We start from the raw sequence: 547,395 nt of genomic DNA, 5'->3' as shown, positions 1-547,395 counted from the left end.
GTACACACATGGCTCCTCTCTGTACATCTCGTACACACGCGGCTCAGCTCTGTACACCTCGTACACACGCGGCTCTGCCCCGTACACCTCATACACCCGCGTCTCCACTCCGTACACCTCGTACACCCGCGGCTCTGCTCTGTACACCTCGTACACACATGGCTCCACACACCTCGTACACAGGCGGCTCCGCTCCGTACACCTCATACACACATGGCTCTGCTCCGTACACCTCGTACACACGGCTGCACTCTGTACACCTCGTACACACACGGCTCTGCTCCGTACATCTCGTACACACACGGCTCCACACACCTCGTACACACACGGCTCCACAAACCTTGTACACACGCGGCTCCGCTCCGTACACCTCATACACACACGGCTCTGCTCCGTACACCTCATACACACACAGCTGCACTCCGTACACCTCGTACACACACGGCTCTGCTCCGTACACCTCGTACACACACGGCTCTGCTCCGTACACCTCATACACACACAGCTGCACTCCGTACACCTCGTACACACACGGCTCTTCTCCGTACACCTCATACACACATGGCTCTGCTCCGTACACCTCCTACATACACGGCTCTGCTTCGTACACCCCATACACAGACATCTTCTCTCCGTACACCTCGTACACACAGCCCTGCTACATCCACCCTGTAAACCCCTCCTGACCCCACACAGAAACTTTACCTCATCCAGCATCATGACGGCCAGCACAGCAGAGTCCTGCAGACAGCGAGGCTCCCGATCATGTGACCCCTGACTCCTCCCCTCCTGTGACCTCATCAGAGGTCCTGTGCTCACAGCCACAGAACAGCCCAGCCACATCATTGCAGGCTGTGGGGGGCTGTGGTGGGTTTATCTGGGAGGGTGAGGATGGGGTGCATGAGGGGCCTGGCGGCTCAGTGTGGGACGCGGGGGGGGAATGCTGTAGATAAGCCCCTGATGGCGGTGGCTGCAGCTTATAGGCCGAAAATGGGGTGACAGATTCCCTTTAAATAAGAGAGCATTATACAAGGGACATGTTACGATTAAGACTGATCAAGTCTAAATCCATCAACACCAGAACACTCTACTGTTTGTGACCTGATTTTATGAAAATTTAATAAAGCTGCCAAGATTTTATCGGAGACGCCAGCTTTTTTTGTTTGTTACATTGGACCCCTTTAAGGCCTTTTTTTCACAGTGATCTGTGCCTGACTAATAATGTTCTTTTCAATCCCTGTCTGACTTGGCATGAATTGTTTTTTTGGCTGCTTTTGGTAGGACTCTAAATCCCAGGTTGCTTCTGGGGACAATGTTATCATGAGTATTACGCCACTTTTACAGACTGACAATAAAACATACAAAATGCAGTTAGAATGGATCTGACTGGAAAAAATGTTAAGAAACATTCTTTCCAGGGGACTTGTATATAAAGCAAAATATATAAGGGAAATAAGATGCTCCTCCACGCCATGGGCTATGTTCATACATAGTGTTTTTGCTGCGTTTTTGCACGATTGTATTGCTTTCAATGGTGAAAAAAAACATTCCACAGGAAATGTTATTTCAGCATTTTAATACCTTATCTCTCAATGTGGTGTGTGAGACATGATCAGACACATATTTTAAAATTTTTGAAGGAGGGACTTTGAAAGTCACAAAGTTTCTTTTTCAGGGCCATTAGGCGGCCATCATTATTTGTATAGGGACATCAAGTGGCCCTTAAGGCCCCGTTACACACAACGATATTGTGAATGATATCGTTGCAACGTCACCAGTTTGGTGACGTTGCAGCGATGTCAAAACTACATTGTTGCATTTGACAACGATCAATGATTAGTTGGCTGATCATTAATCGTTGCCTAATGGTCTGGGCCATAAATCTATCGTTGGTCTCCCGCTGGGCAGCACACATCGCTGCGTGTGACAGCGAGAGATCAACGATCAGCGAGCTCCCAGCGCCATACAGCAGAGGCTGGGAGCTGGTATCCAGGGTAAACAGCGGGTAACTAAGAGCCACACGGCTCTTAGATACCCTCTGTTTACCCTAGATACCAGCTCCCCGCGCCATACAGCAGATGCAGTCCGGCTGTGTGGACTTGGTAGCTTGGTGCGTATTGACTCGTCTAGTGGGTATATCAAAGGTAGGGTTTCCTCCAAAATTAGAAGACTGGGATGAAGTGTCCTCATCACTGGAAAAATTAGATTTAGTTGAGGTCGACCTGGATTGGCCCAACGTGAGGCAAAATGGATATTTACCCTGGGGACCCTTTGAATTTTGCCTCCTTTTTGTAAATCTCAATCCTTTGCACCCGTCATGTATATATCCAATTTGAGTATTTTTATTATTTTCTTGTTTTTAATTTATATTTTTTCTAATTAAGTTTTTAATCTTTTATCACCTTGTCTTTATGGTGGGGTTTCTTGGAGCTACTGGGTACCTCTGGCACATGACATCTACGGTGTTACTCTTCATCTTCAGCACCGAAGAAATAAACATTAAGCCCTTCATCAAACCTTATTTATTATATTGTATTTACTTATATACTGTTTATATCTTTCTAATGTAATGGTTTGCTGCATATGTCTGCTAATATGCACTTATGTGATTTTTACTTCTTCACGGCAGTGCGCCTGCACGTTGTCCCCTTGTATCCTTCAGTGGGCCCTGGCGTCTACACGCTTCCGCGCATGCGCAGGAGAGTTCCACTCCTTGCGCCTGCCTGGATGCCTGATGCCTGTGACTCGTGAAGGACCTTGCGGAGACACGGCGTATGCGCCGCTTTATGCCGTACGATTGGTCTAATGATATCACATGACCAGTGTTACCATCTCTACTAAAGGTCCTGGTCTGCCATGTTTACCTCACTGCCCTTGAGAAAGCGACCGGAGTGGACGCGAAACACGCGTCAGGGGCCACGTACTCTCCTTGGGTGTCCGTGTACAAATCCCTTGGTAAGCGCCTTTGTGTGACAGGGCCATTTTCCATACATGGGAGTTATCTTGGTTACCTCCATGTCCAGGCGCACCATTACTTTTCCTCAGCAGGGTTGCCACTACGGTGGCTTACATTGTTGTTAACTCTTTGAGTAATTTGTTTTTATGCATGGTTTTGTTACCCTCATTCTTTGTATGTCCTATTCATGCTTTTTGCTACTTCGTAGCCATGTTTTTTGTACTCTATTTATATTAATTGTGAACTAATAAATGAATGATATGACTTTTACAATATTGTAATCCGTTGCTCTGATTGTTCTCCGTTAAAGAACACAAGAATGAATCTACACAGACACACAATCATTACTTAACTGGACATGCCTATGGGAAAACATTTCTGTGGACCAGGACACTGTATGACAGATTTAAAAGTCTTAGGCTATGTGCCCACGTATGCAGAAAATTTCTGCTTCAAAACCGGACATCTTCCCAGAAAACGCACGTTTTTTGCTTAAAAAAACGTGCGTTTTTGATGCGTTTTTTTCCGCGCGTTTTCTGACTCATAGAAAATAGCAAAAACGCTGACTTTTCCGCAAAATTAATGCTGTGCTTTTTATCGCTAAGTGTTTTTTGTGCGGGAAAAAAACGCATCAATGTGCACAAAAAGTGTGGAATTCATTTAAAATGAATGGGATGCTTCTTTTATGCGTTTTTGAAGTGTTTTGACGAGGACAAATTCTTCAAAAACGCTTAAAACCGCTTACGTGGGCACACAGCCTTATTACTAAAAGGTCACTTTAAGGATAACAGAGAAAGTAAAATTTTAAAATTCAAACTGATAAAGATTTTCGATTCTCTGACATTAGGACTCAATTTAACACCTGGATGTATGACTCACTACATGGATACAATTCACACCTCCACCAGGTTGGACTCCTGATAACTAACAAATACAGCAAAGAAGCCAATCTCTGTCAAAATTGACAAACAAATCTCTTCTCAAAAAATATATTTTTATATATATAGCAATAGGTGGAATTAAAGCATAACTTTTAATATATAAATTAAAAGAACCGGGGCGTGGCATGGCGGACGAGGAGTGAGGACGCAGCCTGGAGAGCTCCCACTCCTATACTGGGAACCAGCCCAACAAGCGACTTACCCCGATGTCCAGAACCCCAATGTCCACAAGGAGAAGCTGAGGGAGTGCGCCTGCAGGCTCCGCGGCATCAGAAAAGGTCCCCCTTACTATTTCCCGCTCCTTCACAGGAGCGGGGAAGAACAAGGCGGCAGGTGCAGGCGCCATGACGGAAGCGGCGCACAGGAGACAATCAACCCCGCCATCGGCGGGAAACAAGGTACCGGAGGTGGGGGAGCGATATGGAGGGAGAGAGGAGGACGGAGAGATCTCCCCAGGATCCAGCGGGGAGAGGGTGGCGGCTGTGGAGGGAACGGAGCGGGCCCCCCATGGAGGCGGAAGCACCGCTAGGCCCCTGGCACCATGCGGCTTACAGGGAGACCCCGCAGCCGGGCAGAAGAAATACAGCAGCGCAACAACCAGCGCGGTCCTGAGAAGTGCCACCCTGAAACACCCAGCGCCACAGCCCCAAAGAAATAGCATTAATCCCCCAGACAGTGACAGTGCCACTATGAGGGACGTTACACCTCAGGGAGAAACAGACCCCAAGATGAGAGGGCAGCTTGACCACCCCATAAGAAGTACCCCTCAGGAAAACCTATTGCATGGCACAACTCCCCCACCTACCACTCAATTAACCACGTCTACAGCATCACAAGGTGGACCTGTGACCCCTACCCCAGTGGGACTATCTGAGGCACACGCAGGAGTTGATGTAGCATTATTATTATTATTATTATTATTATTATTTATTGTTATAGCGCCATTTATTCCATGGCGCTTTACATGTGAGGAGGGGTATACATAAAAACAAGTACAATAATCTTAAACAATACAAGTCATAACTGGTACAGGAGGAGAGAGGACCCTGCCCGCGAGGGCTCACAATCTTCAAGGGATGGGTGATAATACAGTAGGCGAGGGTAGAGCTGGTCGTGCAGCGGTTTGGTCGATCGGTGGTTACTGCAGGTTATAGGCTTGTCGGAAGAGGTGGGTCTTCAGGCTCTTTTTGAAGGTTTCGATGGTAGGTGAGAGTCTGATATGTTGTGGTAGAGAGTTCCAGAGTAGGGGTGATGCGCGAGAGAAATCTTGTATGCGATTGTGGGAAGAGGAGATAAGAGGGGAGTAGAGAAGGAGATCTTGTGAGGATCGGAGGTTGCGTGCAGGAAAGTACCGGGAGACGAGGTCACAGATGTATGGAGGAGACAAGTTGTGGATGGCTTTGTATGTCATGGTTAGGGTTTTGTAATGGAGTCTCTGGGCAATTGGGAGCCAGTGAAGAGATTGACAGAGGGGAGAAGCTGGGGAATAGCGGGGGGACAGGTGGATTAGTCGGGCAGCAGAGTTTAGAATAGATTGGAGGGGTGCGAGAGTGTTTGAGGGGAGGCCGCAGAGCATGAGGTTGCAGTAGTCAAGGCGAGAGATGATGAGGGCATGGACTAGGGTTTTTGCAGATTCTTGGGTGAGGAATGAACGGATGCGTGAAATATTTTTGAGTTGAAGTCGGCAGGAAGTGGAAAGGGTTTGGATATGTGGTTTGAAGGAGAGATCAGCGTCAAGGATTACTCCGAGGCAGCGAGCTTGTGGGACTGGGGAGAGTGGGCAGTCATTTACTGTAATTGATAGGTTCGTAGGGGGGGTCACGTGAGATGGGGGAAAGATGATGAATTCTGTTTTGTCCATGTTGAGTTTCAGATATCTAGTGGAGAAGAAGGATGAAATAGTGGACAGACATTGAGGGATTCTGGTTAGTAGGGAGGTGATATCTGGTCCAGAGATGTAGATCTGTGTGTCATCAGCATAAAGATGATACTGAAAGCCATGAGATTCTATGAGCTGTCCCAGGCCAAAGGTGTAAATAGAGAACAGCAGGGGCCCTAGGACTGAACCTTGTGGGACTCCGACAGATAGGGGGCGAGGTGAGGAGGTGGTGTGTGAGTGGGAGACGCTGAATGTCCGGTCTGTTAGGTATGATGAGATCCAGGAGAGGGCCAAGTCTGTGATGCCGAGGGATGAGAGGGTCTGTAATAATAGGGAATGGTCCACTGTGTCAAAGTCTTATTGTACAATAAGATAAAGGACATCCGGACGAAACAAGATATGGATCAATATATTGCTCGCCTGGAATCTTCTTATAAAGCGGAACTGTCCATACTTAAGGATGACATCCAACAATGTGGAGAGAAAGTTGAATCCCACGACCAGCTTCTGACCTCCCTGAATGCAAGAGTAGAGGCTCAAGAGGCCATCACGGCTACCCAGGCTAGGCAGCTACAGACCCTGGCGGAGATGCTGTATGACTCTGAAAATAGGGGTCGCAGGAATAATATACGAATACGGGGTCTACCCGAATCTATCTTCAACTCGGTCTTGAATAGGCACCAAAATACCCCACTGGAGTTAGATCGCGCTCACAGGGCTCTGGGCCCACGACCTGGCGAACAAGACCCACCGAGAGATGTGATATGCTGGGTCCATAAATACCAACGTAAGGACGCAGTCATGGGAACGGCCAGGAGAGCAGGACCCATCAAACACCTGGATACCCGCATACAGCTCCTACCAGACCTCTCCAGATGGACATTGCAGAGACGTAGGGCCCTTCGCCCTCTTTTAGAGGAGCTGCGGCAACAAGATCTTTCTTATACTTGGGGATTCCCGTTCTGCCTCCGGGTGCAGAGGAGAGGCAGAGTACATCGTCTGAGCCTCCCCAGCGGAATTCCAGCTTTTTCGACCGCCCTGGACCTACATGAGGTGGACATCCATGATTGGCCACCTCTACCATTCTTCTACAGAAGGGATGAGGTTCGAGGGGGGCAATTTCCTCAACGACAGCGCAGACCCGGAAGGCAGCCCCACGGACGTGGACAGATGCATCCGGAGGAGGAAGGAGATAATAACTGACGGCGAAACCTGAAGTCTCGGGGGAGGATCTTTGGAGGGGTGGATGGGAGGTGAAGTTGAGGATTTGACCTCATCGGACACGCCGAGAGGAGTGTTAACTCAGATTACGAGATTGGACGGTGTTTGCTCTTCCAACTTTTCCCTCCTTCTTCCTTCTCCCTCCCACCCCTTGCTCCTCCGATTTACTCTTGGATGGATGTACTTGCATGTTGAGCACTTATTGATATGTGAAGGTCTTGCCGAGCACTGGGCTCTACTCAGTGGGAAAAAGGATTTACAATAGTTTAGGGCTCTCTAAATATGTTGGTTACATGGCCCTTAATGTTGTTGGACCTAAATACGAAACTTGATGTGTCCCAGTTTCAAGGGTTCGTTGACAACGATACCTATAATCTCAAGGGGTTGATATCCTTGTTCAAGGGCCAGAGAATGTTATTTCATTATGGGGTTGGTAACCAGGGGGGACGGATCTCCTTTTCTTTTCCCGCCGTACACTTACCCCCCTCGGAGGCGCTGTTTGCCAGCGAGGCAGACAGTAACTAGTGTACACCTCCAACCGGTTCTACGTTGTTTTGGGTGTGAGGGTATACACACCCGTATTGTTAATTCTATTATTACCTTTGCTCTTCCTAACTTCTGTCTTTGTTACTCTTTGTGTTCACCCTAGCCTTACCCAACCAGCCTCTCCCCCCCCATAGCGGTTGTTGAATCCTGGAGCGGACTCATCCGGTTGGAAGGGGCCTACTATCTCGAACCTAGATTGCAAACGCGATGCCGGGTAAGACTGTCACACAAAAGATTGCATTGGGCTCCTTAAATGTCAGGGGCTTTAATACACCACAGAAGCGGTCAAATATTCTGTATGGTATGCACAAGAAAAAAGTAAATGTATTGATAGTACAAGAGACACACTTTAAGATCGGACATATTCCTAATATACCCAATCGATACTACACGTCTTGGTTCCACAGCGCCAACCCGGACTCACGATCCCGAGGTGTTTCCATTTCACTTCACAAGTCCCTCCAACATACTATACTAGACACACTGATTGACACAGAGGGAAGATATGTGATCTTGAAGATCCAGATTTTCTCAACAACCTACACTATAGCGGGTTGGTACGCTCCCGGCCGGGATCAAATTCGAGCTGTCAGGTCCTTTTTGAAGACTGTGGCTGACTTCGCTGAAGGGGTTGTTATTTTAGGGGGAGATTTTAACCTGACTCTTAACCCGACATTGGACTCAACAGCGGAAAGGTCTTACCTTTCTCTTAGACAAATGGCCTCTCTGAAGAGAGACCTTCATGACCTGCACCTCGCCGATGTCTGGCGGCTTCTTAACCCCAATGTGAAAGATTATACGTTCTTCTCCACGCCACATAACTCGTACAGCAGAATAGACTTTTTTCTTCTTAGCCACTGCGCGTTGGCTTGGAACCCGAAACCGTCTATCGGAGGCTTCTTATGGTCGGATCATGCCCCAGTCTTTCTGGACATTAGCCCCCCTGATTCAGGGAGGCGACAGTGGATGTGGAGACTGAACGATAATCTTCTCAAAGACCCCACCTGTGTGGCTGACGTTAAAACCACCATATCGACATTCATACAAGACCACGCACATGATGACACCGCCATTCCAACCAAATGGGAAACTCTTAAATGTGTCCTTAGAGGGATATTTATTAAGCACGGTTCCCGTCTGAAGCACATAAAAAGTAAGGAAATTAGGGATCTCACCGAAAAAATATTACGTTTGGAAGCGACTCATAAGAATGAATTAAGAGCGGAGACACAGATTGCCCTGATCAAATGTAGAGACGACCTGAAGTCCCTGTTAAACGAAAAGTCCCGTATTTATAGAAACCGGTTTAAAAGCCTTTTATACGGTCAAGCTAATAAATGTGGACGTCTGCTGGCTAGATTTCTACATCCGCGCGGTCAGACTACATACATACCATCTCTTCAGAAGCAACGCGGTCAAGCGACGTCAAACCCAACCGAAATTTTAGACATCATGCGGCGCTATTACCAATCATTATACAATATAAACGAGGGAGACCCCTCTCGATCGCCTGTGGACCCCCAACCACAAATTGAGCCCTATATAAATGAAACCGCCCTCCCGATACTGAATACAGACCTGACAGAACCACTAGAAACTGACTTCACAGCGGAAGAGATTGATGAGGCTATTCGGAATACCCCGGCGGGCAAGAGCCCGGGACCAGACGGTTTCTCCCCTCACTTCTATAAGATATTTCGGGAGCAACCTAGTCCCATTATGACACAAGTTTTTAACTCCATTACAGGTGATGTTTCCTTTGTATCACAATCCTTGGAGGCTTTTATCACAGTGATCCCGAAGCCGGGAAAAGATCCTACGGTAGTGACCAACTACCGTCCGATATCACTCATTAATGTAGATGTAAAACTTTACGCAAAAATCTTGGCGAACCGGTTGGCTCCTCTTCTGCCTTTGGTTGTACACTCGGACCAGGTGGGGTTTGTGCGGGGAAGGGAGGCGAGGGACGGGATAAACAAGACCCTCATTCTGACTGCACATGCAAAATCAGAACATAAACCAGTGGTACTGTTGTCAATTGACGCGGAGAAAGCCTTTGACCGGGTACATTGGGGATTCATGCTTTCGGCCTTACGACAGATGGGCCTGGGGAATCGCTTTATACAAAAGATCGCGGCCCTGTATTCCAGCCCCTCGGCGAGAATTAGGATCAATGGCGCTTTGTCAGACCCTATAGCTATCGGGAACGGTACACGACAGGGGTGCCCTCTCTCGCCCCTTCTATATACAGTGGTTATGGAACACTTAACGATGGCAATTAGGAAGAACCCCAATGTGCACGGCTTATGGGTAGACCGGGTTCATTATACGGTCTCTCTTTATGCAGATGACCTCCTATTATACGTATCTCAGCCGCACATTTCCCTCCCATCGTTGATGGAGGAGTTTAAGAGATACGGTGCAGTCAGTAATTTTAAAATTAATTTTCAGAAAACTGAAGCTCTTAATATATCCTTGGGACAAACAGAACTTATGAGAATAATGGAGAATTTCCCCTTTTGGTGGAAAAACGGAGCTATCCAATATCTGGGCGTACAAATTCCTACCAACATGACCGACCTTTATAAACTTAACTACTTGCCCCTTCTGGACTCGACATTGAAACGATTAAGAGAATATGGAAGAAAGAACATCTCATGGTTTGGTAGGATGAATTCCTTCAAGATGGATGTTCTTCCTAGATTTTTATACTTATTTCAGGCGATCCCGATCATACCGCCAAGGACATTCTTCCAAACCATCAGGTCCGCGCTGATCTGCTTTATTTGGCAGGCGTCTAAGCCTCGTTTAAAATACACCAGCTTGACAAATCCAAAGTCCAGAGGTGGGGCGGGACCAGGGCTGGCTCCAGGTTTTTGAGGGCCCCGGGCGAAAAAGTCTCAGTTGGCCCCCCCTTAACACATACCACGACTCATGCCGTGTGACATCCGTGGTGACGGCCAAAAACGGACTTCTCTCTGTGTGGATCACATGGACACGCATGTGATCCACACGGACACTCGCTCTGAGGCAAAACACGTTCATGTGATGGAGGCTACTGATTAGTAGTGTACGCATGAAAGAAAGAAGAGAGGGGAAATAAAGAACAGAGAAAGAAAGAGAGAATGGAAGGAAGAACAGAGAAAGATACAGAGAGAGAAAGAAAGAACATAGAAAGAACGAACAGAGAAAGAAAGAAAGAAAATAAAGAATAGAGAGAAAGAAAGGAAGAACAGAGAGAGAAAGAAAAGAACAGAGAGAAAGAGAAAGAAAGAGTGTAAAGAAAGAAAGAACAGATAGAGAAAGAACAGGGGGAAAGAAAGAACAGAGAGAAAGAAGAAAGAAAGAAAAAGAACAAAGAGAAAGAAAGAGTGGATAGAAAAAAAGAACAGAGAGAAAGAAAGAAAGAGGGGAATAAAGAACAGAGAGGGAGAGAGAAAAAAAGAGGGGAAAGAAAGAACGGAGAGAGAAAAAGAGTTAACAGAAAAAAAGAACAGGGAGAGAGAGAAAAAGAAGGAGGGGAAAGAAAGAACAGAGAGGTAGAGAGAAAAAGAAAGAGGGGAAAGAACAGAGAGGAAGAGGGGAAAGAAAGAACAGAGAGAGAGAAAGAAAGAGAGGAAAGAGAGAACAGACAGAGAAAGAACAGAGACAGAAAGAAAGAAAGAGAACAGAGAGCGAAAGAACAGAGAGAGAGAGAAACAACAGAGAGAGAAAGAAACAGAGAAAGAAAGATTCTATAAAGATACCATAGCAGCCCAGCTCCCATTGTAGTGCCTACCTGAGCCTCCTGGTGCAGGACATATCATGATCCGCTCACATGGCCGACATCCCCGATTCCAAGGCGATCCCGCTGTCCGCTCTGTCAGAGGAGGACACGGTGATGGACCTGAAGCATTCCCTGAAGTGCCTCCATGGTTCCGTCACAATCTCCTACTGAAATTACCTAATTTCTGGTCAGCTTCCAGCACGTCACTTCAGGTAGAACGTTACGTGCAAGTTTTAAATTGCTCCCTGGGGCTCTGCTGTGTACTCCTGTGTCCCGCAGGGAAAGTAAGCTCCCGGTTGGGGCAGTCTCTCTCTCAAAATCGGGACTGTCTCGCTGGATCCGGGACAGTTGGGACTCGGGAGGTATAAATGCTCCCCACCATACACCTCGTACATGCACGGCTCCGCTTTGTATGCCTCGTACACACACGGCTCCGCTCCGTACACCTTGTACACACGCAGCTTCACTCCGTACACCCCCGGCTCTGCTCCGCTCCATAAACACACGGCTCAGCTCCGTACACACAGCTCCATTCCGTACATCTCGTACACACACGGCTCTGCTCCATACACCTCGTACACACACGGCTTCGCTCCGTACACCTCGTACACACACGGCTCTGCTCCGTACACCTTGTAAACCCCTCCTGACCCCACCCAAGAACACACACGGCTCTGCTACATCCACCTTGTAAAACCCCTCCTGACCCCACACAAGTACACACACGGCTTTGCTACATCCACCTTGTAAAACACCTCCTGACCCCACACAATTACACATATGGCTCTGCTACATCCACCTTGTAAACCCCTCCTAACCCCACACAAAGTACACACGGCTCTGCTACATCCACCTTGTAAACCCCTCCTGACCCCACACAATTACACATATGGCTCTGCTACATCCACCTTGTAAAACACCTCCTGACCCCACACAAGTACACACACGGCTCTGATACATCCACCTTGTAAACCCCTCCTGACCCCACAGAAGTACACACTCGGCTCTGCTACATCCACCTTGTAAAACCCCTCCTGACCCCACACAATTACACACATGGCTCTGCTACATCCACCTTGTAAACCCCTCCTAACCCCACACAAAGTACACATGGCTCTGCTACATCCACCTTGTAAAACCCCTCCTGACCCCACACAAGTACACACACGGCTCTGCTACATCCACCTTGTAAACCCCTCCTGACCCCACAGAAGTACACACACGGCTCTGCTACATCCACCTTGTAAAACCCCTCCTGACCCCACATAAGTACACACACGGCTCTGCTACATCCACCTTGTAAAACCCCTCCTGACCCCACACAAGTACACACACGGCTCTGCTACATCCACCTTGTAAAACCCCTCCTGACCCCACACAATTACACATATGGCTCTGCTACATCCACCTTGTAAACCCCTCCTAACCCCACACAAAGTACACACACGGCTCTGCTACATTCACCTTGTAAACCCCTCCTGACCCCACACAAGTACACACACGGCTCTGCTACATCCACCTTGTAAAACTCCTCCTGACCCCACACAAGTACACACACGGCTCTGCTACATCCACTTTGTAAAACACCTCCTGACCCCACACAAGTACACACAGCTCTGCTACATCCACCTTGTTAAACCCCTCCATGACCCCACTGTCCCACACATAAACGTTACCTCATCCATCCAGACTAGCACCATAATGAAAAGCGACCAGCACAGCAGAGTCCTGCAGCCGCCCTGATCATGTGACCCGACTCCTCCCCTCCTGTGACCTCATCACAGGTCCTGTGCTGGCACCGCACACAAGATTACAGCCGAAGGAAGCGATGATCATTGCTGGCTGTAAGGGGCTGCGTCACTGCGTGGGTCCCTCGCGGAGGGCGCAGGATGGGGTCAGCACATGGGGGGCGTGGTGGCGGCCGGCGGGTATCCCAGACAGAGTGAGTGGGCCCTCCCATCTCGCCAGGGCCCCGGCACTTGCCCGAGTGCGCCGCGTGCTGACGCCGGCCCTGGGCGGGACTCCCTGACTTAGAACTCTACCATAGGGCTTCCATACTGATACGACTGTTTGACTGGCAGTATAGCTATAGCTCTAAACAATGGGTGCAACTGGAACAGACATCCTTTGGTGTTCCCTTGAGACACCTGCCTTGGATTCGATGTTGTGATCCTACTACGGGCAGTTCCGTGGGTTTGACTGGATTTTTGGCACAAGAGACATTACGACTTTGGAATCGTATAAAGATTAATAAAAAATTGATTAGTGCCCTGAATCCGTTGACACCACTCTTCGGTAACCCGGACTTCCCCCCAGGGCGTTACAGAGATCGTTTCCTAGGCTGGCATATTAGCTCAGACTTACGTATGGGACAGATACTGGTGAGAGGAAACATTCCAAGCTTGGGGACTCTCCGTGAACAGTCTCCCAATGAGAAGCTCTCCTGGATGGAATATAATCAGCTGAGGTTGTTTATCCAGAGACATATGGCGAACTGCGATTCCCGCCATCCTATGACGGGATTGGAAAACTTATTGCAGCAACAAGACCCTCCTCACTTGATCTCTCGTTTATATAGGGAGCTCCGAGTTGAGAACTCGGAGGTGACTCCAAGTTATGTCCGGGCATGGGAGGAGGAAATGGGATGTAAATTCTCGGAAGAGGACCTCAGCAAGGCCTACCTATTTACATTTAAAATGTCCCCGGCTGGGAGCGCACAGGAGAAAAATTTTAAGATACTGACCAGATGGTATATGTCCCCCGTTAGATTAAAGTCTATTTTTCCGACAGTGGATGACACCTGTTGGCGATGTGGAACCGAGAGGGGCACACTATACCATATATGGTGGCAGTGCGCTATGATCCAACCCTTCTGGAAGGAAGTGTTCTTGGCTTATCAGAAAATTACTGGAGATGTCGTGCCCCCTTCTCCGCAGGCTGCTATCCTCTCGATCCTTCCAGGTTCCATATCGGCTCAGAAACGGAGCCTTCTAAGGTTTTGTATTACCGCAGCACGCATGGTAATTCCACGCCACTGGAGAGTGGCAACACCGCCAACTATGGTGGAATGGGTGGCGGAATTTGCAGGTATCTTTCGAATGGAGGAGCTGATGGCTGAGTTGGAGGGGGATGGCACCCGCTTGACCCGAGTCTGGCATCCCTGGATCTTGTTTAAAGAAACAGCCGGGTTATCGCAGTTGGTTGAGGTGGCTTCTTAGGATTTGGTTCGGGATTTGGGGACCGCTGACCCCTTGCCTCCCCCCCCTTTCTCTCCCTTCCCCTCCATACTACTCCTAAAAGTTCTATTCTGAAATTTCTTATGTCTTCTTTCTTCTCTCTCTACATTCTCGTTTCCTACATATTACACCCCTACTGAACTATGTAAAACATATTCTGAATAAGTACGAACAACGTTTAATGAACCTACCCACGCGTGATAATAAGAAATAAGGAACAAATATTTGGTATGTCCTATGCAGATGGGTGAACCAATACCTATTGTAGGTCACTCAGACAGAGTGAGTTAGGAACAGGGGTATGCAAACCATTAATACACATTTTACTGAGAAACTACAAGATTTCATCTTGAATAGAAGTGATAGATGTATAAGTAACTGTTTATGCTGTAACGATGTTCAGAAAGGTGTATAACTTGCATATTTTCCTTATTTTGTATGTTTCCTCTGTTTATTTGTTCTTTCAATAAAAATAGATTCAACATAAATTAAAAGAACCAACCAATATGTGTCACCAAAAAGTGGTTAAAAAGGATGCCAATTCAGTGGGTAATCCCTAAGGGAAAAGGAAACCACCTAAATGCATCATACAGGATATAAAATGTTGCTAGTATTCCATATCAGGCAACAATTTATCTAGAGGATACAGCATAAATTAACAATTAGCACACACTCATAGCCAATTGCATATATATTAATAACTAGACCAAACAAGTTTATGGTCACAATAATACCAATAGATGAGATGTAAAAAAGGAACAATCTCACCGGTTTATGCAGACGGCCAGGAGTCTCCAGGGATACTCTGTATACACACAGGAAGATCGCGATGGGGGGACAATACCCTGTCAAATCCCTAAAAAAAACTAGCAATCATCTGATCCCCAAACTCCCGCCCTGACAAGGGCAGTTCACAGCTCACCCTATATTGCACATGCCCTGCACTTTCCCTTAGAGGGGTGTCCCAACTCATTTCATCCAAGTAACTCTTCAGGGGACTAACTTGTTAAAAAGTGCCATAGTGCTAAAGCTCAAGAGATCTTCCTGTGTGTATACAGAGTATCCCTGGAGACTCCTGGCCGTCTGCATAAACTGGTGAGATTGTTCCTTTTTTTACATCTCATCTATTGGTATTATTGTGACCATAAACTTGTCTACTCCTGATAAAAAGAACATTCCCACTGCCTATCCATTTGTAACAAAATGCCTAATTTAATTTCCTTGGCTTTTCTTTAAGAGGCATCACTTCTCCCATCTCATGAAACAAATGTCCTGCTGTAATATCTTTTAAATATTGTGCCTTTGTCGTATTAATTTTTTTGTAAATATGCCTGATGAAGGAGCCTCTGTGTTCTGAAAGCTTGCAAACATATATTTTTTCTAGTTAGCCAATGAAGGTATCACTCCGAGAATACGTTTGTTATTGTTGGGCATAAAAGTATTTACATTGATTTTCCTGGCTAACATGGTACCACAAATTTGTTATTGTACATTGCTAAACCTACTGCAACACCTCACCCTAGATGAAATGCAGATAACAGAGGTATTGTCGTAGAATATAGAAGGGATTTGAGCAGGCCTCAAAAAGATTTTTTATTGTATGTGGCAGCAACAAAGTCTGGGGGAATGCAAGCAACACTGGCAGCTTTAATGAATTTCTGAGTACAGATTACCAACTGTATAAAACAAGAACCTGTCAATGAGTCTACTGAAAAAAACAACAGCAAGGCAATAATCCCTGACTAGATGCCTGCCAAGCACTATACCTACCATGACACCTCACTCTAGACGAATTGCAAATAAGAACTGTATTATTGTAGACTATAGAAAGGATTTGAACCGGCACTGAAATGATTTTTCCTCGTACGTGACAGCAACAAAGTCTGGAGGAACTCAAGTAACACTGGCAACTTTGATGAATTCCTGAGTACAGATTACAGACTCTAAAAAATCATGAATGAGGCAAATATGTACATGGAAAAAAGCAACTTCAAGGCTTAGAATTTGTAAGGCAATAATCCCTGACTAGATGCCTGCCATACGCTATACCTACGCTATACCTACTGCCACAACTCACCCTACACAAATTGCAGATGAGAGGTATTATTGTAGAAGATTGATGGGATTTTAACCGGCCCCAAAAAGATTTTTTTCTTGTACATGGCAGCAACAAAGTATGGAGGAACGCAAGTAACACTGGCAGCTTTATTCAATTTCAGAAAACAGATTACCATAAAAAACATGAATCTGTCAGTGAATCCATGGAAAAAAGGAACAGCAAGGCTTAAGGGGGTTTTACACTAAGCGATATTGCTAGCAATATCGCTAAAACGTCACTGGTTTTGTGACGTTATAGCGATATTGCTAGCGATATCGCTATGTGTGATACTTACCTCCGACCGGCTCCCCCGCTGTCCATCGCTGATCGCGCGAGAATGTCCGGCTCCATTTCTCGTCGTCTGCTTCCTGCTGGGCTTCCTGCTGTGACGTCCAGCGACGCGTGGAGGCGGGCGGGAGGACGCAGGATCGCTGTGTGTGAATGGTAAGTATCGTGCGCTGCGTCGCTGCTGCATCGCTGTGAGATCTTTCTGTATGAAAGCTCACTAGCGATCATTTAGCGATGCACCAGCGATCCTGACCGGGTCGGATCGCTGGTTGGATCGCTGGTGCATCGCTAAATGTAAAAGGGCCTTTAGAATTTCTAAGGTAATAGTTCCTTACTAGATGCCTGTCATACAGTATATCTACTGCACCACCTCACCCTAGATGAATTACAGATAAGAGAGGTAATATTGTAGAATATAGAAAAGATTAGAACCGGCCCTGAAAAGATTGTTGCTTGTACGTGGCAGACAAAGTAACAATGGCAGCTTTGATGAATTTCTGAGTACAGATTACCGTAAAAAAAATAAATCGGTCAATGAATCCATGGATGAAAGCAGTAGCAAGGCTTAGAATTTATAAGGTAATAATCCCTGACTAGGTGCCTGTCATACGCTATAACTCACTGTAGACGAATTGCAGGTAAAAGAGGTATTATTATAACAGAATATAATCTATTTGAATTAGCCCTGAAAACAGAAATTAGTTTAATGTAGCAGCATCAAGGATTGTTATTTTATCAGCCTTGCTGGGGAATATAGTGGAGCGTTTCACATCTTGTCAGCCTGATATGGAGAATACCAGGATCTTCTGCACTTACTATACACACTCTCCTGTTCCGGCTGTGAAATCCTGTATGCAGTATGAGAACTCCTTTTGTCACAACCACCTGAGAGCCCAAAATACTAATTAGTGATGAGCGAACATGCTCGCCACTACTTGTTACTCGCCCGAGTATAGCTATACTTGCGGTACTTGGCAAGCACAGAGCATTTCCAGGATTATTTGGTGGGAGCTCGGGTCTCCGCCCTTTAGAGCACCAATCAACATGCAGGGATTGTCTGCCACGCACTGTAATGCCGCAGCCATCTTTGTTGTGATATTACAGTGACTGGCTGGCCGTACAGCGTCATCAGGTCTATAAGAGACTGGGTACCGCCATGCTCGTCACAGTCACGTCCGGAATCAGATAGGGAGAGATTTGTACTTTTATTAGTGTGGGTATACCATCGTTGAATCCACATATCCAACTAAACCAACAGTCCTATTAAGAAATAATTAAGGGGTATATAGATTGCAGTGCTAGGTAGGCAGGGAGTGTATGTGCGTATATACACATCAGTGCAAGGCATGCAGGCACTGTATGTGGGTATATAGATATCATTGCATACATCAAAAGGGTCCATTCCATTACTGTCTGCTGCTGTTGCCTATTATATACCATATATACCAAGCTCCAGGTATCGGTGGCTAGGAATAATTTTTTTTTTAACCTTAATCCTGATTATTTTATTCCAAAGCAATCCAGAGCCCCTTTTTTTTCTCCGTTTGCTTGTTGACACTGCAGACTACAGCCAGATCATTTTAATACTACAGTGTGAAAATCCAGCAATTTTAACCCCTTACCTACAATGGACGTAATATTCCGTCCATGTGACCCTGGACCTAATTACCATGGACGGAATATTACGTCCCAGCGATCAGCGGCGCCCACGTGGTGAGCGCCGCTGATCGCGGCCGGGTGTCAGCTGATTATCACAGCTGACACCCGGCACAATGTGTCAGGGGCGGTCACGGACCGCCCCCGACACGTTAACCCCTTGTACACCGCGATCGCGGTGTACCGGGGGTTAAAGGGAAGCATCGGCAAGGAGGGGGCTCCCTCCGTGCTTCCCTGAGCCCCCACAGCAGCGCAATGTGCAGCGCTGCTGCGGGGGTCTCTTTCCCTACAGGCCCCCGGATCCAAGATGGCGACGGGGGCCTGTAGGGAGCTGACTTCCTCACTGCCTGCAAAGCGCAGGCATGAGGAAGTCTGCAGAACTGCCTGTGACAGATTGCTGATCTGTCACAGTTATCTGTGATGTGACAGATCAGCGATCTGTCACAGGACAGTGATGTCCCACCTGGGACAAGGTAATAAAGTAAAAAAAAAAAAAAAAAAAAAGTGTTAAAAATAATTTTAAAAAAATCGCTAAATAAATTAGTAAAAAAAAAAAATATTCCCCAATAAATCCATTTTTTCAAAAAAAAAACCAAAAAAACAGTAAAAGTACACATATTTGGTATCGCCGCGTCCGTAGCGACCCACCCTATAAAAATGTCCCATTAGTTAACCCCTTTAGCGAACCCCTTAAAAAATAAAAATAAACGAAGCAAAAAATAATGATTTATTATCATAACATCGAACAAAAAGTGCAATAACGCGCGATCAAAAAGATGCATATAAATATCCATGGTACCGCTGAAAATGTCATCTTGTCCCACAAAAAACGAGCCGCCATACAGCGTCATCCGCAAAAAAATAAAAAAGTTATAGCTCGCAGAATAAAGCGATGCAAAAATAATTATTTTTTATATAAAATTGTTTTCATTGCAAAAAACCGACAAAACATAAAAAAACGACCTAAATGAGGTATCGCTGTAACCGTACTGACCCGAAGAATAAAAATGCTTTATCAATTTTACCGCACGCGGAACGGTGTAAACGCACCCCCCCAAAAGAAATTCATGAAACGCTGGTTTTAGTTCATTCTGCGTCCCAAAAATCGGAATAAAAAGCGATCAAAAAATGTCATGTGCCCGAAAATGGTACCAATAAAAACGTCAACTCGTCCCGCAAAAAATAAGACCTCACATGACTCAGTGGGTCAAAATACGGAAAAATTATAGCTCACAATATGTGGTGATGCAAAAACTATTTTTACAATAAAAAGCGTCTTTTAGCGTGTGACAGCCACCAAACATAAAAACCCGCCATATATAGTAAATCAAACCCCCCGTTATCACCCCCTTAGTTAGGGAAAAATAATAAAACTAAAAGAAAATGCATTTATTTCCATTTTTCCATTAGGGTTAGGGCTAGGGTTAGGGCTAGGGCTAGGGGTGTGTTGGGGTTAGGGTTGGAGTTATAATTGTGGGGTTTCCACTGTTTGGGCACATCAGGTGCTCTCCAAATGCAACATGGCGTCTGATCTCAATTCCGGCCAATTCTGCGTTGAAAAAGTCAAATGGTGGTCCTTCCCTTCCAAGCTCTGCCATGCGCCCAAACAGTGTTTTACCCCCACATATGGGGTATCAGCCTACTCAGGACAAATTACAAAACAACTTTTGGGGTCCAATTTCTCCTGTTACCCTTAGGAAAATAAAAAATTGGGGGCAAAAATATCATTTTTGCGGAAAAAAATGATTTTTTTATTTTCACGCCCAGGCGTTATAAACTTCTGTGAAGCACTTGGGGGTTCAAAGTGCTCACCACACATCTAGATAAGTTCCGTGGGGGGTCTAGTTTCCAAAATGGGGTCACTTGTGGGGAGTTTTAATAGTTTAGGTACATCAGGGGCTCTCCAAACGCACATGACACCCGCAGACCAATCCATCAAAGTCTGCATTCCAAAACGTCACTACTTCCCTTCCGAGCCCTGACGTGTGCCCATACAGTAGTTTTCTCCCACATATGAGGTATCAGCGTACTCATGACAAATTGGACAACAACTTTTGGGGTCCAATTTCTCCTGTTACCCTTGGGAAAATAAAAAAAAATGGGGACTAAAAGATGATGTTTGTTGAAAAAATACGATATTTTTTATTTTCACGCCCGGTCGTTATAAACTTCTGTGAAGCATTGGGGGTTCAAAGTGCTCACCACACATCTAGATAATAAGTTCATTAGGGGGGTCTAGTTTCCAAAATGGGGTTACTTGTGGGGGGTTTCCACTGTTTAGGTACATCAGGGGCTCTCCAAAAGCAACATGACACCCGCAGACCATGCCATCAAAGTCTGCATTCCAAAACGTCACTACTTCCCTTCCGAGCCCTGACATGTGCCCATACAGTAGTTTTCTCCCACATGTGAGATATCAGCATACTCAGGACAAATTGGACAACAACTTTTGGGGTCCAATTTCTCCTGTTACCCTTGGGAAAATAAAAAAATTGGAGACTAATTGATCATGTTTGTGGAAAAAATACGATTTTTTTATTTTCATGCCTGGGCATTATAAACTTCTGTGAAGCCCTTGGGGGTTCAAAGTGCTCACCACACATCTAGATAAGTTCCTCAGGGGGTATAGTTTCCAAAATGGGGTCATTTGTGGGGGGTTTCCACTGTTTAGGTACATTAGGGGCTCTCCAAAGGCAACATGACACCCGCAGACCATTCCATCAAAGTCTGCATTCCAAAGCGTCACTACTTCCCTTCCGAGCCCCAACGTGTCCCCATACAGTAGTTTTCTCCCACATATAGGGTGTCATCGTACTCAGGACAAATTGGACAACAACATTTGGGGTCCAATTTCTCCTGTTACCCTTGGGAAAATAAAAAAAATGGGGACTAAAAGATGATGTTTGTGGAAAAAATACGATTTTTTTATTTTCACGCCCGGGCGTTATAAACTTCTGTGAAGCACTGGGGGGTTCAAAGTGCTCAACACACATCTAGATAAGTTCCTTGGGGGGTCTAGTTTCCAAAATGGTGTCATTTGTAGGGGGTTTCTACTGTTTTGGTACATCAGGGGCTTTCCAAACGCGACATGGTGTCCGATCTCAATTCCAGCCAAAAACGTCAAATGGTGCCGCTTCCCTTCCGAGCTCTGCCATGCGCCCAAATAGTGGTTTACCCCCACATGTGGGGTATCAGCGCACTCAGGATAAATTGCACAATATCTTTTAGGGTCCTGTTACTCTTGGAAAAATAAGAATTGAGGGTGAAAAGATCATTTTTGTGGAAAAAATATGATTTTTTAATTGTATGGCTGTATGTTATAAACTTCTGTGAAGCCCTTGGGGGTTCAAAGTGCTCACCACACATCTAGATAAGTTCCTTGGTGGGTCTAGATTCCAAAATGGTGTCAATTGTGGGGGGTTTCCACTGTTTTGGTACATCAGGGGTTTTCCAATCGCGACATGGTGTCCGATCTCAATTCTAGCCAAAAACGTCAAATGGCGCTGCTTCCCTTCCGAGCTCTGCTATGCGCCCAAATAGTAATTTACTCCCACATATGGGGTATCAGCGTACTCAGGACAAATTGCACAATAACTTTTAGGGTCCTGTTACCCTTGGAAAAATAAAAAATGGGGGTGAAAAGATCATTTTTGTGGAAAAAATATGATTTTTTAACTGTGCCGCTGTACGTTATAAACTTCTGTGAAGCCCTTGTGGGTTCAAAGTTCTCACCACATATCTAGATAAGTTCCTTGGGGGATCTAGTTTCCAAAATGGGGTCACTTGGGGGGGTTTCCACTGTTTAGGTACATCAGGGGCTCTCCAAACGCGACATGGCGTCCGATCTGAATTCCAGCCAATTTTGCATTGAAAAAGTCAAATGGCGCTCCTTCCCTACTGAGGTCTGCCATGCGCCGAAACAGTGGTTCCCCCCCACATATCAGGTATCAGCGTACTCAGGACAAATTGCACATTAACTTTTGCAGTCCAACTTCTCCTGTTACCCTTGGTAAAATAAAGAAAATTGAACCTGAAGTATTTTTTTTGTGAAAAGTTCATTTTTTTTAAATATTCAAAAAATTCCTGTGACGCACCTAAAGGGTTAATAAACTTCTTGAATGTGGTTTTAAGCACCATAAGGGGTGCAGTTTTTAGAATGGTGTCACTTTTGGGTATTTTCTATCATATAGACCCCTTAAAGTGGCTTCAAATGTGATGTGGTCCCTAAAAATAAAATGGTGTTGCAAAAATGAGAAATCGCTGGTCAATTTTTAACCCTTATAACTTCCTAACAAAAAAAATTTTGGTTCCAAAATTGTGCTGATGTAAAGTAAACATGTGGAAAATGTTATTTATTAAGTTTTTTGTGTGCCGTATCGCTGTGATTTAAGGGCATAAAAATTCAAAGTTGGAAAATTGCGAAATTTTCAAAATTTTCGCCAAATTTCTGTTTTTTTCACAAATAAACGCAAGTTATTTGAATGAAATTTTACCACTAACATGAAGTACAATATGTCACGAGAAAACAATGTCAGAATCACCGGGATCCATGGAAGCGTTTCAGAGTTATGACCTAATAAAGGGACAATGGTCAGAATTGTAAAAATTGGCCCGGGAGTTAACGTGCAAACCACCCTTGGTAGTGAAGGGGTTAAATAGGTTTGCCCGTCCCAGGCATCACATCTGAGTGCGCAGAAAATTCTGGCATTTTTTGTGGCGCTGTGTTATTTTTTGGAGTGTCTTATAAAAAAATTTGACACCATTTTACTGACAAAATTTTAGTTGGCAAAAAAATATTTAGCTGGCAAAAAAATATTTATCTGCCCAAAAATTATTTAGCTGCCAAAAAATATTTAGCTACAGTTCATCTATTTAACACTGTGTTTTGTCCGCCACATGCATCGCATAACATTGCGCTAAATATCTTACAATTTCAGTCCTACAAAGAATTTTTTTGTAGTGTTATAACCTAATTATTGACACAATTTTGGTGGCAAAAAAAAAAAATTACAGGCCACATATTTAACAGTGTGCAGACGCCTGATCTATCTCTGGGCTACAAATTTGGGCATTTCAGGCCTGCATTCACCTTTTTTGGCTGTGTCTTACCTTAATTCTATACAGTATTTTTCTGTAAAAAACAAGCATACAGGCCACATATTGAACAGTGTGGTATACAGACGCCTTATCTATCTGTGGGCTACAAATTGTGGCATTTCAGGCCTCCGTTCTACTGTATTTGCTGTCTGTTACCCTAGGTTTATACACTATTTTGGGTTAAAAAATAAATCCAGACCACATATTGAACAGTGTGGTATCTCTGTCAGACGCCTGATCTATCTATGGGCTACAAGTTGTGGCATTTCAGGCGTACATTCTACTGTTTTTGCTGTGTCTTAGGCTAGTTTCAGACTAGCGTTTTTTGCCAGCAGCGCACGCCGCCGCTAAGCCCCGCCCCCTGCCCACCCCATCCGGTCATCGCCTAGTATCGCACACGGTTGCATGCGATCTGCACACCCTATCTTTAGCATAGGGTGCGCTGACCGTGCACTAGTAGAATTTTGCGTGCGCTGCGCCCTTTTGACGGTGCGCGCCGAATGCACCATGTTGCATTTTGGTGCAATCGGAGCACCGTCAAAAGGGCGCAGCGCACGCAAAATTCTACTAGCGCACGGTCTGCGCACCCTATGCTAAAGATAGGGTGTGCAGATCACATACAGCCGTGTGCAATACTAGGCGGAGATGACCGGAGGGGGCGGGGCTTAGCTGCGGCGTGCGCTGCTGGCAAAAAACGCTAGTCTGGAACTAGCCTAACCCTAGTTATTGACACCAGTTTGATAACCAAAAATAAATTTTTACCTACAGTGCAGATATTTTAAAGTGTGGTTTTCCCACACAAGGATCACATACAAGTTCGCTACCAATTCAGCCATTTGTAATGAACGTGGAAAATATTGTAGTCCACTTAAAATGGGCAAGGTGCGTGGCAAGGGAAGGGGAAGTGAATGTGATGGTGCATGGGCAAGCTGAAATTGTGCCACAACAAACACCGACATCTTCAAGCATGACCTTCCTGTCCGAATTCATAAGGGATCGCAGAACTGCACTATTGAAACCAGAGCAGTGTCAAAAGGTTGTTGGTTGGATAGCGGATAATGTTTCCACTCACTTTTCCACCACCACCAGCACCCTGTCTTCCACACAGTCAAGTCCGAGTAGCTGTGAGTCTGGACCGCATATTTCTCACCCTGATCCTCCTTCCTCCCACCATGCCGAGTGCCCGGAGACAACCGATCACACACTTGGGCACTCTGAAGAACTATTCAGTTTTCCATTTATAGATTCGGTCCTCTCGCCCAGTCAACTTGAAGTGGGGCAAGAGGAGATCGCAGGTAGCGATGCCCAAATATCTGAGCAGCCACGGTCACACAAAGGCAATGGTGGGAACCAGTGGCGGATTATAATGAGGTCAATTTGGGCAGTTGCCCCGGGCCCAGTGGGGTTAAGGGGCCCACAGCCCAGGCCAGTAAATTGCCCCATTATAATCCGCCACCGCGCAGGGCCGGATTATAGGCAGGGCAGGCGGGGCTTCAGCCCCGGGGCCCCCACCACAAGAGCTTCTAAGGGGGCCCCCACCACATTCCTGCTGGCTGCTGCAATGGCACTCCATCTTCTCCCCACCTAAAAGTGAGTGACCGTGGGGGCGGCATTATGTGCTCTGCTACCAGCAGCATCTACAAGTAGCGTGAACGCTGATGCTGCTGGTAGCGTGCAAAGGCTTGTGATGAGATCACAGGAGGGAAGGTGTCAGGGCCCCCGATCATGTGACCCCTGTCTCCTCCCCTCCTGTGACCTCATCACAGGTCCTGTGCGCACAGCACAGAGCACTGAGAGCAGCCATGTATGTGGAGTGCGGCTCTGCGGGTGGAGGTCGGTGCTGGAGGCCCCATTATTCTCTATGTGGAGTGCGGCTCTGCGGGTGGAGGTCGGTGCTGGAGGCTCCATTATTCTCTATGTGGAGTGGGGCTCTGCGGGTGGAGGTCGGTGCTGGAGGCTCCATTATTCTCTATGTGGAGTGCGGCTCTGCGGGTGGAGGTCGGTGCTGGAGGCTCCATTATTCTCTATGTGGAGTGGGGCTCTGCGGGTGGAGGTCGGTGCTGGAGGCTCCATTATTCTCTATGTGGAGTGCGGGTGGAGGTCAGTGCTGGAGGCTCCATTATTCTCTATGTGGAGTGCGGCTCTGCGGGTGGAGGTCGGTGCTGGAGGCCCCATTATTCTCTATGTGGAGTGCGGCTCTGCGGGTGGAGGTCGGTGCTGGAGGCTCCATTATTCTCTATGTGGAGTGCGGCTCTGCGGGTGGAGGTCGGTGCTGGAGGCTCCATTATTCTCTATGTGGAGTGCGGCTCTGCGGGTGGAGGTAGGTGCTGGAGGCTCCATTATTCTCTATGTGGAGTGCGGCTCTGCGGGTGGAGGTAGGTGCTGGAGGCCCCATTATTCTCTATGTGGACTGCGGCTCTGCGGGTGGAGGTCGGTGCTGGAGGCTCCATTATTCTCTATGTGGAGTGCGGCTCTGCGGGTGGAGGTCGGTGCTGGAGGCTCCATTATTCTCTATGTGGAGTGCGGCTCTGCGGGTGGAGGTAGGTGCTGGAGGCTCCATTATTCTCTATGTGGAGTGCGGCTCTGCGGGTGGAGGTAGGTGCTGGAGGCCCCATTATTCTCTATGTGGAGTGCGGCTCTGCGGGTGGAGGTCGGTGCTGGAGGCTCCATTATTCTCTATGTGGAGTGAGGCTCTGCGGGTGGAGGTCGGTGCTGGAGGCTCCATTATTCTCTATGTGGAGTGCGGCTCTGCGGGTGGAGGTCGGTGCTGGAGGCTCCATTATTCTCTATGTGGAGTGCGGCTCTGCGGGTGGAGGTCGGTGCTGGAGGCTCCATTATTCTCTATGTGGAGTGCGGCTCTGCGGGTGGAGGTCTGTGCTGGAGGCTCCATTATTCTCTATGTGGAGTGCGGCTCTGCGGGTGGAGGTCGGTGCTGGAGGCTCCATTATTCTCTATGTAGAGTGGGGCTCTGCGGGTTGAGGTCGGTGCTGGAGGCCCCATTATTCTCTATGTAGAGTGTGGCTCTACGATTCGTGACCCTCGTCACGTGACGAGGGGGGCCCACTGAGTCTGAACTGCCCCGGGCCCTGGCTACCCTTAATCCACCCCTGGTGGGAACATGTCACAAGAGGTGGACGATGATGAGACACAACTTCCAGCAAGTCAGGTGGAGAACCAGGGTGTGGAAGTGTAATCCGAGTTGGTGGATGACATAGTAACTGACCCAACCTGGCAGGAGGACATGGAGAGCGAGGACAGCAGCACACGGGGAGGGAGGCGTAGCACCCCAACAGGCAGGAACAAGCAGTGTGTTGCCCAGTAGGAGCAGAGTGTGGGTTTTACCAATCCCAATTTCAGGGTAAGGCCACAAATTTTTTTTTATTTCGGGGACTATTGTGGGGATCCAGGAACAGGAACGAAAGGCAGTGGGTTTTTGGGAGATATATTGTCGGGCATATAAATTAGTATGGTGGGCGATCAATTGTAGGACTTCTGGGCTAACGAAAATTTGGAAAATATCAAAGGGGGTAAAATTGGTGACATTTAACTTTATTGCAGGGGCTGCAGAAAAAGGTGGAATTTGAGGGGAAAATTAACTCTCAAGATACCACAAAGGTGGGGGGACTGCGGCACTTGATCCTGCTTCTGAAGGCATCAGCAGTGACTACCAACTCCGCTACCATCAGGCCGTCGGTGTGAAGAGTCAGCTTTAGCTGAGTCGACTTTTCTTTAGCATGGACCCTCTGGGTCATGGCACCCACCCACCGAGGGCGAGCTGACCTTGTGAGGAACCACCCCCTATACAGGGAGTGTCAGGGGCAAGACCAAAGGGGTGAGCCACCACAACTGCTGGAACCAGACGGCCGGCTCAAGGAAGACACAATGTGAGTGTCTGACGACCAGGGACGGGCAGGAAACAAGACAAGACATAAGTTCAAGGTATCTTCATCAAGGAAAACTTCAGGGTAACATCAGGTACAGGACGTGAAAACACAGGGAAAACACAGCAAGGTGCGTGCAGGAGCCAAGGTCCATGGCATGATACGTGCTAGATGGTATGCCTGGGTACAGGCAAAGGCACGATGACGTCGGACTCCGGACAGCAGGCAACGATCGACAGGATCAGGGCATCAGGATGCGGACATAAGCTCCAGACATCAGGCCGCAGACATCAGGCTTAGGATCTCTAGCAGCGATTGGCAGGTTCCGGGCATCTGGCAGGCAAACCAAGGTTCAGGCAAGGAGACACGACAAGGTTCAAAACATGATGCGTGTTAAGGAACACGCCAGGGTCCAAGGCAAAGTTCAAGGCAGGATGCGTGTGTAGGGGACACACCAGGGTTCAAAGCACAAGACAGGGTGCGTGTGTAGGGCACGCCAGGGTTCAAGGTCCAAGGTCCTCGGCGCGCTAAGGAAGCCACCAGGATTCAAGATTCAAGGTCCTGCGCGTGCTAGGGCATGCCAGGGACATGGTACAAAGAATGGTCCTGGCCGTGCTAGGGGGCACGCCAGGGTACAAGGTTAGCAGCGGGTCCCACACGTGCTAGAGAACACGTTGGGCTTTGAAGGTCAGGACTGGTGTCCTGCGCGTGCAGAGGGCACGCTAGGGTCAGGGTTCAGGACAGAGAGCGGAACTAGCAGCGGAGCGTAGGCCGAAGCCCAGAGCCGGGTCAAGGCAGAGCCTTGAGACTAGTCCGGGACAGAGACATAGAACTAGCAGCGGAGCGTAGGCCGAAGCCCAGAGCCGGGTCAAGGCAGAGCCTTGAGACTAGTCCGGGACAGAGACATAGAACTAGCAGCGGAGCGTAGGCCGAAGCCCAGAGCCGGGTCAAGGCAGAGCCTTGAGACTAGTCAGGGAGTGTGCTAGAGAGCACCATAGGACAGAGTCTAGCAGCGGAGCGTAGGCCGGAGCCCAGAGCCGGGTCAAGACAGAGCCTTGAGACTAAACACGGAATACAGGACGAACAACAAGGCAAGGAAGAGCTTAGGCAAAACATAGCGAAACAGGCAAAGGCAGAGAACAGAGTAAGTACTTAAAGGCAAAGCATAGCAAAAGCAAACACAGCATGAGAGACAACACAAGACATGGCACGAGACAAGAGTCAGAGTATAAGCACAGAGCGTGTGCAGAGACGCACCACAGAGCAGAGTGCAGGGGCACAGAATACAGGGAGCGACCGAGCAGACCAAGCAGCCATGCAGGGAAGCAACACGATACTCAGGCCCCGACCATAGGAAGGGGCGGTCTGATATAGCACCATAGCACCTGGACTTCCGGGTCAGGACCAGGGAAGGACTTCCGGTTCCGATCCTCCAGGGTCATAGAGAGCATTGCTAGATCAGACTGGCTGGACCATAGAGAAGGTCACATGCTCAGGGGTTCCAGGAATACAGCGGATTGCAGAATCCGACAGTGCTGGAACATATTAAAGGTCACATGATCAGGGGTTCCAGGAATACAGGGGATTGCTGAATCAAAGCAGAGACGGATGGTTACCTAGCGATAGTGTGCAGCCATGAGGGAAGGCGTGCGTACACACTGCTCCATGCGTCTTGCGGCATCACAGTCATGAGGTGCGCCTGTACACACTGGCGAGACCCGCAGGGCGCCCTCAGGGACCCGGACCTGGGGACAATGAGGCATGACAGGCATAACAATGGGGATCATGCAGCGCAAGCAGCATGGCCGGCATGATGGGCATGATAGTGGGATCCCGTGGAGGAAGAGTTGTTGTCCCTTACTGAAAATTGCTCTACTTCAGAGGCAGAATTCGTTTAACTGCCGGAGCTGCTGAAGAAAAGCATTCTGTACGCTTGTTCAGCACTAAATGTTCTGCGGACCATTTCTTTATTTGCCTACCTACCAAAAAACAAACGCTAATCTAACACTAGTATTTTTTTTACTGCCTAACCCTAATAAGCCTAACCCTAACAAGCCTAACCCTAAGGCTACTTTCACAGATCAGTTTTTTGCCATCAGGCAGGATCCGGCTATTTTTAGAAAACCAGATCTGGCGAAATCAGGCGGCGGATCAGTTTTTCTCTCATTGAATTGTATTAGCACCGGATCGCGCCGCATGGCCTTCCGTTTCCTCCGTTTTTTGCCGGATCCAGCAAAAATTTTGATTCCGGCATCTGGAATAAACGTCTCTAGTAACGTTTTTTGTCTGCGGCGAAAAACCGGACAGCGCCGGATCCGACGCTTCCGGATTTTTGCCACAATGAAAGACTATGGGCGCCGGAATGCGCCGGATCCATAAAAAGACAGATCCGGCCACCGGATACATTTTTTTAAGTCTGCGCATGCTCAGGTCCAATTGGCCAGGCCCCAGAAAACAGATATAACCTGCTAGACGGATCCGGCAGAAAAACGGATCCGTTTCTTCAGTTCTCCAAAATTTACGCCGGATCCGGTTTTTCTAAAAATAGCCGGATCCTGCCTGACGGCAAAAACCTGATGTGTGAAAGTAGCCTAACCCTAATAAGCGTAACCCTAACTTAAAAAAATTTGAAAAAATAAAAATCATAAAAAAAAATTATATTTTTTCTTATTATCCTCTGACAAAGGGGATGCGGGGATTAGCAGTGCGGGGGTGGGTAATTGGAGGTTTAGGGGTTTGCGGATGTAGAAATGATTTTTTGTTGATTTTTTTTTGTCTCTTCTCTCCCAGAACAATTAGGCTGTGTGCACAAGATGTGGATATCCAGCGGATCCGCAGCGGATTTTACCGCGCAGAAACGTTGCATATCCGCATTGTGATGTACAGTAGCATGTTAGTCAATGAAAAAAAAACGCTGTGCAGACGCTGCGGATTTTTCCGCACGGTTTTCCTACGCTGCAGATTTTTCCACGCGGTTTTCCTGCGGTACAAAATCCGCAGCATGTCACTTCTTTTGTGTGTTTTTTTTTCCACCTCCCCTGTCTCCAAATCCGCAGGGGGAAAACCGCAGTGGAAAACCGCACAAAAACGGCAAGAAAAGCGCATTAAAAATGGAAGAAATCCGCAGGAAAAATGCAGGTCATTTGACCTGCAGATTTCTTCCATTCTGCGCGGAAAAATCCACAGGGCAAAAAAGTACGTCTGCACTCAGCCTTACAAGGAGAGAAGAGAGAGGCACAGCCCAAGTGCTGCCATATTTGCAAATATTGGGGGCTTTTGATCACTGTGATAGGGTCTATCACAGTAATCAAAAGCCAGCAGCTAATGAGAAAATTCTCCTCTGTTGCTGTGTGCAGGGAGATCTTGGTGGGAGCACTGCGCTTGTGTATTTTCTTTCTGCAGAAGCAAGGAGGGGGACCGGGAGATGACTGATCCGGTACCTAAGGTACCGTGGTGGGCTCAGGGGACCCCATTTCTCTCCTCACATATGTCAGATCATATCAGAGGAGAAAGAAGTGGATTATAAATCATACTTTTCTTATTTGATCGCCGTTAGTCGGTGAATAACGGCGATCACATGAATGGGGACGATAAAAACCGACCCGAATCATGTTCTTTGGGGTCTCAGCTACCCCCATAATTCTCAAAGGAGGCAGTCAGAACAATGCTGAAGTTGGTTTCTTATTCGTCCAGTTTCTTATTCAGGGCTAAATTCGGTTTCTTATTCGGCAATTTCTTTTTTTATGTTTTTTACAGGTTTAATGACAAAAATAAAAAATTACAGTAACAAAATACAATGCAGCGAGGTGCACTGATGTGCATGCAATTAAAAAACAGCTACAAAAATGGGCACAGAAGCGTGTTATTGAAAGGGTTAAATGAATTTGGACCACATCTCCCACACTGCAGACACACAGATTGTGCCCCACATCTAATTCAGGTCACTCCAGCCTGGTCCAAATGTGTTCTGAGCATCAGAATGGGCATCAAAGTGGGCAGACAATCAATTTTGATGATTTGAATAAGTAATGTATTTTGCGGTTTATAAGATGCACCAGATTATAAGACGCATCCCAAATTTTGAGGAGAAAAATAGGAAAAAATAACTTTTTTTTTTAACTTTTTAATAAAATGGTGGTGCTTCTTACAATCCATGCATCTTATTGCTTACCGGGGGTGGTGGCTGCGGAGAAGCGGGGTCCGAGGGTTGCTGCTGGCGGAGGCAGGAGTGTGGCGATGCTGTGAACCCCAGACTGGGAGAATGGGGTGTTTGGATATGCAACGCTGCAGGTGTTCGGTGGTGCGGGGGCTCCACTGACATTTTGTGAAAGCCTGGAGCCCCCGTACTTCCATGGTTTACTTTGCTAGGGGGGCGCATATGCAGATGGAGATCGTGACGCTGAGATCTCATCTCCTGAGATCTTGGTGCTGAGATCTCCATCTGTGCATGCATTGCACCCAGCAGCCATTTTTCTGGAGTGCACCGCAATGTAAAACATGGAAGTGCAGGGGCCCCGGGCTATCACAAAATGTTGTCGGAGCCCTCGCACCACCAAACACCCGCAGAGTCGCACCTCCAAACACCCCCTCATCCCAGCCTGTGGCCTGCAGCCTGCAGCAACCTTCCACTTTTGCCTCCTCCAGCAGTAATGCCCGGGACCCTGCCCCACCGCGGCGGGTAAGGTATATTCGAATTATAAGATGCACCCCCATCTTCCCCTCAAATTTGGGGGAAAAAAGTGCATCTTTTAATCTGAAAAATACAGTAACTGGTGTTTTTTCAGGGGTTAAATGACTTTAGGCTACTGATCACACACCAGCGTCACATACATAGTGATGGCCCACATGAAATTCAGGTCACTCCAGCCTCGCCCAAATTTGTTCTGGGCATCAGAACTGGCATCAAAGTAATTTAACCCCTGAAAAACACCAGTCACTTATTCCAATCTGTGAAAATTGGCTGTTTGTCCACTTTGCCAGTTCTGATGCCCAGGACCCATTTGGGCCAGGTTGGAGAGTCCACAGTTAGAAGTGGGACATCACTATCTGTGTGCCTGCAGTGTGAGATCAGTGGCCCAAAGTCATTTAACCCTTTCACCCCTTCAGTGTCCACTTTGATGCCCCATTTTTGTGCCAGTTTTATCATTTGTGTAGGTGTTTTTAAGCATATTCACATCAGGGCACCTCGCGGCATTGTTTGTTATTTCTCTATTTTGTTTATTTTCGTTGTTAAACCTGTAAAAAGCAGAAAATAAGAAACCGACTTCAGCATCGTGCAGTCATGTGGCACTGGAGAAAGTCACAGTTCTCTGGGCCTAGAGGGAGACCTATAACAAGAAATGGTGGCGGACAGCAGTGAGTGAGGGAACCAACCCCAGCCTGCACATGCGCACCCTGAGAGTCTCTAAGCTTTGCTCTCCCCCACTATCGTCACTAGGTGGCGCTGTGTCCGCGCTGCGCGCTCCAGTTTCATCTGTTTGGCAGGAAGCAGGAAATGTCTGCAGCTTCCTCTTGATTATTACCGAGCGCAGGTACGTGCCGCCTGTGGTGATGGCGATGTCCTCCGGTATTCCTGCACCGAGCCGCCGTGTGGTCACCTGTATCATCATGTGGAGAGGGGCAGAGCTCAGGCTGCCGTTGTTTTCCCTGTTATATGAGGGAGTGGGGCAGTGCTGTAGGAAAGTGTGTGGTTGTGCAGGCAGATACTATTTATGTATGTGGGGTCATTAATGCCCTGACGTATGTGTCATAGTGACATCCACAGAGCCCTCATTAATTTGGTATAGCAGTGTCCCTGTAGTGCCTAATTCAGGGCTATGGTAAGTTCCGCTTGGCCCCATATAAGTGATGTCTGCCAGACCCCCATACTGCCTCTTATGCATTATACAAAGTTCACCTTCGCTGGCCCCCACAGGCGAGGTGCCCGCTGGTCCCCCACAGGCGAGGTGCCCGCTGGTCCCCCACAGGCGAGGTGCCCGCTGGTCCCCCACAGGCGAGGTGCCCGCTGATTTCCTCCCCCACACACACACACACACACACACAGGTGTGTTGCCCACTGATCCACCTGCCCCACAGGCGAGGTGCTCGCTGATCCCCCCCCCCCCCCACACACACACACACACACAGGTGTGTTGCCCACTGATCCACCTGCCCCACAGGCGAGGTGCTCGCTGATCCCCCCCCACAGGGGTGGTGCCCGCTAATCCCCACAGGTGTGGTGCCTGCTGATTCCCCCACAGGCACAGTACGGGCTGTGCTCCAGTAGTGCCTCATATAGGTTATGGTAAGTTCTGCCACCGCTGGGCCCCATAGGTGCACTATCCATAGTGACACAGCATCATCCTGCTTTGCCCAAAGCCAGAAGTTACTAGAACCAGCCGCACACAGGTAACGTCCCCATCCTGGGGCAGAGAGGGGAGCAGCCGGCACAGACTGCACTCCAGGACCCTTGGTCACTATCTAGGGCTGCTGGTGAAGATGTTGGACCCTCACTTGATCTCATAGAATCGTAGAGTTGGAAGGGACCTCCTGGGCCATCTGGTCCAACCCCCTGCTCAAAGCAGGATTCGCTAAATCATCCCAGTTAGATGTCTGTCCAGCCTCTGTTTGAAGACTTCCATTGAAGGAGAACTCACCACTTCTCGTGGCAGCCTGTTCCACTCATTGATCACTCTAACTGTCAAAAAGTTTTTTCTAATATCTAATCTGTGTCTCCTCCCATTCAGCTTCATCCCATTGCTTCTAGTCTTTCCTTGTGCAAATGAGAATAAAGTTGATCCTTCTACAATGTGACAGCCCTTTAGATATTTGTAGACAGCTATTAAGTCTCCTCTCAGTCTTCTCTTTTGCAAACTAAACATTCCCAAATCCTGCAACCTTTCCTCATAAGACAGGGTTTGCAGACCGGTCACCATTCTGGTCGCTCTTTTCTGAACTTGCTCCAGTTTGTTGATGTCTTTTTTAAAATGTGGTGCCCAAAATTGGACACAATATTCCAGATGAGGTCTGACCAAAGAGGAGTAGAGGGAAATAATGACTTCACGTGATCTAGACTGTATGCTTCTGTTAATACATCCTAGAATTGCATTTGCCTTTTTTGCTGCTGCATCACACTGTTGACTCATATTCAGTCTGTGATCTATTAGTATACCCAAGTCTTTTTCACATGTGCTGTCACTTAGCCCTATTCCTCCCATTCTATATATACTTTTTTCATTTTTATTGCCCAGATGTAGTACTTTGCATTTCTCCCTGTTAAAAACCATTCTGTTAGTTGCTGCCCACTTCTCCAGTTTATTTAAATCTTTTTGAATCCTCTCTCTCCTCTAGTATTAGCTATCCCTCCTAGCTTTGTGTCATCAGCAAATTTAATCAGTTTACCCTCAATTCCTTCATCTAAATTGTTGATAAAGATGTTGAACAATACAGGGCCCAGGACAGAGCCCTGTGGTACCCCACTTGAGACATTCTTCCAACTGGATGTGCAGCCATTTACGACCACTCTTTGGGTCCAATCACTAAGCCAGTTATGAATCCACCTAACAGTTGCCTTGTCCATTCCATACTTAGTCATTTTTTCATGTGTGATACCGTGGTGTGGCCATGTTACCAATAGCAACCAGTCTAATAACTTGCAAGGAAACCACGCAATCATGATGAACACTCACTTTTTTTGCAAAAGAAATGTGTTATCGTGATTGTTTCCTTGCAAGTTACTGCATTTCGATATTTTAAAGAGTTTGTCAAGTTTCAGGAAATTTTGGGCCTTGGCTGCAGTTTATTATAAAAAAACAAGCCGCACTTTATTCATCCCTGGGTCCACCGCTGAGTCGCCACCAGGGCTGTGGAGTCGGTAAGCCACAGTTGCGACTCCGACTCCTGGATTTTATCAGGCTCCGACTCCGGGCTCCGACTCCTTCATAAATGGCCAATTCATAACAACAAATTTACTGTTGTAAAATATTAAACATCGTGCTTATTCAGTTTCTCACCATCATATAAGTAATCAGACCACTTAGAGCAAAAACTACATTTATTAGAATACAATTAGAATATAGCAAATAACTTTTATAAACTTTTCTAAACTGTAAGTAAATATGCAATAAACACTTTTATGCAGTTAATAAGAAGAAATCTATAAATTTGTCGTCAGAAAAAGTATTGCCTCTGTCAGATCCTCCTTCATGGATGCCCTCAAATCTGATCTAATTATTTTGAGAGCAGAGAACAACCTCTCTACACTAACTTGTGTTGGTGGCAAAGCAGTAACCACTCGGGCAACATCTCTGACAATGTCAGGATACAGAGGAATCGCTTGTTGCACTGTTATTTTTGATGAACGATCAAATTTCTCAATTTCTTTTAGTGCACATGAAAAATTCTGCTGAAATGTACTGGCTGTGTTCCTTGATGGGGATGACTCTTCTATGCGGGAACGCTTTGCACGGTCCTTGTGATCCAAATATTTTTCGAAATTAAATTCTTCATCAGTTGATGATGAGGGTGAAGATGTGGCAGGACGACCAAATTCTTCTTGTTCCTCCTGACTGTTCTGCAACCCTTTCATCCTTACTGCTATTTCAAACAGAGCTTCTTTTCCTTTACTTAGCTGTTGATCATCTAGAAGAATCCGATGCATTGGGTCTACATAAACAGCTGCCAAAAGAATGTTATTTTGTAATAGTAGCTCCTCTCTCCGTTTCATTGATGTAGCAATGCCACTTGCAATTAACCCTCCTCTTTGGGACAGGCGAAACATCAGGTTCTTCCACTCCTTTAAGAAAATACCTGGAGTTAAGTCCTCTGCTTGTAATTTTTTAGTCACTGTAAATGGGTGCTCTAGCAATTTTTCCAGCTCAGTCACCTGATTCCACTGACTTTCATTTAGCGTCAGTTGAGGGTTAGCCATGTCTACAAGAAAGGTTTTCAGTTCAACCAAGCGCTGAATCATTAAGTAAGTACTGCCCCATCGTGTGGCTTGATCAATAATTGCCCCTTTTCCAGCACGTCTCTTCAAAATTGAGTCAACTTTAGGGGTTCTGGCAACAGTAGCCAATTTTCTCACCTTGCCAATCAGTGCAGCAGCATGTCCTTCTTGCAGACTGTCTCTTATAGCCAGCTGTAGCGTATGCACAACACAGCGCATGTGATGAATGAAAGAACATATTGACACAGTTTCAACAAGATCATCTAAACTATCATGTTGCTGTTCATCTGAAGCAACTTCAGTTTGCTCCTCAGTTACAATACTGTGTTCCTCTATTTCAAACATTTCTGTGTCTGTGGACCCAGAATGTTCTTCTAGCTGCTGGTCACCACCATTACTCTCATTCATTAGCTTAATAGTACTTATCATATTTGAAGCATTGTCAGTTACGACAGAACTTGCTCTTTTTTAAATTCATAGTCTTGCAGAACCTTTTCCACCAAGACCTGGAGAAACTCACTGGTGTGATGAGCTTTGGTGTCTTTTACTGCCAATGTCTTGGTAACTATTTCATTTTTGTCACAAACAAATCGGACATTGATGGCAAAATAGTTCACTCTGTGACGTGTGCAGGCATCCATTTTAAGAAACAGAAAGCGTCCCTTGAGAGTTTTTTTAAGTTCTTCCTTTTGTTTAAAAGCGTCTTCGATTACTAATTTTCTAATACTCTCTCTCTCTCCAGAGAAACACCAAGCTTGCGGGCCATTTCCCCATTCAGACACATAAAAGCTGGTCGTGAAAATAATGAAATAGGCACACTATCCTTTGCAACAAGCTCTATGATCTGTTTTTTAAATGTATCTACTGTCATTGTCACAGTAACTTTGTCACTGACAAAATATCTTGCAACTGATGGCTGCAAAGTTCTCTGCTCCTTTGTTTGGCTGGAAGAGCTGGGCACTGGTTCATTGGTTTGGATGCAGTCTTTCTCATCCACTGCTTTCAGTACTTCTGGATGAAAGCACTGTAAATGTCTCTTTAGATTAGAAGCTCTGGTAGGAGCATTTTTATCTTTGCCTGACTATGCACTCATCTTGGCTTCACAGCATTTGTTTTCGTCTGGATCATTTGTCATACACTGACAGACATAATGTTTTCTATCTTGAGTGATGGTGAAATGTTCAAATACAGCTGATTTAATGTGATGCTTCTTTGACATTCTCAGGTTTTTAATTCTGCATTCACAATCCAAATGACAATTGTTTTTCCTAAAAACAATTGTACAAAATTATTGCCAGGTCGTACAACTGATATAGTGGTCAGTAATACTGTTATTATTCCTCATGTACTCACAGTTAACTGATGCAAAGTTTGTTGAAAGGATTATACTTCTTACAGTCTTCCTCTTCTGAGTAGCAGGCAGCTGTGAGATGCTTGGAAGGCGCACACCTAGTATGATCTAGTCTAGAGGAGGAGCTTTACTACTAAGAATTTGCAACACATTTTCACTTTCAGTTTCATACATTGTAAGTAGGGGGGTTGGGGCAGCATGAGGTTAACCAAGTATAAGATTAGATAAGGGCAGTGGAGAACAGTGACACACAAGAAGTAAGAAATGTCTCTATCTCCAGCAGAACAGCTTATCACTGTTGTTCATAGTTTGATAGAACATATATATTTGAGTAACATTTATAAAATTCATATGAAAGTTCAATTATGAAATATTAATACATTTTTTTTAAAGCTGGAGTCGGTACATTTCTACCAACTTCGACTCCAACCAAAACTAACTCCGACTCCACGACTCCGACTCCACAGCCCTGCTTCCAGTAAACCTTTATCTACACCAGTGGTCAATCTGTGTGTCCTATAAAATTCCCTACTTGATGTTCTTCTGCATCTGCCTATTACCCCCCCATACCTCTTCCTGTGTCACTGACTGTGGCTTGGATAGTGCACATGGTCAGTACAGGTCTGTGCTTAATCTGGCTATTTGAAGAAGGCTTATGTTTCTAGTACTGTGCTGTGATCCTTTATGTTTTCTACTTTCTTATTTAGAATAATGGGGAAAAGCTGCAAGGTCGTATTGTGTGGGCAACACTCAGTAGGTAAAACCTCCATCTTGGAGCAGCTGCTCTACGGAAATCATGTGGTTGGTAAGTTCAGTTGGCATAGCTACTTCTGAATGATGAGAAATTGAATTGATGCGGGCATAGTCACGGTTAATAGAGTGGAGCTTCATGCTCTCCTTCTGATACTCTCTGGTACATTCTCTTCCTTCCACCCTTCAATGCTGGTAGACTAGTTGGTGTGAAAAAAACAGAGTATATCTTAATTACCCAGACGACTTTGTTTTTGCCAACCAAGAAGAATTGACTTTTTATCTGTATATTGGATTTGCGTGTTGATTTCTGGTGGGTCAGGAGGACAGACTTGCGGGCTGATGTACCATTTAACATACTGTGTAAGTCTGTAATAGTGACTTGTAAGTTAATATACCATATAACATAGTGTTTGTTTATCTTTGTTTGTTGCGGTGTGCTGATATGCTATTTGTGCATTGTATTCTGGAGCCAGTTTGTTGACTTCGAAAGTAGAGGGAAAGAATGTGAGGGTGTACTGAAGGACACAGGGTAATTCTAAAAATAGCTTTCATGCCTCGGGTTTAAAAAGACTGAGATCTCATCACACGGAGCTACCAATAGGAACATTCTGCAAAACGCTCAATGGACGAGAGACAGGACTGTAGTCAATTCATCATGGCACCATCACAAGAGACATGGATCTATGGTTCCATAGGTAACAACCTTGGGGTTTTTGGCTCCGGTAGGAAGGATACAGATCTTATCCATGGGACTGTTTAGAGAACGGCAGAGTTGGGACTCGCTGGTCGCCTGGTTCCATGAAGATGCTTGGATAAGTCAGGTGGTGACTCTTGTGTCAACTGGCTTTGGACCTTGTACAGACTGTATAGACTGTTCTGGGTTAACTCCCTACGCTTGTCGTTACCTCTTCTCTGTGTGTATCACAGATGGAATAGCGTCCCTGGGACCTCTGACATATCATCTACCATTATCCCGGTGAGTCAGCGGAAGGCTGAGACCATGTAGTTGGCACCATCTTGGGGTAATTGCTGGGATTGTTCTGTTTGCTACTGGGTGTTGTGGTTCAATAAAGTATTGCCACACTGTTTTACCCTAACCCTTTGTTGTCTGTGTAGTGTTCTGCCCACAGGGGAAAAGACAGCAGGCGTTCAGTGGGATGAACACTGGTCCATTCAGTCTTGCTAAAGGCAGCCGGGCCAGCGGACGAGAGTACCCACTGACCCCGTTTCTCCACACTTGGCATTTGTGCAAACCTGGCATTAGATACCTATAGACAGTAAGTTAGCTGCCATACGCAGTGGGATCTACTGGTGGTCCAGTGTCCGTAGTGGAGGATGAACATATATTACAATAAAAAACAAAAGACTGTTTGTGCAGAGATAAAAAACATGGCTGCCTTCTTCCAGATGCCCCTGCTGTCCACAGCGCCCAGGAAGTGTAGTATTTCAGTTCAGCTCTATGGAAGTAAATATGGCTGACATATGGTCTGCTTTCTGGAAGGAAGACATTATTTTCCAGTGTTCTCTTTTACAAATGTTAATGTGCATTATTGTCTTACAGGATCAGACATGATGGAGACGCAGGAGGATATATACATTGGATCCATTGAGACGGACCGGGGCGTGCGGGAGCAGGTTCGCTTCTATGATACACGAGGACTAAGGGAAGGAGCTGAGCTCCCTAAACATTGCTTCTCAGGCACTGATGGATACGTTCTGGTGTACAGTGTGGATAACAAGGACTCCTTCAAACGGGTAGAGGCTCTGAAGAAGGAGATTGATAGATCCAAGGATAAGAAGGAGGTAACGTGATTTCAGTCTGAGAGGATTATTCTTGATGAAGCAGAAATTTGCAATAAAGTTTTTGAATGTTGTTTACTTTTATCAAAGGTGTTACCAACCTTTAGTACTGATCACCAGGGTAGATTTGTGTTTGATTGTTGGGGGTTTAAAGGGGTTTGCCAGGTTTGGGTTGAAAGTCTGAAGTTACTCTATGTGACTGCAGACTAATGACTCCTTAAAGTCCATGCATGTTCTCCTCAACAAGATGGTACTTGATGGAGAGCCTTAAAAATAGTCTGGGAGTCCTTCAGTTAGCGGACTAAAGCGCCCAAGCCAACTGGTGATGGGCATTTGTCGGATGGGAGAGGAGTGAACTAAGCGACTGGTTTGGTTAACAGAGGCAGGATAGGAGATTCTGTTTTCTTTTAAGAATCACTACCAGAATTAATCTGAGTTGCTGCAAGTTCGCATTGTATTCTGCTGCCGTACAGGTAATGTAAATAGCTGGCTGACATGGAAATACCTCTCTGTTTAGCAGCGGTGGCTACAAAAACAGTTTAATACAGCGTCCATGTTGTTTCCATAACTCCCATTCACTTGTATGACAGATGCAGCATTGTATTGTAGACCTGACCACCTCTGGTCGATGAATAAACACAGATTTTCCCGTGCAAATCATAAATGGCTTAGATTACCATTTTAAAGGGCACCTGTCAGCAGAATTGTGCCAGGTCGGCGCCATTATACTAATGAAAATAATACCTTGGTTGATGAAATCCATCTTGTGGCTGTTTCTTAATCTTTATTCTCAGTTTTGTGTTAATGATATGCCCGTGTCCTAAGGCGGGGTTCATGTGTGTGGTGCTCTGATTAGATATTCGGACAGGTCACTGATCCCTCACTGACCTGCCCCCTAGTTTACATAATGAATACCATCACATACTGAATAATAAAAAAAAAAATGCTTGTGCAGGCAGGTTCTGGTCGTTGCACCTGCGCTGCAGCATAATCGCATGGTTAATGTGGACTTAATCCCTTTTGCAGATTTATTTGAGCGAGGGGAAAAAAAGTCATTTTGAAAATGGCGCCCGGGGCGCCTGAGCAGTAGCAGCTATCGGTTTGTATAGAGATCCGATAGCTCGATAGCTGCTGTGGTGCTGGCGGCGCCATCTTGCTGGAGAAGAAAAAATGTCCTCCACCAAGATGGCGCTGTCCTCGCCTGCACAGTAGCAGCTCTCAGAGATTTTTTTTTTTCCTTGCTCAAGTAAATCTGCAAAAGGGATTAAGTGCCCATTAACCATGAATGCAGAAGTGTATTTTTTTTTTATTCAGTATGTGATGGTATTCATTATGTAAACTAGGGGGCAGGTCAGTGAGGGATCAGTGACGTGTCCGCAGTCTGCATTATGAATATCTAATCAGAGCACCAGATACATGAACCCCGCCTTTGGGCACAGGCATATCATTAACATAAAACTGAAAATAAAGATTAAGAAACAGCCACAAGACTGATTTCATCAACCAAGGTTTCATGTTAATCAGTATAATGGCGCCGACCCGACACTGTGTGTAGGTTACTGTGCACAATCCTGCTGACAAGTTCTCTTTAATACAGCAGCCTGCCAATGCCAGCAGACAGTCACATAACCTATTATGAAAAGTCCAACTGAGACTGATCTGTTAGTATTGGATCTTACTTACAGTGCTTCTTGTACACAGTTAGTGTGGTCGCTTTAGTGATCTCTTCGGGAGGATGAACAGCATACTGGATATATAATGTTGTGGTGCCGTTTGCTTTTCCTTACTATATCCCACTCTTAATTTTACAGCGTATTCACTTACTTTCTTTTCACTTATTAGGTCACTATTGTAGTTTTGGGGAACAAATGTGACCTCCAGGAGCAGAGGGGAGTGGAGCATGATGCCGCTCAGCAATGGGCCAAGGGCGAAAAGGTGAAACTGTGGGAAGTGTCAGTGGGTGAGAGGCGTACCCTGATTGAGCCTTTTGTTTTCCTGGCTAGTAAAATGACCCAGCCCCAGAACAAATCAGCCTTCCCGCTAAGCCGAAGGAACAAAGGCAGCGGCTCTTTGGACAACTAGATGTGAATGACCTCTTGGAGAGAGAAGGTTACATTGAAGACCGAGAGCATCACTGCATGCAGCACCCTCACACATTCACCTCCAGACTCTATCAATTGTTGGGTGCAACATTGAGGATTTGCCCCAGATTGTTATCTCATCGGAGCACGGATGGCTCGACTACTGGTAATCGCCTATTAATTTCTGGGAAGAATCCTTAAAGACTTGTGTATTATTTACTGACATGTGCTCTACCTTTGTGAACCTCACTTGTGTCCGTGCTTCGGATTTAGAACAGAGCCAATCATTAATGAATTGTGGCTAAAAGATCGATGTGAATGATCTAGAAAACTTGTGGTTTTAGCTATTCAGTGTAAAATGAGTATAAAGAAGACATGCAGGAGTGGGTAACAGCCATGATGCAATCTTGTTTTTTATTATTCTTACATTCTGTAATGCTTTTCAGTATCTTTTACTTCACCTTTTGCTTATATGGCAAATTCACTTTTATATCTTCATTGCCACTATGATGGATAAGACTTGCATGGGTTCATTAGTCCGTTTAAAGCAAACCTGTTACCAGGTTTGGCCGATGAGAGTTACGGCCGCTGCCTTTCAGGACTTATCTGCAGCATTCTATAATGCTGTAGATAAGCCCCCGGTCCAACCTGAAAGATAAAACTTATTTTTCTTATTACACTGTCCGATGAGTATCGCAGGTCCGGGTCCGGCGCCTCCCATCTTCTTATGATCACCGCCCTCCTGCTTGCTTCATGGGTAACCAGCATCGCACTCCTGCGCAGGTGTACTTATTTCCCCTGTTGAGGGCAGAGCAAAGTCCTGCAGTGCACAGGCGCCGGGAAAGGTCAGAGAGGCCCAGGCGTTACTATGGGGGAATCCTCAGCTACAAAAGGATATAGAGGTTACTGAGACGTCTGTAGTCTTTGTTCATGGACAGACCATAAACCTCAATAGTTTGTGGATGCAGTTTTTTCTGGATATAATGCAATTCCCTAATGTATTTGCTTGTGCACATTGCAGCCCGGAAATACATTTATTACTTGTCCCCATTCCAGTGTATACATTACAGCTATTCCATGTATCTTTTTTTAAAATTCTACAGAAAAGACTAAACAAAGTAGTTTTTAAAAGTATATTATCCAGGTTTTTACAACTGCTGGCCTGTAATTAGATTGTGTGGGTCTGATTCTTGGCATCGCTGCTCATCAGCTATTTAAAGAGGCTTTGTCGCTCTTGCTAGCGCTGTGGACTATTATTGATGACTTATTCTAAGGATTGGTAATACAGTTAAAAAAAAAACCTGGACCCGTGAATCCACATGTCTATGAAAGTATCAAGTATCATTCTCTGCCAACACTCTAAAATATGTATGTAAAGAGACTGTTTAGTTGGCGCTCTATTTCATTTTGTGCCTTACATGTGGTTTATATTATTTTGTGATGTTCATGACTTATGGTCTATACTGCATGACGGATAGTTGCAATAAATACTTACCGATAAAAGGAACATGTCACCACTTTTGACTGATATGAGATCCAGCCATTACTTTTCAGGCCTTATATACAGCATTCTATAATGCTATATATCTGCCCAGAACCCGACCTGTAAGAGAAGAAAAAGAGCTTATTATACTCACCTGCGGGGCGGTCAAGTCTGAGCGGTGTCGCTGGTCTTGGGCCACTGCCTCCCATCTTCATTCAATGCCGTACTCCTTCTTGCTTCATGTGGATGACGCCTCCCAAGTCATCACACAGTGTCCTCCAGCATCACGCTCCTGTGCAGGCATACTTCTCGGCCCTGTTGACCAGCGACACCCCTCGGATGCCCCGCAGGTGAATATAGTAAAAGGTCTTTTTCTTTTCTTTCAGGTCGTGTTTTAGAATGCTGTATATCGGGCCTGAAAGGTGGTGGCCTTGCTTCATATCGGCCAAACCTGGTGACAGGTTCGCTATAAAGAAAATATCAATGCTTCCCTTGGCAGCTGTAGATTTAGATGTTGTTTCTAACCTGCATATTTTAATTATCCTGGTTTTCCGACTGGGCAGGGGCTTCCTCATATGATGTAAGAGCTGTGCTTTGGTCCCTCTTTGCTCCAATATCATACTGTTTAACTGAAACATTGGAGCATATTTATCAAAACTGTCTGATTCTCAGACACACAGCATTTTTCCGTGTTTTATTGTGCGTTTTTGCTGCACCAGCAAAAAGAGTGACATTTGTGAAATCTCTTGCACTCGCTGCTTACATTTTCCTTGCCAATTTGAAGCGGTTTCATATCTGCAGCCTGTCAATTCTTTCAGCAATTTTGCAGTGTTTTTCATTCATTAAAATGAATGGGGGAAAAAACAAGCATTTTATGCAACGTTTCCGTGCTAACATTCCACTTTTCGCAGTAGATTTTTCTGCCGTAAATACTGAACGTGTGCACATACCCTTAGACATTGCAAATTTAGACTTCACAAGTTTAAAATGTGCTGCATTTATCAAAGTGGTTCATGCTTTTTGATAAATCTGTCTACATCACATTATTAGTTCGCTCACTTTGTTCCAAAAATGTATAACGCATTTTGGCTCAATTTTTTGTAACATTGTGTCACACCATAAGCCACATCCCTTTGCTTTGTAAGACAATCTTTTATCAGCAATGCCATGTCTTCTAATCAGACAAGTCATAAGTGTCTAAAGCAGATCAGAGATTTGTTTTACATAGTAACATAGTAAGGCCGAAAAAAGACATTAGTCCATCCAGTTCAGCCTACAAAATTCTGTCAGAATAAGTCCCCAGATCTACGTCCTTCTAAAGAACCTAATCACTGTAAGAAACAATATTGTTACGCTCCAGGAACACATCCAGGCCTCTCTTGAACCCTTCGACTGAGTTCGCCATCAACACCTCCTCAGGCAAGGAATTCCAGATTATCACTGCCCTAACAATAAAGAATCCTCTTCTATGTTGGTGGAAAAACCTTTTCTCCTCCAGACGCAGAGAATGCCCCCTTGTGACCGTCACCTTCATTGGTATAAACAGATCCTCGGAGAGATATTTGTATTGTCCCCTTATATACTTATACATGTTTATTAGATCGCCCCTCAGTCGTCTTTTTTCTAGACTAAATAATCCTAATTTTGCTAATCTCTCTAGGTATTGTAGTTTTCCCATTCCCCTTATTAACTTTGTTACCCTCCTTTGTACCCGCTCTAGTTCCATAATATCCTTCCTGAGCACCGGTGCCCAAATAAAATAAATAATAAAAATGCCCCTTTGTGAGATACTGCAGCTACATCTCCCTCCTCTCTCACCACCTTGTTCTTTATTTACTGTTTTACACTAAATTGATTTTAGGGTCGCTGAGCAGGTTTCTAAATATTACAGGGGGACAAGAGGTTGCTGCAAGGCAAGAAATATATATTTCAAAGCTTGATGTATTCATGTATGCAAAGTACCATTCAACAGCAGGTTCACTTATGAACATCATTTATTTAGCTGATGTAGTCAGTTGTGAGCAGTCGCTACCGATAATCGTTTTGTCTGTGATAATATGGAGAGATACGCAGGACAGAGCTCTGCTGATTTTGTCCATTTTAACTTTTTTTTTTCTGTATACGTTTTACTGATGTTTATTTTGAAACATTTGTTATAGAAGTTATATTGATAAAATCCATTCCACATATTGATTTTATTGTTCTGTTTTATTTTAACCCTACCCTGAACCCTGTCTATGACGTACATATACTGAGGAATTGAGCCACTCCATACTGTGAGAGTGCCAACTGTATTACACACCGGGCATCTGTCTCTCTCTAACAGCAGCGACCGGAGCTAGGTCCAATTGCTTCAGTTTAACCATTTTGATGACACTGATGGCTGAATTTAAATGACTTCTTATTTCCTACCTGCCTGGGGAGATCGATATTTTTGCTATTTGTTACAATATTGAAGTATTGCAATATATAGTACAAGTTCAATTCTCCAAGGAGAACGAAAAGCATAAGTGAAATGTATTTAAAAAGTTTCTAAAAATATTGAATAAGAAAACAAAATAAAACTTACCCCTTTTTTCCAGGACGTCCACCTGACAGCACCACGGAGGATGTCCTCCTCCTCCTCCTTTCAGGGACAGGAAAAGCACATGAGAGGTTAAAAGGTCATGTCCCACCCCCTCTCCCTCAGTGTTTTTCCTGTCCCTGCATGGACGGACACACGAAAGACTGTGCTGAACTTACCGGAGGGGCTCAGGGGATCGTGCGGCCAGTCCAATCCTTCCCCTGTCAAGAGGTCCCGGGGCCGAAACTCTCCGAGGGGGAGTCCCTCTGCTCCAAAGGCCAGGAGCAGGACGATGCTCCTGGAGGGAGCCGTTCCTCCTTATGGGAGGCTCTCGGCTCCAGGATTCACCGCCATAGCAGGCGATGGTCGGCTCCCTGTAGGCGGCTGGCTGAGCGGGCAGCGGCAGGAGGATGGCGCAGTCGGCGCCGGGAGGAAGGAGCGGCGGCTCCAACAGACCGCGGCCCCAGTAGACCGCCATAGCAGGTGGGAGGCGGCTCCCCGCAAGCGGTTGGCTGAGCGGGCACCAGCGGCAGGAGCATAGCGCAGTTGCGCGCAGGCGCAGCCCAGGCAGGAAGTGGAGGAGGCGGCCTATCGCGAGAGTTTGCGCGTCACGTCCGGTGACGTCACACGCCGGCCTTGAATCCCAGCGCACGCTCCTGAGGTCCACATCGCTCTGCAGAATCGCGCAGGATGGAAGGAAACGCTCCAGCAGGTGGAGGGGTAAGTGCGCAGACCACCCTCCCCCACCCATCCCCGCAGCCCAGATCTGAGTAGGTGCCCCATTCTGTATTATTAGGAGAAGGGAACCCTGGCAGAATCCCCCTCTGGGGTGAAGGACCCGGCAAAAGCCACCTCCAAATCGGTCCGATGCCCTGTATGTAGGATAAAGCTGCCAGACACCTATAACAAGACCCTATGCGGACCCTGTACCTCAAGCGTCATAGGCGAGGAACAGCCATCCCTCCTTTCCGAAATGAGTTCGCTGATAAGGGAGGAAGTTCAGGCCTCTACAGCCAGCCTCGCACGGTGTCAGTCCCCCAGCCCTGGGCCGAGTCGCAAGCGTCCAAGGTGGGAAGCAAGCCCTAGTGAGGAGTCCGACTTCCGGGATTCAGATCAGGAGGAAGAAGGTGAGATCCTGGGGGATAGACAGGATCAGAGCAGGAAGTACCTATTCAGACTGGAGGACACGGACGAGTTGGTCCAGGCAGTCAGAAATACTATGCAAATAGAGGAAGTCCCTAAACCACAGTCCAGACAGGACTTAAGGTTTGGAGGACTAGTGGCCCGGAAACAGGTAGTGTTCCCCGTAAGTGAACACATCAAGACAATGGTCCAGGAGGAGTGGAAAGAGGCAGAGCGTCGGTTGATACTCTCCCGAGACTTTAAAAATAGACTGCCTTTTGATCCCGAGGAAACATGGGCATGGGAGGAAGGCCCTAAAATAGACGTTCCAGTCGCCAAGGTTACCAAGATGACGGCCATCCCATTCGAGGACTCATCAGGTCTCCGAGACCCGATGGATTGGAAGGCGGACGTCTTGTTAAAGAGAACATGGGAGTCGTCGGCGGCTCTTATTAGGGCCAACATAGCAGCCACCTCGGTGGCCAGGTCTATGTTTTTGTGGATGGGGCAGTTGGAGGAACACCTAACCAACAAGACCCCTAGATCAGAGATCCTAGCATCACTTCCTCTCATGAAATCTGCCACTGCGTTCCTGTCGGATACGTCGGCTGAGTCAGTGAGGTTTGCAGCCAGAAACAGCTCCCTCTAATGCGGCCCGAAGAGCAGTCTGGCTTAAATCCTGGTCGGGGGATAACGCTTCTAAAACAAAGCTATGTGCCATACCCTTCTCGGGCCTGAGGGTATTTAGTCCAGCCCTAGATAACATTCTAGAGCTAGTGTCCGATAAAAATAAGGGATTCCCAGAGGAAAAACCCAGACGGCCCCAGTCCTTTCGGAGAGGCTCCTTCGCTAGGAGACAGACTGACTTCAGGGGTCAGGTAAGGTCCAATAGAAGCTCCTATACGAGCTCCTTCAGCCAAGGTGGGAGGAACAGGGGTCCCCTCTTCACATCAACATCTAGATCAAGGAGGCAATGATGCCATAGGTATTGGGGGGAGACTTCGCCACTTTGCAGCAAACTGGTCCCGAGTCACCCACAATCAGTGGGTCCTCAGAACCATCGCGGAAGGCTACAGTATAGAGCTTTATTCACCTCCCCCCGACAGATATATTGCCCCCACTGTCGTCCCGGAGGACTCCGCAATGTGGACGGATCTACAGGACATGGTCAACTCAAAAGTTATAGTACCAGTTCCCCCGACGGAAAGAGGAAGAGGGCACTACTCTTCCCTGTTTTCGATCACAAAACCAACCGGCGAGGCCCGCACTATCATAAACCTGAAACCACTGAATGCCTGGGTCAGGTACAAGAGATTCCGGATGGAATCGATCCAATCCGCAATCCTCCTAATAGACAGGGACGCCGTCATGTGCACCCTAGACCTATAAAAGGCATACTACCAGGTCCCTATCCATCCCTCATCCCAGAGGCTACTAAGGTTTGCGGTCAGTTTACCAGCCCGGACCTTCCAGTTCCAGTGTCTTCCATTTGGGTTGGCTTCATGTCACGCGGGGCTTAGGTCAACTAAGGCTGAAATACCCGGGGCCCCTGTGGTGTCCCTTTAACTAGGGGAAACCCTGTCTGACCCTCAACCCAGGGTTTTTGCTGATGGTGCAAATGCCTGAGCCTCCAACCTTTCCTTATCTCCTGCTCAGCCCTAAGCTTAACCCTCCACCCAGTGAGGAGACAAACCACCAAAGCCCCACACAATAATGACAGACAGGGAGAACTTAAACTGCACCGCGCCGCAAATACACCGGACAATACTGTAATGTGAACAGGGCAAAACAAAACACAAATATGGGAAGGTGAAAAGGTAACAACGGGTCATACGCCACCAGATACGAATCTCTCTCTCTCCAACACCTCCACTCCAGACCGGAACCACTTGGTATGAAACACAAACTATAATTAGCGACGCCCATAGGCGAATACGACTATTTAAAGAACGTGGGCGTGACCAAACATCCAACCTGATCACCAGCTAGATTAACCCCCGACAGCCTGAGAAAATCAAGCCGGCGCCACTGAGGCTATAGTGGACTGAGGTGGAACTACCTCTGCCTGCCGGACGCTGTGGTGTGAATAGCGTCCGACATGACAAGTGGACGGAGGTGAAACTACCTCTGCCTGCCGGACGCTGTGGTGTGAATAGCATCCGACATGACACTTCAGCTCCCAGAATCTTTACAAAGCTGGTGGTGGAGGTGGTGGCCTACCTGAGAGATCAAGGTATCGTGATCATTCCATATCTAGACGACTTCCTACTGGTGGCAAGATCCAAAGAAGCGCTCATTCGAGACAGGAACCGAGCAACTACCGTAATGGAGTTCCTTGGCTGGGTGATCAATTGGGAGAAGTCGGACCTCAGGCCAGAGACCAGAAAAGTATTTCTCGGAGTCCTTCTAGACTCAGCCGACAGAATATCCTGGCTACCCGAGCGGAAGCAGAGGACTATTCAGGCCAGAACCAGAGACCTGTTGAAGTGTCAATGCTCCATAAGAGAGGCAATGGAGGTCTTGGGCCTCATGACGGCCTGCATCCCGTTTGTCCGATGGGCCCAATTCCACTCGAGATCATTACAGAGAGAGATCCTCGCAAAGTGGGACAGAAGTCAGGCGTCGCTAGATAAACCCCTAAGGCTGCCAGAACGAGTAAAGGAATCCCTTCGGTGGTGGACACAGTCCAGAAACCTTCAAGTGGGCGTACTATGGACAACCTCTCCATACGTGGTAGTCACCACAGACGCCAGTGCGTGGGGATGGGGAGCCCACATAGAAGGGAAGATCTTCCAAGGAAAATGGCCAGTAGACATCAGGACCAGATCCTCCAATTTCAGAGAGCTCTTCGCGGTCTGGGAAGCGTTGCGGCGAAACCAGTCGGTACTAAAGAATCGTCACGTTCGCATATTATCCGACAATATAACGGCAGTGGCATTCCTGAAGCACCAGGGAGGGCCCTGGTGGGAAAAATATTCGCTTGGGCAGAACGAACAGTCCAATCAGTGACCGCAGTACACTTAGAAGGTTCCCAGAACGAAGTAGCAGACTACTTGAGCAGACAACAGATCCACTCGACAGAGTGGGAACTGAACGTGGAAATCTTCGACCATCTTTGTCAGCGCTGGGGGACCCCCAGTATAGATCTTTTCGCAAGCCAAAAGAACTTGAAGGTCCCCAGATTCTACTCCCTGAATCTGACGGACCACCCGGAAGGCGTAGACGCCCTGAGTCAGACTTGGGGAGAATCCCTCTTATGCGTTCCCACCACTGGCTCTCATACCGGCAGTGCTCAGGAAGATACGCGAGGACCACGCAAGAGTGATGTTGATCGTTCCATACTCTCCGAAGAGAAGCTGGTTTCCCCTTCTAGGAGCCATGGCAGTAGAAAATCCAGTCGAGCTACCCCTGTGGAAGGACATCATCCACCAGGGCCCGATCCACCACCCGAACCCAGCAAGACTCCACCTATCGGCTTGGATCGTGAGAGGGACATCCTGAAGGCAAAGGGGTTGTCGGATCAGGTCATATCCCCCCTACAGGCCAGTAGGAAACCGGTGACATCCGCAATCTATCGAAAGATATGGAAAAGATTCTGTCTGGAGGGTGGCAGGTCCGGTCTCGTGGCAGGCACCCCTGACAGCCCTAGCATACTAAGCTTTTTGCAGGCAGGGTTTAATAAAGGCCTTAAGCCCAGCACTCTAAAAGTCCAGATTTCGGCCTTGAGCGCCTTCTTCGATTTCCAGTTAGCTTAGCACGATTAGGCAGCTCACCCCGCCTTGGTACCTGGGCCTGGTACTCAGGTTTCTCTGTACAGACCCCTACGCTCTCGGAGAGAAAATAACCATCTCTGCTCTCACTCGTAAAACAGCCTTCCTGGTAGCCATTACCACGGCCAAAAGAATAGGGGAGATCCAGGCCCTGTCCACTAAGGACCCATATCTCCAGATAAGAGATGACCGTATAATCTTAAGGTTAGACCCGGCATTTACCCCAAAGGTAGCCTCTTCAAAAAATTTAGACCAAGAGATAGTGTTACCATCTTTCTGTGATAATCCCCGTAATAAAGAGGAACAGCGTCTTCACTCACTGGATGTGAGGCAGGCAGTTCTAGAGGCCACCAATAGCTGGCGCATCGACCCAAGCCTGTTCATCCTTTTTTGGGGGTAAAAATAAGAGGAAAAAGGCCTCTAAGGCGTCCATCGCGCACTGGATTACCTCAGTAATCTCTGACGCCTACCAAGCCGAAGGCGCCAACCCGCCAGATTCCATAAAGGCCCACTCTACAAGGGCGGTATGGGCCGAACGGGCGGGGGCCTCGGTTGATCAAATCTGTAGAGCAGCAACCTGGGCCAATCTTAATACATTCTGCAAGCACTACAAGCTTGATGTGTTAGCTGGTCAACAGACCGCATTTTGGGGAAAAGTTCTCCAGGCGGTAATCCCACCCTGAGGAGGTGCTTTGGTACTCTCCATGGTACTGTCAGGTGGACGTCCTGGAAAATAGGTATTAGACCTACCGGTAATGATGTTTCCAGGAGTCCATCCTGACAGCACGGGTAGTTCCCTCCCTGTTATGTTATACTACGTTGTATTATATTATGTCATATCCTGTAATATGATTGTTTCATTAAACTGTTACTAGCATCATCCGCCTTGTGGTACTTGTTAAATCACTGAGGGAGAGGGGGTGGGACATGACCTTTTAACCTCTCGTGTGCTTTTCCTGTCCCTGTAAGGAGGAGGAGGACGTCCTCCATGGTGCTGTCAGGATGGACTCCTAGAAACATCATTACCGGTAGGTTAATACCTAAAACCTATTTTCCAATCTAAGCATAAAGAAATTATAAAAATAAACATCTAGGATTGTCACACCTGCAAAAGTCTGATCTATGAAAATATAACATTAAACCAAACAGTATAAGGAAAGAAAAGTAAATCAAAATTGCTGTTTTTGCCTGTTTTCATGACGGCATGCCTAAGATTACCTTCCACTGATTGGACAGGAAAAAACAAGAGCTTTAGGGCTATGGGAACACCCGCGGAAGTTACCACGAGAATTGCGGAATTCCATTCCGCAGGAAAATTGCATTTTAAATTCCCGCGATTTTCCCGCGGAAAAACTAGCGTTTTGCAAGTGTAATTAGCTTGCAGAATGCTAGCATTTTCCTAGTGATCTGGAGCATCGCTTGGAGAACTGATTGACAGGTTGGTCACACTCGTCAAACATAGTGTTTGACTAGTGTGACCAACTTTTTACTATTGAGGCTGCCAATGTGGCATCAGTAGTAAAAAGATCTAATGTTTAAAAATAATTTAAAAAAAGAAAAAATCTGGTTATATTCACCTTCCGATGTCCCGCGCAGCCTTCCCGGGCCTCAGCGATGCTCCCGTTCCCAGTAATGCCTTGCGAGACCTTTGATGACGTCGCGGTCTCGCGAGGAGCAGTCTCCTCTCCTCCAGACCGTGGGTACCATCCGCAAATGTTCTGCTTACTTCTCGCATGGTGTGCACAGACACATGCGGAAAGTAAGCAGAACAATGCATTCCTATGTGGGTGGAATCGCCACGATTCTGCAAAATTAATGAGCATGCTGCGTATTTTTCCGCGATGCGATTCCGCCGCAGGAAAATCCGCAGCATTAGCATAGCATTACGGAATCCCATAGGATTGCATGGGATGCTGTTTTTTTGCGTTTTCGCAACAAAAACTCGTTAAAAACCGCTGCGAAAAAACCGCGACGTGTGAGCACAGCCTAAAGCCGCTTCCAGTGCCATCCGCCTTTAGTGTTTTTTTTTTTCTTCCATGCAGTCCATAAACGGGCAACCTCAGAGAGATAATGGGAGATTCCTTTGGGGGTCTCATGGGGAAGACTAATATTTTTTTTTTTTCTTACCTTATTTTACATGAGTGGATGGGTTGGTGTCTGCTTCCTGTCATTAGGCCACCATAGTGGCCCTACATGTGCAGTTTTCCTGAGCAAAGATTCCTCCCAGCGGCAACCTATCTGGGACTAATGAGAAGTGGTAATTCAGCATCTGGATCAGCCTTTTTGATGTTAAACTTCCGGACTGGATATGGACTCCATGGCTGAGATGCATGGTGTTTACTTCCTGTGTCAATATTCCAAGTCTCATGGCATTGGGTCTTTTGTTATCATTACACTAGGTGCGTGTGCATACACTAGGGGAGGAGACACAGATTACATATTGGAAAAAACTTTTTGACAGGGTGATCATTGAGTGGAACAGGCTGCCTCGAGAGTTGGTGAGTTCTCCTTCAATGGAAGTCTTTTCTTTTCAATGTTCTTATGGAATTTTAAAGCATAACCTCAAACATACTAGTACAATGATATACACATGCGTATAAATGCTCTGAAAAGTACAAGAAAGTCCAACTGAGAGCTTTATGATTCAATTAATGATACTTACAACTTGCTTACTGATACCAGAGTAAGAATCATTGACTTGGAGCCTGAAATTTTATAATACCAATCAATTAACAGTCTAGGACTTATGTTTATTTCCAGTAACCATATGTTTTCAATGAAACAGATCAAAAAATAAGAGAAAGAAGTAGATAGTATTAAGAGAAGTATAAAGAAGAGGGGGAGCAGAGTAGGAAAGGAGAGGTAGTTGGGGCGGGGGTATGTGAGGCATCATAAGTCAGCACTTTGTACCATATCTGAAAGATCGCTTGATCTGAAAAGAATCCGTGGTTTCCAGGCTTCTTTGAAGTTTGCTTGCGTGTGGTTTACATGAGCCACCATCTCAGCCGTATAATACAGTTGGTCTATTTTGTGTAGCAATTGTTGGGACGTGGGACTGTCTGTAGTTTTCCAGTATGTGGGAATCAGAAGCTTGGCTGCCACTATTATGTTGTGAGCCAATGTAGAAAACCTCTTATGTCCAGGCCACACTGGAAAGTTCAGCAATGCTGCTTCGGGCGTCAGTTTTGCTTTTTTCACATGTACATCTTCAATAATTTTTTTTCTGTGAGCGCCCAAAAACATTTTATATTTGGGCAGGACCACCATAGGTGGAGATAGCCACCCTCTTCAGTTTCACATCTCCAGCACTTTGTATGTAGGTTCACCCGCCAGGCCTGAAACTGTGTCTGAGAAATATCTAGACACTACTTTATAGGAATTTTCTTGAGTTTTAACGCGTTTTGTCGTGCCATGGGAATGTATATGTGTGTATGTATATATATATATATATATATATATATATATATATATATATATATATATATATATATATAGTGAAGTATTTGTTCTTGTGAGAACGTATAACCTAGATCTTTTTCCCACTTTGCTATAAAGGCTCGCTTAAAGCTTAGGCCTGCTGAAAGAAGTTCTTGGTACATTGTAGATAGTACTTTTAAGGGCTTGTTTGAGTTGGAGCAAAGAATCTCGTAAGGTGTGAGTTTGCGCGAGATATCCGCATAATAGTGTAGTTTTTTCAGGGTCTCTTTTATTGTGGAGTATTGCATAAAATTGATGTTTGCAAGACCAGGGAGTTTACAAGTTTCTGAATGTGGTAGGAGCACTCCATCTATCAATAGCTGGTCTATTGAGATTTTCAGCCCATGTGGTATGTCCTTAGATGACGTTTCTAAGGAGTGAACTAATATGTCCGAGAGTGTTAGTAATGGTGATGAGGGGGGTACTAGGATGCTGTGTTTTCACCCACACCTTTAGTAAGGAGTGTATAAGCAGGTATGGATGAGGGAGGGGGATTCGCGACCAAAAGTAGGTCAATAGATGTGGTCTGATGGGTATAGGCGAAAGCTCTTTCTCTATTTTTATCCACTGCTTATCCTGCAAGCCCCGAATCAGGTTTACGGACCGTGCCAGCACCGCGGCATAATAGTACTTCCTTATAGCAGGAGCGCCCATTCCACCTCTTGCTTTAGGTGAAGTTAGTGTGTGGAAGGCTATACAAGGTTTTGCACTGTTACACATGTTTTTAGAGAAGAGGAAATTTACTTTAGCCAGATAAGAATGCGGGACATGTATGGGCAGCATTTGGAACATGTAGGTAAGTTTTGGTAATATCAGGCTTTTTAAACAATTTTTCCTACCTGTCCAGGATAAGAAAGGGTCCCTCCAGGATCTAATTGTAGTGGCGGCGCGATCTAATAATGGGTAGTAGTTATGTGTAAGCAGTTCTTTCTCAGTCCTACTTATTTTAACTCCCAGGTACGTGATATAGTTCCTGGGCCAGGTGAACGGGTATTGACTCTTCAGTTTCTTAAGAATATGTTGTGGAACATTTAGATCCAATGCCTCAGATTTAGACATATTCACCTTAAAGTTTGAGATAGTACTGTATTCATCTAATATCTTCATAAGGGCTGGAAAGCTTTTGAGTGGTTTTGTCATTGACAAGTAAGTCGTCGGCAAAGGCCGCTGTCTTTATAATGTTGCTTTCCGATTTTTATGCCTTCTAATTCTGCGCATTGTTGTATAGCATTTAAGAGCTGCTCCATTGTCAGCACGAAAAGCAGTGGCGACAGCGGACAGCCTTGGCGTGTACCGTTTTTTATGGTGAACGTGTCTGTAAGAGAGCCATTGATTCCAATTGGGTTTTTGTATAGCTTTATTATGGTTAAGACTATCTGATCCGGGAATCCGAACCCTATTAATGTTTCCTCCAAATAAGTCCAGTCTACTCTGTCAAAGTCCTTTTCTGCATCTGTACTGAGCAAAACCAATGGGCGTTTACCTTTTTTTCGCATATTGCATGAGGTGTAAAATTTTATATGCATTGTCCCCCCCCCCCACAAAGCCCGTTTGGTTTAAGGATATTACCGTCGGCAGGAACTTCGCTATCCTGGTGCCAGCATATTTGCGTATAGCTTCAGATCGACATTGAGTAGCGATATCGGCCTGTAGCTACTGCATTGTTCCTGGTCTTTACCTTCCTTATAAATTAATGAGATTTTTGCTTCCAGAGCCTGGGAGGGAAACTGATCCTTACCCAGTATGGAGTTGCACATGCTCGGCATATGTGAGCTAAGGATTGAGGAGAAGGACTTATACTAAGTTATCGGTAGACTCTCTGGTCCGGGTGCCTTCCCACTTGGGCTCTTTGACAGGGTAATGGAAGTCTTCAAACAAACTGGGATGATTTAGTAATTCCAAAATGTAAAGTGCTGTGGAATAGGTTGGTGCTATAGAAATAATATTATTATTATTATTAATCCTGCTTTGGGCAGGGGGTTGGAGCAGATGACCCAGGAGGTCCCTTCCAACTCTACCATTCTGTGTCATGTCATCGGATGCAGGAGCCGTTGTGTATGCTGTACAAAACTGCCAGCATATTCCAAACATTTATGTAAATCTCACACTCCCTTTCTGGATGATATTAAAGGAGTTGTCCAGTGAAATCAACCTCCTATCTACAGAATAGGCAATAACTTGTTGATCAGTTAGGGTCCGACCACTGGAATCCACACCAATCAGCAGAATGGGGAGCGGCAATGCATATGCTCGACTTGTTGTTCCATTCATTCCCTATAGAGCTGCCAGCAGTACACAGAAAGTGAATGGAGTTAGTTGTCCGACATCCTGCTCTGTTTTAAAAAAAATTCTCCGTTCTGATGATTGGTGCTAGTCCAACACAGGACACCCCTGATCAGCAAGTTTGTTGTGGATAGATGATTACTTGTTTTTACTGGACAACTCCTTTAAGTCTCAGAGTGGAAATCCATCCTGCCTTTTATTTATAACCCTTTGCCTGGTGCTTCTGAAGTTTATTCACAAAAAAAGCCCTACTTATCCTGGTCTCTGAATTTGATTCTAATTCAATTGTTCCTTTTCCCTGATGTTGAGAAAGGGGACATAATAGATGATTCTTCTTCTGATAATGAAACAAAAATGTTCAATTTCACCCAGGTTAAGGCCATCAGAGCAACTCTTAATATGCCTGAACCCCCAAAAACTAACTCTTTTCAGGACCCAATATTTAGTGATCTTGGTGTCGTAGACTTTACTGAACAAAACTCCCAGAGATTATAAAATCTCTCCCTGCGGAGTTTTCATGCAGATGCCACTATCTATATGAATCTATATGGGATTCTGCCCATACCACAGTTTTGTCTAAATAGGGTTTGTTTCCCCAGACTAATCAGCCATTTTTGCATGATATCATGCTCCTGTGGGCGTGATAACATGACTTGCAAGAACCAGGCACATCGCCAGCTCTCGCGCATGCGTGCGGCTCTATTCAGCAGCATCATTTATCCTCTGAAGCTGGGTGTACGGTTTCCATTTTCAGAGGTGCACTGCACATGACCGGAAGTGCAGAAGATGGCTCGTGTACATTTTCTGCACTTACGGTCATGCGCAGTGTGCTTCTGAAGTTGGGAATTGTACAACAAGCTTCAGAGGCTCAATGACACTGCCTAATAGAGCCACACGCATGCGTGAGATTTGCAGACAGCTATCAATGACAAGTCTGGAGAAACGCGACTAATCAAAGGCCTAAGCATTGGGTTATATATCCTTGGATGTAAATAATATGAATATTATACATGGCTGGTTATGCAGGGAATTTAGTGATACATATGTGAATATTGCTCGGTTGGAGGGCATGGGGTACCTGAAAGGTTCCCTTTAAAGTGAATGTGTCATGGAAAACATAGTAACATAGCAAGGCCGAAAAAAGACATTTGTCCATCCAGTTCGGCCTATATTCCATCAGAATAAATCCCCAGGTCTACGTCCTTCTAAAGAACTTAATAACTGTAATAACTGGTGCATCGCTAAATGGTCGCTAGTGAGCTGCCAAACAGGCAGATCTCACCAGCGACGTAGCAGTGGTCGTTACTTACCTGTCAGACGCAGCGATGAAGACGTCCGCCCGCCCACGTCGCTCGTCGGCGCCAGAAGGAAGCCACCGATTAGAAACGGTCCAGGACGTTCTCGCGCGATCAGCGATGGACAGCGGGGGAGCCGGTCGGAGGTAAGTATCACATATAGCGATATTGCTAGCAATATCGCTGCTACGTCACAATCGGTGATGCTTTAGCGATATCGCTATGTGTGAAGCCCCATTAAAGAATCCTCTTCTATGTTGGTGGAAAAACCTTTTCTCCTCCAGACACAGAGAATGCCCCTTTGTGACCTTCACCTTCCTTGGTATAAACAGTTCCTTGGAGAGATATTTGTATTGTCCTCTTATAAACATATACATTTTTCAACAATTCAAAAATGTAAAGCATTAATGTTTTACATTTTTTTTTTTAACTAGTTCTGGATCGGCCATAGTGACGTCATTGTATAGCAGTGCAACTACATGCATTTGTGTAGTTGAGGCAGCAGGTATTCGACTTTAGGGGACAATCCGATCCCCCATAGAGAAGGCAAAGACTGTTTATTACCGTCTATGTTTTGTTCATAGCTGTATACACGGTGCTAAAGAAGCTGATGGCGCTTACTCTTCCATACACAGCGGTCATGTGATCATGAACTGCTGGGACATAGGAGACCCGGACAGCTTTTTTATGCAGCCTGGAGGCTGCATTTCCCTTAATATACCAGCCCCAGTTACAGGTGAAATAAGATGAAAATAAAAAATATTTCAAGACTTAAATTCCCCACAAAGGTGTTTTTTGACCTTATGAGGGCCACAATGTGTAAAATAAATGAAAAATGAAGAAAAAATAACAGGTACAAATTAAATAAGGTAATTAAAAAAAGGTGACACTGTCGATCCAAATCACTGTTACGAGGTCGCCCCTGTAAAAAAAAAAAAAAAAAAAAGTCTAGAATAGGGAAAAGAATTTTAAGTGTATTTTTAGTGTTTCTGTGAGGTCATATAAATAGGAAACGCAGACGCTTCTTTCCCTTTATTAATCCATAGATATCTCTCGTTCTAAGAAAATAGTATATGACCGTGGCATAAAAGTAAGCCCCATGTATAAATAAAATGTAAAAATGATTTGAATATCCAGAAGATACATTTCTTTTTATAGGTATTTAGATTGCATGTACGAGCATACCTGAAACTGTGCCTTGTCATGAATGGGGGTAAATGGTCCGGGCTTGAAGTGTTTAAATATATATACTTTTAATGGTATTAAAAATTATTTAAAAATGTTTGATTTTTTTTGTTTTGTGTTTTTCAACTTTTAACAAATAGGGGGAGAAGCTGCTGAAATTTCTCATGAAGATCAAGTGTAAAGATGGCTATCATTACGACTGCAGTAAATGTGGCCTGAATCTAGGGCGGCACTGCAGCGCTGGGGTCCTGGGATCAAATCCCACCAAGGACAACCCCTTGCAAGGAGTTTGTATGTTCTCCCTGCCTGTGTGGGTTTCCTCCGGGTTCTCCGGTTTCCTCCCACATTCCAAAGACATGCTGATAGGGAATCTAGATTGTGAGCATCAATGGGGGCAGCGGAATTAATGCTGCTATATAAGTGAGTAAAATAAATAAATCTGCACGCATGTGACTGATGTCTCTCCTTAGTCACATGCGGAGGCTGGCAGCACCAATTCTAACTTCTGCTTACTAAAGCAAAAAATGAAATGGCACCTTTTCCCCACAGTGTAATAAATATGCAGTGAATAAGTGCAGTTCCTCCATTTTTATTTTTTTTTGCAGTGGGGGATTTATGTACTTCGATCATAGTCTAATAAAAATGACCTGTTGCCATGATTCTCCAGGTCAGTATGATTACAGCAATACCAAACCTGTTACTTATAATTTTTCTTTTCAATATTAAATAATAAAGTTTTAAAAAATAACGGCACCATTTTCTGACACCCATACGTTTCTTTTTCTGTCATTGGAGATATGTTAAGGCTATTTTTTTCCATTGATGATGTCTTTTAATTGATATGAAATCATATTTATCCTAAAATTGTGTTTGCCTTTTTTCTTTTTAGAGAGGTGGGGGTGACAGAAAATTAATCAAGATTCTACAATATTATTTTTTGATTTATTGCTTTGTTTATGCTGCAATACCAACTGTTTATTTTTTTTTTATTTTAATAGCTTTTTTTTCAATGGGGAATAAGGAAAGCAATTCAGATTTTACTTTTCCTTTTTTCTTTTTTTCTTTGTTTTTACTTCTTACTTTTTCTACTGCAGCCTTTGCCAACCGACTAAGCTTTGCTCAGTCAGTAGAAAGGCGAAGACATAAATGGACCATTAAAGCCCAGTGAAGTCAAAGAGTATAATGAAATACAAATATTCTTTATTAAAGATCAGAAAGGCAAGGTATGCAACAGGGGGTACAAACCCAGAATTATGACTCCCCATCGTTAAGTTGTTTTTATATCTCCATAGTATAGTACAATGCTAATGGGTATAATAAAAAATACATATTGAAAGATGTAAACATGTATATCACAAAATATATAGCTAATAGATTTCAACTAGTGCCGTCAGGAGCTAATCCCTAAGAATATATAATCTAAGCATCATGGAGAGACTCTCTTTAAAACAAAATTTATAGTAAATAGTATAAAATAGGGATTTTCCCAGGATAAGAAACACACACAAAAAAAGTACATACACCACTACTACAGGTGGATAAGGAACCTATATTGTTAACTAACTTGTTACGAAAAAAAATCAGGTCAGTATAAGGTGCCATAGTGCAAAAGAAAATGGTTTAGATCTCACCCATTTCAGAAGTGGTGATGTAGAAGTCCATGGCGTTCCATGGGTAGCAGAGGTTAGGTGTAACACTCGTCTACCCTGTCATGCCCCATGCATTATCTCCCTGACAAGGGCAATACCCTAGTGTAGTACTGATTACAGTAGCCCAAAATAAATCCCTACTGACGCGTTTCTATCTCATTAATGAGGTGACATCAGGGGAGTGGACTTTTGGGAGAAAAAAAAAAATTAAGACGTATCTTGCCAAAGATCTACAAAATAGAGACCTCTCAGTGTGTATAAAAGGTAATACAGGGATGTATCCAAAAGAGGGTATTCTGTAGTGACAGGTACATTCTGTTGGAGGTGCAAAGTGCTGCACCATCTATGTGTAGAATGGGGAGAACCCCAAAGTGTCCTCAAATTTATATAGACATTAAAAACACTGCTCAAAAAAAATAAAGGGAACGCTTAAACAACACAATGTAACTCCAAGTCAATCACACTTCTGTGAAATCAACTTGTCCAGTTATGAAGCAACACTGATTGTGAATCATTTAGCCCTTATAAAAATTAAAAATTTGGGGCTAAAACAGCATTTTAACAATAAAAATGTAATTATTTTTTCTTCCCAGCAAAATGGTATACATTTGTGAGACACATCTGATGTCAACATGCTTACTGCACCCCTAAATGAATTGAGAGGTGTAGTTTGTAAAATGACATCACTTATGTCTGCTGTTCTGACTTCTCAGGGGCTCTGCCAGTGTGACATGGCACCCTCAAACCATTCCAGCAAAAAAATATAAACTCCAATATAGTGCGTCTTCCTTTCTGAGCTTTGCACTGTGCCTCAAAAGTAGCTTTCAACCATGTGGGGTATCGGTGTACTAAGGAGAAATTGCACAACTAATTGTATGGTCCACTTTACTCATGTTACCCTTGTGAAAATGAAAAATGTGGGGCAAAACCAACATTTGTATTTGTGTGGGAAAAATTCATTTTTCCATTTTCTCAGTTCAACGTTATAAACTCCTGTGAGGCACTTGAATATGAACTTCTTGAGGGGTCTAATTTCCAAAATAGCTTCACTTGTGGGGAGTGCCACTGTTTAGGCACACCAGGGGCTCTCCAAACTTGGCATGGCATCTGCCAATGATTTCAGACAAAAGTCAAATGGCGCTCCTTTCTTTTTGTGCCCTGTCGTGCGCCCAAACAGTAGTTTTCCCTCACATATGGAGTATCGGCGTACTCCTAAGAAATTGCACAACAAATTGAATGGTGCGATATCTCCTGTTACCCTTGTGAAAATGACAAATTTAGAGCTAAAAGAACATTTTTTGTGGGAAAAATGTGACTTTATTTTCACACTTCTATGATCTAGACTTCTGTGAGGCACCTTTAGCTTTAAGGTGCTAACCATACACCTAGATAAATTCCTTGAAGAGTCTAGATTGCAAAATGGGGTCATTTGTGGGGCGTCTCCACTGTTTAAGCACATCAGGGGCTCTCCAAAAGTGACATGGTGTCCGAACTCGATTCCAGCCATTTTTGCGCTCAAAAAGTTAAACGGTGCACCTTCCCTTCTGAGTACTGCCATGCATCCAAACAGTACTTTCCTCCCACATATGGGGTATTGGCGAACTCAGGAGAAATTGAACAACAAATTTTGGGGTCACAGAGTCGCGACACATGCAGCTGCGGCGCCGAACAGCTGATTATCAGGAACGCTCCAGGTATCCGGGTACCAGGTATACAGCTTCTTCAGTAAGCATTAATAAGGAGGGAGCTGACAATGTTCACTCATCGCTAATGATTGTTAGTTGCATATAGTAAAAAAAAGTAATGCATAACATAACACAGACTTGTTATATACTTCATTACCATATCAACGTCAATAGGAATATCATCTGTCTAGCATCAAAGTTCTATAGATGACCAAGTGAATTCCCAACTATCACATTTAAACCTCATGTGAAGTTCAGGCGGTCCAGAACTGTAGTGGTCAAAATAAAACTGGGAGGTAAGAGGAAGCCTTGGTGAAGCTGCATCCTGTCTGAAGTATTATATTCTGTATATCAAGCAGTTTGAGTTGCAGATTTGCTGTGCATATAATCTGCATGGAAGCATGGCCATTTCAGCTGCTAAATACAACATCCCTCTGTGACTCCACAGTAAGCCTACACTATAGGGTGACTTGGTGACGTAAACAAAAGTCATCATTATCATTAATTCTGTAATTCCCACTGCAGGCCACAGATGAAAGGGACAGCTGTTACTTGTGGATGCTCATTCTTCCTTAAGGCCAAACTGAGTCATTCCGATAAAGTAGCAATCAAATGTAAGACGCACACTTCCCAATAATGAAAGCTGGCTGATTGACCAGCTGTGTAGGAACATTTTAAGCATCATGTTGACAGATTGTATCTTCTAGGAAATAATACTCTACCACAGATTTCTTATCAAATATTTATTTTATTTATATCTTCACTTGTCTGGGTACATCCAAAAATATTCAATAAACAGTCGCCTTAGTCTGGAAGGAAAATGAGGAAAAATGGGTCACTTATACAGCATTGCTGTAGAATGTAGACAGCAGAGCTAGGTAACCTTTCCATTGTGAACAACTGCTATGGTTAGCCACCTGAAGCAAGACATGATGATATCATGGCCCCCACTGTCCTGGTGCTGAGCAAAACCCAAACCACCAGGAAGCCAATACTGGACTTACTGAAGCTCTGCGTTGTGATAGGCTTGGTGGATGAACATGACATAAACACCTTGGAAGCATTATTTACCCTACTGATAGTAGGTGGTACAGTTCATAGACTCATTGTGCTTATGTAGAACAATCTAGATCACAGACAAAACTACACAAAACCATAAAATGCCCAGCAAGATGTAGGAACGACCACTTGGCTCATGGAAAGGCTCTGAGGTGTGACATAAGCACAAGGGAAGGTCTACTTTCACGTTTTAGTCCACAACTTGACTTTCAAAGTTGATTGCATATACATAAACCCTATTTGGTATCAGTGAACTAGTGATTTCACTGCTGGGCCATTTCAGGCGAAAACTCAACCAGTCAACTACAATATAGAACTTTTCCACATGTCAGAATATGTTTACATATATTCAATCTTTGAGACACCACGCTATGAATAAACAAGACTGGACAATCTCCTGGATGAGGAGGCCATGCTGTAAAGTGCTCCACTTGGACCAATGACTTGCCTTATCCCATTTAGTAATAAAGCTAATAAAATGGCAATCAAATCAGAAATGGATTTTTATATTTTTTTATGGCATGAAACCTATGGTTAAATGGACAACTATTTACCTTGGCCTGAAACAAGTTTTTTGCCAATCTTAGTTTATGTTCACATGGAGTTTTTAAGAGTGAATCCTCTACAAAATCTTCCTCAAAACCTGGTTTAAAAAAGCACTTCATTTCTTTTGGGAAATCCATTTTGCTGTGCATATGAAGATTTTTTTCTAAACTGTTTTTTGAAAAATATGGTGGAAAAAAAAGAAAAGAAAAAGGAAATAGTTGGCACTCGCCATTCCATAAAAGTGTTTTTATTTAATTAACCATAAAAACATGGATTCAGGAGAATGTGAGGAGCGTTCTGGATGATGGCCATTTCGCTTAATACCCCACTTATAGGGGTCGTAGTACTAGGAGTGCCACCTATTTATGTCTTTTCTGATTTTACTAAATTACAGTGGGGCAAAAAAGTATTTAGTCAGTCAGCAATAGTGCAAGTTCCACCACTTAAAAAGATGAGAGGCGTCTGTAATTTACATCATAGGTAGACCTCAACTATGGGAGACAAACTGAGAAAAAAAATCCAGAAAATCACATTGTCTGTTTTTTTTTCATTTTATTTGCATATTATGGTGGAAAATAAGTATTTGGTCAGAAACAAAATTTCATCTCAATAGTTTGTGATATATCCTTTGTTGGCAATGACAGAGGTCAAACGTTTTCTGTAAGTCTTCACAAGGTTGCCACACACTGTTGTTGGTATGTTGGCCCATTCCTCCATGCAGATCTCCTCTAGAGCAGTGATGTTTTTGGCTTTTCGCTTGGCAACACGGACTTTCAACTCCCTCCAAAGGTTTTCTATAGGGTTGAGATCTGGAGACTGGCTAGGCCACTCCAGGACCTTGAAATGCTTCTTACGAAGCCACTCCTTCGTTGCCCTGGCGGTGTGCTTTGGATCATTGTCATGTTGAAAGACCCAGCCACGTTTCATCTTCAATGCCCTTGCTGATGGAAGGAGGTTTGCACTCAAAATCTCACGATACATGGCCCCATTCATTCTTTCATGTACCCGGATCAGTTGTCCTGGCCCCTTTGCAGAGAAACAGCCCCAAAGCATGATGTTTCCACCACCATGCTTTACAGTATGTATGGTGTTTGATGGATGCAACTCAGTATTCTTTTTCCTCCAAACACGACAAGTTGTGTTTCTACCAAACAGTTCCAGTTTGGTTTCATCAGACCATAGGACATTCTCCCAAAACTCCTCTGGATCATCTAAATGCTCTCTAGCAAACTTCAGACGGGCCCGGACATGTACAGGCTTAAGCAGTGGGACACGTCTGGCACTGCAGGATCTGAGTCCATGGTGGCGTAGTGTGTTACTTATGGTAGGCCTTGTTACATTGGTCCCAGCTCTCTGCAGTTCATTCACTAGGTCCCCCCGCGTGGTTCTGGGATTTTTGCTCACCGTTCTTGTGATCATTCTGACCCCACGGGGTGGGATTTTGCGTGGAGCACCAGATCGAGGGAGATTATCAGTGGTCTTGTATGTCTTCCATTTTCTAATTATTGCTCCCACAGTTGATTTCTTCACTCCAAGCTGGTTGGCTATTGCAGATTCAGTCTTCCCAGCCTGGTGCAGGGCTACAATTTTGTTTCTGGGGTCCTTTGACAGCTCTTTGGTCTTCACCATAGTGGAGTTTGGAGTCAGACTGTTTGAGGGTGTGCACAGGTGTCTTTTTATACTGATAACAAGTTTAAACAGGTGCCATTACTACAGGTAATGAGTGGAGGAAAGAGGAGACTCTTAAAGAAGTTACAGGTCTGTGAGAGCCAGAAATCTTGATTGCTTGTTTCTGACCAAATACTTATTTTCCACCATAATATGCAAATAAAATGAAAAAAAAACAGACAAAGTGATTTTCTGGATTTTTTTTCTCAGTTTGTCTCCCATAGTTGAGGTCTACCTATGATGTAAATTACAGACGCCTCTCATCTTTTTAAGTGGTGGAACTTGCACTATTGCTGACTGACTAAATACTTTTTTTCCCCACTGTACCTCTCGGCAAGTTGAGCACCACGATATTCCTGTGACCTTGTGGTGCTTGTGTCTATCTTCAGTGCTTTTTCCCTGGGAAGGTCTTTTGGTGGTTCCTAGTTGATTTTTGCTTTGTGTTTTTATTGGAAAAAAAAGAATGCATGACATTTGTTTGAAATTAATCCTTAATTCTTCATGTAGCAGCCAATTTTAATTTTTTAATTTTTTTCCTGCTCTTGTTCCAAGAGCCATAGCTTATTTTTATTTTTCCGTCCAGATAGCCGTATGAGGACTTGTTTTCCGCTCCATCTGTGGCTGTTAGAGGAACATGATGGCTGATTAAATCAGCCATCATCTGTGCGGACTCAGCTTGCAAGCTCGTATCAAAGGAGGCCGGTTCAGCTAGCGAGCCCACATCAAAGGCAGGGACACAATATATGACGTAACTAAATGTCATATGTTGTGAAGGGTTTAAGGAAACCTCTTCAAACTATGCACTCCCTAATAAAAAGGCTGAAACACTGCTTCACGAAAAGAGACTCTTCCAAAACACTTCAAAACCTTTTCAAAAGCACTTTGGGAAAATAGATACTTTCCAAAAAATGAAGCAGTTTCTCATTGAAAAACTAGAGATGAACACCTCAAAAAACTCAGTGTGAACAAAGCCTAAGTCTCTTGGATTGCTCAAATTTTAATGTGCTATTTATGATATAGTTAAAGAGTAAGCATCATTTTATTTTTTTCCACTCATAAGTCAATAGTACAGGTAAAATAATAAGGTTTGCAATATATCTTATGATAAATATATGCTTATTTCTCTTTCTAGACTGATCTTTCATTCCCAAAATTCTCAGTTCATAGGTAAGATCTATCTTTAGTGAATACAGATTTTCCCATTAATTAGCTGGTAGATGACAGTTGGTATACAAAAAGTTATATGGAAAATTGTAACTTGTTTCATGAGAATTTTCAGCAAACTGACTGTCTGCCTCTAACTCCTCCCTTCATCTCCATAGAACTTTATAAGCACCAACTACCATCTCCTATCTCAGTTATGGTAAAATCTGTCTTCACTAAGTACAGATTTTACCCATGAAAGATCAGTCCAGGGAGGGAAAAAAAGCAGATTTCTCTGATAACATATACTACAAAGTTGGTTACTTTCATGGATACTATTGATTTATAAAATAAAAATATAAATGAAGGTTACTTTTTTTACACCTCTAGTGAAAATACTAAGTTTGTGGATTGAATCAATTGAAAACTAGAGATGAACGAATTTGTTCGGATTCGGTTCCGAATACGATCGGCATCGAATATTGTTTTTTTGCAATATTCGTCGAACACAGCCGCACGTCATTAGAGTCAATGGGAGTAGAAATTACAGAATATGTTGGGAACCAATCATAAGACTGTGGTGTAATGACCACTGTGTCCACTACGGGGCGCTGTGTGGATGTCCAAGGAGAAAGGATGAATGGCAAAAGAATGAAGGACTGTTATGTATCTCAAGGTGGGTGGCCTTGAGATGGAGACTGATGCGTGTATTGACCAGCAGTGATACTGCTGAGGTGTCGTTTCTACGTGTCGGGGAGAAGTCTCCAGGTAACTAGAGAGTTGGGCGGATCTGGTTACCTACAAACCCACCCAAGGGGTGTGTCTGAAAACGCCTGTAGTAAAGACGTGTGAGTGCTTCAAGGACCTGTGATGAGGTCATAGCCATGTGACCCAGTGGGCGTGGCTACGGACCATATAAGGCGGGCAGGGTAGGTCACATGTGGTGAATGCAGGGGCCTAGTTGGTCCTGTGTGAAAGGTCCCGCTGGGAGAAGTATCTCCTGGTTAACAGCCTCTGGAGTGGCTGTGTGTCATGGCTGCCAGCGTCTGAGAGTCCCAGAGGAGAGAGTGGATGTCTGTAGCGTGGAGAAACAGCCATGAGGAAACCCCGATGTGGGTGAGATAATGATGAGGCTGAAGAGTTTGTGTATGCTAACCTGTGTGACCACAGGGAGGACAGAGAGAAGCTCTGTCAAAGGACGCTATGCGGTTGTGAACTGTATATTACTTGCTTTGGTTTATGCTGCACAATAAACCGCATGGACTATACTGGTTTATGGAAAACCCCGTTCCGGACGTGATTTATTCGCTGCCTAGCGAGGATCCCCTACTTAGATGATAGCGCTACCTCACAAGACATACATTCGGCACAAATAGTGTTCGAATATGGCTCGAATTTGTCAAAATCAGGTTCTGGGACAAAATCCAAACAAATTCGCTCATCTCTATTAAAAACTCCCTAACATTTAATGATAACTTACTGTATGTTGTATATAAAGGCCCTAATTGAAGTCAATACATATTAGAATTCTTAGGATGTGTTCTATTGAATACCAGCCTATATCACAAAGTAAATCCCGTATGAATGTGACATTTGTGCATAGCAGTGGACTTTTATTTTGAGGCTTGCCTTATCTTTATCACAACAAAATGCACATAAAAACTGCAAAATATGTCAAAACAAAAAGCAAGTTTTCTGATGTGTATAGGTCTTTGACTCAAGGCCTCTTGTCATAACTGGTCAGCAACTGTACCCAGACTGCATAGTGTCCTCTAAAGCCCCGTCACACACAGCGAGATCGCTGCTGAGTCACAAGTTTTGTGACGCAACAGCGATCTCACCAGCGATATCGCTGTGTGTGACATGTATCAGCGACCGGCCCCCCTGCCGGGTATCGCTGACTGTGCTCGAAAGCCCTGGACATTTTTTTGATCGTTGGTCTCCCGCTGGCCAGCACGCATCTCTGTGTGTGACAGGTGAGAGACCAACGATCAGCGGGCTGGAGCTGATAACCAAGGTAAACCGTGGGTTTATAAGCGCCGCGCGGCACTTAGTTACCCGCTGTGTACCTTAGATACCAGTGTGCTGGCGCTGGGAGCTGGTAGCCAAGGTAAACAGCGGGTTTCTAAGCGCCGCGCGGTACTTAGAAACCTGCTGTTTACCTTGGTTACCAGCTCCCAGCGCCAGCACGCTGGTATCTAAGGTACACAGCGGGTAACTAAGCGACATGCGCGCTTGTTACCTGTGTCGTTGCTGGTCCTGATCACTGGTGAAGCTGCCTGTTTGGCAGCTCACCAGCGATCATGTAGCGACACACCAGCGATCCTGACAAGGTCATATCGTTGTCGGGATCGCTGGTGCGTCGCTGTGTGTGACGGGGCCCTAAGTCAAAATGAGGTCTGGCATCTCTCCTAGCTGCCCTGGTGCCAGCTTAGATAGCTCGAAATAGAGATAGGTTTGTACTGGATAATGAAGCAGCACAATAAAATGACACATAAAATAAAGACAGTGCCATAGTTCGTCTAGCTAGAATTAAAAAAAATAAATGAAATTAAATAAAGCAATTTAGATGAAAAAAAAAGCGCTCAAAAACGAACACTTCAACCTTTATATCATCATTTGCTTCCAGAGCTTAAAGAATCTCTATCACTATGGTGTGGGACAGATGGGTAACATAGCACAATTTTGGATCAACATATTTTGCAGCTTTTGTCAATAAACGTATGGATTTTAAAAGCTCTGAATTCACCAGAACAAGAAAATATATAAATTTAAAGGGGTTTCTTCAAGATCTCAACTCTCACGTATCCACAGTATAGGGGATAAGTATGTGATTGCTGGGGTCTGATTATTGGGACCTCAACCGATCACTAGTAGTGGGTGATGCGGTGGTTGAGCTTTGCGCAATGGCGCTTAATTTATTGTCTTTAAGACTGACTGAGACCTACTAGGGACCCCCTTTCTTGTAGTCAATTTGGCTCCCAACTGTAGGAGCCGCAGTCAGACACTGGTAGCCTATTCAGTGTAGAGGTGATGAGTTGCGATCTTGGTACAATTCCTTTAATTTAAAAAGGGGTTTAATGGTGTGTGATACTACAAGGTTCTCCAAGGAGGTCCCCATACCTACACGTATAATATACTTTATGATTCTTCTTAAATATTTGGAAATCTTCTATTTTCTTACAGCATAAATATAACTCAGAATACTATATTGCACGTGTTTTCTGCTCCGGCCCTGAAACATTTGCAGAATTGTTGGGCCACCTAAAGAGATTATTTTGTCTTCGTTTAGATGTATAATTACTATAATCTGTACAGCAGCAAACCCAACAAAAGCTAAAATGATTGATCCCCGTGGCTTGTGTTATAAAATCTTCACCCCCCCAACCTCTATGCGCGGAGGGAGCCAAATGGCTTTCAGTAAAGCAGCTTATATTGTTCTACACAAAAGCACTTCGGACTTAAAATATGCAAACTTCTAAAGCTAAATGAGATCCCTGTTGGGAATCAATGTGAGGTACACAAGACTAGTTATTTCTCAGAGTTAGAGGGCAGCAGAATCAATGGCACAAAAGAAAAAGAATGAACTTCCCAATTCTGGACTTTTCCCCTATACTGTGTCAGGGGACGGTTTTAGGGATCTACAATCCATTCTGTACTGTTGGTAGATTGTACCTTTTTTTAATATAATTTATGTCAGAATATACTATAATTGTTTGCTTCCTCCAGGCCCTGGCTGGTAATAGTTTTGGTTGGATCTATATTAGTATCTAAGTTCGGTTTAGTAGAAGCAAGGAAGGTTCGGTTGTTGCAGCTGTAATATGAGTTGGCCTTTTAGTTACTTCTATCCTTGTGCTCATGGTAGACATGGAAAGCTTGGATTTTTTTTATTTTACACCCTGTGTTTTACACCAAAGCCTTTATATCATATCTTAGATCATTGCACAAATAAGGAGGAACCATGATGGAACATAGGAAATGAGGAGTAGGTTCTTCTTCCTTCTTAGTTCCATGATTTTGATTGGTATAGAGTTGTTAAATGACTCTATGAGATGAGATTAGTACTATGTTTAATACCATGAGCTCCGTCCTGTAATGACCTACATTCTGATATACCTTTTTTTAATATCACAATATATGATGAATGAGCAAATACTGACATTTATTCAGGGTTTATCCTTACATTGATGACTTAGCTCATTTGGATCACAGTTTGGTATCAATCGAGGGCATAGTAGTTGACTATATATATATAGAACCTTTGAAGGTAGTGCAAAAGTGTTTACTATAAACTAAAATGAAAACCTTTCAGACCATTACTATTGGGCCTTTGTGTTGACATTTTGTACATTTTGTACCTTTGACTTCTCTTAAATATGTAGTATTTAGTACAGAGTTATTTGATTTAACAAACTTATGGATTACTTTGAATGTGAAGGCAGCTCTGTTTATCTGCTTTCTATATCTGGGTGTAAGGATGGTATGAGGCGCCCAACTTGGGAATACATGAAAAAAATCACAGTGTGGGCCATCTGGAACTGTGACATCTTTACCTTGGTTATACTCCTATAAGCTTGTTCTAGGCTTTACTGGCAGATTACATGTTGACATCATTAACCAAACCAATGTTATTGCTATTAGTTCCTCATCTGATCACTCTTCTGACCCACCAGAGAGATTTGGGACGATTTCTACCCAAACAACTGCCTGTTGGCCCCAGTGCAATGGAGGGTAGACCACTTCCTCTGCCACCATCAACAGAAACAGTCTGACATGGGCAACTATGGCTGTCCATCCTAGTCTGTTAGCGGTATGGCTTGGATAGCTAACTCCAATGTCCAAGATGGTGGATGTGCTTTGGATTATGAGCGAAGCAACAATGATATATATTTTGATGGCTCTTGGGAGAGGCCAACTTGCGGTCATTACGGCTTCACCTTTGTAATGTTCTCTTTGTAGTCCTGCAAGTTTATGGCAGGTTAATAAGGAGCAAACATAATAGGTGCTGGAGAAGGCCGCAAAGCAGGTGGGGGGCTTCGGAAAAAAGCTGGTCCCAGAAAGGGGGTTTGGAATAGAGCAGCAGCTGTGGCAGGACGAAGAGTAAGAGGGCTTGGAAGCGTGCAGACAGCTGTCGGTGTAAGGGGGCTTGGAAGAAATCGAGCAGCCAATGTCTTGGTCAACTGTTTATGTAGAGCAAGTCTGGTCTGTAAAAACATAAAACAATATTCTTAAGTGAAGCACAACTACAAGACTAAAGGTTGCTTCTTATTTTACACCATGTGTGTCCTGCCTAGTACTGACATATTTTGATATTTAAATTTGATTGTTGAGGTGAATGCTGCCTCTCAGCTGCCCCAAAGCCAATTTATCAAATGCAAGGGTTCTTCATAGAAATCCTCCTTCTTAGATTTCTAGCAAACCCTTGTATGTGCTAATATCTCTGAAGGGTTGCAGAATACTGGAAGAGCCAATGGAGCCACGAATATCTTTTTCATGTTGTTTGAAAAAAAAGTACGGTATTTAGCATTTTATTTTCTTTCTAAGGTAGTGTTCTGTTCTGTGCAGCCTCATAGGGTGTGTATAGAAAATATTCTCATTATTCTACAGTCTAGATTAACCTTAGCCATACTCACCACCAATGCAGCATTCTTCTGCAACTTGCTAAATGGGCTGTATTTAGGTTTTGGAGGTTTTCCAGCTAGTCTGTCTTTATGTCGTCTGCTGCTCATGTGCTGATAAAACATAAGAAAGGGCTTGTATAAGTCTAACACAAAGTCCAAGAGATTACAACATTTGGCGACTGTCCTTCAGAATCAGAACTGCAATTTAAATGAAAAGGAATTGTCTGGTTTATAAAATCCAATTTCAAATATTTTTAAGGATTTCTATAGTAATCAACAGTTATTAGTGATTCTCCACTAATCAGCTTGTAATCACACAATCAGGTAGAAGATACAAACAAGAAAGTGGAAAGAGCAAAGACAATACAATTGGTCAGTCACCATATCATCTATTGTATGTCCCAATTCTGCATACCCCAAAGCAATAGCTGTAAGGGGGCTTTCACACTGCGTTTTTTCACACATTTGTTGGTTCTTACATCTGAATCTCCCTGCACAATGGGATTCGGGCGTACACGTCAACAGAGCCATAAGCTATAATGGAGCTGACAGACGTATACTCCAGTAGGCATATACGTCTGAAAATTATGCACGTCAAAGAGCGCATTTACTCGGCATGAATCCCGCTTTGCGTTTTTGCAGAGGAGGGTCCGGACAAAAGTCCAGACGGGACCAACAAAGGGTGTGTGACAAAGAGTGCATTCACAGTGGCCAATTATCAAGAATGAGCATATAACGATTTCCTGATAACCGAGACAGCTTAAGAAGACTGACGATGATTCGACAAACTTGCTCATTTGGTGAGTTTGTAGGGGAATGTAGTACAGTATAATATGTATTGTGTGATACGTAATGTTATGTGATGTTAAGTATAATGGCCACAAGATGGCAATAACGTTGTTATAGTCTGCCCAGCACCAGACAGTGAGTAGGGTAAAATAGAGTTAAGTCCAGAAATACACCCAGAGAGGGAGCGGCTATGCAGCAGGATCAAAAATGACTTTCTGGTAGTTATTCAGAAAGAGTCCAGAGTGTGAAGAATAAAGACCTCAGGTCTAGTGTGAGCAATGCTGCATGCAGAGGGTGTCCCTGTGGCAAGAGAGGAACTAACAGAGCAGACAGTGAGAGCCTGTGAGAAGAGATAGCAGAGAAGAGAAGCGCGTAGCAGTCCGGAATCTGAATAGAGAGGGGGTGAGAGACAGAATATTGGGGCCTGGGGCAAGAAGCCAAGGAGGATGGTACGGAGTCTTTGTCAGAGAGGCAACAGAAGGCAAAAGTATAGGGAAGCAAAAGGAAGAGAATAGTACATCATTGTAGCAACTAAGCGTCTACAGCAAAGAAAGTCAAGTGTCGCCATATTGGGACTCATCCTCTTCTATGGAGAAATCACTGGACGCGTTGCTGCAGGATGTCTATGACTCTTGTGTACTGGAAACTGAGAGGAACTGTGAGGGGCCGTAGCATAACACCTCGACCCGTGCAGTCACCACAGAGGAAAAAGAGCCATAGCATTACACCTCGACCCGTGCGGTCCGCACAGGGGAAAACAGAACCTTCCAAGATAGTGTGCTGGGCTGTGCAAAGACCAGAGGAAGTAAGTGAAGAAGACAGACTTTCAGGGAAGGAGATGTGTATGTTCATGTCGCTTGTGGTTAAAGAAACGTCCTTGAAGATAAATGCCTACTAACTGTTGTATATACTGTAGTTCATATCAAGTTATTCTTCAGTAAAAAGAAGTTTAATTTAAAATGGTGGTCTCCTTTACTTAACTGGTCAACATCTGGTCCAGGCAAACTAGTGTCATTGGTTTCATAGAATATGCAGCCTGCACGGCCCCTACGACACAAATCCACACACCCAGCTGGGATCCCTACTTTCTTCAAATGTGCCGGAGCGCAGGAGATGAGTACTTCGCCCATGGCTACCATCCAGCGCCAAATTACTGGTTAAATAACTTTTAAGTTTTCTTAAAAATTGACTTTTTTGGCAGCACATCATCCAGTGTAATTAGGATGTGCAGCGAAGAAGATTAACGGTCTATGTGCACAGAACAATCTATTAACGATCGTTCTGTGCACATCAGAAGTGTGGTCGGCTATTGAATCTACTGAATTAAATCTTGGCTATTTATTGATTTAAAAAATTACATGTATGTGATTTAGTCTCCAGAAGAAATACTGTGGACCTTACCTGTTTGAGCTGAGTTTCGGAATTGACATGGATCTCACACACAGGACAGTGAAATGCTTTATTCTGGATGCCAATGCTGGTCTTGTTGCCAATCCGTTTAGGTTTTCGGGTAGCACGGCTAAGTGCTTTTCCTCTTCCCCTTCTCGGGTGAGTGCTCTGTCCTTCTAGGATGGATTTGTGCTTGGCACCTTCAAAGAGACATGTTATTTTATATGTGTGTGTATACAGTGGGTACAAAAAGTATTCAGACCCCTTTAAATTTTTCACTCTTTGTTTCATTGCAGCCATTTGGTAACTTCAAAAAAGTTCATTTTTTTCTCATTAATGTACACTCTACCCCCCATCTTGACTGAAAAAATCTTGAAATGTAGAAATTTTTGCAAATTTATTAAAAAAGAAAAACTGAAATATCACATGGTCATAAGTATTCAGACCCTTTGCTCAGACACTCATATTTAAGTCACATGCTGTCCATTTCCTTGTGATCCTCCTTGAGATGGTTCTACTCCTTCATTGGAGTCCAGCTGTGTTTAACTAAACTGACAGGACTTGATTTGTAAAGCCACACACCTGTCTATAAAACCTCACAGCTCACAGTGCATGTCAGACCAAATGAGAATCATGAGGTCAAAGGAACTGGCCAAGGAGCTCAGAGACAGAATTGTGACAAGACACAGATCTGATCAAGGTTACAAAAGAATTTCTGCAGTTCTCAAAGTTCCTAAGAGAACAGTGGCCTCCATAATCCTTAAATGGAATTAGTTTGGGACCACCAGAAGTCTTCCTAGACATGGCCCTCTAGCCAAACTGAACAATCGTGGGAGAAGAGCCTTGGTGAGAGATGTAAAGAAGAACCCCAAGATCACTGTGGGATAGGAGAAAGTTTCACAAAAAATGCAGAAATTCTTTTGTAACCTTGGTCAGATCTGCAGACGAAGGACTAAGTTCCAAAATACACGTCACCGCACCTTGAACCAGGGACCACCACTAGATCACCACCAGGTAATACCTATTGATGCTATGTATATTATTCATACCAATATCTTCATCTCTATATAGATTATGCGATAAATAAGTCTCTCCTCATGATTACTTCATTTTATATCCTGGAGATTGACTAATGATATCACATCATGAACTAATCTTTGCATTCTTGTAGACTTTGCTATATATAGGTATATTCTATAGGAATAGTATTACTTGCATTGCTCTGTACCCATGTAGACTGTGCTGGGCATTTTGCCCTATATACCTATAGCAGTACTTTTCACTACTTTTTCTATTTAATGTAGGTGATTGACTTAGTACCATATTATGGGCTAAACCTATGCACTTTTGTGCATTTTGTCATCTATAAGGCTACCCGTCATGGGAACAGTGTTACTTTAAACCTTAATCTATCATGCACTTTAAAATCTGGTTTCCACTATCGTCTCTGTGGTCCCCCATTCCTTTGCATTAATTGTATTTTGTACACAGTTTGTCTTTTTTAATAGTCTTTTTAATCTAATCACTGTAATTGTGCGGGCACTCTTACATTCAGTGCCAACTTTTGCCACCCACTCTTCAATAAAGGTATTTTACTTCATCACCAGTGTCCCATCACCTATTCTTTTTTGATCCATGCCCAGTGGTTTCTTTGGTTTTTTGCTTCTACGCAGGGCAAGACGAAGGGTAGGCAGGTAGGCAACTGCCTAGGGTGCTGCCTCCTGCCTCCCTGAGGGGGGAGCACTTGGGGAAAACAAAGTGTCATGGCTGAATGTCTGTGGTCGACCAGCATCTTCTTCCGATCGCAGACATTCAGCACAGTGACGGCCGTCGCTCCCTCCCTGCACTCAATTGTATTAGCTTCTATCAGACACAAATAGAATTGATGTCAGAGCTGTGCCGCCTGGGACATGAGCAGAGGAGCTGTCATCAGCTCCTTGCCCTTTTGGGAACTCCTGCAATTATGGCCGCGGTGTATAGGGAGCCGTAATTAGGTGAGAAGAAGCCTTTTTTTATATTTTGCCAATGAATGGGGGACATATGAGGGGCTGGCTATGGGCGACATATGAGGGGCTGGTAGTGGGGAACATTAGAGGGGCTGGCTGTGGGGGACATAGGAAGGACTAATTGTGGGGTACATAAGAAGGGCTGGCTGTCGGGGACATGAGAGGATGGCTATGGGGGACATAAGAGGGGCTGGCTGTGGGGAACATAGGAGGTGCTGGATGGAGCAATATATTAGGGCCCATTATACTGTATGGAGCATTATATGAAACCATTATATAATGTACGGAGAAATATATGGGGCCATTATATACTATATGTAGCAATATATGGGGCCATTATATACTGTATGGAGCATTATATTATATATTATATAAAATGTATATTATATATATCTCTTATTTTATATATTATATGTAAATAATAATAATTATATAGGGCCATTATATACTACATGTAACAACATATGAGGCCCATTATACTGTATGAAGTAATATGTGGGGCCATTACACTGTATGTAGCATTATATGGGGCCCATATACTCTATGGAGGATTATATGGGGTCTATTATACTGTATGGAGCATTATATTATAATATACGGTACTTGGTTAATATGTAAACCTTTTTTAATATTAGAGTCAGGACTGTCCCAATTACGGTCACCATTAAGAGGTGGCATGGCTTTTGCATTTTTTTAATCAAAAAACATGTTAACTACAGGTACCGTATAATATTTTCATGCACTATGCTATTTATTTATTTACTGCAGGGTATTTAATGATAATGTTTCAGTTTTTGTTTTTTTCTGTTCAGTGGAAAAGTGTGAACGTGCTCTTACACGCTGAATGCACACCAGTTTATATCCCAGGTCATACCTTTGGGTTTTTTTCTGTCTGTTTGCATCATGTGAATATAAAAGTGTGGCCTGCCTTTTCTTTGAGCTGGGCATTATTGATGTGGTCTTCCTCGGCTGTGTGTCCACTAGGTGGGCCCATTCCATCTCAGCCCTTATCCACATACATGTCACTTGACAAACAGTAAGGTTTTTAATGCTAGAGTTAGGGCTGTCCCAATTACGGTCACCATAAAGAGGGGAGCTGGCTTTCACATTTTTTTTTTTTTTTTATCAAAAAACATGTTAACTAAGTAGTATATATTGTTATCATGCACTATGCTATTTATTTATTTATTTGCTGCAGGGTATTTAATCATTATGTTTCTGTCTTTGTTTTTTTTTTTTCTGTTCAGTGGCCAAGTGTGAATGTGCGCTTACACGCTGCATGCGCATCGGTTTATAACTTTGGGTTTTTGCTATGTGTTAAAGGGGCCCACTGAGGCTCTTTTGCCCAGGGCCCATGAAAACCTGGAGCCGGCCCTGGTCTCGTCACATCATCCATAAACATTAATGACCCAGTGCCATCGGAAGCTATGCATTCCCATGCCATCACACAGCCTCCCGCCCACCTTCTCCAGTAACACTCGCCACCGCTACTTCCATCTGGATTAGGAACAGCAACATTACCAGCACCAGGATTGAGGTGCATATAAGCATCGTGGGAGAAGCAATATCGTCTGTTTAACTTTGGACCAACAATACCGCATATGGTCTGAATGAAGACTCCGCTATATAGAGGTAACTTTGGGTGAACCACTGTGACTCATTTACATTAATGGTCCTGAATGTGCTTAGGAACTTCAGGGTGATTGAATGATTACTCTATCTGACCAGACACACCACTGGTTCCATAGTGAGTGATTTGTTTTACTCTTATTTGCATTATAGGATATTATTAGTGCAAATACACATATACTTTCTATTTTTAAGTCTAAATAATGGTTTGCACCTTGTGGTGAACCCTCTGCATTTGCTCTCATGAAGTTTTCTCTTTAGGGTAGACTAAAAAACTGAAACACCTGCTTCCTGGAGAGTGTTCTTCACTTAGGTGGATGTTGTGAAGGGATTTTTCTTCACCATGGAATGGATTTTGCAATCATCCACCCTATTGTCTTCAAAGGACATCCTGGCCTTTTGAGTTCCCAAGCTCACAAGTGCACTCCTTTTTTTCCAAAATGTACCAAACTGTTGATGTAGCCTCTCCTAACATTTCTGCCATTTCTCTGATTGATTTCTTATTTTTATAACAGCATAATGATGGTCTGTTTCTCTGCCATTACATGTTGTGGGTTCACACCAACAGCTTCCAAATGCAAATGCCACACCTGGGATCAGCTCCAGACCTTTTACCTGCTTAACTGATGATTAATTAGGATTAATTAATGGATTAATGAGGGAAAAGCCAATCCAGTCCATTAAACAGCTTTTGATATAATTGTCCAATTACTTTTGTTATCTTTAAAAAGAGGCAGCTACATATTAAAGATCTGTAATTCCTAAACCTTTACTCCAATTAGCATGTGAATACCCTCAAATTAAATCTGAGCTTCTGCATTTTAAACCTTGTAACTTGAATATGTTTTGATAAACAGCTAAAATGTCAAAACTTGTGTCCCTGTCTAAATATCTCTGGACCGAACTGTCCAGAGATATACTTTTTTTTTTAAGAATAGTCAACTCTATCTTTATTTTGTAGGCTAAAGTTGGGACTAAGGGCTAAGGCTGCTGGAAACGACTTTGACATCAAAATGTTAACACAGTGGCTTAAAGAAATACACAATTTTAGTCATGGACTGTAGGATGAAAGTTATGCTACGAAGGCGGTTCCCATTAATGTGGCATATCTGTAAGCCTCTATAATAGAGCATATCACAATGTTATGAACCCACTCACCAGCATTATGAGCCTCTAGTTGAGATGCTGAGTTCACAGTAACTTTGCATGTGGCGCAATACAAATGTTCCCTAGTCTTACGACCTTTCTCATTGTCTTGTGCCAAAGCACAGCTGTCCTCTGAACCCTTCTCAGAACTGTCTGGCACATCAGGGACCAGGGATCCAGCATCCAATAGTTCAGCAGAGCTGTCCGAATTCTCGGGAGAGTCACATTCCTCCTCATGGTCTGCGCTGGTTGGCTCTGGGGTTGGTGTGCGTGGACTGTCTTCTGCTACAACTTCCCTGAGCCTGCCAATTTCATTCTGTGATTCTAAATCTACAAAAACAAAGCGATAATTATGTGACTAATAATATAATATTATAATATTTAAATCGTATCTAAGATCTGATTGTTACTGTGTCAGACTATCGGTGATTTCAGTTAAGGACTTCTAATGGTAAAAGAACCTCATCTCTCCACCTTAGCGCTTCCTCCTCTGTTCACAGTTTAGCATCATACAAATCCACATTGGCAATTCTTTGAGTACAAGAAGTTGGATGTGGACATTGATTTGGATAGCGTTTTGGATCCATTATGTCTCTGTGAGTTCCAAAACTACAAAAGCCCTTCTACTTTTAACATGTGTTGTGTACCTTAAATCATGCTGAAAAGGAAACTGTCACATGGTGTTGAATCTGAAAGCAGCTTCTTATAGAGCGGGAGAATTGAGCAGATTCGGTTTGTTGAGAAATATTGACTATAACTTGCATTTTATTAATTTAATTCCTACTTTCTCTATGCCAAGGAATCACATGGGCAATCCTTTCCAGTTACTGACATCCTTCCCTGTATGACTGTGAGATGCGGTAGATGTCAATTACTAAGTCTGCCCACTGGACTCTAGAATAGGAAGAGTAGGAATAAAATACTAAAAGTCATACTAAATAATTTTCCCACAAATGTACGCTCCTCAGTGATGAAATTGCAAATTTGAAAAGTCATGGCATTATGGAAATCACAGGATGGACAGACATGTTAATGATATTCAAATGATGAACAGAAAAATTTTCAAAGCATCTCAATTTATTTAGTATCAAGCGTGAGGTCCATGTGCAGAAACACGCACTTACACGCCTTTGCTAATAATGTTGTCTAAGAGGTTAAAGAAGCACTCCTCCTCCCATCAAAGTTTTTATCCTCCTAATATATTGCAATCGTCATATTATATAGCACTGTGTACTTATAATTGCTCATTTTGTACTTCTATCCAGCTAATGCTTCTCTTTTCTCTGCTTTATGTATAAACAGGAAGTCTCTTTTCCCTGCATAAATCATTCCCCTCTTCAACTCCTGTTATCCGAGAACGCTTGTGTCGAAATCAGGTATTTTTAAGTTGAGATACAATGTATAAAGCCCAAGGCTGCACTACTTGCAGATCCTGATGACACAAGATTCCCTTTTGTTAGGTCCACTTTTGCCATGAAGACATTATGTAAATTCAAATCATAGAATTTGTCCATACCATCACATCTATAATAGCTTGCAAAAGTATTCACCCTCTCGAATTTTTCATGTTTTGCTACCTCACTTGGTTTTTTAAGGGTTTACATTAGTTCATGTAAAGAACATGTCTACAATAGTGATGAGTGAGTATACTCGTTGCTCGCGTTTTCCCGAGCATGCTCGGTTGTCCTCCGAGTATTTTGGCGTGCTCGGAGATGTATTTTTCGTAGTCCCATCTGCATGATTTGCGACTTGTAGACAGGCTGAATATATGTTGAATTTTCTAACAAACAGGCATTCCACACATGTATACAAGCTGTCTAGCAGCCGCAAATCATGCACGACAAAAACTAAATCTCCGAGCACGCCAAAATACTCGGAGGACAACCAAGCATGCTCAGAAAAACCTGAGCAACGAGTATACTCGCTCATCACTAGTCTACAACTGTGAAGATTTGTTGTTTTTTTTATTATGAAACAAACAACAAATAGGAGAAATAAGCCGAAAAATTCAATGTGCACAACTATTCACCCCCCTAAAGTCAGTACTTTGTAGAGCCTTCTTTTGCAGCAATTACATATTGTTTGGATAAGTCTCTATGAGCTTTCCACATCTTGCCACTGGTATTTTTGCTCATACCTCAAGGTAAAACTGTTCCAGCTCCTTCAAGTTAGATGGTTTCCTCTGGTGAACAGCAATCTTCAAGTTTGACCACAGAGTCTCAATTGGATTTAGGTCTGGACTTTGAATAGGCCACTTCAAAACATTAACACGTTTCCAGTTAAAGCACTGTTGCTTTAGTTGTATGCTTTGGGTCATTGTCTTGTTGAAAGGTGACTTGTCCCAGTCTCAAATCATTGGCAGACTGAAACAGGTTTTGCTCAATAATATCCCTGTATTTCGCACCATCCATCTTCCCCTCGACTGAGACAATTTTCCCTGTCCCTGCTGCCAAAAAACATCCCCACAACATGATGCTGTCAACACCATGTTTCACTGTGGGGATGGTGTTCTTGGGGTGATGAGCTGTGTTCGTTTGGTGCCAGACATTGCATTTACCTTGGTGGCCAAAAAGTTTAATATTGGTCTCATGGGACTGCAGTACCTTGCTCCTTACATTTGGGGAATCTCCCACGTGTTTTTTGGCAAACTCAAAACGAGCCTTACAATTTTTGTGTGTAAAGTAAAGTTTTTTTCTGCCCACTGTTCAATAAGAGTCACCTCAATGGAGTGTATGGCTTATTGTGGTGGAATAGACAGATACTCCAGTCTCTGCTTGGAAACTCTGCAGCTCCTTCATAGTTACCTTTGATCCTTGTGCTGCCTCTTTGATTAATGCCGACCTTGCCCGAGCTGAGAGTTTTGGTGGGCGGCCCTCTCTTGGCAGGTTTGTTGTGTACCATGCTCTTTCCATTTGATGATAATGGATTTGATGGTGCTCTGGAGATCATCAGCGATTGGGATATTTTTTTATAACCCAACCCTGACTGGTACTTCTCACCAAGATTGTCCCTGATTTGTTTGGCGATCTCCTTGGTCTTCATGGTGTTGTTTGGTTAGTGGTGCCTCTTGCTTAATGGTGTTGCAGCCTCTGTGGCCTTTCAGAAAAGGTGTGTATATACTGACAGACCGTGTGACACCTAGATTGCACGCAGGTGGACTTTCTCTCACTAAGCATGTGACTTATGAAGGTATTTACTTGCACCAGAATTTTTAGGGGCTTCATAGCAAAAGGGGTGAATACATATGCACATGCCAATTTTTTATCCCATAAATATAATTTCTGCCTATATTTTTCTCACTTCACTTCACCAACTTAAGACTATTTAGTGCTGATGCAACACACACAAATCAGATTACAAAAATATTTAAACACAGGTTGTAATGTAACAAAATAGGTAAAAAGCCAAAAGGGTGAATACTTTTGTAGGCCACTGTATATACTAATTATTGTCATATCTGCTGACTCATACCAATATAAGGTCTCCATGTCAACAATGTACCTGACCTGAATAGTATATTGAATTAGAGGTTTTTTTTTTGTAGTGTAAGGCTATGTGCACACGTAGATTTTCGTCCTGTGGATTTTTCCGCTCAGATTTTAAGAAATCCGCAGGTCAAATGACCTGCATTTTTCCTGCGGATTTCTTCCTTTTTTATTGCGGTTTTCCAGCGGTTTTTGTGCGGTTTTCCCCCTGCGGATTTGGAGAATGGAGCAGGTGGAAAACCGCACAAAAGAAGTGACATGCTGTTTTTTTTTTTTTGGACCGCACAAAAACCGCATGGAAAAACCGCAGCGTCTGCACAGCGGTTTGTTTTTTTCATTGATTTACATTGTACTGTAAATCACAGTGCGGATCTGCAGCGTTTCTGCGCGGAAAAATCCGCTGCGGATCCGCAGGAAATCTGCATCGTGTGCACATAGCCTAAGTCCATGTAATTTTATATCTGAGCACATAAGATATTTTTAATTTTCTTCTAGGACTCACTTAAAACAATATTCATTGTACATGTTTTCTGGTCAAGGTTTCTATTATAGTGAACTTGTAGGTGAGAGGGGTCAACATTAAATGATTACTGTACATTTGGTCTCCTTTTACCTTTCCTCTGCAGCAACATTTACCAGTTCCGTTAGTAAAAGCCGAAGCTGGGAAAGAGAATTTGAGACATTTTCTGAAAGCTTCCTTCAAGTACATGGAAACAACTGGGACTGGATCCCTGCTGGGACAATCAAGCAATTATCTCCAGCACCAAGTTCAAAAGCAATTAACAAATACTTCTCTGGGCTTATCTCCATCCTCCGACATGGGATGCGTTAACATCCATGACGGACATCAAAGAGGATTCTCTCCCTTGTATTACCATAAAGCTTGATATTTTTTATATCAGACTGAATGAACAAACGGGAGAATTCAAGTTATGTAAGAAAGATTTGGAGATTGGAATTAACGTAACTGTTAAATATTCAACAATTCTTTATTAAAACCTCGTACGACCAGTTATGGCTGATTCTTCAGTGGTTTCCGCTCTGGAGGCTCTTTTTTGTTTTTTGTGTTTTCCTGACATTTAAGGAACATTTTTAGGAAATCTTGATATAAACTCCTAGCAATGAAGCATATAGAGCTTGTTTGCTTTCAAAAGCCCCATTTCAGATTGCAGATGGCACACAATGGTACCAAAGAAAACTACATCTTGCCTTGAAAAAAGTCACACATGGACACAAAGCTGTTAATAAAAGTATTACTTTCAGAACATGGCGGCAAACAGTGTATTTAATGTAAAAAATTAATGAAACACAAATAAAACAAGACAAATTTGGTATCACCATAACTGTACTTGCCCACAGAATGGAGATAACACGCTATGTGTGCCACAATGTGAACAGTGTCAAATTTAAGCTATAAAAAAAAATGGTGTGGCTGCTTTTTTCTATGCGTACAGAACTATAAAAGGTGGGTAATAAGTTATAAAGTTATATTTACCCCCAAAATAATGTTACTGATAAATTTTTATTATTCATTTTTATAGCGCCATTTATTCCATGGTGCTTTACATGTGAAAATGGGGCATACATAGTACAAGACACACAAGTACAGAAGGAGAGAGGACCCTGCCCGCAAGGGCTCCCAGTCTACACGGGATGGGTGAAGATACACTAGGAGAGGGTAGAGCTGGTCGTGCAGTGCTTCAGTACTCTGAGGATCACTGCAGGTTTTGGGCTTGTCAGAAGCAGTGGGTCTTCAGGTTCCTTTTGAAGGTTTCCATGGTAGGCGAGAGTCTGATGTGTTGGGATAGAGAGTTCCAGGGTATGGGGGAAGCACGGGGAAGTCTTGTATGTGGTTGTGGGAAGAAGAGATAAGAGGGGAGTAGAGAAGGAGATCTTGAGAGGATTGAAGGTTGCGTGTAGGTAAGTACCGGGAGACCATGTCACAGACGTATGGAGGAGACAGGTTGTTGATGGCTTTGTATGTCATGGTTAGGGTTTTGAATTGGAGCCTCTGGACAATAGGAAGGGCTTGGCAGAGAGGAGAGGCTGGGGAATAACGGGGAGATAGGTGGATTAGTTGGGAAGCAGAGTTTAGCATAGATTAGATGGGTGCTAGAGGGGAGGCCAGAGGATGGGAGGTTGCAAAAGTCGAGGCCGGAGATGATGAGGGCGTTCACAAGCGTTTTTGCAGTTTCTTGGTCAAGGAATATACGGATCTGGGAAATATTTTTGAGTTGGAGTCAGCAGGAGGAGGCAAGGGCTTGGATATGTGGCTTGAAAGAGACGGCAGAGTCGTGGATCACCCCGAGGCACCAAACATGCCGGACTGGGGAAAGTGAGCAGAAATTGACATTGATGCATAGGTCTGGTGGAGGGATAGAGTGAGATGGGGAATTCTGTTTAGTCCATGTTCAGTTTTAGAAAGCAAGCAGATAATACAGCTTATTCCACACAAAAAAAATCCTGATATAGTTACATCAAAGAAAAATTAAGTGTATTCTTTGAATATATCACAGCAAAAAAAAAGTTTCATCCTGAAGATCCAGTGATGGTCAGTCCTTAAGGGGTGAATGTGCCTTGTGCTGTATGGTGATTATAGTCCGGCATTGCTCTTTGAAAAAGTCATGCAGGCCGGTCCTCATACCCTTGCTGCTTGTGTGACTTCTTCTCTCCGCATCTAGGTGACAGATACACAGTTGCCTTGTATTCCCTACTCGTTTAGTGCATATTCTGCTCGCCTCCATTGCTGTATCTGTTTACATGTTATTTCTGTATGCTTTTGCTTATATTATTATTTATTTATATAGCACCATTGGTTCCATGGTGTTGTACATGAGAAGGGGTTACATACAAATTACAGATATCCAGGGCCGCTTTTAGACAAAGTGGGGCCCTAGGCAAAAGTTTAAAGTGGGGCCCCAAATGCTAACATTGTAAAATCACACATTTAGGTTACATTACATGAGCAGGATATGGATACAGGTGGCAGAGGGGCCTGTGCTGGCACTGTGGCACCCATATTCAGGGGCCTTATATCAGCCAACGGGTCTGCCACTATTAGCATTATGCAGGAGCGTTGCTAGGGTCAGAAAAGATTGGGGGGCCCAAGACAAAGTTGTCCCCCAAACCCCTCTTAATTTTTTTTTTTTAACACTGCAGATAACACAGCAGGGCCCCCAACTGTCCTGGATTAAGCGGGACAGTCCCAATTTTGACACTCCCACCCGCTATCCCGGCCGGGATTGTAGTTTTCCTGCACTGCGAATCAGCCACCATGCCCACCTGTCATTTCAGAAGGGGCTGTGTACTGATCGCCATACAATTACCTCTATGCACAGCACACTCCAGAACAGAAGCCCTCCCGGCTCACAAAACCAGTCACATGACTGTGACCTTATCCTAAGTAACACCAGAGAGAGCAGTAATAACTCTCAGAGAACAGATAATGTAGTAGATGTCACCTGCAGTCCTATGTAACACCACAGATAGCCATAGCGTTTCTGAGTAAGACTATGTTCACATGCATTTTTTTAGTAGCCAAAACCTGTTCTATTGGCAGTAAAAATGTTGCGTTCAAAACACCTGTTTTTCAGCTTGTTTTCTAGTGTTCTTTACACTTTTTTCAGCTTTTTTTAAAGTGAGGATGTTTGCTTTGTCTACAGTATGTTTAAGGCCACGTTCACACGTTAAGTATTCGGTCAGTATTTCACATCAGTATTTTGTAAGTCAAAACCAGGAGGGTGAGAAATCCAGAAGTGGTGATGTGTTTTTACTATACTTTTCCTCTCATTGTTCCACTGCTGTTTCTGCAATACAAATACTGATGTGAAATACTGACCAAATACTGAACGTGTGAACGACACTTAAGGCCGGGATCACACACAGCGAGTTACGGCCGAGTCTCGCAGGTTAAAACCAAGCTCTGGCGCCGACACTCTGGAGCGGAGCGTGCAGCCGCACAGCAATACATGGAGCTGCACGCTCCGCTCCAGAGTGCCGACGCCAGAGCTTGGTTTTAACCTGCGAGACTCGGCCACATCTCGCTGTGTGTGATCCCGGCCTAATAGTTTAATTCACCAAAATTACTTAAAAAATTGCAGTGAAAAATACCAATGCAATATCTGCAGCTTTCTTTCTTATATTCTTTCATTGCATTCTACAGGTGAAAACACACTGAAAGAAGTGACACGCTGCAGATTTAAAAAGTGCTACAGTTCAGAAATTCAGTCAGAAAAAAAAACAAGCGCATGCAGGAGATTTCGGAAATCTCATATGTTTTGCTGGCACTTTAAAAAGCCGCTCTTGGCCATGTTCATAGGCAGAATTTCTGCAGCTTTTTCTTCAGCAAATAAGAAGTTTTCAGCATTTTACAGCACAAGCAAAAACTGAGATTTTCAGGAATCTCCTGCACACCCTTTTATTTTCTCCTGACTGAATTTCACAACTGCAGCGTTTTTTAAATCCGCAGCGTGTCACTTTTTTCAGCAAATTTTTTCACCCGTAGAAAGCAATGAAAAAGTTTTAGAAAAGCTGCAAATGTCGCAGCGCTGTTTTTCGCTGTGTTTTTGGTGAATAAAACAAACTTTATTAAACATGTACTGTAGACAAAATGAATACTATACAAATAAAAAACAGCAAAAGCTCTAAGGGTATGTGCACACGTAGTTTTTAGTCTCTGCGGATTTTGTAGAGAAAACCGCAGGAAATCCGCAGGACAAAGTGCTGCGGTTTTTCTGCGGTTTATCTGCGGATTATCTGCGTTTTTTCTGCGGTTTTGCCCTGCGGTTTTACACCTCATAATGGATGAGGTGTAAAACCGCAGCGTCTCTGCACCAAACAATTGACATGCTGCGGATTGTAAACCGCAGCAAAACCGCGCGGAAAAAAACGCAGCATGTGCACAGCTTTTTTTTATTTCCATAGGAAATAAAGGTACTGTACAACGCAGCAAAATCTGCTGCGTTTCTGCAGAGCCAAAAACGCTGCGGAAACGCAGCAGAATCCGCAGCGTGTGCACATACCCTTAGGGTCTGTGTCCACAATCAGTAAACTCTGGATGCTGCGTACATCCACAATGTCCAGATGTTACAGCATAGTGGAGGGGATTTCTAGAAAGTCCATGTCCACTATGCGTGCACATACGCCCGCACCTCACCCGCAGAGACAGACATGCAGCACGACTCTCCAGACCACAGCATGTCAATTTATCTTGCATAGATGCGAGTCTCCGCAAGAGAAATCTCACCCCTACAATGTATTGGGTGCGGTGATTCCGCACGGTTCAATGACCACACGCGGAATCACCTGCGTAAGATGGCAGCACTTTAGACGGAGCACTTGTCCGCTGCTTCCAAAGTGCTGCCATTTCCGGATCGTCTGCACATACCCTAAAAATTGGGTGTTTTGAAAGCAGTGTTTTTACTGCCAAGAGAGCAGGCTTTGGCAGCAAAAAAATGCACCAAACATGCTGATTCCTATGCACACCTGTACTGTATATATGTGTATGGTGTACCCTTATTATTTCTCATGGGAATTCATTTATTTCTATGTCATAAATCCCCTGATTCAGCAGCGAATATCCCTGTCTTGTGTCATCCAGACAGTAGTGACAGGAGGTCGCCCTGTCACATTACAAGCAGGGATTAGTGACTGCGGTCAGAGCTGATGCTGATCGCAGCTGTATGTGGCTGTGAATACTGATCCTACAGCAATCAGCACAGAGCTCCGGACCACAGTGAGAAAATCACTGCACTCTAACGTGTTATTGCTGCTCTTACCAGGTTCTGTGGCTTAGGCATATCCATTCTCAGGACAGTGCTAGGAGCAGCCATGATCAGGACTCAGGAGGAGACATACAGAGCTGCAGGCATCTTCCTGCACTGTCACTGTGCTGTAATCGGCCCCTCTCCCTCTCTCTCAACTTTTAACCTGACTGCAGGGAGAAAGAGACAGGGGGGCTCAAGGGGCTTTGCGAGAGACACTCCAAGACTTCAGGGCAGTGCACAGCATTGTTCACTGCTGTACACCCTCTGGGCACTTCATAAATGGACTGCAGAAGCAGGGGCCCCCCTTTGTAGGCGGGGGCCCCAGGCATCTGCCTGGTCCTGCAGATATCACAGTAAGCAAACTAGCAATGACAGACTGGTACAGAGGGGAGAGGACCCTGCCCTTGCGGGCTTGCATTCTACAGGATTGTGGAGAAGCTGTGGCAAAGACCATACTGTTGTATCTTAGTATGGATACATTAATTCCATGTATTACCAGTATTAACGGCCATTTTTTTTTGCTTTTCTTTCATCCTTGTCTTTAGTGAGCCTTTTTTTATTTTTCCATCCCTTGCATACCGGGGGGCTGGACCCTCATCTGACCTTGTTTTCCCTGGGCCCACCGCTGGTGAAGGTTCCGTCTCTGTCTGCTGCACGCGCCGTCTTCCTCTGTGGTGACGTCACCGCTACCCGGTGTTCGGGTGGTGTGGAGATTTCCTTCTGAACAGCATCTGTGTCCTGCTTTAGGCATGCCCCTTGCCCATTGGGGGGTTTTCGCCCTCCTCTGATCAAGTTAAGGCAGGGCACATCGTTGGTGAAGTTCCTATGGAGGATTGCTGCAGGGCGCCATCTTCCTCCACCTTCAGTGACGTCAGTGCTACCAGTGGTATCCGGTTCGGTGCTCAAATTATCTTGGATCTTCCTCTGTCACCTTCCTTGGGGATGCCCCTCATGGCCTGAGAGGTCTGCGATCTATTTTGGACTTTTTTTCACCGGTCACACTGCCCTAGAAGATCTTGCTGCAGACCGCTGTCTCCTCCTCCGGCTGGGCGCGACCAATCAGCGACGCGGGATTTCCGTTACAAACAGACAGAATTAGACGATTATATAGTAGATACCTTCCCACCTCTGGCTCTGTTGGAAAACAAGCAGGTGTGAATGTGCAGTTAAATGACTGGCTGTGCCGTGAAGCACCGAGCAGTGGACCTTAGTTTTGAACAGTTATTCTGTGCTGACAGAGTCCCTTTAATAGCCCGATAAAGCACTCTTAACACATTATAGAGGTAAATCCTGCTGTCAGGGTCCCTTTAATTTTCAATATAATGTACTAAAAATAGATTCTTTACTTGGTGGCATGGTGAAACAAATTACAATTTTGCCGTTGTAGCAAGGGTTTTATTTTTCCAGCTTTCACTGTGCAGTAATAATGACATGGCTATTTTATTGTGCAGGTCAGTAATATTATATAGTGTTCTATCAAATAAAAAAAAAATATAAAACATTAAAAAATGTCAGAATCTAATGTTTATTTTTGTTAGCATTTAGAAAATATATAAATAAAGTGTAAATAGAAGGTGATGATAAATGTTTTTAATCAATTTTTTTTTACATTCGTTGAGTCTACGATCATTTGATTACTGATACAGTATTACGCAATCATCCTTGTATGGAGATAGAGAGGGACTTTCCTCTGAGTGATCACATAGATGCTGCAGTCAATTAATGGGAGTTTCCACTTTCTGCATAATGGATCCCAAACACTTGCAGGCATGTGAAATCACAAGACCACATAGTAGTCACCATCCAGTGCTAAGTGTAGGGAGGTGGCGGTGACCCTCAACTGCCTTCTTCCTCCTATATGTTGGGCACGTGTGTCCCAGCGGCACCCTGATGGTTAACCCCCTGTGTTAATGTATAATGTCATGTATTAATGTTTTACCAATGTAATGTGCTGTGTATGTTTGTATGTATGTTCTTGAATTGTGCAAACTGTACTGAATATGTTACCTGTTGCATATGTTGAGATTAGGGATAGAAGGGATTAAAAAGAGGGACCGGTTCGAGGCTGACTAGACAGGAAGTACCTGCTTCTGGAGCCGAGCCCGGGCAGGCTTGCCAGAGGCAGGACGTGCTTCACTGCCGGGAGCAGAGGACACCCCAGGAGGGGGAATAAAGGACTGCCTAGAACTGATGGGCAGTGTGGAAAGGTACCACGGCTGCATGAGTGACTGCAGTAGGACTGTTGGTTCCCAGAATCCAGATGGGAGCCGTTGATACTGCTTAATTTGTGAAGATGCAGGGAAAGCGCAGGAAGCTTTACTTTATTTTCCTCATGTTACCTCATATTCATTAACTGTTTCTAATATTTGGACAGAATTGTGACCTGTGGTGTATCTGAGGACGTGTTTCCAGTGTGGAGAGCAATCCTGTGATGGATGTAACTGACTGTGCTGCAGGATTTGGACTTTACCTGTCTTTCTATGTGCAAGGGATTGGGGTGCTCACTGGCTGTGACTTAGTGGACTCGCCCACGACTACCACCCCTGCCATCTTGTTACACTAGCTCTTCATCGCTCCTCCCATCTCTACAGAGACTGTAGAGCTGGCACAGAACCTTGAGAAGGTGAGGATCTGCTCTTTTTTATATTTTACAAGTCTAAAATCATTTGAGGACCATTTTTGTTAAATTTTTAGACCCCTTAAAATTGCCATGATCTGAACCAGCACAGAACCTGGCACATACAGGCGGATGTTAGCTCTATAACACAGCTGGCATTCAAACTGAACATGGATTGGTTTTGTTTAGGTGGGTTCTTGGAATTAATTCCATTGATGGGCGTTATATATCTCAGTCCGACACTACGCACACATTATACCCACAAGAGCTTTTATTACATCATATAGCTAATCCATGGTGAGTAATATGAAGTTGATCCCTCTGGAGCTATATCAGCTACCATTCTTCTGGAAAGGCTTTGAAAAAATTTTGAAGTGTGTCTCTACGATTTTTTTGCCCATGCAACTAGAAGATTACAGTTAGGTCGAGAAATAATTGGACAGTGATACAATCTTTGTGATTTGGGCTCTACATGCCACTATTTTGGATTAATAATGAAGTAACCGAGATGCAAATGAAGTGTAGACTTTCAGGTTTAACCCCTTCCTGACATCCAACGTACTATCCCGTCCATGGGACCCGGGCCCCTATGCCCATGGACGTAATAGTACGTCTACCGCGATCAGCGGCGCCCACGTGGTGAGCACCGCTGATCGCGGCCGGGTGTCAGCTGATTATCACAGCTGACACCCGGCACTATGTGTCAGGGGCGGTCACGGACCGCCCCCGACACGTTAACCCCTTGCACACCGCGATCAAACATGATCGCGGTGTACCGGTAGTTAAAGGGAAGCATCGGCAGGGAGGGGGCTCCCTCCGTGCTTCCCTGAGCCCCCCACGGCAGCGCAATGTGCAGCGCTGCTGTGGGGGGCTCCTTTCCTCCAGGCCCCCGAATCCAAGATGGCAACGGGGACCTTCGGGGGCCTGGAGGAAGCTGGCTTCCTCAGTGCCTGCAAAGCGCAGGCAAGAGGAAGTCTTCTTCAATGCCTGTGACAGATTGCTGATCTGTCACAGTGATCTGTGATGTGACAGATCAGCGATCTGTCACAGGACAGTGATGTCCCACCTGGGACTATGTAATAAAGTAAAAAAAAAATAAAAAAAAAGTGTAAAAATAATATTAAAAAAAATCGCCAAATAAATTAGTAAAAAGAATATTCCCCAATAAATTCATTTTTTGAAAATAAAAAAAAAACAAAACAATAAAAGTACACATATTAGGTATCACCGCGTCCGTAACAACCCGCCCTATAAAACTGTCCCATTAGTTAACCCCTTTAGCGAACCCCTTAAAAAATAAAAATAAAAAATGAAGCAAAAAATAGTGATTTATTATCATACCGTCAAACAAAAAGTGTAATAACACGCGATCAAAAAGACGCATATAAATATCCATGGTACCGCTGAAAACGTCATTTTGTCCCGCAAAAAACGAGCCGCAACACAGCATCATCAGCGAAAAAATAAAAAAGTTATAGCTCACAGAATAAAGCGATGCAAAAATAATTATTTTTTATATAAAATAGTTTTCATTGCATAAAACCGACAAAACATAAAAAAACGACCTAAATGAGGTATCGCTGTAACCGTACTGACCCGAAGAATAAAACCGCTTTATCAATTTTACCGCATGCGGAACGGTGTAAATGCACTCCCCCAAAAGAAATTCATGAAACGCTGGTTTTTGTTCATTCTGTGTCCTAAAAATCGGAATAAAAAGCGATCAAAAAATGTCACGTGCCCGAAAATGCTACCAATAAAAACGTCAACTCGTCCCGCAAAAAATAAGACCTCACATGACTCAGTGGGTCAAAATATGGAAAAATTATAGCTCTCAATATGTGGTGATGCAAAAACTATTTTTACAATAAAAAGCGTCTTTTAGCGTGCGACAGCTGCCAAATATAAAAACCGCCATAAATAGTAAATCAAACCCCCCGTTATCACCCCCTTAGTTAGGGAAAAATAATAAAATAAAAAAAATGTATTTATTTCCATTTTTCCGTTAGGGCTAGGGCAAGGGTTAGGGCTAGGGTTAGGGCTTGGGCTAGGGTTAAGGCTGAGATTAGGGTTAGGGGTGTGTTAGGGTTCGGGTTGGAGTTAGAATTGGGGGTTTCCACTGTTTGGGCACATCAGGGGCTCTCCAAATACAACATTGCGTCTGATCTCAATTCCAGCCAATTCTGAGTTGAAAAAGTCATATGGTGCTCCTTCCCTTCCAAGCTCTGCCATGCGCCCAAACAGTGTTTTACCCCTACATGTAGGGTATCAGCCTACTCAGGACAAATTGCAAAACAATTTTTGGGGTCCAATTTCTCCTGTTACCCTTAGGAAAATAAAAAATCGGGGGCAAAAATATCATTTTTGTGGAAAAAAATGATTTTTTTATTTTCACGTCTGAGCATTATAAACTTCTGTGAAGCACTTGGGGGTTCAAAGTGCTCACCACACATCTAGATAAGTTCCGTGGGGGGGTCTAGTGTCCAAAATGGGGTCACTTGTTGGGAATTTCAATAGTTTAGGTACATCAGGGGCTCTCCAAACGCACATGACACCCGCAGACCATTCCATCAAAGTCTGCATTCCAAAATAGCACTGCTTCCCTTCCGAGCCCCGACGTGTGTCCATACAGTAGTTTTCTCCCACATATGGGGTGTCAGCGTACTCATGACAAATTGGAGAACAACTTTTGCGGTCCAATTTCTCCTGTTACCCTTGGGAAAATGAAAAAATTGGGGACTAATTGATCATGTTTGTGGAAAAAATACGATTTTTTTATTTTCATGCCCAGGCATTATAAACTTCTGTGAAGCCCTTGGGGGTTCAAAGTGCTCACCACACATCTAGATAAGTTCCTTAGGGGTTCTCGTTTCCAAAATGGGGTCATTTGTGGTTGTTTCCACTGTTTAGGTACATTAGGGGCTCTCCAAAGGCAACATGACACCCGCAGACCATTCCATCAATGTCTGCATTCCAAAACGTCACTACTTCCCTTCCAATCCCCGACGTGTGTCCATACAGTAGTTGTCTCCCACATATGGGGTATCGGCGTACTCAGGACAAATTGGACAACAACTTTTGGGGTTCAATTTCTCCTGCTACCCTTGGGAAAATAAAAAAATTTGGGACTAATTGATCATGTTTGTGGAAAAAATACGATTTTTTTATTTTCATGCCCTGGCATTATAAACTTCTGTGAAGCCCTTGGGGGTTCAAAGTGCTCACCTCACATCTAGATAAGTTCCTTAGGGGGGTCTAGTTTTCAAAATGGGGTCATTTGTGGGGGGTTTCCACTGTTTAGGTACATCAGGGGTTTTCCAATCGCGACATGGTGTCCGATCTCAATTCCAGCCAAAAACGTCAAATGGCGCTGCTTCCCTTCCGAGCTCTGCCATGCGCCCAAATAGTGGTTTACCCCCACATGTGGGGTATCAGCGTACTCAGGACAAATTGCACAATAACTTTTAGGGTGCTGTTACCCTTGGAAAAATAAGAATTGAGGGTGAAAAGATCATTTTTGTGGAAAAAATATGACTTTTTAATTGTACGGCTTTATGTTATAAACTTCTGTGAAGCCCTTGGGGGTTCAAAGTTCTCACCACACATCTAGAAAAGTTCCTTAGGGGGTCTAGTTTCCAAAATGGTGTCATTTGTGGGGGGTTTCCACTGTTTAGGTACATCAGGGGTTTTCCAATCGCGACATGGTGTCCGATCTCAATTCCAGCCAAAAACGTCAAATGGCGCTGCTTCCCTTCCGAGCTCTGCCATGCGCCCAAATAGTGGTTTACCCCCACATGTGGGGTATCAGCGTACTCAGGACAAATTGCACAATAACTTTTAGGGTCCTGTTACCCTTGGGAAAATAAAAATTGGGGTGAAAAGATCATTTTTGTGGAAAAAATATGATTTTTTAATTGTACCGCTGTACGTTATAAACTTCTGTAAAGCCCTTGTGGGTTCAAAGTTCTCACCACATATCTAGATAAGTTCCTTGGGGGGTCTAATTTCAAAAATGGGGTCACTTGTAGGGGGTTTCCACTGTTTAGGTACATCAGGGACTCTCCAAACGTGACATGGCGTCCGATCTGAATTCCAGCCAATTTTGCATTGAAAAAGTCAAACGGCGCTCCTTCCATTCTGAGCTCTGCCATGCGCCGAAACAGTCGTTCCCCCCCACAAATCAGGTATCAGCGTACTCAGGACAAATTGCACAATAACTTTTGCAGTCCAATTTCTCCTGTTACCCTTGGTAAAATAAAAAAAATTGAACCTGAAGTATTTTTTTTGTGAAAAAAGTTAGATGTTCATTTTTTTTTAAATATTCAAAAAAATTCCTGTGACGCACCTAAAGGGTTAATAAACTTCTTGAATGTGGTTTTGAGCACCTTAAGGGGTGCAGTTTTTAGAATGGTGTCACTTTTGGGTATTTTCTATCATATAGACCCCTCAAAGTGGCTTCAAATGTGATGTGGTCCTAAAAATAAAATGGTGTTGTAAAAATGAGAAATCGCTGGTCAACTTTTAACCCTTATAACTTCCTAACAAAAAAAAATTTTGGTTCCAAAATTGTGCTGATGTAAAGTAAACATGTGGGAAATGTTAGTTATCAAGTTTTTTGTGTGCCGTATCTCTGTGATTTAAGGGCATAAAAATTCAAAGTTGGAAAATTGCGAAATTTTCAAAATTTTTGCCAAATTTCCGTTTTTTTCACAAATAAACGCAAGTTATTTGAATCAAATTTTACCACTAACATGAAGTACAATATGTCATGAGAAAACAATGTCAGAATCACCGGGATCCATGGAAGCGTTCCAGAGTTATGACCTCATAAAGGTACAGTGGTCAGAATTGTAAAAATTGGCCCGGTCATGAACGTGCAAACCACCCTTGGGGGTGAAGGGGTTAATTAAAGGGTTTAAATCAAAATATCATGTGAAACGTTTAGGAATAGCAACCATTTTTCTACAAAGCCTCCTCATTTCAGGGTTTCAAAAGTATTTGGACACATTAACTTTACCATGAATATGTAAAACAGGTAAATAGATGCAGTAATGCAAAGGCGCAGAGCAAGGGTTAACAGGAGTGCGGTTTAATTGACAACAATGAACTCCTCGCAGGGAGATAACAGGAAGGGGGAAAACGGGTTAAACAGTATAAATGTGGTTCAATGCAACAGTCTCTCTATAAACTTTAACTTATCATGACTCCACTTTCTTTTAGTCGCCTGTAGTGCAATAGGTGATGTAATGCCGGTGGGGGCCGAAACTGTGTCTTCAAGCTTTCCTGCCCAACACACGGCCACACTTTTGACGGCAGCGGGTGGTCTCCGGTTTTGCCCACTGAGCCCCTAGTCCATTGAACAGCAGAGCCGAATTGTGAAGCTCCGCACAAGTCTCTCCTCGGTGTGTGCTCCCCTGCACTCCCGCCAACAACTGGATGCACACACCACGATGTATCACTTGGTGCTCGTCCCTCGGTACACCCGCCGGTACCTGAACACCTGCACCGCGCTGCTTTGCCCAGCGCCCATCTCTCTGTGCGCCCAACGGTACCTCACTGTCCCCGTCCTGGGTCTCTGCTCTGCACTTCATCTCGCTCCATAGCGCGCAGCCAATCCCTGCGGGAACTCTCTGCCTTTTCCCGCGCTAAACCCTGCCGTCTCCCCTCGCTTACCATGCCCTCTTCTTTCAGGTCGTAGGTTCTTTTACACTGGGGGTCTGTACCGGCCTGCCGGGGGTCTGTGCCGACTGCACGGGGGTCAGTGCGGACTGCCGGGGGTCTGTACCAGCCTACCGGGGGGCTGTGCCGGCCTGCCGGTGGTCTGTGCAGGCTGCGGGGGTCTGTGCAGGCATCGTCCGATGGGACTACAAGTCCCATCGGGCGATGCCTGCTACCATGACGGTGACTGACACATTAGCCAATGATGGGACAGTATTAGTCCCATCATCCGGCTAATGTGTTGAATGTAAAAAAAAAAAAAAATACATACTACATACATACTACATGCTACATACATGCTACATACATGCTACATACATGCTACATACATGCAACATACATGCTACATACATGCTACATACATGCTACATATATACTACATGCATGCAACATGCATACTACATATATACCACATATATACTACATGCATGCAACATACATACATACAACATATATACTACATGCATGCAACATGCATACTACATATATACCACATATATACTACATGCATGCAACATACATATATACTACACGCAACATGCATACTACATATATACTACATGCATGCACCATACATACATACTACATATATACCACATGCATGCAACATGCATACTACATATATACCACATATATACTACTGCATGCAACATACATATATACTACATGCAACATGCATACTACATACTGTATATACTACATGCATGCAATATATATATATATATATATATATATACTACATATATACTACATGCAACATACATACTACATACGTACTACATGCATGCAACATGCATACTACATATATACTACATGCATGCAACATACATACATACTACATATATACCACATATATACTACATGCATACTACATATATACCACATGCATGCAACATACATATATACAACATACATACTACATGCATGCAACATACATATATACAACATATATACTACATGCATGCAACATGCATACTACATATATACCACATATATACTACATGCATGCAACATACATATATACTACATATATACTACATGCAACATACATACTACATATATACCACATGCATGCAACATGCATACTACATATATACTGCATATATATTACATGCATGCAACATACATACATACTACATATATACCACATGCATGCAACATGCATACTACATATATACTACATACAATACATTCATACAATACATACAGACATACAGTACATATAACATAGATTACATACTCACCATCACTTGTCACTTTGTTCCCCGAAGCCATTGTCATCTGTTGAATAAATATTAAAATAACAAACCACCAATATACTTACCCCTGATCCGCATAAGTCCACGAGTGTCCCACGACGATCTTGCGTGGAGAACAGCAGCATCAGCTGATGCTACCGTTCTCTACGGGTTCCAGGAATCCAATGACGGGAGGTAGGTATCCTTCCGCACTGTATTCCTCCGCCACTGTAAAAAAAAGTCCCTAGTCTCACTTTATGGCATTGCTGAGTGAGAAATGGCTCATTGCATTATGGGAACTTCCGATTCCGATATTGAAAAAATATCGGTACTCGGTATCGGAATTCCGATACAGCGAATATCGGCCGATACCCGATATTTGCAGTATCGGAATGCTCAACACTACTCATGAGACATTCCAAGCCTTCTCCATACTTTCTTCTTCTCGTCATTCTGGTACAGATTGATTTCAGGTTCATCTGTCCAAAGAATGCTTTTACAGAACTGGGATGGCTTCTTTAAAAATATTTTTGGCAAAGTTTAATCTGGTCATTCTACTTTTTAAGGATGATGAATTGTTTGCAACTTGTGGTGGACCCTCTGTAATTGCTGCCAAAGAATCTTCTCTTTATGTTAGATTTAGATATTAAAACACCTACTTCCAGGAGAGAGTTCTTCACTTGGGTAGATGTTGTGAAGCGGTTTTTCTTCACCATGGAAAGGATTTTGCGATCATCCCTGGATGTCCATTCCTTTTTGAGTTCCCAAGCTCATTCCACTGCCCTCGCTTTGTTTTTGCAGAATGGATGGATTACATATTTTTATGAGCCTAATGATGGCCTGTTTATCTTCCATTGAGAGCTTCTTTTACAGCGTGTTATGGGTTCACAGCAACAGCTTCCAAATACAAATGCCACATCTGGAATCATCACATTGTATAGCACATTCAATTTCTAATTTTGTCTTTCTACCCAGCTAAATCTTTTCTTTTTTTTTTTTTAAACCAGCTTTTTTATTGATTTTCTTACATAAAATATACAAACTATAGAATAAAAAGGATAAGTATTAGCATACAAAAATATATCAAACGTCGTAATAGTTATCAAGGAATCTCAATGCATTCACATAATCCTTCCAATTTGCCTTTTTCACTTCCTCCTCCTTATATATTCTTCCTTCCTGTTTTCCTTCTCCCATACTTCAACAGTTTCTTATGTCTTAAATCCAAACTTACTTAACAACCCTATCCCTTCCCCCCTCCCCCCTTCCCTCCTCCCCCCTTCCCTCCCACTCCCCATGCGACTCGGCCTCGGAACCTCTCCCTATAATTTCAGCTTACCTAGTGATCCTAACAGATCTTCCTTCATATACTATTCAGAAGATACAAATGTTAACATTATTTGCCTTATTTCTTCTCCTGAGCATATACCACTTATGACCTTTCTCCATTTACTGAAAAATATTGCTGTCGATCTTTCCTTGCTCCTCTCCACCACCACTTTCTCCAGCATGAGCATTTTTTTCAGCTGACTTATCACCTCTTCTCTTGAGGGAATTTCTCTCACCAACCATTTCTGAAGAATTGCCCTTTTACTTATCATGACTATATCGTGGAAGAGAGATGGTATTGTACCCCCTCCTTTATCCCCTCCCTCCTGATGATGATAATGGAATAGCCAAGCCATTGGTTCCAGCTCCAAGTTTCTATTCCAGATTGTACGAACCAATCCCTGAACATGCTTCCAAAATCCCTCAATTTTTCCGCACTGCTAAATCCCATGGTATAAGTCCGTTCTTTCCGTATCACATTTCGGACATTTCACCAGTTTGTCTTGTTGCCTAATATTCAAAAAATTGAAACCATATATGGCCCTATGTATAAGTCTGTATTGAGTGTCTCTCCAGATTTCGTTTACTATCTTCTTCCTCATCTCCATCCACCCTTTCAAGATTTTTTCTTCCCCTTCTTGGTCTCCCAACTGCTTTGCCGATCCCTCTAAAATTTTCCCTGGTATGGTGGGAACTAATGCTTCTCGCAAGTCCCTATAGAGACCCGAAATGGTAATCTCATGAATTTCCTTAAATAAAATCGTGTCCAAGTGATTTATCTCATATTCATTGTTTACGTTGAGTAATTTCCTCATTATCCCTTGCTTTATCTGTTCATACTGGAGAGTCTGGAATGGGCGCAAGTCATATTTCTCTCTTATTTCCCCACACGTCATCCATCTCCGCTCTGTATCATGCATCAAGTCCCTTAAAGTCCTTATCCCCTTCTCCCTCCACTCTCTAAACAGGTCATTTTCCCTCCCCTGTGGGAAATCTGGGCTTGCCCAGATGTTAATGAATTTTGAAATATTCCATGCTAGCCCAAACTTTTTTCTAACCACCATCCAGGTCATTACTGTGTCCCTACATATCAATGAGTGTTTAATATTGGGTGGTAAATTTGGTATGGATGTATGTAATATTGATCTCAGGTCCTATGGCTTACAGAATTCGGCTTCTAAAGTCCAGGCAGAGTGTCTACTTGTTTGTCTAATCCAGTCAACTGTGTGTCTCAAAATGCAAGCCAGGTTATAGCCTCCAATATTTGGTAGTTTTATCCCCCCCTCTCTGTTGGCAGCATTAACTTATTAGCGCTAATCCTCGGTCTCTTCCCCTTCCACAAAAAGTGAGAGAATGCCTTTGTCAATCTTTTTACATCTGTATGTTGGAGAAGTAATGGGATTGTCTGCATGGGTTAAAGGAGCCTAGAGAAGCTCACCATTTTTATCAGATGATTTCTTCCCAGAAGGGTCAGAGGAAGATTAGCCCATCCCTGCAGTTCTTTCTCTATACATTCGATTAGTGGGGAATAATTTAAGGAATATAAAGCTTTTGGATTTCTCCCCACCAGCACTCCCAAGTACTTAATTGTGTTTCTGGCAATAGGAATGTCACATATTGAGCCTCTCTCTCCACTCTTTTTTCTCCCAAAAAGAGTATTTCACATTTATTTTTGTTAAGTCTGAATCCTGCCAGTTTCCCGAACCCCTCAATTTGTGCTATCACTTCACTCAGTTGTGTTTTGGGCCTACTCATAAACAGGAGAATATCATCAGCAAACAATGCCGAACACAGTGCTCTGCCCCCCACCTTGATCCCTTCAAACCATCGTCCACCATTCAAACGTCTAGCCAATGGTTTGATAGCTAAATTGAATAACAAAGGTGACATCGGGCAACCCTGCCTGGTTCCCTTTAACAAAGGAGACGTTCTTGATAAGAATCCCGGGGTGTTCACCCTAGCTTGAGGATTCGCGTACAGCACCTGCACAAAATTTCTAAAGGCGCCATGCAAACCCAGAAATCTTTTCTTTTCTCTGCTTTGTGTAGAAACAGGAAGTCTCTATTCTCTGCATTCATCATTCCCCTCTTTAACTCCTGACCCAGCTGCTCCTTCCTTCCTCCTGCCAGGGACTTTTGCAGTGACTCATGACTCATACAGGGAAAACTGACTTACCGTTTCTACTTAGAGCTTAGAAGGATTCAGCTAGTCAGTTTTTAATTAACTGATTTGAAAGGCCTTATGGGAAATAGAAAAATTAGCTGGATAGAAGGGAAAAATGAGCAATTGTAAGTACACAGTGCTATATAATATGATGATTGCAATATATTAAGAGGATAAAAATTTTGATGAGAGGAGCACTTCTTTAATAGAGTTCTGACACCGTGCACAGCCCGCACTGAGAGCTCCGATGCTGGTAGGAAATTAACTTTATTCCCCCTGGTAGGTTTGGTGCTTCAGTCATAGGGATAGCTTCCGGTTGTGCGCAATGCGCCTCTCTGATGCCGTGACACGTATACCCGGCCTCAGAGGATCAATACAGTGAGGGAAAGAAGCAACGCGAATGTGCCAGGTATTGTACAGCGCTGTCGATGGCGCTCGTAAGTTATGTTATCATGCCCACAGGGGTGTAATAACATGCTAAGCGGGCCGACTAGTCTGGGGACACTAACGCCCCATTGAATAGTCAAAGGTCTCATTTACATATCATAAACAGACTTTAGAAGTACTTTTTTCTAAAGATCTGTTTAATTATGTAATGTAATACAGGGACTGTTAGGCAGGGTATTTATATATGCAGACACAACTACTGCGACCTGACAGGTTCTCTTTAAGGCTATGTGCCCACGTAGCGCTTAAAACCTGAGACCCGAAACCGGACTCCTTCCCAGAAAACGCACGTTTTTTTCCGCGCAATTTTTTCGTGGTTATTAACGCGTTTTTCCCGTGATTTTTGAGTGCGGAATTCAAGCACTTTCCAAGCGATTTGAAGCATCGCTTGGAATGTGATTGACAGGTTGGTCACACTCGTCAAACATAGTGTTTGACAAGTGTGACCAACTTTTTACTATTGAGGCTGCCTATGTGGCATGTATAGTAAAAGATAGAATGTTAAAAATACTAAAAAAATAAAAAAAATCGTGATATTCTCACCTTCCGATGTCCCGCGCAGCCTTCCCGGGCCTCAGCGATGCTCCCGTTCCCAGTAATGCCTTGCGAGACCAGTGATGCCATGAGGTCTCGCATTACTGTAGCGGTCTCGCGAGGAATAGGGACCGCTACAGTATCGCGGGACCGTGACGTCATCAAAGGACTCGCAAGGCATTACTGGGAATGCGAGCATCGCTGAGGCCCGGCAAGGCTGCGCGGGACGCTGGAAGATGAATATAACCCGATTTTTTATTTTTAACTCTTTTTTTTACAGGGATATGGTACTCAGGGCCAGGAGGACAGTCTCCTCTCCTCCAGACCGTGGGTACCATCCGCACATGAGCCGCTCACTTTGCGCATGGTGGGCATAGCCACATGCGGGAAGTATGCGGATCTCATGCATTCCTATGGGTGTGGAATCGTGGCAATTCTTTGCAGAATCGCGGTGATTCCGCAAAAAGAATGAGCATGCTGCGTTTTTTTCCGCGATGCAATGCCGCCGTGGAAAAAACGCATCATTAGCACAGCATGTACGGAATGCCATAGGAATGCATGGGGTGCGTTCAGTATGAGTTTTTTAAGCATTTTTGTGCCGAAAATCTCAGCAAAAACGCTTAAAAAATGCAACGTGGGCACACAGCCTAAAGCTTTTGCGTGCTCCTTTGTCATTGTTCATGATGCAATGGTATATGGGGAACAAAAATGGGTATTTGTATAAACTGTATAAGTACTATGTTAAAGATGCATTCACAAAACTATAATTTAGTGTATAATCGACCTAGGTCTCTGATCTGTACTATGTAATGCTACATGTAAAATAAAAGACCTCAGATCTCAACTCTACCCTGCCGGAGACAAGTGAGTACCAGACAGCAGAATTGAGGCTGGAGAGCCTGGCACAGAAAAGCCCTGGAGGAGCAGTCCTCTACCACCCACCTGACATTTACCAGTGCCACGGGGTGACTTGTACGTGTCCGTTTCCAAAAAAACCCCAGCTGATGCTATTTATTCGTGATGTTGCTAAACGTCAGAACATTTGAAAACTAGGTTAGCAATGCTCTTGTTTAATTTTAAAGATTTGCTAACAGATGATTTATTTGAATAAAGGATCAGAGTTCAGGGAGTAAGTAATGCGTGCTTGTTTTAAAGGGAATCGATTATGATGAATTTACTACAGAAATTAGTAATATGGCTGTAGAGGTCCCAGTACTACAGTAAAATTGATCCCTTTCTGTGGTAATCTTATATGCCAGTGCTGAGAAATCAAGCCTTGAAGCACAATAGAAATTAGGCTAGAAGTGCACTGGGACATATCCATACGCCTATATACATAAATACGCCCCCAATGCACTTCCAGACTAAAATGCATTTGACTTCAAATCTTGATTTCTCAGTTCTCAGCACATTGGAGAACTACAAAACATGTATTGTTTTTATTGTTGTCTTCGGCCCTATAAAGCCATACAAACTAGTTTCAGTAGTAAAATAATCATGACAGATTCCCAGTAAGGGAAACCAATCAGCACATTTTCTGCCTATAAATCGCCATCATGGGGTTACATCTGACAGCAATAGTCTTCTAAATATGTCCCTTTCTAAACTATTTCGTTTTAGCATAAAGTTCAAAATGATTGTTAGAAATCAAATTTATAAAGCAGTGCGTGTGTATGTTATTGAGTCCGATGGGTGGTTGTAGTCTCATGGGGAGTCATGCATGAATTGTTTGGAAACCCACAGAATGGATGTGTTGTGAATTCCCTTGCTCAGGCTTCTGAGCTGGAGCTCCCTCTGGTGGTTACTGGGAGTAGTGGAGCTGGCCAGTCTGATGGAAGTTTGCCACCTGACGATGATCACTGGGAATCTGGAATTACTGGCTGGGAGCATATAAGCAAGCAGGCTTCCCTTGGTGGTTGCTGGTGATTTCCTCCTTGTGCATTTGGAGCTCTTCAGTCTCCTGCCTGATCTGCATGGTTCAGTTAAGTGATTATTTTGCTAATCCTTTGCATCTAATCTGGTTGTGCCTTTTTTTGCTTTCTGCTTTGTTGCGAGGGTTCAGCATACTCCCTGCTGTGGCAGCACTGGGCCCCGCTCCATATGTTACAGCTTGTGCCAGTTTGTTCAGACCCCTGTTATATTAGTATCTTTTGCTTTGCTTCCAGTTCACACCAGAGTGCTGATCTAGCGGGGGTGAGGTCGTGTAGCCTCAGGTTTTTTGTATTTCAGATGTGTTGGATTTTTTAGGGGTTTTGCGTGATTGCAGACAGTATCTATTCTGTCCTGTCCTATCTAGACAGTTTGGGCCCCATCATTTGCTCAGTCTATTTTCTGCCTATGTTTGTGTCTCATCTTGTCTCACCGACAATATATGTTTGGGGGCTGTCTATTCCTTTGGGGATCTACTCCGGGGCATTTTAGATTTCACCTTTCTGGCTTTAGGCTTAGTTAGTTCTCCGGCTGTGCCAAGGCGACTAGGGCATCGTAGCAACGCTCCACGGCTACTGTCAAAGTCTCCTGACTTTGTATGTGGGATCTACAAGCGGCGTTCTGCTACTAAGTAACATCTGATACGTGCAACTATGTAAGCGATCTATGAGAGCTTCCGGTGTTGAGCGCTTGGATCCCCACGCATGCGCTGTTGTTGATTTTATATTATGAGCTATATAAATGTCCTGTGTGAAATTCTATTGCACATGCGCTAAGACATATACGTCACAAAGTGGGCTGACCATTTTCATTGGTGGCTTGGACTATAAATACTAACACCTAATTGATAGTAAACCACGCCTCCTGAAGAAGCCACGGCGTAACGTGCGTAGGGGCGGTGGACCAGGGCAGCGCTATTACTTGTACTTATGTAAGTTTGCACTACTATGGCACCTTATGTTATGGAGCACTTTATTTTTAATTTTGTTTCTTATGCAGCACTGATAATATATTACTGATGTGGGAGTGCATTAGATATTATATCTAGGGTTAATGGTAATCCCCCTTGTTTAACACCTGAGTATTGGAATACCTTTCCAGCTCTTAAATAGGCATACAGCCTGGTGTCTTCGTTGTAGGGTAGAAATAATTGCACTTTTTATGTATTAACCCTTTAGCAGGTACTTCTGTTATTTAAGTACTTATGCACTTTATATTCTGTATTTTTATACAGATCTATTATGTAAAATGTACAATCCTTGTGCTAATTTGCTCTCTATAAGGTTACACTGATTTTTGCCCTGTGTCCTTGTAGTATTTATGCTCTGATTCATGTTTTAATCATGTTTATTAATAAAAATTGATATTCTTAGCATTAAAAACTCTAAGTTCTCTTTTTCTTAATTGAATGGGAATTTGTTTTGGTGTGATTGTACTCGAGTTGTGCTTTCCGGTTTTAGGGAATTTGTGAACTTAGTTGTGTTGTTGGGATCAGGGGTCTGCAATCCGCTGAGTTACCAACCTCTCTGGTTTCCTGGTGGCTTAGCTTGTTCCTGCCATCCTCCTCGGTGACCCATTCATAACAGATCAGGTCAACAAAGCCAAATCTAACAGTATCTAGCAGATGTAAAGCCAGGTATGCCAGGCTTTGATGATGTGGGAGCTGGCCCGTAATCATGTATCCTGGCTTGTGGAGCATGAAGGATGCTTGACTCTTTACCAGACCGGTTGAAAATTGTTGAAATTGTTTGCTATTGAGCTACAAGTGCAGCCGGTGGGACATTGCAGCTCTCCTGCCTCTCTACCTATTTACCATCCACCAAGTGCCTCCTTCCTCTCACTTACAGGTACGTCATATATTTCAGTGACCTTCTTTCCCTACTAAGATCTCTTGCCGGTTCCCTTGGCGGAGCATGTGCAGTAAGATCCTCATGACATCAAAAAACCTAATGTATCAATCTGCTGCCCCAGGTACTGGCGAAGGTTCTCAGTAAAGAAAGCAGGTCACTGAGAGTACACACGTTTCATGCCACCTTATTCTTTGAATGTAGATTTATGCACAATGCCTTGAAAAAGTATTCATAAATCCATGTAGTTTTCCACATTTTACACCTACAAACTTAAATGTATTTTATCTGATATACCAACACAAGGTAAAATGTATTTCTGAAGTGTAAAGGAAATGATACATGGTTTTCTGAAAATTGTGATTTGCATTTGGTTTCAGCCCTCTGTAGTCCGATACCCCTAAATAAAATCCTGAGTGACCAATTGCCTCCAGAAGTCACATAATTGGTAAATTGAGTCCAACTGTTTGTAATTTATTCTCAGTATGACACAACTGCAAACCTACCAAGACATGGCCATCCAGTTAAATTGACATCCGTAGCAAGGAGAGCACTAATTGGAGAAGCAGTCAAAGTGGCCCATGGTCATTCTGGAGGAGCTGTAGAGATCCACAGCTCTGGTGTGAGAATCTGTCCACAGGACAACTATTAGTCATACACTCCACAAATCTAGCCTTTATGGAAGAGTGGCAAAAAGAAAGCCATTTTTGAAAGCAAGTTGTAAGAAGTCCAGTTTCTAGTTTGCAAAATGCCATGTAGAGATACAGCTAGCATGCATGTAATAAACCACAGACTGCACATGAGTCAACAGTGTGATGCAGCAGTAAAAAAAAGGCAAACACAGTTCTAGGATGTATTAAGAGAAGCATAGAATCTAGATCACGTGAAGTAATTATCCCGCTTTACTCATCCTTGGTCAGGCCTCATCCGGAATACTGTGTCCAGTACTGGGCACCACATTTTAAAAAAAGATATTGAAAACTGGAGCAAGTTCAGAGAAGAGCTACCAGGATGGTGAGCGGACTGTAAAGTATGTCCTACGAGAAATGGTTAAATGATCTGGGAATGTTTAGCTTGCAAAAAAAAAAAAAAGACTGAGAGGAGACTTGATAGCGGTCTACAAATATCTGAAGGGATGTCACAGTGTAGAGGGATCATCCTTATTCTCAATTGCACATGGAAACATGAGAAGTAATGGAATGAAACTGAAAGGGAGAAGACACAGATTAGATATTAGAAAAAACATTTTGACAGGGAGGGTGATCAGTGAGTGGAAAAGGCTGCCACGAGAGGTGGTGAGTTCTCCTTCAATGTAAGTCTTCAGAAGCTGGACAGACATCTGTCTGAAATGGTTTAGTGAATCTTGCATTGAGCAGGGGGCTGGGCACAATGACCTTTGACGTTGTTTCCAACTCTAACATTTTATGATGGTGTTCTGGTCAGATGAGACTAAATGAGAACTTTTTGGGCTGAATGCAAAACACCATGTTTGATGGAAAACTAACACGGCATATCACTCTAGGAACACCAACACCACTGTCAAATATGGTGGTGACAGCATGATGTTGTGGGGAAGCTTTTCTTTAGCAGGGACAGGGAAGCTGGTCAAAATTGATGGGAAAATGATGCAGCAAAATATAGGGAAATCCAGGAGGAAAGCCTGTTATAGGCTGCAAAAACTTAAGCCTGAGACCTAGGTTAATCTTCCAGCAGGAAAACAACCCTAAATTTCCTGTCAGAACTAAAGTTTAGATTAAATCATATTCATGTGTTTGAATGGCCCAGTTAAAGTCCAGACCTAAATCCCATTTAAAACCTGTAGTAACACTAGATTGCTGTTCACAGACGCCTCAGTACAATCTCACTGAGCTAGAGCAAGATTGCAAAGAAGAACGGGCAAAAATGTCAGCCACTAAATGTGCAAAGCTGGTAGATACATACCCCAAAAGACTTGCAGCAGTAATTGCAACGATTGTAGGTGTTCCTACAAAGCATTCATTCAGGGGTGCTGAATACAAATGCATGTCATCATTTTCATATTCCTATTTTTAACCCCTTCCCGACATCTGACGTACTATCCCGTCCATGGGACCCTGGACCCTATGCCCATGGACGGGATAGTACGTCATTGTGATCAGCAGCGTCCCCCGTGGGGAGCGCCGCTGATCGCGGCTGGGTGTCAGCTGATTATCACAGCTGACACCCGGCACTATGTGTCAGGGGCGGTCACGGACCGCCGCCGACACGATAACCCCTGGCACACTGTGATCAAACACGATCACAGTGTACCGGGGGTTTAGGGAAGCATCGGCAGGGAGGGGGCTCCCTCCCTGCTTCCCCAGTCTCTTTCCCTGCAGGTCCCCGGATCCAACATGGTGGCGGGGGCCTGCAGGGAGCCGGTTTCCTCATGCTTGCAAAGCGCCGGCATGAGGAAGCCTCCAGCACTGCCTGTAACAGATCTGTCACAGCGATCTGTGATGTGACAGATCAGCGATCTGTCACATGACAGTTATGTCCCCCCTGGGACACTATAATAAAGTTAAAAAAAAAAAAAGTAAAAATAATTTAGAAAAAAATCGCTAAATAAATTAAAAAAAAATATTCCCTAATAAATTCATTTTTTGGAAATAAAAAAACCCCAAAACAATAAAAGTACACATATTTAGCATAGTCACGTCCGTAACAACCCACCCTATAAAACTGTCCCATTAGTTAACCCCTTTAGCGAACCCCTTAAAAAATAAAAATAAAAAACAAAGCAAAAAATAATGCTTTATTATCATACCGGTGATCAAAAAGTGCAATAACGCGCGATCAAAAATATGGATATAAATAACCATGGTACCGCTGAAAACGTCATCTTGTCACGCAAAAAACGAGCCACCATACAGCATCATCACTGAAAAAATAAAAAAGTTATAGCTTGCAGAATAAAGCGATGCAAAAATAATTATTTTTTATATAACATTGTTTTCATTGCATAAAAGCGCCAAAACATAAAAAAAGACATAAATGAGGTATCGCTGTAATTGTACTGACCCAAAGAATAAAATCGCCTTATCAATTTTACCGCATGCGGAAAGTTGTAAACGCACCCCCCCAAAAGAAATTCTTGAAATGCTGGTTTTTGTTCATTCTACGTCCCAAAAATCGGAATAAAAAGCGATCAAAAATGTCACGTGCCCAAAAATGGTACCAATAAAAACGTCAACTCGTCCCGCAAAAAATAAGACCTCACATGACTCGGTGCATCAAAATATGGAAAAATTATAGCTCTCAAAATGTGGTGATGAAAAAACTATTTTTACAATAAAAAGCGTCTTTTAGCATATGACAGCTGCCAAACATAAAAACCTGCCATAAATAGTAAATCAAACCTCCCTTTACCACCCCCTTAGTTAGGGAAAAATAATAAAATTTAAAAAAAATTTTTATTTCCATTTTCCCATTAGGGCTAGGGCTAGGGTTAGGGGTAGGGCTAGGGTTAGGGTTAGGGCTGAGATTAGGGTTAGGGGTGTGTTGGGGTTAGGGTTGGAGTTATAATTGGGGGGTTTTCACTGTTTGGGCACATCAGGTGCTCTCCAAACACAACATGGCATCTGATCTCAATTCCAGCCAATTTTGCGTTGAAAAAGTCAAACGGTGCTCCTTCCTTTCCAAGCTCTGCCATGCGCCCAAACAGTGTTTTACCCCCACATATGGGGTATCAGCCTACTCAGGACAAATTGCAAAACAACCTTTGGGGTCCAATTTCTCTTGTTACCCTTAGGAAATTAAAAAATTTGGGGCAAAAATATCATTTTTGTGGAAAAAAATATGATTTTTTTATTTTCACGTCCGGGCGTTATAAACTTCTGTGGAGCACTGGGGGGTTCAAAGTGCTCACCACACATCTAGATAAGTTCCTTAGGGGGTCTAGTTTCCAAAATAGGGTCACTTCTAGGGAGTTTCCACTGTTTAGGTACATCACGGGCTCTCCAAAGGCAACATGACACCCGCAGACCATTCCATCAAAGTCTGCATTCCAAAACGTCACTACTTCCCTTCCGAGCCCCGACGTGTGCCCATACGGTAGTTTTCTCCCATATAAGGGGTATCAGCGTACTCAGGACAAATTGGACAACAACTTTTGGGGTCCAATTTCTCCTGGTACCCTTGGGAAAATAAAAAATTGGGGACTAAAGGTCATGTTTGTGGAAAAAATATGATTTTTTTTATTTTCACGCCCGGGCATTATAAACTTCTGTGAAGCACTGGGGGGTTCAAAGTACTTACCACACATCTAGATAGGTTCCTTAGGGGGTCTAGTTTCCAAAATGGGGTCACTTCTGGGGGGTTTCCACTGTTTAGGTACATCAGGGGCTCTCCAAAGGCAACATGACACCCGCAGACCATTCCATCAAAGTCTCTAGTCCAAAACGTCACTACTTCCCTTCTGAGCCCCGACGTGTGCCCATACAGTAGTTTTCTCCCTCATATGGGATATCAGCATACTCAGGACAAATTGGACAACAACTTTTGGGGTCCAATTTCTCCTGTTACCCTTGGGAAAATAAAATTGGGGACTAAAATATCATGTTTGTGGAAAAAATATGATTTTCTTATTTTCATGCCTGGGCGTTATAAACGTCTGTGAAGCCCTTGGGGGTTCAAAGTGCTCACCACATATCTAGATAAGTTCCTTGGGGGGTCTAGTTTCCAAAATGGTGTCATTTGTGGGGGGTTTCCACTGTTTAGGCAGATCAGGGGCTTTCCAAACGCGACATGGCATCCAATCCCAATTCCAGCCAAAAAAGTTAAATGGCGCTGCTTCCCTTCCGAGCTCTGCCATGCGCCCAAATAGTCGTTTACACCCACATATGGGGTATCAGCGTACTCAGGACAAATTGCACAATAACTTTTAGGGTCCTGTTACCCTTGTGAAAATAAAAATTGGGGGTGAAAAGATCTTTTTTGTGGAAAAAATATGATTTTTTAATTGTATGGCTGTAGTTATAAACTTCTGTGAAGCCCTTGTGGGTTCAAAGTTCTCACCACATATCTAGATAAGTTCCTTGGGGGGTCTAGTTTCCAAAATCGGGTTACTTGGCGGGGGGTTTCCACTGTTTAGGCACATCAGGGGGTCTCCAAACATGACATGGCGTCCGATCTGAATTCCAGCCAATTTTGCATTGAAAAAGTCAAACGGCGCTCCTTCCCTTCTGAGTTCTGCCATGCGCCGAAACAGTGGTTTCCCCCCCCCACATATCATGTATCAGCGCACTCAGGAGTAATTGCACAATAACGTTTGCAGTCCAATTTCTCCTGTTACCCTTGGTAAAATAAAAAAAATTGTACCTGAATTAATTTTTTTGTGAAAAAAAGTTAAATGTTCATTTTTTTTTTTTAAACATTCAAAAAATTCCTGTGAAGCACCTGAAGGGTTAATAAACTTCTTGAATGTGGTTTTGAGCACCTTGAGGGGTGCAGTTTTTAGAATGGTGTCACTTTTGGGTATTTTCTATCATATAGACCCCTCAAAGTGGCTTCAAATGTGATGTGGTCCATAAAAATAAAATGGTGTTGTAAAAATGAGAAATCGCTGGTCAACTTTTAACCCTTATAACTTCCTAACAAAAAAAATTTTGGTTCCAAAATTGTGCTGATGTAAAGTAAACATATGTGATATGTTACTTAAAGTTTTTTGTGTGCCATAGCTCTGTGATTTAAGGGCATAAAAATTAAAAGTTGGAAAATTGCAACATTTTTGCCAAATTTCCTTTTTTTTCACAAATAAACGCAAGTTATTTGAATGAAATTTTACACTATCATGAAGTACAATATGTGACGAGAAAACTGTGTCAGAATCCATGGGATCCATGGAAGCGTTTCAGAGTTATGACCTCATAAAGGGACAGTGGTCAGAATTGTAAAAATTGTCCCGGTCATGAACGTGCAAACCACCCTTGGGGTAAAGGGGTTACAATATTTAGAAAACCATGTATCATTTCCTTTAGACTTTACAAATACTTGCTACTTTTATGTTGGTATATCACATAAAATCAAATAAATCACATTTACGTTTGAGGGTGTAAAGTGGAAAAAAAATGTGGAAAGGTTCACAGGGTATGAATACTTTTTCAAAGCACTGTAAATTCCAGCAATAGGAAATCACATTCAAAGTGGGGTAAGGATCATCAGAGGGGGTAACTCATTTATTCATCTACAGTCTGCACTGATAGCAATCATATTTTAGAATTATTCATCATCAAAAAACAAAAATGCAAAAGAATGGATGTGAAGGTGCAAACAATAAAATCTTACTTTCATTGAGATGATCTGTGTTTCTTTTTCTGTCCACTGGAGGCAGTGCCGTCCTTTCTCGGCTACCGTGCTGCTTCTGCTTGTGCCTTGCATTCTCTAAGGCTCTGAGCTTCCTTGCATGTTTGTGACCCTTGTAATGAGCTTCAGCTTGGTTCTGCGAGGCAGAAGATCAGAGAGACATGGTGATTACTGACTGCCGCTTGAATTATCCTCTTCAGAACTTCTGCTTAGTAGGAACATTTCCCAGTGTTCTCTTTGATACAGTATAGTATTTTTTAGAAATAATAAACCTTGCTTCAGAGGAGTCACCATTTCAATATTAGGTAACCAGAGTCTGAAACTCTAATAAATTCATTAAATTATAACATGTGAACAGATCATATTGATAACATCTTCCATTTATAGAAAGAAAGGTCAGAGGAATCCTTTTACCTTTGTTCAAGTTGTTATTTTATGTGTTCATATGATTACATAGATTTATTACTCAGGAGAAAAGGTGGTTTCTCATTATCTTTAGTAGGAAATTCCAGCCTCAGGGATCATCAAAGTCTAAAGGGGGCTTTACACATAGCGATATCTCTAAAGTGTCACTGATTTTGTGACGCAGCAGCGATATTGCTAGCGATATCACTACGTGTGATACTTACCTCCGACCGGCTCCCCCGCTGGTTATCGCTGATCGTGCGAGATAGTCCACGTCCATTTCTTGTCGTCAGCTTCCTGCTGGCGCCGATGAGCGAGCTACGGACGCGGGCGGAAGACGGCGGTCATCGCTTCGTCTGAAAGGTAAGTACGACCGCCGAGCATCGCTACATCGCTGGTGAGATCTGCCTGTGTGGCAGCTCACTAGCGACTACTTAGCGATGCACCAGCGATCTTGACCGGGTCGTATCGTTGTCGGGATCGCTGGTGCATCGCTAAATGTAAAGGGACCGTAACTGGTCTACTTTATAACCAGATAATCCTCTAGTTGGCACACGAGTGAAATAGTAGTAAAGCCCGTTACACGAATTAGATGGTTGTTGGCCAAACAATGGTTTTGCCGATCGTTCAGCCGGCAGCCATCTCAGTCATCTCTCCCATATACAGATGTGCTAGTTTGGCTGAGAGTTCCTGTGCTTATGATGAGAGACCCATCTGCAAACATGTCTGGCAGAAGCTCATCTCCGGAAGACAACAAGATTGGCAGTAAAAAAAAAAATCACATATACCGTATCAATATTTACCCCAACAATCAATTGTCTAGAGTTCTCATACATTAGACTGTTGGCCGAACTTGTCAATATTGTCTGGTTCGGCCGACATAAGTCTAATGTGTGTGTGCGTTAGCTGGTAAGGCGTAAGACTAATGTGTAGCAAAGTGGCCCTCCTTCAAATGTAAAACACAATTTACACTGAAAAATTAGTCGGATCACACTTGATTTCCTAGGAACGCTCATCTCACGATAATCTTCCAGTGTAAACATACTGCCCAATTAAGGATCAAAATACTCATTCATAGGGTAAAGTGATTTTTAAGCTTGCTTAATAATCATCATTCACGGCAGCGCATTGTCCTGTGTAAACAGGGCTTGTGATTTCGCTAAAAATGGCTACCGATGCACTCTGAAAGATCTATTACAGATCGTTCAGTCCACGTTGTTAAGTGTGGCCTGCCTGTGTAAACGGGATATCAAGCAACCGTCAACTGATTCATGTAAACAGAGTCTTACATAGATGTCTCTGTAGTGCGCCCTGCTCATTAAATGGTTAGGCACTTACAGGATCGGTACCTCCAATGGGTGGCACTAGATAGACAACTTTTTTCTGATGAAGAGTTAAATTGCATATGTTTTTGTTCCCAGGCAACATTGCCTAGCCTAAAAGAAGAATACAATTGCTCTTTTTTAGCTAAATTACTAGACAAAGCCCATGGATGGAAATGGTGCTCTCACAAGCCTTTAGTAAGAATGGAGTTGAAGGTCAGGGATTCTATAATCTGATCACTACCTCTAGCAAGAAGCACGATGAAAAGCACAGAAAGGTATGCAAAAAGTCTAGTCATATTGGACGCATTCCCTAAATAGAGAGCACAATAAACAATGACATCTTGAAGAAAGCTTGTGAAGCTTGTAAGGAAGCGAAGAAAAGTCTATGACACAAATGGTTTGGTCAATGCCATCATGGAGTGATATAATACATCCACAGAAAACAATAAACCTACACGTGGTGCTTCTCAGCACAGGCAGCTGGTTCGCGAGGAACCAAAGTCACACTTGTGTCCACAGATCTAACCAAGGAGAGGAGTATGTCATTCTTCTTGGCAATGGCTTTATCGTAGATACTGGTGATGAATATATATTACAATGTGACAGATATTCTTATCTGAACAGTAAGGGTCTGACAGTATTAAACAACCTAAAATACAAGCAGGTGCTTCTACAAAATCCTGTTTCGTAAAACCAAGATAGAGGAACCCAATGAAAATCACACACAGATGCTGTACATGATCTACTACAGCAAGAACTACCTACAGGGCGGTAAGGGAATTACAGAGAGCTGAGCATCAGGAAAATTTGTACATCCAGTCAACTGCATGGGGGCTCCATGCCGGCTGGCCTATTTGCATTCAGAGGACATTATTGTAGGGATAATGAGGTGCATACTGATGGCAAGCCTGCAAGATGCTGATAAGACTCAGCCACAATGAGAGACAGGGAGGGGAAAATTCTCAGCCGAGCAGAGGTTGACAATGCAGTAGAGAAAAGCCAGTCTGGCAGTCCTGGGCGCTGCAGCATGCCTTTTGAAACCCCTGCTTTTAACCCGTGATAGGCAAAAGTAAGTTTGAATTAAAAAATGGAGTGTGACCTTCAAATATGAACAAAGGACAAATATGTTTTACCAAATTACATATTCTACATGATCATAAAAATTGTAAAATACAATACAACTGTCTAGGATGACATTTCTAAAGGTGACATCTGGTCTATCTGACGTTCTTCTATACACAGATCTGAAAATGTAACAAAGTCCCACCATCGAGATGACATTTGTCATCAGCGCCTCTCAGTAGCGCAGCCCCAAGCTCTGGGACTCTAAAGGGGGTTTTACACATAGCGATATCGCTAGCAATATCACTATAACGTCACCGATTTTGTGACGCAGCAGCGATATCGCTATGTGTGATACTTACCTCCGACCGGCTCCTCGCTGTCCATCGCTGATCGCGCGAGATCGGCCGGCACCATTTCTCGTCGTCAGCTTCCTGCTGGGCTTCCTGTGGCGCCGACGTGTGGAGGCGGGCGGGAGGACGTCAGGATCGCCGTGTCTGAAAGGTAAGTATCGTCCGCTGTATTGCTGCTGCATCGCTGTGAGATCTGCCTGTGTGGCAGCTCACTAGCGACCGTTTAGCGATGCACCAGCGATCCTGACCGGGTCGTGTCGTGGTCGGGATCGCTGGTGCATCGTAAATATAAAAGGGCCTTTACTTTAAGCAATTATTTTGAAGAATAAAGAAGAAAATAACGAGGTGCATCGAAGATTATATTTGTGTCCATTTTTTTAATGAAATTTGTGCTATAGTTTGTCCATTTTGTAGCTTAAATGGGCCTGGCTTGAAGTTTGTCACAAAAAAAAACACAAAGAAGGGCAAAATAGTTTTACAGAATAAAATAATTATTGATAAATTTGGGCCACTTTAATGTACAATTTTAATTTTTTTTTATATACAGTTTGCAAGAATGTAAAATTTTCTCCAGTACCTCGTGCACTACTAGCGAGTACATCAATACGGAGTTGTTGATGTGACTCTTGTTCAGATCATAAGGCCGAGGCAATGACTTTTTCAGCCTCGAGGTGTTGCTGAAACTAATGTTTTATCACAATATTTCAGTCATTGCATACATCTTCATAGCTTTGCTGTAGCAAGGGTCAGATAGAACAGCCTAAAAGTAGGGACCACAGAAGTACTGTAAAGAGGAGCAAACAAGCAGTGGAAACACTTGACAATTGGTATGTAAATGTTATTTGTGATACTGACTAATGCTCTTGGTTTTATTTATATTAGGAGCATTAAAGGGGTTGTCCTGGCTTGTGCTGAGTCTGCAGTCATTCTATGTTACTGCAGACTTCTGAATTCTCACAGTGCTCACTGCACGCTGTCAGGATTCTCTTGTGCCAGCAATTTTCATACATGCAGTCTCCTGCCCACTAGACATGCATGGCCTCACTCAATGAAAAGAAATTGAACGAGTCCGGACACTAGTCGGAATGTGGCCAGACGTATGCTGACATGACCGTCCATTCTTGCCACCGGGAGAATCCTAAAAAGGGTGCAGTGCATGCACTGTGAGAATTTAGAAGCCTGCAGTCACACAGAGTGACAGCAGACTTTGATCTCAAACCTGGACCAGCCCTTTAATTGTAAAATGAAGCCCTGTAGCCAATCCTAACAGCGTGTAATATACTCATTGTCAGAATTCAGCTCTGCTTGCAGGTTCCAGGGGAAGAGTCTTGAGGAGATCATTTGCATATTCCCAGTGCCTTCTGGGATAAGTGAAGAGTCTCCGCGAGCTCAACGATCACTGGGTTTTGGCCGTTGCAGCTGAAAAGAGGAAATCGGAAAACCAGGGGAAGAGTCTTGAGGAGATCATTTGCATATTCCCAGTGCCTTCTGGGATAAGTGAAGAGTCTCCGCGAGCTCAACGATCACTGGGTTTTGGCAGTTGCAGCTGAAAAGAGGAAATCGGAAAACCAGGGGAAGAGTCTTGAGGAGATCATTTGCATATTCCCAGTGCCTTCTGGGATAAGTGAAGAGTCTCCGCGAGCTCAACGATCACTGGGTTTTGGCCGTTGCAGCTGAAAAGAGGAAATCGGAAAACCAGGGGAAGAGTCTTGAGGAGATCATTTGCATATTCCCAGTGCCTTCTGGGATAAGTGAAGAGTCTCCGCGAGCTCAACGATCACTGGGTTTTGGCCGTTGCAGCTGAAAAGAGGAAATCGGAAAACCAGGGGAAGAGTCTTGAGGAGATCATTTGCATATTCCCAGTGCCTTCTGGGATAAGTGAAGAGTCTCCGCGAGCTCAACGATAACTGGGTTTTGGCCGTTGCAGCTGAAAAGAGGAAATTGGAAAACCAGGGGAAGAGTCTTGAGGAGATCATTTGCATATTCCCAGTGCCTTCTGGGATAAGTGAAGAGTCTCCGCGAGCTCAACGATCACTGGGTTTTGGCCGTTGCAGCTGAAAAGAGGAAATCGGAAAAACCGCGCGCCGATAGGCGCGCGAAATTTGGCTCATCTTTCATCATTTTTAAGAAATCTCAAGATGGAAGAGGCCAGGAGCCATTTGGTGAGCTGCATTTCTTGCTACATGTTCACAGATTTACCAGTGGAAAAGCCAAACTTCACATGCCACAAATGCAAGCTTGTGTCCCTGTTGGAGGAAAAGTTGCAAAATCTCGAAGAGAGGTTAGCTACGTTGAAGATCATTAAGGAAGGTGAAGAGTTCTTGGACAGAGCAGAATTATCTCTTCATGTTACAGAAAGAGAAGAAATTCGAAGTGCACCTGAAGAAACAGAGGAATGGAGACATGTGACCCAGAGAAGCAGGAGGATCAGGAGGCAGTCAGCACCCATACTGCTCAGGAACCAGTACCAGGCTCTCACGCAGGAAAACGATGAAGAAATACATCAGGATAAGACTTTGCCAACAAACAGCAACCTTGTACGCCCTCAGAGTCCTCCTGGATGGAGAAAGAAAAATGTTGTGAAGAAGAAACGGAGAGTGGTGGTCATGGGGGATTCCCTGTTGAGAGGAACAGAGGCCGCTATCTGCAGACCGGATATAACTTCAAGAGAAATGTGCTGTCTTCCAGGTGCAAAAATTAAAGATGTGTCTGACAGGATATCAGGACTCTTCAGACCTACAGATTCCTGCTACTACATGTGGGGACAAATGACACCGCAAGAAACGACCTGGAAATCATCTGCAGAGACTTTGAAGACTTAGGCAAGAAAGTGAAAGAACTGGGAGCGCAGGTGGTCTTCTCTTCCATCCTCCCAGTGGATGGCCATGGAACAAGGAGGTGGAATAAGATTCTGCAGGTGAACAACTGGCTACGTCGATGGTGCCATCAGCAACGATTTGGATTTCTGGATCACGGAGTGAACTACTTATACGATGGACTACTTGCTAGAGATGGGGTGCACCTTACGAAGACTGGAAAGCATGTATTTGGAAGTCGCCTTGCTACACTTGTAAGGAGAGCTTTAAACTAGAACAACATGGGAAGGGAAGCAAAAGACCAGAAAAAGCCATACACCTGACAAATGCTATTGAGAACTCTGCTATTAGAAGTGGAAAGGAAGAACAAAGACGAAAGAATCTAATTAATAAAAATATTGGAGAAAGAGAAACCAATCACAAACTAAAATGTTTCTATACTAATGCACAAAGCATGGGCAACAAACAAGGAGAATTGGAACTACTAACACAGGAACAGAAATATGATGTAATTGGAATCACTGAAACTTGGTGGGACAATACACATGACTGGAATACAAGACTAGAAGGATACAACTTATTTGCAAGAAACAGACTTGATAAACGAGGAGGGGGTGTCGCATTGTATGTTCGAAACGCGTATATCTGCACAGAGATTGAAGCTTCAGAGACTGGGAGTTCTGTGGAAACTGTTTGGGTAAGAATACAAGGACAGAACAATGGAAAGGACACCATTGTAGGCATTTACTACAGGCCGCCTGTGCAAGCCGAAGATATAGATGAACTCTTTATGCATCAGATGGCCAAGTTCTCCAAAAAATATGACATAGTTGTCATGGGAGATTTCAACTATCCAGACATTTGTTGGGAATCTCTCTCAGGCAAAACTAACAGGTCAAGGAAATTCTTATCCTCTCTTGCTGACAACTTTATCTTCCAAAAGGTAAGGGAGAAAACAAGGGGAACTGCTACCTTGGATCTAATCCTTATAAACAGGGAGGAAATGGTTGAGGAGGTAAAAGTGGCTGGGACCCTAGGAGGTAGCGACCATGCTATTTTAGAATTTTGGATTACTAGAGGTGGAAGACCTGTGAAGACTCAGACGTCAAGGTTAGATTTCAGAAAGGCAGATTTTAAGGGATTCAGAAAGAGAATTGGAGGGATCCAATGGCTGGATATCCTTAAAGACAAAAATGTCCAGGAAGGATGGGAAATCTTGAAAAATGAAATTCTCAAAGCACAGTTGTTAACAATTCCGAAAAGAGGGAAGAATAGGAAGCATTTAAGGAAACCAGGATGGATGAACACAGAACTTAAGCACATGCTAAAAAGGAAGAAAAAAATGTTTATAAAATGGAAAGAGGGAGGCATATCTAAAGAAGAATATAATGCTGTCTGCAGAACCTGCAGGGCACAAATCAGATTAGCTAAAGCTGAAAATGAACTGAGGCTTGCAAGAGATGTCAAAAGCAATAATAAAGGATTTTGGGGATATGTCAAAAGTAAAAGAAAAGTCAAAGATGCTATAGGATTTTTACAGGATGAAAATGATGAAATGGTAAGACAGGATGTTGAGAAGGCTGAACTTTTAAATTCCTATTTTGCATCTGTTTTCTCTCAGAAAGGAAATGCAACATCAACTGTTATTCACTGTCCTATTAAGGGAATAGAAGAATCCAGGATATCTATAAACAGAAAGATAGTGAGGAAACACTTAGCTAACCTAAATGAATTCAAGTCTCCAGGTCCAGATGAATTACACCCCAGAGTACTGAAGGAGATAGCAGAAGAAATTTTTGAACCCCTCTCCATAATCTTTGAAAATTCTTGGAGAACAGGAGAAGTGCCAGAAGACTGGAGAAGAGCAAATGTTGTTCCTATCTTCAAAAAGGGGAAGAAGGTGGACCCAGGCAACTATAGGCCGGTGAGTCTGACTTCTATATCAGGAAAGATCTTTGAACAAATTATTAAACAACATGTATGTCAATACCTGGATAAGAATGAAGTGATTAAACAGAGTCAGCATGGGTTTGTAACTAATAAGTCATGTCAGACTAACTTAATTTCCTTCTATGACGGTATCACTGATTGGGTGGATCAAGGAAATGCTGTAGATATAGTATATCTTGACTTCAGCAAAGCATTTGACAAAGTCTCTCATACAATCCTTATTGAAAAAATGACTAAGTATGGAATGGACAAGGCAACTGTTAGGTGGATTCATAACTGGCTTAGTGATCGGACCCAAAGAGTGGTCGTAAATGGCTGCACATCCAGTTGGAAGAATGTCTCAAGTGGGGTACCACAGGGCTCTGTCCTGGGCCCTGTATTGTTCAACATCTTTATCAATGATTTAGATGAAGGAATTGAGGGTAAACTGATTAAATTTGCTGATGACACAAAGCTAGGAGGGATAGCTAATACTAGAGAAGAGAGAGAGAGGATTCAAAAAGATTTAAATAAACTGGAGAAGTGGGCAGCAACTAACAGAATGGTTTTTAACAGGGAGAAATGCAAAGTACTACATCTGGGCAATAAAAATGAAAAAAGCATATATAGAATGGGAGGAATAGGGCTAAGTGACAGCACATGTGAAAAAGACTTGGGTATACTAATAGATCACAGACTGAATATGAGTCAACAGTGTGATGCAGCAGCAAAAAAGGCAAATGCAATTCTAGGATGTATTAACAGAAGCATACAGTCTAGATCACGTGAAGTCATTATTTCCCTCTACTCCTCTTTGGTCAGACCTCATCTGGAATATTGTGTCCAGTTTTGGGCACCACATTTTAAAAAAGACATCAACAAACTGGAGCAAGTTCAGAAAAGAGCGACCAGAATGGTGACCGGTCTGCAAACCCTGTCTTATGAGGAAAGGTTGCAGGATTTGGGAATGTTTAGTTTGCAAAAGAGAAGACTGAGAGGAGACTTAATAGCTGTCTACAAATATCTAAAGGGCTGTCACATTGTAGAAGGATCAACTTTATTCTCATTTGCACAAGGAAAGACTAGAAGCAATGGGATGAAACTGAATGGGAAGAGACACAGATTAGATATTAGAAAAAACTTTTTGACAGTTAGAGTGATCAATGAGTGGAACAGGCTGCCACGAGAAGTGGTGAGTTCTCCTTCAATGGAAGTCTTCAAACAGAGGCTGGACAGACATCTGACTGGGATGATTTAGCGAATCCTGCTTTGAGCAGGGGGTTGGACCAGATGGCCCAGGAGGTCCCTTCCAACTCTACGATTCTATGATTCTATGATTCTATGATTCCAGCAGTCATCACTTGGCCCCTTCACTCATATGCGGATTTCATACTTATAGTCACGTGACAACAAGCTTCTCTTCCTGCTTCTTTCAACTTTTTACTGAGCATTGAATTAGGGAGAGCAGGTAGTCGGCATGTGACTAAGGCCGGACTCACACTACCGTACAACACGGCAGAGTGCTATGAGATAAAACATCGGACAGCACTCGGCCCAGTGTTATTCTGTGGGGCAGTTCAGATCTGCAATTATTTTCTCATGCCAATTCGGCATGCGAAAACAATCACAGCATGCTGAGATTGGCAGCAAGACTCGGCTCACTCGCACCTATACAAGTCTACGGGTACAAATGAAACATCACACTGCACTCGGACATCACCCGAGTCCGTTGCGATATACGCCAACGCCGGCAGTGAAGGAGATGGAGAAACTACTTTCTCCGTCTCCTCTGCAGCTGTGCTCCAATCCTCTCTGTGCGGGGTAATCGCAGCTCAGTAGCATGACACTCGACTCCCATTTGCAGCAGAGCAGGAGTTGAGGGTCATTAACATATCGCATCCAATGCGATATGAAGCCCCTAAAAATTTCTCGGGCAAGCAATTACCTTCATAAGTCTCATGCTTAGTTAAAAGAAGTCCACCTGTGTGTGATCTAAGTGTCACATGGTCTGTCAGTATATATACACCTTTTCTGAAAGGCCACAAAGGCTGCAACAGCATTAAGCAAAAGGCACCACTAACCAAACAACACCATGAAGACCAAGGAGATCTTCAAACAAGTCAGAGACAAAGATAAAATATACATCTGGTTAATTAAGATACAATGCTGTGTCTCCACACATGGTACCACAAAAAACCTGCTAAGAGAGGGCCGCTCACCAAAACTCCCAGCCAGGGCAAGAGGGCATTAATCATAGAGGCAGCATGGAGACCACAATAAGCCGTACACTCCATAGAGGTGGCCTTTATGGAAGACTGGGCAGAAAAAAAGCCTTTACTTTCACACGAACATTGTAAGGCTTGTTTTGAGTTTGCCAAAAGACATGTGGGAGACCCACCAAATGTATGGAGCAAGGTGCTGTGGTCAGATGAGGCCAAACCAACATAGTTTATCACCCCAAGAACACTATTCCCACAGTGAAACATGGTGGTGGCAGCATCATGCTGTGGGGATGTTTTTTGGCAGGAGGAATAGGGAAAATGGTCGAGGAGAAGATGGATGGTGCGAAATACAGTGATATTCTTGAGCAAAACCTGTTTCAGTCTGTCAGTGATTTGAGACTGGGATGGAGGTTCAGCTTCCAACAAGACAATGACTCAAATCATACTGCTAAAAGCAACATTTGAGTGATTTAAGGGGAAACGTGGAAATGTTTTTGAGTGGCCAAGTGAAAGGCCAGACCTTAATTCAATTGAGAATCTGTGGTCAGACTTGAAGATTACGGTTCACCAGAGGAAACCATCTAGCTTGAATGAGCTGCAGCAGGTTTGCGTGGAGGAATGTGCAAAAATCCCAGTGGAAAGATGTGGAAAGCTCATAGAGACTTATCCAAAGCGAGTTGCAGCTGTAATTGCCACAAAAGCAGGCTCTAAAAAGCACTAACTTTAGGAGGGTGAATACTTATGCACACTGCAGTTTTCAGTTATTTTGTCCAATTTGTTATTTGCGTTACAATAAAAAGAAAACCAAATATCCACAGTTGTAGACATATTCTTTACATGAACATATGAACTGATGCAAACCATAAAAACAATGAATTTCCAGGTTGCGAGGTAGCAAAACACGAAAAAATGCTAAGGGGGTGAATACTCTCGAAAGCCACTCTATATTTGTCCCAATGAGATAAATTACCCAAACCATTCATTTGATTGATTCTTTATGAAAACACATTATTGCTTGACCTCCACTTCCGACATTGAATTAGAACTTGATTACCAGTAATTATTCTTGGACCAGCCCAACACGATTTGCTATGACCATATTCATCATGCGTTGGTGGTATAGTGGTGAGCATAGCTGCTTCCCAAGCAGTTGACCCGGGTTCGATTCCCGGCCAAGGCAACAATTAAGCATATTCATCTAGTGCAGGATGGCAGCAATGTTGTAGTATACTGAACTAAACAAGTTGGCCAACACGCTGACACTTTGTAAATCAGTCCTCTGTTTTTAACCCTTAAAGCAGACCGTATTTCTATAAGTCTAAAGAACCGGAGTAAATGCCGCAGGGAAGAAGAGACACAGCTCCTCTCTGCGGGAGAGGTAGCCTGCGGTTAGACATCAAATCAGCATGTTGATTGGAGACCACGGGGAGTCGGGGTTCATACTGGGACAGAAGGAAAATGCCACCAACCATGGCACTGAACACAGATAATCTGAGGCTGGAGAAGCATCTTCACTGCAGGGAAATCTATGAAGGGATCAGCCTGCAATCAGTATGGGTGACGGGAGAGAAGCAGAAAAGTGATGACATTTTTGTGTGTACTACTCTTCCCATCATCATATTAATAGTATATATTTATGGCATCATCCAAATGTCGTGGGCGGCACGGTGGCTCAGTGGTTAGCTGAATCCCACCAAGGACAACATCTGCAAAGAGTTTGTATGTTCTCCCCGTGTTTGCGTGGGTTTCCTCCGGGCACTCCGGTTTCCTCCCACATTCTAAAGACATACTAATAGGGAATTTAGATTGTGAGCCCCATCGGGGACAGTGATGATGATGTGTGCAAACTGTAAAGCGCTGCGGAATATGTTAGCGCTATATAAAAAAAAAATAAAGATTTAAATGTCGCCTTTAGTGCATAGTTACATGTCTGGTGAAATCAGATATCATGCAGTTGCAGAACTGCTATAACAACTTTATCACTGTGGCGCCATCCTGGAGGTTTGATGGCAATGTCTTTTCTTCACAGACCTATTAGGGCAAACAGAAGAAGGTCAACCAACAATGCCGAGATGGTCAATGTAACAGTCAGCGTCAGCAAGGGCAACAAGGCAGGGAAGGTTCTGCATCTCTTCCTGCAAACCAATGATCTGCCAATATGGGAAAAGGATTGGCAATGAAAAAATGGTTGACCATCCATATACGGTACCTCGTTAGTCCGCTAAAACCTATTAAAAGGTTGGTACTGGCCAGCGTGTCCAGGCTCTTAATATTTCTCATCCTTTTGATAATTTAAAGATCTAATGCTAAATAGACAAATAACAGACCCTGCTTGTATCCAAATGTCTCCACAGGAGTCTAATGACTTCTGCTGCACTGAGAGCTTTTAACTGGCACAGTTAGTAATCTCAGACCAAATAAGAATTAGCCTGGAAAGTAAGGTACCGTTACACTTCGCGATGCACCAGCGATCCCGACAACGATATGGATCGCTGGTGCATCGCTAAGGCCTCTTTCACACATCAGTTTTTTGCCGTCAGGGGTGATCCGGCTTTTTTTTGTAAAACCGGATCCAGCAAAATGCAACGCCGGATCCAGTTTTTCCCCATTGACTTGCATTAGCGCCGGATCGCGCCGGATGGCATTGCGTTTCATCCGTTTTTTGCCGGATCCGGCTACTTGTCTCATTCCGGCGTCTGGAAAAAACGGCTACTGTAACGTTTTTTGTCTCCGGCAAAAAGCCGGAAGCGCCGGATCCGACGCTTCCGGCTTTTTGCCACAATGAAAGTCTATGGGCGCCGGAATGTGCCGGATCCAGAAAAAGACGGATCCAGCCACCGGATCCGTTTTTTTAAGTCTGCGCATGCTCAGATCCAATTGGTCAGCCCCCAGGAAACAGATATAACCTGCTAGACGGATCCAGCAGAAAAACGGATCCGTTTCTACAGTTCTCCAAAATTTATGCCGGATCCGTTTTTTCTAAAAATAGCCGGATCCTGCCTGATGGCAAAAAACTGATGTGTGAAAGTAGCCTAAGTGGTCGCTAGTGAGCTGCCACACAGGCAGATCTCACCAGCGACATCGCAGGGGTCGGGGGTCGCTACTTACCTGTCAGACACGGCGAGCCTGACGTCCTCCCGCCCGCGTCCACGCGTCGCTCGTCGGCGCCACAGGAAGCCCAGCAGGAAGCAGCCGACGAGAAATGGTCCAGGACGTTCTCGCGCGATCAGCGATAGCCAGCGGGGGAGCCGGTCGGAGGTATCACATGTAGCGATATCGCTAGCAATATCGCTGCTGCGTTACAAAATCGGTGACGTTACAGCGATATCGCTATGTGTAACGGGCCCTTAAATGCCTATAGGTTCAGCAGATCTCAGATGTCCACATGATCACTGACCCACTGCCATCACATCGCGATGGTTAACGGCTACGAGAAAATTGCAACCTAACACTATTAGTTTCTTTTCCAGCTTTAGGCTTGATTTGTGCAAATGCAACATAAAGAAAAACTGGAATATAGTGTCTAGATGTGTTTCTTATGGTGTTCTTAAAGTGTACCCGTCATTTCAGGCAAATTTTCAGAATAAGCAGTTGGGTGAAACAACACTATTTGTTGACTATCACATGACATTTATTCTACATTTTTCCAACAGTTTTAACCTCTGCAGGTTCTTTCTTTAATTCTCAGTTCTCTATGAACTAGTGGGTGGAAACAAGCTTTTATAATATGTCCCATACACAATACATAAAGAGAGATGGATTTTTTTCTGTAAAACACCGAAGCAGCGGCAGCATGGAAGACATTATACAGCAGTACTGAGCTGTTTGGCTGTGAATCTAGCTCTGAAGTGAAATACATTTGTGAAAGCTGCGCCATGATCTGTCTGTATACTGTACCTTCCAACTTTGAAAAATAAGAGAGAAACATACTGTAGCATTTATAGTGCAGTGCAGCACTTTTTATTTTACGCTAAACCACTTCCCTAAGCTCACTCAGGTGAAAATGTGTGCACAGAAATAGTATTCCTAGCTAAAGCCCCCACACAGTATGCTGCCCCTACATGATGACACCCCCACAGTAGCATTTTCCTACAGACAGTAAGGTTGCTCCATTTAGCCACCAAAGCAATATGATTTCCTACCCGGCCCCCACACATTCCCCCTACATAGTATAATACCTTCAGTCTTCCCACACATATTGATGCTCCCAATGACTCCCATACATAGTAATGCCCTTGTCCCCACACAAGTCTTTAGTGCCTCTACACACAGTATAATGCCCATAATTCCCCTACAACTTATGATACCCCCCTGTAACTCCCACACACATTATGACACCTGTAGTCCCCCACACACATTACAATGCCCAAAGTGCCCCCCACATGATTCCCACAGTGTACCCTAACACACTATGTTGTCCACAATACCTGAACACACAGTTCCTCTACATACAGTATGATGTCCCCACGTTGCCCTATATATTGCCCCACACACACAATACGATGCCCTCACAATCCAGCTCACACAGCATGATGACACCCGCAGCCTCTTCACACAAAATATATTCCCCACAGTGGCACCTACGCATCCTACTAACCTATGTAACCAGGCATATCCTGCTACTAAGCTGGTCTCTGCTGCCCAGTCACATGACCTGAAAATGTTATGTGACCTGAAGGTCCCACTGAGGACACAGTTACAGCTGGCCATTCCCATGACTTTATGGGTCTGCGGGGCCACTCTCCAGATTTTCGGACCGTCACAGTTGGGAGCTATGCATTGTGTCTGCTTGGTATCTTACTGTGCTGAGATCTCTTAACACATCCTCCCAACTCTCCATAGAGAACAACAGGAGATGTAACCTGATACCTCACTGTAGCGGCAGTTTAATTTCCTTTGGTCAAGACATATCTATGCTGTTTTTCAGGGTGTATTATGAGTTCATGGTGCAGTTAGGAGGGGAAGAAGTAGCTCATAAGCAGATTTCTCTGATAAGATATATTAGGGTACATGCACACGTTGCAGATTTTCCTGCACAGACTCTGCATCTCTTGGCAGAAAACGCAGGTAAAAATCTGCGTGTTTTTTAAGTGTTTTTTATGTGTTTTTGCCGCAGTTTTGATGCATTTTTTTGTGAGGATGTTCATGTGTTTTTTTCCTGCAGATTTGTCTGCGTTTTTGTAAGCTAAATAAAAAAATGTTATTTAACAAAAAAAAAAGTTGTGATATCATTTCTTTGTCCAACCTCTTATTTTGCATACTCCATTACTCACACAGATAGAAAGGTAGATCTATATATGAAAAAACTGGAGGCAGCACTCCTTTTCAAAGAGTAAAAAATGTGGTTTTATTTCAGACCCACATGGTTGGATGGCTTGATAAAGGCTCTGCATGAGCCGAAACGTCGCCAACCATGTGGGTCTGAAATAAAACCACATTTTTTACTCTTTGAAAAGGAGTGCTGCCTTCAGTTTTTTCATATGTGAATTTTGGCTTTTGGGATAATTACTTGGGAGGCCTGTGCACCTGAAGATTTTGGATTGTGCTGTTCCATTTTCTCTTGTTAGATCTATAGATAGATAGATAGATAGATAGATAGATAGATAGATAGATAGATAGATTGATTGATTGATCTATAGACAGAGAGATAGATCTATAGATAGGTAGACAGATCTATATATAGATAGATCTATAGATACATAGATATAGCTATCCATATATCTATCTATATCTATCCATAGATAGATATATGACTGCACAGCAGACACGCACACACAGACACGCACCCACACAGCCCCGTAGACCCACACACAGACACGCAGACCCCCCGCACACAAATACGCAGACCCCGCCCTGCACACAGACACGCACATAGCTCCGCCCACACACTTCCCTCCTCCTGATCTGCAGCGTTTCTCACACCCATATCCGCAGTAAATCTGCAGATCTTTTTTACATCTGCGGTTTTGCCTGACTCAATGCAAGTCAATGGGTGCAGAAACGCTGCAGATCCGCACAAAGAACTGACATGCTGTGGAAAATAAAACGCTGCAAATCCGCGCGCTTTTTTTCCGTAGCATGTGCACAACAAAACTCCATTTCCCATAGATTAACTTTGGCTGTGCACTACACTGCGGATTTGATGCGAATCCGCACGTTCAAAAACACTGCGGATCCGCATCTAAATCCGCAACGTGTGCACACAGCCTTATAAAGTTTCATATATCCACTTGTACTATTGTTTTATGCTAAAACGACACTCTTTTGGCCTCTGTTGGCTGGTGCCCGCCTTTAACAACAACATTTGTAGCTAGGTGTAATTGATGGACCACTTAGATGCCACTGTGAATCTTCAACAGCACCATTTATATGGTCGATCTGGATGTGGGAGTTATTTTATTTTTAAATACACATACACACACACACACACACACACACACACACACACACACACACACACACACTGTGTAAAATGTAAAGAAAACAAGAAATCTCTTATAGCCATATGTTATTCAGTAAAGAGCATAGAACTCGTACCAGAGGGTGAAGGTTAGACATTTTTCCATTTAATTTGAAAAAATCAACTCATTTAGAGATTGATGACGACGCATCTCAAAAAAGTTTGGACAGGGTTAAAAAAAAAAGGCAGAAAACGTAAGAGGTACTAATGAAAAACATAATTGTGTATAAAAAAAAGCAATGTTTAAGGGCGTTTTCTTCAGAGGATCCTTGACCCAATTTTGAATAAGAGGGCTATAAATATAGCCAAAGAACCAAGTATCTCTGATGTTAAATCACATGATATTTTATTGGCTATGTATAGCAAATACAACATTTTATTAAAGACAATAAAAACTTTTGATGCTGAGTTCTTCAACAAAGAGGGACACCTCCTGTTTCGTACCACACCAGATGAGGAGCAGATCATCTATATAACGTCGATAATATTTGATATTATCACTGTATTTTTAGGATCTGATCGTGACAGGGACTCGAACCTCCCCATAAACAAGTTTGCGAAGCTTGGGTCTGCCAGAGTCCCCATTGCGGTCCTGAACTGCTGTAAATACAATGTGATCTGGAACTTAAATAGATTATGTTCCAGAATGAATTTTAATCATTTAATAAAAAGGTCTTTTATTTAAAGGGAATGGAGGAGTCCCTGGAAAAATAAAAATTGTCTGCATCCAGACCCAGATTGTGCTCAATATTAGCGTACAGAGCTGACACAACAAGGGATAAAAAGAGATACTCATTGTTCCATGTAAGATGTCTGGTTTCTAGGATCAATTGTTTTGAATCTCTCAAATATGAAGGTAATGCAATGACATGGCATTGTAAGTACAGTCAGATCTACAAAGTGAGACAATGTACTCATAAGTGACCCTATCCCTGAGATTATAGGACGTCCTAGAGGATTTTTTTGTGTTTTTGTGGATTTTAGGAAGATGATAGAATATGGCTTGATTAGGGCAAGTGTTGGTGAGAAAACGCTTCTCTTTTTTATTTGTTATTTTAGCTCTATATGCTTCATTCATGAGCAAAGAGTACTTTCTTTTCAAATTCTTTTGAGGGATCATTGGAGATCACGTTAGAATATTTGTTATCTGATAGGATATTTTTTGCCTCTTGAATATAATCATCCACATTTTGCAGTACTACTCCCTCTCCTTTATCCCTGTGTCTTATAACAATTTGTTATTAGTTTGTAACTGTTCGAGTGCCTCTCTCTCTTTTCTCATCAAGTTACTAATATTACCACAATTTTTATTGATATCCTCAAACTCTTCTATCACTAAAGAATAAAAGGTTCCAAGATGGTGACCTTTATGATGAAGTGGATAAAACTGTGATGATGGAGTTACATCTTGATGTTTGTATGGGTCACATTCAGCCATTTTAAAATCCTCTTTTTTATTATTTGTTTAGGGTTCTGAATTTGAAAATGTCTGTTTATAGTTACCGTATTTTGCGGATTATAAGACGCACCGGATTATAAGACGCACCCAAAATTTTGAGGAGAAAAATAGGAAAAAAAAACTTACTTTAATAAAATGGTGTTGCTTCTTATAATCCATAAGTCTTATTGCTTACCGGGGGTGGTGGCTGTGGACTCTGGGAAAATGGCTATCGAGGGCGGCACATGCACAGATGGAGATCTCAGGACCAAGATCTCGGGAGATGAGATCTCAGCGCTGAAATGCGGTAATTTGTGAATGAATTTATTAAAGTCCAAGAGGAAATGGAATTTGCTTTTTGGGAAGGACAGAAATTTAACCTTTTACTGAGTAAAGATGTTTCATCTTTGTTGAGGACATGACCAGATAGGATAAGTATTCTTACAATTTTGGCATTTTTTTGGAGGGGCTTATACTGGTTTTGTAGTCAAAAAATTCTTCTCCCTCCTCATGTTGCACTACTCGTTCTTTTCTTTTTAAAGGGACTGTATTTGTTAGAGGATGGAAATAATTTGTTATGGTATTTGACCGAGAGTTGGGAGGGTGAAATATTGTGATTTTTTGATGACTTGGGTGGCAGAGGACGTTTGGGTCCAAGTCCTAAAAAAGAAATGTGAGAAGCCTTGCTGGCAATGGAAAATGGTGAATCAGAGGAGGCAGAGGTGGGGAAAAAAATGGAATTGTTGAAAGGAATGACTGTAGTATGGGACAATTGATATGATTGATCATAGGTGGAAAGCACACTGAGGTTAATGGGAGAGATGCAGTCAAGCATCTGCAGAATCGTAGGTGGTTGTTCAATGTACTGTGAATGATGGAATGTGAGGCAGGGTGGACATAGATTGGGAACTGGGAGTGAGGCGAGGGATGTGTTGATAGGAATGGTTTGTGCTGAGATAAGGGGAGCTGTTGTCTTGAGGCCGTCATCAGGTGGTCTCGATGTGGCCACAGGGTTCGGAGGGAGCAGGGGGTGGGAATTGTGAATGTTGTTGGAAGATGAACCCAGAATATTAATTTTATTGGAGGTCTGCATGTCTTGAGGTAATGACCCATGGAAGATAAGTTAGGGATTGTTAGTCTAGGGATTCCAATTGATTTTTGGCTGGTTCTCATTGCCTTTCTGTGAGATGTATTTAGAAAGTGTTATTTTGTTGATATGAATTTCTGTAATAAAATCTAAATCTGTTCGATGTATGATGAGCTACCAATCTTGATTTATTATATGATGAATCATCTCTGGTATGGATGTTTTTACTTTTATATTTATTTGGATCATTATTTTGATCATGTTTAACCCTTTAACAACGGCAGATGCGCCTTTTAACGTCGGCAGTTAAGGGTGCTTATTCCTCAGCGCTGCTTTTTAACGGCACTGAGAAATAAGGTTATATCGCCCCCAGCATCGGAAATTCTCTGGGTTCTCGAGATCCTGGAGAACATGATTTGGGTTGGTTTTTACCGACCCCAGTATTGCGATCAGCGTTATTCACCGAATAATGGCAACCTAAAAAAAAGTCAGATTTGCCATTTAATTTCTCCCTCCTCTGATATGATCTAGAACATCAGAGTAGAGAGAAATGAGGTCCCCCGAGCCCCCCAATAACTTCTGTGTCCCTGGACCCTCCTGCATCCCCCGGTCCTGTCCCCCGGCAAGAAAATGGTGGGCGCATCCACAATGCGCCCGCTGAGATCTGCAGGCCGGCACCTGGCAACAATAGGAGATTTCTTCTATTAGTTCATTTTGATCACTGTGATAGGCCCTATCAGAGTGATAAAAAAATGTAAAGTAAACCCCCCTTTATCACCCCCTTAGTTAGGTAAAAATAATAAAATATAAAAATGCATTTTTTTCCATTAGGGTTAGAGTTATGGTTGGGGTTATAGCTAGGGTTAGGGTTGGGGCTAGGGTTATGGTTGGGGTTATAGTTGAGCTTATAGCTAGGGTTGGGCTAGGGTTAGGATTATGGTTGGGGTTATAGCTAGGGTTACGGTTGGGGTTATAGTTGGGGTTATAATTAGGGTTGGGCTAGGGTTATGGTTGGGGCTAGGGTTGGGACTAGGGTTAGGGTTGGGGTAAGGGTTGTGTTGGGGTTGTATTGGGGTAAGGGTTGTGTTGGGGTTAGGGTGGTGTTGGGCTTAAGGTGGTGTTTGGGCTAGGGTTGTTTGCGATTAGGGTTAAGGCTGTGTTGGTGTTAGGGTTGGCGTTAGATTTGGGGGGATTTCCACTGTTTAGGTACATCAGGGTCTCTCCAAACGCGACATGACGCTCGCCATTGATTCCAGACAATTTTGCATTCAAAAAGTACAACAGTGCTCCCTTCTGAGCCTTGCCATGCGCACAAACAGTGGCTTTCCTCCACATATGGGGTATCAGTATACTCAGGGGAAATTGCACAACACATTTTGTGGTCCATTTTCTCCTGATACCCTTATGAAAATGAAAAAGTTTGGTTCCAAAGTAAATTTTTTGTGAAAAGTAAAATGATCATTTTTTTCCTTCCAAGTTGCTTTAGTTCTCATGAAGCACCTGAAAGGTTAATAAACTTCTTGAATGTGGTTTTGTGCAACTTAAGGGGTGCAGTTTGTACAATGGTGTCACTTTTGGGTATTTTCTGTCATATTAACCCCCCAAACATACTTCAAATGTGAGTTGGTCCCTAAAAAAATGGTTTTGTAAATTTTGTTGGAAAAATAAGAAATCGCTGATCAACTTTTAACCCTTATAACATCCTAACAAAAAAAATGATGTTTCTAAAATTGTGCTGATGTAAAGTAGACATGTAGGAAATGTTATTTATTAACTATTTCGTGTAACACCACTCTGATTTAAGGGCACAAAATTTAAAAGTTTGAAAATTGCTAAATTTTCAACATTTTTTTCATAAATAAACGCAAGTCATATCGAAGAAATTTTACCACTAACATGAAGAACAATATGTCACGAAAAAAACCTCTAAGACTCAGTGGGATCTGTTGAAGTGTTCCAGAGCTATAACCTCATAAATTGACAGTGGTCAGAATTGTAAAAATTGGCCTGTTCATTAAGTACGAAATTGGCTCTGTCACTAAGGGGTTAAGTTTCTGAGATTTCTTTGCAACTAGGCTTATTTCATATTTCTTCAACCTAGCTGTGACTTCAGCATTCGTCTCTTTGTATAAAGGACAATATATGCAAGGAGTTTGTATGTTTTCCCCGTTTGCGTGAGTTTCCTATGGGGTCTCCTTCAATTTCCTCCAACACTCTAAAGACATACTGATAGAGAGAGAGAGAGAGATGTTTCTGTGCCAGAACGGCTTTTGGGGTTAAATGAAACGAATGGAAATTTTTTCAGGCATGCTCACTTTAAAAAGCGTAATCCGTCACTGGAATCCGTCAGTGATGGATCTGCCGCCCATAGGTGGTCATTATAGGAGACAACGGACGGCGATGGATCCGTCACTATCTGCCTTTTCAACGCAGACAAAAAATGTTACTATGTCCGTTGTATCCAGACGACGGACGCTAAAATTCCGACGGATCCGTCAAATGACGGATGCAACGGACAGACATCCATCGCAATCCGTCACTAATGCAAGTCTATGACAAAAAAACGGATTACGGCAAAAAAAAAAACGGATCCTTTTTTCTAATGACGGGGGATTTCGACTGACGTCAAAAGACTGAAGTGTGAAAGAGGCCTTAGTTACAAATTTAGTGGCAATATTTAAAATTTTCAAAGAGCTTTTTATTTTACAGGGGCCAATTTATTTTTCAAGTGCTTTTGAGGGGCCAATAAATTTCTCATTTTTAGGGTTTGTTTCCTAAGGGAGTAGGTTCACTTGATTGTATATGATTTTTCAATTTCTACATACGGTATGTCTTCACTTTCTAGCTGCTGAAATATCCACTGCTTGGCTTGGTTTATGTTTTATGAGGTCCATACTACAGTATACTATTGTACGCCGGTACTATTTCATTTAAGTATGTTTCCATATGCATATATGTGGTGAGGCAATCTACATAGTCATTAGCATTTATTATTCTACACTATCTCTGCCAAATATGCCTTTGGACTGCTGTTTGTAATGTTTGCTATGACTGCTAGTCAGAGTAATGTTGTCAATATTGTCTTCCTATCTAGGAACAACTGATTTGACCCTTTAGCCAGTTACAACTATTGATGGCAACAATTTTGGAGTATCTTTTGGTCTACTTCACTTTATCAGGCAGGTCCTATTTAAGTGATTTCTTGATGTAATTTTTCTGTTGATGGCATTGTATGAGGGCTTTTTTTGGCAGGACGACTTGTAGTTTTTAACCCCTTCTCGATATTTAACCCCTTCTCGACTTTGTTCCTGTCCCTGTTCAGCCATCATCTACCTCTAAGGCCGGGGTCACACTTGCAAGTGTGATGCGAAAAACTCGCGCGAGTCTCTGGCATCAATACCCGGTATGACGGATCACACAGGGGAAGGAGGTGTTGACTTCGCTCACCTCGGAGTAGGGGAGAGAAGGACCCAGCAGGGATTGGCTCTCTGGCGCCACCAGCTGCCCTAGGTCAGTCAGTCAGTCCCCTAGGTCAGTCAGGGAACTGCCCTGAGGGGAAATAGTCGCCGGAAAGACTTCCCTTATAGGTACGAGTTATTGAGACGCTCCCAGTGAGGGGGGATATATATCACCAGTCCATAGGGATATATATATAAATGCCGCCATTACTGTCAGAGTTCCTCACTAACACAGTACAGTATTCTGCCACCAGTTCCTCGTTCAAAATAAGTCCCGTCCGACAACAGGCTTATATCGGGTCAGAAACCAACCCAATAACCAACGGAGCGTGGATTCGTGTATCAAGATAAAAGAGCAGCCCAAGATTAATTTTATATTTTATTGCCGAAACACGCACTAGAAATATACAGGCATATATTTACAAGAACAATATACAAGTATACAGTCAGGACTGTAGTACAAGGTTAGGGTATAGATAGGTTGCAATTACCGTGTTATGTAGCATGTGACCACAGTGAGGCACTGATGGATCACAGGCCCAAATCTTAGTTATGTGGTTTTCCTGGCTGTGTCAGATACCGGATCCTCCTGCCAGTAGAAAAACTAAGTCCAAAATGAGGGTCTGCCTTATATCTGCTAGGCTGCTCCCTCTCACACTCTGTGCCCACAAGCGTGCAGCCTCTTTCCTCCCATATCTGAGAGTATTGTTTTTCCTGTCCAGAACTGTGGAGGCTCCTATGTTTCTGCCCAAAGCTCTGAATGGACCGGCAGCGGTGCTCTGGAATCTGCTGGATTTTATCTTCGCATAGAGACTAAATATGCCTACCTCATGTAATTCCTGGTAGCTATGCTTTGTAACTCCATAACGCAGAGTGCTACAGCTGGCTGCTGGGCACGGACATGTGGGGGAAGGAATGCCAGTCCCGATTATGTGCTCAGCTAATCTCAGAGATATTGCATTCTGTTATTATAAGTCATTTTCCAGATTCAATACCTCAGAGCCTTGATATGACCTGTAGTGCGTGAGTTAGACAAAAGGAATCTAGTTTGGCTGTAGCTGCACTAGAACTCACACCCTTGTGCTAATTGCTTGTGGCCTGAGCTTCAAAGAGCTTGTTTCTTGAGTTTTAATTAAATAAAAACATTGCATTGCTTTTTATGGCCTTGGGGAATGCATGCCAAGGGAGGGGGGCTGAGTGGTCTGACGCAAGTATTTTTGGGCAAAAATTTATCTTGATGGGGAATTCCATCAGAAATCAAAATGAAACAATTTTCCCATATCTCACACTCGGCACTGCCGCTGGCACTCGGGACCGGAGTGTGCGCTGCATAGAAATACATGCAGCTGCACACTCCGGTCCCGAGTGCCGTTGGCAGTGTCGGGTAATGATGCGAGAGACTCGCGCGAGTTTCTCGCATCACACTCGCAAGTGTGACCCCGGGCTAACAGTCGCGAGTGGAGTGGAGTGGAGCGGAACTCTGTCCATGACTGTTAACATGTTAAATGCCACTGTCAATTTCTGACAGGGGCATTTAACACGCATCGACGGGGGAAGCATAATTCTATGTGCCCATCTGCGCTCCCATGACGTGGTCGTGGGGTGCCGATGGGTTGCCATAACAGCCATGGGTCCAAGGAAGACCACGTGCCTGTCATTAATACCCTCCTGTGAAAGCCAGCCTGTGGCTGTCGTTTATATGAGACCATGATCTTCGCTATACATTGCAGTGCTGGTGCCCTGTTGTGTAAAGAACAAGCGATCCGACAATCGCAGCTTCATGTCCCATAGTAACAAGAGAGAAAATAAATTAATGTTTTTAAAAATAAAATAAATACCAAAGTTCAAATCAGCTCTCTTTTGCCCCATTAAAAGTAAAATAATAAAAAAAAACAAATACATGTTCAGAAAAGTCCAAATATAAAATAAATTAATCTGGTCGGTAAAAGGTGTAATGAGAAAGAGGAGCAAAAGGCCAGAATTGCTTTTTTTGGCCAACACCACATTGCAATTAAATGCAACAAAAGGTGATAAAAACATTGTATCTACCCCACAATGGCATTATTAAAAATGTCCGCTCAAAGCACAAAAAGATAACTCCTCACACAACCCCAGATCCTGAAAAATGAAAACGCTATGGGTTTCTAAATATGGCAACTAAAACAACAATTTTTTTCTTTCTTTTTTTTTTTTTTACTACAAACTTACGACTTTTTTTTTCCACAATTTAAATAAACTATACATATTTGGTATCCACATAATCATAGTAACAAACAGCATGATATTGCAAGGTCAGTTTTACAGTATAGTGAACATGGTAAATAAAAAAAAAACATGAAACAATTGTGGAATAATTATTACAGTTGTACATACAGAAAGTATTATTTTTTTCTGAGCCTTTTTTTCTTTTCAGGTGAGATACAGAAAATCTAGTGTTTCCCAGGAACAGGAGATCATACATCATCTCTCTCATGTCCCTGCAGCCCCCTGTCTGCACGAATTTCCACCCTGCAAGGTCCTGAGACATAAGGGCTGCTCTGGGTCACCAGGAATGTTATTATGAATGCCTTTACTTCATTCAGTAACTGGCTGTATAGTTCAATCTTGTTACTAAAGGGAATCTGTCTGTAATTAACCCTCCTAATCCATCTATATGAGCATGTGGGTCAAAGGAAGCTAAATAAAATGATACCTTAATATTTTTCTGTGCTGTGTTGTGCATATATATGTGATACAACATCTGGAGAATTAGTCAATGCCTGATGAAGAGACCTGAGTAGTCTCGAAAGCTTGCAATGTGTTACCATCTTTTCAGTTAGCCATTAAAAGCTATCAACCACTGAGGACTCTCAATCCTGAATATTTACCTTAATATCTAATATCTTATCTTATTTCATAGTATTCTATGATTTTCTTAATATGTAAAAAAACCTGTTACGATCTATTTGCAGGATATAGATCTTCATTAGAATCTGCCTCCAGAGCTTATTTTAATTGAAAAGGGGCTTTAGTAGTGTGATACATGTGGATCAGGAGAGCAGACTGTCAGTCATTACATATCACTCTGGTAAGGTCCCCTGTAATTTGAAATAAGTTCTGGAGGCAGATTTTCTAGGAGGTCCATGTCCGTCCATAGATTTTAACAGCTTATTTACATATTAAGAAAAAAGTTGATCGCTCTGGAATAAGACATCAGATCGCAGATTTCAAAAGATAATTTTATTGAACGTCATAAGACCTGCATGCCCATATAGATGACTTAGGAGGGTTGATACCACTGACAGAACTATCAATAATTGGACTATGTACTGTACATATGATAAAAAAACCAAACACTTTGCATTGCAGGAAATTGCAGTATGTTCTTACCAGGGAGTTGAACCTGAGATGGCAAATATTGCAGGATATAAAAGGTTTTCTCCTTGGAGGAGAAGGCCCACCAAAGGTATGATTAATGACCGCTTTTTGCACCGGGTCCATCTGATAAGAAAAAAGATTTACATTTAATAATCATTGCTGTAACCCTTTTGTAGAATTCAGAGTACTTACTGATGACACATGTATCTACACTGAACAAAAATATAAACGTTTGTGAAAACGAGAGAGAAGTCAGCGCTGCCTATGGTCAGAACGCAACACATAAAGTGCATATGCACATATTGATTTCTAACTGTATTTCACAATGAGACATTTAGCAAACAATTGATCAATTGTTTGAGCCACTGCGCCATAATGTGCCGTAATGGCACAGCAAATATAAAAAATGTAGAGTAGGACTGCCCCATATGAGATTGCCTTGGCCTGGCGGGGTGGCTCAAAGAATTGATCAATTGTTTGCCAAATGTCTCATTTTGAAATACAGTTAGAAATCAATATGTGCATATGCACTTTATGTATTGCGTTCTGACCACAAGCAGCGCTGGCTTCTTTGTCTTTTTTTTTATATTGGTTGTGGTTGACCACCACTGTTGCTGTGTGCGCTGGGTTATGTTCGCCATTCTTTCTATGTTCATTGTGATTGATTTAGGCTGCTGTACATACATACAGCAGCCCTGCCCTGCCCCAGGCTCTGTGTCACCCTTCATCTGTGGTGCTGGTCAGGCAGTGTGGAGGTTGGACCTGAAATGTCTATGACCTGGTCAACCTTTATCTGCGCTTGTCCTTTCTGGAGCCATGGGAGTGATTCAGATACAGGTACAATTTGCATTTAATGTGGTCTTGCTTTTAATACATTTAGGAGGCCATAATGGCACAGTGAATATAAAAAGCCTAGAGTAGGACTGCCCCATATGAGATTGCCTTGGCCTGGCGGGGTGGCTCAAAGAATTGATCAATTGTTTGCCAAATGTCTCATTTTGAAATACAGTTAGAAATCAATATGTGCATATGCACTTTATGTATTGCGTTCTGACCATAGGCAGCGCGGGCTTCTTTGTCTTTTTTTTATATTGGTTGTGGTTGACCACCACTGTTGCTGTGTGTGCTGGGTTATGTTCGCTGTTGTTTCTATGTTCATTGTGATTGATTTAGGCTGCTGTACACACATACAGCAGCCCTGCCCTGCCCCAGGCTCTGTGTCACCCTTCATCTGTGGTGCTGGTCAGGCAGTGTGGAGGTTGGACCTGAAATGTCTATGACCTGGTCAACCTTTATCTGCGCTTGTCCTTTCTGGAGCCATGGGAGTGATTCAGATACAGGTACAATTTGCATTTAATGTGGTCTTGCTTTTAATACATTTAGGAGGCCATAATGGCACAGTGAATATAAAAAACGTAGAGTAGGACTGCCCCATATGAGATTGCCTTGGCCTGGCGGGGTGGCGCAAAGAATTGATCAATTGTTTGCCAAGTGTCTCATTTTGAAATACAGTTAGAAATCAATATGTGCATATGCACTTTATGTATTGCGTTCTGACCACAAGCAGCGCTGGCTTCTTTCTCTTTTTTATTTCACTTTTGTTTTTGCTCCCATTTTTCATGAGCTGGACTCAAAGATCTAAGACTTTTTCTATGTGCACAAAAGGCCTTTTTCTCTGAACTATTGTTCACAAATTTGTCTAAATCTATGTTAGTGAGTAGTTCTCCTTTTCTGTGATAATCCATCGACCTCACAGGTGCGGCATATCAAGATGCTGATGAGATAGTGTGATTGTTGCCTCTGGCTGCCCATAATAAAAGGCTACTCGAAAATGTGCAGGTTTACAGTATTGGTGGTCCGAGGGTGGGTTCAGAAAACAAAACCAGTCAGCATCTGCGGTGACCACCATTTGCCTTATGCAGTGCAGCACATCTCCTTTATGTAGAGTTGCTCAGGTTGTTTATTGTGGCCCGTCGAATGATGGTCCACTCCTCTTCAATATCTGCGAAGTTGCTGGATATTGGCAGGAACGCCGATCCAAAGCATCCCAAACATGCTAAATGGCTGACATGTCCGGTGAGTATGCTGCCATGCAAGACCTGAGATGTTTGAGCTTCCAGGAATTGCGTACAGATCCTTGTAGCATGGGGCCGTGCATTATCATGCTGCAACGTGAGGCGATGGTCGTTGATGAATGGCATGACACTGGGCCTGACTAATAATTGTGCACACAGTGTCTAGTATACATTTTTTTTTACATATAAATCCATATGCATTGTAAATTAAATAAACCCATATACAGTGGGGCAAAAAAGTATTTAGTCAGTCAGCAATAGTGCAAGTTCCACCACTTAAAAAGATGAGAGGCGTCTGTAGTTTACATCATAGGTAGACCTCAACTATGGGAGACAAACTGAGACAAAAAAATCCAGAAAATCACATTGTCTGTTTTTTTTTCATTTTATTTGCATATTATGGTGGAAAATAAGTATTTGGTCAGAAACAAGCAATCAAGATTTCTGGCTCTCACAGACCTGTAACTTCTTCTTTAAGAGTCTCCTCTTTCCTCCACTCATTACCTGTAGTAATGGCACCTGTTTAAACTTGTTATCAGTATAAAAAGACACCTGTGCACACCCTCAAACAGTCTGACTCCAAACTCCACTATGGTGAAGACCAAAGAGCTGTCAAAGGACACCAGAAACAAAATTGTAGCCCTGCACCAGGCTGGGAAGACTGAATCTGCAATAGCCAACCAGCTTGGAGTGAAGAAATCAACTGTGGGAGCAATAATTAGAAAATGGAAGACATACAAGACCACTGATAATCTCCCTCGATCTGGTGCTCCACGCAAAATCCCACCCCGTGGGGTCAGAATGATCACAAGAACGGTGAGCAAAAATCCCAGAACCACGCGGGGGGACCTAGTGAATGAACTGCAGAGAGCTGGGACCAATGTAACAAGGCCTACCATAAGTAACACACTACGCCACCATGGACTCAGATCCTGCAGTGCCAGACGTGTCCCACTGCTTAAGCCTGTACATGTCCGGGCCCGTCTGAAGTTTGCTAGAGAGCATTTGGATGATCCAGAGGAGTTTTGGGAGAATGTCCTATGGTCTGATGAAACCAAACTGGAACTGTTTGGTAGAAACACAACTTGTCGTGTTTGGAGGAAAAAGAATACTGAGTTGCATCCATCAAACACCATACCTACTGTAAAGCACGGTGGTGGAAACATCATGCTTTGGGGCTGTTTCTCTGCAAAGGGGCCAGGACGACTGATCCGGGTACATGAAAGAATGAATAGGGCCATGTATCGTGAGATTTTGAGTGCAAACCTCCTTCCATCAGCAAGGTCATTGAAGATGAAACGTGGCTGGGTCTTTCAACATGACAATGATCCAAAGCACACCGCCAGGGCAACGAAGGAGTGGCTTCGTAAGAAGCATTTCAAGGTCCTGGAGTGGCCTAGCCAGTCTCCAGATCTCAACCCTATAGAAAACCTTTGGAGGGAGTTGAAAGTCCGTGTTGCCAAGCGAAAAGCCAAAAACATCACTGCTCTAGAGGAGATCTGCATGGAGGAATGGGCCAACATACCAACAACAGTGTGTGGCAACCTTGTGAAGACTTACAGAAAACGTTTGACCTCTGTCATTGCCAACAAAGGATATATCACAAAGTATTGAGATGAAATTTTTTTTCTGACCAAATACTTATTTTCCACCATAATATGCAAATAAAATGAAAAAAAAACAGACAATGTGATTTTCTGGATTTTTTTTTCGCAGTTTGTCTCCCATAGTTGAGGTCTACCTATGATGTCAATTACAGACGCCTCTCATCTTTTTAAGTGGTGGAACTTGCACTATTGCTGACTGACTAAATACTTTTTTGCCCCACTGTATATTGTGCCAGTTGATACTCCCTTCCATTGTGTGCTGATATAAACCGCTATCAAGTGCAGTATTATGTGTTGTATACCTTTTGAGCACAAACATGGAATTGCTCATTTTGTGATACATTGGTTGATGTGATGGTGGAAAAGTTGGAATGGTAGACAGCCCATTAATCATCACATATTGTCATGCGGCTCACTTCTCTGAATGGAATTTGGGGCCCTGATAACACCTCTCATCCTCCCAGCTTTGTGCCTCGAAGACAGATGCACCTGTCTCCTTGGCTAAATAGTTTTGCAAAGAAATACGATCAGCCTTAAAATGCAGCCTCTTTCCTGACAGTCATACTAGAGATAAGATAATCTTGCTAAGCCTCAGGCCAGGAACGAGGACAATGCTGGCATTATAGATTGGGAAAAGTCATCCAACAAAGACTTGATTCTATGTCTATATTTTTTCTTTTAACAGAAAACTCTATCTCCAGAAATGATTTCTGTCCGGGGGGGGGGGGGGGGGGCTTATAGGTGACTCTCAAAAGGTAGATTTACCTTTGCATGCCCCATACTTTACGACTTGCTATCCCAAAATATAAGATTGTCTTTCACCATCAAAAATAGAATCTGGAAACCTACCTCTTCAGAAAAGATGGATAACCTTACTGCCACGACACTACCATGCGAGCTGCTTCTTTCTTCACTACTGCATACATAGTCCTGTCTTTACAGATTGTAGGCCCTCATGGGCAAGGCCATCCCTCGTACTGCAAAGGGGATTCTAAACATAGTGATCCCCTATCCTCAGTGTTAGGGCACCAAGCAAACCCCATTGTGAATGGAACAGAGGATGAGCATGTACACCTCTGCACTATTCATTGCATATGGGACTGCCAGAAAACAGTCGTTGTACTTGACTATCTCCAACAATGAATAGAGCGTAGGCTTGAACCACACTTCATTCAGGTATGACTCTGTATGGCCCTCTTCTTCAGATCACTGGGGTTAGGACATGATTGACTATCTTGTGAATACCCCTTAAAGAGCATGGTTTTTGTACTTGTTTTTATTGTCTCTGGTTACCAACCAAAACCAATTTTCATGTGTACAGCACCCTAGAGTTTATGTCGCATTTACATAAAAAAATTGCTGTCCAATTGGAATGTAACCAGGGTTATAATACCTATCGAGAATTCATGTTATACTAAGAGATCTATAAAATTGGCAAATTAAGAGTCCAAACGTACAAATCTTAGCCATGTTTTATTCTCAGAGGGAAAAACAAATACGGTATCTTCCTACTACATTACTTGTCTTGAACATTGCTTTTTGCTCATTCTCGCGTCCAAATCTACATAAGCAGCATGACCATCATGAGTGCAGATATTCTTCATCTCAAAAACACGGTGTTGGTATATATGTAATGAGGATTTCCAGGGGAAAAAATATTCATAGAATGTGGTTCAAGGAAGAAAAAAAATACTATATTTTTTTATCATTAATGTATTCATGTGTAACATTTCACTGCATCTCATCTTGTATAAACTGTGGCTATGCCGACAATTATATTACGGATTGGTGATTATATGGATATGTAATATGATACTTATCTAATATATAAAGCTGAATGTGTGTGGGTGTGTATGTATGTATGTATGTGTGTATGTCCGGGATTGGCATCTGCACCGTCGCAGCTACAGCCACAAAATTTGGCACAGTCACACGTCTGGACCCCGAGAGTGTCCTAGGCTATGTTGTGAGGCGAAATTTCAACCCCGCGCGTTCCAATTCACCAAACAATTTGGCCTATTATTCTTGTCATTTCTATGGTGTTATCGTCCTTCTGTAAAGTTGGAAATAACACAATTTATTACCGTGCCAACACAGACCACCCTCTGACACAGACTGCAGGGGGAGCCCAGTATCACACAGGATAGGATTAGATACACGGCTCAGCAGTCAGTATCACACAGGATAGGATTAGATACACAGCTCAGCAGTCAGTATCACACAGGAGAGGATTAGACACATGGCTCAGCAGTCAGTATCACACAGGAGAGGATTAGACACATGGCTCAGCAGTCAGTATCACACAGGAGAGGATTACATTCACAGCTCAGCAGTCAGTATCACACAGGATAGGAATAGATACACAGCTCAGCAGTCAGTATCACACAGTATAGAATTAGATACACAGCTTAGCACAAAGTATCACACAGAATAGTATTAGATACACAGCTCAGCAGACAGTATCACACAGAATAGGATTAGATACACGGCTCAGCAGTCAGTATCACACAGGAGAGGATTAGATACACAGCTCAGCAGTCAGTATCACACAGTATAGGATTAGATACACAGCTTAGCAGTCAGTATTACACAGTATAGGATTACATACACAGCTTAGCACACAGTATCACACAGAATAGTATTAGATACACAGCTCAGCAGACAGTATCACACAGGAGAGGATTAGATACACAGCTCAGCAGTCGGTATCACACAGGATAGGATTAGATACACAGCTTAGCAGTCAGTATTACACAGTATAGGATTACATACACAGCTTAGCACACAGTATCACACAGAATAGTATTAGATACACAGCTCAGCAGTCAGTATCACACAGTATAGGATTAGATACACAGCTTAGCACACAGTATCACACAGAATAGTATTAGATACACAGCTCAGCAGACAGTATCACATAGAATAGGATTAGTTACACGGCTCAGCAGTCAGTATCACACAGGATAGGATTAGATACATGGCTGAGCAGTCAGTATCACACATGATAGGATTAGGTACACGGCTCAGCAGTCAGTATCACACAGGATAGGATTAGATACACAGCTCAGCAGTCAGTATCACACAGGACAGGATTACATACACGGCTCAGCAGACAGTATCACACAGGATAGGATTAGATACACAGCTCAGCAGACAGTATCACACAGATTAGTATTAGATACACGGCTCAGCACACAGTATCACACAGATTAGTATTAGATACACGGCTCAGCAGACAGTATCACACAGAATAGGATTAGATACACGGCTCTGCAGTCAGTATCACACAGGATTAGATACATGGCTCAGCAGTCAGTATCACACAGGATAGGATTGGATACATGGCTGAGCAGTAAGTATCACACAGGATAGGATTAGATACACAGCTCAGCAGACAGTATGACACAGATTAGTATTAGATACACAGTATCACACAGATTAGTATTAGATACACGGCTCAGCAGACAGTATCACACAGAATAGGATTGGATACACGGCTCTGCAGTCGGTATCACACAGGATTAGATACACGGCTCAGCAGTCAGTATCACACAGGATAGGATTAGATACATGGCTAAGCAGTCAGTGTCACACAGGATAGGATTAGATACACGGCTGAGCAGTCAGTAACACACAATAGCATTAGATACACTGCTCAGCAGAAAGTATCACACAGGATAGGGTTAGATACACAGCTCAGAAACAAGATGTGCCAAAGGAGAGGACATTTTCATTCCAAGAATTCCACTCATTCCATCTGATTTGTTTTTTGATTTTAAATGTCTCCAGTTTCCAGTTCAACTGCTATTTGCAATGTCCATTAACAATGCTCAGGGACAGTCCTTCAAAGTAGTAGGGATCGATTTGCAATCTCCATGCTTTTCTCATGATCAACTTTACGTGGTCTGTTCAAGAGTTGGAACTGCCAAAAATCTGTTCATCTTTGCACCGAAAGGAAAAAACAAAAATCTTGAATGAGTTGAAAATAAAATACTATCAATACTTGGGTAATTGTTTAGTTAATTTGTGTTTGCAAATCTGTAGTGTTGGATATATGATGTGAAATGTTTTTATGTGCAATATAATCATTATAATTTGTTATAACTAACCACAGTTGGTTACTATGCCCAGGCAACGCTGGACTCTTCAGCTAGTAAACATATATATATAAAGCAATCCTGATCCTCCATATGTCTCCACTTACACAGTATTGCCATACTTCAGATGTACAGCTGCCTTCCCATGTGCACAGACGTCAGGCTGAAGACATTTTATGGAAAAATCATGTATATCTCTGACAATGAGAAGACTAGGTTTTAGGAGAAATACCTGAGAGACTTAAAGGGAATCAGTCAGCAAAAAATGAGCTGTTGTTTTAAATCAGGTGTTTATTTTAACTGTATTTTGTTTTGCAGTTTTTGATCTTTTTTTCATGTTATTATTTGTATAAAAAAAATTCAGAAATATTGAAAATTTCACACAGGCCACAATGCCTCATACTTCCTGTTGTAAACAGATGATGATTTTTCAGCAGTCTCGTTATCATCACAGACAGGATTAGTATGAAAAGTAAGATCACTATATTGATCCACCGTTCACAATAGGTGAAAGCACAGCCACCATCTCCCTCTTCCTTTCACAATGGCCTTTGCCCAGATTAAAGCATGCTTCTTTACAATCATAAAAATACATTTAACATAAAAACGCAATTTAAACGAAAGGTCATTTTCTGATGACACGTTCCCTATAAGAGGAGAAGAGGAACTTTTTGGTGACAGAGACAGTAGCTTAGTGCTTCCTTATATTTCAGAATGGAAAAATAAATGAATAAAGAATATACCTACAGCATTAAAGTTTGGAAAGAGGCTGAGTGGGGAGACACCATTGATTCTGAATGTTAGAAGATGCTTGATGTCCAAATGTGTTTGGATTGGTCGGCTTGGTATCCCGAGAGATGCCAACAATGGACCACCAGGAGTATGGGTACCTAAAAGTATGGGTACAAAAGAAGAAGCTTATCACATATTTGACTACAAAAAAAATCAACTTACAGTCTCATAATGGCTATGATGTTTCTAAAGATGCAAGACATAACCAGGGATTATATGTATATAAACATGTAACAGCTCAAGGACACCTCTTGTGGTTCCTCACAGCAGTAAAATCATGTGAGATGACAGTACTGAATAAGGCTGCTTTGATGGTATAGCAGTACAGAGTGTTTTGACCCTGAACATGTATCTTTGACCTGATGAAGACCCTTGTTTGGGGTTGAAATGTGATATACTGCAATACCAATAAAACATCTTGCAGTGACATCATCTTGGATGGTTTTACTGTTCTCCAAGCACAGACGTTATGACCACAAATACATTTCTGAAACAAACTTCTACAAGACAATTCAGTAAATGTTTGAATGGATGTTGGTAACTGGGAACAAGGCTAGACACTCGAACATCCTCACCTGACTGTAGTAGACAAGTCCTTTCATGGGCATTTGTCATCTGTTTTTTTGTATCTACACTCCCTGACAGAAGTTATCCATGTTATGTAAATAAAAGCTTGACGTTAAATTCATCCATTGGTTGTATAAATTATTCTTTTGAAAACTGAAGCCCTCCGAAATGTGGTTTAGGTTAAGAAAATAAATTGGCATCAATGCAGAAATATTGATCATTTAATGGACACAGAATGGTCAGATTTTGGCAAGACAAAAGTTTTGTCGGCCACAGAAAGTAATGTGATATTCAAACAAATTGTCACCCCCCCCGCCGCTTCTGATGCTTACCAGCGAGACCCCTTGCTCTTCTGCGCGCCTCCCGGCGCGCTTCAGCCCCACGACGTGTCCCCGCTCCTGACATCCGGGGTCCTCGCCGTCGGCCCTACGCGCCTGTGCCGGACACCTTCCCCGGCACTCGGACCTCTGGGAGCTATGACGCGGGTATTTCAGCACGGCATCAAGCCAGGTAAGACGCCTGATTATCTTCTGCGGTGACGTTGTCTCTGCGTTAGCGTTCACCTGGTCCTCAGGCCCCTGTTTCCTCTGTGTCCTCTCTTTGGTCTGTCTGCACTGCCTCTGGTAGCCTCCGTGTTCATGCACCTCCTGCCTTGCTCTGCGTCTCGGTCTTTTCCCTGTTTACCTCTCTTTGGTCTGTCACCCCTGGCTATCTGACTGGCCGCTCCTATGTTTTCATAAACCCCTGTTCGTATTGTGGTTATCTCTCTCTCTCTCCTGCAGCCTCCTGCCTCCGTTTGTCTCCGGTGCTCCCGGTTCCGCTTGCCTCCCTTGCTCCCTGGTCCCTGAAGTCCACTGTGCATCTGCGTTCCATATTGCTCGCCTCTGTCTCCCTGGTACCTAGCCCTGGTCGCCCCTTTGGCTCCAGCTGTTGCGGTTCCATCCCTCATGGGCCTGCCCCTAACACTCCCTGTATAGGGGGTGGTTGCCCCTGGCCCACTTGCGCTTGGGGCTCTGGAGCCATGACCCAGAGGGTTCACTTCCAGGTTTCCATCGTACTCCCACACCGTAACACAAATAATTAACTTAAAATACAAATATATGTTGCATAACATTGGTGAATGAAGTTGTGGTGCTATTAGAGCCATATTTAATATTTTGTGTGACTTCTATGAGCTTGAAGTACTGCATCCATGCTGTTCAACAATAACTCATACAATTTATTAATGAAGTCATCAGGAATAGCAAAGAATGCAGTTTTACATGCCTCCTAGAGTTCATCTAGATTCTTTGGTTTTATCTTCCAAGCTCCCGCTTTCATCCTACACCAAATATGCTCAATGATGTTCATGTCTGGTGACTGGGCTGGCCAGTCCTTGAGCACCTTGATCTTTTTTGCCTGGAGGTACTTTGTTGTAGAGATGGATGGTCAGATTTTTGGAAAGACAAAAGTTTTGTCGCCTGGTCATATAATGCACCCAATCCTAGTTTACATCCTCACCTGTGCTCAGTAAATGATCGGTTAATTAGTGGATGTGTATAAAAAGAAACCCAGCACCCCAGACCTTCACTTGAGCTCTGACAACATGAACTCTGACGATTCTGTGTCCATTAAATGATCAATATTTCTGCATTGATGCCAATTTATTTTCTTAACCTAAACCACATTTCGGAAGGTTTCAGCTTTCAAAATAATTTATACAACCAATGGATGAATTTAACGTCAGGTTATAAGCTTTTATTTACATAACATGGATAAGCGACATAACTTCTGTCAGGGAGTGTAATCTGAGCACAGCATGATGTAGAGGCTGAGAGCCTGATTCCAATGATGTGTCACTTGGCTGTTGCTGTTTCAATGAAATCAGTGTTTTATCAACAGGAGATTAACATTACAGGATTAGTTGTCTTGTTCCTCCTAGTCCTTCGGCTCTGAGTAACTCCACCCCCTCCAGATTAGTACCTTTCTGTCAATGTAAAGTGCACTGAAACACTGAGAGAAGGAAGTGAATGGACCATCATAGAGTATAATCCTTTTAAAAAAAAAATTCCAATTTTATTAGATACATATATCACTAAAAATAGACAATGGAAAATGAAAACTGCTGGACACCAAATATTTTTTAAATGTACAGTGCACACAGAAAGTTGCTAATCAGTGGTGTGGGCGGGGTTATACTGAGCTAAGCATTCAGAGAACTGCTAGACCTGCAGCAGAGAAAACAGGGATTGTGTCTTAATGACAGGATGCAGACCAGCAATAGACACTTTACTGGAGTCAGGGCCTCATCCCCTGCACCTATCTATACCCTGGTTCAAATAATTATTGGGACATCCTAACAGCTTTCAGTGATTTAACATTTATAACCATTGCTCCAGGGTCAGAGACAAAAAACAAATCCTTCAAGTTTAACAATGCCTACACAGCCCATTTCATATAGGAATAACATAATATACTTCATAACACTGCTGATTGGAGAATCTATTCGCAGGACTTGGGTTTTTTGACCAGGTCAGTAATCTGTGACTGAGGAATGGAAGGCCTGCGAATCTCCCAGATTTCACAACTCTTCTTTTGATTAGCCGGGCTGGTGAAACGTTATCATTGCGGCGTGACGTAGACATGATATAGCGCCAGCCCGGTTAATCAACAGAACAGCCAGTAATGCCAGGAGGTAAGGCGATTCACAGGTCTCCCATCCACAAGTCATAGATTCCTGTTTATTCTCCTATCTCTACATAATACTGATTTTTTTAATCAATATTCAGGTTGTCACATAATACTCAATATCAAAGATTTTAGTAGTTTCCAACTCATCCTTGTAAAGTATGTGCCTCTGACACTGACAGAAGACAACCTTTCTATGGGGTATGAGGCCGGTGTGTTTGAAGAAAGGAAAGATCTTAAAAAACAACTTTGTCAGCAGCAGGTCAATCACCCAGATTCAATTCCACTGATGTCCTATCCGTAGGGCAGTTCTGTACTTGGGTTTATACATTTCCATGAAATTTCATCCTCCGGGTATGTAACGGAGGTGGCAGAAGAAAATTTACTATGTTGCCTTTTTATTAGGTAACGCCATAAATGTGCGACTGCCACCCATTATTTCACCCTTTTTGTGGGTGCTGGTAAAATGAATGTGATGTCAGTAGACTCTTCAGTGATCACACAATGAAATATATCACCAAAATCAAATTATAGCGTCTCTCTTATCAATGTCTAACCCATCTCCCAGGTCTTTATGCTTTTCTTTTCTGGATCCTAGCCTTATACACTAGTCAGTGTCATGTCTTCTCCTGATATTCCTCTATTGTCTAAGTGTTCTGGAGAACATAAAATAATGATTCAACATCAAGATGAGGGAAATGGCGTCTTTTCTGTCATAAAAACACACACTGCTGCATCCTGGCAGAGATAAAATGACCTCTTTCTGGGAAAACGGCCCTATTGAAATCCTTATCAGCGTCCCCAAACTGCTTCTAACTACAGGCGGAGAAAATGCAGCAAGCCCTCTCAAGCGTGGCATTGTTCAAATTAATTCACAAATCCCCCCCGAGGGGAAATCTGGGAGTCATTTATAGAAAGACTAAATTAAATCTATATTTATAGAAGAATAAAAAGGAGAAAAAAACAGGGAAGAAAATCAAATGGAGAACAATACAGATCAAGAGTGGTGTATTCCTCGGGGGTATAGAGGTTCAGGGGGCAGAGATGGCCGGCCGGGCACAGCCTGCAGGGTTGTGTTAATAGCTAATTAGGTGACATTCGTCGGTTCCAGCTCCAGATCAACCCTTAAACTTATAGAGAGAAGACGAACAAACGAAGTCTGAATAAAAACTAAAAAAGTGATCATGTAAAGATTAGAAATAAAAACAAATACATGTGACATGTCAATAAGGATGTCATAACACCAAAATAAATGTTCCATTAAAGGCGTAGTCCAGTATCAAATTTAAAGGGGTTTTCTGGCTTTGGGTTTCAAATCATCAAATCATCAGTCAATATGTGACTGCAGACTTGTGAACTTTCACATCGTGTGCACTGTGTGCTCAGAGGATTCTCTACTGTTGGGGGAGATGTGACCACAAGTTTGAGATATGCATACTCACAGCCACATTCCAACTAGATGGGTGCAGTCTTGCTCATTGCAAGTTGCATACCTCCCAACTTTTGAAGAAGGGAAAGAGGGACAAAGGTTGCGGCGCTCCACCGCAAATTTTAGACCATGCCCCGACCACACCCATTTTGTGACTAGTCACACCCATGTCCACGCCCAACCGCACCCATTTAGCACTGCTGATCACACTGACTGGTACTGGGGGCATAGTGGCTGGCATTATGGGCACAGTGGCTGATACTAAGGAAAAGAAAGAAAGAAAACAGAGAGAGAGAAAGAAAGAAAGAAGAGCGAGAGAGAAAGAAAGAACAGAGAGAGAGAAAGAACAGAGAGAAGAAAGAACAGAGAGAAAGAAGAACAGAGAAAGAAAGAGGGGAAAGAAAGGAGAGCGAAAGAAAGAACAGAGAGCAAAAGAAAGAACAGAGAGAGAAAGAAAGGGGAAAGAAAGGACAGAGAAACATAAAGAGGGGAAATAAAGAAAGAACAGAGAAAAACAAAGAAAAAGAAAGAACACAGAGAAAGAGGGAACAGAAAAAAAGAACAGAGAGAGAGAAAGAAAGAGGGGAATGAATGAAAGAGGGGAAAGAAAGAACAGAGAGAGAACAAATAGAAAGAAAGAACAGAGAGAGAAAAAAGGAAAAATAAAGAACAGAGAGAAAGAAAGAGGGGACAGAAAGAACAGAGAGAGAAAGAAGTAAAGAAAGAACAGAGAGAAAGAAAGAAAGAAAGAAAGAAAAGAAAGAAGGGAAAGAAAGAACAGAGAGAGAGAAATAAAAAAGAAAGATTAGAGAGAGAAAGAAAGAACAGAGAGAGAGAGAAAGAAAAAGAGAGGGAAAGACAAAACAGAGAATGAGAAAGAAACAGAGAGAAAGAAATAACAGAGAAAGAAAGGAACAGAGAGAGAGAACGAAAGAAAGATTCTATAAAGATATTATAGCAGCCTGGCTCCCATTGTAATGCCCACCTGAGCCCCCTGGTGCAGGACATATCATGATCCGCTCACATGGCCGGCATCCTTGATTCCAAGGCGATCCTGCTGTCCGCGCTGTCGGAGGAGGACATGGTGATGGATCTGAAGCATTCCTGGTTCCATCACAATCTCCTCATGAAATTACCTAATTTCCGGTCAGCTTCCAGCACATCACTTCTGGTGGAACGTCATGTGCAAGTTTTAAAGTGCTCCTTGGGGCTCCGCCGTGTACCCGTGTCCGTAGGAAAAGCCCACTTTGTATGCCTCGTACACACTTGGCTCCGCTCCGTAAATCCAGTACACATATGGCTCCGCTCACCTCGTACACGTGCGGCTCCGCTTCGTACACGTACGGCTCCGCTCCGTACACCTCGTACACGCGCGGCTCCGCTCCGTACACCTCGTACACGCGCGGCTCCGCTCCGTACACCTCGTACACACAGCTCTGCTCCTTATACCTCGCACACACGCAGCTCTGCTCCTTACACCTCATACACACAGCTCTGCTCCTTACACCTCGTACACACACAGCTCTGCTACATCCACACTGTAAACCCCTCCTGACCCCACACAAAAACTTTACCTCATCCAGCACCATGACAACCAGCACAGCAGAATCCTGCAGAGTGCAGACAGACACGGAGGCCCCTGATCATGTGACCCATGACTCCTCCCCTCTCCAGGTTTTGTGCGCACAGAACACACAGCCCAGCCATATCATTACAGGCTGCGGTGGGTCTATCTGGGACGGCGAGGATGGCATTGGTGGATGGGGAGGCGTGGACGTGGCGACTCAGTGCAATGCGGGAAAAATAACGTCCCGGGCGGGACGCGGGAGGGGGTGTCAAAAACGGACTGTCCAGCGGGAATCGGGACGGTTGGGACCTATGAAGTTGTATTGAGGGAGGTCGGAAACAGTCTAGTCCAGGGTTCCCCAACTCCAGTCCTCAAGGCCCACCAACAGGTCATGTTTTTAGGATTTCCCTTTTATTGTACAGGTGATGCAATTACTTCTGATAGACTGTGAAAGTGGCCAGTAACCTAGGAAACAAGCAGTACACAAAGAAGTTAAAAATCCCTCCGTTCTTAAGAACAGAGAGGTTTTACAATGAGATAAATTGCAAAGTTGCTTATTTACATAGCACTTAAAGCGCAACTGTCATTTCAATTTCATAAATCAATACTGCACATAAAAATAAGCAACTTTGTAATATATCTCATCAGAGAAATCGGCTTCTTTCACTGCCAGAACTGATCCATGATTATCAAAATTCTGAATTCTGATGTAAAATCTGTATTCAGTGAAGATCGTCTGTCCCGTTACTGAGAGAGGAGATGACAGGTGCTGCTGATGAGATTCTATGTAGATGGGAGGAGCCAGAGGCAGAGCTCCTCCCCCCTCCTATGTGCACACACTTATCAGTAGCAGCTGCCATCTCCAATCTCAGTAATGGAACAGACAACCTTCACAGAATACAGATTTGACCTCAGAACTGAGAATTTTCATAATGCTCAATCAATTCTGGCAGAGCTAGAAGCAGATTTCTCTGATAAGATATATTACAAAGTTGCTTTGGCAAAATAAAGTTTGGACAAGTTTTATCCCGCAAGCCGGACTACAAGCTTTCTTCATCACTTATGCATTGTAGGAATTTTTTTTTTCAAACTAAACATTACAATACTCTAAAACAATCATACCAAGGAGACACCTGTCCACAGGCCGCCCAGAAGAGCAAACAGTCCGCCTCTACGGTGAGGAACATGCTTGTACTTCGGGGCGGCCTGTGGGCAGGTCTCTTCTTGGTTTCTCTGTCTTAGAAAAGGAAGATAACACTCTGCTTACAGTCCCGCCCAGGAGGACTGGCATATCATTAACTGAAAACTTCTACCACGGATTATACAACAACCGCAAGATGGATTTCTTCACCCCAGGTATCATTTTAATCAGTTTAACAGCAGCAACATGACAATGTCTGTAGGCTACTTAGCAAAATCCTGCTGACAGGTTTGCTTTACAGATGACACATTTCCTTTGTATTTTAGGTAATAAAATATATATAATGGCCGATGGGCCGATGCAAAAGTTTGGTCTCCCTTGAGATTTGCGTGTTCAGATAACGTTTACCAATTTTTCAGACCTTAATTATCCTGTTTCGGTTATGGCTTGTTCACGGTCATCATGAAAGGCCAGGTGATGCAAGTTTCCCAGCTGCATAAAAAACCTGCCTCCTCTAACCTTGTGCCAAAAAACTGCAGCCATGGGTTGTTTGAAGCAGCTGCTTAGTACTCTGAAAATAAAATGATGCAGGCCCACAAAGCAGGAGAAAGCTTTAAGAAGATAGCAATGTGTTTTCAAGTTGCACTTTCCTCAGTATGAAATTTAAGAAATGGCAGTTACCAGGAACAGTGGAGGTCAAGATAAGGTCTGGAAGAACAAGCAAAATTTCAGTGACAAGCTGCTTGTAGGATTGCTAGAAAGGCACATCAGGTCCCCAGCTTTACTGCAAAAGACATTGAGAAAAGATTTAGCAGACTCTGGAGTTATGGTACATTGCTCTACTATTCAGAGACACCTGCACAAATATTGCCTTTATGGAAGAGTCATCAGAAGAAAAACCTCTTCTGCATCCTGACCAAAAAATTAAGCATCAGAAGAATGCAAAAGAACATCTAAATAAGCCTGATGCATTTTCGAAACAAGTCTTGTGGACCGATGAGGTTAAAATAGAACACTTTAGCAACAATGATCAAAGCATGTGTGGAGAAAAAATGGCATCAACCGTTAAGCATGGGGGTGGATCAATCATACTTTTAGGTTGTGTTGCAGCCAATGGCACAGGGAACATTTCACGGTTAGAGGGAAGAATGGATTCAATGAAATTTCAATAATTTCTTAATGCAAACATAACACTATCTGGAAAAAAGCTGAAGTTAAAAATAGGATGGCTTCTACAAATGGATAATGATCCTAAACACACATCAAAATCCACAACACACTACCTGAAAAGGCGCAAGCTGAAGGTCTTACAATGGCCCTCACAGTCCCCTGATCTGAACATCATTGTAGATCTGTGGCTAGACCTCAGAATAGCAGTGCATGCAAGACGACCCAGGAATCTCACAGATCTGGAAGAATTTTTCAAGGAAGAATGGATGAAAATCCTTCAAACAACAATCGAAAGACTCTTGGCTGACTACAAAAAGCATTTACAAACTGTGATACTTGCAAAATGTGCTACTAGATACTAACCATGCAGGGTGCCCAAACTTTTGCATCAGCCCACTTTCCTTTTTGTAACTTTTAAAATGTAAAAAAATGAAAATATTTTCTTTTGCCTACAATACGAAGTAAATGTGTCATCTTTAACTTTAGGTCCTGTCTTTAACCTATATATTTCATTATAGTGTATGGATCCCTTGGGGGTTTTGTCTGAATCACAACACTCGAAGATTTATATAGAAACCCCAATGTAAGTGCTTAGCATAGAGTGCAGGATAAATGTGATCAAAAATTTAATGTAAAATGTTCAAAATAAAAGCTTTAACTCAATCCACAAAAAAAGCAAGTCCCCACTTAGATCTGTCATCTGTCAACAGAAATATAGGGAGGTTTTCACGTTACAGGTAGCACAAAGGCTCTGGAAAAGTGCTATCGCTCCTTGCCCCCCCAAAAAGAAATCCAGGGAATTCTCTGCTACCAAATTCAAATGCCTCCTGTTATGATTGAGTCACCGTAGGAGGCAAAAATAGAAATGCTAGCTAAGTCCAGAAAACCAGAGAAGTTGGCAGCTATCGGATTGCAGACCCCTGAACCTATCCACACAACTAGCAGTAGCTGTGGGGGGCTCCTACGATGCCCTAGGCCCCTCGATCACAGCCGGAGGACTACATAGCCTAAAGACAGGGAAATCTAAACTGCCCCAGAGCAGACCCCAAAGCAAAAGGCAGCCCCCCACATTTAATGACGGTGAAGCAAGAAGAAAGAACAAAACACAGACAGAAAGATAGACAGAGCAAAGATGGGGCCCAAGCTAGCTTAGATAGGAAAGGACAGGAAGGCTGCTGTCTGCAATCCGTAAAAAACCCTATGAAAATAAGAGCCAACAAACTGACAGTAAAAAAGGCCCTGAAGACGCTAGGCTTCAAAAAGGCTATGTCAGTACTCAGGAATATTCTGAAGACAGAGCAACAGGCAAAAGGAGATTCAGCTCACCCCAGCAGGGAATGGCAGAATCCAGAAAAACAAGGAAAAACAAAACACTAATGCAAAAAGGCAAAGCAGAAATCTTAGCTTTAGATGAGCAGGAATCAGACTGGTTTCCTAGAAGTCCACAGAGAAATCACCCGCAGGCCAGAAGGGCGTCGGCAGCCTTATATCCAGTCATTAACTCCACTCAGCCAGTCATCATCATCAGCCCCAGGTGTTTGACAATCAGGCTCACTACCTTTCTTCACCAGAAGAGGGAGTTCCTCGGGCCTCAGTAGTGAAGGGGAAAATGAACTCACAACAGTAACTCCCCCTTGAGGAGGAGTCACCGAACCCTCAACCACGCCACCAGGGCGATCAGGGTGAGCCCGATGAAAGGCATGCACCAATCTTTTGGCATGAATATCAGAGGCAGAGACCCAGGAATTATCCTCCTGACCATAACCCTTCCACTTAACCAAATACTGGAGTCTCCGTCTAGCCAGACGGGAATCCAGTACTTTCTCTACCTCATATTCCATGTTACCTTCAACCAATACAGGTTCTGGAGGTGCAACCCCCGGAACAACAGGTTCAACAAACCTCTTCAACAAAGATTTATGGAACACATTATGGATTTTAAATGTGACAGGAAGAGCCAAACGAAAAGAGACCAGATTAATAATCTCCAAAATCTTGTAAGGTCCAATAAATCTAGGCTTAAACTTAGGAGAAGCCACCTTCATAGCAATATTTTTTGATGATAACCACACCATATCACCAACCTTAAACTGGGGACCAATGGTCCTATGTCGGTTGGAAAACCGCTGGGCCTTTTCCTGGGAGAGAGATAACTTATCCACCACTTGGTCCCAGATCTGGTGCATTCTCTCCACCACAGTGTCAACACCTGGGCAGGCAGAGGGCTCCACCTGCCCTGAAGAAAATCGAGGATGAAACCCAAAGTTACAAAAAAAAGGTGACATCAAAGTGGCAGAACTAGCTCTATTATTTAAAGCAAATTCGGCCAAGGGCAAAAATAAAACCCAATCATCCTGATCAGCAGAAATAAAACATCTCAAATATGACTCCAAGGTCTGGTTTGTTCTCTCTGTCTGCCCATTGGTCTGAGGGTGAAAAGCAGAGGAGAAGGACAACTGAATTCCCAGCTTGGAACAGAAAGTTCTCCAAAATCTAGACACAAACTGGACTCCTCTGTCAGATACAATGTTCTCAGGAATCCCGTGCAAGCAAACCACCTGTTGTAAAAACAGGGGCACCAATTCAGAGGAAGACGGCAACTTAGGGAGTGGTACAAGATGAACCATCTTAGAGAACCTATCACAAATCACCCAAATAACAGTCATCCTTTGAGAGACAGGCATATCAGAGATGAAATCCATTGAAATATGGGTCCATGGCCTCTTGGGGACAGGCAAAGGCATCAACAACCCACTAGAGCGAGAACACGATTTAGACCGGGAGCACGTCCCACAGGACTGCACAAAATTCCTGACATCACGAGACAAGGAGGGCCACCAAAAAGACTGACTCACCAGATCTCTAGTACCAAAAATACCTGGATGACCAGCCAAAGCAGAGCAATGAACTTCAGACATCACTCTCTTCTTCCACTGGTCAGGAACATACAACTTTCCACTGGGACAACGCTCAGGTTTGTCCTCCTGGAACTCTTCCAGAGCACGTCTCAAATCGGGCGAGATGGCAGAAAGAACTACCCCTTCGCCTAAGATGGTAGCAGGCTTGGTCACCACAGGAGAATCAGCAAAGAAGCTCCTAGAGAGGGCGTCAGCCTTGACATTCTTAGTTCCAGGAAGAAAAGAAACCACAAAATCAAAACGTGTAAAAAACAAGGCCCACCTAGCCTGTCTAGGGTTCAAGCGCTTAGCCGACTCTAGGTAAATCAAATTCTTGTGGTCAGTGAGGACCACGACTTGATGCTTAGCTCCCTCCAACCAATGTCTCCACTCCTCAAATGCCCATTTCATGGCTAACAGTTCCCGATTCCCCACATCATAGTTACGTTCAGATGGGGAGAACTTTCGGGAAAAGAAAGCACAGGGATTCATTTTAGATGTTACAGGATCCTTTTGGGACAAAACAGCTCCTGCACCAATCTCAGAAGCATCCACCTCTACCTGGAACGGAAGTGAGACATCAGGTTGCCGCAAAACCGGGGCGGAGGTGAATCTTCGCTTCAGCTCCTGAAAGGAAGAAACAGCCTCCGGAGACCAATTTAACACATCAGCACCCTTCTTAGTCAAATCAGTCAATGGCTTGGCAATACTAGAAAATGTTGCTATAAATTTCCGATAAAAATTAGCAAAACCCAAAAACTTCTGGAGGGCCTTCAAAGAAGTGGGCTGAACCCAATCGTAAATGGCCTGTACCTTGGCCGGGTCCATTTCAATAGTTGACGGGGACAAAATAAATCCCAAAAAAGAAATCCTCTGTACTCCAAAAAGGCATTTAGATCCTTTGACATACAGGGAATTCTCCCTCAAGATCCGGAACACAGTCCGAATATGTTCCACATGAGAATCCCAATCCTTGGAGAAGATCAAAATATCATCCAGATAGATAATCAAAAATTTATCGACAAAATCTCGGAAAATATCATTCATGAAGCACTGGAAGACAGAAGGGGCATTAGTGAGCCCAAAAGGCATCACCAGGTACTCAAAATGTCCCTCCGGAGTATTAAACGCCGTCTTCCATTCATCCCCATGCTTGATGCGAATAAGATTATACGCCCCCCTGAGGTCAAGCTTGGTAAACCAGCAAGCACCTTTAACTCTGGAGAATAGATCAGAAATCAGGGGTAACGGATACTGATATTTAACAGTAATTTTGTTGAGAGCACGATAATCAATACAAGGTCTTAATGATCCATCCTTTTTGGCTACAAAAAAAAAAAACGGCACCTAAGGGTGACGAGGATGGTCTAATATGACCCTTCTCCAACGCCTCCTTAATATAGGATCGCATAGCCTCGTGCTCGGGTACAGATAAATTGAAGAGCCGACCCTAGGGAAATTTACACCCCGGGCTCAGTTAAATTGCACAGTCATAACTCCTATGAGGAGGCAGAGACGCAGACTCATTCTCACTAAATACATCATAAAAGTCCGCCAAATAATCAGGAACATCATGCGACTGAGGAGAGGTGGAAAACACCGGAGCCTCACTAAAGGCACACCGACAACCCCAACTCACCACAGACACAGATTTCCAATCCAAAACTGGATTATGAATTTGTAACCAGGGAAACCCCAGAACAATAGTATCATGCAGATTATGTAACACCAAAAACCTGCAATTTTCTTGAAGGTCTGGGGCGACCCGCATTACCACCTGGGTCCAAAACTGAGATTTATTTTTAGCCAAAGGAGTAGCATCAATCCCCCTCAAAGGGATAGGCGTCTGCAGAGGTGTCATCGGAAATCCACAACGTTTAGCAAAATCCAAGTCCATTAGGTTTAGAGCTGCTCCCGAATCCACAAAAGCCTTGGCGGAAAATGTGGACAGGGAGCAGATCAGAGTAATAGCCAGAAGAAACTTAGGTTGAACACCACCAACAGAAAACGTGTGTGCAAGGCGTTTCTCGCGTTTAGGACAGACAGAAATAATATGCGAGGCATCTCCACAGAAAAAACACAACTTATTACGCCTTCTGAACTCCTGACGCTGCTCTCTGGAAAAAACTCTATCAAAATGCATAGGTTCAGACATCTGTTCAACAGGTGGCAACACCTCTCGTGCAGCTCTGCGTTCGCGCAAACGCCGATCAACCTGAATGGCTAAAGACATAGAATCGTCAAGACCAGAGGGAACAGGAAATCCCACCATAGTATCTTTTACGGCTTCTGACAACCCCTTCCGAAAGAGAGCAGCCAAGGCATTATCATTCCAGGTAGTAAGTACTGCCCACTTTCGGAATTTTTGACAGTACAATTCTGCAGAATCACGACCCTGGTTCAATGCCAGCAGGGTCTTTTCAGCCTGATCAATGGCATTAGGTTCGACATACAACAACCCCAAGGCCTGAAAAAATGCGTTCACATTAGTCAGAATAGGATCATCTGGTTTCAAAGAAAACGTCCAATCCTGGGGATCGCCACGCAGCAAAGAGATGACAATTTTAACCTGCTGCGCGGAGCTCCCTGACGAGTTAAGCTTCAAGGCAAAAAATAATTTACAATTATTTTTGAAATTCAAAAATTTAGACCGATCCCCAAAAAATACATCAGGTGTAGGAATCTTTGGTTCAGCAGCATGTGAATGAGCAAGGTAGGCGGAAATTCCCCGCACTTCCGCAGCGAGCTTCTCCACACGATCAGACAATTGCTTTATCTCCATTGAGAGAAAAAAAAAATTCCCCCTACGGCCTCAGAGATATAGAGGAAAAAATATACACACCCTTCTTTTTTTTTTTTTTATACAATTCTTTCCTGCAGTTGAGTACCTTAGGATCTGCGGTATGGCGGGTGATTCTGTTATGATTGAGTCACCGTAGGAGGCAAAAATAGAAATGCTAGCTAAGTCCAGAAAACCAGAGAAGTTGGCAGCTATCGGATTGCAGACCCCTGAACCTATCAACACAACTAGCAGTAGCCGTGGGGGGCTCCTACGATGCCCTAGGCCCCTCGATCACAGCCGGAGGACTACATAGCCTAAAGACAGAAAGGGAAATCTAAACTGCCCCAGAGCAGACCCCAAAGCAAAAGGCAGCCCCCCACATATAATGACGGTGAAGCAAGAAGAAAGAACAAAACACAGACAGAAAGATAGACAGAGCAAAGATGGGGCCCAAGCTAGCTTAGATAGGAAAGGACAGGAAGGCTGCTGTCTGCAATCCGTAAAAAACCCTATGAAAATAAGAGCCAACAAACTGACAGTAAAAAAGGCCCTGAAGACGCTAGGCTTCAAAAAGGCTATGTCAGTACTCAGGAATATTCTGAAGACAGAGCAACAGGCAAAAGGAGATTCAGCTCACCCCAGCAGGGAATGGCAGAATCCAGAAAAACAAGGAAAAACAAAACACTAATGCAAAAAGGCAAAGCAGAAATCTTAGCTTTAGATGAGCAGGAATCAGACAGGTTTCCTAGAAGTCCACAGAGAAATCACCCGCAGGCCAGAAGGGCGTCGGCAGCCTTATATCCAGTCATTAACTCCACTCAGCCAGTCATCATCATCAGCCCCAGGTGTTTGACAATCAGGCTCACTACCTTTCTTCACCAGAAGAGGGAGTTCCTCGGGCCTCAGTAGTGAAGGGGAAAATGAACTCACAACAGCCTCCTCCCTTCTGAGCCCCACAGTGTGCTTAAACCACATTTAGCATCCACATGTTTGACATTTCTGTAGCAATGAGAGCCCGCCTAATTTACAGCTGTGTGTCTCCAGACTCATGTGAATAGGTGCATACCAGGAGCAGTACCTCCATATACAATATACAAAAAAGGGCACTCCGCCCTTCACCATGTTGTGATTTTAATTACAGCAGGTCCCTACCGACCCATAAATGCAGGCTTTACTGAGAGAGGTGTCCACATTCACCCAAGAATTCAGACATCAGTCAAAGAGAGGTGTTCACAAAGGTCAGGAACCCATCAGTTTTGAGACCACCTTGACGATGGTTGACTGGCATACATTATTTGGCCAAATTTTGTGCAGAGTCTCATTTATTTTTTCCTAATATTCAAAAGCCATATTGCTATTCATATTTCACATTGACATGCTTTAGCACAATAGAGTGCAACCTTTTTTTGTATATAAAATTCTGTGAAGCACCTGCAGGTTCAATGTTCTCACTACATATCTAGATAAGTTCTTTGAGGAGTGTAATTTCCAAAATGGGGTCAATTGTTTAAGCACATCAGAGTCTCTACAAATGCTATCTATTCTAGACAATTTTATGCTATAAATGTCAAATGGCGCTCCTTCCGGTCTGCAAACCCTGTCTTATGAGGAAAGGTTGCAGGATTTGGGAATGTTTAGTTTGCAAAAGAGAAGACTGAGAGGAGACTTAATAGCTGTCTACAAATATCTAAAGGGCTGTCACATTGTAGAAGGATCAACTTTATTCTCATTTGCACAAGGAAAGACTAGAAGCAATGGGATGAAACTGAATGGGAGGAGACACAGATTAGATATTAGAAAAAACTTTTTGACAGTTAGAGTGATCAATGAGTGGAACAGGCTGCCACGAGAAGTGGTGAGTTCTCCTTCAATGGAAGTCTTCAAACAGAGGCTGGACAGACATCTGACTGGGATGATTTAGCGAATCCTGCTTTGAGCAGGGGGTTGGACCAGATGGCCCAGGAGGTCCCTTCCAACTCTACGATTCTATGATTCTATGATTCCCTTCCGAGCCCTGCCGTGTGCCTAAACAGTAGTTTTCTACAACATATATGATATCGGTGTACTCAAGAGAAATTGTGCAGTGGGTTTTCTCCTGTTATCCTTGTGAAAATGCAAAACTTGGGGTTAAATCAACATTTTTGAGGGAAAAAGTCAAATTTAAATTTTTTCCTTCCACATTGCTTTAATTCCCGTGAAGAACTTGAAGGGTTAATAAACTTCTTGAATGTGGTTTTGAGCACTTATCAGCTCATATCAGAGTTTATTTTCTCAGGCGTATTCAGCGTGTGTGTAAAATTACAGCATGCTGCGATTGTATGCATATATCGTCCGAGAATCGCTAATGCAGGCCTATAGGTGCGAGAAAAATTCGGACACCACATAAACCATTCGTCTAGCTTGTGACAAATACATACACATTTTCCTCATTTCAACCCATTGAGCCATTAAATTTAATGAGGAAAATCAGTGAGAAATGTAAAGCCATACGCATGTGATACGAATGTCATGCGGAGAGATAGGTGCGAGAAAATCACATCATCACATTGCAAATGCATTACACACGGATGACCATATGGAGAACACTTGTGCGACTCTGGGAAGGAAGACACACCGATTTTCCATACATTTAGTGTGACTCCACCCTCAGGCTGTGTGCCCATGTTGCGTTTTTTTAAGCGTTTCCGCAGTGTTTGTGCCGGCTCAGACGCTACAGAAATGTTTAAAAGATGCTTAAAATTAATTTGCATGCGTTTTTGGCTTTTTGTGCCAATGCATGCGTTTTAACCTCTCAGGAATCGCGTATCGGCTAAAAACGCAGCATGCTCATTAATTTCCGCATTGCTGAGCGTTTTTAGCCTTCCCCAATGTTCCCAAAAAACGCGCGTCAAAAAACGCGGAAAAAACGCACGGCTTTTTTGCAAAAAACGCGCAAGAAACGCACTGAAAAAAGACGCGCGGTTTCTGGGAAGCGGATCAGATTCCTGAGCGTTTAAAAATGCTACCATGGGCACATAGCTTAAGGCTACTTTCCCACGATTAGCTTTTAGCGAGTTTTTGATGTTGTAGATTTTCTGCAGCATTTCTGCACCCATTAAGTAAAATAGGTTACTTGCATTTTTTGAAAAATATGCAGCATCAAAAACTCACCAAAAGCTCATTGTGAGACCGTAGCCTAAAGGTCTCAAACCAACCAGAAATTTCATGTTTCAATTAAATCATTCTCAGTGGATTTCTATTCATTTACCTTTTAAAATTACATGTTTTGAGGGTGAATTTCTTTCTAAATTAATTGAACACTTTATTAAAATTGTAGTAAAATTATTCTTATTAAAATAGTTGTCCCAAATTTAATAGCCAACCTAACACTTAGACTCCGATTCATCAAATCAACTACGCCAGAATTCTGGTGTAAAATGATTTTAAAATTTGCGAAATTTTTGCACAACACTGAGTTCCGCAACAACCTTGTGACTTTTAGCGTTTTCCCCAACTCCACCAAAATGAGATGTGGGGTGAGCACTTTGAACCCCCCAGTGCTTCACAGAAGTTTATAATGCCCGGGCGTGAAAATAAAAAATTCGTATTTTTTCCACAAACATGATCTTTTAGTCACCATTTTTTTATTTTCCCAAGGGTACCAGGAGAAATTGGACCCCAAAAGTTGTTGTCCAATTTGTCCTGAGTATGCTGATACCCCATATGTGGGAGAAAACTACTGTATGGGCACACGTCGGGGCTCGGAAGGGAAGTAGTGATGTTTTGGAATGCAGACTTTGATGGAGTGGCCTGCGGGTGTCATGTTGCCTTTGGAGAGCCCCTAATGTACCTAAACAGTGGAAACCCCCCACAAATGACCCCATTTTGGAAACTAGACCCCCTAAGGAACTTATCTAGATGTGTGGTGAGCACTTTGAACCCCCAAGGGCTTCACAGAAGTTTATAATGCCAGGGCATGAAAATAAAAAAATCGTATTTTTTCCACAAACATGATCAATTAGTCCCCAATTTTTTTATTTTCCCAAGGGTAACAGGAGAAATTGAACCCCAAAAGTTGTTGTCCAATTTGTCCTGAGTACGCTGACACCCCATATGTGGGAGAAAACTACTGTATGGACACACGTCAGGGCTCGGAAGGGAAGTAGTGACGTTTTGGAATGCAGACTTTGATGGAATGTTCTGCGGGTGTCATGTTGCCTTTGGAGAGCACCTAATGTACCTAAACAGTGGAAACCCACCACAAATGACTCCATTTTGGAAACGAGACCCCCTAAGGAACTTATCTAGATGTGTGGTGAGCACTTTGAACCCCCAAGGGCTTCACAGAAGTTTATAATGCCCGGGCATGAAAATAAAAAAATCGTATTTTTTCCACAAACATGATAAATTAGTCCCCAATTTTTTCATTCTCCCAAGGGTAACAGGAGAAATTGGACCCCAAAAGTTGTTGTTCAATTTGTCATGAGTACGCTGACACCCCATATGTGGGAGAAAACTACTGTATGGACACACGTCGGGGCTCGGAAGGGAAGCAGTGACGTTTTGGAATGCAGACTTTGATGGAATGGTCTGCGGGTGTCATGTGCGTTTGGAGAGCCCCTGATGTACCTAAACTATTGAAACTCCCCACAAGTGACCCCAATTTGGACACTAGACCCCCCACGGAACTTATCTAGATGTGTGGTGAGCACTTTGAACCCCCAAGTGCTTCACAGAAGTTTATAACGCTCGGACGTGAAAATAAAAAAATCATTTTTTTCCACAAAAATGATATTTTTGCCCCTAATTTTTTATTTTCCTAAGGGTAACAGGAGAAATTGGACCCCAAAAATTGTTTTGCAATTTGTCCTGAGTAGGCTGATACCCTACATGTGGGGGGTAAAACACTGTTTGGGCGCATGGCAGAGCTTGGAAGGGAAGGAGCACCATTTGACTTTTTCAACTCAGAATTGGCTGGAATTGAGATCAGACGCCATGTTGCATTTGGAGAGCCCCTGATGTGCCCAAACAGTGGAAACCCCCAATTCTAACTCCAACCCGAACCCCAACACACCCCTAACCCTAATCTCAGCCCTAACCCTAACCTTAGCCCTAACCCTAGCCCTAACCCTAGCCCTAACCCTAGCCCTAACTCTACCCTAACCCTAATGGAAAAATGGAAATAAATACATTTTTTTTTATTTTATTATTTTTCCCTAACTAAGGGGGTGATAACAGGGGGTTTGATTTACTATTTATGGCGGTTTTTATATTTGGCAGCTGTCGCACGCTAAAAGACGCTTTTTATTGTACAAATAGTTTTTGCATCACCACATATTGAGAGCTATAATTTTTCCGTATTTTGACCCACCGAGTCATGTGAGGTCTTATTTTTTGCGGAACGAGTTGATGTTTTTATTGGTACCATTTTCGGGCACGTGACATTTTTTGATCGCTTTTTATTCCGATTTTTGGGACGCAGAATGAACAAAAACCAGTGTTTCATGAATTTCTTTTGGGGGGGGTGCGTTTACACCGTTCCGCGTGCGGTGAAATTGATAAAGTGGTTTTATTCTTCGGGTCAGTACGGTTACAGCGATACCTCATTTAGGTCTTTTTTTTATGTTTTGTCGGTTTTATGCAATGAAAACTAATTTATATAAAAAATAATTATTTTTGCATTGCTTTATTCTGCAAGCTATAACTTTTATATTTTTTCGCTGATGATGCTGTGTGGTGGCTCGTTTTTTGCGGGACAAGATGACGTTTTCAGCGGTACCATGGATATTTATATGCATCTTTTTGATCGCGCGTTATTGCACTTTTTGTTTGGCGGTATGATAATAAATCATTATTTTTTGCTTCGTTTTTTATTTTTATTTTTTAAGGAGTTCGCTAAAGGGGTTAACTAATGGGACAGTTTTATAGGGCGGGTCGTTACGGACGCGGCGATACCTAATATGTGTACTTTTATTGTGTTTTTTTTTTTATTTCCAAAAAATGGATTTATTTGGTGGAATATATATTTTTTTTTTCTAATTTATTTGGCGATTTTTTAAAAATTATTTTAACACTTTTTTTTAACTTTATTAAATAGTCCCAGGTGGGACATCACTGTCCTGTGACAGATCGCTGATCTGTCACATCACAGATCACTGTGACAGATCAGCGATCTGTCACAGGCAGTGCAGAAGGCTTCCTCATGCCTGCGCTTTGCAGGCACTGAGGAAGCCAGCTTCCTGCAGGCCCCCGAAGGCCCCCGTCACCATCTTGGATTCGGGGGCCTGCAGGAAAGGAGCCCCCGGCAGCAGCGCTGCACATTGCGCTGTCGTGGGGGGCTCAGGGAAGCACGGAGGGAGCCCCCTCCCTGCCGATGCTTCCCTTTAACCCCCGGTACACCGCGATCATGTTTGATCGCGGTGTGCAAGGGGTTAACGTGTCGGGGGCGGTCCGTGACCGCCCCTGACACATTGTGCCGGGTGTCAGATGTGATAATCAGCTGAGACCTGGCCACGATCAGCGGCGCTCACCACGTGGGCGCCACTGATCGCGGTAGACGTACTATCCCGTCCATGGGCATAGGGGCCCGGTTCCCATGGACGGGATAGTACGTCGGATGTCAGGAAGGGGTTAAAGTAGGCCAAATCTGCTGCTACAGATGCTGTAGGTGAGAATCAAGGCTCGGGGATTGTAACAGCTGATCTTCTTGTTCTGACAGAAGAGTGTGACCGCAGGTTTCTCGTAGTAAACATGGGAGTGATCAGCAAAGTTGAGAGTAACTATAGTGGGGAAAATAAGTATTTCATACACTGCAGATATTGCAAGTTTTCCAACCTACAAAGAATGGAGAGGTCTGTAATTTTTATCGTAGGTACACGTCAACTGTGAGAGACAGAATCTAAAAGTAAAGAAAACAGAAAATCACATTGTGTGATTTTTTAATAAGTAAATTGCATGTTATTGCAAGAAATAAGTATTTGATCACCTACCAACCAGCAAGAATTTTGGCTCTCACAGACCTGTTTTCTTTGAGAAGCTCTTCTACTCTGTACTCATTACCTGTATTAATTGCGCCTGTTTGAACTCATTACCTGTATAAAATAAATCTGTCTACCCACTAATCTATCACACTCCAACCTCTCCACCATGGCCAAGACCAAAGAGATGTCTAAAGACCCCAGGGAAATAATTGTAGACTTGCACAAGGCTGAGATGGGCTATAAGACAATAGGCAAGCAGCTTGATGAAATGGCAACAACTGTTGGCACAATTATTAGAAAATGGAAGAAACACAAGATAACTGTCAATCTTCCTCAGTCTGGGGCTCCATGCAAAATCTTGCGTCGTGGGGTAAGAATAATTCTGAGAAAGGTCAAGAAACAGCCCATAACTGCATGGGAGGACCTGGTCAATGACCTGAAAAATGCTGGGACCACAGTCTCAAGCATTAAAATCCTGCAGGACACGCAAGGTCCCCCTACTCATGGAAGCACATGTTCAATCCCATTTGAAGTTCGCCAATGACCATCTGGATGATCCAGAGGAGGCATGGGAGAAGGTCATGTGGTCAGATGAGATCGATATAGATTTTTTTCTGGTATCAACTCCACTCGCCATGTTTGGATGAAGAAGAAGGATGAGTGCAACCCTAAGAACACCAACCCAACCGTGAAGCATGGTGACGGAAACATCATACTTTGGGGGTGCTTTTCTACAAAAGGGACAGGATGACTGCACCATATTGAAGGGAGGATGGCTGGAGTCATGTATAGCGAGATGATACTGGCACTGATGATACTGTTGTGTTTTCTGCTTGATACAGTGGGGCAAAAAAGTATTTAGTCAGTCAGCAATAGTGCAAGTTCCACCACTTAAAAAGATGAGAGGCGTCTGTAATTTACATCATAGGTAGACCTCAACTATGGGAGACAAACTGAGAAAAAAAAATCCAGAAAATCACATTGTCTGTTTTTTTTTCATTTTATTTGCATATTATGGTGGAAAATAAGTATTTGGTCAGAAACAAGCAATCAAGATTTCTGGCTCTCACAGACCTGTAACTTCTTCTTTAAGAGTCTCCTCTTTCCTCCACTCATTACCTGTAGTAATGGCACCTGTTTTAACTTGTTATCAGTATAAAAAGACACCTGTGCACACCCTCAAACAGTCTGACTCCAAACTCCACTATGGTGAAGACCAAAGAGCTGTCAAAGGACACCAGAAACAAAATTGTAGCCCTGCACCAGGCTGGGAAGACTGAATCTGCAATAGCCAACCAGCTTGGAGTGAAGAAATCAACTGTGGGAGCAATAATTAGAAAATGGAAGACATACAAGACCACTGATAATCTCCCTCGATCTGGTGCTCCACGCAAAATCCCACCCCGTGGGGTCAGAATGCTCACAAGAACGGTGAGCAACAATCCCAGAACCACGCGGGGGGACCTAGTGAATGAACTGCAGAGAGCTGGGACCAATGTAACAAGGCCTACCATAAGTAACACACTACGCCACCATGGACTCAGATCCTGCAGTGTCAGACGTGTCCCACTGCTTAAGCCTGTACATGTCCGGGCCCGTCTGAAGTTTGCTAAAGAGCATTTGGATGATCCAGAGGAGTTTTGGGAGAATGTCCTATGGTCTGATGAAACCAAACTGGAACTGTTTGGTAGAAACACAACTTGTCGTGTTTGGAGGAAAAAGAATACTGAGTTGCATCCATCAAACACCATACCTACTGTAAAGCATGGTGGTGGAAACATCATGCTTTGGGGCTGTTTCTCTGCAAAGGGGCCAGGACGACTGATCCGGGTATATGAAAGAATGAATGGGGCCATGTATCGTGAGATTTTGAGTGCAAACCTCCTTCCATCAGCAAGGGCATTGAAGATGAAACGTGGCTGGGTCTTTCAACATGACAATGATCCAAAGCACACCGCCAGGGCAACGAAGGAGTGGCTTCGTAAGAAGCATTTCAAGGTCCTGGAGTGGCCTAGCCAGTCTCCAGATCTCAACCCTATAGAAAACCTTTGGAGGGAGTTGAAAGTCCGTGTTGCCAAGCGAAAAGCCAAAAACATCACTGCTCTAGAGGAGATCTGCATGGAGGAATGGGCCAACATACCAACAACAGTGTGTGGCAACCTTGTGAAGACTTACAGAAAATGTTTGACCTCTGTCATTGCCAACAAAGGATATATCACAAAGTATTGAGATGAAATTTTGTTTCTGACCAAATACTTATTTTCCACCATAATATGCAAATAAAATGAAAAAAAAACAGACAATGTGATTTTCTGGATTTTTTTTTCTCAGTTTGTCTCCCATAGTTGAGGTCTACCTATGATGTAAATTACAGACGCCTCTCATCTTTTTAAGTGGTGGAACTTGCACTATTGCTGACTGACTAAATACTTTTTTGCCCCACTGTATATTCCAGCAGGAAACACAACAGTGTCCTCAGGATCAACAGTGACTGCATTGTGTATTGTACTGGTGTATTGATACTGCTTTGACTCTTGTTCCTGATGATACTGTTGTGTTTCCTGCTAGATATATTCTAGCAGGAAACATAACAGTGTCCTCAGGATCAACAGTGACTGCATTGTGTATTGTATTGCTTTATTGTGCCACATTGACACTTGTTCCTGATGGCACTCTTGTGTTTCCTGCTAGATATATTCTAGCAGGAAACCTAACAATGTCATCAGGATCAACAGTGACTGCATTGTGTATTGTATTGTTTTATTGTGCCACATTGACTCTTGTTCCTGATGGCACTCTTGTGTTTCCTGCTAGATATATTCTAGCAGTAAACATAACAGTGTCATCAGGATCAACAGTGACTGCATTGTGTATTGTACTGCTGTATTGATCCTGCTTTGACTCTTGTTCCTGATGATACTGTTGTGCTTCCTGCTAGATATATTCTAGCAGGAAACACAACAGTGTCCTCAGGATCAACAGTGACTGCATTACGTATTGCACTGCTGTATTGATCCTGCTTTGACTCTTGTTCCTGACGGCACTGTTGTGTTTCTTGCTAGATATATTTCTATCATGAAACACAATTGTATTATCATGGCGAACAATCAGTGCATTGTACATTGAATTGTTTTGTGATGCTGCATTGACTGTTTGCCATGTTCACTCTGGTGTGTGTGATGATACAGATTTTGCCATCAGTGCATTGTATAATGTTTTTTTCTTTCTTTTTACAACAGTGAACAAAGTCCGAACACGTTGGCGCTCGATGAAGGACCGCTTCAACACTGATGTTCATGCTGAGGGACAGGTTCGCAGTGGTTTAGCGGCAAGGACCAGAACCAAATACTGTTACCATCGCGAGTTGGCTTTCCTAAGACCGGTCCTTGCCACCAGAGTGTAAGTATTTACATTTTTTTTTGTTTGTTTTTTAATCTGTGCTTTTCTATTCCACAGCTGATGCTTCTTGTAAATGCATGATAGTAATGTTTTTCTTTTCTTTCCATAGCACCTGGAGCAGCACCCTGCAACCTGTCCCTGGAGCGGTCCTTCATCGGACGACCTCGGACCTGTCCCAGCCATCTGACAGCCAGGAAGCATCTTTCAGGTCAGCAACACGGACAGCTGGTGACCAGGAAGCTGGTCAATCAGGTGTTCCCCTGTCCGAGGTCTCTACCACTGGTTATGCAGGCACTTCCCACCAGCGGCAGAGGGCCTCGGACAGGCCTGTCTTGCCCGAGTTCATGCACTTGAGCGAGGCCTTTCATGCCAGCCTCAAGTCGATGTCAGAGTGGAAAGCGGTTTTTCACTCATGGAACGCGGTTTTACCCACATGGAACACAGCTTCCACTCTGTCGACCAGCGCCTTGACTGGCTGGAGGCCGACCTCAACAGACCAGCGCAGCATTTTTTCAGTAAAATTGAACGGGGCATGGCGGAACACCTTAGTCCTGAGCAACAGCTGAGTGTGTTGCAGGCCTGCAACACTGCTTACTTGCAGGGTATGCAGCAGAATCGGTACATGCAGCAGTCAGTGGTGTCATTTCCAACGGTGCCACCACTGACTCGCTACCAACTTCTGCTGCATACCACTGCATGACTACCTGCAGTCCAAGCCAAGCCAGACACCACTACACCGCCCCGAGTGCTGCTGGACAATCCACCGCCACCACCATGGTAAGTGCTGCTCCTGTCTGGAGCACCACCACCGCCCCACCTGCTCCACCATCTTGGAGAACCGCCACAACACCTGCTTGGAGCATTGACACGGCACCACCTTCTTTGAGCACTGCCGCCTATTCTCCTCCTAGGAGCACCGCCACGACTCCTCCTAGGAGCACCACCACCACTCAACCTGCTTTGAGCACCACCACAGCACCACCTTTGAGCACTGCCACATATTCTCCGTCTAGGAGCACCACCACCACTCCTCATCTTGACTGGAGCACCGCTACCAATTCTCCAACTCTGATCACCGCCACCACTCCTCATACTGCTCGGAGGACCGGTAGCGCTCCTCCTCCTAGGAGAACTGCAACCACTCCGCATCCTGCTTGGAGCACCGCCAGCACTCCTCCTCATAGGAGCACCGCCACCACCACTGCCACCACCGAGCATCATCATCAGAGGGGTGACCCTCATTCCCTCTTTTTTGAGTCAAGGCAAAGGTCCAGCATCTCCAGGCGGTCAAGCACTTTAAGTGTTTCCAGCCAGGAGACTCCAGTGCCAAAGAAAATAAAAATAAAAAAAAGACTTTGTATGTGGCTCCCCCCTCTCCTCCTAATGTGTCTCACCCTGCCTCCAGTTCTATCCCTGAGCTCCCTTCCCCCACTACATTCATCACCCCTTAACCTAGAACCCCTTCCTCGCCTTCCAGATGTTTCTCGTCTCTCCAGACCCCCAAAGTGCACCCATCTTCCCCCAGCCGTCATTCACAATAACCCTTTTTTATTTTTTAAAATAAAAGTTAAATTGTGGTTTACCATAATACTGTTTGGTTACTGAGTCTTTTGCCGCCTACACACATTGCGCCGTACACACACTGCACCGTACACTTTGCGTTTTTGCCACAACATACTGTAACTCCAGGAATGACACGTTTCTTGTGTCATTCCTGGAGTTATGTGTAGACAAATATACAAATATATGACTTGTATTTTCACCACCATTATTGTCTTCAGTCTGCTAATATTGCACAGACTGAATAGAGGGTGGTGTTGATTGCAAGGCATATCTATTAATACCTTACCAGGTATTATAAAAAGTTAATTGAGGATAGTGTGTTTTTACCATCATCAATTGACTTTTTGTGACACAAGGCCAGGGGATTGTAGATATACCTTGTAATTAACCACATCCTCTATTCAGTGTGTGGTGATTGAACTTTGGAGATGGTGGGGAAAATACACGTCATGTCATATCTACAATACCGTGGCCTGGTATCATAACTATCTATCACACCTGGGCAGGTGAATACACATGAGTTTTAACCTGCAGCGTTGCTTCAGTCTGCATATATTTCACGCAGACTGTAGCGATGTTGCAGTTTATCTCATATGTATTCTCCTGCCCATGTGTGATAACTTGCTGAAGTCAGGATGCGTTAGTTTGGGCGTCCTCACTTCAGCATGACACCAAGCCTGGGTATTGTAGAAGTTGTATAACCTTTATAATCTCTACAGTCTGCGTTCAAAGTCAAGCCACAGTAGTGATCCTACAAATATTTATAGTCACGTGGTCAGGTGTTATAAAGAGTGGAGGATGCTAGTGCATCCCCACATCACTATTTGTAACATCAGCCCAGGTGACACAAATATTAGTTGTATTATCTCCACCATCGCTGTAAATTGAACACAAACTGGAGAGATAAAGCTCATACAACTTGTGAGTATGTACAGTCACCTGGTCAGGAGTACTAATAAATTCATGATGCAGAAAACACAGCATCATGATTTCACTGGTACACCTGGGCAGTTGATTATTGTATTGGAGTGTATACAAACAGAGTGCACTCGGTATAGGTATCAAAACAGGATTTTTATTAACAAACACACAAGAAAAAATATTTACAACATTTGATCTTGCCATTCCACCCGTCCTATATCTGAGATAAAGTAGGCCGCAAATTGGTCCCTCATTTGGCCAACTTCAATGGATAATCTGAGAGGGTGCTGATTAAATACAGGCAATGGATTTGGAGCAGGTTCATCTAGTTCAAAGTTAGGGTGCTCTTTAGCCATCACAAAATTATGTAGAACCACACAGGCCTTCAACCACCTCATCCACTGTTTCCAGTTTCAGGTTAATGGCTGTGGCGAGAGTTCGCCATCTGGATACAAGAATACCAAAGGCACACTCTACAGTTCTTCTGGCCCTGGTCAGTCTGTAATTAAAATTTTTTAGGTGTGGTCCAAGTCACGGCTGGAGTAGGGTTTGAGCAGGTTTTGGCACATCTGGAATGCCTCATCCCCAACCATTACAAATGGCTGTGGCGGACCTTCGGTGTTGGGAAGAGGCTGTGGCATGGGGAAATTGAAATGGTTGCCATACAACCTCTGGCCCATGTCCAAGTTCTTAAAAGCCTGGGAGTCATTCCCAAGGCCAAATGCCCCAATGTCCACTGCAACAAAAAAACAGTCGGCATCCGCAATGGCCATGAGTACTGTAGAAAAGGACTTTTTATAGTTATAGTACTCAGAGCTGGTTCTTTTTGGTTTGATAATCCGGATGTGTTTCCCATCAACCGCTCCCAAACAGTTGGGGAAATTGCATACTGTCCAGAATTTGTCAGCTATTTCCATCCACTTTTCTGCGGTGGGCAGGGGCATAAATTCAGGACAGAGAACGTCCCACAAAGCCCGGCAGGTGTCCGCAACAATTCCCGACAAGGTGGATATTCCAATCCGGTACTGGAAGTGGAGTGAAGAGAGGCTCTCTCCAGTAGCCAGGAATCTGTAAAACCGAGAAAGAACATAAATTAATATTTATGTATATGGTTTTTTAAAACACACAAAATAATAAAAAAAAATAAAATACATGGCATAAAAATAATTCTGCAGCCTTTTGTTTACTACATGGCCTAAAAATAATTCTGCAGCATTTTGTTTACTACATTGCAGAACAATAATTCTGCCAGCTTTGGAATAGTACATGTCACAACAAAGAAAATTATGCAGGCATTGGTTTTGCAATATTACGTACCGTAATGTGACCAAGAGCCGTTCCTCAGGAGGAATCGCACGACGGAGCTGTGTGTCCTGTCTCCGGATGGCTTCTTGGACACGAGCAAGCAAATCCTTGAAGCTTTGTTGGGACATCTGGGTATAGTCACTAAATTTCTCCGGGTTTGCCTGGAGCTCGCTGTAGAGGGTGTGGTACGCACCACGGCGCTCTCGGAGATCAATAATCGGGTGTATCCACAAACGCCGCCACTGCCGTCTTCGCTGTCTCTCTCTCTCTCCCTCTGTTGAGGGCAAGCAACTGCATAAGCCTGAGCCATCCTGATGTCCAGATCCAAGTTGAAGTGAAAACTCTTCCAGCGCAGATCCATGTTGACAAGAGAAAATGCAAGCCAATGTGAAGAATTCAGCTGTAAACAGGTTCTATATAAAGAATTCCCATAACACAAGCCCACTGCTGTCCCATTGGTGGAGTCTGTTGCAAGAATTTTTCAAGGATTTTCCTCCTGTGAAATGTGACACCTAGACAACCCATGTGCATAAAAAACGCAAACGCATGGAAAAACGCTTGAAAACGTAAACGCTGTTTTTTGTCGTAATGCGGATGATGATGCAACGAAAAATTGCAGCGTTTATAAGTGTTTTTTGCATGCGTTTCATGTGCGCTCGAAACGCTGCGCAAAACGGCACAAGTGTGAAACTAGCCTCAGACACTCATTTAAGTCACATGCTGTCCATTTCCTTGTGATCCTCCTTGAGATGGTCCTACTCCTTCATTGTAGTCCAGCTGTGTTTAATTCAACTGATAGGCACACACCTGTCTATATATGACCTCACATCTCAGAGTGTATGTCAGACCAAATGCTGGGATACTGTTGTCTGTTACCTATATGGATGCTGCTCAGTTCCCTGCTTCGCTGCGTAGCCGTACATGCGTGTGTGGTTCTGCTGTGCTGCATGACCACCCACTTGTGCGGTCCCTGGCTGCCGCTGTGGAAAGCCATCCGCGGGTTGCAAGGTCCTCTGCACTGTGCGTGACGTACCACGTGTGTTCAGGCTTGCAGCTCTTGCCAGGTGTCCTTTGCAATGATGATTTGTGTCTAGCTGTGCTTAGGGTGCGCCCGGCCACACCTCCCTTGCTTTTATGAGGAATGGGTGTGTGCTAGACTTGCTGCTCCAGCCTATCACTATGAGGCAGCTCCTATACAAAGTTTCCCTGCCCTGTGGGGTGTTGCCAGAGCTTCGCATTGAGTTCCTGGACCTAACCATGTGTGTTTGTGTGTTCAGCTTCTGCTCTGATTGCGGTCAGTTCTGGGAGAGCTGAAGCCCTTTGTCCTGTATTGTTTTTCCGCCTGCTCTGGGGTCAGAATACCCAGATCACCTTTCCTGGAGGCTGCATATCCAGGCCTGTTCCTGTTGTGTCTTGTTTCCCGAATCCTTGATCCGTTCCTGTACCTGACCCTGTCTGAACTGTGTCCTCTGTGATATGTTCCTGAGGTCCTTCTGTGTCTTGAACCCTGTGCCCAGTGACTGTGACTCTTTGCTAACTGACTTTCTGCAATCTAACCTGGGTTCATCTTTGAAGTAGGAGTTTGGTGTGTCCACTGAGTTTTTATTACTCTGTGCTCAGCTTGTTATTTGGTGCAATCCCCGGCCAGTTCCAGTCCAATGCGGCAGGGCTTGCACCAGACTGCTTGGGTTCCTTTTTAGGTCACTGCCGGATGTCCAGAGCCTCATGACAGTGGCCTATCGTCTGGAGCCTGATGACTGCAGCCCGATGTCTGGTGTCTGATGACCACTTCCAGATGTGCTGGCTGTGCCTGATGTCTTCCGCCAGATGTCCGGATCCTATCCTTCCCTGCACGATGCCAGGAGCCTGCCGCTCGCTGCCAGATGTCAGGAGCCTGATGACTACAGCCTCATGTCCGGAGCCTGATGTCCGCAGCCTGATGTCCAGAGTCTGTCAATCGCTGCCAGATGTCTGGAGTCCGATGCCAGTGTTCTGATGTTTTATCCAAGATCCGAGTCCCGATGTCCTGCCTGAGACCTGATGTCCGCCTGGTACCTTGATGTCCTGATGTCTAGATGTCCTTCCTGATGACCTGATGTCCAGTTTGTGCCCTGCTGTCCTGATGTCCAGTCCATGTTCCGATGTCCAGTCCATGTCCTGATGTCTTGCCTGTGCCCTGATGTGTCTCGGTGTCCGGTCGGTGGTCTTGGTTGTCCAGCCCGTGTCCAGATGTCTGGTCCGTGGTCCTGCCTGTGTTCCAGAGTCGGTCCCGCCTGTGTTCCTGGGGAGTCTCCAGCCTTTTTTCCCGGTGACGGCTCTGCCTGAATCTAACCAGCCGATGACCTGTGTTGCCATGCGGTGTTCCTGTCTCTGTGTTGCCGGTGTCCCGATGTCCTGCCTGTGTCCTGATGTCTCCCAATGTCCGGTGTGTGGTCTTGGTCATCCAGTCTGTGTCCAGATGTCTGGTCCATGGTCCTGGTGATCCAGCCTGTGTTCCAGAGTCGGTCCGGCATGTGTTCCTGGGGAGTCTCCAGCCTTGTTTCCTGGTGACGGCTCTGCCTGGATCTAAACAGCCGCTGACCTATGTTGCCATGCCGGTGTTCCTGGTCCTGTCCTGCCTGTATCCCGATGTTCCGCCGGTTCCCTGGGGTCCACCCTGTGATGACGTCTATCCTGGGTCAGTGTCTGATGTTCTCCGGCTGAGCCTGTGCTATGCCTGAGAGGCCATCCTGATATGCCCATGCCAGATGACCCTGGACTGCATCAACCCGTGGTGACCCCTGCCATGGTCTGAAGTCTGTCCGAGGTCGGTGTCTGTTTTCCTCCTGAGCCTGTGCTACGCCTGAGGCCTGAGAAGGGCCATTCTGGTGTGCCCGTGCCAGATGACCCTGGACTGCATCGGCTGGTGGTGTCCTCATGCCTTCGTCTTCTATACTGTGACTTGTACCTTTCTCTCATGTGCGGAATCGGGAGCCTGGCATACTTATGTTTCGTTTATGTACTATGTTTTAGTTTGAGTAAACTTTATGTCTTCATTCCTGAAGTTGTGCGGTGTCATATAGTTCTGCACGTCACCATCTCTTCCACATGCTCAGCTGCCACAGACCCTGCTCGCTACCCTTCCCTAGTCTGGGTAGGTCCAGGATACCCTATGTGGTCCAGTGGATCCACATTCTGTCCCCACCTGGGACGCTCGCCTCACGTCGTCGTGGTCGGGCGACCTGGAGGCATCGGCTAGGGCGAGTCCGTGGTCGCAGCCGTGACAAGTATCACTGTGCTTGATTGGCCAGCAAACTCGTCTGACTTTAACCGCATAAAGAATCTATTGGGTATTGTCAAGAGGAAGATGAGAGACACCAGACTCAACAATGCAGATGAGCTGAAGGCTACTATCAAAGCAACCTGGGCTTCCATAACACCTCAGCAGTGCCACAGACTGATCACCTCTATGTCACGTCACATTGATGCAGTAATTGATGCAAAAGGAGCCCCGACCAAATATTGAGTGCATTTACTGAACACACATTTCAGTAGGCCAACATTTCAGATTTTAAAATCATTTTAAAATCAATTTTTCAAGCTGGTATTATAAAGTATTCTAATTTACTGAGATAATGACTTTTGGGTTTTCATTGACTGTAAGCCATAATCATCAACATTAACAGAAATAAACACTTGAAATAGATCACTCTGTGTGTAATGACTATATAATATGAGTTTCACTTTTTGAATTGAAGAGCTGAAATAAATTAACTTTTTGATGATATTCTAATATTGCGAGAAGCACCTGTATCATACACACTTTTATACTTCACGGTTTTGCATATGTTAGGCCTGTTTCACACTTGCTTTTTTTTGCAGCGCGTTTTTCCCGCAAAAAAACGCATTGAAAAACGCATACAAAAGCATACAACTGCTGCGTTTTTTTCAAGCATTTTTATGAGCATGCATGAAAAAAACGCAGCGTTTTTAAGCGTTTGTATGCGTTTTTAGTGCGTTTTTAGTGCGTTTTTACCGCGTTTGCGTTTTTTTCCAACATTAGGTGGCCACTCACACTAACCCAAACCATGACTTTACTAACCCTAACCCTGACCCTAACCCTTAACCAAACCATACTTAACCCTAACCCTGACCCTAACCCTTAACCAAACCATACTTAACCCTGACCCTGACCCTAACCCTTAACCAAACCATACTTAACCCTAACCCTGACCCTAACCCTTAACCAAACCATACTTAACCTTAACCCTAACCCTGACCCTAACCCTTAACCAAACTATACTTAACCCTAACCCTGACCCTGACCCTAACCCTTAACCAAACCATACTTAACCCTAACCCTGACCCTAACCCTGACCCTAACCCTAAACCCCCTTAACTAACCCTAACTTTACCCAAACCCCTAAATTCCATTGTCTAAACTAATGGTAAAAAAAAAAACGCATGTGCAAAAAAACGCATACATAAGCATGCCAATGCGCACATATGCTCACCATAGACTTATAATGGGTGTCTTGCTGTAAAAAAACGCATTGCGCGCGCATGCGTTTTTTTGAGGCAAATCGGACGCACAAAAAATGCAACAAGTTGCATTTTGTGCGCCCGAGCGCATACCGCAAAAAAACGCATGCGCGGTAAAACGCGTACAAACGCATGTGTATACGCACATAAGCGCATCCCATGCAAAGTATAGGAAAAAAAAACGCATGCGCTATTTAGCGCTAAATTACCGCGAAAAAAAACGCAAATGTGAAACCAGCCTTACTTTTCACATTCCTTTATTTTTTATTTACCGTGCATTATTTTTTCATAGTTTTGGTAATTTACTCTTCACTTATTTAAACATTCACTATACATATGCTGGGGTTATTTATGATTTGGTTGCTTTCACAACTAGTGTTAGTGTTTTATAATAGGAATAATCAATATTATTGTTTTATAGACATAAGTAGTCATACTTACATATCCATATGCTATGCATCATTTAGGATTCATTCTAATAATTCCACAAATTATTTATATGTCTCCCAGTTTGCGGCTATATTTGCATATGTATTATTATTGAAAAAACTTTTCAGCTCCAGCTGCATGTAAAATTAATACTCTTCTTTACTGAAACATATTAAAATGCATTATATCAAATTGCTCTCCACATAATAGCCAAAACCACGGACAGAGGCTACGCGTTTCGACCTGGACGGTCTTTGTCAATGGCTTTGGCAAAGACCGTCCAGGTCGAAATGCGTAGCCTCTGTCCGTGGTTTTGGCTATTATGTGGAGAGCAATTTGACATAACGCATTTTAATATGTTTCAGTAGAGTATTAATTTTACATGCAGCTGGAGCTAAAAAGTTTTTCCATGGTTGTTCCTGACGTCTGTCTGCATGGAGCTCCAAGGTTCTGCATTAGTTACTGGTGAGCTGGCTTACTTTTCTTTTCTTTCAATGATTTTATTATTCCACTGTGAGTTGCCTTGGTAGTACGCATGTGTGTCTCGGACCTGTGATCTCCTCAATGCCTTTGTGTCTTTATATTCTCCAGACGTCGGATCACGTGTTCCCTCACATGATGTTGTTGTCACTGATCACATGACCCAGGTCTTGGTGGACTTTAAGTCTTCACATGCGTCATCACATACGCAGTCACCTCTCATTGCTGATTGTGCTCTTTTTAAACACCTGCCCCCTTGATAATGTTACCTCCTGACGAACGCAATATCAGAAACACTCAATGGGGTGGCCACCACTCTGTTTGGGACCTCCTATACACATGTAGCAGTACTATATTATATCCCTTAGATTACCAGTCAATGCGTTGACTCTGTATAGGAACCACTGTGAATGTCTTATCTAATGATAGTGGCTCATACATAATCCTATTTGCACTTTGACTAGTCCCCATGATTGTTTTATTTTATTTAGTGCAGTTACGCATAATCCCATTTGAAACTTTTAGCAGTCACTGTGAATTATCCATTGAGTGTGGCTTAGGGCCCCATTACATTTAGCGATGCACCAGCGATCCCGACCACAATACGACCTGGTAAGGATCGCTGGTGCATCGCTAAATGGTCGCTAGTGAGCTGCCAAACAGACAGATCTCACCAGCGACATAGCAGCGGTCGTTACTTACCTGTCAGACGCGGCGACGATGACGTCCTCCGCCCGCGTCCACGCGTCGCTCGTCGGCAACAGCAGGAAGCCCAGCAGGAAGCCACCGATGAGAAACGGCCCAGGACGTTCTCGCGCGATCAGCGATAGCCAGCGGGGGAGCCGGTCGGAGGTAAGTATCACATGTAGCGATATCGCTAGCAATATCGCTGCTGCGTCACAAAATCGGTGACGCTTTAGCGATATTGCTAGCGACATCGCTATGTGTAAAGCCCCCTTTAAACATATTTCATTTAGGGCTCTTTCACATACCCATGTCTCATCATTCTCCCCTGCTCTGCTGGCGATCAGCGTGAGCAAGGGAGAATGATGAGTTATATTCAAGTGATAACAATGAGAGCAGGCGGTGGCTGATGGGACTATTACTCCCATCAGCCTACACCTGCTGCCGCTAATAACAGTGACAGCAGGAGCGGCTGATATGAGCATTCATCACCTGCCACCTGCGTTATAAATTTAAAAAAAAGGGCGTGGGCTCCCCTGTGTTTTCTATAACCAGCCAGGCAAACTGACAGCTGGGGGCTGAAACCCTCAGCTGTCAGCTTTAGCAAGGCTTGTTATCAAGAATCCCCATGCAGTTTTTTTTTAAATTATTTAAATAAAAAAAACGGCGTGGGATCTCCCTCATTTTTGACAACCAGCCTTGCTAAAGTTAACAGCTGGAGGCTGGTATTCTCAGTCTTTATTTACCATATAACTATAGAATTAGTAACGGCTAGCTGTCTTAAAGACACCTCTCTATTACTAAGCCGTGGGCTTGATGTCACGAGACAATACAAATGTGACATCAACCTCACAAATAATACCCCTTTTGGGATATTACTGTTGGCGCCATTTTCTGGCTGATATTTTGACATTTTTACATATTTTTTTTGGTACTATTTTTTAATTGTTTTTCAATAAAAAATATTCTTTTAAATATCTTTCTTTGTACTTTTGGTTTGTTCACACCATTTTGGTATATGAATTTTAGTTTGTGGTGTTTAAACCAACCCCTGTCCTACAGTTTCCACTGTGGTGTTTCATTTATATATTTCAAATGATGCTTCATTTTGCTTGTCTGTTATCAGTAGAATGTAACTCTCTGCAGGTGATCGACGTGAGCAGGGGAGAATGATGAGTGCTGTCTACAACACTTGGCGCCAGGGAACAGTGCTAAAGGGGGTTTTACACATAGCGATATCGCTAGCAATATCGCTAAAACGTCACTGATTTTGTGACGCAGCAGCGATATCGCAGTGTGTGATACTTACCTCCGACCGGCTCCCCCGCTGTCCATCGCTGATCGTGCGAGATCGGGCGGCTCCATTTCTCATTGTCTGCTTCCTGCTGTGTGAGACGAGCGATGCTGGACGCGGGCAGAACGTTTGGTCGCTGTGTGTGAAAGGTGAGTATCGTGCGCTGCGTCGCTGCTGCATCGCTGTGAGATCTTTCTGTGTGAAAGCTCACTAGCGATCATTTAGCGATGCACCAGCGATCCTGACCGGGTCGGATCGCTGGTGCATCGCTAAATGTAAAAGGGCCTTTACTGTAATGCTGCTTCTCAGGCGCCGATGCGTGTGGTACTGATACGGCACATGGTTGCCACACTTGTGCCGCAAGTATTACACACACGAATACGGACATCTCTAGTACCGTAAGTATCTATATACAATTTGTGACCAAGTCACTGGCAAGGTGCAGGAGGGGTGATATGTTTCAGTGATATAAAACCCAGAAGTTTTTCCTCCAGTACATTAAGTAGTGTGAGGGGTTAAGTAGCCCTTTTGTGAAGGGATGGGTTTTTGTGGACAACCATAGAGTGGGTGGGAGGTTGTCCACCTTGTCTCCACCCCAGGGTGTGGTCTGGAAATCAAATAGTTGGCCTCCAGAGGCATTCAGTGTTCAGTGTGACTGGAAAGGCTAATTCCAGATAAATGTTTGTGCTGGGACTAACCAGAACTATGTGTGTTTTGCTGTTAGTGGGAGGATCCCTGCTACCACAAGGACTGTGATTTGCGCTAGTTTGTTTTTCTGTTTTGCCCAGAGAGTTACATTTGTTTTTACTTCACCTTGGTTTATTCCACACATAATAAAATCACCTTGGTTTATTCCACACATAATAAATCAAAGGAAGTTCTTAAAGAGACAGTGTTCCTGTGTCTACCTCTGTGTACAGCTGAGTGAGCCGATATACCACAAATTACCGGTATACACAGGCATTTTGATCATTTTAGGATTTTCTTTTTCACTGCAGGTGTCACTCTGGAACTACTATGTCCATATATTTTGTATAAAGTCACAGTATATCCTACATACAGTAAGTGACCAGAATGCATGTTTACGGTTGACCACCATCTCCTACTCTCTAGGCTCCAGTCACTAGGCATTAAGGACACTGCTCTCTCCTGGTTCTCTTCCTATCTTTATGACCGTTCCTTCAGTGTTTTGTTCTCTGGCTCCACGTCATCTCCTCTTCCTCTCGCTGTCGGGGTACCTCAGGGCTCAGTCCTTGGCCTCCTTCTCTTCTCTCTCTACATGGCCCCAATTGGACAGACCATCAGCAGATTTGGCTTTCAGTACCATCGTTATGCTGATGACACACAACTATACACATCATCCCCCGACCTTACCCGCGCTGTACTACAGAGCGCCAGTGACTGTCTGTCCGCAGTCTCCAACATCATGTCCGCTCTCTATCTGAAACTCAACCTCTCCAAAACTGAACTTCTGCTCCCGCCATCTACTAACCTCCCTAAATCTGACATTTCCCTCTCCGTGGGTGGCACTATAACACCCCAGCAGCAGGTGCGCTGTCTGGGTGTTATATTTGACACCAATCTCTCCTTCACATCCCATATACAATCTCTTGCCCGCTCTTGCCTCTTACACCTAAAGAACATTTCTAGAATCTGCCCTTTTCTCACCATGGAAACAACAAAAACCCTCACTGTAGCATTGATCCACACCCGCCTGGATTACTGCAACGCTCTATTAATAGGCCTCCCCATTACTCGACTATCCCCTCTCCAGTCCATACCTAATGCAGCAGCCAGGGTCATCTATCTGGCTAATCGATACTCGGACGCGTCCGCTCTTTGCCAGTCCTTACACTGGCTGCCCATTCATTATATGATCCAATTCAAAGTACTTGTTCTCACCCAAAGTTCTCCACAGTGCAGCACCCCCCTACATCTCCTCCCTCATTTCAATCTATCGGCCTAACTGACTGCTGCACTCTGCAAACGACTTTCGACTAACCTCTGCACTAATCCGTACCTCCCACTCCCGACTCCAAGACTTCTCCCGCGCCGCGCCAATCCTCTGGAATGCTCTACCCCAAGAAATTAGGACTATCCACAATTTGCATAGTTTTAGGCGCTCCCTCAAAACACATTTGTTCAGACCGGCCTATCACTTTCACTAATCAAAATCATTCTATGTGTAAGTGTGCATGAGTAGCCCATTCACTATCTCCATCCATCCCTCACTCCCTCAAGATGGCTGGACCATTATTGTAAATACATCATTGTAAATACACACCTGTACTTTGCATCTCCCCCACCTCATTGTAGATTGTAAGCTCTCACGAGCAGGGTCGTCTTATTTTGCTTTAGTTATTGTATTGTTAAAGTTGTTATTTATGACTTGTGTTTTGAAACTGTTAAACTGTAAAGCATTGCGGATCATGTTGGCGCTATATAAAGATTTTTATTATCATCTGTATACAGTCTTATATGTACCTGCAGGTATCTATTTTTTGTGGTCCCAGTTTCTCAATACAATAATTGTGATTCAAATAATTATATGACTCATCTTGAATGGGCATCCTTTTTCTTTTATATACCCATCACCTATTGCTTGCATGTTCAATTAAGGTTATACCATTTTACTTGAATTATGGGCACTTTGGTTTCTGTTTTTTTCTAATCTCTTCTCTTCTTTTACAACATATAACCACAAATGTTCCTGAAGTAGCAAATCATCAATAATCACTAATTGCAGAAGAGGCAATATTCCTTTTATACGACAAAGTCTGAAGAATAAAGGACAATTCTAGCCACTTAATCTTTATTGTAAAAGACTTTTCACATCAGCAGCATTTTGAGGATATCTGTAAATCCCTTCTCACATATAACAGTCTCCAGGCTCTGTTGCAGCAGAGCTAAATAAGTGCATTATGTTCTGTTAGACCCTAGTACCCTTAAAATTTGATTTAGGATTATACAAGTTGTGTTTTTATTTTTTCTACAATCCATCTTGTTTTGAGCTAATACCTAACAGTTAACCATGTGTGTAAGAAACCTCCTTTCACTGCATATATTCATGACTTACAACATGGCAACTTCCACTCTGGTAAAGTGTTGTGTTGGATTAAAAGCACTGCTTTTTAGGACACAGTGCACCTGATGTACCAGTATGTTTATTGGACAAGTCAATTTCACAAACTGGTGGATTTTAACTTTGACAATGCAGTAAATCAATTTACTGATGTGAATGAGTCATTAAGAAGCTTTCTATCTCGCTGGTTTTCCAAAATTTGATAAACCCAATACTTATGAATATTTATTTCCCAAAGGAATTGTTTGTAGTTTACACAGACAGAAACATGTGTTATGAAAAGGCTTTTATTTTAATGTTTCCACTTTTCTAGTGTATATGGACACATGCTAAGATTGTCAAAGTCGGAATTGCATACTTTGAAATGATATCATGGATTCTATTCTAATCTGTATGGCCATAAAGCTGCTTTAAAAACTGTAATAAAAAGTGGAAAGACGTTTAGTGGAGGAAGAATACTTTGGAGCTTTATGCCCAACCGGGATATGCTTCTGACAATGTTTCAAAAACTAGGAACTACCTGACTTAAGTCCTATACACTTTGGTAAGAACATCAACTTATTAATAAATAATAAGTAAAGAAGAACAAGTCCGTTTGAATATAAAAAATGTTCACGTTATTGAAAATATACAACATACTCAGGTTTTGTTTTCACTTTCTCAGTTTTCTAAAAAATAAAGTTGGTCACATCTCATGCCACAACATAATAACATGGGAAATGGACATTACATTACACATGTTAAAGATAATTTCCATAAAGCAGAACTTTGGAGTACAATGTCAGACACTTAACATCTTCATGGAATATTGACTAAAAATACTGAACGCCAATAGATAATTGTTTCCTATTTTTAAAGGGAACCGGTCAAGAAAATGTTACTAGTCAAACTAGTACATGTGGAACAATAAAGGGGATCCCTGCTTTGTAGTAAGAATGTTCCAGCACTGAGAAACCAAGCTTTGAAACCACATGAAAATTAGCCTGCAATTTGCATGTGGTATAATTATTATTTTACTCATTTACATAGCGCCATTAATTCCACAGCGCTTTATAAACATAATCGGCACTGTCCCCCATGGGGCTCACAATCTAAATTCCCCATCAGTATGTCTTTGGAATGTGGGAGGAAACCCACGCAAACACGGTGAGAATACACAAACTACTTGCAGATGTTGTCCTTGGTGGGATTTGACCCCAGGACTCCAGCTCTGCCAGGATGCAGTGCTAACCACTGAGCCACCATGCCGCCCACTGCCATTCACTGCAGATTTTATCTGCACAAATCGTGTGGATCCCATTATTCCAGATCTGAACACAAAGCTCATTTTTTCAGTGCTGGAACATTGGCTTACTACAAAACAGGTATCGTCTTCGTCTTTTTCCCTGTACTAGGTCATATAGAGCCATCTTGGTACAACCATCCTGTCAAGTTCTATCAATCTCTAGGATAAACATCAAATAAAAGTTATAACCCCGTTTTTTCTAGAAACTTGTGTGATCACATTGTGACTACTACTTCATACTCTTTGGGCTCCCCACCTTCCATTTGAGACAACGGACTCTGACTCCCTTCTGTTTTCAAAGTAATGAATTGCTTTAGAAAAGTCTAGCTCATTAAGTAGTGGTCCATCGATCGCAATTTTAAGAACATCGTTAAGGTTACCGGCCATTATTTCCCAATCACTTCTTGGCTTCTGTAGCTCTTTCACCTTACTTATTTTATCAAAGAGTACAGTCCCAAGAGGCATGACTAGAACAACAGCAGCTAAGACAGTAAAATCAGGAAAAAGTTCATGCATCTCAGAGCTGGAATGGACCAGCTTCACACAAAGATCTCTAAAACTCAAGTGGCTAAGGCTGAACACAATACGCTTGAAGAGAGCAAAGTCATTTGATGCTCTTTCAGGAACCAAAACATGGCAGAAATACTGAAGAAGCAGCCGTAATTCCATTTCACCATAAGAACCAATGTCATCCAGGGAGGATGGGTAACTCTTTGGGTTGAACACAACTGAAAAAGAGCTTATAACCTTCAGTACACTACTAGGAAATCGGTCCTGTAGGTTCTTGCACACATTTTCAAGACAAGATTCTTTTATAAGTTCAAAGTTTTTCAATTGGGCTTTGGAGCAGTCAACCAATTCTACTCCTTTGTAGGAAAACCTGCTCTCACTGTCCTCATCAGGATGCTCATTCAGCTCATTAAGGAACTCTTGAAAGTTCTGTCCATTTGTAGATTTTTGAGCGTGCAGGGTTGCATGTGATGCTGTTACTATTGGATTTATCATGGATATATCAAGTTCCTCAATCTGGAATAACTGGTTCAGTTTTTGGAAGATAGGAAGTATATCAAGTAAAACCTTGGTAAAAGCCACAAACCAGAATTTTCTTAGCTCCAAGCACAGTCCACTGGCTATGGGAGACTTGGCAGATTCACTTTCAAGTAAAAGAACAAGAGTTGGCCAAGAAGAGTCAATGGTTTCGACAGCTGGCAATATGGACATCCATTGAACCATTCTTGCACAATTTAAGTCTATGCCACAGATGTTGAGAATATTATGTAACTCATTAAAGCTTTGATTTTCCCCATTTTTATTTCCATACAGTCTATATACTGCATCTATAACACTTTCATATTTTCTTGCATATTCTACACTGGTAAAACTCTCACTTGGAAGCAAAGATCTTCTGTGTGAAATATTGTGAAACTCTGATACAAGTGGACAAAAAGACTTCAGCCGTTCACCAACACCATTCTGGCTATCTGCCATTAGTGATGTACCATCAGTACTAAACCACGATACTTTCTTAGGTGGGATTTGAAAATCATTCAATATGTCTTTCACTTTGTCTAATATAGAAATGGCATCCCCTGAACACAGCTCAAACTTGCCCAGGAATGAGATATACAGTTGTCCATCACATGGTGAAATGGATGTAGTGAGCACTCTAAGACTTCGATGTTCTGTGATATCCATGGTCTCATCAAACACAAGCCCAATGAATGGAGAGTCTTTCAATCTCTTTCGATCTTCACTGTGCAGAACTTTAACAATGGCTGCCTGAATTGATCAAACACAAGAGTATGTCAATCTTAACCTCTCAAAAATCCACATGATAAAAGTTAGAAACTTCACCAACTACAACACACATCTGTGTAATTACTAAGTTAGGTAGACAACCCTTTCTGTATGGTAGGGCATCAAAAAGGAATATTTACGGTACTTGTTGCGTTCTTTCCGGTTGCACCCAACTCACTAAGTAATATATCTTCCATTTATAGTCTTTATATAACTGATTGTTCGATTTCATTTTAGTAAAGTTTCTTTTCATGAAACTTTAATGGACCAGACCCAACCTGATCATATTTAATACTGTGCAAAAGTTTTAAGCAAGTCTGGAAAAGTGCTGCAATGAAAAAAATGCTTTAAAATAGAATTGTTAATAAATTATTTTCATTAACAAACTGTTAAGTGAATGAAAAAAATAGATATTTCTATCACATAAATGTTTGGCCTAACCATTCTTTGCTTTCAAAACAGCATCAATTCCTCTATGGTCACTTGTACAATATCAGATATTTTGTAGAAATTTACAACAGAATAAATTTGCAGCCAATCAGATGCCTCCATGATGGTATTGCATGAAGGGTAAGTATCTGCCTTTATTTCTCAGCATTGTGAACACCATTAATCCTGAACGAACCCCCAAGTCAATTGACTTAAAAGTATCATCACATGAGCTAGGGCTTTACTGTTGCCTGAAGACACTTATTAATGTAAAACTCTCCAGCCATTCGGTGAACCAACTGCCCTCTGTTATAGCCAAATATTTCGAATTTTAAATCATCAGTCCAGAGCCCCAGCTGCCATGTTTTTGTTCTTCCATGAAGACCATTTCTAGCCAGTTCTAAGGTTTTGGCACTGCTGGACATCTTTAGATTTAAAAGGGAAGCATGTTTCCTTGGCTGAACACTGCATTTACGGTCGTCAACGTTGCCCATTTCTTAGTGCGTTTTCATTTGCAAAAGAGCTTGAACAATGCATTTTGAAGGCCCCAGTTTGCTTTGAAATCTTTGCTTAGGACTTTGATGATGCAGTATAACTACATGCTGTGCTCAGTCTTCATATGGTGTACGATCTTTGACATGAAACGGTCTTCCAAAACCTCCCCTTTATAGCAGAGGCAGTTACTCACCCAGTTTTAAACCTACATAGCGGTTTCTGTTTCAGTTAATGACTGTGACGATCATTATCAACTATTTGGTACTATTAGTTAATTAAACACCTATCTAACATCCTAACAAATCCCTGACTTTGTACAATTGTACCTAGAAGAATTGATGCTGCTATGAAGGGAAAGGGTGATCACAAAAAATATTGATTTATGATTTCTCCTTTGCTCATTCACTTTGCACTTTATTCTATGATAAACATACACTACTAAAACTTCTATTTTTCAAAGCATTCTTACTGTGGATCATTTTTCAACACCTCCCTAAAAGTTTTGCACATTACTGTACATTTCCTATAGAGAAAAACAGCCACACATACTACATTGCAGAATGAATTCTAGCAACCCTGGCTATAATCACTAAGATAAGAGCATTTCACGTTGATTTTTAGTTAAATGAGACTTCAATCCTTTATCTCTGCTCTTGCAAAAAGGTGTTTTTTTTTTTCCTTTTTCACTATTGACAACAAATCAACATTGTACTTGACCTATTTATTTAAATTCGCAGAGAAGTCTCAGATCTTTGCCTTGTTCTCTTTCCAATTACTGGGCATGCAAATCTCTAGCTGACTGCCAGATTTAACTGGGCTCAGACAATGCCTCATGGCATCTGAACAGTTCTATTTCATTTTGGTGCATGCGCTTTTCCTACAGAAAAAAAAAACCCTGTAGGCAATGATGTGTGCTTTGGCTTGAGGTGGCTTAGTGAGCTGGGGACAGTGATTAATTAAAGGCTATGGCCAATCCAAGAGAGTTTTCTTTTATATAAAAGGGCAAACATCCAAACCCAATGACCTTTGAATTTGACCTTCATTTTTATTGCATTACTGTGTCTTTCAGATATGTCCTGCGTAAAATTTATCTGACCAGAGGAGAGCTGGGCTACTGTACAAAATAAAACCTTCCCAATGAATCCAATAATGACTTAGATGACCGGACAAGTAAATCAAAATATCTGAAAATGGAAACCCAAACGGGTTCAGATTGAATATGAACAGCCTAAAACTACCATATAGATATACTCTCAACCCAGTGTTTAATGATTCCCATTCCTGTGGAAGATTTGGAAAAATGACCAGGAAACTACAAAACATCCAAAGTGTTTTTGTATGTTTTCATAAATGTAGGCGATCACCATATTTAAACCAGTTGTCTGGTCTTAAGCTACAAGTCTGTAGCCACTCACTATGCACTGTTAGGATTCTCCAGAGATGGGAGCGGGTGGTAATTTGATTGCAAGTATGTGATATGCGTACTCCTGACCACATTACGACTAGAAATGTTCCTGGATTATATTGTGTTTGATACTGAAAATTTAATAAAAAGAGTCATAAAAAAAAAAGAAATGTTCCTGGACTCATTTAATACACTTGCATTGAGCAGGGCCGAGCCCATCTAGTCGTAATGTGAACAGGAGTACGCTTATCGCGGACTTGCAGTCACACAACAGCGAATCTCCACAGCGCGCAGTATGCACGATGTGAGGATTCACAAGTCTGCAGTCACGTAGAGTGGCTGCAGATTTGTAGTTTAAGAATGGACAGCCCCTTTAAGACTCTCATCAATAAGTCAAAGCAGGGAGGAGTTACAAAAAGCATCTCCCACTCTGGAGGAACTTGAATATCTATCTGCTTTATGGATACAGGCCATTGATTTCAATAGAAAGTCTTCTGCTAAGGTGATGCTTGACAGAAACTGCTTGATTTGTCCACAGATGCTTGATGGGGCTGGGCGTGCTCCCGCAGTGTCCCCACCCCCCACCCCGCCCCCCGTGTTTAATTTATTGCTGGCAGGCCCTTCAAACAAAACAGGATTTTAGCAAGTTGGCAACCCCTTAAATTTGACACTTGGAAAACATGGAGTACTTGTTAACCCCTTCGAAGTTGGGCGTAATAGTACGCCCATGTCGGACGCCCGAGAAAAAAAAGGTGCCATGTTCCAAGACTTGTAGCATCTCCATTTTTCATGATCTGAGGCTGGGTGAGGGCGTATTTTTGGCACGACGAGCTGACGTTTTTATCGATACCACATTGGTGTAGATACGATCTTATGATCGCCCGTTATTGCATTTTATTGCAATGTAGCGGCGACCAAAAAAACATAATTCTGGGTTTTTTAATTTTTTTCTCATTATGTCATTTAGTGATCAGGTTAATTCTTTTTAAATATATTGATAGATCGTGCGATTCTGAATGCAGCGATACCAATTATGTGTATATTTGTATTTTTATTGTTTTATTTTGAATGGAGCTAAAGGGGGTGACTTGAACTTTTATTTATTTTTTAAAAATTTTTTAAAATCATTTTTTTTCTTTTTGCATGCTTCAATTGTCTCCATGGGAGACAAGAAGCTGCAGTACTTTGATCACCTCTGCTACACACAGGCGATGATCAGATCTCCTGTGTGTAGCAGAAATGCTCACTTGCTATGAGCGCCGACCACAGTGAATTTTTATGCTCTTAAATCACAGAGATACGGCACACAAAAAACTTAAGTAACATTTCCCATATGTTTACTTTACATCAGCACAATTTGGGAACCAAAAATTTTTTTTTTGTTAGGAAGTTATATGGTTAAAAGTTGACCAGCGATTTCTCATTTTTACAACACCATTTTATTTTTAGGGACCACATCACAATTGAAGTCACTTTGAGGGGTCTGTATGATAGAACAGGGTTCCCCAACTCCAGTCCTCAAGGCCCACCAACCAGGGCTGTGGAGTCGGAGTCGGAGTTAGTTTTGGTTGGAGTCGGAGTCGGTAGAAATGTACCGACTCCAGCTTTAAAAAAAAAATGTATTAATATTTCATAATTGAACCTTCATATGAATTTTATAAATGTTACTCAAATATATATGTTCTATCAAACTATGAACAACAGTGATAAGCAGTTCTGCTGGAGATAGAGACATTTCTTACTTCTTGTGTGTCACTGTTCTCCACTGCCCTTATCTAATCTTATACTTGGTTAACCTCATGCTGCCCCAACCCCCCTACTTACAATGTATGAAACTGAAAGTGAAAATGTGTTGCAAATTCTTAGTAGTAAAGCTCCTCCTCTAGACTAGATCATACTAGGTGTGCGTCTTCCAAGCATCTCACAGCTGCCTGCTACTCAGAAGAGGAAGACTGTAAGAAGTATAATCCTTTCAACAAACTTTGCATCAGTTAACTGTGAGTACATGAGGAATAATAACAGTATTACTGACCACTATATCAGTTGTACGACCTGGCAATAATTTTGTACAATTGTTTTTAGGAAAAACAATTGTCATTTGGATTGTGAATGCAGAATTAAAAACCTGAGAATGTCAAAGAAGCATCACATTAAATCAGCTGTATTTGAACATTTCACCATCACTCAAGATAGAAAACATTATGTCTGTCAGTGTATGACAAATTATCCAGATGAAAACAAATGCTGTGAAGCCAAGATGAGTGCATATTCAGGCAAAGATAAAAATGCTCCTACCAGAGCTTCTAATCTAAAGAGACATTTACAGCGCTTTCATCCAGAAGTACTGAAAGCAGTGGATGAGAAAGACTGCATCCAAACCAATGAACCAGTGCCCAGCTCTTCCAGCCAAAGAAAGGAGCAGAGAACTTTGCAGCCATCAGTTGCAAGATATTTTGTCAGTGACAAAGTTACTGTGACAATGACAGTAGATACATTTAAAAAACAGATCATAGAGCTTGTTGTAAAGGATAGTGTGCCTATTTCATTATTTTCACGACCAGCTTTTATGTGTCTGAATGGGGAAATGGCCCGCAAGCTTGGTGTTTCTCTGAAGAGAGAGAGTATTAGAAAATTAGTAATCGAAGAAGCTTTTAAACAAAAGGAAGAACTTAAAAAAACTCTCAAGGGACGCTTTCTGTTTCTTAACCCCTTAGCGACAGAGCCAGTTTGCAGCTTAATGACCAGGCCAATTTTTACAATTCTGACCACTGTCCCTTTATGAGGTTATAACTCTGGAACGCTTTAATGGATCCTGCTGATTCTGAGATTGTTTTTTCGTGACATATTGTACTTCATGTTAGTGGTAAAATTTCTTCGATAAGTCTTGTGTTTATTTATGAAAAAAACAGAAATATGGCAAAAAAATTTAAAATTTTGCAATTTTAAAACTTTAAATTTTTATGCCCTTAAATCAGAGAGATGTGTCACATAAATTTCTTAATAAATAACATTTCCCACATGTCTACTTTACATCAGCACAATTTTGGATGCAAAATTTTTTTTTGTTAGGACGTTATAAGGGTTAAAAGTTGACCAGCGATTTCTCATTTTTACAACAAAATTTACAAAGCCATTTTTTTTTAGGGACCACATCATATTTAAAGTCATTTTGAGGGGTGTACATGACAGAAAATACCCAAAAGTGGCACCATTCTAAAAACTAGACCCCTCAAGGTGCTCAAAACCACATTCAAGAAGTTTATTAACCCTTTAAGTGCTTCACAGGAACGAAAGCAATGTGGATGGAAAAAATTAACATTTAACTTTTTTTTGGAAAAAAATTACTTCAGAACCAATTTTTTTTATTTTCACAAGTGTTAAAAGAGAAAATCAACCACAAAACTTGTTGTACAATTTCTCCTGAATACGCCGATACCCCATATGTGGGGGTAAACCCCTTTTTCAGCACACGGCAGAGCTCGCAAGGGATGGAACACCGTTTGACTTTTTCAACGCAGAATTGGCTGGAATTAAGATCGGATGCCATGTTGCGTTCGGAGAGCCCTTAATGTGCCTAAACAGTGGAAAACTCCAACAAGTGACCCCATTTTGGAAACTAGACCCATTAAGGAACTTATCTAGATGTGTGGTGAGCACTTTGAACCTTCAAGTGCTTCACAGAAGTTTATAACGTAGAGCCGTGAAAATAAGAAATCCATTTTTTTTTCCACAAAAATGATCTTTTCACCCCCAAATTTTTATTTTTACAAGGGTAACAGGAGAAATCATACCCCCACAGTTATTATGCGATTTGTCCTGAGTACGCTGATACCCCATATGTGGGGAGGAACCACTGTTTGGGTGCATGGGAGAGCTTGGAAGGGAAGGAGTGCCATTTTGGAATGCAGACTTTGATGGAATGGTCTGCGGGCATCATGTTGCGTTTGCAGAGCCCCTGATGGGCCTAAACAGTGGAAACCCCCAACAAGTGACTCCATTTTGGAAACTAGACCCATGAAGGAACTTATCTAGATGTGTGGTGAGCACTTTGAACCTTCAAGTGCTTCACAGAAGTTTATAACGTAGAGCCGTGAAAATAAGAAATCCATTTTTTTTCCACAAAAATGATCTTTTCGCGCCCAAATTTTTATTTTTACAAGGGTAACAGGAGAAATCATACCCCCACAGTTATTATGCGATTTGTCCTGAGTACACTGATACCCCATATGTGGGGGTGGGACCACTGTTTGGGTGCATGGGAGAGCTCGGAAGGGAAGGAGTGCCATTTTGGAATGCAGACTTTGATGGAATGGTCTGCGGGCATCATGTTGCGTTTGCAGAGCCCCTGATGGGCCTAAACAGTGGAAACCCCCCACAAGTGACCCCATTTTGGAAATTAGACCCCCTAAGGAACTTATCTAGATGTGTGGTGAGCACTTTGAACCCCCAAGCGCGTCACAGAAGTTTATAAACGCAGAGCCGTGAAAATAAAAAGTCTTTTTTATTTCCACAAAAGTGATTTTTTAGACCCCAATTTTTAGACCCCCAAAGTTGGTAAATAGTGGAAACCCCTCAATTCTTGCTCCAACCCTAACCCCAACACACCCCTAACCCTAATCCCAACCCTAATCCCTAATCCTAATCCTAGTTCGCCCTAACCCTAGCCCAACCCTAGCCCAACCCTAACCCTTAACCCTAGCCCAACCCTAACCCTTAACCCTAGCCCAACCCTATCCCTTAACCCTAGCCCAACCCTAACCCTAGCCCAACCCTAACCCTTAACCCAAGCCCAACCCTAACCCTAGCCCTAACCCTAGCCTAACCCTAGCCTAACCCTAACCCTAGCCTAACCCTAACCCTAGCCTAACCCTAACCCTAGCCTAACCCTAACCCTAGCCTAACCCTAGCCTAACCCTAACCCTAGCCTAACCCTAGCCTAACCCTAACCCTAGCCTAACCCTAACCCTTATGGAAAACTGAAAAAAAATATATTTTTTTATTTCATTATGTGTGCCTAAATAAGGGGGTGATAAACGGGGGGGTTATGTACTATTTTTATTATTTTGATCACTATGATCGTTTATCATAGTGATCAAAATAATGAATGGAATCTGCCAGCCAGAGCCAGCAGATTCCCGGCGGGCGCACTGCGCATGCGCCTGCCATTTTCAAGATGGCGGCGCCCATCGGATGACGCCGGCGGGCGCGGGACCACCGGGAGGGGACGGAGGACAAGGGAGAGGTACCGGGAGGGGACCGGGGGGATCGGGGACCCTATTTCTCTATCCTCTGATGTGCGATCACATCAGAGGAAAGAGAAATTAAATGTAAAATCGCGGCTTTTTTTTTTTGCGGTCGCCGTTATAGGGTTAATAACGGCGATCGCAAAAGCGGGGGTCGGTAAAAACCGACCGATTCATGTTCTCTGGGGTCTCGGCTACCCCTGGCAGCCGAGACCCCGGAGAAAATCCGACACTGGGGGGCGCTATTCACTTAAATCACAGCGCCGTGAATTAACGGCGCTGTGGTTTAAGTACCCTTAATTACCGCCGTTAAAAGGCGTATCGGCGGTCGTTAAGGGGTTAAAATGGATGCCTGCACACGTCACAGAGTGAACTATTTTGCCATCAATGTCCGATTTGTTTGTGACAAAAATGAAATAGTTACCAAGACATTGGCAGTAAAAGACACCAAAGCTCATCACACCAGTGAGTTTCTCCAGGTCTTGGTGGAAAAGGTTCTGCAAGACTATGAACTTAAAAAAGAGCAAGTTCTTTCTGTCGTAACTGACAATGCTTCAAATATGATAAGTACTATTAAGCTAATGAATGAGAGTAATGATGGTGACCAGCAGCTAGAAGAACATTCTGGGTCCACAGACACAGAAATGTTTGAAATAGAGGAACACAGTATTGTAACTGAGGAGCAAACTGAAGTTGCTTCAGATGAACAGCAACATGATAGTTTAGATGATCTTGTTGAAACTGTGTCAATATGTTCTTTCATTCATCACATGCGCTGTGTTGTGAATACGCTACAGCTGGCTATAAGAGACAGTCTGCAAGAAGGACATGCTGCTGCACTGATTGGCAAGGTGAGAAAATTGGCTACTGTTGCCAGAACCCCTAAAGTTGACTCAATTTTGAAGAGACGTGCTGGAAAAGGGGCAATTATTGATCAAGCCACACGATGGGGCAGTACTTACTTAATGATTCAGCGCTTGGCTGAACTGAAAACCTTTCTTGTAGACATGGCTAACCCTCAACTGACGCTAAATGAAAGTCAGTGGAATCAGGTGACTGAGCTGGAAAAATTGCTAGAGCACCCATTTACAGTGACTAAAAAATTACAAGCAGAGGACTTAACTCCCGGTATTTTCTTAAAGGAGTGGAAGAACCTGATGTTTCGCCTGTCCCAAAGAGGAGGGTTAATTGCAAGTGGCATTGCTACATCAATGAAACGGAGAGAGGAGCTACTATTACAAAATAACATTCTTTTGGCAGCTGTTTATGTAGACCCAATGCATCGGATTCTTCTAGATGATCAACAGCTAAGTAAAGGAAAAGAAGCTCTGTTTGAAATAGCAGTAAGGATGAAAGGGTTGCAGAACAGTCAGGAGGAACAAGAAGAATTTGGTCGTCCTGCCACATCTTCACCCTCATCATCAACTGATGAATTTAATTTCGAAAAATATTTGGATCACAAGGACCGTGCAAAGCGTTCCCGCATAGAAGAAGAGTCATCCCCATCAAGGAACACAGCCAGTACATTTCAGCAGAATTTTTCATGTGCACTAAAAGAAATTGAGAAATTTGACCGTTCATCAAAAATAACAGTGCAACAAGCGATTCCTCTGTATCCTGACATTGTCAGAGATGTTGCCCGAGTGGTTACTGCTTTGCCACCAACACAAGTTAGTGTAGAGAGGTTGTTCTCTGCTCTCAAAATAATTAGATCAGATTTGAGGGCTTCCATGAAGGAGGATCTGACAGAGGCAATACTTTTTCTGAGGACAAATTTATAATTTAAAAGTGTTTATTGCATATTTACTTACAGTTTAGAAAAGTTTATAAAAGTTATTTGCTATATTCTAATTGTATTCTAATAAATGTAGTTTTTGCTCTAAGTGGTCTGATTACTTATATGATGGTGAGAAACTGAATAAGCACGATGTTTAATATTTTACAACAGTAAATTTGTTGTTATGAATTGGCCATTTATGAAGGAGTCGGAGTCGGAGCCTGATAAAATCCAGGAGTCGGAGTCGCAACTGTGGCTTACCGACTCCACAGCCCTGCCACCAACAGGTCATGTTTTCAGGAGTTCCTTTGTATTGCACAGGTGAAGCAATTATCACCTGAGCAATACTCAGGAAATCCTGAAAACATGATCTGTTGGTGGGCCTTGAGGACTGGAGTTGGGGAACCCTGTGATAGAAAATACCCAAAGTGACACCATTCTAAAAACTGCACCCCTCAAGGTGCTCAAAACTACATTCAAGTTTATTAACCCTTCAGGTGCTTCACAGGAATTTTTTTGATTGTTTAAAAAAATTGAACATTTAACTTTTTTTCACAAAAAAAATAACTTTAGGTTCTTTTTTTTTTATTTTACCAAGGGTAACAGGAGAAATTGGACTGCAAATGTTATTGTGCAATTTGTCCTGAGTACGCTGATACCTGATATGTGGGGGGGGAACCACTCAGCGCATGGCAGAGCTCAGAAGGGAAGGAGCGACATTTAACTTTTTCAATGCAAAATTGGCTGGAATTCAGACTGGACGCCATGTCACTTTTGGAAAGCTCCTGATGTGCCTAAACAGTGGAAACCCCCACAAGTGACCCCATTTTGGAAACTAGACCCCCCAAGGAACTTATCTAGATATGTGGTGAGCACTTTGAACCCCCAAGGGCTTCATAGAAGTTTATGACATACAGTCATACAATTAAAAAATCATATTTTCTTCCACAAAAATGATCTTTTCACCCCCAATTTTTATTTTCTCAAGGGTAACAGGACCCCAAAAGTTATTGTGCAATTTGTCCTGAGTACGCTGATACCCCACATGTGGGGGTTAACCACTATTTGGGCACATGGCAGAGCTTGGAAGGGAAGCAGCGCCATTTGACTTTTTTGGCTGGAATTGAGATTGGACGCCATGTTACGTTTGGAAAGCCCCTGATGTACCAAAACAGTGGAAACCCCCTACAAATGACACCATTTTGGAAACTAGACCCCCCAGGGAACTTATCTAGATGTGTGATGAGCACTTTGATCCCCCAAGTGCTTCACAGAAGTTTATAACGCCCGGGCGTGAAAATAAAAAAATCATATTTCTTCCACAAACATGATCATTTAGTCCCCAATTTTTTTATTTTCCCAAGGGTAACAGGAGAAATTGGACCCCAAAAGTTGTTGTCCAATTTGTCCTGAGTATGCTGACACACCCCATATGTGGGAGAAAACTACTGTATGGGCACACATCGGGGCTCGAAAGGGAAGTAGTGACGTCTTGGAATGCAGACTTTGATGGAATGGTCTGTGGGTGTCATGTTGCCTTTGAAGAGCCCCTAATGTACATAAACAGTGGAAACCCCCCACAAATTACCTCATTTTGGAAACTAGACCCCCTAAGGAACTTATCTAGATGTGTGGTGAGCACTTTGAGCCCCCAAGGGCTTCACAGAAGTTTATAATGCCCGGGCATGAAAATAAAAAAATCGTACGCTGATATCCCATATATGGGAGAAAACTACCGTATGGGCACACCTCGGGGCTCAGAATGGAAGTAGTGACGTTTTGGAATGCAGACCGATGGAATGGTCTGCGGGTGTCATGTTGCCTTTGGACAGCCCCTGATGTGCCAAAACTGTGGAAACCCCACACAAGTAACCGTATTTTGGAAACTAGACACGCCAAGGAACTTATCTAGATGTGTGGTGTGCACTTTGAACCCCCAAGTGCTTCAGAGAAGTTTATAATGTAGAGCCATAAAAATAAAAAAATAATTTTTTTTCCACAAAAATGATATTTTTGCCCCCAATTTTTTATTTTCCCAAGGGTAACAGGAGAAATTAGACCCCAAAAGTTGTTGTACAATTTGTCCTGAGTAGGCTGATACCCCATATGTGGGGGTAAACCACTGTTTGGGCGCATGGCAGAGCTTGGAAGGGAAGGAGCACCGTTTGATTTTTTCAACGCAGAATTGGCTGGAATTGAGATCAGACGCCATGTTGCGTTTGGAGAGCACCTTATGTGCCTAAATAGTGGAAACCCCCCAATTCTAACTCCAACCCTAACCCCAACACACCCCTAACCCTAATCTCAGCCCTAACCCTAGCCCTAAGCCTAACCCTAGCCCTAAGCCTAACCCTAGCGGGAAAATGGAAATAAATATAATTTTTTTTAATTTTATTATTTTTCCCTATCTAAGGGGGTTATAAAGGGGGGTTTGATTTACTATTTACGGTGGGTTTCTATGTTTGACAGCTGTCATACGCTAAAAGACGCTTTTTATTGTAAAAATAGTTTTTGCATCACCACATTTTGAGAGCTATAATTTTTCCATATTTTGACCCACCGAGTCATGTGAGGTCTTATTTTTTTGCGGGACAAGTTGACGTTTTTATTGGTACCATTTTTGGCCACGTGACATTTTTTGATCGCTTTTTATTCTGATTTTTGGGACGCAGAATGAACAAAAACCAGCATTTTATGAATTTCTTTTGGGGGTGCATTTACACCGTTCCGTGTGCGGTAAAATTGATAAAGCGGTTTTATTCTTTGGGTCAGTACGATTACAGCGATACCTCATTTAGGTCTTTTTTTAATGTTTTGGCTCTTTTATGCAATGAAAACAATTTTCTATAAAAAAATTATTTTTGCATCGCTTTATTCTGCAAGCTATAACTTTTATTTTTTCGCTGATGATGCTGTGTGGTGGCTCGTTTTTTGCGGGACAAGATGACGTTTTCAGCGGTACCATGGTTATTTACATCCGTCTTTTTGATCGCGCATTATTGCACTTTTTCTTCGGCAGTATGATAAAGCATTATTTTTTGCTTTGTTTTTCATTTTTATTTTTTAAGGGGTTCACTAAAGGGGTTAACTAGTGGGACAGTTTTATAGGGCGGATCATTATGGACGCGGCGATACCAAATATGTGCACTTTTATTGTTTTTTTTTATTTCCAAAAAATGAATTTATTAGGGAATATTTTTTTTTAATTTATTTAGGGATGTTTTATAGGGGACATCACTGTCATGTGTCAGATCGCTCATCTGTCACGTCACACAGCGCTGTGACAGATCAGCGATCTGACACAGGCACTGCAGCAGGCTTCCTCATGCCTGCGCTCTGCAGGCACTGAGGAAGCCGCCTCCCTGCAGGTCCCCGCCGCCATATTGGATCTGGGGCCCTGCAGGAAAGGAGGCCCCCGCAGCAGAGCTGCACATCGCGCTGCTGCGGGGGTCTCAGGGAAGCACGGAGTGAGCCCCCTCCCTGCCGATGCTTCCCTGATCCTCCGATACACTGCGATCATGTTTGATCAGTGTGCCGGGGGTTAATGTGTCGGGAGCGGTCCGTGACTGCCCCTAACACATAGTGCCGGGTGTCAGCTGTGATAATCAGCTGACACCCAGCTGCGATCAGCGACGCCCCTCCCCCCCCAGAGCGCCGCTGATCGCTATGACGTACTATCCTGTCCTTGGGGATTAAGTCCCAGGGCACATGGACAGGATAGTACGTCATGTCAGAAAGGGGTTAATAAACTCTGTATTACTCTGCTCACATCACTGACAGCTTTCTGTGAACATTGCACATAGGCAGAAATCTGTCAATCATTGGTGGGGTTGTACAAAGCTCATGAATATGGAGGACTACATGACAGCAGGTTTACTAGTCCTCTAATGATAATCTCCTGCTAATAAAACAGTGATTTTATCAAAAGTACAGCAAGCAGCCAAGTAAGTGACACATCACAAAAATCAGGGACACTGTGCTCTTAGCTTATGTGGCAAAAACTTAGTGACAGAGTCACTTTACAGCAAAAAATGCCCTTCGTCTATTAGGTCTCACCATAATTTCTCCTTTAGAGACGTCTTTTGAAGGTAATAAATTCTGCAGACTGCCTTTTTATGGAGATTTACTTTATGACTCTCCATGGGGAGCTAATTTATATCCCACAAGCTGTGATAAATAGCAAATCAAGATAGCATTTCATTTCTCTCAACACTTAAGGTAAGAATCTTATAAAACCATCTTAACTCTTCCAGCATTTTCAGGAGACTCCTTAAAATTAAAAGCCTTATTCCTCCAGGTGGTTTGAATAGTAGTAATGCACATTAACCAACAAAGCCCAAGTGGAAATGAGCTTTATTACTATTACAGAGGTTAAAGCTCAGATTGTATGATTGAGAAGCGCAGAAAATTTGTGCTAACACTATTCACATACATTTTAAGGCTGTGTGCCCACGTTGCGTTTTTGATACGTTTTTCGGGGTCAAACCGCATAAAAAACGCTTAAAAGAAGCATCCCATTCATTTTAATGCATTTTGGCCTTTTTGTGCCAATGGATGCGTTTTTTACCGCTAAGGAAACGCTTAGCGGTAAAAAAACGCAGCATGTTCATTCATTTCCGCTTAGGTCCGCATTTTTGGCTATTTTCTATAGTCCAAAAGACGCGCGGAATAAAACGCATCAAAAATGTGCGTTTTTTTTAGCAAAAAACGCGCAAAAATCGCAGAAAAAAATGCGTGTTTTCTGGTAAGGAGATCCGTTTCTTGAGCGTTTAACAAAGCTAACGTGGGCACATAGCCTAAAGCTGCGGCCAATTTCTGTTTTAGTGTTTCTGTTTTTTCCTCCCCTTATTCCCAGAGCCATAAACTTTTATTTTTCTGACCTATGAGGGCTTGTTTTTTTGCAGGACAAGTTGTACTTTTGAATGACACCATTCATTTTACCACATAGTGTATTGGATAATGGCAAAAAAATCAAAGTGCGGTGAAATTGTGAAAAAACTGCAATTCTGACACAGTTATTTGGGAATTGTTTTTATGATGTACATTTTGTGGTAAAAATGATCTTGCAATGATTCTCCTCATCAGTACAATTAGGTTGATACCCAACATTTCCAATTTTTGTATCATTTTAGTGGTGAAAAAACATCAGAATTTGCCTTCAAACATTTTTTGGTGTGTCGCCATTTTCAGGGACCCGTAATTTTTTTTATTTTTCAGTCCATGGAGCTGTGTGATCGCTTATTTTTTGTGGAGCGAGACAGTGTTTTTATTAATACCATTTTGGGATAGATGTGACATTTTGATCGCTAGTTACAGGTTATTGTGTGGAATTGCGGAGATCAAAAAAAAAATAATTTTGTCGTTCTATATTTTTTTTTAGTTTACGGTGTTTACAGATCGGGTTAATTGCATAAAGCAGAAATCATGGTCTACTTTGAAGCTTGGCCACAAGTAGGATTTCAAAAGAAATGGAAATGTTAGCAGCAATGTGGGGAGGAGGACCCCCATATAGTGTTTGGGCCGGAACCAAGGGGACCGCCATCAGAGTTATTGAAGGAAGCACAACAGGGGAATTACAAAGGGAGACATGCGACTGAGGTTGTCAGGGCAACAGGGGGAGGGGCTAGGGTAAAAGGAGCAGGGGACGCGCTGAAGTGGCAGTTGGGGAAGAGAGGGAGTGAAGGCAAGACGCAGGGTGACTTGCAGGGGCACCGAGAGGAGCCTGAGAGGAGAAAGCGACCGATTTACCGACAAGAGAGACGTGAGAGACTGTGCCCAGAGACTGCTCCCCGCTCCCGTTCTGAGAGAATTATCCCCGCTAACCCCCGCCTTGAAGGGAGAGGAACTATACCTCCGGTTGTGGCCGTGAGTACCGTTAACCAGGCCTCAGAGACCTGGGCCCTTCCCCCCAGCCTTCCCCCATCACGCCGACCCGGCCATCATCGGCCTCAAGATACGCCACATTGTCACAGGCGGGATAAAAGGCTCGCTACTCTGGCTTAGGAAGAGACTCCTTGGTAAAGGACGGCTACAGGCCTTTCTGGGGAACTGCGTCATCACCGCGCGCCACCTCCATCATTTACTTCAGGGCCCGTTGAGCCCCAACGGCATTGTTTTCTTCAGGGCCTGTTGCGCCTCAGCGGCAGTGGTTTCTTCAGGGCCTGTTGCGCCCCAGCGGCAGCGTTTTCTTCAGGGCCTGTTGCGCCCCAGCGGCAGCGTTTCCTTCAGGGCCTGTTGCGCCCCAGCGGCAGCGTTTCCTTCAGGGCCTGTTGCGCCCCAGCGGCAGCGTTTCCTTCAGGGCCTGTTGCGCCCCAACGCCCCCGTTTCCTTCAGGGCCTGTTGCGCCCCAGCGGCAGTGTTTCCTTCAGGGCCTGTTGCGCCCCAGCGGCAGCGTTTCCTTCAGGGCCTGTTGCGCCCCAACGCCCCCGTTTCCTTCAGGGCCTGTTGCACCCCAACGTCCCCGTTTCCTTCAGGGCCTGTTGCGCCCCAACATCCCCGTTTTCTTCAGGGCTTGTTGCGCCCCAACGGTATTATTTTCTTCAGGGTCTGTTGCCCCCACCGACGTCACTTTCCTCAGGACAGCCGCCTCAGCGACCTCAACGCGGCCACGCTACTGAACCCCGCAGTACCTGGAAGGCTAAGTGAAGCTATATTTGGTTAAGTTGGTTGAGTCCCTGCGTGGACTGTTGATGTTGTTTCTTTATCCTTGTTTTGTTCAGCCTAGCCCATCGGCTAGAGTTATATAAACGTGATTTCGAAAACCACCATTCGTCTAGTGTCTCGTCACTGCATCCTGCGAACCTGTCCGACCCTACACTTGGCGTAGTCGGCAGGATGCAGTCTCCGAGCACAGACGGTGGTGGCGCAGGTCAGGGGGAAGCTGTAGAATCTGTAAATAATGAGGGCCCCCATACTAGCATTTCATTGGGGGCCATGCTGAACAACCTGCCTAGATTTTCCGGCTCCAATACTATGCTATGGAGCTGGACAGAACGAATGCGGGGGCTCTTTCGGATGCACCCAATGACCCCTGACCTGGAAGCTGAAGTGGCACTCATGGCCCTAGACGGGGAGGTGCGGAGGTCAGTGATGTTGAAACCTCCGGGGCACCGCAACATTTTGAAAAGGTGTTGCAGATAGTGGAACAGACCCACGGAGATCCCACTGATGTGGGAGAGTTAAGGACCCGTCTGTTTAGTCGGATGCAGGCAGAGGGGGAGACGATTACTCAGTATATGAATGTGCTCCAATAATTGCATACGGCTATTGAAAGAAAAGACGGGGTAGGGGTAGGACCTGTTGACATTACCCTACGTGACCTACTGGTGACTGGACTGCGAGATCCACTGATAAAACAGGCATTACGGGAACAGATCAGAATGAATCCCCAAATAGATTTTTCAGAAGTGGGAAGTCAGGCACGGGTTCGGGAGCAAGAGCAGGGGATGGCGGTCCCCGTGGGGAAGGTCCGAGGTGTGGAGGCCTCCTCGAACACAGTTGAGGAACCCCAGTGGGTGGAGGAGATGAAGCGAGAATTGAAAAATATTAAGAGCGAGTTGGCGGAAGTAAAGAGAAGAACCGAACCACAGACTGGACGACCCAGTGTTAATCCCGGTCCCTGGGGGTCACGTTCTCCGCGGGGTCGTCAACCTATACCGGCCCGGTGTTATGAGTGTGGAGAACCAGGCCACTTCGCCCGAGAGTGTCCGCGGCGTGGGAGATACCCACCCCGGCGGCCATTAAACTAAAGGGCTCCGGGCTGGGGGGACGCCGCTCGGAGCCGAAAACCACAACTAGGGGTGGTGGAAGTCCCGAAGATTTGATAGCAAAGTGTCCGGTAGTTTGGGCAGAAGTAGAGGGCCGGGCCGTCCGGTGTCTGGTGGACACGGGGTCACAAGTAACCACTATGCCCGCAGCGTACTTTCAACGAAACTTTCCAGAGGCAGCAAGGCCTCAGTGGGGACCCATGATTAGACTAGTAGCTGCTAACCAACTGCCGGTCCCGGTTGCCGGGGTAGTGTGGGTGCAGATGACGTTGTGCGGTAAACCCCTCGGCCGCAGAGGGGTGGTGCTGACTCAAGGAGAAGCTGATCAACGACACCCCGTCACCCTAGACATGAATATTTTAAAAGAGTTTGGTAACCTGTTGCTTAATGATCCCACACAAAGGACACTGAAGCAGTGGGGTTCTCGCACAGCTCAGGGACAGGTATTCCAGCAGCTGGTGCGAGGTGCGCGGGTGCATCGGGACTGCCAGGAGGGTGAGGCTCTGGGTAAGGTCATCGCGTCAGCGGCACCCCTGCTTGTGCTGCCTCCTGGACAGACAGTGGTGGCCCTGCCAATTCGGGCCCCGATACCTTTGGAGGGCGTAGAGGTGCAGGTGGAGCCGTGTCACTCAGAGCACTTATCTCCTGGCATACTGGTGGCTCGTTCCCTCGCTACGGTGCGAAAAGGAACCGTCCTGGTCCGCTGCGTTAACCTTGAAGACCGAGATACCATTCTGAAAGCCCGGGCTGTACTGGCCAAACTAGTAAAGCCTTTAGAAGAAGTGCTGCCCGCTCCTGCTGTTCAATTACGAGTACACCCCGAGGATCCTTGGGAGGTAACAATACGAACCTTACAGGCCCACGAAGTCTCGACACAAGAGAAGGGCCGAAATATTTTGGAGCAGATGCGGGCCGAGCTTTCTGGACTAAGTGCAGCCCAACTTTCACAAGTAAAAGCATTGCTGGGACAGTACCACGAAGTATTTGCTAGCCATGAGGATGACTTTGGGTGTACCACCGCCATCACTCATGAGATCCCCACAGCAGGAGCGGCCCCTATCCGAGAACGATATCGACAGATCCCGCCACAACTCTATCAAGAGGTGAAAACTTTGCTGGCTCAGATGCTGCAAAAAGGGGTGATACGGGAAAGTCAAAGCCCTTGGGCGGCCCCCATCGTGTTGGTCCGGAAGAAAGATGGTACACTACGATTCTGTGTGGATTATCGTAAATTGAATGCTTGCACTATTAAAGACTCATACCCACTGCCCCGCACAGAAGAATCTCTGTCTGCATTGGGCAAAGCAACATATTTTTCGACCCTGGACTTGGCCAGTGGGTACTGGCAGGTGCCCATGTCAGAAGAGGACAGAGCTAAGATGGCGTTCATAATGCCCATGGGACTGTTTGAGTTTAATCGTATGCCATTCGGGCTGGCCAACGCCCCCGGGACCTTTCAGCAATTGATGGTGCGATGTTTAGGAGATCTCAATTTTGAGGCCACGTTGATCTACCTGGACGACATCATTGTCTATGCCGCCTCCTTCGAGAACCACCTGAAGCGGTTGGGACAGGTACTCAGCCGGCTGCAAAAGTACGGGTTGAAGGTGAAGCCTCAGAAATGCCACTTATTTCGCTCTCAGATTGAGTATCTGGGTCATGTCGTTTCGGCAGAGGGTGTGAAGCCGTCCCGGGAGAAGGTTGCTGCTATCCAGGAATGGCCTACCCCCGAGACGGTGAAAGACGTGCGGGCTTTTCTGGGGTTAGCTGGATATTGCCGTCGTTTCGTAAAAAATTTTGCATGTCGAGCTCGAGCCCTGCATGACCTGCTGAAGGGGGCTCCCGCTGGGGCCAATGGGCGAAAAATCCAGTGGCAACACCCTCAGGAAGAGGCCTTCCGAGATCTTAAGGCTGCACTCTCGGATGCCCCAGTGTTGGCTTATGCGGATTTCTCTCAGCCGTTCATCCTGCACACTGACGGGAGTCTTCACGGGCTAGGGGCTGTGTTGTCACAGGTTCAGGATGGCCGGGAGAGGGTGATCGCTTATGGAAGCCGTTCACTCCATGACTCCGAGCGTAACCCTGACAATTACAGCTCTTTTAAGCTCGAGCTCCTCGCAGTGGTGTGGGCTATGACGGAGAGATTTGCAGAGTACCTAGCGGGCTCCGAGGTGGTAGTGCGAACTGACAACAACCCACTGGCTCATTTGGAAAACGCCAAGTTGGGGGCTTTGGAGCAGTGATGGGTGGCCCGAATGGCAAAGTACAATTACAAGATTATTTACAAAAGAGGGGCCGAGAATGTTCATGCAGATGCTCTCTCCAGGATTCGACATACAACTCCCGGACGGAATCGAGATGAAGAATTAGGAGAGGAAATACCGTTCGCTCTTACCGCTGCCGTGCTCACCAATGTTGATGCAAAAGTATCTTCCCCAGAGGCCCACTGGGGCATCCTGGAACAATCTCGGGATAAGTGGATACAACAGCAACAAGATGAAGAAGTTGGACTTCTCCGGACATGGGTCGCCGCTGGTCAATTACCCATTGATATTCAACCACAAACTTTGACCCAAGACCGGTCGCTGATGCTGCGACAATGGGAGAGACTGATTATCCGAAAGGGACTACTGTACCGTAAAATCACTTCGCTAACAACCTCAACGACTGTTTGGCAGGTGGTTACACCCGGAGCTCAACTACACGAGCTGGCTCAAGAGGCTCACGAAAAAGGGGCCCACTTTGGAGTAAAAAAGACTTTGCAATGGTTACAACAGAAAGTTTATCACCCACGCTTGTCGGCTGTTGTGGAAGAAGTTTGCCGTACCTGCCGCTTATGTGAATTGGCCAAACCGCCTGCTCAGTGGGCCGCAACACAGACGATTGTGACTTCAGCACCCTTTGAGCTCCCGACGGTGGATTATCTACACATTGGGCCCGCATTCCAGGGATACGAACACTGCCTCGTCATGGTGGATCATTTCACCAAGTTCGCTGTGGTCACCCCTACTCGAGACCAGACCGCGGAGTCAGCCGCCTCCGCAATTTGCAGAAACTTTATACAAGTGTACGGCTGTCCTCAACGTATACATTCTGACCAGGGAGCATGTTTTTTGGGGAAAGTTATGGAGGAACTACATCATCTTTATGGGATTGATAAATCCCAGACCACTCCATATCACCCGCAAGGGAATGGGGCTTGTGAGCGATTTAATCGGACATTGATTCAAATGCTACGCACTCTGGAGAGTGACAAGAAAGCTTGTTGGCCTGAATATGTTTCTGAATTAGTATGGGTTTATAATAATCGGGTACATCGAGTTACGGGCTATACTCCTTATTTCCTGCTGTTCGGACCAGAGGGTAAAGGGATCACGGAGGTAGAGTTGGACCCCGAAGAGCCTCGGCCCTGGACCGGCGTGTCATCTTGGGTCCGAAATCATCGCCACAGGCTGCAAACTCTTCACCGAATTGTACATACCAAACTTCAAGACTGGGAACACCCAGGGAAGAATACAACCTCCCCTCCCCATCTTCAAAGCGGGGACTGTGTGCTTGTACTAGATCAACGCCCCCAGAATAAACTGGAGTCACGTTGGGAAGAGAGTCCTTATCGGGTACTACGCCGTATCCACCCAGAAGGGGTGCATCGTAATATGTTGCGCCCGTATATTTCCACCGACCCGAAGCATCTGGAACCTGTCCCGAAGACATCCGAACCGGAGTCCATATGCTGGGACTCGGAAGACGAGGATTTCCCTCCAGTTCCCAAGGGCCCTCCACCCAATAATGAGCCAGTTGACAAAATTACCCCACCAGCACCATGCAGCCCACCGACGTCCACCACCCCAGAAGTTTCCACCCCAGTCGAACTTAGACGCTCCGAGCGGTCAACAGCCGGCAAACCCCCCGAACGGTATGAACAAGATCAGTTCGTATGGCAACGAATATTAACACCTTTACAGGCCAATCTTAATAGACTAACTCCCTCGCCCGAGGACTGGCGAGCTTACAGGGTGGGGGAATGTGGGGAGGAGGACCCCCATATAGTGTTTGGGCTGGAACCAAGGGGACCGCCATCAGTTATTGAAGGAAGCACAACAGGGGAATTACAAAGGGAGACATGCGACTGAGGTTGTCAGGGCAACAGGGGGAGGGGCTAGGGTAAAAGGAGCAGGGGACGCACTGAAGTGGCAGTTGGGGAAGAGAGGGAGTGAAGGCAAGACGCAGGGTGACTTGCAGGGGCACCGAGAGGAGCCTGCGAGGAGAAAGCGACCGATTTACCGACAAGAGAGACGTGAGAGACTGTGCCCAGAGACTGCTCCCCGCTCCCGTTCTGAGAGAATTATCCCCGCTAACCCCCGCCTTGAAGGGAGAGGAACTATACCTCCGGTTGTGGCCGTGAGTACCGTTAACCAGGCCTCAGAGACCTGGGCCCTTCCCCCATCACGCCGACCCGGCCATCATCGGCCTCAAGATACGCCACATTGTCACAGGCGGGATAAAAGGCTCTCTACCCTGGCTTAGGAAGAGACTCCTTGGTAAAGGACAGCTACAGGCCTTTCTGGGGAACTGCGTCATCACCGCGCGCCACCTCCATCATTTACTTCAGGGCCCGTTGAGCCCCAACGGCATTGTTTTTTTCAGGGCCTGTTGCGCCCGAGCGGCAGTGTTTTCTTCAGGGCCTGTTGCGCCCCAGCGGCAGCGTTTTCTTCAGGGCCTGTTGCGCCCCAGCGGCAGCGTTTTCTTCAGGGCCTGTTGCGCCCCAGCGGCAGCGTTTTCTTCAGGGCCTGTTGCGCCCCAGCGGCAGCGTTTCCTTCAGGGCCTGTTGCGCCCCAGCGGCAGCGTTACCTACAGGGCCTGTTGCGCCCCAACGTCCCCGTTTCCTTCAGGGCCTGTTGCGCCCCAGCGGCAGTGTTTCCTTCAGGGCCTGTTGCGCCCCAGCGGCAGCGTTACCTTCAGGGCCTGTTGCGCCCCAACGTCCCCGTTTCCTTCAGGGCCTGTTGCGCCCCAACGTCCTCGTTTTCTTCAGGGCTTGTTGCGCCCCAACGGTATTATTTTCTTCAGGGCCTGTTGCCCCCACCGACGTCACTTTCCTCAGGACAGCCGCCTCAGCGACCTCAACGCGGCCACGCTACTGAACCCCGCAGTCCCTGGAAGGCTAAGTGAAGCTATATTTGGTTAAGTTGGTTGAGTCCCTGCGTGGACTGTTGATGTTGTTTCTTTATCCTTGTTTTGTTCAGCCTAGCCCATCGGCTAGTTATATAAACGTGATTTCGAAAACCACCATTCGTCTAGTGTCTCGTCACTGCATCCTGCGAACCTGTCCGACTCTACAGCAGGTCCTGGGTGCAATACACAGCCAGCTCCATACACCCGCTTCTGACTTGTACGGCGGATGACGTGAAGGGGTTTTAATTTTTAAACTTTTTTTCTGCCCATGCTTTCAAATGCAACATTGGTAGACACACTGCTGCAGTTTCTTAAAGCACTGCTCCAGTATTTCTTTTTATTTCAGAGCTGGAGTGGTACCCCTAATGTAAGTTCCGTGACCCTAGTATTATACTTACCAGCAGCTATTATCTTATCTGCACCACTCCGAACCCGCATTGCCATCTTGTGAACGTAACCTCTGGCTGACAGCAAGTCAGAGGTAATGGTCACAAGCTCTCAATGTCAATCTATGGGAACCTCATTCTGACCTTGTTCTGGCCATCATTGACTTACATTCAATAGTAACTTCCGGCTCACCCAGCAAACACTAGAGTAACCCGGCAGGTCACAACTTGCAGAAGACAACCGGAGTGGCGTTGATATAAAGATTAAGACGGTGGCTTGTAAACATATTACTTGGGGGCAGGGAACTTACATTTGTGACTAGTGCTCAGTTCCGGCTGCTACGGCTGCACTTTTCAGCTGATCGGTGGGGGTACTGGGAGTTGAACCCCCATCTTATATAAATGACTTATGCATTGGAATGGAGAGATCATCTGTAGTTCAGTCCTGGACAACCCCTTTAATATTCCAGTACTTTCTTACAGTTTGTGCCTGCAGCTTGGTCACAGGCTACAAACACATGTAGACTTTTCCTGCAATCATGTGCTCTCTTCCATCATCTTCTACAGTCTCTAGGTTAGAAAAATAGTGGTCAGAGTGAGCAGAGTACATACAGGTTTGTTTGCAGTTTGTTTCCATACAGATCCTCACGTCGGTATAGGAGGGGTCAACACAAACTGATAGGACATTTTTAAAATCAAAATTATTTGCCACGTTGACTTTTTTAATTTTAGATGGTTGCAAAGGTATACACCCTTTTACTTGAGTAAAAATGTCCTCTGGTCATTAAACGAGGGCCTAAAAGGTATAACTGCCACATATGTGGGAAGAGCCAAACAAATCATTTGTTGCAAGACAATAAACAACCAGATTACGTATATGTTATTCGCACAATTTGGCTGTCCATTGAAGGGTACCTGTCAGCACATTCTAGTACCCCAAACTGATCTAATCAAACGCAGCTCATTTCTGCGTATTTATAGAACAGGTGGCAGCTGATGAATACTCCCACCAACTGTCGACTGCTCTCACTGTTATTAGCAGCAGCAGGTGTAGGCTGATGGGAGTAGTAGTCCCATCATCAGCCGCCTGCTCTCACTGTTTGAATATAACTCTCAACATTCTCTCCTGCTAGTGCTGATCACAAAATCAGCAGGGGAGAATGATGAGAGCTGTCTTCTGCACTCGGCGCCGAGGAACAGCGTTAATTGTAATGCTGCTTCCCATACGCCAGCGGTACTTGTACTGATGCGGCATACAGTTGCCAACCGTGTGCCACAAGTATTACACACACGTACACTGATATTTCTGGTACTGGTTTTTCCAGTACCGGATATATCAGGACGTGTGAAACTGGCCTAAAGCAGTGTTCCCCAACTCAAGTATTGCAGGTGGTGGAATGATCACTTGGGCAACACTAAGGAAATTCTGAAAACATGATCTTTTGGTGGCTCTTGAGAATTGGAGTTGGAGAACACTGCCTTAAAGGGAATTTTGTACCCCATCTGAGAGCTGCAAAATGTAGGGGCGGAGACCTCAATTCCAACAATGTATTACTTACTGGACTGCTTAATGTAATTTTGATAAAATAATTCTTATGTGTATGCTGAGCTCTGTATAACCCCAACCCCATCATTCATTAAATGGCAGATTTCTATGCAATGTACACAATGCCGCCAATCAGTGGTGGGGGGTGGGGTTATATAGAGCTCATAAAAATGCTTGACTACCTGACATCAGATTTACTAGTCCTCTAGTGATATTCTGCTGATATAACAGTGAGTTTATCAAAACACTACTAGTAGTCCAGTATGTCACACATTCCTGGAATCAGGATCTCTGTTTCTCAACATTATGGTGCAATCAGATTAGGTAACAAAAGCGTAGTGACAGACTCCAGTTAATGATATTATTAGTTTCTGATAAATTGTTTAGTCACTAATAATGGATATCTATTTTTCAAACTATTTGGGCATATCCACATGAGATGTAAGTGCAGCACAATTGCTGCAGCAGAAAATCCGGGACTAAAGTGGTGTATTTTGCAGTGGATTCTGCTATGCAAATGCTGTGAGTTTCTCCTGATTTCTACTTTTGCGTTGGGTCAAAAAATTGAACTTGAGCATAACGCTTTCATATAACCTAAAATGGATGTTCTAGTTTAATTGCCACTGTAATAGCTCAAGCACTGGCAAACACAGATAGAAGATGGCTCCTGTGTAAAAACAATGAGTGGGCCTTTGCTGTCCAATAGCTCATCATAATGCGCATTTCCACCTGCTTTGGAGGTGGAAATGGGCCCCCTTTTCTCTTGGGCCCCTGTATGGTTGCGCAGGTTGCACCAATGATAGGTTCGCCCCTGAATTCAAGCCTTCTATGCAATTATGTGTGGATACATCATTTTTCACAGCCCAACTAGTCCTGTAGACTTCTACTATGCTGACATGTTATGGACCTAAATGTACACACCTGCATTTCTCTTACACTGCTTGGATGGTAATATTCATTTTGCTCAGAAGACAAAAGAGCCTCACAAAGGTTAAATTTCTGCAGCTCCAGCAGAGATAGAAGCTTATCACTCGAGATACCATCCTTTGCCATGGTGTAGACAGTGGTCAGAATAGATATCTTAGATGGATCCATCTCAGCTTTGATAACGGACTTTAATTCTTGGTGGTACTGCATTTCCATGGCTAGCTGCTCACTATTCACAGCAAGCGCCTGTCTATGGGCACCGGACGTCACGTGACGCAAAAGTGCATGTCTCTGGAAATTGTCCGTTCCTACAGTGAAGGCATTCTCTGCTTTGCCATGCTTGTTCTTTACAAGAGCCTGTCGACACTCCATACAAAACATTAACTTTCGTTCATAATCAAATTCCAGCCAGGTGAACTCTTCCTTCCAGTGCTCGTTGAAATACCTTTTACATTTCTTATTGGAGTTTGAAGTCTCCCCTGCTGGCTTTTTTCCAGGGGTCACCATACTCCCGCCGCTGCCCATGGTGAAACCAAACATTAAAGGAGGGTTGAGGTTGTCCATTCTGCATTACACTTAGGAAGTAGCTCAAGACTGGTGGATGAAAGAGATAAGGGGAAAGATATTAGGGATCGAGTATAACGGTCTCCTACAGCAAGTGATGACGGACATTTTGCTGTACATTATTTTGGCCTGCTTTGGAAAGGTCAACATTCACCTCCAGAAATGCCAGTAACCCTGATTCTACCACTAATGCACTCAGGTAGACGTTCTCATTAATTCCTTAGACTATTGAGGCCACTCATAGCACTAAAGAACCTGGTCTATGAGGATCTACAAAATGGTTCCTCACTTGTTTACAAATTACATTTTTATCTTAGTCTAGAACATACCCTTGCCTAGTACAAACCAACCATTTACATAAGTGTGGTCATATATAGCAGACAAATGACCATAGAACATATAATACATATGAAAGTGTTCTGACTCTACAGTAGATGTCATGGCACAGAAGAGTTGGGCATGTTGAATTTTAACATACCCAATACTTTTCTTCTCAAAAGAAATATGCTGCTTCCAGGTGTGTAGCAGCAGCTTACTAATGAGAACATATGCACGCTCAGCGAATTCCAGCATGCTTGTGTATCGGGGATGTTCGGAGGAACAGCTATTGGCTGAATGATTGCTTGACCAAAAGCTGTGTACGGGTATGTGCACAACGTCTTTTATGTGTGGGTGAACCTGTTGCATTTTCCTAGAGGAAAGTGCATCGGGAAACGATAACTTTTTTTCCCCTAGAGTGTCTTTTTTTCAAAGTTGTTTCTTGAGTGTTTTTTCTTATTTTTTTGCTGAAGGCTTTTTTTTTTTTAGCTATTCCATTGCTTTGTATTATAAATAGGGATAGGTGGACGTTTGGGTTCTGGAAAGCACCTGACCCGAACTTTATTCCACATTTTGAATCAGGTACCAGAACTGTACCCGAAGTTTTGATCTGGAAAATTCTCTCTCTCTCGTCCGTGTTTGGCGATTAGCAATGGATAGAACCCCGAACAATTAAGTTTGGATTCGCTCATCTCTAAGAGTAACGTATAGAGTCTAAAAAACGAGTGACGAATGGATAGCCCACTACATTTAACCAATTGACATCTTTAGAAACGTTAAGTGATTAAAATTTGTTCAAAAGACTGAACATATAAAGAGCAACTGTTTTTTTTACATCTAAAATGCATTTGCTCATTCTTTTGAGTGTTTTTTTCAGGCGGGTTTCGGAACAGCCCCACCAGAAAAAGACGTCTGCACATATCCAAATGTGTTTGCGCATCTTAACATCTGTGTAAAGTATTTTATTGAACATTAGAAATTATCAGCACATTATATCCACAATCCAATTAACCAAGTGCCTACAATTAGAGGTTGCAACTCTAGCGGGTACCAACTTTTTGAAGGACTAATTTACTCTTTGAGTTCAATCTAAAATTCTATACAGAGAAGACACAATAAGTACATATGGTCAGTAGTAGAATGGGATATGCAGAGAAATATCAGATAGTGTTTTTTCCTGATGTAGTTTGTTCAACTCTGAAAAGTGTAGATGAATAAAACTACTCTTTGCTCAACACCATCATCGCCATTGGATATCTTCTCGACCAGCAGCGCAGCAGATTTATCCTACATCCTTTTTTACTATTTCATTTAATGCTGGTTTTATTCCAGCACATGGAGCAGCAGCAGCCAGTATATACAGGTGCTTCTCACAAAATTAGAATATCATCAAAAAGTTAATTTATTTCAGTTTTTCAATACAAAAAGTGAAACTCATTATATAGAGTCATTACAAACAGAGTGATCTATTTCAAGTGTTTATTTCTGTTAGGTCGGGGTCACATTGCGTTATGGCAGTCAGTTAGACTATGCGTTGAACGGGCTCGGTTAACGCAATATGAACCTAGCCTTAATGGTGACGATTATGGCTTACAGCCAATGAAAACCGAAAAGTCATTATCTCAATAAATTAGAATAATTAACAAAAAACATCTGCAAAGGCTTCCTAAGCATTTAAAAAGGTCCCTTAGTGTGTTTCAGTAGGCTCCACAATCATGGGGAAGACTGCAGACTTGACAGATGTCCAGAAGGCAGTCATTGACACACTCTACAAGGAGGGTAAGCCACAAAAGATCATTGCTAAAGAAGCTGGCTGTTCACAGGGTGCTGTATCCCTGCATATTAATGGAAAGTTGAGTGGAAGGAAAAAGTGTGGTAGAAAAAGGTGCACAAGAAACCGGGATAACCGCAGCCTTGAAAGGATTGTTAAGAAAAGACTGTTCAAAAATTTGGGGGGAGATGCACAAGGAGTGGACTGCTGCTGGAGTCATTGCTTCAAGAGCCACCACACACAGACATATCCAGGACATGGGCTACAAGTGTCGCATTCCTTGTGTCAAGCCACTCATGACCAATAGACAATGCCAGAAGCGTCTTACCTGGGCCAAGTAATAAAAGAACTGGACTATTGCTCAGTGGTCCAAGGTGTTGTTTTCAGATGAAAGTAAATGTTGCATTTCATTTGGAAATCAAGGTCCCAGAGACTGGAGGAAGAGTGGAGACACAGACAATCCAAGCTGCTTGAGGTCTAGTGTGAAGTTTCCACAATCAGTGACGGTTTGGGGAACCATGTCATCTGCTGGTGTAGGTCCACTGTGTTTTATCAAGACCAAAGTCAGTGCAGCCTTCTACCAGGAAATTCCCTCTGCCGACAAGCTTTTTGGAGATGGAAATTTCATTCTCCAGCAGGACTTGGCACCTGTCCATAATGCCAAAAGTACCAATACCTGGTTTAAAAACAACAGTATCACTGTGCTTGATTGGCCAGCAAACTCGCCTGACCTTAACATCACAGAGAATCTATGGGGTATTGTAAAGAGGAAGATGAGAGACACCAGACCCAACAATGCAGACGAGCTGAAGGCTGCCATCAAAGCAACCTGGGCTTCCATAGCACCTCAGCAGTGCCACAGGCTGATCGCCTCCATACCACACCGCAGCATTGATGCAGTAATTGATGCAAATGGAGCCCCGACCAAGTATTAAGTGCATTTAATGAACATACATTTCAGTAGGCCAACATTTCAGATTTTAAAATCATTATTCGAGCTGGTGTTATAAAGTATTCTAATTTACTGAGATAATGACTTTTGGGTTTTCATTGGCTGTAAGCCATAATTATCAACATTAACAGAAATAAACATTTGAAATAGATCACTCTGTTTGTAATGACACCATATGAGTTTCACTTTTTGTATTGAAGAACTGATATAAATTAACTTTTTGATGATATTCTAATTTTGTGAGAAGCACCTGTATACCTACATAGGAGTTGCGCCTGACACAACCCAGACAGGCGAGCGATACCATACTATCTATGCTTATTTCGCAGGTCATGCCCCATTGTGCGATTTTGTCACTTTTTAGCTATACAAGTATATATGGTCGGCATTGCAAGATTCTGCGGGTAAATGTGAAGTATTTCGGTGTCTTAGTGGCAAGACTAATGCTGCAGACTACATTATTATCAAAAATTCCAGACCCTTACAAGCAATACCATATGACCCTAAATAATAAAATCCTGTCCATTTCCTCCGTCGTCTCAAGCAACAGGTGGATTTCTTGAGTCATTTTGATGATTTGCGTCACCTAATTCCCGACATCAAAGGTCATTATTTGGTGGCACTGACTGAGAAAGACTTTTGATAGACAAGATCGGGTTGTACAGTGAGTGGCACCAATTGGGGCATATTTACAATGCAATTGCGTTCAATTCTACAAAATGCGGGCTCAATGGCTCATTGATCCAGGGGTGGACCTACTGCCCGTGCATTGCATGGGGGCCCCGGGGGAGAGGGGGGCCCCTCCAGCACCGCATGGCAAATTATTCAAATCAGCCATGTGGAGCGCCAGGCGCAAGGAGGAGAAGAGCCAGCCCTGAGGTGAGATGATATCAGCGTCAGTCGCGTCAGTCACGCTGTGCTGCGCTGCTGCTGTGGGGGAGGAGAGGAGGAGACAGACTGTCTCACTCACTGTGCCTGTGGCGCCGGCCGAATGGTGGCTGCAGCGGCAGGTCAGTCAGTCACTTGTGTGTGTATGATGTATGTATGTGTGCATGTCTGTGTGTGTATGTCTGTGTGTATGTTTGTATGTGTATGTCTGTGTGTGTTTGCATGTCTGGGTGTATGTATGTGTGTCTGTGTGTGTATGCATGTCTGTGTGTGTGTGTGTATGTCTGTGTGTGTATGTCTGTGTGTGTATGTCTGTGTGTGTATGTCTGTGTGTGTGTGTATATGTGTATGTCTGTATGTGTCTGTGTGTATGTCTGTGTGTATGTGTATGTATGCCTGTGTATGCATGTCTGTGCGTGCGTGTGTCTGTGTGTGTATGTATGTCTGTGTGTGTATGTGTATGTCTGTCTGTATGTCTGTGTGTGTCTGTCTGTATGTCTGTGTGTATGTGTGTGTAGGTGGAGCCTGGCCCTGGAGGAGATGCGGACATGAGAAGACTATGATGAAGAGAGAAGGCCATGATGCCCGGGGTGATGGGAGAAGGCCATGAGGGGTGATGGAAAGGCATTAATGGGATCATGGGAGTGATGGGGAGAAGGCAATGATGGGAGTGATGGGGTGATGGAGCAGGCAATTATGGGGAGAAGGCAATGATGGGAGTGATGGGGTGATGGAGCGGGCAATGATGGAAGTAATGGGGAGAAGGCAATGATGGGAGTGATGAGGTGATGGAGCAGGCAATGATGGGAGTGATGGGGAGAAGGCAATGATGGGAGTGATGGGGAGAAGGCAATGATGGGAGTGATGGGGAGAAGGCAATGATGGGGGTGATGGGGAGAAGGCAATAATGGGGGTGATGGGGAGAAGGCAATGATGGGGTGATGGAGAGAAGGCAATGATGGGGGTGATGGAGAGAAGGCAATGATGGGGTGGTGGGGGAAAAAGAAATGATGATGGGGTGGTGGGGGAGAATGCACTGGTGGTGGTGGAAAGGGTAATAATGGGGGTGGTGGTGGAGGAGGAAATGATGGAGGTGGTGGAATGGGCAATGATGGGAGTGGTGGGGGAGAAGAAAATGATGGAAGTGGTGAAGAGGGCAATGATGGGGTGGGGGAGAGGACAATAATGGGATGCGAGGGGAGGAGGACAATGAGGGGTGTGGGGGATTGGGATGTTAGGAAGGGGGGCTTATAATGGCCTTAGGAACAGTGGGAGGTGGAGGAAGACGTTATCGCTTATTATGTCTAACACAGTCCCTTAGTATATAGTGTACTCACTATGTCTAACAGTCCCTTAGTATATAGTGGACTCACTAATTCTGTATAACACCACCCTTAGTTACATAGTTTCCTCTTTTATTACGTATAACACGTCCCTTATTACGTACCATCCTCTCTAGTTATATATGGTGCCGTCCCTTATTATATAGCTTCCTCTGCTGTTATGTATAGTGTATTCTTGTTAATTTTGTTATTCATAGTGCCCTCTTTTATTACATAGTCCCCTCTCTTGTTAGATATAAAATGACTGCTGATGGAGCAGCCGGTGACCATACTACCAGTCCATCAGCTCCTCCATTAGAAAGGAAACTTTTGCATGCTCAATCAGCTGTCATTGCTTTATACAGCTAACAGGACGGTATGTAATAAAAAAACAGGGCTCTATATAATTCAATATGTAAGGGACGGAACCGTACATAAGAGAGGGCACTGTATAAGGGACAGCAATATACAGAATAAAGGAGACTATGTAATACATGTATGTGTGTGTGGCTATATAATATCAATATATATATGTATATACACATGTAGCTTTGACGCCATAAAAGGAAGGGGGCCCAGACACATTTCTTGCACAGGGGCCCCAAGCTGTCAGTGTCCGCCCCTGCATTGCTCACTTGTGAACGGTCAGAGATACGGAGTGTAGCATGCAAATGCATGAAATTCAGTCGCCGCAGCTCCCTATTTATTAAGAAGGGTGCTACAGTTTGGTTATTTAGTCGCCTGGCATCTCCTATCTGCCCCATTATGTGTTCTCATGAGATGCAACAGCTGTGCTACACACATCATGCAAAATACTTAATCTAGTAACGTCAGCAGAAGTCAGTCATCCTGCAGAGTGTAGACGAGTGCAGGCGCTGCCACATTCCTGCCGCACATACGTACCCTGCTGACAGAGCTGATGCTGGAGGAACTTTGCAGGCGGCAGCAGATTACTGAGCACACTCTCCGCTACTCCAGCTCACACACAAAGAGGTCATGTCTCTGCCAGCCACAGCTGCTCCTCTTCCCTCACAGCCCCAGAGCCACTGTTCAGCAAGCACAGACGCTTACCACTACACACAGCAGTCAGCATTGGGGAAACAATGCTCTACAGGCGCCGCAGGGAGACCAGAGACATGGGAGCAGCCATGATGTCTGTGTCTGTGTCCGTCTGTGCCCACTACTACTATGCGTCACTGTCAGTGCTGCCACCTACTGTCTGGAGATGTGCACAGTTCTGCTCTCCATCCCTCACCACTGACTGGAGATGAATGTAATAGTGATGGACTCTGTGATACCGAAATTGGTTCACAACTAAGGCCACGTTCACACATTCAGTATTTGGTCAGTATTTTACCTCAGTATTTGTAAGCCAAAACCAGGAGAGGAACAATCAGAGGAAAAGTATAATAGAGATACGTCACCACTTCTGGATTTTTCGCCTACTCCTGGTTTTGGTTTACAAATACTGAGGTAAAAAACTCACCAAATACTGAGTGTGTGCAGGTTGCCTAATCTGGTCACAACATCTGCAGTGTCCTTCAGACTCTTCCCCACCCACCTCAGATAAAAAAAAACGCTGTCTCCTTGAGGTGTATGCGCTGCACATGAAGACACGGCACGGTGTTAGGGTACCGTTACACTTAGTGATGCACCAGCGATCCCGACAACAAAATGGATCGCTGGTGAATCGCTGGGTGGTCGCTAGTGAGCTGCCACACAGGCAGATCTCACCAGCGACATCGCTGGGGACGGGGGTCGCTACTTACCTGTCAGACGCGGCGATCCTGACGTCCTCCCGCCCGGCTCCACGCTCGTCTCTCCACAGGAAGCCCAGCAGGAATCGGCCAACGAGAAACCGGTCCAGGACGTTCTCACGCGATCAGCGATGAGCAGCGAGGAGCCGGTCAGAGGTAAGTATCAGACATAGCGATATCGCTGCTACGTCACAAAACCAGTGAGGTTATAGCGATATTGCTAGCGATATCGCTACGTGTAACGGGCTCTTTAGTGTATGTCCAGGCAGAGATTTTTGGATTTTCTTCCATTTGAGAAAATGCTCTTTTTTTTAGCTGCTTTGAAAACATTTTTGAAGCGTTTTATTTGGACACTGTGTTTTGCAGCCTTTTTACTTGTTGGAGAAGATTCAGCAAGGAATCTTTCTCCAAGAAGAGACATCACTCTTTTTTTGTGCCAAAGTTTTCAAAAACAATGCGGAAAACTAATCCTATTGACAACATAGTGGATTTTCCATTGCATTGAATATTAAGAAGATTTGCATGTGGTGTGGCGAGGCTGTCCACAGCTCAGCCATCTGACACAACAGAGAAGACAGGGATTCTATCCAAACTGCACCAAGCAGGTCAGGAAGAGACACATTACTGGAATCAGGATCTCTGCCCCTACCTCATACAGGTCTCAGAATAAATAGCAAAAACTTGCTGGCAGATTCCAGTAACTGGGGACATTGAAAACAGGGTCATCTCTGTATCTCACAGGTTCTGGTGAGGGTGATTTCATGTAAAACTGGGTGAGCTGGCATGTCTGCCTAACAGGTTTATTAATCTGTTTCTCTCCTACTTTTCATTCTTCCTGGCGGGTGATGCGCCAAATCTAACTTTAGACAATGAAAGTCAAGAGCGAGCGAGACAGTTTAGGGTAGACACATGAGGCATAACTAAGGAGATATTCAAGTGAAATAAGACCCAGCAGCCAATTTGATTTTTTTTCCAACTGGAAATAGTGTTTGGTTTCTACTTTTTTAATGATGGCCCCATGCTGGGATGCTGCCAGAACCCAGCAGCTCGGATATTTCTATGAATAAGGGTATGTGCAGATTTAGTGCGGATTTCGCCTGCGTATTTACACCTGCGGATTCCTATAATGAAATAGGTGTAAAAACGCTGCGGATTCCGCACAAAGAATGGACATGCTGCGGAAAATAAACCGCTGCGTTTCTGCGCGGAATTTTCCTCAGCATGTGCACAGCGGTTTTGGTTTTCCACAGGTTTACATGGTACTGTACACCGCATGGAAAACTGCTGCGGATCCACAGTGCCAAATCCCAAATCCGCAACGTGGGCACACACCCTAATGGGTGGATCTGCAGTACCTAGAGGTGGCTACTATAGTTTTGACAGCGTTGTTGTGTTCCGGTGGCACCTGAGAACTTCCGGCCAACACTGGCATCTGTAACAGCTAATTGGCGGTGGTGCCAGGCATCGAACACCCACTGATCAGATATTAATAGCCTATCCTAAGTGATGGCCAACCTCTTACATGACAAAGATTATAAATGATACCAATAGCTCAATATATTAATAAAACCATTAACAATATTTTCTGTAAGTTATAAAATGAAGAATTATCATAACGCCCTACACTATTGCACCCAATTTCGTCTTCATGAACAATGGAAAGAAATGTAAAAGATTTTACGGATGTTAACAACCCTAGTATAGGTAACAAGGCGACGCATACATTGTATAGACAAATGTAGTGGGACCCCTCATATTCATTGAAATCAGGTTCTTTATTCAGTCCCATTGCCACAGGTGTGTAAAATCCAGCCCCAGTCTGTGATACCACCGCGGTACTGTAATAGGAAGGTACCAAGTCATGAAATTTTTTCCCTCCTAAATTTTCCACCTTTAATTGTGAGTGTTATTTTTGAAAAATGGAAATGTTTAGGAACCACAGTTTCTCAGCTACGAAGTGGAGTCTATGTAAAGTTACAAAACCGGGTAGCCAAGAGCTGAGTCACACATTGCATAAAAGTCACCCATGCAGTGGTAAGCATCAGTACCCTGCAGTACAGTCTGCCACCTGGGGCACAGAGCTACATAAGCATCCCTCCCTCCAGCCAGCAGCAGCACCAAGGATGCCCAGCCTCCATTGTCCTTGGGTCAATGATTACAACAAAAAGAGGGAGTTTCTGGAGAAAAACCTGCTGCAGTCAGAGGGGAAATGTTAACCTCCTGATTAGGGATGGGCGAATCTATTCGTTAGGACTCGTTACTCTGCGAGTAGTAGGGGACTCGCAGGAGTCGGTACTCTGCGAGTTTCCAAGTGATTACTCGCACAGTAACGAGTCCAATGCAAATGCTAGCGTTTTCCAAGCGATCTGTAGCATCGCTTGGAGAACTGATTGACAGGTTGGTCACACTCATCAAACATAGTGTTTGACAAGTGTGACCAACTTTTTACTACTGAGGCCGCCTATGCAGCATCAGTAGTAAAAGATAAAATGTAAAAAAAAATTGTTATTCTTACCCTCCGACGTCCCGCGCAGCCTTCCCGCCTCTCCACGCATCCGTTCCCAGTAATCCTTTGCGAAAATGCCCGCGATGACGTCCGTTCTCGCGGGATCGCGATGTCTCGCGGTTATTCGCGATGACGTCGCGCGAATGACAGCGAGACTTCGCGATCCCGCGAGAACGGACGCCATCGCGGGCATTTTCGCAAAGGACTACTGGGAACGGATGCGTGGAGAGACGGGAAGGCTGCGCGGGACGTCGGAGGGTGAGAATAACAATATTTTTTATTTTTAAATTCTATTTTTTACAGGGATATGGTGCCCAAAGCCCGGAGGACAGTCTCCTCTCCTCCGGACCGTGGGTACCATCCGCAATTGTTCTGCTTACTTTCCGCATGGTGGGCACAGCCACATGCGGGAAGTAAGCGGAACAAAAAAAATGGCAGCACAGGAATCGCTGCAATACTCGCATCCCCATTCATTAACATTGGACTCGCTAGACTCGCAACGAGTAGCGAGTTTCCGAGTCGGACTCGTTAGAGTCTAGCGATTCCGAGTATTTCAGGATTCGCCCATCCCTACTCCTGATATATCTTCAAGCGACTCCATATTTCATTTTGGACGCACAGAAAACCCAGTTACTGTCCTTATGCTGCAAGACCAGATAATAAATCAGAATCCAACCCAACTGATAAGTGGCGTCTGGGCCAGAAAAATAGTCCACATGCATGGAATAAAATTATAGTGTCCACATGTATAAAGCTGAAAGTGTTGATGACAGGATATTATTATTTATGCATTTCAATATTTTGCTTTTAAGGATTATAATTATAAAATTCACCTTATCAAGACTGTGAAGGGAAATATTAACAATTAGCATATTTTACCCTTCCACAGGGTAGGTGATAAATATCTCGTCACCAGAAGGGCCCCACTCTTTGGCCCCCACAATCTCTAAATCCTAGTGCATCCTGAGTCCCCTATTTGAATGGATCTGTGGTTGAACATGCACCCTGATGTTCCATTTCATATCTAGAGGAGGGAGGAAGAGTCTTCATATCTTTTCATCAGCCTCATGGCTGCTGATTACCATGGCAGGGGGCAAGTTCGAGTGACACTGTCTTTAAGCTCCACCTTACTGGGGTTGTGAAGTGAGGAGGAATGGGGATTCGGTTTTAGGAAGTTTCGCCCCCAGTAGTTTGCCCCCAGCAATTTGCCCCCAGCAGTTCACCCCCAGGTACATTTCTCCCCTATCATTTCGCCCCCAGGAGGATTCGTCCCCGCACATTTCGCCCCCAGAATTTCGTCCCCAGCATTTCGCCCCTAGATTTTTCGCCCCCAGCAGTTCGCCCCCGGATGTTTCGCCCCCAGCAGTTTGCCCCCGGATGTTTCGTCCCCAGCGGTTCGCCCCAGGATTTTTCGCCCCCAGATGTTTTGCCCCCCCCCGGATGTTTCGCCCCCAGCAGTTCGCCCCCGGATGTTTCGTCCCCAGCGGTTCGCCCCCGGATTTTTCACCCCCGGCAGTTCACCCCCGGATTTTTTGCCCCAGCTGTTCGTCCCTGGATGTTTCGCCCCCGGATTTTTCGCCCCCAGCAGTTCACCCCCGGTAGTTTGCTCCCGGATGTGTGTACCCTGTTTTGCCCCCAGAATTTTGTGTTTGGATGTTTCGCCAGTTTGTCCTTGTGGTTCATGAATTCCGTCCGTCATCAATTCACATGTCACAAAAGTACTGTACAGAGTGCTGCACTTTTGTGACATTTTAAATCAACTGTTTCCATTTGTAAACCTCACAAATGATTGCATTTTGCCTGCAATTTTAACAAGACATTTTCCAAAACGTTTCTAAAACCACGAAAAAAATAAACGGATTCAAAAAACGCAGTGTAAATGAGGCCTGCTTTAGGTGGGGAATGTAAACCACTCTAAACTCAAAACATTTTGTGAACTTTTACCTGACCCAGCACTGAGCTGCTTTTTAGCAAGTTTTGTTGCAGATTTAACAATTTTCATGTCAGGTGTCCTGCAAGTTACATTAGACTAGCTTTTATTCCATCTTTACATCAGAATATAGCAGTATCTAAAATCTCTACAAAGAGAGAGGTGTACTAATAATAAAATAATAATAATAATCTTTATTTTTATGTAGCGCTAACATATTCCGCAGCGCTTTACATTTTGCACGCATCATCACCACTGTCCCCGATGGGGCTCACAATCTAAATTCCCTATTAGTATGTCTGTACTAGCACAAAACATCAGTCAGCTTCCACAGCAATTCACTTTCTACAAGTATGAATTCAGTTCTATCCAAACGTGGGAAGAAGAAGTTGGTCTACGAGAATCACATTTACGTATTTTCCAAACGTACGGCTGACGATGTCCATTCCATCTGGGTCTGTGAAAAACGGTTGACTTGCAAGTAACCAATCCCCACAACCACGCAGCACAAGCAGCAAGACCTGAAGCAATCGGACGTGTCAATGAGGCGCTCACCAGGGCAAGGACAACACAGGAGACACCACCACAGATTCTCACAGAAGTCATTTTAGGAGCCCATTCTAATGTTGTAGCACTTCTCCCAAAGAAAGCATCACTGAAGAGAACAATACGATTATCAAGGCAACTTGGCAATATTCCAAGGTTGCTCCCAACCCTTGATCAACTTGTTTTTCCCCAGGAGTTCCAGGCGATCAATATTGATGGTATCCAGCAGCAGTTCCTTCTGCATGACTCTGGCAAGCATTTAACATTTCCATTATATAGAATTATTGCAAAGTTTATGTTGCACAAATGTGAAAATTTATCTATTACAAAGTGCTGATATAGAATACTATGTGATTATTTTACCTTAAAGGGAAACTTTGAGGATAGTATAATGTAGGGTGAGGCCTACTGATTCCAACTATGCCTCACTTGTTTAGATGCAGTCTGATTCTCTGCTCAGCTTCAAAGTAGAAGTCCTGCCTTTGAGATACAGTGGCCTGCCATGTTGATAAGCAGAGTGGTAACCTTGTCCACCAACCATGTATCCAGCCATTGTCAATCACAGCCAGAGGACAAGGTTGTCGCATCAAACCCGCATCACTAGATGTCAATTTTAGTGTAGAATTTTCTGCTATAAATTAGCTGCAGATTGTCTGCTGCAACTACTTAGTGCATGTGAATGGACCTTAAGGATTCATCAACATGTCTCCTAACCTCTGCCCTGCCCCTTAAGCCATGCCCCCTGCCAACAGCCTGAAATGAAGTTCCAATGCTGACTTAGTGCTGAGAAGAGGGTACACCATGCCCCGGTAGGTGCCGGTCACTTACCGGAACATGGCAGGTTAATTAATATTCACCACCTGCTGCCACACGCTGCTTTGATACAGGACCTGGAATGATGTATGCAATCATGTGATCGCTCACGTCTCAGGATCTGCATCAAAGCAGAGTGAGGAAAGCAGCGCAGCAGCAGGCGGTGAGTATTAATTTATCCTTGCCATGCTCCAGGAGGAGACAGGCACATACCAGAGCATGATAGATCCAGGGGGCCCGCTGTTCATGGGCGCATTACACCCCTTGGTGGCAGGCCCCTGATGGCCCGGGGGCAGTGGCGTCCCCTGCCTACATGGTAGGTACGCCACTGCTGCACTGCATGTCATTTTTTTTAACTGTGCATTTTTTCATGAGCATGTGGATGGGATTTAGACATTTACGCTGCATATGACCCCGACCTAATGAACCGCTGAGTTAGTATGCTTTTATTCACAAATACTTCTTACATGTTTGCTCGTTTTTCCTGATGTAAACCTTTTATTATCATGGAATTCTGCATTTTGCTAGTTTCTGCTGCCGTTATTCCTTTCACGACTTTGAAAATGTGACATTTTTGAAGCTTGGAAGCATTTTTAAACTGGAATATATCATTTTCCACTGGGACAATACATGTCGTAGAAAAAACTATTGTTTAGCTCCTTCACACCAGATTTTGCTTCAATTTAACGTTTCTGTTATAAAATCAGAAAATCTGAAGCAAAATGTGAGTTTTTAATGTGACATATGAACAACAGATGCTTCTGATTAGGAAAATTTATTGTGAATTCATCCCAAAATTCTCTGTCGCGCATCCGCCCTTTTTGCGCTGCACCGAGCGCACAAAAATGCAACACAGTGCGTTTGGCGCACGTCGGCGCAGCGCAAAAAGGGCGGCTGCGTGGGCAAACGTGTACCAGCGCATGACCAGCATACCCAACGATAAGTATAGGGCATGCTGATCGCATGCAGCGTCATGCGATTGGAGTAGGAGCTGACCGGAGGAGGCACGGCCGGCGGCGGAGCTTAGCGGCGGCCATGCGCTGCGCCCAGTAATGCTAGTGTGAAACTAGCCTAAGTGTCCAAGAAAAAATATGCAACTCCAGATAGAGAAAAGTTAATCCATGTGGCAGAAATGACCAGAGTACATACTAGAGATTTGAAAGCTATGGTATAAGGAAGATATATAAAAGAAAAAGTGTTGCTACATTACCTTAAGTAGTGGCGTACCCCATCGCGCGTTTCACATTTGCTTTTTTGAGGGGAGTGTGTTTTTTAATATAATCAGGTAAAATTACCTTTGGGTATCTTTTATACAGGGTGCCGCTACCTCCTGGATTAGCGCGTCCACCCCGACACGCGTTTCGGCTCCTTTCTCAAAGGGCCTGCTACCAACCATGTGTCTCCATTATTTATATCTCCCAGCCGCAGCGTGGTATACCGTGTGACCAGAAGTGACGCTCACCACCCGGATGTGACATGTCACATCCGGGTGGTGAGCGTTACTTCCAGTCGCGCGGACTAGAAGTGACCACGGTTATCTGATTATATTTGCGGAGTATTATTGTAATTATGGGTATGAGGGTTATTGCCAGGCAAGCGGCATTGTTTTATGGTTGACATCTAGATCATAATCTGTGATGTGGCCTATACAGCTTGTGATATAATTATGGCTATATTAATATTTGTAGCAGTTTATTATTAGGGCTTTTTCAGTTCTACCCCTTGTAGCTGCAATATATTGCTGGCAGTCCCTGTGTCTATCCATTTTCGTGGTAGCTGTCTCTTCCTGGATTTGCGTGTTTAATGAGTGACTGTGAGCAGTGAGTGTGTCTGTACTCTCCTACTTCCCCAGTTTTGGCAGTATGGTTTTAATGAATTTGTTTCAATAAAAATTATATTTTTATACACACAAATAATTGCCTTGTGATCATCCTTTTTCCTATGGTTCTATGAGGTACCGACAGACGCGGAGGGTCGTCTTCAATCCTCTTCCATGCACTTCCATATTGTGTGAATATGTCATCGTACCCGGGGGAATCTCTTTCATTATTCCTAGCTAGGGATTCCCTTGGTCAAGAAGACTCTCCACACAGGTAGGGACCTTGGCAAAGGGGAGAGAAGTGATTTTTCTTTTTTGATGAGCAAACTCCAAACATTGCCTGTTTTGGGTCGGTGTGGTTGAACCCGAGCAGGCAATGTTCGATATGAAACCTGAACTTTCCAGATCCGGTTTGCTCATCACTAGATATAGTATGATATGTAATGGATGACAAAAAGAAGCCATTAAGTGTAACACCACTAGTACATGACAGTAAAATGATGGTCACTTGTCTTAGATCAGGGGTGTCAAACTCATATTCACCAAGGGCGACACCAATTTAATGGTTGTCCCCAAAGGGCCGTTTGTGACTGAAAGACCAGATGCACACAACGAGTCCCGTCCAGAACATGCATTTCTCTGCACAGAGCAGTGCACGCCCCTGTATAAGGCATGCCACAGTGGATCAGCTCTTTACCAAGCGCTGTCACATCTTCCCTGGATCTCACTGAAATCATGGAGAGCTATGGCTGCAGCTTCCAGTCACTTGTCCTTGTCGTTGGTGCTGGAAAGCTGCTGATAAACAGCTGGTTCAATGCAGAATACAACTGGACCCTATTCTTGGCCTAATCTGAGGAATGGGCATCAACAGAAAAAGGGATCCTGAAGTGAGAATACCATTTTTATCTGCTGCCCCATTCTTTGTACTGGCAGAGTGTTCTGTGAGGGCTAATCCCAAAACCCTCCTTCTGAAGACCTGATAAAGAGGTTCTGTAGAAGCTGGTTAACCACCACTTTAGTTCAGCAAAGCCAGTATCTCAGTTCTGCAGAGATGGTTGGTGGGATTAACCCTGTAGTCAGTCAACAGTCCCCCTGATTCCATACATAGCCTGCATTAAAGGGGTATTCTCATGCCGAACAGCAAAATAAGGCAGCATGCTTTCAGCAATCATGTTGTGGTAAGCATGCTGCCGATCTTCCCCTCCTGGTACTTACCTAGAGGTCTTCTGCTCATCTTTGCCTGATCTTCTCCTGACTGTGTGGGCTGGCGATCGCCATGCTGGATCCGGAGGCCACCATGAGTCCTCTCCTTCTTCCCAGCGTCCTCTTCTGCTTGATCTCATCGTGGCACTGCGCATGTGCAGCAGTGTTTTGGTGACAGGAGAGGCATCCTGCCCCCTGGATTGACTGATGAATGGGGCAGGAGTGACGTCATGTCAGTGAGCGGCCAGGAGACATTTGGCCTCACTGCCACGGCATTCTTCATGGATCAGTGATCCAGGCAAGATGAAAAGACAGCCAGAAGCAGGAGAAGACTTCACAGGGAACCGCTAGACTGCACTCCTGGACCCAAGAGCTGCAGCTGCGACAGGTAAGCATGTCAGTTTTTTTGTGTTCTAGGGTGATAATACTCCTTTAAGGCCAGCCAATAGAGCTGTTGAAAAGGCAGCCACAAGAATCCCCAGCAATTGGGGTCCTGTATATTTTACCCCCAGGTATGTTCAGCCCTAGATGTTTTGTTCCCTGTATGTTGACCCCAAAAGCTGAGGGTGAAACATCTGGGGTCAAAATGCTAAGGGCATAACATTAGATTGTGACACTAACAGGGACAAAGTGCTGTAGGTGAAACATCCGGGGGCAAACTGCTGGGGGTGAAAAATCCAGGCTCGAAACATCCGGGGGCGAAAAATCCAGGGGCGAAAAATCCAGGGGCGAAAAATCCAGGGGCGAACTGCTGGGGGCGAACCATTCGGGGGCAAAATGCCGGGGGCGAACCATCCGGGGGCAAAGTACCGGGGGGCGAACCATCCGGGGGCAAAGTGCCGGGGGCGAAACATCCGGGGGCAAACTGCTGGGGGTGAAACATCCGGGGGCAAACTACTGGGGGTGAAACATCTGGGGGCAAAACATCCGTGGGCGAACTGCTGGGGGCGTTGTGAGTTCATTTTCCCCTTCATTACTGAGGCCCGAGGAACTCCCTCTTCTGGTAAAGAAAGGTAGTGAGCCTGATTATCAAACACCTGAGGCTGATGATGATGACTGGCTGAGTGGAGTTACTGACTGGATATAAGGCTGCCGACGCCCTTCTGCCCTGCTGGTGATTTCTCTGTGGGATCCTTGGAGACCAGTCTGAATTCCTGCTCCTCTAAAGCTAAGTTTGCTGCTCGGCCTTTTGCTTTGGTGCTTTGACTTTGTTTTGCTTTGTTTTTCTGGATTTCTGCCATTCCCTGCTGGGGTGTGCTGAATTAATTTAGCTCTGTCTTCTGAAAATACCTGAGTGCTGATTTAGTTTTTGAAGCCTAGCTGCTTCAGGGCCTTTTTCATATCAGCTTGTTGGCTTATGTCTTTGATAGGGTTTTGGCAGATTGCAGACAGCAGCCTTCCTGTCCTTTCCTATCTAGGTAGTTTTGGGCCCGGTCTTTGCTCAGTCTATCTTTCTGTCTGTGTTAGTATTTTCATCTTGCTTCACCGTCATTATATGTTGGGGGCTGCCTATTGCTTTGGGGTCTGCTCTGGGGCAGTTTAGATTTCCCCTTTCTTTCTTTAGGCCTATGTAATTCTCCGGCTGTGATCGAGGGGTCTAGGGCATCGTAGGAACCCTCCACGGCTACTGCTAGTTGTGTTGATAGGTTCAGGGGTCTGCAATCTGATAGTTGCCAACTTCTCTGGTTTTCTGGACTTAGCTTGTATTTCTGCTTTTGCCTCCTACAGTGACTCATTCATAACACGGGGGCGAACTACTGGGGGTGAAACATCCGGGGGCGAACTGCTGGGGGGCGAAACATCCGGGGGCGAACTGCTGGGGGCGAAACATCCGGGGGCGAACTGCTGGGGGCAAAACATCTAGGGGCGAACTGCTGAGGGCGAAACATCCAGGGGCGAAAAATCAGGGGGCGAACTGCTGGGGGCAAAACATCCGGGGGCGAACTGCTGGAGGTGAAACATCCGGGGGCGAAATGCTGGGGGCGAAACATCGGGGGCCAACTGCTGGGGGCGAAACATCCAGGGGGGCGAACTGCTGGGGGCGAAACATCCGGGGGCGAACTGCTGGGGATTGCTGGGGTGAAATGTGCGAGGACGAAACCTCCTGGGGGCCAAATGCTGGGGATGAAATGTGCGGGGGCAAAATGTACCCGGGGCGAATTGCTGGGGGCGAACTGCTGGGGGCGAAACATCCAAATCCCGGGGATTCAGGGTCCTCCACAATCCTGCATGTATCAACTCTCTTGTGATAGGTGACAAATGTTTATGATGAAAATATCCATTTAAATTGGTTGATGGACAAGCCCTTTTTGCTAGAAGGGAGTCGGACAATAAGCAGACCACAAAGTGTACTATTTTTGAGAATTCTAGAGATCAAATGTAATTTGTGGGGAAACCCAATAGTCTCTACAGGGAAGATAAAGCATGGCACTATTCCTGTTGAAATAAATGAATACATAAATGCATGGAGGTCCTTCACAGTGAAAGACAATCTTTATAACTGCTCTCTAGTCTGGAAAATAATGATACATGGGGCATCCCTCAAGTAAGTGAGGGTACCCTAGAGGGAATGTAAAAAAAACAAACAAACACAGATTGTCTATTAATATTGTTTAAAGAAGCACTTCAATTAAAATTTTGATAGTCTTAATATATCACAGTCATCACGTTATATGTTACTGTGTACTTACTATTGCTCATTTTACCTTTCTACCCAGCCCTGGATCCTATCTATTTAGAAATAGTAGGTATCTTTTTCTGCATGAGTCATCACTGAAAAGGTCCCTGGCAGGGGGGAGAAGGGAGCAGCTGGGTCAGAAGTTGAAGAAGGGGATGACTCATGCAGGAAGGAGAGACTTCCTGTTTCTACACAGAACAGAGAAAAGAGAAGAAATAACTGGGTAGAAAGGCAAAATGAGCAAATTTAAGCACACAGTGCTATATAATATGATTACATTGTAATAAGAGGATAAAAACATTGATGGGAGAGCTTATTTAAGTTGTCCCCCAAAAAACAGGCAGACATTCTCAAACTTAAGTGGGTTAGAAAAAAAAAAACATTACCAATCTTGATTTTAATTTTTAATTAAAAGAGTACCAGAAGGAAAATAAAGACTGACCCTTCACAAGCAGAACACTAGGAGTGAAGAACAGGGAGAAATCGCCATTTATGAAAATATAGCATTTCTTACCATTCAGGGGTTGTGCAAATCAAGACAGAATAATTAAAAATGTTTGGATATATTTATGCTATACAAAAAGGTTATGATTTTTTCCTAAATGCTTTAGCAGCATTGAATAACTGTAGGTAATGAGGTGAAAGGACACACAGGAATACACACTATTAATAAAGCTGAGCTATCAGATATAGTAGATGATAAGCATTGAATGAAGCTTTAAAATGTGACATCAGAAGGTAGTTTGTAACCGACTCACCTAATCTACACAACCATCATAATAAAAGATTATTTGTGCCAACATTACTTTGACATTCGGAATAACCCTTAACAACCGCACTTATGTAACGCAGCCCCTTTAATAAGCTACATTCCCGCAGTGCGCACATCCCAAACAAGGTGATATGAGGTAGAAGCTAACTATTTTGCTCCAAGGCTTTGATTAAACTGGAAGCTGACCTCAATATGGCGAGAAAGATTTGTCTCCAACAGCCTGGGGACTAGAGATGACATTTGGAATAACCTACTACTGAGTGTTATCAAAGTAAGAATAGTCAATAGGAAATTAGCTTAAAAAATCCTGAAGTCACAACATTTGAGTTTGAAGACAAAAAACGCTAAACCTTAGAGAAAGGAAGATGTACGCCTGGCCATAAGACATGGACCTTTCTGGCTTGGAAAGGGTGAACAGAAGCACAGGGCTCAGGGCCATGTACTTTCTTCGTCCTGTGATAGGTCAACAAGAAAGCTTTAACACAAGGTGACAGAGCCGGAGAAAGCAGAGAAGGGGGGCTGCGTGAAGGAGTTTGGTTAACATTGTGCACTCATGATGGATTATCAGATGATCGCTGACATACTGCATCAGCTTTGACATTTGCTAGAGGAAACCACAGAAATGTCAGGTCGTCTCGATGAAGGAGCCTCACTCATCTATTTCAACCGAATCCCAATAATTAAAGTCTATCCTATAAACATCGCAACCATACTGTTCATGGACGTCTCCACTACCCATATGAACAGCTTATTAATTTAATCAGACCTAGTGATGTTATTGTGAAATGGAGTAACTGTGGCTTACACGTGGATGATCTGATTGGCTCATAATAGGGCGGCTTTAATAAGCTTAAAGCAAGAAAGGGGAAATCTAAACTGCCCCAGAGCAGACCCCAAAGGAATAGATAGCCCCCAAACATATATTGTTGGTGAGACAAGATGAAAACACAAACGCAGGTAGGAAAATAGACTGAGCAAACGATGGGGCCCACACTAACTAGACAGGACAGGAAAGGAAAGACTCTGTCTGCAATCACGCAAAAAACCCTGCAAAAAATGCCCAACACGTCTGATAGAAAAATACTGAAGTCACTAGATTTCGCCCACTATATCAGCACTTTGGTATATTCTGAAAGCAGAACAAAAAGAGGCCAATCTAATAAGGGACAAAAACAAACTGGCACAAGCAGTAACGTAAGGATGGAAATTCAGCACAGCCCCAGTTGGAGCTGGCTGACCACACAAAACTGAAATAGACAAAACCAGATCAAATGTGAACAATAGCAAAAGAACACTTAGCTGAGCATGCAGGGACTGAGCTGGAAACTAAGACCCCAGGAGGCAGGAAAAAATCACCAGCAAGGATAGAGGGAGACGGCTGTCTTAAATCCAGTCAGAAACTCCACATCCCCAGTCATCCTCCTCATTATCAGGTGGCAGGCCTCTGTTAATTAGATCAGCTCCATTACCTCCAGTAACCACCAGAGGGAGCCCAGAAAGAGAACTCACGACCCCTCTGTCAATATAACCAGCTCCACCACCTTCACTAGTAACCAGAGGTAGGCCAGAAAGCGAATTCACAACAGTAGTCCACAATTTATAGACTTTAAAAATATGTGCGGCTAATGACGCTGTAGAACATCTGTAAGGACAGCATGGTGCCTGCCACATAGCTATGTTGTAGCATGCACATGTCTAAATGTGTGGAGGGATATGAAAAATATGCATTATAAATGCAAACATCCTACAGTGTTGACCTTCAGGAACCCAAATTGTAGAGATGATGATTGCGGGTACATTTGGAAAATCCTGCCTCGGGTGACAAAAGAGCTTTTCCCAAACCTAAGCCTAATCTTCTACTTAAAAGACGAGAGACTCAGACCCCAACCCAGCTATATCTGCCTTGGACACATTAGGACACGTCCAGTGGAAAAGACAGTTATGCAGAGTTTTTGGAACAGATGAGTGGTTATAATTCTTACCATATCAGCAAGAAGCCTGGAGGGAATATTAGGTTCAGAATAGAAACCCTTTCCATATGGTTGACAAAAACAAATCTGATCAGTTGAACATAAACATTGCTACTATTATTAATAGTTGTGCACCTAAAAGAGGACGAACTATATAGCAAAGATTAAAGGCAAACTGTCACCAGGTTTTCCCCATATAGAGTAGGACCAGCATCTGTAAGTGCAAAACACACAAATTAACTATGGCGCGGTCCGGTCTGATGAGTACTGCTGGTCTTGATCCTAACTTCTGGCAATCGCCATTGTCCTTCTTGCTTTGTGCGGATAACGTGTCCTACGGCATCCACAGTGTTTCCATCGTGCTCCTTTGCAGGCGTATTTTTCTCTGCCCCTGTACTGTATCTGACAAGGGAGAAAAAGTAGCATGTAGAGGAAAGGATCAACAAAAAACAATATAACAAAAAATAAATATATTTTTATTATTGAAGCATTTCAAAGTGAAACAAGCAACAAACCTGCACTGACAGGCTATAGGGGGGCATACAGGTATTATGAATTGTTATTTCTGTCATTGTTTGTGACTCTGTAGGCTTCGTCCTGTTGAGTCTCACTTGATTTTGATATCATATTTCTTGTGAATACATTATTATAGCCTGTCACTGCAGGTCCCATCCTGTAGAGCTTCATTAGCTTTTGACGTTATTTCTAGCTGCTCAGTGTGGTTTACCATAACACATTCCTGGTACACATAGTGGAGGAAGGTCTTTTTTGGGGGGCACTTACAAGGCCCTCCATGTGTGTTAACCTCATGGTTTTTTTAATTGTTTTTAATCTGTTCATTACTTGTTTCACTTTGAAATGCTTCAATAATAAAAATATAGTTATTTTTTGTTATATTGTTTTTTGGCGATCCTTTCCTCTACACGCTACTTTTTCTCCTTTGTTAGTATGCACTTTTTTAGCGTGTGGTCAGTGATCCCATACACTAATTATCAGTAGTGCCCTCAGGTGTTTTTTTTTCTTTTTTTATTTTATTGCCCCTGTACTGTAATGCACATGTTCCGGCCTTTCCCTGCGCATGTGCATTACAGTACTTTGCTCTTCCCTCTAAACCTTGGCAGAGTGGAGCACAGTACGCCTGTAGGATGCATCATCCACACTAAGCAAGGAGCACAGCGATTGCAAGAATAGAGTTTGCACTGGATTAAGACCAACAACATCCATCACACTAGACAGTGTAGTATATGAGTATAATAAAACTTCTTTTTTTCTGTTATGCAGAGTGCATTGGGGACATATAACTATGGTGCAAGGTTTTACCACTAAGGACAAAAGGAATATTTGTCTCCCCATTTCTAGACATCTCCTTGGTTGTTGAGGCTCTAACCTGCCCTTTGTGAACAATGTTGTTCCCCTGGAGAAGGGAGTCCTATACAAGTAGCAAAAGGGATATGACCAACCAGGGTTAGACCCCTTCTCTATGACATGGTATGCCTCTATGATGTGAACATAATATGATGATAAAATATAAAGTAAAATCTCTTTGAGACCAACCTAAATTTTATTAAAAATTGTCTTCTAAGAGGTTGATCCTCTTAAGAAACATACAATATATACGGAGGAACTGAAAATCTGTCACTGGAAATCCAGTCTGCATAAGGTGAAGGTCTGTTGGAGAGATTTTACTGTATAATATGATCTATTCAACATAGTAACATAGTAAGGCCAAAAAAAGACATTTGTCCATCCAGTTTAGCCTATATTCCATCAGAATAAATCCCCAGATCTACATCCTTCTAAAGAACCTAATCACTGTAAGATACAATATTGTTATGCTCCAGGAAGACATCCAGGCCTCTCTTGAACCCTTCGACTGAGTTCGCCATCACCACCTCCTCAGGCAGGGAATTCCAGATTCTCACTGCCCTAACAGTAAAGAATCCTTTTGTATGTTGGTGGAAAAACCTTCTCTCCTCCAGACACAGAGAATGCCCCCTTGTGACCGTCACCTTCCTTGGTATAAACAGATCCTCGGAGAGATATTTGTATTGTCCCCTTATATACTTATACATGGTTATTAGATCGCCCCTCAGTCGTCTTTTTTTCTAGACTAAATAATACTAACTTTGCTAATCTCTCTGGGTATTGTAGTTCCCCCATCCCCTTTATTAATTTTGGTGCCCTCCTTTGTACTCACTCTAGTTCCATTATTTTCAACATATTACACTTGCATAACAAAAAAGGATAATACCATCATCAGAGTCTATGGCTATACTATAGATTTTTCCTAGAGAAATATATCGAGGTTCACATGTCATAGAACAAGGTCAGTGGTCTGTGAATTTACTCAATTTATTTTCTCAATTGCATAGATTTATTGACCTGTCAAAAGCGAGATTAAGGCCGATCTACAGAACTATACACTACTTGACTACACAACTGTTTTTACATTCAGAAATATATATTTTTTCATTTTGGCTAATTATTTCTAATTTTACATACTCCACTGTGCTCGCCGCCATTTACATTTGGTTCATTTATAAGACCATAGCTTAACAATGTCTTGCGCTTTCACTCTACATTTTAGAAAATTTCCAAGAAAAAACGTTAATAATGGGAATTAGGAAAATGTGACAACAATGATTTCAATCTAATTACTATTAGGACCTGGGGAAATCTTCTGGAGAAATGACTGAATTAATGGGTCTGCCTTCTCGGCTGAGAATAGAAACCCATCAGAGCACGAAAACAGTAACAACGGCACAGTGGTTCACACATAAACACGGCTGTATATTACAGTGGACACATAGATGTAGTAAAGGAAGCCATTCTATATGTTGGAAAACAATACACCCTCTTTATATGGCTTTATTGTATGTAGGATCGCCACCTTCACGATAGCACATATTTACTGATATGATAAGATGCAAACTCAAATTGTCTGTCTGTAGCTGGAAAGTGCGGAAAATGTGGAAAAATCTCTCTGTTGTTTTCTATTGAAAGAACATCGGGAAGAACTGGTACATGGAAAAAAAGAAGCAATTGCCTGTAGCAACCAAGCCAATTGGTTGATATGGACAACTGCCCTACTTTTCTCACTGACCCTCATTTATAAACTTATATAAATAAAAGTTTATAAATCATTTTTTTTCCAAAGAACAATAAAATTCTAAGTGAGAAATTTAACAGGCCGGATCCTTCTCTCCCCCAATATTATCTGTTGGGATTGAGTTGTGAGGCCCCCAAACGTGTGTATGGGGATCTTAGAATGCTGGTATTATCTTGTGTATTGGGGTCTTTTGACTTTTTCCCCATAGATGATGTTGAAGAAAAGAAGGATCAATCATGTTGAATTTTAATGTCAGTACTTATGGAAGTTAAGCCATCACCAGAGGTGCCTCAAAGCAACAGTATGAGCGAGTCAGGAAGAGTAGATTTTGGCAGACAATACGGATTGAAGCTGTATCGGTGTCTTAAATTTTGCCACTATTAGCAAGATAACAGCTGTTGGCTGAATCTTGGTTGAAGCTATATGGGCACCTTAAGTCTTAACGCTATGGACAGGATAGCAATATAAACTTCTATTAAGACATTTTACTTCCATAAAAGAAAAGATGTAAAATAGCAAGCATTGACTATTAAATGTTCTAACTACTATGTCAAAGCAAGACATACAGGGTCCAATAGTAGAATAATAATTGAGATTTAACTTTGCGCTGTCCCCCGTGTAATCCACCATACTAATATTTTTGAAAAAGGGAAGACAATGGAGGAAATTTACTATGAAAAATGTGCAAGGCCTCAGGTATAACCTAATCTGCAATACCATGCGCCAAAAAAAATGTGTGTAAATTTCCTCACAAACTAAGCCAACTAATAGGTAATGTAAATGTAGACAAAACAATCTAAAGATGCGCCACATGTATCAACCAGCACAATGTGATGAATCTACAAATTTTAAAATGGACCGTGTTAATAGCTATATCCACTAATGGTCTATTTTTTTTTTCAATAAATAAAAGAAAATAATTTACTGGTGTTTTTACTCATTTATTCCAGATAGGTGGTACTATGCAATCAATGAATAAGCCATTATATCCACTGATTGATGATATGTAAAAGCGATTTCTGTTGTTTCAGTAGACTACAAGACAACAGCCATTTGTAGATAACGATGGTGGAAAACTAAACCATGTGAATGGGATGTAGTTTACATCTGACGATCAAGGTTCTTCATAGCATTGTACTGCTAAACACCTGTCCCTCCTATTCATTCCTTCCATTTAAAAAAGCTACAGCATATTAATGACTTCTTTATGATGTGAAATGATTGAAATGACAATGTGGATGGAGCTTCTCTGAATGGCTTATGCTATAAGCCAAGTACCACCTCTATTGCTCGGCTATTACACAGACAGGCACTATGCGGAAAATGGGCTCTGCAACCTCTAATTATGTACAATTTATTTAAATGGTGTCTAATACCAAAGTATCAACATCTGCCAGAATCAAAAGAACGAGACAGTGTGTTGTTACATGTATGCAAACATGAGGCTGCCCAAATACAGATTTATTTCATCCATTTTATTATTGTATCTATAGATTTCAATTATTGCACAATGTCACATTCAAAGTCAAATCATTCATCATTAAAAAACCAATTCACATGTACAATAAGAAGTAAGTGGATCATATAACTATTGTGTATGCTGTGAAAACAGAAAGTGGGACCCGTATACACATTTTATTTCTGTATATCGATAGATAGATAGATAGATAGAAGGATAGATAGATAGATAGATAGATAGATAGATAGATATGCAAAAAAAATGGAACAGCACATTACCAATAAGTGGGTGCACAAGCCCTCTGAACAAATCATCCAATACTTCCCCCAATCCAGACAGAGGAAAAAATGAAGGCAGCACACCATAGACTTTGATGAAAAAAATCCCTTGAGAGAAGCTCAATGTGAGCCGAAACGTTGCCACACCATGTGGGTTTGAAATAAACCACATTTTTTTCATCTAAGTCTATGGAGTGCTGCCTTCATTTTTTCCTCTGTCTAGATAGATAGATAGATAGATAGATAGATATGCGAAAAGTAAATTAACAAGAAAAATGTAAGAAAAAGGATAAATTAAAAGATATATAGATTTCAGAAAGAAATCAGAAATGTATACATTTGAACCTGTGCAGATAAATACATATATGTAAATTTAAACTCCATGGAGGAAGAGAAAACATATTCTGCTGGCAGAAGACGAGAGGGCAGTGGAGTTAGCAGCACAGTATGTGAGCGCATGCCATAAGCTGAGAGAAAGACAACTATAATATGTCGTGGACTACCTTAGCCCCCACCCTGGATGTGCCCCATCCATAGTTCCTAGTGTCCCTATCCATCATCCCCAAAGTCCCTACCCCTATTCCCTACTGTACATGTGCTTTGGTAAAACTAATGTTTATTTGGTCCTGCCAAAAAAGCTTGTGCTCAAAAATTTACATACCCCTGCAAAATTTTTGCTTTCTTGGCCTTTTTTTCTAAGAATATGAATGATAACATGGTTAGCGGTTGGGTGAAGCCATTTATTGTCAAACTACTGTGTTTTCTCCTTTTAAATCATATTGACAACCCAAAACATCCAAATGACCCTGATCAAAAGCTTAAATACCCTGGTGATTTTGGCCTGATAACATGCACAGAAGTTGACACAAATAGGTTTGAATGGCTACTAAAGGTAACATCCTCTCCTATGACCTGTTTGCTAGTAATCAGTGTGTGTGTGCATAAAAACTGAGTGAGTTTCTGGGATACTGACAAAATCTTGCATCTTTCATCCACAGCCAGTAACGTTTCTGGATTGCGAGTCATGGGGAAAGCAAACAGAATTGTCAAAGGATCTATGGGAAAAGGTAGTTGAACTGTATAAAACAGGAAAGGGACACAAAAAGATATCCAAGGAATTGATAATGCCAGTCAGCAGCGTTCAAACTGTGATTAATAAAAGGAAAATCAGGGGCTCTGTAAAAACAAAACCACGGTCAGGTAGACCATCATGAATGTCCTTCACAACTGCCAAGAAATTTGTTCGGGATGCAAAGAAAAACCCACAAATAACATCAGCTGAAATACTGGACTTTCTGAAAACTAGCAGTGTGGCTGTTTCAAGATGTACAATAAGGAGGCACTTGAAGAAAAATGGGCTGTATGGTCGAGTCGCCAGAAGAAGCCATTACTGTGCAAATGCCACAAAGTATCTTGCCTATAATATGCAAAACAGCACAAAGACATACCTCAAAACTTCTGGAACAAGGTAATTTGGAGTAATGAGATCAAAACTGAACTTTTTGGCCACAACCATAAACGTTACATTTGGAGAGAGGTCAACCAGACCTATAATGAAAGGAACACCATTCCCACTGTAAAGCACGGAGGTGGATCGATGATGTTTTTTGGATGTGTGAGTGACAAAGGTACTTGAAACTTGGTCAAAGTTGAAGAAAGATGAGATGAATTCAGCACATTATCAGCAAATACTGGATGCAAATTTGCAGTCATCAGCCCGGAAGCTGCGCATGGGACGTACTTGGATGTTCACACATGACAACGATCCAAAACACAAGGTCAAGTTGAACTGTCATTGGCTCCAGCAGAAAAAAGTGAAGGGCTGGAGTGGCCATCTCAGTCGCCTGACCTCAATATCATTGAACCACTCTGGGGAGATCTCAAGTGTGCAGTTCATGCTAGACAGCCCAGGAATTTACAGGAACTTACAGGAATTTACAGGAACTGGAGGCTTTTGCCAAGAAGAGTGGGCAGGTTAACAATCTGAGAAAATAAATAACCTTACCCACAACTACCACAAAAGACTTCAAGCTGTCATTGATGTTAGAGGGGGCAATACACGGTATTAAGAAATTGGGTATGTAAACTTTTGATCAGGGTCAGTTGGATGTTTGGGGTTGTCATTATGATTTAAAAAGAGAAAACACAGTACTTTGGCAATAAATGGCTTCACCCAACCACTAACCATGAGTGGAGAAAAAGTTTTAGTGATATCAGTCATATTTTCTGGAAAAAAAAGGCCAAGAAAGCAAAAATTCTGCCGGGCTATGTAAACTTTTGAGCACAACTGTGTGTAAATATATATATATATATATATATATATATATATATATATATATATATACTGTATATGGTAACTGGATACATGGATAGCTCTGAGATAAAAGAAAGAGAATGAAGAAATATACAAATACGATAGACAAATATGAGATAGATAGATACAAGAAAGATCGATAGATATATAAAACAGATTGAAATTAGATAGATACTGTAGATAGATCCATAGATATGATATAGATAGATATGAGAGAAGAAAAAGGATAAAAGATATACAGTGGGGCAAAAAAGTATTTAGTCAGTCAGCAATAGTGCAAGTTCCACCACTTAAAAAGATGAGAGGCGTCTGTAATTTACATCATAGGTAGACCTCAACTATGGGAGACAAACTGAGAAAAAAAAATCCAGAAAATCACATTGTCTGTTTTTTTTTCATTTTATTTGCATATTATGGTGGAAAATAAGTATTTGGTCAGAAACAAAATTTCATCTCAATACTTTGTGATATATCCTTTGTTGGCAATGACAGAGGTCAAACATTTTCTGTAAGTCTTCACAAGGTTGCCACACACTGTTGTTGGTATGTTGGCCCATTCCTCCATGCAGATCTCCTCTAGAGCAGTGATGTTTTTGGCTTTTCGCTTGGCAACACGGACTTTCAACTCCCTCCAAAGGTTTTCTATAGGGTTGAGATCTAGAGACTGGCTAGGCCACTCCAGGACCTTGAAATGCTTCTTACGAAGCCACTCCTTCATTGCCCTGGCGGTGTGCTTTGGATCATTGTCATGTTGAAAGACCCAGCCATGTTTCATCTTCAATGCCCTTGCTGATGGAAGGAGGTTTTCACTCAAAATCTCACGATACATGGCCCCATTCATTCTTTCATGTACCCGGATAAGTCGTCCTGGCCCCTTTGCAGAGAAACAGCCCCAAAGCATGATGTTTCCACCACCATGCTTTACAGTAGGTATGGTGTTTGATGGATGCAACTCAGTATTCTTTTTCCTCCAAACACGACAAGTTGTGTTTCTACCAAACAGTTCCAGTTTGGTTTCATCAGACCATAGGACATTCTCCCAAAACTCCTCTGGATCATCCAAATGCTCTCTAGCAAACTTCAGATGGGCCCGGACATGTACAGGCTTAAGCAGTGGGACACGTCTGGCACTGCAGGATCTGAGTCCATGGTGGCGTAGTGTGTTACTTATGGTAGGCCTTGTTACATTGGTCCCAGCTCTCTGCAGTTCATTCTCTAGGTCCCCCCGCGTGGTTCTGGGATTTTTGCTCACCGTTCTTGTGATCATTCTGACCCCACGGGGTGGGATTTTGCGTGGAGCACCAGATCGAGGGAGATTATCAGTGGTCTTGTATGTCTTCCATTTTCTAATTATTGCTCCCACAGTTGATTTCTTCACTCCAAGCTGGTTGGCTATTGCAGATTCAGTCTTCCCAGCCTGGTACAGGGCTACAATTTTGTTTCTGGTGTCCTTTGACAGCTCTTTGGTCTTCACCATAGTGGAGTTTGGAGTCAGACTGTTTGAGGGTGTGCACAGGTGTCTTTTTATACTGATAACAAGTTTAAACAGGTGCCATTACTACAGGTAATGAGTGGAGGAAAGAGGAGACTCTTAAAGAAGAAGTTACAGGTCTGTGAGAGCCAGAAATCTTGATTGCTTGTTTCTGACCAAATACTTATTTTCCACCATAATATGCAAATAAAATGAAAAAAAAACAGACAATGTGATTTTCTGGATTTTTTTTTCTCAGTTTGTCTCCCATAGTTGAGGTGTACCTATGATGTAAATTACAGACGCCTCTCATCTTTTTAAGTGGTGGAACTTGCACTATTGCTGACTGACTAAATACTTTTTTGCCCCACTGTATATATTTCAGAAATTAATCAGAAAGATATACATATACATTTGAAGTTGTATAAATACATACAAAAAAAGAGAATGAAGAAATAAATACGACTGATAGATAGACTCAGTGCCCACAATCTGGCCATCAAGGTCGGCCGGCACAGACAGAGTTACAAGCCCAGGGAAGACAGACTGTGCCTATACTGTGACCTGGAAGCCCTGGAGGATGAGACCCACTACACTGCACCAAATACTCAGCAGTGAGGTACACCCATTACAGGAGACTATCCCATCTCTTCAAGGATTTCAGCTCCATGAAGGAGGAAGAGAAAACATATCCTGCTGGGGGAAGAAGAGAGCGCGGTGGAAAGAGCAGCGCAGTATGTGAGCGCGTGCCATAGGCTGCAAGAAAGACAATCATGATATGCCATGGACTTCCTTAGCCCCCACCCTGTACCCCATCCATCGTTCCTTCAGTCCCCACCCATTATCCCCACAGTCCCTACTCCCTACTGTACACATGCTTTGGCAAAACTAATGTTTATTTGGTCCTGCTAGTAAAGCTTCTTTGAATTTGAATTTGATACGAGATATATTTCATCTAGATAGATAGATGATAGATACTGTAGATAGATATATAGACAAAAAGAATACAGCAGCACATGTACATGAATCTAGGCCATGTGAAAGCACAGAAAAACATTAAAACCATTCAATTTAGATAATAATCCTCAAAAATATTTTTTTCAAAAAAAAATTTTTTAAACTTACAGTAAGATGAAAATGAAGGCTCTTAGTGCACAAATTAGCCAATTCATGTAAGCACATCAACTACGGCAAGGTGACCTCCCCCTGATGGGTCCCTGCTCTACCGGACATAAGCCACTTCTGGGCCACCAGCCTACAATTTTGGACAAACATGTCACTACCAGGCTAAGCCTACAATTTATGGGCAGGTAGAGCTGATTGCGGCCACCTGCAAGGCCAATGGGAGGGGTGCAAGATCAGACTGGAGGCAGCTAGCATCCAGCAACTAAACAGTCAAAAAAACCAACCAGCACCTCCTAGTGTGAACACGTGCAAGCTGCAAAAACTGCACAATATAGACAAAATTTGTTTCTGTGTATTCACATGGCCTAGATTCATGCACATGTGCTGCTGTATTCTTATTGTTTATATTATGCAGCATGGAGGCTCAGTGGTTTGCTCTGCAGCCTTGCAGCGCTGGAGTCCTGGGTTCGAATCCCACCAAGGACAACATCTGCAAGGAGTTTGTTTGTTCTCCCCGTGTTTGCGTGGGTTTCCTCCCACATTCCAAAGACATACTGATAGGGAATTTAGATTGTGAGCCCCATCGGGGACAGTGATGATAATGTGTGCAAACTGTAAAGCGCTGCGGAATATGTTAGCGCTATATAAAGATTATTATTATTTATTATTTTTGCAGCTTGCACGTGTTCACACTAGGAGGTGCTGGTCGTTTTTTTGTCTATATTGATAGATTGATAGATAGATGGATAGATCATTAAGCATCAAATAAGACGTAAAGTAATTTGTAGAAATAGGCAGTGCTCAGCAGTCAGCACCACTCACATTGCGCTCTCTATTCATGTCAAATAAGATAATCTGCCATTTCTTAGGCCCTTTAACGAAACACAGGTTACACCTCTGTTACACGATCACTTGTATAGTAACAGAAGAGAATTAACAATGTTTGATCTATGGTAAATATTACATTGTGAATGGCCTGAGGTATATTTCTTAATTAAATTTGCAATAATCACATAACTCTATTATCTATCTATCTACAGTGTCTATATCTCTATCTATCTATCTATTTATCATCTATCTATCTCTATCTTTGTCTGTCTATATCTATATATACACACAGTAAGTCTCCTTTATTCACCAACCCCAGCTACGTTTCAGCTCTCTTTAGGGAGCTTTTCTCAAGCTTGTGAAAGGCTTCATAGAGAGAGAGCAGAAATATAGCTGGTGTTGGTGAATAAAGGAGACTTACTGTTTCACTATTTTGGATATGCTGCCTCCTTTTTATAAAACAAAATAATATGTCTGTACATTTCTCTATCTATCCATCCATCCATTTAGCATCTTCGCCAATTTAATTTATTGTTAGTCTACTTAAAACCTCACCATCCAACTCCACCCTGTCACTATGTTGTTCTAGAAAGACCATCTCTGCTGTCCACCTTCGCTCCAGTGTTACTACTCTGCCATGCAGCTCCTTATGCCTTGCTTCCTAAACCATCATGAATGTTTTATGGCTGATACTGGAGTTTACTGAAATTGTACCTAAAATGTTAAGTTTTGAGCAGAGTTATACAGTCATGGTTTATTAACAAATATTTTCAGTATTAAACAATGTTATATCTATCTATCTCATATCTCATATCTATCTATCTATCTATCTATCCATCCAATATATAGATAATATTTATCAATATATCTACCTTGCTATCCATCTAATATTTATCAATCTATCAATATATTTTGCTATCCTTGGAATATTTATTAATGTATCTTGCTATCCATATAATATTTATTAATCTATCCATCTATCTGTCTGTCTGTCTAGTTTGATCAGTAACTGGGCATGACATAAAACCTATAAGTATGTTTTTGATAAGGTGGTGTGTATTGTAATTGAGGGGTGTCACCAATAAGGCAACTACATACTGGTATAGGTACAGGATATATGACCTTCCATGATGCTACTCCTTATGACCTTGTCACTCATTCCAAATTCAGCTGATTACTCATATGCAGTGATATCAGATCTTACATCTTCAAATAAAAGATTGCAAGCTTACAACATTAGATATCCATATTTGAGTTTTATCCTCCTTGTCCTTCACCAAATGTAACCTTCATGCCCATGAAAGCAGTGAGACTGCAAGCTCTTGAGCACTGGAAAATCAGCTGAAGGTGATTTGGTCCTGACACAGCATCTTTCAACCTATGTTGTACTTTCAATGTATATCCAATATATCTGAAGTAGGAGTGCCCTCAGTGGCTAATCCCACTGCCCAAGCCACCCGTTACTAGTCTTTAACAGTCTTCATGCGTTTTTGGCAATGGAAATATGTATTCTCTTGAAGAGACACAAGGACAGAATAGAGGATTCTCTAAATCATAGTCTGAAAGCATACAGCCCCCGGTATTCCATCACAGTGATCATCATTTATCATGCACTTTGTCCGTTGATGGATTTCTAATGAAGAATATTTCATGCATTTTACCTTTCACCTCATCAGCATTCTGTCATGTGATATACAAGGCGCCCCTTATTCCAACGTCAAGTCACCTTGGAACCATATGTAAACATCTGAGAAACTAATGTGGCATTATTATCTCCCACTTGTATACATAATAACACATAAACATATATGTCCAACTAATGATTCCAATGAAAAACATCTGCAGGTCTTGCTAATTGACATGCTAAGGGTGCATATTGATAAGCCGCCATAACCATGGTAATATAAACCCCTTTCCTCTTTTGAAGACCTTCCAAACCGAGCATCTTTCTTCGACCATTTTGGATATATACCTCTCATTTCCTATTTCCTTTCTTCTGCAAAACCATAGACCCTATACATTATCCAAAAACATACCAAGGTCACACGTCTGATCTACCACCAGCCACACATATCAACAGTCATTGTCGAGCTGAGCACCAACCTTCAAAATTATAGGTGGCCACCAGAAGAAACTAATGCCATAATAATAATTAAAAAAGACTAAGATTGTCCAAGCGTTCAGGCTCAGCAATTTTTTTCAGCGCCCTACCCTTCTTGCCATCCATTTCCCCAGCATTCCAGGTCTCCACACCGGCGTTATGCGCTTGGCCAGAAACCTCATCTTGGCAGCAGAAACCAAGGATTTCGCGAACATTTAGACACGCAGAGAGGGTGAGTACGATGGCATTACACCAAAGTTGCGTTCACTTACCTAGCAGCATTCTTGATTACGTCTTATTGTTCCGTCTTCCCCTCCGAAATCGCTATCAGATTTTGCAGAGCGGCTGCATCCGCACGCAGATCTTTCTGGCTGCCCCTGATAGAGAGGCGACTGGCCTCCAATTTGTTCACCTTCCCAAATGATACACTTATACCTCAATTAAAAGCTTAATGCTCCAATGATCTCTGCCTGTAGGAGGTAAACAAGCGGCACTCTCTCCGCAGCCACTGGCCCTCGCTTTAACCCAATCACGGATGCAGAAATTACCTAGTGTAGCCTCTCCCAGCTGAGAGCTCTGCAAACCAAAAGATACAGTATTAACATACAAATCGGATGGGAGGTCTAAGGAGTTGGTAAGGAGGGGTGGGTAGAGGGAGAGAAGTCACAATGTACTTCTCATCGCCTCTCACACTGAGGGCATGCCAGTCTCCTTCACACTCATTTCCCTGGCACACTTTAGAAGATGGGTTACCACTGCATCATGCGCCATTCTGTGTCCTTCTAGGAGCTGGGACGCAAAGGTGAGAGAACGTCAACTCATCCATAGACTGTCAGCTCCGCCGATCGCCGGTAGACTTCTGCTATTGACTTTTTGTGTATTTATCTGTATGAAACAAATCCATCTTTTGCAAAATGTTATGCAAACACAGTTAAAAGGAAGGAACAAAGTGTGTTTCAGGCAAAGGCTGTTTGAAGTCTGATAAGATCCAATTATCCCGTCAGTCGAGCTTTTCGCTATCAATAGGGAAAGCTCAGGTTATATCTGATTATCATCCTCCGGGATAATACCGTGTACAGATTAGCTCTGAAATATTTTACATATTATAGCCTCTACCACTTTTGCTGGGGGATCTGTCCTGTAATCCACTACTCATTCTGTCAAATGTGATCAAACAAATCCCTGTGCAGACTGTGACGCTTGCCTCTTAGATTACAAGGTCCTCCGAAAATAGTTTGCTGTCATTAATATATGTAAAAATCCATTCTCTGTGCTGGATGTATGTATATATGGAATGGAAAAGGTCTAGAAATGTCTCGCACGGGGCGTAAATGTAAATGGAGGGCAGACATATATTTGTATGGTCCCAGGAGCAGCAGAAGTAGAGATGCAGGGTTAGAAGTCAAGGGTGAGATGAAAGTATAGACTGAAAAACGACTGGGTATACTAGAGATAACATTCTACTGGGAATATTTGTCTATGGTGGTAAAAATGACCAATTTTCATCTTTCTTCTTACCGTACTTAGCTCATAATTTGTCTTAGATGATAGCGGCAAATGCTTTATTAACCTTATATGTGTGGTACATTAGAAGGTTATTATATTTCCTATATTATGGAGAAAAATCAATATATCTATCTATATAAATCGATCTGTTTGATTAAAAAAAAAAATCTTAATGCTCACTTCCTCAATTTCTCGTAGTTGTCAAGATCTCTGCTTGCTGTCATTCAAAGGAAACCCTTATTCGGTATGATATTTTCTACGTTTGGAAAAAAATCTCTACTATTATGAAAAAAAAAAAAAAGTTAAATCTTTATGCTTCTATTTTTCTAAAATGTCCTTGCTTTTTAACATCTCTGCTTTCTGACATTTAAAATAAATCCTCATTGTTCGCTTCCTGGTGATGTGCTGGACCTAGATTGGTTTCCATTCATTTATCTGAGCTGTTTCTTGCTATGAGCCGGGGCATCAGTATGATTATTACATGGCACAAACAGTTTTTCTCTGCAGAGATAAACAGTGAAGGTTGGTATTGAATGACAGCAAGCGGAGATCTTAAAATCACAAGAAAATTAACTAGAAGATTCTATTACTCTTCATTAAACAATAAATGGCTTTATTTGCAGAAATCCATGATAGTTAGCATCTAGGGATTCACATAATTTGCAATACACTTTTACAATTAACTAAAAAAACATAATAAGCAAATGTCATTTATAATTTACTAGGATTGCACCAGTAGAAATTGTGATAAAATGCAAAAAAAAAAAAAAATCAAAGGACTTCCGAAAAAATCTCCCTGTGTGTCCCTTGCCAAACAGACAAAATACGTTTAAGAGATAAAACTTTACATTGAGGGAATCTGGTTTAACGCAATAATTTTTAATATAATAATTTATTCTTTCTAAAACTAAAAGCTGCTAGACACTTTCCTAGGACTTTCCTCCTTCTCTATCTGAAGCTCTGCATCCAATGAGATACTACTTTTCTTTATACTAGTAAAACGTGACACCTGTATGAGACGTGCCCACTGATTCGTTGGTTGTGAGCCTATCACTGTGAATATTCAGGCGCGCCACTTATGAAAATAGCAGATCTACATTTTTTTTTTTTTTAGATTAAAACAAATTTTCCCAATGGAATATGATACACTGTAAATAATACTTTTTAATTCTTAAGAAAAAAATATGAATGAAATATATAAATATGTTACAGAAAGGGGAATAATACATGTAAAAAAAGAAAACTATGATTTATATTCTATACATTATTACAAAATGTATAATGAATCCAATTTTCAACCACATTTTGTACATTTTAAGAAAACGCTTGGTTTGAAAATCGTTGTTAATATCTAAAATATTTTGTATAATATATAGAATATTTGAATGTACAAAAATAGGATCAGAGGAAAAAACAGTAAAAAAATATAATTTTTTTTGCTTAAACACAAAGAACATCTACTTGATTTTTTTCTTTCTCTCTTTAAGAAAAAAAAATACAAAACGAACCGTACATCTGTCCCAATCTTTCTAGCAATAATTAATTGTAATAACCCCTCATCATCGCCCCGACTGGGAGGCAATTCAGTCTATTCAGTCTCCTTTCTGTGTTCTCCAGCCTTCCTTCATCCCGTATTATCTTTTTTTTCCCCCCTCAAAGTGCCTGATTGATATCATTTTATAAAATGATGGTCATTAATAACATGTGACAAAACTTATGGGAAAAAGGGGAAATAAACATCAGATTTGTGAGATTTTTCTTAATGAAAAGAAGTAATAATCTCTTACATTGTAATGTATTGTGTGTAGGTAAGGCAAGCCATGATTGTCATTAGGGATATGAAATGTAATGTGATTCTTACATTCTAGTAATCATTTATATATTTATATTACTAGGATCTGGAGAGAATAGGAATATTTTTTTTGTTCCTTTTATGTGTGTGTAAATATATATATATATATATATATATATATATATATACACTATATATGTATCGTATATCTATATATATATATATATATATATATATATATACACACACACTGTATATGTATTATATATGTATTGTATATCTATATATCTATCTATATATATATATATATATATATATATATATATATATACACACGTGTGTACATACATAGGGGCATAGTGTTACCATTTTCACAATGTGCTATCTTGATTTTATTTTGCAGGTAAATATCATGATATTTGATTTAAATTACTAATATATAGCCATCTGGACTCTATCACATCACTTTAGACCATTCTGACATGAGATTGGATGTAGGCATTGCTTGCAGACCTCATCTACTGTGGGATGCACCCAGGTGCCAAGTGCATCCAGCATGCAGTAAGCCCTTTAAATTGACTCCATCCCATGCATGTTACCCTCATTTACATAAGAATGACCCCATTCACATGGCCCTGTCCCAGCAGACTACTGCGGGGGTCACCTTGCAAAGCGTCATGATCATCCTATTATATGCACCACTTGTTTTCACAGGATCCTATTCTCTATGGGACAATGGACATTACAGATCATTAAATACTATTAAAGTGAATTATTGGACTATAATGGATTTCGCAGCTTGCTGAGTAAACCCATAAGATGAAGGAGAAAGTCTTGGGGAGAAGTTGAATCTACCCCTTGGTTCGTACAGATAAAGCCACATCAGCCTGTTCGGGCAACTAGCTGATGTTCATTTTACTTTTATATACACAATGGAAGCAACTACGGCATTTTCACGTTGTAGGTTTTTGGTCACAAATCCTGTTTAGTTGTAATATTTCCATTTTGTTAAGAGTAATGGCAGATAACAGGGAACAATAGAATGAATTCAACTGGAGATAAATTAGCAATAGATGTAACATTTCCTCCAGTATTTTGTTCATCACTGCAGGATTGTTACAAATCATCCGAGCATGCTGAAAACAAAAAGATTAAATGGAACAATGCAAATTGTTTTGTGCTGCTCCACCATGGATATCAGCTACATAGTCTGAGTTTTCATAGATGTCCTACCAAATACATGTCATAATCACACAATTTCAAGTTCTTAACAAAATATAAAAAACACTACAAATATTATAAAAACTAAAAAAGAACCAAAACTCAACTTCTCCTTAACCCTTTAGTGACAGAGCCAATTTTGTACTTAGCGACCAAGCCAATTTTTACAATTCTGACCACTGTCATTTTATGAGGGTATAGTGCTGGAACACTTCAATGGATCCCACTGATTCTGAGACTTTTTTCATGACATATTGTATGTACTTCATGTTAGTGGTTAAATTTATTTGCTATGACTTGCGTTTATTTCTGAAAAAAAAACACCGAAATTTGGCAAAAATTTTTGCAATTTTCAAACTTTTAATTTTTGTGCCCTTAAATCGGAGAGTCATATCACACAAGATAGTTAATAAATAACATTTTCTACATGTCTACTTTACATTAGCACAATTTTGGAAAGGATTTTTTTTTGTTATGAAGTTATAAGGGTTAAAAGTTGACCAACGAGGGAGGGACCACCTCACGTTTGAAGCGAGTTTGGGAGGTCAATATGACAGAAAATACCCCAAAGTGACACCATTCTAAAACCTGCATCCCTCAAGGTGCTCAAAATAACATTCAAGAAGTGTGTTAACGCTTCAGGTGCTTCACAAGGACTAAAGCAATGTGGAAGGAAAAATGAACAATTTACTTTTTCACCAAAAATTTACTTTGGAACCAAACTTTTCTATTTTCACAAGGGTATCAGGAGAAAAAGGACCACAAAATTTGTTGTGCAATTTCTCCTGAGTACGCCAATACCCCGTATGTGGGGGAAAGCCACTGTTTGGGTACATGGTAGGGCTCAGAATGGATGAAGCACCTTTTGACTATATGAATGCAAAATTGGCTGGAATCAAAGGCGGGCACCATGTTGTGTTTGGAGATCCCTGATGTACCTAAACAGAGGAAACCCCCAATTCTATCTCCAACCCTAACACAACCCTACCCCTGACCCAAATCCCAACTCTAACCTTAACCCCAACACCCCAACTATATCCCCATCACAACAGTACAACTGTATCCCCAACACAACCCTAACACCAACACAATCCTAACCACAACAGAACCCTAACCACAACTCAATCCTATCTCCAACCCCACAACTGTAACCCTAACCGTAACCCTAACACAACCCTAACTCCAACACAACCCAAACCCCAACCCTAACCCTAGCCCTAACCTTAACCCTAGCCCAAACTCTAACCCAACTCTAACCTTAGCCCCAACCCTAACCCTAGCCCCAACCCTAACCCTAACTCCAACCCTAACCCTAATGGAAAAACGAAGAAATATACATTTTTTAATTTAATTATTTTTATCTAACTAAAGGGGTGATAATGGGGAGGGGGTTGATTTACTATTTTTTATTTTGATCACTGTGATAGGGTCTATCAAAGTGATCAAAATGAACCAATAGGAAAAATCTCCTATTGTTGCCGGGTGCCAGCTGGCAGATCTCGGCATTGCACATGTGCCCACCATCTTCTTCCCTGAAGAAGACGCTGGGGGACAGAGCTGGAGGGTCCAAGGACTCTGGAGGTATCGGGGGGGCTTGGGAGGGAACCCCATTGCTAGATCATATCAGATTAGATAGAAATAACCGGAAAATTTGACCTTTTTTTGTGATCGCAAGACTGGGGACAATAAAAACAGACCCACATCATGTTCTCTGGGGTCTCAGCAACCCCGAGTCACGAGACCCCAGAGATTTTCTGACGCTGAGGGCGCTATACCCATATTTCTCAGCGCCGTTAAAAAGTGGCGCTGAGAAAAAAGTACCCTTAACTGCCGCCATTAAAAGGCATATCGGCGGTTAAGGGGCTAATCTCTCCCCCAGCAATCCAGCATGTTTTTGTAGTCCCCCCAGTTTGTTGTTTAAAGGGAACCTGTCATCATGAAAATGCAGTCCAATCTGTAGGCACCATGTTATTATATATATACTGCTCAAAAAAATAAAGGGAACACTAAGATACCACATCGTAGATATCACTAAATGAAATATCGCAGCTGCAAATCTTTATTCATTACATAGTGGCATGCGCTGAGTACAATAAAACATAAAAATGAGCAATGTAAATCAAAATTAATATCCCACGGAGGTCTGGATTTTGAAGGATACTCAAAATCAAAGTGAAAAATCAAATTACAGGCAGATCCAACTTCAGTGGAAATGCCTCAAGACAAGGAAATAATGCTCAGTAGTGTGTGTGGCCTCCTCGTGCCTGTTTGACCTCCCTATGACACCTGGGCATGCTCCTGGACAGTCTGTGGTGCAACATGACGTTGGTGGATGGAGCGAGACATGATGTCCCAGATTTGCTCAATCGGATTCAGGTCTGGGGAACGGGCGGGCCAGTCCATAGCTTCAATGCCTTCATCATGCAGAAACTGCTGACACACTCCAGTCACATGACGTCTGGCATTGTCTTGCATTAGGAGGAGCCCAGGGCCAACCGCACCAGCATATGGTCTCACAAGGGGTCTGAGGATCTCATCTCAGTACCTAATGGCAGTCAGGCTACCTCTGGCGAGCACATGGAGGGCTGTGTGGCCCTCCAAAGAAATCCTACCCACACCACTACTGAACCACGGCCAAATCGGTCATGCTGAAGGATGTTGCAGGCAGATCGCTCTCCACGGCATCTCCAGACTCTGTCATGTCTGTCACATGTGCTCAGTGTGACCCTGCTTTCATCTGTGAAGAGCACAGGGCGCTAGTGGCGAATTTGCCAATCCTGGTGTTCTGTGGCAAATGCCAAACGTCCTGCACGGTGTTGGGCTGTGAGAACAAGCCCCATCTGTGGACGTTGGGCCCTCAGACCATCCTCATGGAGTTGGTTTCTAACCGTTGTGCAAACACATGCACATTTGTGGCCTACTGGAGGTAATTTTTCAGGGCTCTTGCAGTGCTCCTCCTGTTCCTCCTTGCACAAAGGCTGAGGTAGCGGTCCTGCTGTTGGGTTGTTGCCCTCCTACGGCCCCATCAACGTCTCCTGGTGTACTGGCCTGTCTCCTGGTAGCGCCTCCAGCCTCTGGACACTACGCTGACAGACACAGCAAACCTTCTTGCCACAGCTCTCATTGATGTGCCATCCTGGATGAGCTGCACTACCTGAGTCACTTGTGTGGGTTGTAGAGTCCGTCTCATGCTACCACGAGTGTGAAAGCACAATCAACATTCAAAAGTGACCAAAACATCAGCCAGAAAGCATTGGTACTGAGATGTGGTCTGTGGTCCCCACCTGCAGAACCACTCCTTTATTGAGGGTGTCTTGATAATTGCCAATAATTTCCATCTGTTGTCTATTCCATTTGCACAACAGCATGTGAAATTGATTGTCAATCAGTGTTGCTTCCTAAGTGGACAGTTTGATTTCACAGAAGTTTGATTTACTAGGAGTTATATTCTGTTGTTTAAGTGTTCCCTATATTTTATTGAGCAGTGTATATACTGTATATAGTTTTGTTAGACAAGATTCAATATAACTTGTATTTTAACTATTTAAGCCTTTGCTTTTGGGTTTCTGGTCCAGTGGGTGGTCCTATCAGTGACTGTAACTCCCTCTGTATGCACTCAGTATGCTGTCAGTCAGTGATAGGACCACTGGACCAGAAACCCACAAGCAAAGGTTTAAACACATATTATATTGAATCTTGTCTCACAAAATGTAATATAAATCTGCTCAACCCCCCTTGCTCTGTAATACAATGCATGAAGATTGGACTGCATTTTCATTTTGACTGGTTCCCTTAAAGCGACAAGTATGTGACTGCTGCAGCCAATCATTGCCCACAGCAGTACCATTCCATACTGTTTCCTTTTCAACTTGAAGCTTTTTTTTTTTTCAAATAAGTTGGATAACCATAAAAGGGAACTTGTGATGTTCTGAAACACAATTTACATGAAGATTAGGGTTATGACAGCTATCTCTGCATGCAGTCATACAGGGAAGGTTGTCAATCAATGAATAGGACCGCCCACAATGCATGAATCACTAGACCACCTGCTAGTCTAATATGTATAAATATAGTATAAAATACCCACTGGTATGCTTGTTTACATAGTTGCAATGAAAAAAATATGCTTTGTTTACATAACATTTCTCTTATTGCTGTAACGATGCCTGAAGTTAGAAAAAAGCTAGAAATACAACTAAAGTACATATTGTTCAAGACAGACTGTCATTCCATTGGGAAATCAGATTACAGATGCCTATTGGAGTCCATCAAGCAAGATGAGAAGCAGAGTGAGATACAGACACACAGTGTAGCTTCTGAAAAGTGATAGATTTAAGGTACTGCACACTAAGCGATATAGCTAGCAATATCGCTATAACTTGTGACGTTATAGCGATATTCCTAGCGATATCGCTGTGTCTGATACTTACCTCCGACCGCTCCCCCGCTGGTTATCGCTGATCGCGAGAGAACATCCAGGACCGTTTCTCGTCGTCAGCTTCCTGCGGCGCTTCCTGTGGAGAGACGAGCGACGAGCGTGGAGCCGGGTGGGAGGACACAGGATCGCCTAGTGTGACAGGTAAGTAGCGACCCCCGTCCCCTGCGATGTCGCTGGTGAGATCTGCCTGTGTGGCAGCTCACTAGCGACCACTTAGCGATGCACCAGCGATCCTGACCGCGTCATATCCCTGGTCGGGATCACTGGTACATCGATAAGTGTGACAGTAACTTTACAAGAAGTATCATTTCTCCTTGCGGAGAATGACATGCTAACCATGTCGAGGTGAGGAGACTTAAAGCCGCAATGCTCCTCTGGGAAATATGCTAATTATGCAAATTGTCTCTTCAGAGAGGAAGAGGACTAGAACTCTAGTGCCACCTATTGGAGGTAGCAATCCTAAAAGTCAATGTTGACCCTTTAACGAGCCTAGTTACATGACTTAGGATAAAAGCCAAGCCAGAATCTCCATTTGCAGACACTGTTTTGGGGTACTGCCCCTCATCAGTGCAAAGTGGGAGATCTGAAGTGGGAGATCTGGTTTGGCCTTTACAGCTACACTGCTCAGTACTGCTGTATAAGATTCTCTATGTTGCTGTTGCTTTTGAACATGTGCTACTGAAAATCACAGACAGAGCCTACAGAGAGGAAAACTGGAGAAAATGCAGGCTACAAGTCATATAAAGGCCAAATATAGTGTCATTGCTCACATATACACATAGAACAGCTATTCTGAAAATTCATCTGAAACAACAGGTAAGAGTTAAATGATTTTTTACTATGTATTAAAATAATTGCATTGTTAAGAAACTTTATATCGCTATGATATATATCATACATTTTAAAGGGAGCTTGTTATAGCCGTAAACTCTTTTTCCTTTGAATATAGGGTTAATCTGCAGGTAATTAGTGTTAAAATCCTGCTTTCCTGCCTTACTGGAGCAGTGGCTACAGTGAGAAAACTTATATCCTCCCTGCGGCCACTAGTTTCCAGTCATAGGGATAGTACAGGGATCAGTTACCACTGACTATACTGTGGGTGCGGCTATGATCACTCCCCTACACTTTGACAGTATGCTTTACAACATGTGTGTAGAGCAGGCTGTGAATAAAAAAGACTCGGCAGAGTGATTGCATTAGCAGTGACTATAGCCATAACCGTTCCCTGTATCCCATCTATGAGTGAGCAGCCGCTGGGAAGACATAAGTTCATTTTCATCCTACAACTGCTGCTCCAGTAAGACAGGGTAGACATTATTTTAATGCTATTAACCTTCAGATTAACCCTAATCTTCATGTAAATTGTGTTTCAGAACATCACAGGTTCCCTTTTATGCTTAGAAACCCGATGTGTACCTTGGTTACCAGCTCCCTGCACCAGCGCGCTGGTAACTAAGGTACACAGTGGGTAACTAAGCGACGTGCGTCGCTTGTTACCCTCCTGTCGCAGGTGCTGATCGCTGGTGAAGCTGCCTGTTTGACAGCTCACCAGCGATCATGTAGCAACACACCAGCGATCCTGACAAGTTCATATCGTTGTCGGGATCGCTGGTAAGTTGCTATGTGTGACGGGGCCCTTAGAGATGAGACAGAAAGAGGAGGCTTCCTTTGTTACCCTACTGCCATGCAATCGTGTAGTGCTTATGGGTTCTAAATATTGCTCCTAGGTCTGCCATCTGATTAGTCCTGCTAAATACTGTCAATGGCTGGGTGAAAAAAAAGTGCTTGGCATCAACTGCAATGCGAAAATAATTTAGTGTATTATAGGAGCAGGCTCATACATGTTCCCAGAAGTAAAAAAAAGAAAGTTAAGAAAGTTAATTAACTGTAAAAATCGTTTTGATCATATTAAAAATGGAAAAATATAAAACATACGCTTTAATTGTATAGTGCTGGGTCTGTAAGGCTCTGCAAAAAAATACAAAGAAGACTGGCACTATTTTTGTTCACCTCTACTTCCAAAACATGACAGACAAAAAATCTTATATATCGCAAAATGCTACAAAAGAAAATGTCAAGTTACCCCACAAAAACAAACCCTCATGTAAGTTTTAAATACATTATATGTAATCCAAAATGATGTCAAAAGCAATCTATACTGTAAAAAAAATGTCCTCCGACAGCTATGTCAATGGAAAAATAAGAACTTTATGGCTTTCTAGTATGGGTGATAAAAAATATATTGTCGCATCCTGATAAATAAAATGTCCTCATGGGGTTGAACGGCTTGAGATATATCACTCAAAAGTCTTAGATGTCTCGATTGTGTAGACTGTGAGCCCTCGCGGGCAGTGTCCCCTCTCCTCCTGTACTTGTGTGTGTCTTGTATTGCTCATGTATATTGTACTTGTCTATGTATGCCCCTTTTCACATGTAAAGCGCCATGGAATAAATGGCGCTATAAAAATGTATAATAATAATAATAATTGTCGCCTATGCCTCACCAAATGTTAGAAAAATCTGATTACTATGCCCCTGCATTTTCTGACAGAAAGATATTTAGATCTTAGAACCTGTGACTGGAACTGTGCAATTCACTTCAAAGGGACTGTAATATACAGTATATACATAAAAGAATGTCTACAATGGAATTTATCAAGGCAAAATTCTTAATAATTTTTCGTACTTGCTATACACAGAATTTTCTCCCCACATTGGAGGAGTGAGGACTTCGGTATTACAATAGGAATGTTTTAATGGTTAATAAAGAAAATGAAAAGCTGGTATGGTTGGATCTGGCCACAGAAAGTCGGATGTGGCAGCAGATGGATGAGCAGTTATCTCTGAAAGGCATCCATGTGCTTAGCACTGTGATGTTGATGGAGCTGTCCTGTGTGATTGTCCACAGGGGAGCTATCTACACTCATTTACCCCAGAGGTCTATTGACTGCTCCCTGTGCTTTCTCAGATTTCAGTTTCAATTAGCCACAAGGCAATCTCACTGTGAAACAATGCTAATATTGTTTAAGCCACCCTGGCTGAAAAATCAATGCAACTTTCAAAGATGCTGCCATGATGAGGTCCCTCAAAAGAAATCTGATGGGATCAATTTCTTCAGTCTCTTATGCTTATCAAAGAAAAAAGATATACATGTCTGTTATTTGATTTTTTATGGCACTATAGGGGGTTTTACACTAAGCGATATCGCTAGCAATATCGCTAAAACGTCACTGGTTTTGTGACGTTATAGCGATATTGCTAGCGATATCGCTATGTGTGATACTTACCAGCGACCGGCTCCCCCGCTGTCCATCGCTGATCGCGCGAGAATGTCCAGCTCCATTTCTCGTCGGGCGCTTCCTGCTGTGACGACGAGCGACGCTGGACGCGGACGGGAGGACGTCAGGATCGCTGTGTGTGAAAGGCGAGTATCGTGTGCTGCGTCGCTGCTGCATCGCTGTGAGATCTTTCTGTATGAAAGCTCACTAGCGATCATTTAGCGATGCACCAGCGATCCTGACCGGGTCGGATCGCTGGTCGGATCGCTGGTGCATCGCTAAATGTAAAAGGGCCTTAAGACTATGGGTATGGGTATAAAAAGTTAAGTGGGACCAACAAGCCGACATGTACATGTCTCAAACCCTAATATTTGATTGCGAAATCAGTGAGTGCACCATTGTTTCCTCTGTTCTGTCCACCAGAACTCAAAACATGGGTAATCCGCAGCTAGCTGGTAGACATTTCTAAGAGACTAAACTTCCAAAATGTAAAACCTAAGGAAAGTAATGGAAGCAGTATCCATGTACACAGTCCATTAATTCACACACTGTAGCGTTTCAGCTATGATAAGAGAGCTGGAACGTTCCGATGAATTCATAAATGGACTGCTTACATTGAGTGCTGCTTCCATCTTCTTTCATTAACCATTCAGCCTTGTCTCTGGAAAAAGTTGAAGGATTACTATTATTTACTAGTTACAATTTAATGAGCAATCCATTTTTATTATATGTCGATGATTGACTTACATGGTTTATTATTGTTATTAGAGACGAGGGATAATCCCATCTAACATTTAGCTAATGGGCACATTTTGTATTATGCAGTCATAGATATGTGATGTATATAAAATAGAAGAGACAGATACACAGATTCATATTTTAATAATTTTGGGGGTTTATGAGAGATTGTTAGGGTATATGTGCTCAATGGAACATACACACACAGCACACAAAACAATTTTAGTCTATGTGCAAATGCACATGGGTGATTTTCTACACCGATCTCAGGTTCACATTGAAAAAATCTCAGCATATGTTGGTCAAGGTCTGGTGTACAGACCAAACCAGGGCGTATAAATAGTAGGCATCTCCCGTATTATCTATCATGCAGATAAATGCATGGAGCTCCAGACGGAGCCAGTGATGTGTGCAATTTGCAGGCATGATTGGTCTGTGAAATTCAGTGTTTGTGTAAGAGGAAGCAGTGATACCCCTGAAGATCCCTTGTGGGATGTGACCATAGTGAGGAAAGACTGCCATCTGCTGGCCAGACGCAATCAGGAGGATCAGCTTTGAGTGCTGGACCTGGTCAGGTGATTCACAGGACATAGTCCGGAGATATAAAAACCATGCATGCCAAATCAAAGACAGATTTTGCGCCGAGAGAGAATAGCCGACGCGGACCAGACTACGTTCAGGAAGACTGCACTGGTCAAGACCAGAACCTGTGCCCTACGCCGGACTATACCCGGAGACCAGACATCGCCTGTCAAGAGCTGAGTCCCAGTCCTCCCCTCTCCATGACCAACAGACATTTGCCTATGGTCAAGCAGCGAAGATCCACACGGAGACGACGACTAGAGATTGCAGAGGGACACCGCGAGTGAGCAGGGCTGTCGCTTCCAGTTTTAACATACAGTACCAGAGTTGACCGGGGTCAGGACAACAGGTTGGAAGGGAGCCGGTTGGTGCGTGGGAGGCTGAACACTTTTTAATAGACTTTGTCAGAAAGACTTGTGGCCTAGCGGGAAAACCCGGTGACCCCCGCTAGGGCCAGAGTTAAAGAGAGAGCCTACATATGACTCCCGTGAATGGGCGTACCACAGTCATGAAGAGGACATTAGTATTATAAAGTGAAGAACTTTTGTTGCTATTTCACTCATATCATTATTTGGTTTATTGTTTGATTTGCCTTGTTATTAGATTACTGTAAATTACTATTGTATTTAAACAGAATTATATCATTCACTGACTGTTCTTGCCTTGTGTTATCTGTTCGTTGCATCCAGTGAGCTGCATTACACTTTTCTGAACTCAACATTAGTCTGGAGCGATAAATGCATCATCCTGAAACAGTCAGTCTTGTAGAGGTCCTGCAGAAAACAAAGGTGTTATTCTCCTGCTGAAGAGTTCAATTTTCAGCTCCTGACATGCAGAAGCTGCCTCCTACTCACCACCCACTAAATATGGAGGCAGATCTTAGCAAACTTTCGTCTTAATGCAGACATGGTAGAGGTGGTAGTCTTCTGCTGTAGCCAGTTGTATTACAGCCATACACAATAGAGTGAGGAGGAAGAGGGGGCATGACTGATTTCTTGGACACATACACAAGATGTCTTAAGTTTAAATTGTAGTGTAAGATAAATCAGTATCAAATAAAAGGAGGAATATATGGGATGTTTTTAAACTTTTTTTCTGTTTGGAATGCTTTAAACCCTTTCTCGACATGCGCCATACATAAACTGCTCTGCGGGAGATGCGTTCCCACAAAGAGAAGTATATGTACGGCAGCACGATCACGCAGCCTCACGCTGACTCCCCAAAGCAACGCCCACGATCGGTGCTAACCCCTCTGATGCCGCTGTCAGTAGTGAAAGCAACATAGAGGGGCATCGCGCAGGGAGGAGGCTCCCTGAACATTTCCATCAGGACAACGCAATGAGATCGCATTGTCCTGATGGTCTTCATGGAGACCCCTGGCCCAAGATGGAGGCGGGGTCCTTCCGGGTCCTGCAAGGAAGGTGGCTTGTGAGCGCCTGCTCAGCAGGCACTGGCATTCCTCCTTCCCTGCTTGTCAGATCCTGATCTGATGCTCTGCTGTGCAGAGTATCAGATCAGCGATCTGATGTAGTACAGTGATGTCCAATACTGGGACAATGTAAAACAGCTAAAAAAAAATATTAAAAAGTGTGATAATATATTTTTAAAAATAAATCGCTAAACAAAGAAAAAAAAAGAAAGAAATATTTTTCCAATAAATACATTTATGTAAATAAAAAAAACAATAAAAGTACACATACTTGGTATTGCCGCATCCGTAATGACCCGTTCTGAGAAACTGTCCCAGTATTTTACACCTTCAGTGAGCACCGTAAAAAAATGAATAAAAAAAAAAAGAGATAAAAAACAATGCTTTATCATCATACGGCTGAACAAAAAGTGCAATAAAACCTGATCAAAACAACGGATGTACATAAAAATGGTACCGCTGAAAATGTCATCTTGTCCCACAAAAAACAAGCCACAATACAGCTCTATCAGCATAAAAATAAAAAAGTTATAGCTCTCAGAATAAAGCAACGCTAAAATAATTATTTTTTCTATAAATAGTTTTTAGTGTGTAAAAGAGTAAAAAAATATAAATGAGGTATTGCTGTAATTGTATTGACCCGAAGAATAAAGCTGCCTTACTATAAAAAACAAAAAACAATTCCTGAATTGCTGGTTTTTGTTCATTCTGTCTCCCAAAAATTGGAATAGAAAGCGATCAAAAAATGTAATTTGCCCAAAAATGGTACCAATAAAAACATCAGCTCGTCCCACAATAAAACAAGCCCTGACATGACTCTGTTGGACAAAATATGAAAAACTTATATCTCTCTATATATGGTGATGCAAAAAGTAGTTTTCGCAATAAAAAGCATCTTTAATGTGTGACAGCAGCCAAACATAAAAATCCGATCTAAATCTTGTATTGCTGTAACCGCACAGACCCGAAGAATAGTCGCCTAATCACTTATACTGCACGAGGAACGGCATAAAAAATAAATAAAACCAATTCTTCATATGCTGTTGATTTTTCCATTCTGCCTCCCAAAGATCGCAGTAAGGCTCGGCGCACATTTATCCTGCGCTCTGCGCTGAGTGCTTCCACCGGGGTTTCCGTGTAAATATCTAAAATACGTGATTCAGACAGAACCCCCGGCGGAAAATTCCCCATAATGATGCAGATGGAGGCACTGTGGACGCCATAGGACCTGTGATCCGGAAGTGTCCGTCTTTTAAAGATTGCATAAAAGTGCTGTCAGCCACAGTTTTGTGCACATCTGAAAAGTAGGACGCCGCTGAACAGAGGCCAGACGTAGTCCAGATTAACTCTGCTGCCTCATTATAGTGAATGGATCCATCGGGGGTTTCATCTGTCACATCACTCAGAGATTTAGATGTAAACCCCAATGTAAATGCTCAGAGTATAGCACCAGATAAATATGATCATAAATGCTATGTAAAATATCCCCAATAAGGCTGTGTGCCCACGTAAGCGTTTTTTTCACATTTTTAAGCGTTGTTTCCCTGCAAAAACGCTTACAAAACGCATATATTAAGCATCCCATTCTTATAATGCATTCCGCAATTTTTGTGCACATGATGAGTTTTTTCCCGCAAAAAAAACGCATCGTGGAAAAAAACGCAGCATGTTCATTAATTTTGCGAAAAAAAAACTCATTTCCAACTACATTCTATGAGAATGTGGATGCTCCGGAAAAAAACGTGTAAAAACGCAAAAAAAAAATGCGTTTTTCCTGGGAAGGAGTCCGGTTTTTAGTCAGGAATTTTCTGCATATGTGGGCACATAGCCTAAAAGCTTCAACTCAATCCACAAAAAAGCAAGCCCTCACTCTGGTCTGTCATCTGTTAACGGAAATATAGGGGCTTCCATGTTACTCGTAGCACAAAGGCACTGGAAAAGCAAAATGGCTCCTTGCCCCCCCTAAGAAATTCAGCAAATTATCAGCTCCCAAATCCCAATGCCCCCCCTTCCTTCTGAGCCCCAGTGTGCCTAAACCACATTTAACGCCCACATGTTTGGCATTTCCGTAGTGATGAGAGCCTGCCTAATTTACAGGTACGTGTCTCCAGAACCCCATCAACTGCTGCAGCTGCTGCACCACCTCACCATGCAGCTCCTTAAGCTCATTGGTGAGAGTCTGGAGCAGTTGGGCAAAGGCTTGCATTTGGGCCATGGCTCACCAGAAAAAATGTGAAGGTCTGTGTTAATGTCACTGAGTGACTGACCAGTGCGACACGACCCAACGATTGGTCGGTCACCAAACAGCAAAACAAAAAACACACCAGGGGAAACTTTAAGAACGGTGGGCTGTTGTGAGTTCATTCTCTGGTTCACCAGTTGTGAGTTCTCCTTCCGGACTCCCTCTGGTGGTAACAGGAGGTAGTGAGGCTGATTTGATCGGTGGAGATCTGCCACCTGAGAATGAGGATGACGATTGGACCTCAGGAATCTCATATTGGATTTAAGACAGCCGACGCCCTATTCAGTTACTGGTGATTCCTTCAGGATTGTCAGCTCTTGGTTTTCAGCTCTGTTCCAGTCATCTAAAGCTAAGTTTGTCTGCTAATGTTCACACTTGATTTTGTTGGTCTATTCAGTTTTTTGTGTGGTCAGCCAGCCCCGGCTGGGGGCTGTGCTGAATGTCCACTCTTATGTATTAGTATTTTGGCAATTTGCTTTTTGTCCCTTACTAGTTTGGCCTCTTTTTGCTCTGTCTCAGAATATTTCAGAGTGCTGATATAGTGGGAGAAGTCTAGTGACTTCAGGGTTAATTTTGCTATCAGAAGTGTTGGACATTATTTTTGAGGGTTTTTTGCAGGTTGCAGACAGTGTCTTTCCTTTCCTTTCCTTTCTAGTTAGCTTGGGCCCCATCATTTGCTCAGCCTATTTTCCAGCCTGTGTTTGTGCTTTCATCTTGTTTCACCGTCAATACATGTGTGGGGGCTATCTATTCCTTTGGGGTCTGCTCTGGGGCAGTTAGTTTTCCCCTTTTCATGCTTCAGACTTATTTAGTCCTTCGGCTGTGATGAAACGTCTAGGAACATCGTAGGTACGCTCCACGGCTGCTGCTCGTTGTGTGGTAGGATCAGGGATCTGCAATCTGCATAGTTACCAACCTGTTATGATTGAGTCACCGTAGGAGGCAAAAACATAAATGCTAGCTAAGTCCTGAAAACCAGAGAAGTTGGCAACTATCAGATTGCAGACCCCTGAACCTATCAACACAACTAGCAGTAGCCGTGGGAGGTTCCTACGATGACCTAGGCCCCTCGATCACAGCCAGAGAGATACATAGGCCTAAAGAAGGAAAGGGGAAAACTAACTGCCCCAGAGCAGACCCCAAAGCAATAGGCAGCCCCCCACATATAATGACGGTGAAGCAAGATGAAAACACTTACACAGAAAGAAAGACAGGCTGAGCAAAGACGGGGCCCAAAAACTACCTAGATAGGAACGGATAGGAAGGCTGCTGTCTGCAATCTGCCAAAACCCTATCAGAGACAAAAGCCAACAAGCTGATATAAAAATGGCCCTGAAGCAACTAAGCTTCAAAAACTAAATCAGCACTCAGGTACTTTCAGAAGACAGAGCTCACGGAACACTGCACACTCCAGCAGGGAGTGGCAGAATCCAAAAAGCAAGAAAAACAAAAACAAATCTTAAATGCAAAAAGGCAAAACAGAAAACTTAGCTTTAGGAGAGCAGGAATCAGACTGGTTTCCAAGAGTCCACAGAGAAATCACCCGCAGGGCAGAAAGGGCGTAGGCTGCCTTAAATCCAGTCAGTGACTCCACTCAGCCAATCGTCTTCATTAGTCCCAGGTGTCTGATAATCAGGCTCACTACCTTCCTTCACTAGAATAGGGAGTTCACCAGGCCTCAGTGACGGAGGGGAAAATGAACTCACAACACCAACCTCTCTGGTTTTCTGTGGCTTGCTTTGCTTTTTTCTCCTCAGTGACCCATTCATAACAGTGGGCCCTGTCGTTGAGGAACGGGGAAAATGGACACCTCCTGCACTCACCTGAGATTGTGCCCTGATCTTACTAACGTCCCTATACAGGTTCTTTCAACCTGTCGCCGAGCAGGATACCTAAGCCCTCGCTTGCCCTGCCCCTATCCCTAAGTAGGGAATTGGCAAGTGAGGACACTGGTCCCACCACTGCACTAAGACAACACAAGGTAAGGATAGACAGACAACAAAAGGAACAGGGTAACAAAAATACAACACTTAGCTTTCTGCTGTAAAGCACTGCACAACAGGATAACAACACCAGACTCACCATAAACAGCTGAGGCACCACTGCTCCCAGCAAGCTCCTTTGCACCACTGCTCCCAGCAAGCTCCTTCTCCCAGCTAGATTGCTGTAGCATGAACTCTAGCACCGACGGTCAGCTGATGCATCAGGCGAACTTTTGAAGGAAGGTGGGAGTGGTCATCACCTGCATCAGCAAACTCAGCAGCAATGTAATTACACCAGCGGCCACCGAGGGACAAAACTGACATTGACCCCCGATAACCCGAAAGGAAAAAAGTTTTAATATGAAACGCCAGATCTGCCACAGATACAAAAATGGATTGTGACAATTAATTCCCATAGGGGTATAATTTTCAAAATGGGTCCCTTGAGGGAGAATTCTGCTTTTCTAGCACTTAAGGGCTCTGTATATGGTGTAGGAAAATGTGCGCTCCAGGTGGCAAATAGCACTGAGTCCCACTTGAGTCTCTCCGTATGGCTAAGCAGTACTGTACAGCCACATATGGGGTATTTCTATATTCAGCAAAAATTGTGGGACAAATTTTGGTGCCATTTTTACCGTTTTCCCAATATGAAAATGTAAAAATTGGGGCTAACACAATTTAGGTGGTAAAAATGTAAATTCATTTCTCTTCACTGCCCAATGGTATAAAATTCCGTGACCCACATGTGGTGTCAATATTCAGTGGGTATGGAAAGAAAAATACTGGTGAATGAGGAGATGCCTCAGTGACTAGTGGTGATGTCATTCATTCTGCGTTTCCTCACAGTCTGAACTCTGGTGACCTCTGTGGTGAACTGTGGTGATCTGCTATGAAGACACTGAGCTTGAATTGCCATGACCTCTTCACTGGCATTTTTCCCTGGTACAGAGGTCATCACAGTTCAGGCTGTGAGGGAGCGCAGACTCAGTGACGTCACCGCTAGTCACTGAGGCTGTGCTGGTAGCATCTCCTCATTCACCAGTGTTTTTCAGCCGGGACAGTCGCATCTTAGCACTGTCCAGGTTGAAAAATGTATATCCCCAGATATGGATTACTGCGTGGCACACTACGACGGCCAGGTATGGTATATTGTTGCTTTTTTATTTTATATTCATTACAGGAGATCGAGGGTTTCACATGGATTAGGTGTGGTTGTAAGTATGGTTTAATTAATATAAGCTAGAAAATCCAGCGCATAAGCTTCAAGGAAATACCTTTATTGGATCACGGTGAGTAGAGCAGGATAAAAAACATCAAGATAGTCGCAGCCATCTGAGAAAAATCATTAAAAACGTCTTCAGACGCGTTTCAGCTAACAAGTAGCCTTCGTCATTGAACATAAGATTACTTGTTAGCTGAAACGCGTCTGTAAACGTTTTTAATGATTTTTCTCAGATACAGTTGTGGCCAAAAGTATTGACACCCCTGCAATTCTGTCAGATAATACTCAGTTTCTTCCTGAAAATGATTGCAAACACAAATTCTTTGGTATTATTATCTTCATTTGATTTGTCTTAAATGAAAAAACACAAAAAGAATTGTCCTAAAGCCAAATTGGATGTAATTCCACACCAAACAAAAAAAGAGGGTGTACAAAAGTATTGGCACTGTTCGAAAAATCATGTGATGCTTCTCTAATTTGTGTAATTAACAGCACCTGTAACTTACCTGTGGCACCTAACAGGTGTTGGCAATAACTAAATCACACTTGCAGCCAGTTGACATGGATTAAAGTTGACTCAACCTCTGTCCTGTGTCCTTGTGTGTACTACATTGAGCATGGAGAAAAGAAAGAAGACCAAAGAACTGTCTGAGGACTTGAGAAACCAAATTGTGAGGAAGCATGAGCAATCTCAAGGCTACAAGTCCATCTCCAAAGACCTGAATGTTCCTGTGTCTACCGTGCGCAGTGTCATCAAGAAGTTTAAAGCCCATGGCACTGTGGCTAACCTCTCTAGATGTGGACGGAAAAGAAAAATTGACAAGAGATTTCAACGCAAGATTCTGCGGATGTTGGATAAAGAACCTCGACTAACATCCAAACAAGTTCAAGCTGTCCTGCAGTCCGAGGGTACAACAGTGTCAACCCATACTATCCGTCGGCATCTGAATGAAAAGGGACTGTATGGTAGGAGACCCAGGAAGACCCCACTTCTTACCCTGAGACATAAAAAAGCCAGGCTGGAGTTTGCCAAAACTTACCTGAAAAAGCCTAAAACGTTTTGGAAGAATGTTCTCTGGTCAGATGAGACAAAAGTAGAGCTTTTTGGGCAAAGGCATCAACATAGAGTTTACAGGAGAAAAAAAGAGGCATTCAAAGAAAAGAACACGGTCCCTACAGTCAAACATGGCGGAGGTTCCCTGATGTTTTGGGGTTGCTTTGCTGCCTCTGGCACTGGACTGCTTGACTGTGTGCATGGCATTATGAAGTCTGAAGACTACCATCAAATTTTGCAGCATAATGTAGGGCCCAGTGTGAGAAAGCTGGGTCTCCCTCAGAGATCATGGGTCTTCCAGCAGGACAGTGACCCAAAACACACTTCAAAAAGCACTAGAAATTGGTTTGAGGGAAAGCACTTGAGACTTCTAAGGTGGCCAGCAATGAGTCCAGACCTGAATCCCATAGAACACCTGTGGAGAGATCTAAAAATGGCAGTTTGGAGAAGGCACCCTTCAAATATCAGGGACCTGGAGCAGTTTGCCAAAGAAGAATTGTCTAAAATTCCAGCAGAGCATTGTAATAAACTCATTGATGGTTACCGGAAGCGGTTGGTCGCAGTTACTTTGGCTAAAGTTGTGCAACCAAGCATTAGGCTGAGGGCGCCAATACTTTTGTCTGGTCCATTTTTGGAGTTTTGTGTGAAATGATCAATGTTTTGCTTTTGCTTCATTCTCTTTTGTGTTTTTTCATTTAAGACAAATTAAATGAAGATAATAATACCAAAGAATTTGTGTTTGCAATCATTTTCAGGAAGAAACTGAGTATTATCTGACAGAATTGCAGGGGTGTCAATACTTTTGGCCACAACTGTAGCTGTGACTATCTTGATGTTTTTTATCCTGCTCTACTCACCGTGATCCAATAAAGGTATTTGTTTGAAGCTTATGCGCAGGATTTTCTAGCTTATTTCACTTGGATTTCTCCAGTGCACCTGGAGCTCTCGTGCGCTGCTTCATCCAGGTGAGCTGAATTTATTTGCTTCATTGTTTCTATGGTTTAATTAATTATAATAAAGGAGTCTGTGTCTTTATTTCAACTAAAGGATTTTTTAATGGGTGTCTGTGTTTTCTTTACAATTTGACTATGGGGTTAGTAATAAGGGTGTCTTATTGACGCTTCTCCATTACTAACCTCGGGGCTTGATGTCACCTGAAAAGCGACATCACTTGAAAGGTGACATCAACCCACCCAACTATTACCCCATATGCCACCGCTACAGGGCAGTGGGAAGAGCAAGGCTATGTGACAGAATTGGTGCATCTTAGAGATGCGCCTTTTCTGGGGCAGCTGAGAGCTGATGTATTTAGCCAGGGGGAGGCCAGGATCCTTGGCCCCTTCCTAGGCTATTAACATCAGCGCTCAGCTGTCTGCATAGCCATTGCTGGCTATTAATTACAGAGGGACCCCACGCCATTTTTTCCCATAAAATAATCTTTTATTCGTTAAATACATGTCCAATATTTTGCACGCACACTATACCAACTATATTTGTCACAGAAATCTATATATCTACTTATTCTATATGGATTTACTGTATGTAATCCTTCTCTCCTATCCTGTCGGCTCCTACAGTGATTTTACAGAAGCCAAGAAATGAATAATAGGCTATTCTTTTATATAGCTCTCTCTGCAATATAAATATATATATATATATATATATATATATATATATATATGTGAGTGTGTGTCACTGACAGGTTAATTTGCACAGCAAAATGTATTGTCCATTTTCTCCTGTTACCCTTGCAAAAGGAAAAAAAAATTAGGTCTAAAGGAAAATGTTTGTGAAAGAAACCACCATGGTTACTTACCGGTAGCCGGTTTTTCCGGAACCCATGACAGCACCACATGAGAGAGGGATCCGCCCCGCCAGGACAGGAACCTACTGAGACATAAGGGGCGGCACCTCTCCCCCGCTTCAGTTGGGTTACAGAGCATTGAGAGGACTTCCCGGTTAGTTACATGTTTATCCAACACCACAACACTCAAAACACCCTACTAATTGTGCACACCATACAGTGAAAAAGGGGGGGAATGTACGGGTGCTGTCATGGGTTCCGGAAAAACCGGCTACCGGTAAGTAACCATGGTGGTTTTCCCTTCACCCATGACAGCACCACATGAGAGATTTTTGGAGACTTCGAAACACCTTAGGGAGGGACCACCGCTTGCAGCACCCTTCTACCAAAGGTTAAGTCAGCAGAGGAGGATAGATTTAATCTATAGTGCTTAAAGAAGGTTGAAGGTGAGGCCCAGGTAGCGGCCTTACAAATTTGTTCGATTGATACCTCTGCCTTTTCAGCCCAGGAGGTCGCCACGGCTCTGGTGGAATGAGCCTTGATGCCGTCAGGAATCGGGATACCACTAGCTGAATAGGCTACACTAATGGCTTCCCTGATCCATCTAGCAATAGTCCCTTTTGAAACCCCATAGCCTTTCCTGGCACCCTGAAAAGCTACGAATAGGGACTGTGACCTCCTCCACTGGCTAGTGGCAGATATATATTCTACAAGAGCTCTTTTAACATCCAGACTATGGAATTTTTCCTCCCCCAGATTTTTTGGATTTTCGCAAAAGGATGGAAGAACAATTTCCTGACCCCGATGGAAATCTGACACTACCTTGGGCAGATAACTGGGGTCTGTTCTTAACACTACCCTATCCTGAAAGACTTGCGTATAAGGAGGATTTACTGAGAGAGCCTGTAAGTCGCTTATCCTGCGGGCTGATGTGAGGGCTACTAAGAGGATCGTTTTTAGGGTCAAAAACTTTAGGGGTAGCTGATGTAATGGCTCATACGGTTCTTTTGTAAGGGCTTCTAACACCAGGTTTAAATCCCAGGGGGCTATTCTAGGTATTGGAATAGGTCTAGCTCTATGGCAGGATTTAATAAATCTGGCTATCCACCTATCTGATGCCAGTTTGCAATTGTAGAGCGCCCCTAGTGCCGACACCTGAACCTTAAGTGTGTTTACTGCTAACCCCATCTGCAACCCAGATTGTAAGAACTCTAGGATGTCACTAATCGGAGGTTCTTTCCCTAACGGCTTACCCAAGAACTGTAGGAACTTATCCCATGTTCTGCCGTAGATGTTAGTAGTCACCGGTTTCCTGCTTTTTTGCAGAGTGGCCACCAGCCCAGGGGAGAACCCCCTATCTATTAAAAGCGACCTTTCAAATTCCACGCCGTCAGATGGAATCCTTTGACCTGAGCGTGTAATATTGGACCCTGAACTAGTAGGTCCGGGATTTCTGGCAGAACCCAAGGATCGGAGAGGGACATCTTCCGTAGCAGAGCGAACCAGGGCCTTTTTGGCCAAAATGGAGCTATTAGAATCACCCTGGCTTGATCGTTTCTGATTTTTCTTACCACAGTCGGGATCAGAGCTACTGGGGGGAACGCGTAAGCCAGTCTGAAGTTCCACTGGATGTGCAATGAGTCCACTGCCCATGGGTTTTCCCTTGGGTTTAGAGAGCAGAACCTTTCTGTTTGCCTGTTGTGCTTGTTTGCAAAGAGGTCTATCACCGGTTCCCCCCAAAGCTGAATTAACTTTTGAAAAATGGATCGGTTTAGTGCCCATTCTCCTTGCCTCAGGGTATTGCGACTCAGGAAATCTGCCTCTATGTTTTCTGCCCCTTTTATGTGTAGGGCTGTCACGGAGTGTAGGTGATCCTCTGCCCTGCTCAGAATGTTTGTTGCTGCTTCCATTAAGGAGTGTGATCTTGTCCCTCCTTGGTGGTTGATGTATGCCACTGCTACCTTGTTGTCTGACATGATGCGTACATCTTGACCCTGGAGTAGCGGAATGAAGTGGTTTAGGGCCTTGCCCACTGCCCACAGTTCTCTCAGGTTGGAGGATGCCTTCCTTTCTTGAGGTGTCCAGGAACCCTGACCTATGAGGCCCCTTATGCTGACATTCACGAAGATCACTCACCACCCGTAATCAAGGGTACCGGATTTGGAGGCTGCGTCGGAGCACCTGACCCGCGCTCTTTGGACCTTGAGGAGTGCCCCGACCTGCGGCTGGGGCGACTGCTGCTTGAATGGCTTCCATGCTTTCTGCCAGAGGGCTGTGAGGGAGGCAGGGACGCTGAACGTTCCTGCTCGGACTCCATCTTGCACCGCCGATCTACCGCTGTCTTCCCCTTTTAATTTGCATGCCTCCGCCTGGTGAGCGTCTTCCTCCCCTCCCCCCTGCGACCGCCGGCCCAGCGCTTCAGAAAGCCGGCCGGCGTCGCACCCGGCGCCATTACACCGTCGCCTTCTGCTGACGTCAGCCGGCGCACCCAGCATTCCAAGCGCCGCTGACGTCAGCGGCCGGAAGACGCCAGCGTCTCTCCCCTGCCACGGGGATCGAGATGCGGCGTGCGCGAGGGGAGGGCGGCGCGGTGGGGGCTTCCCGGAGCCACCGGGATCCCATCCACGCCCGCACGAACCCGGAGCCCCAGGGACCCCGGGGACTGCGCTTCCAGGACCCGACGGCCGGCGCTACAGGTAAGCTACCTGTTCTTCCCGCGCCGGGACGGGCCTGGGTCTTCTTTCTCTTCGCCCATGACAGGCACCGCCACAGTGGGATTCCTTCCAGGACAGGAACCCAACTGAAGCGGGGGAGAGGTGCCGCCCCTTATGTCTCAGTAGGTTCCTGTCCTGGCGGGGCGGATCCCTCTCTCATGTGGTGCTGTCATGGGTGAAGGGAAAAAGTAAATGTTTATTTTTTCCTTCCACATTCCAAAATTCCTGTGAAGCACCTGAAGGGTTAATAAACTTCTTGAATGTGATTGTGAGTACCTTGAGGGGTGCAGTTTTTAGAATGGTGTAACTTTTGGGTATTTTCTGTCATATAGGACTCTCAAAGTCACTTCAAATGTGAGGTGGTCCCTAAAAAAATGGTTTTGCATTTTTTTTTGTAAAAATGAGAAATCTCTGTTCAAATTTTAACCCTTATAACTTCCTGACTAAAAAAAATTATGTTTCTAAAATTGTGCTGATGTAAAGTAGACATGTGGGGAATGTTACTTATTAACTATTTTGTGCAATATGACTCTTTGATTTAAGGGCATAAAAATTATAAGTTTGAAAATTGCGAAATTTTTGCTAATTTTTTTTTTTCACAAATAAACGCAAGTCATATCAAATAAATTTTACAGCTATCATGAAGTACAATATGTCACGAGAAAACAGTCTCAGAATCAGTGGGATCCATTGAACTGCTCCAGAGTTATGATCTCATAAAGGGACAGTGGTCAGAACTGTAAAAATTGGCCTGGTCAGGAAGGTCAAAATAGGCTTTCTGGAAAAGGGGTTAAAATGGTCACAAACTATGCACAAATTAATAGTACAGGTGAATGTATAAAATAGAGAAATATGCTTCGTTCTCCACTTATGAGCCACTTCGTCCCCTCCCTCCTTTACTTCCAAATTCACCATCAATTCTTAAAAATTGCTCTAATCAGTCTTGGTGGAAGCAAGACTGCCAGTACAGTAAGGTGTCATGGAGGAATAATGAACACTCAGCTCAGTGAGAGGCCAAGTAGATCATGCTTCAGCTTTTAGCACATTTATTGCAGTTCAGTGCTGGATTTAGGCTATGTGCACACGTACCGGAACTCTCGCGGAAATTACCGTGAGAATTCCGGAATTCCATTCCGCGGGAAAATCGCATTTTAAATTCCCGCGATTTTCCCGCGGAAAAAATAGCATTTTGCAAGCGTATTAAGCTTTCAAAATGCTAGCGTTTTCCAAGCGATCTGTAGCATCGCTTGGAGAACTGATTGACAGGTTGGTCACACTCGTCAAACATAGTGTTTGACAAGTGTGACCAACTTTTTACTACTGAGGCCGCCTATGCAGCATCAGTAGTAAAAGATAAAATGTAAAAGAAATAAAAAATGGTGTTATTCTTACCTTTCGACGTCCCGCGCATCCGTTCCCAGTACTCCTTTGCGAAAATGCCCGCGATAACGTCTGTTCTCGCGGGATCGCGATGTCTCGCGGTAATTCGCGATGACGTCGCGCGAATGACCGCGAGTCTTCGCGATCCCGCGAGAACGGACGTCATCGCAGGCATTTTCGCAAAGGATTACTGGGAACGAGAGCGTGGAGAGAGGCGGGAAGGCTGCGCGGGACACCGGAAGGTAAAAATAACAATATTTTTTATTTTAAATTCTATTTTTACAGGGATATGGTACCCAAAGCCCGGAGGACAATCTCCTCTCCTCCGGACCGTGGGTACCATCCGCAAATGTTCTGCTTACTTTCCGCATGGTGTGCACAGCCACATGCGGGAAGTAAGCGGAACAATGCATTCCTATGGGTGCGGGATCGCCGCGATTCCGCAAAAGTAAAAACCGCAGCATTAGCACAGCATTGCGGAATCCCATAGGAATGCATGGGATGCTTATTTTTCGCGTTTTCGCGGCAAAATCGCGCGGTTAAAACCGCCGCGGAAACGCAAAAAAAACGCCACACGTGAACTCAGCCTTACAGTTACATAGCTCAGTATTCCCATATATTGTCCTCCATGCTCCGGCTGGTTTTATCTATGTGCTACTGGAGAAGGAATAGCAGTATGGAAGACATCATAGCATCTAGTCATCACGTACTAACATACAGAGAATTTAAAATTAGAAATATACTGCTAAGAAAAATAAAGGGAACACTTAAACAACACAATGTAATTTTAAAGGGGGTTTTACACATAGCGATATCGCTAGCAATATCGCTAAAGCATCACCGATTTGGTGGCGTAGCAGCGATATTGCTAGCGATATCGCTATGTGTGATACTTACCTCCGACCGGCTCCCCCGCTGTCGGTCGTTGATCGCGAAGCTCCATTTCTCGTCGGGCGCTTCCTGTAGCGCCGACGAGCGACGTGTGGAGGCGGGCGGGAGGACGTCAGGATCGGCGCATCTGAAAGGTAAGTATCGTCCGCTGTATCGCTGCTGCATCGTTGTGAGATCTGCCTGTGTGGCTGCTCACTAGCGATCATTTAGCGATGCACCAGCGATCCTGACCGGGTCGTATCGTGGTCGGGATCGCTGGTGCATCATTAAATGTAAAAGGGCCTTAAGTCAATCACTCTTCTATGAAATCAACCTATCAAATTATGAAGCAACACCGATTGTGAATCAATTTCTCCTGCTGTTATGCAAATGAAACAGACAACAGATAGAGATGATAGGCAATTAGCAAGACAACCAATATAATGGAGTGGTTCTGCAGGGGGTGACCACAAACCATTTCTCTGTTCTCATCCTTTTTGGCTGTTGTTTTGGTCACCTTTGCATTTTAGCATTGCTCTCACCCCTAGAGGTACTGTACAGTAGTATGAGGCGGTGACTACAACCCACAGAATTTGCTCAGGTAGTGCAGCTCATCCAGGATGGCAAATCAATGCGAGCTATGGCAAGAAGGGTAGCTCTGTCGGCAGTACAGTGTCCAGAGAATGGAGCAGATGCCAGGAGATAGGCCAGTACACCAGGAGACAAGGAGGGGACAGTAGGAGGGCAACAACCCAGCAGATGGACCGCTACCTCTTCCTTTGTGCAAAGAGGAACAGGAGGAGTAGCGCCAGAATGCTGCAAAAGGACCTCCAGCAGGCCACTAACATGTATGGATCTGCTCAAACTGCAAATAAAGACTCCATGAAGGTGGTATGAGGGCCCGACATCCACAAGTGGATGTCCTGCTAAGAAGCCCAACACCATGCAGGGTGATTAGCATTTGCAGGGAACACCAAGATTGAAAAATTCAACATTGGTGCCCTGTGTTCTTCACAGCTGAGAGCAGAGTCTGGAGACGCCGTGGAGAACGTTCTGCTGCAGGCAACATCCTCCAGCATGACTGGTTTGCCAGTGGGTCAGTAATGGTGTGGGAAGGCATTTCTTTGGAGAGCCACAGAGCCCTCCATGTGCTAGCCTGAGGTACCCTGACTGCCATTAGGTAACGGGATGAGATCCTCAGACCCATTGTAAGTCCATATGAAGGTGCACTGAGCCCTTGGTTTGTTCTGATTCATGACAATGCAAGGCCTTATGCGGCTGGTGTGTCTACAGTTTCTGCATGATGAAGGCATTGATGCTATGACCTGTCCTGCCCCTTCCCCAGACCTGAATCCAATTGAGCACATTTGGACCATCATGTCTCTTTCCGTCCACCAACGCAACGTTTCACCACAGACTGTTCAGGATTTGACTGATGCTTTAATCCAGATCTGGGAGGAGATCCCTCAGGAGACCATCCACCACCTCTTCAGGATCATGCCCAGGCGTTGTAAGGAGATCATACAGGCACATGGAAGCCACACACTACTGAGCATCATTTCCTTGTCTTGTGGCATTTCCATTGAGGTTGGATAAGCCTGTAATATGATTTTCCACTTTGATTTTGAGTATCCTTCCAAATCCAGACCTTCGTGGGATATTAAAAATGATCAATGTAAATCAAAATTATGTTTTATTGTTCGCAACACATTCCACTATGTAATGAATAAAGATTTGCAACTGGAATATTTCATTCAGTGATATCTAGGATGTGCTATTTTAATGTTCTCTTTATTTTTTTTGAGCAATGTAGAACCTACCAAAGAGAAAAATTATATAAAAAACTATGATATAAGTCATATCTTAACCAGAAATTGTGTTATTCCTCAGATACACACACAACAGCTTATTTGAGAGATACCTAAAATGATAGGTACACTTAAGATTCAAATTGATAAAATGACAGATGTCTTTAGTGTTGTGGCTTTAATGTGGTCACTAAAATGTGGTATATTTCCAGCAAACCAAAACTGGTCTTCATTTAGTAAAAATAGAAAGATTCATGCTTCCCTTTTCTTGCGGAACACATATGAATGTGTGGCGCCCCCAGGAGTATGGTCGCCACAATGGCATTGCCTTCCTCCTAAGGAGTGTGATGTCATGCTTGGAAGCAATAAAGGATCTCTCTGGCAGTTAACCACAACACACAACACAGTTCCATTCCATGTCAGCAGAGGGAGCTCTGAACCAAAACTGGAGAGGAGCTTGTTGTGAGTTCATTTTCCCCTCCGTCACTGAGGCCTGGTGAACTCCCTATTCTAGTGAAGGAAGGTAGTGAGCCTGATTATCAGGCACCTGGGACTAATGAAGACGATTGGCTGAGTGGAGTCACTGACTGGATTTAAGGCAGCCTACGCCCTTTCTGCCCTGCGGGTGATTTCTCTATGGACTCTTGGACACCAGTCTGATTCCTGCTCTCCTAAAGCTAAGTTTTCTGTTTTGCCTTTTTGCATCTAAGATTTGTTTTTGTTTTTCTTGCTTTTTGGATTCTGCCACTCCCTGCTGGAGTGTGCAGTGTTCCGTGAGCTCTGTCTTCTGAAAGTACCTGAGTGCTGATTTAGTTTTTGAAGCTTAGTTGCTTCAGGGCCATTTTTATATCAGCTTGTTGGCTTTTGTCTCTGATAGGGTTTTGGCAGATTGCAGACAGCAGCCTTCCTATCCGTTCCTATCTAGGTAGTTTTTGGGCCCCGTCTTTGCTCAGCCTGTCTTTCTGTCTGTGTAAGTGTTTTCATCTTGCTCCACCGTCATTATATGTGGGGGGCTGTCTATTGCTTTGGGGTCTGCTCTGGGGCAGTTAGATTTCCCCTTTCCTTCTTTAGGCCTATGTATCTCTCCGGCTGTGTTCGAGGGGTCTAGGTCATCGTAGAAACCCCCCACGGCTACTGCTAGTTGTGTTGATAGGTTCAGGGGTCTGCAATCTGATAGTTGCCAACTTCTCTGGTTTTCAGGACTTAGCTAGCATTTCTGTTTTTGCCTCCTACGGTGACTCAATCATAACAGGAGCTACTCTCTGGGGGCCAGGAAGGGAGAATTAGGAGTTCGTGTGAGGAGGGCAACATGTGTGGACGTGAGGAGAGCTGGGAGATTGAGTAGAGAGTTCAGGCTCATTCCCAGCTACAGCGCATGATCTGGAGCCCGGTCTCCAAGGCTGTATGGACACTGATGGTCCTGCAACAGAAACTGGAGGAATAGGAAGCTGTAAATGCTCTATTCCCACATAAGACTCGGAGGCACAACAGCGACGTGTGAGCCAGAAGAGGAAGGCTACAGCTGTCTGCCATACGAGGGAGTTCTAGAGAGAATAAGCAAGTGTAACTTCAGTGTAACACAGTACTGCAAGTACCTAAAACTAAGCTCTAGGAAGGAGACTACACAACCCATCTGCCTAGAGAGATTCCTAGGTTGCTTTCAGGCTGGCCAGCTCCTGTGCCATCTGTAATCTGGACTGCATTTGCCAAGCAAAGTAAAGGTAAAGAAACTGCACCCTGTTGTGTCCTTGCCTTCTTTCTGCAAACTCTCCAGCACTGCTACATCTCTGTGCCAAACACTACACCCTCTTCCTCAACACCTACCCTCTTCATCTACTCTGCCCTGGGACTGCAGCCCTGCCTGTGGAGGGCTACGCCGTCATTGCTGCACCACACCATCTGTCCCAGAGGATCTGTCTGCAGCGTCAGCTTAACACCTTCATTGCCGAGCAACACAGGTGGCATCACGAATCATTCACTCATAAACTTTATTCCGTCACTCAATCCCTTTACATGGGCACCCAGGGCCACGGACCGGGTCACCGCTAATGTGATACTTCCATCTGAGATACCGGCCCGGTACCGAGTACCCCACAGCCCTGGGAGGGTGACCCACATGCAAAATAAGGAGCAAATTTGCACTGTTACAGCAGACTAGGCATGTAAGTGAATCCCACTCAGTTTCCACATCTTAAACAAACACTGTGGCTAATCCAATCAATAACACCCTCTCCGTATAGAAAATTAATTACCAAGAGCCTCTCTATTTGTCTTCTAGTGAACGGTAACATCGGTTAGATAATAGCGAACCACTTTGACAGTGGACTCCCGCAGAAGTTATGCATGAGAACTATGGAAAGATATGACTTTTACAGACCATCAGGAAACAAACGCTGGATCTTGCAACCCACAAATTCACCAGAATAAAATGATTCCCCATTTCAAGACACAATAAATAGCACAGATCAGCGTCTTACAAGACATGCTTATATTGCTTATGATTTACTGTCTTTGTGCATAAGATAGCTTAGCTAAGCAAGAGCAAATCAAGATGACAGGTCTCTGCCAGACGAACAGATATATCCACCCAATCCAGACTAAATCACTGTCTGTAGATGATATTTATAAAACACCTTTACCTTTCTCCCTATCTATTCAAAGGCATATATCACAGATAATAGCATGGAGCCTGAGAGCATAGGAACCGACATGTAAACGTGCCATTATGGCATGTACTAGAAGGTAAAGAGAACTATGTGCAGCAATTAAATAAATTAATGAAACACATTTTAATTACAACTTGTGAAAAGCTTATTACATTAAGGCCGGGGTCACACTGCGAGAAACTCGAGCAAGTCTCTTGCACCAATACCCGGCACTGCCGCCAGCACTCGGACCGGAGCGTTCAGCTGCATAGAAATACATGCAGCCGCACACTCCGGTCCCGATTGCCTGTGGCAGTGCCTGGTATTGAGGAGAGAGATTTGAGTGAGTTTCTCACATTGCACTCGCAAGTGTGACCCCGGCCTAAGGGTGAAGAACATACTTCATGCAATGTACGTGCTTTACATTGTCTTCGGGTCTGATTCATCAAGACCAACGTTGATGAGATGTGTTGGACTCAGACGCTCCTGATTCATGAAGAGGTGCATGAATCAGGAGCTTTGGTCAAATGGCATACAGTACAACTCTCTTTGCGCTTTGCCACAAATCCTACACCAGTCCCTGTTGGACTAAGATCTGTCGCTTGTCATGAATTTAACGAGTAGCTGTCACCACGCCCGCTTCCCGCCGAGCTGGGTGAAAATGGAGTGAGAAGGCCAAAAGTCGCATAATTTTAGCACAGCCGCAAATTGTGCCAAAATTATACGACATTTCAAAGCTTTTTACACAGCTTTCATGTATCAGGCACTTCAATTTTTCTGAAGACAGCACAGATCTGGATTCGTCAAAATTACACGCAGACTACATGGTCATGTTAAAATACTCTTGCACCTTCGCCTTCTCCAGGATCACCGCTCTTCAGACTATCCGGTTCACTATGCGTGAGCCGGAAGCCTCATTCTAACATTCCATAATCTTACATTGTAAAAGCCACTTCCAGGTCACGCAGAGCGCAGCATGTCCCGGAGGGTATGAAGAGCGGTGATGTCACTGAGATACCGGAGAAGGCAGCGGTAGGGAAGTATAATAGCACAATGATAAATCATACTGCACTACATACAGATATACACAGGTTTATAAAACAAATTATAATGGGAGGGCTTCGTTAACATGCGTATTCTATCTGTAAAACAAATAAATGTAGCACGTTCTGCATTTTAAAAAAACAGACTTAAAAATCTTGTGAGCTTTTCTGGATTATATTTACATTTCCACTATATTTCAATTGTAGAAAAATGGATGAAATATGGATTACAAATCCACTCATCTGATAGAGGACATAACTTGCTGATAATTGTACATGTACTCCTTTATATATTAGCACAGCATTGCCTTTTGCACCAGATTAACAATACATCAACAAATACATGTCTTCATTTACAATGAATTTTACAGACATAATTTTCCTACAAGTACAGAATTGACCTTGCCAAGGTCACAGATATACCGATGGTGACTGAAATAACAGACATTGGATATTGTAGGGGTGTCAGTCATAGATCAGTCCAAAGGTCCAGGTGTAGCAAATTCATTGGTGTAACGCCTGATACACAAGACCGTTATTCCTGTTCCCTACAGCCTGTGATTTCTGTAGAGAAAATATATGGGGTCCGTGGAAGTCTCTGGGGCCCTAATGATTCTACTGACTTCCTATATATATATATATAATATATATACTGCATACGTGTGTAAATATCACGATATACTTGGCAACACAGCAGTTGTGAACAATGAGAAGAAAAATTAATGATGGGAAGAGGAAAAAAGGAAAAAAAAAATAGCTTGGAAGCAGTGATCTAAAATCAATACCTTTTATTTAAACACAGAACAGCCGCTACCAGTTAATTTGAGACCAGAACAAGCAGCTTAAATGGGAATTCGTGAAATTAATCCAAAGAAGAATGAGACACAAAGCAAGTTGCACTTCACAGCTTATATGTCATACAGACAGGGAGAGAATCACACAAATCAAGATTAACACTGAGCAGGTAACATCTCCTCGCAGATACATAAGCAACTATCCCTGGATGAATTAAAATGAAACAGGGATTAAAGATTTAATTAAAGTTTTACTTTACAGAAACATCCGAAAATTAGAATTACTCAGCCATTCTCTAATATATTGTTAAAAACAAAGTATCTCCTGTCACTTGTGGAAATAATGTGAAATCATAAGACGACAGTCTTAAGTATTAAAGTGTGACAGAAATCATTACAGAACATTTACTAAACTAAATGTACCAGAATTCTGGTGCAATTAGTGCCAAACAACTGTCTAATATGCCTTGTAGTACATTTATTACATGTTAGGCTACATGAAGTAAATGCAGCGGATTTTCCACTTGATGAAAATCTTCTGAATTTTCCAGTTCTGTCAATACTTACAGTATTATCAAAGTTTTTGGGATTTAAAAAAAAATCTCATGCACATGGTACGAAAATTATATGCTTCGCAGGTTGACAAAAGCTGCCGGTACAAGATCTACAGAATGTCAGTTTATGCTGCAGATGTTAGTGTGAATTTCACGGTTTGCAGCACATCACAGTGATATGTAGTAGTTAGGGATGAGCGATATTGCCCATTATCGTATCGGAATTCCGATTTCCGATATTGGAAAATATCGGATATTGGAGTTTCCGATTTCCGATATCAATGCAAGTTAATGGGAGAAAAAAAAATCGGAATTACAAAATGACCACTACAGTGCTATATAATGGATAAGATGGAAGGGAAACACCTCAGGATAATGGGGAAGGAGTTTGTAGAGGCAGAGGAGCAAAAAAATCGCTAGAAAAATGCACAGAGCGAAAGCTGTAGCAGGAAAACTGGTCGCCATCTTCTTAACAGCAGTGTTTTTTCTTTGGGTTAGAATTAGTTGGGGTAGGGTTAGGGTTTATGGTTAGTAGGGTAAGGGTTAGGGTTAGGGGTTAGGGTTATGGTTAGGGTAAGGGTTAGTTAGGGTTAGGGTTATGCTTATGGTTAGTAGGGTTAGGGGTTATGGTTATGGTTAGGGGTTAGGATTAGTAGGGTTATGGTTAGGGGTTAGTAGGGTTAGGGTAAGGGTTAGGGTTAGTGGTTAGGGTTGGTTAGGGTTAGTGGTAAGGGTTAGTTAGGGTTAGGGTTAGTGATTTTACATTATTCAATTAAAACTGCTGGTGGTGGTGTCAATATGCCCTTTGACATGTGTCCGCGTTCAGCTCACCTTGCTTTGCAGGGAGTTTCCAGGAGCACCACCTGGAGGAACGCATACACTCCCTTTAACCCATGCTTAGTCTTCTTCTGCTGATTATATTACTGTTATTCAGTAATTCTGCATATTGATATTCTGCTTTTGGTTCATGTACATCTGCTCCTACTGCTTCCTAAACCTCCCTCTATGGTTATTCTGCTATTGGCTGGTTGCAGAATGTCCCACACCCAGAGGAAATATGCAGAAGTAACAGTAGGCACAGGAACTTGAGAGAACCAGCTGGTGAGTCTGGAACCCGTATAGGCAGCAGAAATCAGCATAAGAGCCAATGGAACTAACGGGCACCAGCTGACATTACCGGAGCCCGTTAACTAAGCAGGAGGTACCTGTGCCAGAATGCACTACCAAGGACCAGCAGACGTTACTGGAACTCGGATACCACAAAGGAGGGACCTAAGCCATTGACTCTACTGAGAAACAGCTGACGTTACTGGAACCCAGATAAGTAGCAGAAGGTAAAAGTGCCAGTGGCTGTACTGGGCAACAGCTGACATTACTGTAGCCCGGATACCACAATGTAGTAGTGACATAAGTCAAAAGCACTGCCGAGAAGCCCAAAACCCCCCCACAAAGACGCAAGTTCAAGAGCAAAAAGACAGGAGTCTGGGGACATCTCCATCTGTATTCTTGTCTTGGGTCTTCTGCATCTGTCTTCTTGTCTTGGGTCTTCTGCATCTGTCTTCCTGTCTTGGCTCTTCTACCTGAGTAATGTCTTCTCGGCAGAAGGTGCAAGAGCCACATTCTTCTTAAGGCCGGTTTCACATTTGCGCTTTAGGGTGCAGCGACGGCCTGCGCACGGCCGCCACTAAGCCCCGCCCCCTGCCGCGCCTCCGCCAGTAGCTCCGCCTCCGGGCGCATGACGCTGCATGCGTCATGCGTCCCCTATCTTTATCACTGAGGACGCAGGCCGTGCGCAGTATGCGTTTGGCGGCGCCTGCATCCTTTTGCCGGTGCGCCGACCAGCGCCAAACGCAACCTGTTGCAATTTGGTTGCGCTCGGCGCAGGGTCTGTTCCTTTTGATTGGCGGCAAGCAAATGTGGTACCAATATTCAAAAAGGGGTGTAAAAGGGAACATGGAAACTATAGGCCGTTAAGCTTAACATCTGTTGTGGGTAAAATTTTTGAAGAGTTTCTAAGGGATACCATTATGGAATATCTCAATGTTAATAAATTTTTAACTCCATATCAACATGGATTTATGAAGGATCGCTCCTGTCAAACTAACCTGATCAGCTTCTATGAGGATGTAAGCTCTCAAATGGACCAAGGAGAATCATTGGATGTCATTTATCTCGACTTCTCTGAAGCATTTGACACTGTCCCACATAAAAGATTGGTAAGTAAGATGAGAAAGCTTGGGCTAGGGGAAAATGTGTGTAGATGGGTAGGTAGCTGGCTTAGTGATAGAAAACAAAGAGTGGTTATTAATGGTGCATACTCAGATTGGACCAGGGTTACTAGTGGGGTACCACAGGGTTCTGTATTGGGCTCCCTACTATTTAATATATTTATTAATGATCTAGTGGATGGCTTACACAGTAAAATATCAGTATTTGCAGATGATACAAAACTATGTAAGGTCGTTCACACAAAGGAGGACAGTTTGAAACTACAGACAGATTTGAGTAAATTGGAGAATTGGGCAGAAAAATGGCAAATGAGGTTTAACACAGATAAGTGTAAGGTTATGCACATGGGAAGGAGAAACAGATGCTACAATTACTTACTAAATGGGAAACTGCTGGGGAAATCAGACATGGAAAAAGACTTAGGCATCTTAGTCCATAAGAAGCTAAATTGGAGTGCCCAGTGTCAGGCAGCTGCCACCAAAGCAAATAGGGTCATGGGTTGCATTAGAAGAGGTCTGGGGACACGAGAAAAACATAATTCTCCCTCTGTACAAATCACTCTTCAGACCACACTTGGAGTATTGTGTGCAATTTTGGACGCCGGTGCTCAAGAAAGACATTACTGAACTTGAAAGGGTTCAAAGGCGGGCTACTAAAATGATAAATGGAGTTGGTTCACTACAATACCCAGAAAGGTTATCAAAATTAGGTCTATTTACGTTAGAAAAGAGAAGACTTAGGGGAGACCTAATATATATGTACAAGTATATTAGAGGGCAATACAGAGATCTCTCCAATGAACTGTTTGTACCAAGGGCACAAAGACAATTTCTGCAGCAGCATAGAAGAGGGTTCTTCACGGTAAGAGCAGTGAGGCTCTGGAATTTTCTTCCTGAGGAAGTGGTGATGGCCAACTCACTGAATGAATTTAAGAAAGGAATGGATGCTTTTCTTGTGAGCAACAGTATAGAAGGTTACAAATAACATAATATTATAGGTAGATGGTTGACCCAGCTTAGGGGAAGGAATTTTTTTCCCTATGGAGAAAATTGGCTTCTACTCTGTTGGTTTTTTGTCTTCCCCAGGATCAACAATGCAGAACAGCTGAACTAAAAATAGGCTGAACTAGATGGACATAAGGTCTTCCTTCAGCCTTCAAAACTATGTTACTATGTTGAACGCCGCAAATGAGAGCACTCATATCTGACTTTGTGCAGCAACTCCTCAAGGTCAGGATAGTTCCTAAGGAAACTCTGCACCACCAAGTTTAGGATATGGGCAAGGCATGGAATGTGAGTCAGACCACCTAGGCCCAGAGCCGCGACCAGGTTTCGGCCGTTGTTACACACCACCATACCTGGCTGGAGGTTGAGAGTCGCAAGCCACATGTCGCTCTGCTCCTTGAGCGTGTTCCACAGCTCGGTTGCGGTGTGGCTAACATCACCCAGATAAACCAATTTCAACACGGCCTGTTGATGTTTGGCCGATGCAGTGCTGAAATCGGTTGTTGTGGTACGTCTGGGTGCAGGCGAGTCTGACGAGGAGTATGAGGAGGAGTCAATTTGTACAGAGGAGAGGCCTGCAATCCGTGGCGTTTGTAGGACCCGCGCTCTTGCACTGTCTACTTCAGTTCCAGACTCAACTACATTTACCCAATGGGCGGTGATGGAAATGTAGCATCCCTGGCCATGCTGACAGGTCCACGCATCGGTGGTCAGGTGGACCTTGCTACTAACTGCATTTTGTAGCGCATGCTTAATTTTACGCTCCACATGCTGTTGCAGGGCGGGGACGGCTTGCCTGCTGAAGTAGAAGCGGCTGGGAACGCTGTATTGTGGGATTGCAAACCCCAACATATCGATAAAGGCTGGCTTGCTCACCTGCCAGAATGGTAGCATTTCCACTGCAAGCAGTTTGGCAATGCGAGAATTCATGCCCTGTGATCGTGGGTGGTTTGCTGAGTACGGGCGCCTTTTCTCCGACACCTGTGTGACAGATGGCTGCACACTGAATTGGGAGTGTGAGGATGCCAGCGATTGGGATGCTGATGCTGACGAAGTACAGACAGTGTGCCGCCGTACAACACTGCCTGCAGATGCACCCTGGCATTCTGGCGAGGAAGCAGGAGCAGCTGTTTGCAAGCTGGAGGAAGAGGTGGCCGCTGTGGCTGAAGAGGTGGAAGGTGGGGGACCAGCTGCAGGTGGCGAATCATCTTGGGTGTGATGCTGCCACTCCACAGGGTGCCTCTTCCTGACATGCGTCAACATATTGGTGGCATTAAGGTTGCTGACGTTCTTCCCTCTCCGCAGTTTGTCGGCAAAGCTTGCATCTGACTACTGTAACGTCATCTGCAACTTGGTCGAAAAAGGCCCATGCACCACAACTCTTGGGCGCACCCCTTGTGCTCTTTAAAAGAGCCCTGCTCCTAACGGGTGCTGAAGTTGAGGGAGCAGACAACCAATTTTTCCTCTCCCACGTGGATGGCCACGCTGTGCCACACCTGCAAGCTCTTCCTCTGAGCTATCCCCACTTGCTTGCTGCCCCTTAGCATGCCATGATGGGTCAAGGATCTCGTCATCCAATATACTTTCGTCAGCAGAAACTGGCTGCTGAGTTTCATCATCATCTGCTGACTGGGGTCTGGTCACTGTGGGCACTGGCCCACTCTCCACTTCTTCCTCAGACGCACACAGTGATTGCGCATCTGTGCACACTACCTCTTCTTCAGCTGCAGGAATGCTGTCTGGCTGGCACACAGATTCCAAGCCAACAGATTCTGAGAAGAGGATTAAGGTTGGCTCCTGGCCCTCTGAATGTCTGAGCAATTTAGTGGGCGGTGAAGAAGCAGATGGGTGCTGCTCTTCAGTGGCCTGAGCCGATGTGGTGGAGAGGTCCTAGGAGGATGCTGCGCTCATTGAGGTGGATGCCTCAGCTCCCATCCAACCAACAATTGTTTCTACTTGATCCTCTCTTATCAGCCTATGGCCCTGCGCTCCTAACAAGCTGCGCATAAATGACTGCTGCCGGGTGAAAGTAGGTGCTGAGTGACTTGGGCCTGCTGCTTGCTCTGGATGTGCACCATGTCTAGCTGCTGATGCATCTCTTCCGCAGCTGCCGCGGGGATGTCCCTTACTCCCTGCCTTCTTCATCTTTATCGATGGATTCAGAACGGCAAGAAAGTAATTATTAGGGATTAGTATGCTTATTCCTGTAGGACTACAAACAGGTATAAGAAACACTAATAGCACTGTATGATGGTGTGTCTGCTACACTTTATTTGAATCTAGTGTGGCCTACACAAAGAGTAACGTGTGTTTGTGGTGTTAGTGTACACGTTACGGTCAGATGTCACAAGCGCAATAAATGACACTGCTGTGATACCAAAAAAAAAAAAGGATTCTCCGGGACTGGGCCAGGTGCTGTGTGGCACCAGCCACAGAGGTTGCTTGGGCCCTCATAGTACAATCCCTATATAGTGTTTAACTTTAACCTCAATAGATTCTGTGAGGTAAAGTAACACTTATAGGGGCACTGAGAGTGAATTTACTGGTGAAAAATTTGGGGGTGCACGATAGAACAGGCCGCACTAGGGGTCCTGCAGTCTGATGTGACTACAAAGACTGACCTAGTGGGTGCAGCACTCCACAAAATATAGCACACAGGTGACTTACACAGCGGTGGTTACTAACTGTGCAAAGCACACCAGGGAACAGGGGGTTGGTTTGGGTCCCTCACAGCACAATCCCTATATAGTAACATAGTAACATAGTTTTGAAGGCTGAAGGAAGACATTATGTCCATCTAGTTCAGCCTATTTTTAGTGCAGCTGTTCTGCATTGTTGATCCTGGGGAAGGCAAAAAACCCACAGAGTAGAAGCCAATTTTCTCCATAGGGAAAAAAATTCCTTCCCCTAAGCTGGGTCAACCATCTACCTATAATATTCTGTTATTCGTAACCTTCTATACTGTTACTCACAAGAAAAGCATCCATTACTTTCTTAAATTCATTCAGTGAGTTGGCCATCACCACTTCCTCAGGAAGAGAACTCCAGAGCCTCACTGCTCTTACCGTGAAGAACCCTCTTCTATGCTGGTGCAGAAATTGTCTTTCCTCCAAACGAAGAGAATGCCCCCTTGTTCTTGTCACAGTCCTTGGTACAAACAGTTCATTGGAGAGATCTCTGTATTGCCCTCTAATATACTTGTACATATATATTAGGTCTCCCCTAAGTCTTCTCTTTTCTAGAGTAAATAGACCTAATTTTGATAACCTTTCTGGGTATTGTAGTGAACCAACTCCATTTATCATTTTAGTAGCCCGCCTTTGAACCCTTTCAAGTTCAGTAATGTCTTTCTTGAGCACCGGCGTCCAAAATTGCACACAATACTCCAAGTGTGGTCTGACGAGTGATTTGTACAGAGGGAGAATTATGTTTTTATCTCGTGTCCCCAGACCTCTTCTAATGCATTCCATGACCCTATTTGCTTTGGTGGCAGCTGCCTGACACTGGGCACTCCAATTTAGCTTCTTATGGACTAAGATGCCTAAGTCTTTTTCCATGTCTGATTTCCCCAGCAGTTTCCCATTTAGTAAGTAATTGTAGCATCTGTTTCTCCTTCCCATGTGCATAACCTTACACTTATCTGTGTTAAACCTCATTTGCCATTTTTCTGCCCAATTCTCCAATTTACTCAAATCTGTCTATAGTTGCAAACTGTCCTCCTTTGTGATAACGACCTTACATAGTTTTGTATCATCTGCAAATGCTGATATTTTACTGTGTAAGCCATCCACTAGATCATTAATAAATATATTAAATAGTAGGGGGCCCAATATAGAACCCTGTGGTACCCCACTAGTAACCCTGGCCCAATCTGAGTATGCACCATTAATAACCACTCTTTGTTTTCTATCACTAAGCCAGCTACCTACCCATCTACACACATTTTCCCCTAGCCCAAGCTTTCTCATCTTACTTACCAATCTTTTATGTGGGACAGTGTCAAATGCTTTAGAGAAGTCGAGATAAATGACATCCAATGATTCTCCTTGGTCCATTTGAGAGCTTACATCCTCATAGAAGCTGATCAGGTTAGTTTGACAGGAGCGATCCTTCATAAATCCATGTTGATATGGAGTTAAACATTTATTAACATTGAGATATTCCATAATGGTATCCCTTAGAAACCCTTCAAAAATTTTACCCACAACAGATGTTAAGCTTACCGGCCTATAGTTTCCATGTTCCCTTTTACACCCCTTTTTGAATATTGGTACCACAAAGTGTTTAATTTTAACCTCAATAGATCCTGTGAGGTAAAGTAACACTTATAGGGGCACTGAGAGTGAATTTACTGGTGAAAAATTTGGGGGTGCGCGATAGAACAGGCAGCACTAGGGGTCCTGCAGTCTGATGTGACTACAAAGACTGACCTAGTCGGTGCTGCACTCCCCAAGAAAAGCACACATACGTTCTGCACAGCGGAGGTGACTAAACTGTGCAAAGCGCACCTGAGCACCAGGAAAATTGAGGGATAAATGGGGGTAAGGGATTGGGGGATGGGAGGTTCGGGGGGAAACCCGTCACTGAAAAATCGCTATATAGCGTTCACCAAAATGCACTGGATGGTGAAGCTACACTTTGAGGAAAAAATAGGGGAAGGGGATTTAAGGGATGAAAAGAAAAGGCTGTGAAAAGGCAGTGAGACACACACCACACAGTGCTGCAGCAAGAGGAGCTGCAGCAGGTGCAGTGAATGTGCGTTGCACTGTCTCACTAAGCACCTCACTGAGAGCCTGCACAGCACAAAAAATGAAACTGAGCGGGGTCAGTGAGCGAAAAGACTGCTTCTGTAACACACGGGGGCTGCTACAGTCGCTGAAAAACAATTTCTATCGCTATTAGATCCGAGATCTCTCCCTATCTCCAAAAGCAACCTATCCCTATCTGCGTTCACAGTAGAGTGAGGCTAAAATGGCAGGCGCAGCCTTTTATACTGCATGACCATCCAACTAGCCAATCGCAGCGCAGCCCCTAGCTAGCAAGTTTGGATGCCTCCTACCAAGCTTAGGGGAGTTACACAATGTTGTCAGCAATTCTTCAGCTCCTGATTGGCTCAACGGAATGCTCAGAGGCTGAAGGATTATAGGATTTCCGATGTGAAAAAAATATCGGAATCGGGAATCGGAATTCCGATATCGCAAATATCGGGCCAATTTCCGATATTTCAATATCGGAAAGCTCATCCCTAGTAGTAGTACATGTTTCTGCAGATATAATGGTGGGACCTGTAGCTGCAAGAGGTCTAGAGTACATACATTCCATGGGAACGTAGTCTTAGTATAGCTCCAAGTTTTCTAAAATGTGATGCAAAGTTAGACGTGAATGCCGGCCATTTAGGAAATCAATTTTTTATCAAAATTCTTTTCATTCTTTTTGGCGCATTTAGCTTAAACACATGTCTAAAACTGCTTAAATAAAGGCACAATTTAGGCACAAAGACAATAATTAATTTGTTCTATTATGTTTTGTGAGGGAGCGACTGGTGTTATTTGCGAAGCTCGCTATGTGTCCCCCAGGATGTGCTCAGAAGGGTATTAGATCCCCTGGAGTGCCTTGTGGTCACAGCAGGACGCCTGTGAGTCACAAGGCAAAATAAAAGTAAACATGAACCTGGTCAAGCTATTTGGCCACGGCATTGTTCAGAATAACCCGGTATGGGCTTTTATTTTTGAAACAGACAGTAGAAAAGTAGTGGGGCTGGTCCGTTTCCTCCAGGCCATATCTTACAAGTGGACCATGGCCACAGATTCCAGTTTAGAAAAACCCTGCAGGAAGGGTTTTATGTCAGTTTGGAGTTTGCAACTTGTGGAGCAGTCCGCTCTGCAGAAGCTCAACCTTTGTGAGTTAGCAAAGAGCCAGCAGAGCATGATATGGTGGTGCCATTGCCCTCAGCAACCAGACTCCCACGGACTGTTTTTGTTTCCCGGCTGCGATCCGTAGGATGCCGTATGCTGTACACTGTGTGAGTGTGGACATTAAAACAAGTTTGCTGTGAATTTTTCCTGTGGTCACTGTTTGTCACACTGAACCAACCCCGCTGCACTACAGTATGAAGCCAAAAAATATCTTTCTGGGAAGGAATAAAATAATTTTTATACTCTCAACTGTAAATGTGATCATCTGACCTAAAGACGATGCTTTAGTTTGACTCAAGAAGGTAAGGTAAGGAAGACCTGCACTTACTCAAAAAAATTGCGTTATATACCTAGTAAAAATCTCCAAGTCCTCTTTTGTCTCTTGTTTTTTTAGTTGCATCGCTCCATTGCATCAGATTTGTTTCTTCAGGAGCGCACTTTGGGATCTCAGCTTGTAGTGTAAATAGGCATTTCTTCAGAGCGTTTTCTGTGGTAAGCGTGTGGTTGCACCACTCCCTCCCAGACACTACCAGTCACAACTCAGCAGCTTGTCAAGCAGTCTTTGACGCTACTGAGCTGTGATTGGTAGCATTAGGGAGGAAAGGATGAAAGTGCACAACCCTAGAAAAGACAGAACAAACACTCAGTTGCATTACAAACAGAGATTTCACATACTGCTCCAGAAGAGAGTAATGTGAATACCTCTGTAATTAAACAACGCAGTGCCAAAACGAGAAAAGCGGAAGAATCAGGGGAGCTTAGGGATTTTATAAAGCATTAAACTCAATTTTTTTTGAGCAAGTGACAGGTTCTCTTTAAGGGTTTGTTCTCTTCATTGATCTTCAGGAGTGCACTGCTTCACTGCCTCTCATCTTCCTGCTTGTTTCAGAGTTGTGCACAACTGAATGATTAACAGTTCAGAACAGTGGCTGGTGACACCCATGGCTCAAACTGTGTACCCTTCAATGCCACCAGAGGCAGCTTTTGCCTTCTGTGGGAGCACAGGGGCACTTAAGCTTGCTGTTGTCAATTTCTGACCGAAGCATTTAAATTACATAATTGCGCATGTTCACTGGCTCCCATCAGCCACACGTTACGCGATCAAAGGTAACCTATGGATGCAGCTATGGGCCATAACTGCCATGCTAACCCTCTTGTGAAGTTCAGCCACAGGCTAGATTTCCTAGAACCATGATTTTACTATATACTACAATTCTGTGGTATTGCAAAATATTGTACTAGTGAACAAGCAATCACAGGTTCAAGAATAAAAAATAAAAAATTAAGTAAAGAGTATACACATATACACGCACACACACACACACATTTAAATCATCCCACCTTTTTCTCCTTCAAACGTAAATTAAAAAAATAAGCCTACTAAATATAAATGTATTCAATTTGCACTTTAAATGGCAAGAAAAAAAAAAGAAAAAATCGGAATTCCAGAATTGAAAAAAATCCTAAATAAATGCAACAATAAGCGATCAAAATGTGATATGCATCCCAAACTAGTATCAGTAAAAATGTCAGATCAGGGCCCAAGAAACAAGCTCGCACACAAAAATATTAAGGGCTCCGCTCACAATGGCATTGAGGCCGATTATGCTAATGAGACTCGACTCAAACTCTTTCAGAATTTCATCCGAGTGTCATCCAATTTTCTCGCATGAGAGAATCGCAGCAGAGATGCGGAGAAGATGGAGATTTTGTTATGTATTTTTACTTATTTTTTTATTTGATTATGGCTTATTATACATTATCTGAGGTGGTTTCTTTCATGCTCATTTTTTTCTTTGCACGAATCTTGGTCAGTTTGATCTAAATCGTTGGATCTGCAGCTTGTTATTTGAAGCGACATTATATCTCTTGTGGCTGTATATACATGCTCCTACAGTGGGTGGTTCAGGTCACATGTTTTTTCATTTTTAAATGTTTTTTTTTTTTTGTGCACCTTATGTTTTCAATAAAAGCCTTTTTTCACTTACTTATTTATGGTGTGTGCACCGTTATTGGCGCTTTCTTTTCCTTTTCCTAGTCCATGCTGCCATTGTTTTCTCATGCCGAATTGCAGATCTGCTCTGCCCCAGAGAATAACACTGGGCTGAGTACAATGCAATTAAACACTGGATAGCATTCGGCTGTGTTATACGGCAGTATGAGCGAGCCCTAAAAGTTACAGGTCACAGAAAATGGCAACACAAACTACTTTTTTCAGATTTCAGAATATGTTCCCCCCTTTATGTGTCTGTGCCAGGAGTGGTTTCCTGCTTCAGAGGTGGAGATAGGCCCCCTTACCTCTTTGGCCCTGAGGCTTCACAGATTGCACCGATGCTTTGTCTGTTCATTGCATGGTAACATTAAAAGTTGTCATTCAAATCAACAACTGTCTAACTAATCTATGGCTATGTTGATGGAAAAATATTGCTCTTGGAATAAGAGGAGGAAAAAAGTAAAAACACAAAAACAACAAATTCCCTTGTCATTAAAAGGTTAATGTGTGACATTGTTGGAATATGCTTGGTGCAACAACTCCATTCCTGTATATGAGGGTTTAGTTGCTAGGTTTGTATGCTGTTTATAAAGTTATGAAAAAAACTCCCAGAGGCTCACACAGGGATAGCATGTGACTGTACTTCCTGTTTTTTCTCCTGTGTCTGCTGTAGATGCTGCACAGATAGAGACACACCAACGATTTATTCCTGATCTATTAAGCTTATCATATATTGTTCCTGTTTGTTCCTGAATAAAGAAGCTCTTGTCACACGCTTGGAGAGTATCCTGAATAATCCGCTGCCAACAGCCATGAATTATTAAAAAACATATGTGAATATAGTTTTCCAAAAGGGAACACCCTCTCTTCACAACTATTAGTCTCCTTTTTTGATGCTTAGCAGAACTAAACATGGATGGTCTGATGAAAAGCACTTTGTGTTTGTTGTATACCTCAGGCAAGCGTGAAGAGATGGTGACAACAAGAGTGTTCGCTGCCATCTGCAGCCTTATAGATGTAGCCACCATGTACAAGGATAATGTGCTGCTGTTCTGATAAATTATTTCTATCATACATAGATATGATTAGAGACGGTCAGGACATGCAGCATCTCAACGACTGCACCATCTGGTTTAGGTGTCTTGTGTAAGAGCTGCTCGTATGCTCTTTCTAATAAATTGATGACCTTCTTCACTTGTATGATCTATTACCCCTGCCAGGCATTCACATGGCCATTCTGGGTAGTTTAGTAGAGAAAAAGTGTCTTTCAAAAACCTCAGAAAACAGAAAGTAATACCAATGAGAATTTAATAAAGCATAATTCCATCCTACAGAAATGATTTTGCTTATGGACTGGATAGCTGATAATTTTTTAGTTGGTGTGAGACTCCTACTGATGACCAGAATGTGGACTTATGACCACTGTTCTCTGGTCTTCGATGGCTGCACTTCTGCTGCCTGAAGTTTTTAAATGGAATGACCATTTGCACATGCTCCCTGACTCTACAGACATTATCTATGGGAATGACGATAATAGTTAAGTGCAATATGGTTTAACAATTGAGAATCTAAAAATTACCACCTCTCTGCAAGCCTGGAATACCACTCCATTGCCCTTCATAAAATAAAAACACTGCACATTTATCTCTTGGACTTTTGTCACTGTGTACCTCTGCAGTCAAGTGACAATATATGCTATGAAGTCCACTATGATGTAATAGTAAAGGTTGCAGCTGATCGACAGTCGCTTATTGGTCATGCGACACAGTGTTATGATGGAAAAAATGCTGCAGGGATGAGAGATGAGAGTGAAGTGTTTTTGTTATACGCTTTGTTATACATCCAGTAATAGACAACCCCTTTAATGTTACCAAAGCCTAGGAATCTCTAGTTGTTGGAATATTACAATTCTCATCATCCCTATGTGAAGAATATGGGAGGATTTAATGGCAGCTTACAATCCTCCTTCAGCATGTGTAGCTGTAACAGGACATCTGCCTCAGCAGGTGGTCCAACTACACTAGCCAGTATCCAGGTTCATACAGGATGACCACCTGTGGAGCCCACGCTATTTGACTGCTTCATTAAAACTTCGTCCAGTCAGAGGGGAATTTCATAAGGAGATCTAAGGAGAATTTGGAGTAATTGTATGTCCTAGCTACACACCGGTTACATTTTAGAGATCTCCGGAACAGGCGAAACACCTTACAGGGTCTCAATACATTCTAGCACATCCAGGTTGGGGAGATATGTAGAACAACTACTAGAAGCCAGGTAGCGAAGCCATGTTTGGTCTCCAAGTGTTCTGATTCACTAGTGCTAGTGAAGAGCACCCTCTCAGCCTGTCAGGGTTGTGAGCGAGTGTGATGCCACGTCAGTGACTGTGCGGGCCACAGCCTCTCACTCCCCGTGCCTCCCTGTGCCTGTATAGACATGGGGTTGTCTGGGTAAAACTGTGCTAAGCTGACCTTACGTGTCCCTAGGTGGGTGAGGTACATTACGTTGGTGCAGGTGAGGAGACTGTACCACTTGATCACTATGACGTAACAGTGACGTCAGGCAGAGTGGCGAAGTGCAGGTTTATCACATCCTATTCTATTAGATTTGATTTTTTCCACTTGCATCCTGACCAAAGAATGTATATTCAATGTTCATTATTTTATATGACATTATTTTGTATTTGTATTATTGTACTATTATATTTACACCAAAGCATGAAAAATATCATTTCCCTCATACTTGATATCCCACTGTACATACAGCTCTGGCAAAAATTAAGAGACCACTTCCAAATGTTCAGTTTGTCTGATTTTTCTCTTTATAGGTATATTTTTGAGTAAAATGTAAATTGTTCTTTTAGTCTACAAACTTCTGACAACTTGTCTCCGAATTTCCAAGCAATAAATTTTGTTTTTTTTTTCTGAAAAGGATAAATGGTCAAAATAAAAAAAACAAAACAGTGCTTTCAGACCTCAAATAATGCAAAGAAAACAAGTTCATAATCATTTAGAAACAACAATACTAATGTTTTAACTCAGGAAGAGTTCAGAGATCAATATTTTGTGGAATAAACATGATTTTTAATCACAGCTTTCATGCGTCTTGGCATGCTTTCCACCAGTCTTTCACACTGCTTCTGGCGCAAAAATTTAAGCAGTTCTTTGTTTGATGGCTTGTGACTATCCATCATCCTCGTGATTACATTCCAGAGGTTTTTAATGGAGCTCAGGCCTAGAGAATGGACTGTCCATGACAGGGTTTTGATGTGGTGGTCTCTTAATTTTTGCCAGAGCTGTATATTCCATGTCAATATGGATTTTATATACGGTAAATTGCAACATGGATTGTAATTTTATTTGTTTTATCCTGTGGTTTCCTGTGATCAGGTTTGCAACTAGAGGTAGTGACATCTGCATTCAATTACAACACAATCCATCAGCCAAGGTCACATTCAAAGTGTTTGCTACAAGGCAGCAGCCAAAAGATGCAGCTGACTGCAAGTTGTGTACTACCTGACACTGCCATGAAAACAGCTGCACCTTATAGGAGTATGTACAACTACTACAATCATGCAAGTATGCTATGAGGTGAAAAAAATCATGTCTTCAAAGGAAAAGCTATATGCAAGTAGTCTAAATAATACACCTTAATAATATGAAACCATAAGCACTTTGTGCACCTGTGTATGATCCCTCCTTACGGAGCAGTTCTCAGGGACAATACCTCCATCAAATGGCAACCCATGGACCATGCCATGGCGTACAAATGTATATAAAGATAATGTATTCTCTAGACTAGGGGAGTACATAGTAATCATAGAGCCCTATAAAAGTTCTAAATGACCACCTTTAAAAAATATATAGATATATTTGGCAGGATCATGGCATACCTTCCATCATTTATAGACGGGAGAGCGAATGTGGTACCGTACGTACACAGAAATTTTGCCCTTACTGAAGCCCCTTAATGTTTACTTGGCTGCCATACCCTTTCATTGCCCCCCCATAGGAGTATGTCCCCCAAAATGCCCCCTCACGTACAATAAGACAACATGACAGTGAATTCCCCCACAATTTGCCCACACAGTACCCCTCACAAGCACAATAGGATGACGCCAGAACACTAGCAAAGTTTGATGCCCCAACACAGTATGATGTCCATACAGTTCCCTTCACACAGTAAGCGCCACAGTTGTCCCGCACAGTCCTCCCCACACACAACATCATTCATCCACGGCACGCCACACATAGTATGATGCTCTCACAGCCCCAATACACAGTGTGAAGGCTCCACAGACTCTCTATACATAGTATGAAAGTTCCGCAGCCCCACTATACACATGAGGCCCCCACTATTACTGACGGCCAAAAAATAAAAAACAAAAACAACCACTCAAGTAGCTGCTTTCCTCTGATGCACTGCTATGTTCAGGATATGACCTCAGGTTTTGTGCAGAAGGCGCAATCTATTGACGTCTTAGACTCACAGGCTGAATTGTGGAGTAGGGAGCTATCGGCCCTCTCCTACACTATTGTTTTCAACTGTATCTGCATCCATTCAGCATTGGACACCCAGACTTACGGGGATATGGGCTGCACAGTCTGCCACTATAGATGTTCTACCACCACTCTAGACACACCTATTGGTGCTGTATTGTGTCTCAGTAAAAAGTGGGAATACATTCATGTGGTGCTATATTTTTGCTATAGTATTATACATTTAATATATTTCTCCGGAATTAGAGTTATCTTCAGTTTCTTTCATTGCAGTGGCATGTTGGCTATTTATTACAGCCAGCACCCATTGCTGGTGGTGTGCCATTAATGTATTAATACTAATAATTATAATAAATCAAGAGCTGAAATTGAATATCATAATTGTACTCTTACCATGTGTTCTAGTTTGCACTTTAGTTATTGGTTATTGTAAGGAAATCCATATATATTTATGCTCATTGTATTGATTCAAAACAATGATCCAAAAATGGCTTACACAAGGGAAAATGATGTTTGTTATTGAGGGATAAATTCATATTACTTTCATACAATTTATCCTATTGTGTTTTGGAGAAAGAAGAGTTAACACATTAGTATAGGTAAAGGGGCTTCATGTGTCTTCTCCGTAGATATGATACATGAATGAGGATAATGAACCACATCCTGGATATATCTAGACGTACACAGCCTGCTGACTAAAAGCTGGAAAACCCATAATAAATATGGCATCCCAAGGTCTGGTTATGTTGTGTTTGCATCCAAGACATTCAAGCTTTAGTAAATACTCACATACATGTCTGAATGGAGGGAGCACTATATTTGTTTGCACTATATTATCTAGTACATGCTGTTTCTCCAGTCATTAAGGTCTTTGCTTGCTCTCCCCCTCCATTGCATCTCCTTGGGTATAGAATCTATCTATCTATAACCCTGTCTATGAAAGTCAGCCTCATAAAGTCACTCGACCATGCCAGACAAATGAAGCCTACGAGTTCTGTCTCGAAAGCCAGCTGTGCCCTGTGGTGGGAGCTGCCAGGATTTGGCCTTAGGAGATTGACAGCGGAAAAGCCCTGGGTTTAACCCATTGCTAAAATGCCAAGGGAGCCAATAAAAATGCTAGCTCTATCTGGTATTCCTCTTGACCACATATAAATGTTCTAAAATGCAGCAAAGTATAAATTTATAAAGCTGCCTTGTGTAGTTATATACAGCTGATAAAACCTTCCATAGGGTGACAAATGTTTCCAAAATTGGAAAAAATGCAATAATAATCAGCAGCCACATACAGACACAAACAAATATAATCATCTGGTAACTATTACGCCAACATCATAGAGTTACAGGTTTTGCTTTTGAAAGAGATCTACTATCCCATTTAAATATGGCTAGGTCTACTTAGCGACCATGGCCACATGACAATAAGATCGTAATATGGCACTGCTTATTCGCTACTAATGATAGTGAATGTGGTCGTAACACAACCGCAACATTGTAGTCGCCGAAAATCCAAATCTGATAGATTTCAACACAGGCACATTCACTGCAAGGTTTTGTGCAATTGTAGCCAATGCAGTTGTTGTTTCACCCTTGTCTGGAGTAGGGACCAACCTAAATGACCCACTGCCACCATAGTGAATTTCGACTTACTCTAAGGAGATTGACCAATTCAATGTACTGCCATTATTAATTAAAGAAGAGTAAAAAAGAGTAGAGAAATGTGAAAGGAGGTGGAGAAATTAGATGTTAGGCCTGTTGTTGTGGTGGTTTTAGTTTCTGTGTTAACAACTTGTGAGCAATTATATGTACTTATGAGGCATGGACCCAAGTACCATAGTTATTCTTACTGTGTTCAAAAGAATTAATCCACCTGATCCAGCAATTAGGTAAAAACTTCTCCAAATTTTATTCCTTTGGCATTAAAAACAAATCAGTTCAGACATACTAACACTTAGAAGGTGTAGTACTAATGAACCGTCCTCCCATGACAAGACTAGGTAGCAGAAATATGACCCTATATCCTATTTCCTATTGTAAAGCTTAGGATAAACCACATGAAAATAATGCTACAACCAGAGTAGGATGTGTTAAAAAATGACAGATTCTAAAAAAATGTACCAAAAGTGTGGAAAAAATGCTTAAAATGCTACACTCTCTTTAGTGCACTTAAATGTGGTAAAATGCAGTTTCACGTAAAGCTTCCTCAAAAGGGCACTGCCAGGAGGTAATCGTAGCATTGATGATTTCAAAAAAGGCTATTTAGAAGGAAATAACATACATATATGAATGTATAAAATTCTTGCTCTGAATGTTGATCGACACTCGGGATCTGCTATTTTAGTTCAGACTAGATCATGCATTATGGAGGTACCTATGCCCATTCCCTATAACTTCTCCCATGCCACAGCTGAACTTGATGGACATTTCTTTTTCAACCAAACTATTTAACTGTGTAATATTTTAGAATTCACTTACAACTAGCCACAGTATTTTTTGACCCCACAAAATGCCCCAAAATTTAGCGTGTAAAAAACTCTAACAGAGATTTTGCATCGTCGGTAGAATGTTACCTGTCCTAGATATGGACAATCTGCAAGTCGGATCCCAAAGACATGTGATCTAAGGGTACATGTCCACAGTGTCGGTTAGTGTTTTCTTGCAAAAGACATTTTAGGAAAATGCTGGAAGTGTTTTTCCTGAAGTGTCTCTTTTTTCGTCTTTTGCAGGGGCTTGGCAGACCAGTCAACGTTTTTTCTTAAAATTGTATGCATTAATAGTGAGCCGATGCCACAGAGGAATGGTCAAGTCAGTTCTTTTAACGGCTTTGTGGCCTTGGAAGCCTGAATTGGTTAGGATAATCCTAAAAGAGGGAAAATATGGCTTTTTTTAATGACTTTTTCAGTCCGATTCCAGTTGATTTAAAGATGCTGTGTGTCCATACCCTAAGTTCACCATTGGATGCATAGCTCACTATACACAGTATGCGCTCTTGCTAATTGTCGTTTCCCTTCTTTCACATTATACAGTAGAGGCAATGTCCATGACTTGAATATCTGTAGAGCACCATCATGGTCCTAGATTTATTATAGAGGACTACTAATAGATGAATATAATTTTTGTAGATGTGATCTTTAGGATATCCAACTCCAAGGTTCAGTTGTGTATATCTACAGCAAGTTCAATAGTATGCTTCATCTTTACAACATCACATTATATTGTCTGATGGAAAACAATTTGGTTATATTAATAGAAAAACTGGTAATAACCCACTCCCATGCTTCAGTAAAGTAAAAATGGATGGTATATGCATCTAGTCCAGAGAAGAAAATATAATGTTAAAAAAGCAATTATATTCTTTCAAGCCTTTGTACTTTTCATAATGATGGCCGTCAGGGCGAACGCACTGCAATCAATGGTGGCGTTCCCTTTAGTTAAAGAATGTCTTATCTAACCTCAGGCTAACTCCCCAGCTGCCGGTCTAGTAAATTTACGGTACTTCAAAGATTTAATAAGTTAATGGTACCAAGTACTTTAAATCTGTAGTCCTCATTTTGTGGAATATCATTTATAAGTGGATTAGAGAATCGGTATAGAAATCAGCAAAAGGCTAAACCAATATACAAAAGAATGCCCTGTCAAATAATCAACATACTGTATGTTTCGCTTCTAGAAATGATTTCCATCATTTCCCAGCCTGATATTAGTTGAATGTCACACAAACAACACAATCAGAAGCTCCATAAGACAGAATGCTATTGATGACCTATCTTCAGGATAGGTCATCAATATTAGATGGGTGGGGGTCAAACTCCCATTACCCCCATTGATCCAGATTTTAACAGTAAATGAAGCTGAACAGCACTGCTTTGTCAATAATGTGGCCATCGCCACGGAAAACTACAGCTCAGCTCCTATTCAAGGGAATACTAATCCTCTGTCCAAAGCCACCATGGATGTCTACTGTACATTAACTCCTGTACTGCTCTAGCTCACAAGGGCTTTTGGCATTGACCAGTTCCATGGACTAGACAACTCACAAGGGATTCTGACATTAACCAGTGCCTAGACCACCAGGAAAGCTGGCATTAACCCTTGTAGGAAAGACAGGTAGGACAGGGTTAAAACCTAGCACTGGGGGTCCTGATTATGTGCACCTGGCTAGCTATGTCTAGAGCCAGGCCCTGTGTTCACTGTTAGTCAATATGCTGGGGAAGCTGTGCAGTCTGTGTATTGGAGCTGGTGAGTGACCAGAAAATATGAGCTGTCTGGGAGGAGAACAGTTCTCTGTAGTAGTGGAGCTGAAGAGAAGCCAGTGTTGATTTATAGGCTTTGCCTGTGACAACTAATGCCCGTGCTGTGGTATGAGTACAACCGGGTTAATGAACTGTGCCTACTCTGACAAAAGGACTGTTTGGTTTATTATACATTTTGGGCTGAAGAAAAGCTGTTATGCTTTGGTTTTCTTATGCTAGAGAAAGCATTTTCATAGGAGAAACGCAATAAACCTTGTCTTGTTTTGCATCAAGACCTGTGCCTGTGCTAACTGAGTGCCTACTGCTGAGTGTGAATCCTTACACCCTTCAATGGGACTAGACCAGAGAGAGATTGGATAGTAAAAGGGAAGTATTGAGAAAGCTAATAGGTCAACAAAAACAGTCTATCTCAAAACAATTCCATTGTAATCGTGGGTGCCAGTTCCTTTGCAGACCAGCAACATTTAACAACTGGAGAAAAAGGAAATGACGATACAACCACAGAACATACAAAAGCTTTGCTTCTTCTTTATTATGCATTAAAAGGGTATAAAAAATGTAATCACTAATGGTTACAGACTCATGCGTTTCTGGTGTACACAGCTCCCTTAGTTATAGTCTAAAACATTGAACACACATAGATTAACCCCTTAATTAACAAAACATAATATATACAAAATAGTTACAAAATTAGTTACACCAATATGGATACATATTATCATCGTGCATCTGTACAAATTTTTTTAACACCGTTCTATATGCCAAAAGTTGTCATGATATACACATGGATTTCTAATAAAGAAGCAGCAAAGCTTTCGTATTTTCAGTGGTTGTGCCATTAATTCCTTTTCCTTCAATTGTTAAATGTAGATACTAAAAGCATAAAGCGCTCAAAATAAATATGCCTGCACAAAGGATGCTGTACGGTCCGCAGAGTTTTTTCTGATGTGCCAGATCCTTCTTCCCATATTCAAATGTATTTGTGTCTCAGGGGCTGACACTGACACCTTGGGGCCCCTGTGCAAGAAATGTGTCTGAGCCCCATTCCTATAGCCACACACACATACATGTATATATATTACATAGTCTCCTTTATTATGTATATTGCTGTCCCTTACACAGTGCCCTCTCTTGTTATGCACAGTACTGTCCCTTACATATTGAATTATACAGAGCCCTGTTTTTTATTACATACCGTCCTGTCTTGTTAACTGTATAATGCAATGACGGCTGATGAAGCAAGAGAAAGCTTCCTTTCTAATGGAGGAGCTGATGGACTGGTAGTTTGGTCACCGGCTCCTCGATCAGCAGTCATTTTATATCTAAAAAGAGAGGTGACTATGTAATAAAAGAGGGCACTGTAAATAACAAAATTAACAAGAATACACTATGTAAGAGACCGCACTATACATAACAGCAGAGGAAGCTATATAATAAGGGACGGCACCATATATAACTAGAGAGGATGGTACGTAATAAGGGACATGTTATACATAATAAAAGAGGAAACTATGAAACTAAGGATGGTGTTATACAGAATTAGTGAGTACATTATATACTAAGGGACTGTGTTAGACTTAATAAGCGATAATAATGTCTTCCTCCACCTCCCCCTGTTCCTAAGGCCATAGTAAGTCCCCCTTCCTCCTATCCCAATCCCCCACACCCCTTATTGTCCTCCTGCCCTCGCATCCCATTATAGTCCTCTCCCCCACCCCATCACTGCCCTCTTCACCACCTCCATCATTTTCTTCTCCCCCACCACTATCTTTGCTTTCTCCCCCACCACTCCCATCAATGCCCATTCCACCACCTCCATCATTTTCTCCTCCTCCACCACCCCCATTTATTGCCCTTTCCACCACCATCATTGCATTCTCCCCCACCACCCCATCATCATTTCTTTTTCCCCCACACCCCATCATTGCCCTCTCCATCACCCCCATCATTGCCTTCTCCCCATCACCCCCACCATTGCCTTCTCCCCATCACTCCCATCACTGCCTTCTCCTTCACCCCATCACTGCCTTCTCCCCATCACTCCCATCATTGCCTGCTCCATCACACCATCACTCCCATCATTGCCTGCTCCATCACCCCATCACTCCCATCATTGCCTGCTCCATCACCCCATCACTCCCATCATTGTCTGCTCCATCATCCCATCACTGCCTTCTCCCCATCACTGCCATCATTGCCTACCCCATCACCCATTCACTCCCATCACTGCCTTCTCCCCATCACTACCATCATTGCCTGCTCCATCACCCCATCCTTGCCTGCTCCATCACCCCATCATTGCCTGCTCCATCTCCCTATCACCCCATCATTGCCTGCTCCATCACCCCATCATTGCCTGCTCCATCACCCCATCACTCCCATCATTGCCTTCTCCCCATCACTCCCATCATTGCCTGCTCCATCACCCCATCACTCCTATCACTGCCTTCTCCCCATCACTCCCATCATTGCCTTCTCCATCACCCCATCACTGCCTTCTTCCCATCACTCCCATCATTGCCTGCTCCATCACTCCCATCATTGCCTTCTCCCCATCACTCCCATCATTGCCTGCTCCATCACCCCATCATTGACTGCTCCATCACCCTATCACTCCCATCATTGTCTTCTCCCCATCACTCCTATCATTGCCTGCTCCATCACCCCATCACGCCCATCATTGCCTTCTCCCTATCACTCCCTTATCCCCATCACTCCCTTCTCCCCATCATTGCCTTCTCCATCACCCCATCACTGCCTTCTCTCCATCACTCCCATCATTGCCTTCTCCCCATAACTCCCATGATCCCATCAATGCTTTCTCTCCATCACCCCCATCATGGCCTTCTCCCATTACCCCCCATGGCCTTCTCCCATTACCCCCTCATGGCCTTCTCCCATTATCCCCTCATGGCCTTCTCCCATTACCCCCTCATGGCCTTCTCCCATTACCCCCTCATAGCCTTCTCCCATCACCCCAGGCATCATGGCCTTCTCTCCCCCCATCACGGTCTTCTCCTCATGTCTCCATCTCCTCCAGGGCAAGGCTCCACCTACACACACACAGACACACACACATACATACACACACAGACATACATACATACACACAGACATACACACACATACATACATACATACACACACAGACAGACATAATACATACACACAGACATACACACATACATACACACACAGACATACATACACACACAGACATACATACATACATACACACATACAGTCATATGTAAAAGTTTGGGCACCCCTATTAATGTTAACCTTTTTTCTTTATAACAATTTTGTTTTTTGCAACAGCTATTTCAGTTTCATATATCTAATAACTGATGGACTCAGTTATATTTCTGGATTCAAATGAGGTTTATTGTACTAACAGAAAATGTGCAATCTGCATTTAAACAAAATTTGACCGGTGCAAAAGTATGGGCACCCTTATTTTCTTGATTTGAACACTCCTAACTACTTTTTACTGACTTCCTGAAGCACTAAATTGGTTTTGTAACCTCATTGAGCTTTGAACTTCATAGCCAGGTGTATCAAATCATGAGAAAAGGTATTTAAAGTGGCCACTTGCAAGTAGTTCTCCTATTTGATTCTCCTATGAAGAGTGGCATCATGGGCTCCTCAAAACAACTCTCAATTTGATCTGAAAACAAAGATTATTCAACATAGCTTTTCAGGGGAAGGATACAAAAAGTTGTCTCAGAGATTTAACCAGTCAGTTTCCACTGTGAGGAACATAGTAAGGAAATGGAAGAACACAGGTACAGTTCTTGTTAAGCCCAGAAGTGGCAGGCCAAGAAAAATATCAGAAAGGCAGAGAAGAAGAATGGTGAGAACAGTCAAGGACAATCCACAGACCACCTCCAAAGACCTGCAGCATCATCTTGCTGCAGATGGTGTCACTGTGCATCGGTCAACAATGCAGCGCATGCATAACGCCTTTTTGTATGACCAAACAACTCAATCTTTGTTTCATCAGTCCACAGGACCTTCTTCCAAAATGTAACTGGCTTGTCCAAATGTGCTTTTGCATACCTCAGGCAACTCTGTTTGTGGCGTGCTTGCAGAAACGGCTTCTTTCGCATCACTCTCCCATACAGCTTCTCCTTGTGCAAAGTGCGCTGTATTGTTGACCGATGCACAGTGAATGACCCCAAAAATATTAGGGTGAAGGGTTGTATAGTAGTAAACGCTATGGCTTCACAGGGAAGTGTATAAGTTTAATTCACAAATATGGCAATGTCTGACTGCAATCCCGTAGGCTGGAGTCACACACAACGATTAAAAAAACGGTCCGATTTTAACGGTCCGAAATCGCACAAAGTTATCTTAACCAGTGATCCGTTTTTGATGCGATTTATCTTCATCGATGCGATTTTAATCGCATGTAAGGATCCTTTTGACATCCGTCTGCCGAGATTTTCTCGCAGGATAGCTAAATGGACATATAAAGGAGCCCAATGACAGGTTTCCGCACACAAACGATCTAGACACATATATATATATTTTATACATGTCATAGAGACACATTTATATATATATATTTCTAATTCATACAGTTCTTCATTGCAGAATAGCCGCTGAAACATTTGCCGGCTTTTGTATAATCATTCTCCTGCCCGACATGAAATGACACATGGTTTACATATAGTTAACCATTTCATTTCATGTTTTTTTTATGTCTATCACTATTAATTAGATGAGGGTTTGTGGGTAAAATTTTGGAGTTGTCGGGGTTCAATTAAGGGGTTAATTCGTTGTATTAAATTGCTGGGACTCCCGCTGATGTCACTGAGGCTGCAGGGAGTCCCCGCAATTTAATACAACAAATGAACCCCTTAAATGAACCCCTACAACTCCAAAATTTTACCCACAAACCCTCATCTAATTAATAGTGATAGACATAAAAAAAAAACATGAAATGAAATGGTTAACTATATGTAAACCATGTGTCATTTCATGTCGGGCAGGAGAATGATTATACAAAAGCCGGCAATTGTTTCAGCAGCTATTCTGCAATGAAGAACTGTATGAATTAGAAATATATATAAATGTGTCTCTATGACCTGTATAATATATATATATATATATATATATATATATATATATATATATATATATATATATATATATATATAATTATTTATTTAATGTGTCTAGATCTATTAATTCGTTTCTTTATTTAACCGGTCACTGTGATTTTACTGTATTTGAAAAAAAAAATTGCCGGCTTTTGGTGCGATTTTATCGCAACTCACACATCGGGTTCGTTTGCAATCCAATTTTTTCTCGCCCCCATAGACTTGCATTGTCGAATCCGATCCGAAAATCGGTGACAATCGCAGCATGCTGCGATTGTCTCGGTCCAAGGATCGGATCCGATAAAAAAAAAAAAAAAAAAATAATCGCATGATGTGAGCTGCCCCATAGAATAACATTGGGACGAATGCAATGCAATTTTTTTATCGCATTGCATTCGTCCGGTTTAATCGCTAGTGTGACCCGGGCCTTAGTCCTACTCATGTTTTTCTTTTCTTTCTTTCACACTCCAAAAATCTACTGATACATTTACAACGTGGCACTATAGATTGTATTAAAATATTGCAAAAAGTAGTAAAAAATTATCAATAAGCTCAAAACATCCTTCATCTGTAAGACAAAGATCCCATTTTTGCTCTTCAATCATAATGCTAACAAATAAGAGATATTAATAAATATTCAGAATAAAAGCTCATTTGGTCCCTGTACAACCCACAGGCAGAGCAGAGGACAAATTAGCATAATTACATTTCCATAATACCTCATCCAGAGAAATGAACTGCTCTCAAGCTCAGCTGCACAGAAGTGGGGTAACTGTCTGTGTAAGCTGCCATATGGGAACTCGCCGCCTAGAGAGGACTTTTTCCCAAGTGCCTCATTCACTAAACAGTACGTCTCTGCGGATTTGGAAAGGGCTGACTTCATCTCACACACTTACAGTGGAATGGATTTTCTCCCCCTCTATATATACTGTACATGTCATAGGGTTAATTAAGCTAGAGTTGTAAAACTAAACTCAGCAAGTTCTGAAGTTTACACCTCTGGGCAATTTATATTGATTCTAAGAAACATATTCATCAAAAATATGCACAATGACACACAGTAAAAAAATTGTAATCATATTTCAGTAGCATGGCGTACTTTTATGGCACACTGGTTTCCAAATAACAGAATAAAAGCAATGGGAGGAGTAAAGAGGTTGTCTGAAACCCGTCTGCAGTGTTATAGGTGTTGGATTGGATTTGAATGGATTTACAATAAACGTCAAATTTTAAGGATCCCTTTTGCAGGGTTTTTTTTGCAGGATGTGGGTGAGCTGATGGTTACATTTGATCCGTGTCGGTTCATATGATATACATATAAATATATATGTCTATACACTATTGTATATGTGACAGAACTAGCCTCAAATAGACCATGAGACTACAATGAAAAGCAATGGCATTAGTCTGGTCATAGCTCAGGGGGAAACATGATGCCACCTGTGGCACACTTACCATAGATGGTTGGGTTCTTGCCCTTATTCACCTGTTTTAGCCTTTTTTGATGAGATTTTCCATTATAATGTATTTGGGCTTGGGCAGCAGAGTTGAGCTGGATGTTGCAGACGTCACATAGAGTATAGGATGGTAGTCTCTTCTGCTTGGATTGCAGGTCCATTGTTAGGCCGTTCGGCTGGCCATCCACACATAAGGGAATGGATAGCAAGGAGTCTGTGGAGTAGGCAGGACTCACAGGGCGCTTCATGACTGCATACAAAAAAAGGAGAAAAGCCATGCTTTAATCAAATGTGCCCACCAATGATGACAGAAATCTGCTGACCAATAGTGCTAGAATATGGCTCCTGAAATGAGTGGTCCATTGGTCGGTCCGCAATAACACTGCTGGATATTTAGGATTAATTTGTTAACACAATGTATGAGGGTTTCATGATATTCTTAATTGTGGATGTAAAAAGAAATGGAGAATAAGACGGTAATGTAAAACATAACTATCCATATACCTGCTGTATTTCCACTGAACTTAGGAATATGTTATTCATTTTGATCTGAAGGAAATTGGTCACCAAGCTTTTGCTACTCCAACTGAGAGCAGCATGATATAGGGTCAGATACCCTGATTCCAGCAGTGTATCACTTACTGGGCAGTTTTAATAAAATCACTGCCTTATCTGCGGCAGAGCAATCAGGTCTCTGAATGCTGAACTCTGTATAAGGCCGGGGTCACACTTGCGAGAAACTCGCACGAGTCTCGCATCTCAATACCCGGCGCTGCCGCTGGCACTCAGGACCGGAGTGCGTGGCTGCATGTAATTCTATGCAGCTGAGCGCTCCGGTTCTGAGTGCCGGGGGTGAGATGCGAGACTCGGGCGAGTTTCTCGCAAGTGTGACCCCGGCCTAACTCGCCCACACCACTGATTGACTGCTTTCTGTGTACACTGTGCATAGGCAGAAAGCTGCTAATCAGTGGTGGGGCCGGGGTTCTACAAAGCTAACAAATATGATAGACTACATGACAGCATGTTTACAAGTCCTTTAGTGATAATCTCCTGCTGATAAAAGTGATAGAATAAAAACTACAGCAAGGAAACCAGTAAACGATATATTGCTGGGTCTCCGTCTCCACGTTATGCTGATCTCAGATTAGTCAGATTAGGTGGCAAAAACCTGGTGACAGATTCCCTTTAAAGGGTTTTCTGGAAAGTATAATTTTTGACAAAATGTTCTGATTGGTTTAAAGAAAAAAGAAGCAATACTTATCTCGCTAAACCCTCTGATGTTCTGATTCAGATTTTGCCTGATCTCCCCCCCCCAGTCTCCAATAACTCCTGCAGCGATGGTATCATCGTTGCAGGGAAATGTGACCAATCTGTCCAATCACAGACCACAGTAGTGATCTATTAGATCCAGTGAGCAGCTGCAGTGGTCACATGTCCCTATGATGGAACATCATCAAGTGCAGTAGGAAATGGCATTAAAATGTCCTGGTGGCAGTGAGCTTGCAAAATGGGTTGTTTAGTTTAACCCCTTAACGACCAGGGGTCTTCTTGGTTTTGCATTTTCATTTTTTGCTCCCCATCTTCACAGAGCTATAACTTTTTTATTTTTTGGTCAAAATGGCCATGTGAGGGCTTGTTTTTTTGCGGGACGGGTTGTACTTTTGAACGACACCATTGATTTTACCATGCTGTGTAACAGAAAACGGGAAAAAAATTCCAAGTGCGGTGAAATTGCAAAAAAAAAGTGCAATCCCACACTTTTTTGTTTGGCTTTTTTACTAGATTCACTAAATACTAAAACTGACCTGCCATTATGATTCTCCAGGTCATTGCGAGTTGATAGACACGAAACATGCCTAGGTTCTTTATCTAAGTGGTGAAAAAAGTTACAAAGTTTGTGAAAAAAAAAATAAAATAGTTGCCATTGTCCGAGACCCATAGCATCTCCATTTTTCGGGATCTGTGGCCGGGTGGGGGCTTATTTTTTGTGTGCCAATCTGACATTTTTATTGATACCATTTTGGTGCAGATATGATCTTTTGATCGCTCGTTATTGCATATTATTGCAATGTTTCAGTGACCAAAAAAAGTAATTATGGCGTTTCGATTTTTTCTCGCTACGCCGTTTACTGATTTAATTCTTTTTTTATATTGATAGATCAGGTGATTTTGAATGTGGTGATACCAAATGTGTATATTTGACTTTCTTTTAATTGTTTTATTTTGAATGGGGGGAAAGGGGGGTGATTTGACCTTTTTAATTTTTAAAATATTTTTAAAAACTTTTTTTTAACTTTTTGCGTGCTTCAGTAGTTTCCATGGGAGACTAGAAGCTGCACTTGCCCAATCGCCTCTGATACATAGAGCAGGACTGCAGCCCTGCTCTATGTATCAGAAAAGCTCATTTGCTATGAGCGCCGACCACCAGGCACAGTTTGACAGAGGCATTTAACATGTTAACAGCCGCGGGTGAATCGCGATTTCACCCGGGGCTGTTCCAGGCACATGTCAGCTGATTAGGAGGAGGCATCCAATGTTGGACTGTGTCCGTCATTGGATGTTAAGGGGTTAAAAAACATTTTCTTATAGCTCTTTAGGTACTTCTGGGGTAATAGAGAATCGACCTCCACGGTGTGTATTTGGTCCCAGTGTAGACACACAAAAGGTTCATCTACAATGGCATGTAAAAGTTTGGGCACCCCTGGTCAAAATTACTGATATATATATATATATATATATATATATATATATATACACACACATACATACATGAGTCATCTTTTACATTTTTTTAAATATTACAAAAGGAAAGTGGGCCAATGCAAAAGTTTGGGCACCCTGCATGGTTAGTACCTAGTAGCACCCCGTTTGAAAGTATCTCAGCTTGTAAATGCTTTTTGCATCCAGCCAAGAGTCTTTCAATTCTTGTTTGAGGGATTTTCATCCATTCTTCCTTGGAAAATTATTTCAGTTCTTTGAGATTCCTTGGTTGTCTTGCATGCACTGATATTTTGAGGTCTAGCCACAGATTTTCAATCATGTTCAGATCATGTGCCTTTTGAGGTAGTCTATTGTGGATTTTGAAGTGTGTTTAGGATCATTATCCATTTGTAGAAGCCATCCACTTTTCAACTTCAGCTTTTTTACAGATGGTGTTATGTTTACATCAAGAATTAGTTGAAATTTCATTTAATCTATTCTTCCCTCTACTCATGAAATGTTCCCTGTACCATTGACGCTCACTGAAATTTTGCTTGGTCTTCCAGACCGTATCTTGACCTCCACCGTTCCTGGTAACTGCCATTTCTTAATTAAATTTCAAGCTGAGGAAATGACAACTTGAAAGTGCTTTGCTATCTTTTTATAGCCCTCTCCGGCTTTGTGGGCCTCCACCATTTTCATTTTCAGAGTGCTAAGCCGCTGCTTAGAAAAACCCACGGCTGTTGTTTTTTATAAAGCTGGGAAATCTGCATCACCTGGACTTTACTATCGATTATAGTGAACACACCAAATCCCTAAATGCCAATTAAGGTCTGAAACCTTGGTCAAAGTTATCTGAGCACACAAGTCTGCAAGGGTGGCCAAACATTTGCATCGGCGCATTTCCCTTTTTGTTATTTTTAAAATGGAAAAAAAAAAATACACTATACTTTTTCTTCCTGCCTAAAATGCAAGGAAATGTGTCATCTTTAAATTTAGGACTTTTATAGATCATTTCACAATAGTAATTTTGACCAGGGGTGCACACTGTACATGTACCTTGGCATAGTGTCAGGTATTTCGGACACTTTGTGTGTCTCATATACTTCTACTTTATATTAGTATAGCATGTAACACTTGTAAGATGTTATTATTATTACTGAATTAATGTAGAATATCACGTTTTCTTTTAATTCTCAGAAATCATGCAATACCTTAAATAAGTCACAAGATGGCATGACTACCTTATAACTAACTACTGCACCACACCTTTCACAGTTCACGCACTATACCCAAAGCGGTAATGAGAAACAATTGGTAATTATATTAGGGACAGTTTTGAAAAAGAGAGGAATGAGGTCAGCTGTTTGTCCTCAGTGCTATCTATCAGTAGTGTAGTACAATCAGGATGGCATTGGACCAAGTCCGATGTGATTTTACAGTTAAATACCATATTGAAGAGTTAACTCTAGTAGGAGTCTCTGAGTTGTCCTCCTTTTTGTCTTCCTGCTTTAGCAGTTACCTAGTTTAGCGCATCGGGGTCAGCTGGGATATAGATCCCGCCACTGCGTCTATTACAGGGGATGTCTCACAGCTTTCCTATAGTGCTGATACATATCATGTCTCCTGTTGATGACCCATAAGGAGGTCTCATGCACACAACTGTATTTTCGGTGTGATCCAACAAAACAGCAGATCGCCCTGAGACCAGTGCTGTGCCATGGGGCCATGCATGTGTCCGATTTTATCCTCACACCAAGTGAGTCCGAGGAAAAAAAAAAATGCGTCATGTGCAATTTGCATCCGTTAATTGAATCGCACTCGGCCATGCAAGTCAATGGGTTTGTAAAATCGTACTGCAGGCCGAGCGCGGTCTGATTTTCACAGACTGACAAAATGGAGGCGATGGGGGCATTGTTTTTTTCCACCTTCTCTTCATCCGGAAGAATTTGAATCAGAGTGTACATCACATAATCCAGCCGACTTTCTCAGATGTGAGACGATACGGTGGTGTGATCCAAGCCTTAGGAAGATATGCTGTTCTTTGAGACCTGATTTACATCCAGGTGAGTGCAGTAATGGTGCCCATAATGGCTACCACCCTACCACCCAGCTTTTCTACATGTAGCTGAGCAACAAGAGGAAATAAAGAAGCCATAAAGAGAGAACTGAAAAGAGGTTCTGCAGCAAATTTAGCCCTCCACAACCTGGACTACAAGGATGTTAAAATTAATCATTTCACTAACCAAGATCTCCAAAGATGTTGGTATTAATTCCTTTATTACCCAAGTTGACCATGGATGTAAGCATTAGCCCACACACAACCCTAGCCCACCAGAAATATTAGCATTAAGGATTTCCCTGTTCTAGACCCCTAGTGGGTATTAGCGATAGCCCCTTCACAACCCTAGACCACCAGGAATGTTAGCATTAAGGATTCTTCTGTTCTAGACCCCTAGTTGGTATTAGCGGTAGCCCCTTTACAACCCTAGACCATCAGGGATATTAGCGTTCATACTGAAATGTTGGGATCAACACTTTATTTTTCCAGTAATAACATTAACCCCTTCACTAGTCTAGTCCAACAGGAAAGTTGGCATTAGGCACTTTAATGTGAGAACTAATCATAGCTATTTGTGTTATTTCAGTTGAGAGGGAAGGGAGAAGCCAATGGGGTCCTGCCTCTGGGACTATTTACATTGGCCCCGGTCGCACTTACAACAGGATTTTTCTCAGAAAAGTTGCAGTCTGAAATGCAGAAGATGGTCTGTGATACATGATGGCCCTGGTTTGAGCAACATAATTCAGCTGACAGGTTCCCTTAATAATAGGTAATTGGGATATTAGAGTCGCTTGCTCTGCGCTGCATTCACACTTTGCACAATTTTTGTAAAATAGCATCCTTTTTTACATTGATTTTCCAATGTTATGGCAAAAACACTGGTTTTACAACAATATTTTGAAATTATTGCAGCTTTAGATATCCCCATTTAACATACCCTTTTAGAGAATGTGGATAGAGTGGGTTTCCCTGCATTACACTATGTAACAAATTTTAATATTTTGCTTGTCCTCGGGTAACAATGGTGTTTTTCCCATCACTTATGAATAAAGTGAAAAGAAAATGGCAAAAATTCCCAAGAAAGTTTGCTTTTGTGGTCAGGACACTGATAATTTGAAATCTATGTTTTCTCGAACATTAGCAAAACGTGCAACGTTGTGAAGACCGCGAGCAGCTTCCGGAAACGCGAGAACTGTCGATAAAGTAGTATAAATACAGAATCCCTAATTGTCCATTTCTGTTTGTGTTACAGTTGATACATACCTGCATTTAATTTTGATGGCATCAAGAGGTTGTAAGTATCCGGTGGATGCAGTGTGCTACATTTGTGGCGAATTTATAAAAACACGAGCTAAAAGATCCAACGTGGCGGAATCTTCTATGTGTGAGGCCTACAGAGCCTACTTCGGCATGCCTGTAGGGGATCAAGACAAACCATGTGCGCCTCATTTCACATGTGAATACTGCAAGAGAACTCTTGAGGGTAAGGTGAACAATTCTTGATAGCTAAAATATCAAGATTTTATTTTTTTAAATTCCTCATTACAGCTTAAAAGAACTGTTGTTAAAATAAGTGCAATTTTTTTTTGCTGCTATAGAAGAAAGTGTATAATTGTATATCATACAGTTCAATACACATATATTTTATTCTCATGTTTAATACCTCAAAGGCTGGTACAGAGGAGAAAAAAGGGCAATGAAGTTTGCTATCCCACGAATTTGGCGAGAAGTTACTGACCACATCAACAACTGTTACTTCTGTATGATGGACCCATCCAAGCATCGAACTGGCAAGCATGCGCACTCTATCACCTATCTAGACATTCCTTCCTCAATTGCTCCAGTTTCACACTGCCCCGAGCTGCCCGTACCCATTCTTACAATCAAAATGTGTAAACCTGCACATGTCACTTGCTCAAAAAACTTTAGATAAAAACTTGTAAAAATCCCTGAGTTCCATCTTCACTGATGTTGCTTTTGGAGCGCAGTATGGGAAATCTTTGCTTGCAGTTTAACTGTGCTTTTCTTCAGAGTATTCTCTGAGGGCATGTGGTTTCATTCCTCCTTCCGAGATGCGCCAATTGTTTCTCAGCAGTCTAGCAGTCTCACAGGTTTTTTTGGTGTGTGTGCATTTTCACCTCTTCCAGATGCTGCCCATCACAGCATAGTCTGAGACTCCTATACTGCTTGATTAGCTGCAGAGCTGTGACTGGCAGCATCTGAAAGAGAAGGAGTGGAAAAAGCTCAACCCCCAGTGAAGACTCCGAAGAAATGCCAATTTGCACAACAAGCAGAGATTTCACATACTGTCCTCAAAAGCAACAAATGAGAATATCCCTGCAACGGAGTGATGCGGAGCAAAATGGAAAAAAGAGTCAGAATAAGGCTGGAATCACACCAGAGTATGGCATCTGATGCGAGAACATCGGATGCAATATGCTAATGACCGAGCGGGAGCCGAGTGTCATGCTACTGAGCTGCAATCCTCTGGTATGAGAGAATCGGAGCACAGCTGCAGAGGAGACGGAGAAAGTAAGCATGGGAATCGCACTGCACTCAGGTGATATCCGAGTGCACCACCCATTCAAAGAAGATGTTACGAGCCTCAAAAAGGGAGCATAAAATGGAGCAACCCATTGGGAGGCACCAATCTACAAAATAGGACCATTCCCAAAACAACTCAAAAGATGTAGACTATCAGGATGCACAGGTAAAAAAAACAGAAAGCGGACTCAATATCAGCCTTTGCTAACAGTAACCCCGTTCCATATTTCCTCATCCAATCTACCGCTGTATCAAATGAGATATAGACCATTGAGCAAAGCTCCAAATCTATCCCAACATTTACGAAACGGCCCTGAGGGGCTAACAAATGCTGAATGAGCCAAAATTTATTCAGCTCCTTCTTGAGTACCACTCCCAGATTATCCAAAGGTTGAGTATGAATTGTACCCAACATCCGTCAGCAGTTAACCTCATTCATAATTTTATTATTTATAACAAATGGATGCTGATAAGCAGACTTCAAATATTTTAAAGTAAATTGAACCTCATGTGCTGGTGAAGGAATCTTGAAACCTTAACAAAATCCTTCATCTAATAATACTGCCTTATCCTCTTTGAGTACCTACTAAGAGGCCATCGTGAGAAGTCTCACTGGACTCTCCCCTTTTGGTATTGTTTACCCACTCCTATTTTTTCCTTTTTTAAAGCAGTGGGCCGATCTGTGAGATCCCCACAACAGGACGAACACTGGTGTTTAAATTTACAGTGTCTCGCATTGAACTGCCAATATAGACCTAGCTTTGTCCTGAACCACCAGCTTGGGGTGCACCTGCTGAAACCCATATTGAATGGATCCCCCAGCCCCCTTCAAGGACTGCTCAATACATGATGGTGCCATTACTTTTAGCCAAAGGCCAAAATCTTTCTGAACCCACAGAATACTAGGCCGCTCTTCCCTCTGATGGAATTTCTCGTCACATCTCAACCAAGTCTGCCCCCAGAATCCTATGTGCTTTGCCTATGACGTCCATATAGCAGAACAGCCCAGAACAGAGCTCCGGTATCTTCTCACCTATGACACTAGCTAAAATGGTAGAAGCCTGTAACAAATTAACAAAGGTATGTGTGTAACATGGTGGCATGGGGTGGTAGTCATGACCGAGTCCTTTAAAGCAACAGTCCATAAGCACCCCGGCCCCTTGCACATGAAAAAGACAGGTGTGGTCCCAATCCTAGAGCACAGTCAGTTATCTTCTTTCTATGCTCACTGCAGCCACTGGGGATGAGGATCCCGGAAAACACGACAGGCATAGTTCTGATCCAACAGGGAAAACTTTACTGTACATGAAACAATGCTTCCTGCTCTGTCCCTGCATCTACTTGTGGCCAGTCAGTATCAGTCTTTCTGATGACGATCCCACGGTCCCAGGATCCGTCTATACTACCTGGCACACTGTGGTAGCTTTGTCATGTCGTCCGGGGCACCTTCTGCTCCTGGCTATTTGAAGCGTCCTGCCACGGGCAAGCCTGCCCGGGCACTGACTGGGAGACAGAAATTTCCTGTCCCTTTGAGGCTGCTGATCCAGCCCCCTTAGTTAACCTCTTATTAGCCCTAATCTAACATATGAATGTTGTATGTTACAATGCACAATAGTAAAACATTAAGACAATACCGGACATAAAAACACAGCAATAAAACAGTAGTTCATAACAGTTAATACATGGCCAAACTATCAGGACACCACATGGGGGACACGTATCCGACATAAAGGAGAGAGGGAGCAACTGAGGGTCCCCACCACCTCCTTAAATGTGGAATAAGCCGCCAACTACAATTCTCCTCTTCCTCTCATCCTTTTTACCTTCAAAGTTAAACCTTTCCAACAGAAGGGAGAATATTTCTGCTTATTCATCCTTGCAGATTTTCTCCTTCACCTATTTTTTTAAATGAGTCCCTAAAGGACTCTGAATACAGCCATATACCTCTCCCTTAGACCTGTCATCCAACACAATCCTGTCCCCTTCCTTATCCTTTTCAGTTTGTACTGACACCAAAACATTATTCCCAATAAAATCTACCCCTTCAGACCAAGAAACAGCTTCCTCCTAGGGCAAGACCTGCAAACGGACGGAGGGGCAATCCACGTCCTGAATGGTCACTGGTGAGGCTCTTGCGGTGAGGACGAGGAGCCTCGTGTGATGTATAGGGTGATGGTCAAGCTGGGCACCCCAACCCCCAACAAAGAGATGAAGGCCTCCCGCACTCACCTCTACCAAGCTACCAGTAATTATAAAAAAAAAGTTGGTTATTTGTTTGCATTAGCAAATGTTTTTTTCTTGTTATCTATTTGGTTGTCCAAATAATGTTGAATCCTGAAAAGCCCAAATGTTAAGGGCAATATCTGCCATATGCAAAAAATATGGTAACCACTATCCTAAGTTATCTTTTGCATTTATAAAAATTTTGAAAATGCAACTTTTTGCCTCTTCGTTCATTATTTTACTAAATCTAATAAATAACACATCTTTAAGCCAAATTAACACAACACACAAACCATATGACAGGAAAAAATAATATTTATATACACACAAAAGAACATCACAATATAGATACAGCCTGATCTTGCCAGGTAGTAGTGTGGCGCCCCTGAGGCTCAGTCACCACAGAGGTACTGCACCTCCTCCTGAGGTGTGGTGCCCCACCATCCAGGTAAGGTGGAAACTCCAGACCACGCTCCAACACCTGCACGCCACACCACAAAGTAGTGTAGCAGAGCACCTCCGGCGGCTCCCTGCTTGGAGTATAGCAAAGCACCCATTGGTGGCTCCCTGCTTGGAACATAGAATCATAGAATCGTAGAGTTGGAAGGGACCTCCTGGGCCATCTGGTCCAACCCCCTGCTCAAAGCAGGATTCGCTAAATCATCCCAGTCAGATGTCTGTCCAGCCTCTGTTTGAAGACATCCATTGAAGGAGAACTCACCACTTCTCGTGGCAGCTTGTTCCACTCATTGATCACTCTAACTGTCAAAAAGTTTTTTCTAATATCTAATCTGTGTCTCCTCCCATTCAGTTTCATCCCATTGCTTCTAGTCTTTCCTTGTGCAAATGAGAATAAAGATGATCCTTCTACAATGTGACAGCCCTTGAGATATTTGTAGACAGCTATTAAGTCTCCTCTCAGTCTTCTCTTTTGCAAACTAAACAATCCCAAATCCTGCAACCTTTCCTCATAAGACAGGGTTTGCAGACCGGTCACCATTCTGGTTGCTCTTTTCTGAACTTGCTCCAGTTTGTTGATGTCTTTTTTAAAATGTGGTGCCCAAAACTGGACACAATATTCCAGATGAGGTCTGACCAAAGAGGAGTAGAGGGAAATAATGACTTCACGTGATCTAGACTGTATGCTTCTGTTAATACATCCTAGAATTGCATTTGCTTTTTTTGCTGCTGCATCACACTGTTGACTCATATTCAGTTTGTGATCTATTAGTATACCCAAGTCTTTTTCACATGTGCTGTTGCTTAGGCCTATTCCTCCCATTCTGTATATGCTTTTTTCATTTTTATTGCCCAGATGTAGTACTTTGCATTTTTCCCTGTTAAAAACCATTCTGTTAGTTGCTGCCCACTTCTCCAGTTTATTTATATCTTTTTGAATCCTCTCTCTCTCTTCTCTAGTATTAGCTATCCCTCCTAGCTTTGTGTCATCAGCAAATTTAATCAGTTTACCCTCAATTCCTTCATCTAAATCGTTGATAAAGATGTTGAACAATAAAGGGCCCAGGACAGAGCCCTGTGGTACCCCACTTGAGACATTCTTCCAACTGGATGTGCATCCATTTACGACCACTCTTTGGGTCCGATCACTAAGCCAGTTATGAATCCACCTAACAGTTGCCTTGTCCATTCCATACTTAGTCATTTTTTCAATAAGGATTGTATGAGATACTTTGTCAAATGCTTTGCTGAAGTCAAGATATACTATATCTACAGCATTTCCTTGATCCACCCAATCAGTGATTCCGTCATAGAAGGAAATTAAGTTAGTCTGACATGACTTATTAGTTACAAACCCATGCTGACTCTGTTTAATCACTTCATTCTTATCCATGTACTGACATACATGTTGTTTAATAATTTGTTCAAAGATCTTTCCTGGTATAGAAGTCAGACTCACCGGCCTATAGTTGCCTGGGTCCACCTTCTTCCCCTTTTTGAAGATAGGAACAACATTTGCTCTTCTCCAGTCTTCTGGGACTTCTCCTGTTCTCCAAGAATTTTCAAATATTATGGAGAGGGGTTCAAAAATTTCTTCTGCTATCTCCTTCAGTACTCTGGGGTGTAATTCATCTGGACCTGGAGACTTGAATTCATTTAGGTTAGCTAAGTGTTTCCTCACTATCTTTCGGTTTATAGATATCCTGGATTCTTCTATTCCCTTAATAGGACAGTGAAGAACAGTTGATGTCACATTTCCTTTCTGAGAGAAAACAGATGCAAAATAGGAATTTAAAAGTTCGGCCTTCTCAACATCCTCTTACCATTTCATCATTTTCATCCTGTAAAAATCCTATAGCATCTTTGACTTTTCTTTTACTTTTGACATATCCCCAAAATCCTTTATTATTGCTTTTGACATCTCTTGCAAGCCTCAATTCATTGTCAGCTTTAGCTAATCTGATTTGTGCCCTGCAGGTTCTGCAGACAGCATTATATTCTTCTTTAGATATGCCTCCCTCTTTCCATTTTATAAACATTTTTTTTTTCCTTTTTAGCATGTGCTTAAGCTCTGTGTTCATCCATCCTGGCTTCCTTAAATGCTTCCTATTCTTCCCTCTTTTCGGAATTGTTAACAATTGTGCTTTGAGAATTTCATTTTTCAAGATTTCCCATCCTTCCTGGACATTTTTGTCTTTAAGGATATCCAGCCATTGGATCCCTCCAATTCTCTTTCTGAATTCCTTAAAAAACACGAAACGTGCTGGGAGGTGGGTGGAGTTAGATTACATTTCAAGGAGCGGGAAGAGTTTAAGTCAGTTAGTCAGTAGTTGGTTGGAGAGAGAAGAAGATCCCTAGAGAGAGGGATAGATGGATGGAAGTGCTGCAGCAGATCCCAGTGATCTGGGTCTGCTGGCACGGGAAAGAGAGAACGAGAGAGCAACATAGGCTGAAAGCTTGACTCTCCATAGAAAGAAAGGATTAGTACGGAACGTGAGGAGTAAAAGAGAACAGAAGACGTGGGTGAGAAGAGAACCCTTACTAGATGTTCTAAGCGCAAAGCCGGGGCCCGGTCCCCGAGCTTGTACGGCTACTAATGGTCCTGCAGCAGACACTGGAGGAATAGAAGTAGTGACCACTTTATTAGCATACAAGACTTGGGGGCACAACAGCAACTAGATAGTGAGCCGGGACTTAGTAGCAAGGAGTCCCCGAAGCAGGCTACAGCTGTCTGCCGTACAAGTAGAGTTCATAGGAACATCAGACAGGAGGAACTCCAGTGTAACTCAGTACTAGGAGTACTTCACTCAAAGGCGCTATAAGAGGAGACGTTCAGAAAGGCACAAGTTGGCGGAGTGTTGGAAAGGAGTATTCCATCTGGCCTGGGGGTTGACTGAGTCCCAGACCCGGAGGACACAGCACAGAAGCAGGCACCTGTTTGTACGACAGACTGTGAGTAAAGCTTTTGAACTACATGCCCTGGTGTCCTCCACTTATTCCTGCGTCAACCTGCCCGGCACTGCTGCCCTGCCATTTTACTTGGGTCCGCTGCACCCTGGATTAGTGCAGATGCATTTGGGCCTGTCTGGTTTGTAACTGAATTTTTTGGAGGATTTTTTTCCTCTTTTTGAGGTTTTCATGCACCACACCATCTGTCCCAGAGGATCTGTCTGCAGCGTCGGCCTAACATCTACATTGCCGAACACCACAGGTGACGTCACGACTTATTTATTCACATTGAACATTTACAATGGGCGCCCAGCGCCACGGGCCGGGTCACAGCTACCATGACAACTTCCATTGAGATCCACTGGGCCCGGTACCGAGTACCCCACAGCCCTGGGTGTGAGGGCGTCCCAGTAGCACCCTGAGGTGAAACAAAATACTGTGTGAACACATCACGGACTTTGAGTCCTGAGAGAAGACGACGTAAATGGAGCACATGTGGCCTAGGTCTTTCCTCATTGTCCACCACACCTTCAGCCACATCAGATGAGGAGCAATCATGCAGTCTAGTGAAGTTATGGAGGACCACACAAGCTTTGATGACCTCATTGACGTTGGCTTCACTCAGCTGAATGGCAGACTCGAGGACGTGCCATTTGGCGCAAAGAATGCCTAAGGCGCACTCCACCAGTCTTCGGGCACGTGAAAGGCGCAAATTAAAAATCCTGCGCCGGTGGTCAAGGTTTCTGTGCGGGTATGGCCTCATTACATGCCTTGTCAATTGGAAGGCTTCATCCCCCACTAGGACATAAGGCACCGCTTCTTGAATGGAGCCTGGCAGCTGACGTGGTGGTGGTAGGTCCAACTGGTTATTGCACAGCCGCCGACCCATAATGGAAGAATTGAAGACTCAAGAGTCTCCAGTTCTTCCTTAAGCCCTAATGTCTACAATTATAAACCTGTAGTTACTGTCAACCAGAGCCAACAAAACTACAGAAAAATATTGTTTATAACTATAGAATTGGGACCCTGAGTTCGACGGCTTAAGCACACGGATGTGCTTCCCATCCAGGGCTCCAATACAATTGGGGAATTGGCAATGCGCCTCAAATCCTCAACCAGTCGCCCATCTTTGGCTCTGGCATGACCAGTTGATGAAGTCTGGTCCAGATTTGCGAACATGTAGCCCGAACTATGCCAGATATTGTCAATCGCCCAATCAAAAACTCCAGATGGAGTGTGGCATAAGAATGGCCAGTTGTGAGGAACCAACAATTAAACAAATGGAGAAAATATATACATTACTACATGCTAAAGGATGCACACATTACATATAGATCACCAGAACAGTTGGTAAGTAAGAAGCTAGGTTTATGCTACATATACACATGCAACACGGCTATGTAATGTGCAATAAAACATCAAAGTATTCTTACTTACACCATAGATTTGGGAAACATTAAAGGGAACCTGTCACCCCCCGGTGCGTTTTTCAGTTAAACAGCCACCTTCAGCAGCACCAAGGCTGCATTCTGTGAAGGTGGCTCTTCTTTTTCTGACCCCTAGTAACGCTGAAATATCGACTTTTATAAATAGCTCCTCATACCTGTAATGTGTCCCATAGGTATGGTGTGTCCCCCTGTATCAGCCGCCTACCATCCGTCCATCTTGTCTGTCCTGCGTCTCGGCACCGCCCACCATCCGTCCATAATGATGCCCCCATGCGTCGCTGCCTCCTCCTGATTTGAATGCCTGCGCCTGCGCTGTGACAAGCGTTCTCGGGCATGCGCAGTACGTACTGCCCAAGAACCGACATCAGGCTATTGCTTCTGCGTGTTGCGGAGGCCCCAGCCCCCGCAGTGTGAATACATCATAACACACTGCGGGGCAGGATCTGGGGCCTCCACAACACGCAGGCGCAATATCCTGAAGTCGGTTCTCGGGCAGTGCGTACTGCGCATGCCCGAGAACTCTTGTCACAGCGCAGGCGCCGGGTGACAGGTTCCCTTTAAGAATGTCACTCAGCAAAAAAGGGGTCACTGAGTAAGATAATTATTTAGAAAATGAATCATCTACATACATTCTGTAGCTGAGAAATACATACCGTAACGTAAGGAGAAGGCGCTCCTCAGCAGAGATACATTTGCGCACTCGGGTGTCCTGGAAGGTGATCCCTGGGTGCACTGTCTCCAACAAAATATCAAAGGTAGAAACGGTCATGCGACAATAGAGGAAAAACTTGTCGGGATGTGTCCTCAGATGCATAAAGCCTGTGAAAATGGCCTTTATTGAGGCGTTGTCTCAAATGCGGATGCACCCACATTCATCTCCTCCTCGGATCCACAATCACTGGGTATGGCTGGCCAAAGCGACGGGACAAAACCCAGTTGTACAGAGCTTGGTCAGTTGGGGTGAACTGAAGTGTGTCTGACATGTTTGCAAACAACCAACAACCCAAGCACAGCACCAAAATGGTCAGATTGGAAGTTGGCACCTGGTGTAGAGGCAATAAATAGGGTTGCTGATGATGATTTAAATTATGTGCAGGCCTCAAAACTGTTAAATGTCCATTTTGCAAGGTTGTGAGAAAAAAACGCTATACGGATCACATACGGATTACATACGGATTACGGATGTTTACATGGGAAAAATACGCGGCAACACCCTGACACCGGATGACATACGGATCACTATTTAGGGACCATTTATGCGTATTATGACCGTATAATAAGGTCCGTATTTTTATGCTTTGTGTGTGATGCCGACCTAAGGAGTAAATATGCTCTGTGTCAGAGGACTGAGCAGAGAATTGCTGTCATGGGTTTGCAGTTTAAACTGACGTGATCCGCACAGGGATTAGCCCCATTCTGTGGGACTAATCTGCAAGACATTATTACCCATTTTGGTTTTCTGGTGGAATGCACTGAAAACCACTAGAGTAAGTGGATTTTCACTTATTGAAGTGGCCTTGATAACTAGTATTCTCTTTTTAAAACAATGGGGCACATTGTGCACAAGTGCATTTGGTATAGAATTTGGTGATGAGATTACAAAATCCATGCTTAGATCATACTTTTCGAGGTTATTTACATTAATGTTTGGCCATTATCTGAATCCCCAAAAAAACGGAATTCAGGCGAAACTCCCAAGAGTGCCACAGAGGACAGTGAATTCCGCTTGCATTTTTTTTTTTTTTTTTTTTTTTTAGGTAATTATGCAAATTGTTTCTTCAGAGAGGAAGACGACTAGAGCTCTAGTGCCACCTATTGGAAGTAGCAATCCTAAAAGTCAATGTCGACCCTATAACGAGCCTTGTTACATGACTTAGGATAAAAGCCAAGCCAGAATCTCAAAGTGCAGACACTGTGTTTCGGGGGACTGCCCCTCATCAGTGCAAAGTGTGAGATCTGGTTTGGCTGTGAGAGAGGCGTCTGACCGATATCCAAGAAGTATCATTTCTCCTTGCGGAGAATGACATGCTAAGCATGTCGAGATGAGGAGACTTAAAGCCGTAATGCTCCTCTGGGAAATATGCTAATTATGCAAATTATCTCTTCAGAGAGGAAGAGGACTAGAACTCTAGTGCCACCTATTGGAAGTAGCAATCCTAAAAGTCAATGTCGACCCTTTAACAAGCCTTGTTACATGACTCAGGATAAAAGCCAATCCAGAATCTCAATTTGCAGACACTGTGTTTCGGGGTACTGCCCCTCATCAGTGCAAAGTGTGAGATCTGGTTTGGCTGTGAGAGAGGCGTCTGACCGATATCCAAGAAGTATCATATCTCCTTGGGGAGAATGACATGCTAAGCATGTCGAGATGAGGTTTTTTTAAGGTGTTACCTATATTTTTATACAGGCACAAGAATGTAGTGGACTATGTTCTTGTGCCTGTCTGAAAACATGGACACAACTGGAAAAAAGTGCAAATGAAATCTGACCGCCACGTGTCTCATTGCTATCTATGGCGTAGCCGGGAGAACTGTCTGTACCATAATTTTTGGGTATTCAGACAGAACACCCGGAGGAAGGAGGAAAGCGCAGCTCTTCCATTTGTACTTATTAATAAGTGCCTGATAATGCAACATTTTCCAAACAACAACATTTATTCAAGTTCTGAAAATGTGTGCCCATGCCCAAATTGTCTGGACGATATAAACTGAATGTCATATATATACAGTGGGGCAAAAAAGTATTTAGTCAGTCAGCAATAGTGCAAGTTCCACCACTTAAAAAGATGAGAGGCGTCTGTAATTTACATCATAGGTAGACCTCAACTATGGGAGACAAACTGAGAAAAAAAAATCCAGAGAATCACATTGTCTGTTTTTTTTTCATTTTATTTGCATATTATGGTGGAAAATAAGTATTTGGTCAGAAACAAAATTTCATCTCAATACTTTGTGATATATCCTTTGTTGGCAATGACAGAGGTCAAACGTTTTCTGTAAGTCTTCACAAGGTTGCCACACACTGTTGTTGGTATGTTGGCCCATTCCTCCATGCAGATCTCCTCTAGAGCAGTGATGTTTTTGGCTTTTCGCTTGGCAACACGGACTTTCAACTCCCTCCAAAGGTTTTCTATAGGGTTGAGATCTGGAGACTGGCTAGGCCACTCCAGGACCTTGAAATGCTTCTTACGAAGCCACTCCTTCATTGCCCTGGCGGTGTGCTTTGGATCATTGTCATGTTGAAAGACCCAGCCACGTTTCATCTTCAATGCCCTTGCTGATGGAAGGAGGTTTGCACTCAAAATCTCACGATACATGGCCCCATTCATTCTTTCATGTACCCGGATCAGTCGTCCTGGCCCCTTTGCAGAGAAACAGCCCCAAAGCATGATGTTTCCACCACCATGCTTTACAGTAGGTATGGTGTTTGATGGATGCAACTCAGTATTCTTTTTCCTCCAAACACGACAAGTTGTGTTTCTACCAAACAGTTCCAGTTTGGTTTCATCAGACCATAGGACATTCTCCCAAAACTCCTCTGGATCATCCAAATGCTCTCTAGAAAACTTCAGACGGGCCCGGACATGTACAGGCTTAAGCAGTGGGACACGTCTGGCACTGCAGGATCTGAGTCCATGGTGGCGTAGTGTGTTACTTATGGTAGGCCTTGTTACATTGGTCCCAGCTCTCTGCAGTTCATTCACTAGGTCCCCCCGCGTGGTTCTGGGATTTTTGCTCACCGTTCTTGTGATCATTCTGACCCCACGGGGTGGGATTTTGCGTGGAGCACCAGATCGAGGGAGATTATCAGTGGTCTTGTATGTCTTCCATTTTCTAATTATTGCTCCCACAGTTGATTTCTTCACTCCAAGCTGGTTGGCTATTGCAGATTCAGTCTTCCCAGCCTGGTGCAGGGCTACAATTTTGTTTCTGGTGTCCTTTGACAGCTCTTTGGTCTTCACCATAGTGGAGTTTGGAGTCAGACTGTTTGAGGGTGTGCACAGGTGTCTTTTTATACTGATAACAAGTTTAAACAGGTGCCATTACTACAGGTTATGAGTGGAGGAAAGAGGAGACTCTTAAAGAAGAAGTTACAGGTCTGTGAGAGCCAGAAATCTTGATTGCTTGTTTCTGACCAAATACTTATTTTCCACCATAATATGCAAATAAAATGAAAAAAAAACAGACAATGTGATTTTCTGGATTTTTTTTTCTCAGTTTGTCTCCCATAGTTGAGGTCTACCTATGATGTAAATTACAGACGCCTCTCATCTTAAGTGGTGGAACTTGCACTATTGCTGACTGACTAAATACTTTTTTGCCCCACTGTATTTACATATGTTTTTAGGAACTTATTTTAAGTAGAATGATTTTGATAGGTAAAATGTTTCCAATTACAACAAAATCCCACCCAAGTGTATGGTGTAATGACATATCTCAATATTGAGCAAGTGTCTGCTCGGCTGCTTTCCTTCTATGCCTTCCCTAAGCCAGGGATATAGTAATAGACATGTTCTGTACTTTGGGTGGAATTCCTTTTACAAGCCATTCTAGTACATTACACAAACTGTATGCGGGATCACTGGGAATGCATCATAGAATAAGTAGCATGCGGTGATGTGGTTGGAGGAATGGGTCATTCATGGGTTACACTGTTTTATGGGGTGTTAATCATCCTCTAACTGAACTTCAGCCAGGCAAATGGATCACGGAGACCGCACTATATTGCATAGTTGGTGACAGCTTCATCCTTACAGAAGATGCGCTGGACAGCAGCTAAAGAATGATAAGCAACGACTAAACCTTTCATTTCCCAAAGCTGACAACTCTTTGATTTTTACAGATTTGGTTTCCCACCAGATGGTAACCGACACACAAATCGCAGAAGAGGCTTGATACCATTTTATTATGGCAAATAGTGAAGAACAGCATCATGGCAAAGATGGCGAGAAGACATTGTAATATTGCTCCAACTTTGGTAGTGTCGGAAAGCGGGATTTTCTTAGTGTCTCCTTCATTTGTTCTTGTACAAAATGTTTTTGCATCATCATCAACGGTTATAATGGCAAACTACTTGTAAAAAACAGCAATTTTGCATTTTACTTGTTATTAAAAATGCTCTTTAATTTTATTGTTTACTGCTCGCTGCCAAGATTATCGACTGCCTCTACAGGTTATCAGTGGTGCTTACAAGTTCTTTCCAATAGAGTTTGCAATCACTGCACTGAAACTCGCCGGGACCCAGCCAGCTTCAGTGCCACTATGCTACAGCGATGTTGCAAAGGCAAAAATGCTTTTACTTGCAGCATGGGAGAGCGCACAGTTTGGGTCAGCAACGTGATCATCACATCTCTGATCAGCACTGTCAATCAAGTAGGAGTGCACTGTTCTAGTCATGCAGGAAGAATGGATGAGGAGACCTTTTTAAGGCCAATTTAGATGGGACGATTTTTGCCCAAAGTTGATCAGGGCTCGAGTACACGGACCAGAAAAATTGTGTGAGAACAGAACTATAATTAATATGATCGTTCTGTCCCCATACAGTGTGCATTTTGCCGGCAGCACTTTACCTGTCTGCATGGGGTGATGATAAATGAATGGCCTGCATAAATTATCCAATCAATCAATGAACAAGTGTTTATCTCATTAAGTCAATAGATAACTATAACAATATTCTATTCACTAAGCAACTGAGATTTTTCCATCCAAACAAAGGCCATTTGAATAGAGACCATGCTTCTTGTCACCCAATATTCAGCTAAACAGATAACATGTATTAAAAAAAATGTCTAAAAGGAATATTTTGGAAGATCTTAGCTAATAATATTCATCTACTTTTCACCCAATCCTCAGTCTCACCAAGTGCTGTTTGTTTCCGGGTAACTATAGAACACAGCCTGTTCATTGACTATATCTCCTTAGGTTAGCCAAATTATACTTACAGGTTACTGGTATACAGGATGCGCACTCCGATCCTCACCAGCTATCATGGGTATGTAAAGCTCTAACCTACTGTCACAAGGTTACGTTCATCACTGCCAACGTCTTTAACTTCTGCCAACTCATTTGGAAAGATTTTCTTTTAATCCACAACTGCTTTAGCAGCCGTCCTCCCATACATATCTCACATGTAATGTACTTACTGACGTTCCTCACCAGACTCCGCATTGCCATCAATAAAATGAAAATATTAAGCAACTATGGCATTATTCTAATAGAGCTACATGTTTCTAAGCATCTCCTACACAATTCAGTCAATCTAATAATCCTACAAAAAGAAAGATCCAAAAATTCCCAGGAATAATTATTAAAAAATATCTAATATTTTTATCTCTATATATAAAAATGAATGTGTGTGTGTGTGTACCACCAACCAATCACAAAGCATCTTTCATTTCACCAGCGATGTTCAAAAGAAGCTGAGCTGTGATTGGTTGCTATGAGCAACAGTTTTCCTTGCAAACAAACACTAAGCATCTCTCATTTCACCAGAGCTGGTTAAAAGAAGCTGAGCTGTGATTGGTTGCTATGACCAACAGTTTTCCCACTTGACAACACCTCAGCAGACACTGACATGGTGGGAGAAATCTAGCATCCCTGGGAACATAAGCTCCCAGCCATTGTCTGCCCCCCTGAAAGGAGCAGAGAGCACATGACAGAAATGAATCCCCCCCCTCCTGTGCCCATATACCCATCACACATCCTCCATCCCGTAGGCACATCTTCCCTCTTAAAGGGATCATTGGTATGGAAGTCAGAGCAAATCCATCCAGCGCTTTGGTTTTGACCCCAGGCCTCTCATAAAGGGATCCCTGGTATGGAAGCTGGGACAGTTCCACTCAGCTCTGTGGTTCTGACCCCAGGGTCTCTTAAAGGGATCATTGGTATGGAATTTAGGGCAAATCCACTCTGGGCTTTGGTATTGACCCCAGGCCTTTCTTAAAGGGATCTCCAGTATGGAAGTCAGGGCAAATCCATCCAGCACTTTAATTCTGACCCCAGGCCTCTCTTAAAGGGATCCCCGGTATGGAAGTCAGTGCAATTGCCTTCAAATGCTCTGGTACTGACCCCAGGCTCTTTTAAAGGGATCTCCTGTATGGAAGTTAGGGTAAATCCCTCTGTGCTCTGATTCTGACCCCAGGGTTCTATTAAAGGGATCATTGGTATGCAAGTCAGGGCAAATCCACTCAGCGCTCTGGCTCTGATCCCAGGCTCTCTTAAAGGGATCCCCGGTATGGAAGTTAGGGCAAATCCACTCAGTGCTCTGGCTCTGATCCAAGTCCCCTCTTAAAGGGTTCCTCGGTACGGAAGTGAGAGAAAATCCACTCTGCGCTTTGGTACTGACCCCAGGCCTCTCTTAAAGGGATCTCCTGAATGGAAGTTAGGGTAAATCCCTCGGCGCACTGATTCTGACCCCAGGGTTCTATTAAAGGGATCATTGGTATGCAAGTCAGGGCAAATCCACTCAGCGCTCTGGTTCTGATCCCAGGCTCTTTTAAAGGGATCCCCGGTATGGAAGTTAGGGCAAATCCACTCAGCGCTCTGGTTCTGATCCAAGTCCCCTCTTAAAGGGTTCCTCGGTACGGAAGTGAGAGAAAATCCACTCTGCGCTTTGGTACTGATGGCAGGCCTCTCTTAAAGGGATATCTGGTATGGAAGTTAGGGTAAATCCCTCAGCACTCTGATTCTCACCTCAGGCTTCTATTAAAGGGATCATTGGTATGGAAGTCAAGGTAAATCCACTCAGCGCTCTGGTTCTGATGCCAGGCCTCTCTTAAAGGGATCACCAGTATGGAAGTTAGGACCAATCCACTCAGCGCTCTGGTTCTGACTCCAGGCTGACGGGATGATGTGGGATATCGGTGGTAGTTGTCCGGTGGCTCTGGCTGATGGGATGATGTGGGATATTATGGGTAGTAGTCCGGTAGCTCTGGCTGATGGGATGATGTGGGATATTAGTGGTAGTAGTCCGGTGGCTCTGACTGATGGGACAATGTGGGATATTATGGGTAGTAGTCCGGTAGCTCTGGCTGACAGGATGATGTGAGATATTAGTGGTAGTTGTCCGGTGGCTCTGGCTGATGGGATGATGTGGGATATTAGGGATAGTAGTCCAGTGGCTTTGGCTGACGGCATGATGTGGGATATTATGGGTAGTAGTCCAGTAGCTCTGGCTGACGGGATGATGTGGGATATTATAGTAAATGTGGCTATGTGGAGTGGGCGGGGCGCTACTCTCAGCTTTATATATATAGAAGTAATCATTATAATTTGCTATAGCTAACCGTAGTTAGTTACTATGCCCGGGCAGCGCCGGGCTCTTCAGCTAGTATATTATATAATTAAAAAGGATACAATATAGTCACACAGACTCAGGGTAACATCACAGGCTAGAGGACACATAGTGCATACTAGCAAAATGGACCACACAATAAAGTATATAATATATAAGGTGAGTATACGTTGGTACAACTGAATACACTAGGACAGTCACATTAAGTAGATGTATAATAGATAAGATACTATCCAGATATCATTTAAAAGTCAATGAGATAAATATTGGTTTTGGCAAAATACAGAGATGTGTACTCACCCTTGGGATGCCGCCATATCCGACACTCATTTTAGCACAGCCTTCGTCAGGGGGGCAATTCAGTAAATGTACTTTATTCCATTTATTTTGCCACTAGACTGGTAATGTAATCCACGATACACGATAAAGCACCTTTGTTTAAAATATGAAACTTCTTTATTGTAAATCCATAAAAAAGCATAATATACAGAGAGGCAGATATTTCAGCTCTAGGGTGAAGTAAAATATGGGTTTCAAACCATTGGTTTCTTGTTTTGGTAAAACCTAAGGTTTGAAATGCTTAGTTTACATCACCATAATGCTTAAATATGTGCCTGACTGTAAGTCAAGCTTTTTATTGAAGAAGCCTTGTATTTATTATAGAGGTGCTGGATGGCATTTTGGATTATATTATAAGTCTAGAGACAAAATAATTAGTACATGTAGTATGGTGGCATCCCAAGGGTGAATACAATTTTGTCTTTAAAGCCCTATTTGCCAATAGATTCCTTCACACTTAATTGAGGTAAGGGGTTTTCTGATAACTACATAGGAGGGTGGAAAAATCTTTTCTTACTTTTTGTATATTTTGTCTCTTATTTCCATTTAATTTATGTGCCAGTCTCTATTTACTGCACTGTTGGACATACCAATAATACAACTGTTGATCAGTCAACATTTCTCTTCACTATCTAGGATAGCATGCATGTTGAGTGCCACTCTTATGCCCAAGTAGAGATCCACCATGCCCCATCATTATTTCTAACCACAGGTGTTACATTCTTACTGTATCCCACAAAGAAACAATAGGATAATGCCAATATTAATGTCATTTGTAACAGAAGATTAAGATACTGTGGTGAGCGTTCCTTCTCAAAACTCAGGAACGACTTGTAAATTTGCCTATCATGAGCATCGAGTCAGATATACTGCGTGAATTGGACTTTAGTGACATCATTAGTGATTTTGCAGCACAAAAATCAAGGAAAGTGCCTGGATTGTAAAAAATGAACGATTTTACCTGAATTACTCTGCATAAATGATTTTTGTAAAGAAACTTGCGCTCGTTTCATTTAGTGTTTTTGCATTACATATTGCAACACCTTGAAAAATGGGCCTCCCACCAAAATGGGCCCCGGGCCACCCACCTCTTAAATCCAGCCCTGCTGTTGGCTATGTTCATACACAATGTTTTCGCAGCGGCTTTTTTTTTAGCCGTCAAAATCTGCTCTCTTGGAAGTAAAAACGCTGCGATCAAACTGCAGGTTTTGCTGTTTTTTTGCTGCTTTTTTTTAAGGTGCGTCTTTGGTACATTTTTTGGTGGGATTTACATGCTGACTTTTTTTGCACTTTTTCATTGGGTGAAAAAACGCTGCAAAACCAATGAAAAATTGACATGCTGCAGGTTTCAAAAACACTGCAGTACTCAAATTCAGTCAAGAAAAAAAAAACAGGCGAGTGCATGAGATTTTTGAGATTTTGCAGTTTTGTCTGGTAACGTAAAGTGCAGGTTTTTTTCTGAAGAGGAAAACTCAGCAAAAATAGACGCTGCAAAGACGCTGCAAGTGAATATAGGCTTTTTCTTCATGTTAGTTATAATTGTAGCAGAAAATCCAGGCAGTAATCACACATTTGTGTTTCTTAAGCCTCATTTAGACCAAGTTTCAGTTTTATCAGAGTTTAGGTATTTATCAGCTTTTTATCAGTGAAAAACGGACAGCACATGGATGGCATGGACTCATAGACACTCAATGCTGAGTTTGATCCGGCACTCTGATCAATATCAGACATATTTGCACGATTTTGCATGGACCACTTGGTCTGCAAAATCAAACACGTAAATAGCCCCATAGACTGTCATACGTAAGAGTGCTATCCGTGAAAAAAACTGGTGTATGTATAAGCCCTTAGGTCTCCTTCACACGTCTGTGTCTCCGGTACATGTGGTGACAGTTCGCACACATACCGAAGACATTTACAAACATAGACCTATTCAAATCTATATGGGTCTGTCCACACGTCAGTGTGTTTCAATAGACACAAGGTTGCGTGGAAACTGTTTCCACGGACTGTGTGTCTGTACACAAAACATGATGGCGTGTTTGTTTTTGTCCGGCAACACAGTCTGCAAAACATCCCACACACGTACACACTGATGACATTCATGTGTCATCAGTGTGACACGTACCATTTCCTGACAAAAGCAGTACAGTTAGCGCTGTTCCCAGGTGCCGAGAGCTGACTGCAACTCTTCATTGTTGCATGGTCTCCCTGCGATCAGTGAGATCAGGTGACGCTGATGAGACTTGTAGCCGGCCCTGCTGTCTGTGGATCGTGAGTCCTAAATAATTAAATAAATTTAAAAAAAAATTGTGGGGTTCCCTGTAATTTTCTTAAACAGCTGAGGGATAGCTGACAGCTGGGGGCTGGTGTTAATATCCTGGGAAGGGGCCAATAGCCATAAAGGTTCCCAGCATAATAATATCAGCTCACAGCTGTTTTATTAGCCTATACTGGTTATTATAGAGGGACTCCCAAAAAAATCCCCCCCTATATTTACTAACCAGCAAAGGCTAAACAGACAGCTGCGGGCTGATATTAATAGGCTGGGACAGGGCCATGCATATTAGCCCCCTCCCAGACTAAAAACATCATCGCTCAGACTCACCTGAAATGGCACAGCCATTAGATGTGCCAATTGAGGCGCTAAGACTCTGCTCTCTCCTGATGCAATGACAAGTTGGGTAATAGTTGTGGGGTTGATGTCAGATGTTTTAAGTTTGTTGCCACCAAGTCTATCAGACACCCCCATTACTAACCCCTTAGTCAAATGTAATAAAGATACGCACAGAGTAAAGTACTGTAATTGAAAGAAACACTCACTGACCCTGTTGTACCCATTTATTAACCAAAAAATCAAAATCAAAACTATCTTCACCTTTCTGCTGATAATCCATACTGCTCATGTCCCACAACGATCTCCAGCTCAGCTGCATCCAGATGGTGTGGTGAGCGATAACATCAGTGATGCGACAGCTCATGACATCAGCTGGAACACACTGAGCTGAGTATGAGAATGCAGCTGCCTGTGACTGGAGGTGACATCATTAAGGTTAGAGTGGGTAAGTGGGAACAGAGGAGACTAAGCACCAGAATTGGTGCATATAAAGGATAATAATAATAAATTTTATTTTTATAGCGCCGACATATTCTGCAGCACTTTACATTTCAGAGGGGATTTGTACAGACAATAGACATTACAGCATAACAATAATCACATACAGTAGATTATAACAAATACTAAGAGGAATGAGGGCCCTGCTCGCAAGCTTACAGTCTATGAGGAAGGAGGTAGACACGAAAGGTGGGTTGTAACAGTTGCTCTGATTGTATGGACAAGCCATAATGTTAAGTGTGTAAAAGTACAAACACAGAGGGCTAATGGATGCATAAAGCATGTGGGAAAATTATGCGGGAAATCTGGTTATGGTAAAACTTTTGGCTGTGCCACCCAGGGATAGATTAGGTTAATGTGTTGAGGCGATAGGCCAGTTTGAATAAATGCGTTTTCAGGGCACGCTTAAAATTGTGGGGATTGGGGACTAATCGTATTGACCTGGGAAGTGCATTCCAAAGAATTGGCGCGGCATGTGTAAAGTCTTGGAGACGGGAGTGGGAGGTTCTGACTATTGAGGATGCTAACCTCAGGTCATCAGCAGAACAGAGGGTGCGGGTAGGGTGGTATACTGAAACAAGGGAGGAGATGTAAGGTGGTGCTGAGCTATGGAGGGCTTTGTGGGTGAGGGTAATAAGTTTATACTGAATTCTGGAGTGGATGGGTAGCCAGTGTAATGACTGGCACAAGGTAGAGGCATCGGTGTAACGATTGGTGAGGAATATGATCCTGGCTGCAGCATTCAAGATAGATTGGAGAGGGGAGAGTTTGGTAAGAGGGAGACAGATTAGAAGAGAGTTACAATAGTTGAGACGAGAATGAATAAGAGAAACAGTAAGAGTTTTTGCAGAGTCAAAAGTAAGAAAAGGTCGAATTCTAGAAATGTTTTTGAGGTGCAGATGACAAGAGCGAGCCAGTGATCGAATGTGGGGGGCAAAGGAAAGCTCGGAATCAAGTATGACCCCAAGACAGCGGGCATGTTGCTGGGGAGTAATAGTGGAACCACACACAGAAATGGCAATGTCGGGTATAGGTACATTAGTAGAGGTAGGAAACACCAGGAGTTCAGTCTTTGACAGGTTCAGTTTCAGATATAGTGAGGACATGATATTAGACACAGCGTTTAGACAATCGCCGGTGTTTTCTAGAAAGGCTGGCGTGATGTCAGGAGAAGAAGCGTATAATTGGGTGTCATCAGTATAGAGATGTACTGGAAACCAAATCTACTGATTGTTTGACCAATAGGGGCAGTGTACAAGGAGAAGAGGAGGGGGCCTAGAACCGATCCTTGAGGGACCCCAACAGTAAGGGGAAGGTGAGAGGAGGAACCGGCAAAAGATACAGTAAAGGAGCGGTCGGAGAGATAGGAGGAGAACTATGAGAGAACGGTGTCCTTGAAGACAATGGAACGGAGCATAGTGAGGAGGAGCTGATGATTCACAGTGTTGAATGCTGCAGAGAGATCCAAGAGAATTAGCATGGAGTAATGACCATTTGATTTAGCTGTATTTAGCTGTTAGCAGATCATTAGAGACTTTAGTGAGGGCAGTTTCAGTGGAGTGTAAAGAGCGGAAACCGGATTGGAGAGGGTCGAGAGCAGAGTTTTATGAGAGATAGCGGATAAGACGGGAGTGGACCAGGCGTTCCAGGAGTTTAGAGATGAAGGGAAGATTAGAGACAGGTCTATAGTTAGCGGCACAGTTTTGGTCGAGGGATGGTTTTTTAAGTAGTGGATGTATGATGGCATGCTTAAATGAGGAGGGAAAAATACCAGAAGAGAGAGAGAGGTTAAATATTTTAGTTAGGTGAGGGGTCACAGCAGGGGAAAGGGACTGGAGGAGATGTGACGGAAATGGGTCACTGGTGCAAGTGGTTGGGCGAGAAGATGCAAGGAGCCTGCTTACTTCTTCTTCTGTGACTGGTTGAAAATCAGAGAGTGAGCTAGATGCAGTGGGGGAGGGAGGACAGTGCATGGTATGAGGTGATTGGGAGATAATTTCCTGTCGAATCTGGTCAATTTTTTCTTTGAAGTAATTGGCCAGATCGTCAGCTCGGAGCTCCGTGGTTGGGGCCTGTACTCTTGGATTGAGTAGAGAATGAAAAATGTCAAAGAGACGTTTCGGGTTATTGGACAGTGAGGTGATGAGGGTGTTGAAATAGGCTTGTTTGGAGAGGTGAAGGGCAGTGTTGTATGTTCTAAGCATAAACTTAAAATGGATGAAATCTTCGTGTAGATTGGATTTTCTCCACAGACGTTCGGCGCACCTGGAGCACCGCTGCAGGAAACGTGTTTGCACCGTGTGCCAGGGTTGTCGCCGTCTGCGTTGTGGTGTTCTATTTATAGGGGGTGCAAATTCATCCAGGGCACTTTGAAGTGTTTCATTGTAATGCTTCAATGCAGGATCAGGACATGAGAGGGAGGAGATAGGGGCCAATGAAGATTGCAAGTTCTTCATAAGTTTCTGGGTGTTAATGGCCTGTATGTTTCTATAAATCTGGACAGTGGGGGTGACCTGAGCAGCCTGGCAGTTCTTGACAGAGAATGAAAGAAGATTGTGGTCAGAGAGCGGGAGAGGGGAGTTTGCAAAATCATCAACTGCACAAAGCCGAGAGAAGACCAAGTCGAGGGAGTTTCCGTCTTCATGCGTTGGAGAATTAGTAAGCTGCGAAAGGCCAACTGAGGAGGTTAGAGATAAAAGGTGAGTAGCAGATGGTGAGAGGGGAAGAGCAATGGGGATGTTGAAATCGCCCATGATGAGGGTAGGGATGTCACAGGAGAGAAAATTTGGAAGCCAAGTGGCAAAATGATCCAGGAACTGATGGGAGGGGCCGGGAGGTCGATATACCACTGCCACTCGCATGGAGAAGGGGGTGGCGAGTCTGACGGCATGGACCTCAAAAGAAGGGAAGACTAGTGAGGGTAGTTGAGGGATAACCTGAAATGTACAATGGATGGCCCCATCCCAGCCTATTAATATCAGCCCACAGCTGACTGTCTAGCCTTTGCTGGTAAGTAAATAAAGGGGGGACCCCACGTGATTTTTTTGGGGTGGTTCATCCTATAATAACCAGTAAAGACTAAGAAAACAGCTGTGACCTGATAATATTCTGAGAACCTTTATGGCAATTGACAGCGCCATACATAGAAGGTGGTGCTGACTACAAGTCTCATGAGCGTCACCTGTTCTCACTGGTCACAGGGAGACCAGGCAACAATGATGAGAGCTACATTTAGCACACAGCGCCTGGGAACAGAACTAAGTGAACTGCTTTTCCCAGGTGCTGGTGTTACGCTGATGCGGCACATGGACAGCAAATGGATGCCACACGGATTAAACACTAGGACACGGATAGTACCGGTACTGTTTTTTCCAGTATCGGTACTGTTTTTTCCAGTACCAGTAATATCAGGACATGTGAAGGGGACCTTAGACCGTGTGACCTTGAACATAGACTTTCAATTTGACTTTAATTTGAATCACCCGATACTTCCCATCTAAAGTAACACAACAGTGTCGGACTGGGGTGCCAAGGGCCCACCAGAAACCACCTCCAGGGCCCCATTTTTCACCTGTATGAAATTATGACATTACCATCAGTCACGAATTTATATAACAACTATTTGGGTATATTGTTAAATGAATAGGATGCCTGAGTGTAGAGACTACCTTGATCTTTATTTGTTTCTGGAGCATTAACTTCTCATCTTAATGTGTGAAATGCAACTTTAGCCTCGTTCAGTTACGAGTCACCAAAATTCTGAAACTTAAGTGCAATTGCCACATGGCTTCAAAGTAGCAGCACAGTGCATACCAAACATGATTGTCTAACCCAGGTCCTATGTTACAATTCTACATAATATATTGATATCCTACATTTAATATACAATAATTAAGTAAGTTTAAAATCATTAAAAAAATAAATAGTACTGAAAACACTTTTTAAACAATTGATTCACTATTCACAATACAGGTGCCTATGAGAAGATGACGTTGACTATGTCTCGAAGGATCCTGAGATGATGGCTCCTACCTTTGGGACTCCCGAACGTCTGGTCTCATCCGTTTCTTGCTCCTGAGCTCCCCCTTGGCTTGGCTCTTGGCTTCTCTCCGTGACAGATAAAAGTGATGACCGAAGTGTGAGCTATACAGAACAAGTTCTGCTATAAGGAGGAATTAAATTAGTTGTTCTGATGCTGGACCAATATTTCATTATCATTGTCGTCTGCTTTTTTTTTCTCTGCTTTCACAGCTCTGTGTGCGAGGACGGCTGTAGGTGCGACTGCTATAGCAGAAGGGTGACAAGTGCCAATTGGCACTGTTTATAGTGTACGTGCCTGCCAAGTCATGCCACCGAGTAAGGGACATCAGGCAGCAAAGGGGTTTAAGGTTTCTAGAGTACTTCAGCACAGATATCGCTTGTAACCCCTTCTAGGCTGTAGGGTGAGAACATTTTTTTTCCTTTGATACACCTGATCCTGAAATGATCTGAAGCTTAATTTATTTCCTTCTATCCCCACTGAGGGGAGACAAAATTCAGCTGCTTGCTGTGTAATTTCCCCTGCTCTGAGTGCTGGCAGTAGGAAATGAAGGCACTTGACTTTATTATATTGTGATGAGTAGTGATTAGTGAAAGCGAGTCATAACAGATGTATTTAGTAATAATTACCTCTTTCTTCTATAGCACCAACATATTCTGCTGTGCTGTACTGAAAATGGGAGTTTCTAGCCTTTGAAAAATCCCTATTATATCTGGTATATGGCTATGAATATTAGTTGAATTGCTTATCAATGTCGTAGCCTTATCAATTGCATTGTGACAAGGTAGAAGGGGAATGCAGAGAAGGTCAGCAAATAATATCTAGCTGTGCAATGTTGTTTTTATACTGGCCGATCACGGCTATGAAGTCACCACCGATTGGGGGTAAGTTAATCAGCAATTGTTCAATAATCGGTTTAAATAGTAAATACGATCATTCTGTGTGCATTGAATATCATTGTTCTCGGAAGCACATGTCCTGTTTACACAGGAGTATGTGCTGTCGAGTATGATGTGCATTTTCCTCATTTATCAGGTAATTGGTGGCCTGTTTACACTGTCCAATAATCAGAAATGCTTGTTTCCCAATTATAAGCTAGAGAAAAGGCACCTTAAAGCTGTGTGCATCCGTTGCAATTTTTTTGCGTTTTCCCGCAAAAGGCATCCCATGCAATCCTATGGGATTCCGCACATGCTGTGCTAATGATGCGGATTTTTCAGCTGTGGAATCGCACAGCGGAAAAATCCGCAGCGTGCCCATTCTTTTTGCGGAATCGCGGCGATTCCACACACATAGGAATGCATTGATCCACTTACTTTCCGCATGTGGCTATGCCCACCATGTGCAAAGTAAGCAGATCATGTGCAGATGGTACCCAGGGCCTGGAGGAGAGGAGACAGGAAGGAGACTGTCCTCCAGGCCCTGGGTACCATAATCCTGTAAAAAATAGAATTAAAATAAAAAATAGTGATATACTCACCTTCCGATGGCCCCCGGAGTCCTTCCCACCTCTCACCATGCTCCAGGCATCTTCCAGTCCCAGTAATGCTTTGCGTGAATGACCGCAATGACGTTGCACTCTCGCGAGCGTGACGTCATCTCAGGTTCTTCGCGCAAAGCACTACTGGGACTGGAAGATGCCAGGAGCGCCGCAGAGCAGATCGGGGGCCGTCGGAAGGTGTGAATAACAATATTTTTTTATTATTTTAACATCCTATCTATCACATTCCAAGCGATGCTAATCGCTTGGAATGCGCAAGCATTCTGCAAGCGAAAAACACTTGCAAAACGCTTGTTTTCCGCGGGAAAAACGCATGCGAATTTACCCGCGGTGGGAGTGCGGAAATGTAGCGGACATTTCCGCAGCATTTCTGCAATGTGGGTACAGTCTGTAAGGGCTCAAGCGCACAACCGTAATCATAATCAGACACGTGCTATCCATCGTTCTGACATATGGTACTCCTACCCATGTCTTTCTATGGGGCTGTACACATGCCTGATTTTTTCTGCAATCCGAGTAGACCGAGGAAAAGAAATTGCAATATGCATGATTTGCCTCCGAGATGGGTCTGTGAAAAAAATCAAACCGCCCTCAGTCGACCTCCAGGTCTGGTGTGATTTTCACGGTCTGACATAATGGAGAAGATGGATAAACTTTTTTTCTCCACCTCTGAAAAAAAATCGGATCTCACTCTGGTCAGAGTATGATTAGCATAATCGGATATTCTCAGATAGAGAGAAATCGGTCGTCTGCACCTAACCTAAAAGAAAGTGAAAGCTCAGATGAAAATCTCGCAATTGCACTATGACGAGTGTTATTTAATGAGGCAGAGCAAATCTGACAATTCGAACAAAAATTGCAGCAAGCTGCGATTGGCAGCGTATCTCACACACTCATTCAGTGCATACAAAATATTGGACTGCACACAAATGTCATCTGAGTGCAGTCTGCTATATAAGCTGAGACAGGCAATGGAGAGATTAATCTCTCCTTCTCCTCACCTGTGATTCAATTCTTGCATGCAAGAGAAGTGGAGCACAGTAGCACGACACTTGGCTCACAGTCGCAGCAGAGATAGAGCAGAGTGTCATCAGCATATCGCATCTGATACCATATGCTAGTGTGACTCCGGCCTAAAGTGGATCTGTGTCCAGATTTCACGATATAAATTGCATACATTATCATATACATCTCCTAGACCCCATGAGGCTAGTGAGATTACTTTTAAAATCTTGTAAGACTGGCTATATAGTCTAAGCCAGTGGTCCCCAACCTTTTTTGCACCAGGGACCGGTTTCAAGCAAGACCATTCTTCCATGGCCCGGCAGGGCGGGGATGGAGGTGTGTCAGGGGCGGGGCTTTGGTCATAAGGGGGGCGGGGCTATGGACACGGTTGTAGTGTAGCAGTGCATACTTATAATTAAATAACATTTATAATGTGACTCAACTCACCATAGGTTTTGAATGAGTGCTCCATCACCCCCTTCTCCCCATCATTGCCTTCACCCCATCACCCCCTTCTCCCCATCATTGCCTTCACCCCATCACTCCCCTCTCCCCATCATTGCCTTCACCCCATCACTCCCTTCTCCCCATCATTGCCTTCACCCCATCACTGCTGTCTCCCCATCATTGCCTTCACCCTATCACTCCCTTCTCCCCATCATTGCCTTCACCTCATCACTCCCTTCTCCCCATCACTCCCCTCTCCCCATCACTGCCTTCACCCCATCACTCCCTTCTCCCCATCATTGCCTTCACCCCATCACTGCCGTCTCTCCATCATTGCCTTCACCCCATCACTGCCGTCTCTCCATCATTGCCTTCACCCCATCACTGCCGTCTCTCCATCATTGCCTTCACCCCATCACTGCTGTCTCCCCATCATTGCCTTCACCCCATCACTGCTGTCTCCCCATCATTGCCTTCACCCCATCACTCCCCTCTCCCCATCATTGCCTTCACCCCATCACTGCCGTCTCTCCATCACTCCCCTCATGGCCTTCTCCTCATGTCCCCATCTCCTCCAGGGCCAGGCTACACAAACACAGACCAACACACACACACACACACACACACACACACACATTATATATACATACACACAGACACCACCTCTCTCCTCTCACCTGTCCGCAGCATTGCCCGCGCTTCCTCGCTCTGACACAGCAGCGGCTGCGCTCTCCTCTCTGTGTCAGTCAGACAGGAAGCGCGGGCGGCGGGCAGGAAGCTGGACGCAGTGGACGGGTCCTTGCAGCTCCGCTCCTGCTATTCCCTCTTGCAGGCAGCGGAGCTGCTTGGATCGCTCCCTGGCCGCCGCTACACACGCCGCTAAGAACTGCTGCACGCAGCCCCAGCCCCCGCTACGCCACTGACCGCCCCTGGCTCCCCTTGTGTCTGCGGACCGGCAAGGGCACTGCAGCGGCCCGGTGCTGGGCCGCGGACCGGCGGTTGGGGACCCCTGGTCTAAGCTATATGTCTAACTCTAGTAGGGTCATCAAACTTTCATTTTAATTTGAAAACTTTACAGAGATTATTACATAGATTTCCAAAGTAAGTCCACCAGTCTTTGAACAATGAGCTTCCGTTCTTTATCACATGCAGTGCATGGAGCGGAGCGTTTAGTTCAGTGCATTTTTAGTGACCTCCTTAAGAGATTATAGCGCTATTGTCTTGCCTGATCATCATTACTCCATAGGTGACATCCCTTTTATTATAAAATATGATACTGATTTGACTTTGCCCGAAAATCTCCACTTTGTTTTAGAGCAACAGGATACTGAACAGCTTTTGGGGCCTGGAAGTGGGCAGCCATGGCTATCGGATGAGTCGTAAAATGATATTAGAATAAGCTCTTGGAAAGTACCTTAAGCCCATAGGATATAATGACTGTTGTAATAAGACATTTCAATAAAGCACATTTCCCCGTGCGTGGCAGAGAGTCAGCATGGAGTAATGTATGAATGAAGAACTCCAGCCGTGCATGTGTTAAAGCTTGCTATCTGCCTCCATAGACCTTAATGTCCTGCTCCAGGACTATTTACAAGCTTGCCTCAGTATTTATAGCTGTGATCATATTTATGAAGCATTTATTTCTCTTTAAGCTTACCTAATAAGCTGTAAATAATGAATGAGCTACTACTTAACGAATGAGATTAGGCTCAGAGTCTCTGCATATGCAGGTTCACTCACTCATATATAGCTCCACGTGCTTAAAGTACAGGGAGGACAGGCAAAAGGTGACACCAAAATACTATGCATCTCTATGAAGGATTGCATACAAAATTATACTGCCATCACAAGTTATGCACTAACTAGGTGTGTATGGTGGGTGCATGTGTTGCATACTGGGTCCCTTTGCCCTTTGGCCCATATGAGAAGACTAATTGTATTGAACACCTGTGATAGTTGGAAACCTTGCTGAGAATTTTGCCTTGTAACTCACGAACTTCAAGTTACGTTACTGTTAAATTTTAGAGAAATTGGCTCAACATGGATACACAGATAAGTCTGTCAGTGCAACTGATAAGTGTTGTATTCTGATCCAGCACAGGGCTGTCACCATGAATTTCAGGACCCCATACTGGCAAAATTTTTCAGCCCCCTTGAGACTCCTACCAGGCTCCACCCCAGCTCCGTCCTTTTGTTTTGGCCAAAAGATTTTTTTTAAGCCTGCCTCCACGACAAGGTAAACACTACTCTAACCAGTTAAAATTCTTAAAATATCCAATACTCTCTTTAGGTATATTTTTCTTTAAGGGAATGTGTCACATACGTTTTTTAAAATGACCAATAATACCACATGCAAGGAACAAATAGCATCACACCTTAACCAGACAACATAATACCACCACATAGTGTCAGAATAAGGCTAGTTTCACATTAGCGCTTTTGAGCGCAGCGACGCTGCATGCGTCCTGCGTCCCCTATCTTTATCACTGGGGGCGCAGGCCGTGCGCAGTATGTGTTTGGCGGCGCATGCGTCCTTTTGACGGTGCGCCGACCTGCGCCAAACGCAACCTGCTGCAGTTTGGTTGCGCTCGGCGCACCGTCAAAAAGGCGCATGCGCCGCCAAACGCATACTGCGCACAGCCTGCGCCCCCAGTGATAAAGATAGGGGACGCAGGACGCATGCAGCATCATGCGCCGGTAGGCGGACCAACAGGCGGAGGCGCGGCAGGGGGCGGGGCTTAGCGGCGGCCGTGCGCAGGCCGTCGCTGGGCTCAAAAGCGCTAATGTGAAACTAGCCTAATACAACATACAAAGAGCAAATCCCACAACACCATGACAAATCACATATCACCACCACATAGTGACTGAATATTACCAAGTACAAGGGAAAAAAAAAACGCCACACCATGAACAGACCACATATCACCAACACATAGTGACCGAATACTACAATACCGATCATTAACAAAAAACCCACAACACTATTATTACCATAAGTGCCATTATGCACAGCAGCTCTGTACATAGTATACAGTGTATAGTGTCAGTGTATAGGTAACACACTGACTCACCAGTGACTCCTCTAGTTGAAGTGCTTCATCTTCGCTTTTCTTCTTCAACCAGAGCACACCGCCATCACTTCTAGCCAGGACTTGTCTCTGCAGGAAATAAATTTGGGTTGGCATGCCATCCTAGGAGAGCAAGACCCTATCATTTATGTAAGGATTTTTACCTTTTTTTTAAAAATTATTTTGGTTATTTTACATTTGGATTACATTTCTATTCAATCAGGTGTCCTCTCTCTCATTAGAAACATTGCTTTTCCTATGTATTCACATATTATATGTGCTTTTTATGCACTTTTAATCTTATCACTTTTGTGTACAATGACATCACCTCCTTACTGAGCTTTTATTTTTATTGTTATTTTTTGACATATTAGAACTTAGCACTTTACTGCAGGCAGATTAATATGTATTTTGTACACAACATTTTTCTTGCAATTTTTATCACTATTTTTTTCACTTTTTACATGGTGAATTGCAATTTTGGCCTAATTACATCTGTATATTCTATTATTTTTTGGGGGGTCATTAACTTATATGTGGATGTGCATCCTTATTTTTAATCAATTGTCCTTGTATACATTGTTTTCTTTTGCTCCCTATCTGATTTTATAGTAATCATTCAATAAAATATTATGTTATTATTATATTATCATTTGGACTTTTTTCGACACTATGCAACTGAATACAGAGGTGCACCCACTTTAATATATAGAAGCAAAAACCAGCAAATAATTCCAGCGGATACTTCCTACTTGGCCATAAAATCCATTTTATTTTTTTCTTTTAAAATAGTTCCATGTGGCAGAAACCCAAATGTATACAGGGGGTCAGAAGAAAAAAGGGCACACTGCTGCTTTATGCATGCAGACTACGCGTTTCGACCTTACTAGGTCTTCTTCTAGGTCTTAAGTGTGAGCAGTGTTCAAGATAGTAATATACCCTGCTTCCAGGAACTTGATCCAATTACAAAATTTGACTTAATTAAAATTTGGTGTATAACCTTACACAGGGATAAAACTTTGTTAAATACAAAATGTACTACATATTTAAAGCATATCGCTGCAAAGTGCCCTTATTTTTATCTAATACATTATTATTCACATCTTATATTTGTTCTTAGATATCATCAAATTTACCATTAAGTCAAATTTTGTAATTGGATCAAGTTCCTGGAAGCAGGGTATATTACTATCTTGAACACTGCTCACACTTAAGACCTAGAAGACGACCTAGTAAGGTCGAAACGCGTAGTCTGCACGCATAAAGCAGCAGTGTGCCCTTTTTTCTTCTGACCCCCTGTATACATTTGGGTTTCTGCCACATGGAACTATTTTAAAAGATAAAAATAAAATGGATTTTATGGCCAAGTAGGAAGTATCCGCTAGAATTATTTGCTGTTTTTTGTTTCTATTGCAACATGGGTGTGCCTCTCCCATTACAACTCCGTGCGGCTTCCTGGCAGTGAGCAGAACCACTAAGGACGTCTAACTGGGTGAGCTGGCTATAATTTTTCTTGTTTCACTTTAATATATATTAGCTATTATGTATCTCACCATTCCAAATAGAAATTGTAATCCACCACTGTGTCCCCCTAACTATACATAGCCACTTTTCCCAACCCAATAAATCTATAAATTAGCCCCTGTACCCTTTCCCTCAATTCAATACCAGTCACACTCCTGCATCCTCAATTCCCACCCACTCTGTACCTTCCACTCCCCTGATTCATAATATTTACATGCCCCCCTCCGCCCCAATTCATTATGTCATGTCCTCTCTCTGTCCCACCCTCACCCTCTATTCATTGTCAACTGCTCTCCCGCCTCCTCAATTCATCATCATTTGGTCTCCCCCACTTTCAATAAAGCATAATTTGCTCTCCCCACCCTCAATGTATCATTATTTTGCTGCCTCCAACCTTCAATTCACCATCATTTGTTGTCCCCCAGTCTCAATACATCATCATTTACTTCCCCCCACCCTTAATTCATCATCATTTGCTTCCCCATCCTCAGTTCATCATATGGTCTCCCTTACACTCAATACAGCATGATTTGCTCTCCCCCACCCTCAATTCATTATCATTCACTGTCCACCACCCTTAATTCATAATTACTTGCTCTCCCTGTCCCCCACCATCAATTCATTCTAATTTGCTGTCCCTCACCGTCAATTCATCATTATTTTTTCTCCCCACCCCCACATTCAATTCATCATTTGCTCTCCCCACCCCCCATCTTGAATTCATCATTTACTCTCCCGACCGTCCACCTTCAATTCATCATTTGCTGTGCTCCACACCCAATTCATTATTATATGCGCTCCCCTACCTCAATACATTATCATTCACTGTCCCCCGTCCCCCGCCCTCAATTCATCATTATTTGATTATTTGCTCCCCCAACACCCATTTAATTATTTAAAAAAAAATGTTTTTCATACGTCATACCTCTCAGACGATCCCCTCCAGGCGCAGCTTCAATTCTGGTGTCATGGTGAGTGGCGTGCATATATGCTGGCATACAGTTTGTACGGAAAATATTCAGATCCCTTAAAATTTTTCACTCTAAGTTTCATTGCAGCCATTTGGTAAATTCAAAAAGTTCATTTTTTTTCTCATTAATGTATACTATCTTGACTGAAAAAAAAACAAAATGTAGAAATTTTTGCAAATTTATTAAAAAAGAAAGACTGAAATATCACATGGTCATAAGTATTCAGACCCTTTTCTCAACACTCATATTTAAGTCACATGCTGTCCATTTCCTTGTGATCCTCCTTGAGATGGTTCTACTCCTTCATTGGAGTCCAGCTGTGTCTAATTAAACTGATAGGACTTGATTTGTAAAGGCACACACCTGTCTATATGAGACCTCACAGCTCACAGTGCATGTTGGACCAAATGAGAATCATGAGGTCAAAGGAACTGGCTAAGGAGCTCAGAGACAGAACTGTGGCAAGGCACACATCTGGCCAAGGTTACAAAAGAATTTCTGCAGTACTCAAGGTACCTAAGAGCACAGTGGCCTCCATAATCCTTAAATGGAAGAAATTTGGGACCACCAGAAGTCTTCCTAGACCTGGCCGTCCAGCCAAACTGAGCAATTGTGGAAGAAGAGCCTTGGTGAGAAAGGTAAAAAAGAACACCAAGATCACTGTGGCTGAGCTCCACAGATGCAGTAGGGAGATGGGAGAAAGTTCCTCAAAGCCAACAATCACTGCAGCCCTCCACCAGTCAGGCCTTTATGGCAGAGTGGCCTGACGGACGCCTCTCCTCAGTGCCAGAGATATGAAAACCCACACAGAGTTTGCTAAAAAACACATGAAGGACTCCCAGACTATGAGAAATAAGATTCTCTGGTCTGATGAGACAAAAATAGAACATTTTGGTGATAACTCTAAGCGGTATGGGTAGCGAAAACCAGGCACTGCTCATGACCAGCCCAATACAATCCCAACAGAGAAACATGATGGTGGCAGCATCATACTATGGGGTGTTTTTCAGCTGCAAGGACAGGACGACTGGTTGCAATTGCAATTTCTACCTTTTTGGGTTTTTTTCAGTCAAGATGGGGTGCAGAGTGTACATTAATGAGAAAAAATGAACTTTTTTGAATTTACCAAATGGCTGCAATGAAACAAAGAGTGAAAAATTTAAAGGAGTCTGAATATTTTCCGTACCCACCAAGTACGCAATGACGTCATCGTGTAGAGCCCATCAACAGCGTGTCACAGAAAAGCCAGAGGGAGCCCTTGTGGTGTGTGGTCGTTCTGTTTTTACAACTGTGCAGCACCAGGGAAGATCCCTGAGCTGCCACACAGTACATTTTAATACCCTGGAGCCCGGTGAGCAGAAGCAAAAGAAGGCGGCCCGGACGGTTTCTGGGTCCCCCTCTTTGCCTTTGCTCACCAGGCCCCATACACCAGTAAGGGCAGTAATGCCCTGATGTCGGCCCTGGAACAGCACACAATGTACCAGGGGAGAATATGGATAAGTAGGCACCAGTCCAGCAGTTCTTTTCTTATTCTAAAGCAGGAGTGGTTCCACTAATTCAAGTTCTAGTTTTTGATATTTGGAGTACACACCCTCTAACTGAGTATTTTTCACATCAGCCTAATGCGGTTTTAAATAGCAGTAATAATAGATGAAGATGGCGGTGGGTGAGTATAAGATTAGAGGCAGGGAACTTAGATTAGTGGCACTCATCTAGCAGTAAAGTAAAAAAAATGCTGAAGTGGTGCTTTAAGATATTTTTGCATTTCTTTCTCCTACTACTTGGTGATATCACTGACTAAATGTTCCGGTCTATACCTTCATCTCCATTGCGCCAGTTTCCCCTTAACAATACACAGTACCATGTGTTGTAGCATATCAACTTTGTCGTAGGGGCATTTTATAGACACAAAATACCATACACTGAAACACAGGGGCGGACACACCATTGGTGAAAGCTGTACAGCCACATGGGGATCCTAGAGGTAAGGGGGCCTAGTTCCATCTCCAAAGCAGCAAGTAGCTTCTGTTACAGACACAAAAAGGGATGAATTATGATGAGTTATTGAACTGCATAGGGCCCATGTACTGTTCTTGCTCAGGGGTTCTAAACTGTCAGTAGATATATAGAAAGGCCGGGGTCACACTTGCGAGTGTGATGCGAGAAACTCGGGACCGGAGTGTGCGGCTGCATAGAAATACATGGCAGCACCGGGTATTGATGCGAGAGACTTGCACGAGTTTCTTGCATCACACTCACAAGTGTGATCCCGGCCAAAAGATCAAATTCAGGTGACCACTGCAGTGACTTGTAAAAGCATTTAAGCCCTTGGCTTTTTACCTATTTTGAAACACCAAAAGAAGAAACTTTACAACAAGCCAGGGTATAAATGATTAAAAGGGTATAAAAAAGTTTATTGAATATATTAAAAACAGTATGTAAAAAAAAGGAGAGACCGCAGGTAACAGGAAAGGGGTGGGTACACCCAGGCAGTATATAAATGTAAACAAGTACTCACAAGATTCTAAATATGCTATGTTCACATGGACTCTCATGCATTTATTATAGTTTCAAAAAAGGAACAAGCTATACTCCTACTAGCCCCGAAGGTACTTTAATAGTGAAGTTTGAAACAAATACACTATAGCTATTTTGACTTCCCAGGCCCCCAGCTGTCTGCTTTAGCAAGGCTGGTTGTCAAAATGGAGAGAGAGCCCACACCATTTTTTAATAGTTTTTTTTTTAAATTGATGTAGCAAAGCTTGAATGGATTTTAAAATGTAACCTTTACTAGATAAAAAAAAAATTGGATCCAGCTCCTGATACTTTACAGCCAGCTAAAATCCAACATTTTATTCTTATTCATTTAAAAAAGAAATATCCAAAAAACATTTGCCAAAGAATATTTGGAAAAGGGGGGGACATGAGTGGAAAAAAGGACATATATTCACCATAAGCATTTCGAACAGGGCATGTTCTTAAACTTGGTGTGACATCATTTTTTCTGTATATATCATATGCTTAAAGGTCTCTTAATGCTGAGGTGTACAGGAACCTGAACAGTGGATATAAGAGCTTAATTTTGAGTAGGAGGTTGCATACATGTCTTTGCCTTTTTTCTCCACTATACCTGACTATAAACGCCTCAACACTAAAGCACTTTAAGCATATGGTATGTAAATTGGTGTTAGTAAGCACAAATATGTGCTTACTAACACCAATTGCTTTTTGACAAAAGAAAAAAGAGTGACTCTTATATTGTAAGGGGATTTGTAGTGATACCCAAATAAAATAAGTCATATAATTTGGGCATTTAAGAATATAATTCCCCAGTCAATACTAGGTAGTAATCTTATCGCTTTATATTGGACTCAACAACTGAGAGGCCATAGGTACCATTTACCCTACTGTCCAATGGTTTATAAGGCACTTTTTCACACAAGGTTTTTCGTTTTCTATATATGTTTGTTTTTTACAATTTGGCTATTTTAATATATACCTAGTAAAGGTTAAGTTTTAAAATCCATTCAAGCTATATCAGTACCTATTTGTTTATTGGGTTGATTTTTCTCTGCTGGTCAACTTGCTGAAGTTGACAGCCGAGGGTTGCAGCCTGCTGCCGTCAGTTTTGCCTGGCTGGTTATAGAAAATACAGGGGAACCCAACCTGTTTTTTTCATTTATTTATAGAGCAGGTGGCAGCTGATGAATACTCCCATCAGCCGCCGCCTGCTCTCACTGTTATTAGCGGCAGCAGGTGAAGGCTGATGGAAGTTGTAGTACCATCAGCTGCCACCTGCTCTCACTGTTATAAGCTGAATACAACTTGCAACATTCTCCCCTGCTCATGCTGATCGCTGGCAGAGCAGGGGAGAATGATGAGAGCCGTCTTCAGCAACAGGCGCCGGGGAACACGCTAACTCTACCACTGCCACCCAGGCACTGGTACGTGTCACACTGATGACACGTGGATGTCATCAGTTTGCATGTGTGCAGGACATTTTGTGGCCCATGCTGCTGTTACAAAGGTTCTGGATGAGCTGAAACGTTTTGCTGTTTGCTGTGATGTGGAATAAAGCAAATTAAATCAACACATGTGAGTGCCGGGATTTCCTCTTTTCTTGGATGAATCATTCCCTCCACGTGCACCACGATATCGACTGGAGTACCGACTATTTTTCATTATCATATGCTGTTACAAAACTGACATTTTCCTTATGGACACACGGTCTGTAAAAAACACTCTGACATGTGCACAGACCATTCACTTAAATGCATCTACCTGTGTAAATGTTTCTGGTAGGTGTGAAAACAGTCACCACATGCATTGGAGACATGAACATGTGAAAGAGGCCCAGTGTTTTTCCTTGTTCTGTAATACAATTGAGGACTTGACTGCTTCACTTTTCCACTCTAGAGCACAATGAGTTCGCCTTTTAATACTTGCAAGTATCGGAACTAAAGCACAAAGCTCAGAAACCAATTAAATTAATAATACACTTTTACTGTATGATTTCCTTTAAAAAAATTGAATGAAATGTTTGATTAATACCAATTTGACCGCTGTTACAATAATGAGAATTTGGTAAGATTTAATTCTGTGTCTATCACTTTCCCTCATGAACTATTCAATTGCATATTATTAATAAAATGTAGGAGATGTTTTTAGGGGAAAATTATTTTAATTGTGTTTCGTACATATACTGTATACACACATATAAACGCATATAAATGCATATACATATACAGTAGACTGTATATATATATATAGTCACGGCCGAAAGTGTTGGCACCTTCGAAATTGTTAGAGAAAAAAAGTATTTCTCCATGAAAATTATGGCAATTGCGCATGTTTTGTTATACAGACGTTTATTTCCTTTGTGTGCATTGGAACAACACAAGAAAACAGAGAGAAAAAAAGCAAACTGGACATAATTTCACAAAAAAACACAAAAATGAGCCATACAAAATTGTTGGCACCGTTCCAAATTTGGGGTTGTTTTGCCACCACTGGGTGCCTTGGCTGTGGGCAAGGCATCATGAAATCTAAAGATTAACAAATGATTTTGGGTTGAAATGTAGTGCGGAGTGTCAGAAACATGGGTTTGTGTCCTAGTAAAGTACTCATGGATGTATGTACCCATATCATGTTTCCCTGACATCCAATTAAGGGCATGCAGTTATTATCTTGTATATTGTACAATTGCCTGGCGTTATGTTTACAGTGTGCTTGGCCCCTATTACCATTGTGCACGTGTTTTTCCCCCCATTTCATGTACTGTTATGTCCACATTTATACGTATCATGAATAAAATATTGTATTTTATGGATTCTATGACTGCTTGCCCTCTGGGTGCTTTTCAGTAAATATGCAGTTATCCTGCTTAGTCCTGCTCTATATGTGTGTGATTACAATTTTCTGATCAATTTTGATCTATTTGGCCATGTGATTTTTCTAATATCCTTGGCCTTCACATACAATATGTCTATTACCTACTTATTCATGCGCCCAAATAGTGGTTTACCCCCACATGTGGGGTATCAGCGCACTCAGGACAAATTGCACAATAACTTTTAGGGTCCTGTTACCCTTGGGAAAATAAGAATTGAGTGTGAAAAGATCATTTTTGTGGAAAAAATATGATTTTTTAATTGTACGGCTGTACGTTATAAACTTCTGTGAAGCCCTTGGGGGTTCAAAGTTCTCACCACACATCTAGATAAGTTCCTTGGGGGTCTAGTTTCCAAAATGGTGTCATTTATGGGGAGTTTCCACTGTTTTGGTACATCAGGGGTTTTCCACTCGCGACATGGTGTCCGATCTCAATTTCAGCCAAAAAAGTCAAATGGCGCTGCTTCCCTTCTGAGCTCTGCTATGCGCCCAAATAGTCGTTTACACCCACATATGGGGTATCAGCGTACTCAGGACAAATTGCACAATAACTTTTAGGGTCCTGTTACCCTTGGAAAAATAAAAATTGGGGGCGAAAAGATCATTTTTGTGGAAAAAATATGATTTTTTAATTGTACCGCTGTACGTTATAAACTTCTGTGAAGCCCTTGTGGGTTCAAAGTTCTCACCACATATCTAGGCAAGTTCCTTGGGGGGTCTAGCTTCCAAAATGGGGTCACTTGTGGGGGGTTTCCACTGTTTAGATACATCAGGGGCTCTCCAAACATGACATGACATGGCGTCCGATCCGAATTCCAGCCAATTTTGCATTGAAAAAGTCAAACGGCGCTCCTTCCCTTCTGAGCTCTGCCATGCGCCGAAACAGTGGTTCCCCCCCACATATCAGGTATCAGCATACTCAGGACAAACTGCACAATAACTTTTCCAGTCCAATTTCTCCTGTTTCCCTTGGTAAAATAAAAAAAATTGAACCTGAAGTATTTTTTTTGTGAAAAAAGTTAAATGTTCATTTTTTTTTTAAATATTCAAAAAATTCCTGTGACCCACCAGAAGGGTTAATAAACTTCTTTTATGTGGTTTTGAGCACCTTAAGGGGTGCAGTTTTTAGAATGGTGTCACTTTTGGGTATTTTCTGGGTATTTTCTATCATATAGACCCCTCAAAGTGGCTTCAAATGTGATGTGGTTTGTAAAAATAAAATGGTGTTGCAAAAATGAGAAATTGCTTGTCAAAATTTAACCCTTATAACTTCCTAACAAAAAAAAATTTTGGTTCCAAAATTGTGCTGATGTAAGGTAAACATGTGGGAAATGTTACTTATTAAGTTTTTTGTGTGCCGTATCTCTGTGATTTAAGGGCATAAAAATTCAAAGTTGGAAAATTGCGATATTTTAAAAATTTTCGCCAAATTTCCATTTTTTTCACAAATAAACGCAAGTTATTTGAATGAAAGTTTACCAATAACATGAAGTACAATGTGTCACGAGAAAACAATGTCAGAATCACCGGGATCCATGGAAGCGTTTCAGAGTTATTACCTCATAAAGGGACAGTGGTCAGAATTGTAATAATTGGCCCGGTCATGAACGTGCAAACCACCCTTGGGGGTTAAGGGGTTAAAGGTTGTTCCCCTTCTTTCCTGGGATCCTGAATGGTAGTTTGCATCTGTCTGTGTCCATACTAAGAGGAGCACGTGTCAACTATTAAACGTAGCCTCTTCAAATATTCCTCCCATGAGAGTAAAGCAATGTACCAGTACAGAATTGAAATTAGAAATTAATATTTGATTATTTAACAATGGTTTGGTGGAACAGTCAGGCAGAGGAAGCATTCCAGTCCATGAAGTTGGCGGGCCCGTCCTCACAAGCCCCAACTTCAAGAAAAGTGGTTCTCTCACATGAGTTGAATGGGGAAGAACATTCGGTCACCTACTTAAGTAGGAAACTTACCATGGCAGAGAAAAATGATGGCACAGTGGAGAAGGAGTGCTTGGCCATCAAGTCGGCCTTGGAGTCTCTACGTTATTATTTACTCAGGTGACAATTTCACTTGGTAACGGATAATTCACCTTTGGTCTGGATGAGGAATGCCAACTATAGAAATGCTCGAGTCACCGGATGGTTTTTATCATTGCAAAACTTTAGTTTCTCGATTGAACATCAAGCTGGGAAGTTGTAAGACAATGTGGATGTCCTTCGCGGTATAGCAACAGATGCTCAACCCCCAAAATTTGAACAACAGAGGTAATACAACAGAGGTGGGTATGAACAACAGAGGTGGGTATGTGAGGAACAGAGGTGGGTATGTGAGGAAGTGAGGGAGATTATATATGAGGGTCGTTACACCATAGAAACATACTGAACCTGCTGGAGAGCATTGTAATCACAGCCATAGCTGTGGTTACAATGCAAAATAAGAGTGTGAACTTATTCAAACTATTTGATCTAGGAAAACCTGACATGGGCTTTTATTTTTGGAAAGATCTGTAGGAAGGTAGTTGGAAGGATCTCTCCTTCCACTCTGGATCTTGGGAATAGCCCATGTCCACGATTACCAATTTAAAACTTTCAGTAAAGGTTTGGGTGTGTCAGTATTGGGTTTTGCAAGCATCAGAGCAGGAGATCTGTGTATATCAGGTCTGAATGAGACTGAACATACCCTAGGGCAAGGGAGAGCAAAGCCAAGTTACACGGTGGTGCAGTCGCCCACAGCAAAATATTGATACGGACTGTTACAGACTATCCGGCTGCGAACCGAAGGATATTGTTTGAGTTTATTTTCGTAGTTGCCAAAATAGAGACATTTCAGTTGAACGATCTTGGGTCACTGCCTCATTACTACACTGTTTTGAAAGCCACTAACGTTATACTCAATTCTAAGCAAAGGGTCTGAAAACTTCTAACCATGTGATATTAAGGTTTTTCTTTTTTAATAAATTTGCAAAAATTTCTACATTTCTGTTTTTTCCGTCAAGATGGGGTTCAGAGTGTACATTAATGATAAAAAAAATGAACTTTTTTGAATTTTCCAAATGGCTGCAATGAAACAAAGAGTGAAAAATTAAAGGGGTCAGAATACTTTCCGTGCCCACTTTATGTATATATATTTGTGACAAGTCAGCTTCAGCTGAGTCGACTTTTTCTTTAGAGTGGACCCTCTGGGTTGTGGCACCCACTCACCGAGGGCGAGCTGACCTTGTGAGGAACCACCCCCTATACAGGGAGTGTCAGGGGCAAGACCAAGGGGGTGAGCCACCACGACTGCTGGGACCAGACGGCCGGCTCAAGGAAGACACAATGTGAGTGTCTGATGACAAGGGACGTGCAGGAAACAAGACAAGCCGTGAGTTCAAGGTATCTTCATTAAGGAAAACTTCAGGGTAACATCAGGTGGAAGACTTGATAACACAGGGAAAACACAGCAAGGTGCGTGCGAGGGCACGCAAAGGTCCATGGCATGGTACGTGCTAGATGGCATGCCTGGATATAGGCAAAGGCACGATGACGTCGGACTCCGGACTGCAGGCAACGATCAACAAGATCATCAGGTTCCGGAGCTCTGATGGTGATCGGCAGGATCCGGGCATCCGGCAAGCAAACCAGGGTTCAGGCAAGGAGGCACGACAGTGTTCAAGACATGGTGCATGTTAGGGGACATGCCAAGGTCCAAGGCAAGGTGCAAGGCAGGGTTCAACACACTAGGCATGGTGCGTGTATAGGAGACACGCCAGGGTTCAAGGTCTAAGGTCCTGGGCGCACTAAGGAAGCCGCCAGCATTCAAGATTCAAGGTCCTGCGCGTGCTAGAGGCACGGTACAAAGAATGGTCCTGGCCGTGCTAGGAGGCACACCAGGGTACAAGGTTAGCGGCAGGTCCCACACGTGCTAGAGGATACGTTGGGCTTTGAACGCCAGAGTCAGGGTTCAAGACAAAGAGCAGAGCACAGAGCAAGGTATGAGCAAGGCAAAGATTCAAGACAGGTCATGGAACTCAGAACACAACAGAGAGACAAGGTTCAGGACAGAGCAAGGAAAGCAAAAGACTTGTGCAAGAGTAGCATGAAAATGCACAGAAACAGCGTGGGTGCAAGGGAGCACGGAAAACACGACTGGGGCACCGGCAGGCGGTATTGGGTGGAGGCACAGGCAGGCGGGCACAACTAGAGGTGGCACGGCTGAGGCACAGACAGGCGGAAACCACTATAGCACTGGACGGCGAGCACGGCTGAGGCACAGACATGCGGGCACGACTAGAGGCGGCACGGCTGAGGCACAACAGGCAGGCACTGGGCGACCAGGCACGTGCAAGAGGGCATGCAGCCACAAGGCAGGGCTAGGCAAAGGTACAGGACAGAGACGCGTGCGCTATAGCACGGCACAGCCTAGTACGAGAGGTGCAAGAGCGCACGAAAAACAGAGACTAGACACAGAGTTCAAGACATGGTCCTGCGCATGCAGAGGGCATGCCAGGGGCAGAGTTCAAGGCAAGGTCCTGCGTGTGCAGAGGGCACGCCAGGGTCAGGGTTCAGGACAGAGAGCGGAACGTAGGCAGTAGCACAGAGCCGGGTACAAGAGAAGAGAAGCGGAGCGTATGCTAGAGCCCAGAGCTGGGTACAGAGATGTAGAACTAGCAGCGGAGCATAGGCCGGAGCCCAGAGCCGTGTCAAGGCGGAGCCTTGAGACTAGACACGGAACATAGCATGAACAAAAAGGCAAGGAAGAGCTTAGGCAAGACATAGCGAAACAGGCTAAGGCAGAGAACAGAGCAAGTACTACAAGGCAAAGCATAGCAAGGACAAACACAGCACGAGAGACAACACAAGACATGGCACGAGACAAGAGACAGAGTACAAGCACAGAGCGTGTGCAGAGACGCACCACAGGGCAGAGTGCAGGGGTACAGAATACAGGGAGCGACCGAACAGACCAAACAGCCATGCAGGGAAGCAACACGATACTCAGGCCCCGACCATAGGAAGGGGCGGTCTGATATAGCACCATAGCACCTGCACTTCCGGGTCAGACCAGGGAAGGACTTCCGGTTCAGTTCCTCCAGGATCATAGAGAGCATTGCTAGATCAGACTGGGCTGGACCATAGAGAAGGTCACATGATCAGGGGCTCCAGAAACACTGAGAGGTTAGCTGGATCAGACACTGCACATACGCAGTGGCATCTGTCGAAAAGTGATAGATGGTACTGTGCAGGTGCAACCACTGGCGCCATTTTGCTGGAAGTAAATTTTTTTTTTCAAAGCCCACACTATAAACTGTATGTAATACAGGAGGCAGGTCACTGAAGGATCAGTGACCTGTCAGTTAAGACACAATAATGAAGATGAGGCCAGAGAGCACCACATAAAGCCCCCCCACAGGCCACCCCAGAACACGAACATCTCATAAACTGATTTCTTTAACCTGACAGTGTCTGTAGGTTACTGAGCAAAATCCTGATGAGAGGTTCGCTTTAAGGACATTATTGCCTTTTTTGCATTGATAAAGCCTTCGTATTGGCCAGTCCAATGATACTATAAATTTAGTGGCTTGGACTAAGCAACCGACAAATTCTTTATTGCTCGACCTGCCTCAACAAATAATGGCTGACCGAATGTGATAGAATTCTCAGATTTGGCTTCTATGGACTCTATCAGGGCATGAGTAAAATAACTGCAGTTGCCAAAGCTGTTGGCATGCAAAGTCAGATAGCATTCTCCACCTGTGCCCATGACCATCTCAACTTTCAGAAGAATATATTATTGGGCTTGTTTTCTATTATAGGGTAATCTAAATGCGATAAATTCTGCAATTAGGACAAGTTGACCACTATACGCTAGGAATATCTGGACATATATTTTCCAACTTATATACAAACAGTCCACCAAAACAAACAATTCTGGGGGAGCCACAATTAATCCACCAAGAAAAAGCACATATACTCTTAATTATATTAAGTAAAACGGCACACCAATGAGATGTCTCTAGAGCAAGATCAGTCTGTGAGAAATCCTCAAGCCATTGGCAGCATAGCTAGTATCTGATCTGGTAGCGTCCTTATGACCCAAGATGTTGGAAAAAGTAAAAGTCACCAGGCAGAAAATACAATTTAGGGTATTTGCGCTACCCAGTATTCTATGATCCGTGTAATATCTTGGCGTACATTATGACAAATTGTTCATGACAAAATATATGACACCATAAGGGTGGTCTACTTTATATAACACCACAGTTGTAGGAGGGGGAAGAAAATCTTGCTGTAACAAGATATCCAAGTCTTAAGATGCAGACAGCTTATCTGGTACTCATTACAACTCATCCGATATTACAGATCCCCCTTGAAACAGAACCCTGCTATTAACAGTTACACAGGGGTCATAAAGATACTTTGAGCCTCCTCCTCTGCTTATCTGATATTTTTATGTGTCCTTCAATCTGACTTTTACATAATTAACTCTTTCATACTAAAGTTAATTGGCCACTTACTCAATATTGGACACCACTGTTGAAACACTTTCTATTACAATTTATAGCACACATTTCTGGATCCAGCATAGTTGGATTTCTATTTGATGTATCGTCTCATGTTATCTGTGATAGACCTTGTCTTAGCAGCTGAGCCTGACAACCTTTGCCTGAAAGACTACTATTATTCTGGGTAACATGCAAAATCTCCAGAAGGGGGCTGGGGAAGGGCACAGCCTAGGGGAAGCCCCCCATGACTGCTATGGGCGGGAAGTTTGAACTAGTGTTGTGCCAGTTTGAAATGGTTGGCCGGGACGGGGGCCGGGGGAGGGGTTTAAGGTGGGGGCAGCCTGTATTAGGGAAAAAGTGCGGGAAAAACCGCACTCACCAGCCAGGAGCAGAGGAGAGAAGTCCTACCTGAATCGATGGACGACGAGCAGCAACTTTTCGCCAGGCTGCAGGATGTGGCCAGGTCCAGGAGGGGAGGATGGCTACAGACCCAGCTTTCCTCCCTCCTCAGCGCTGCGGAGCAGGGAACCAGCCGGCGTGGAAGGAGGACCCGTCCCCCCGAAAGGCTGTCACCGGAGGTGTCAGCCCGCAGCAGGCGGCGGCTGCGGAGCCCCTCCAGGGACCCTGCGGGCGGCGCAACAGATGGGGCTGCATCCCCTCCCTGCGCCCGTCCCGGCAGGAATCCGCCCAGCCGGCCGGTCAGAGCGGACGGCAAGCGTGGGGGAGCTGGACAGGAACAGCAGGCCGGACCGGAAGTGACGTCGCGGGCAGGAGCCGAAGAGTCGCGCAGCAGGGAGGAGAGTGAAGGCCGCGGCAGGCCCTCACAGCGGCGAGGCCGGCGCCGGCCGGCGCCGGGCAACACAGCGGCGGGAGACAGGATCGAGGGCGCCCCCGGGGATGAGGACCGCTCGGGGGCGTCTGCCAGCCAGGGCGCCAGACGTGGTGCGGCGGGCAGGAGGGGGCGTTGCGGCAGCGCCCTGCCTGGCCCCACCGTCAGCAGAAGGACCGGAGGTGAGGCGGGCGGGAGGGTGCCGGATGCTGCCGCCCTGCCTTCCCCCATTGCAGTCCATAGCGTGAGTGTGGCGGTCGGGGGGGGGCAGCACGAGGACGCCCTGCCCGGTTCCAGCAGCATGTGGAGCCCCGACCGATCGGCGGACAGGAGGGGGCTCAGCGGGGACGCCCTGCCTGGTCCCAGCAGCACGTGGAGCCCGGACCGGTCGACGGGCGGGAGGCGACTTAGCGTGGTCGCCCTGCCTGGCCCCTATCCAGCAGACGAGGCATCAGGCACCTGGGGGCATTTATCCGGGAGTCGCCCGGAGGGTGCTACGGACCGGCCAGTCGGGCATGGGTCCAGGGACTGTCACGGGTCCCGCTCAAGGGGGAGTTCTCGGGAGCGGCGGGTATCGCATGCTCGGGTCCCCCCTGGTGATGAGGAGGCCAGGGGCGCGGGCCTGGAACAGCGGTGCCTGCATCAGGATCTTCAAGGACGTCAGGATTCCGGATTTCCAGCTGGCGGGGACACAGCACCCGCGCAGCTATGTGAGTATGGCTCCATGTCGTGTTTGTCGCCCGCAGGGGCTGTATTGCAGGATGATGGGGGCAGGCAGGGAGATGGTAGGGAGCGGATGGGGCGTAGTGGGCCTAGCGGGGCTGAGGTGCCGGGGCTAAGGGACATTTTGGCGAACATGTCGCAAATATTGAGGAGACTGGAGGGGGGGGTTATTGGGGAGGCAGCTCCGTCCCCAGCGGGGGCATGGATAGTGAGTCGTGGTTCGGGCACAGAGTCGGGTGGTGACGTGTTACGCGCGGTAGAATGCGATGAAGGAGCTGCGGCAGGAGTATCTGTTTCAGTGCAGAAGGAAACGGATAAGGGGGATAGGATAAAACTGGACGATAGGGCTAAGGGAGAGGTTTATGTGTGCTTTGAGGGGCCGCTGGGGGCCCATTTAAAGAAAGAAGTGAAGGAGAAGATTTGGCGGGACGAGTATGTGGAGACATTTTCATTGCTGCCGTTGGAAAAGTTTAACCTGGATAAGGGGAAGAAGGACGATAGTAAAAAAGAGGAGGAAGAAAAGAGGAGGTGGAGTCTGATCCCGCAGACTTTTGTGAATTGGATACAGGCATTCGCTATTTTGGCTAGTGTCATAGGGGAGAAGTCTCCGGATAATTGTTCTGGCCTTTTTTGTTATTTAGATGCTATCGGGGAGGCGCATCGTATTTATGGGGGCCAGGCGTGGCTGCGATACGACGAGCAGTTTAGGCAGAGGAAGGCGGTACGGCCGGAGATAAAGTGGGATCAAAAGGATATCGGGCTGTGGCTGAAGGTGATGGCCCCAGTGAGGTATGGGCAGTCCTTTCACGGGAGCGGGGGTAGCAGCAGTCAGCAAGCAGGTCAGGGTAGTAGTGCTCAGGCAACCCAGGGAGGAAGAGAGAAGTCGGGAGCGTGCTGGCAATTTAATGACGGGCAGTGCAAGTACGGGGCGGGCTGCAAGTTCAAGCACGTGTGCTCCCACTGCAACGGTAGCTCACACGGCGCTTCCAAATGTTTTAAGAAAGGGAAAGGAAAGCCAAATGTGGGTGCCGGTCAAGGGGGAGAGCCCGGTGAGGGTTCAAGAGATGGCCCCCTTTCTAAGTAGGTACCCGGCTCGGGCAGAGGCCAGCGTGCTTTTGAATGGTTTTGTTGACGGTTTCAGGATTCCACCTCCTGGCCATGTGGTTCCTTTTTCTGTTAAAAATTTGCGGTCGGCAATAATGCATGCGGAGGTAGTAGATGAGAAGTTAAAAAAGGAAGTGGATTTGGGCAGGATGGCCGGTCCGTTCCCCACGGCTCCTGTTGCGGGCGTGATTGTTTCCCCGTTGGGGGTTGTGCCTAAGAGGGAGCCGAATAAGTTTCGTTTGATTCAGCATTTGTCTTATCCAAAAGGCTTGTCAGTTAATGACGGTATCGATAGGGAGTTGTGTTCTGTGGAGTATACCTCTTTTGATACGGCGGTTAAGTGGGTGCGACGTTATGGGTCAGGGGCTTTGTTGGCAAAGACAGACATTGAGTCCGCTTTTCGGTTACTACCGGTTCATGCAGATAGTATCCCGCTGCTGGGATGTTTTTGGAGGGGGAATTTCTACCTCGATAGGTGTTTGCCGATGGGTTGCGCAATTTCTTGTTCCTTGTTTGAGACGTTTAGCACTTTTCTGGAGTGGGTGGTAAGGGATGTTACAGGAATGCAGTCGATCATTCATTATCTGGATGATTTTCTTTTTATTGGCCCCCCGGATTCGCCGTTGTGTAGGAACGCGTTGGCAGGCATGGTTTGGGTGGCGGAGCATTTTGGGGTGCCGCTGGCATCTGAGAAGACGGAAGGCCCTAAGGCTGTTATAAGTTTTTTGGGCATAGTTGTCGATTCGGAGAGGATGGAGTGTCGGTTACCAGAGGACAAGTTGGCATTGTTGAAACAGGAGGTAGACAGGATTTCGAAGTTGCGCAAAGTGACCCTCAAGGAATTACAATCCCTATTGGGGAGATTGAACTTTGCCTGCAGGATCATGCCTATGGGTCGAATTTTTTCTCGTCGTTTGGCTAGCGCGACGGCGGGAGTGAAGGCTCCGCACCATTACGTTCGCTTGACGAAGGAGCATAGGGACGATTTGATGGTTTGGCAGCGGTTTTTGCGGAATTACAATGGGCGGTCGCTGATGCAGGAGGAGACATTGAGCAATTTTGATTTTTAAATATTTACGGATGCAGCAGGCGGCTTTGGTTACGGCGCCTACTGTAAGGGTAGGTGGAGTGTGGGGCGGTGGCCTCAGGCGTGGAAGTTGTTGGGCCTTACCAAAAACTTGGCACTATTGGAGCTGTTTCCTATCGTGGTAGCTGTTTTGGTGTGGGGTCCCATGTTCGAAAATAGGAGAGTGCGCTTTCATTGCGACAACGCGAGTGTTGTAGCGGTCATTAACAGTTTGTCGGCCTCCTCTCCCCCCGTAGTTAGATTGGTTAGGGTTTTGGTTCTTCGCTGTCTGGATTTGAACGCAGGGATTTCTGCAGTGCATGTGCCCGGGGTTACGAATTCAATAGCAGACTCTTTGTCTCGTTTTCAGTGGGGCCGTTTTCGAGAATTGGCGCCAGGAGCGGATGCCACGGGCGTGGAATGCCCTTCCTTTCTGTGGAAGGTGATTACGGAAGAGCAGGAAGACTGATTCGGGAATCCTTATCGCAGCAGACATGGTCGGCCTACGATTCTTCGTGGCGAGTATGGCAGAGTTGGTTGGCAGAGTGGGGTGGGGTCGAAAGTGATGAGGATAGGATGTTGGCGGTATTGTTTTTAATTGGGAAGGCAGCTGACAGCGGTTGGTCTGCTGCTAAGGTAAACAAGTTTGTAGCGGGTTTAGCTTTCGGTTTCAAGTTGCAAGGGGTGGGGGACGTTACGAAGAGCTTCTTAGTGAGTCAGGCGTTAAAAGGGTTTCGGAGGGGTAACAAAGCCGGGGACAAACGAAGGCCTATTTCATTTAGTACGTTGGAAGGCTTAGGCAGAGTCCTTGGGGGTATTTGCACGTCAGTTTTTGAGTTGGCCCTGTTTCGGCTGGCTTTTTCTTTGGCCTTTTTTGGGGCAATGCGCATTGGCGAGGTGGTGTCAGGCAGCAGGGTTTCGGCGGGAGGGGTGTTGGCAGAAGATGTGGAATTTTGGGCGGGGGGCATTGTTTTTTGGATTCGGCGTTCAAAAACTGATCAACAGGGTAGGGGCAGACGGGTAGTTTTGGGGCGAGTTGATGGGGCATTAATGTGCCCTAGTGGCTGTTTGGAAGCATATTGGGGCGTATGGGCGGGTAGGACGGGTCCTCTCTTGTGCCATGCGGACGGCACCTATTTGTCTCGGTTCCAGTTCATTGCGGTTTTGAAGAAGGGATTGGTAGAGTTGGGCCTTCCCCAGGACATGTATGGGTCTCATTCATTTAGAATTGGTGCTGCGACCGAAGCGGACAGCCTTGGGTTGGGGGCTGATGCGATTAGGAGAATTGGCAGGTGGCAGTCGGATCGGTATTTACTGTATGTTCGGCGTTAGCTGCGTGGTTTGCATGTCCTCGATGTGTTTTTCCTATATTCTGTTGTGTTTTTTCCAGGTGGCGACCCCTTTCTTGCATGGATATTCGGACACTCTTACGTTTATTGGGGTGCGCTACGAGCCGACGCGAGGCCAGATGGTAGGCAATTGGGCTTTGGGAAGGAGCAGGTGCTGGTCCGTTGGTTGGGTTTCCGAGGAATGGTATGGAGCAGGGTGCTCCTGGAGTTAACCAAGTCCGCTCGCTTGGATAGAACCCCCGACATTATTGTTTTCCATGTGGGGGGCAATGATTTAGGGGTCAGGCCGGTGAGAGAATTAATTAGGGACATACGTTCCGATTTTTTGAGGTTGTGGACATCGTTCCCGAACGTGGTGACGGTATGGTCAGATGTGGTACCCAGACAGAGGTGGAGGCAAGCGAGATCGTTGAAAGGGATTAACAGGGCAAGGGTGAAATTGAATCGCGCGGTGTCGGCGTTTGTGTCCAGGAATGGGGGCATTAGTGTTCGTCACTTTGAATTGGAGACAGGTGCCGGTAATTTTTTGGTTGGCCGATGGGGTTCATTTAAATTCTATTGGTATTGACTTATGGGCACTGTCAATACAGGAGGGGATCGAGAGGGCCTTGGTGGTTTTGGGGCACTCACGAGCCTGAGGTGGTCAGGGCTGTTCGTGGTTGGCGGGGGGTGGGGTTCTTGGAGTTGACGGTGATTGGTCGGGGAAGGATTCGGAAGTAACATTCCCGACAGTTTAAAATGGTATGGGGGATCTGGCTTTTGGGTATGGGCTCTGGACGGGGTTTTACCTCGGGACCTATGGTGGTTGGTCTCCCAGAAAGGGAGTTACGGTGCCCTCGAGCTGGGCTGGACGGCTGGGGGTAACATGGTGGAAATAAGTTTATAGCCAGATCTTTCTAGCTCCCAGAACCCTCCCCTCATAATTTTGAATTATTTAATGTTTATTGTTAATGTTTGTTAATAAAATTGGCCGCTGTGGCCAAAATTATCCAAAGAATTTAAATTGTACCGTGTCTTATTCTCAGGAGAAAGGAAAGAGGGGGATGATAGGAGGCGGTGAGGTATCGAGGAGAAGGTAAAACTGAAGTCGCCATATGCGGTCATGTTAATGGCTGTATGACTACCATCATGGTGTCATCCACAGAAAAGGACCTACTGAACATCAACAGGAGACTGGTATATAGTATTGTGATGAAATATTTAGCATAATATGGAATGTACTGATTTAAATCATGGCTCTTTTTTAATAGGAGTCCATGAGGCAGTCCTAGAACTATATGGAGACACAGAGGGGTAATGTTATGACTGCCAAAGCACATTCACAAGGGTTACGTACAAATTAGGAAGACAAAAACCTGAACCTGGCAGGTCCCTGTTCAGACTAGGAAAGCTCTTCTCTGTCCCTGCCTGCCTGTCCGCAGAGGTTGACATAATGACGCCCCCGCTTACCCTGAATGTCCTAGGATCGCTACATTAGCAGTTCCCTAAAGAGAAAAGGAATCATATACAAAGCAACTGCAACCAACACAAACTAAAGTACAGTGAAGAAATTCAACAAGGTCCATCACCAGCAGGAAACCCTAGTAGGGGAATGCATTTAAAGCTGCACTCGAAAGATGATAGGACAAAAAGAGTAAATGAGAATCACCTGCTACCCAAAACCAGCAGAAACAAGATAACAGAAATAAAAGAAAAGGTGTATCTGTTGTGGCTTAGCAGAAAGAGATGACGACCACAGAACACAGAATTAAGGTTCGAATACAGAAACATGACATATAACAATTACTGTATGGAGGAACAGAGGGAAACACTAACACAGTATGGAGGTATATTGGGGGCATTAACATTGTAAAATGACAGATAATGGGCACTATATGTCACATTATTATTGTGTGTGGCACCAAAAGGAGATACTATTATTGTGTGGGAAATTGGCTGGGCATTATTACAGACTATGGCATTATGGATGGTTATAGCAGTATGGAGATTGTGAAAAGGTTGGAAAAGTAGGCAGGGAATTGAAAAAGCAATGAACCGAAGATGTCTGTGTATTAAATTCAGCAGAGATGAGTTGTGGATGGAAAAAGTTGTCTTGGTGGTTTGAGCCAAATAGAGAAATAAATAAGAAAAAAAAACTGCAGTCACAGTGAATGTCATCTGTAATTCACTGGATTTATCTGTACAGAATACACATAATGGCTCAGGCTGACCCACAGGTAAATCCCAGGTGAGCCCCTGTTGCCAAGTGATCTTCCCACCCACTACACGAGCAGTATTTGGCCCAATGCATATGATTCACTATATGCATACAGAAGCAGAATCTCATCATTCAATTAGGAAACTACTCTTTTTTATTCTATAGAAACATACTTTAGGTAAATTTGTGAATCAAGGTAATCTAATATATAAAGCTCATGTGTGTATGTATGTCCGGGATTGGCATCCGCACCGTCGCAGCTACAGCCACAAAAATTTGGCACAGTCACACGTCTGGACCCCGAGAGTGTCCTAAGCTATGTTGTGAGGCCAAATTTTAACCCCACGTGTTCCAATTCACCAAACAATTTTGCCCCTATCTACAAAATGGGGAAAAGTGTGCATGTATCAAGCCCCGCCCCTCATTATGATGTCATAATGGTTGCCATGGTGATGCTGATGTCATCATAGGTTGAAAGCTCCACCGTTCATTATGATGTCATAATGGTTGTGTCATGATCCCAGTGCAGGTTTTTGAGCTGCACGTCAGGGGTTAATGTCTGGAGCTCAGTGCAGATTTTGACCTGTACACCTGGGGTTAATTATTGTGGCCTCTTTTTGGTTCTGGGAGAGCTTCTTAAACCCCTGGGAAGCTCCAATCCCTGCCAGTTATGCTTTTGCCTTTGGCCGAGTGTGCTGACCTCTGTGTGCCTGTGCCTGTTCGTTTTGCAAAAAAAAAAGGGGGAGACAAAAAAGCGCAATAGGGTCTTATCCACGTTACAAAAGACAGTATATCATGAAATATGCTCACCTGGTTAGGATGAGATAAGAGCGTGTAGGTAGCGGCTGCTGCAGATCCACAGGTCTTCAGCGACCAAAGAAATCATGAATCCAAAGGGAGTTTGTAGCTATATTCCGCGCTGCCGCTTTAGACAAATTCCAGGAGAATGCTGTATGATTGCAGTGGTTTTATTCTACGTGTTTCAGGGGTCTCATGCCCCCTTCATCAGTGTGGTATTTCCTGATGAAGGGGGCATGAGACCCCTGAAACGCGTAGAATAAAACCACTGCAATCATACAGCACTCTCCTGGAATTTGTCTAAAGCGGCAAAGCGGAATATAGCTACAAACTCCCTTTGGATTCATGTGCCTGTTCGTTGTTATACCTTGTTTATAGGGTTCTGACCCAGTTCTGTTTCCCATTGTGAGTTTGCCTGTTGATTCTGTATTGCGCTACCCTCTCTGTGTATGACTCATTGTCTGTGATCTGACTACTCTCTGCTCGCCCATCTTGTACCTTGCAGCTATCTGTGTATGACTCATTGGCTACGTCCTGATTATCCTCCCTGTCTATGCCCCCTGGTAACTTTGTCTCGCAGTTGCCCTGCTAGGAGTTCTCTTGCAGCTCCAAGCTCTCTGGAGTTTAGGCCACGCCCCTAGCAGGTCCTGCTGTTCTGAAGTACGCATCTACTCGGCTGCTGCTCGCTCCACAGGTATCTTTGAGCACAGTTCGCTTTACTCAGGACACGCGCACTGGCTCAGTGAGCAAGTTCAGTGCGGTATTCCTGACATTATAACTGGCCTGCGATTTTTTTTCTCTCCTCACTTCTGCAGCATGGACCCAATGTGTGCTTTATCTGAGCAGGTGAAATGCTTGACTCAGTCACTGCAGAAGCTTAGTTTGGAACACCAAGCTCTGGCTCAGTCCCAACGGCGGGTTGAGGACTCAGTTAAGGGGGTACTTTCCGCAGGCTTCCAGCAGGTGGGGAATAGAGATGTCATTTTAGTCCCACACGAATCCCCGGTTAAATTGCCAGATACGTTTTCTGGTAACAAAGATGAATTCAGAGCATTTAAGGAGGGCTGTAAGCTCTTTTTATCTTTGAGACCCTGCTCCTCTGGGGATCAGAAACAGAGGGTGGGGGTGGTTATGTCCCTGCTTAGGGGGTCCCCACAAGCGTGGGCATTTTCGCTTTCCTCTTCTGCCCCTGAGAGAATGTCTGTGGTTGCGTTTTCTGAAGCCTTAGGGATTATTTATGATGACACAAAACAGCAATGATAAAGTGTTGCATCCTGTATGTCATAAATTGACACACAGGTGCAGCAAACACCGGACCATCAAGGATCAGTCGCTCAAAACTTACAATGTGAGGAATGTGGAAAACCACAGAAAAAATGCGACTCTAGATCCATAGTATTAACATATTAAGTATCTTTATTAGACAAGAACAAAAGGAGGACAACTGGAGGACATGTGCAAATAGCAACCAAAGTGCAAGTAGTGCAAAGTGCAGATCAAGCAATCCAGCCCTAGTCAAACCCAGTACCAGAATAAACCATTGTTCATATTCATAAATAGCAGAAAATGAGGAGGTAAATACAGCACATACAAAACTTTACAATGAGAGGTAAGTAAGGCTGTTCACATATATGAAAAAACAAAAGGGTAATTCCCAACACACTCAAATATACACACAGCCTACCCTCAAAGGGTTACTACATATCAAAATATTACCTCACTAATTCAGGATGACCGGGCGGACTGCTCGACTCCCCGACGCGCGTTTCGGAGCTCTAAAGCTCCTTCCTCAGGGGGAATAAGTGAAGGATGCATGGTGCACACATTTATATGTGCGCACCGGAAGTGCCGCGGACGCGCCGCCCGCAGCTCCGCTGCAGAAGCGCCTCCCACCACTGACGCGGCCGGAAACACGCGGGCCCACGTGATCCGAAGCCCGACACTGGCTGGGCACGTCATACAGCAGGAGCCGCGGGCGCGCATGCGCGGCACTTATGACCTCAGCGGACATATTACAATAGGGCAAAAAGCCCAAATAAAACATCTACAAACAAACAACATCACAATAAGAATTAAAAACTAAAAAAATTAAAATAAGTAAGAGTAACAAGGTAATCAATCTTAGTGACTACATGCTCACTAGAGCTGATTGTGATCTGTTATGTAAGGGTCTGTCATTCTCACCTGTGGCGGGTTTTGACAGATTTACAGCCGTTAAAGATCTGCACATTTTTGCCAGATCGTTACTGTTTAAACGTTTTTTCTTTGATGATAACAAAAATAAACTGTTTCCTACAGAAAAAGAACAGTCGGCCTTGAGAATCCTTGAGGAGTTGGCGGAGGAACATTCATCCACCGAGGGAGATAGGATTCCTCCGGCTTTGAGGGTACGCTCCAAGAAGTTTCCCCCCCTTTCGAGCTGTGGTGTCATTGACCTTTTTGTTAAAGTAGTTAGCAATGAATTTCTCAAGTTGCCGCAATATATACAGAGGGACAACCTTTCTGGGGAGGAGAGGAAACGGTTGAGTTATCTGAAGAGTCTCCCTGATGTTGTGATTAAGCCGGCGGACAAGGGGGGAAACATCGTGCTGTGGCCCAGACCAATGTATGAAAGAGAAGCCATGCGTCAGCTCTCTAACACTACTTGTTATAAGAGACTGACTTTTAACCCCTTGTCCGCCTACTGTGCACGACTGAAGGGGATCCTTACTAGAGCCAGGGATGCCGATGTTATTTCGGGGGAACTCTTCACAGCATTAATTGTAGCTGAACCTATGATACCAACCTTTTATCTCCTCCCCAAGATTCACAAAAACATACAGTGTCCCCCAGGTAGACCCATAGTCTCTGGGCGGGGGGGCTACTTGGAGTGTATCAATCAGTGGCTGGATTTTCTTTTCCAGCCACTTGTGGAAGATTTGCCATCCCACCTCAGAGATACAAATCAACTGCTACGGAAAATGGATGGTCTCACTTTGGAGGATGATACATTTCTGGTCACTATGGACGTTGAGTCGTTATATACGGATATCCGCCATAGTGACGGATTACGCGCAGTTGATTTCTTTCTCTCCACATCCAATTTTTCGTTATGTTTCAGGACTTTTGTCTTGGAAATTCTTGAATTTGCCCTTACGCATAATTTTTTTACGTTCAGGGGGTCTTCCTTCCTGCAGCTCCAAGGGACTGCGATGGGGGCGGCTTTTGCGCCTTCGTACGCTAATCTGTTCCTGGGGCTGTGGGAGAGAGACCTCCTGATGTCAGACCGTCTGTCATCTATGGAGCGCGTCCCTTTGTGGACGCGCTACATAGATGACATTTTACTGATCTGGCAGGGGGACATAGGGTCACTAGAAAAGTTCATTCTAGAATTAAATGGTAATGACCTTAACATTTACCTCACGGCCTCGTATGATCTAGGTAGGGCAGAATTTTTGGATGTTTTGTTGAGGAGGGGTCCGGAAGGGAGGATACAGACCACTATTTACAGAAAACCTACTGCTACAAACATGGTCCTACATGCATCCTCCTCACACCCCACCCATATGGTACGCTCTGTACCGATAGGTCAATTTCTACGCCTTAGACGTCTATGCTCAACAGAAGAGGAGTTTGAGGTTCAAGCAAAGGATCTGAGGGGTCGTTTTGCAGAAAGGGGGTACAGTAATAGGTCAATTAAGAGGGCCTATCTGCGGGCTAAACATAGTAATAGAGATACTCTCTTGTATAAAATCAATGATGAGGTTGGGAAGTCAGAGATAGCGAGATTTATTACAACCTTTAATGCCCAGTCTGATCAGGTACGTGAGATTTTGAAGAAATCTTGGAATATCCTGCAGACGGACCCCATCCTAGCAAGGATCATCCCAGATAAACCACAAATTACTTTTAGGAGAGCGAGAAATCTACGAGACCATCTTGTACGTAGTCACTACGTTGGAGATCCACCTAAGACTTTCTTGGATAATTTTATTCGTAGTAAGAAGGGTGGTAGTGCGGCCTGTGGTCACTGTGTGGCATGTGAAAATATGATCAGTGATAATAAATTTACGGATTCTACAGGGCAGAAAAAATATAAGATTGAGAAAAATATCAACTGCCTATCCCGTAATGTTATATATTATGCCACATGCCCATGCTCCCTGATCTATGTAGGTCTTACGACCAGACAATTGAAGGTTAGGATCAGGGAGCATGTGCTGCGCATACAGGCCGCAGCCAATGAGGAGGAGGTGCACTTGTTGAAGACTCTACCGAGACACTTCAAGTTGCACCATAATTGTGACAGCAGTGGCCTTAAATTTAAGGGCATTGACATGGTAGATATGGGGATTCGGGGTGGTAAAATCTCCCAACGTCTAGCTCAAAAAGAAACGCGTTGGATCTGGACGTTAAATACGGTACATCCCAATGGATTAAATGAAAGTTTATCGTATGTTTCATTCCTATGATCTCAGTCTTGCGTTTCGGGACTGTGCTTTGGTATACCATGATGTGGTAGTTTTTATGTATTGGTTTTAATTTTGTTTTCTTTTAAGTTTATTATTAGGATCGGGTGTACGGGGTCGTTTTGGGACTTAAATCTATTGCTCAAGATTACTAAGAAGGCATCTTATGGCACTCACGGAAGAATCTTGAGAAGAGTTCTGCTTGCATTCATCCTGGATATGAATTGGGGGTCGTAGACGTCCGGGAGATGGATGATGTGTTCATTGGCTGTCTCTTTTTTGAAGACTTCGCATGGACTATTGATGATATGGCCTTTTTCTATATATAGTCTGGCTTTGGTTTCTTTTGTTTTTCTCTCTCCTTTGGTTTGTCTGGATGTATGTATACATATATATATGTATATATATATGTATGTGTATATGTGCATATGTGTGTGGGGTATATTACATTATGGGGTGTTTCAATTTTTTGTTATATATATCTATACAGATTTCGTAATGTTTTATTTTTACATTGTGGCCAGTTTATATTTATAAGGGCTACATGTATATCCAATGTGATTGTAAATGTATATTGTGGCTAGTCGATATCCTCCTAATGATAGTATATATATGCAATAATACTGTTATTCTGATTAGATATTATGTTATTCATGGGGTATAAGTTGGTTTTGGTTTTTCCCTCCCCCCCCTCTTTTTCTTCTTTTTTTTTTTTTCCCTTTTGCGCCCCCCCTTTTTTAATTCTTATTGTGTTGTTGTTTGTTTGTAGATGTTTTATTTGGGCTTTTTGCCCTATTGTAATATGTCCGCTGAGGTCATAAGTGCCGCGCATGCGCGCCCGCGGCTCCTGCTGTATGACGTGCCCAGCCAGTGTCGGGCTTCGGATCACGTGGGCCCGCGTGTTTCCGGCCGCGTCAGTGGTGGGAGGCGCTTCTGCAGCGGAGCTGCGGGCGGCGCGTCCGCGGCACTTCCGGTGCGCACATATAAATGTGTGCACCGTGCATCCTTCACTTATGCCCCCTGAGGAAGGAGCTTTAGAGCTCCGAAACGCGCGTCGGGGAGTCGAGCAGTCCGCCCGGTCATCCTGAATTAGTGAGGTAATATTTTGATATGTAGTAACCCTTTGAGGGTAGGCTGTGTGTATATTTGAGTGTGTTGGGAATTTCCCTTTTGTTTTTTCATATATGTGAACAGCCTTACTTACCTCTCATTGTAAAGTTTTGTATGTGCTGTATTTACCTCCTCATTTTCTGCTATTTATGAATATGAACAATGGTTTATTCTGGTACTGGGTTTGACTAGGGCTGGATTGCTTGATCTGCACTTTGCACTACTTGCACTTTGGTTGCTATTTGCACATGTCCTCCAGTTGTCCTCCTTTTGTTCTTGTCTAATAAAGATACTTAATATGTTAATACTATGGATCTAGAGTCGCATTTTTTCTGTGGTTTTCCACATTCCTCACATTATTTATGATGAGCCTGATAGAGTGCGTTTGGCTGAGGACAAGGTGATGAGTGTCTGTCAGGGGAGATCACTCAATGGGGATGCAAAGACAAATGTGGTAACCTGGGACATCTTGTTAACGCTGATAAATCCGTATCTGTGTCGTCTGTCGGTCTGGAAGGTATTCCGGAGTACTTGAAGGATTTCAAAGATGTTTTTTCCGAAAGTGAGGCTGAGGCGCTGCCACCACATAGACCCTACGATTGTGCCACTGATTTAGTACCTGGAGCCAAGTTACCTAAGGCTCGATTGTTCAATTTGTCTGGGCTTGAGCGCCAAGCCATGAAGAAGGAGTACATAGCTGAGAGTCTCCGCAAAGGGCATATCAGGCCTTCTGTGTCACCTGTGAGGAAAAGGAAAGACGGCGCCGGGAGAAGCAGCTGTGCTTCTATTGTGGGGAATCTGGACACTGGAAGAAGGACTGCCCCTCCTGTCCATCATCCTCCAAGATGGCGGGAAACGACTAGGTCTGGGTAGTAGTCAAGGAGGCTACCCAGACCTTCAGGTACAATTTTCCTCATGTGCAAAAATGGTGCTGCAGGTGTAACTGGAACTTGGTAATGGTCCGGTTCAGACTACTGCTTTTGTTGACTGTGGTTCTGCTGTGAACCTGATTGATACCAAAATTATGACTCTTAATAAGATAGGGACAATCAGGCTTCAGGATCCTGTTAAACTTGTGGCAATTGACTCGTCCCCTCTTACCCAGGACGGTATCTGTTGCAGGTCTGAACTTTTTTCTCTAAAAGTGGGTTCCACTCATGTGGAAAAACTAAGTTGTCTTGTGCTAGATAGCTTGCCTGCAGGACTGGTACTGGGGATGCCTTGGCTTCAATGCCATAATCCTACCATTGATTGGGTTACAGGGGAGGTACAAATATTTTGCTGACAAAAAGAGAGCCTCGGGAGACATGTTTCAGGTGGGAGAGAAGGTTTGGCTTTCCACACGTAACATCAACTTAAAGGTACCATCAGCTTAGTTGGGATCAAAGTTCATTGGTCCGTACGAGATTATGGAGATAGTCAACCCAGTGGCATATAGATTGCGTCTCCCCTCCTTCTTAAAAATATCCAATGTGTTCCATAAATCTCTGTTGAAATCCGTAGGGTCTGTCAAAGAGGACTTCGAGCCTGTTGTTCCTCCAGTGCTGGTGGAGGGTCAATTGGAGTATGAGGTCGGACATATTGTGGACTCTCGGCGGCTGCGCCGCTCTTTGCAGTACCTGGTCCACTGGAAGGGATATGGACCAGAGGAGCGCTCATGGGTCCCTTCTCGCTCTGTACATGCAGATCACCTGGTTCAGGCTTTCCATGCCAAGTACCCGGGGAAGCCTGGGGGTCCAGAGGCCCCCCGTTGAGAGGGTGGTACTGTCATGATCCAAGTGCAGGTTTTTGAGCTGCACGTCAGGGGTTAATGTCTGGAGCTCAGTGCAGGTTTTGACCTGCACACCTGGGGTTAATTATTGTGGCCTCTTTTTGGTTCTGGGAGAGCTTCTTAAACCCCTGGGAAGCTCCAATCCCTGCCAGTTATACTTTTGCCTTTGGCCGAGTGTGCTGACCTTTGTGTGCCTGTGCCTGTTCGTTGTTATAGCTTGTTTATAGGGTTCTGACCCAGTTCTGTTTCCCGTTGTGAGTTTGCCTGTTGATTCTGTACTGCGCTACCCTCTCTGTGTATGGCCTATTGCCTGTGATCTTACTACTCTCTGCTCACTCCTCTTGTACCTTGCAGCTATCTCTGTGTATGACTCATTGGCTACGTCCTGACTATCCTCCCTGTCTATGCCCCTTGGTAACTTTGTCTCGCAGTTGCCCTGCTAGGAGTTCTCTTGCAGCTCCTAGCTCTCTGGAGTTTAGGCCACGCCCCTAGCAGTCACATGCTTCAGGTCCTGCTGTTCTGAAGTACACATCTACTCGGCTGCTGCCTGCTCTACAGGTATCTTTGAGCACAGTTCACTTTACTCAGGACACGCGCACTGGCTCAGTGAGCAAGTTCAGTGTGGTATTCCTGACAGGTTGACTATGGGATGGAGGATGTGTGATGGGTATATGGGCACTGGACTATGGGATGGAGGACATGTATGATGGGTATATGGGCACGGGACTATGGGATGGAGGATGTGTGATGGGTATATGGGCACTGGACTATGGGATGGAGGATATGTATGATGGGTATATGGGCACGGGACTATGGGATGGCGGATATGTATGATGGGTATATGGGCATGGGACTATGAGATGAAGGATGTGTAATGGGTATATGGGCACTCGACTATGGGATGGCGAATATGTATGATGGGTATATGGGCATGGGACTATGGGATGGAGAATATGTATGATGGGTATATGGGCATGGGACTATGGGATGGAGAATATGTATGATGGGTATATGGGCATGGGACTATGGGATGGAGGATGTGTGATGGGTATATGGGCATGGGACTATGAGATGGAGGATAATTATAATTTGTTATAACTAACCACAGTTAGTTACTATGCCTGAGCAGCGCTGGGCTCTTCAGCTAGTATAATTATATAATGTAACGGCCCCCAGAGTCAATGCTACTGGTTGGTCCCTGGCACCCCAGTCTGATATAGTACACATATACTGTCTACAGAACACTAGTGTAGAACTGGTATCTATGACTATATGGTCATTGTATGGTGGGAATATGTGTTTTATCTTAATGAGCAGTATGGTGGTATCATCACTACCATATTTGCTGGCATGCACGATGCATTGACAAAAGTGGTAGTCGATAAGACAAACAGTTATGGGCAAATCAACAATGATGTCACTGGACAAGATTAAATCGAAGAACATTTCACTGGCCACGAAGATACCACTCATTCATAGTTTGGTCTTTTCTGTGGTAACACACATATGCGAAACCTGGACATAAAGAAGCAATGCAGAAGAATAGACAGAAGACACCTTCAAAATGTGGTGCTGGAGAAGGACGTTATCAATATCATTGATGGCAAGAGCAAACAAATCAATTTTGGAACAAATCAAGCCAGATATGTCACTGGAAGCAAGGATCACCAAGCTACGACTTGCCTGCTTTGGACACATCACACGAAGAGAGCAATCACTGGAGAAGGACATAACATCATGGTCGGAGAAATAGAAGGAACAATGCGAAGAGAAAGACCGGCAACCCTACGGCTTGATACTGTCAAGAAAACAGTGGAGAAGACCCTGTTGGACCTATATAGGGTTGCACATGATCAATCTTCTTACAGATTGTTCATTCATCAAGTCACAATGAGCTGAGGGCTTTTAAAAAATTAATTGTGGTGGTCATGTATTGTTATGGTCTGGCAGTATTATTTATCTCTTATATTGTAATATTCATGATTATATTGGTCTTGGCAGTTTTTTGTTAATGATGTCATTATTGATGGCTAATGGTGGTATTTATGCTGAACTCGTGGTGATCATACTTGTAACATGATATTATTTAGTGACTGTAAAATTATTTAGTGACTGATTGTTGGTAGTTTGCAAATGTCATGTACACCATGATCAGTCACAACCCACAAAAGCACAAATATTTCTCATTCACTTCACAGCAAGTGGGCCTGTGGGTCTCCAAATGCCAGTGTAAGTGAAGCAGTGGCTGTGGATGCTTGTTCAGTTTTCTTGCCAAAACTGCAATAAGGTAATAACCAAATAAATTAGCTGCTATATCCATGTCCCTTTCAACATCCTACAATGAAACTCAAGACTCTTTCAGCGCACTGATTCCAATAAAAACGTTGATTACAAAACACAAAGCTCTGCCAATTAGATGTGCTTGGTCGGAAAAAGTGACACCATTAGGGAAGGGACCGCAGGCACACTTTGATACTCGGTGTCGCTTTGCTTGCAGCTTATTATTAAAACAGGCAGATTCCCACCTCACTTGCTCTGATATGACAAGAAACATCACGCTGAGCATCTCGTTCACACTGCTACCGAGTTTCTGCCACCTGTGAGATGCTCTCATAAAGTAAGCATAGCGGAGAGTGTGACAAGTTGTGTTTATGAGCCAAGAGTCATCGCCTTGCCAAATCCTAAGCAGCTGCCTCTCTGTCTTTTGTAACTCAATCAGTAGTAATTGCCATGTGCCAGTCTAGCCCAGTGTATATAGAGACGGGCAATTCTGCCATCTGGATCATTAACTAGTTGCGGAACAATTTTAGCACCATATTGGCTTCTAATAAACAGTTTAGGCTATCAATAGCTCACTATGAATAGAGATGACCTAACAAGTGAATTTCTGAAGTCGTGAGGTTCACAAAACTGCTAGAAAGAATTCAATGAAGCAACCTCCACATGAAGGACGGCTACCATACAGCTTTAAGTGTTTTCTGGTCCATGTCCGAGAAGATGAAAGAAGCGAAATATCAGGGTTTTGCTTGAAGGAACAATGCAAGTCAATATATAAATTACTGTTCTTAACGGCAAAAAAACATGTTCCCAATTTGAATATCCACATGGTTGGCTACATAGAAAATACTGCACTTAAAGGAAAACTAGAGGCCCATCTGTTTAGATTGTCAGAGTATCAGGATTAAAGCACTGATTAGTTTTTGCATTAGACCTGATCAGACATTTTGCTTGCTTACAGTGAAACTAATGCAATGCTATGATCACTGCTGAATGTGTGGCTACTAACTTGATAGCTCGTTTAGTCGTTGTGAGTGCAATAAAAGTAAATATACACCGGAGACCAGAACTGTACGCAGTATTCTAAGTGTGGTCGCACTAGTGACTTATGTAGAGGTAAAATTATGTTCTCCTCATGAGCATCTATGCCTCTTTTAATGCATCCCATTATTTTATTTGCCTTTGCAGCAGCTGCCTGACACTGGCCACTAAATTTGAGTTTGTCGTCCATCCATACACCCAGGTCTTTTTCGGTGACACTTTTGCCCAGTGTTTTACAATTAATCACATAATTATACATCTTGTTTGTTCTACCCAAGTGCATGACCTTACATTTATCCCCATTAAAGCTCATTTGCCATTTATCAGCCCAAGCTTCTAGTTTACATAAATCCTCCTGTAATATAAAATTGTCCTCCTCTGTATTGATTACCCTGCAGAGTTTAGTGTCATCTGCAAATATTGAAATTCTACTCTCTATGCACCCTACAAGGTCATTAATAAATATGTTAAAAAGAAGCGGGCCCAATACTGACCCCTGTGTTACCCCACTGTTAACCGTGACCCAGTCCAAGTGTGCTCCATTAATAACCACCCTTTGTTTCCTATCCCTGAGCCAGCTCTTAACCCACTTACACATATTTTCCCCTATCCCCATTGTTCTCATTTTATGCATCAACCTTTTGTGTGGCACCGTATCAAAAGCTTTTGAAAAGTCCATGTACACCACGTCCACTGCATTCCCTTGGTCCATTCCTGAACTTACTTCTTCATAAAAGCTTATCAGATTAGTCTAACAGGAACGATCCCTTGTAAACCCATGTATATATTGGTTCATGAGGTTATTCTTCTTCAGATACTCCAGTATAGTATCTATTAGAAAACCCTCCAGGATTTTACACACAGTAGAGATTAAGCTCACTGGCCTATAATTTCCAAGTTCAGTTTTTGTCCCCTTTTTGAATATAGGCACCACATTTGCCATACGCCAGTCCTGTGGTACAGACATTGTTATTAGGGAATCTTTAAGGATTAAAAATAATGGTCTATCTATGACTGTACTTAATTCCTGCAGTACTCGGGGGTGTATCCCATCCGGGCCTGGGGATTTGTCAATTTTAGTGATTTTTAGACGCCGCCGTACTTCCTGCTGGGTTAAACAAGTGACATTTAATGGAGAATTTTTGTTATCATTGATCATGTTATTCGTCATGAGATTTTCTTGTGTAAATACTGTTGAAAAAAAGTAAGTTAGCATATTGTCTTTTTCCTCATCCCCCATTTCACCCAGACTATTTTTAAGGGGGCCAACACTATCATTTTTTAGTTTCTTACTATTTATGTAGTTAAAGAATATTTTGGGATTATTTTTACTTTCTCTGGCAATGAGTCTCTCTGTCTCAGTCTTTGCTGTCTTGATTTGCTTTTTACAGAATTTATTTAATCTTCTGTATTTAGTTAATGCCTCATCACTACCTACTTGCTTTAATTCTCTAAATGCTTTATTTTTATCTCTTATTGCGCCCCTTACAGCTCTATTTAGCCATAGTGGTTTCCTCCTATTTCTAGCATGTTTATTCCCATACGGTATATATTGTGCACAGGTCCTATTCAGGATGCTAATAAACGTCTCCCATTTTCTTTGTGTATTTTTATGTCTCAGGATATCGTCCCAGTTGATTGCACCAAGATCATCTCTCATCCGTTGAAAATTTGCTTTCCTGAAGTTTAGTGTCCTTGTAACCCCTCTACTACACATCTTATTAAAGGAGACATGAAAACTTATTAATTTGTGATCACTATTATCCAAGTGACCCTCAACCCTTATATTTGATATGCGGTCTGGCCTGTTGGTTAATATTAGGTCTAGCAGTGCCCCCCCTCTTGTTGGGTCCTGAACCAGTTGTGAAAGGTAATTGTCTCTCAAAGTTGTCAAAAACCTATTACCTTTGCTGGAATTGCAGGTTTCAGTTCCCCAATGTATTTCAGGGTAGTTGAAGTCCCCCATAATAATGACTTCTCCTTGAGTCGCAGCTTCATGTATTTGCTTTATGAGGATATTCTCTGTTGCTTCCATTATTTTTGGAGATTTATAACAAACCCCTATCAGTAATTTATTATTTTTTCCCCCTCCCCTTATCTCCACCCACAGGGACTCTACATTTTCATTAGATTCATATATATTTTCACTCAGGATGGGTTTTAAGGATGATTTTACATACAAACACACGCCTCCCCCTCGCTTATTCATACGGTCATTTCTGAACAGACTATAGCCCTGTAAACTAACTGCCCAGTCATGGCTCTCGTCCAGCCATGTCTCAGATATCCCCACCATGTCATAATTATGTTCCAACAACATTAATTCCAATTCCTCCATTTTGTTTGCGAGGCTTCTGGCATTAGTATACATGCACTTTATGTGTCTCTCTGTGCCTCTATTCTTTCTTAAATTATTAACTGTTCTAACCCCACCCCCCATGCCACCCTCACCCCCAGTGTCATTATTTGTGCCCAGGTCTCTATCTGTATTGTCTTCCCCTCCTATAAAAGGAATACCCTCCCCCCAGTCCCTAGTTTAAACACTCCTCCAACCTTCTAGCCATTTTCTCCCCCAGCACAGCTGCACCATCCCCATTGAGGTGCAGCCCGTCCCTAGTGTAGAACCTGTAGCCAACTGAGAAGTCGGCCCAGTTCTCTAGGAACCCAAACCCCTCCTTCCTACACCAATTGTTGAGCCACTTATTAACTCCCTAATCTCCCGTTGCCTCTCTGGCGTGGCACATGGTACAGGAAGTATTTCCGAAAATACCACCTTGGAGGTCCTTGCTTTAAGCTTGCAGCCTAATTCCCTGAAATCATCTTTAAGGACCTTCCACCTTCCTCTAACTTTGTCATTTGTGCCAATATGCCAACACAAAACTAAAAATTTCTAGTCAATTTCGCACAAACTTGCAAATCTCCAAGAAGCAAGAAGTTAAATGCGTGGGAAAATCTCCAAGAAGCAAGAAGTAAAATGCGTGGGAGAACAAGCTGCAAAGAGAGTGTTGAATAAGCACTGCCTACCAGGAACGCCTCTGAATGAGCAGGAGCCAGAACTTGGACATGGGTTTTTAGGGTCAATGGTCATTGTGGTATAAGGGGGTTATGTTTACGGTATGTGATCCAATCCACCCTCTTTACAACAGTATGTCCAATAAATAATATTTTTCACATGACGTCCAAAAGGTTCTTTGGGGATAGTAATCTAGAACTCAGGCTATCAACTCCAGAGGGTAACATGTCATGTCACAAAGAGGCTCTCACACACACTCATGCTACGTTTTTCGTATTAGCTGTGCAGCATACGGTCCTTGTCTTGGGGTGTTTTGATCAGCTTTATATGAGATAGAAATACTTGGCTTAGAAACACTGAAAAATATTAGTCTAGAACAAGGCTTCTCACTCTGATTCTCAAGCACCCTCAGCAGCAGACACATGACCAGGCTCTTAGTGGTGGCCCACAGTAATTAATGATGCCACCTTAATGCCCCCTAGTGTTTTCCTCTCAGTAGTGATATCTTTGTGCCCCCCACTCTGAAATGGTGCTATTTCACTCCTCAGCTTAGTAATGCTGGCCCAATAATTAGCAAAATTAATACTTCACTAGCCCCATTCTCATGAAAAATGGAGCAGCACAGCTTGTTGGTCACTTTAGGATTTCTGCCTATGAGATACCAGAACTGCAAAATTGGTGCAATACAATTATTTCATTGCATCTCACCACTATTTAATGGATTGGTGCCATCCAGGGGTCTATAGGGTGAAGGTACAAAGTGGCAAGAAGGCAACCACAACAAATGGCAAACAACCCACTGCCCCACCATAGTGTTCAACTGTATTTGTGTCCTAAGACTGCACACACAGTTGCACATACATTTGCCAACACAGCAGGTCCCTGGCACACCTATAGATGATTGATTCGCACATATTCAATCCCTCCTGGCACATTTATAATTTTGTGATTTGTAACTGTAGTGATTGGTAGCTGATTCAATGTGATAAAAGAGTATGGTACCACAAAGCTGGGGCTCTGCATGCACTGTAGCTCCGTCTTTCTTCCTCTCTCCTCTGCAGTGCTGATATCAGCGAGACTCTTAAAAAAATTGCCTCAGTGACAGTCCACCCACTACAATTGGCCACCCTAAGCACTGGACCTCAGGTACTTGGTGGCTAATATGGGCCTGGTTGCATCATCTGATGTGCCAGTAAAGCCAGGCTAGTGCATGATGTGACTTCAATCTGTATTGTGCCAGGGGAGCTTACCTGGTCTTTTAGACCCCCTAACTGCAGCCTTGCTCAGCAAGTCATGTTTTCAGGATTTAATTAGCCAAGATCATACTATTTTCAGGGTATTAGGAATGGTCACAGATATACAGCATATTTACGTAATGACATCTTGGATGTGCTTCATAGCTGGATCCGAGAAACACTGGTCTAGCATCATTACGTTTTGTATGACTAAAGGCCCCGTCACACATAGCGATCTCGCTAGCGAGATCGCTGCTGAATCACAAGTTTTGTGACACAACAGCGATCTCACCAGCGAGATCGCTGTGTGTGACAGCGATCAGCGACCGGCCCCCCTGCCGGTATCGCTGATCACTGTAGGAAAGCCCAGGACTTTTCTTTGGTCGCTGGTCTCCCGCTGGCCAGCGCGCATCGCTGCGTGTGACAGCTTGAGACCAGCAATCAGCTAGTAACTAACGTACACATCGGGTATCCAAGGGACGGGCGTACACATCGGGTATCCAAGGGACGAGCGCACAGCGTCCCTGTGTTCGTTAGTTACCAGCGCGCTGATGCAGGGAGCTGGTAACTAACATACACATCGGGTATCCAAGGGACGCACGCGCTAGTGAAGCTGTCTGTTTGACAGCTCACCAGCGATCACATAGCGACTTACCAGCGATCCTGACACGTTGATATCGTTGTCGGGATCGCTGGTGAGTCGTTATGTGTGACGGGGCCCTTAGCAATCCTTATTTTTGTGACTCAGTTGAAAACCATTGTGATAAGTGTTGACATAACAGACTACATCTCTATGTACTTCAAGATTAGTTTCTACAATAGTCCCACAGAAAGTGATAATATAGTTCTGAATATAAAGCAACAAAGTATATTCATGCATATGCTGCCACTAAATAATTCAGAAATATTAACAACTAGAAGGCAAATGCTTAATTACACCAATCATGTAAACAACTATAAACCACTTAACAGTTTATTTACTGAAATAACATTAGCAAGCCACAGAAAACATTGTCCAGCACTTAATGTGAGTGTTGATTCTGTGTTACTGTCATGTCCCACGACTTGGGAAATCATTTAATATTTGCATTGCTTGTGTTGTATCCTTGTTGCTAGGCAGAAGTTTGCCTTTCCCTGTATTTTGTCCCAACTCTCTCCCTGTAGTCCTGTGATGTATGTTTGTTCCCTCCCTTATTCTCCATTTTGTGATCGTCCCTCCATCTGTATGCATCTTCTTACATGTCCTCTGAAGAATATTCCTTTTTACCTGCTGCTTTCATCATAATACAAGAATTTCAGTTAAAGCATCCCTCTTTTCCTGGAGTCTTCTTACATGAGATCGTGGCTGAGTTAAGCTGTCTGATTAATCGGTATGAACGTGAGTACAGGTCGATACGGAAGGGGCCCAGAAAGAGAGGTCTATCCAGGCACCATACGTTCTACATATCCATGAGTCAGAATAGTAAAAAGGAATAACCTGCCTTCAGAGACAGTAACTCAAGGTCTGTGCTGAATCTCAGTGGAAAAGGACATTTTCCAGATAGACTGTAACCCAGTTCCAGCCAGACCCCAGCGTGCATAGAAGCCACACTGCAGCTGAACAGAGAGGAATATAACTCCCATCATTACGCAAGACCCTGCAGCTGCTCCAGCATTAGATACAAAGTATCAACTCTGTGCAGAGTCTGTGTATTTCCTGTTGCTGAACAGTGAGAAGTATAACCCTCATCATCCACTCTTCCTGCCTGCAATCTAATCATGTCTGAAGCAAGGAATACAATGTCCCTACCAGACTTACAAGCACAGGAAAGAGACCCAGACCCCCATCCACCATCTAGCGAAAGGGGAAAACGTACAGTCAAACCCACATGGAAAGTCATGGAGAATTTAGAGACTGCAAAATGTGAATTATGTGATTACACAATTGTGTGATTACACACTCCACCCCCTGACGAAGGATTCATTCCGAAACGTACGTCGGGCGTGTGTAGCTCATCCAGCAGCGTTCCTCCAAGGTATATACCCTCTATTCTTCCCTCCTTTCCCCTACACTCACTCTTTTATTTATTTTTGGAATTTGCATTTTTTGCACTTTATACCATCACATTGGTTTCTCTCCTTGTTGATTGTTTTGCATCACCACATGGTTCTATGCACAGACACTTGTTTGAGCCTATATGGTCTCCATATATTTTATGTCACTCTTCTAAGGAGCCAATGTATAGAGGGATAAAATATAGTTATTTATTAATGGGGAACGCTGTGCTTTATTAACCTATATAGGTGTATATTAAATTCTTTTGAGCACACATCTTTTTTATATATATTCGTATTACTATTACTCAATAAAGGTATTTTAATTGCATATCTGTTTTATGACTTTTTTATTATTCATATATCTTATTTAATTTTTTATATACATTTTTTGACCAAAATTTGGGTTTTTCTTTGATTCGGTTTAAAAATATGAATTATATAGTGATGTGTCTTCAGTATGGAAGAAAGTGCTGAGTCACATAGACACTGTATCAAGGCCTGCTTCTCATGGGTTACCACCAGAGGGAGCCCTAGAACAATTATGCACAGCATACCAAATGTATATGGAGAAGAGTGACCAATACATTATTCTCCTGAAGAAACTGAATCTCCCAGAGACTTTAAACGAATTGCAAGGTTTCCAGCAGCTTAATTCTGAATGAGACTGCACTGTACGTGACATTAAAGCCAAGATAGAGGCTAGAATCGCACGGACACCAGATGCATCAACTCGCTCATCCAAATCGTGTAAGCACTCAAAACGTTCATCTAGGTCAAGTTCATCAAAATATTCTACTCTTACTGAGCAGCTTATAAGAGCACGTGCTAAGGCTGAAACTACTAAGGTACAAGCTGCCTTTGCACAAAAGAGAGCAGAAATGGATGCAGCAGCTGCAGAAATGGATGCAGAAGTGGCACGCATGAAAGCGGAAAAGGAAGCTCTAGAGAAGGAATGTGAGCATGCAACAGCCATGGCAGAATTAAAGGTACTCGAGCAGGCTATCAGTGGGAGTCAAAGAGACAGCGTCAGTTTGTGTGAAATGGAGGCAGAAGACCATATTGAACGCACAAGAGACTACGTGCTAAGCCAAGATGGCGAACCGCAGATCATCACTAACACACCTGATGGTGTTGACGCTTCTCCAGAGCACCAGGATGCCGATCCACTTACAGAATCCTGCATTCAAGGTCAGTACAATGCTCCCAAACTTGAACTTCCTTCATATTCCAGTATGCGCCAAAACCCTGCATCTCACCAAACTCCACAGGCTAATACCTACATGCAACCCTCGACAACCACACAGTGCCACCTCCGCAGGTAGCAGAAACTATACCCACCAAACCAGTCGCTGGACTAAATGCATATGCCACTCCATACTTCCACATGTTTCAAGGCCAAGACATCTCCACCCCTATGTACAACACCGCTCAGCCTACAATTGTGCATCCTAAGTCAGAAAGAACAGACATGTCCGACTTCGCAAGGTACATGATTCGTCGTGAACTTACTAAAACCGGTCTCACAAGGTTCGACGACCAACCTGAAAATTACAGAGGTTGGAAAAGTGCCTTTAGAACCGTAACTAGTGACCTCGGCATCACTGCTGCGGAAGAGCTGGACCTGCTGATCAGATGGTTAGGACCACAATCCACAGAGCGTGTCAAGAGACTCAGGTCTGTACATATCAGTAATCCAACGGCTGGTCTCATGGCTGCATGGGAAAGACTAGAGAGAAAATTTGGCAGTCCAGAAGCCATAGAGGATGCACTGTTCAAGCGACTACAGAGTTTTCCAAAGATATCAAGCAAGGACAGTTCAAAGTTCTTAGAGCTCAGTGACCTGCTGTTAGAGCTCCAGCTGGCCAAGGCAGACACCCACCTACCTGGCCTCAGCTACCTGGACACTGCTCGTGGAGTAAACCCCATTATCTCCAAGCTACCATACAATGTACAAGAGAAGTGGACTGCAATAGGGTCAAAATACAAGAAAGACCATCAAGTGTCATTTCCTCCGTTCTCCTACTTCTGTGAGTTTATAAAAGACATTGCAGAGCGTAAGAATGACCCAAGCTTTTCCTACGGAGAATCCAGTGGCCCAGCTTCACCTCCTTCTAAATACGTGAGCACACGCTCGAATGACAGAAACTGCAGGGGTCCAGTGTCAGTGAAGAAGACGGATATTCTTCCCTTACCAACATCAGCCCCAGGCAAGAGCAACAAGGGTGAAAAGATAGAGAACCCAAATCGTGAGTGTCCCATCCACAAGAAGCCACATCCCTTAAAAAAGTGCATCGGCTTCAGGAAGAAACCGCTCCAAGAACGCAAGGAACTTCTAAAGAAGTTCGGGGTATGCTACAGATGTTGTGCTTCTACTGAACACCTTGCTAAAGACTGTAAAACTACAATTAAGTGTATGGAGTGTGACAGTGAGGATCACGTACAAGCACTCCACCCATACCGTCCTGACTCTACACGTACTCCTTCCCCCACCACGAGCCATGGCGGGGAGGACGCAGCTCAAACTGCAAGTCATACCACAATATCTTCTTCGTGCGCAGAAGTCTGCGGAGAAGGTCTCTGGGACAAGTCCTGTGCAAACATTTGCCTGGTGAACGTATATCCCAACGGTCACCCAGAGAAAGCCGTGAAGGTGTACGTCCTCTTGGATGATCAGAGCAACCGATCACTTGCAAGGTCAGAACTCTTTGATATGTTTAACTTAAAGGGAAATGCTTACCCTTACACCTTAAGTACCTGCAGCGGTGTTACAGAGGTCTCTGGGAGAAGGGCCAGTGGTCTTATGGCGACATCCCTCGACAACACCGTAGAGATACCCTTACCTACACTTGTCGAGTGCAACCAGATTCCATCCAATCGAGAAGAGATCCCAACGCCAGAGGCTGCTCTTCATCACCCACATCTCAAGGGGATAGCAAACAAGATACCAGCCCTCAACAACAGCGCAGATATCCTGATTTTGCTTGGCAGAGACATTCTCCGGCTGCACAAGGTACGTCAGCAAATTAACGGACCACACGACGCACCATTTGCCCAATGCTTTGATCTAGGCTGGGTAATTATAGGCAATGTTTGCATACTCAAGATGAAGAGACCTAATAACATCTCCTCTTACAAAACACACATCTTGCCAAATGGTCGCAGCACTCATTTTCAGCCATGCCCACATCATTACTGGGTGAAAGAGAAAGTGAGCAACACCAAGAGGCAACAGGAATCCTTCAACATGAACATGCTCCAGCCCTGGGACGAAAACCTCGGGTCAACAGTGTTCGATTCCACAAATGAAGACAACAAGTTAGCACCCACAAGGGAAGATAAAGAATTCATAAAGGTTATGGACAAAGAATTTGTTCAAGATGACTCCAACAGTTGGGTAGCTCCTTTACCCTTTCGTTTCCCAAGAGCGAGGTTGCCGAACAACCTGCAGCAAGCAACTGCAAGGTTCTCATCCTTAAAGCGTACCCTAAAGAGGAAACCAGAGATGGAGAAGCATTTCATTGACTTTATGCAGAACATCTTTGACAGAGATCATGCTGAACCTGCGCCACCACTGAAGGAAGGAGAAGAATGTTGGTACCTTACATCCTTTGGTGTCTATCACCCTCACAAGCCTAACCAGATCAGAGTGGTGTTTGACTCCAGTGCTCAGTATGAAGGCCTCTCTCTCAACAACCTGCTACTAACTGGACCCAACCTGAACAACAGCCTCCTTGGAGTATTGATCCGCTTCAGACAAGAACCTGTTGCTATAATGGCCAACATTCAGCAGATGTTTCATTGCTTCATCATGAAGGAAGACAGCAGAAACTATCTTAGGTTCCTATGGCACAAAGACAACAATGTCAACAATCAAGTCATAGACTACCGGATGAAGGTCCATGTCTTCGGCAACAGTCCTTCACCTGCTGTGGCGATCTACGGACTGAGACGGACAGCCCAGGAAGGTGAGAGAGAGTACGGATCCGATGCTCGTCAATTCGTAGAGAAGAACTTCTACGTAGACGACGGGCTTAAGTCCTTGCCCACAAGTGAAGAGGCAATTGACCTACTCTCCAGGACACAGGAAATGCTATCCACATCAAACCTCAGACTCCACAAGATCATCTCTAACAGTAGAGGTAATGAGCGCGTTTCCATCTGAGGACCATGCCACGAACCTAAAGGACCTCAACCTAGGTTCTGATGTTCCTCCCACACAGCGCAGCCTTGGTCTACTGTGGGATATCAAACAGGACACCTTCACCTTCCAAGTGTCGCCCTGTGACAAACCCTTTACCAAACGAGGAGTCCTATCTGTCATAAACAGCATCTACGATCCTCTCGGGTTTGTAGCACCCATCACTATTCAAGGCAAGATACTGTTAAGACAGCTCACTGCCGAGAACACCGATTGGGACACCCCGCTGACGACTCAGAAACAGCAAAGGTGGGAGACATGGAAGAAGTCATTGAAGTTCTTAGAGCAACTCCAAGTCCCACGTTGTTATTCTCCAAGATCATCTTTGGCTGCAATCAGAAGAGAAGTTCATATTTTCTGTGATGCATCTACAGAAGCCATAGCCGCAGTAGCTTATCTGAAGACCTTAGAAGCTAATAAGGTGCATTGTGGTTTCATCCTGGGTAAGGCCAAATTAACCCCGAAGCCTGCACACTCTGTACCCAGACTCGAACTTTGCGCTGCAGTACTGGCAGTAGAAATTGCTGAAGTTGTAAGAGACGAAATGGACATTGCAATTGACTCCTTTACCTTCTACGGAGACCTTGTTCTCTTAAAAGACAAAGAGGCTCATCGTAACGACTGGCCAATGGGTCTTATCACCAAGGTCATGCCCAGCGAGGACGGAAAGACGCGTAAGACAGAAGTTAAGGTGACAAAAGGGGGCTCTACCCGAACCTTCCTCCGTCCGGTCACCGATCTCGTGCTGCTACTGCCAAAGGAGGACGTCACATGAACTGAACATTGCTCCTGGACGTTGCTCACGGCGGGGAGCATACCTCCTCATCCCCCAGTTTTATTGAACATTGACATTTTCCATTGGATTGAACTTTGAACATTGCCATTGGATTGCTGGGTTGGTGGAAGAGTTGGCATGTTTCCGGCTTCCCCAATCCAAAGATGGGTTTAATAGACTTGGACTTATCTTCCGGTGTGATCTACGGGTCAACAACGAGTTGGACTTTAAAAATGTTTGATGTTTATTATTGCATGCATGTTTTTCTTTTCTCTTGTTTTTCAGGTTCGAACGACTTCGAAGAATTAAGGACATCGTGAAATCCAAGGATTTCAGACGGGGAGTGTCATGTCCCACGACTTGGGAAATCATTTAATATTTGCATTGCTTGTGTTGTATCCTTGTTGCTAGGCAGAAGTTTGCCTTTCCCTGTATTTTGTCCCAACTCTCTCCCTGTAGTCCTGTGATCTATGTTTGTTCCCTCCCTTATTCTCCATTTTGTGATCGTCCCTCCATCTGTATGCATCTTCTTACATGTCCCCTGAAGAATATTCCTTTTTACCTGCTGCTTTCATCATAATACAAGAATTTCAGTTAAAGCATCCCTCTTTTCCTGGAGTCTTCTTACATGAGATCGTGGCTGAGTTAAGCTGTCTGATTAATCGGTATGAACGTGAGTACAGGTCGATACGGAAGGGGCACAGAAAGAGAGGTCTATCCAGGCACCATACGTTCTACATATCCATGAGTCAGAATAGTTACCCCTTTGTAAGGGCTCATGCAATAAAACATGGCTCGAGCACGGACTACAATGCACGGACTCATACTTCTATGAGGCTGTCACGCTTAGGTCAGGAGACCCGTGTCCAGTCCGTGCATTACAGTATGTGCTCGGATCATGTTGCATGGACGTCTGCATGAGCCCTAAGGGTCATATTTGATTGAAATCCTGCCTTTGATGATAATGAGATTACTGCTGAGAAGTGATCTCTACAGAATAGGAAGTATTAGCTAATATTAGTCTGTCTGGTTAGACTCAAAGATGCAAGTAAAAAAAAGTTTAAAGGGAGTCAGTCACCCCCAAATCTAAAATGAAACCATATACATACAGTAGATAGTACTGTGCTGGTGGCACCACTGGTTGATGAGTCATTACATTTTTACGTTTACTTCAGGTGGCCACAGTAGGAAGAGCAATCCATTCTTCTATAAAACTTGTTTCTGTACTAACAACGACTGTATTCTGTCATTAGCAAATGACCTTTTGTGTAAATCAAGTGTTTATGTTAAACGGAGTTTGTGACCTCAAAAAATTTTATTAAACAATGTTTACATTCATATAAGGGAGCTTCAGTGTACTCTTGGTGTTATCAAGTGCACGGTGCACCATACCTTCCACCTTTTCCGTTAGGATGATTGATAGTGCTCCAAGGAGTGCTGTGTATATTGAATCCTCAGCACTGCGCACACTGACATTGCAATGGCCGTGAGCCATCAGTGTGTGTGGAACCTTCTCGTCCCCCTGTCCTGTTTGCAGTGGCCGCTCGCTGCACACTGGATTGCTCAGCCGCAGGTGTCTGATTCTGATAGGACAGTATATGAGTGTGCAGACACTGACACTTCGGGAGCCGAGTAGGCACAATGTCAGAACGAGCTCTCATCCCTATGTCCTATCAGCATTAGTCGCCTTCTGCTCTGTGACCCTGTGTGTAATGAGCGGCCGATGCAGATAGGGCAGGGGTTTCACGTGGCACCCGCAAACACTGACAGAGCTCCTGTAATGCTAAAGTGTGCATGGCTAAGATACAGGCAGCGCTGTCAATCATCATAGGGGGGGTGGAAGATGGTAATTGAGGGGGTCATGCACATCACTAAAAGCTAAATAACTAAATATATCATACATAGTGTGATTTTTATAGGGGGCAATATGAATGTAAAAATATTTTAATTTCAGTTTGGGGAGTGATAGACTCCCTATACCATAAAAACTTAACAGATAATCTTCTTATGACAAGATACAGCCTCCATAGTCCAGTAACAAGATTCATAGAGGGATGGATCGCTCTTCCTACTGCTGCCACGTGCAGCACACAACAACCATCATCAGTGGTGCACTACCTACACAGAGGCGCAGATGGTGTAATGTATACAGCAGGCACGATCACAAAAGTGCAACTTAAACAAGAACATCGGAATATACAGGAGTATATTACCGGTAATAGCTATGGAGTGAACAAACTTCAGTAATGTAATTTTTATTACTTTCTATTTGAAGTATTTGCAAACATGCAGTATATAGACCTGCGTAACCACACAGTGACCCAGAACAAAATGCAAACGCCAAGTTAATTGTCCTTCCATCCGGCACAGCCTGTTAATAGGGCTACAATACTGTCAATATTTCAGAGCACTGCTTAACCCTGAAGCTTTTATCAACCACAGTGTGCAAGTGTTTAGTCATTTAGAAGGATGATGATGGGTACTTATGGGAGCAGGTGTGAGACAAGGGGAGCTGGACACTATCACACTGATTGTATACATCCACGCCGCTAATGTATGGTTATGTACTAGAGGCTCCCTGGAGTGGGATTAGTTTACGACAGCCAGTGATATGTGTTCTGGAAATTGATGAATCCATTCTTTCGTGAACTAGCGTTGAGAGCAAATGTTTTTTATGCTGAGTAAAATATACTGCTGCTATAAAATGGTCAGGAGGAAAGCCAAGGAAACACAGAAAGAACATTAAAACTCCTTGCAGATGTTGACCTTGGTGGGATTTGAACCCAAGACCCCAGCGTCACAAAGCAACGGTGCTAACCACTGAGCCACTATGCTGCTGTACCCTTTTGAGAATGAAGGGTGAAAATTACCCCTGGCATCCACCCTCATCAGAAGATGTCATGACCACCAGTGACCTGGCTACTGAGGCCGCTGATTGGCTGCAGGGTCAGATGTCTAGTAGTTGGGACTTAATTTCTTCTGGACCAGAATCACAGGCTAGATTGTAGAGGTAGGTATAGTTCCTCTTTTTCTTTCATAAGCAGGGATAGTTTTAATCCCATGGAAAAGAAGATGATGACTCAAAGATTTACTAAAGGGTTTGCCCACTACTTGGTCAACCCCTTCTTAACTCAAACAGCAACCCATGTAAAATAAAAACAGAATATATTCCAGGTGTTCGCATGACATTGTTATGTCACTTGAGTACTGCAGCCAATCAAAGCCAACGATGGACTGCAGTGCTCACACTTCCCTCAACTGACACAGTTTCGTCCAAGGGAAGTGTGAACGTTGTAGCCCATCAGCAGCCACTGATGGGTTGAAGTGCTCATGTGAAAGTACAATGTCAAGCAAGCGCCTGATGACACAACAACGACATTGCTGGAAGGAGAGAGGTGAGTATACTGTTATATTTACAAAGGGGTTGTCCATGTAGTGATTTTTTATTATGTAGGAAGTACTCTTTTCACACATACCTTAGGTACTGTATCCAGATCTCATACCTATCTGGCTACTATCAGGAACAGTAAGCATGTATGAGCAGTGACAATAATATTCACATGAAATCTGTGACCCTCAACCACTAGACAAAATTGATAGGGAAAACTCGTGTTTTATTACCAACCAGCGTCAAATATTATCAACGACATGGACAAATATCAGCTTAAGACAAACCTAAAAGGCAGAATGTGTAACAAGATGTCCAGTGTACCCTGTGCTCTGATCTACTTCATAAAAGCCTTTCCTTTCACACAGTCAGGGCCAGAGCCAAGAGGCGTATAAGAGAGCTTGTCTTATACTGGGAGAGAGCCATAAAGGGGTATTTATACAGCAAACTCATTTCAGGGATGGTAAACTCAGCTCCTTATAGGTTTCCTCATAATAAAGCCCTTTTATTTTTTCTTTGCCAGCCTTTACCTCTATTCCGTGTTTATTTTCCTTCAATTAGGCCATTGGCTTCCCAGGGGAGGTTACTTTTTCCGTCCTGTTTTGAACAGGTCTAGAGTAAGGCCCCCCGTAATTACTTGTCCTAGTAAATTAGGCAAGACTAGTGAAAATAATAACAAGGACATTACCTCCAGCACCCAGAAGGTACATTCATCATCGTCACTGAGATAGAGCAGATAAAAGCTTTTTCTTAAGATGCATTTTTTTGCAGACATACAGTATATATATATATATATATATATATATATATATATATATATATATATATATACCTGAGGAAAGTAATTCTGAAAGTAGAAAAATCTGATTACAGAGAAAAACGAAGCTTCAAAACGCTCAGAATTTTAGAGTCAGCACTTTTTGAGACGATACCCATACACCTTCTATTAAATGTAAGTCTCTCACAGAAATCAAATGAATGGAGAACTTGTGACCAGTCATATATACCCTCTTATAAATGAGACTCAAATAGACATATCATCTGTTAAAGGGTATTTCCCACAAACAAAGTACATTTTAATCAATAGATCTTGAAATAATAATACGTTCCACAATTGGATGTGTTCATTTATTTCCCTGTGCAGAGACAATCTTATATATGTGCCCCTGCTGTGTACTGTGTAATGGCTGTCTGATCATGCAGGGACATGGTCTGATCACACCACAGCTCCCGGGAAGTGGCAAAAACAAAAGTAAACAACTATTACAAAATCCGCTCATCATATGATCTTTGATCCATCCAAAATCCGAAACTGTAGATTTGCAGATATTATCACTATTCTCTACACCTACTAGGATTGTGACTGGCTGTGCAGAAATTCCATTGCTCACATGAGGTAATGATCTTTTCTTTTGATCTTAATTGGGTATAAAATATATTTTCTATTGAATAAACTCAGCAGCAAGTAGCAATAAAAATAAAGCAGGTGTGCCTAGGGAAAGATGATGATATGGTTTCAAAACAGCTTCTCATCGGAAAATCCCTGCCTGCCTATGAACTGCAGGGGGCATACTCGATTTCACTGTAATTAAAACTCAAGAAACTGATACCCAAGTGATGTTCCACTTAACTGCTGCAATGTCACAAAGTCAGAAGGAACATTTTACCGCTTGCTGCACAGTGGAGTGTCCAACCCTCTGTGTGTGTGTCTTTATTTAATTTTCACAACGGGGTTAGTAATGAGGGCATCTTACAGATATCTCTCCATTACTAACCCCTGGGCTTGATGTCAGCTGACATTACAAAGCTGACAACTCCACACATATAACTCCACTTGACACCGCACCAGGGCAGATGTGGCTTTTCTGGGATGCCTGCAGGCTGCTATTTTTAGGTTAAGGAGGGCCAATTTCAATGGCCCCTTGCCAGTTTGAGAATCTCAGCCCCTAGCAGTCTGCTTCAGCTTGGCTGGTTGTCAAAAATTGAGGTGACCCCACTCCATTCTTTTTAGTTATTTATTTAAATAATTTTAAAAAACGCAGTGGGACCCATCTATTTTAGATAACCAGCCAATATAAAGCTGACAATTGGAAACTGCAGACGGCAGCTATCAGCATTATCTGCGCTGGTTAGCAAAAATAGAGGGGTCCCCACACCATTTTGTTATTTTATTTACTCCACAGGCAGTGGCTGGCAAATACTCTCATCATTGTGCACCTACTCTCGCTGCTGTCAGCAAGACCAGGGGTATGAAGATGAGAGTAGTACTCTCATCAGCCAACACTTGAGACCGGCAGTAACCTTTTTAACAAAGGTCAGAGATGCTGGCTCACATCATATCATCTGGGTGACAGCATGGGAACTGCAGTGCTTTGAGCAATGGTAAAACAAACAAACTGACGATCATAGCTGGTGTTTCTTGCGCTGTCACACAGATGACAGCGTGGGAAACACCGGATGTTGGGACCCCCAAATTCATTTGAATGGGGTCCGGGTTCAGGTACCGTTCTGGTACCCAAACCAAACTTTTTTTAAAATGTTCGGACGAACCTGATAGACCCGAACATCCACGGGTCCGCTGTTGTGAATTTCCTTGCTCAGACTTCTGAGCTGGAGCTCCCTCTGGTGGTTACTGGGAGTAGTGGACTTGGCCAGTCTGATGGAAGTTTGCCACCTGACGACGACGATTGGGAATCTGGGATTACTGGCTGGGAGCATATAAGTGATCAGGCTTCCCTTGGTGGTTGCTGGTGATTTCCTCCTTGTGCATTTGGAGCTCTTCAGTCTCCTGCCTTATCTGCATTGTTAAGTTAAGTGATTCTTTTGCTAATCCTTTGCATCTAATCTGGTTGTGCCTTTTTTTTTGCTTTCTGCTTTGTTGTGAGGGTTCAGTGTACTCCCTGCTAGGGGCAGCGCTGGGCGTGCTCCATATGTTACAGCTTGTGCCAGTTTGTTCAGTCCCATGTTATATTAGTATCTTTTGCTTTGCTTCCAGTTCACACCAGAGTGCTGATCTAGCGGGGGTGAGGTCGTGTGACCTCAGGTTTTTTGTATATCAGATGTGTTGAATTTTTTAGGGTTTTTGCGTGATTGCAGACAGTATCTTTTCTGTCCTGTCCTAGCTAAACAGTTTGGGCCCCATCATTTGCTCAGTCTATTTTCTGCCTGTGTTTGTGTCTCATCTTGTCTCACCGACAATATACAGTATTTTTGGGGGCTGTCTATTCCTTTGGGGATCTGCTCCGGGGCAGTTTAGATTTCACCTTTCTGGCTTTAGGCTTAGTTAGTTCTCCGGCTGTGCCGAGGCGTCTAGGGCATCGTAGGAACGCTCCACGGCTACTGCTAGTTGTGTTGTTAGGATCGGGGTCTGCAATCCGCTGAGTTACCAACCTCTCTGGTTTCCTGGTGGCTTAGCTTGTTGCTGCCATCCTCCTCGGTGACCCGTTCATAACAGTCCGCCCATCACTATTTGCTATCTATCCCAAAATAAAATACGCTATAATTGTGTGATTGCTGATGTCACGCTGTTGAGACCCCCAGTGATCTTAAAAACAGGGGGCCCAAAGTCACCTTTGAGAATAGAGCAGTAGTCAGCATGTGCGAACACCACTTCAATAAACAGTAAGTTGAACTTTGGTTGCACATGCTCACTAATATGTAGGACAATAAGGTGCAGGGAATTGCTCACCTGGTACAGTTGTGCTATCACACAGCAAGGATCAAGTTTAAATTGAAATGCCAGAGAAACAATAGGTGGGTCATCTGCGCTGCTTATGGAGAACCGAAAGAATCGTCCAGGATACAAAGTAGATTTGTTGTGGTTTTATTATTATGCATTTTGAAGTCTTCAGATTTCTTCATCAGGAACTATGGAGACTACCCACCTATTGTTTCTCTTCTGGCATGCCTAATAATATGGCATGCACACAGAGGACTTTGGGGCTTCTGTTCGTGTTATTGGTGGGGGTCCCTGTAGTCTGGTGTGGTGGTCCCTCCAGAAATTAGGAAAAATTGTTGCAGAAATCTCTGTGACTAAAAATCAATTCTATTTGAATTTGTTGCGCTGTTTTGGCAGCAAACAAATGGATTTTTGCAAGACCAATTCAGTTGAATGGGACAGTTACATAAACATCTGCAACCAATCTGTGGTGTCCCAATACACCTGTTACACCCCAGTACTGGGTATCCTGGGATTGGTGTGCCTGGAAGTACATTGAGACAGTGATGATGCACTTACAGCTTCTCAGCCTTTTCTGTATTCCTGAACTAGCAGCACCCACCCCTTGATCGGATACACTGAAATTAACCCATCAGTTAGGAGAGGGAGATGCTACTGGAAAACAGCCCATGATGAGAAGCTGTAAGTGCATCATCACAGCCCCCATGCACTTTCAGACATTTCAAAACATGATTTCTCATTGCTAAAACGGCACCTTAGGGTCAGAAAGGGATTGACTGGCTTATCTTATAAAGGGTTAGACAGTCAATATTTTATTTTAGAATGGGGGGTGAGAGTTTCCAACAGGTTCCCTTTAAAATAAAGATAAAGTGAGCAACCCCTTTAATCAAAACTTGTTGACTGCACTCTAAGCTGTTAAAAAGACTGAAAAATAATTGAAATCAACAAAAACATTGAGGGAAATATTTCTGCTTACGCTACTGTTTATTTCTAAGTATTACTTTATTTTTACAAAACGCAAGTCTTATTTTCTCAGAGGTCTCATACATCATGGAGCAAAACTATCTAACACAATAATTAGAAGTATATTTCACCTTGTACCCCACAAAAAATAAACTACATTTTAAACCCAGTAAAATCTGCTCTGCGTGCTTTGGCAGGTGTACAACATACATTTATTTCCGGTGCCGAATCCTGCCTCAGTGTAGGACTAGTCTTAGTGTCGCACGGATGATTGATTATTGCATTGCTAGTGGCTTGAAAAAGGCGTTTAAGGATATAGATCTCTTGTACAACATAGGACCCTTAAGGCCCCTTTACATTTAGCGATGCACCAGCGATCCGACCAGCGATCCGACCCGGTCAGGATCGCTGGTGCATCGCTAAATGATCGCTAGTGAGCTTTCACACAGGCAGATCTCACAGCGATGCAGCAGCGACGCAGCGCACGATACTTACCTTTCACACACAGCGATCCTGACGTCTTCCCGCCCGCGTCCACGCGTCGCTCGTCGGCGCCAGCAGGAAGCAGATGACGAGAAATGGAGCCGGACATTCTCGCGCGATCAGCGATGGACAGCGGGGGAGCCGGTCGGAGGTAAGTATCACACATAGCGATATCGCTATAACGTCACAAAATCGGTGACGTTCTAGCGATATCGCTATGTGTAAAACCCCCTTTAGTCTTACACCACCTTCACAGCACAATATGGCGTCTCCAGGTCAAGGCATCCCAAGTGTTAGCGCATATTTATGAAATGATAGACCTATAGTGTTTGACATCCATGTTGATATGTTTATGTCACATATTTTATATGTTGGTGGATAAGTGTATAGAACAAACAAGCTACAGGAAATTTTCACTCAACTGAGAGGAAAATACATAATTATTGGTTGCCAGCTATAATATATTTATAGCTAATTAATGTATGAATGTATTAATAAGATCTATTAGGGGTTAAGAAGACTTTTTATTCCTATGTAACTTGAAATTGGCCAGAGACAAGGCTGACATGTTGTATATATCCATGTGGTTGTGAATCAATGTTTCAGGAGTGGGGAGATAGTCAGGAATGCCTACTGCAGCCAGACACATACTGTTAATGTCATCGGTCTGATATTTCTAGGGGCAGTCCCTGGTTTTCCATTTGTCTCACATGAATGTGTCCCTGTTTAACACATAAATTACCTTTTTTGATATGTTAGAGGCAATCATTTCTAATTCTGTATACAAACGGCCATAACAGTAAGGCTATGTTCACCCGCGGCGTTTTTGCTGCATTTTTTTTCTGCCGCCAAAACCTGCTCTTTTGGCAATAAAAACCTGAGTTCAAATTGCACATTTTTGACATTTTTTTGTAGTGTTTTTTTTGAGTGCGGATTACATGTGTGCTTTGTCTACAGTACATGATTAATAATCTTGGCTTCATTCACCAAAATGCTGCAAGAAAGGTTTTTCAGCTTTTTTTTCTCTTTCCCATTGCTTTCTATGGGTGAAAAAACACTTAAACAATGCAGAAAGAATTGACATGCTGCAGTTTTCAAAAACGCTGCAATTCTCAAATTCAATTAGGAAAAAAACAGACATGTGCATGAGATTTCTAAAGTCTTGTAACTTTTGCTGGTACTGCAAAAAGAACAAAATGCTGCATGTGAACATGGCCTAAAATGAGTCTGTCACCTCCAAAACGCTCACTAAATCACTTATATAGGTATGTAGGAGACTTAGCCCAAATAAAGTAGCAGATCTTTTAATGTTTTAGTTACAAATAAAACAGGGCTTAGTAGACTTTTACTGCCCCTCAAAATGCATACTAATCACTTTTTCAGTTGGATTGACAGTGAACTCTGCAGCAACACTTGCAGTATTATTCTCATCTCTCATCACTGGCTCCTTTCTACGGAACAGTGCCAAGTGGTAGCAGTAGACAGGAGCCAGTGATTCGGCAATTACACTATGTAAATGTAAGAAGAAAGTTAATTGAATGCAGTGGAGATCCGGAGGAAGAAAGGCTTAACAAAGGTTTACTGTACAGGAAGTTAAACAAGGAAGCAGGGAGACAAGATTAACAACAACAACTATGGTTATTAAGCACAACCAACATACACCATAGAAAGATATGCAAAAACCGGGGTAACTTATCGCTTGCAGTTCTTGCCGGTGTCGCAAATCGTGAACAAAGTCTCTGGCTTTATTACGAAGGAACGAGAAGCACTGTCTTGCAATGATGTGGATGGATCCGGTCCTGCGTGGCTTGAGTGCACTGGATTGTAGAAACAGTCCTTTGTGTGGATTCCTCAACGATGATGCCAAACACGAACCGTGTGCCCGTTCACAGACCACGGTAGCGGGCGGTTCTCTGGGATAGTCTCTAGGAACGCAGCAGGTCAGCTTATCAGTCACCACAGGCAGGACTGGACTGTCCACAAGAACAGGGTCAGACGATAACTCAATAGCATCAATGTCAATTGTGGGGTCAGCACTCTGTGGGAAGGGTGGTGTGGAGTTTTTAACTGGAGCAGTGGAGAGGGAGTCAACCTTCTCCTGTCGCTTTCTCGCCAAGTCTGCCCCATTCCAGCGCTCAGTCCTCTTTATATTTCCCGCACCCCCTGCTGGCCATCGTGAAGGTCCTTCCCTCCCAGAAGTACCCTCCCCCGGCAACAGTGGTGACAGTCCCGATAGTTCCAGCTTAAATGGGCACTGGATACCGCTGACTCTGCCTCAGCTCATCCTCTTACATAAGTGCAACTGCACTGTCTATGTTGAGGCACACAGCTGCTGACTGAGTTCAGTGCTGTCTATCAAAATATGCACCTCTGCACGGGCACTGCAGGTGTGCTCCTGTAAGAAGGTGTCAGAGGATTGCCAGAAGCAAGGCAGAGTTTGCCAGAAGCAAGGCAGAGATTGCCAGAAGCAAGGCAGGGATTGCCGGAAGGGAGGCAGGGATTGCCGGAAGGGAGGCAGGGATTGCTGGAAGGGAGGCAGGGATTGCCAGAAGCGAGGCAGGGATTGCCAGAAGCGAGGCAGGGATTGCCAGAAGCGAGGCACGGATTGCCAGAAGCAAGGCAGGGATTGCCAGAAGCAAGGCAGGGATTTCCAGAAGTAACAGAAAGTGACGGGTGAGCTCATTAGCCTTTAACTTGAAGCTAGACCAGGGGAATGGTAGAAAACTGGTGGGCCTAAAAGCACAATCGGGACAGGGATTGTTCAGGAAGAAGCAGTGATTGCTGGAATAGGACAGGGATTGTCCAGGAAAAAGCAGTGATTGCTGGAATAGGACAGGGATTGTCCAGGAAGAACAGCGACTGCTGAAACAGGACAGAGATTGTCCAACGATGAAGGGATTGCCAGAAGCGAGGCAGTGATTGCTGGAAGCGAGGCAGGGATTGCCAGAAGCGAGGCAGAGTTTGCCAGAAGCAAGGCAGAGTTTGCCACAAGCAAGGCAGGAATTGACAGAAGCGAGGCAGGGATTGCCGGAAGCGAGGCAGGAATTGCCGGAAGCGAGGCAGGGATTGCCAGAAACGAGGCACGGATTGCCAGAAGCGAGGCACGGATTGCCAGAAGCGAGGCATGGATTGCCAGAAGCGAGGCATGGATTGCCAGAAGCGAGGCAGGGATTGCCAGAAGCGAGGCAGGGATTGATGGAAGCGAGGCAGGGATTGCCGGAAGCGAGGCAGGGATTGCCGGAAGCGAGGCAGGGATTGCCAGAAACGAGGCACGGATAGCCAGAAGCGAGGCACGGATTGCCAGAAACGAGGCACGGATTGCCAGAAGGAACAGAAAGTGACAGGAAAGCAGGGAAAGCTTGAGAAGTGTCATTCTGTAAGCACTGTGCCGCATCTGTGATGCAAACCTTGTTGATCACTACAGTTGAACTCTTTGGAATGAACAACGAGTCTGGAGTGATTTGCGAGACCCGTGGATCTAGAGCCAAAGTGACAGAGGACTAGGGGACTCCGGCAACTAATGTGAGTGTCCTGTTGCGCACATTGTACACATTGCAGAAGGGACATTATATTTCATCTGTGGGGCGCCAGAGTGTGGGAACTCTACAGCTCGTTGCCACAACTACCACCCTGACCGCCTTACATGTACACATTGCAGAAGGGACATTATATTTCATCTGTGGGGCGCCAGAGTGTGGGAACTCTACAGCTCATTGCCACGACTACCACCCTGACCGCCTTACACTCCCATAGTGTCACTGCCGACTCTCATCACTGGCTCCTGTCTGAGACAAGGTGATTTCAATCAGCACTCAATCATACTATGTCAGTGCTGAGTATGCAAATTGAGGGGGCGCAATGTTACACTGAACCCTTGGCTATTGTATGGGGAGGTTGAGCTGATGGACAGGTCTGTCTGTAGTGAGAGACAGAGAGATAGGGCAGTGTAGGCTGAGATAATGAGTAAAGGGTGTTATGTGGTAGTTTGACCATTGGAGGGCAGTGGGGAGTATAGGAGGGTGACTGTGTAACTGCCATGGGTCAAGGTAACTGCCATTGGTGAGAGGTTACTGTCAGGTGATAGTGGGCGGAGCTACTGGGACTGGGAGTATAAGAGGTCAGGGAAGGTTCTGGAAGTTCAAGTCAGCCAGGGGAGCTCACAAGAGAGGAGGGTCTGCTGTGAGGAGAGGCAGCAGAGAACCCTCAGAGAGAGAGACTGACAGTGGAGACGGTCACGGGGGGTGACCCAAAAGGACAGTGGCTGCGGACAGAAACAGACTGAGTCTCAGGTGGACGGCATACTCTAAAGGGCGCAACGCTGTGGTGAAAGTGCCTAGGGCAGCCACAGCAGGAAAGAGCCATAGAAGACGCCACGAACGATAATACAAGGAAGAGAAAGTACTCGGGTCTGTGTAAAAAGTGAAGTGTGGACTAATCCTGTGACGAAGTACGGTGGTCGTCCAGAAAATGGCCAATAAAATCTGAACTGTTGGACACAACCCTTGTCTTTGTCTCATGTCTGCCGACGCCAAGAGGTGGGTCACCCCCCATTCCTGTGAGTACAGCACACCTCCACCGCCTATCTGCACTAACATCAGCAGCACCACCAAGTCCTCAGCTCAGCTCAGCTCAGCCCAGCCCAGCTCGGCCCTCGGACCCTACAATTGCAAGGGTGCACCTAAACTCCCTCATTTACATATGAAATAAATTACTTTTTTGCCACAAAACCAGTAAAAGCTATATTCTAATAGACATAATTTTATAGATGCTAAGTCCCTGGGACATGCTTAAATTAATTTTTGTGGAAGCATAGAGTGTAATATACCGTGGTACATGGCGTGCCTATAGCTAAATAATAAGTCATTTCCATGGACCCTTTAAGGGGTTATTAAGGCTGAAATGAAAAGTTTGCAGTCACACTACATGACTGATGACTGTTGAATCATGACCATTGCGACATACACACTTTCATATTTACTATGTATTACCCGTGATGGTGGAAGGCCACGTAACTGCATGTATGTGATTTTGCATAATTGTGGTCATGTGCCGACCACGTAACTCAGCTTCTCACAACAGAAGAGAACTCAGAGAAGCCAGATGATTCTGGTGTATGTGACCACAAGCAAACAAATTGCTCCACCTGCATGGGAAATATAGGGGAATTGAGACAGTGCACATACTACATTGTCACGAATCAGCAGTCTGCAGTCTTATAAGGTGACTGCAGATGTTTCATTTCAGATCCCTATATGAATACCAAAATAGCGTCAAAAATATTTCCTCAGAATTAAGAATATCAAAAGAAAAAATATATACCCCCCAAAAAATTCAAAAATATCGACTATTTTTAAAAACGCCACCAGAAAATATTATATACAATAAAATATTAATTTCTGACAAAAATAATGTGAATAAGAATTTTTATTTCATTTTTGAGCATTAAAAAGCATACATTACATAAATGTGTGCAGGGGTACACAAAGAACCCAAGAAGCTGAGAGAAAGATCCAAATAATTTTTTAAAAATTCCAAAGTGAAAAATATATCACAAAAAAGTGCATAAAAAATTCATCAAAATGTGAAAAGCATTCATCAATATAAAAAAAAGAGTGCTTTATAATACACAGTGTTACATGTATAATGAATTTTTTTTTTTTAAATTCCATATTAATTAGTGCATTTGATATAATACATAAAGTACTAAGCGCAAAACAGAGATCTTCTAATCCCCCCTAATTCATATGAAGGCAGCTTACAACAATTCAGTTAATCACTGTGAATATGTGCACATACTTGCATAAAAGTGCTGAGTGCGAAATAAGATTTCCTGCACCTCACCAATAGCTTAGTATATTGACCCTCATAAGTAAGTGCTAGTAGCAATAGGGCAGCTTAAAGAAATTCAATTATTCACTGAGAATATGTGCATATACTTGCATAAAAGTGCTGAGTGCTAAATAGGATTGCCTGCACCTCACCAGCAGCTTGTTATAATGACCCTCATAAGTAAGTGCTAGTAGCAATAAGAAATAGAGATCATACCAACCCTGGCTTCTTATGGTCCCCCTGCACACATCACTCCAACGCACGTTTCGCTATTGCTTCATCAGGGAGTGACGTACTTTGGGGAAATGCAGAAGCCCCGACGCTGGACAGAGAGCCGCCGCAGCCGCCCCCCCAGCACAGCGCACCCACGCTGAACAAAGAGGAGCCGCCGCCACACTGCTGAAGGAGGAGCCACCGCACCGCTGCCACCAATGAGGTAAAAGGGGGATGATAACACCACTTACACCCTCCCTTGTTCATCGGGACCACTCCCCCCATATGCACTCGGCATATAAGACGACATCCGGCATATAAGATGACCCCCCGAGTTTTAAGCAGATTTTCAGGGGTTAAAAAGTCGTCTTATACGCTGGAAAATACGGTAATATGGAATTTTTTTTAAAAAAATTCATTATACATGTAACACTGTGTATTATAAAGCACTGTTTTTTTTATATTGCATTTCACATTTTGATGAATTTTTTATGCACTTTTTTGTGATATATTTTTCACTTTGGAATTTTTAAAAAAATATTTGGATCTTTCTCTCAGCTGCTTGGTTTCTTTGTGTACCCCTGCACACATTTATGCAATGTTTATTTTTTGTGTTTTTTAATACTCAAAAATTAAATAAAAATTCTTATTCACATAATTTTTTTCAGAAATTAATATTTTATTGAATAGAATATTTTCTGGTGGCGTTTTTAAAAATAGTCGATATTTTTGAATATCTTTTTTTGGGTATATATAGATGTTTCATTTTAGCCTGGACAACCCCTTTTTGTCCCCCGTATGTAAAAGACTAAAGTTGGCCAAATTCGAAAATTTCATTTGGATCGCACTGACTCTCCCCAGTAGATAATTTTGGGGAGATAAGCTGAATTTAATTCAGCACTGCAACCTTCATACTTCCTGGCTGGGGGTGAAGTTGGGGGCAGGCACTCCTCCTTGAGTGACAGTTCTGGTCACTAACTTCTCCTGCTACTGTGACACATTAATAGTCTGTCATTGTTCTAAGGTATATACTGTTATCACTATATTTACATAAAGAGGTAATAGGGCCTTTGAACAAGCACATGACTGGGAAAGTGAGAGCAGTAGTTAGCAGGACTGCTTTGAAAACCACCAACGGTGGGAGAACCGGAAGCTAGTGGCTATGCAGGATTGATAACAGATCAGGAACTGACAGGGAGGTGAGCTGAAAACTGTTATTTAGAAATCAATGGACTGGATAGAGGTGGCTAGCATATCAGGAGTTAACTCCATAACCTGCTCAGAATATAGCTACTTCGTATATTTTTCCAGGCACTGGTGGTCAATCTCCTCTTTTAAGAGAAATCTCTAGGAATTTAATATTCCCACTTCCAGATTTTTCCCCGCGACCCCTGTTTCTACATTGCTCCTGAAGATTACATCAAGTTAGAGATTCTGTTGTAAATGTAAGAAAAAGATGGCAATAACAGCTTTAAAACACTATTTTACTTCTATACGGTATTTAAATATTAGCTTTCTGGGATAGAAATCGAGGTTTCTATGTTATAGATGTTCACTTAACATTTGCTGCGAATAGTTCGAAAATAGAAGCTCGTTATATATGGTTCTTAAATTACATCCCATTAATTTACGAGCAATTCTAAATAATGGACTAAGCGTTACTTTACCATTAGGCACCATAGAGTGTATAGAATCCCGAAAGTGTAAATTGAATGGAGCCTTATACTGTACAGTATATATGCTGACACTGCTGCTCTGTGTACACACAATGGGTGTTGAGGACCGGGCCAGTCTTCATATCCTGCTCTCCAAACACTCAACCGGCTAGTGATGGAAAAGCCTTTCAGATCAGTCTCAACCACAGAAAGTGCGGCCCTTACTGCATATTTTATGTCCTTGTATATGAATAAGTAAAGAATGAGGAGAGTAGAAGACACAGAGAGCTAACTGTTACGTGAAGTTTTATTACTTACAAGCTGGCACCATTTCACCTAAAAGGCTTTGTAAGTGAGGTGATAGATTCTCCCTTCTTTGTTTAACTCTGTGCCTGCCAGGCTGCTCACCCATACATATAATGGACTCTGAGACCTATTTCTATATCTGTTGTATCATCTTCATCTAACATATACCATTTATAATACTGAAGCCCAGGTGGCACTGCTACTTTTGCACACCCTATAGACCCTTTGTTGCCTCCTGAAGCGTAAGAGTTGCCCAATTTTTCTAGGCAACCTCAGGATATTTTTTCAGGGTTTCCAAGTATGTGTTAAAAGGGTTGCCCTCTTTTTGAAAATCCTGGTCCCTGGTGCAATTTGTTATAAAAAAAACAGGCAATTCCCGCATGTGTTGAAGCTGTCTAATGTGCAGTTGCAGGGACCCAAACATATTTTTCGAGTACGCCCAAGATACTCGGATACAGCCAAGCATGCTCGGATAAGGCCTGTTTCACATCTCAGTTAGTTGACGTCAGTCAAAATCCGCCAGGTTGTGAAAAAACGGATCCGTTTCCGTTGTGGCATAAACGGATGCCACCGGATCCATTTTTTGACGGATCCGCTTTATCAGTTTAGGATTGAAATTTAAAGAACACGAGTCTGGGAAAAGGAAGAGAGAAAGAGAATTTTTTCGCCAGAATGGAATTTGCCGTTCCTATCCGCTATTTTGACGCAGACAAAAAACGTTTCATTGTCTGTCCACTAAAGTCAGCGGACGCCAAAATTTTGGCGGATCCGTCAAAAAACGGATCCGACGGTTGACCATCCGTCAAAATCCGCCGCTAATGCAAGTCAATGGGAAAAAAAACGGATCCGCCCCAAAAAATGGCGGATCCGTTTTTTTGCAAAACAGCAGATTTTGACTGACGTCAAATAACTGAAGTGTGAAACAGACCTAACATGTTATCTGAGCATGTTCGCTCATCACTAGTAACTATTCTCTTATCTTTCTTATAGATCTCTTGCAGCATTTGACACCATGAACCAACAATTCCTGCTCACTATGTTCTGCTCTATTGGCCTTAATATCATGATGTTTTGCTTTTTTTGCACGTCCGTTTTTTTCCCCCCTTCATCCAAGAGCTAATACTTTTTAATATTGTCATTGACATAACCGTAAAAGGGCTAGTTTTTTTTATGGGATGAGTCGTAGTTTTGAATGACATCAATCATTTTACAATATAATGTACTTAAAAATCTGAAATGAATTCCAAGTGTGGTGAAAAAGTGAATGCAGGGCAGGGGGACGAATTATTTTGATGCCCTAGGCAGATGAAGTCAATGGTGGCCTCCCCCACATCGGATGAACCCTCAGCCCCCAAGTAAAGGAATGGGTCAGACACTAAGGTAAAAGGACCGCAACACACCTTCTCGCCATTTCCGATGGGTCTGGTAGCAAGCTCTGACGACCACTTCAATTGTTATCTTTTTCACCAAAACATACCATTAAATGTAAAAAAAAAAAAGTGATCTACCTTAGGGATGAGGTTTAACAGGGAGTAGGTTTTCAAAGTTAGACTAAGTGCACACGTAGCAGAAAATTTCTGCTGAAAAACCTGACTCTCTTTCCAGAAACCGCACGTTCAGAAAATACGCGGTTTTTATGCTTTTTTTCCACGCGTTTTCAAAACGCAATGAACTAGCCAGAAACGCGGAAAAATACGCGAAATTAATGAGCATGCTGCGGTTTTTACCGCGATGCGGTTTTTTTGCGGTGAAAACCGCATCAGTATGCACAAAAAGTGCAAAATGCATTGAAATGCATGGGAAGCTTATTTTTAGCGGTTTTATTGGAAAAAACGCTAAAAATACCGCTAAAAAACGCTGTGTGTGAACACAGCCTTAAATATAGAATCATTCATTGTTTGCAAAGCATTTATACAATAACAGGGCCAAATAGTGATATTCATCGCTGACATCCTATATTTTATATAGAGAATACAGCCGACAGCACACGGACTTATAGAATGCACGCTCCAAGGATCCCAGGACCTGGTAGGATCGACAACATACATAGAACATAAAGAACAAGCAGCATCCATTCCAGGTGAAGAAACCTTATACTTTAGCTTTATTCTGCCATCAACAGATACAACGTTTCGACCAAAACATGGTCTTTATCAAGTACAACAAATAGAGCATGGAGTGGCCATATAAAGTGTGGACAAACCAAACACCATTAATTAAGGAAACGCCCCTCAGTCAAAAGCACCTATAATTCATCATATAGAACATCAGATATATAAAGTAGACAGTGCATTATACAAAACACAATGTGCAATTATACAAATATAAAAAAATCACATCAGTAAAAAGCAAAATTATTTGTAAACAGAGCCCAAAAGACGATCACCCAATCGCCATATAGCACAGTGGTTGCTATGGTGATAAAACACCAATCACTGTCCCTCTAACATGGCCCACTTATTCAGACCAATAGGAGCACTGTATAGCGTTAGCGCCAAAAATCTGGCCAATTGCTGCGATCCATACAAAGTAAAGCGGAACAGCTGCCATAAATACCTGAGTAGTGGCTGACAAATAGCTTGCGGTGGCGCCGCGCAGCCGCAGGAAAGGCCGAGACAGGGCGAAATCTCGCAATGCATCCACATCAGGGACACCGCGCAAGCGTGATGTCACAGACAGGACGTCATCAGCAAGAGCCCGCCCCGCTCCGCCCACCTACAACCGCGCGTGCGCACAGGCTCCCATCATGTCAATAAGCCCTATCCATGGCACAAACACAGCGACTCAGTTCAGGGCATCAATCAGAGAAAGGAGGATGTCACATGACAGGTTACATGGCCTGCCATGTAAACAAATCCTCCATCACCGACAGAACACCCACAAACTCCGCCAAACTAATGGGTCAAACGCCAATATGGCCAAATCCATTGCAATATATTGGCAGCAATGACAAATAATGACAATATACAAGCAAATTTTATGTATGGAACGCTTAACAATCTTTATTGCATAGCAATGACAATAACAGTAGCATATAGGGAAGGACAGAGGGCACAGGGATCGGACAGTAAAACACAACAAAAATAAACAATGGTGCCTTCAGTTATGAACACTAGTTATGAAAACTAATATAGCTTAGCTATAACTGAGGCCAATTGTGCATTTGGAAACAAATGGTTGTTCTGGTGTCTATATTCATGTACTACTTATGTGGTGCTGTATTCATGAAGTGATGATGGTTCTGATGCTATGTTCATAGCCAGAACATCATCAGTACATGAATACAAAACAAAAATCATAATCATAGAGCCATCAACAGTGCATAAATATATCACCAGAACGATAATCAGTAAATAAATTGGTCACTAGAAACACCATCAGTACATGAATACATCACCAGAACCACCATCAGTACATTAATGATCACCAGAACCTCAATCAGTACACGAATACATCATGAGAACCACTGTCAGTAAATACATCAGTACATGAATGCATCACCAAACGTAGTTCAGCAAACAATTGTAATGTCAAGTCAGGCCCATATACATTTGTATCTCATGAAACTATATCTCCCAATGGTAAGGAGATAATGGGAATTGTTGCTATTAGCCTTTATCAGACTGCGGACCATACAGGACTAGCCATAATGTTTGAGACTGTGATCTCTGCTCTCTTCAAGACATTCACCAGGTCCTCCCATGTAGTTCTTGAATGATTCCTGAACTTTCTCAGAATCATCTTTATCCCAAGAGGCGAGATCTTGCATAGAGCCTCAGATCGAGGAAGATTGACAGTCATCTTGTGTTTCTACCATTATCTAATAATTATGCCAACAGTCTTTGCCTACTCATCAACCTGCTTGTGTACTGTCCTGTAGCCCATTCCAGCCTTGTGCAGGTCTACAATTTTGTCCTTCATGTCCTTAGACAGCTCTTTGGTCTTGGCCATGGTTTAGAGGTTGGAGTGTGATTGACTGAGTGCATGCACAGGTGTCTTATATAGGTAACAAGTTCAAACAGATGCAATTCATGCAATTAATGATGAGCGAACGTGCTCGGATAAGGTGTTATCAAGCATGCTTGTATGCTAAGTGGGTGTCTTTGGCGTGCTCGATTAATATGTTTGAGTACCCACGGATGGGGCCGTAGGAGGGCAACAACCCAACAGCAGGACCGCTACCTCAGCCTTTGTGCAAGAGGGAACAGGAGGAGCACTGCAAGAGCCCTGCAAAATTACCTCCAGCAGGCCACAAATGTGCATGTATCTGCACAAACGGTTAGAAATCGACTCCATGAGGATGGTCTGAGTGCCCGACGGCCCTCTCCATGTCTCCTGGTGTAATGGCCAGCCTCCTGGTAGCGGCTCCAGCCTCTGGACACTACGCTGGCAGACACTGCAAACCTTCTTGCCACAGCTTGCATTGATGTGCCATCCTGGATGAGCTGCACTACCTGAGCCACTTTTGTGGGCTGTAGAGTCCGTCTCATGCTACCACGAGTGTGAGAGCACAACCAACATTCAAAAGTGACCAAAACATCAGCCAGAAAGCATTGGTACTGAGATGTGGTCTGTCGTCCCCACCTGGTCAACCTTTATTGAGGGTGTCTTGATAATTGCCAATAATTTCCATCTGTTGTCTATTCCATTTGCACAACAGCATGTGAAATTGATTGTCAATCAGTGTTGCTTCCTAAGTGGACAGTTTGATTTCACAGAAGTTTGATTTACTAGTAGAGTTGAGCGAAACGGGTCGAAAAAATTCAAAAGTCGCCGACTTTTGGCAAAGTCGGGTTTCATGAAACGAAACCCGACCCTAGGATGAGGTCGGCCACGAGGTCGGCGACTTACGAGCCAAAGTCGCGTTTCAAAAGTTTGTTTTGCGCTCTTTTTCAGCCAATCAGGATCCACGGACACTGTGGGCAACGTGATGACCTAGGCACGGGTCACCACCATCTTTCAGAAGGGCATGCAAGTGATTGGCTTGCTTTGGTGGGCGTCACAGGGGGTATAAAAGGGCGTGCACGCCGACCGCCATCTTACTTCTGCCGATCTTAGTATAGGGAGAGGTTGCTGCTGATTCTGTAGGGAGAGCGTTAGGCAGGGAAGAAGACAAAAAAACTGCTTCTGCTGCTAGCGATTTGGCCTGCACAACACACAAGTCACTGTGTGTGCAGTGCAAGGGGAGGCTATATAGTGGTGTATCAGTGGTGTTGGTTGTTGGGCTGCCTTTTAAGGCTTCCTGACACGCTGGCATTGCTGTTTACCCACTGCTCCGCAAACTGCTTTTTTAAAAGCAATCCAATCTCCCTTATCCTCTAGTCACTTTTGTCACAGCTGTGCCATCGAGCCTGTCACATAGCGCTCAAATATCAGTGGGCCTCACACAATCCACAAGTGTCCAAAAGTGTGCGCAGAGATTCAAAATCTCCATTATCCTCTCGTCACTTTTGTCACAGGCAGCTGTGCCATCGAGCCTGTCACATAGCGCTCAGATATCAGTGGGCCTCACACAATTCACAAGTGTCCAGTGTCCAAAAGTGTGCGCAGAGATTCAAAATCTCCATTATCCTCTCGTCACTTTTGTCACAGGCAGCTGTGCCATCAAGCCTGTCACATAGCGCTCAGATATCAGTGGGCCTCACACAATCCACAAGTGTCCAGTGTCCAAAAGTGTGCGCAGAGATTCAAAATCTCCATTATCCTCTCGTCACTTTTGTCACAGGCAGCTGTGCCATCGAGCCTGTCACATAGCGCTCAGATATCAGTGGGCCTCACACAATCCACAAGTGTCCAGTGTCCAAAAGTGTGCGCAGAGATTCAAAATCTCCATTATCCTCTCGTCACTTTTGTCACAGGCAGCTGTGCCATCGAGCTTGTCACATAGCGCTCAGATATCAGTGGGCCTCACACAATCCACAAGTGTCCAGTGTCCAAAAGTGTGCGCAGAGATTCAAAATCTCCATTATCCTCTCGTCACTTTTGTCACAGGCAGCTGTGCCATCGAGCCTGTCACATAGCGCTCAGATATCAGTGGGCCTCACACAATCCACAAGTGTCCAGTGTCCAAAAGTGTGCGCAGAGATTCAAAATCTCCATTATCCTCTCGTCACTTTTGTCACAGGCAGCTGTGCCATCGAGCCTGTCACATAGCGCTCAGATATCAGTGGGCCTCACACAATCCACAAGTGTCCAGTGTCCAAAAGTGTGCGCAGAGATTCAAAATCTCCATTATCCTCTCGTCACTTTTGTCACAGGCAGCTGTGCCATCGAGCCTGTCACATAGAGCTCAGATATCAGTGGGCCTCACACAATCCACAAGTGTCCAGTGTCCAAAAGTGTGCGCAGAGATTCAAAATCTCCATTATCCTCTCGTCACTTTTGTCACAGGCAGCTGTGCCATCGAGCCTGTCACATAGCGCTCAGATATCAGTGGGCCTCACACAATCCAAAAGTGTCCACTGTCCACAAGTGTGTGCAGAAATTCTAAATCTCCCCTGTCCTATAGACACCTTGTACCTTGTTTTACATTACTATATAGTTTGTTGGATTTTGTCTACATTTCTACCAAAAATGAGGAAGGCTGGTGGAAGAGGCCGTGGAATTGGGCGGGGGTTGGCAGCTGGTAATGATGGTGTTGGTGGTGGATCTGATGGTAGTGGCAAGAGCAAAATAGGACCGAATGCAGGAGGTGCTGACCCTGCGTCATCGTCTGGCTACATAAGGCCTCGAACGCTTAGTTTTCTAGGAGTTGGCAAACCGCTTTTAAAGCCAGAGCATCAGGAAAAAGTTTTGTCTTACATTACTGACTCAGCCTCCAGCTCTATCGCCTCCTCTTCTTCAGTTGTAAAAAGTAAAAGCACTGAGTCATCATTGGAGGCTCATGTTCATGAGCCACACCTTTCCTTGTGTCCTTCACCCCAACCAAGATTGAAGGATGACACAGGCCATACTACTGATTACTCCATGGAGCTGTTTTCACATACCATGCCTGGATTATCAAGTGAAATGGTGAATTACCCAGGCCAAGATGAATCTGACATGGAGTGCACTGATGCACAGCCGCTGATGGATGATTCTGCTGGTACATTCACTCAGAGCACTACATTGTCCTCGCAGTGTACAGAGCCAGATTCTGACCCTGATGAGACTCAGGTGCCCCTTCCCGCACACTATACCACCATACACGGTGACACAGAGGAAGGTGCACATGACATAGAAGAGGAGGTGATGGATGACCCAGTTGTTGACCCAGATTGGCATCCATTGGGGGAAGAGGGTGCTGCTTCCAATAGCTCAGATGAGGAGCATCCACAGCAGACATCGACATCGCAACAGCTGTTATCTGGCAGGCCCGGAGCACTCCAAAGACAGGTTCCAAACATCAAAAGAGTTGCTGGACAGCTTGTCCAGAGGGTCAAAAGATCACAGCGTGCTAGGCCGCAAAATGTCTGCCAAAGTAGGAAGAGTGCAGTGTGGCACTTTTTTGAACAAAATCCTCATGATCAGGCCAAGGTTATCTGTAAGAAGTGCGCAAAGACCTTTAGCCGAGGGAAAAATCTGAAAAATTTGAATACCAGTTGCATGCTTAGACATTTAACCAGCATGCACTTGCAAGCGTGGACACAACACCAAACCTCAAGTGCCACATGTGCAACTGATCACAACGAAGGTAGTCAGCAACGCTACATTGTTTCCCCCACTGTAAGCCCACCGGTTAGCACAGCAGCAAATGTTGAGGTGTCGTTGCAAGACCACAGCAGTCAGGGAATCCCACTGTTATATCAATGAAAGACTGATTCTAGGCCATCAGAAAGAACACCAACTCCATCACCATCATCAACCCTCTCTCAGTCCGCCCTGTCCACCGCTACTTCCACCATATGCAGCTCTCAAGTCCAGCTCACCCTCCCAGACACTATGAGTAGGTCAAGAAAGTACTCAGTCTCTCATCCGCGTACACTGGGTTTGAACGCCCACATTGCCAAACTAATCTCGTTTGAGATGATGCCCTTTCGGTTGGTGGAAAGCACAGCTTTCCGCGAACTCATGGCCTATGCAGTACCACGCTATGACCTACCCAGTCGCCACTTCTTCTCTCGCAAAGCCATCCCAGCCCTCCACCATCATGTGAAAGACCGCATTGTCCATGCACTCAAGCAGTCAGTGAGCGGAAAGGTGCACCTCACAACTGATGCATGGTCCAGTCGGCATGGCCAGGGCCGTTACGTGTCCATCACTGCGCACTGGGTTAATGTGGTGGATGCAGGGTCCACAGGGGACAGCGGTGGTGGGACAGTGCTGCCTAGCCCACGGTATAGGAAACAGTTGGCTGTAGGCGTTCGACCCTCCTCCTCCTCCTCCTCCTCCTCCAGAAGCGAAAGCTCGTCCACAGAGCGCAGTCGTACGAGCACTCCATCTGCAGCTGCCACTGTTGCACACGATGTGTCCCCCTATCGAGCAGCTAGTGGAAAGCGTCAGCAGGCTGTGTTGCAGATGATGTGTTTGGGCGACAGACACACCGCCGAGGTGCTGGCCAAGTACTTGAAGCGACAAACTGAGTCATGGCTGGTCAGTGTACATCTTGAGGCAGGCAAGGTAGTTAGTGATAACGGCCGTAATTTTGTGGCAGCCATAGCCCTTTCAAAACTCAGCCACATACCTTGCTTGGCTCACACCTTGAACCTGGTGGTGCAGTGCTTAATCAAAAATTATCCGGAGTTAACAGCCCTGCTCCAGAAGGTGCGAAGACTGTGCGCGCACATCCGCCGGTCGCCTGTACACTCCGTTCGTATGCAGAAGCTGCAGCGATTGCTCCACCTTCCCAACCACCGCCTCATTATCGACATTGCAACAAGGTGGAACTCCACCCTGCACATGGTGGAGCGGCTGTGCGAGCAGAGGCAGGCCATAATGCATTTGTGGGAGGATACACGGCCAGGCACTTTGAGAGCAGACATGGAGTTGACAGGCGTGCAGTGGTCGAAGCTGAAAGACCTTTGTAAAGTCCTTCAGTGTTTTGAGGAATGCACACGGCTGGTAAGCGCAGACGACGCCATCCTAAGCATGAGCATCCCACTTATGCGTCTGCTCATGCAAACTTTGACGCACCTTAAGGAGCAGGCGTCTGCAGCCAATGTTGATGAGGAGGAAGAGGAGGAGGGAATCCTTGATGACATTCAGCCATTGTCTGCTCAGGGACCTCTCCTGGACGAGGTGGAGGAAGAAGAGGAGGAGGAGGAGGATGATGGGGATGATTACTTAGGGGAGGAGGATGCATCTCGTGGGGCAAGTGAAAATGTTGGCGTGGCAAGGTCTGGTACAGGGTTTGTGCGTGACTGGAGGGATGTGGATTTGCCAGAAAGTGCTCCTCCACCCAGCACTCGCAGTGCATCATTGACACCGGGAACATTGGCCCACATGTCAGATTATGCCTTGCGGATCCTAAAAAGGGACCCCCGCATTGCCAGAATGATGAACGATGACGACTACTGGTTGGCCAGCATCCTGGATCCACGCTATAAAGGCAAATTACAAAACATCATGCCACAGGAGAACCTTGACCTAATATTGGCTAATAAACAAGCAACTCTGGTAAATCGGTTGCTTGAGGCATTCCCAGCACACAGCAGCGGTGATGGTTCTCACACGAGCCGTACGGGCCGGGGGCAGCTTGGCAGAGGTGTTCGTGGTGCACACAGCAGAAGTGGCGTTGGAGACAGGGGTTTCATGACAATGTTGTGGACTGATTTTTCAAATACCGCTCACACAACTGGTAATACTGCATCGATGGAAAGTGACAGGAGACAGCAGTTGTCAACTATGGTTACAAACTACTTTTCCTCCCATATCGATGTTCTCCCACACAGGTCATTCCCCTTTGACTATTGGGCCGCTAAACTGGACACCTGGCCTGAATTGGCCCAATATGCCTTACAGGAGCTCGCTTGCCCAGCTGCAAGTGTGCTATCGGAAAGAGTCTTCAGTGCAGCTGGATCAATCCTGACAGAAAAAAGGACCCGTCTGTCAACCCAAAATGTGGATGATCTAACCTTCATTAAAATGAACCACGCATGGGTTTCCAAGGATTTTGTCCCACCTTCCCCTGATGACACATAGGGTGACAGAAAAATGGCTTGCTTTGGTCCACCTCTTCCTGGTACTTCACTTATTTCGCCTTTTGCATCAGCTGAATGTCCAACATCAACATATGCCACTTTCTAAAACTCCCTAACTGTGCTGCCTCCCCCCCATGGCCGGGGTCAACACCTAGCGCACGACACCGTGCGAGTGCCGTTGCCCTGGACAGGTGGGTAGGCCGACTCTTGGGCGCGGGCACTGGCACAGGGTCCCTCATAGTGCAATCAAGTGTCTCTGACGGTGGTGGTGCACACCCGCCGTCAGACACACCGCTGTACTATGAGGGGCCCAGTGCCAGTACCGACGCCCACGAGTGGGCCCCCCTTGCTTGGGCAGGGCCCCAGCATTTGCAATCTTTACCTCTCCCTGCTCCTCCGCTGTGTAATCTGGGCCGTCAAATCCATACTGGGCCTAACACCGTCTGAGCCTGCCTCCTGAGACATATTTTGAATGTGTACGCTATCCATACATGTTATCCAGGGATACGGTACCCTTTCTAACCTTTGTGCAATCACGTGCAATCCATACTGGGCCTAACACCGTCTGAGCCTGCCTCATGCTGTATAGACATATATTTTGAATGTGTACGCTATCCATACATGTTATCCAGGGATACGGTACCCTTTCTAACCTTTGTGCAATCACGTGCAATCCATACTGGGCCTAACACCGTCTGAGCCTGCCTCCTGAGACATATATTTTGAATGTGTACGCTATCCATACATGTTATCCAGGGATACGGTACCCTTTCTAACCTTTGTGCAATCACGTGCAATCCATACTGGGCCTAACACCGTCTGAGCCTGCCTCATGCTGTATAGACATATATTTTGAATGTGTACGCTATCCATACATGTTATCCAGGGATACGGTACCCTTTCTAACCTTTGTGCAATCACGTGCAATCCATACTGGGCCTAACACCGTCTGAGCCTGCCTCATGCTGTATAGACATATATTTTGAATGTGTACGCTATCCATACATGTTATCCAGGGATACGGTACCCTTTCTAACCTTTGTACAATCACGTGCAATCCATACTGGGCCTAACACCGTCTGAGCCTGCCTCCTGAGACATATATTTTGAATGTGTACGCTATCCATACATGTTATCCAGGGATACGGTACCCTTTCTAACCTTTGTGCAATCACGTGCAATCCATACTGGGCCTAACACCGTCTGAGCCTGCCTCATGCTGTATAGACATATATTTTGAATGTGTACGCTATCCATACATGTTATCCAGGGATACGGTACCCTTTCTAACCTTTGTGCAATCACGTGCAATCCATACTGGGCCTAACACCGTCTGAGCCTGCCTCCTGAGACATATATTTTGAATGTGTACGCTATCCATACATGTTATCCAGGGATACGGTACCCTTTCTAACCTTTGTGCAATCACGTGCAATCCATACTGGGCCTAACACCGTCTGAGCCTGCCTCATGCTGTATAGACATATATTTTGAATGTGTACGCTATCCATACATGTTATCCAGGGATACGGTACCCTTTCTAACCTTTGTGCAATCACGTGCAATCCATACTGGGCCTAACATCGTCTGAGCCTGCCTCATGCTGTATAGACATATATTTTGAATGTGTACGCTATCCATACATGTTATCCAGGGATACGGTACCCTTTCTAACCTTTGTGCAATCACGTGCAATCCATACTGGGCCTAACATCGTCTGAGCCTGCCTCATGCTGTATAGACATATATTTTGATTGTGTACGCTATCCATACATGTTATCCAGGGATACGGTACCCTTTCTAACCTTTGTGCAATCACATGCAATCCATACTGGGCCTAACACCGTCTGAGCCTGCCTCCTGAGACATATATTTTGAATGTGTACGCTATCCATACATGTTATCCAGGGATACGGTACCCTTTCTAACCTTTGTGCAATCACGTGCAATCCATACTGGGCCTAACACCGTCTGAGCCTGCCTCATGCTGTATAGACATATATTTTGAATGTGTACGCTATCCATACATGTTATCCAGGGATACGGTACCCTTTCTAACCTTTGTGCAATCACGTGCAATCCATACTGGGCCTAACACCGTCTGAGCCTGCCTCCTGAGACATATATTTTGAATGTGTACGCTATCCATACATGTTATCCAGGGATACGGTACCCTTTCTAACCTTTGTGCAATCACGTGCAATCCATACTGGGCCTAACACCGTCTGAGCCTGCCTCATGCTGTATAGACATATATTTTGAATGTGTACGCTATCCATACATGTTATCCAGGGATACGGTACCCTTTCTAACCTTTGTGCAATCACGTGCAATCCATACTGGGCCTAACATCGTCTGAGCCTGCCTCATGCTGTATAGACATATATTTTGATTGTGTGCGCTATCCATACATGTTATCCAGGGATACGGTACCCTTTCTAACCTTTGTGCAATCACGTGCAATCCATACTGGGCCTAACACCGTCTGAGCCTGCCTCCTGAGACATATATTTTGAATGTGTACGCTATCCATACATGTTATCCAGGGATACGGTGCCCTTTCTAACCTTTGTGCAATCACGTGCAATCCATACTGGGCCTAACACCGTCTGAGCCTGCCTCATGCTGTATAGACATATATTTTGAATGTGTACGCTATCCATACATGTTATCCAGGGATACGGTACCCTTTCTAACCTTTGTGCAATCACGTGCAATCCATACTGGGCCTAACACCGTCTGAGCCTGCCTCCTGAGACATATATTTTGAATGTGTACGCTATCCATACATGTTATCCAGGGATACGGTACCCTTTCTAACCTTTGTGCAATCACGTGCAATCCATACTGGGCGTGAGAACGGCTGGCGAGCTGTTAAGCAAGCTACAGCACCTGTCCAGACAAGTACAGGGATTCCCTAGCGAGGAGACTTATTTGATTGTTTTCAATGTTGGGACAGCAATTTTTGGGGAGCACTATACTCTGGAGAATGATAGATGGGGCCCACCATACACTGGAACATTCCAAAGGTGGACATCAGACACTGGAGCAGCATTTACAGGGCCCATTATACACTAGAGCATTAGAAATGGGGCCCATTATGTTTGGAGCATTATTTGGGCCCATAAGACAGTGGAGCTTCATCCATGGGGACCAACATATACTGTAGCATTATGTGGAGCTCATCATATACTGTTTCAAACATTATATGGGACCAATGATTCTGTATGGAGAAATAGATGGGCCTCGTCATGAGATGTAAAAAGTGAGGTATTTTTCATTGTACTATACCGCTATTTATCTGCCGTATCGGAGCATGATGAGTTGTGGTATGTGTTAAAGGGGCGCTCTTTCGCCCAGGGCACATGAAAACCTGCAGCCAGCCCTCCCCCCCCACAACTTTAGCCAAATAACCCCCATTTTTCAGTGCGTAACTTGTATTATGAAGTTAATTAAGGTTGACAAGCTTAAGTAAGAAGAATTAATGCTTTTGGCATTCAAATGGGCACTGTAGGTGTGTTTCCTGTCCTCCTCTCACTGCTGACTTTTATTCCCCATTGACTTACATTGGGTTTCGTGTTTCGGGACGACCCCGACTTTTCCCTATAATCGGACGATCTTGCTCGACCCGACTTTTGGAAAAGTCGGGTTTCACGAAACGAAACGCGACCCTAAAAAACCAAAAGTCGCTCAACTCTATTTACTAGGAGTTATATTCTGTTGTTTAAGTGTTCCCTTTATTTTTTTGAGCAGTGTATTTCCCCACAACCAAAACCACATACATCCCTACAGCCAGCCCCATGTATTTCCTCACAGCAAGACAAACATAGGTCCCCATAGCAAGCCCCATGTAGATACCCACAGTAAGCCCAATGTATTTTCCTACAGCAAATCCCACGTATTTTCCCCACAGGCAGCCCCACATAGGACCCCACAGCTAGCCACACTTAAGTCACCACAGCTGTGGATGGACATGTGAGAGGGCTCACATTTTTTGCTCATTGAGCTAACATTTTAAATTGAAACCACTTAAAGGTACATATGATGTTCTAATCACTTTTTATTGCATGTTATGGAGAAATGTGGTGATTAAAAACGCCAGTTCTGGCATTTTGATTCCATTAATGTTTTGGCGTTCATCGTATGGGATATATATTTTTATATTTTATTAATTCAGTTGATTACTCAAGCAGCAATACCAAATGTTTTAATTTTTTTTTACACTTTTGTTTTTTTCATTTGGAGACATGGTGGATTTAAAACTGATATAGTTTATACAAGAAAGGTAAGAAAATTATATTTTTCTATATCAGCTTGGTCAAATGCCAATGATCAAAATTCAGAAACTAGAGTGTGCAACTCTTTATCAAGTATCCCTCCAACCTTCCTGAATTTGGCTGGATTTCCCCTTAGATTTATTACAATACACAAATCTCACTTTCTTAGAGCACTTTCATTGGTTTGATATTCTAGTAATCTAGATATATCTATGAGATTAGAATAAGGCATTTGGTTCACAAAGATCTCGAATTTCTTGATCTTAGTGAGGAAAATCAAGGCTGTATAGTTATTGTAATACCTGAACAGATCAGTTTACGGCTAAACGAGTGAGAGACAAGTCCTTTTCATTGTACGTAAAGTTAGAAAAGTGAAAGCAATGTCTAGGTAGCCGATACAAATCATAACGTCCCACAAGAAGACATAAGAGGTTTTTTGAATCTTTACAAAGCCAAACACCTATCAACAACCATTAATGAAATCTGATAGTAAGGAAACCACCCTGACGATACAGTACCAAGGAATACCTTTATGTAAGTCATTGCAGTAAACAGCTTGTGAAATGTGTGTCGTTTCGACCGCAGCCGTCTGACACCACAAAGATCTGGCAGGAGGAAGAGAGCGACATTAGTATCTCACCAGGCGTTCACCCTGCTACTGAATTCTGTGGTTCTGGAAATTGGCCACTCCATTCCTCAGCTACTACACATCATTCCCAGTTAGTGTCAGAAACAAATCCGCACACAGATTCGACTAAAACAATAAGTATTATGTGCTGTTACTTGATTGTAACCAAGACCACCTCTCAATTTTTGAGCACAGCCCCAAAGAATTCACCAATATGTAAGCATAGGCGGACCAAGTCAAGAATCAGACATTCCACAAAGGTTGTACTTACAGCCTACATGGCAAAAAATGAGAACAAGAACTGGGAAGTTCTTAGATACTCATTCAGTATGGTCCACTGTTTTTTAACAGTTGTTTAGTCATATCTACTCAGTAGGGTAGTAAATCTCAAATTCTTCCCAGTCAGCTGCTGCTAGATCCTTCCTATGTTCTACACCACCATAGATTACTTCCTCTTCTACTGTGCATTGTAAATGACAAATGAATGGCCGCTCCTAGGGAAGTACTGATTTATTAAAGGAATTTACAGACTACTTCAACCTTGGAACCTTTAAAGGGACTCGGTCAGCACAGCAGAATGACTGTTCATACCGGTGCTTCATGGAAGAGCCAATCATTTATACATACCTTCCCTCCTATTTGCTTTCCCTCTATCTCCGCCCTTCTTTGGCTCTATGAAGCCAGAGCTGTCAATCAAAAAAGTGAATAAATGAAAAACATCCTTTTTTATTACATGAAAACAAACAGACCTACGATATGTGCAACAATGTCCTTTCCAAGTGTGTGAACTGCTGAGTATTTCAAGAGAAGGACACTTCCGGAAAAATGCTGGGGTCTTTTTAAGCACTTCTTTGGTAATCGCCTGAGCACTTATCCAACGTCTTTGACCATGAACGTTATTTTGAGCATTTTTGTGGCATCTTTTACACTAGTGTTTAGTTTTTTAACTCAATTCAACAATTAAGAAAAACACTAGAGGTTTTCCAAGCACAAACGCTAACAATACGGCGAGAAATCTGGGTGCCTTTCAAGTGTTCTCTGCGCCTTCCCAGTATCTTGCATAGTAAAGCATACAGCGTCTTCAACACGTAAATCGACTGAAGAATGGACAGCTCACTTCTTTTAACAATTTGGCTTCTTTGGAAACCTGAAGAGGTTAAAAGTCACTCAAAAGACGGACATATAAACAGCAACTAGTTTTACAGAGCAATGTATATATTCATTGCTTTGAACATTTAGCATTTTTTCAGGTGGGTTTGTAGGTACGTGTGCTGACTGGGGAGTGATCCCTTTTTTCGCCACGAACAGACTTGAGACAGAGACTGATGTGCGTTCAACAGGTCCTCTTTATTGGCCGTCCTCTCAACGACCACAGCACCACACAGCAGCACGACAGTTTCTACGCTCAGGCCCGGGTACCTTTCACTTTTCTTCTCTTTTCTCTTACAGTGACGTCTCTCGCGGTTCTTTCAGTGTGGCTGCCATTAGGCCCATGGCCACAGCACTTCCACTGTCCGAGTCCGTCCGTCTGGTACCCCCGGGCTTTCTCTGTCCTGCGGCTCTCCTGTCAGGGCCACCCCCCCTGACCGTCTCTCTCAGTCCCTCCCAGAGCTTCTTCTCTGTCCGTCTCTCCCTTCTCATCTCCTCTTCTCCTGAGCTCCTCCTCCTGGACTGGTTGGCTTCTGGAACTCTCTCTCTGCCTTCTTATATTCCCCTCCCTGGGAATTCCCCTCTAGAGCTCCTGTAACTCCGCCCACCATGACATGTGGTTTCTTAAGCATTAGCTGTTAGTCCTTTCCTCACTACTCCCTGCCTCCATCTTGTGGCCAAACTTTAGTACTGTACGTCTCCTTTTTCTGCTGTCCTTGGTCTCCCCCTAGTGGCCAAACCGAGTACTTTACCATCCTCCATTGTCTCTAGCTGTCTCCCCACATACATATATAGCAGTCCACGTCAAGTACTTTTACATTTTGCATTTACCTTCTTGCTGCAGACAGGTCCATAGTTCAGTCCACTTCCCTACAGGTTTTGGAGCAGAGTCCTTCTGCAAAAGGCATTGTGTGCACATGGCCGTCACAGTATGAAGCCACCATTAGGAATATAAATTCAGGGAATCCTGTCAGCCAGCATAAAATGAATGATATTTGCAATTTATTCCTGTACAGTGCCATATACACACTGCAGAAAACTTGAGTCATGATGGAACTAGATGTGAACAGAGTTTTCTGTGTGTTGAATAATACACAATACCTGTACTCAGAATATTACATAATAAAACCTGAATTTCCATGATAACCATGCCATAGATAAGGAAATCAGAAGTCACCTTTGATCCCATTTGTCTGAATGGGTAGTTGACACATTTAAGTAAAGTATTACCGACAAGAAAATTCACTGTATTTATCTTACATTGACTTTCAGACAAAAAAAATCCATTTGGCGTTGGAGAAATCTCTCCCCATAGAGTCCAATATTGATTTTTAACAGTGCTCTCACTATGCCAAACTTTTATTTTACGTTAAGTCATCTATTAAGTAGTTATCTAGAGATGTAAAATTAACACCTAGCTTTAGGATAGGCGGCAGTGAATGTCACGTCACAGGGGACCTGAATTCCTGCACCCCCACTGATTAATTTTTAAGTGGTTTGTGGTTCTTGGACCGTGGCCTGTTTATTAGTTTCGTCAAGTTTTACATTCGTTCATACTTGCACTCCTCATACTTTATGTAGAGGCTACACAGGATTGTTCGATTGAAAAGAATCAGACCCTTACTGATCTAATACATAACGTTATATAGAGGCCGGAGAGCCCCTTGAAAAACTAGCAATTAAAGGGGATGTATAATCAGAAAACACCCTATTGTTTAAATTAGGGGCTGAATTACAATACCAGGAAACACCTCTATACACAACTGATAACACATGACCCACCATTCACAAACATTAGGCAATGTCACAGCTGATCCTGCTCCTTTCACAATTACCTTTGCACACGCTCATTAGATGCTCCAATGGAAAAGACAGGGTCTGAGAGTCTATTGTTGCTAATGTACATGTCAATTTCCTGAGAAAAAAAAACAGCAAAATATATATATATATAAATATATATATTTTATATATATATATATATATATATATATATATATATATATATATATATAAATATATATATATATATATATAAATATATATATTTTTTGCGATATTAAAGAAGAAATATTGCCAAAAAAAAATTAACACAAAAATATGATTTTAAAAGTAGGTTATTTTCTTCTGACACATTCCCTTTAAGAGATATTCTAACCGATCATCCATCTGTATTTAGTGAAGTGTGGGAAGAATGCAATTGTCAAATGCCTGAACTAATGTTTTGTACACAACAAATCGCCCTGCCAAATAGTCCAATTAGTATGGCCACCTACCTAAGGGTACCATTACACTTAGCGATGCACCAGTGATCCCGACAACGATATGGATCGCTGGTACATCGCTAAGTGGTCGCTAGTGAGCTGCCACACAGGCAGATCTCACCAGCGACATCGCATGGGTCGGGGGTCGCTACTTACCCGTCAGACGAGGCAATCCTGACGTCCTCCCACCCGCGTCCACGCGTCGCTCATCGGCACCACAGGAAGCCCAGCAGGAAGCTGACGACGAGAAATGGTCCAGGACCTTCTCGCGCGACCAGCGATAATCAGCGGGGGAGCCGGTCGGAGGTAAGTATCACACATAGCGATATCGCTAGCAATATCGCTGCTGCGCCACAAAACCAGTGGCGTTACAGCGATATTGCTAGCGATATCGCTATGTGTAATGGGCCCTTAAGACCCATATTATCCGATAACAGTGGTCACATCTGATGACAGGTATACAGAACCTCAGGTTAGGTAAAGGTAAAGTATGTGTTATTATATAAATCAAGTGATAAAAGGAGCAAAACAAAACACTTCCTGGAAGACTTTTTTTTTGCTTATTTTTAAAGTTCTTCTATTAACTTATTTTTATTTTATTGAACAATCTGTATAGATAAGTAACCGAGCGGCTACCACATTGGTAGTGCCACCGTAAAGCCCCCATCACACACAGCGAGATCGCTAGCGAGATCTCTGCTGAGTCACAAGTTTTGTGACGCAACAGTGATCTCACCAGCGAGATCGCTGTGTGTGACAGGTATCAGCGACCGCCCCCCCCTGCCGGGTATCGCTAATCGTTCTGGAAAGCCCTGGACATTTTTTTGATCGTTGGTCTCCCGCTGGCCAGCATGCATCGCTGCGTGTGGCAGGCGGGAGACCAACGATCAGCGAGCTGGTAACCAAGGTAAACCGTGGGTTTCTAAGCGCCGTCCGGCGCTTAGAAACCCGCTGTGTACCTTAGATACCAGCGTGCTGGTGCAGTGGGTTGGTAACCAAGGTAAACAGCGGGTTTCTAAGCGCCGCGCTTAGAAACCCACTGTTTACCTTGGTTACCAGCTCCCTGCACCAGCGCGCTGGTATCTAAGGTACACAGCGGGTAACTAAGCGACGCCCTCGCTTGTTACCCGCGTTGTCGCAGGTCCTCATCGCTGGTGAGATCTGCCTGTTTGGCAGCTCACCAGCGATCATGTAGCGACACACCAGCGATCCTGACAAGGTCATATCGTTGTTGGGATCGCTGGTGCGTCGCTATGTGTGACGGGGGCCTAAGCTTGCATTGCCCTCATTATCACCTCACACCTCATATAGTTCTGCACTGAAGGATAAAAAAAAAACATACAGGAAACTGAATCAGCGATTACTGGAAATTCAGGTCCATCAGCTGTCGGAATTATGTGAAACAAACTCTGTCAGTGAAGTATTTCACGCATCTTGTATTACATGGAGATGTCATTACATTTTCCGTGTCCATTATGTAAGTGATGTATTTTAGACAGCGTGACATAGCGATCCCTAAGAAGGTTAGAGTACACCCATTTAAACAAACAGTAACCTTTTCTTCATTTTAAAGAAGTCCATTCCTGGGTTATTACACCACCATAAACCACCGTAGGCCATGTGAACATCACAGAACCGACATCCAGTCCATTCGCTTTAGCGGCCACATCTGCACACTTTACAGACACGTATCTGACATATTAGTCCATTTCATTTGTGGTTATGTCTGCACAGTTCAATACCTGACATCTGTCAGTTCACAATTCCCCAGGCTCAGGGATTCCTGCTTAACAGATGCTCAGGTTTCCCAGCCTGGATTCATATAGGTCCTGTCAGTAGTCCAGACCCTCAGTGCTCTCTGGACTCTCAGGAGCTCCAGCCAGCTCCAGTCTCACACATGGCCAACACCCCGTGTGGTGCAACCAGGAAAACATATAGGACTTTCCTGTCACAGGAGCACACCCCCTGGGAGGTATGTGGTTAACCAGTCCCACCCTTCACGTTCTGGTTAACCTTTAAATCCAGCCTTTACTAAAATACAGGTTTGTGGGACTACTAGACCCAGCAAACTGGCCTGGATTCAGATTGCCGCAGACCTCTGTCTGTGCGATACATATCTGTCTCTTAGCAGACCACTAGTTTGTACATCACAACAGAAATAATATGTAGGAAAGCGAGTCTGGGGAGGAGGGTGCCTTAAATATTCATGGTTGAAATGTTAAAGGGTTTGACCCAAATTGGGAAAAAAAAAAGTCAAGTGTTTTCACCAATGGTGACGAGGAAATGTCACAAAACGTTTGTGACTTTTTACACCAATACAGGACAGCTTTGCCAAAGTGGGTTGACGTAAGTGGGACAAAATGTTGCAAAGCGCATCAAAATTTAAGCCACATTAGTGATGAAAATTACACCAGAAATTTACTCCAGTTCCAGATTGGAGTAACATTTCTGGCAATGGTGCATGGCAGTTGTAAGATCTGCCTAATTCATAAAGAATCAAGCAACTCTTAATCAATAAGGCGATTCTTAATCAAAAAAGGGAATCTGTATAGATGGGGTCAATCTGCAGGTTAATAGGGTTCTAAAGCTATGCAGCCACTGAACTGAAAGCCTGGCTACTTGGAGGAAGTTAACTTTATTTCTCCCAGTAGTCCCCTGGTGTTTAGTCATTGAGGCGTTTCCAGCGTGGCTTCAGTCGCCGCTCAGTACATAGTGAGCAGCAGCTGTTACTGAGTGATAGTCGGGCAGCACGGTGGCTTAGTGGATAGCCTTGCAGCGCTGGGGTCCTGGGTTCGAATCCCACCAAGGACAACATCTGCAAGGAGTTTGTATGTTCTCCCCGTGTTTGCGTGGGTTTCCTCCAGGTACTCCGGTTTCCTCCCACATTCCAAAGACATACTGATAGGCAATTTAGATTGTGAGCCCCATCGGGGACAGTGATGATAATGTGTGTAAACTGTAGAGCGCTGCGGAATATGTTAGCGCTATATAAAAATAAAGATTATTATTTATTATTATTAGTCAGCTCTTCAGTGCATCAGTGCTGAACCGACTGTCAAGTCAGTGCCGGGGGCTCGTTTACAGCCGCTGTAATGGTAATGTAAAATGTGACGTGAGATTTCCCGGATTTACCACATTGCAGAATCTTCTAATCATTTCCATCATGACTAAGGGTGCGCAGTCACCAGAAACGCGTTGATAACGCAAGCAATCATTGTACTATGCTGGCATTTTACCTCGTTTGTACCATATGAATCGAAGTGAATAAAAGGATAGTTTATTTTCACTACATCGTAGAGCTGGACAATCCCTTCATTTCTGCAGTTCAAGTGCCCTGACACGGCGGCTCCGTGCTCCGATGTTCAAGATGCCTTCTCTGGTGAGCTGGAATTTTGATTTACAGAATCTTCTAGTTACGCACTGTACTATGCTATGTCAGTGTTGGGGGGTTTGACCCCCCACTTCCCTTCCTTAGCCTGTCACAGCTGATGCTTTGCATTCTGTCACTGCAGTCACTCACCCCCATGTTCCTCCCTCCCAGCTCACACACACAACCAGTCTAACCTGAATTACCAGTGTGAGTCCTTCCTGCCTCACGGCAGGGGGTCCCTTTGTCTCTTCAACATGTGCTAGCTACTCTCATAGACAGTAATGGGGATCTAATCATTTGGTCATAAAACGCGGCACATTTATGGTAAAAACACGAAAATTACATTTCTGTGATGTGCACCGACCCAGCTTCCTAGCCCATGTTTTTCATGGTCCAAGCACCAACAGAACTCGACAAATGGATTTCTCCTGAACCATGTGAAATAATTAGTCCGTGTTTGGTCTTGAATTATCGCCAGTCACGAGCTGGAAAAGATGATACTATGTGCGTTTCTATACGAGGTACCCTCTGCGAATTAAGGTTATGATAAGTTTTTCAACCAGATTCTAACTCCAAAAGAAAGGGGAGGACCTAGGTAACTCAGCCCCTTCAGTGATGTCATTAGTACAAAGCTATAAGGTTTTATCCCCTAAACCTTCAGTCACTCTAGCCTGGGATGCCGTGCGAATAGGATCTCAAATGCATTGGGACATCTGGCTCCTCCCCTCCAGCATGGTTCTGCCTGATTCGCCGGAATGATCTAAGTACCATGTGTTTTCTTCTTTAACCCTGTTTTATTTTTAATTGCATTGTACATATTTTTATTGTCTCATTTTGTAAAGCCTTTTTACACTGTGTGCCGAATTATTAGGCAAATGAGTATTTTGATCACATCATCCTTTTTATACATGTTGTCCTACTGCAAGCTGTATAGGCTTGAAAACCAACTGCCAATTATGTAAATCAGGTGATTTGCATCTCTGTAATGAGCAGGGGCTGTGGTCTAATGACATCAACACCCTATATAAGGTTTGCTTAATTATTAGGCAACTTCCTTTCCTTTGGCAAAAAGGGTCCGAAGAAAGATTTGACGGACTCTGCAAAGTCAAAAATTGTGAGATGTCTTGCAGAGGGATGCAGCAGTCTCGAAATTGCCAAACTTTTGAAGCGTGATCACCGAACAATCAAGCGTTTCATGGCAAATAGCCAACGGGGTCGCAAGAAGCGTGTTGATAAAAAAAAGGCGCAAAATAACTGCCCATGAATTGAGGAAAATCAAGCGTCAAGATGCCATTTGCCACCAGTTTTGCCATATTTCAGAGCTGCAACGTTACTGGAGTATCAAAAAGCACAAGGTGTGCCATACTCAGGGATATGGCCAAGTTAAGGGAGGCTGAAAAATGACCACCTTTGAACAAGAAACATAAGAAAATGTCAAGACTGGGCCAAGAAATATCTTAAGACTGATTTTTCTAAGGTTTTATGGACTGATGAAATGAGAGTGACACTTGATGGGCCAGATGGATGGGCCCGAGGCTGGATCAGTAAAGGGCAGAGAGCTCCACTCCGACTCAGCCGCCAGCAAGGTGGAGGTGGGGTACTGGTATGGGCTAGTATCATCAAAGATGAACTTGTGGGACCTTTTCGGGTTGAGGATGGAGTGAAGCTCAACTCCCAGACCTACTGCCAGTTTCTGGAAGACACCTTCTTCAAGCAGTGGTACAGGAAGAAGTCGGTATCGTTCAAGAAAAACATGATTTTCATGCAGGACAATGCTCCATCACATGCATCCAAATACTCCACAGCGTGGCTGGCCAGTAAAGGTCTAAAAGAAGAAAAATAATTACATGGCCCCCTTGTTCACCTGATCTGAACCCCATAGAGAACCTGTGGTCCCTCATAAAATGTGAGATCTACAAGGAGGGAAAACCGTACACCTCTCGGAACATTGTCTGGGAGGCTGTGGTGGCTGCTGCACGCAATGTTGATAGTAAACAGATCAAGCAACTGACAGAATCTATGGATGGAAGGCTTTTGAGTGTCATCGTAAAGAAAGGTGGCTATATTGGTCACTGATTTTTTTTATGTTTTTGAATGTCAGAAATGTTTATTTCTAAATTTTGTGTTGTTATATTGGTTTACCTGGTGAAAATAAACAAGTGAGATAGGTATATATTTTTTTTTTATTAAGTTGCCTAATAATTCTGCACAGTAATAGTTACCTGAAAAACAGATATCTTGCTAAGATAGCCAAATCTAAAAAAAAAACTACTCCTACTTCCAAAAATATTAAGCTTTGATATTTGAGTCTTTTGGGTTGATTGAGAACATAGTTGTTGTTCAATAATAAAAAGAATCCTCTCAAATACAACTTGCCTAATAATTCTGCACACAGTGTATCTTCTATAAACACTGCCCATTTTTGGGAATAAACTATAAAATTTATTAGTTCTGTTTCCTTGCTCTGTGGCGAATGTACACGTGCCTGAAGTAATTACGCTACTAATTTGGGGGTTTGCTATGGACCCTCTTAATTAACTTATTGATTAAGAGAATCGTAGCTGGTGGCAGGGAAGTGTGGTCCTAGTTGGGTGGGTGAAGCTGACAGCGACGGAAGGGGTTTTATAAGCTGATTGTGTGGCTGCGTTCAGAGAATTTATAATTCCCTCGCTGCAGCGCGCCTAACAGCCAGTCCACAGTGAGCGGCCTGTCCGGCAACCAATTATCCCAGGTGTAGTTCCCTTACTGACCTGAGGGTAAGGGGGGTGCCGGAGAGCTGCGAGTACCAAAGTGGGCCTGGAAAGTGGGATACCCATAAATCTCGATAGCTTGTAACACATTGTGGCAGTGGTGGGATAACCAAAATAACCCCCCCCTGCGGTAAATTGTTAGGGCAAGACTTGCTTGCTGTTTTTTATCACATGGTGCCAGCGGGGGGATAACTAAGATAAGCCCCCCTGTGCCTGTGATAGCCGTGTGCGACCAAAGGTCACATCCTCCTGTCCGTGACATATCGGTGGCAGCGGTGGGATCACGACATATTGGTGGCATCGGTGGGATCGTGACAGCCGCTCTTCACTATGTACTGAGCAATGAGTGAAGCCGCTCTGGCCCACCCTTATGACTGAAAGAGGCTGCAAGGAGAAAAAAATTAAAGGGAATCTGTCACCACATTTGACCTATGTAAACTATTAATATGGCCATACAGACTTTAAACTGCTGAAAACATTCCTATATGTCTGTTTCATATCACCTGCATTGTTGCTGAAAATTCATCTTTTATCACTTTATATAAATGACCTCTTCCAAGCTCTGGGGCAGACGCTGCCTGGAGATAACTCTGCCTCCAGAGCTTATTTTAAATATATATATATTTAAATATGCTTGACAGATGGCGTCAGGCACTCTTCCAGAAACTTGGATTCGTCTGTCCTTTACACTTTTTTCCAATCTTCCTCTGTCCAATGTGTGACGTCTGCCTGCGGTCTGGACTGCAGCCAGACAGCACCCCGAGAAACACTGATACCCTTTACCCCTATACAGGGATCTGGATTTATAGCAGAGCCCAGGAGGCGCTGTCTGAATAGGAGCAATGACCAGAGCAGGACGGTCGCCAGAAAGGTGTTCCAATACAGGACACAGAGGCAATGATATCCGAGACTAAACCAGTCAGGCAGAAATGGTAAAAAAACAGTAGACAGTAGCAGAGTCAGATTCCAGGCCGAAGCCAGAGTCATAAACCAGGAGGGCAGCAGAGGTACAAAGTCGTTAAGCAGAAGCAGAGTCAGAATCCAGGCCAAAGAAAGAGTCATAAACCAGGAGGGCAGCAGAGGTACAAAGTCGTTAGGCAAAAGCAGAGTCAGAATCCAGGCCAAAGTAAGAGTCATAAACCAGGAGGGCAGCAGAGGTACAGAATCGTTAGGCAGAAGCAGTGTCAGAAGTCCAGGCAAAAGTCAGAGTCAGTCAAACAGCAATTCACACAGTAACACGCAGGGGAACCAAGAATATATCCGGCGGCCTGCAAGAGCAGTCCCAAGGTATTTGAGGGATCAGATCAGCCCTCACAGGCTGCTGGACTGATGATGTCATCCGGACCGCCCCCAGGACCAGGCTGGATGGTGATGCACCAGCCCCTTCATGACTGACCGAGGAGCGAAGCCTGCGTTCAGCGGACGCCTGCGCAGGAGGCTCATACCCATCGCCGCCATCACTCGGGGTTGAAGCACAGCGCCTCCCAGAGACCGAGGCCGGAACTGCAGGCCGCGAGTCAGACGGTGATGGGACAGTCCGGCGCCTCCTAGTAGTCGAGGCCGGGACAGCAGGCCCTGAGTCTGACGGTGATGTGACCGTCCGGCGCCTCCTAGTGGCCGAGGCCGGGACAGCAGGCCCTAAGTCTGACGGTGACGTGACACAATGTCTGTGATCTTTTGCCCATATTAATATGTTCCTTTTTTTAGCCAGTCTCATATATGGCTTTTACTTTGCCACTCTGCCCTGAAGGCCAGCATCCCGGAGTCGCCTCTTCACTGTAGACTTGACTCTGGCGTTTTGCGTGTACTATTTAATGAAGCTTCCAGTTGATCATCTGTGAGGCGTCGAATTCTCAAACTACAGACTCCAATGTACTTGTCTTGTTGCTCAGTTGTGCAGTGGGGCCTCCCACTTCTCTTTCTACTCTGGTTAGAGCCTGTTTGTGCTCTCCTCTGAAGGGAGTAGTACACACCGTTGTAGGAAATCTTCAGTTACTTGGCAATTTCTCGCATGGAATAGCCTTCATTTCTAAGAACAAGAATAGACTCTTGAGTTTTACATGAAAGTTCTTTTTTTTCTGGCCATTTTGAGAGTTTAATGGAACCAATAAATGTAATGCTCCAGATTCTCAACTAGCTCAAAGGAAGGTCAGGTTTATAGCTTTTTTAATCAGCCAAACTGTTTTCAGCTGTGCTAACATACTTGCACAAGGGTTTTCAAGGGTTTTCTAACCATCCATTAGCCTTATTACACAGTTAGCAAACACAAAGTACCATAAGAACACTGGAGTGATGGTTGTTGGAAATGGGCCTCTATACACCTATGAAGATATTGCATTACAAACCAGACGCTTGCAGGTAGAATAGTCATTTACCCCCTTAACAATGTATAGAGTGTATTTCTGAATCATTTAATGTTAGCTTCATTGGAAAAAACTGTGCCTTTCTTAAAAAAAAAAAAAAGGACATTTCTAAGTGACCCTAAACGTTTCAACGGTAGTGTATGTCCAGTGCTTCCCCTACAGAAAACTGAACTCTTCTCTCCAGCATACCTGTATCTCCAGACTCAGCTTCCTCTGAGTACTTCCCAGGTGACACCGGTCCCTCTATCAGGCAACCCCCAGTAATGGAGACACAGTCCAAGTTAACTTCAACACTTTCTTTACTGAGTACTTCACACTTTATATCAACAGTTGGTACATCGTGACATTTACTGGTTTCATCATCTTTCCCTTTCTGGCTGTCGCTTCTGTGCAGTAAATGCCCTGACCGGACTGTCCTAGACTGCTTCCTAGTTCCTTCCTGGCCTAACCTCGCCATGATGACAAGTCCTCCTGCCTGTTTCGCCCCAGACTTGAAATCATCAGTCACCAGGTTTGGTTGCCTCTGGTAAAGCATCCAGCCTCATCTGACCTAACTTCCCAACAAGCTTCCCTCTTACTACCAGGCAGCCACTCCTACAATTAACCCTCTAGAGAACATCCTATCAGCTATACCTATAAGGCCCACTAGTATGCTCCCATCTAGTGGCCCACAACAGAATTACACTTACCCATATCTATAGGAACTATATACTCAAGTGCCCTCCTCTAATGTCCCCAAAGAAGGATGCACTGACTTACCCTAACTGTATATGAACATTAGTCACAAATATTAAACAATACTGTATAATACAGTTCTCTACAGAATGGTAACACATCTATATATATAATTGCCAGTTGGGACTTCCGTACGCTGTCCCCGAATCCCATAAGGCACCGCGGCAGTGTCACTTGCGCCACGAACTGCGCATGTGCAAGTGACATACACGTCTCCGCTATTCCCACGCAGGCGCATTAACAGCCACGTCGTTACTATGCATGCGCGGGAATAGCGGTGACGTGTATGTCACTTGCGCAGGTGCACGAACTGCGCCTGCACAAGTGACATCCACGTCACAGGTTAATTTCACCGCACTCCCGATGTGATAGCATCGGACCTATTTCTAGTATATATATACTTGTGGCAATATCATACAAGCTGAGCGATAATACATATTTCTATGTAGCAGTACCGCTGACATTTATCATAGACATTATTAATTAGCAATCTATAAACATTAACAATAGAAGCGCAATCCGAGGAAGGGAAGCAAGAGAGACATTATATCTCACCCCCTTACACTTGTATAATAAGGTCTGAAGGCAGAGTTATCTCCAGGCATTGTCCTCCCCGGAGCCTGGAAGAGGTCATTTATATAAAGTGATAAAAGATGATTTCTCAGCAACAACACAGCTGATATGAGACACACAGAGGACTGTTTTCAGCATTCTATAGCCTGTATGCACATATTAATAGTTCAGAGAGGTCAATTGTGGTGACAGATTCTAATTTCCTCCCATTAGCCAGTCTTTCAGTGAGGCGGCCGTAGAATGTGCCCCCAGTGTTTCTGCAGTCTGGAGAACTCCCCCTATGTGATATGAGGATGGGATACAACAGTTGAGATGTGGCTCATGCTCACTTTTGGGCAGCTTGTTCATGTACCCTTTTTCTGCACTGTGCAAGCGTTTCAAGGCACCCACGTTCTCTGAGAGCAGAAACTGAAGACTAAAAAAAGTACCAAGGGGGCATAAAAATAAAATAGTTCTTGTGCATATATTTTTATAGTGTTAAAGAGACTCTTTCGCTATAATGAAAAATGCAATCTCTTCTGTTCAGCTACTTTTTATAGGTCTGTATATCATCCAGAAAAATGAATACTTTTTTTTTATCCTTATAGTGTTTTATTCGTCAGATTGTCATGTTTGTATATCACCAGTATCACCAAGTTATGACACCTGTCACATATCTGTCAGATCTAAAAAAACTAAAATTCCAAATACCGTTTCAGTAAACAATTAAATGAATCTTCTTAAAAAAAATAGATGCCACAATGCACCTACTGAATTTAATGGGCTATTTCTTTTTTCACGCGTAACCTTGGTATAAAAACTTTTGTGTGAACTTGCTCATTCACTTGCATTGCTCCGTGTGCTGTCCATGTACGTTCCGCTTAGTCAGACTGAAACTACTCTCGCCTGAATGTGCCCTAACATCTGTTTCCGGGGAAGCTGGGGTTGTTACATGAAGGCAACCTCTGTCCATATGCCCTATCATGAGTCAAAATTTGTCATGGATGACCATCCGAGTGTCTTTATTGCCAGACGCTGCTTCCCCAGTGATGACGGCTGATCTCCAGAGGTGACAGAAGAGCAAATTGACGGGCAAACTTCCATTTAAAATGAGGTTGTCATCATGAGACAGCAATGCTAAGGAGAGAAAAGCTCTATAATACAGTGTTTGATAGAACATGCCATTTTTCTGAATGAATTAGACAGAAAAAACCTCAGTGTCTCCCTATAAAATTGAAGACATAGAAAGGGGCAAATAGTGGGGCACATAGATTTCCATGGTCACCGTATCAAATCACAATCCAGAGGTTGAATAAGGCTATAAACAGGATGGTGAGCTGGAGAAGTTATGGAGCTGGAGGTCATGTCAATGTAGAACTTGGCATATTTGTCACTTTAAAGGCTAAAAAGCTATGTAAATGCGAGAGTGATAACAATAGCCCTTTTGGTAGTCACTCACCTTTTCAAGTGGAAGTAATAACTAAGAAATGGCTGAATATAGTTTTTAAAGGGAATCTTTCACCAGATTTTTGCTACCCCATCTCAGAATGAAACAAACACTAAGCAATATATAGCGCACCATTATAATAGATAAATGATCGTCATATATTTATATCACATATTGGTGCTAGTATAGGACTACATTCAGACATTCAGAGCTAATCGCAAACAAAACTAATGAAAAGGAAGGAAAAAAGCGATCAAAAAAGCCCAGTATTTTAGAAAAAGATATAAACTTTATTATCAAAGTAAGAAGAACAGTAACATGGGGAGACAAAAGTGCATATGTGCATCAGAAAAATACCCAAAAGGTACAGGCAACACAGGGCATCACAATGGTATATTTTGAGATCTATCTATATAGGTAAAGAGCGCTGCAAGGTAGAGATCAATTGAATACCAAACATATAATGCAGCGCTTGACCAATAGAGCGACCAGCACACCATAAGGGTCATAAAGCCATCTCAGACAAAATAATCTTACCCGAGTGATAATGACCACGATGCCCTGAAGCCTGCACCCGCCCCAACGCGCATTTCGGCGTTGCCTTCGTCAGGGGGGCGGTATTTTTCTGATGCACATATGCACTTTTTGTCTCCCCCATGTTACTGTTCTTTTTACTTTGATAAAATATATCTTTTTCTAAAATACTGGGCTTTTTTGATCCCTTTTTTCCTTCCCATTTGAGAATGGCATGATGTAGGTACAGAGACCCTGTTTCCAGTTATGTATCACTTACTAGGCTGCTTGCTGCAGTTTTGATAAAATCACTGTTTTAGCTGCCGCAGGTCTACCAGTGCTCTAAATGCTGAGCTCTGTAAAACCCCGTCCACACCACTCATTGGCTGTTTTCTGAGTACATTGCGCACATGTAGAAGACTGACGATCAGTGGTGGGAGTGGAGTTATACAGAGCTCATGAACATGGAGGACTACAAGGCAGATTTATTCGCCCTCTAGTGATAATTTCCTACAGTGATTTCATCGAAACTACCGCAAACAGCCTAGAAAGTAAGACATCACTGGAAACAGAGTCTCTGTCCCTGCAATATGCTGCTCTCAGAATAGCTGGCAAAAATTTGTCGATTCCCTTTAAATATAGGACAGAACAGAACAACATGGATGCTCTTCACAATGACGCTAAAATTACAAAGATAGTAAAAAAAAAACAAGAGAGAGCCTTAGGCTGCAGGATCCCTTTAAATCTGTTTTTGCATATCCTCCTTTATATTGTGAAGAATGTGTTCCAGTTCATTGGAAGTTGAACAAGGCAGGCAAGTTATCAGTGCGCAGCTTAGAAAGTAATCTCCAGAGAACAGCCCATGTGCTCGCAGGCTTAAAGGCCAAATACTTATTCTCCAGGGCGGCAGAACCTGGATGGGTCAGCGACAAGACACCGCCGAAATCCTGGGATATGTGTACAGCAGGAAAGCCATGCACAAGTGCTGTTTGGCTTTCATTAGCCGAGTCCCAGGAGGGGCAATGATGGCCGGGAAGGGCTGAATTAAGTATGTAAAATGAGAACCTGTAAACATACTCTGTTGTAGGAAAAGGTGCAACTGACATTGGGGGCCGCAGTGGTCTTGGCTTTTCTTAAGTACAACCATCAAAGGGCTTCCAGTGGGGAGGGATGCGGGATGATGACAAAGATCCCCTGTGTGCTGCTGTTTTCTGGGCAGGGGCAGTGATTACTAGCCGGCCTAGAATGCCTGACTCCTGGGTATAAAAGATGCTCTGTGCTGCGGAGAGCTGGGCTCTGAGGATAAACAATTTGCTCACACAAGGCCTCTGTGCTGATCCACTCCTTGCCTGATCGCCGGCATCAGGGAATGTGGCACAAGCCAGGGTCTATTGGAAAACTAACTTAACCCTTCATAAACTCAAAAGTATCACGGAAGGGTCCCAAGTCATGAAACTTCAAGCACACATATATTCTTCGCTTATGCATAGGGAGTTGAAAACATTTCAGACCAATAAAGGTTGTTGAGTTTTACGTTTGCAAAAAGAGTTTTCTTGGTAGCATTTTGTGTTATGGCGAGTGCATAAAGAGAGCTTGTGCACAATGCACAATCTCATGGCTTTCAGTATCATCTCTATGCTGATGACACACAGATCTACATCTCTGGACCAGATATCACCTCCCTACTAACTAGAATCCCTCAATGTCTGTCCACTATTTCATCCTTCTTCTCCGCTAGATTTCTGAAACTTAACATTGACAAAATAGAATTCATCATCTTTCCCCCATCTCATGTGACCCCCCCCAACGAACCTATCCATTAAAGTAAATGGCTGCCCACTCTCCCCAGTCCCACAAGCTCGCTGCCTCAGGGTATTCATTGACGCTGATCTCTCCTTCAAACCACATATCCAAGCCTTTTCCACTTCCTGCCGACTTCAACTCAAAAATATTTCACGAATCCGTTCATTCCTCAACCAAAAATCTGCAAAAACCCTAGTCCATGCCCTCATTATCTCTCGCCTTGACTACTGCAACCTCCTGCTCTGTGGCCTCCCCTCGAACACTCTCGCACCCCTCCAATCTATTCTAAACTCTGCTGCCCGACTAATCCACCTGTCCCCCCCGCTATTCCCCAGCTTCTCCCCTCTGTCAATCCCTTCACTGGCTCCCCATTGCCCAGAGACTCCAGTACAAAACCCTAACCATGACATACAAAGCCATCCACAACCTGTCTCCTCCATACATCTGTGACCTCGTCTCCCGGTACTTTCCTGCATGCAACATCCGATCATCGCAAGATCTCCTTCTCTACTCCCCCCACAATCACAAGATTTCTCTCGCGCATCACCCCTACTCTGGAACTCTCTACCACAACATATCAGACTCTCACCTACCATCGAAACCTTCAAAAAGAGCCTGAAGACCCACCTCTTCCGACAAGCCTATAACCTGCAGCAACCACCGATCGATCAAACCGCTGCATGACCAGCTCTACCCTCGCCTACTGTATTCTCACCCATCCCTTGTAGATTGTGAGCCTTCGCGGGCAGGGTCCTCTCTCCTCCTGTACCAGTTATGACTTGTATTGTTTAACATTATTGTACTTGTTTTTATTATGTATAACCCTCTTCACATGTAAAGCGCCATGGAATAAATGGCGCTATAACAATAAATAATAATAATAATGCAGAGTCCTTTACATGGAGCTTGTACGGCAGCGGATGGAGGCTTTCCCATATTGCTGTACGGTAGCCCTGCGGTAAGCACAAGGTATGACGATAATCTGCCTTGAAAGACTTACTTTTAAGGGGGGTGCCTCAGTATATATGGAGTCCCAGCGTGCATAGCCAAAGGCATGTATGGGTATAGTAGAGGCTCTTGGTACCTAGGAAAGTCCTGGTAAAGCTTTGTACAAAACAAGTCTATGCCTGTAAAGAGTAAGATAAAATTCTTGGCAATCTTTTGAGCAATCGGAGTTCTCTGGCCTGCAAGCAATTAAAGGGTCTAAAAAATATTTTAAAAAATGGTCAAAAGGTAATCTGCCACATTGAACATGTTACAGATCAGGAGGGAATGAGCGGCCTGATAAACAGTTATAGTGGGAGAAGATTCAGTATAACTAATGCCCACTTCTTATGGGCTTAGGAATCCAGTAGACGGCCCCACTCAGCGACTGACGGGTCTGTATATACTGTCTCTTATACTGTACAAATAGTCAATCACTGCTTAGAATTGGACTTAAAGTCAACAAATATTGAAAGGAAAAAAAATTAAATTAACTCAAAATTGTAATGTTATATTGACTCTCTTCCCAACAAAACTAGGTATAATTTTGCTCCTCTTCTCCTGCACTATAACATTCTACCCACAGACTCCATGTTCAATTTGACAGATAACCTTTAATCTTTCAATGCAAACTTCTACTTGGGTTACAATGCACTACGATGTGTCCTAAATGCTTAAAGGGGTTATCCAGGTCTTTTAAATCCCCTGTGGGGCTTAGAACTTTCCAGCAGGTAGTTGCTATGTGCCTTGTGACAATTCTTCCTGGATATGGTGATTTTCCTGCTTCCGGGGAGCCAGCGGTCAATCAGCATGACATTGGCAGTGATGCCCCGTCGACAGAGCAGAATTTAAGAGAAGGAACTGCGCTGTCGATGTGATGTCACAGCATGCAGGAGAATTGCCCACAGGAGCGATCCGTGACCATTATAAGCCGAGTAGATTGTTACAAAGTAGAATAGTTGGCTACCTGCCGATAAGTTCTATTTACATAACTCCTTTAATACTCTCTACTCACTGCTAAAAGTTAGAGTGATGTTTATACAAGCTTTTACTGGTGTGGGGTGTAACATTTGTACCCCTGCCCTTTTCCTATTGGATTCATGTTGAGTCTCACTCTTACTAAGGACCTTTGTTTGATGTCTTCTGTAATGAACAGTGGTATAAAGGATAGCCAAGACGTGAGTGGAGGCTTTATACTGCAGTCACTGTTCAAATTCTTCTCTTAAGTAAGGTCCCTGACCTCTTCCAGTACCTAAATATTTATTTTTAAGGTCTTTTTTAATATGCAATAATCACTATTGCCAGGTGATGACACTACTGATCTTTAGAGTGGAGGAAAAGCTTTACGTATATTTCTTGTGTAGCCAAGGTGCCATCATTATAAGCAGTGTTTGATAAAACTCCCTAGAAAGACTTAATCTAATAGGTGTTAAGAGATGATTGCTAACTGGTCGGTAAGAAACAACTAAGAAAACATAGAAAAAAAATTCAGTGTAAAACCCGAAGCACGGATTTTCAGGACTGGTCTCCACAAGTAGACAAAAAGGGAAAAAATGGAGATGTAAAATCCAGCATCGGAACTATAAATCCATAAAAGTTTATTTAAACCGCATTAAAAATAGAGAAGGAAGAAACACACAAGGTCAGGATATGTAGCACTTTACGCGTTTTGGACAATAATGTGCTTACTCATAGGTAAGGATTCATGAGTAAGGACATTGTTGTACGAAACATGTAAGGTGATACATGTCCTGACCTTGTGGTTTTTTATGTCTCTATAATTAATGCAGTTTAAGTAAACTTTGGATTTTTATAGTTCTGGTGCCGGATTATACATCACCATTCTTTCCCTTTTTGTCTACCTGTGAGAAGAATTTACAGACAAGGTTCTCCTTACAATGCTCCTCACAAGTGTCCTTTCTTTCCAGGTGGATGCCAGACATAATATACTGCACAGTCCCTAAACTCTTGTTCGGGGAGGTATATAGTAAGATATATTTGCAGTCACAAGTTTAGGGCTCTTTTACACTTGCTGTGTTTTTCTATGGGGCCGCAAAAACGGCCCGCAAAAATACATCGGAGTGCCATGTGCCGTATAGCCGTGAGGGCCGTACATCTGGCCGCGAAAAAATATCCAGCTTGCTCGATATTTTTTCATGGCTCACGGACATGGCCTCCCTTTAAATCAATGGTACTGCAAAAACAACGGTAGCTTGTTTTTGCGGTACACTGTATTTGCTGATCGCCATTTTTTCCCCTCAAATTTGTTACAACAGGGTAAAACGGCGATCCGAGAAGGTTTTTTGCGGCCCATTTTTGCGGGAGACCACAAAAATCACAGCAATACGGCCCATAAAAACGGGCCGCAAAAAAATCGGCAAGTGTAAAAGAACCCTTAACCGTATATGTACATCTTATATATTCTATGGTTAAAAATTACTTTAGCAGGCACTTCTACAGCGTGAGTAGAGCAAATTCTTGCCAAGTATATGCAAAGAACATAAAAAAGAACAATTCAATAGAAAATATAGGGCAGCATCTAATGTTCCAAAAGATTTACTCTTAACTCAGGAGTTACTTAAAAAAAACCAGAAATACATGACAAATATAATCTACTGTACTACTGGCTGATCACTATTAGGGTTCGTTCACACTAACTTGTAAAAAAAATCAGTCCCATTCTCATCCAAGAGAGTGGGACGATTTTTTCTCACTTATCATCCGGTTTTTTATTGGATTGCACACATCCTTTTTATACGTTAGTGTGAGCGAACCCTAAGTTCCAGAGAGTGTCAGCACAAAATGACTGTTCAGTGCACCTTTCCATTGACTTTTTTCCATCTTTTTCCACCTTTCATTGACTTCTGTAGAACTGGAACCTGAAGATAGTCCAGATATAGATGCAAAACAGGTAGCTGGGAAGATCACTGAACTGCTCAGCTACACCAAGGATGTGCCTAGTGCTTGTGCTTGGTTTGGTTGAACAGTCTTACAACAATGATGCTCATTAACAAGAACCTGTTACTTGCTAAAAAATTTTAGTCAAATACCTTGAAAAAAATCCTAGAGCACTCTTTGTTCTGACGCTATTTTCCGCTTTGCACTGCATCACTCCATTGCAGAGATATTCACATTTGTTGGTATTGGATCAAAACATGTGAAATCTCTACTTACAGTCCAACTGGGCGTTTCTTCAGAGTTTTCTCTGGGGGGGAGTGCGCTTTTACTACTCCCTTTACTTCTAGACCACTGGATCAGCTGACGAGCTGTAATTGTCAGCATCTGGAAAGGAGGGGTGAAAGTGCACTGCCCCAGAGAAGACTCTGATGAAACACCCAGTTGGACTGCAATGAGAGATTTCACATTCTGATCTCAAAATGCAACAAATGTGAATATCTCTGCAATGGAGCAATGCAACACAAATCAGAAAAGAGCTGAAGAATCAGGGGAACTCAAGGATTTGAAAGAATGGGACCTATTCAAGTAAGCACAACATTTATCCTATATTGAGCCTGAAAAGGATTACATATAGAGCAGGTACAATTAGGTTTAGTGTTTCTTTAAATGTTAGGAGGATCTTTGCCACTCTCTACAAATATAGGACATGGTCCATCTGCCACCTGCTTGAAACTGTACTAAGGAAAAGAAGACGATGTTCCCTTTAACACCTAGTAATTGGCCAACAAAAGCAGTATGAAGGCTTGTATACTTATTTTACTTCTATTTTCGGAACACGTGTTAAAGAAATGGGTCTGACGGAAAGTATCACACAATTTGTTTGCTTCACTAAAATGTCAGGACCGCTGAAAGGAGAAACAGACATATTTCACACGCGCACAAAATGAAACGCCTGTTAAGTAACAGTACAGTTGTCTTACTTCATACCTGCCAGCTTCCATTCTCAGAACGTCTTGTTTCATCCTTTGGAATTTAGGCTCTCACACCGTGTTGACACTGAATGCCACCTGGCTTGAAATTTATGGAGTTTGTTTTACATTGCGCTATTTCAATTTCATTTTTTCAGACGTGTAACTTGAGGTGCCTGATACAAAACTCGTACTAAGACCCTTCACCTATCATGTGCCATTTATGGTACATTTTACATTACTCTTTCCTTTGCTTGATAGAGTGACTTTTTAATAAAGGCATGGATTGAACAGATTAGATACTTTGGATTACAGGATATTCTCTAAAAGCTATACAATGTAGTGATGTAAGGACTCATTCAGGAGTCCTTTTTCTTGTACATGAAAAAAGGACCAATTTCCATCAGTGTGGTGGATCAGATTGTCGTCAGTGTGTTGGCTTTTACCATCAGAAAATCAGTTTTTCTCATATGAATAAAAACTGATAGACGTTTCCCAAGCTTCTCCTAAAAACCAATAAGTGAAAAATGGACATAATTAGGATGCAACTAGGAGGCCATCAGTTTGCTGTGCTATTTCTCATGGGCCTAAAGAACTCAATGTGCAGTTTTGGTCCTAGACTAGGGTCAAAATTTGACGTCTCCATTTTGTTATTTTTTCTTAAACAACACTTGGTCCCAAAAAACACACGAATATGTGAACAACCCCATACACTATGATAAATAAGTTCTCCATTAGTGAAAAACATGGATAGAACATGTACATGAAAAGCAGATGTCTGAATAGGGCCTAACTCTTAGGTTATGTTCACATGGGGCTTTCAAAAATGAGGCGTTCGTCCGGCAAAACAGTTTCAGGAAATGCTCCTTTCTTGGGACTTTTTTGGAGGAGCTTTCTTTTCCTTTTTTCATGTGGTTTCGGAAGAGTTTTCTCCTGAAGCAGGCCTTTGGTGTGTCAGTGCCTAGTTTGGAGCAGATTCCACTCTTTCCGATGTATACACAGCTCAGTAAAATTATCATTAGAATGCCAGTACGTATAAATCAAGGATTTTTGGCAATTCTGAGTTAATTTTATGGAGCAACTAGTTTAATTGAGGGTATGGGGGGCAGATACGCTGTGGGTTTTCCATCTGACAAATAAGCAGCATACTAGAATAGCAGCTTTATAAGTGTGATTTTATTAAATCTTATTTAAACACTGTTGGAAAAATAGCATGCCGATTTTGCCACAGATTCAAAGATACAGTTACATAGTATGGTTGAAAAAGAAATATGAACATCTAGATCAACCAAGAAATGGAAGAGGTTTAAAGGAAGGGGCATAAGTACAACACTAAAGCATGAACCCCTTTGTGAAAATGTTTCCTGTCTGAACCTGACTGGATCAACAGTCAGAACAAGAACTTTACACATCTATATGTTATTTTCTTCTAAAATCTAAGGGGGCAATTCATCAAAATTTTTACACCAGAAAAACTAGCGTAAAATCTTTGAAAAGGTGCAACATTTTTGCACAAAGGGGAGTTGTTCAAAATTTTTGTGACTTTTGGCAGTTTCACCAGTTTGTCTGAGCATTGCCGAAACAGGTGAAGTTAGACCAGCAGGGTTGACCACGCCTGCCCATCAAATTCATCAAAAATGCAGGCACTTTGTACGCCAAAAATGTTAGTCCAGTCCCTGGCAGAACACACAGTGGAACACGCTCCTTAGAAGAGGCGCCAAATTCATTAAGTGGTGTGTGCCACGTAATAAATTTGGCACCTTTTATTTCAGCAAGAATAGCAGAGCATGACTGTCTTTATGAATCAGTCCATTAGTCTTTTTTGCAGCCATTGAGGGTTCCCATTGTGATCAGATCCCTAGATTGGCTTTTCCACAGATTAATAGATCTCATTATAAAGAAGCCATTGTTGTGGATTTTCCCAGTAAATTTACATCCCATGTGAGTGAGTGATGAGCCCTCAGTGCAAAGGCTACGTTTCTTTTGCAGACTTTTTTTTGGGGGGGTGGGGTGGGGAGGAAGCAGATGTAAAGGAGTACAACCGTAGTGGAACAGCTTATACAAGATATGAGACCATGGAGACACATAGAACCAGGGATGGACATATCATTAGTGCAGCCAGTGCAACCACACAGGGGCCAAAATGGTAAGGGGGCCCATTCCAACCTCCAAAGCAGCAAAGATATTCAAAGGGCCCATATACTGGGGCCCTTTTCTGTCAGTCCGTCGCTGCATAGATCTGCAGAGGAGCTGTAGACACTCTAGTCAAAATTGCTTTAATTTTCGATGCAGAGAAAATGGTTGCAAAAGATGGTAAGGCTATTTAGTACAAGGTAGGAATGATTTTGGAAAACTTTCTTTTTTAAATAAACTGGGTTTACCTCACGCCTGAGCCAATGGTCAATTATTAGGTCATAGAGCTGTGCACATGTAACTGTACTGTGGACTAGTAGACGTTCATAGTTCTTTTCCAGTAAGGAACACAATCCTCCGTACTCCTTTATGGAATGGTGTACTAAGACACTGGTTCTCTCCAGACCAAAATGGGCTCGGCACTTACACTTTGGCGCGGATTCATCACTGGCAGGGTTTTTTTAGTAACTTTTCTTTATTGTCTTGTGGTATTTGATGCTGTACCAAATTCTTTCAAATAGAGCACGCAGGTTGACTTATTTTGAGCAAAATGAAAGAAGCTCTTTTTTGTACCTTTTTAAAGCTAGTTTGCATGGTTCTTTAAAAAATCGCACATTAGTCTTCAACTGTGCAAAAACACAAGACAGAGTTTATATCCTTGGGCTCTGGAGAACACCTGCAGAAACAGTTTGCACCATTTCAAAAAGTTGCAAATGTTAAACTAGACTAAAACATGTACAGAAGGAAAAAAACATCTACGTACACCGAAAAATAAAAAAGGACAAAACACAGACAAAAGCAAAAAAAAGGTTCACTAAAAAAAGGTGCAAGGATGTAATGAATTAGAGGTAAATATAAAACTCACTGTAAGACCAGGGACACTCAGGCGTATAAATCAGACGAGTGTTATCCGATGTTTTATCATATAGCACTCACCAATGTTTTGCAATGGGGCAGTGCTGATGATCAAAAATTTTCACTGACGGAATCACTGTGAAATTGGATGCTACTAGCACATTCAAGTCTCTGGGTGTGTGGAAAAGATTGGACTGCACTCGGACGACATCTGAATGCAGTCCGCGGACTCACACAATCAAGATGGTTAACAGAGTGTGGGGGGCTCCCTCTTTAACCACACTGGCCCCCTAAGATCTTGATCATGCTATCCTGATGTTTGTGATGGTAATTCATGGCCAAATAGCAGCCTTATAGTCTTCCGGCTATAGTGGCCGGAAGACTATAAGTTAGAAACCTTTAGATAGTAAAAATACGTTTTTTCATTCCTGTCATGTCTCTTTGCATTAATTCCTCAAAAGCACCTGAAGGGTTAATAAACTACCTGATGACAATTTTGAATACGTTGAGGGGCGCTGTTTCTAAAATGGTATCACATTTTGGGGATTCCAATATATAGGGCCCCAAAGTCATTTCAAAACTGAATTGGTCCCTAAAAAAAATAAGTTTTGCATATTTCCTTGAAAAAAATGAAAAATGACTGCTACATTTTTAAACCTTTTAAAATGTTCACAAAATAAAACATGTACAGTTGTGGCCAAATGTATTGACACCCCTGCAATTCTGTCAGATAATACTCAGTTTCTTCCTGAAAATGATTGCAAACACAAATTCTTTGGTATTATTATCTTCATTTCATTTGTCTTAAATGAAAAAACACAAAAAGAATTGTCCTAAAGCCAAATTGGATATAATTCCACACCAAACATAAAAAAGAGGGTGGACAAAAGTATTGGCACTGTTCGAAAAATCATGTGATGCTTCTCTAATTTGTGTAATTAACAGCACCTGTAACTTACCTGTGGCACCTAACAGGTGTTGGCAATAACTACATCACACTTGCAGCCAGTTGACATGGATTAAAGTTGACTCAACCTCTGTCCTGTGTCCTTGTGTGTACCACATTGAGCATGCAGAAAAGAAAGAAGACCAAAGAACTGTCTGAGGACTTGAGAAACCAAATTGGGAGGAAGCATGAGCAATCTCAAGGCTACAAGTCCATCTCCAAAGACCTGAATGTTCCTGTGTCTACCGTTCGCAGTGTCATCAAGAAGTTTAAAGCCCATGGCACTGTGGCTAACCTCCCTAGATGTGGACGGAAAAGAAAAATTGACAAGAGATTTCAACGCAAGATTGTGCGGATGTTGGATAAAGAACCTCGACTAACATCCAAACAAGTTCAAGCTGCCCTGCAGTCCGAGGGTACAACAGTGTCCACCCGTACTATCCGTCGGTGTCTGAATGAAAAGGGACTGTATGGTAGGAGACCCAGGAAGATCCCACTTCTTACCCCGAGACATAAAAAAGCCAGGCTGGAGTTTGCCAAAACTTACCTGAAAAAGCCTAAAACGTTTTGGAAGAATGTTCTCTGGTCAGATGAGACAAAAGTAGAGCTTTTTGGACAAAGGCATCAACATAGAGTTTACATTAGAAAAAAAGAGGCATTCAAAGAAAAAAACACTGTCCCTACAGTCAAACATGGCGGAGGTTCCCTGATGTTTTGGGGTTGCTTTGCTGCCTCTGGCACTGGACTGCTTGACCGTGTGCATGGCATTATGAAGTCTGAAGACTACCAACAAATTTTGCAGCATAATGTAGGGCCCAGTGTGAGAAAGCTGGGTCTCCCTCAGAGGTCATGGGTCTTCCAGCAGGACAATGACCCAAAACACACTTCAAAAAGCACTAGAAAATGGTTTGAGAGAAAGCACTGGAGACTTCTAAGGTGGCCAGCAATGAGTCCAGACCTGAATCCCATAGAACACCTGTGGAGAAATCTAAAAATGGCAGTTTGGAGAAGGCACCCTTCTAATATCAGGGACCTGGAGCAGTTTGCCAAAGAAAAATGGTCTAAAATTCCAGCAGAGCATTGTAAGAAATTCATTGATGGTTACCGGAAGCGGTTGGTCGCAGTTATTTTGGCTAAAGGTTGAGCAACCAAGTATTAGGCTGAGGGGGTGCCAATACTTTTGTTTGGCCCATTTTTGAAGTTTTGTGTGAAATGATCAATGTTTTGCTTTTTGCTTCATTCTCTTTTGTGTTTTTTCATTTAAGACAAATTAAATGAAGATAATAATACCAAAGAATTTGTGTTTGCAATCATTTTCAGGAAGGAACTGAGTATTATCTGACAAAATTGCAGGGGTGTCAATACTTTTGGCCACAACTGTAAGTTGCTGATGTAAGGAAGACATGAGGTCATTTATTAATGTTTTTGTGTGATATGACTAAAGGGATCATCATTCAGTTTGAAAACTGCAAATTTTTTAAATTTTTGTAAAATTCCTGGTATTTTCATAAATAAACACAAAACGTATCAACCTAAGTTTACTATTATCATAAAGTCTCAAAATCAATGGGATAGGTTGAAGCATTCCAGAGTTATTGCTACATAAACTGACAATGGTCAGATTTTAAACAATGTGGCCCTGTCATTACAGGATTAATACTTCATAGATATAACGTTCATTTTTAACACTTTGCAGAGAATTCTTTGTGGACAATGACTGTCTGATGTCTGGAAACCATGGACATCACTAACCACCAGGATTCCTCCTTTGTGATGCTTTGTCATGCCTTTACTGCAGCCGACTTCAGTTGTTGCTTGTTTTTGGGTCTTTCTGCCTTAAGTTTTGTCTTAAAGGGAATCTGTCTCCTCATTTTTGGCCTATCAGCTGCGGCCACCGCCATCAGGGGCTTATCTACAGCATTCTGTAATGCTGTAGATAAGCCCCCGATGTAACCTGAAAGATAAGAAAAACGAGTTAGATCATACTCACCCGGGGGTCTGGTCCGATGGATGTCGCGGTCCGGTCCGGCGCCTCCCATCTTCAAGCGATGACGTCCTCCTTCTTCTGCTGTGGCTCCTGCGCAGGCATACTTTACCTGTCCTGTTGAGGGCAGAGCAGAGAACTGCAGTGCGCAGGCACCGGACCTCTCTGACCTTTCCCGGCGCATGCGCACTGCAGTACTCTGCTCTGCCCTCAATAGTGCAGATATAGTACGCCTGCGTGGGAGCCACGGCAAAAGTAAGAAGGAGGACTTCATCGCTAGAAGATGGGAGGCGCCAGACACCCACCGCACCGGACTGCGCCCCCCGATGAGTATAATATCTTACTCGTTTTTCTTATCTTTCAGGTTACATTGTAGGCTTATCTACAGCACTACAGAATGCTGTAGATAAGCCCCTGATGGCGGTGACCGCATCTCATAGGCCAAAAATGAGGAGACAGGTTCCCTTTAAGCATGTGAAATGTTTGCTCAATGGGGTTGAGATCTGGTGACTGACTTGGCCATTGCAGAATATTCCACTTCTTTGCCTTTAAAGACTCCTAGCTTGCTTTAATGGTATAGTTTGGGTCAATGTCCATTCTGTACTGTGAAGCATCGTTCAATCAACCTTGCTGCATTTGGTTGATTCTGACCAGCGAGTATCTCCCTGTACACTTCAGAATTCATCCGGCTGCTTCTGTCTTCAGTCACATAATCAGTAAACACTAGTGACCCAGTGCCAATGGAAGTCATGCATGCCCATGCCATCACACTGCCTCCACCATGTTTTACAGAGGATGTGCTTTGGATCATGAGCTATTTCATGCCTTCTCCGTACTTTCTACTTCCCATCATTCTGGTACAGGTTGATTTTTGCTTCCTCTGTTCAAATAATGTATTTCCAGAACTGGGCTGGCTTCTTTAGATTTTTTTTTTAGCAAAGTCTAATCTGGCCTTTCTATTTTTAATGATTTGCACCTTGTGGTGAACCCTCTATATTTGCTGTCAAGGAATCTACTGTTTATAGTAGACTGAACTGACTTATAGACACTTTAAACAGCTACTTCCTGGAGAGTGTTCTTCACTTGGGTGGATGTTATGAAGGTGTTTTTCTTCACTATGGAAAAGATTCTGTGACCATCCACCACTATTGTCTTTAGTGCACGCCTTTTTGAGTTCTCTAGCTCACAGTGCACTTTTTTTTGCAGAATGTACCAAACTGATTTGGCCACTCCTAATATTTCTGCTACTTCTGATGGATTTCTTCTTTTTTTCAGCCTAATGATAGTCTGTTTCTCTTCCATTGAGAGCGCCTTAGAACGCATGTTGTGGGTTCAGAGCAACAGATTCCAAATGCAAATATCCCACCTGGAATCAGCTCTAGACCTTTTACCTGCTTAACTGATGATGGATTAATGAAGAAATAGCCCATGCAGACAATTAAATAGATTTTGAGATAACTGTCAAATTACTTTTAGTCCCTTTATAAAGAGGCAACTACATATTAAAAAGCTGTCATTCCTAAACTCTTCCTCCAATTAGGATGTGAATACCCTGAAATTAAAGCTGAGAGTTTGCACTTTAGGCCCATATTGATTACATAACTGTATCTTAAATATCACGTGCAAGAGAAAGACTGGCACTGCTGCAATATTCCTGGACTCTCAATACGATGCCGGTTCAAGACATACGGGTGCCTTGCCACAAAAAGGTGCAAAGCCAGGCGTCCAAAATCCTTTCACAAGAAAATGTGGCAAATGGCACTCACCGTCCTCAATAGTCCTTTATTGGATATCACATGAAACTGTAGAGCACGAAGTGAAAAAGTGCCGGACGATGGCAGTTTCGCGCATACAGTGCGCTTCTACGGATCCTAACTGGTGTGAGAGTAACAAACCCAATAAAAGTATATGGGAACTCCCATGCTTACATCACATCAACCCAACAGCTGGGGACTTCTTAACACCACAAATAAATCCAGAAAAGTGAACTTAAAACAAAAACAATTAAAATACACCAAAAATACAAATATATAAAAAGCACAGATCTTATTACAGATTCACAAAAAGACAGACATATCAACTTTTTCATTAAAACACACTGCATTCTGCACTCGTGTATGCAGAATCCACGTAGCTTCTTTTCTAAGCAGCATTTTGTGCAAATCTCTTCTGTGAGCAGGTGGGTTAACTCTTTCAATGCCAGCAAACTGCAAAACCGCAGGTTTACCGGCATGCTTTTCTCTTACATGACTAAAAAGTCTAGGGACACCATTTCCCGATGTTATAGAATTATAATGTTCTCCAAAACGTACGAATGGGGGGGAATTGTTTTGCCGATGTAATGGAAACCACACGGGCAAAATAAAACATAAACTACAAAACGTGTGCGGCAAGATATAAAATCCCGCACCTTGTGTGATATACCCCCCATTTTAAGATATTTTGTAGTCAACAGAAAAGAACAAAACCAACAATGGCCACACTTAAAATTACCTTTCGATATATTCTTATTTAACCAATTATTTGACTCTTTAGAAATTCTATTGCGTACCAACAGGTCTTTCAAATTTTTAGTTCCTCTATTTGTTATCAAAGGACCCCTAGCTACTACATCTGCGATATCTGCGTCTTTTTCCAAAATATGCCAGTTTTTTTCAAACAGCTGATCTTATATGCCTATCCATAGGGCCAAACTCGAAACTGAAGATAAATCTTTTATCCTTACTGCTTTCTTTTTTCCAACCACCAACTCTGGTCTAACAATAAGAGAATCAACAGAAGAAATTGAGCCCTTTGCTCTTAAAACAGCCTGATCCCAAATCTCTTTCAGATACCCCCTTTCAGAAAGTCTTTTCTACATATCAGCCGATTGTATTCTTAAATGTTCTGGATCATTATTGATTCTCTTAAGATGTAAAACCTGGCTGTATGGTACCGATCTTTTCACATGTAAAGGGTGAGCACTATCAAAATGTAAAAGAGAATTGGTGGAAGTGGGTTTTCGATACACCTACGTTTTCAAATTTCCTTCATCTATCTTAACAAACACATCCAAAAATTCCAATTCATTACCTCCAAATTTAGAGGTGAAAACCATATTCATAGAATTAGTTGTATTAAGATAATCGACAAAACCCTGAAATGTGTCCCGTGGGCCAACCCAAACCATGAGTACATCATCAATGAATCTGAGATAATGTTTGATGTGTTTAAGAAAAGGATTCTCCATGGAATATACTGTACATAAATCTCTTCAAAAACCGCTAAATACATATTAGCAAAAGTACATGCAACGGGGGTACCCATCGCGGTACCCACCTGCTGCAAATACCAAGTATCCAAAAAACTGAATGCCTTGTGTTCCAAAATAAATTTAATCCCCTCACAAATTAAATTATTAAACTTCTCACTGTTGTCAGTAATCACTAAAATCCTATTAATTGTCTCTACCCCATGCAATTGAGGAACTCTCATATAGAGACTTTCCACATCCACCAAAACTAATGCAAAACCTCCTGCCAATCAAACTTCCATATTGCAACCAGGAATTCACTTGTATCTTTGATAAACAAAGGGACCATTTTAAGAAGAGGGTACAACAACCAATCCACGTACTGGGATAGGGGCTCTGTGAGAGACCCTATCCCAGATACAATGGGACGACCATGTAATCACGGGAGTTTCCATATACTTTTAATAGGTTTGTTACTCTCACACCAGTTAGAACCCATAGAAGCGCACTGTATGCGCGAAACGGACGTCGCCCGGCACTTTTTCACTTCATGTTCTATTGTTTCATGTGATATCCAATAAAGGACTATTGAGGACTGTGAGTGCCATTTGCCACTTTTTCTTCTGAATGTATCTTGAATATGCTTTGGTAAACAGTCAAAATGACAAAACTTGTGAGATCCCATCACACACGGCCTTCAGTGGAGAGGTGATCGGAATTCCTAAACAAATGAATGGGGATTACGATCACCTCTCCAGTGATAGCCACGTTTTTGAGGACTCCATTCTCAATAAAAGATCCTTTTAGTAGGATCTGCATCTACTATACACTTGGCCATAGAATAAAAGGAAAATCTGTTTAAAAATCAATGGAGCAGCATCCAATGGTGCTCAGCTTAAAATAAAGAATATATTGAAAGATTTTCTTAAACCCCTTTACGACCAGAGGTATTTTCGTTTTTGCATCTTCGTTTTTTCGCTCCTCTTCTTCCCAGAGCCATACATTTTTTATTTTTCAGTCAATTTTTGCGGGACGAGTTGTACTTTTGAATGACACCATTGGTTTTCACATGTCTACTGGAAAACGGGAAAAAAATCTAAGTGCAGTGAAACAGCAAAAAAAGTGCAATTCCACAGATGTTTTTTGTTGTTTTTTTATACCATGTTCACTAAATCCTAAAACTGACCTGCCATTATGATTCTCCAGGTCATTACGAGTTCAGAAACATCAAACATGTCTAGGTTCTTTTTTATTTAAGTGGTGAAAAAAAAATCCAAAGTTTGGTAAAAAAAACATAAATAAAATGGAGCCATTTTCCGAGATCTGTAACGTCTCCATTTTTCATAATTTGGGGCTGGGTGAAGCTTATTTTTTGTACGCAGAGCTGACGTTTTTATTTGTACTATTTTAGTGTAGATATGATCTTTTGATTGCCATTATTCCATTTCATTGGAATGTAGCAGCGACCAATAAATGTAATTCTGATGTTTTGAATTTTTTTCTCGTTTCACCGTTTAGCGATTGGGTTAACTTTTTCTATACTGATAGATCATGCGATTCTGAACGATACCAAATATGTGCATATTTGATTTTTTTATTTTGAATGGGTCGAAAGGGGGATGATTTGAACTTTTATATTTTTTCATTTTTTTAATATTTTTAAAAAACTTTTTTTTAACTTTTTGCATGCTTCAATAGTCTCCATGGGAGACTAGAAGCTGCAGTACTTCGAAAGCCTCTGCTACATACAGACGATGATCAGATTGCCTGTGTGTAGCAGAAATGCTAACTTGCCATGAGCGCTGGCTGCGAGGCAGCGCTCATAGCAATCCAGCAATGACAATCATAGAGGTCTGCTTCATAGAGGTCTGCTTGGTTGTCATGCCGACCCATCGGTGACCCGTGATCATGTGACGGGGTCACCGATGGGCGGGATTTCCGTTGCGCTTCTGGTAAGCGTGAGATAAATGCCGCTGTCAGAAACTGACAGCTGCATTTAACTAGTTAACAGCCGCGGGTTTATTGCGATGTCACCCGCAGCTGTTGCTGGCACATGTCAGCTGTATAGATCAACTGTCATGTGTTCGGAAAGCTGTGGGCTCAGCGCCGGAGCCTGCACCAAACAGGGGGAGTCTGAAATCATCGTACTATTACGCCCGATGTCAGAAAGGGGTTAAAGGGAATCTGTCAGCAGGATTTCACACCCCAAACTATTTATATGTGCATGTAACCCTTTCAAAGACATGTACATCAATACCTTTACAAGGCAGTCCATTCCTCCAAGACTGAGAAATCAGTGTTTGAACTGATATGCAAACGGCTACGGTAGACATGAAGCCTCTGTCACTCCAGCTCTATTTTTTGCCCAGTTCTGCCTCTTCCCGCTTGACTGACATTCTTTATTTACTGCTACTTCAGGCAAAAGAACCTTTCATTAAGCAGGAGGAATCAGCGCTGGGTGGCGAATAGAGGTGAAGTGACAGAGATGTCAGCTCTACCATACCCATTTGCATATCAAGTCAAATGCTGATTTCTCAGTAGTGGAGGAATGAACTGGGACTGGCCAAGTAAAGGTAGTGCTGGACTTGTCTATGAAACAGCTACATGAACATATAAATAATTTGGGGTGTGAAATCCTGATGACAGATTCCCTTTAATATGTCATGCTCGTGCCTTGGCTGATTGGCGTTAGCCGGGGGGTTGTGGCTCCACTGTGTCACAGACCAGACTACCCTGGAAGGGGCGTAACTAAGACAGCTGCCTTGGTCTTCTCTGGAGCCTCCAATGGTGAGGTCAGGTTGTGCGGCAGGCAGCTGCCAGGTGCCACTCCAGGGTGGTGTCTGGCTGTGACTGCTGATCCCACTCGGGGACAGGACACTTGATCAGGTGCGAGTGACAGGCAGGCAAGTAGACATGGCAGGCACGGCTGAGACACAGGGTAGGCGGGCACGGCTTGAGACACAGGACATGCGTGCACGGCTTGATACACAGGACATGCGTGCACGGCTTGAGACACAGGACAGGCGGGCATGGCTTGAGACACAGGACAGGCTGGCACGGATGAGACACAGGGCAGGCTGGCACGGACAAGACACAGGGCAGGCTGGCATGGTATGAGAAGGAACAGGTAGGGGCCTGTTCACACAGCAGGTGCAGGTACCGGTATAGGCAGGAAGGAGTGGAGTATGTTGGATCAAGTTAGGAACTGAGCTGCAGGAGTGCGGAGTAGGGGGAGCCGCAGGAGTGCGAAGCAGGCGAAGCTAGGATGCGGAGCAGGTGCAGCGGCAAGGGTGCAGAGCAGGCGGAGCCGCAAGGGTGCAGAGCAGGTGGAGCCGCAAGGGTGCAGAACCGCAAGGGTGCAGAGCACAGACCGGAAGGACACAAGGAAAGACACAGCAGGGAAAGAAGCCAAGGACAAGGAGACTGACAGACAGAGGTAGGACAGAGTTCAGACAGGGAAACAGTACACGACAATGTACAGGGACCGAAGGATATAGGAACCAGGATATTCTGCCTCCTGGAGGGCAGGCAGAGAAGTACTATGCAAAGTACAGAGACAAAGCTAGGACAAGACAGAGACCAGGATATTTGCCTCCTGGCGGGCAGCCAGAGTGTACTAGACAAAGCTAGGAGTACAGCCTCTCAGAAAAGGCGAGACATAGGACAAGGCCTGGCTTGCTCAGTAGCAAGGAGCTAACTGAGTTGAGACATTGCACAGGCTATGTTCCAGTGGATGGGGCAGGCCTAAATAGTCGAGGGCTCTGGGTAGTTGGTCAGGGACACATTAGCCAGGTGCACCCTGACTCCATAAGAAGCTCAGGCGCCGCCCCCTATACACGCAGTCAGGAAACATGAACACAGCAGACAGGAGGCAAGGCAAGGAGCTGGCAGTAAACAGAATTCACAGCAAGACCTGGAGCAGTGAGCAAGTTGGTGAGTAGGGAATGGGAGGCCATGCAGCGATGCCAGCAGAGTTGTTACGTAATACTTCAAAGGCATGTACAAGTACAGTCAAATAATGGGGCAATAGTCCTGATGCTGAAAATTCTTCAACTCAGGGCGTCAATGAATGCTTGTGCCACGTTTGATGAGAATTTCTCGATTATAGCGCCTAACCTTCATCTATATTTGGGGGCATTAAATGTTATTTACATTTTCTGATAATCCAGATAGACCAACATTTCCAAGTGATAATAATATCCTTGATGTCATTGCTTCTATGAGCCAATACCCACAGGCTGAATGTTTCCATCATTCTAAATATTTGCTTCCAACCTCAGGTTCATCCTGTTTGAGTAGCTGTTTACAAAACTCCTATGTGGCTCATAGCAAAGAAGCAGTCATTTTGATGGACAGTGAAAAAGAAAAGAGAAGTGTTTTGCTTCAGGAAACTATCCAAGGGATTCTGACCTTCCTGTTTACACTGGACTTTCTGTGCGTGAAGCATCTATCGGATAGCGCAAAGGAAAACTGGTAAAAATCCCTGGCTCGAAATGAAACAAGATCTCAAGACCTGTACACTGTACTTTAAAATCAATGTGGTTTGTGGTACTCTGGGTCGCTTTTTAGTTTTCTGCTTACTTTAAACATTAGAGAGCCCAGAAACACCCAGATCTGTACACATTTAGTGGAAGAAAACCTCTGAGGGCACTGGTATCAAACCCCTCATCTAAAGCCTGGCGTCTAATGCTCATGGATATGAATTGACGGACTGTAACTATACAAAAATTTCTCTGCTGATGGTTTCCTTTCCATTTCTGACAAATATAATTAGGGTCCTGATTTTGCTTTAAGAAAAAGGCTTACTGTATAACATAATGGTATAATGTAATAGCCTGTGGCGTGGCTCTAGAACTGGGGTCCATAACCAGTGACTTCGGAGCCACATGTGGCTCGTGGCCCCTCTTGTGTGGCTCACGATTGTTTGCTTTGGTGAATAGCACTCTAAACTTTATTGGCTTATACCAAGGTCATTATTACTTGTTATTGGACTACTCGGGCATAGTTACTACTGTACTATTTAAGGAGGCATTGAATGAAGGGGCATGGTTACTTTATAAAAGGTTAATATTAATTTTAAAGAAGGCACATCTGGCATTATTACTTTTTAAGCATGTACCAATGCAATTACTAGTTTTTAACAGTGCACTGGTTACGTTATATGGGCCTGCTTGGGGCATTAGGTTTTATAAAAAGGCACTCTATGCACAAGCACTTTATAAGGGAGCTTGGGCCATTATTACTATATAAGAGGGCACTATGGGGCATTTTTACTTTGGAAGAGGGCATTTGATGTACTATTACTTTACAAGGGATACACGGGGATTATATACTTTAAGGAGGCTTCTATTTCTCTGTTTACACCATACACTGTTGCTCACAACCATCTTTCAGCATTCAATGTGTCTCTAATGGTAAGAAATGTTGGGGACCCTTGTCTAACACACAGCATGGCATCCTGTGCCACTTTGAGTACATGGCAGATTTTCTTAGCACATATAACTGTGGTAATCATATGACGCACCATGCACTAAAACTTCAGCACCCTTTTTTTTGTGCTTGATGAAAATCATGGTGATTACTGAGGCACCAACTGTCATTTTCATTTGTTATTTGTACTGAGGCTGGATGATTTCCTCAGTACAAATAATATTGTGGGCCATAGTTAAATTAGAGATTATTATTATTATTATTATTATTATAATACATTTATATAGCGCCATTTATTCCATGGCGCTATACATATGAAAAGGGGAAATATAGACAAAAACAATAAACGTGTGTAAGACAAGGGACACACAAGTACATAATGAGAGAGGACCCTGCCCGCGAGGGCTCACAGTCTACAGGGATGGGTGAGGATACACTAGGAGAGGGTAGAGCAGGTTGTGCGGTGGTTCAGTAGACTGAGGATCAATGCAGGCTGTAGGCTTGTCGGAACAGGTGGGTCTTCAGGTTCTTCTTGAAGGTTTCCGTTGTTGGTGAGATAAGATGTACAATTTGTGGAGAAAGGTTGAACTTGATGGACCAAGGTCTTTCTTCAACCTATGATATTATGTTACTGGTTTTTGCTAACATCATGCAAGGTTCTAATGAATGCATTCTCTATATCAGACTTATCAACACAATTAGAATCCTAATGAAAATCCATTAACAAATCAAATATTCTAATCCATCAATAATCAATTTTCTGCATGTCAGCAGTTCATTCTTTGATTTACGATATTTTTGCCTGGCGCTCTGCAGACCAGAGAGTTGTCTGAGGCGGATTGACTTTAATCATAGCTCTGCCAAGGAGAAAACAATTCAGTAATCTGCATGTTTTATTGATAAGTGAGCACTGTTTGATAAACTTTCAGAGTTCATAATAAGCTGCACACATAACAGACGCTAATCTGAAAGGCTGGAAATCAGATGATAAATGGCGTGAGTAAAAGAAGAAAATATCTGTACACTCAGTGAATGGTAAAGAGCAAACTTGGTAAAGCTGAAAGCATTAAGTTTTTTCCGCTACTGTCAGAATCCCAGAAGTTCTTAATCAATTCTCCTAACTCTGGAAATCAACAATGCTGGAGAAACTCATAGATAAATGTATTGATAAAAGGTTGACATTTTTTCTTCACCGTCTCACAAAAATAAAATCCATTTTGTTAATGGCATCCAAATGGCTTCACCCATTATACCCCTCTTTCTCTTCTACCTGGAAACACTTGTGGTTGTAGAAAATATATACATTACTTCAACTATCTAAAGATTATTTTAAATGATGTTATTTTCAATAGCTCTGAAAAGTAGAAATGAACAAAAAATTCAAAGAATTGTAAACACCAATGGTGCCAAGGTGTCACACGTATGATTTTAAACACTTAAGCTTCTGCTTTGTGGTCAGCCTCGCTGTCCTCTGAGCCACAGGAGATATGCCTTCGTGCTGAGTGTTTATTTTCTGGTTTCAATTCATTACTTCAGTCTTTTTAGGTTAGCAGGTGTTTTCATTTACTCTTTTGTCTGCCCTATCACCTTTTGGGTGCTGCTGTATATACTTTCCCCCGCTGGTATTTCCTGGTGGTGATAGTCTCAATTGGATGTCCAGCCATACTGCTGTAATTAAGCCAGTCAGTGAAACACTAGTTAGGATTTGTCTCTCTCCTGTCTATGTGCTTTACCCTGCACCTATATTCTTTTTAGGAAGTAGAATGAATATTCTCTAACAGTACATATTTAATCCTTAATTTTGTATTTTGTGGTTTGTTTTACTCACTCTGGGATCTTTTTCCTGTTTCAGCACACTTTCACTTCAGTATCAGTAAGTATTTTGCATTCTCCTTTGCCCTAAGGTTCTTTAGGAGGAACATGAAGCGCTCAACGGCCTTTAAGGCAACATAGGAGAGAGAGTTATCATTTAGTCTAGCCTGTGGTTAGGGCTATCTCCGTTCACGTAGGAACCACTAGGGACTTGTTATGATTAGGTAACCGAGGAGGATAACAGGGGAATAGGCTAGGCAACCAGATAACCAGAGAGGTTGGTAGCTTAGCGGATTGCAGACCCCTAAACTGACAACAAATCTAGAATTAGCCGCGGAACATACCTACGATGCCTTAGACGCCTCGACATAGCAACAGAATTAACTAAGCCTGCAGAGAGAAAAGGGAAAGCTAAACTGCCCTGGAGTAGAACCCCAAAGGAAAAGATAGATCCCGAACATATACGGCTGGTGAGACAAGATGAAGCACAAAACACATATGCTGTGGCATATGGAACATAGTCCAGCACAGGTCCCAGCAGGGAACCAGGTTGAACTCACACCAGCTAAGCAAAAATCAGAGACAAGCAAAAAATGGATCCAATGCAAAAAAAGATTAAAGAAGACAAATAACTTATCTGAAAGATGCAGGACGGAGCAGGGTCCAGAACTGTTGGGGCTGTCTCCTCTGTTGTCCGGGGGAAAACTAAAAGAGCCGGACCAACCTTTGCACTTGGCAGCGCTTTGTGCGGATGGTGGGCGCGTCAAAACAACGCATCCACATACATCTGCTTGTCTTGCATACCTAATGTTAAAGATAGCTATGCAGGACACATGCAGAAGTATGCGGAAGTAGGCGGAGCTTAACGGAGGAAGTACATAGCCCTCCGCAAAGCCCCCGAATGCTAATGTGAACTTAGTCTTAGCGAGACGGCGTAGGTGTGGGCCCTCCTGATATTGTGCTGCAAGACCAGTCAGTGACAGGCCTTAGAGATGCACTGCTAAAACAGGCCTTGCACGAGCGCTTGCAGGTAAATCTGTGCATGACTTTTTTAGAAGTTGGTGGCGAAGAGCGTGCAAGTGAGCAAGAGCAGGGGGTGACAGTCTCAACGAGGAAGGTCTGGAGCAGAGAGGCATCTATGTCACTGAACATTGAACCAAGTTGGGTGAGAGAGCTGCAGAAAGATTCAGGATATGCGAGAGGAATGGTCAGACTCGAGGAAGAAATCTACAGCCCCATTGAACCCCACTGTGGGCAGAGCAGGTACTGAACCTCATTGAGAGACGAGAACCCCCCGCATGGAAGAACAACCCACTTGCTATAACTGTGAGGAAATTGAACATTTTGCTAGGGGATGTGCCCGGCGGGGAAGATCCCTTCAACGCCGTCCGTTAAACTAGGAGGCTCCGTGACTAGGTGACGCCGCCCAGAGCCTGAGCAGTCAAGAAGGAGAGCAGGAAGTCCCACAAGTTTAGCTTCTCTGAGTCCTCCTCGTTTGGGCCAAAAGGGATGGTCGGCTGTTCGCTGTTGAGTTGACAACCGGCTCCCAAGTAACCACGATGTATGAGACCTACTTCAGGCGACACTTCCCCTAGATGGTATGGCCCAAATGGGGCCCGGTGATCAGGTTGACTACTGATCCGGGTTGACAACAGCTGATCCGGGTGGCTCTGGCCCAAGAAGTCTTCAGTGCAGGAAAAACATTGGGAAAATTGACCATCCCGGCTGCAGCCAAACTTATTCTACCACCAGGGCAAACCGTGCTGACCCTACCCATCCGAGACTGTACCCCGCTGGAAGGAGTTGAAGTGCAGATAGAACCGGCCTTAATGGAGAAGTGGTGGGTGGCCCAGATGGTTAAGTACTGTTACAAGATTGCTTATAGGAAGGGAGCTGAGAACACACATGCCGATGTCCTATCCAGAGTAACCCATGAGCAACCTGGGCCTAACCGGGATGAAGAGTTGGAGGCGGAAGAAATTCCTGAATTTGGCAGGATGGTGGTGGCCACACTGGAACAGGTCCAGGCAGCACCCGAAGAATGCACCCTGGGGCGATCCCATGATGAGTGGGTACAACTCTAACAGGAAGAAAGGGAGCTCGCTCAGATGAGACAGTGGGTGGCTCTAAAACAACTTCCCAACCAAAGGGAGAGAGACGTCCTTTCCTCAGGGACTCTGCAGATCCTTCAACAGTGGGAAAGGCTCCAGCTCCAGGATGGTCTCTTGTATCAGAAGGTCCAGCTGAACGGAGAACTAGGGGTCACCTGGCAAGTGATACTCCCCGAGTCACTGCTTTTCAAGGTGGCTACGGAGGCTAATGAAAGGGGGGGCCCACTTGGCCCGAAGATGTTCCAGTGGCTACAGAAGCTGGTCTATCACCCTCTACTAAAGACTGTAGTCCAAGAGGCCTGCCGACAGTGTAGAAGCTGCTAGTTAGTTAAACCTCCGGAACAGAGAGCTCCCACGCAAACCATTGTGACTTTGGCTCCCCTAGACGTGTTGATGATAGACTACCTGACCATCGGCCCGGCTCACATGGGATACGAACACTGTCTAGTGATGACTGACCACTTCACCAAGTTCGCTGTAGTAACCCCGAACCGGGATCAGACTGCCAAGTCAGTGGCCCAGGCCATTTGTAGAGACTTCATCCAAGTGTACAGTTGTCTGAAGAGGATTCACTCTGATGGAAGAACTGTACCACATGTATCAGATTGAGAAATCTCGGACGACTCCTTATCATCCCCAGGGAAATGGGGCCTGTGAACGGTTCAATTGAACCTTGATTCAGATGCCAAGCACGTTAGAAGATGACCAGAAAGTCCATTGGCCAGAGTTTGTGGCTGAACTAGTCTGGGTGTACAATAACAGAGTACATCGCACCACTGGATACACACCATACACCTTGCTGTTTGACCGACCGGGGCGAGAAATCACTGAGCTGGAGTTGGGTCCAGAGGAGGACTACCCACGGACGGGGGTGCCCACCTGGGTTCAAGAACATCGTCATCGTTTGCAGACACTACATCGGCTCGTGCAGAGAGCTCTTAAGGTTGGAGACCGTGTGTTAGTCTGAGACAAATGCCCTGGATGCAAGTTGGAGTACCGGTGGGAGAAGACCCCGTATCGGGTAAAGCGAAGAATCAGCTCTGAAGGTCCCGTCTACGAAGTTCAACTGGAGGGAAAAGAAGACCCTCCTACTCGAATCGTACATCGGAATATGCTACGTCCTTGCCTGTCAAGAGACCCTGATCAAATGGAAGAGGCGCAAAGTGTACCTGAACCATCTCCCCCTGCAGCTGTAGATGATGATGAGGAGAATTTCTCGACTCGCCACCTGTTGACTCAGAAGAGGAACAGGCTCCTGAAATGGCTGCTCCATTAGACTTGGGCACGTCTCCATCCTCATCTAGTCAACCTGATTCCACTACCCAGCCCGATTCTACTACTCAAACTGACTTACGCCGCACTGAGCGATCAACAGCTGGAATACCCCCCAACAGATACAGGCAAGATCAGTTTATTTGGCAGTGAATCATCCAGGAAGTGGAAGAATGTCAGCGATTACTGCAAGAACTCTCTCCCATGGAATGGCGAGCAAAAGGAGAGGGAGAGTGTAAGCAGAAGGACCAGGCTAGGGGTACCTTTCTTGCGCCGGGTCCGGAACGGTTGGGGATGTCTCCTCTGTTGTCCGGGGGAAAACTAAAAGAGCCGGACCAACCCTTGCACTTGGTAGCAGGGGGCGTGTCTGAGGTAAAAAAAAAAAAAAAAAAAAGCAGAAGCGCGCTCGGAAACAGGCAAGTCTTGGCAGGAACTGACAGCGTACAGCAGGGGGAGGTGAGTGCTCCATCCCTCGAGGACCGTAGCAGTGCAGGACCATGCTCCAGCATCCCCACTGCTGCCCGCAGAGACTGTGGACTGAGACACACTGTGTGCCCATTGGCCCCCGCAGAGCATGGTGCCAAACGCTTCGGGCTGGTGAGTACCACGCGTGCTGGGTGTGACCCTGAACTGAATACTGACCTCCCGTGCATGTTTGGAGGGCCACGTTGGGCTCCGACATTGCTGAGACTGAGAATCCCACAGGAGACGCCAAACTCACCACTGCCTGAAGGACACAACTTGTCGTTGTCTTCAGGACTACACTGGATTAACCCCGCGCTGACCGTTGTTGGTGCCAATGCTTGTTTCGTGGACTCTACTGTCTGGAAGTCATCGGATTGGATAAGTGATATCTTAACAACTGCTACCTTCATTGCTCCCCTGCATTTTGTGCAAACTGCATATCCTTTATTACCTACTACCTGCATTATCCCTGTTTAACTACCTATCTCCCTGCGTGGAGTACATACCTGTTAAAGTAATATACATTAACCATTGCTCTGTCTCCTGTCCATCACTGCATCCCCCAACCATGCTCACAGGAACGAGCAGGGTCAGTTGCAGTTTTTAGTGTGTTGCCTATTTTTCTAAGTGAGTTGCTACACTATCATAACACAAGGATACCGTTATTTGGGTGCCCAAAAAGAAAGATCTCAGAACCCTAGTCCCACTGCCATGGATTACTGATGTGGACACTGGACAAGGTACTTGCAAACTTCCTTGGTGGTCACTCAAATAATGGTATCCTTGTCACTGCTGGCGTTTAAAAGCCTTCTGCGATGTTGTTACATTGCGGTGTGGTACACACTATGAAGTGTGCCCTGGACTCATGCAATAACATGACTTTGCAGGAGGCCTTGTAAATGCCAGGGGTGCCCAAGATGCCGGCATTCGAGTACTGACAGTCAGTTTGCAGAACCCAGGACATACTGCTACAAAATACCCATGTGAATGCTGGAACAGGGTCATGCAAAAGTTTTTGCACAACTCTACTGAAACCCTTTGCAGATCTAAAAGTTATCATTCATAAGCCATACATCTAGACTCTGAAGCAGGATAATGCAAAACTCATTCACCTTAATCTACTTTATCTAGCACACTCATGCCCCAGTCTTTATTCATAGCCATCACCAGGAAACATAAATATTCACATCTGAAGGCAGCTTGATTGAAAAATTACTTTGCCCCTTATCAACTACGTTAGATGTCACCTTGACCAATCGTATTTTAAAAATGTCCAAAAGTGTAAATGAAAAAGTTGACTTTATTATCTCACTAGCTCACTATTGGGTAGATGACCTGGAAGCAATATAAGAATTCCAACGGTGTTTTTCTTACTTTACTTTTACTCTTTTTCAAATTGCTTCTCTCTTTTTATCCTTTATCCTCAAGAAGAGCTCACAAAAATATAAGGGATAGTAATTACCATTAGATCCTCTAAAATGTAACCTTTATTAATTAAACTTAATAGAGAGTTTGGGGCGCAAGTGTAACGGAGAAGGCACAAACTGCAAAAAAGGACACCACAAGGATGTTAGAAGAGATTCTATCAAAGGTTATCAGTGACTTGAGCTATGGGTACCTTCCTAGGAGAGGAGTTGGATAATCAATTGGTTGTACAGGGTGGGCCATTTATATGGATACACCTAAATAAAGTGGGAATGGCAAAACAAAATATGGAACAGGACCCTCAGTTTACACAGAACATTATGTTCAGTAATGAGGCAAACTTTTTTTGGGTGGGCCATTTATATGGATACACCTAAATAAAATGGGAATGGTGACAGTTTTCTTGTGTAGGGTGTCTTGCATTGAAATCACCAGATATCAACACAATTTCTATCCGTTCCTCACGTGTTAACCTCTGCGACATGTCAATGGCTGTAAACAAAGAGAAATTTGTAAATAACTCTTGAAAGAATAAAGTTACGTTAAAACCAAGGACACCATTGTTTTTCTTGTGAAATTCTCAATAAGCTTAATGTGTCACATGACCCTCTTCCCATTGAAAAAAATAAAGTTGGATACAAAATTGCCGACTTCAAAATGGCAGCCATGGTCTCCACCCATCTTGAAAAGTTATCCCCCTCCTATATACTAATGTGCCACAAACAGGAAGCTGATATCACCAACCATTCCCATTTTATTTAGGTGTATCCATATAAATGGCCCACCCTGTATAATACAGTGGGGCAAAAAAGTATTTAGTCAGTCAGCAATAGTGCAAGTTCCACTACTTAAAAAGATGAGAGGCGTCTGTAATTTACATCATTGGTAGACCTCAACTATGGGAGACAAACTGAGAAAAAAAAATCCAGAAAATCACATTGTCTGTTTTTTTTTCATTTTATTTGCATATTATGGAGGAAAATAAGTATTTGGTCAGAAACAAAATTTCATCTCAATACTTTGTGATATATCCTTTGTTGGCAATGACAGAGGTCAAACGTTTTCTGTAAGTATTTGGTCAGAAACAAGCAATCAAGATTTCTGGCTCTCACAGACCTGTAACTTCTTCTTTAAGAGTCTCCTTTTTCCTCCACTCATTACCTGTAGTAATGGCACCTGTTTAAACTTATCAGTATAAAAAGACACCTGTGCACACCCTTAAACAGTCTGACTCCAAACTCCACTATGGTGAAGACCAAAGAGGTGTCAAAGGACACCAGAAACAAAATTGTAGCCCTGCACCAGGCTGGGAAGACTGAATCTGCAATAGCCAACCAGCTTGGAGTGAAGAAATCAACTGTGGGAGCAATAATTAGAAAATGGAAGACATACAAGACCACTGATAATCTCCCTCGATCTGGTGCTCCACGCAAAATCCCACCCCGTGGGGTCAGAATGATCACAAGAACGGTGAGCAAAAATCCCAGAACCACGCGGGGGGACCTAGTGAATGAACTGCAGAGAGCTGGGACCAATGTAACAAGGCCTACCATAAGTAACACACTACGCCACCATGGACTCAGATCCTGCAGTGCCAGACGTGTCCCACTGCTTAAGCCTGTACATGTCCGGGCCCGTCTGAAGTTTGCTAGAGAGCATTTGGATGATCCAGAGGAGTTTTGGGAGAATGTCCTATGGTCTGATGAAACCAAACTGGAACTGTTTGGTAGAAACACAACTTGTCGTGTTTGGAGGAAAAAGAATACTGAGTTGCATCCATCAAACACCATACCTACTGTAAAGCATGGTGGTGGAAACATCATGCTTTGGGGCTGTTTCTCTGCAAAGGGGCCAGGACGACTGATCCGGGTACATGAAAGAATGAATGGGGCCATGTATCGTGAGATTTTGAGTGCAAACCTCCTTCCATCAGCAAGGGCATTGAATATGAAACGTGGCTGGGTCTTTCAACATGACAATGATCCAAAGCACACCGCCAGGGCAACGAAGGAGTGGCTTCGTAAGAAGCATTTCAAGGTCCTGGAGTGGCCTAGCCAGTCTCCAGATCTCAACCCTATAGAAAACCTTTGGAGGGAGTTGAAAGTCCGTGTTGCCAAGTGAAAAGCCAAAAACATCACTGCTCTAGAGGAGATCTGCATGGAGGAATGGGCCAACATACCAACAACAGTGTGTGGCAACCTTGTGAAGACTTACAGAAAACGTTTGACCTCTGTCATTGCCAACAAAGGATATATCACAAAGTATTGAGATGAAATTTTGTTTCTGACCAAATACTTATTTTCCACCATAATATGCAAATAAAATGAAAAAAAAACAGACAATGTGATTTTCTGGATTTTTTTTTCTCAGTTTGTCTCCCATAGTTGAGGTCTACCTATGATGTAAATTACAGACACCTCTCATCTTTTTAAGTGGTGGAACTTGCACTATTGCTGACTGACTAAATACTTTTTTGCCCCACTGTATGTTTAATGAAGTGATATGATTGTCACCCCAAGGATTTCTGCATTAATTGGGAATATTGAAATTACAGTATATCAGTGGTTAGAACGATATTATATATACAATCTCACTGAGTGCAGCTTGATAGTCAGATAAAAGTGAATCCAAGGGGTTAATGCCTGACAGTCATAGACATCAATAGGCATATGAGGAATCAATGTACAGATAAATCTGGCAAAGTTAGTACCTTTCCCCAGTTGAAGAGGTAGTTAGGTCTTACATAGGCAGAGAGTGAAGAACCTACGGTGGATGTCCACACTGTTCAAGGTGGAGGCTTGCGGAAGCTGATATGTCTGTGAAGCGGAGCACTGTCCTGGTCGGTGACAGGTGCTCCATGTGGCTCCTCTCCGTCGATGCGCGGGCATCTGCACGCTGCAGTATAGTCCAGCGTGGTCGCAGTGTCTTGAGGGGCAGACAGGATCTGTGTGACATAGATGGTCACGTGAGGCACACGTGACTGGATAGAGTAAGAGGCATGGTAAGAACCAATTCCTACACGTTTCCTTCCTCAGGGTTGGTCATGATAGTATTGTACCTGCCTTATATCCTGTGTGTCATGTCAATCATGTAGGGGTTAGTAGAATGCAAACAGTTCCACTTCACTGTTTAATCCTTTTGGCTTTAAAGGAGTCCAGGTGAAAGATCCACCTGCTTTCAGCTCGGGACATTTGTTTGATATAGTCCTCCTTCCTCCAATGCTTATGGACAATTTCTAAGCCTGTGACTACTGTCCCATGGATTAGGCCGCCATGATAGTCAAGGTAATGCTTAGATAGGGGATGTCCTGCAAATTTATGTTTGATGTTTCTAAGGTTTTCATTAATTCTAACATTCATGGGCTGTTTAGTATGAGCCACATATAGTTTATCACAAGGACATTTTAAGGTATAAATAACCCCTATAGTGGTGCAGGTAATAAAGTCATGAATAATAAAATCCGTTCTTTCTCTAGAAATACTGTGTTGTTTAGGTGTGTGGTAATTTGCACGTCTTACATTTATGGCATGTGTAAAAGCCTGTCAAGTTATCTAGATAGAATTGGGGGGGGGGATTCTTTTAGGTTGGTGCTCTGGACTGATGGAGCAATCATATTCCCCAGGTTTCATACTTTTTTGTGAATGAACTTGGGGTATATGGGTAACTTTTCCCCTATTATTTTGTTATCCTTCAGGATCTCCCAATGTTTTTTCATGATTTGTTTCAGGATCTTAGCATTTGCATTATATTGGGTTATAATGGGTATATCTTCAATATCTTTTGGCTTACTGTCCTTTCTGTTATTACCCTGGAGTAGGTCTGTCCTAGACAAACTTTCCACTGAATTTCTAGCCCCTAGGAGGAGGTGGCTATCATAGCCCTTACTTATAAATGTTTTAGCAAGTCACTCTGCCTCCATGGCAAAATCCTGGAATTTGGAGCAATTCCGGTAGGCACGCAGAAACTGGCTTTTCGGAACATTAGTAAGCCAACTAGGTAAGGGACAACTGTCGATTGAAATGTAACTGTTGGAATCAACAAAGAATTCTTTTTAAATTTTACTTCATTCACTAGCACTGAAACTATCAATTTTTAAGATTTGAACATATTTATAAAGGAGGGGCTGATACATACCCGTTAATAATGGCACTATTTTCTGTAAGTGACAGTCTACATACCGTGACATATTGTCAGTCAGGCAATGCCTGAGATTATAGGTCTTCCAGGACCAGGATGGGTCGTCAGGCTTTTATGCATTTTAGGTAAGTATTAAAAAATAGCGATCCTAGGATGTTGGGTATTAATAAATTCATACTCTTGTTTATTTAGAATGCCCATTTTAAAACGTTTTGCAATTGATTAAAAATTGGATTTGAGGTTTTTTTTAACTACTATTAGCAAGTAATAGGGTCAGCCATCGCTGAACGGTGGCGCAATTTGCGTTGATTGTAGGATGTTAACCTTCGAGGATAAGTAGGGCTGTACTCTAGGGCTATATAGGGAGAGATATAGTACATATATTTATATCTTATTAGGGCATAATTTTATTTGTTTTTCTGTGGTAATACTTATGCAGTGTTTATCTAAGACATATCACAGTATCTCGCCATTTCTAGTTTGGTTTATATATTTAGTCAATTAATAAAGGTTTTATTAATTTTAGAGAGTCAATTTTTTTGAAAGCTATCCTTCATCCTCGTAGTAATAGTCAAAGTAAGCACAGGTATTACTACAACATAAATAACTAAGAGGGCTACATATGTCAAAAACGCGTGAGTTTGTATCACAAAACACTTTTCATTATCTTTTTATTGATTTTTGAATGAAGAAAAAAATCACGTGGTCGTGCTGTTTGCCTCCTAAATTGTATAATGCATGTTTTACTACAGTTTCTGTGAACAAAGACGTATGTGCCTTCATGGACTCTTGTTTTCACAGATTTTGAGTTCTGCCCCAGTCTAGTAGGCTATATGTATGCCAACTATCCAGGACTACCCTAATTTTTCAGAAACAAAATTCCCAGGCCAATAAGATGTGGAGTTTTCACAAATCCTTTCCATAAATGGGTAATTCTAGGTAGGACTAAAGCATCCATAAATTTCCAACACTAAGGGCAGATGTACACGACCGTAGATTCTGTCATTCAAGAGAATCAGGTCGATTATGACACTCTGATCTGAGTGTTAGCACAGTGCAATCCGATTCTCTCAGATTAGTATAAGATGGAGAAAACATTTTCTCCATCTTCTCCATTGTGTGAAATTAGCCTGGGTGGCAGAATCAGTGCTGATCAGGACCATGATATACATTCATAAAAGCCTAGTTTAGTTTCTGTTAACTGGTCAGTGTAAATTAATAAAAAGATTAGTAATAAATAAAAACAAATAGCTTATCCTTAATATTCATCAGTCTTGCTGTTGTAAAATTATCATTATCAATGGCACAACTGGCAAACGTCATAGAAACCTTTATGTCAGACATTGCTATTAAGAATATGTCTCTTGCAGGCATGATGGGCCGCCATCAGGGCATTACTGCCCTGACTGGCATATGGGGCCCGGCGGGCAGAGGGGGCCTGCATCAGGCCCGGTCTGCTCACCGGGCCCCTACCGGCAGTTAAACCGGGCCCTGGCTAGTAGCGCTGTGGGCGGCAGCTAAACGCTATTGATATGCGGGCCCGGCGGCCTGCACGTCAATAGTTAACAGCTGAGCTGCCAGCCAATCGTAGGCTGGCAGCTGACATCAGTCGCAGCGCGCACCTTGCCGGCGTCTGACGTCAGTGTCAGTCGCCGGCTAGAGCACACTGCAGCGTGGAGGGATGGAGGGAGCCTTGCCCACCGCTGGACCGCAGCCAGGTAAGGAGAACTTTTTTTTTTTTTACAGCGGCGATCCAGGGGGCCCGGGGGTAGAATGCTGGACCTGGGGGCAGAATGATGGACCTGGGGGCAGAATGATGGACCTGGGGGCAGAATGATGGACATGGGGGCAGACTGATGGACATGGGGGCAGACTGATGGACATGGGGGCAGAATTCTGGGTGCTGGGGCAGAATGCTGGGTGCTGGGGCAGAATGCTGGGAATGCAGGACATGGGGGAAGAATGCTGGACATGGGGGAAGAATGCTGGACATGGGGGAAGAATGCTGGACATGGGGGCAGAGTGCTGAACATGGGGGCAGAGTGCTGAACATGGGGGCAGAGTGCTGAACATGGGGGGAGAGTGCTGAACATGGGGGCAGAGTGCTGAACATGGGGGCAGAGTGCTGAACATGGGGGCAGAGTGCTGAACATGGGGGCAGAGTGCTGAACATGGGGGCAGAATGCTAAACATGGGGGCAGAGTGCTGAACATGGGGGCAGAATGCTAAACATGGGGGCAGAATGGAGATACGGGCATGATTGGATACGATGGAGATCATATGGGGGCAGAATGGATACTCATGAGGGTGGGATGGGAGAACATATGGCTAAAGCCAGGAATGAGACACACGGGGGTCAGGATGGGGGATATTATTACCACAGGGGCTAATTAAGGGATATTAATACTGCAGTGATGTATTTAATTTTTTGAGGATACTGTTTTAAATGGGGGGGCGGTCCTGTTACTGTGCAGAGCGACACTATGTCGCCTTTTTTTCTTCATGTGGTGTAATGTAGAAGTTGGGAAAAAATAAGTAATGTGTTCTGCAAGCGGAGCTCTAGATAACTGTTATTTCCTGCAGAGACAAGCCCTGGCTGGAAGACGTGATGGCGATCTGTGCTGGATGAATGAAAAGCAAGGATGAAGGACTTCACCTAGAGACATCACTGGTGAGTTAGTGTGTTACCTGTACATTGACACTATACATTGTATAATATACACAATACACACAGAGGTCCTGTGTATAATGTCACCAGTGATCACTGTGTTACCTGTACATTATATACAGAGCTCCTGTGTATAATGTCATTGATCAATATATTACCTGTACACAGATACTGCATACTAAATACAGATCTCCTGTGTATAATGCAACTTATGGTGATCGTATTATGTTTTTTTATTAATGATCAGTATTGTAGTATTCAGTCACCATCTGGTGGTAATATGTGATCTGGGCATGGTGCGGTGGTATTTGTTCCTTGTATGTGATATTATTTAATCACTATGGTAGTAATATGTGGTCTGGACAAGGTGTGGCAGTATTTGTTCCTTGTATGTGGTATTATAGGTCACTATGTGGTGGTAATATGTAGTCTGGACATAGTGTAGCGGTATTTGCTCCTTGTATGTGATATTATTGGTCATTTTAAAAATTGAAAAATAAATAAAAATATACCTAAAGTGTATTGCATATTTTAATAAATATTTAATAGGTTACAGTAGAGTAGGGCCTGGCCAATAGTGTCTACCCTGTTATGGTGGCGGCTTAAAAAAAAAAAATCTTTTGTCCAAAGCAAAAGCTGCCGACTATATGTGTGATCTGGTGATGGGAACTGTTAATGTGTGATAGGTGAGAAGTGGAGTTTTTCCAAGAGAGAGCGGTGGGACTGTGGACAGTTTGAGGGTTGGAGGCGGGGCTGGGTGAAGCCAGGGGGGAGCCTCAAGGGGGCCCCAAAAATTTTGCCAGTATGGGGCCCCGAAGTTCCTAGTGGCAGCCCTGCGAGGCATCAATGACACTTCCCATTCATCATGGGGTAGTTTCCTTCCCAATCAGTAGAGAGGATTATTCCTTGAAAAAGGATCATCAGTATTATTAACCTCAGATTGCAATTCATTCAGTATTTACTCGCTTTATGTATAATATCTCGGATTTATGACCAAGCAATTCCCAAATAATTTAAGAAGGGATTTGGCTTGCAAAAGGAACAATGATAATACTAGATGGGCATTTCCTGAAGGAAATACATGGTGCTTGAACAGAACTGCCAGCTTTACAGCAGTGTATCAGGTGTCGACTGTAAGAAAGTAAAGTTAGAATATGAAAGTTGTGTATAGCTACTTTGGCACATTCGGCACCTCGGTAGCCACTTTGGCCACTTGGTAGCAACTTTGGCCACTTGGTAGCCACTTTAGCACATTTGGCACCTCGGTAGCCACTTTGCCCTCTTGGTAACCACTTTTGCCACTTGGTAGCCACTTTGGCACATTCGGCACCTCTTTAGCCACTTTGGCCACTTGGTAGCCACTTTAGCACATTTGGCACCTCGGTAGCCACTTTGCCCACTTGGTAACCACTTTGGCCACTTTGGTAGCCACTTTGGCACATTTGGCACCTTGGCAGCCACTTTTGCCACTTGGTAGCCACTTTGGCACATTCGGCACCTCTTTAGCCACTTTGGCCACTTGGTAGCCATTTTGGCACATTCATCAACTCTGTAACCACTTTGGCCACTTGGTAGCCACTTTAGCACATTTGGCACCTTGGTAGCCACTTTGCCCACTTGGTAACCACTTTGGCCACTTGGTAGCCACTTAGGCACATTCGGCACCTCGGTAACCACTTTGGCCACTTGGTAGCCACTTTGGCACATTCGGCACCTCTGTAGCCACTTTGGCCACTTGGTAGCCATTTTGGCACATTCGGCATCTCGGTAGCCACTTTGGCCACTTGGTAGCCATTTTGGCACATTCATCACCTCTGTAGCCACTTTGGCCACTTGGTAGCCACTTTGGCACATTTGGCACCTCAGTAGCCTCTTTGGCAACTTTGTAGCCACTTTAGCCATGTTGACACATGCTGCCACTTTGCCTCGGGGGCCACTTTGGCACACTGGGCTTCTAAAGCTACTTTGGCGTCAGACTGCAGTGATGGTGAACCTTGGCAGCTCCTGCTGGAGAACTACAACTACAAGGTTGTAAGGGCATGCTGGGAGTTGTAGTTTTACAAAAGCTGGAGTGCCAAGGTTAGCCATCACTGGGTGGGGCTTTTCAGAAGCCATTGGCGCGCTGCGCCTTTAAGACCTTGAATCAGCGATCTGTCAGCTTCTATTAGCTAATACGGGTCATGTGCGGAAGCTGCATTTGCATAGCTGCCATCTTTGTAAGGTCACTGCACCTGCGCTGTGGCTTCAATCCATGTCAGTTGGGCGTCATGGAAAGGTCGCCATTAATTCCTATGTGAAAATTTTAGCTTAAAATGCGATTTTTTTAAAAACTACAAATTGGATTGACTCCAAAAATACATAGCGCACCTGTCCCCACCGAGAGCTTCGAAACGCCGCCTGAACGGGGTCTGTGCGCCGAGCGGTTCGGGCCACATTAATTGCAGAAAACGCGAAGAAGTAGAATAATAACTAGATGTGTATTTCCTGAAGGAAGTACAGATAGTGCTTTGAAATGGTGCCTGGGCTGCCCCTTTAAGAGAGACTTGCCTGCTGCCCCTGCAAGACGTTCAACTCAGGATCCATTTTAACTGTGGGTGCCTCTCAGGGGCCACTTTGGCCTGTGGGGCCCCTCAGGGTCTGATTTGGTGGGTAGGGCCCCTCAGTATCTGATTCGGTGACCTGGGCTCCTCAGGGCTTGAATTGGTGGATGGGATCCCACAAGGTCCGATTTTGTGGCCGGGGCCCTTCAGGGTCCGATTTTGTGGGTGGGGGTCCCTTAGTCTGATTTTGTGGCCGGAGCCCCTCTGGGTCCGACTTGGTGGGGGGGCTCCATAGGTTCCGATTTGGTGGGCGGGGCCACTCTGGGTCCGATTTGGAGGCCGGGGTCGATCAGCCTCCGATTTGGAGGCTGGGGTCGATCGGCCTCCGATTTGGAGGCCGGGGTCGATCGGCCTCCGATTTGGAGGCCGGGGTCGATCGGCCTCCGATTTGGAGGCCGGGGTCGATCGGCCTCCGATTTGGAGGCCGGGGTCGATCGGCCTCCGATTTGGAGGCCGGGGTCGATCGGCCTCCGATTTGGAGGCCGGGGTCGATCAGCCTCCTATTTGGAGGCCGGGGTCGATCAGCCTCCTATTTGGAGGCCGGGGTCAATCAGCCTCCTATTTGGAGGTCGGGGTCGATCAGTGTTGTGAGTTCATTCTCTGGTTCACCAGTTGCGAGTTCTCCTTCCAGACTCCCTCTGGTGGTAACAGGAGGTAGAGAGGCTGATTTGATCGGTGGAAATCTGCCACCTGAGAATGAGGATGACGATTGGATCTCAGGAGTCTCAGATTGGATTTAAGACAGCCGACGCCCTATTCAGTTGCTGGTGATTCTTTCTGGCTTGTCAGCTCTTGGTTTTCAGCTCTGTTCCAGTCATCTAAAGCTAAGTTTTCCTGCTAATGTTCACACTTGATTTTGTTGGTCTATTCAGTTTCTTGGTGTGGTCAGCCAGCCCCTGCTGGGGGCTGTGCTGAATTTCCACTCTTATCTATCAGTATTTTGCCAATTGGCTTTTTGTCCCTTACTAGTTCGGTCTCTTTTTGCTCTGTCTCAGAATATTTCAGAGTGCTGATATAGTGGGAGAAGTCTAGTGACTTCAGGGTTAATTTTGCTATCAGAAGTGTCTTTCCTTTCCTGTCTAGTTAGTTTGGGCCCCATCATTTGCTCAGCCTATTTTCCTGCCTGTGTCTGTGCCTTCATCTTGTTTCACCGTCAATACATGTGGGGGCTATCTATTCCTTTGGGGTCTGCTCTGGGGAAGTTAGTTTTCCCCTTTTCTTGCTTTAGGCTTATTTAGTCCCCCGGCCGTGACGAGGCGTCTAGGAACATCGTAGGCACACTCCACGGCTACTGCTAGTTGTGTTGTAAGATCAGGGATCTGCAATCTGCATAGTTTCCAACCTCTCTGGTTTTCTGTGACTTAGCTTGTTGTGCTTTTTTCTCCTCGGCGACCCATTCATAACAGCTCAGCCTCCGATTTGGAGGCCGGGGTGGCTCAGCCTCCGATTTGGAGGCCGGGGTGGCTCAGCCTCCGATTTGGAGGCCGGGGTGGCTCAGCCTCCGATTTGGAGGCCAGGGCCGAACAGCCTCCGATTTGAAGGCCGGGGCCAATCAGCCTCCGATTTGAAGGCCGGGGCCAATCAGCCTCCGATTTGAAGGCCGGGGCCAATCAGCCTCCGATTTGAAGGCCGGCGTCACTTAGCTTTTGATTTGGCGCGCCAGCCCTTTAAGACTCATTTCGGTGCGCCGGCCCTTTAAGAGCCAGTTTGGCGCACTGGGCTTCTAAATCCACTTTGGCGAACATTCTCTCTCAGGGGCATGCGTCGTGATGAAGCTAGATTTGCATTTGTGCATTGGGTTTTGCTTTAAGAGCTGATATTATCTGGCAGAAACTGTGTCCTGGTGGGGTCATGTAAAGTTCGTAGGCATTGGCATAGTAACTGGGTCTGCCTGCGCATATCAATGAGCTTAATTGCCGCAACTGGTCCTCAAATTTGAACCACCTCACGACTGCCCCATGTATTCCTATGGCAAAATTTTCCCATTGAAATGCATTGAGACAATGCATTCCAATGACGGGAAAAAAAATTTCAAATGCAAATTGCGCAAAAAGTACAAATCCGATCGACACGAAAAATACTTAGCACACTACTCATGGACGCTGGCTTCAAAACGACGCCTCAACGGAGTCTTTGCATGTAGCGGTTTGGGCCGCATTAATTGCAGAAATCAACTGAATAATAAGAACTAGATGTGTATTTCCTGAAGGAAGTACAGATAGTGCTTTGAAATGGTGCCTGGGCTGCCCCTTTAAGAGAGACTTGCCTGCTGCCTCTGCAAGACTTTCAACTCAGGATCCGTTTTAACTGTGGGTGCCTCTCAGGGGCCAATTTGGCCTGTGGGGCCCCTCAGGATCCGATTCGGTGGCCTGGGCTCCTCAGGGCTTGAATTGGTGGACGGGATCCCTCAGGGTTTGATTTTGTGGCCGGGGCACCTCAGGGTCTGATTTTGTGGGCGGAGCCCCTCTGGGTCCGATTTGGTTGGCCTGACCCATCAGAGTCCGATTTGGTGGGCGGGGCCACTCTGGGTTCGATTGGTGGACGGGGCGTCAGGGTCTGATTTGGGGGGCTCCATAGGGTCCGATTTGGTGGGCAGGGCCACTCTGGGTCCGATTGGTGGACGGGGCCTCATAGGGTCTGATTTGGTGGACAGGGCCACTCTGGGTCTGATTTGGTGGGCGGGGCCACTCTGGGTCCGATTGGTGGACGGGGCCTTATAGGGTCCGATTTGGTGGGCAGGGCCACTCTGGGTCTGATTTGGAGGCCAGAGTGGCTCAGCCTCCGATTTGTAGGCCAGGGTCGATCAGCCTCCAATTTGGAGGCCGGGGTGGCTCAGCCTCAGATTTGGAGCCTGGGGTTACTCAGCTTTCGATTTGGCGCGCCGGCCCTTTAAGACTCATTTTGGTGTGCCGGCCCTTTAAGAGCCAGTTTGACGCACTGGGCTTCTAAATCCACATTGGCGCACATTCTCTCTCAGGGGCATGCGTCATGTGATGAAGCTAGATTTGCATTTGTGCTTTCGGGTTTCGCTTTAAGAGCCGATATTATCTGGCAGAAACTCTGTCCTGGTGGGGTCATGTAAAGTTCGTAGGCGTTGGCATAGTAACTGGGTCTGCCTGCGCATATCAATGAGCCTAACTGCCATTTGAATCGCCTCACGACTGCCCAATGTATTCCTATGGCAAAATTTTCCCTTTGAAATGCATTGAGACAATGCATTCCAAAGACGGGAAAAAAAATTTTCAAACGAAAATTGCGCAAAAACTACAAGTCCGATCGACACAAAAAATACTTAGCACACCACTCATGGACGCTGGCTTCGAAACGACACCTCAACGGAGTCTGTGCGTTTAGCGGTTCGGGCCGCATTAATTGCAGAAATCAACTGAATAATAAGAAGTTAGCAGCGATCGGATTACATGATAGTGCTTTCTTCAAAGCACTATAAATGTAAGAAATTGGATTACAATATGTTGCTTGAACCTAGAGGTTCAAGCACCATAATTACAAAATTCATTTGCCTAATTTTAGTAGCCCTAAAGTGAAGGTTCACATTAAATACACATTTTATTTTTCCAGCTGAATTGCATTATGCAGGCACACAATGATTCTGTCTGTGTTTTACCCCAGAGATCTTACACCAAGTTCGTCTACAACATCATAACGATGTGCTTGAGTAAAGTACATTTATTGAAACTAAGTATATTTGAAGAAGAAATGGAAATATACGTGTGAGTAAGGATTTATTTTAGCTAACTTGGCACAGCCAAAGGTCTCCATAACATAAAACTTTACACAACAAGTTAAGTCTTCCATTTTCCGCTAAGTTACCATAAATTCAATTAAAAGGTTTTCATATGTCAAAGTGTTAAATATGCATTGACCTCCTCTGTTTTGTGTCTGTAATGTCAGTCTGAGTGTGTAATACTCATAAAAAAGCACCCTTGTGGATGACAACTGTTTTATCGAAACGCTGCATACTGGGCGCAGAAGAGCATGTCAGGGAACAAGAGCATATTCTACCATCTAACTACATATGGTTGTATAAAATCCATTTATGTTTCATAGAAAAGAAATCATAAAATTACATTACTCTTTGCTTAGATATCCATTTGCTTTTACCTGTAAAAGGAACTACTGGCCACCTGCATGCTACTATCCACACTGCTATTTAGCCAGGAAGATGCCTAGTAAAATTTAGGCTGAGTTCCAAAGGCCATATATGTGTCAGGAATGGTAGTTTCGTACCCGAGAGGGCCCCTCACACTTCTGTGAGAGCTACGGCTTTCCAGCGGGTCACCTATCACCGTTCACTGGCCATGAGGTGCGGGGTGTCATCTCCAGGGGGTGGAGCTTGCAGGGGTGCTCGCTTAGTTCGGATGTCGCATTTTAGGAGATACACTCCTAGCATTGCTGGGAGGCGGGACGCCACTGCTCCCAGCAATTATGCTGTGCCGGGACCCTGGGATGCCGGGTCCCTTGGTGTTGGCTGCTGCCAGCTGGTGCAGGATGCCATACCTGCTAAGGCAGTCAGATGGTGGGAGGTTCCCTCCAGTTTTATTTCACCTCCTCCAGTGTCTCTGTGGTCTGGGGGTGGGGATTAGGCGTTGCCCCAGTGTGGTCAGGTGAATATTGAGAGGCAGATTTAAACCTGCCATTTCCTCCTTTTGTTGCAGATTATTCTGTCTGGTGGATGGTTAGGGTCAGTGTTGCTGTGCATCTGAGGAGGATCATGCTTTAGTGTCTGTGGATCATTTATCATTGTTCACCTTAGTTCATGCATTGCACTGGGGTTTCTTGGTTCTGGTGTGTTTGCCCTGTCTGCTGCTTGTGTGTCCGGTCACCTGCCCCTATGGAAGAGTTCTGCTAAAGTTCCCCCCTGCCAGGACCGGGAGGCATGTGAGGAGTATACCCGGCCCACAAGGGTGCACGGCCGTGTGACAGCTAGCGCTAAGTTTTACCGAAACACTGGTCTTGTTGGTTAGCAGTTGGTCATTTCACCATTACCCAGCATAAAAATAGGAAACCAGATCAGCCATGTCTGCAAATAGTGAACATGACTGGCCTTGTGTGATGCTGTGTGTACAGCTCAGTGTGATTGTCCACATTGCCGATGGGTACCTGAGCTGCCTTTACATTTCATGTATTGTTCTGCTGTATAAAACAGTAGAGCATGCTCTGATTTTTTCCATCAGTCCAACTGGAAAATTGGTTATGTGCACTGGCTATGATGGGGCCATGTGCTCTGTGCACCGACTGTTGCGAACACTAACAGCATATGTGTAACGAGGCGCGGGACGGTAGTTGTTGGCGAGGAACTTGTCTTCCACGACTTCGCATGCTACAAGAAAACGGGGTCCTGACTGGGTGTGTATGGTTGTATTAACGTTGTGGACACCTTCAAGTTAAAAGTCAATGTGTCCTGTGTATTTTATTATGTTGATATTGACCCTACCTTCTTTCACAGCTGGTCTGCTAACACACTGCTTCCTTTACGTGGACCAATTTATATGTTCATCTCAACAAGCCCTTATGCTGAGGTACTGATCAAGACACTATACATATATAACCAGATAAATCCATCCCCATTTTTAGAAAGCATAGGTAGTCACCTTTTGGAGGCAGTTATTGCTACCACAAAAATTAAAGCAGACATTTAAACATGAAAACCACTTTTTGTGGTGTTGATGTCTTTGGATCTCAAGAATTTGGATCTTCTGTCATCGTTACGAAATCTCATAGTCTGACAAATAAACTTGTAAGCCTTGTGAGAGATTGCATTTAAGGTCTTGGATGGGTTGGCTATTGTGTGAGCTGGTGTCAATTAGGGCTCCTCCACAATGGCTGAAATAGGCTGTTTCTGAATGAGAGACCTCTTTCTATGATGTGGATATGCCTTTGAAGTGTATATCTACAGACATTATCTTTAAAAGACAACCCCTAAAATATAAAAATAAAGAACAAAAAGATAATGTAATTATGAACAAATTCCTAAATAACTTATCACCAAACCAAATTTGTTTGGGCTAGGTTGGTACATTGAATTGGCCATTACCTTGTAGCACTGAAAGACACCTGTCATAGAGTGAATAGGACAGGAGCCTGTGAGCAACAGAAGGTGACAGCACTGGCGCTTCCTTCTGCACATGCTCACATGTACATGTCCTATTATCATTCTAGGAAGGGTTTTTGTCAGTATAACAAAATGGCGCTATTGACAGCTACTCATGTACCTATAGTGATTATCACCCTAAACAAAACTCAGCTGTGATTTGCTAATTAAAGGTATTTGGGAGTTTATTTATAATTGTTGGCATATGCAACAGAAATGGACTTATTGTTTATGTGAAGGGAAGACTTTACACTAGCCTGACAGCAGATGGCAATAGTGTGAAGTTAAATGTTTGCTGTATTGTGGGGAGGGAAGCGCTCTTGTTGTTGTTACGTTTTACTTTCGCTTTTGACTGTATTATACCAGCAGCAGGGCTGTGTGCTTCTGAATCCTTATCTCATGTTTACCCATAAGAAGTAAATGCTGTTTATTCAAGATAACATGCTCAATGAAGTGCTCCTGTGTACCGGTGGATTCTCAAAAGATACACTCTGCTACAGGTTATGGGCCCAGACACCCAGGACAGAGACACCCAGAACAGGAGATAGTCCCAGACACCCAGGAGATAAATACAGATATCGGAGAAGCAGATAATCTCTGTTAACAGAAGGAGATAAAACCCTGTGAACAAGACTGAAAAGAAAAAATCCAGATACAGAGGGACAAAGGAATTTATGATTCCAGGAACTGGATAACCGCACACTGGAGATCATTACAGAGAATCATCACACACAGGATGTACAGGAACTCTCAAGAAGAAAGAAGAATATCTTCATAAAACAAGTAAGATTATATAAAAATGATGTGCAGCACTGAGCTGAAACTCACAGTAGCTAAGCTGAACAGTGAAAATTATCAGTTAAGGAAATTCAAAGTAGAGATGTTGTTATCTAAAGATGATTTATGGGAAGTAATTACTACAGATAGACCTGATGAAGATAATCAGACATGGGATAGAAAGAATAGAGAAGCTAGAGCCACCATTAGCTTATTAGTGGATGATGCTCAATTAATACACATAAGAAATGAAGAAACAGCGAAAGGAATGTGGGGGACATTGAAAAAGCTATATGAAAGATCTAGTTTAAATCAAAAGTTATTTCTATTAAGAAAGCTTTACAGTATGAGATAGATTGCAAATGACGATATGCAAAAGCACATTCTCAATGATGGAAGTAATATCACAGCTAAGGTCTATTGGTGAAGACATTAAAGAAAGTCATGTAGCAGCAATATTATTGTGCAGTTTACCAGATTCGTATACAGCTTTGATAAATGCCCTAGAGACAAGACCAGAAAAAGACATCACATTAGATTTTGTGAAAACCAGACTAATAGATGAATATCAGAGAAGAAAATAACAAACAAATGATTCTTCTACTGAAAAAGACACTGGAAACGCTCTTAAAGCTACAGAATTTAAAAAACCCTATAATAAGGAGACAAGAGAATGTTTCAGATGTAAGAAAAAAGGTCATTTAAAGAAAGACTACCATATGGAAAGCAGAACAACAAAAATTACAACATAGAGAGCATACACAGAAAGTGAAAAACACAATTTCCGATTCATGTGAGAATAATTGGAATGGCACATTTAAAGTAACAGACACGAAATCATCACTTGGTTAGTTTATTGATTCAGGAGCAACGAGTCATATGACAAGTGACAAGAATTTCTTCACTGAACTTGATTTAGATAAGAAAGAAGCCATTTATCTTACAGATGGAAGCAAAATAACTGCAGAAGGTATGCTAAACTGTTCAAACAAGTTCGGACAAGATTCAAAGATACTTGTACAGAATGTGTTGTATGTTCCAAAATTGGAAGGTGGATTGTTATCTGTGAAGCGTTTAACAGCCAATGGACTCTCTGTAAAATTCAAAGACAATGAGTGTGCAATTCTAGCAGGAAACAAGGTGATAACCAATATCAAGGCAGATGAACAATTATATCATCTTGACACACCAAAGGAACAGATGAAAGTATGTACACATGATCACAAGAACTGTATTCATGTGTGGCATAGACGTCTAGGACACAGACACCCTGACAGTATAAGGGAACTACACTGAAAAGAATTGACAAAAGATCTAAAGATATCAGATTGCTCAATTACCGTAAGATGTGAATGTTGTATAAAATCAAAAGCCACAAGAATAATAATACATTTTATTTCTATAGCACTGACATATTCCGCAGCACTTTACATTTCAGAGGGGACTTGTACAGACAATATACATTGCAGCATAACAATAATCACATAGATCATAACAGATACCAAGAGGAATGAGGGCCCTGCTCGCAAGCTTACAATCTATGAGGAAAAAAAGGGGAGACACGAAAGGTGGGTGGTAACAGTTGCCCTGATTGTATGGACCAGCCATAATGTTAAGTGTGTAACAGTACAGATGCAGAGGGCTAATGGATGCATAAAGCATGTGGGAACATGATGCGGGGAACCTGGATATGGTAAAAAACTTTTGGCTGTGCCACATAGGGATAGATTAGGTTAATGTGTTGAGGGGGTAGGCCAGTCTGAATAAATGAGTTTTCAGGGCACGCTTAAAATTGTGGGGATTGGGGACTAATCGTATTGACCTGGAAAGTGCATTCCAAAGAATTGGCGCAGCACGTGTATAGTCTTGAAGACGGGAGTGGGAGGTTCTGATTATTGAGGATGCTAACCTCAGGTCATCAGCAGAACGGAGGGCGCGGGTAGGATGGTATACTGAAACAAGGGAGGAGATGTAGGGTGGTGCTGAGCAATGAAGAGCTTTGTGGGTGAGGGTAATAAGTTTGTACTGGATTCTGGAGTGGATGGGTAGCCAGTGTAATGACTGGCACAAGGTAGAGGCATTGGCGAGGAATATGATCCTGGCTGCTGCATTCAAGACAGATTGGAGGGGGAGAGTTTGGTAAGAGGGAGACCGATTAGAAGGGAGTTACAATAGTCGAGACGAGAATGAATAAGAGAAACAGTCATAGTTTTTGCAGAGTCAAAAGTAAGAAAAGGTCGAATTCTAGAAATGTTTTTGAGGTGCAGATAACAAGAGCGAGCCAGTGATCGGATGTGGGGGACAAAGGAAAGCTCGGAGTCAAGTATGACCCCAAGACAGCGGGCATGTTGCAGGGGAGTAATAGTAGAACCACACACGGAAATGGCAATGTCGGGTTTTAGGTACATTAGTAGCGGGAGGAAACACAAGGAGTTCAGTCTTTGACAGGTTCAGTTTCAGATATAGTGAGGACATGATAAGAATATCTATTCCAAAAGAAAGTGAGATGAAAAGCAAAAGACCACTTGATTTGGAGCATACTGATGTATGTGGACCCATGAAAGTGACTACATCAGGAGGAAATAGATACATGGTGACTTTCATAGATGACTACTCAAGATACACAGTCACATAATTAAGAACAAAAGTGAAGTTTTTGATAAACTTGTAGTCTATGTAACAAGGTCGAGTAACAAATTTCAGAGGAAGCCAATTGTCATCAGATGTGATAATGGAGGTGAATCTACAGGTCACAAAATAGAAAACTACTTAAGACAGAATGGTATAGAACACCAGAAAACTGTTCCGTACACACCTGGACAAAATGGAGTAGCAGAAAGGAAAAACAGAACTCTGACAGAAATGATGAGATGTATGCTGACAGATTCCAAACTACCAGAGAAATATTGGGGTGAGGTAGCAATGACAGCTACATATCTACAGAACAGACTTTTTTCTAGAAAACTCCATATGAACTGTGGCAAGGTATGAAACTAAGTGTCAATTATTTAAATGTTTTTGGATGTAAAGTTTTTATATTCATTCCCACAGAAAAACGTTCCAAACTTCAAAACAGATCCATGAAGGGAATACTTGTTGGATGTAGTGAAAATTGCAAGGGATACAGAATCCTAGATCCCAAAACAGAGTCACGGTGAGTAACAGTGTGACATTCATTGAGGATCTAAATGAAGACACTATGATTTCATTGGAAACAAAAAATGAGAAAAACAGCAGTGACACAGCTGAAGAGATATCTGATGAGAAAGTAGTTGAAACTGATGAAGAAAAGAATACTGAAAATGAAGAAATACAACTATAAACAGACACAGAACCAAGACATTCAATGAGAGAGAACAAAGGTAAACCACCAAAACGTCTCTCATACAAGACAAGCACAAGTAAAATTTATGAACCCATCTCTTGGGAAGACATATCTAAACTCCCTGAAGAAGAAGCTAATAAATGGATAGAAGCAACAGAAACAGAAATGAAATCCATGCATGACCCAAATACATGGACACTGACAGATTTACCAGAAGGAAGAAAAGCCATAGGATGTAAATGGATTTTTAAAGTAAAATACCAAACAGATGGCACACCTGAAAGATACCGAGCAAGACTCGTAGCTAAAGGGTATTCTCAAAAATATGGAGAAGACTATGATGAGACATTTGCTCCAGTTGTCAAACATACTACAATATGAACTTTACTTACAGTTGCAGCAATGAAACAGATAGAACTGATACATCTGGATGTAAAGACAGCATTTTTGAATGGAGATTTAACAGAAGACATTTACATGGAACAACCTCCAGGATTCAAAGATGAAAGAAACCCAAACAAAGTTTGCAAACTACAGAAAAGCATATATGGTTTAAAGCAAGCAGCTAAAGCGTGGAATGACAAAATCACGGAAGTGCTTACAAATGAAAATTTTAAAAGAAGCAAAGCTGATCCATGCTTGTACACAAAAAGGGATAAAGAAAACATTCTAAAAATCCTGAAGCGACATTTCGAAATCAAAGACTTGGGAAATGAGAAATATAATTTCTTGAAGGATTATCCTACCGAAGAATTGACAGCAGACATCTTCACAAAGTCGTTGAATGCTGATAAACACCAGAGACTAATAAAAAAGTTGGGTTTGACTGAATAAGTCCTTACTGTTGAGAAAGGGTGTTGGCATATGCAAAAGAAATGCTCTTATAGTTTATGTGAAGGGAGTAGTTTACACTAGCCTGACAGCAGATGGCGATAGTGTGAAGGTAAATGTTTTCTGCATTGTGGGGAGGGAAGCTCTCTTGTTGTTGTTGCATTTTACTTTCGCTTTTGACTGTATTATAAAAGCAGCACGGTGTCACGTGGACCCGTCTTGTGTGACATGACCCGCAGGTCGGTAACTGAAACAACAAGACAAGGCACGTGTAACTGTCCTGTGTGACACGACCCGCAGGCCAGTAACTGAAACAGCAAGACACGGTGAAAGGGGCAACAGTTACAACGGTGGGCCCTGCGACGGAACGGGGACGTGGATACCTCCTGCACTCCCCTGTTGTGAGTTCATTTTCCCCTTCACCATTGAGGTCTGATGAACTCCCTCTTCTGGTGAAGGAAGATAGTGAGGCTGATTACCAAGCACCTGAGCAGGATGATGATGACTGGAATTGCTGACTGGATATAAGGCAGCTGACGCCCTTCTGCCTTGCTGGTGATTTCTCAGAGGGATTCTAGGAGACCAGTCTGATTCCTGCTCCTCAAAAGCTAAGTTTTCTGCTCTGCTTTTTTCATTTGTGTTTTGGTTTTGTTTTGCCTTGTTTTTCTGGATTTCTGCCATCCCCTGCTGGGGTGAGCCGAATTCCTCTTTGCTCTGTCTTCAGAAAATACCTGAGTACTGATATAGTCTTTTTGAAGCCTAGCGTCTTCAGGGTTTTTTTCCCTATCAGTCTGTTGGCTCTTGTTTTGATAGGGTTTTGGCGGATTGGAGACAGCAGCTTTTCTATCCTGTCCTATTTAGTTAGCTTGGGCCCCATCATTTGCTCAGCCTATCTTTCTATCTGTGTGAGTGTTTTTTCATCTTGCTTCACCGTCATTATATGTTGGGGGCTGCCTATTGCATTGGGGTCTGCTCTGGGGCAGTTTAGATTTCCCTTTCTGTCTTTAGGCTATTTAGTTCTCCGGCTGTGATCGAGGGGTCTAGGGCACCGTAGGAACCCCCCAGGGCTACTGCTAGTTGTTGTTGATAGGTTCAGGGGTCTGCAATCCGATAGCTGCCAACTTCTCTGGTTTTCTGGACTTAGCTAGTATTTCTGTTTTTGCCTCCTACGGTTACTCATTCATAACACTCCCCTGAGTCAGTGTCCCTCCACTCCTAATGATTCCTAGGCCAGTTCCGCTCTGGGCACCGATCAGGATACCTGTCACCCTAGCACACCCTACACCTATCCCTTGCTAGGGAGCTGGGTGGTGCAGGCACTGGCCCCACCGCTGTACTAATATACACCAGGGAAAAATACAAACAGGGGAAACACCAAAAAGACTTATCTTGCTCTGCTGCAGCACCAGGCAGCAGAGTGCATCACCGGATTAACTTTTTGCAGTGGCTCGACACCTCAGAGCCAGCTGCCACCTTCACCATCTCACTCTGCTGCGGACACCGGGCAGCAGAGTTCAACACCAGTTTCAGCAGTGGCTCCAACCTTCAAGCCAGCTGCTAACTTCACAAGGTTTCTGCAGAGGCTTCACACCTCAGCCAGCTGCTCCTTTCACTGTGGTTGGAATCCCAAAAAGACGCCATCACCAACACCTGCTCATAAACCATGTGACCCTATATAGGAAAAGGGAATGGTCAAATGATCAGGGGCTAAAAACTGCTATAACCCCAGTGACCACCAGGGGCAAAAGGCAAAGCAAAGAAAACATCAAGTGCAATGACCCTAACAGCCACCAGGGGCAAAACTAGAACTGAAACCACACAGTGAGGAAACAAAAAGGTTACTAGTGCTTTTATCTGTCATGATCCAGCATGGATCATGACAGTACCCTCCCCTTAATGAGGGGCCTCCGGACCCTCAAGACCGCTCCTCATCAGGGAATCACCTACAGCGGGGACACCCAGGTCCAGAGTTCACCCCTGCAACTACCTGCACTTCAGGTTTATGACAAACGAGCACCGCTGGTATTGGCAAAGTATGTTCTGGAGGCACCACACATCTCCGAAGCGCCGACCTGGGGAACGAGTTGTGTATGTGCATGTTTGGGAGAAACTCGAGCTGGTAAGACTCCGCAACACACTTCCACTGGATGTTTTTTGGTGGCCACCCATACATGCTCATTCACACACAGGTTCCGGACCTGAACGTTTATTGCCACACATTCGTTTGTCACAATTCGGTGAACTCTTTCTGGGATTGACAACAGAAGCGTCCCCCTGTGTCACCACACTCACACCCCTGCAGTTCACCAAGGGGTACACCACCCTCCAACCCCTTCCACCACGAGGTCTGCGCCTCCCAGGGTTGGCTAATGGCGAGAGTTGAGACTTGCCCCTACTCTCCTGCAGCACATCTGCTGCTCTCACTGGAGAGAAAGGGGTCGGTTGAAGAGAGACGGCAGAGACAGTAGTCCCTAGGCAGCAGCCCTCACACGACTGCCCCCAGCTGACTACTTCCCTCACCCGCCAATCTATCACCTCCGGTACGTCGCCAGCCAACACCTCTGCTGACATAGTACCTTGGGAGGGCAAAATGGAGGAAATATACACTCCCTGGTCGCCTCCCTCCGAGCGACCAGGGGAATGCGGCTTCTGAGATGGCATAGATATTTTGGCGCAGGTTGGGCAAGCCTTCAGGACATGACCAGTCTGCCCACAGTAAAAACATGCCTACACCACTCCCCGAACCGTAGGCAGCTCCGTACACAAACTTGCTCCTCCTACTTGCATAGGTTCATCTGGAGACTTGGAGCGCACTGGGCAGGTTCTCATCTCATGAAATGGCCCAGCTTCCCACAGGAAAAGCATACCCCCCACCACGACAAGCCGCGGACACCCCCTCCTTTGCACCAACAACACTGGGCTGTCTGGGCCCCTCCGTCCGCACTGGTGGGTCCTCCTCCCTAGCGGGGGCAACAGGGGGCACATTTTGTGTATGTCTCTCCCTATGGCGTCTATCCACCCGAATGGCAAGGGACATGGCGGCCTCCAGTGACCTGGGGGCGGTGTACTGCATCACAGTATCCTGCAACTTTGGAGACAGACCCTGCACAAATTGACTCCTAAGTGCAGGGTCATTCCACTGAGTGTCAGCGGCCCACCTCCCAAACTCTGAGCTGTACTCCTCAGCAGCCCGGGCTCCCTTATTACACCTACGGAGTCGGGATTCCGCCAGGGAGACGCCATCAGGATCCCCATACACAAGTGCCAAAGCCGCAAAAAACTCGTCCACGGACTCTAATGATGGTGAATCGTCCAGCAGGGAGAAGGCCCAGGATTGGGGATCCCCCTTAAGAAGGGACATAATGATTCCCACCCGCTGCTCTTCACTACCTGATGAACGAGGGTGCAGCCTGAAGTATAGTTTACAGGCTTGCTGAAATACCAAGAATTTATCTCTCCCTTCAGAAAACCTGTCAGGGAGAGATATCTTGGGTTCTGGCTGAGCCTGCCTCTGAACCAAGCCCCCAAAGGCCACCAACAACTGCAGTTGCTGCACCAACTCACCGCGCATCCCCCTAATCTCATCCGTAAAGATCTGCAGCATTTGGACAAAGGACTGCATTGGGTCCATGCAAAACCCAAGCCGCGGAGACACCATCACATGTTTCTCAACGCAAGCAATGACTAGCCAGGTCTTTCCCCGGGAAGGAACAACCACGGGAAGGGCAGTCTTCAATGAAGGAAACCACCTATGCCAAAACATGGATGGATACCATGTTTTGGCATAGGTGGTTTCCTTCATTGAAGACTGCCCTTCCCGTGGTTGTTCCTTCCCGGGGAAAGACCTGGCTAGTCATTGCTTGCTTTGAGAAACATGTGATGGTGTCTCCGCGGCTTGTGTTTTGCATGTTTTTACATATTTCCCATAAGGGATGGGGGCATTGCTCTAGAATCACTGCGTTGAGAAACATGTGATGGTGTCTCCGCAGTGTTGGATGTTGATCTCCATGAGTTTATTCATCCTCATTTTTCACAGTCTTCTACTTGGCAATGCTCCTACTGGCCAGTTTCCTACTCCACACTGATGAGGGGCAATACCCCGAAACAGCTGTCTGTGGATGGATACCATGTTTTGGCATAGGTGGTTTCCTTCATTGGAGACTGCCCTTCCCGTGATTGTTCCTTCTCGGGGAAAGACCTGGCTAGTCATTGCTTGCGTTGAGAAATGTGATGGTGTCTCCGCGGCTTGTGTTTTGCATGTTTTTACATATTTCCCATAAGGGATGGGGGCATTGCTCTAGAATCACTGCGTTGAGAAACATGTGATGGTGTCTCCGCAGTGTTGGATGTTGATCTCCATGAGTTCATTCATCCTCATTTTGCATTGGGTCCATGGCTCAGCAGAAAAAAAAAATGTATGGTTGGTGATAATGTCACGTGGACCCGTCTTGTGTGATACGACCCGCAGGTCGGTAACTGAAACAACAAGACAAGGCACGTGTAACTGTCCTGTGTGACATGACCCGCAGGCCGGTAACTGAAACAGCAAGACACGGGGAAAAGGGGTAACAGTTACATCCGTGGGCCCTGCGATAGGGAACGGAGACGTGGAGACCTCCTGCACTCCCCTGAGTCAGTGTCCCTCCACTCCTAACGATCCCTAGGCCGGTTCCGCACCAGGTGCCGATCAGGATACCTGTTACCCCAGCACACCCTACACCTATCCCTTGCTAGGGAGCTGGGTGGTGCAGGCACTGGCCCCACCACTGTACTAATACACACCAGGGAAAAATACAAACGGGAAACACCAGAAAGACTTATCTTGCTCTACTGCAGCACCAGGCAGCAGAGTGCATCACCGGATTAACTTTTTGCAGTGGCTCGACACCTCAGAGCCAGCTGCCACCTTCACCATCTCACTCTGCTGCTGCGGACACCAGGCAGCAGAGTTCAATACCAGCTTCAGCAGTGGCTCCTACCTTCAAGCCAGCTGCTAAGTTCACCAGGTTTCTGCAGAGGCTTCACACCTCAGCCAGCTGCTCCCTTCACCGTGGTTGGAATCCCAAAAAGACGCCATCACCAACACCTGCTCATAGACCATGTGACCCTATATAGGAAAAGGGAATGGTCAAATGATCAGGGGCCAAAAACTGCTATAACCCCAGTGACCACCGGGGGAAAAAGGCAAAGCAAAGAAAACATCAAGTGCAATGACCCTAACGGCCACCGGGGGCAAAACTAGAACTGAAACCACACAGTGAGGTAAAAAAAAAGGTTACTAGTGCTTTTATCTGTCATGATCCAGCATGGATCATGACACACGGGCTGTGTGTTTCTGAATCCTTATCTCATGTTTACCCATAAGAAGTAAATGCTGTTTATTCCAGATAATATGCTCAGTGAAGTTCTCCTGTGTACCGGTGGATTCTCAAAAGATACACTCTGCTACAATAATGACATTTACATTCTTTATTTTTTCTATTCCCAGAGAACCCCTTTATTCATTCTTTACATACCTTACCATACAAATGTAAGCATGCATTAAGACATACACTATCAGACTATTCGTTTATGAACTGAGTGCTGTTCTGTAATTCTGGCTGTGAGGATCACTCAACGAGGCTTACATTCTGCACATTTCACAACTTTTACAATAGTCACACTCCAAAGCTAAATTCACAGAACTCCCAATCTTCGGTATCCTGAGATCCCGTAAGGCATTATTATCCTATAAGAAAGGTATTGACAATAACCACATATAGGGCTGGTGTTTAGGTGGTCATGCTATTGATATGCCAGTTACTTCATTTTAATTTTCACATCCTTAATGGAGCTGACAATAGTGTCTCCTACTAAACCACTTGATGAGCTGTTGACAGCAGAAAGTGACAAGGAGCAATTTCCTCAGACACAGATCTCACTGAGAATCTGCCTCCAGAGCTTATTTTAAGAAAAGCACTGTTACTATTATGAGACATGTAATGACTGACACTTGGCTTCCGTAATCACACACAGCACTGCAGTGAGATCAGAGTTAACACAGTACAGCAGAGCTAAAACATTACAGCTGAGCTAACTGTCACGGCACTGTTGCAGAATATCCCGGGGCTAGGGGCTCCTTCCGTATCCCTAAATCTAGGGGCACCCCAGCTATCCCTACGCTCTGGATTATTTCTGATAGTGAAGATGCCAGGTCTTATGCCTTGCTGAGCTCCTAAATCTGCCCTTATCTGTCCCCTCCCCCACCCAGGGAAGATGTAGTATATAAGAATACACAAACTAGACTAACAAGGGAAGACGTACAGGGATAAATGAAGATACAAATTATACAAATATGCACTCACTAACAACAGAGTGGAACACCAGGAAGTAAAAGAAGGAAAAAAAAAGGTGAGGATGAGGATATGCACACAGACAAATCACCAAGCAACAGTCTTCTGAACAGCACTCCAAACGTCTCCTCAAACAACCAACACCTCCAACTCCAGAATGAAGAAGTACGAAACTAACACTGGCAATCCCTGATTGCCAGCGGTGAGTATATACAGCATAGGGATGAGGCCAACACTGAACAGCTGAGACGATCAAAGCAGGAAAGCTCAAGAAGTACTCAACCTTTCAACTTGAACAGATTAACCGCTGCACTGCTAGCAGAAACTTGCACTGTTTAATATGATGATGAAGTGCTTTTAATTAGTTCAGGACTATATGAAATCAGACACCGCAGTCTTCTGACCCCTCTCTGTTGCGGTAAACCCATGACACTAACACTGTAATGAGACAAAATCCACATTTGTACTGAAGGAGTCATCTCTTATTTTTTCATCCTCCATCTCACAGGTAGTCATTGTGGTGGGGGGAGCAATACAGCAGTGCTGACATCACTGCAAATGTGTTTGCAATGGTACAAGGTTCACTTCTGCTGTACTGTGTTAGTTATAATCAGGAACAGCTCTGCAGCAGAGCTGACAGCACTATGAGAGGACAAGTGCTGCTGCAATGTTTTGTAATGAGAAACAATTTACTTCTGCTGTGCTATGTTAGCTCTGATCTCACCTTATAGCTGTGTGTGAGTATGAAAGCAAAGTGTCAGTCATTACTTGAGTCATACAGGTAAGGTCCCTTACATATAAAAAGATCTGGAGACAAATTCTCATGCACATCAGTGTGCGGCATATTCCAGATGCATGAAACAGATCCTAAGTATGCCCATGGCTTTTACTTTTTTTTGATCAAAATAATGTTAACTAAGTACCCCATCGTAATTTCATGCACTATTGATATTTATTTTCCTACTGCAGGGTATTTGCTCATTTTGTTTGTAAGTTAGATTTTCACATATTAAGAAAACATAGATCTCCCTGGAAAAGGACATCTGATCACAGATATCAAGGTATCATTTTATTCAACATTCTATGACCTACATGTTAATATAGATGACTAAGGAGGGTTGATCCCACTGACAGATTTCCTTTAAATGTGCAGGGAAATACATAATTTTTTTAAAGCAAAACTGTGCAAAATTTGTAATGTAACCCAATAGTATAAATTATTTTTAATCCAAAATACATGTATTTAAGTAAAAAAAAAAAAAGTCCTCGAATGAGGCCAAACCATTTAACTTGTTTTAACTCTCTAACATAATGTGTTATAACTAGAGTCCTGTGGGTGATGACCAGGTACACCTAATTGAGCCATGACACTTTCACCTTACTACAAGCGGATTTGATTAAAAAGCCACTTTTTCCTTCACTTCTGAGAAATCATCACTTCAATGATATGGCTGGGCACAGAGGCTCTTCACACAGTGGCCTGTGTATGTCTGTACACAACCCTTGGTTTGTAGAATGCTCAAAACATTCTCCGGCATGTCCAGGCCAACAATCATCCTCTTTGATAAATGTCCAGGCTTTAATATTCCAGATTGCTATTTTAATTTGGGCCTGAACCCAGGCACTCGTTAGCTTTGGCCTTCTAGTTCTGGCACGGCCATGCAGTTGTCATAGCTGAAAAACCTTGCATTCCTTCTCAGGAAAAGGAGGGAGAGATGTTTATGTGTCTGGGAGATACCAACAGTGGCAATGCTGGCAGATTTTAGAAGGTTATTAGTTCTAATCACTGAAACTAGGGAATAAATTGTAGATGAGTTTCCAAACACGAAAAAAAATTTAGTTACATCATACGGGGTCTTATATCTTTTCTGATGAAGGCACAAATGTCAGATGTAAGTGAGAAACCATCAAAAGGAACCTGAAGACCTACTTCTTTCGACAAGTCTACAACCTGCAGTAACCACCAAATCGCTGCGCAACCACCTCTACACTCACCTACTGTATCCTCACCCATTCCTTATAGATTGTGAGCCCTCGTGGGCAGGGTCCTCTCTCCTCTTGTACCAGTCAGCAACTTGCTTTGTTAAAGATTATTGTACTTGTTCTTTATCATGTACACCCCTTTACACATGTAAAGCGCCATGGAATAAATGGTGCTATAATAATAAATAATAATGAGAGGACAATGTTATACATTTCACACCTTTATTGTTTTTTTTTTATGTTTCAGCAGTATACAGATGCACTGGAAGCAAAGTTTTCCAGAATAAGTCTCATGCATGTGATTATATTTAAGAGCCACACCACACAGATTCTCAATTTGGTGTTAATGCATTATAATGGAGTATAGTGGGTTATGGATATCGCCCTGTAAAACTACAGTACCAGAGAAAGTTTTTGTTATACAGATTTTCCATAAAACAAAATCCCAGTAGCTCCACCAGATGGCCTCTATCGGACTAATACAGAGCTCCATAAAGAACTGTATAAGCGACAATTACATGCCAGTATATACAAAATCAAGGAGGATGCATTAGGATATGCAGATCTAAATTCCCCTTATAGGATTTTGCTTACATTTATATACATTTTTTTAGTTAGAATCCAATCAAGTGTAAAAAGAACAAACAAAACCAGTTCCATGACTTTGTGTTTTCCCTAACATATTTCTTTGGTCTTTTAGATTTGGCAGGTAGTAATAAAAAGGCAGACCACGACCAGTTATAATGGAATGGCATATGGTTGTCATATGCCATAACTTTATAAAATGGGAATATATCACTTTAACTTTAGCTATTGTAATAAAAACATGATAATAATAAGAGTAGTGCATTTGTCGAATACCATTGTTATCATCGAAAGCATGTTTTTAGAGCACTTAGTTATTATGTATTTGACATTAAGCCTTACTGATTCAGAGACATCTTTCCTGATTTACAGAATATATTTTTCCGATGCTCACTATTCCCTACTTAAAGCCTAGATTTTTCCATTAAGATGTCAATTACTGTACGTTTGTTCATTAACGCAGCATACATTCATCTTTCTATAGATGTGCTCTCATAGGACTTTATTCAATATACTGGAATAACATCAATCTTATGTATTCGCGGCAACAGGCCTCTCAGGGATTTTGATATACAGATGTATCTTCCTCTGGAGCTACGGTAAATATCTCAACTGTTATGGGGTCCATCAACTCTTTACAGACATGCTGACTGCCATTCCTCTTAGCAGATCCCATGGCATGTTCTGCTTTACTCCTTTTCACCCATATACAGCCAACTGGCCTTTGCTGCAGATGTCCTTAGGTTAAGTCCAGGGGTTAGCTGACTGCCCGTGATGCGAGATAATTGTAAAATGGTCAGCAAGTTGGGTCAGTTCCAGAGAGATGGGGGGCAGAAACAGAATCAATAGTCAGCAAAGTTGAGTTATTCAATTTGCAAGACCCTAGTCCAGCGGTCATGTCAGCAATATGTGGATGCCAGTTGGGAGCTCTATGAACCACTTCTTACTCATTTGGGCGCCTCTACCGATTTGGAAGCCTGGTGCCACAACATCATTACCGCATGTATGATGTCATGTAGGTTCTACTAATCAGAAGAGATGCCAGAAATGCCAGCAGGTAGAAGGTGGTTAACAGGTGTGAGGCAGTGATGGGGATCATATATGAGGGTTGTTATGTGTCCCCCAGGATGTGCATAGAAAAATATTAAACCTGCTGGAGAGCGTTGTAATTGCAGCAACAGCTGTGGTTGTAAGCAAAATTGTCATGGGTGTGTCAGAGGCTGCAGACAGTCACACTGCATCTTGCTGCAGAAGGTCTCTGCTGTTGGCTTTGCAGATGCCTTCATAATCCTTCTGACTCTTGGACCCAGTGGCAACCTCCATTTTCCCCTGTTGAGGCTTGGTGCTATAGCAGTCAGCTATCTTCATCTTTGGGATTTGCAGGATGTTTGTGTTACCTCTTTGAGTGTACTCAAGATAAGTGTTCCCTTGTTTGTCTATCCCAGTTGTCTTTAGTTATAATGGGGATCGACTAGTGTTTATCCCATTCTTCTCTAAGCAGGGCTCATTACAGGGATTAGGTTCCTGTTAGGCAATAGGTGCAGAACCTATATAGGGACGTTTAGGGTGACTTCAGATCTGCCTAGAGGTCTCCACTCCCCCCTTCCCCTCATCCCTTCATGTTGCACTTAGTCTTCCCACTCTGTGCGTGACAAAAATAAAAGAGATTGTGTATTTGCTCAAACTATTTGACCAAGCCAGATTTATGAAAACCTGACATGGGCTTTTATTTTGGAGAGATCTGTAGGATGGTAGTGGGATGGATCTCTTCCTCCTCCCCGGGTACTGGAAGTGGCCTATGTCCACGATTCCCATTTAAACTTTAAGTTAAGGTTAGGGTTGGTCAAGTATTGGGGTTTGCAAGTAAGAGTGCAGGAGCTCTGTGCAGGCTTGTCTGTGTGAAACTAGACAAAGACCAGAGACTTGAGCAAGCCATTACCGCACGCACAGATTATACGGTAGTGCAGTCATCCATTCCAGCTGCGAACCCTAGAATAAAGTTTTGGATTTGTTTAAGTTGGAAATTAAAGTCGTTTAAGTTGAACTTTCTTGGATCACTGCCTCATTCCCACATGGACACGAAAGCTGATGCCTTACATAGGGTTGCTTTTCAGAGGGCACAGAATGCTGATGTTGTGGCTGGACCAGTGTCCTACAAATTAACTCACATTTCTAAAATCAAGGATGTCATAAGGAGAATAGCCAGATCCAAGTCCATAGCCAGGCAGTGAAATAAGGCAAAAGAGTTGCCAAAAAGTCTCATGTCAAATAAATAAGGCATCCAAGGGGTTAATCAGATGAGTAGTGGATTTAAGAGCCAGGTAAGCATATATAAAATCGATCCAATAAATGCATCAGAGACAGAGTAAACAATTCAATAACTGACAACAAACATGTCTCATATGAGATTTTATTTAGACCACCTTACTCCCCAGATTAGCCGGAAAATCCTGTCCTGTCAGCAAAAATTAATTTATACACATAATAAACACATACTTAAGTAAATGGCTGAGCAGTGACCACACTATCCAGCTGGAAGGGTACCTGGTATACATGATGCCTAGAAGACGCAGAGATCACTCTCCTAAGAAAATGATGAGTTAGCTATGTTTGATTTTTTCATTATTGAACATTATTTCTTTGAAATAGAGCAGTGAGGGCCCTTGGAGCAGTGGGGGCCCTAGGCAGCTGCTGGCCAATATGCCAGCAGGTGTCAGTGCCTGAGCCCACCGGAGAATCCTCCGGTTCTCCGGTGGGCCAGTCCGAGTCTGGATAACAGTGTTTTAGCTAGCAGCTGTGACCGGCGGTGAAAACGTTACCACCGGTCAGATGTCGGTTGATGACTACTACTCTCATCAGAGTACATCTGGTGTCACTGATAGCAGCAAGAGCAGGTGATGCTGATAAGACTATTCACCAGCCGATGACAGAGCATAGTGACACATATGTCAAATTGATAATTAGTGCAGTGCTTGAGTAGCTTACTGTACATGTATTTACGTAATAAATAATAGAAAAAAATGGCATGGAGTCCCCCTTATTTTTAATAACCAGCTGAAGGAAGCTTTCGATGCTATTAATATCAGATCATAGCTGTCTGCGTAGCCTTTACTGGTTATTAAAATGGGAGACCCCACAAAAAATGAGGTGAGGCCCTCTATATTTACTAACTAATAAAAGCTAAACAGATGGATCCGGGCTATTAATAGGCTGGGAAGGGGCTATGGATTTTAGTCTCCTCCCAGACTAATAACATCTGCCTTCAGCCACCCCAGAAATGGCGCATACATTAGATTTGCCTGGCTCTTCCTGCTTGCCATGGTGCGTTGGCAAGCGGGGTAATATTTTGGGGTTGATGTCAGCTTAGTAATGTCAGATGACATCAAGTCCAGGGATTAGTAATGTAGAGGCATCTATCAGACACCCCCATTACTAACCCAGTAAGTAAAAAGTAATAAAGACACACACAGAAAAAAAGTCCTTTAATTGAATAAAACAGTCCCCAACAATTACCCTATTTTTCCAATTTATTAACATAAAAATAAAAAATCTAAGCTAAACTCACCTGATCGCCAATAATCTATAATGCTGATGTCTCACGATGATCCCCAACTGTGCTAAATCTGGTTGCATTTCTGAGCGGTGACATAAGTAATTCTACCGCTCAGCTTGGCAACCAGCTCACATTGAGATAAGCAAGAGAATGTGGCCGAGTGTCACTGGTGGTAACCTTAATGACGTCACTGCCGATCACACGCATTTAACTCATTAAATGGGAAAAAAGGTAATTGATGGGGAGTGCTTTGTTCAATTAAAGGACTTTGTCTGTGTTTGTCTTTATTAATTTTCACTATGGAGGTTAGAAATGGGAGCATCTGATCGACACCTCTCCATTACTAACCCCAGGGCTTGATATCGCCTGACATTACAAAGCTGACATCAACATCAAAACCATTACTCCACTTGCCAACGCACCACGGCAAGCAGGGAGAGTTGTGCAAAGTGCCCGAATTGTCACATCTAGTGGATGTGCCTTTACAGGGGCGTTTGTGGGCTGCTATTTTTATGCTGGGGAGGGCCAATGTGCATGACCCCTTATCTGGTTATCCAAAATGTGCGAGACCCCTCGTCGGTTTTATTATTTATTTAAATAGTTTTAAAAAAATGGTGTGGAGACCCCTCTATTTTTGATAAACAGCCAAGATAAAGCTGAGAGCTGAGAGTTGCAGTCCACAGCTGTCAGCTAGACACCATGTATTTATTATTTTTTACACAGTCTGCCAACCAATTACAGCCATGCCAATACTTGACATGGCTGTGATGGGCCTGGAAGTGTCCACGCAGGAAAAGAATGTTGAATGGAAGTCTTGCAACAGGCTTTGTTTGGGCTGCCGAACCCGAACAGAAACACAGACTTCAGTGAGACATTTGTGTTCGGGGTCCGTTCACAGACACTAGGTGTCCAGTACGGACCCCAAACTTTACCGTTCAGATTCACCCATCTCTACTATAGCAATCCAATGAACAGCTCTCACTGAAATTTTGTTGGTGATCCTAACCTTATCTTGACCTCCACTGTTCCTGTTAACTGACATTTCTTAATTACTTTTTGAACGGAGGAAAGGGCAACTTGAAAACGCTTTGCTATCTTCTTATAACCTTCCCCTGCTTTGTGGGTTTCCACCATTTTTATTTTCAGAGTGCCAGGCAGCTGTTCAGAAGGACCCATGGCTGCTGTTTTTTGGAACAAGGTTAGAGGAGACTGGGTTTTGATAAGGCTGGGAAATTTTCATCACCTGGCCTTTCCTAACGATGATAGTAAACAAGCCATAACCCTAACAGGCTAATTAAGGTCTGAGACCTTGGTCAAACTTATCTAAGCACACAAATCTGCAAGGGTGTCCAAAATTCTGCATTGGCCCAGTTCCCTTTTTGTAATTTTTAAAATGAAAAAAATGACAATACACCTTTTTTGCCTAACAAAGGAACTGTGTCATCTTTAACTTGAGGCCTTTTAGAGATCATCTTCAACTTGCTTAACTGTTCACAATAACAGTAATCTTGACAAGGGGCGCCAAAACTTTTAGATGCCATTGTATGGTTCTTTGGGTCCATTATTGGTTAAGAGATACTGTAGTTGTTTGTGTGTACATAACAATGCTGAGTCCTGGGTTCAAATCCCACCAAGGATGACATCTGCAAGGAGTTTGTTTATTCTCCCCATGTTTGTGTGGGTTTCCTCCGGGTTCTCCAGTTTCCTCCCACATTCCAAAGACATACTGATAAGGAAATTCGATTGTGAGCCTCATTGGGACAGTGATGATAATCTATGTAAAGCGCTGCAGAAAATGTTGGTGCTATATAAGCAATGCATAATAAATAAATAGAATAAAGAATAAATACGGTAAAACACCGACATGTGCACAACAGCATAAATACTAATGGGTACATGTGGCATCCATGAAAAAAACACATGCCGCCTGTACTGTATAATGGACATGTGAAGGAGGCCTTACTGAATCATAGAATCATAGAATCGTAGAGTTGGAAGGGACCTCCTGGGCCATCTGGTCCAACCCCCTGCTCAAAGCAGGATTCGCTAAATCATCCCAGTTAGATGTCTGTCCAGCCTCTGTTTGAAGACTTCCATTGAAGGAGAACTCACCACTTCTCGTGGCAGCCTGTTCCACTCATTGATCACTCTAACTGTCAAAAAGTTTTTTCTAATATCTAATCTGTGTCTCCTCCCATTCAGCTTCATCCCATTGCTTCTAGTCTTTCCTTGTGCAAATGAGAATAAAGTTGATCCTTCTACAATGTGACAGCCCTTTAGATATTTGTAGACAGCTATTAAGTCTCCTCTCAGTCTTCTCTTTTGCAAACTAAACATTCCCAAATCCTGCAACCTTTCCTCATAAGACAGGGTTTGCAGACCGGTCACCATTCTGGTCGCTCTTTTCTGAACTTGCTCCAGTTTGTTGATGTCTTTTTTAAAATGTGGTGCCCAAAACTGGACACAGTATTCCAGATGAGGTCTGACCAAAGAGGAGTAGTACTGTACTTTGATTTGCCATTTTTTTCAAGTGATGTATCTAAAACTTTCACAAATTAACAAGCTATTCAGACAACATTCATCGGTCATCTGTTGTGTATGCCTAGCTTCACTGTTACCAACAAAGCCATAGCATAAAGCCCAAGTTGCCAACTTTTTAAGTTTCACTAATTAAAGGGATGGACCAGGACTAAACTATTAAAGACCTATCGATAAGTCCTCAATATTAGAATGTTGGGGGTCCAATACCTGGCAACCCCACCAATCAGCAGTTATCCACTCTAGCAGCGATGAGGTGCAAACAATGTATGGAACTGAAGCAGCCCAGTCCTGTATAATGTTCAGTGCTCCCTTCTGGTTACTGAACATTATCCCCTGTTCATTTGATAAAGGGCTGTACCCAGGAGTGGCCACTAAACAATGGATGACACCACACCTTTCTGTATAATGACTTTACACATTGTGTATATCTGGTGACCACCGGAGCAGATAACAGTTGATTGGTGGGGGTGTGGCACCACGCGGTAGCTGCAGGCAAGGCACTGGTCTTCTTTTGTGATGCCCCAGCACACTACATGAAAGAGTGTGTCCTGATTGGGTATTGATGTTGGTGCTGTGAGGGCCTTGCGCCTGTGCAGGCCGTTGGTAGCCGGTGGTGTTGGCTGGCCAGGACCAAAGGTTTCAAAATTCAATAAAGGAGACTCCCATTATAAAACACGGTCTTACTGAACAGTAACTGGGTAAGGGTTATGTACAAGTGATAGCGGGTACAAATTCTTACGGATGTTTCTTTCAAAGTGTAAAGCATTTTCACACACACCTAGTTTCTTTCCACTGTAGTCTACTCCAGGGCCAGTGAAGCACACAGGCCTGCACAGCGGTTCCACATCCTAATTCTTCCACTACTGGCCACCTGGATCTACCGCTCGGGACCACTCACAAGTTCCATGAATTCTGTCCGAATACCTTCAGCGTTCACAAAGCTCAGGCCTTCTCATGAAATGTCACCATATCCAAGGACTCATTTAATGTGGAAAGCCACTCTGCCTCATGAGTCATTTCACGGTCACGATAACCACTTGTCCCTTATTCTACTTGCAGTACTTCATCCTCAATGGCACTAATGCTCACAGACAATTCCTACTTTCATTTGAAGTTGTCACCATCTGCCTAACTAACAGGAAGTGGTCTCTTTCCCTAACACTAATCCCATCCCACTATGGGCTAGTCCCAAAACATTAACACTATCTTCCCCTAACGTCGCTACCTAACTACAGTCACTATCTATGCTACCTATCTTATGTCCCAAGTCTTAAACTATGTCTTACCCTAAGCTACCCTATGTTATCACATCCTACATGTTATACATTGCTATAAATTATACCCCAATTTACAAGGCACAATATACTGTATACAAATACACAAGACTTAATACACATTACATGATTGGTGTCTTCAGAGGTAGAAATGTGACAGTTCAGTCCACCCAAGTGTCGGATTGCTCTGATATTGATGACTTATCCTAATCCTATGCATTCGTCTATATTCCCGGGCAATCCCTTTAACAATATAATCATCATTATATAACCAAAACTGCTACCAGGATTATAAGCTTTGAATAATTCACCAGGACAGTAGTAGTCATACAAAGGTGTACGGACTACAAAAATGTTCAAAAACATACTAATGCAATTGAAGGAACCTTCACCATAAAGGATTTCCCAACATGCAGAGAATGAAGAGGTGTGTGAAACCACATAGACCAAGGAATGGATACAAAGTACCCTGAACACACCACTCACAAAGAGAAATATGTCTTAATGAAGTCATACATTTTTATTAAGTCAAATATATCATAAATTCACAAAAAAACTACAGAGTTTAGAGCAAGGATTTTGTACCCAAGTAAAAATACACACAAAACAGGATTGAGAGGATAGATACAGGTTGTGGGAATGTGCAAACAAACGCGCATCGGAACTTCAGGTATTCTGCGGACAGTTGACTTCAATGGGTATGTGCTTATATAACATGTAATCGTATGCACGGGGATTTTTTTCTCCTATGGCACTTTTTGCACTTTACTGACCACTATGGGTCTAGATGGACATATGTTTACATGCTGATGAATTGTCTGCACATTCCCACAACCTGTATCTATCCTCTCAATCCTGTTTTGTGTGTCTTTTTACTTGGGTACAAAATCCATGCTCTCAACTGTGTATTTTTTTGTGAATTTATGATATATTGGACTTAATAAAAATTTATGACTTCTTTAAGACATATTTCTCTTTGTGAAAGGTGTACGGACACCCGCTGGTTGATGCACAGGTAAGTAATGAAAATGCACACAAGCATGTACCGTCTCTGGACCAATTTTTTTCATCAAGTTTTATAAAATACATCATTGAGTAGACACTGTTGTTATAGCCCCTAAACAGATGGTCTGTGGAATTTACCATTAAAGGGGTTGTCCACATTTTTGAACAATATTTCTGTTGTTGTTAAATGCATATATTTAAGGATAAAAATTTTTGCAATTGAGTTTCATTAAATATTTTGCACCGCTTGGTTGATTGTCTCTTTGCACATTCAGCTTTGATTTGATCTATAGCAGTGGTTCCCAAACTCCAGTCTTCGAGGACCCCAACAGGTCATGTTTTCAGGATTTCCTTAGTATTTCACAGGTGATGGAAGTATCATCAAGGCATCAGGAATTCTCTCACATGTGTAACACTATGGAAATCCTGAAAACATGACCTGTTGGGGTCCGCGAGGACTGGAGTTTGGGAACCACTGGTCTATAGTCATGAATTAGTTCAGAGGAGTCCGAAAAAAGGCATTAAAACGAGACACAACATCAGTATGACAACATAGACAAATTCTCAGTGAACAAATCCTACAACAAAAAATAAACTTTACAATACATAGGCTACAAAAAACAATCAATTGTAAAAATTCAGTTTAGCCCCAAATGCATTAATTTTTGTAAAAAAAAAATTGTTCCGAAACAAGGACAGCCTCTTTAAAACAATCAGCAACATTTCTTCAAACTATTACATCTCAAAAATAGGAAAAAAAAAAATGTTCACATTTTCGAGTTTTTTATGTTCCCAATACAATGAATTACCGCTAGAAGGATTACTTCCAATCTATCAGAAATTGTTATTCGCGGAGCTTTTGCTACTGATTTCCATTTTATTAGTAACAACATTAAAAATGTAAAATATGAATAAAACATGTGGTGATTGTTCAGAGTGATTGAAAAAGAAAAAGTTTCTAGAGAAAAATCATCTGTCGGAATAACTTCTGCCTCATTTTGTCTCCTTAAGAGAAAAGGCCAAAAAGACATACCGGAGCAGTTGTTCTAGGCCCCCGTGGCTTTACTGGGTACATTTGTCTTCCATTGTGTCGCTTTTCAAACTCTGCCTTGGCTTTTCTTAAGATATATTATGCAAATAACCCCTCCGTTACCTGTCCTTTGTCATCATTTCTTTTTCTTCTTTAAGCTCTTGCATAGTTATGAGTATAAAGTCTGCAAAGCTCCTTCAAAATACTATGCAAGGCATCATGTCTGTTTGAAGAGAAACCTTGGGGTATGTTTACATGCAGCGTTTTTGATGCATTTTTTTTGTTCATGAAACTCGCAGTCTATGGCTAGAAACCGGCAAATTGCATGTGTTTTTGATGTTTTTTTCAGTGCTAAACTAGTTTGAGCTGAAGAAACACTACAGTTAAAAATGCTGAAAAAAATTGACATTTTGCCATTTTTTTAAAAATGCACCAGAGGTCAAAAAATGAGAGGAAAGAAAAACACACCATGTGAATGAGATTTTGGAAATTCATTCATTTTGCAGTTACTGTAAAATAATTAATTTTTTCATATGAAAAAATGCATGTAAAAAGCCCATTAAAATGCTAATTGTGAAAAAATTAGGGGATTATTTTTAGCTTATACTAAAAAATTAACAGGCAAGTGTTTGCTAACTAACTGCCTGTTCTATCCAGAGCAGACTCAGTGCAGTCACTGACTGCTCCTGCTGGAAATTCAGCTATTCCATGTCAACAGAGCAGCTCTTCTTCCGGGCTTTTCTGTCGGCAGAGCGTGACTGCTGATGTCATGCTGATTGACAACCAGCTCCCTGCTGCTTAATTGCGGGAAGCCGGATGTCGATCATCATGACATGGGCTTGGCAGTCAAGCCCCGCTATCAGCACGGAAGAGAAGCCGCTGCTCTGTCAACGTGACATAAGCAGAAGCCGCAGAATTAGGCCGGGGTCACACTGGCGAGGAATACGGACGAGTGAGAGGCGCTAAAAGCACGCATTACACACGGACAAATGATTCTCTATGGGGTCCCTCGCACCAGCCGTATATTTCTCATCCGTATTCTACGCTCCTTGCCACTCGCAGCATGCTGCGATTGTCAGCGTACTACGACCGTAATACGCCAATGCAAGTCTATGGGTGCGCAAAAAATACGGATTACACATGGACCACACATGTGACTTGGGAGAAATACGCACCTGGTGTCTTTTAGCAAAGCCGGCAATTCAGTGCGCTATACAGTAAACTCACACTGACAGTTTGAATAAAGAAACGAAAGAATAGATATAGACACATAGAATACATATATATATATATATATATATATATGTATTCTATGTGTCTATATCTATTCTTTGGTTTCTGTTTAGAAACCCTGTCATAGGGCTCCATTATATGTCCATTTTGCAAGCCTGCGAGAAAATCTCGCCATACGGATGCCATACGGATTACATACGGATGCTTACATGCGCAAAATACGTGACCACACCTTGATTACGGATGACATACGGAGCACTGTTTAGGGGTAATTCATCCGTATTACGCATGTAAAATACTGACCGTATTTTGCGTCGGGTAGTGTGACCCCTGCCTTACTGGCAAACACAGCTCTTCTGCACCAGCAGAGCTCTACACTGGGCAGAACAAGCAGGCAGGTGGTTATAGTCCTGGCTAACTTCTTTAACCAGGAAAAAAATGTGTAAAAATAAATGATAAATACCTTGGCCATATTGTGTATCAGTCTCGAGGATTTTTTGATTATTCCTGAAGCAAACAGCCTTAAAGAAATCCTGTTGGGGACATTTGAGTTGTCTTAAATTTTTAACTAAAAGGTGTCACGAACCAATATGGTTAAGTCTAGCAGACGACACAACGTACACCAAACAATGGGATGGAATGGGGAGAGGAAGGCCCTCATCGTAGGGAACAAGGGATGGGGCACCTCCTGAACTCCAACCTGTACCTGTCCCTAAACGCCCCTAACAACCTAAGGCCTGTTTCACACATCAGTTTTTTTGTTCAGTCAAAATCCGCTAAAATGGCGGATAACCGTTCCGTTCCTGTACTGACCACAACGTTTGTCACCGGACCGTTATTTTAACGTATCCGTCAAAGGAAGAATTTTAAAGGAACCGCTGCCTGGGGAAGGAGAGAGAGAGAGAGAGAGAGAGAGAATTTTTCAGCCGCCAGAACAGAGTTTAGGGTTAAATTTGTGGCTGAGTGAAGTCTTTCGGGCATGCGCAGTGACAAATGCGGATCTGGCCGCCCGAAAAAACGTTGCATGGTCCGTTCGGGCATGTCGGCGGACATCAAAATTTTGGCGGATCCGCAAAAAAACGGATCCAACGGATGGCCATCCGTCAAGATCCGCCGGTAATGCAACTCAATGGGAAAAAAAAACGGATCCGCCAAGAAAAATGGCGGATCCGTTTTTTTCAAAAACGGCGGATTTTGGCTGATGGACACAAACGGATGTGTGAAATAGGCCTAAGCGGGTCCTCCCCCCCCCCAACTGCCATGTCATGCCTAAATCCTGTTTGTCTCCTTGCTATTCTCTGGCTAGTGCACTAGCCAGCAAGGACACTAGCCACACCACTGCTGGTGAACAACACAGGGAGAGGGACAATGACAAGACAGACAGTAAAAGGTGAACTTAACAACTGTCTCTGCTGCAAAGCACCACACAGCAGAGGAAAGGCACCAGGATCATAAACCCCACGATACCAGGAGATTCATCACTGCAACCAGAGAGCTCCTTACTCCTGGCTTGGTCAACATAGACTGCTCTATCACTGATAGTCAGCTGATGGGTCATGTGACTTTTTAAAGGATGGTGGAAGTGGTCACCACTCACATCAGCTAACTAGTATGCAAAGCAGCTGCCAGCAAGGAAACTTACATTTAACTCTAGCTGGCCTGAAAGGAAAAAAGCCACATTTAAATTATAGTGGAACCAGAGCTGCCACAAATCCAAAATGACTCGTGACAAAAGGCACATCAGGGGTGGATCCTGATCAAAAGGCAGGAATTCCGAGTGGGAGAGGCTGCTGCTGCAGCCAGCTGCCCAACAAGGAGTATGAGAAGGAATAGGGAAAGCATCCTGGGAACTGAAAGAAAGGAGGAGATTAAAGGAGGAAGTTCTGAGATTTGTTGTAAAAAATATTATTGCGTTTTTTTTTCCTTGATAGATGATCCTTTTGCAAATAGACACACTGCTGAAATCCACAAGTAATCCAAATTATCCTCATATCTGCCATAGAAATTAACCCCTTAACGACCAGGGGTATTTCACTTTTTGAATTTCTATTTTTTTGCTCCCCTTTTTCCCAGAGCCATAACTTTTCTATTTTTCAGTCAATATGGCCATGTGAGGGCTTGTTTTTTGTGGAACAAGTTGTACTTTTGAATGACAGCACTGGTTTTAACATATTGTGTACTGGACAAGGGGAAAAAAATTCCAAGTGCGTTTTTTTTTAACCATGTTTACTAAATGGTAAAACTGACCTGCCATTATGATTCTCCAGGTCATTATGAGTTCACAGACACCAAACAAGTCTAGGTTCTTTTTTATTTAACTGGTGAAAAAATTCAAAAATTTGTTAAAAAATAAATAATGGCGCCATTTTCCGAGACCCTTAGCATCCCCATTTTTCGTGCTCTCGGGTTGGGTGAGGGCTTATTTTTTGCGTGCCGAGCTGACGTTTTTATTGACACCATTGGTGTAGATACGATCTTTTGATCACCCTTTATTGCAATGTTGCTGCGACCACAAAAACGTAATTCTAGCGCTTTTAATTTTTTCTCGTTACGCCGCTTAGCAATTGGGTTAATTCTTTTTTTACATTGATAGATCGGGCGATTTTGAATGCAGCGATACCAAATATGTTTGATTTTTTTGTTTCATTTTGAAATGGGGTTCTGGTAAGGCCATATCTTGTTGTGTGAGTTTTTTTTAATTTTTTCTATGTTAGCTGTTTTGATATTAGTGTTAGAGACCTGCAATATCATGAGGAGCCTTGACGTTGGCTTGCAGGCTCTATCTATTTTGGCCAAATATTAACCAATACCTCATTTCATGCACTCATTGTATGCATTAATTTTTTGCACTTATATCATTTTTTGCAGGATGCAGCCGGGCCTCTTTTTGTTGGCTTGGTCTATTGGGGCGTCTGTCACTGTGTGTTGCATATTTTAGTGCTGTAGCAGCCCGCCTGATAATACTATGGGCGTCATTAATAGGTTGCAAGCCAGACACTTTGCATCACACTTATATACCGTATTTTTCGCTTTATAAGACGCTCCGGATTATAAGACGCACCCCAAATTTTGAGGAGAAAAATAGGAAAAAATGTTTTTTTAATAAAATGGTGGTGCTTCTTATAATCCAGGCGTCTTATTGCTTACCGGTCTGTCCCCGGGTTGCTGTCGCCCACTCTGTCCCCGGGGTGCTGTCGCCCACTCTGTCCCCGGGGTGCTGTCGCCCACTCTGTCCCCGGGGTGCTGTCGCCACCGCGCTGGGTCCCTCGGGTGCTGCTGCCGCGCTATGTCCCCCGGTGCCTGCCGCCGCCACCGGGCTCTGTCCCGTGCTGCGTGGGGGGCTCTGTCGTTCCATCCATGCCTGCGCGGTGGCTTGCTTCCTGGAAAATGGCCGCCGCGCAAGCACAGATGGAGATCTTGGCACCGATTCCTGCACCACAATCCCGCCCTCTCCTGACATCACAGCGAGAACCCACGGCAATACCAGTGTCTTCAAGAAAATGGCACCGGACAGCGCGGTCTCCGCAGGTGCTGATTCCGGTGTCCCCGTGTCCCCATGCCCCCTCTGCTCACATCACTGATTCATTTAAATATGTAACTGATGACCACACTTCGCCACCATTTTAAAACTCCTGCCCCCTCTGCTGACATCAATGATTTATTTAAATATGTAACTGACGCCCACAATTCGCCCCCATTTTAAAAACACAAGATTTCTGTGCCACACAGTGCCTCCGGTGTCTGTCTTGGAAAAAAACATCTGGTACAATATACACATATATAGTACACACTTCGTTGCCATTTGAAAAACAAGTCTTAAACAAAAAAAAAATTTGGACTATATAAACACATATATAGTACACATACTGTATATCGAAAAGTATTACAGAATAGGGGTGCAGGATGGGAGCAGCACATGACAGAACAGAAGCGCAGGATGGGAGCAGCACATAACAGGATGGACACCATATAACAATATAAATGCTCGGCACTCAGGCGTAGAATGAGTTCATAGCTAGTTTGGTATAAAGGCATATATATCTTATTGAGTAGATATGCATACATAGAGTTAAGCCCCCGTTACACACTGCGATATCGCTAGCAATATCGCTGTAAAGTCACCGATTTTGTGACGTTGCAGTGATATTGCTAGCGATATCGCTGCATGTGATACTTACCTCCGACCGGCTCCCCCGCTGGTTATCGCTGATCGCGCGAGAAGCTCCTGGACCATTTCTCGTCGGCCACTTCCTGCGGCGCATCCTGCTGTGACGACGAGCGACGCGTGGAGCCGGGCGGGAGGACGCAGTATCGCCGCGTCTGACAGGTAAGTAGCGACTCCCGTCCCCAGTGATGTCGCTGGTGAGATCTGCCTGAGTGGCAGCTCACTAGCGACCACCTAGCGATGCACCAGCGATCCTGACCGCGTCATATCGCTAGTCGGGATCGCTGGTGCATCGCTAGGTGTAACGGTACTCTAACAGCGGATTTGTGCCCCAAGTCTGGACAACCCTTTTATCTTTTATAAGCAAAAGTGTAATTTGATACATCACTGCAGACAGATTTGTAGACAGATATGGGAAGTTTTTGAGATTGATCAGTGCAGGAGTCAAGGAGTTACTGATAAATAAGGGAAATAGGTATATTCCTTCAATAAGGTATATAAGGTAGTCTTACGTAATGACTGCAGACTTGTGCTCAAAGACTGGACAGCCCCTTTAACAGAGACTGGAGGGTGGAGAATCCGTTGGGAGAAAAAAGGGAGAGCATAAAGAAAAAAGCTGCTGGAGCTTCTAGACCCCGCAGAGGGGTAAACAACAGGGAAAACAAGTCATATAATTGCCGAAAATAATGCACCGGTAATTCTTAATTCTGAGGTCACCTGAAAGGTCAGGTACACTTTAGGTCAATTGGGTCAAAAGAAGAGTCAAAATCCAGTTTTATGTCATTTTTTTAGCATTTTGCACTAGCACAAGGTAACAAATTGTGCCCAGTGTTGAACATTTAAAGGGTGCAAAAATAAAACAAAAAAGTATTTGTTATTTAACAAAAGTACCAAAACTTAATAAACGTACATATATATGGAATCCTTATACTATTAGGTATAATATCATTTACAGTAAACTGTAAGTGATACAAAACACCCCAGAAGTTATTTTATTTTTATGCACATAGTTTTTACAGAGAGCTCAGTGTCTTCACAGCAGATCACCATGAGAATTTTTCATGGTGATCTGCTGTGAAGACACTGAGCTTGAACTGCGGTGACCTCATCACTGACATTTTCCCACGGTCTTGAGGTCACCACAGTTCAGGCCGGCTGGGAACCTTGATGATATCACCGCTGGTCAATGATGCTGCGCTCAACCTGGAAGGTCGCATCTTGGCACCGTCCAGGTTGGAAACGAATTCTCTCCCAGACATGGATTACGGCGTGTGACAGAACCACCGACAGGTATGGTATATTGTTTTTTTTTTTTTTACTTTATTTTTATTACAGGAGATCGAGGGCTTCAGTGGAATTAGGCAAAGTTGTAAGTATGGTTTAATTCAGATTATTAAAGGAGTGTATGTCATTTATTCAGTTAATGGATTTTATTCTGGGTGTCTGTTTTCTTATAATGTGACTATGGGGTTAGTAATGGGGGCGTCTCATTGACGCCAAGCCAGAATAAGGAGACTTATAGGTCATGCAATGCTCCTCTGGCAATTTAAATATGCAAATAGTCTATTATCCTAAGTCATGTGGCAAAGCTCGTTAAAGGGCTGATATTGACTTTTAGTATTGCTACCCCCAATAAGTGGCACTAGAGTTCAATATCTCTTCTCATAAGAGACAATTTGTATATATTTTATGAATTTCATTATATATAAAAATTCACATACATTTAAAGGAAATCTGTCACCAGGTTTTTGCCACGTAATTTGAGAGCAGCAACATGTAAAGACAAACCCAGCGATGTGTCACTTAATGGTCTACTTGCTGTAGTTTTGATAGAACAGTATATTTTATCAGCAGGCAATTATCACTAGAGGACTAGTAAATCTGCTGCCATGTAGTCCTCCATATTCATGAGCTCTGTATGTCCGCGCCCCCAACATTGATTGGCAGCTTTCTGCCTGTGCACAGTGTACACAGAAAGCTGTCAATCAGTGGTGTGCGTGAGATTATACAGAGCTCAGCAATTAGAGAACTGCTAGATCTGCAGCAAATAAAACAGTGATTGCATCACAACTACAGAAAGCAAACCAATAAGTGACAATAAGCTGGAATTTGTCATTTTGGTTTCTGCCCCTATATCATGCTGTTCTCAGATGATGTGGCAAAAACTTGATGACAGATTCCCTTTAATTTTAACACATATGCACCCAAAAATAATGCTTGAGAATCTGCAACTAGTCCCCCAAAAGAAGGCTTCAAATTGTACCATGACCATAGAAATGTTATGGCAAATGGGAAGCAAAAACAGAAAATTTCCTGCAACACTTAGGATGCATTCACACATCTGGGCGACACATCCATGAGCACTATGTTTTCATTCGTATGTGACTGGAGACTTGTGAATCCTCACGGCACACGCATGGCACGCTGTAAGGATTCTCCAGTGCCGGCACAGGGAGCGGATTTGATATTTCCATCCATGTTCCAAAGTGGTGTCAATACACTTGCATTGAAGTGAGGCCTAGTCGGCACGTGACTGCATGTATTCAAATCGCATACTTTCGGTCATGAACCCGCTGCCAACACCGGAGTATCACAGTGTGTGTTGCGCGCTGTGAGGATTCACAAGTCTGCAGTCACACAGGACAACCCATTTAACAAAGAAGATGATCTAAAGTAAACTTGCCATCTCAGTAAAAGCGCAAATTTCTGCTTTATAGTGAATCTCAATTTGATGGATAAGTAAAAGAAGAGTTGATTTGCTTTGCAGCCAGGATGGAATGAGTGATGCAACATAAGGGATTCCCAGTAGAAAAAAAAAATCTGTTTATAAAGGAATTGTGGGACTGTAAAGGGCAATGTATTTCCTTTGAATAGTGAATTAGTAGTGCTATAATTTAATGAAACCTTCTCCCCTTCAGGGTCATTTTTGGACACCTCTAAATTATATGTCAGTAAGTATTTTATGGACAGACCTGTTTAATAATGCATATATCACATATATTACATTTAATTCAAAAATAATATTTATGTTGTAACCATTCATAAATATTTTATACCTTAACAAAAACTCTACTTTTCAGGGGCAGCCATAGAAACACATGCTCCCTGCGAGAATTCGGAGATTTATGGACCTAGAGCACCTCTACTGGGAAGTTATTTCTACCGGTGAGTAAAGTCTCGCAGCCCGCCACCTCCCAGCACATGGGCAATGCATCTTCTCCTCCTGATATACACTTTCCCAGTGAAATTACTAGTCGGCAATGCAAGAACTACCTGAAGCTGGCATGAAAGTGGCACAACTAAATGCATCAGAAGTAATAAATGCAAAACAGTGAAATGATCTTATTCCTGAGCGACTGCCAGGATGCATTACTCACATGAGCGCAGACTTCAGACAGAGGACGGGCTGTATTCTGACTGCTTACCTAAATGACGGGTAAATTCATTCTATCAAGAAGAAAGAGCCTGGAGCTGTAATTTGTCCAAGTGTGTAATGGATCGCCGGCATTAAAGGCACACATTTTGTATGGGTGTAAAATATGACCTAACAACTGCACTAACAAAACGGGAATCATAACTGTTTGGTCTTGAGGGACCATAAGAAAACGTGAGCTTCCATCAAGGGTGGTGGTGCCCTGCCTGGGCCAGGAACATTCACTTTTTGAAGTGACAAAGGCTAATTCATGAATGAATGTCAAAAGGACTTGTTGTAGTTTAGAAAGTTCTCTCCGTTCATGAATTTCCTATGAGTCTGAGACACGGTCACATGCACCATTAGGTGTACACTAAGGGCACTTATGCAAACATAAAGGGGCACATTTACTAAACCAACTGGGCCACATTTACGAAATAGGTGCGCCATTTTTATCCTTCTTCTGTAATACGGGCAACAGATTTAAAAAAAATATATATATATCTAGCGGACCTGACTAAACGACTCACAATGATCATTACAGACCAAAGCCTTCACTTGTATTTTAGTTTTAACTTTTTATTTATTACTTTTGTTTCAGAAACTTTTCCGACAACCTATAAAGAAGCACATGGAAAAACAGACACCAAAATAATAAAAACATCATCCAAAAAGCATGCTGCAACTTGGGGGGGGGGGGAAACACTAATTGAATGAAAAAATACTAAACCCCCACAAATGACTTTAAGGCTATGTGCCCACGTTGCATTTAAATCCGGACACTGAAAACCGGACTCCTTCCTAGAAATCGTGCAGTTTTTTCCCGCGAGAATTTACAGCGATTATGTTCGCAGTTTTGTCGCGATTTTCGCGTGCGATATTCAAGCACTTTACAAGCGATTTAAAGCATCGCTTGGAATGTGACTGACAGGTTGGTCACACTCGTCAAACATAGTGTTTGACAAGCATGACCAGGTTTTTACTATTGAGGCCGCCTATGCGGCATCAATAGTAAAACAAAGAATGTAAAAAATAATTAAATAAAAAATCGGGGTATATTTACCTTCCGACATCCCGCGCAGTCTCAGCAATGCTCCCGTTCCCAGCAATGCCTTGCAAGACCTGTGATGACGTTGGTCTCGCATTGCTATAGCGATCTCATGAGACTACGTCATTACAGGACCTTGCCGCAAGGCATTACTGGGAACGCTTAGGCCGGGAATGCAGCGCGGGACGTCGGAAGGTAAATATACCCCGATTTTTTATTTTTTATTCTTTTTTTTACAGGGGTATGGTACCCAGGGCCTGGAGGACAGTCTCCTCTCCTCCACACTGTGGGTACCAACTGCACATGAGACGCTTAACTTCGCGCATGGTGGGCATAGCCACATGCGGGAAGTAAGCGATTCTCATGCATTCCTATGGGTGCGGAATCGCTGCAATTCTTTGCGATTCCGCACAAAAGAATGAGCATGCTGCAATTTTTTTCCGCGATGCGATTCCGCCGCGGAAAAAAGCGCAGCATTAGCACAGCATGTGCAGAATGTCATAGGAATGCATGGGGTGCATTCTTTACAAGATTTTTAAACGTTTTCGCAGCATTTTCACGCCGAAAATCACGGCAAAAACGCTTAAAAATCGAATCGTGGGCACACAGCCTAAATGGGGTTGTTCACTACTTGGCTACCCCTTTCTTAACAGCTCCACTCTGCTGCACAAATTCAGTTATTTAGACTTATTTCCCAGGCCGACATAGTTCCTCCAGTCTCTGGTCTGCGTTACTTGGTGGTCACGTAAAATAAACAATGTCAAGCAACCACTTCAGCCGATTAGAGGCCGCTGATTGGTTGCAGTGGTCTTGTGACATCGTTTATGTCATGTGATGGCTGGGAGACACAAAATGGAGGTTGGAGGAATTATGCCAGACTAGAAGGTGGGAATACACTTGCTTTTACTTTGTGCTACAAAGTGGAGCTATGAAGAAGGAGTGTTGACCAGTAGTGGACAACCCCTTTAAGATGACATCTATACACAGCGCTTTTGAGCTTGGTAAAGAACACAGGATAAAACACTTAGTTAAGTTCTGTGTGTGCACCCCACATCCTAAGAAAAATGTGCCACCTCTCGCCGGCCCTGTTGATACCTTCAGAAAACAACTTTGGTGGCACCCAAATGCACATTGAGGGGCATGGAAAAGGCACATAGGGGGTATGAAAGGTCTATGAAGCAGGAAGTATTGGGAAGCAAGAATTGCATAGACTTAAAGGCAAGCAAGAGTCAATGCGGCAGATTACGTTATAAGCACTGCCACCATCTGTATAAATGGCTGACATCTGCGGGAATTTCTAACATTACTTAGTTCCTGCATTTTATGTAAACACCTACATACTTCAGAGCGCAGTACAGAAGATTAAGAAAATATATTTTCTATATAAGATGGATAAGATGAAAGATTCAGCACTTTTATGAAATAAACAAACATTGTATAATATTCGGGGCCTCATTTATCAGACCCAACAAGAAACCAAGCCTTGTTTCTTATAGCAACCAAACTGAGCCCAGCTTTCAATTCTTAAACCTTACTGGAAAAGTGAAAGCTGCATTGTGATTAGTTACTATGTGCAACCTTCCAGTTTTTATAAACGAGGCCTAAACAAACATAAACCGGATTTATCAAAACTACTGTCTTGTTTCCCATAGCGACCAATCACAGTGTAGCTTTCAATTCGCCAATGGAGTTTAAGAAATGAATGGCTGAGCTCTGATTGGTTGCTACGGGTGTTAAGCGCTGGGATTCTCCCTCTGCAAAGGATGGATCTCAAGCCTTATCTGGTGCTGTGGTCTCCCATTCAGGCTGGGCCGCTGGGATGACTGCTCAGCACAGACTTCAGTCCCAGCACCTTGCCCTGGTTCGTGCTTCATGTGTAGTTACTGCTGGCCCTCCAGCTAAGCCTATGGTGACTACTAGTTTACACGAGCAGCGCTGTGCTCTGGGGCCCAAGTCCAGATTTCATCCTACTGAGCATGTCCATGATATGTTGCCTTCCCATTGGTGCTCAGACGTCAGGTGCTCTAGTGATGTGGCAGCTCCAGATAGGACCTTGCCTGTGGACCAGTCTGTCTGGAATTGAGCAAGGTATAAAAAGCTCTCAATGGCGCACGCCTGTGCGCTAGTATCTTGTGTGTTTGATGTGTTGTGGCTCCCTTACTACACTGTGTGCATGTATGCCTCTGTTGCACTGCAAGTGTTGGTCTAGACAGAGGCAGTGTAGGGTGGGTACTCCCGCTTGAACTTAGCATTTGCACCGGGCGTCCTCAGGCGCGCGAGCTAAAGCACACCGTGTCAGAGCAGGGTCAACTACCAGCTTAGTCTTTCCTCGGGGGTTAAGTTATAGGGACCCCAATTAGTATTTTTCTATATGCCTGTGCAGTCTAACAGGGTATAGTCTTTTGCTTTGCTTCATAGTACTGCTCTGTGGTGTTACTTTGCGCTCTGTGCACACTGAGTGACATTTAACTCAATGTGCTTTAAGTGTTTTCTCGCAGCCTAGCTCCGCCATTGTGCTAGCTGCGGTTTCTCCATCACCACATGGTGGGCCTCGGGTTGTGAACATGTAAGGGGGTCACAGAAGCCTTCCTGAACCTTCAAACACATCCAAGTTTAGAATGTATAAATGTATGTATATCGTTGCCTCGAAATATTGTTAAGATGTGTACATAATGTTGCTATGTATATATTTCTAAGGTGTGGTATAGGGAGAATGTAGTATTTTTATTAGGCCTCTAGATGGAGATATAATAGTGTATATAGAATAGGACAAGAGTTCAACAGTTAGTGAATAGTTAACATAGGAGGGGTTTGCTGGGTGTAAGGCAGGATTAGTTCCTGATTAGGGTCAGAAGGGGCTAAATCCAAAAGAAAAAAATGAACCAAAAGAATAATATTTATAAAAATATAAATTGTATTAATTATCCAAAAAGACGCATAAAACACAAACAAGGTTTAAAAGAAGTGGGAAGCCACAAAAAGGCTCCATGACCCAAAATAAGACCAATAGGAGGATGCACAAAATACATATCCCCAATAATCAAGTTCCTATAATGCTAAAGTGCAAAAATAAGAAAAGAGAAAGGGGAAATCATGAAGTCATGAATTCCCCAAAAAAAGGGGGAAAAAGAACAAATCACAAATAGCTAATAGATAAAGGGCAACATGATTTACCTCTTGTGGGTGATGGAACCAGCCCAACGCACGTTTTGGTGTTCAGCCTTCTTCAGCCCAGAAGAAAGCTGATTATGTTTTGGCATATTTTGGGTAGAATTTTGATATAATGCCTGAAGTGTTTACTACAACCTTTCTGTTACTCAGAAGGGGCTAGGTAGCCCGAAGTGCTCGTGTGGGTTAAATGTACTCGGCTACTCAGCACCCTGCAACGTTTAAGGAGGAGCCCAGCCACCCAGAGTCAGTGGGCCAGCATAGCTACCGATACAGTAGAGGTAGCAGCTACAGGAACTTGGACTACATAAGAAGTCAGCACAGCAGGGCAGGTAGCTCAACATGTGGCAGGTCATTGCGTGGGCTGAGGCCCTCAGATCCGGGGCAAAACAGCTGAGGGAACTCCCAAATGCAGTGAGGTTGGACAGGGAGGATGCTGAGCAACCGTATGATATAGTCCTACCCGGGTACGTGCCGTGTGGCAAGGAAAGGAGTACAGGGAGAGACGAAGTAAGGTGTAACGTAACATCTGTGGATGATGCCGTCACGAATCTGGATGTGCTGCGAAGACATGAAAGTAAAGTTTTGCGGTTTGAGTTGCAACTGGCCTATGTCTCTGTTTGTTCACAAGCGGCCGGAGGTGACCTTAAAGAATGAAGAAAAGGCTCTGACGGCACAAAGGAAGGAGAGACAAGTAAGCTGACAGTTAAGCATGATTTATATGTATTGGAAGGCCAGGGCATGCAGGGCCTGAAAAGCTCAGCTACGACTACAGCCCTGGCCGACCTTTACAAATGCACTTTATTATAGTTTTTTATTTGGTGCGTTCCACCAATCCTAAATGGACAAAAGGCCAGTTTTGAAAAACGAGGCCTGTAAGGCCGGGATCACACATGCGAGAAACACGGCCTAGTCTCGCATGTTAATACCCCCGGCACTCGGATCAGAGCGTGCGGCCGCATAGTAATGCATGCAGCCGGACACTCCGCTCCCGAGTGCTGGTGGTAGTGCCGGGTATTAACATGCAAGACTCGGCATCTTTTTCGCACGTGTGATCCCGGACTAAGAGATCGAAAACATATTTATGGATGAATTACACAATTTTCTTTAAGTTATTTGTCAATAACGAATTCACTTTTTTACTATCAGATAGTAGTTTGAGTTATGATTGTCATTTCAATAAAATGGCAGCCAAAGATGACTGACCAAACCAGTTATCGACGCTTGTCACACACACACACAATCAGAATTGCTCGTCCTACTATATGAATGTCACATGGAGCAATATGCCCAGTAGTGACAGTATACCAATGACTCCAAGTGAATATCCACTGTATTAAATATGCAAATTGTTTCTTCAGTGAGGAAGAGGATTAGAACTCTGTAGCGCCCCCTATTGGAAGAAGCAATCCAACAAGTCACTATCAACCCTTTAACGAGCCTTGCTTTTATCCTAAGTCACATTGCAAGGCACGTCTAGTCCTCTTCCTCTCTGAAGAAGCAATTTGCATATTAAATTTCCCAGAGGAGCATTGCACTGTGAATAAGCTTTCTTAGGCCTGTTTCACACATCCGTTATTCTGCTCAGACTAAATCCGCTAAAGTGGCGGAAAATGGATCCGCAAGCGGATTGAAAGAAACGGGTGGCACCGGACCGTTGTCTCCATGTAAGGTGGAATTTTAAAGGAACCTGTGTCTGGAAAAAAAAAGGGGAGAGAGAGAGAGACACACACGTTTATTTCCTTTGTGTGTATTGGAACAACCCCCCCAAAAAAAAAACACTGAATAAAAGGCAAATTGGACATCATTTCACACAAAACTCCCAAAATTGGCCAGACAAAATTGTTGGCACCTTTCCAAAATTGAAGGTAAACAACTTTGTTTCAAGAATGTGATGCTCATTCGAACTCACCTGTGGCAAGTGACAGTTGTGGGCAATATGAAAATCACATCTGAAACCAGAGAAAAAGGGTTGAAGGTGACTCAATCTTTGCATTGTGTGTGCCACACTAAGCAAGGAGTACAGGAAGAGGGGAAGGGAACTGTCTGCGGACTTGAGAACCAAAATGGTTGTTCATATTGTTCAATCTCAATGCTACAAGCTCATCTCTAGAGATCTTGATGTTCCTTTGTCCACGGGGCACAACATAAGAAACTTACAATCAAGGCACCATAGCTAATCTCCCTAGACATGGACAGCAGAGAAAAAGAATTGATGAAAGGTTGCAATGCAGAATAGTCCAGATGGTGGATAAGCAGCCCCAATCAAGTTCCAACGAAATTCAACCTGTCCTGCAGGCTCAGGGAGCATCAGTGCCAGCTCGAACTGTCGACATTTGAATGAATTGAAACGCTTTGACAGGAGATGCAGGAGGACCCCACTGCTGACACAGAGACATAGAAAAGCTAGACTGCAGTTTGCCAAAATGTACATGAATAAGCCAAAATCCTTCTAGGAAAGTGTCTTGGGGACAGATGAGACCAAGACAGAGATTTTTGGGAAAACACATTATTCTACTGTTTACCGAAAACGGAATGAGAAGAGAACACAGTACCTATAGTCAAATATGGTGGAGGTTCAAAGATGTTTTAGGATTGTTTTTCTGCATCTAGCGTTGGGTTCCTCGATTGTGTGCAAGGCATCCTAAAATCTGAGGGATAGCAAAGTAATTTGGGCCACAGTGTAGTGCCCAGGGTCAGAAAGCTGGGTTTTTGTCCTAGGCCATGAGTCTTCCAGCAGGACAATGACACCAATCATACATCAAAAAGCACCCAGATATTGGTTTAAACTAAGCACAGGAGAGTTCTGATGTGGCCAGCAATGAGTCTGAAACTAAATCCCATTGAACATCTGTGGAGAGATCTTAAAATTGCTGTTGGGAGAAGGTGCCCTTCAAATAGGAGAGACCTGGAGCAGTTTTCAAAAGAGGAGTGGTCCAAAATTCCACTTGAGAGATGCAAGAAGCTTGTTGTTGGTTATAGGAAGCGATTGATTGCAGTAATTTATTCCAAAGGATGTGCAACCATATTAAGTTCGAGGGTGCCAACAATTTTGGGGGTTTTGTGTGAAATTATGTCCAATTTGCCTCTGTTCCTCTGTTTTTGTGTTGTTCCAATATACCACAAAGGAAATATGTGTATAACAAGACAAGTGTAACTGTAATCATTTTCTGGGATAATTACTTCATATCTTAAAACAATTTCAAAAGGTGCCAACACTTTTGGCGGAGACTGTAAATACTATATAGAGAACAAACACTATATTATACAGTTGCTACATAGAAAAACATACTATATAGTTATGTACTATACAGAAAACATACCCCATAGTTTCAGTATAGTATGTTTTCTTTGCGTACATAACTGTATAATACATTGTATATTCTCTATATAGTATATAACTATATCTATTGCCTCACCTTAGGAAGTAAGGTAGGTAGGTAGCGGTGCTTAGATACCTACTAGATGACTAAATACCCATCATCTTGTACATGTCCCCTCTGATATCTCTCATTGGATGACTGTATAATATAAAACATATCATCACTGTGCCCATAGGTGCTTAGATACACTGTCAGATACATGCCATCCTGTTGCATTATATAGTACCCAACCATACAGGATATACTAGGTGTATAACATGAGGCAAACAATGATTCTATGGATTTGCAATACACACTTAGATACCTATATCACTGACTAGTTAGTTTATATTGTGTGTAACATAAAGCTGACAATGAATGCATTCATTCACTGCTGTGGCAAAGCGCTACAAACACGGATGCTTAGATACACTGTATGCTCCTTCGTATACACCTACCGACAATATGAGAGATGGGAGAATCCTGAATCATAAAAGGACGCCATTCATTCATTCATTTGATCCCAGCAAGTCAGTAATATTAACTTGAGATTTCTATTTACTGCTTTTAAGTATCTAACAATATTCTATAAGCTACAGATATACCCTGAGGTACACAAACCGTAACGTGCTCCTAAACCGGACATTAGATGTGGATATCGTGACGCTTCTAATAACGCCATCCATTCATTGATTGCACTCCTACAACTTATTCAGTGGCTTTCCCTGAAGTCGTTCCTGCTCCTGTGCATCACATCTGAGAATAACCTTCACTTGCTGAACCTGGAGAGCTTGGATGCCCCTTTAAATACTCACGCACCCTGTTCTGGAAGATCGTCCCTGAACAGTAGGACATGAGGACAGGTGGGCACCAACATATAACTAAGGACTTCATCCTCAGATACCTGCACACGTCTGCTCAATGGGTTCTGCACAGCATGGAATGACAGCATTCACTTTTCCTGTCTTAGATACCTGCTTAGATACATGCAGCCTGCTATTTAGTGCGTCTGGATAATCACTGCATTCACTGAGCTGACTCTCTGTCCTAGACATACTTGTTCAGATACCTGCACTCTGCTAATTAGTGTATCCCCTCTGGGGAATGGGAAGTGCACTGATGACAACAAGACGCAGATGATCAGATTTCTCCATCTAGATAGTATACAGACTATTCTATATAACGACCAGTGACAGGAGCTGCACACTGGCGCCACTCACCTGCAGCCTCTGCTGACTCCCCTCCGTCCTCTGCTGACTCCGCTCCGTCCTCTGTGACTCCCCTCCGTCCTCTGTGACTCCGCTCCGTCCTCTGTGACTCCCCTCCGTCCTCTGTGACTCCCCTCCGTCCTCTGCTGTCCGTCCACCCGGCAAGTGACAGCTCTCCGCCCGCACTCTCCGCTCTCAGCACTGACTCCTCACACACGGCCGGTGCAGCACAGCTGGACAGGGGGCCGGCCTGGAGGGAGGAGACCTATAGGGGGCGCCACTGTACCCACTGCCTGGGACTCCCCAGCTCCAGACAGGCTCATGTTACCTTCTCGTCCGCCCTGCCGCCGCCGCTGGGATTCCTGTAAAGTGCAGCATGTGGCACATTCACCAGTGGGGTCTCACCTAGCCCACCATCATGTGCCAATAGCGTGCAGCAATACGGGAGGAGATGTGTTTCTGCACTCCATGCCATTGGTAGTAACAAGTGAGGGAACTGACGGCCACATGGGTGTAAGGCTATGTGCCCACGTAGCGTTTTTCATGCAGAATATTCCTGAGTGGAAACGCACATCCTCTTCCCGGGAAAACGCATGCGTTTTATGAAGCGCTTTTGTAAGCATTTTTGACGCTTTTGTTTAGCAAGCGTTTTCCTAACCGTTTTTGCAACACAATTGAATGTATGCGGAAACGCATGCATTTCCACAAAATTAATGAACATGCTGCGATTTTTTTCCGCTTAGCGTTTCCGCAGCGGAAAAAAACCGCACCATTAGCACAACATGCGCGGATTCTATTACGTTTCCATGGGATGCGTTTCTTAAGCGTTTCCACAGCAGAAACGCGCGTCTAAAAGCGCTGCGGAAACGCTTAAAAAACGCAACATGGGTTCAGCTTTCCAAAGACTGATACAACTAAGGCCATGGTCACACCTGCGTACGCGCTCTCCTCCGAGACAATCAGGTCGATTATGCTAATGACACTTCGATCTGCTCTGTCAGTGTGTGATCATGGTGTGATCCAATTCAGATGAGAAGATGGCGAAAAAATGTATACACTGAGAGTGTGCGCAAATCAGACTGCACTCAAATGTCATCCGGATGCAGTCTGATTTTTTCCACCACACATACAATTAAATGGGTGAGGGAAATCCAATTTGCTTTGTGAGTCGCAGCATGCTGCAACTTTTTTCCTCATGCTGAATCAGCACACTGGTACGAATGCCATCCGATAAAACATCGATAGCACTGAGCCCCGCTGCCCTGTGCCCACACTGAGAGCCCCGCTGCCCTGTGCCCGCACTGAGAGCCTCACTGCCCTGTGTCCGCACTGAGAGCCCCGCTGCCCTGTTCCCGCACTGAGAGCCTCACTGCCCTGTGCCCACACTGAGAACCCCGCTGCCCTGTGGCCGCACTGAGAGCCCCGCTGCCCTGTGCCCACACTGAGAGCCCCGCAGCGCTGTGCTGCACTGAGAGCCCCGCTGCCCTGTGGCCGCACTGAGAGCCCCACTGCCCTGTGCTGCACTGAGAGCCCCACTGCCCTGTGCCCGCACTGAGAGCCTCACTGCCCTGTGCCCGCACTGAGAGCCTCACTGCCCTGTGTCCGCACTGAGAGCCCCGCTGCCCTGTTCCCGCACTGAGAGCCTCACTGCCCTGTGCCCACACTGAGAACCCCGCTGCCCTGTGGCTGCACTGAGAGCCTCACTGCCCTGTGCTGCACTGAGAGCCCCACTGCCCTGTGCCCGCACTGAGAGCCTCACTGCCCTGTGCCCGCACTGAGAGCCCCACTGCCCTGTGTCCGCACTGAGAGCCCCGCTGCCCTGTTCCCGCACTGAGAGCCTCACTGCCCTGTGCCCACACTGAGAACCCCGCTGCCCTGTGGCTGCACTGAGAGCCTCACTGCCCTGTGCTGCACTGAGAGCCCCACTGCCCTGTGCCCGCACTGAGAGCCTCACTGCCCTGTGCCCGCACTGAGTGCCCCACTGCCCTGTGCCCGCACTGAGAGCCCCGCTGCGCTGTACTGAGAGCCCCGCTGCCCTGTGGCCACACTGAGAGTCCCGCTGCTCTGTGACTGCACTGAGAGCCCCGCTGCCCTGTGGCCGCACTGAGAGTCCCACTGCCCTGTGCCCGCACTAAGAGCCCCACTGCTCTGTGACTGCACTGAGAGTCCTGCTGCCAAGGGGAAATTAACGTTTCTCCTCCCGGCAGCCTTCAGCTTTCAGTCAGGGGGGTGAGCTGGCATGGCTTCAGTCACTGCTGAGTACATAGTGAGTGGCGGCTGTAACAGCGTCCCTGACACTGAGGCTAAGTGCACACGTAGCAGAAATTTTCTGCTGAAAAACAGGACTCCCTTCCCAGAAACCACGCGCTTTTTTCTGCACGTTTTTACCGCGATTTTTGTGCGTTTTTTTCTGCACGGACACATGGAAAAAGCCAGAAATGCGGAAAAAAACGCGAAATTAATGAGCATGTTGCGTTTTTTACCGCAATGCATTTTTTTCGAGGTAAAAAAACGCATCAACGTGCACAAAAAGTGCTAAATGCATAGAAATGAATGGGAAGCTTCTTTTTCGCGTTTTTCCCGCGGATTTTTTGGCAAATCCGCGGGAAAAACCGCGAAAAAAAACGCTGTGTGTGAACACAGCCTGACTGTCAGCAGCCTCTAATGCTGAAGTTTTCTGAATGAGGGTCTCCTGACATGAACTCAGTCTCAAATATGGCTATGAGTCTGTTGAGTTCAGAAGACCCATGGCCGGATCAGACATCACTGTCAGCACCTGGACAATGGTTCACAGACTTCTGAATTAGGCCTAAGGCTATGTGCACATGGTGCGGATTCTGCTGCGGATCCGCAGCGGTTTTGGCCCTGCGGGTCCGCAGCAGGTTTAGGCGCGTTGTACAGAACCATTGTTTTCAATGGTACACTGGAAAAAGCTGTGCACATGCTGCGGATTTTTCCGCGCGGTTTACAATCCGCAGCATGTCAATTCTTTTGTGCAGAACTGCTGCAGTTTCACACCTCATCCATTATGAGGTGTGAAACCGCAGGGCAAAACCGCAGATATTCACTGCAAAATCCACAGAGCCAAAAAACTCCGTGTGCACTGAGCCTAAGGCTCTGTTCACATTTGCATCTCAAAATTATGGAGTGTGCCAAATTTGAAGAACAATGGACACCAGAATCAACCCAGGAACGTCAATGATTTATAATTTGGTCTCCCAGGTTCAGTTTTGACTGGGAAAATAGTATTGCATGGGTTGCTCCGAAACACAAGTTACCTTCTGTGATTTGGGGATAAGGTTAGGCTATGTGCACACACTGCAGATTCACCAGCGGTTTTTTTCTGACCAAAAACCGCAGCTCTTGGCAGAAACCGCAGGTCTCTCCTTTCTGCGGTTTTGCTGCGGTTTTTTCTGCGGTTTTGTCAGCGGTTTTTGAGGGAATGAAGACCTATAAAGTTTCTACAAACTAGACTGGAGAAAGAAACAAATGATGTCACTTCCTTGTCCAGCCCCTTCTTCTTCCAATCTCCATCTTGACGAACACAATGAGTGGATGGGAAAATCATGAGCAGAGCGCCCAGCGCACTGAACAGCAGAGCAGCCAGCACAGCGCACAGTGCCCTTCTACGGCTCCGCAGGGCTGGTAGAATTCGTATTCTTGAGTCCTTGCTGAATATCTTCAATCGCCACACACAGCAAGTAAGCAAAAGTAGATATGTGTGTTATGTGATTCCACTAGTGCAGATGCAGCAACAGCACTGACATACGGACCCTCAGATGCTGCAGACCACGGTTCGGCCCAGAATGACAGAACATTGCAAATGCTGGGTTCACATAGCGTTGTGCGTTTAACGCATCAGTTACATTGTGACATATACGTTAACGCTCACATAGACTGCTGTAGACAAGCGCATTGCTAACGCATGTTATAATTGCCATGCGTTAGCGATGTGGTGTCATTCTGTCACGGATCCTTGGATGTGGGTTGCAGCGTTCAATGTGCCGCATAATGCAATCATAAAGAAGTTGCGTTAGCGCAGTCAGTTTAACGCATGCGTTGAAAGGACTGCCATAATGCAATGTTAACCTAGCCAAATTATGTCAAGTGTTAGCAATGCGCTTGTCTATGGCAGCATATGGGTGCGTAAACGCATCTGTAACATAGCGGTAATGCCGCTATGTAAAGGATGCGTTAAATGCACACCTTTAATGAAATGTGAACACAGCCTTTGGTTTATCACTGTTTTGTGTACTAAACGCTATATTTTTTTAGGTGCAGCAGAGAAGAAATAGAGCAAGAAAAATATGGGTTCACCCAATAGTAGGGGAGCGGACAGAAAAGGGCCATTTTTATGTGCTCTACACTGATTTGAGGAGGTAATTATCCAAATTTCTACCTCCACGTTATAATGTGTCTGTAAAACACTAATCCTTTTTTTTTTTTAATTTTTTTTCTGTTCAATTTCAAGATTTCCAGACAAATTCATAGCCTTCTGCAGGCTAAGCATCCCGGCATTTGACCGACTCCTTGAAATCTTAGGACCCCAGCTTATGTTATTACATACGGTTATGAGGAAGGCCATCACTGCTGAAGAAAGGCTGCTCATCACCTTGCGGTAAGTATATTTTTTTTTGTTTTGTATGTCATTCTGTTGTGAGCTCATCTGTTCATTCATCTTTTGTGTCCGAGGATCTCCCTCTTCTGGTGAAGGAAGGTAGTGAGGCTGATTACCAAACACCTGATCAGGTGGATGGTGACTGGGTAACGGGAACTTCTGACTGGATATAAGGCAGCCGACGCCCTTCTGAGTGGCTGGTGATTTCTCTGCTGGATTCTTGGAGACCAGTCTGATTCCTGCTTCCCAAAGATAAGTTTTTGCTCTGCTATTGAACTTATTAGCTTTGGTTTTGTTCACTTTGTTTTTTGGAGTTCAGCCATCCCTGGCCGGGGGTGTGCTGGATTCTTTTTCCTTGATCAGTGTTCTCTTTTGCTCTGCTTTCAGAATATTCTGAGTGTTGATATAGGGTTTGAAGTCTAGTGACTTCAGGGTCCTTTTTGCTTATCAGTTGTGTTGGTAATATTTTTAGCATAGTTTTCTCGGATTGCAGACAGCAGCTTTTCTATCCTGTCCTTTTTAGTTAGCTTGGGCCCCATCGTTTGCTCAACCTATCTTTCTATCTGTGTTAGTGTTTTCATCTTGCTTCAAGGTCATTATATGTTGGGGGCTGCCTATTGCTTTGGGGTCTGCTGTGGGGCCGTCAGTTTTTCCCTTTTCTCTCTTTAGGCTTATGTAGATCTCCGGCTGTGACGAGGTGTCTAGGATCACCGTAGGAACACTCCACGGCTACTGCTAGTTGTGTGATAGGATTAGGGGTCTGCAATCCACTAGATTCCAACCTCTCTGTTTTTCTGGGCTGAGCTTGTGTTTTGTTTTTTCCTCCTCGGTGACTCAATCATAACATCATTCATTAGGCCTCTTTCACACGTCAGTGTGTCTGGTATGTGTCATGACAGCTTTCACATGAACTGCTGACACTAGTGAAGACGCACTACAGGAAGCGCAGTTACCTGGCGGCAGGTGCTGAAGACGGTGGCTTCATTCTCCCCTGGTCTGCAGGATTTAACCGCCATCAGGGAAGACTGGGCTTTGTTTTCACCACCTGCCACCGTGTAACTTTACTTTCTTGAGTGCTTTTTCCCAGCAAGCCATTCGTGTTTGAATGGTGCAGCACATGGCTGCCACATACGTGCCGTACACACCCAGACACACTGACATGTATATCTTTGGTACAGTGTTTTGCTGTACTGGATATATCCTGGTGTTTTTGCAAAATAACATAACCTGTCTGAATTTTTGCCAGCTATAAGATAACACCAGGCGTTGGCCACATCTTATAGCGCCCATAAATGCTGCCAGGTTCCATTACATTTTTGTGTGAAATTTCTAAGATTTATTTTTTGCTTCTTTGCAGATTTTTAGCCACAGGAGAGAGCTACACATCCCTACACCTCCAATTTAGAGTTGTTAAATCCACCATCTCTCAAATTGTGAGGTGCACATGTGCCGTCATCTGGCAGAAGTTGCAGCCCATGGTGATGCCTTCCCCAACCGAGGAGACTTGGCTGCAGGTTGCAGCAGGCTTTCAGTCTGTGGCCAATTTCCCAAACTGCATAGGTGCAGTTGATGGTAAACATGTAAGAGTGCAGAAGCCACCACGATCAGGATCACGCTTCTTTAATTATAAGAAGTATTTTTCGGTGGTCCTGATGGCGGTCGCTGATGCACATTACAAATTTGTTGCCATTGACGCTGGTGCCTATGGCAGTACTGGGGATTCTCGGGTGTTGCGAACATCACAGATTGGTCAGCAAATTCTTCGAGATGGCGGAACGCTCCCAGCCCCAAGACCTTTGCCGGGTTCCACACATCCAGTGCCCTTTGTGATGGTATCGGATGAGGCGTTTCCCTTAACGACAACCCTGCTGCGCCCATACCCACGAAGGGGACTGGATGACCGGCGGAGGATTTTTAATTATCGGCTGAGTCGTGCACGAAGATATGTGGAATGCACCTTCGGGATCATGACTAGTCAGTGGAGGAGCTTTCACACTGCCATCCAGTTGAATCCTGACACCACTGACACTGTGATTAAGGCCTGCTGTGTACTCCACAACTACACTCGTGAGTACAGTACTGACGTAGATGTGGAGTACCAGCAGCCACAATTTAATCCAGTGCTCAATGCGGGAAGGCCATTCAACTTGGGTGTGCGTGTGAGAGAAACTTTTGCTGACTATTTTATGAGTCCTGAAGGTGCCGTGCACTGGCAATACTCCTGTGCCGGTGTTGAGCGGCCTGAACAGCAGTGAAGGATGGAAGAAGATGGAGCAACACCAAAGAAGTACCCTTCATTTTGTTGACTTTGGTTTCAAAATTGAATCTCATTTTTTTGTATGTTTTAATAAAAATTTTTACATTTGAATTTCAGGTGTGTTACGTTTTTAATGGACTGGGTTGGTTTCAATTTTAAACTTTACACAGTGCAGGGGCACGACTAAGTACAAGGCATGGTACGTGCCAGGTGGCACACCAGTGTTTCAACAAGGGCTATACGGGATTTGTTTACTGACATCTGGCAACTGTCTTCAGTATCTGGACATCAGATTGAGGCCAACAGCTCCGGACATCAGGCCGCAGTCATCAGGCTCTGGAGCTCTGGAAGCGAACAGCAGGCTCCGGGCATCCGTAAGGCAACCCAGGGTTGAGGCACAACATATTTTAACACAGGGTGCGTGTTAATATACATGCCAAGGTACAAGGCAAGTTTCCAGGCAGGGTGTGTGGGTAGGGGTTACACCATGGTCGAAGTAAAGGAGCGTGATAAGGGATACACCAGTGTTCTGGCTATGGCAAGGGCCTGCGCATGTTAGGCGGCATGCCAGGGTACAGGCGAGGGCCTATGCGTGACAAGAGGGCACACAATGCACAGTGCGGACACAGCGTGGGTTCAACGAAGCACAGAGAACGTATGGGGCACTGGTAGATGGTCAGGCTGAGGCTCTGAAAGGAGGGAAACACTTTAGGCGATCACGAATGAGGCACAACAGGCGGACACAGCAAAGTCAAAGCCCTGACAAGAAAGAAGAATATATCCAAAAAATGTATTAACAAAATAGCCTGAAAAGCATAGTAATTTATTAATAATGGACAATAAATTAGGGGACAAATATTTTATATATTTGAATATAATACTTTGAGTACAATCATTCCATAGAATTTTATTTTCATCCATACCGGGCATTTATGAGAGATGTGAGACCTCTTGTACATTGTCAGAACCTAGTATTTTCTCTCATTGGAGCCATCAACTATATCAGCGCTCCTGCCAAAGTGCTCAGCGAGTATTCAAAATATGTTTATTTTTGGAAGTAACGAGGTAGAAACGTTAACATTTACTAGAACCAACAGGGTGTCTAAAAAACATTATATTACAAGTACTGATAGTCTGGGCTGTATCCGTACGCATATGGTGACAGATCGGAATGTAATGGGGCTGGTGTCGATGGTCCATTACTTTGGGTGGGCCCAAAGTTTGAGGGCTGCTGGGGTGCTTGGGTGGGCCCAAAGTTTGAGGGCTGCTGGGGTGCTTGGGTTGGCCCAAAGTTTGAGGGCTGCTTGGGTGGCCACAAAGTTTGAGGGGTGCTTGGGTGGGCCAAAAGTTTGATGGCTGCTGGGGTGCTTGGGTGGGCCGGAAGAGTCCGAAAAGACCCATGAGGATGGTATTGTACGGTGCGATTGGGGAAGGGTCCTCCAAAGCTGTCAGACTCATCTGGGCCAGGCTCATAAAAATGGACTGCCTATCCGGCGTCAGCAAGCGAGCCTTATTTGCTATTGTTAATGAAAAAAAATCAAACACATCCTCTGAAGTACTTTTTTTCAGCAACTCCAGTGTTTCGGTTGCAGCTTTAACAGTTTTATCTTCTATTTGTTTTTTTTTGTTTTTTTTGGTTCGGTCACCTCTCACCGGATAGGCAGTCCTTCCAGTAGCAACTGCTTCTGCGGAGACAGATGGGCCAGCAGCTGCAGATGGGCCATCTGTTGATGAAGAATTTGCCCCAGCAGAAGCAGTTGCTACTGATGGCGAAGATATGTCAACAGTTCCAGAGGAACCTGCCCTATCTTCGGACATTTTTCAAAGCTGATTATGACCAACAGTTTATACGCCTAAAAAACGAAATAGTTACCTCCTCAATGTCCGGCTAGTGACAAGGAACTGCAGCTCCTCATAGAAAGGGAAACTGTGCCTCCTTGGTGGTGAAGATCCACTTTTATGCAAGGTTGCGATGTATTTATTAAATCTATCCCGAACGGACCGCCACCTCTGCTTCACATCTTTCTCTGCAAAAAGAGAAAAAGAAAACATAAATTAATTCACTATCCCTTTCTTAACAAATGGAATCAAATGTGTACAATATCATTATCATTACCGATTTCCCCCTGCTTGACACTTGGGAAGGAATGCCATTGTGGAAACAGTTCCACTAAGATCTTGTTCCAGCAGATCTCTTTAAAGTAACGATCTTTGAAACTCTCCTCTGCCTGGTCCCATATTGTGGGATAGTCACGGACCTACAATGTATAGAATTATGTTATTACTTACTATATGAAACCCGCAATTTCTTTCAAAATCTTCTAATCTTAAACCCCTAATCATAATACAGCCATAAACCATACAGCCTTTTGGAACACAAAAGTAACCCTAATGGCCACACATCATGGTTCGGGAGGGAAGTAGTGAAATTGAATTGGTGAATTGAAACTAGAGGGGTTTACATTTGAGATTATAGCATAGCCTATGACGCTCTCACGGTCCAGACGTGTGACTGCGCTTAATTTTGTGGCAGTAGCTGTGACGGTGCAGATGGCAAACCCGGACATACATACACACACATTGAGCTTTCTAAAGTTAAAGTGTAGGCTAAAACAGAATTAGTTTGACGAGGGTTCCCACCATATTTTTGGCCAGAAAGGCTATGCAGAATGCTGCGGCCTACTGTCCCTAGCCTGGGAAAGGGGACATGGATATTAAGGCCTCTTTCACACATCAGGTTTTCGCCGTCAGGCGCGATCCGGCGCTTTTGACAGAAACCGGATCCGGCGAAATGCAATGCCGGATCCGTTTTCCCCCCCATTGACTTGCATTTGCGCCGGATCGCGCCGGATGGCCATGCGTTTCATCCGGTTTTCGCCGGATCCGGCAATGTGTCGCGATCCGGCGTCTGGAAAAAACGGTGACTGTAACGTTTTTTGTCTCCGTCGAAAAAGCCGGACACGCCGGATCCGGCGCGTCCGGCTTTTTCACACAATGAAAGCCTATGAGCGCCGCAATGCGCCGGATCCGGCGAAAGCCGGATCCGTCGGCCGGATCCGGTTTTTTGGTCTGAGCATGCTCAGTAGCTCTGCCCACAAGACATATATAAAAGCAAGACAGTGGGACCCACAGCCACACCCAACATGCCACCCAAGACAGCAACCAGGCGCAGGAGAAGGCAGGAGACCACTGCAGCACCATCCGCACCACCACCACCCCAAATGGAGCAGCAAATAGAACATGCTGAGGAGGGGAGGCCAGCAGCAGATGAGAGACGGTAATTATCAAATCCCCCATTCCTCCAAACTAGGGCTATTGAATATCAAGATATTCATTGGCCCTTTGTTTCTCTTTATTCAACAGCCGCCCAAGAGATGCAGCAGCAGCAGCACTGGCTTCACTGGCAGCAGCTGTAACACCACCCACAGCCATGGAGTCTGGCCAGCAAGAGGACAGCACATCTTCTGGGAGCCCTCCCTCGCATCGTCAGCGTTTGACGGTAAGTTTTTATTTCCAAAATCCATCTTCTCTGTAATATATGTCTATTCATTGCCTTTTATTTCAAAACAGGAATCACAAGATGAAGAGGAGCTCCCAGAAGAAGAAGGAAGGGGTGGACAGACACTTGGAGTGGGCTCACAATTCGTAAGTTTTTTGCATCAAACGCAGAAACACAACATCACACTACACACAACACATAGAAAACAATGTTCTGCAGACCACACACAGCAAACAAATGCCTACATCCAAAGACATAACTTTTTTTGTTTTCTTCTCTAGTCTTCCCAATCTGGTGCTTGGCCAAGAGGTCCTCGCAGTGCCTCCCAGGGTCGTCGGCGACAGCAACGCGGCGGTCACCAGCGTGTAAGTATAAATATTTTTGCTTTGTTTTTTTGCACTTTTTATTTCATTTCTTTTGTGGAGGCTAATTATGTTATTTGTCTTTTTCTTTAACAGCCTTCACAGCGTGCTCCCGACTCTGACGGTGAGGATGGAGGGATTGATGTGGACCGCCTCATCGATCTCGTCAGAGAAAGGGAGCCGCTCTGGAATATGGCTGACCGCCGCCACGCTGACCTGATTGTTACCCGACGACTCTGGGAGGAAATCTGTTCTCTCCTTGTGGGCCGCTGGGAGGACCTCGAAGCTCGGGCCCAGATTAAAGAGCGTAAGTATATACAGTACCGGTTGCTTGATGTAAACCAGTGTTTCCCGAACTCCAGTCCTCGTGGTCCCCACGGATCATGTGTTCAGGATTTCTATTTACTATAGAAATCATGAAAACATGACCCCTGGGGACCATGAGGACTGGAGTTTGGGAAACACTGATGTTGTATACTAACCACTCCTTTCTTGTTTCAGGGAACAGAATTGTGAATCGGTGGCGGTCTGTGAGGGATCGTTTCAAGAAGGAGTTCAATAAAGAGATGCGGGCCCCGAGTGGATCTGGAGGACGCAGGAGCAAGTACAAGTACGCAGAAGCCCTGTCGTTCCTCCGGGAAACAATGGTCACCAGAAGGTAAATATTACACACCACATGTGAAAAAAAATGTTATGTAAAAAATTTTTTCAGCCAGGGCCATACCATGTCAGTATTTTAATTGTGTTTTTTTTCTCTTTATTCCACAGCACGGTGAGCAGCACTCGGGAGCCCGCACGATTGGACCCTTCTGAGGCGATCCCTGAGGAGACCGGCACCGAGGGACACTTCGACCGCCCCGGTACATCTGCACCTTCCCAGCCTTCCCACACATTCGACCCATCTGTCCCATCCACCAGCACAGGAGCATCGTGGCCGCCTACATTACATGAAGCTGCTGGTGAGGAGATCGCTTTCCCTTTACCCCACCCTTCTGCCCCTGCCACCTCTAGTACACCTGCGGGTACTGGGCGGCAGCGGCAGAGGGGTCAGGAAAAGACTTATGCGCCAGAGTTCTTGCATCTGAATGCATCTTTCCAGAACTGTCTCAAAGTCTTGTCAGAGCAAATATCCGCAGGCTATCAGCAGATCAACTCCAGCATTCTGGAGGTGAAGACACTTCTGCAAACCATGCATTCAGAAGCAAGATCTTCGCCAAACCACACCTTTTTCAGGTCTGTTGTGGAGCGCATGGAAACGCTCTCTCCTGCCCAGCAGATGCATGTAATGCATTCATGCCACGCTGCTCTCCAGCAAGTTACCTCCCAACCTCCTCCTCCTCCCACCACAGTAGTTCCTCCACCTGCACCCCCTCCAGCCACTTTCCATCCTCCCCCTCCTATTACATCTACACCCCCTCCAGCCACTTTCCATCCTCCCCCTCCTATTACATCTACACCCCCTCCAGCCACTTTCCATCCTCCCCCTCCTATTACATACCATCCACCTCCAGCCACTTTCCATCCTCCCCCTCCTATTACATACCATCCACCTCCCCAGCACCATCCACCTCCCCAGCACCATCCACCTCCCCAGCACCATCCACCTCCCCAGCACCATCCACCTCCCCAGCACCATCCACCTCCCCAGCACCATCCACCTCCCCAGCACCATCCACCTCCCCAGCACCAGCAACCTCCCCAGCACCCGCAACCTCCCCAGCACCAGCAACCTCCCCAGCACCAGCAACCTCCCCAGCACCAGCAACCTCCCCAGCACCAGCAACCTCCCCAGCACCAGCAACCTCCCCAGCACCAGCAACCTCCCCAGCACCAGCAACCTCCCCAGCACCAGCAACCTCCCCAGCACCAGCAACCTCCCCAGCACCAGCAACCTCCCCAGCACCAGCAACCTCCCCAGCACCAGCAACCTCCCCAGCACCAGCAACCTCCCCAGCACCAGCAACCTCCCCAGCACCAGCAACCTCCCCAGCACCAGCAACCTCCCCAGCACCAGCAACCTCCCCAGCACCAGCAACCTCCCCAGCACCAGCAACCTCCCCAGCACCAGCAACCTCCCCAGCACCAGCAACCTCCCCAGCACCAGCAACCTCCCCAGCACCAGCAACCTCCCCAGCACCAGCAACCTCCCCAGCACCAGCAACCTCCCCAGCACCAGCAACCTCCCCAGCACCAGCAACCTCCCCAGCACCAGCAACCTCCCCAGCACCAGCAACCTCCCCAGCACCAGCAACCTCACCAGCACCAGCAACCTCCCCAGCACCAGCAACCTCCCCAGCACCAGCAACCTCCCCAGCACCAGCAACCTCACCAGCACCAGCAACCTCACCAGCACCAGCAACCTCACCAGCACCAGCAACCTCACCAGCACCAGCAACCTCACCAGCACCAGCAACCTCACCAGCACCAGCAACCTCCACAGTACCAGCAACCTCCCCAGTACCAGACATCTCCCCACTTCCAGCAACCTGCCCCGTACCAGACATCTCCCCACTTCCAGCAACCTGCCCCGTACCAGACATCTCCCCACTTCCAGCAACCTGCCCCGTACCAAACTCCTTCCCCATACAACTTGCCATCAACATCATCTGCTCCTACAGTCCCTGCCCAACCCTCCACTCCACCACCCACCACCTCTTCTGCTTCCCACATGTGCACCCATTCTGTAGTTTTTTCCACACCTTCACCTCTAACTGTTCCTTCCCCACCATGATCCCAGTCCTCTCTCCACACTCCCAGTGTCGAAGTGTCCCGCAGCCCCTACAGCAGTATTTCCACCACACACTACACAGAATTATAATGTGTGTATTTAAATAAAAATGACCAGTTTTATGGTTTCAGTTTTATAGTTTCAATGTTTTATTAAACAAGTTTATTAAAATTTTAAAAAAGTTTACTAAAAAAAACATTTTTCAATAAAAGTTAAATTATTTTACACTGGTTGTCTGTCATTTCTTTCTGCGGCGAAAAAGGTTAAATACAGGGTATTTAAAAGGTGAAATGGTATTCAAAACTAGGTATATAACTGTGGGTAAATTTTAGCTTTTTGCCACAGTTGTGTTCCTGGTTGTGTTTGAAGCAAAGTATTTCACCTAAAAAGTTGTGTTTATTGTTGGTGATTTCCTAACAATGTACACAACTTTTGTTAAAAGGTGAAATACTTTGCATAAAACACAACCAGGTACACACCTGTGGCCTAAAGCTAAAAATAGAGACCATGACAAGATAGCCAACTTTGGTTGGCAAAGGTATATACTGTTGGTCCAGAAGGTACACAAGTTTGGTTAGGGCACAAATCTTTCACACTCTGTCATCCTGCCAGTGTACTCTGCCTTGAGGTGACATAAAGTATAGTGCAAAATTGTCCCTCATTACTGAAACCGTCACAGAACTTCTAGTGGTAATGTCATGGTAATCTTGCAAGGTGGTTTCTTCAGAGGTGTCCTCAATGGAAATGGGTTCCTTGCAGATAACAAAATTGTGGAGTACCACGCACGCTTTGATCACCTCGTCCACAGTTTCTGTCTTGAGGTTGATCGCAGTCAATAGGACCCGCCATTTGGCTGTCAGAATACCAAAGGTACATTCAACCATTCTTCTTGCTCTTGTGAGGCGGTAATTAAAAATGCGTTTTGGTCTTGTCAATCCTCTGCTAGAGTACGGTTTCAAAAGGTGTTCTGACAGCTGGAAGGCTTCATCCCCTACACAGACAAATGGCATAGGTGGACCAGATGTTTGCGGCAGCGGTCTAGGTGGTGTTTCCATACAGTTTACGCCCCATGGCAGACAGTTTGAAAACTTGAGAGTCATTGGAGCGGCCATAGGCCCCAATATCAACCGCGATAAATTTGTATTCCGCGTCAGCGATGGCCATGAGGACAATTGAAAAATATTTCTTGTAATTGAAATATTCCGATCCCGATCCAGCTGGCTTTACAATGCAGATATGTTTCCCGTCCACAGCGCCCAAGCAGTTTGGAAACTGACATATCTGTTGAAACTTGTCAGCAATTTCAATTCACCTCTCTGTTGTGGGCTCTGGTAAAAACTCTTCAGCTAAGGAGTCCCACAGTGCACGGCATGTGTACTTCACAATTCCAGATATGGTGGAAATCCCGAGTCTGTACTGGAAATGCAGTGACGAAAGGGATTCTCCAGTTGCAAGAAATCTGTGGGGAATTAAAAAACAATAAATTAGTTTTAAATCACAGCATTACATACCAAAACTGACCTATAACACTTGGAGATACAAATTACCACCAACAAGATTGCAGTGAAAGTGTGCTCTGATGCGATCATATCCAATAAATGTGGCTTACCTTAAAGTCACCATCAGACGCTCTGCGGGTGAAACAGAGAAGCGGCAATAGGTGTCCGCTTTTCTTATGAGGTGTGCAATGCGCTCCACCAAGTAATCAAAATTCTCCATTTTCATCCTAACATATCCAAAAAATTTATCCGGGTTTCGTCGAAGGTCCATGCATAGTGTAGAATAGACCCCACGCGTCATTCTCTTGGCTGTGATGGGGTGGATCCACAAACGTTGTCTACGATGCCTGATGCGCTGCTGTCTCGCTCTCTCCTTCTCCAGAACAATCACCCTCAAACGATTCGCCTCCGCTGTAAAATCCGCCAAATTCTTCAAAATATTTCCAATCACAACATCCATCTTCGCCAGTAACTTGCTCTTCTCTCCAACCTGCACTTTCTCCTCTACAACCTGTCAAAGAAGGGCTGTAGGAACACGCTATATATAGTTTTCCAGTAGCCAATCCCGTTCGGAAGGCCACAAGGGTCAATTTTAAAAACCGGATCCGGCGTAATCCGTCGAAAAAACGGATAGAAAAACGGATGAACCGGATGAGACGGATCCGGTTTTGTCTGTCCAGAAAAAGACGGATCCGGCAGAAAACCGGATCCGTCACATCCGGTTTTCAGAAACATTTGCCGGATCCGGCGTTCCGGCACGACGCCGGATCGCGCCTGACGCCGAAAACCTGATGTGTGAAAGTAGCCTTACCCCATTTCCCAGGTAGCCAAAATCATGCTGCAGCGGTCTGCATAGCCTTTCTAGCCCTAAAATACGGGGGGATACCCACGTCATTATTTTGTTTTTTGCGCCCCTTTTTTTTTTTTTTTTAGAGCCAGATAAAGTACGGGAAAGGGGACATGGATATTAAACCCTTCCAAGGTTGTACATATTAGGCCACAGCTGTCTGCGTATCTTATCTGGCTGTAAAAACAAAGGGCCTCAAAAAACTAATTAATGACGTCGGTGTCCGCCCATATTTTAGTGCCATAAGCCTACGCAGCCCGCTGCAGCAGGATTTGGACAACCTGGGAAGGGGTTAATATCCATGTCCCCTTTCCCAGGCTATGAATATCAGCCCGCAGCTGTATGCGTAGCCTTTCTGGCGCTTAAAAAAAGGGGGACCCCCCAAAAAAAATTTGACATGGGGGGGGTCCCCCATATTTTTGGGCCAGAAAGGCTAAGCAGACAAGTGCGAGCTGATATTTCCAACCTGGGAAGGGGTTAATATCCATGTCCCCTTTCCCAGGCTATGAATATCAGCCCGCAGCTGTATGCGTAGTGTTTCTGGCGCTTAAAAAAAGGGGGACCCCCCAAAAAAAAATTGACGTGGGGGTCCCCCATATTTTTGAGCCAGAAAGGCTACGCAGACAGCTGCGGGCTGATATTCATAGCCCAGGAAGGGGTCATGGATATTGCCCCCCACCTGGCTACAAATATCAGAACGCAGCCGCCCCAGAGATGGCGCATCAATAAGATGCACCAATTCCGGCACTTAGCCCCTCTCTTCCCACTCCCGCTCCGCGGCGGCAGGATGTGGGTAATAAAGGGGTTAATGACACCTTTGATTGACAGGTGATATTAACCCCGGTTAATAATGGAGAGGCGTCAAAAAGACGTCGATCCATTATTAAGCCCATAGAAACAATTTTTAAAAATAAACACAGACACACACAAAAAAACATTTTTATTGAAATAAAACATTGTTTTTGACTAGTTTTTTTTATTGTATGCTCAGTCCAATCGATGCCCTCGATCACCTAGAGAAAAAAAAACAAAACAATTCTATACCTACCGTTCCGTCGCAGTCCATTAAACGAGTGTCCCACGTCGATCTGACATGGAGAACAGTCACATCAAGTGATGTGATCATTCTCCATGGCAACAGAAACACACTGACAGGAGCTTCAGGGACTCCGGTAACCTCCTTTACGGCACTGCTGCGTGGGAAAGTTCACACGCAGCAGAAGAGCCGTAAAGCGAGGTCCCGGAGCGGCCGAACACCGTGAAACTCGGCGATACACTGCAGGAGCACCGCTCCTGCTTGTGTATCGCCCGAGGACTGCTGAGATCGCCGCGGGACACTCTTTTTTTCGATTTCTGCGGACAGGGAGTATTTTGGATGCTTTTTTATTTTATTTTGTCCCTAGGTGATCAAGGGCTTCGGGGAACAAAATGTGCTGTATGTGGTGAGTATGTATTCTATGTTGCATGTCATGTCTGTCATGTATTCTATGTTGTGTGTCATGTTTGTGATTTGTTACATGTTTTAACACTTTGTGCTCGGTCGCCCCAGGGGCTACTCTCCCATCCTTATAGGCGGATGGGAGCAGCAGTCCCATGCGGCGATTGAGCACAATAGGGGGCCTACCGTCGCATGGACACACATGACGCACACAGACTGATGCACAGACACACACACAGACAGACGCATACACACACATACATACCAGATCTATCAGACACCCCACATCAAAGTCCATGCGACGGTAGGCCATGGCGACGTCTTCTTCCCTCCTCCCACACACTTCCTCTTCCGCCCCCTCACTTCCTTCTACAGCGGTTTTTACACCCAAAACCGCAGCAAAAACCGCAGATCTTTTTTCATCTGCGGTTTTGCTGCGGAATACAGTGACTCAATGCAAGTCAATGGGTGCAAAACCGCTGCAGAACCGCTAAAATAATTGACATGCTGCGGAAAAAAAGGTGCTTTTCCACACGTTTTTTTCCGCAGCGTGTGTACAGCGGGTTTGCAAACCCATTGGATTACATTGAAATGCACACTGTCTGCGGAACTGCTGCGGTTCTGCAGGACAAATACCGCTGCGGAACCGCAGCAAAAACCGCAGCGTGTGCACATAGCCATAGGTATAAGAGTATGTCCTACAAGTGTTCCTTGCTGCAGTGCAGAAGGGATGTATTTAACCATTTTCTGTTCAGTAACTTCAATGATGAACACTAAGCATGTGAGTGTAAGGGGGTGGCAGTTCCCCTCATTTGCGCCCTCTCCTCCTTCCGTGTGACCCCCCCCTGTGCACTTTATGTACGGTGATGTAATGTATGTGTTTTTGTATTAATTGTACTGTTTGTGTAATACTGTAGTATGAGCTATACATGGTATTGTGATGTTCCCCTTTAACCCCTTCACTACCAAGGGTGGTTTGCACGTTAACGCCCGGGCCAATTTTTACAATTCTGACCACTGTCCCTTTATGCGGTAATAACTCTGAAACGCTTCCATGGATCCCGGTGATTCTGACTTTGTTTTCTTGTGACATATTGTTCTTCATGTTAGTGGTAAAATTTCATTTAAATAACTTGCGTTTATTTGTGAAAAAACGGAAATTTGGCGAAAATTTTTAAAATTTTGCAATTTTCCAAATTTGTATTTTTATGCCCTTAAATCACAGAGGTACGGCACACAAAAAATTTGATACGTAACATTTCCCACATGTTTACTTTACATCAGCACAATTTTGGAACCAAAAATTTTTTTTTTTTAGGAAGTTATAAGGGTTAAAAATTGACCAGCGATTTCTCATTTTTGCAACACCATTTGATTTTTACGGACCACATCACATTTGAAGCCACTTTGAGGGGTCTATATGATAGAAAATACCCAAAAGTGACACCATTCTAAAAACTGCACCCCTTAAGGTGCTCAAAACCACATTCAAGAAGTTTATTAACCCTTCAGGGGCATCACAGGAATTTTTTTGAATATTTAAAAAAAAAAAAAATGAACATTTAACTTTTTTTCACAAAAAAAAATATTTCAGGTTCAATTTTTATTTTACCAAGGGTAACAGGAGAAATTGGACTGCAAAAGTTATTGTGCAATTTGTCCTGAGTACGCTGATACCCGATACGTGGGGGGAACCACTGTTTCGGCGCATGGCAGAGCTCAGAAGGGAAGGAGCGCCGTTTGACTTTTTCAATGCAAAATTGGCTGGAATTCAGATCGGACGCCATATCACGTTTGGAGAGCCCCTGATGTACCTAAACAGTGGAACCCCCCCACAAGTGACCCCATTTTGGAAACTAGACCCCCCCAAGGAACTTATCAAGATGTGTGGTGAGAACTTTGAACCCACAAGGGCTTCACAGAAGTTTATAACGTACAGCGGTACAATTAAAAAATCATACTTTTTCCACAAAAATGATCTTTTCACCCCCAATTTTTATTTTCCCAAGGGTAACAGGATCCTAAAAGATATTGTACAATTTGTCCTGAGTACGCTGATACCCCATATGTGGGTGTAAACTACTATTTGGGCGCATGGCAGAGCTCGAAAGGGAAGCAGCGCCATTTGACTTTTTTGGCTGGAATTGAGATCGGACTCCATGTCGCGATTGGAAATCCCCTGATGTACCAAAACAGTGAAAACCCCCATAAATGACACCATTTTGGAAACTAGACCCCCCCAAGGAACTTATCTAGATGTGTGGTGAGCACTTTGAACCCCCCAGTGCTTCACAGAAGTTTATAACGCCCGGGCGTGAAAATAAAAAAATCGTATCTTTTCAACAAACATGATCTTTTAGTCCCCATTTTTTTATTTTCCCCAAGGGTAACAGGAGAAATTGGACCCCAAAAGTTGTTGTGCAATTTGTCCTGAGTATGCTGATACCTCATATGTGGGAGAAAACTACTGTATGGGCAAACGTCGGGGCTCAGGAGGGAAGTAGTGATGTTTTGGAATGCAGACTTTGATGGAATGGTCTGCGGGTGTCATGTGTGTTTGGAGAGCCCCTGATGTACCTAAACTATTGAAACTCCCCACAAGTGACCCCATTTTGGAAACTAGACCCCCACAGAACTTATCTGGATGTGTGGTGAGCACTTTGAACCCCCAAGTGCTTCACAGAAGTTTATAACGCCCGGGCGTGAAAATAAAAAAAATAATTTTTTCCACAAAAATGATATTTTTGCCCCCAATTTTTTATTTTCCTAAGGGTAACAGGAGAAATTGGACCCCAAAAGTTGTTTTGCAATTTGTCCTGAGTAGGCTGATACCCTATATGTGGGGGTAAACCACTGTTTGGGCGCATGGCAGAGCTTGGAAAGGAAGTAGCACCATTTGACTTTTTCAACGCAGAATTGGCTGGAATTGAGATCAGACGCCATGTTGCATTTGGAGAACACCTGATGTGCCCAAACAGTGGAAACCCCCCAATTATAACTTCAACCCTAACCCCAACACACCCCTAACCCTAATCTCAGCCCTAACCCTAGCCCTAACCCTAACCCTAGCGGGAAAATGGAAATAAATACATTTTCTTTTAATTTTATTATTTTTCCCTAACTAAGGGGGTGATAACGGGGGGTTTGACTTACTATTTATGGCGGTTTTTATGTTTGGCAGCTGTTGCATGCTAAAAGACGCTTTTATTGTAAAAATAGTTTTTGCATCACCACATATTGAGAGCTATAATTTTTCCGTATTTTGACCCACCGAGTCATGTGAGGTCTTATTTTTCACGGAACGAGTTGACGTTTTTACTAGTATCATTTTCGGGCACGTCACATCTTTTGATCGCTTTTTATTCCGATTTTTGGGACGCAGAATGAACAAAAACCAGCATTTCATGAATTTCTTTTGGGGGGTGCGTTTACACCGTTCCGCTTGTGGTAAAATTGATAAAGCACATTTATTCTTTGGGTCAGTACGGTTACAGCGATACCTCATTTAGGTCGTTTTTTTATGTTTTGGCGCTTTTATGCAATGAAGACAATTTTATATAAAAAAATTATTTTTGCATCGCTTTATTCTGCGAGCTATAACTTTTTTATTTTTTTGCTGATGATGCTGTATGGCTCGTTTTTTGCGGGACAAGATGACGTTTTCAGCGGTACCATGGATATTTATATGCGTCTTTTTGATCGCGCGTTATTGCACTTTTTGATAAATCATTTTTTGCTTCATTTTTTAAGGGGTTCGCTAAAGGGGTTAACTAATGGGACAGTTTTATAGGGCGGGTCGTTACGGACGCAGCAATACCAAATATGCGTACTTTTATTGGTTTTTTTTTTATTTTTTTGAAAAAATGAATTTGGGAATTTTTTTTTTTTAATTTATTTAGCGATATTTTTTTTTTTTTTTTTTTTAAATAAAATTTTACACTTTTTTTTTCTTTTTTTAACTTTATTACATTGTCCCAGGTGGGACATCACTGTCCTGTGACAGATCGCTGATCTGTCACATCACAGATCACTGTGACAGATCAGCAGGCTTCCTCTTGCCTGTGCTTTGCAGGCACTGAGAAAGCCAGCTCCCTGCAGGCCCCCGAAAGGTCCCCGTCGCCATCTTGGATCCAGGGACCTGCAGGGAAAGAGCCCCCTGCAGCAGCGCTGTACATTGCGCTGCTGTGGGGGGCTCAGGGAAGCACGGAGGGAGCCCCCTCCCTGCCGATGCTTCCCTTTAACCCCCGTTACACCGCAATCGTGTTTGATCTCGGTGTGCAAGGGGTTAACGTGTCGGGGGCAGTCCGTGACCGCCCCTGACACATTGTGCCCGGTGTCAACTGTGATAATCAGCTGACACCCGGCCGCGATCAGCGGCGCTCACCACGTGGGCGCCGCTGATCGCTATGACGTAATATTCCGTCCATGGGAATTAGGTCCAGGGTCACATGGACGGAAAATTATGTCCATTGTAGGAAAGGGGTTAATGCCTGTATATAGTTAGGGACAGAATTAATTACCTAAGGGGGCTGGAGTTGCAGCCTCCAGTGAAGAGTAAGCCGCTGCTTCCCAGTCAGAAAGCCTGAGTACATTGGCCAGGGCAGATGTGTGCTACTGAAAGGAAACTGCCAGACTCTCGGATGGGAGATAGCTGTTGCCCGGATCAAAGAGTCATTCGGGATGAAGGAATACAACACAGGCCCCCAGGACTTGGACTTAGGGGTCTCAGGTGCCCAGATGTCAGCGATTGGACTACTGCGAACTTCGACTGCTGCTGCTTGTGAGTATGGCCGCAGCAAGTGGCAGAGAGAGAGCAGGAAACCAGTGTTGAAATTGTCCTTTCGACCATCCTGCATCGTTGTTCAATTAAAGTTATTCTTCCCTGTCGGAGTACAGCTGCCTTCCTGGACCCTTAATTGCCTGGACTGCTGTGACCAGAGGAAGAGAAGGTAACCTGTTGGGAAAAGCTGTGTTGGTCCCATCTAGCTATGTACAAGGGCCCGGGGGGGATTGCTCGCTGACCATAAGCTCCATGGACTCTATGTACTGTGCCTTTAAATAACTCAACACAACTACCCCCCCCGTTCCCCTTGCTACATGTGCATAACTGCTGTGGCCCTACAATCGACATGAAAGTACATCAAAGAATGAGAAATTTCTAACATTTAACTCAAAGACACTGTGATCAGGGACGGATTTAGGGGACTGGGCCACCCACCAAGCGGGGGTCTCCCACCAATATAGGGATAAGTATCCCAAAACATGTAAAATACACATCTCTCTTTGCGGTGAACCTTTCTAATGATAAGGAACATTTAACAAAAGAGAAACTATTGAAAGTGTAGGGACCTGGCTACGGTCCTACATCTCAGTGGCTGGCACAGAGCGGCAGAGTCATGGCACCTGCGTCAGCATCCACTGACCTGGCTAGCCAGACTTCCTTAGTAACTGTACCTAATGCTTAGCTTATGGCATGCAGCAGCCTTCCCCGATCCCAACAGAAGCTTCTAGGCGCGCCACGCTACCTATTCAGCTATATCGCTCCTCGGATTAGATCAAATGAGAGTTTGTTTAGTTCAGCTGCCTTCGAGGAAGGAGGCAGAACCACGATGTCGGCGCGAGAAGAGGATTCGCCACCGCGGAGCGCGGCAGGACTTCCCTCTGGAATGGATCTTCAGTTACTGAAGATCCAGAGTGAAGTGGTTCAGTCTTCACTGTGTCGCGGTGGGTGAGTCTGATCTGTGTGTATCTTTCTTGCAGCTCCTGTCCTACACAGTACCATACTGTATATACAGGTGCACACTATATCCTGCATTACAGTGTGTCTGTGTATACTGTATATAGTGTGGACCTGTTTACAGTATAGTGCAGTGTATAATGTACACTTTATACAGCCCCTCAGCCTCTATTCTATATACAGCCAGCACAGCAACAGCCTCTGGTATATACAGCCAGGTAAACAGCCTCTGGTATATACAGCCAGGTAAACAGCCTCTGGTATATACAGCCAGGTAAACAGCCTCTGGTATATACAGCCAGGTAAACAGCCTCTGGTATATACAGCCAGGTAAACAGCCTCTGGTATATACAGCCAGGTAAACAGCCTCTGATATATACAGCCAGGTAAACAGCCTCTGATATATACAGCCAGGTAAACAGCCTCTGATATATACAGCCAGGTAAACAGCCTCTGGTATATACAGCCAGGTAAACAGCCTCTGATATATACAGCCAGGTAAACAGCCTCTGGTATATACAGCCAGGTAAACAGCCTCTGATATATATACAGCCCAGCAGCAGCTTCTAATATATACAGCCCAGCGGCAGCCCCTCATTTATATCATTGATCAGTTTATAGCTTCTCTTTACCAACGTCTTCAAGCATATAACGATATATCAAGCAAATGTAGCCTTTTTTAGCCATCTGAAAAAACTGTCTTCAGACGTGCTTAACCCCTTCCTGACATCAGACGTACTATCCCGTCCATGGGACCCGGGCCCCTATGCCCATGGACGGGATAGTACGTCTGGCGCGATCAGCGGCGCCCACGTGGTGAGCGCCGCTGATCGCGGCCGGGTGTCAGCTGATTATCACAGCTGACACCCGGCACTGTGTGTCAGGGGCGGTCACGGACCGCCCCGACACGTTAACCCCTTGCACACCGCGATCAAACATGATCGCGGTGTACCGGGAGTTAAAGGGAAGCATCGGCAGGGAGGGGGCTCCCTCCGTGCTTCCCTGAGCCCCCCACAGCAGCGCAATGTGCAGCGCTGCTGCAGGGGACTCCTTTCCTCCAGGCCTCCGGATCCAAGATGGCGACGGGGGCCTTCGGGGGCCTGGAGGAAGCTGGCTTCCTCAGTGCCTGCAAAGCGCAGGCATGAGGAAGCCTTGTGCACTGCCTGTGACAGATTGCTGATCTGTCACAGTGATCTGTGATGTGACAGATCAGCGATCTGTCACAGGACAGTGATGTCCCACCTGGGACTATGTAATAAAGTAAAAAAAAAAGTGTAAAAATAATTTAAAAAAAATCGCCAAATAAATTAGTAAAAAAAAAAAAAAATATTCCCCAATAAATTCATTTTTTGAAAATAAAAAAAAAACAAAACAATAAAAGTACACATATTAGGTATCACCGCGTCCGTAACGACCCGCCCTATAAAACTGTCCCATTAGTTAACCCCTTTAGCGAACCCCTTAAAAAATAAAAATAAAAAACGAAACAAAAAATAATGATTTATTATCATAACGCCAAACAAAAAGTGTAATAACGCGCGATCAAAAA

The 547,395-nt window shown here is 43.7% G+C and overlaps 2 protein-coding genes, 1 long non-coding RNA gene and 1 other non-coding gene across 14 annotated transcripts; 3 read left to right on the top strand and 1 right to left on the bottom strand.

The window, feature by feature from the left end:
* The first annotated feature begins 25,871 nt into the window (after positions 1-25,871).
* Positions 25,872-46,152, top strand: NKIRAS2 (NFKB inhibitor interacting Ras like 2). 3 transcript variants are annotated; one of them, XM_073572368.1, is made up of 4 exons: positions 25,872-25,894; positions 38,550-38,647; positions 40,157-40,398; positions 42,238-46,152. In XM_073572368.1, the coding sequence occupies exons 2-4, from the start codon at positions 38,554-38,556 to the stop codon at positions 42,475-42,477; spliced, it is 576 nt and encodes a 191-aa protein (XP_073428469.1). In that variant the 5' UTR covers positions 25,872-25,894; positions 38,550-38,553; the 3' UTR covers positions 42,478-46,152. The 3 variants fall into 3 exon arrangements, with proteins under 3 accessions (XP_073428469.1, XP_073428468.1, XP_073428470.1); XM_073572367.1 differs by lacking the exon at positions 25,872-25,894 and adding an exon at positions 32,945-33,096; XM_073572369.1 differs by lacking the exons at positions 25,872-25,894; positions 38,550-38,647 and adding an exon at positions 33,021-33,096.
* Positions 46,153-69,584: 23,432 nt separating this feature from the next.
* LOC141086380 (zinc finger protein 385C-like) lies at positions 69,585-522,869 on the bottom strand. Of its 9 annotated transcripts, none has more exons than XM_073572358.1 (9): positions 522,628-522,869; positions 310,982-311,233; positions 147,816-147,958; positions 139,302-139,412; positions 113,360-113,513; positions 79,997-80,314; positions 75,216-75,403; positions 73,038-73,136; positions 69,585-72,608 (listed from the first exon to the last, which is right to left on the bottom strand). In XM_073572358.1, exons 2-9 carry the CDS (start codon positions 311,229-311,231, stop codon positions 72,384-72,386), a joined length of 1,488 nt encoding a protein of 495 aa, XP_073428459.1. In that variant the 5' UTR covers positions 311,232-311,233; positions 522,628-522,869; the 3' UTR covers positions 69,585-72,383. The 9 variants fall into 9 exon arrangements, with proteins under 9 accessions (XP_073428459.1, XP_073428460.1, XP_073428463.1 ...); XM_073572359.1 differs by lacking the exon at positions 522,628-522,869 and adding an exon at positions 406,078-406,217; XM_073572362.1 differs by lacking the exons at positions 310,982-311,233; positions 522,628-522,869 and adding an exon at positions 249,711-250,091.
* TRNAG-CCC (transfer RNA glycine (anticodon CCC)) lies at positions 124,598-124,669 on the top strand. The gene has a single exon. It is a non-coding gene; the product is annotated as a tRNA-Gly (tRNA).
* Positions 396,255-514,079, top strand: LOC141086382 (uncharacterized). The gene is made up of 3 exons (XR_012231585.1): positions 396,255-396,299; positions 406,142-406,293; positions 513,744-514,079. It is a non-coding gene; the product is annotated as an uncharacterized lncRNA (long non-coding RNA).
* Positions 522,870-547,395: the final 24,526 nt, after the last annotated feature.

This window comes from Dendrobates tinctorius, unplaced genomic scaffold, assembly GCF_039654945.1.
Source record: "Dendrobates tinctorius isolate UK_male_01 unplaced genomic scaffold, ASM3965494v1 ptg000032l, whole genome shotgun sequence".
Taxonomy (NCBI): domain Eukaryota; kingdom Metazoa; phylum Chordata; class Amphibia; order Anura; family Dendrobatidae; genus Dendrobates; species Dendrobates tinctorius.
The sequence above is the reverse complement of the archived record's forward strand: the minus strand, read 5'-3'. Positions and strand labels throughout refer to the sequence as shown.

Excerpts from the sequence above, each read along its gene's own strand:
- LOC141086380 (XM_073572354.1), bottom strand. The coding sequence starts at position 215,509 with ATGGACAACCTCAACCCTCCTTTAATGTTTGGTTTCACCATGGGCAGC. Across the intron at positions 189,782-214,939 it reads GCAGTGTAAGAGAAATGCAG|GCAGCCATTGTTAAAGTTCT; the intron begins GTGTGTACATTT and ends TGATCAATTCAG.
- NKIRAS2 (XM_073572367.1), top strand. The coding sequence starts at position 32,951 with ATGCGCACCCTGAGAGTCTCTAAGCTTTGCTCTCCCCCACTATCGTCA. Across the intron at positions 38,648-40,156 it reads CTACGGAAATCATGTGGTTG|GATCAGACATGATGGAGACG; the intron begins GTAAGTTCAGTT and ends ATTGTCTTACAG. Across the intron at positions 40,399-42,237 it reads GATCCAAGGATAAGAAGGAG|GTCACTATTGTAGTTTTGGG; the intron begins GTAACGTGATTT and ends TTCACTTATTAG.